The sequence below is a fragment of the Vanellus vanellus genome (genome assembly GCF_965231255.1).
Source record: "Vanellus vanellus genome assembly, chromosome: 16".
Taxonomy (NCBI): domain Eukaryota; kingdom Metazoa; phylum Chordata; class Aves; order Charadriiformes; family Charadriidae; genus Vanellus; species Vanellus vanellus.
Window position 1 is genome coordinate 16,903,818 of NC_138921.1, and position 573,841 is coordinate 17,477,658.

The 573,841-nt window shown below is 45.8% G+C and overlaps 13 protein-coding genes and 2 long non-coding RNA genes across 20 annotated transcripts; 7 read left to right on the top strand and 8 right to left on the bottom strand.

Moving 5' to 3' along the window:
- Positions 1-593: 593 nt before the first annotated feature.
- Positions 594-36,256, bottom strand: MN1 (MN1 proto-oncogene, transcriptional regulator). Its single transcript, XM_082491886.1, has 2 exons — positions 32,743-36,256; positions 594-857 (listed from the first exon to the last, which is right to left on the bottom strand). The coding sequence occupies exons 1-2, from the start codon at positions 36,182-36,184 to the stop codon at positions 673-675; spliced, it is 3,627 nt and encodes a 1,208-aa protein (XP_082348012.1). The 5' UTR covers positions 36,185-36,256; the 3' UTR covers positions 594-672.
- Positions 36,257-57,308: 21,052 nt separating this feature from the next.
- On the bottom strand, positions 57,309-89,015 carry PITPNB (phosphatidylinositol transfer protein beta). Its single transcript, XM_082491788.1, has 10 exons — positions 88,985-89,015; positions 86,064-86,094; positions 85,023-85,168; positions 82,826-82,931; positions 80,934-81,008; positions 79,682-79,765; positions 68,014-68,091; positions 65,280-65,390; positions 62,952-63,074; positions 57,309-58,407 (listed from the first exon to the last, which is right to left on the bottom strand). Exons 1-10 carry the CDS (start codon positions 89,002-89,004, stop codon positions 58,357-58,359), a joined length of 825 nt encoding a protein of 274 aa, XP_082347914.1. The 5' UTR covers positions 89,005-89,015; the 3' UTR covers positions 57,309-58,356.
- Positions 89,016-96,627: 7,612 nt separating this feature from the next.
- On the bottom strand, positions 96,628-285,457 carry TTC28 (tetratricopeptide repeat domain 28; the record flags this gene model as incomplete). Of its 2 annotated transcripts, XM_082491761.1 has the most annotated exons (23): positions 96,628-100,858; positions 101,361-101,468; positions 102,729-102,858; positions 103,688-103,711; positions 105,828-105,904; positions 106,330-106,561; positions 107,619-107,743; positions 109,435-110,155; positions 111,277-111,456; positions 116,354-116,498; positions 124,503-124,643; positions 130,739-130,904; positions 132,957-133,175; positions 133,594-133,723; positions 134,036-134,145; positions 135,776-136,299; positions 136,684-138,025; positions 145,424-145,931; positions 167,367-167,497; positions 168,526-168,798; positions 171,553-171,700; positions 274,251-274,529; positions 285,365-285,457. In XM_082491761.1, 23 exons carry the CDS (start codon positions 285,455-285,457, stop codon positions 99,234-99,236), a joined length of 7,431 nt encoding a protein of 2,476 aa, XP_082347887.1. In that variant the 3' UTR covers positions 96,628-99,233. The 2 variants fall into 2 exon arrangements, with proteins under 2 accessions (XP_082347887.1, XP_082347888.1); XM_082491762.1 differs by lacking the exon at positions 103,688-103,711.
- A 2,241-nt stretch (positions 285,458-287,698) lies between these two features.
- Positions 287,699-308,678, bottom strand: CHEK2 (checkpoint kinase 2; the record flags this gene model as incomplete). The annotated part of the gene is made up of 14 exons (XM_082491845.1): positions 287,699-287,883; positions 288,477-288,557; positions 295,743-295,828; positions 298,949-299,064; positions 299,285-299,448; positions 300,256-300,342; positions 302,015-302,114; positions 302,605-302,666; positions 303,646-303,699; positions 305,510-305,618; positions 306,603-306,693; positions 307,460-307,607; positions 307,884-308,008; positions 308,429-308,678. The coding sequence occupies 14 exons, from the start codon at positions 308,676-308,678 to the stop codon at positions 287,788-287,790; spliced, it is 1,569 nt and encodes a 522-aa protein (XP_082347971.1). The 3' UTR covers positions 287,699-287,787.
- A 1,582-nt stretch (positions 308,679-310,260) lies between these two features.
- On the top strand, positions 310,261-314,389 carry HSCB (HscB mitochondrial iron-sulfur cluster cochaperone). Its single transcript, XM_082491897.1, has 6 exons — positions 310,261-310,550; positions 310,620-310,716; positions 311,223-311,312; positions 311,865-312,009; positions 312,889-312,936; positions 314,216-314,389. Exons 1-6 carry the CDS (start codon positions 310,336-310,338, stop codon positions 314,305-314,307), a joined length of 687 nt encoding a protein of 228 aa, XP_082348023.1. The 5' UTR covers positions 310,261-310,335; the 3' UTR covers positions 314,308-314,389.
- A 1,209-nt stretch (positions 314,390-315,598) lies between these two features.
- Positions 315,599-329,318, bottom strand: LOC309678749 (solute carrier family 2, facilitated glucose transporter member 11-like). Its single transcript, XM_082491896.1, has 12 exons — positions 329,234-329,318; positions 326,769-326,867; positions 324,960-325,120; positions 324,219-324,343; positions 323,829-323,958; positions 322,454-322,602; positions 319,608-319,795; positions 319,003-319,113; positions 318,788-318,889; positions 317,171-317,246; positions 316,774-316,901; positions 315,599-315,811 (listed from the first exon to the last, which is right to left on the bottom strand). Exons 1-12 carry the CDS (start codon positions 329,276-329,278, stop codon positions 315,608-315,610), a joined length of 1,518 nt encoding a protein of 505 aa, XP_082348022.1. The 5' UTR covers positions 329,279-329,318; the 3' UTR covers positions 315,599-315,607.
- A 637-nt stretch (positions 329,319-329,955) lies between these two features.
- Positions 329,956-353,398, top strand: CCDC117 (coiled-coil domain containing 117). Of its 3 annotated transcripts, XM_082491833.1 has the most exons (7): positions 329,956-330,013; positions 330,285-330,604; positions 331,293-331,343; positions 331,715-331,948; positions 333,395-333,532; positions 334,076-334,352; positions 353,369-353,398. In XM_082491833.1, exons 2-6 carry the CDS (start codon positions 330,291-330,293, stop codon positions 334,326-334,328), a joined length of 990 nt encoding a protein of 329 aa, XP_082347959.1. In that variant the 5' UTR covers positions 329,956-330,013; positions 330,285-330,290; the 3' UTR covers positions 334,329-334,352; positions 353,369-353,398. The 3 variants fall into 3 exon arrangements, with proteins under 3 accessions (XP_082347959.1, XP_082347958.1, XP_082347960.1); XM_082491832.1 differs by lacking the exon at positions 353,369-353,398 and having other exon boundaries at positions 334,076-337,190; XM_082491834.1 differs by lacking the exons at positions 333,395-333,532; positions 353,369-353,398 and having other exon boundaries at positions 334,076-337,190.
- On the bottom strand, positions 347,835-350,407 carry XBP1 (X-box binding protein 1). Its single transcript, XM_082491789.1, has 5 exons — positions 350,141-350,407; positions 349,975-350,071; positions 349,770-349,898; positions 349,012-349,175; positions 347,835-348,159 (listed from the first exon to the last, which is right to left on the bottom strand). Exons 1-5 carry the CDS (start codon positions 350,335-350,337, stop codon positions 347,973-347,975), a joined length of 774 nt encoding a protein of 257 aa, XP_082347915.1. The 5' UTR covers positions 350,338-350,407; the 3' UTR covers positions 347,835-347,972.
- A 72,037-nt stretch (positions 353,399-425,435) lies between the features above and the next one.
- On the top strand, positions 425,436-464,405 carry ZNRF3 (zinc and ring finger 3; the record flags this gene model as incomplete). The annotated part of the gene is made up of 8 exons (XM_082491636.1): positions 425,436-425,561; positions 450,674-450,748; positions 455,173-455,304; positions 456,174-456,284; positions 457,505-457,672; positions 459,723-459,825; positions 461,200-462,945; positions 464,019-464,405. The coding sequence occupies 8 exons, from the start codon at positions 425,436-425,438 to the stop codon at positions 464,060-464,062; spliced, it is 2,505 nt and encodes an 834-aa protein (XP_082347762.1). The 3' UTR covers positions 464,063-464,405.
- Positions 464,406-475,081: 10,676 nt separating this feature from the next.
- Positions 475,082-506,232, bottom strand: KREMEN1 (kringle containing transmembrane protein 1; the record flags this gene model as incomplete). The annotated part of the gene is made up of 9 exons (XM_082491661.1): positions 475,082-475,244; positions 476,230-476,314; positions 478,008-478,166; positions 478,772-479,104; positions 482,544-482,697; positions 483,166-483,290; positions 491,167-491,258; positions 495,239-495,401; positions 506,154-506,232. The coding sequence occupies 9 exons, from the start codon at positions 506,230-506,232 to the stop codon at positions 475,082-475,084; spliced, it is 1,353 nt and encodes a 450-aa protein (XP_082347787.1).
- A 3,829-nt stretch (positions 506,233-510,061) lies between these two features.
- Positions 510,062-535,827, bottom strand: SUSD2 (sushi domain containing 2; the record flags this gene model as incomplete). The annotated part of the gene is made up of 15 exons (XM_082491660.1): positions 510,062-510,113; positions 512,674-512,764; positions 518,066-518,248; positions 518,679-518,951; positions 520,068-520,316; positions 522,426-522,581; positions 524,084-524,227; positions 526,804-527,072; positions 527,668-527,753; positions 528,852-529,053; positions 530,520-530,694; positions 530,941-531,108; positions 531,615-531,766; positions 533,161-533,365; positions 535,761-535,827. 15 exons carry the CDS (start codon positions 535,825-535,827, stop codon positions 510,062-510,064), a joined length of 2,472 nt encoding a protein of 823 aa, XP_082347786.1.
- An 8,796-nt stretch (positions 535,828-544,623) lies between these two features.
- Positions 544,624-547,466, top strand: LOC309678670. Of its 2 annotated transcripts, XR_014269771.1 has the most exons (4): positions 544,702-544,737; positions 544,855-545,073; positions 545,768-545,833; positions 547,020-547,466. It is a non-coding gene; the product is annotated as an uncharacterized lncRNA (long non-coding RNA). The 2 variants fall into 2 exon arrangements; XR_014269770.1 differs by having other exon boundaries at positions 544,624-545,073.
- Positions 547,467-549,745: 2,279 nt separating this feature from the next.
- LOC309678785 (uncharacterized protein) lies at positions 549,746-555,416 on the top strand (the record flags this gene model as incomplete). The annotated part of the gene is made up of 5 exons (XM_082491934.1): positions 549,746-549,896; positions 551,033-551,091; positions 552,853-553,066; positions 553,718-553,783; positions 554,970-555,416. The coding sequence occupies 5 exons, from the start codon at positions 549,746-549,748 to the stop codon at positions 555,002-555,004; spliced, it is 525 nt and encodes a 174-aa protein (XP_082348060.1). The 3' UTR covers positions 555,005-555,416.
- Positions 555,417-558,395: 2,979 nt separating this feature from the next.
- On the top strand, positions 558,396-564,044 carry LOC309678787 (uncharacterized protein; the record flags this gene model as incomplete). Its single annotated transcript, XM_082491939.1, has 5 exons — positions 558,396-558,546; positions 559,683-559,741; positions 561,503-561,716; positions 562,344-562,409; positions 563,598-564,044. 5 exons carry the CDS (start codon positions 558,396-558,398, stop codon positions 563,630-563,632), a joined length of 525 nt encoding a protein of 174 aa, XP_082348065.1. The 3' UTR covers positions 563,633-564,044.
- A 2,160-nt stretch (positions 564,045-566,204) lies between these two features.
- On the top strand, positions 566,205-571,902 carry LOC309678450. 2 transcript variants are annotated; one of them, XR_014269754.1, is made up of 5 exons: positions 566,205-566,296; positions 567,433-567,491; positions 569,373-569,471; positions 570,202-570,267; positions 571,456-571,902. It is a non-coding gene; the product is annotated as an uncharacterized lncRNA (long non-coding RNA). The 2 variants fall into 2 exon arrangements; XR_014269755.1 differs by lacking the exon at positions 569,373-569,471 and adding an exon at positions 569,253-569,337 and having other exon boundaries at positions 566,212-566,296.
- Positions 571,903-573,841: the final 1,939 nt, after the last annotated feature.

Below are 573,841 nucleotides of genomic sequence, written 5' to 3' on the forward strand. Positions count from 1 at the left end.
GGCTTCACCAGGGTAAATACAGGAATGAGCGTCCTCGCCTCGCAGAGGGAGGTGGAGAGCAAACGAGGCTGAACGTTATTAGTAACAGAACATCATTTTCCCAGGAAAGGGCACGCTCGTTGCCTGAATATTCAATAGAGCATTAACTGTTTGGGTTTTATGTGACTGGAAAAAGCTGGGTGTCAATATAATATATAATATAATGATGACCATTTCGCTTTAACCGGCGTTTATTCCTGAACTGCTGTTCTTCAGGATCACCATTGTAATAAGCACTGAACAAAGCAAAACAAAAACAAACAAAAAAAAAGAAAAACAAAGAAAATGAGGAAGAAGAGGAAGAGGAGGGTCTTTGTCTTATTATGACATACGTGACTTGGACATACACTGAGATGAAAAAGGAAAAGGCCTCATCTATAAATGTATGCCAAGGTTACAGAATAATGGGAAAAAGTGATCTAGCAGGAAAATCTTAAGCAAAAGTGTGCTAACTGCAGAAGGGTTAACACTGGTAACATACTGTGGCAGAAGATTAAAAAAAAGTTGAGGTTTACTTTAAATTAACCCTTTCCAGTCCATATGCCACTAAGCAGGTACCAACCTAGAAAAATAGTCCACCTAGCAGTAGCGGCCCTTTGAAATTAAAAAGAGAAAAAAAATAATTTCTTTTGTTCAAGTCAGGGCGGCCACAAAAGTCCCAAATCTGTTGGAGATGTCCGAGTGCAGGGACCTCCACGTCGGCACCGCAGTCCGGCCCTTCGCCTCGCCCACGTCGTCCGTGCAGTGGACCGAGAGGCACTGCAGGTGGCTGCCGGTCTGCGCCGTGGCCGAGGTCTTGCTCGGGGGAAGGTCGTGGGCTGGAAAGGGTTCACAGAGAGAGCGTTAGGAGAACCGTGCAATGCCACCCCATCACCTCACACAACCGGCGGCACGCGGGAGCGGGGATGGCCCTGCGTCTCCGCACCCGTCTCTGCCCCGCCAGCCCTCACCCCGCTGCTGTACCCGCAGTGTCCCCCAGCTCGGGGACGTGGCGTCACCGCCACTGGTACGGCCCCTCTTCCCACCCCGCAGAAAGCTTCTCCGGCTGATTTTTCACCATGCCAGAAAAACACCAAAAATATACTCTTACACATGCACTTGTTTTAAAGTAAACGAGCAATACATTGGAACACTGGGGACGTGTACGCGACTGGTTATGTGCCCCGGATCGCAGCACAACCGGAGTTCTCCCTCCCCGTGAGCCCTCCACTCTTTGAAATCAATACTGAAACTTTCCCAAGCAGGAAACCAGCCCCGAACCCTCCGTGTCCCCCAGGTCATCCCCGTCGTCGGTCTCTTACAGGCACAGGTCTCCCTGTTCACCTCTTCTAAGGGAGTACCATGATAACATTTTTCTTACAGTTTCTTCATTTTAGGACTTTGCATTATCTTTAGCCTCTATTAGCTTCCCTTAACGACAGAAATGAAAAGAGTTTAACTTAAACATCCTACACAATGTCCCAGGCCTTTTTCCTCTGGATTTCAGTTAACAAACATGAAGCGTAGCTAGAATGGTTCCTTCCAAAGTATACTACCATGTACTCATGACTCATTCTTGCTGTTACTCCATTAATTTTCCTTGCTCCCATTCTTAATACTTTTAAGTAATCCTTTCTGTTGCAAATAAATTTTTCTCATCTTCAAAATTTGCCTTGGCGCACGTGCCCTCTCCCTGCCCGGTGCAGCCAGGGACATCATTCTTTCATCACCTTCTTCCTCACTGACATCAATCACTGCTTTAGCTCTTCTCCACTGCTGGCAGTCAAATCACCAAGAAAAGCCCAAAGACAACACTCCCCAAACTTCACCCCTCGCCTTGTAACCGCACGTCCTCAGCAGCCCCTCCACGGGGTCCTTCTCGCAGCCCCCCTGGAGCGCAGGGCAGCGGCCGCTCTCCACCCCGGCTGGGGCCGGGCAGCCCAGCGGCCAGCGCAGGCTGGGGCTTGTTCCCTCTCCCCAGGAGGAGCCAGCTCGGCAGCCGGGGACTCAGAACCCCCCGGAGCTAACGCACCCCCAGGAACACTGCTGCTTCCGCCAGGGAGGATGCCCCAGCTGATGCCGACAGCCCCCCCGGCCCTGGAAGGAGGGCTTTTTGTGGGATAAAAATGGTGAGTGAATAGAGGAACAGTGCAAGGCAAGACAAAAAAAGCCAACAACACCTGGACCAGCAGCCTGCATTTCCTCTCGGCCACCATTTCGTTCATACTCACCCAGAGCACAAGAGGCAAGAGCAGACCCGCTGCAGCACCAGCTAATGCAGGGACCGTAATTTCTCTGAGACCCTTGAGAGTTCCCACCGCGCAGGGCTGAGGGCAACGCTGGAGCGTGCCAAACATGCCAGAAAATGGCTGTGAATGTTTAACCTCCTTAAGACCTTCCTTCACATCATCTTCCTCATGTTGCACAAAGCTGAGCAGTGCGGGTTTACCACACTTCATGGAGCAAGTTGCATTTGTTTCACTTAACCAGCCGCTACACCAGATACAAAACGGGAACTGAACAGCTTGTTATACGATCACAGTGATATTCAAAAATAATCTTAAAGTAATCTGGAAGTCCCTGATTTTAATGGGAAAATGCTTTTAGGGCTTGATTATAGGATGTCAGAGATGCTCATATCCAGAATAGTATCATAACACCATACAGAGAAACTAATTAGAACCTGGGGACACAATGCTGTAACTGATGGGAGAAGGAACGCAGCTCCCGAGCAGTACTGCTGCCTGCTCAGCCATGCGCTGCATTAGTGCAACCATGTGCAAAATCAACACAAAGCTCTGTTACACACCTCAGCCGCGCTCTGGGACTGCATTTCTGTAGGATACCCTCACCCACTGCTCGAACAAAGAATCCAACATCGGCAGGTCAGAGATGCTCACGTTCTCTAGACTCCAAAGTGGATTACAGTCCCCTGGAATCGGCACTGGTGTTTTTAGGCAGTTTTGATAAACAAGCGGTACCGAGGAGCGGAGCTGCAGCACAGTGCAGAGTTTGCTGTGTAATACCCAAATGTGGACTTTCAGCAGCATTCACCCAGCCTGCCTCCGCTCCAACGCCAGGAACTTTTACTCTTCTCCCCTGCGACCCCCCAGCCTCATCACCCCCAGACCCTCTCCCTCCCCTGCACAGTCTCCGACTGCCTCTGAAGAATAACGAGCGTTTTTAGCTTCCCAGGGGAGCGTTCCCACCTCGGCCCTCAACACGAGGGACACATCGGTGCTGCAGAGCAGCACTCCATGGGCACAGCCGCGCTGTGCAGGGCAGGGAACCGCACGGGCTGCTCCACCAGTGCACGGCCAGCAGCCACGGTGGCGCAGACCAGTGAATCCCAGCTGACATTACGGTGACGCTTCAGGAAAATCATAGGGCAAGAAAAAGGCTCCCTAAATAAACGCTATTTGATGAAGTGTTCAATTGAAACTTACTATCCTGGATGTAAATATGACTTTTAACTTACAAAATATTTAAAACTCAAATGGGATTGCAGAGAATTGAGAAAGGGAAACGTTTTTCTTATTTATATTTGTTCACATCCCTCACAATGCTCACAGTACCTAATATTTTTATTCTTAGGTCTCGCTGCCCGTACAGGACATGCTGGTCCCGGCACAGGAAAAGCCAGCGCCTCGCGATTAGTCTCTGTGCCAGCAGCTTTCTTCCTCTGCCGCAGAGAAAGAGGAAAGAGTCCCACGGCTGAACTGCTGTCACGAGGGGCCCCGCGATCTCGGTGGTGTTCCTGCAAGGAGCATGAACTGCTCCAGCAGAGCGGTCTCTCGGCTGAGGACACGGGGACAGCCGCAGCAGTGGCAGAGACGGCGCGTTCCCAGAGCAGGACCCCGCGGCCGGCTGGCATCAGAGCCGGAGCGCACTGCGCCGTGCCGGCACGGGCAGCGATGTCTGCCCCGGCACCCAGCACAGTCAGGTCCTCAGCCAACGATTCAGTGAGGAAGTTCGTAGGCCAGAAGCATCTAAAGAATAAATTAGGCTTATTTACTTGTAAATCGGTAAATTATTTCTAAAACATTTCCTGTGGATAAAGTTCATGAGCAAACTCCTGATAAAGGAATCAATGCAAAATCTATCCTGCAGTGAAGAACAGAGTTTGTGGAAAAACCAAGTGAACGAGGTGAGTAGGACCTGATCCTAAGTTTGCGAAGTTAATACTGATGGCCACCGTCCACATGCTGCCCAACTCAACACCACTGCACGGGAGGCTCAAGCTCTCTCGGTCTATTGTTAAAGAGCACAGAAAATGATGCATTCAAATCCAAAACAAAAAGAGGATGAGAGCTTGCAGTAAGGCTTGCATTGGCACAAGTGTTCTCAAAGCCAATCTGGAGGGAAATATTCAGTGAAATTTACTTTTTCCAATATTCTGTCTTGACAAAGCTATGATGCTCTCCTGAAAAAAACCTTTTGTATTAAAAAATTAAAGTTGTGCTGATTCACCTGATAAGAACTGTGTTCTTAAGCACGAGATACTGCCTGATGCTTGTCCAAAACAGTAATACTCTCCCAGCAGACCCGTTTCGCCAGCGTTCCTCGCTGCCTCTCTGCCTCCTTCGGAGCAGCAGTGCCCCAGCACCCGCCTTTTGCAGCGCACGCCGTCCTGAGGGGTATTGTTAGTAGAGACCGATGGGGCTCAGCAGGTTAAAATTAGTCAGGTAATACAAGATGGTGTCATCACGTCACTGCCTCACGGTTGCCAAGTTTCAGATAAATCACTGTCAGTCATGAAGTACACCTAATTGAAGGCAAGGAATTTTCAAACAAATTATGTTTAAATTGCACAACTGCCTTCTAGCAACTACTGCAAAAAAGAAGTTGTAAGTATTATTAATAAAAGCAATACCCTTGTAATAAAAGCCATCCCCCATACCCAGGATCTTGAGATGGTCTGGGTGGAGACTTCCTCTCCAAACCAAAGGACGTGACACAACAGAACCTGGGACAGATGCAAGTAAAACTGCCCAGTTCGGAAGATAGTGTGTGCCGCTTGAAAACGGCAAACACTGCAGTAGAGATAAGTGATAAAACTTCATATGTAAGCACACAACATGTTCACGTGGAAGGCATGAAACCCAAAGCAATGAAGTGACCAAAGACCAAAAGGAGTCTGGAAACGGCTCAACTGTGATGCTATCCCCACCCCAAAAAGCTGTGATTAGTGGCAGCCTCCACGACGCCCTTACACGGTGGTGGGTGTTAAGCCGGGGAGGACGGTCAGCAGCAGAGCAAGAGCCACCAAGCTGCCTGGGACGGCAGCGGGGTTCCTCCACACAGCACACCCGGCGTCCCCGGTGCCTGTCCCTCAGCGGCACCTTCTCACACACACCTACCAGGTGAAGTTGTGGTGGTCCCTAAAGCCAGCTACTGTACAGATCGAGCTAAAGTTTCTAGCACTGGAAATTATTTCTTCCTTTGACCTTGATTATAATGGCCCATCCGACCATCATCCTGTCCGGAGCAGCAACCCATACTCAGTATTTCAGAGGAAGACAGAGAGGAGGAAAACCCGCCCCTGTGTGTCCCAACCAACTGTGCAAAATTGCTCACAGCCCAGAAAATTCCTGCAATAATCGCTGAATGCCCTGGAAGTTAACACGAGGTTTGATTAATATTATTAGCTCAGCTTGCGCACAGGCACTTCCAAGAGCCAGCCACAACATCTGGAGGAGCTGGGTGGCTCCGGCAAAGGAATATTTGCAAACATTCATTGGAACATGAAAGTGAATTAAGCCCGGCCATTTTCACAGCTCTTACATGCTTGTGCTCAGCCAGTATTCCAGCAAGTTTGTTTACTGCAGTTTAAACTGTATGTTTTAGGTAAACATTTTGAAGTATTCCCTGAATAGTTTGGTAACATTCATCAGTTACACCACCGCACAAGAGGCAGGGTAAGGACTGTGTCAAGCAGTTGGGACAGCAACGGGGGCTGCTCTCCTTTCGAGGGAGATGCAGACTAAAAAAGCTTTTTTGTTTTTAAAATATATTAAAGTTTGCTATTAGCTAAAAGCTACACATTAAGCTTTTGAACGGGCTTTACCCACCCAAACACATTTCAATCGTTAAGTCCCAGGCAAACGAGCCAAGAGAGGGAAAGGCAGAGCCCGTGACAGCCTCACCCGGCCCCACTCCCATGCCCTGCGTCCTCTGCTCTGACCCCGCACATTTCGGAAGCCACTCTCTCGTTCTGCTCTACTTTGCGAAGGCACGCATGCCTTCGGAAAAGAAAAGGTTGCTGTTTGTCTGTTTACACAGCCCCAGTGGCAGCCGTAGCTCAGGCAGGAGCCTGCCCGCCCGTCGGTAGCACGCGGCCGGGACACCAGCCGAAAAGGAGTTCTGCTCCAACAAAATATTCAATATGCACACTACAGACTGCTTTTTCACAACAGCCCAGGAAAAACACCTTTCCCTCTAGTGGGATTAGATCCTGACACTGTCCTCGCTCCCAAAGACACCATATATACGTATTTTCATTCCCTCCAGCTTCCTTCTCGCTCCGCCTTTTTCCTTAGCCCACGTTAAGCTGCCACGTAAAGCCTCTTCCCTCATGTAGCATCTCTTTAGGCATTTTTAAAAAATAAACATGTTCTCCTAACTGTGACGACCCCACCAAGTACTATGCAAACCCGGATGTGCCCCGATTTTTAGGTAAGCTAATCCCATTAAAAGCGAGTTCACCTGCAACGCTAGCATACATTACACGCATCGTCTTGTGAGAGAGGAGATTAATTGAGGGAGGGATGGTGTGTAGTCAAGGCAACCGCGGATGCTACACAGAGGCACCGGGAGTTTATGCTGCTCTTCAGGTGCTGCTCATGCCATTCCTCTCATTTTTGCCAAAACCACCACCGACAGAAGGAACGGGAGGCAGCGACAAGCAGGAGTGTAAGTGCCGTCACAGTCTGGCAGGGGTCTGGTTGGGAATGGGTTCCACTCCACATTTCAGCGTTCCTGCGAGATTGAAGTGACAAACAGGAGGTGAAGATCCCTGGAATGGCTCCTTGCCCCAGGGCTCGTCCCTTACACTTCTTCACCGGCTCTGACAAAGCTTCAGCCGCCCGCACTGCCCAGGGTCCGGCCGCCCGGCACAGCACGGCCCCGCCGCCGCCGCCCTCGATGGCCAGCCGAGCGTGAACCCCTGGATTGCTACTGATCTTGTGAAGGCTAGATCCGAGGATTTGGCCAAAACCACTATATTCCCTGATCAGAGATCAGTTTCCCCTCTACCATCTGATAACCACTCTTAAAGGATGCGTTAATAGGCTTCTGCTCACTCTGCGCCCGTTAAGCAGAGGCCGAGCTACCGTAAGAGGGAATAGATTTGAGTAATGATCTCTTATGAGGCAGCAAACCTACATATAGTGTTTAAAATTATTCCCTTAGGACAAGATGTTTTTCACCAAATCTCCCACATGACAGTTTGACATATTGGTTCAGGCACATAGCTCTGCATTTGTACACACTACAGAATCATCTTTTTCAGTTTTCAAGAAAAATAAGGTCTGAAAACATTTCATGTTTCCCTGCACACTGGACCTAGTCTCCACAGATTAATTCACTCCTAAAATAGTATTTTTAAACACAACTAGTTCATTTGTGTTAACAAACAGATGAGCCATCTCCTCCCTCACCGAGGCACCACTGACAAAATCCTGGACAAAGGCTTTTTCCTGACCCGCAGTACAAGTAAACGAACATTTTGCAATTGTTTATAAAAACAAACAGGGCACCTGCCACCTGCTTTCTCCCTAAAACTTGCACCACTTCCAGTTTTCTTCACCTCTGGCAACCTGTACCCCGCGCCGGGCTGATCTGTCTCCTCTGCCCTGCACGCCCTGGGGCGAGGGCTGGCTCGGGCTTCGGGCGCTGCAGCACCGGGCGCTCTGCTGGTGCTCAACGAAAAGCCCATCTGCTCCATTGCTGAGACCTTCTTCTTACTCTCATTTTAATTCATTTACTTTGTGTAACTCATGCAATTTTTAAAGCCTATAAGATGTTTAAAGATGCTGTCCTCCTCAATATGAAAAAAAAAGAAAGGAAAAGTCAGAAGAGTTTGTGGTTATGAACTGCTGGCACCAAGGACTCCGAATGACGAGCACAGCCGAAACAGGGACCAGGCGATTCTCCTCTCTGCCAGCCAGGAGTGCTGTGCGGAGATACCCCAACTCCAGGGTATCGGCCACATCTCACTCATTAACATTTCAAGAAGTCATTTGGCTCGGTCAGCCCATAGGTTGATTGCCGAGACCCATCCAGCTGAGCTGCACCGTGAAAGCCTTTCTCACAAAGAAGGGAAGGCTCTGTAGTTGAAAACGTGTGCACAGCACCAAGCACTGTCCCACACCACTAATATATCCTGCAAATCAGGATTAAAGCATTTGACTTTGCTGTATACAGACAAGACACCACTCACCCCATGGCAGGGCAGGGCACGGCCGGCCCCGCTGGCACGGGCTGGGACCACAGCCCGTGTACCCTTCACGCGGAGCGCTGCCCACCCCTCCATCAGCTCATCAGGTCTGGCAACATCCTCCGATCCTCAAAGCCTCTTCCTCCACAGACAGCATGATTAATTGGAGGTGCCTGCGACTCTAAAGGGAGCATGTATCAGCCCATGCTGCAACCATGTTTATTTTGCTTTCAGTGGCCTCAGAGCAGGCACGGAGCTCCACCGGCACTCACTACTTGCACAGAATTTAGATAACAGCAGACGCAGAGTGCTTGCTGCGAATACATATTTTTCTTTTTCCTCTCTTGACCTCTTTTCATGCTCCCATTTTCACCAGAAGCAATGGAAGGATGCGTGTGCCACGACAGGGAGGCTGCCCAAACCCACGGCAGCGTTACGGGTTTGTTGTTAGGGCTGTAGGGCTACAGTCAGACTGCAGTGTCCTACCCTACAGCTCCAGCAGCAAGCGGGGGCGGATATTACTCGAGGACAAACTCAGGCTGTTAGCCACACACCAGTGTCTGGAGAAACTGGTGAAAACACCGTTAAGTAGGAAAAATGCTAACCCTATCAGTGGAAAAGGCAGCAGTCATCTTACACGTAGCATGACCTTGAAGATACAGAACGAACGATGCGTGGATGAGGAGAAAGACATTGCTATTTTAAAAACTGTGTTCCCTCCACCCTGCTGGGAGGAAACGAGAAAGGGGGAACACACAGTCCCCCACTTTGCTGCCCACTGCCCAGCAGGAGAGCAACACACGTCTGTGGTTTTACAGGAAAATGGGAAACTGCCTACACCTATTTATTTCTCTGGAAGCTACTGTTAAATAACTGTTTTCCAACTCTACAACTCTCTGAGAAGAAACACGAACCCTGTGGTGCTTCAGGGGGATGCCAGAAGCTTCATACCCTGGGACAGCACCCACTCCTGTGCCCTGCTGGCCACGGGGACAACGGACTGTTCTGAACTCACATCCTTCCTCTCTTTCGGCTACCTCCAGTTCCTCTTTTCGGTTTAACACATGAACTCTCAGGCTGGCTTTACTGCAAAATACGCAAACCGCAGAAGGGAGTTCTGCCTGCCCCCCTTGCGGAGAGGCTGATGTTGGGGTTTTGGTTCTCACATAATAAAAGACCTTTCTTGCACACCAGGTCCCATCACAAGTATAGTGCTGCAGTGCTGCTTTCTGCTAGTCTGGTCTGGTCCTGCCTTCCCCTGCGCAGAGAAATCATGGCTCGTGTGTAACGGCCACTGAAAGCTGAGCTACTGACGGCCAAACTTTCAACCATGGTCTAAGCCAACCCAACGCAGCCACACAGCTCTGAACCGCCGGTGGGGCTCCCCAGTGCCATCGCTAACACCATGCTCTCCTAAGCTCTGCACGGCATGAGAAGCTACGACCCTGCCCAAGTGAGGAAAACTGGCTTTAAAAAATCAAACCAAACCAGCTGCCACCAATGGTGAAACCATTTCTGGATGCTTCCAAGAGAAAACAAACAGGAGCCCAACAACCGCAACGCATCCCAGCACAGCCAACTGAACGCTCCCGACGTTCATACGTTGCCATCCGGGACCAGTGGATCCTCTGTGAGCTCCGAGTTATTTTTCAGGGTCTGTCCTCCCTCCGCAAAAAACTGAGCACTTCTGCTCACCTCGGAAAGGGGATGACTGCCCAAATCCTGCCCGCCAGCTCCATCAGATTTACACTGGGAGCTGGCATTGGGACAAACGGCTTCTCCCTCCAAAAACCCTCCCTCCAAAGGACTGCAGCCGTCTCAGCCGTGTCCCTACCTCTGCATCCAGCACGTAACATGAAAAGGAGAACTCTGCAGTAGGAGTGAATATTGGCTGACTGATCCCATGTTTTCTCTGCTGTTGGCGTACATCACTCACTTGCACTAACTAAATGCTTTGAGCCTATTTTCACCGATGGTAACAGCCCACACATCCGTGATGAGTAAGGAAACGCTGGGTTTTGCACCCAATACTTTCAGATTTATTTCATATGCACGCAAATTATCACATGGCAGTTTCACGCACAGCTCCAGCCCATGTGAAATCCATCTAGAATGCGTGAGCAAATAAAAGGTTTTTCATAAAATTCAAAGTGGAATTTTCTGCCTGCACAGAAGTCATACGAAATTGTTCAATCTGCCGTCATTTAACTAAAACCAGTTCCCGGACACTGTCTAGCATTATTTCAGGACAGGCCAAAATTGAAAAAAGATGCTACTTAAATGTTCTGCATTAAATTGCCACCTTGGCACTTAACAAGGAGCTGAGCCAGTGAACGCTGACTAATGCCCACCACGTTCCCGTGCGGGATCGCCTCACAAACCTGCCCTTTCCCGCGGGCATCGCACAAGTGGCCACCACTGGTCCCCACTCCCGAGAGCTCGCCGTCGGCCTCCAACAGTATCAGACCGCCTTCAGACGGTGTCCTGGGCTGCTGGGTTTATCGATTGGGACCTTTTAATGCGTGTTAAATACTGAAAAAGGGCTCGAGCTGGCCTGAGCTTCTCTCTGCCGCTGCACCATCACCATCGGCTTGACTCTTTGCCAGGGGATGGTGCACAAAAGAGCAATATTTACTTTACTCGTCAATTCACTCTAGAACCCTTTGTATCATTTTAGCAAGTTTTGCTACCGCTCATTTGAGGACACACGGGTCAAAAGCACCAGTATCACCTTCAGCCTAATGCGGGTTTCAGTGCACGGAGCAGGCCTCCGAAAATAGCATGAAAATGCCCACTCACACTGGCAAGGGAAGTGGGCGTATTAATGGAGTTTGTAAAGGCAATGAATAGATGGTGATTATGCACAGAGCGCAAGAGAGGAGGAAACATAAATTCCAGCTTTCTCTCGTCAGATTTGTGCAAGAGCTTCTACATAATTGCTGGGGAAAAAATAGAAATGACAACAATAAGTAGGATATTTAAGCCCTGCATATTATACATGGAAATCTCTATTTTCCTTAAATGAAGTGAAAACAGACTGAAAGAAGAAGATTCTCTTCAAAGAACTTTGTTTGTGGTCGCTTAGTTTCAGGATGCAAATTAAATGAGTACTTGTTAGCCAAGTGTAAAAAAGGGAATTCGTCTCTGAAATATTATCAGTCTCTTGTGAGGCGAAGGCTTGGATGCAGCTGGCCAAAGACTTTTATGTCTTTAGTTGCCTTGTTCCCAAAGAAATCAACAGGAGCCATTGTCCTCATATGCCAAGGCCAGACCTGTGTCCAGCTCGACTGCCAGAGCCGGGGATGGAGGGTCCTCTGGCCGCCCACCCCTCGGTCCCCCCCATCTCCTCCCCAGCTCTGCCTGCTGCTCCTGGAGGTGCCTCTGCCCGATCTATAACTCACAATTACGAGAGACCGTAATACAAAACTGCCACAGGCAAAGTCAATCTCTCCCAGGGGCCTCACACATCTGAGGCTCTTGCACACCAAGAAATGGTGATCATGTGCATTAATGCTCTGGGTTAAACCACACGAGTTCAAGGATATTCGTGAAAATACAACTGGAGTTCACCAAAGGCTAGCAGCCAAGATCTTTAGCTCTTTTATGCCGTTTATTTATAGAATTACCATGAAATACATCCCATTCCTCTTTAGGATACCTCCAACTGCAGTTTGGTGTCTCAGAAGTAGTGGCTTGTATGAGGGGACCTTGGGAAACAGCCTCCCTGACACCAAAAGGACCTCAGACAATTTCACCGCTCACAGAGTAAGAGAAAAGCGAGTGCAGAGACCCCAGACCAAAGCTGGGTCTCACCACGGCACCTGCAGAGACACAGACGGACACCCCTCGGCCCACTCTGTGCTGAGGAACACAGAAGGCAGAGCTGTGACACTCCAGAAACAATGCTTTTCAAATTGCGGTTTGCAAGTCCCTAGAAATTAATGGACAATCTCTAAAGAGTCTACGGGAAGTAACTTAGAAAAGCAGAATTGTCAGGAAGCCCGAGTTCGTTAAAGAAGGCTCAAAATCTCTGCTGGAAAACATTGAAGTGTTTGCAAATCAGACCGGTATCTGGTGCTATCAACCCAAAATGCACTTTCTGGGTAATCTCTTGCTAAGCCTTTTCTGCTATAGAAAAATCCCAAATTCTGGTATACCCCAAATTTTGGCTACAGAAAGAGATGGAAATGTTGTTGCCATACAGTGGATTTGGCACATTCAGAAACAGCCCATAAAGCAGCAGAAAGGTGTGGTGATTCAGCTGAGGATCATCATTCTGATGGAGGACCAGGGTTTGTTTGAACAGCATGTTTTAAAATTAAATCTATTTTATAGGAAAAGTGAAATAATAATCAGATAGAAGAAATACACAATGATGTGAAGGAGGAATGGCAGCAAGGGAAATTCACCTTAAAAGAAAGCACACAAAGAAACCCGGCTTTCTCAGGTACGTCTGTAAGTGCCACTATTAGGATAAGAAAAATATAAGCTCATCTTTTTCTTCTAGTTGTCACATCACCGTGGAGAGTCTTCACAAAATTCTTAGAATAGCAACGAATCAGGAGCAAACAGCTGTTTAAGCAAGAAAGTCACGGGGTAGACAGACTTCCACTGCTTCAACAAAAAATTAACTCTAAAGTTTCACAGGGCAGTAAATCAACGAAATAGGCCAGCACAGCACAGGACGGACAGTCTCATCTTCAAATCCAAAGCTGAAATATGGGCCCGTGTTCCCTTTCTAGCCATGTGCTCACGTGATTTACAACCCACAACAATTTCAATATCCCTGGAAATGAAAAAATGGCAGACAATTAGCTCGCCCCGCTGTGCTGCCAGTTGTGCGGGCTCTGCCCTATGGCACTGGGGAGGGGACGCCCAGAAGGGCCAGCGCTGCCTGGAAAGGGCACGGGAGCCGCAGGGAGAGGGCACGGGGCTGAGCAGCGCTGGAGCACCGACATGCCGGCACACGGGAGCACAGCGTGTCCCTGGGGACCTCACTGTGGGGCACTCTGCACCGAGCAGCCCACGAGAGACTGGAGTTCATTCCTGTCCCGTACACAACTGCAGCTATGTGTGGAACTGTTGGAGCGGGGCCAGAGGAGGCCCCGGAGATGCTGGGAGGGCTGGAGCCCCTCTGCTGGGAGGACAGGCGGGGAGAGGTGGGGGGGTCAGCCTGGAGAAGAGAAGGCTCCGGGGAGACCTCAGAGCCCCTTCCAGTGCCTAAAGGGGCTCCTGGAGAGCTGGGGAGGGACTCTTGATCAGGGAGGGGAGCAATAGGACAAGGGGTGATGGTTTTAAACTGGAAGAGAGGAGATTTAGATGAGATATCAGGAGGAAATTCTTTGCTGTGCAGGCAGTGAGCCCCTGGCGCAGGGTGCCCCGAGAAGCTGTGGCTGCCCCATCCCTGGAGGTGCTCAAGGCCGGGTTGGACGGGGCTGGGAGCAACCTGGGCTGGTGGGAGGTGTCCCTGCCCAGGGCAGGGGGTGTCACTGGATGTTCGTTAAGTTCCCTTCCAACCCAAACCATTCTATGATTCTATACAGCTGTTTGTGACAACTGCTCTTAACCTGGTTTAGATTCTGGTCAGTGGAGAAGCACAGAGCCTCCTACCAGAAGGGCAGGTCCCTTTGGTCTCCCAGCTCCGAGGAGAAAGGTCTCCAGAGACAGTGATGCTCTCTCCTGCTGCACCACTTTCCATGAGCCAAGTTAACAGGGAGTGGTGGAGGAAGGTGAGTTTAAGGCAAATACAGCATGCCCATAGCACTAGGCCATGCACAGAGAAAAGCAGGGAGCTCCTTGTCCCCCCCGAGGCACAGCACAAGGGGTGACAGGCAGCGCACTCGTCCCCCTGCCCAATGGGCTCTTGACACGGCACGGCCCATCAGAAGGGAACGCTGGTGCAAGTGGCCTCATCCTTCCAGACACAGACGGCACCATTCCTTAACTCAGGTGAGTTCTAACAGAGAAACGTGCTGTGGCACATTCATCACCCCAATACAGGGCGATTACGTAGCACAGGATAGTGTTGTGGGGTGAGCTGGTGAGGCAACAGCTGAACAACCTTCTCATGCACGTGGTCTGCAACACCTTTAACGCTTAGGGACACGTCCATAAAATCAGAAACAAAGCAGCGAGACTGAGATTCCTTTGTGCAATGACTTTGCAAACAGAGCCCTGACACTCATGGGGGCAACTGTCACCTCATGCCCATGCAGAGGCCCATTAGCTCAATGTGTCCAAGGTCCACACAAATACCTCACTACCAAAATAAAGACAAATGCGAAGAAGCCACCATGTGACAGCGTCAGGCCTGCCTTGTAATCACCGTGTGCAACTGTCCCAAGCAGGGCACCGTTGACATGTTGAGCTCTGTCAAACCAGGCAAGACGTGGCTCTTCAGCACCCGCTTCACTGCCATAACACAAATGCAAAGAAGGCACCAAACAAACAAAATCCTCCACCCCACTGCTGAGTCATACCTTTCATTCGCACAGGCGGGACGAGACGCAGGTAGCACAGCTTGAGTCATATACCCAAAACGCTCACCCAACCCCAGCCAGGGGTTGCAAACCACACGCAAACCACCGCGCTACACACACCCCAAAGCCTGCGAGACACTGAGTCAACCGGCCCAACATCAAAACCAGTTATTCTGAAGGTACGGGCACCCAGACTGGTCTTTAGGTACCTTCTGAGCGACAAACCCCAAGTCATGCCTCTGCTCCAAAACGTGTCTCCAAACAGCAGCATCGCACCCTTCATGGTGAACAGTTTGTTTACTGGAAAACGTGCTGAGAAATACAGGTATCCATAATGGCACTGCAAGAAATGATGGTATCCTCCGCCCTCAGCGGTTTGCATCCACGCAGCCTCATCCTCCAGCTGCACTGCTGCCAGGGCAGAAGAAGCATTGGGCCTGCTGGGCTTAGACAAGAGGGTGAGTGAAATGACAGCGGTAGCACCCATCACCCTCGGGACCGCAAGGACACACGCATGAACAGAGACTGAACCCAGAGCCTTAACGTACCCACCTTGCCTCCAGTCCTCCAGGTCTGCTGGAGCAGACGGCAGCTGTGCTGAAAGAGTTAATCTTGCCTGGAGCGAACGTGTCTCCGGTTTCTCAGAAAGCCAAAGGCTGCAGCAGAGCGGCTGCCCGCTCCTGCCCGCCCTGCCTGCAGCCTGACCCCTGACATTTCCACCCTGCTTCTCCCCGCATGGAGAACTTAACCGTACACAAACAAACAGGTTGGGAGGACAGATAAATAGAAGACAGAGGAGGAGAAAGGGAAGATTGCTCAGATTTCTTGTAATAGCCCTGATTAAATAATAGCAGCCACTACCAGACGTGGGTGAGGGGCTGGCGTTTATCAGTAAACCCTCAAGTCTACAGCAAGACATCTCTGTTTAATTAATCCTGAAAGGGTCCCTTCCCCCTTCTACTTCCCAGGGAGGTTTTGAGGATCCGCAAGTTTAAAGATACAGTGAGTCCTTTTCAGCTCTTTTCCTCACACAGGGGCAGAAAGTGCCTGTTTAAAACCACAGCCAGGATTTACAAACTCTACGGCAAAGACTTCCATCGGGTGCAACCACACAGGCAAACTCCACTGAGACGGTATCTTTGATTTAGTCGTGTTTAGCCCTCAGAAGCAATATGCCCATCAAATGATGCAGTTTTACAACAACCCGCTGGAAGCGTGCACACACCCAATCATGACCAGATACAAGTCTGCAGATTTCACCTGGGCTCGGGGTCTCCAGAATACCCATTTTCGAAGGGATAAAGCCTGACGCAGTTCTACTGTCCCCCATTTTCATCCAATTTTCCCATTACCCTGGTGGCATCAACACCACTCAGCGATGGAAGAGATTCACATACACATGGAGCAAGACAATTCCAAACGCTTTTGCCCCTGGGCTTTCACTTAGCTCAGGGAGGCTTGGGAGGACCTTCCAAGGCACCTTCCATTTCAGGTCCCCTGCCCTTTGATCCAAGGTGAACATCATACTAGCGCAGAGCACCGCAATTTAAGCCATCAACCATGAATAGCCGCAAAGCCGGCAGATCTCTCCACACCAATCCCATCCTCAGCAGCAGTGGGAGAGGCACTCCGCTTCCAGGGCACCTTCGTCCCACTGCCACGCTCGGGGAGCCGCAACATGCCAATGAGCACCCATCACAGCTCTTGTCCCCAGGAAGAGGGCAGACCACCAGTACACGTCATATAAACCAGAAAATGGCGTCTGATGGAAATGGCCTCGGTGAGCACTTGCCAAGGCTTTGAACCAATCCTCGAAGGAGAGCATGGCAGGGGGGCTGGCAGCAGAGCGCTCGGTCCCCACGGTCAGACAGCCACCTTGAAAACAGGCAAACCACCAAACCACCCACCCACCCACCCAACAGAGTGGCCGACCTCCGCCCCACTGGAAGGGCAGGCTGGCAGCCGTGTCCCCTCCGCTGCCACACAGCCACCTCCTCCCAGCCGGGAGCCGGGGTGCTGAGCAGCGGGATGCTGAGCAGCAGCGCCGGTCGACACAACGGCATCTCTAACACAGCACCGGCCTACTCATTTTTTCAAATGGTTTTCCATTTTCACATATATTCTTTTAAAAGTTGGCCATAAGAGTTCACCCTCTCCTCTCTGCCTCAATAACCATAAAAATGAGTGTTAATGCTTATTGGATCGCTTATCTCCCCCCATTTTCTTTTCCAATGTTTCTTTTCTAAAGCTTTCTCAGCTTCAGAGAATAGCAACACACAAAATGAAAAAATCTAGTTTTTCACATTCTTTTTTTTTGGTAAAAGAATAAGCATTATTTAATTTTCTAAACCTCCTTTTCCATTATCTTTTTTTTTTTCCCCAAAACTTGTCTCAAGCTGAATAAACCAATGGTAGAATTACAGAAATTTATTCATTTTGTATGGTGTAATTTTTAACAACAGCAAATGAAAAAGTGGAAGAAAATCTCTGAAATAATCATTTCTGGTGCAATCAAAAGCAAAAAGAAGAGTGGGGAAAGGGAAATTTTGAAAGTCTAAGTTCAAATTGTAAGAGAAAGCTATATTTGACATCAGATGTATAAAATTCCCAGGAAAATAAAAAGTCAAAACCAGTTATTTTCTTGAAGATCTATATTCTTAAATACCTGTTTTCAACCCAGTCTCTTTTTTAAAGAAGTACTGGGATGGGGGTTGAACTGCGATGAACTGAAAAATGTCTCTGTCTACGAAAAAAAAAAAATCATTATGCAATGACAAGAGACAATCCAGTATATAATCAAAGACAGAATCCTGACATGTTCAAAGAGAAAATTATTGTAACAGCAGTGACTTTGAAGATGAGAAGGTTTTTTTTTTGATGGAAACAATGGCCATCAAGATTTTTACTGTAGCAACCAATGCTTAAATGCACAACGTAGTATGCAGTGTGCCTGCCAGGTACACTTAGCACCAACAGCAAGAAAAAAATATATTAAAAAATAAAATAGTGACGCATACGAAATTTGTACCCAGAGTGGAATCCAGCAGCACTCTGTGAATGGTTAACCGCTCACACAGGGCAGCACACACTCCTGATGATGTGCACTCTTGTCCTCGACGGGCACCAAGCAGCCAACGTAGAAGCCCGAGAGCAGCCCAGTTTGGCTAGTTGTGTCGCGTTTTCCTTCTCAGACACCGAGTTTTACATTCCCTAACAATGCGGGGTCTGCACAAGACACCTGGGTGTAGTAGTGTCTTTTCACCCCAAGAGCCGGGGACAGCCAGTGCTGCCCGGCAGGTGACAACCCAGACTCCGTATCTGCCTGGGGTTCTGCCCCGCCGGCACCGCGGCGTTCACCGGGAGGGCAGAGCACTTCTGAGCACTAACGAAACGCAGCGCGCGGTGTAACGCCACACACCGCACCGCACGCCTTCAAGCACCACAGCTGAGGGAGCGGACTGAACTATTCAGAAACATTTGCCTTCCAGCGTTACTCTGAGCAATCGTTCTCATGGGCTTTCTTTTAATTTCATTTTACACAAAAACTCAAGGTCCAACATCCCATTAATACAAAACTTGCAAGTTACAAAGAACTGCACTGAAACACTTAAATTATCAACACTTGCTTCCAAGGAACCGCATATTTGGCTGTAAAAGTTGTGATGTGCAATCTTCACTGAACTACTGTGATTCACAAAAAGTGAATCACAAAAGGGAAATTTTGTGAGAGAATAAATAGCTATTATGTAACCCATCTAATGAGGAGTATAGTATTTTTCTGTTCTTTGATTGGGAGACTATCGGAAGACGACTGTAAGTAGTCAAAGCCTCACTGACTACAAATATGCCTCTCAAAACCAGCTTGGATTAAGCTCAGTGTTAGTTCGGAGTAAGACTCAGAAAGAAAACACAGGGATGCCAGGTCTCTAAAGTAAGGTATCAACCCAAAGGGAAAGTCACAAACGTGTACGGACTGATCGCTGTTGGCTGAGGGAGCCTGAGAACACATCGTGCATGATGAACGCAGAACTTTGTGATCCATTTCCCAGTAACGTGCAAATCGGTGGGAAGGGGGAATCCACTGAAGCCTTTTAGTTTGTTTGGTGGGTTCCTTGCAAAGGCTGTCCAGGACGCCGAGACCGGGCAGAGCCAGACCCAGCGCGTGCCCACCCTCCTGCAGCACCGAGCAGACGCTGTGGGCTACCTGCCGGGACTGTCCTTGCCCCGCGGCGCACACAGCCCCCACCAATCCACTCTGAAAAAGATGCATGGTTTTGAATGAGTGCAGTTGCGCAGTGCTGCAGGAGCAGACCCTTCCAACACAGGCAGGGAAGCCACGTCTGGGTAAAAAAAAAAAGCCATTAAAACCCCAGTGCAGGACAGCTGCAATGGGCCAGCTAGACTTCGGTTTCAACCGAGATATCAAAAAAATACATTTTCAGACAGTATTATGGAGACAAGCTCCAGAGTGCTTTTACAGACATCAGAACAGCTTTGACAGAGTAAGGCTTTATGTTTTTCCTGTGTCTCACGTTTTGGGGGATAACCCAAGAGCAGAAGAGCAGTTTATCACAAAAATCATGCAAAAGGCTGCTCAGTGCTGCTGCCATGGGAGATTTTTATTTTGAACATGAAAACTTTGAGTTGCATCAAGTCCTATCCCTGTCTTCATCATTACGAGTATTGCTTATATGTGGGAACCATTTTACTAATGCTATGAAAACACCAAACAATTTATTTAATAAAAGCTTTTTCCCCACTGCAACTCAGCAGTGAACAGCTGCTTAAAGCACGAGTCTTTCTAATAGCCCTATTCCTACGGTACAGTTTTGTTCTCACCTTTACATTAACACCCTTTTATTAAAAAGGATACTGTTAAAAAGCATGAATATACATTTTGGATTTCTGCTGCCAGAGACCGGCTGGTTATGACCAGGCACCCTTGCTGGAAAGGCAAGGCTGTGACATCCCCCACACGCTAGCCCGTCTCACCAACGCCCGCACCCACGGCAGGGCCAGCATTGCCGCTCACGGCTGCCGGGGCCGCTCCTGCACTGCAGGAGGCTGCCAAGAGGAAGGAAAAGCGCCGCAGCTCTCGCATGCACCGGCGACGGCCCCGCGGCCGCAGGGCGCCAGCGCCCACCGCGCAGCGGGGCTGGTTGAGAGGTCCTCGGGCACACCAGGGCTCCCAGGGGGCATCTCCACGTCGGGTCCACTACCACCACAGAGGATTCCTTCTTCTTTTTTCCATTAGGCTTTTATTTGCCTTCTAGAGAAAAGGGAGGCATTAAAAACAATGTCTGTGCGTTTTTGCGAGCGGCTGCGCAGTGCTGCCAGGTGACGCCACGCTCGGGCTCACTACCTCCGCTCCGGGTGTGCAACCACGAACCCGCCCCGGGGCCACGCAGGTAAGGCCATGACGCGCTTGGCCGCTCTCCCTTTTGGAGTATTTCTGGCAAAAAATGAGCTGGTAAGTGACATATTCGTCTCTCCGTTGCGTGGTGGCCACAGGCGGAGCAGCAGAGCCAGTAAGAGCACAGCTGGCACACACACCACATATCACCCCACCAGAAATGCAGATGTAAAGCCGCACGGATAAGACGTGTGCCCTGCGAAGGGATGGAGAGTCCAACTGTGACACTGACCCTTGAACCCAACAGCTATTTTCCGTAAAGTACCCAGACAGCCCACAGCAGTCGTTCCAGTGAGATTTAACTAAAGGGGGGGAAACACTGAGGATAAAGACAGATCAATTTTGCTCTAAAATTTTAAATGAAACACTCCTGTTTTGGAAAGAATTTCATTAAGGTGAAAATATAATAGAGAAGTACCCATTTAGGAAGAATGTGCTATTAATTCTTAGCAGTGTATGTGGAAGGGAAAATTGCATTTTTATCTAAATGGTTTTTTCTGCATAACCCATTTACAGTATTCTTTTACAGCTCAGTAATGGGAACTTTTCACATTTCTATTCGGGCCAGACCACTGTGGAAGGCAGGAGCAGCCTTCGGGAACATTTCAAATATAACCCCGTAAAACAGATTCCAAGAGAAGCTCCACAAAAAGGAGGAGAAAGGCAAGCACAGCACATCTTAAAAGACGGTAGGAAAAGGAAAGGAAAAAACTTCCATCTCAAAGATGTCAGCCAAGTTTTTGAGGGGGAGAGGAAAAGTGTTTTAGGTTTTTTTTTTCGTAAGAGACAAGAAAAGGTTTGGTCTTCCTCCTCTTCTTCCTTGTGTGAAGCAGAAACGGCTCCTCTTCAGTGTAGTACACAGTCCCAAATGCATACAAGAAGCAAAATGATGCTGTGTTACCACGTTGGAAAACTGCACAGGGATAGTCTCAGCTGTAACAGCTACTACTACATACAATGAAAAAACATGTAGGCTATGAAAAACTATTTTTATCATCGTAAACAAATGCTCATTTCTCCCTACAAATACTTTCATACTATTTGAAACTGAATATAATCTTAACAATGATTTCAAACAATTGACACTATGGTCCAAGTTTGCCTGATATATTGCCATCAGGCATCAAGAATAAAGTCACGTAAAAGCAAAAGCAGACTCGGAAAGGACTGAACCATGTCTTACCAGCTTTGCTTAATCTAGTACAAATAAGGCAAATGTAAAATTCAAAGTTTTTAGAATTCTATATTTTATCATCAAATATCTCAAACTCAAGTAAACACAAACCAAAATAGCATACTGGCCTTGTGTTTAATAAACAAATCAACTGATTCTCCAAGTAATGTAGCAGGACTCAGAAAGATGTTAAAGCTGTGTATTTTCTAAGCATTTTTCATTTGACACTCTCCACCTCTTTTTTTTTTTCCTGTGTTGGCTTTTATCAGCTTACTTCTGAAAATTAGTATAACAAAAAATGTTATCTTTCAAAACAGATGTTTAAAAGTGCAGCAGTTATGGAAATGCAATTGGACAATGAATAGTTTTTATTCCCTTTACCTAGCCATACTCCTCACTGCAAAGCAGTAATTACAGGAATCTACTTCTGTTTTAAGCTTTACAGTAAGCTCTTTCCAAATTTAAGGCCAGCAACCAACCCTTCATTATGCTTAATAGGTAGACATAAAAACGTAATTGTATCACAATCTCTCCAACTGCCTGTTTCTCCAGCTCCTGAAGCTCACACTTGTGGGATGCAAGGAAGAGATTTTTAATCTGTTCTTTTCTGTAACTGAACTATTTCAGCACCGTTGGCATAAACCACTCTAGAAAAAAACTACACAAAATGCAAGAGGATTTGGATAATTATTTGGAGTAAAGCTGCATTGCTTTGTTAAAAACCCCACCGTTCCAAAGCGGCGCGTGGCAGCCCGACTCCCACACCGCACAGCAGCCAGGCGTTCCGCGGCAGCTTCGGGAGCCCTGGCGGAGCCGGACCGTGGCATCCTCCCCGCGGAGCCCGGGGCACCCAGGAGCCCTACGGCCGCAAGCGCCAAACTCCTTTCTCCAATTCCCGTAAGCACCTCCGCTAAAGTAAGTAAAATCAGGAGGCAGTATACTGACTTGATTCACCTACAGGACAAATAACTCTATCGTGTAATACATACTGTGCCATGCACAAAGTTTAAACACTTTCAAGACACACCAAATAGCCGAGGCGACGCCCGAGGCCCCTGCAGCTCTTGCTGTGACAACTGCCCCAGTCCCCCAGCACGGTTTTGGAGCCATCTCCCTTCATACCCATTTCGCAGACAGCTACAACAAATTAACAGAGGATGGTATGAAACCTCCCATTGATGGCAAATTATAATAATTAAAAAAAAAAACAACAACCGAATGAAGAAATCTTTTGCTATTCTCTTTTTTTTGGTGATCTGCCTATTTCAAAATAGCTAGTATGAGATTTTAATTATACTTGAAAGAGTCCTATTTTTTCCTCTGCCTCTAGAACGATGGCATGGAAAAGAGAGCACAGGGAGTTGGGATGCTAGCTGTTTCTCCCAGCATAAAAAGAACAGCATGTGCCTATATTTAGAGGTAGAGAAGGGAACTACAGCATCCAGAAAAAAAAAAAAAATCATACTGATTTTATCTTCAAAAAAGCACTTGTGTTTTTGGTTTGTTTAAATCAAGAATGTGTTACAAGTGTTTGACCCTATATCCAGCAACAATAAAATCTGTTCCATCATAAAATACCAGCTGCTTTGCACTTTGAATGATAATACTATTTTTAAAGTGTTTCAGAATTATTGTCTCATAGATTGTGGTAATTTTTATTGGGATTACTGGGGAATTCCTTTTTCTTTTTAGAATACAATAGGCACATTTATTATTTTCTTACTTATAAAACTGTATTTGGGCTGAAATTTGGGCTACTTTTCAGACCGGGCAAAAAAAGCTTTTCAGCATAACATTTTGGCACAAATAAAAATTAGCAAAACAAATGAGCCAGATCAAAAGTACCTGTAACATGAGATGCAAAAAGTTATCTGCCTGCCTTACACCTCTAAGGAATACCCTGTTTGTAGCAATATCACACCAGGGGAACTCCAGGTTTAAGTCATCCAGAGTGCTGTGATGTAGGGGGATAGCTCAGACCTCGGGGTCAGGTCCTGGGGGGGGACGATGCTCCTTCCCCCCTCCCCCGGAGGAGAGGAGAAGCCCACCCACGGTGATGCTTCCATCCCCAGGCGTCTGGAGGAGGTGAAAACCCACCTCGCATCAAACTACTTCCACGTCATTTCGGTTTCTTTTCCTGTTGCTCAGGCTGAGAAATTAATTTCAAAATTCACTCACACACTGGATCAGGAGTGCCATAACTGAGTTTGGGGTTTTTTTGATGTGCCAGTAAAGGAGAAACACTGCACTGGGGAGGGCAGTATGGCTGCACCGTCCCCACCAAACGCACCGGAGGAAGAAGTAACTGACACAGAAATGAGATTAACAAGTGGGATGACACTCTCAGCCCTCCGTTCCCTCTGCCTACACGTACTTCCTAACTGCCGCAGCCAGAATCCTGCTCACACGCTCCATCCCGGCACCGTTTGGTCCCGGAGTGCCAGCCTTCGTTGCCACCCAAGTGCCCAGACTTGTCCTCAGGGTCCCTCCGGCTCTGCCAGCACTGGATCTCACCGTGCATCCCACCAGCATCCTCTGCTAAAGCCCTGGCAGCACTGTGGTGGTTCGGCCGCGCGGCTGCCGGTTTACCTCCTCCGGAGGCTCGCCAGTCCCCAGTAAACTGGCAGCCGCGTGGCCGAACGATGTCTGTTTTATCTCATTTGGACTGTAACTCTTCAGCAGTGGGAACTACTCCCAGGTTTCTAAAGCACTGTGTCAATTTATGGTGCAATAAATATGATCTTAAATAATAAAAATAATAATAGAATGGGACCTGGCTACAGACTCCACGGCGATCTAAATCAAACATAAACCCAAGTATCCATAAGTACAACGGTAATGACTTGACCAACTGTGCCATCTAGCCAGGAGACGGGAACACTCGCGCAGACGCTCCCTCTCCGCCTGTTTTCACCCGACAGACAATCGGAGCATCACCTCCAGCAGTGGATGGGAGGGAACGCTCAGTCCTGGTCCCCGGGGACCCGGCCCTGCTTGCAATGCATTCGCATCTGTGTCTCTCAGACATCCTTCATCTACTGCATCCTCTGCTGCCCGTGACTTCTCTTATCCACAACCAAAAGGCTTTAAAATGTCATTAGAGAGGAAGATTGTACCCACTCCCCCCCTCGGCCCCTGCCAAATTAGTAGATTTTTCTAGAAAAGAGATCTTAAAATTCTGACCTGATGATAACTCCCGTCCAGCCTTCATTTCCTATGTTAATAGATCAATTTACATCTTTCTAGCAAAATGGTTTCAGGCTACGTTAAAAAAAAAAAAATAAAGTCACGCCTTTCTTCTTAAACTGCATTTTGGGAGAGGATTAAGAGGAGGAAGGAAGGAAATGACTGTTTCCAGGTTTTTTAGTGTATTTGCTTCACACAGTGAATTAATATTCTCAATTTTAAATCAAGAGTATATTCTTAATTAGGGTATGAAATGTTTTAAAATTTTCTTCACTTTACAAACGGCTGCTTTTTCAATTAACTGTGCTTCCTCAGCCTCAGGATGATCTTTCTATTAGCAATACAAATGCTTTCTAATATTTTGTGAATACTAATTCACAAAATTAATTAAATGCAGACTTAACTCTGAAAACATATATTTTACCACAAAAAAACGCTGTCTCCCAACTGCTGACTGATTACAGGCTTTTCTGTGATCAAGAGTATCAAGTCCTAAAGGCCCAGCGGTCAGAACTGAAGGTAAGAAGTCAAAAGAAAAAAAGGCACCAACTCGGTTTCTTCATCTCACATTTTACATGCTCAAAACGGGGCGGGGGGAAGATAAATATCCTAAAGCTGAAGCAAACTGGCCGTGAAAGCGAGGATGCTGCACCGTCCCCAACGCAGCACTCTGCACTACAGAACTAACGTGGCTCTGTGGAGCTCACACTCATGTTGTGTTCAGACTCAAATACACTGTATTTGTTTTAATGTAAAAAATCTATCAAAGCAGCACTTAAACATAACCAGATTTCTGCTTACCAAACCAAAAAAAAAGCTTCTTTAGTCAAATCTTAAATGCTAATAAAAATTCAGATGGCGCAGTGTCATGCACTGTGTTTTTACGTTAAAATACTAAACAGACACAAATAGATTTCCTAAAATTGAAAACAAACAGACATAAATTGCACAACTAATGCCTCCCAGCAGAAGTTAAGCACGCAGATGAGAAACGGTTCATTCTCAGGAGCTTCCCAGGACCAATACAGATGTGCATCTCGGGGAGTGAAACCGTAAGAAGTGATAAAACAGTTATTGTCCAACAGGGGCAAGACAAAACTTGGAAAAACTTTGTTTAAAAATGGCCAGCGTGGATCAGACCCGGTCCTACGGGACAGGGATGCGCTCTAGGTTTGAGTCAGGTGCCTCGAAAGGGCACAAGCCCAGAACACCCGGCTCCTGAACACAAACGCTCTGACGATAACGCTTGTACTGTTACAAAAAAATAACTCAAGTACAGGGGGGAAGACTACTAGAAAAGTAGTGACCACGGTTGGGGTTTTTTTGCATCAGTACATAGGTAAAAAGTACACGCTAAGAGAGTACATATCTGGATCATCAAGTCTTACCACTCACTCCACCAACTAAGGAAAATGCATTCCCCGCATGCACGTGCTTTTGCCATTTGCCAGGGGATGAGCAGAACGTGAAGAGGTAGAAGAAAGAGCGCTTGCGGGGGAGACAAGAAGAAGGGGTGCTGAGGAGAGGAGAAGCACAGCAATATCATCTGAGATGTTCTCTTTGAAGTATTAAGAAAGTCAGCTTGTAAAAATTAATGGATTAGACTTCCAGCTGTTCAATTCTCAGCTTTAAATTTAAAAGGTATTTGACTTTGGAATATTGGCACATAATCCATAAAATATATTTAAATTTGAAAAAAAAATATTTTGCACTAAAAAAGGTCACTAATAATTTGTAATGTTTTAACTGCACCAACATAAAAGTGTTTGGCAAAGGAAAAGCAGCCAACTACAAATACCAGTATTTTTACATAAGCTAGTCACTTTATCACCGGCTGCAAACTGGGTCTATCTACAGAATAGCAAAAATTCAGATTTACGTTTTAAAAGTAGAGAAATCTAACCAAGATCAGGAAAGCCAGGGTGGACCTTGAATTTCCTGGAAGATTCCACAGCTTCACCTATTTAATTTCTGCAGGGTTCCCTGCCCTGTGTCCCTTATCCAAGAATTGGTGCTGAGGAAGTGCACGAGCAAGCCACATTCTAAATATATCTCATTAACGGAAGCTCTCTCTTTTAAAAAATGCCCCTCAAATAATTGAAACAAGAATACTTCTGCATTTGAAAAAACAGCGCATCGATCTTAAAAATGTCCTGCAAACTATAAGCTTGTATTTACAGGTGCAAAGTTTGATCTTTTCAAGGGCTTAAATTTTTCAATGGAAAAACCCAGCTGGTTCAACCGAGAGCCGGCCGCTGGCTGGAGCAGCGGCGCCATGGACAGGCGGGTATCCGGCGCCTGACGCGCGTTAGCGGTCCCTGCTGCACTCGAAGCACTCCGGCCCCAAACACGGTGAGGACGATCTATTTTATGTAGTGACAAACCAGGGAAGGATCCCACTAACCACAATGTGACTGGTCTCTTTTGATATTCTCAGTGCTCAACGTGCTCAAGGAAGTACATAATTAAACTGTTTATGATATTTCAGTAAATTCAGCACTAGAAAAGCAATGTGTTAGGCCACCTGAAGATTCATTTTAGAGCTGGCTTTACACTTTCTGTGAAAACTCTTCTCACGCTTGTATTTAATAGAAATATACAAGGAACCACAGGCTAAAAATGTGCAGTAATTTGTCTAGTACTAAAATTTTATATGGCCACATAAAGACATAAAGACATTTTGCTACACCAAAACCTCTCCCTGGTACAGAGCCCTGCAGAAGCTGGGAGCCAGCTGTTACAAATAAAAGCAGCCGATATACTTTTAGGTTGGACTTTTGTTTAATGCCTTATCCTTTGCTCTATACAAGTAACAACAAAATGTATCTGTAGGTATCACTGATTAATAACTTTTTCTTAGCAAAAATTATTTGCAGTTTTATGGCAGAGCATTCCACTAGGTCATTGGTAAAAAAAACAGGTATTGCACCTTAAAAATTTAGAGCAGACATAGTGTAATACATCACAGAACAGAATAAATCTATGCTCTCATCTAAGCTCATATATAAATATTAAGTCTAATTCATTTCCTTTTACATCATACGTAAAGATCTGAAACACATTCACACACCAATTTCAAGAAATATATCCCCCAAAGTCTGTCTCACGTACTCCCACACCAAGCAGGTACAAAACATCCCAGTTCAAACTGACCTCAGGACTAAACGTGCCGTTATAAAACAACAGACTTTGGTAAAAGAAAGCACCATGATGCAAACCAAATTTGTGATCTGCACCGATTCAAATACAGCTAGACCGTCCACTAAAATAGGCGGAACAGGTAAATCCAAAGACCAAAAATTAATAAGCAGACAGATAGGTGGATGGACGTAAAGGCAAACGGAGTGGTTATGGCAGTTACTGAAATGCCAATAAATTCACACACTTTCTGCATTAAATATCTTATTGCATTACAGCAGCAATAGCAAATAATATTGAAAACCCTGCCCCTTGCCTTCTCTAATATTTGCCATAAAGGTCTACAAACACACTACTGCAGAATGTTTATAAAACAAAGGAAAACATTTCTAAACAGGACCATTTTCTAGCAGAAAATATTAAAAATTACAGTCGGTCAAAGTACACAATGGAGTATTACTGTCATTCACATCAAGCCAAGCCAAGCACGGGCAAACTCTCTTTTTTTTTTTTTAAACAGGTCAGAAGAGTTTAAAAGATCATATTAAACCCAAACCTAATGCACACTGAACTCTCTCCTACGATATGCAACGGGTGTATTTTTTCCTCATAAATCTGCATCCTAATCCAGATCATTTATTAAAGATGTATTTCATATCTTTGGAGCACATCACGTAACTTCTTGGCAAAGGTAATAGCATATTTTTTCTGTAACTGTTAAAATTCTTTGTGTAAGTTTAAACAGCCCTTAGAAGCAAACAAAGCATCATCGGGAATCGCAGATCCATCGCTGCAAAGCGCGCTGAGCTTCATCCGTGAACTCCTTTCCAACAACCCCGGCTACAGTACGAACCCCGTCCAGATCACACACTGCTTTCAATGATATTTCAGTGCTTGAAATACCCCAAAGAGCTCCGACAAAATCACTCTCAGTGAACAAACCTAGTCCCTTGGTAAAGCCTCCGAAAGAATTTAGTGGTAGTTAAAATAAAGGCACGCAGCAGAACATACTAGGAAGAGAAAGAAAACAAAGGCTCCTAGCTGCATCTGGACCAAATTTGACCTTTGTTCATGTATTTGGTAGTAATTTACAGATGTTACATACTGCTTCGTCAAGAGTTCTGGCCTGCTGGCTCGTTCAAACGATAGGTTCGGTGTTGTGATGAAATATTAACAAAAACTCAAAGATGAAAACTAACTGTGCTGCACTGCACGTGCCCATCAGCTCGGGCAGACGAGCCCAACGCCCACCGAGCACATAAAAATATTCTCATTTTTTCCAATCAACACCTGCGTGGTCCTAGGTTACTTATTGATGTCTTCACCTGACATCTGCAGTATGGGACCTCCGAAATTTCAATTAAAAAGTAAAAACAAAAGCCCACCAGAACTTAATTACTGGGTTTCTAGAGAATACTAATCAACATTTCACTGAAGGGGAAATTGTTCTGGTTCAGTCAAACCAGGCAAAGCAAAAACCCATTAAACTGGCCCTGGGTTTTTAAGTGAATTTGATCTGGTTATTCTTTGTTAGTAGAGCTGCGGTGTTGGAAGTCAACGTGACCTCTCCAGACTCTATTATTTTATCTCGCTCCCAGCTCTAGCTGCACGGAGCTGCACAGAGGAAAACACAAAACTCTCGAAAGCATTTTGGGGGAAAAAACCAAACTATCAGCCACTTCACATAAAACATGATAGTACAAGAAACAATGTATCAGAGAAAACTCCTCACAGAAAATTGTGTTTCAGCGAAGAGCCATGTCCAGCCAGCATTAATAATGTTAAATTCAGAAACAAAACGTGAACGCATGCACAGAACTCGCCAAAGGCGATCCCTGAGCGACGGGGGTGTGTTCATGTCGCACGGGCACCGACGGCACAGGTGTCTGCAGCAACGGTACCCGCTCCCGTCTGCCTTTAGAACCCACAGCTCACACAGATTGCTGGGTGTCAGCAAATCACTTCAATGCCACCATGAGGAAAAAAGAGACGAGCTATAAGGAATCTGACCAGCCGTTAAAACAACTCAAACAAGTTGCCTCCCCCAGTAACCCGGCATTAATGGAGTATTTGACCAGCTCCCGATCCTGCTGCGTTTCGGCGAGCCCGTCCGTCCCACAGCCGCCCCTCCACCGCCAGCAGCGCAGCCGGAGCCTCCGGTCCCGGCACTCGCTCCGCGTGGCGGGAGGGGGACAGCGGGAGCCCAGCGCTCCGCCGTGGGGGAACGCACCCACCAACACCCGCCGCCCCTTCCCGGCGCCCGCTGAGCCGCCGGTGCAGACTGCGGCCGTGCCACAATAGGAATAAATCACCCAACGCCCCCCTCCCACCACGGCAGGTGTAATTAAGAAGCCCACCAACAATGCCTGTGTGTTGGTGAGGGAACTTGGGTCGAACGAGTAATCTCGCTCTCACAAATATTCCACGTTACTGCGAAATGGTGAACGCTCCCCCAGCGCCGTATTAAGCACATTTAGGAACTGCTGGAAATTTGGAGGAGTGCTGTCTGAAGCCTGCGCATTCACCCTGCGCGCGCGCACCGGGGAACTGCTGGAACAAATACCACGGATGCAAATCCCAGTCGACTGAAAAGGTTTAAAATCTCCATCACTGGATAAATAAAGCCTTTTCTTAAACACAGTTTCAAACACTGGGGGGAAGTCAATGTAAATAAAGTTGAATTATTTCCACCAACCGAGGAGAAGAGCCTGTTTTGTCTCACCTATTGTATCTTTATCACTCCCAACAACAGTTAAAGTAAATTCTCCGCTGGTCTATCTGAATTTCCTCATCCGAAGAACCAGCCCATTCAAATCCTTCAAGTGACTAAAGTGTGAAACAAAACGAGTGCCTCTATGCATTGTTGTAAAACTGGTTTGCTATTTTATGTTAAGCCGCTGAAACACTAAAACATATCCTTATATAGGAACACTGATTAAATGGTTTTCCTTCCAAGTGATGAACTGTTTTAACAGCAACATTGTGGTTATCGCAACCAGAAAGCAATTACTTATTTCACTAGATGTTACTAAGAATAGCGGTGATCAAAATGAACGTAGGAGTGCTGGTAAAGATGTTCAAGAAAGCATCGCTCCATATGACACATATATATAAAATACACATAATTTTAAGCCAAATTACAGTTTTAATAAATGTGCTGTTCAGGATTAAATCACTGCTCAGGATTTTTTTTTAATCCATGAAATTATGTTACTCTTTCAAAATCTGTTTCTAAATTCAGCACGGAGTGTAGATCCGCGCGTATCTGTATGCGCGTGTGTGTGAGAGTGCACACATAACGGGGGGTGCGTGTGTGTGTGTGTGTGTGTTGTGAGAGAACGTATATATGTGTTCGAGGCTGCCAAGGTAGAAGTGACAGGAACTGTGATTTGTGCTAACTAGCTATTGATCCAGTCAGATCTAGATGTTGTGTACAAGAAACAATAAAAGAGAAGGGGCCAGGAAGGATGCTGTGTGCAACTCCATTTAAAAATGGAAAAGAAGGGCCCCAAACAAACCAATTTATGTCCTTGCCTGGGTGAAGCATGGAGAATGCTGATGGGCTTCCTAGAGTCTGCTGTGCATGCTAAACACTCCCGCTTGAAACGAGAGTCTCCTGCGCTGGGCATTAAACATGAACAAAGAGACAAACCGTGGGGGCTAGGATTCACGCTTCAGAAAGCCAAAGCTGGAAAGCCAACCAGAACCGGGGGTAGGAAATTGCCCGGTTTTCCACCCAGCTCCCTTTTGATTTTCCCAACACCTTTCTTAGCAAAATTACTAAACGCGGAGGACTGTAAAAAGTCAGTCTGTACAACCAGATGTAATGAAAACAATTTTGAACTACACTGGTAGTGCCAAAACATCAACTTTCCTCGGCACGAATAATGAGTTTATATTGCGTAAATTATGCACGTGTACTTATAGCACATCAAAAAATTGCCTGCGTGCATTCATACAGCAGATACATGCACGTGCATCTATTGTAATATTCACACAGTCAGGCGGCTTGGAAAATACGGCTTTGAGAAGATAAAATAGAAACCAATTGAATCTATAATCATCTTTATCTTAAACAGCTTTTATAATAGAGGGCTTTCCATTAAAATATTTTTTTCCTGAGCTTGGGGAATTATGATGCCCTCTGGACACGGGGAAGGATCAAAAATGACAACTAATGTCGAAATTAAACATCTGTCAACTAAGCAAGTTTTATACCAGCAAACCCAGAGCCTTATTTTAAATTGCCTTTCTAATACAGAAAAAAAAAATAATGTTAAGAGCCTCTCAGCGCGGTATCACACTGCCAGTAGGCTCTTAACACAGGCAGGGAATTACCTGGCATCGGAGGGACAGCACCACTAACAAATCCCTGTTTTCACGGTTTAGGAAGATCTCTGCAACGGTTTGGGGGAAATGGCCAGAAGGTTAGGCCAACACGGGGCTCTGCAGGACCCACCTCCGCAGCACCCCACGCCTGCAGCCCCCCTCCGTGGCCCCCCAGTCCTGGGAGCACGGCCGGGGCTCCGCTGGGAGCCCCTCGCCCCACACCCCCGGGAGCCCCGCACCAGCCCATGCTGCCGCAGCCCTCAGCGGCTGCTCCCAGGAGGCACAATGGGGATGGGGATGGTGGCAGAGATGGCCGCGGGGCTGGCCATCACCCGGGGCCAGCCAGGCAGCAGGTGCTTCGTCCCCGCCACCCGCCACCCTGGCAGGGCCGCCTGGCATCCCGCAGCCCCAGCCCAGTGCAGGAAGGTGCCTGGCACCCACCGCGGTCCCTGCCAGGAGTGGAGCTGGTCTGGGGCCAGCGTGCGCCTGGCATCCCGGGGCCGGAGCCTCACCACCTCCCCTTCCCCTATCCCCCCGTGGGACAGCACCCGCGTGGGACAACCGATACCTTCTTTGCTGGGGTTCGTGGGTTTAGGCTTCTCCCAGGGCGCCATGGGCTTGTCCTCCTCCTGCCCCTCCATCAGGGCCTTCTCACCAGGCAGGTACCAGGTGGAGTTGTGCTCCGCCATCAGGGAGTCCAGGTCGATGGTGCTCATGGCGCCCTTGACGCCCTCCGAGCAGCAGCTGCCCAGGTCGCTGTCCCCGTTCTGCCCCGCGCACTCCCCCTTCTTGCTCTTCAGCCCCAAGGGCTGGTCTTCCGAGATGCTGAACTGCTGCCGCTGGAGCTGGATTTGCGCCTGCAGGATCTCCAGGGGGTGGATCTCGTCCTGGGCCGAGGTGCTCGTGGGGGTCCGCACCTGCTCCATGCCCGGCGTGCCGGGGTGGGCGCCCGCCGTGGTGCTGAGCCCGTAGCTGTCGGGGGTCGAGGTAGACGTACTGAGGAGGCCGAGGGCCAGGGGCTTCTGTCCATTGAGAAGTGCGTGCTCCCCACGGGGCAGCTTGGGCGAGCCGCCCAGCAGCGGGCTGCGGGTGGGCTTGGAGGCGGCGTTGTCGGAGCTGGAGGACACCTCGTCCTCGTTGCCATAGCTGGTGCTGACCTCGTCGGGAAAGTCCACGTGCGGGGAGCTGCCGTCTGACTTGGTCACGCTCTGGATGCCACTGTCCAGGGAGGACATCAGGTCAGGCTGCTCCCCCAGCAGCAGCTCGCCACCCTTGCCCCAGGAGGGCGAGGTGAGGGGCTTGTCGTGGGGCGTACCCCCGCCACGCTCCGTGCCCGCGCTCCCTGGCGGGCCCCCCGCCACCGCCGGCACCGCCGGCTGCCCTGGGCTGACACCAGCCCCACCGCCCTCCGCGGCCGAGAACTTCTCGAAGAAGGTGCCGGGGCTGACGTGCCCGCTGTCCCGTTTCCGGCGGCCCCGCCCCCGCCCGCCGCCTGCCTTCCCCTCTCCGCCGGCCGCCGGCTCCAGCGCATAGCCGGGCGAGAGGCTGCTCTCGGCGGGCAGCAGCGGGGCAGTGCCCGAGGCCTTGCCCGCGCCACCCCCGCCCGCTGGCGGTCCCGCCGGGAAGTAGTCCGGGGCGGCAGGCGGCGGCGGGTCGGGCTCGGCCTGGCTGAGCTTGCGCTTGGCCTCTGCTGGGCTCTTCTTGTTGAAGGTGACGTTGAGGTTGGGGGCGCCCAGGCTGGCGATCATGTTCTGGCAGGCAGTGGAGAGGGCGGCCAGGCAGCTCTGCCCAAAGACGTTGTCCTTGCTGGCCGGCTTGCTGAAGGAGCCCAGCGAGAGGGCGCCCAGCTTGCTGGCAGCGGGCCGTGGTGGCGGCGGCGGGGGGAACTCAGGTGGGGGCGGCGGGTAGGCGCCCGGCGAGGCGCTGAGGGCGGGCGCAGCCCCATGGGCCGCTGGCTGCCGTGCTGCTGCCGCGAAGGGGAAGCCGGGCTGGGCAGCAAAGTCGGTGGGGCCGCGGCGCTCGGCAGGGGCGCTGGGCATCGCCACGCCGCTGCCCGGTGACTGCAGCTGCGAGAGGCCACCCATGGCGGGTGCGAAGGGCGGGTGGACGCCGGGTGAGGGCAAGGCCTGCGCCGGCCCCTCGCCCGCCATCCGCAGCGGCTCCTGCAGCCCCAGCCCGCTGGCGCCCGGGCGGAAGAGCACGGCGGCACCGCCCGGCTGCAGGCCCAGCTCGTGGGGGGCCGCCTCGGCCGGCAGCCCCGGAGCTGCCATGCGCCGCGACAGCAACTCCCCGGGCGGCGGCGGCCCCGCGAACCAGGCGCTGTCGGGGGCCAGATGCGGCGCTGGCGGGTCGAAGCTGCGGCCGCCACTTCCGGCCTCCCGCTCGAAGGCGGGCGGGGGCAGGCCGCCGGGTGGGCCCACCTCGCCATGGTGCCCCAGCTGCTGCAGGCTGGGCGGCCGCAGGCGCTGCTGGCTGCGCGAGGCCATCTGCTTCATCACCAGGGCCGCGTTCTGGCGCTGGGCCAGCGCCGGGTGCTCGGGGCCGCCGTGCGGCAGTGGCCCCCCGAAGGCCTCAGGTGCCGGCGGGGTGAACTCGCCCGGCAGGCCGGGGTAGGCCGTCGGGGAGAGGTGGCTCTCCATGGCGGGGCCGTGCATGCCGCTGCCCCAGGAGGCGCAGCGCTCGACACCGGGATTGCCGGGGAAGTCGAACCGCGGCCTCTTGGCGACGCTCACGTAGGGGGCATCGAAGTGCTGCAGTCTTTGATTTGGTGGCTGTTGCGGAGGAGGGTGCTGCATATTAAACACGGGGTCGGTGTAGGGATGCATATTCCTGTTCTCCAGTCTGTGAATAGGGTATTCAAACTGTGCATGCTGGTTCTGCATTATGGGCCCATTGTCCTGCAGGTTGGGGTTGGGAGCGTTGGCTTCTGTTTGCTGTTGCCTAGGGATGGCTGGCGGGCAGGAGTTCTGTCTGGCCAGCAAGCCCGGCGGCTGCTGCGGCGGCTGCGGCGGCGGCGGCTGCTGCTGCTGCATCAGCGGGTGCCTGGCGCTGGCCCCCGGCTCCAGGCTGGTGGACATCTTCCGCGCCCCCCCGAAGCGCTCAAAGAAGACGCCGTGCTGCTGCGGCGGGTGCGCCTTGGCCACGGCCATGCCCGGCGCCCGGGGCAGGGCGGGCGCCCCCGCGAAGCTGCCGCCCGCCGGCACCTGCCGCCCGCCGCCGTAGTGCGGCAACTGCCCCTCGGGCTCCGACGGGGAGAAGACGGGCAGCTCGAAGTGGCCGGCGGGGCCGTCGCCGGGGTAATTGTATTCCAGCGAGTCCACGCCGCCCTGCGCGGGGAGCCGCCGCTGCTCCAGGCCGTGGGGCTCGGAGGAGCCGGCCGCCGGCAGCCCGTGGAAGGAGGCGGCGCGGTTGGGGGACTGGTCGAGGGGCAGGCAGGGCGCCGGCACGGCGTGGCTGGAGCCGCCGGCGCTGTGGTGCTGGAAGTCGGGCAGGTTGCCGGGGCGCTGCTGCCCGAAGCCCTCGCCGCCCTGGCTCTCGGCCATGTGCTCGTAGCCGTCGGCGAACGCCGTCTGCCCGCCCAGCGCGCCGCTGTAGCCCAGGAGCCGGCCGCCGTGCACGCAGGAGGCGCCGGGGTCGGGCCCGAAGTTGCCGCCGAAGTGCGGGGGGTGCTGGTGGGGGTGGTGGGCGCCGCCGTGGCCGCCGTGCGGCTGCTGCCCGCCGAAGAAGCCGTGCACCGGCGGCTGCATGCCGCCGCCGTGCAGCTCGGCGGGGCCGCGGCCCGGGAAGCCGTACGCGTCCCCGGGCAGGCTCATGTTCATGCCCAGGAGGGGCGGCTCGCCCAGCGCGCCCAGGGCCGGGTCCACCGCCGCCGCCGCCGCCGGGCCGCCGCCGGGGAAGGCCGGCGCCTTGAAGTGCGCGCTCATGCTCAGTCCGGGCTGGCCGAAGCCCCGCTCCGCCTGCCCGCCGCTCCGGCCGCCGCTCTGCGGCTCGAACTGCTCCAGCGCGAACATCCTGCGCGGCTCCTCAGAAGGGCATGGCCGCTCCGCTCCGCGCCGCGCCGCTCCGCCGTCCCCGCTGCCCGCCGCTCCCCGCCGGCCGCCGCTCGGCCGCCCCGCTCACATCCTGCCGCGCCGCTGCCGCCGCCCGCCCGCCCGCGCTCACCCCGGCGGCTCTCCGCCCGCTGCCGCCCGGCGCCGGCCGCGCTGCGCTGCCCGAGAGCCGACGGGGCGGCGCGCCGCCGCTCATAGGCTCCGGCCGCCGGGAGCTGCGCGCCGCATCGCCGGCCCGCCGTGCGCTGCCCGCGGTTCGCAGGGCTCCGGCGGCGGCGGCGGCGGCGGCGGTGACGGTGGCGGTGGCGGTGGCGGGGCCGGTGCGGGCGGCGGGGCCGGCGCTGCGTGCGGGCGCTGGGAGGGCTGCGCCGCGCTCCCCTGCGCGCTCCCTCGCTCTCACCCGGCGCTGGCGGAGCAGCAACAAGTTTTGCATTTCAGCGATGAATTTCAGCCATCGGGGCTGCGCCAATGAGCGCCGCGCCGCCCGGGGCGGGGCTCGCCGTTAAGGTGGCTCCGCCGCGCCGCCCGGCCCCGCGCCCCGCCCGCCCCGGCCCCGCCGCCGCCGCCGCCGCTCACGGAGCCGCGCTGAGCCGGCGGAGCTGGGGGCACCGGGGACGGAACCGACCGGCGGGGCTTGGCGCGGCCCGGCCCGCACCGCCCGCCCGGGCGAAGCCCGCCCGAGAGCGGCGGAGGGGAGGAGGAGCGGCCCGGCGGCCCCGCCGGGCCGGCGGAGCAGGCGAAGCCCTAGCCGGTCCCCGAGCGGCGCGCCCCGTCGGGGCCGGCCGGAGCCCCGCCAGCGCCCAGGCGTTACAGCGGGAGGGGGGTGCCGGAGCGCGGCCGCCCCGCGGGGACAAACAGCCGTCGGGCCCGGGGGGGTTAAGAGCAGCCGCAGGATAATGCACTTCGGGTGTCCACGGCTCGCACGCGTCGATAGCTTTAAAAAATAAAAATGAAAATTACTCCCACAAAAAAAAACACACCCACATATAAATGAGATCTATAAATAAGCGGCCGAGAAGTATTTGTATATGGCAGGAGAGTTTTAGAGGGATTTTATTCTGCAGGATCAGGATGCTGCGCTGTGATTAAATATTGATTTTGTGTAATTAGTTTTCATGTGAACTATCCTCCTTGCTGATGGCTTGGAGATTTCAGAACTAGAGAAGAAATGGAATTGGACGTGGAAATTATTACTTAGCAAAGTGACAAGGGGGGGCGCAGGGCCCGGGGTGCGGGGCTGCCACCAGGGCAGACAACGAAGTACGCGCGGCCGGAGAGCGCCACAAAGGAACACAGGGAAAAGGTTCGCTCGTTCGCTACGGGAACGGCGGCCACGGCGGGAGTGAGGGAGGGAGAGAGGGAGAAAGCCGCCGGTCCGGACCGACGGCTGCCCGCCCGCCCTCCCGTGACCAGCGGCGGCTGCGGGGCAGGGACGGTCCCGGTGCTCCCCGCCGAGGCCGCGGCGCAGGGACGGCCCCACGCTCCGCTGCCCCCCGCCGCCGCCGCAGCCCCTCTGCGCCTGCGTGCGCGCCGTCGGAGCCGGCTCTTCCGCACGGGCACAGCGCCCCCTGGCGCCCGCCCCGCCGCGCCCGCCCCCGCGCCGGGCAGACCGGCGGCCGCGCCGCCCCGACGGCGGGCACCGAGGCCCGGTGCGGCGGGCCGAGCGCCGCGCCCAGCCCCCGCCGCGGAAGGACGGCCGGGGCCCCCGGGGAGGTGCCGGGACCGGCTGCCCTGTGCCGTTCCGGGGCACCGGCGCCGCCCGCCCGGCGCCGCGGCTCCCCTCCGCGGTGACCCCCCCCGTCCCGTCCTGCCGCGTTGCGGGGGCCTCGGGCGGGCAGCCCACCGCCCCGCCGAGCCGCTCTTGGCCGGGGCCGGCTCTGGGGGGAGCCCGGGCTGCCGCGCCCCACCACCCAGCTCGTCGCCCGGCAACGGGGCGCGAAAGGCAGGAGGTCTCCGAGCCGGGCTGGGCCTGGGGACAGTCCCCGCGGGGGCCCCCCCGCTCCTTGTGCTGCCGCAGCAGACGCAGAACGGCTCCGGGCTCGGGGCCGAGCGCCCTTACCTCGGGGCTGCGTCTAGGCAGGCCGGTGATTAACGTGATTAACGCCACCCACCAGCTGGGTCCTCGAGGGGTCCCTGCTCGGGCATCGGGGCTTGGCCCCTCGCACTCCGGAGCGCTGCAGGCTCTCTGGCTCGCCTGTCCCAGCTCCCCCACAACCGCTCTTTCTACACTCAAACAAGTTCTGTTGACCCCCATAGGAGCCAGACCCTGTCCCAGCAGAGGAACCAGTTTCTGAAGCAGAGGAGACCCGTGGCTCCGGGAATCCCCGTGGTGCGTGCAGCTCCGTGGGCAGCAAGGTGTGCGGGCGCTGGACACAAAGCTCACAGTTGATATAACACCTTTTCCTGAATGCGGGAAGAGGAGGATGCTTTTGTTGAAGAGACTTGTCTATTAGTGTGGGAATGATTTCTCTGTCACATAATGGAGTTTCTTGATGTTTGTGCCTCATAGGAGTGGCATTAACATGCTTTGGCTTTTGCTCCCAAGGGGATTTTTCCAACCAGGAAGGTCTGCCCAGCACCGGGTTGTGGCTGCCCAGGGCACGCCTGCGGGATATGAAGGTATGGCACGGGGAGGTGGTACCCCGCTCGCCCTGTGCACACGGCTGGCATGCTCTCTGCTCTTCACTTGTTATTGCCTTGAAATGGCAATAATGCGTTGTGTGAAATAGCATTCACTTATTATCCAGTGTTTTTCTGGCCAAAATGGCATCCGATTTAAAAACTGGATTATTTAAAGAAAAAAGGGAAAAAGCTGGATTAGTTTTAAGAGTGCCAATCAAAACAGTAAGCGCAACAGAACAAGTAAGAGCATTGTAAACCAAAACAATATTGGCGTTTTAATGCCCATTCTGCCAGTACAGACTCACACAATAGGCCTGAGGCGCTCTGGCTGGTGAGTCTTCAACGTGGGGGAGGAACATGACCAACCTTGCTGGGACAGGACGGCAAGTGAAGCACCCACCGCGGAGAAGTAACACTGCATATATCTCAGCTAGAATCCATTCTTTGTTGCTGCGTCCACTCTAGGGTGGCCCAAAAAGATACTTTCTGTGTAGGATACCACCTGCCCGTTGGACAATAAATCTGTCAGGAGCGTTACTGGAGGTAATCACCTCCTGTTGCAGTCATGGTGGGTTTCATTTGTACTTGACCCTCTTTATCACAGCTTCATTGTCGTGTTTATATACAGGTACTTCTCTGGGGAAACCGTCTGCTCTCTCTGTACCGTGGGTACCATGGAAGGTGTATCACAAGTGATGTGGAAGAAAGTTGCTCGTGTAAGGCGGCTCAATTTCTGCTGTGAAGAATTAGTTTTGCTGATGTAAAAGCACCTCAGGCCTCTCTGAAATTGCAGCTCTTTTCTAAAGCAGGGAGTCGTGCCTTTCACAGACACCTCCTATAATGTTGGCTACCATGGAAAAGACCAAATGCTTCAGAAAAAAGAGTTTTACTGATTCAGAAGATTTACCTTGCATTTCCTGGGATATTCAGCATCAGTTTGTTCCTCAAGCAGAGCAAGTACGGTCTCTCTGGAAGAGCAGAATGCTGCTGTGAGGGAGAATACAATTAGAGGGACGGAGGGTCTGGTCCATGGGCTGACCACCTCAAATGCTTCTGGACAAGCGTTATGCCTCCCCTCTCCTCCTTTCTGGTCCGCGCCCACCAGCAGGAGCCGCAGGTGCCCCTGCCAGGGCCGGCGGCGAGGCTTGCCGCTGCATCCTGCGAGCGGTGGCCAGCTGCTCGCTCTGTCCTGGGGCGCTTCACCAGCAGGCTGCTCTGCCCCTCCGCTGCCGGCCTACGCACCGCGCTCTGCCACCGGCAGGTTTTAAGGCTGAAAGTTTCCGCACAGGGACTCGCCGGCAGCACTGGCCGGATCCCGCTGCGGCTCGGGAGTAGTATGTACCTGGCCAGTGAGAAATTTGGATATAATATCAGCCTAAATATTTTGACAGTAGAAGCAGCAAATGGTAATGGTAAGGTCCTGTACCGGCTGCAGTGTTCCACAGTCTCCTGGTGTAAACGTTCACTGGCAAACGTCGGAAGACGGCTCAACCCCGGTGTCTAACTCGGAATGTGTTCTGGGCTAAACTCGCCCCGGGGCCGCTGACCTGCCGTGCACCTCCCGGCTTCCCGGTGCTGTGCTGGGGAGCGCGAAGGTGGTCCTGGGCTGTGACCGGCACCGTCGGGAGCACTTCGGTCGCAAAGGGTCCCGGTCGCCCTGCCAAGGAGAAGGAAGCCTCTCTCAAATTGTACCGAGTAGTGAAAAGTATCTTTTACAAATCGTATTTTTACTTTCAGTCTTTGGGGTTTGGTCATCTTGGGGGAAGCAGGGAAAGGCATTATTTAAATAGTTGTAGCTGCAGGGGATTATTTTCTAAATTAACAATAGTAATTGCTCCTGCCAAATCCAAAGTTGAGGGGATTCATTTATTTCAACTCTCAAGACAATAGCACAATTTTGGGTTTCATATTGCAAGCTCTGAAAACCAAATGGTGGGGTTGATGTTTTAAAAAAAAAAATAATTCAAACAACATCAATTCATCAGACTTGAATTCAGCGCTTTCCACTGTGCCAGTTTAACTTGCACTGAGAAAAGTTGCTGCTCAGCAAAAAAAAAAAATTCCCTTTTAACAAAATGAATGCATCATACATAAAACATCACGAACCATACAATTAGTAAGCAAATGTAAGAGTTCAGCTCAGTTCATAATTATTCAGCAAACCTATTCAGAATGATTTTTTTTTTTCTCCCTGCAGCAATCAACTGTGTGGGCTCATTACCACTGAGAATCTAACGAAGAAACCACCACATAAACTGTACAAAACAAGCCCATATGCTAGAAAAACTTCAGCCCAGCTAGCCATTAGCAAGAAGCCTTTTAAACCCTTCCATCAAGCAAAACCACATTTTACTTTTCTGTGGTGTGTATACCCCCAGCTCTATAAAGATGCCATTTCATTAACACGTCAGGCTTCAGGTATATAAATTTTAGCTACGAAATAACCTCTACAGTGTTTGGTAGTGCAGCCATCTGGAACAACACAAAAAAGCATTTGGTTGCCGCTCCACATCGCGTACCAGCCGAAGTGATGAGTCCTGTCTTTAGAGCACGGGCTCCCAACAGTTGCTGTGCAAAAGAGCTGATAGGTTTTTCTTGGCAGTGATTTCGGCTCCTAGCAGGGATAGTCAACGAAAGGAATCTGAATGTTTGAAGGACAGGTCTCTGAGTCTGGTGGCTGACATTACCGGGAAGGTTTTCAACATTTCTGCCTGGAACAGTTAGAGAAACTACTGCATCTCCTCCCGCTCAGAATTATGGTGAACACGGGGACTGCACCGACTCGGAAGGCAAACGTGTAAGATCCTTAGATGAGCTTGACAGCACAGTGAATGTGGAGCAGGGTCACGGGGGACCGTACTCCTGCCGGGGGGGGATGATGTTTGTTCGTGTGCACCTGCTTATTTCCTGCGAACAGCAAGGAGTTTTGGGTACAGAAGTGCACTTTTCTGGCAAGGACGCAGCTCCCTGGGCCCCACGTGGCGCGGGCTCTGCCCATGGCGGCCGGACCGGCTGTGGGCAAAGGGCTGCGTCACCCGGGGGCCTGGGGGGTCCCAGGAGGTTTGCTCCGGGGATGATTGCATCGCTGGCACCGGGGATCGCGCTGAAAGGCGGCATGTAAAGCTCTCTCAGGATCTGACCTCCTCTGTCGCTTCTTGTCCTGCCCTACTTGAATGTCTGGAGGTGACTATTTTGTAATTGAGATTAAAGACAATTTCATCTGTAAAACCTGATTTGTGTTCAGTTTCTGAAAAGTTCACCTTACCGATGCAAATATTTTATGCTTAGTTTTGCCAACAATGTTATTTTCTGGAAAGTTTGAACCAAATTCCTTCAGACACTTGACTGCTTCCCATTTTAAAAAATGCATAACTGAATAATAAGAATTAAGGGACTAAAACTGTTCCAGTCGGTTCCAGCTGAGATCGGCAGCATTTCAGCACTCAGCCTTTCACAAGGATTTTCTTGTTTGTTTCTTCTGCACGTTTGGTTGGTTTAGTTTCTCTATATCTCCACAACCTTAAGCTGTATATTTTTCCTCTTTGGTTTTTCAGGTACCTCGGTGTCGATCATGATATCTTCACATTGGTATGTTTTTCCATGGCTGCAAAAAGCTTTTTTGCATCAATTAAGTATGTATTGGGTCCCGTCTGTGCCCGTTAGGTGAAAACCTTTATGGCATATGGGACACTTAGGTGTACGTGTTGAACACATTTAAATTTTTCTAATTTAGATCATTAAAAAACAGGCTGGTGTTAAAATAATACCACACTGAAATTGTACAGTTAGTCTTAGAAACACTAGGAAATGCTAAAGCCAATTTTCCAGTCTATGATAATTGTACTACAGTATACGGGGATGGGGGGGAGGGGGAGCATGTGCCTTTCTAATTCCCATCTCTTAAAACGTACATTGTAGGGTTACACATTTGATTGGAGAGGGGGAAAGAAAAAGAAATTAGATCATATATACAGCATAAAAGAATTAGTTTGGCTGCAGGAACTGTAAAAGTTTTATATTTCCTAAAATAACTCAGAGAAACAAATAGAAAATGGTACCTCTCTATATGGATAATCAGTGTTTAACTCTCCTCGGTATTTTATGACGGTGTTTGTATGATTGACTTTGTTCTGTAGTTTTCTTAAACTTGAACCAGGTGGGAATTTATGTAAGCTTGGTGGAGCAGGAATGATCTCTGAGCATCTGGAAAGTCTAGCTCACCAAGGGTGATGCCAGCAAACCACTAAAGTTAATTCATTTTTCATCTTCTTATAAATTGAACTATTGTGAAAGGAGAGAACCAGAGGCTATTTTGTAAAGTCCTGATGACTTAATTTTCCCTGAGCGTTACCTTCACAAGAGTGTCCACCTTAGTGCTTCCTTTTTACAGCCTGAAATCCCGTGACATTTTCTGCTCAGCATTTGCAAGCCCGTCCCTTCTGTCACTCTCCAGACAGCGTCCTGCGGCCCCGGGAGAGCGGGACTGCGCTGGGGGAGCCATGGGGGCTGTTGGATGCGGTTTGAGATGCCGCTGTTTTGCAGGAACTCCCCCAGCCTGGACCAGATTGGCCTCTCCTGGAGAACCTCCCACGGGGCCGCGCGTCTGAGCACTTTTCACTCTCCTCTTTTGCCCATGGAACACCGCCAGCGTGTTCCCACCACTGGCACCCGGTGTGGTTGGTACCGCTGTGGTTCCTGGTGCTCCCTGCGTAGGGGTCCTGACGCCGGTCTCAGCCAAAGAGCAAGCTGCAGGTCCCGTGGGCCGGAGGAACTCTTGGGAACAGGGTGCCCAGAACCCAAAGCTACTAAGCAGAGATACTCCTCTATTTATTACTTATCCTGTGACCTCACAAGCTTTTGCAGAACAACTCACATTTCTGAGCTGTTGGCGAACCTTGGCTCATAGTCCTGATTTGTCCACGTTTAAAAAAAAAAAGTGCCTCTGCCCACAGGAACTGGTGAAGAGCCATCGCAAGGACAGTGGGCGCTCAGTCGGGTGGCACAGCACGGCACGGCACAGCACAGCATGGCACAGCACGGCACGGCACAGCACGGCACGGCGGCAGCACTGACCCGCAGCAGCCCGCCCCGTCAGGCTGAGCAGGGGGATCTGGTGCTGTGGGCAGGTGCCTGTTCACCCTGGTCCAGGGAGCCCAGTCCACCTGGGTGTTCACATGGGGCTGGATTTTGTCTACTCCACACAAGGCACTATTTGCCTTTCCGCCAGGAATCGCCCTGGCGCGCTGACGGGTACCCGCAGCCGCCCTGGCTGCCCCTGCGCAGCACCGGCCGCCGTCGGCCCCGCCAACCAGCACCCCCCGGCTCCCCACTGCAGGCACAAAGGGTTAAAACATCTCCTGCCATCCATAACCGCGGCTTCTCCCAGCTCGCATGGCCCCTCGGCATCGCCTACAAAAGGCCTGATTTAATCCCGGCTGCAGACGCCTCACATTGTGCCGCAGACTTCCAGCCATGTCGGGCTATCGGGTTTCCAACTAATATCCAAGGCACAGCCCGAGCACGGAGCGGAACAAAGACTTCTTTGTTACTGGAAAAAAAAATCCCCTGAAGATATTAGCAGTGCAGTAGAGTTCAAACTGTTAAATGATTCAAATATTATTTAATGAATACATTTGAAATGAGGTCTCACAACCCAGAACGCTTTTTAGATCATCATTTACAAAGAGCCCGCCTCTTCGTTTACTTCTTTATGAAGTCGTTGCTTTCAGGTTTTAATTATAGCCTTTTTGCTTCCGGGCGTTTTCAGGGACTTCACTTGTTGGTGTCGCTCGGTTCTTTTTACAATACGGTTTAGCTGGCGACTGCTGGATCTTTCAGAAGTCCTTATAATCACCTTCCCTCAATTTACCTTGGACTGCATTTCTGTGGCCGTAAGAAACGAGGGAGACAGAGTGCCCATTGCAAAAGAAGTAACAGCATTAGGTACTGTTCTAGAAGGTGCTAAAAACAAGCTTTTAAAATTAGGAAATTTGTTAAATTAGTGTATGAAGATTTTAACTGGGATTGGAGAAGCACTGCAAAGTTCAAATTCAACAGCTACCTGGACTTTCTTGTTCAAGTCTTGGATATGCAATTCCAAACCAGAAAGCTGTATAATTTTAGAGAGAAAAATTAAAGAAACAAGGTAGATGGGGGTTCTAGAAAGAAATGTGTCTCCAACAGAAGGAAATAAAGTTTTAAAATTAAATGTGAGTTTACTGTGCTTACAGCAATGAGAAATCCACGGCTACTCTGAAGCACGGAAGGCAGATATCTGACCTAGAGGGTAACACCGGTACGCTGCAGGTGCGTGCTGAGACTTGTGTTTTGAAAAAATAGAGCATATCTAGGAAAAATGGGGGGAAAGAGTAACAAAGCAGAACAAGTGCAAAACAAGTATCAAAGCAAGTAGTAGAATAAGTACCAGAAAATAAGGCACAGGGCAACAGCAGAACTACTTCCAGATTCTGTCAGCAGAGTGCATTGCAAAGCAAAATGTAAAATACATCCCCTTACACTGGCAAATCGTTCTTGTCTCTGTTGCCGGGGTGGGGGTATGTGTGCGTGTGTGTATTAAAATACCCACTTCAGGTCCATCTCTATGGAGGAAAGAGGAGGAACATCAAAACCATAACCCACTATGCAAACAGAGGCAGCATAAGTGATGCAGGACCCTGTGTACACTTGAACTATCAGAATTTCACTCAAGTCAAATTAAGGGCCCAGCTTGTCCTCATGTGGGCAATGCCTCAGGTGGAAGTCAGTGAAAAAGCTGTGTTTGATGTACTGTTCTTTTAAATTATTGCAATTGCCAGAACCGTGTTCTTGGAATGGTTTGCACAGTGAGTCCTGCCCGCAGCAGGTACCAGAAGGAGAGGAGGCTATCGAGAGTAACGGTGGATAAAATATCCCTGGTGGCTAAATGCCCTGGTGACGGGCAGGGCAGTCATTGGCCTCTGGATAATCTCCGTTTCATTTCCCGCTCTCCTTAGAGCTCAGGGACACCCTCTTTTCCTCACGTAAAGGGACACTTTCCTTACTTCCCCAAGTTCCTTTAAAATTGTTCATTTCCAGCTCAAGCGTGAATAAGGCTGAGTCGAACCTTGCAGGGCAGTGCTATGGTCTTGCCAATTAGTTGCTCTCAATTAAAATTCATTTTCCATATAAATTCAAGCAAGTAGAAAGTCTTTCATAAAAAAGAGCTACAGAACTACAAAGAAAATATTTTTCTGATGTCTCTATTGAGACATAATTCAGTAGAGAAGACTCTATTGAATCGCATGTGCTGAATAAGAAATCATGGTTACAGCCCCAAGTTTCAGACTTTGCCATTAAACCACAGCACCATCCCAGGCACACACGTTTGTTTTGGGGTTTTTTTGCCTCTGTGGCCCATGTGAGCAACAGCATTCCCAAAAGGCAACTCATAGAAATACTAATTAATGATAGAGGCATCAATAGTGAATTTGCATGGCATCCGTGTGCGCTCAGCTCCACGGTAGCGATCCGTAAGCCTGCCTGGGGCCAGGGAGTAGAGTGGCAGGCGGCTGCCCGGGGCAGGGGGTGGAAAAGGGCAGAGGAGAAGAGAAGCATCTCTGGGAGCCTTCACTCGCCCAGCAGCACTAACCTGAGCTGTCTTTGCCATTCGTTTTCTCCGGCCACTGTGTTGGTTGGGACCAACTCCTTTGTGCAGCATCTCAGAACCCCATTTTTTGAAGAAGAAACAAAGATATGCCATAAAATCATCCATAGCCTCTCCATAGATCATTCGATCCCAACCACCAAATCCATACATTCTTCTTCCCCCCTCCGAGTCATCCATAACGAAGTGGGGCATCTTGGTAGACATCCCAGTACCTGCCAGGCGGCTGCAAAGACAGAGCCAGGCTCCTCCCAGCGGTGCCGGCGGGCACAGGCTGCAGCACGGGAGATGCCAACGGGCACAAGGGCAGAGTCCTCACCAGGAAAGCTGCCGCCGGGGTATGGTGGGACTCCCGGGCCCTGGGGAGATGTCCTCCATCCACAGTGGGACACGGTGCTGCATGACCTGATCCTGCTTCAAAACTGGTCCTGCTCCGAGCAGGACTGGACCCCTCGGCCGCCGCCTGAAGCATCCGGTGTTTCCATAAAAGCTTCGCAAGCTGACAAAATATCGGCTCCTCTTTCAACTGAGAAAACGACTCGGTTGAGACGGGGATGTTTGTCTGTGTGGCCACCGGCACTTCAAAACCATCAAAACATCCAAGTGTGCCGGATGGCTGTTTGCTAGTGCCCGGCTGCAAACGGGATGGTCCTTTACTCGCTCGACTCTCTTCAACCCAGGACGTTGGGGCCGGCGTAGGAATACTGTAAAAGGAATAGGATGGCTTGAACTTTCTCAATGCATCATCATTTGCTAAAGCTAATGTTAACTTTGGGAGACACCATTATCTACAAATTAATGGAAAATTAAAATAAATGTCTGCTTTAGCTAATTGCCCAACACAAATAGTGCATAATAGAGCAAAAGGCACTGTAGATAAGGCTTTATTTGAATTTGAAGACTGCGTAACAAACACTCAGTTATTTTTCCTCATTTAGCAAAAGCCACAGAATTACAGCCCGTATTTCATTTTGCCAGTCCTGACTATTTGGAAATGCTGGAGTCTGTCCCCATGAGATATTTGTTCCTTAAACCTACATTTGAAAGGGTCTTTAAATGTTTTCTAGCAATTAGAAATGTATTATGTGCAGTGAGCTAGTATTTCCTGGTTACAGTTTAAATGCTTGTGAGATAAGAAGACACTCTAATTGACTGAATACTATTTATATTTCCTTCTATTGTGCTAAAAGTTTATGATGCAGTCTCAAAATTGGAACAGCCTGAATTCTGCATGCTCCGACTTCTGATGCAAACACAGGCAGAGAGGGAAAGTTACAACAAAAACCTGATGTCAGCTGCTGTAGTCATAAATGTAACAGCTAAAAATACATGAAGACAAGTCAGAAAAATGGCGAGTAACTTCCCCGAGGTGTGTACATAGATACACACCCCCCTTATTTTCATAATTCTCTATCAACAAATACATTTCACCCAATTTTATCAGTTTCTTTAAAAAAAAAAAAAGCAAGTTTACTCTTTCAGAAAAGAATGTTAATGCCAATGGAAATTCAGAAAAAAAAAAAAGATAACGCTTGTTTATTTGTATGAAATATACTGAATCCTGAGACACTCAAAAGTGTCTGTCATATATGACCGTTTCAGCAGTCATATTAGGAAATGGTCTAATTTGAATCTTTAATAATGGCCTTTAAATCTTACTTCTTTCGGTTGCTGGGAACACATGGAATATATCATGTTCATTCCTACCTCAAATGGAGCAACAGAAATAATATTTTTTACATAAACAGAATAGCATAAATTGCAAAAAATATTGTAAATATTGATTCTGCTACCAAGAGCTTTAAATTAAAGACTATTTACTTGTATAAAGTTTCAGGAATCAAATTTTAAAAAAGAAAGCATGTATTGAAATGCAGTGGCGACACCAATATGTGCTTCAAAAGCTCCTGGGAGCGATCCACCGCCGCGTGCTGCTGCGCCCTGGGTGCTTCAGCTGGACTCTGGCTTTTCTTTTACTCCCTCGGGTATATTTGTATTTATTTTAAAGCACAAGCAATTAGCAGACGTTCCACCCTAATTAATGCCAGCTACAGATCCTTTTCAAGGAAGCTGGCAAATGATCAGACATTTGAGGAAGAGGTTTTGCTGATGGGTTCGTGGTGGTCAGAGACTGTCCCACTTGTCCTCTGATGGCCGATCCAGCTGTGACCCGCCAGTACTCTGCAGTGGGGGACTGGGGAGGCGCACAGTCACTGCGGGAGCCGTGGGACCGAGACTGATGTTTAAATTGTGTGTATGAGTGATGTAGTATAAAAATTCTGTTGCTCGTAACATGTTGTCCTACTAAAGCTTGACTTAGAGTATGTTGAGTGTAACGGAGTATTTTGCATTGTAGAGATTCTGCACTTGCAGGAAACATACCAAGAACAAAATTCCCCCCTCACCACTGACATCTCAGGTATTTCTCTTTCACCATGGCAAGCTGTCCCAGACAGCAAAGGAAGCGGCGAACCGGGGCGGCTCTGAGCTGCAGCCATGCCTTTGGTGCTGCAGTCACAAAACCAAGACGTGAGAGCAGCTTGGTGGTCTTCTGCTGCCTGAGGACAAGAGACGGGGAGTTGTGTCTGCAAACCAGACGACACGCTAGGGCTTTTCAAAAAGGGAATACCTTTCAAAATCTCATGAACATTGCAAACTAAGTTAATCAAACACATTACTTCGTAACCTTTTTCTGAAGGAGCTTTGCCCCAACAGAAATGCAGTGGGGCAGTGACCCCCAGCAGTGGCGAAGGACAAACTGTCCCAGGGAGCAACAGGCATCACTCGCCGATGCTGTGCCTGAACCGCAGCTGGTGGTGGTTGCAGAACTGCCACGGGATGCTTTCGGCAGCCGTTTTCTCCTCCGACTGGTGACCGTGGGAAGGCAGCACTCGCAGGTTTCCACCTACTGGCCCAACCTGCACTCGGCGCAGTCATTGATGCGCAGGGGGTCCCGGTGCCCGGCCAGCCCCCGCGTGCCTGCTTCCCACCAGGGTGGTTTGGTCACCATCCAGCATCCTGCCTTGGTCAACCCTGAGCAAAATCTGCTCCTCCTGTAATGCCGTCTCACCCCAGGAGAGCGCAGGAGCTGGGTGTCGCGGCGCAGCCGACGTCTGTGGAGCTTGGCACTGCAGCAAACAGGTTGCAAGCTTCTTACAAGTTACAAAGCTATTTTATTCTTCCTGACAAGCCTAATCACACTATTTCAATATTTAAAGTGAAGCACTTACTTATCCCAGCTCTTTGAGGAGAGGTCACGGTGTTAAAAGCTGTCTGTTGGGCGCAGTTAAACACAATGTAGGAACAAGGCCTTAAGGCAACGCTGCTCAGCAGCTCCGGGGTTCAAAGGATGCAAAGCAGATATGGAAGCTCTCATCCATCACCACCAGACCCAATGTAGGTTTATCTGCCCATTCGACACACTGTGGCCGTCCTGCAGCATGCACCAGTGCCAGTTGACCGGTGCTGCTGGTTACACGTTCAGGTGCTGCCAACATGGAGGTTTGGAGTGACAGGAGCAATATTAATCCTCTGCTTTTGCTGGTGGATGTTGGCAGATAAAAGCAGTGCACTGAGGTGTTAGAACCACAAATCCACCAACAACGGAGGAAACAGAGGCTGCACATGGCAAGATAACGCTTCAGACCGATGTTCTCCATGGCTGCAGCAGCAGCCCCGAGTTGGGAACAGGGCTGGCGGTGCGGCTGGCCGGGACTGCCACCTCCACCTGCAAACAGTCCATCACCTCCTCTGAAGATTGTCCTCGTTATTTACTGAATACAGAAGAGTTTTTAAATATCTGAGTCCCAAGCTGTTAACGGCAAGCACTGACCGCGCCGCACTGGCCGTGCCGCACCGTGCCAGGCACCCACCCGGCGGCGCTGCCGGAGCCACACAGACACCATCAAAGCCACCAGCTCGCTACTTCCCGCCAGCAACCTCATCGCTGAAACTACCAACATGGGACACAAATGGTTCAAGCACAGCTCACCAGTATTTCGGGGAACCATACAAACTCCTCTGGAGAAGCGGTTCCAGTCCCACTGGGGGACAAGGGCAGGATTTCATCTTTCTGTCTTGCAAAGCTGTTCTGGAGCAGGATTTTGCCCTGTGGAGCGGTGGTGTAAGCACAACAGGAACTGAATTCACATCAGTTTTTAGAAGTGCTACGGAAAATGCAACACAAAATCCTTCACAGCTATTTTTTCCCCTTGTATTGAGTGTTTCACATGGCCTGTGAGAATCCGGCCAGAGCAACTGCATTTCAGCAGGTTATTAAATAATCCTTGTTAAATCATTGGAGAGATTTCTGCCATGGCAGAACGTGGTAACAGCCAGACCACGTCCCTTTGCGATTCCAGCGTTCCCTGCGCTGGTGATCCCCTGCTCAGAAACCTCCTCCGTCTCCCTTGTCTATTGTGTCTCTCAGATGGGTTTATTTATATGCTTTTGCGTGGTCTGGTGTCCTAAGAGAAACAAACGTGTTGAACTGCTATAAACAGACACCTTGCTGAGTTATATTTAGTCCTTTTAGTCTGTTTCCATTTTTTCCTTGTAGCCAAAATTAACACGAAGTAAAGGGACAGTTTTGAAAATATTTATAGTTGCTCAAAGACTGTTGCTGCTTCAGGAGACGAGAGAAAGCACAGCAACACAAACAGGTGAATAGACAAAGAAACAGAAGGGGTCTAATACCTGTCCTCAGCTGCCAGGGGTTTTGCTGAATGAGAACAAAAATCAGGGGCTGCGTCTTCCAGAGGCGGGAGCCAGGACCCTAACCTCGCTCAGCCTTGCTCCTCGCGGGAGCTTCTACACAGCAGAAACCTCCTTCGCCGTGGACGAACTGTCTCCCCGTACAGCTTCAGTACCCTGACGGGGTTCAGCCACCGAGGCCGCGGGAAGGCGCCGGTGCCCGGGGCTGCGCTCACGCCGGTCCCCAGAGGCACTTTCAGAGGGGGTGAGGGGGCAGGTACCAATTTCTCCATGTAAATACACTTTCTGCATTATCCCTCCATTCCTCAGGCAGACACACCAGCTCAGCTCAAACGTCTGCGTTGCCCTGTGACTGCGGACTAACCCAGGCCGTGCAGACGGACCCCGAGAGGGAAGGGACGAGCGGGGCTGCACGGAGCGCCGACGTGCTGCGGGACTCGGGAGGCACAAGGTGGGGGATACGGGGACGGTGCAGCCGGGTCCGGCCCCGCTGGGACCCACCGGGCAGGGGCAGACAGAAGGCAGTGAGGTGTTTGGAGCTTGTTTCTCCTGCAGTTTAATTAAATAATAGGGGATGTCCTTCTTGCTCAGAGTTTGTCAGGTTGGTGTTTTGCACCTGCATCCCTGTCCCTCCCGTGCCTGTTCGTCGCGGCAGCGCCGATTCAGGGTCAGGGCCCAGAGCAGTAAGAGGTGGTGCGTGGCTGGCACGCGCGCACGGGCCCATTCAAAATAACCTCAGCCATCTCTGCCAAAGCACTTGTTTGTACTGACTGGCCTCGCTGAAGTAATGTTCAGAGGGCCTCAGTGTTCGTTTTGATTAAGAATTTGATGACAACATTAACTTAGTTCTCTTGCTTTACAGTTGCTTTAGTAGTTACTGCAGACGTGAAGCACCAGACCAAAAGCATCTGCCACCATCTGTGCGGGAGCTGGATGCCAGTGGTTCCCCCTGCGCAAACCGTGCCCGACCTCGCATCCTGCTGAACAAACGCAGTGGCCAAAGGAGGAGAGGGTGTCACACCATTTCACTGCAGGAGACACAACAGCTGCCAACATCACCTGCCTTTTTGTGCATAGGAAGCTAAAAACAGGGGGAGAAATGACACAGCTCCCAAGTAACCCGGCACTAAGTCCCACCGGTCCTCACGGAGACCAGCGCAGACTCGGTCCTGTAGGGAGATCACCTCGGTGCCCTCAGCACCTTCGTGTGAAAGAGAAGCAGGCTGCGAAGCCTGCCCCGTGTATTCGCAGAAATGGTAGAAGAGTTGTTCCACAGAGTGAAGAATGACTACACTTTACGCACCGGCGCTCTCCTCAAACAGAGGAGAAACACAGATTTGACGGTGACAGACACGGTGAAACGGGTGATGCCAGAGTCAGGACTCCCAGAACGGTGGGAATGGCTGAGGACCCGTCTGTGTTCCTCCCTGCCAGCAGCGTGCGACACAGAGGAGCAAGAGCGCTTCCAAGCACATGGTGTAGCTCCTAAATATGGCTGAATTAACTGAGTTTTGGGAAATTCATAGTAAGTTGTCTTATCAGAGACATTTTCAGGCTGCTCAGAGAGGCGTTAGGGTGGAAAAACCCAACACAGCTAAAATCCCAAAACACAAATCTCAGCAGAGTTTTTTTCTGACATTTCCCAGTCCACACATTAAGGCAAAAGACGGAAAACATTACCCTTTCTTTTCAATGATTAAAAAAAATCCTCCAGAAAAAACCCAAATTCCTTACAAGTCCCTTTTCAGCCACACTTATGTGCAGCCAAGTGATGGATTTAAAAGGTTACTGCTGGAATATGGTTCACAGCAGTCTATTGCAGTGAATAAATATCACGTTTACATATCCATTATAACAAAACTATGCTGCACTTCTATTACTTCATGTGGGTTTGCCATCTGGAAGCTAAACAAGCTGTGTAGTAAAAAAAAGAATTCAATTTTGCGTTTACCAAAAGGAGCCATACGAGTTTCAGTTTATAGCGGGGGATTGCCAACCTTCGCAGGCAGAAATCTGCCCACAGAGCGCCAGAGCCGTGCCCTGCGGGAGGGCGGCTCACACAGCGACGAGGGGCTCAGCCGCGCCGAACAGCCCTTCAGAGAACCGATGTCACACAGTAGCACCGGTCCAGAGACCAGCCTGCAACCACGCTCGCGGGAAACTCTTCCCGCCGGCCCTGAGGGCTGCCCACGGAGGCCAACACAGGTCAGGGCAGCACTGCGCAGCTTTCGTGTGTCAGCCCTTGTATTATGTGTTCAGAAACACCGCAAGGAAGTGGTGTGCCCTTGCTCTGAGACTTCCACCAAGAAAAAAACCCGTGTGAACAACACTGCCCATCACCACCCGTCTGCCCCTCCAGAAAAAGGCGCCCTGAAGGCAGCGGCCCGGGTGTCTCCAGGCCCAGAGCAGGCAGGGCCCTTCCAGCCAGGTTGGGGCTCTCTGCCCGAGCCTCCCGCCACCCTCAGTACCACTGAGACGGGCACCAACATCCCCTCTGCGAGTTCCTGCTCCCCAGATGCCGAGTAACGGCTGTGAATTGCCCGGATCAAGAGGGTCTCCATGAGCCATCTCCTGCCTTGATGCCACCCTCCATGCGCTCTGGCCAGGGCCGGATGCAGTTTCCAACGCCAGACCGGGGACGGAGGCGTGTGCATCTTCCGTCCTATTTGACACGCAGCCCTTTGACTATTGTTCAGGTACAATAAGCGTCCTTCCTGCTGACGGACCCGCTGCTGAAAACAGAACGACCACCAGGCAGCCTGAACGGTTTGCTCTTCCCGTCCGCAGCCCCCGGCCACTGCGGTGCCAACCCGCTCCCCACACCAAGCCACAGCGCGAGACCCTCTGCCCCTCACGCCCTCCGCTGCAGAGGAACTGTCTCTGTGGTACCTCTCTGGACTACAGAACCCCTGGAAATCACTTCCAGCATCCCATAACACCCATCCAGCGTATGTCCCAGTGCTCAGGGGTGACAGCAGCTCCTGCTCCAGCCGCCCCCACCGCGCTCCAAATCCCTCGGCTGTTCTCCGTCCGCGCAGCACCTCTGCGGTCGGGGGCAAACGCCGAGCGTGCCCGGTCAGCGGGGACAGGCGGTAAACCCAGCGCCAGCCACCTCGTCAGCAACAGCTCGTGTGTGACAAGTGCTGAGGGGGAAAAAAATACAGGAGTAACGCCTTGTTGCAGACAATTCCAAGCAGCAACACAGATGCCAGTTCAACTCCACCTTTCATCAGGAAACGCTGAAAACTGTGACCCGAGAGGAAAAGTTACACTATTGCTGTAAGAACTGCAAAGTACCCTGCAACGAGCAGCCATTACTCTCAAGCCTTTCTCTAATTTATCAGTTATATGACTGAATAGAATATTTTTCCTGCCACAGTTCTGATCACCTCATCCTTGCTCCAACAGTTAGGTTATTTTTAAATACTTGAAATAAGCACTAGATCGTTGCTGCGATGCTCCGTTGTCAGGAAGCTGGAGCCCGGGGTGGGGGGGAGGCCAGACCCAGCCTGCCATGGGGCACCGAGACAAGGTTTTGTCTGGTACGTACCCAGCAGAGTGTCTCCTCCTCCTGCTCTGCAGCTCTTGCAGCACTTGCTGGGGCCTGATCGGGGATCAAGAGGACCCCGCACCACCTAACAATGACTATGTATTTTTTAAAAACTACAAAAGCTTTCTGAAATCCAGCAGCTTCAGCAGATTGGCAGCTCAGGGTCCATTTCTGGAATTCTCATCCTGTGGGGCAATGGTTTTAACCAGCGTCAGCGAGCTGCTGCTCCTCATCTTGAGGCCGACCAACTTACCAGGAGATACATCTGACCAGTGACGCAGACAGGAATGGCCAACACCGCCGGGCAGAACCACCAACTCCTCCACAAGCCCCTCTCTGCTTGAGACGTGCCTCTGACGATGGCCGCCCCCACAGGGCTGGAAGTCACCACTCTGCAAAGCAAAGGCAGCTGTGGCCGTGCAGGTGAGAGCGATGAGGATGGAGATGATGGGACCAGCTGGGGAGGGAGCACCCTCATCAGGACCCCCACGCCTCCATTCCCCGATGCAGCGCTGCAGCCGCCGCCTCCTCCCGGCACCACGGCCTCTCTGCACAGGCGGGACATCCTCTCCTTGCTCAGGCGAGATGCAGGATTAGCAGCTGCCGTCAGACGGCCACAGCCCAGAGAGCCACTGTCAACCGAGAGCATCAAACGCAAGTGTCTGCAGAACTGTCAGCCGGGCGTGCTGAGGCAGGCAGTTGTAATACTCAACAAAAGCAAAAAGTCTTCTCCCTACTCAAGGTAGTGGCGAGGTTATGGCTAAGTATGCGCTGCTCAGCTTGAAATCCTAAACCAAAACAAACATCCAAACAAGCCCTTCCCTCCCCCCGGTCGCTACTGATGTTCGAACACAGGTTTGGGCTCACAACCACTGGAGCGCATCCTCAGAGGGCGCCCAACCTTCTCACACAGCTCAGTGCAACTACTCGCCAGCTCATTAGCAAACTGCAAATACTAGTACCTAAGAAAAGAGACGGAGCATTTTATGATCAAATTTATTTAATTAAATTTCATTGACTGTTGTACTGTAGGTCACACCAGAGACTGCCAAAGTAAACTAAACATTTTACATTCACTACAAGATTCTCTCAAATTTTCACAACTAGTCCAAAACCATGAAAGTTGTCGGGTCCCGTTCCCTCAGTTTGCGTTATGACTCAGGTTAATGACAGCGGGACTCGTCTCCCAGCACTGGAGCGACCCGAGCCCTTGGGTGCCCAGGCGCCTCGCAGCCCTCCTGGCTGCAAACGCTCCTAAAACCACACGCGTGTGCAGACGCGTGCGCACGTCACTCTGTGTATTTACAAAACCAACCTCCTGATGGTACAGAGGACAAATAACTGTGTAACTGCTAATCTAGAAAGGAAAACAAATTATCATTAATTTTGCAGCACAGAGGGCAGGAGGGTGCAGTTACAGCAGAGCGGGGTCCAGACGCCCACCCCCCGCAGCCCCGGCGCTGGCAGCACACAGGCGCAGCGCAGGGGCTGTCCTGTGCCAGACCCGGCCCACCCTGGGAGCCTCAAGCAACTTTTGTCACTGCCCGCAACAGCAATCAGATCACTCCTTCTGTAAGCAAGGTAGGTCCAAAACCATTCCAAAACATTTAGATGCGTGTGAGATTATGAAGATGGAAGTTAAGCAAGGCCTGCCCCACCGAGGTTTCTGGGGATAATGGCAGGAAACCGGGCAATCCCATGCACAACCCCAGGCTGGGCAGAGAATGGATGGAGAGCAGCCCTGAGAAGAAGGACCTGGGGGTGCTGATTGATGAGAAATTCATCATGAGCCGGCAATGTGCGCTGGCAGCACAGAAAGCCACCCGCATCCCGGGCTGCATCCCCCGCAGCGTGGCCAGCAGGCGAGGGGGGGGATTGTGCCCCTCTGCTGCGCTCTGCTCTGCTCTGGGGAGACCCCCCCCAGTGCTGCCTCCAGCTCGGGGGGTCCCAACAGCAGAAGGACATGGAGCTGTTGGAGCGGGGCCAGAGGAGGCCCCGGAGATGCTGGGAGGGCTGGAGCCCCTCTGCTGGGAGGACAGGCTGGGAGAGTTGGGGGGGGTCAGCCCAGAGAAGAGAAGGCTCCGGGGAGACCTCAGAGCTCCTTCCAGTGCCTAAAGGGGCTCCAGCAGAGCTCGGGAGGGACTTTTTCCAAGGGCATGGAGTGATGGGACAAGGGGGAATGACTTCAAACTGGAAGAGGGGAGATTGAGATGATATATTAGGAAGAAACGTTTCCCTGTGCGGGCGGTGAGCCCCTGGCGCAGGGTGCCCCGAGAAGCTGTGGCTGCCCCATCCCTGGAGGTGCTCAAGGCCGGGTTGGACGGGGCTGGGAGCGACCTGGGCTGGGGGGGGTGTCCCTGCCCAGGGCAGCGGGGGGACTGGATGGTCTTTAAGGTCCCTTCCAGCCTAAACCATTCTGTGATTAATAGAACTTTATCTAACTAATGCTTTTAAAATAATTTGTTTCTGCTCTAGCAAGGATTTTGATAATATATATCTTTGATATGCTCTGAATATTTCCTTAAAAAAATGCTAAAGACATTTTCTCTATTTGAGTTATCTACAGGAGGTCTTTATTATACCATCTTTTCTTTTATGTGTCTACTCCTAACAAGTATCAGAGAAATACGTCAGATGCTACAATTTAAACTTTCATCGTATCTGAAAGTATACAACTCTTTTAAAGTGTATTTTCAACATGAAAAGAGTTAAAATCACAATTATATTCCATTGCGTAATGTGTGTAAAATCAAGACCATTTGCATAGCTTCCAAAGTGAAACTCTGGAAAAAAGCAATTTCATTAACAGGACGTATTACTTCAGGGAAGGGCTATCATCCCCCTTCACTTTCACTGCACGGCCTAAGATATTCTTGAAGTATTCTACAATTATTGTCAGTATCTTTGTCTAAAAAGCCAGCTTCTGGAAAATTTCAAGTTGTAATTATTTTATAAATCACAAGCCATTTTTTCCTTAATCTTGCCAATTTTAATGAAGAAAAAACATTAGCATTTCAATGTACAAAAGTCCAATAAAACATGTTTTTTCTTTTAAATCAGTGAATGGGTAAAGTTTGGGTTAAATTTATTCAGCAGTAAAAGTCTTCCAATTTCCACTAATAGATTTTTTTTTTTTGATTTGACTATAGGATAATGACAATCCAGAAATAAATAGCTATAAATACATTCATTGTTCCTATTCCAAAAATAATCACATAGGGAAGACACAAAACCGAAATTAACTTTTTGAATCTGTTTCTTTACAATGAGATATGGGCAAGTTATAGCAGAGTGACTCAAGACAGGGAAAAAACAAATAGGGAATAAATTGGTCCAGTATTGACATTCATGAAACATATCAGTTAGGATAATTCTGCAGTTAATTCATCCTTTAAATGACACTACTCAGTTGATTTTTATTTGTTTCAGGTATACAGAATGAAAGCAGTTTCCTTTGAATCGTTGCTGAGGACAGGTATAGTACCCTGGAGACACTGTAACAACCCCCTTCAGTATGCATGTGCGTATATATAATTATATACAAATAATCATGCATCCACACACACATTTGTATATCAACACTGCATGTGACGGCTAAATCCATCATCATTCATCATTGGCAGCACTTGTTCCTCTGACTTGGCCTTGATAACGTAACTGTGGAGAAAGAAAATACACAATTATGCGTTGATAGTCTCCTGAAACAGTAAGTCCCAACTAGGCAGTTTTATTAATCTCCAGGAGAAATAGGGCAGGGGGGTCAAAACATCACCAGACCGAGCAAATCATACCAAAGCAATGCAAGACTTGGGAGGGAATCTTAATTTGGGTGCTGTCCTCGCTGGTGGACAGCAGCTCTGTCTCTGAGGAGCTTCCGGCTAATCAGCAGAGCTTTAGAGGTGCTGTGGCCGGGGATGCCACCTGAGTGTTAAACAGTCACGGCGGGAAACACCAACGTTACAGTACTGGACATAAAGACTCAAAAACCTGCAACTCTTGGACAACCTGTTTCCCGCAGTGACATTTTAAACCCAATTTAGTTTTAATAAATATCTGTGTGGACCTGGATTTCAAGAACTGAACATGCTTTGAAGATGGCAGTCCACAGTTCCCCTACATTACGTGAGCTAAGTCCACATACCAGTTTGCTACTGAGTGTGTAGCAAAATGATGCTCACTGGCTTTTCTGATTTGTGCCCAAAAGACTACTTGCAGGCTTCAGAGCTCAGTGCCAGCACTGTGATGACAACAGGACACGCACTTTGGGTTTCTGTACCAGATAAGCACAAAGAACCAGGTTACGTGGCCAATGCCTCAGGCATTCGGCGACCGGGCCGAGCATCCGCCCAGCCCATCATAGTGCCCGTCTGTGGAGAAGGTCCCTTAGGTACCCTGGACACCAAGGGTCATCTCCAACTGTTGATCACCACAAGGTTATCAAACAGGAGGGAGGTAAAGCCCAGAAGTGTTACCTGGACATATGTCTGTTCAGGCTGGGAGAGTTGGGGGTGTTCAGCCTGGAGAAGAGAAGGCTCCGGGGAGACCTTATTGTGGCCTTCCAGTACTTAAAGGGGGCTTAAAAGAAAGATGGGGACAAACTATTTAGGAGGGCTTGCTGTGATAGGACAAGGGGTAATGGTTTTAAACTAAAAAGAGGGGAGATTTACACTGGATAAAGAGAAGAAATTTTTTACAGCGAGGGTGGTGAGGCACTGGCCCAGGTTGCCCAGAGAAGCTGTGGCTGCCCCGTCCCTGGAAAGGTTCAGGGTCAAGTTGGACGGGGCTCTGAGCAACCTGGTCTAGTTGAAGACGTCCCTGCTTGTTGCAGGGGGGTGTTGGACTAGATGGCCTTTAATGGTCCCTTCCAACCCAAAGTGTTCTATGATTGTAGATGATTTCTGCCAGCAATTCCCATCCATCAGAACATCAATCCCTTTTCTCCTTTTCCATCCAGCAGTTGACTTACACAGCTTGATTTGCCTCAGAACCTACAGAGAACTCCTCTAGGCGTCAGCAGCCAAAGTGCCTCGAACGGAACCCTTCTTACGCATCTAAACGTAAAATAAAACTGTGAGCTACCACATAAAGAACCTATCGCACTGTTGGTTAGTAAGAGAGAAGTAACGATCTACACGACCAGGACTGCTTTTCCCCAGCCAGGACCAGGACCAGCCTCAGGTACAGCTGAGGGTTTTTGGAGAGGGGGTATACTGTATTTCTTTTGGTGAGGAAGCCTGGGAACTGTACAGCAGCTGTAAATGATGCTTCTTAAATTTTTAACAGCCCATGATGCTTCAGCATGGAGCCACACTGCTCAAAATACCCAATGTGGCATTTCTACCCTCACAAAGACATGAGGTAGGTCGGTCACAGTGCTTTGGCAGGGTCAGATGCTTTTCTACTGCGCACTGATTAGCTGATGTGTATGTGATGAAGCCCAGGTGCTTCTCGTCCCAGAAGTCAGATACATAAGCCACTAAGCGAAAGGTAAAGAAAAAAGTGAGAAAAGGATGGGCTGGGATAGAGAAACTCTGGAAGAACACTGATGAGGAGTCAGAGTAACAAAAAAGTAACAAAAGCAGAGATCCAAACTATAAAAATAGACTTAAGATGAAGAACAGGACCAACAAAAGAACCGAAATGTGCACAGAATCCAGGGAGAAAGATTAGTTCAGAGCAGGAGGAGGAAAGGGTGTTAATGAGAAAGGGACAGCAACAGAAAGCGGTGCGTAAGGAAGTGAACGCTGCCCCATTCTGAGGCTTTCTGCAGTGGTTTGGTTTTCAGCATCATAGAACCGCACAGTGCAACACTGTCAAAAAAAGCCGACTACTTCTCTGCAGGGGTGGAAGCATGAAGATATTCTTGTCATATTAAGCACCTTATCACTAAGCGCTCACTTCCCAGAGGTCCTGGCCATAAAACAAATGATTTGTGGTACCCTTGGGATTTAATGGAAGTTACAGTTTAGCACAATGGGTGAAGTAGTCGAATATGAAACATAAAACCAAATTATTTGGGACAAAATTAGCCTTCCTATTTTATTTGGAAGTGACATTTTTGCCTTTAGGTTATTCTGTAATAATGCACTTCACCACAAAAATCTTGAAACTGCATCATTTATAGGTGTTCATAGATACCCCTATTATAACAGTTGAGAAAAATCAAAATATTTTAACAGTAGGTCCCCACTCCTCTCACATTTCACAATACACATAGAAAAGGTGTGTTAGTGTAACTAATCAATACATTTCTCATGTGAAAAAACTGACTTTTTTCAACACGTAATACACTTAAGTTCCTGATGCTAACATCTTACACAACAAGCTATTTGAAATGAACTATTTGCATTGCTTTGCAAAACTAGAAAATAGTAAATAAATGTTTCATATTTAAGAATGAAGATAAATCTTATACCCAGAAACATGTGATACGGGTTTTGCTTAAGGTAAGAACTAAAACGCAGCAAATATTTTGCAAAAAATATTTAAAAGAAGTTACTTACCAGTGAGAAATGTGAAACAGAACTTTCTGTACAAGATGACAAACATCCATAGAGACACAAAAGGGAAATTTTCTCATGCACACAGATGCATCAAGTGCTGCTGACCCCCCCAATACACACCTTGTACACACTCCTCACACTGCCACTATCCTTTCTCAGAGAAATTGGATGAAACCCGTTTCATTCCAAAAAAAGAATTATGGGTTTGCAAAACAGAACCCCTCTGACAAAGATCAGTTATTGAGGAGAAAGTGGTTACTCTACCTCCTTCACAGACACCTAGGAACAGGTGGCTGTCGGAATAGGCTCTGGCATAAAGGAGAATTAAAGAAATCCACGTGATTTGAGAGAACACCTCCCATAATCAAAAATATCTGAATGCCAACGAGAGAGCGCACTGTTTGCAAGAGTGAGTGAACATCATTCTTTTCCAAAGCCCGTTCCAGGAACTGCCAAAGCAGACAAATCTTTCAGTTTATTTGAAAAGAAAGTTTGGGTTTACCAGCTCAGAACATCTACCTATTAACACGCAGAACAGCGAAGAAACACTTCTTCCAAATCCAAAAAAACATCTCTACACAACGCGAGATGCCTCCACACAGTTCATAAAGTCCGAACATGGAGAGTGTGACAAGTGGGGATGGAGGAGCTACAGCTAGTTTGGTACTAAAAAAAGATTTGCTAGGCACAAACCACAAAATGCACTTTAGACCTACTGTTGACAGTGGTTCTAAAGCAGCAGCCAACCTGTTTAAAGATTTCTGGCAGCTGAAATGAGTTAAACCATGCAAAAAAGCAAGTTATAGCTGAAGACACATCATGTCTTGAAAGAACCAAGACAATGGAAGGGAAGTGACAAGCCAAACGGGTTTGGGGCATAAAGCAATTGGCAAAACGGGAAGGAAATAGAACTGCAAACCCAAAGATTGCAAAGAACTTAATAAACCAGCAGGACTGCAAAAGAGAGGTTCGTGCCAAAGGTCATGCTCTGGAAAGACACTACAGAAGGCGGCTTCCTGCCCAGCCTGTGATGTTGTTCTACCTAAAAGGAAAGAGCAGAAAAAGTGCCCTACAGATGAGTTTCCTTCTAGACATCAGTCCAAAGACAGATCAGGCTATAGTATTTGCTCCTCACAGCCACCAAAGTATGAAAACCAACACTATCTGAAGCCTGTTAATTTTACTGACTTCCTTTTTGCAAGTAAATTTCTCCGTTTTGGTGTGCTAATCGGGATGAGCGGAACAGCTGTCATGTGCCAGATAGAAGCTTGCTTGAAGACATGTTGAAGAGAAAAAGTAATCAGATCTAATGATGATTAGAAACGAAACAAAGCAAGACACATGATGGAAAAGCAAGATGACAGCTCTGAATTCTAACTGACAAGTGGTAAAAAGGCACTGAATGGGACTTTGTGCAACGGGCATGATGCCATAAATAAAGAGGTGGTCAGGGCAGACATTCTGGATTTACCTTACAGCCACTTCCAGCTTGACACAACACAGTATGCAGAAGCTTGAAGTGCACAGGTCTGCACAGGGGAATCACCAAAGGGGCCGTAATGTTCATCAGCAATCACCCAAACACACACAGGGGGATGGACATGACCTAATTTGCGTCAATTCCTGAGCAGATAAATCTACAGGTGCACACAACACCGTAGCACACAAACATCAACCTTAAAAAAGCCCCATTCTTACCGCTTCCAGCTCCTTTTGGGTTTCATCCTCCATTCTCCTAATGTCTTCCATAGTCAGATCAATCCACTTGTCAATCCAACAGAACAACTGGCGATGAAAGTTGGTAAATATCCTTTTTTCTTGCTTTAAGAAGATAAACAAACATTAGATAATAGGCCTGCATTTTGCCAAAGACTGGTGAAGTCATTGCAACCGTTCGATTTGAAAAACTATAATCTTTAGGCGCATGCTGTTTCACGCTGCTACAGGTTCAGCCCTCTCACTTTCCTGGATCCAATTTAAAGTCATCTCATTTCTCACATGCTTTAACATGGGGGGAAAAAAAAAAAAAAATCACTATAAAAAAAAAATTCAAGAAAGTTCAGCAATTCACGTTACTTGAAAAGGCTGAAAAATCTTTTTAAAATCTGTTCTAGCTCCAAGATAGCACTAGACAGAATAAATGAAGCATCACAACAGCTAGAGTATTTAGCATGAACTGTATAAAAATCTACAACACAACTGTCACAGGTTCTGGGCTCACTGTTAAAAAACAAGAAGGGACAATTCCTGAAGCCAGAGTGAAGCAAAAAGGGAAGTAGTTCTGACTCCGTAAGACAGCGCACTTGCAATTTGTAGCAAATCGGCACCCCAATAATATCTGTCATGCAATTTCAAAGGTACAAAACCCTGGCGAGTATAAATATTCAAGCTAAGGATTCCACAGCCCTTCCATTAAAGTACGCATATCCGTGTTCTGAACTGCTCACAGTAACACTATTTTCACTGTACCTCTTCTGCTTAAACTGGCAGGTTTCGCATTTCAAAACGCCTGCCATCCCTAAGGCCCACTGTGTTACGCTGAAAAACTGCAAGGTGCCAGCTCAGTCCAGCCCTAGCGCCATGGAACCTCTCCTTTCATAGTGGTGACTTGGATGATGAAAGATGCGTCATATAAATACTGCTCCCAACTGCTCTGAAAAAAGTAGTGATGTATATACACAAAAATCTATTTTACTACTAAAACTTAGGCTGCTGCACGTGCTCAGTTACCCAGGTTGCCACTTTAAGTTCACATCGTGATTATCTGCTCCCAGATTTTGCATCACTCAACCTGCTGGCTGTCCTCAAACACAACGCTGATCAAATCTAACATACGGTTCTCAACAACTAGCACACAGACACAACTGCCTCTACAGAATCAGCTTCAGGTAAAGCAAGGCAAAAAAAAAAAACCAAAACACAAACCCAACCCCACCCTATCTTCAAACCTATCTTCACTCTTGGCTCTTCTGCTCAGCTGATTCCCCACCAGCGTTCAGTCTGAAATGTGTGATGGGCAACTCCTTCCCAAAGCCACCACCACACTAAAGACAGTCTCCAATGTCTCCTTACCCGTAACTTTGTACTGTGGCCATCACAAACCACCTCCTCCATCTAATTTTCAATTACTCTTGTTTGAAGCTTTTCTCTTTAGCTATCATATTTATTGACATTCATAAGCATTTAATGCAGTTAGCTGTGTGCTCTGCTCGGAGCTCGGAGCCCTGGTTACCACAATGAAAAGGGTCTGCTGTTGGTTGTCTGCGAGGAAACACCAGGCCCAATTGCTCCTGGAATATCATGTTTTGGTTAACTCACTATTACAACACATTTTCTCTGGGCTGGAGAGAACTGGCATGATGGTCTAGATTAAATACTTTGCCTAGAAATTAGTTTACATTCTAAATATTTAGTCATACATTAAAAATATTTTACAATTCATATTCTGATGATACAGTAGCAGCAAAAATAAGATGCAAACATAATTTGACAAAACACCACAACTGCCAGCGAAACCCTAGTGCACCGGATTCTACCTGCGTCATACCTGGTTTCGCAAGCATTCCGTTCCAAAAAAATCAAATACTTTAGAATTAGCAGAAACACAAGAACAGTTTCAGAGGAAATCCAGGACATAAAATACCAGAGAGACAGCAGCACATGTTTTATGCAACTTTCAACTTAGGAGAAAAAAAAAAGAAAAAGGATCAAAGAGCTCTCTTCCTGTCAAGAGTTGTTGCTCACAAAATCAAGTGTTAAAACTACACGACAGACTCTTTGCTTATACCTCTGCTTTTTAACTTAGAAAGTTATTCTGATACCACCAGTGAAACACCACTGCTAGTAGATCAAGACACAAATGGTTGTACTTGCTGAAGAAATAAACAGAAGTCTCTCGACGGCAAGCAACAGGAAACTCCATCGTCGTTTCTCCTCAAAACCCCACACGTCCCACACCACCACAGAACCCCCTGCCCGTCGCTGACTCACTCCCCAGCAACACCCCAGCAAGGAGGAAGCACTCACCTTCTGTATAAAGTTTTCGACTTTGTTCTGCAGTCCCCACCATTTAAATTTGATAGTCACCAACTTGTAAGCACACATTTTAGGACACTCTTCATCAGTTGCTATCTCTTTCTGTTTATGGATAATGGGAAGGAATTTTTAATTTTGTAAAAGTCTACTTCAGTCAAATTAATTTAATTATTAGAAAGTATAATCCAAAGTATCATATTACAATTATAATTTATATTATTAATTTATAGTAAGTTAAAACACTTTATTATAATTATAAATTAGAATTCTAAATATTACTAAGAATTATAATAATACTTAGAATTCTAAGGATTAGTAAATACTTAGCACTGTACTCAGAACATAGGGTAATAGGGATTAACAGACAATCAGATTAAATCTGTAAAACAATTCCATGCACGCTGCAAACATATACTATAAATCTCAGTCTTAACAGGGACTTCATCTTCATGATTTCCGCTGTACCGTACTTGCTGAGGCTCTGAGGGGCAGTGCCACTCGATTACAACAGCCAGCACCAAAGGATCGTTTCCTTTTGGCTCGACTGCGCAAAGGCAGTTGTAATCGCTGTACCAAGTTGCTCAGTACAGTGCTGGAACACACAGGCACTGGAAAAAGTTCAGAGAACAAGCAGCACGTAACCACCCCCAGGTTTGCTTCTCACAAAAGCACAGAACTTCAGCGTATTGCAGTTCGGCTCTGCCCACAGCCACCGGCACGCTCTCTCCTCTTCCCCTCTCCCGCGCGCCCCCCTCCTGCCCACAGTGCCAGAAGGGTACGTCTTTACCCAGGTGCAGAGGTAATTTCTCGTTGTGGGGCATAATTTACATATTCATTTTTGCATAATGAATTGCAGACCTCCTGGCCCCTACTGTGAGAATACAGGCAGAGAACTACTCCGTATTAACTGCTCTCGTTAAGACAAACGCGGCATTAAAAAAAACCACAGCATTTACTTAACCGTAATTCATCACAATACACATGAAACGTAACAAGTAAAATTACGCTACTGTCAGTGAAACAGTTCATTCACAGTAATGACAAAAGTGAAAAACTGTATTCTAAGTGGTAACTAGAGGCCTGTTCCTGACAGACTGCCTGTACGTTCACTCTAGTGCAGAGCAGTGAGCGTCTCGGTTCCTATGAGGATATCTGGGGCAGCAGACAAAGTATATTTCCTTCTGGGATGGGCATATACGCATGAATTGTGATGGCTGGCTGCGGAAGGACGTGCTTTGTGACTGGGGCAGGGACAAGGCGGCAAGTTCTGCGCTGCTGTTCGGGTGTCGTTGGGTCCCATGTGGTACATTCTGGTCCACAGGAAATTTGTTTCAGAATCTGAGTGGAGCAAGGCTCTGGAGGAGATGGAAGAGGCCCTCAGGCAACAGACTCTATGAAAAGTTATTTCGAGAAAGGACCATCTTTATGTACGCAGCACCTGTTTAGGCCAAATCGTTAAGAAAAGTATACAGGCGTTACAAAGGTATATATGGGTGACACATACGTATTCTGACACTGACATACTCTGCACCAGTACTTATGCTGCCTACTAAGGAGTCAGTTCTCAAGCACGACTTACCTGTAGCTGGATATGTAAGCACAGCAAACTCACACTGCATGTGACCAAGAGCTAAGCTTTTGCACTGCGGTCGTATCGACAGCCACGCAGGAATAACTTAATAATGTGGTCACGCAGAAAGAAAACACTAATTTTGAACAGCTTTCACAGAATGTAACATCTCACGTTGAAACAGACTTTATCCAGTAAGGACATCGCGGAAATCTAGCACACTGAATTTTGGTCAGGCTTGAGGGTGGAGGAGAGGATGACGTTACGCAAGCAGTCTGCGTGATGAACTTTGAACAAAATTTCCAGGCTACAGACTTGGGTAACTGCAGCCCCGCTAAAAGGCCAGATGGCTTCACCTTGAAATAAAGCTTTTGTCAAGGCATCTTCCCATGGCCACACGACGACTGTACTTATCAGAAAATTGGTAACTGACCAAAGAATACGGAGAATTGATTTCCCAAACCAACTAACATTACATACACCAGACTGAAAATTTCAAGAACATGGTAGATGCATCTGTGCATGCATGCGCACACACAAGCCCAAATGCAAACAGGGTGCATTATCTCACAGAGGGAAAATATTTATGATTAAATACTGGAGGTTTTAATGTGCGTTTGGCATACACTCCACACAAGTGAAAAATACCTCGATATCCAATATGGCAAGGTGAGGGCAGTCTTAGGTTTAGTTGCAACTATCTTCTGCTAGCTTTTTTTGTAATTCTAAATAAAACTTACACACGTACTATCTCTTACCCTGCTCTAAGACACATACAGCTATAACCGTTTAAATATAAGGAAGTTTCCAACTAATTTTTTTCATTTTAAGTCACCTCCAGTGGCTACCACACCAGGCTGATGACTTCCATGGAATCCATCATAGTGCATGTTCAGATGTCAATCTTGAGTAAGGATAACATTCATCCAATGTAATTTGCATAGCTTTGGATTTAGTACTGATATGAAACACGTAGCAGATGGCACCTTGCTTACTAACACATTTGGAATTTTAACTGAATACAAAAAAGACAATTAGTATCAAATTTCTGCTCTCTGTTTTAAGGTTAACATTGTTAGTGTCTAAGGAACCGTGAGCTATTTTTTTCTTCTGCTGATAAAGACTTCATAAGGTTGTAACACCAGTTCTTAGTACCTTCCAATTTGGCCCCAGAGGTCCTCTCTTCGTCTTAACCGACTGGAATAATGCAGGATCTTCATCAGCTTTGTAGTCCTATAATATAAAAAAACCCCCGAGTGTCAGAAAAATAAGCAGATTCAATATCCCACTGTATTAAGCTTCCGTTCAAGACTACCAAATTGATTCTCCTGGGTGGTCTGGAGCAGGATAGGTGGAGTTAGTCTGACTTAAGTTTGTGTTGAATACTCCGTCACACCCACTCATTCACTGCCTGTCACCAGCGGTGCTCATTATCTGCTCATACTGCGATAGCACGCCAGGGCTCCCTGCTACGTCAGACCTGTCTTGCGCTGCGCACTGTGCAACATAAGCACTATCCTACCGGTTTTGTAAACTCCTGAGGGGAAGAGAAAGCAATGATACAGAAACTAGTGTGCTAAAGTTTTCCGAACTGCAACATACGTCCACTCCTGAGAACGCAGAACAGAAAGGGAAGAAGGCGTAAGTGAGCGAACGTGCAGAATTAGAAATGGCGTAATCTCAGTCAGGGAGACATCACCAGGCTACACGCAGAGAGGGCACGAGGCAGCAGACTGAGCGGCACTGCTGTCCAACAGACAGCACTGCTTACCAAACCCTATACAGTGGGGAAAAAAGCTAACATAAATAGAGTTGAAAATGGCAAATGCTTCCAACATATGGATCTACTTAATTTTACTGATGAGGGTATGAAAATGATAATTTGATAAAGATGCTACTTTGGAGATTAGGAAAGGATTAAAAACTCTGACCTCAGTAACTGGGAACAGGTCAGGTTTACGCAATGTATGACAACCATCAACCTAAGAACATCCTTACATCCAGGCAGCGGAGGAGAACTGCAAAAGTTTAAGTTAAAGCACAACAAATGCTTGGTGGGTGCTACAGAAAGGCCTGAGGAAGTTTAGCAGAGTTTAAGGTCTCATTTTTAAAAACAAATTTCAACGAGGATAAAATTGGCAGAACACAGAGTGAAAGAAATGCCACCAGAAAAGTAGCTACTGGCATTCGCCCCCACTCCTGCACCAGAGAGCTGTCACGAGGGATCACATTTGTAAACTGCTTCTAAGATGAATTAAAACTAAACCTTCACCTTTCTAATGCATTCCCTTATATTCAAAATGAAATACTAGCAGCATCTAGATAGATGTAAATTTAAAAAAAAATGGCTCTCAATATTAAAACTGAAATATCAATGTTTTTCTGAGGCACACTGAAATCATCTAACTACATCTCTGCTGCAGAAGCAGTGTGTTTTGGGGAACTGGTTTCACTGGACAATTGAGTTACGAAGTTCTTGTAGACAAAAGCATGAACATGAGCATGTGTAAAATAAACCTGAACACTCTGACATCATTGAGCGGGAATCGTCACGCGGAGTTATACGGGAGCCCGCTCTAATCCGATAGTCTGTCCCAGTGGCCAGTAACAGATGGATGGCAGGATGCAAATAACCCAAGCCAGCGCTGCCAACCCAAGCCCTGAATAGGCTGGTCTTCCCTATTCTGTGGGGTTTTCTTCTGGAAAGGATATAAACTCTTCCATTACAGAGGATCATATAACCGGGTATTCTTCTCCACTTTTATTCTTGGCCTCAGTCGCACCCTGTGGTAATTAGTGACTAATGAATTATGAACTGTGCAAAAGTATTTCCCTCTCCCATTGTTCTGAAGGGATTTCATATTTATTCTCCATATTTATTCACCAGGAAAATCCCAAACAAACCTGGGAAAGACAATGCATACAAAAGAATTCCAATCAACTTTCCTCAACCCTCCCAAAACAGCTCCATTTCCCTATTTTTCACGTTTAACTTGAATGTAACTTGAATTCAACAGATGATACCAGTGCATACACAACCTAGGAGCAATTATTTGAATTCTTTGTTTGTGCTGTCAGAAGTATTGAACACAATGTGTAACACACCAGTTTTCAAATCTAGATTCTTCCATTAGCACAGAGGAACAAAGGCTACTTCTAGACTCATGGATCACTACAGAGCGCAACAGACCAAACCTAAAAGCAATACCAAAACGAGCCCAACATATGTAATATACTGGGATATTTATTAGGAAACCAGGAGAGAACATAACACAAAATATCTTATCACACTAAAATTCTGTAATACATCTATATTTTGAATATTACATTCATTTATTATACCCTTTTCTCTAAAATTCATTAGAAGTGAAAGAAATACAGAAGACGGCAAGAATGATTGATTATGGAACCAATTCCATTCAAATAACAAACAAAATAGACCATGAATCTCCAGCCTGGAAAAGACACGACTGAGAGGGATAAAATACAGAAATCTGTAAAACTGGAGAGGGAATATACATAGTTAGGGGCTGGAGCTGGTAGAAACTGAAAACCATAACCAGATAAAGTTGTCAGCAATCCAAAACAAAGATTTTAAACCACTTTCAACACAAATAAAGGCAGAATACTGTCAACTCCGTCAGTGGTCAATAATGATAAAGAAAGAAAGAAGGCACAGGCATCTCTTAGAAAGAGTGATTCCCTTACGACAGGCAGTGCTTGGCTGAGCCCGTGTGTTTGTGCTGCAATGGTGACATGCTTCTGGGCTGTAAAACTTTTTTTCCAAACTGTTCACTGGAAGGACAGATAGGCTGCAGTTCAACTCCTCACTAAAGCTACCGTCGTGCATCCTCATGAAGAGCAGGATGTAATTTGGACTCTGTCTTTACAACGGCACACTTAGCAGAGATTTCTCTACATAACTATCAAAGAGAAAGATTACACCAGACAGCACAGCTCAGCAGCACTGGATTTACCATGGAAAGCCCCAACATATAGAATGCAGTGAACCGCTTCATTTTAATGACAATCATCTCAAGTTAGTGCAACTGGTATCATTAAAACAAGAAAATAAACCACAATTTATTAGTCAATGCTATACTTTAGGAAAGGCAGTACAGGGAATTAGACTATTGTGAACAATTTTTTGACCCATGAAACAATCTGGGCTGCAATAACATGTGGAGGCACCGTAATGCATAAAAAAAAAGATAGAAAGCAGAACATCTCTTCCTTAATTGGAAAGATAATAATAATATAGTATTGGAAAGATAATTTAGTATTGCAGAGATGGTGAATTTGTAATATTATTTACGTTTATAGTATTTATATTTATTGTTTATATATTTATCAGTTTACATGATATTATATAAATATCTTTATTGTTTCTATATCATAATTGTTATGTTTCTATTATTCATCATGCCTTATGGTTCCAACTAGACAGCACTGAATGTAATTGCCGCCTAACCAGCCCTTCCTACAACTGTCCCGCTTGGGAAGCGGGAGGAGGAAGCAGCACAGTGGATGTTTTCACCTTTTTAACATCCACTGTTGACCACTGCCAGAAAAAGCACTGTTCTGGCCCAATCTGAAAATGTCAATGCCAGTAAGAAAAATCCACAGGAGACTGGATGAATCACTCTGCACAAGATTATAAAGTGCACGTGTTTTGACTAGGTGACATTACTTGTAGCTACGCTGTACCTTTGTACCGGCTTGTAAGACCTAGGACAAAATCAGTTTCAAAGACCAAAACCCCTTCACTCTAAACTTGTTGTTAAAGTAACCGCCATCGCTCTTTACAGTCCTGTAGTATGCAGTAACTGGGACAGACAGGAAGAATCAACATATGCCGAGAAGCTTACACGGGACCAACGCATGCCCACGGCACCAGCAAGATAGCCAGGGTCAAACACACACCAACAATGAAACGCCTCAATTCGCTACAAGTTGCCATAAGGCATTGTCAAAAATCTGCAATAAAATGGTTCCAAGCATGCTTATAAATATAGAAATTTAACTGATTTACTTTCCTTTATAAGCACTACAATGTGAAATCTACATAAAATATTAATTAAAACCACCAAGACTTAAGAAGTCAGCGTTCTTGCTTGAAGAAAGCTAAACAAACTTCAGAAAACAAGGCTTTTTCTCCACCAGAAAGACAGCTTCCTCATTCAATATGATGCAGAAATATAAATGGTCATGATTAAAGGGAACTATACTCGGCGATTTCTACATTTGCATTGCAACCTCCCTTCCTGAAAAAATAAAATAAAAAACCAAAGCAAAAACATCAACAAACATCACTATTTCCAAGCAACAGACTGTTCATCCAAAATCCTCCAGAACTTTAATATTAAAAATTGCATTCACTAACAAAACCTGTGGTATCCCGTACCGTAAGTACTTCATACCTGTACATTATGGTATACACCACACAAGCGTGTAGAAACATCCTGTAGGATACAGATTTTCAAATACACAATGATCAGAAAACTTGCTAAGGTAAGAACTTTGCTTACACATGCAATCTCTGTTTTGGCATTTTAGCATTTAAACTCACCTAGATGTGCAGCCTTGATCTGCCTGTTCTATGGTGTGGACTTATTTGACTGGATACCACAGAGACACAAGTCCGCGCGATATGATGGTACCTACCACCCTGCCTTTCACTGCACAGGGACACAGGTAAAAAGCAACTGTGCTCTTGCATTTAGGACCCACACATAAGCACAGCTGGGAACATGGGGAAAAAACATACGAGTGAAATGTAGGAGGGAAAAAAAAAATACAAAGAAAATAGATGAGTTGTGGTAAAGTTTTCTGTCCTAGAGACCACATACAGAAGCTTTGAACCAAGCCCTTCCAGGACTCAGTTAACGCAAACCCTGTTAAGGACAGAAGAAACCCCACCCTGTCTAGATTAACGTCTAGATGGACAAGAGAGCATTGCAGGAACTCTTCTCAATACACAAACCCTACCAGCACGCAAGGAAGAGGACTGGACTAGAGCCAAAGTACAAATAAACAACAGTTCTTTGCAGAGTTTAAGGAAAATATCTCTGCAGCAAGAGCTTAACTCCTGACAGCAACAAGTCCTTCTTAGGAAGAAAAACAGGCGGCTGTTGGAACAAATATTACAGCTAAAAAACCCCAAAGCCCTCTTGAAAGCTAGACGGGCAAAACATCATTATGCAGCAGCATAACAGTATAGAGGAGCTAAAAACCATTTCAAAGAAATACACAAATATCATTTCATAGTCAATTTCTGCTCAAAATCTCAATATAATATGCATGAATGCAACAAACTATTATAAAGAATTATTTAGAGAGACTGCGAACCACATACAATAAAGTAATAATCACAACAAACCCAGAATCCGGGTGCTTCTTTACAATTCTCATTCTCATTTATAAGACCTGCTAAAAGTAATAACAGCACTGCTGACAGCTCATAGTTCACTCTACCAAGCAGTATAAAACTTGAAAGTATATATACAGGACAGAATGATTTTAAGAAAATTTTCAGAACCTAATGTGAAAATGATAAGTCTGTTGTCTTATCTGCCAATTCATGAAAAAAGCTTCCTGAACAGAGTGGTACAGGACTAACGAGGCAGGTGGACACAATTTCTGGCTTTTCAACTCAATATTGCATTACTTTTTTTTAACAGGAGAACATGCATAGTATGTGTTATTTAGCAGAAAACATAAAGCTGTCCGTGGAAGGAAACACATACTAGCACTTTTCTCCAATATTGTCCCTACCTCTACGAACACTCATCCACAGCACAGTAAAAGATCGCAATTGGGTTGATCAAGTATGTCATATTCCCAACTCACTGCATGATTGACAAGTCTCATAACTGCAACAATCCCCAGCACTACTGTACGCTTAACTGATGCACAAGAAAAGCATTCACATACTCTGGGTAGGTCTAGCTAAACGGCTTTTAACAACAAGCGTCTTGCAGTCGTTCCCATCTCCTGAAGCATCCGTAGCTACAGGACAGCTACCAGGTGAACTGCTCCCTGAATTCACCTTTGAAAGAATGCCAAGGTTCAAACTTTTTGTTAAAATTAGCACAGACATACACTGCAGTGTTGTGCTATGCGCTAGAAGTTAAAGGTCTTATAAGACTGTCTGGAAGAAATGAAGATCTATAAGCCCCCAGGACAGTATGAAAGATGGCGACTCCAGCTCGTCCCTGGGCAGTCTGTCCCAGTGCTTTCGGTGAAGAAATTTTTCCTAATATCCAATCTAAACCTCCGCTGGTGTAACTTGAGGCCATTTCCTCTTGTCCTATCGCCTCTTCCTTGGGAGAAGAGATCTACCCCCACCTCTCTACATGCTTCTTCAAAAAGAAATGTTCTTCATCTTTTAACAGAAACTGAGATATATTCTGACCCTTTTGCTAATATACAGTCAACTTTATGACCTAGATAAGATGTTCCAAGACTGTTACCAATAAAACACATGATGATACTAAGCTTCTGGACTACTAATAAGAACCTTTTAGATGCCTATCACATGATAAATTAAGTCCAAAACGGGAGAGATCCACCTATCAGAAAACCAGCTCCTTTACTCAAGAATCTTTTAACACTCTTTCACAAGCTACAAAACAAGAGCATTTCCTATATTCCATTATATTTCTTCCAACTATAGAACAAGGGATTGTACTTACTGCTCAACACATCGAAATCCTGTACCTCTAGTACTTAATGCAGGCATTAATTAGACTGATCTGTATAAAACTGTATTTTTAGAGCTTTGTTTCAAGTAATATAATGAAGATTCACTACGACCTAGAAGACGACTTCTAATTTCTTCATTGTACAAAAATAGCTAGAAACCTGATTTCAATTTCTTTGTTTGCACTCCACTCTACTTTCTTACAAATTGTTTCCAAAAATGTAGGCTCTTCTGATGTTAATTGAGTGTTCACTTCTGCTTACTCTTTAAAAAGTTTTACTCTCCAGGGAAGTGATTTTATATACAAATCATATAAAGCTATATAGATTGTATGCTGGAGATGATTAAGAGAGGGCAGGGTTAAATTTATATCTAAAGAACGCCACAGATGTCAGCCAAATTATTTCTACACATACTTAAATGAGCATGAGTTAGCATATGCATGCCATTAGTATCTTAAAGAAATTTACTATTTTTATATTTATGCTGATTGCAGTTCTGAAACTAAAGTAACTGCCGCACTACAACGGATTGGACAAGTTTCATTCACTGAACACAAGGATAAATTTTGAATATATGAAAACTTTCATCAAAATTGCTGGAACTTATAAATGTAGTTCCATTCTTTCAGTCATACTTTCATGCAAGGTAGTACATTTGGGTTGTTCTTCCAGGCAAAACTATGACTGAGAAAGTAAATGTACAAATAAAACTTCCCTTTAGCAACACTGACTATTCCTTTTCCCTAAAAAATTAGCACACCAAAAAACCCACCCAGCCACTTAGAATGATAAATGCCAGAGAACAAACATTTAAAAAAAAAAAAAAGGCCATACAATGCACGTGATTCCAGAAATTACCTGACAGAGCGAGCTAGGAACTGCTCTAATATCACTGAACAAAGAGGAAAAAGCTGCAGAAAAAGAACCTCTGGACAAATAGAAGACATGGAAAACAGCTAATGCTTTCATAGGGGACATTCACAGTCCAAACCCAGCAGCTTTCTCTGAAGGCATAAAGTAATCAGGTAGATCAGGGCAATTTTGTTACTATGATGTAGCTGAACTTCCAGAAAAAAAAAAAAACAAAACAAGCCACCAAAAAAACCCCCAAACCTCCTCAAATTGCATTACCTAAACTTCACAAAGATATTAGCACAAATGGAAAATCTACTTATAAGCAGTAAAGAGAGATAACAGAGGCCAGAAACTGCAGATTTTCATAACAGGAGAGACTACAAGTATGGGTCGCAGAGAATTTCTGCTAATTAATCCGTAACTGCCTGGGAAAGGGGGCAAACAAGTGGAGCGGAAAGGGTGTCAGCTTACGGAGAGAATCCCAGAACCGTTATGGCTGGAAAAGACTTTAAAATCATCAAGTCCAACCGCTATCGAACTCTACCAGGCCCACTTCTAACCCCTGTCCCTGAGCACCACGTCCAGACGCCTTTTAAATACATCCAGGGGTGGCGATTCCACCACCTCCCGGGGCAGCCTGCTCCAGTCTTTGATAACCTTTTCAGTGTAGAAGTTTTTCCTAATGTCTCACCTAAACCTCCCCAGGCGCAACTTGAGGTCGCTTCTTCTCGTCCTATCAGCTGTAACTTGTGAGAAGAGACCGACCCCCCCTCACCACCCCCTCCTTTCAGGGAGCTGTAGAGAGCGAGAAGGTCTCCCCTCAGCCTCCTCTTCTTCAGACTAAACCACCCCAGTCCCTCAGCTGCTCCTCTCAAGACTTATTCTCAAGACCCTTCAGCAGCTTCGTTGTCCTTCTCTGGACCCTCTCCAGCACCTCAATGTCCTCCTCATACTGCGGCGCCCAAAACTGATCACAGTACTCAAGGTGCGGCCTCACCAGTGCCGAGTACAGGGGGACAATCACTTCTCTAGTCCTGCTGGGTACACCACTCCTCACGCAGGCCAGGATAACTCAGAGTTATCAAAGTTTGCATGAAAGTTTGCGTACAATGTCAGTCTGTTTATTAAAGTCAGGACTTGGCAAAACTGAATTTCTGGGAGACGAAAATTTGAATCACATGGTGACACTTAGTTCCAGGTATTCCTACATGATGATGGGCTATACTGTCAGTTTGAATTTGAAAATATTTTCTCAAAATATTTGCTAAAAAAGTAAATGGTTTAGAAGCTACTAAAAGAAGAAAGAGTATGTAAAAACATGAGAAGAGACTTAAGACTCGGGATTAAGCCACTCTGCACTTACAGTTTTGATACTCTCTAGGTCAAATACACAAAAGAAAAAAAAAAAAAAAGAAGAGGATAACATACAGTTCCAAGGATGTCCACATATGAAATGTCTTCCACATGAAGATGGACTTAAACACTCTACAGAATTCATGATGCCATAAAGGCCAAATCTATAAATGTGTTCAAAAATGGATTAGATGTGCTCATGGGCATGTAAGTGGCTAATAAACAGAGTAGGCCAGATACAACCACTGGCTCCTTTAAATACAGACTGATCTTTCAGAGATATGCATCTCCCATCTTGCAGTTTCTTAGCCTTCCACAAGTGTCTGCTACTGGCCACCAACAGGACACTGAGTTAGATGGATCTTTGCCCCGACCCAAAAACTTAACTTCTGTGAGTGTACCACCATGTGTCGGTCCGGTACAGAGGAAACGGGCGCTGCCAAAGGCCGCGTAATCTGATAGCGCAAGAGGGCACGCAGCACAGGCACTGCTCTTCACTAAGGGCACTTCAAACAGAATAAATAAGTTCAATACACAGGAATAAGCACAACCCTTTGTTTGCACGTACTGTGACCAAGCAAGCACTCTGACAGATGACAGCATTGTAGTTGTCCGCTACAATTCCAGGCGTGGAATAGGGAATGCACAACGTACATTTACCTGCCAGTTCAGCTCTAAGGTCATACGGAATGTCTGAAAGAACAAGGGGTGGCAAAACAATTCCTCGCTGCATTAAAACAGGCAAGACGCCTTTAATTTGGTTTATGTGGAGGTTCTCCACACAAAGTATTTTCACATGTGAATCCACAGGTCATCTGTTAAACATCAGTTAAGCAACAGTGCAGGTTATACACCTACGTTGGTCACGCAAATGGAAATCTGTGAAGCAGAAACCCTTCCCCTTCACACACCACAGCCTTTGCCTTCCCTCCTCTACTTTCCTGCAAAAGAGTCCTCTCCCCACAATGCAGGATAGCCAAGTACCTATTTTCAGAAAATAACAACTAAATAGTCTAAACAACATCTCCTTCTACAAAACCCAGACAATCAAATTTATTGCGTGAACACAGTGGTAAGCGTCAATATTAGTGCATGCCATCTTCCTACAATCCAAAAATAAATGATTGCACATAGAACACTCCAGCTGTTACAACTGAACAACCAGACAACCACCTCAGCAGACAAAGATGTGTAGAAAGCAACAGCAGTAATAACAAGGAAGTAAGACAGGCACATAAATAAATATGATGAAGCTGCCCTCTGAAGTTCCATAAACCAGCTTCTAAAATCAACGTATCCTACCATCTTATTCAGATCAATCACACACACTATGAAAAATTGGACGTGACCCGGCAATGTGCACTTGCAGCCCAGAAAGCCAACCACAGCCTGGGCTGCACCAAAAGCAGCGTGGCCAGCCGGGCGAGGGGCGAGACCCCACCTGGAGTACTGCCTCCAGCTCTGGGCCCCCAGCATGAGACAGACACGGACTCTTCAAGAGGGCCCAGAGAAGGGCCACGAAAATGATCTGAGGGCTGGAACACCTCCGCTGTACAGAAAGGCTGCGAGTGGTGGGGTTCAGCCTGGAAATGCCAAGGCTCTGGGGAGACCACACTGCAGCCTTTCGGTATATAAAGGGGGCTTATAAGAAAGATGGAGAAAGACTTTTTACCAAGGCCTGTAGCAACAGGACAAGAGGCAACAGTTTTAAACTGAGAGAGGGTAGATTTAGACTGGATATTAGGAAGAAATTCTTCCCTGTGCGGGCGGTGAGCCCCTGGCGCAGGGTGCCCCGAGAAGCTGTGGCTGCCCCATCCCTGGAGGTGTTCAAGGCCGGGTTGGACGGGGCTGGGAGCAACCTGGGCTGGGGGGAGGTGGCCCTGCCCAGGGCAGGGGGGGGACTAGATGGCTTTTAACAGTCCCTTCCAACCCAAACGTATGACTCCGAGCAGTTTAACAAAAAATTGACAAATAGATGGGAAAAGAACGGGAATTATTACAAATACTAAGTGTTGTCCTGTCAGCAAAACCTCAACACAGCAGATAAAGCTTAACTAGAAATCCCTTCCTGTATTTACTTCAGTAGAATTTGACAGAATTACATTAGGGTACCACTGTCTTTTCTGTGCAAAGAGTGAATAAAAAGGCAAATTGAAAGCGTGTATGCCCAGCACTAAACCAACTCACTACTTCTAGCTGCCTACTTCCATCACAAGTGTAAGCAAGCTAACACAGGCTCCGCACAATCCTGGGAAGAACACTCCTTCCAAATTTATACCTATGCTCTGCGTACAAATTCACTGAGTAACCATGCGTTCTTACTAATAAAATCTGTCCTTCTAAATTTTTGCTTCTTATAAAGATATTAAGCTTCAAGTTTTTAAAAATAAAAAACCCACCCAAGTATAGATTTCAATGGCAAAACCTGATTGATCCTCTTGAGATCACCATAACCCCAGAGTGAAGGATGTGTGGAGGAAGAGAATTTAATTTAAAGAATTTGTAACCAAGAAGTGGCATCAGAAGCACAGGAGTAGCGTGGTGGAGGCACTGTGCTGTGTCATGCAGGACAGCTGGGTCTCATGCACCAAGCCGAGCACCTAAATGCTTGCCTGACCGAATCAATTACTTTATCTACAATTAAAAGTAAAAGCTACACCTGTGCCAAAAGCCTGTTGCCCTTCATGTCTTAGTTGTGCAACTAGAAGTCATATTCTTTAGACTGATGGTGTAAATGCATTTACTAAGTGTGGAACTTTAGAATGAATGATTCTATTCGAGACAATTTTCTTTTATCTGTTGGCTAAAATCCATAGCATTTTAGTTTATTCACAATCAACACAAAGCATCGATGGAGTTAGCTGCATGCTACATGCTACATCCATAGCCCAATAGCAGAGCATTTACTTACTCCTGGTTCTACTTGACTTCTATCTGCAATGTCAATATGAACAACTTCAACACTCCTCCATGTGTTTGGATCTAAGTTGTGCACCTGCAAAAAGAGAAAAAGGAATGATTTCCATGCTGTCATCTTAACAGTGGTACACCTTATGCAGTATGTATGCGTGCTGTGGATTTTTTCTGGACTTCATAAAGACAGTGTTCTCAAAACCTATCCTTTCTTCCTCTGCCTTTCTGAAAGGGAATAATCTCCACAGTTACATTTTAATTCACTCGCTAACAAATTTTAAACCAGCACAAAGCCTTCAGTTCTTGTGCATTCAGGAAACCTGGGTTTAAGATTAAGCCGTATTCTTCTGTCACGTTTGTCAGCGCTAATGAAATCAAGCTCCAATTAGAAACATTACCCATTCAGTAATCTGCATGAGCTTTTTGATACAGAAAGAAGCCGCACAAATTCCAAAGTGCAAATAAGGCAGGTTTCGATAACTTGACTACATCTAGTATGTTCCCTAAATCATAGGGCTCCCTTTAACACGGACCAGATGAAGTGTGTGTGGTATGAAGGTACATAAAGGTCTGAAGATGTAATCTGCTTCACACCTGTAGTCTGTTAGGCATACCTAAACTTACACTTGGAGCAAGCAGAGCTGTCATAGAAATACTCTCCTCTGTAGCACATCCAGTTCTACAGGTCATGCATTGAAAACATACTGACAACTATTCCTTTGTGGATGGTTTATAAATATGTTTGTCAGTATACACAAAAAAATCTCCTGAAGAGACCCGTGAACCAAATCAACTGTCTAGGGAGGAAAACAAGAGTATCGCCACCTGGAAAACTTACAGAAGCCGCTTCAACACACAACTCTACAGAAGTGTACACAGATAAACTCCAATAGCCTTGTGACACCTGTTTTCAAACAAACTTGTCAGCCTAAGCAGCAGCAGCATGTCTCAGGTAAAAGAACAAGAAATTAAAAGAACTTACTGAAAATCTATTTAAATATTTGAGTGAGAACCAAGCGTCTGCATTGACTTCTACAAAAAATAAAAAACTTTTCTTGTTCTTGCATCTCGTCAGATTAGACAGCTTGACCACCTTAGAAGGATTTGAATAATGCTCGTTTTACATTAATCACTGGCAGGGCTTTGACTTTATGCAGCAATTATCCACCATTACCAGGTGTAGAATACTTTATCTGGATGACTATGTATTGAAAATATTACTAATGCTTGGTATCCAAATCCCAACTCACATTCTCTGATGTCCCCAAATCTGGTTTATGCCAGGTCTCAATTTTTATGAAGAAGTCATCTTTCATGTATTCATTCTGTAAGAATTATAATCAAAAAGCATGAGTTTAATTACACTTTTCTGCTTAAATTTAGATAAATGGTATTTACATGTAAGTCACTACTAAGCCTTGACTAACAATACACTCTATTTAAGTTATAAAAGAAACAGCCCCCTTAACTACACACAGAAATAGGTACAATGAAATAACTAGCATCTAAATCTTACGTATCAGCTACAGCATTAAAACCAGTCATGTTTGAGAAATCCAACTCTAACGCTGTGCATACAAATAGAAATAGTACTGTCATTGACCATCCTTCTTCCTCAACCCTGTAATTCTTTACCTCTATGTTCAAGTAATTTTCAAAGTATTAATACTGCAGTTAAGACAAAACAACTAAAACACATGTGCATGAAATTTTTAATAAATGAGACTATTCTGAGAGGCAGGGGTAATAGATAATAAACATTAGATGTTACTGTGTAGCACAATTATGACCATAAAGGTTCAGCTACCGCTAAACTGTATGTCTACAGATCAGCACAGAACGCTTCTCATTTCAGAAGTGAGAAAGCACACACCAGTGTGTACGTGTGTCACGGTGAGTCAAGCTCACAAACTCATTTGTCACTCTTTATGTTGCAACCACCTAGTGACAATCTAAATCAAGTTTGAGCGAGCAGATAAAGCAATTTAACATTAAACTTACAAGCTTCCTTAAACAGGTCACCAAAATACATACATGGGGAAATAAAGCCTTAATTAACTCTTTCCCACATGCCTTAAATAAAGAACAAAAAACTCCAACCCCCAAGCTGTGATGATCCATTTGGATTCTCAGTTAACGCATTTTAACTGAGCCAGGATTTCACTTTACAGAAATGAGATTTCAGACACTTAGGGGCTGATTTTATTTTGTTGCTCTTCCTGCATTCAAGAGTATAGAAACCTCTGATTTGGCTTTTTTTTTTTTTCGTTTTTTAGTATTATGTCTTACTAGCACAGACATTATGCATTTGTAATGGTAAGTAAAGGCATAAAAGAAGATGTAAAAAATGAAAGCATTTCTCTGATAAATTACAGTTCTTTCTAATTATAGCCAAGTCCAGACAAATAAAGTCACAAGGAGCTCTATGCCAGAAATTCTGGCAAGGCTTATATAAAAGGTTGGAGCTAGGTTGCTAGAGTCAGTCAATTGTAGCAGTAATAAAAGACAAAATATATTTCAAAAACCCAACATAGGACTGATGGTAATCCAAATACTCACTGTCACAACTGGTCATTGGAAACACACGCAATGAAAATGAAAAGGAAACAGAAAGTGTTATTAGATACAATCGTTTCTGAAGTCTCACGTATAATGATTGCTTCACAGTATAAGAAACATTCAAAAGTAGTCTAACAGCATTTGTGTGCAAGTCAGCAGAGTTCAGCAGACTTTGAATTGCTAGCCTTAACCTTAGAAGTTTGTTATAAGATACTTCAAACTATTCAACAGAAACACAAAAGAAATAGAGCCTATTCTTAGAACGCACACAATTAAAAGTATTAAAATAAAGCAGACACCTTATTCTAAGAGCCTATGAAGAATTAAATTATTTTCAAACAGGCTTTCTTCTAGATTTTGAGAGAACCGCCTGTTCAGTCTTAAACTAGGGACACTGGATAGTAAAGGTCTGTAGGAACCAGTAAACTGGTCCATTGAGGTTGCTCTTCAGAAGCTCTTCTTTTCAGGAGATCTCACAAGCATAACATTAAAATTTGAAATATATTTTCCGCTTGATGGCACCCTCTTTTTTCCTAAACCATTTAAGACCATTCCTTGACTGAACCCTGACAGTAAAACACACAACGGGAGACCTACTTGTTCTACAGTAGGGATATGCGTTCCAAGCCTTCTCGTGGAAGACCAGGGAGCCTTCTGGAGCAAACATCCGTACAAACCCAGGAACTTTACTGTGAAAAACAAACATTGACAACATTTTAAAAATTTCTGCCACCTAAAATTCCTCATTGATTTCTTCCACTTTAGTAAGAAAGGCACATTCTACCTAAGCACTTTAAAGGTTATGATGTACAAGTTATCCACAGTTAAATATGCAGGAACTCCAACAACATTACTGATCACAAAATAGTTAAGAAAAAAAAATAGGGACAGTAATAGTAAGATAATTGAAAGTGAGCTAGAAATAATTTTGGAAGCACTATGACCCTGATGAAAGCTGTGCTTCCTTTTCTCTTCAAGCACAGCAAAGACAACTGTTGAGGGAGAGCGCTGCCCAAGAGATCTCACCTCCAAACTCTAACAAAACTGCAAGTTCATCAGCGAGCAAGCCTGTAACTTGGCTGCCTGCAGCCCAGGTAGAAGGCCACGCAGCTACTGCAACCATGCCCGAAGAGGAAAACTGCAGCTCACCACAAGCAGCAGCATTACCATCACTGATAGCAACTGCCCTCTCCAGTCCAACCGAGTGCCCACGACAGCTGCCAAAAATTGGATGCTTGGGGAAAAAAGTAAAAAGATCTGGTACCAGAGAAATTTGGTATTGCCTAGGAGAACACTTGAGGCTGGTGCCCTTAAGTAGATGAGTTTAAACAAACTACATGTACGCATGTGCGTAACGGACAGACAGAGTTCAATCTATGTAAACGTTCCATCTTCAGTTTTTCTCCAAGGATGGTGAATAAGCTCCAGTCCTTTTTTCTTTTAGATTCAAGGAAAAAGCCAACTGATTATTCCTTTTACACATCGCAGGAGCCTTACATCCCACTCATCTGGGACTTCTTTTTGTCCAGAATAAGCAAACACAATTCTTTCAGCTCTTCCACGTGAGTCACACTGCACACGCTTCTTTCTGCCCTCTACTTTCTCTCCAGTTTGCACACATCTGAAAGGCCAATACCTAAAGCAAACCAAAAGGTATGACGATGCATACCTTGTGTGCAACAATCTCATATAACAAAGCCTGAAGAAAGTTTGCCTTCGTGTTTACTTTCACATAGCCAAGACACTAAACACTCAGACACTTTTGAACAGTACTGCTGTACAGCATTTATTTCCCACATCGTCTTTGTGCCCCCCCCATGGGAAGCCAACTGTAAAAGTATTCAGTTCAACTTTTTAGATCTTTTTTCTTCCAATTATAAACATTTGGAATACTAATCCTCCCAACTTAACAACATATCTGGTTGCCCCGAGAAGCTGTGGCTGCCCCATCCCTGGAGGTGCTCAAGGCCAGGTTGGACGGGGCTTGGAGCAACCTGGGCTGGGGGGAGGTGTCCCTGCCCAGGGCAGGGGGTGGAACTGGATGGTCTTCAAGGTCCCTTCCACCCCAAACCGTTCCATGATTCTATGGTTACAAATTCTAACAATACAGCTGCCTTTATGGTACTGCAGCCCTCTGGGGTAACACTGCCTGTTAATCCCTAGAGGTTCAGACCCCATCTGGGTCAGTTTTCCAAATAGCCCAGGTTTTACCCACTCTGAAATGCATTTAACTTCTGAAAATATTCTTTACCTTACTCATTCTCTCTCAGAAAAACATTACCCTACCACACCACAAGAACTGGTCTGATGCCTTATAGAGTGTTTTTAAATAGCGTTCAAGCAATAAGAGCTCTTTCTTAAATACCAGATCGTATAAAAACATTCTTCCTTTATAATGCAATAATCATTCTCCTTTTCTCTGTGCTTCTATATCAACATTCCTGTCCTTAGGGCTATGCTACAAAGCATCTGTGATACCAACCCATCATTTCGGCTATATACTAAGAATTCAAATTATTTCTACTTAAGAGATGCATTTGCCTATTCACTGATGGGACATTTTGCATGGTTCTCCATTACTCTATCCCACATATTTAAAATCCACTGTATTTCACATGTTTTTGCACTCACCAGAGCATTCATGCACAATTCAGGAAATTAAAGAGCGTCAGAAGAACACAAGTACCCCAGAATAGTAAACAATGGAAGGCTGCCCTTGCTTTTAAACATTTCTTGCTCAACACCAAGTGACCATAATATGTATCAATGTTTCTTCTCACCTCTTTAAATGATAGATTTTGTGAGTATATTGTCCCTTCTCACCATCCTTTTCATAAGGCTCATTTTTTAAGACTTGAATTCCTTCACCACCTCCTGTTTCATTTTTGCTAGCTTCTGCCACAGAATAAAGTTGCCCAACTTGATACTGAAAAGTTAAGAGAAGTAAAATTTCAATATTAGTGTTAGCCAAAACTTTTAAAGCATAAAAAATGTGGCTGTTTCCAGTGAAAAATTTGGTAGTACAAACAAAATTATCAGGAAAGTAAAATACACCATATAAAAATACTTAGTAAATATGACAACCTGCTGGCAAAATTTATCTGTAGTTCACAAACACATATATTCAGGTTGTTCCACCTTAATGCAAGACTTTCGTATAGCATACCAAACATGTTATTCTTCATTTTTCTCATCCTAAAAGCAAAGTATATATGTTGTTCTTAATTGTATAAAAGAAATATAATTTTTAGTTCACAGACTTTGAAATGATTGATTTCCAGCCCTGAGCCACCCAAATTCATACTTTTAACCAACTAGATACTGCCCTTACAGGACCCATAAAATACAAATTGTAGAGGGAACTGTAACATTTTCCCTCAGAAGTATGTTCAGACATCTTATTGTGACTTTCATTTAAATGTATCTCAGTGACATTTAAATTGCTGGCTTCAAATCTTGGACGGTGATTCCTACCTTCCCCTTTAGGAAAAGGCTTGGAGCCACTCAACGCCTTGATCAGCAAGGAAAATTCTGCTGTAGTGCAGAACTGCACAACTTTCTTTCCTTGCTTGTAAAGCTGTGGAGTGGCTCAGAAACAAGGAAAGGTTCTTCGCCAGCAGGCATATGCCTCCTTTGAAATCCACTGATCTGCAACAGGTTAACTCTGCTTAACTGGTGGCTTACACATGTGGAAACGTGTGGCGGACTGGTGGGAGCACAGCCCAGGAAACATTTGGATCCAGGCTAGCCAGGTTTAAATAAAACACTATCATCTTCCCTCCCATCACCCCAAAACAAAAGCAGGTAGGATGAGGACATACCTCTTGCACTGAGCAAGGTAAAACCACTCGGCTGAAAGAGGAAAAGAGCAAATTCAACAAAATGAATAATTAGGCTTCATCTGCAGATAACAGATACAAACTGTAGCAAAGACATTCAAGAAGGAAGTGTCAAAATTAGTTAATTCAAGTTTTCTTTTTAGAAATGCTCTGCGACAGTAAGGCTGCATGGATATAACGCAACAAACCCAAGTAAAATTCAATGACAGATATGTTACAAAAGGAAAAAAGGGAAAAAAAAAGGTGTTATGACTGTTAGAAGCTGCAGACAAGAGCCAGGAAATCTAGGATCTATTTCCAGCTCTGCCATAACTTTGTATTGCGCTGAATTTGTTTAAACTTTGAGGCATGAGCTTTTTTCATGTGTTGCACAGTACACAGTCCTGCCTGGATAATTTAAAAAGACAAATGTGCAGGCCCTCCCAGCCTAAAATTAATTTTTGCAATTACAGCAGTTATGAATCATTTAAAAAGCAACCACAGCTCATATCCCATTTAGGTGGCAGAAGCAAGTGCGCTTTAGGCAAACAGTTTTGTTCTAACACAATACACCGTACAGTAAACATCAATGACAGGGGATGCAGAAGTTGATTTTTCACAGCACAGTACACTGCACAGACAGTGTTTTTCAGTTTCACCTTCCATAATGAAACGGACAAAGACAATACAAATCTTTATTGTTGCAAAAAACCATCACAGAACAACTGCATTGTTCCTAGGGCTTTTAAGTGATGTCACCTCCTTTACTGACAATCTTATGGCTGTTAAGATTCAATGCAACACAATCATCTTGAAAGCACAAATATAAATTAAGCCTGTCCACTGTTCTAGAGACAAGGAAAGTCATAGTTTGCTGATTCAACTCTTCCTACCCCCTGCTGTGTCCGCACTTTGTGAACAGCAAGTCTCATATGCTTCTGTTTAGGTACTACTATGAAAATGACTCAAGCAGCTTGAGTGCTCTCCCCACACAGCAGAAAATGCAGCAACCTTGAGAAGACAGAAATGATCATCCCTAAGGATCAAATTCAGTCTTGCGATTTCCATGGAACTTCTTCTTTATCCCTTACTGGGTAAAGATTTTTCTATTTTAGTCTGCTGCATTTCTCACTGAAATAGTTTTATTTAAACTGTGAAACTTTCAGAGAGAAACTTACCAAAACATGATCAGCCTCAAATGTTGGCAAGTGTCAGGCTGAAAGCAGAGCTTGCATCCAAACAAAGAATGTCCAAATGGCAATCAAAACAAAATTCTCATAAGAAGTCCTATTATATCTCATTTTACTTGATAAAAAGAAGTCCTTAAAGTTGTTTTTAAAACCAGCTAGCGAGACCAATAGACAGAAGACACCTGTCTTGGCATTAGCAGATACCGACTCAATACCTAGAGAGGACACATTTGTGGCCTGCAAGGCAGTATAGGAAACTTTTGGGCAACTTCAGCTTTAGTCTTTAACAGGACAATATGTAAAATAGGAGTATAATCAGGAAAACACAGCAAATGTACAGGCACATGGAAAGGTGGGGAATTAAAAGGAAAGAAATGTAAGGAATAGGTTTTTTTGAACTTAAGGATGATGACAGACTAACAATGCAATAATTCAAGAGCTAAGTAGCAAAGAAATCTGATCAGAACTTACAAAAAACTGACACAGCCCACCATTTTCTTGTAGGAAATGCAAGAAAGACAGATAGCTTCTCCTACAAGGACTGGTGCAAGCTCTTACTAAAATGCAAGAAAAGCAGGACACATGGTTCTGCGTGCTGCGCTGTCAGATACAGCGCTGGTACCTCAGTCCTGTCCATGTGCACCTACTCTCTGAAGCTTAGGTAAATCTTTGAAGTACCCTTGGAAGCCTGTTTAGAACCTAACAAACACATTGGCTACTATCTGTTATTTTACTCATCCCCTTTACTACCACAGTAAAGACTATGTATTACCATACTTTGAAGTAATTTAAAGCCAAAGGGGTGGGAGGGAGGACCAAACCAGCTGGTGGTTTGCTGGCAGAAGACCTTAAGGGAAAGATCAATGCAAAAACATGGAGTTCCCAGCACCGCCAGAACAGATAACTACAGAGCGATGAAGGACAGTGACAGCGCTTCCGGACTGTCACCACTGCCACTCGAGTTCCCTTCTAAGCAGGACGGGGTCCTGATTCAAAAGCACCTGAGATACCGTAAATTCTGTCAGCTTTGCAGAGACACATCCACATAGCTGCCTTGGTAAAACACTAGCCCCAAGGGAATGAGTTTGAGAAACTCATTTTGCGGGGACACAACTCACTTGCTCCGGGGCAGGGATTAGCAGCCAGTATCACCTTGACTGCAAGCACACACTCAGGCGTGTGTAAGGATGATGGTACAGTCGCTTGGTGTCAAGCAGCAACTTAAGGCTGGGGCAGGGGACATGGATGTGCACCAGCGCACAGAAACGGCAGAGAAGTACAAAGCAGACCCGCGCCCCGGGCGGGCAGCGCTCCCGGACCCCGCCGACACGCTCCGTGAGTCCCGCGGCTGGGCGGCGGCGGCAGCGTCTCGGGCCGGCCCGGATGGGTGCGGCGTCCCGGGGCGCGCCCGCCGCCCCCGCTTGGCCGCCGGACACCGCGGTACCTTGAAGTCCCGCGCCGGGGCCCGCCCGCAAAGAGGGAACGGCCGAGGCGGCGCGGCCCCGCGGGTGGGCCGAGGCGGCGGGTCGGGCGCTGCCGGCGCCCCGCGCAGCGGAGCCGGGGGAGGCCCAGCGGGGAGCGGGCCAGAGCGGGCCCTGCCCCACACCGGCGGCGCCCGCGCGACTGGGCCCGGAAGGGAATGGCACACGGGAGGCGCCCGCCATGTCAGCCGGTGCCGGCGCCGGTGCCGGTGCCGGTGCCGCCCCCCGCCCGGCCGCCACCACCCCGACTCACAATTCCTTGATCAGCACCATCTTCCCCTCGCAGGCCCGCACTGCGCAGGCGCGACCGGCACCGCCTGCCCATGCTGCACTGCGCGCTTCCGGGGGAGGCCCCGCCCCCGCCGCCCGGCTCGCCCAATCCGGCCGCGCCGTGCGTCCCCGCGCCCGCTCCTGACCCGAGCGCACCCCGGCACGCTACGCCGCGCGCCTGCGTCGGCCGCCACCAATCCGAAGGCGCGCAGCTCCCGGGAGCGCCCCACCTCACCCCTCGGCAGCCAATCAGGGCGCGCCGCCAGCCGCGGCCGGGCCGGTGCGGGTGTCCCCGCGGCATAGGCCGGTGTCCGCGGGCGGCGGAGGGGCCCTCGCTCGGAGGAGCGGGACCGCGGCACACTCCGTGCGGGCTGCCGGGGAAGGCGAGGGAAGGCGAGGAGCGGGGCCGTGCCGGCTGCGCGCCGCCGGTGTCTGGGCCGGAGCGGCTCAAGGAGATGCCGCGCCCCTCGGAAGGCACTTAAACCACCCGCGGCCCCGGGAAACAATGCCGCTGGTAATTAAGATCCCGTGTTGGTCACGCTTGATGAACTTGGCATTTCACCCCAGCGAGGGCCAGCCGTTGCCCACAGCCCTGGCGAACGGTGAGAAACGGCTCACTGCGCTAAAAGATACCGGTTTTCCAAATTCCTTGCAATAAATAAAGTGTAATTGCGTCCGCCGCTTTGTCCGTGTAGACTCCATCTGCTGAAGGAAACCGCTGTTCGCGGGAAGCCGCTCCCAGCGCAGCAGCCCAGCGCAGGGGAAGGGAATCACGGGAGGAGGGCGCCCGCCGCGCCGCACTGGCTGCCGGTGCGCCTCCGGTCTGCCACCACCGCGGGCCCGGCACTGGCGTTCCTTTTTGGCACCTCCTCTGCCAGCACTGCTACCAGAGCTCCCTTTTTTGGGGGGAAAGCTGGAATTTCCTTATGCACCGTGCTTCAGGCAAAGCCGTTTTCTTGCGGATTGGTGTTACTTTACCTCTCGGCTGCCCTGTTTTGCCACAGAAATGAAAACGCAATAAATCAGTAACAGAATTGCTAGTGCCTCCACAAAGGGCAAAACACTTTCACTGCTTCATTAAAGGGTGTAAGACAAGGAGCCACGATTACTGCGTCCAATGCTGCCCTCTTGCGACAGGATTTCTTTTATCCTTTATCGCATTCACAGATAACAAGGTCACCAAAAATTAATCAAAGGACTGACATGCATACAACGAAGAACAAGACTCAGCCGTTACTGGGCTCAGACGCTCCTGCACCCTCTGGTCCCACAGACCTGCCGGTGACATTAGACCATCAGCTTGCGTTAAAAACAAAAAAAAATGAAAGAGCCCACAGGTCTTAGACCTCAAGAGGCACTGAAAGCAGACTGATATCAGCCCCCAGAGAAGAATACCCGGAGAAGCTCCTTGAGCCTGTGAAGAACACCAGTCCCCGAGGAGAGGCATTGCCTGCGTATCGCAGGGGGTGCTGGTGCCGAGTCCCTCTGCACCGGGCAGTTGGCACTGCCCAGTGTGTGGCAGGAGCCGAGTTTTACTGAGATACCTGGTTGGGGGCAGAGGGGTGGGACACACTTTCACTATTGGGCATCAAATCAAATCTCCCAGCTCCCTTTCTATCCAATACATTTCTATTATTACATAAATAAAACAGCAGAGTGGGGGCAAGAGAAAAATTGGGAGGAGGAGGTGCAAGCTAACTTAACCTTTACTCTAGGCATTTAATCCAAAAAGGGAAATGTGCAGAGCTTCCATGAGTTCCAACAGGGACTTTTCTAGTAGCAACAAATCTTTATGTAGGAGTCTCTCAGGTACTATGGAGACATGCAGGATTGAATTCCAGAGCAAACACAGGAAAATGAAGGAGACAGAGAGGACAAGACAGGAGCCAGCAAGTGATGAAGATAAACCAGCTGGAAGTTTTTAAAAATATACATGAATGGTGAAGCTTGGAGACCTGGAATGAGGAGCAAATGCTAAAAAGTGATTATAAATTGGCCATTCAGAGCCAGAGCACTGCAGAATTTAAGAGAACCCAGGAGTACGTCTTGCAGACAGACCTTATCCCTGGAACGATGACCCAGCCCTGCCTACTCTCAAAGCCACTGCTAAACCACTGGGATATACCTGGCTCTTCAACATGGGGCGTAGGAAGGATGACAGGGGTCAAGTTTCCCCAAGTCGCTTCTGTGTGTTCTATTCGGTTGATCATTATTTCCACAGTGATTTGTCCTGTGGCAAAATGATGCCCTAAGAAGAAAGCAGCTGGGTAACGATATTTCCATTTCAGGGTGCTCAAAAGTCGTAATTCAGGTAAAACTACAGGGTCTTATTAAAATAATGCATTCTCAATATATTTGTTTGCTTTCTAGTTTCTGAGCTTTCTTTTTTTTTTTTTTCCCCCAGATTGTTCTTCCTAGCTATGCAGACTAGCCACTTTTGCTTTGCTGCCATTTGAAATGCTCACACAAATATAAGACTAGGTAAACTGGAAAGAGAACCCCCCCCACATTTCAAGATGTGACAAAGGGGAGGGTGAAACTGCAGTTTGGCACTGTGGAAGGGAAATGATTCCTCCTCAAAAAAATGGGAAGGTGTCTGGCTGGGGAACAGTTCACAGCATTTGCACTTGCAGAGATTTCAATTGTGAATAACACTGCCCTATTGCTGACAAGAGAAAGGTGCCATTTTAAAGGGACTTTTGCATCAGCTCTCAACCCATAGGAAGCTTAACTGCACAATTTTAATTTATGGGCAGCTACCGCGTTTTAATTCTGTGGAGTAAATGCTGGTGTCCAAAACTGGCTAAGGCAGATTTTTGCACCTTGTTGAATTGCAGTCTCCTGTTTGAGCATCAGGCTTAGCACAACGCCTGTGTTCCCATGTTTCTGAATTGCATCCTCTTCCCCAGAAGCAACTACTGACCCTACTTCCAGGCTCACCCTTGCCTACCCCTTCCCTTAAGAAGCCATCTTCACCAAGCTCCGTTTGCCAGCAGCTAGAACTAATGATTATTTACACAGCAACTCCACTAAAGGAGAGCAGGAATTCACAGATAGGAAAATTAAATGTTGCCAAACGACCCTCCCACAGATAAATGGCTTTAATGAAAATCCTCAATAGGCTCTGCCTATGAAAACATATTTCATTCAAGGCTCTTGCAATGAGAAAGATGGATGCTATGGAAACTGCTGCTCAGACTTATGCCTCCACTGGCTTAGTCTACGAGGCAAAGAAACTACAAAGGGCTGTGCCAGGGCACAGTGGTGGGGCTTTAAGTGTCTGCTTCCCGAAGTTCTCAAGCATTCAGTATTTTCCTTTATTTGGTTTTTCAAAATGCTGGCTGAGCGCAGTCCCCTGCTGCTGCTCTTTCCCCATATGGACAACATTTGTCTTTTGTTTACTCAGCCAGCTGCAATGTGTGCTCTCCCCAAAACCCTTATTCTCTTTGTTTATATCTAGATTATACCACACACGATAGTATCATCTGAGTAGCTGCATCCTGCTGATTCCAGACTCTGTATACAGACAAACCACTTCAGACCAGCCCATACAGTTTCACCACGGTCTCTGCTCGTGGAGGGGGTGCTTCCCCTGCAAGCTGTTCTTCATGGGAGTCCTCCGGCCTCGGCTTGCCCCGAGTAACGAACAAAGGTTGTCAGTGTCATTGTGTATTAGTGGCTCCCGGCTTTTGCCAGAGGTTGAGCCTGCTGAGACACCCTGCTGCCTGCTGCCTCTGCGTGCATGTGAAGTGGGATGGTGGCATTAAAACGCAAGAGCAGTGTTTCAGGAACTCTCCAAGGGGACCTGCTGGAGGCACACCGGGCCACGGTCTGTTACATCACGAGCAGGGTCCCCGGGCAGGTCCGTGCTGTCCCTAACTTCGTGTCTGTGTAGAGTCATTAGGAGACTGCTCCAGGTCTGTGCGTGACCTTTAAGTGACCTCAGGAACATGCCCACTTCTGAGTAACTTTGACCCTCTTCTGGTCTCCAGCACTGTGCTGTAGTGCAGGCGTTGCTCTGACACCTTCCCACCCATCGCAGCAGGACAATCGGCTGCACCTGGCTGGCGAGGTGAGAAGGCAGAAGCTGCAGTGCTGTGCTGCCAATGCAGGAGACACCACTGGTTCTGCGAAATAAAACTACTCCCTTTGAGTTCCCAGGCCCCTATTCCACCTTCCGTGACTGAAGAGGGATTTGTAACCATGGCAAACATTTCCATGTAAAGAACTGAAAATGAAGACGTGTTTTTTAGTATTTAAACGCTCTCTCTTTTATGCTAAAAGATCAAAGCTGTGCACTTCAGCACACAGGTTGTATCGCCCCGTGATTCAAGAACAGCGTAGGTGAGGTCAATACACCCCAGCTCTGACATTTCCAAGCAACCGGAGTTGTCCCACCTGATCTGCCAACTCCTGTGCAGAGTGGGTGCCCACATGCCTAATCCTACAAAGTTGGCCTTTTTCCACTTGCACCTCGCTGTGTCTTTTAGGTATACCTGCATGTTCTGGCCACATGCGGGAGTGGCAATACATGTGCTCTGCCACCAGCTCTCCCTCAGCCACAAAGCACCGCAAGTCTGAGGACTATCCAAGAGAAGAAAAGATGTTTGTGATGGATACTTCTCAAAGATTGCTGCCAGCCACTGGAAAACAAATGTCCCTCTCCAAAGACTTCTCAGAGGAGGACGTGGGAGAGACTTGCTAAGGAGAATGCAATTGCAATCCCCTGTGCGCTTCTGGTTTGTACAAGTGGCAATTGCTGCCGTTCCCTGTGGAACAGCTTTCTTGGAGTCCACTGAAATACCAGCCACAGTCATTCACCAGTAAAACCACATGCAAATGATGTCATCATGTAATAGAAGGCGGCTGGTACTCTTTCTGACAGGGATAAAAAAGTAAGTTCTTCTCTTTGGAGAGAACATAAAAAAATAACGAGAAAGCAAGACCATCTGGGGAAAGTAATACGACAGAACTAGAGCTGGAGTGTTTGCAAGGAAGTCCATGACCATTCTCAGTGAGAAACAAAGGCTGCCTCCAGCTGGGAGCCGAGATCTGCAGGGCTGCAGGAAAGGGCATATGCAGGTATACGCTACTGGTGGTGTACGTCAATCCGCAGCGTGAACATGCGTATCAACACTCACAAAATGCTCTGGCCTGAACCTGATCTATATCTGCATATTAAGTATTCAACAGAAAAATGTTCAAGGTCAGGCTTTAAGACAAGTTCCCCCTTGGTTTTGCAGTGCTGAACTGACTTCTTCCCACACTTGCTGTTGTAGAAGCACATCTCTGAAAGGAACGGGATTTCCTCGCAGCCCTGCGATACAGCGGCAGTACCTCAGTGACAACGACAGAAGCTAAGGCACCCACCCCAGCTGCCTGCTGACTGACACTGATGTGTCACCAGGCTGCAGGTAATCATTAGAGCATGACTAAGCTGAGGCAGGCACCTATAAAGCCTTTGCTGGGGGGCAGCACCATCCATGCCTTCAAATACAGCGAATCAGCTGCTTTAGAAGCGTACCAGGAAAGGTCCCTCACCAAGGAGTTAAGGCCAGGAAGACTGCAGTCATTTACATGGTTCGAGATCACCTCATTCTCAGCAGATCAAAGGTTTGGAGGGTAGAGACTGCAGGCCAGTAAGAGCCTGCTGTGTCATGACCGCCAATATGGTTTGCGTGTTCTGTCAGCATGGCCAGAGGCTGCATTTACACAACCGGGAGACAGGCGTCAACGGAACCTTCTGAGACCACAAAAAAAGTCAAATTCTGTTTAGTTTCATCTGGTCACCAACACTTCCCCTCAGCACAAGGGCACCTTTCACATGGGGGCAGAGGGAAGATTTAAGTCAACAAGTTCCAACTGGCATCAGTATGGGGAAAACGTATCATACCTTTAGCACCTGGTTCTTCCATAGCAGAGGGATGGGACTGGGTGATCCTTGAAGCTCCTTCCAACCGTATGTGTCCTTCTGTCGCCAACTACAAGAGGACAGACAGCAAGCAAATATTGATGCTCCCGCCACCTGCTAGGAAAAGGAAAAGCAAGTTCCGATCATCATCTGTAACACGAAGACTACATTCTGCCACAAAAAGAGGAGGAAGTTCTCAGCAAGGCCTCATTTCCACAGGGAAGCTGAGGACAGCTGCCGTACGGTAGTGATACTTTGCCACAGAATGCAGATTTACGCATGACTTCTTTGCTTCTCGGGAGCAGGCTGGAGGAAGGGACTCGCAACCAGCTGGGTGTCAGGACAGCGCGGTGTGCTACCACATTCCTCCCCAACATCACCCTCGACCAAGAGACTGAAGTACTGAGAGAACTCATGCTTTAATAGACACTGAAATCACAAAGAAAGAAGGCCAAATGCCTTAGCAATTTCAATAAAAATATGAAAATCTTTTTACATGGTAAATTTCATAATATAAAAAGTTTAATGCTGTCTGGAAACAGAGTTTTAATTTACAAAGGAAGTCCATATAGGCCAAACATGGCTAACACTGCATACAAGGAGAGCAAGTGCTAAAGGGCTGCTGCTTGGAAGAGTCTTTGCTGACAGTCCTCTCTGAGTTACCATCTTCAACGCTCTTTTGCAGGAGTTCTGCAACCGAGGGGCCAAGTTTTCCACACACATTTGCAGCCTTTCTGGACAGCGTGGCAATGCGATGAACCCAAAACTGCTCAAACCCATAATTACCACCTAGCCTGAAACTACCAGTGTTTCTTAACAGATTCACAGATATTTCTGTGCACCTGGATCTATCCTGCAACTTGAAAGAGATGTTCACAGAACGAGTTTGACCTATTGAAAAGAAATACGGCCTACAGTGATACACGTGAGTGTAGCATCCCTTCGATGCTTTTTCCTTGTTTAAGTAAGGTACGATTAAAAAGAAGGAAAATCAGTACCAGGCCAGAGTACAGGCTAACCAACAAAATCAAATTAAACTGGATTTTGATCAGAAAGATTGTTTACTGTTCCCATTTAGTTGGAGCTAAAGACAGTCAATTAAAAAAATCTGTAATCTCACACAGTAAAACATACAGGGCAAAACCAAACTAAAATACATTCTGTGGCCTTGGGGAATGGTTGCATGTGGCAGGTTTAATGTGAAAGTGGATAATACCTAATTCTTATTGCTCACTGTATTAAGCAGTGTTGTCACTTGTACCATGCACAAATACAACGACGACAAATGCATTTAAACTCCACAGAAGGAATTCTAATATCAAACGGAGAACATGTTCTTTTCATTTCCTGAATGTCTCCACATATTGGGCAAACCTGATAAAACTTTTCTTTTCCTCACAAAGGGGTTGTTTCTCATTCAGGGGGTGGAGGAGTGAGGCACAAGGTGTGTGAAGTGTCTCCCAGCCATGAGCAAGCATGCATCTTCATGGCTCTCATTAAGCCAATGGAAGTGCCCTGTGTCAAGTCAATGGAAACACATTTCCCAAAGGACTTGTTCTAGTGACACTCACCTTCCATATTAATACAACACCGACTTCCCAAATACTGAACTTCCTCTACATCTGAACCCTTCCCTCTTTCTAATGCTCCCCCCTCCCTTAAAAATACAACTGAAGAACCACCCCCACCCCCGCCCCCCGCCCCCCCAGCCCCGATTTAGCTCTTTCTGAAAACTTTACGCCAGTACAAAACCTACTGGCAGCATGAAAATGGGTTCTACCAAAATGGCAATACATAATTTCTACAGATTAAAAAGAGCCTTTAGTTATGGAAGTAAACTACAAGTAAAGAGGCTTAGTTCTGGCATGTTATGCAGCACTACAGGGAGTATTTGCTGTTGCTATAAACAAAAAGCTGCCCACTTCCATCCTGGATGTTCCTGGGATGTCGTTTTAACAGTTATGCTGGTTAGAAACAAGAGTAGGTCACGCGAAGTCTCTCAGCAGTCTTGTGACCACAGCAAGTTGCACGATGAGCAATATCACCGTCTACATGATGGGCAGACGCTGTACTGACTCATTTTGCCCCACTATTCTAATTTTTCCTGCCAAATGACGAGAAGATGATATCTAGCACCAAACCATCACAGCAAGATGTAATGTACAGACAAGTAACTTGCATCATAGGAGTTGAATGGATTTACTCAACTGTTTTGCTACATTGCATAATATAAGTAGATGAGTAACTACTCTTTTTGTCTTTCTGCACTGAAACTTTTGTGATCACCCATCTCTTGTTAGCTGACTGTAACAACACAGCCCTCTATTCTTTGCCTTTAGTGCTTGTGTTGATTTCTTGCAATGGCAAAAAGGAAAACATTCTCCAGAAACCAGTGGATTCTAGAATATGCTCAAAGCAAGCATTTGATATATGCACCACGAGTTAGCTGAGACTAAGTTAATTTTATATTCTGGTATCAGAATTGCATCCTCTGTCCTGCTATCATGCTTTTCCTCCAAGATCCCTAAGAAAATCACAATTATCAGATCCATATTTCAAGAAGAGCATCCAGACATGATAAGTGCAACAATTATCTGCATCAGCAATGTGCCCCTAATACGTTTGCAGAGCTGACCGCACTCACCATTCCGGCAGTCAGCTGCAAGACTGGAAGTTGACTTAAGATCCAGCTAAAACTCAGGGCCTAATTAATTAAGCCTCACAACACCTCTGTGAGGTAGGTAGGTAAGTATTACTATCCCCATTTAGATAGAAAGGGAAGACGAGGCACGGAGAGGTGAAGTGATTAGCCTTCAGTCACTCAGCGAATTTGGGGAGTGCAGAATAGAACCCAAAAGCCTTGGCGATCCAGTGCTCCGACTTCATAGCACACGGCCTGTGAAACACTTCGCTTGGATCTCAGTGTGCAGTGTGGCTGAGTTAATGCTACCACATGCCCACAGTTTTCAGTGCGTGCAAATTGTCATTTTGAATCTGATTACATCACTGCATTCAATAGCCGCTTAAATATCTCCAACTTGATCCATAACACCTAAACACCATCTAGCCTAGGAAAGGTTACTTTACACATCACCCCTGGGGTTCTCTTGGTTTTCTTTTCTCCGCGGATCAGAGGGCGCACAGGTTCTGCATACAGCCGCTCTGCTTGCTGCCTCACGCACGTGCTCTGACTGCACTGACATCTGCTTAGACTGGCGTACTTGCTCCGAAAGAAGGTTGCTTCCACAGCAGGGGAAAGGTTTGCAGACCTGCCCGTCATGAGCTATGTGGAATGATTTAGCAGGATCAGTCTGGCGATTTCTAAATCTCATACACTGATGTCACATTCCTGCCTACTGTGGAACTGTAAAGTAATGTTCTGAGCTTCAGTGTGTGTAATCCTTTTTTGTGCGCGCTTAGCTGACAGAGGACATCTGTGCTGCCCAAATACTTGACAAGATGAAAATTTCACCATCATAACACTGTGTGCCAGAAAGATGAGAGCATTCAGTAAAACCAGACCTCACCTCTGACACACGCTCACTACCTCCCGCTGAGGCTCACCTTGCCTGTTACGCCCCAAACATTCTCTTTGAGCAGACCAACCAGAAAAATGTCACCTGAAAGGTATCCCTCCAGAGAAGAGTTACTGGAGATGCAGGTTTTAGGGCACCTCTATCCTCCTGTCTTTGTTTCACCAGCCTCTAAATGATGCAAGAGAACTGCCAGCATCATGCTGCTATGGAGTTTACTGACAGCAATTTCTTGTGTTTGGCTAACTTGGCAGAGATACCTAGAGGTATGTTATCTTGTCCTCTCTGTCAGCCTTTGAAAGAAATCAAATAAATGGCTTGTACTTCTCCAAGCAGAAACTTGTGCATACTTTCTTTGTGGTATACATGAAAGTTCTGCCTCCTCTCACTTCCCTCTCCAATCCCTGATATGTATAATTTCTGTATAAAAAGCCAGCTGTAAAACCTCCTGTTAGGTTAAGAAATACAAGTAGGCGGCTTAAAAGCTAGTATTTTATGAACAGACAACTAGATTCATTGGACCTGTTGCTGCAAATACTGAACACTACATAGAACCTGTTATCAAGTGAGTGTGGCCAAGGTCCTGATAAGGGAAATGAAAACCCATCTGTGTAAGGCCCGTGTTCCTACACAGTGACAGACAGGGCCGATCTGTCACGTTCCTGTGCATTGCCAACTGTGGGTATGACCACGGCTTCTTAGATAATGGTTCTGTATTGATAAAGGCAAGTGGGCAGAAGCAAATACTTTAACAAGATTGTAAGTCATCAGCTGGTACTCAAGACATTTCAACATTTGGAGGAAGGGAAAAATCTTCCCGGTGACAAAAATTTATAACCGTTCCCAGATGGCAGCCTCAAGGGACGCGCGGTTCCTGGAGTGCTAGTGGAAGGTGGAGAATGAGTTGATGTCACTGCATTTGTAGTTTCAGGGCGCCTGTGTCCATTTGGAGGGTTCTTTTGTGGAGAAGCAAGGTGTTGCTCAATAGACAGGTCCTTCAGTTCCAGCTTATCTGCACTTTCTTCTTTGCTGTGCCGTGGAGATAAATTGAGCAAGCTGAGGACATCTTTCTTAGAAGTCATTGTTCCAGGAGCTCCTCGGAGAATCTTTATGGGGCCAGTGGAGTGATGGGGAGTGCTTTGCCAGAACATCTTTAAGTTGTGAATTGCTTGCACTTTCTCATCGATGGCAGCCATTTTTAATTTGTCTATGTCTGGGGCATCAGCTGGACTTGAGCGAGCAGAACCAGCTGAGGAATAAGAAAGAGCAGGAGACGGAGTGCTGCCACCAGGAGACTGATGCCCTGAGCTTGGAGAGATATTTCTGGGTGATTTAGAAATATGAGCACTGTAGGGAGAGCTGGGGTACTTGAGTTTAAAGTGAGGCTGCTCCGTTAAGGACCCATGTGAATCACAACTTGGAGATGGCTGCCCACTGTATTGGCCTGTGCCTTCTTTGTTTGACATCTCTGATGTTGTAGGGCTATTATAGCCAGAACTCACTTTCTGAAGGGATGAACTCCTTGTTGGAGGCTTTGGTTTAATTGCAAGAGGTGAAGACTGATTCTTTTGACTAGAGCTGATTGGCCGGCTGAATGCACTGGTCTCTGAAGATCTGAATGCAGACATGCCTGCTGGGGTGGAAGCCCCATCATCTGAATTGTTGCTCTTGCTTATTTGGCTGCTGCTCCTCTGAAGACGTTCAACAGCAATGAGGTGACTCTGAGTTTCCTCCAGAATTTTTTGGGCCAACTCTTGCGGATCAAGCTTTGGATTACTGTCCTCCTGGGATTTGACAGTGCTGTCAGTCTCGGTGCTAGACTGGTCAGATTCCCCAGTATCAGAACTTGCAAGTTTCCCAACTTTTTGGAAAGGTGAATTTGGACTGGGAATAAGAGTCATTTTAACAGGAGAATTTGGGGTACTTACGCTCCCTTTGGAGTTGACAGACTCTTTAATGCCTCCAGTCTGACCAGTTTTGGACTGTTTGTGATCAGGGGAAAATCTTGGTTTTATGTTTTCTTGGTAACTGGCCAAAGGCTCGTTGCTGATTATAGAAAAACCTTCATACTCTTCCTCATCTTTGCTGGCTGCAGTGCTGGTTTGTGGTGACAACTGGCTCTGTACTGCAGACCGATGTGGATAGATGTTCTTGGGCCTCTCGTAGTCCTGGCGTCCTCTGTGTCCCACACCATCTGGCACGCTCTCTGGCTTGGAAACAAAACTCATGGAAGAAGCAATGGAGCTCAGGCTATACACAGAAATGGCATCTGATGCAATGCTGTCTGGACAAGTAGGAGAGAACGGAGGGTTTTGATACTGGGGTACAGGGTTGGAAATAGACTGAGCAGAAGCCAGTGACTCTAGTGATGAGGAACTGTCCAGGCTAAGGCGCTTAGGCAGCTCTGTAGAATCTAAAAAAGAAAAAAAATACGTAGAAACATGCCCCTAGATAGACAGTAAAATCAAACAAATCCAGACAATATTCTATCAGAATTAAGAGGAAATGCTACAAAACATGCACTCAGACGCTGTGCTACTTCAAAAAACCCAACTACTACTTAGGTGAGTAAAAAAAATGCACACAGCCCAGGAAATGCCCAGGCAGGAACCTCAGTCCAGGTATCCTAGATGAAACCTGTCAATTCATTATCATTTTATATCTCAAAACCAAGAGTGAGTTATACATCCTCCAGTTGCTGGACTCTATTCCCAGCTTTGGCCTCAGCCAAATCTTATTGTTTGTTTCCCACATAAAAATAACATTTGCTGCACCTGTTGTATGATGTATGGTCTGTATGACACATGTGTGATGAGGTGTGTATGATCGCTGCAAAAGGGAAGAGTGTGAGATTTTAATAGAAGCCATTCTGATCAAGTCATCACAGGAGCAAAAACTACTGTAAGTAGCTTTACCAAAAAGTGCCAGCAAGGATTGTAGAGCAAAGTGCATGGTCCTCCTATTAGCTTGTTTCCCAGTTTTCAGAATCACCTCCTCTTGGCCAACTTCGCAAAGGTCAAAACCTGTAGTGGAACATGGAGCAGAAAATCACACCTATGAAAGATCCAATGTCTTGAACAAGTGTGATCTCATTTATAGAGAGATTATATAAATAGAACAAAGAGAGATTAGATTCTGCAACTCCCTGGAATGATGACTCTTCACTTACAACGTACAGTTTGTTGGTTTGTTTTTATTACTATTTAGCACGGCTTCTCCAGTAGACTGGCGAGCTTTATGGTGCTGGACTGTGAGCACATACACGTAAACAAATCAGTCCTGTCCAAACCGACAGACAAAACGCACTCGTCAGTACTGTTTTAGTTGCAAATTATTTGGAATTGTGGGGGAATGATATACTAAGCACATCTCAGGGACAGCGTCCCACATGTGCCTACTATTCATCATTAATCCAAAGTCTTCTCACAGAAACGGGTCTGAAGAAGAGCACAGAACTTGGAATTTAGCAAATGAGGGGTGGGCTGCAGGAGGCATGACTGTGTGTGAGAAACGATGCCTGGCTTTTACGAGCTCCTTAAACAGTCTTCTTGGATGTTTCTTTTTGCCTCTTCCCTGCAATATCGTTTTACTAACTCTAAGCAAGGTCCACGCTGGAATAAAATCTAGTTTGATATTTAGTTCTCACCTGTCTTTTCTGCAGGATGTAGACCCTGGTACATACCAGGTAGGACATACCTGGTATGTCCTACCCTTGCCCTGTGCACAGGTTTCCCTGCCAAAGGAATGATTAGTTCCCTTCAGGTAGAATCATAGAATGGTTAGAGTTGGAAGGGACCTTAAAGATCATCTAGTTCCAACTCCCCTGCCATGGGCAGGGCCACCTCCCACTAGACCAGGTTGCTCAAAGCCCCATCCAGACTGGCCTTGAACACCTCCAGGGATGGGGCATCTAGAAGGCCAGAAGCAAACGCAAGAGGGGAACAGGGTCCTGAAATAAAAACTGGGGTTAAACCAACTTGACAGCATGAAGCTGCTGTCAACCCTGAAATCCACGTCCTGCTGACTCAGAAGATGTTTTTGTGCCTAAGAGAAAAATCCCCCTTACCACCGGCCAACTGGCGAGCAAAGAGCTCTGTGCATGTGAACTGGCAAAGACATACTGAGCAGTCAGGGACCACATCCAGAGATGCAAAGACAGACAAGCAGATCTAAAGCACCCAGACAAACAAATCTAAAGCTGTGAGTCTCATCACTACCTCAAGCCACTATATGAGACACTAACAATATTTTTAGAAAGACGACGGAAAGAAGTATTTTCCTACCTAGAGCTGCCAGAAACTCATGACAGCCAGGCAGCCTCCAGAGTTGGACACTGATAGAAACTTGGATTGGTGCAGAAGAGAAATCTTGCTCCTTCTCGCCTGCCTGAAGTTGAACCAGGACTTGATGCAGCTGAAGATAACAATACAAACATTAGCCATTCCTTACAAATCACTTCACCGCTTCCCCAACAGTCACGGCTAAGGAAATGCACTGCAAACATTCCCTTCCCTGTACACCCATATATTCAGCTGCTGCTCCTGAACAGAACAGTGAGATGAAAAGGTCTGGGCAGAGGGACAGTCCAGGGACAGCAACAATGGACAAACTTGAACAACAGCAAAGGTAGGGGCAGAATAGGGGTGTGGGTTGGGGTTTGTGGCCAGTGAAATTGAGCAAGAAGGAAGCACAGCAGGAAAATCTGTGAAGTGAAAGAAAAGGAAAGAGATGCTTTGGGGCTGCTCACAGAAATATGCTAGAGCCCATTCCATGACTGAGCCATACTCCTTATGCAAATCCCAAGAAACTAATTCTCAGCACTTAACTGGGCAGAACAAGTCATATGAAACCATGGACGACTTTCTTAATACTTCCATGGGGTCCAGGAAAGAAGTTTCTCAACTGTGCTGAAGGGACAGGAGTAGCAAAGTAGAGAAAAAAATGTGTTTATGAAAATCTGAAACAAATTAAGGTGCCAGGATCCCATGTAATTCAAAAACACAGCCAGGGCAGGAAGGATGGAAAGTCATTAACCGGGGACCAGCTAACCTCAGGACCACCCATCTCTTACAACCCACAAAAGCTTACACAGTCTTTTTTCCACAGTAGCACTACAGAGAAAATTCCAGGCCCGAAAGCGGCATAAAGACACTACTCTGCAGCGCAGGGAAATGGGTCTGCAAGTGACCAAGGCGTTTTATCCTGCACGGCAGTGTCATTCCCCAGTGCATGTAATACTCACCATTCCCACCATATTTTTAACAGCCTTCGGGCAGCAGATTACAAGAAAGGAAAAGAGAGGAGAAAAGAAAGAACACGGGTTATTCTGTGCTGCAAAATGCCTGTGATAAGGAACGCTGCAGTGACACATCCACATGCAAACCAGCATCCCGACTGCAAGATGCTCTATCCAGAGAGAGAAGGGAGCAATGGAAATGGCTTGAGCTGTGAATCAGGAGTCCAACAGCGTGGGAACAGGCAGCTGGAATCTGGGAGTGCCCAGCTCATTACAATCAACTCAGACATTTAGCAGGCAGATACTCAGGCCAACCCGCATTCTGGCAGAAGGCTGAACATAAAACAAGCCCTTCTCTTGTTTTCTCTGGGACATGTTATTGGCACTTAATGCGCTCAGCAATCCCTAACTTTTCCTTGCACATGCGGTAGCACTGAAATTCTCTCTTTTGTGGTTCCTGTCTTCTGTTTCGCACTAAAAATAAACGTTTTCTATCCAGAGCAAAAGATCAGGTTCCCTGCCTTGCTGCTTCACTAATGCCAAGAGCACGTGCTCCCTTATGACACCTATCACCCATGCGGGGAACACAGTAAGCAACACCCATTGACTGAACTGTCAGTCATTACGCTCCAGTTTTGAACAAAGTCTTCTCTCTTTTGGGACAGGCAGAGCCTTAGCTGCTTACCAGCTGAACTGCTGAGAGGAAGGAGGGCGATAAAAGCAAGTAACCGCAGAGGAAGGGGGAGCTAAATTGAAAAACCCTAACTTGTAACTGGATAGGCTCTTGTGCAAAAGGAAATTCTGCCTGGGGTTTGGGCTATAGAAGAACATTTGCAAAAACAATGCAATACCCCTGCCAATATTTATTGCATGGGGCAGCTGAGGAAATGGCGAGTGCAACTTTTGTTAGTTGTGTACAGCCATCTGAATGTTTTTCCTTGGGTAATTTAATTATCTGAGGCAAGAAGACAATCGTGAAGTAATCTCATGGATTCCAATCTATCGGAATGTTGCCTTCCACTCATCACATCCCTTCTACTCCGGGAGTCCCTCTGGTGGCAATGAGGGAAAAATAACCCTGCTATTCAACTACAGAAGTCTCAGGCACTGACAAAAGCGCCAAGGAAAGAAAGCAGACTGCCATAAAGGACAAGCCATTAGAAATACCTCATGCACTACTGTAGATCATAACAAGAAACCCTTTCTTTGAAGCAGATTCAGTCTAATGGATTGACAAAACAGACTTCTTAGCGGGTAACAGCAAAGCTGGGGCTGTTGTTATGCATTTTGTGCACGGAGACTCAACATGACAGAATGAATGGAAGCCCTCTGAAGCTGCACAGAGATAGCCCCAGCTACCCATCACAGTAGTTCCCTAGAACACTTTTGCATGGCGAAAGGGGAAAAGAAAGCGAGCTATATGCCCATTCACTATGTGCGGTGTGTTCACATACTAACGCAGGCAAATGATCAAGATAAACCTCAGAAGAGGAGCCAGCAGGGCAGTAAGAAACATGTAATGGCAAGCCAGCCAGGCTGGTGGCACAGAGACAGGTTAGGTTAGGTGAGGCATGCTAGAAAGACTGGGGAGAGGGAGGAATGTGAAGGAATTGGGGGGAACTGGGGGAGTCCCATAGCCACAGATGGCACTGCCTTTCTCTTAAAGAGCATGACTCCTTTCAGCAGAGCTATGAGCACACACACCAGAGAAGCGCAGGCTCAGTAAGTTTTCTGACAGACCTTGCATTGTCCGAAGTCAACTATACCTTGGGACTTTGGTAATTACAGTGGACAAAGACCAGCCAACATGGGCCCTAGACAGGATGGCCAAATAGCAATTAGTGGTTCTGCCACTCATTTCCTGTATTTTGCTTCTCCCTCACTGCAGTAGGTATCCATGTTTTCACTTCTGTCACTGAACGGGGAGACCCAAGGCTACGCAGACAACTAACATATCTGCATTTTTCTCTTCTGGACACAGACTTTCATTCATACAAACAGGCGAGTTTAGAATTTCAACCCTGAAGTATTCTAGCAAGCTCTGGGTTGATAAGCCAGGGTATAAACCAGTCTGTGCATTTCTGAATTTACTAGCCTGGGAAGAACCATTTGGAAACTGGTACTGGAGAAAAACCTCCCAACTCACCCTGTTGATAAGCTGCTCTCCTGTTTCTGAAGCTGTGATAAGTTTACAAAGTGCCTGAAGTGCAGGGTTAGGCAAACCTGAAAAACATGAGCAGAAACAGGATTGTTCAGTATCTGTTTCTTGACTGCTAGAAATGCAACAACATGAAAAGAACACAAACTCAGCTATTTCTTAAAACCTCTCCCCCACATCACTGAACAGTTCTGGAAGCAGCAGCAATTTCCAGGAAACAAAAGGTTTTCCCACTTTGCATCTGATTATATGTTTTCTGAATATGAGCTGGGAGAAACAAATAGTCACATCATGCTTCTCAGATCCTGGACACAGCAGTGACAAAATTTTCAATATACATTTACTTCTAGAACCTCTATCCTGTTAAATACTTTTATTTCATTGATATAAAACATCATCATTTTACGGGCTCGCATCAAAGAAAGGCAGGGAAAGGTTGATGTCTGCTTGGACGGATGAGGACCAAGCCAATAGCTGGCCTGCTTCTTACCCAGGAGGGACTGTATGGTGGTGCTGCACTGCTGTAGCCGGTCCCCAGGATCAGAGGTTGGGAAGAACACTGCTGCTGGGAGGCCACTGGCTGGAGGGTCCAACCGAAATCCTACCGCAGTGAGCAGTGCCTGCCAGCCTGGAATGCCACCAACTTTATTCTCCACGCTTTGTTGGGAGGTATACATGGAGTTGTGCTGCCCATTCTGGATTCGCTGCAATGATTTCTCCACCTTTGGGGAAAATACAACATTTGCTCATTTTATAAGAGATTTTTACCACCTGCCTCTTTTTACACAGTGAAGAGGCAGGAACAGCAGGTTGACAGACCGCAACCCCAATGTTGAACCAGGCTTGTCTTACACAGAAGGATGTTAGTGCCCTTGAAAACAGAGGCCCCAGTAACTCAGCACTCAAAGCTGTAAAATCACCGCGATGAGTGCCAATATTCTCTGGGATGCTGGGGAAAGTAATGCCACAGGAAACTAAGTACCAGTTTGACTGTGATTGTTTCCTATAAGCCTGGCAGCTACATTTCTCCCCAAAAGATGATTCACATTCAGGTTTCAGTCTCTTGCGTACACTACTTATCACCAGGCAAGAGTCTGCAGCTATATGGTAAACAGTAAAGAGAGATGTGTGTCCACAAAACCCAGCAACTGGGATGACTGGGAATATTCACAGGTTTCCATCATCCTGTGGATACTCCACATTTTTGTGGGAGCACAGAAGACACATTGGAAAGCAAAGTATTAACAGTCATGAGAGATTATTCTAGCCATCTGGCAGTTTGGCTTTGGTCCTGCTGCTCCCCACAACAGGCTACTGGCACATATGGGGACAAAAGTGCCTCATATCTTCCAAGTACACTAAGAGACAGCGGTCACTGTGTTCTCCATCTCCATGACAGCAATGTTCATAGCTATTTTCTTGTAGAAACAATTAATCCCAATGATTATCTCATTTTTAAAGCAGAGACCCAATTCAACAGCTGATGCAAACCAGATGGGTTGTCACAATACAATGTAAGACTTTGCTTACTTTGCCTCTTTTTGCTCCGGACACTTCATCAGGTGTCCCAGTCTTTTCACACTGACCCAGAGTTTTCACCTTATGGTAAGAGAGACGGGTTGAAGGTTTACGTTCAACTGTGAGTGGTTACACAGCAGGGCGTTTCTCTTCCCATTCATCATTCACAGATGCATACCCATAGGTAACATCTCACAACTACATGGTCTGCAATGTCCCTCCCTGTGCCTGCTGGGTGTGGTAGCGTCTCCTTTCTCTTACCAGATGTAGCAGGACACGCAGAGCATCTCGTGCCCTTTCAGGGTGCTGTAGAATCTCAGTCAGGGCCTGTCCTACTAGTGAAGAAGGGCTATTCAGCTTCATATCACTCCCAATAAGCATGAAACCTGCAGGATGCAGAATAAGAGATGCTCAGTCTCCTTTCATTATAGAAAATGTTCAAAACAGAAGCAGATATCCTCTGCCCTCTCAGACTAATGGAATGATGGTTTACTGTGCCCTGAAGAATGATATTTTTTCTCAGAGCAGCTACCCATTCCCTGCCCAGTCCCATAAACTGAACTTCCAGAAAGCTTCTAGATGCTTCTTTTGTCCTCTACTAAATCAATAGTGTTTTCCTGTTCAGGCAAGCGTAAAACCACTGTATTGCAGCTAAGCTTGTCCTAGCACACTCCATGTCTCCTTCACAGCAGTGGAAATCAATAGATGCTAAACAGTGCCCACAGAAACAGAACTCAGAAAACTGAGAGCTTTCCCTGTGTCCGTCAGAAACCTGTCTTGGCACCGTCTAAATGCTAGATTCTCCAAATGTCAGCACAAGGAGCTCTCCCTTCCCCTTCTCATCCACTGCAGTGAGGTATGTGGCTGTCCGTCCTGTCCTCACTCTGGTGGTCAATCCGAGACTCACCATCAAGAGTCAAAGGTGAAAGTCAGGGATTGTGTGTAATGAACTTGCTCACATACCATAGAAGGGGCAGTACTAAGACAGCCTGAGTAGCTGGAAGCCTCTACTTGGTGGTGATGCCAAGCACCCATGTCCACGCTCATTCTGTTTTGCCTAGGAAGCGCTCACTTTTTTTTTTTAATGCTCTTTTGTTTGAGAGAGAAAAATCTTCAAAAGATAAAATACAAACCGAACTGCAGACTGTAACGAAAACTCAGCTCCCATCTGGTATTGTCCTAACGCTGGACTCAAGAGGCCTGTCAGACTAACACCAAGTTCTCATTTTAACAAGCTCTAGTGAGTTTCCTGCTCCTCCAGCTACATAAGAGTTTACACCAGAGCCATATCCACACCGGCTTCCTGATCTAAAATACATGGTACTGCTGCCTGTGCAAAAAAATCCATTTGGGGAATGCATGCAACTTTCAAAAACCAGGACTTGTGCTGGGAAAAAAATGCAGGTTATTTGTACATATCCCTGTAACAACACTGCTGAACTCCAAGACTTTGTCTTTCTGAATCTCAACTCACTCATCTAATTGAGAGGGAGCAAGCACCAGCACTCCACCCCAAAGCTTACACTGCTGAGAAATTTCCAGTTGAAGCAAAGGAAACCTTTCTCCAAAAAGGACCAAAGGGGGAAGCCCTATGAGGTTTATGTCACAGAAATCATAGCTACTGGTTGCTGCTGCAACTTATAGAAGTACTACTCTTGCCTCCTTGTTAAGAGTTTCACTAAATTCTCAGTGGGAAGGTTCTGCGCATTTGCTCCAGCTAACTCCACCCCAAGTGCACAGGAAATTTGATGCTACACATTTCAAACACTGGGAATAAGTAACTGTATTGCACATTATTTCTTACTAGTCCTTAAACCATTGTGATATTACAGACTTCACCTCAGAACTGCTTTAAATAATAGCAAATTCATAACCCACTTACTGCACACAGTGAAATACTGGTGTTTTCCATGACACTGACATTCAGCCACACTCAGCTGAATCTGGGTCTGAAACACAGGGCACGTGCTACTCCCAGCTACCTGCTAGCACTGCTCCTTGCTTAATTCAAACAATCTGGCATAAGAGCACTTGCTAGAAACCCTGTCTTGTTTGTCAAAAAGTAGATTCTTCTTACCTGCCCAGTTGGACGGATGGGAGAACTGCTTGCTGCTCTGTACAGTTTTCATCGCTTCTCCAAGAGCTGCACTGGCTTTCATTCCATTTAAGAGGGAGGAATAAAAGGCATGCACAAACATTTTGGAAGCAGCCACAGGAACAGGCCAGAGTGACACCAGGACACACTGAGCCCCAGCAGCCAGGAATGCTCTTGTCAAGCCAATGACTCCATCAGCAGTGACTTTGCTGTTGGATTCTTGGTAAGAGCCAAGAACCACTAATTTGACAGGAAGCCGCAGATCCAGGACATCAGCTGCTGTAAGCAGAAACTCCTGAAGAGGAGGGCAGTCTGAGATGCTCTCCACATCACTGGCATCATCCTGCATCCGAAGGGATTCTGGGATTGTGTAGGGGTTCCCAAAAGAACTCTTGCTGCTGGCTGGATTGCTGTCAGTGTTGGGTGTCAGGACCAAAGCAGCCAGTTTCCAGGAGACATGGGTTGCAAAATGGACACATTCTGCCTGAGTGAGGGCACTCATGACCCTCTCTTTTGTTGCTGCACTGCCAACTAAGGGCTGGCAGCCAAGTAACTCAGATACCATATATGCTTCCTCTTCTGCAGAGGGCATAGGTCCCCATAGCCACCTGTCCATAACTGCTGAAGGAAGCTTGGGATTTCCAATGACGGCTGCCATTGAGGTAGAATTGGAGTAAGCAGGAGTATTCTTCCTTGCATGGGACTACAGAGAGAAAGAGAAAGAGAAAATGGTGTTCAAAGATCTGTGTGTTATGGTGCTAGTAATAAAATATCCTGTCTCTTTGGCTCTAAACAGAAGTCTGGTTGGCTTAATTACAAAAAAAACCCTTTGTGTTTGTTTAGTTTCTTCCATTTAACTATTCCAAGGAACTTCTCCACCTGAGGCCAGTCAGGACTTTTATCCCCACGTCTTGGGTGAACAACTAGGTAAGCATAGAAAGCAACAGACTTAGCCCAGGTCCCTTTGAGGGCGGTAGCAGAGCTAAAAGCACGAAGAAGATCCCAGCTTCCCGCCTTATGGGAAGACTACCTATAATCACTCACTAACTGGTTTCTCGCACCTGTATTTCAAGGATCAGTATCACCACTGCCAGCGGCATGGTGCTGTGTGCAACTGACTGCTGGGGCTTGACACTGAACAGAAATGCCTAATTCCCACATCAGTAATGCTCACCAGGTTCAGACCCTTTTGCTGTTGAAGTAACTGTGTTTAACCCAGTGCAAGCCAAGACACGCAGCAGAACAGTGCTCAGCAAAGGCAGATGTGACTTAGGGCATTCTCCCCAGAGACCTGGGCCTTAGAAACGCTGATGCCAAACATCAGCATGAAGATACTTCTGCAGGATTTGCCTCTGGTGTTCACTTTGCCTTATAGCTTCAGTGTCAGGAGACATTAGCGGCCCTCTCCACACAGAAAACTAAGACGTAGGTAAACATAGCAGGTACATGATAGGACAGTCAGCTTGCCACGGAAGCTCAGTATTGATCACGAACACCTACATTTCTGCAGTCTGCCATGTAGCTCCACACCCCAGGACAAGCTATCCTTTAGATGAAGATATTCAAATGATCCATTCCCCTTGTCCTTCCTGGCATCTCTGGGGCTGTGATTTTGTGCTGCAGGAACTACATCAGAACCTACTTCACAGCTCTGGTGCTCAATGTGCTCATAAGAACTGCGAGTGCCTTGGGAAGGCGGTACATTTGTGGTTTATTCTTGCATCTGGCATAGCAAGACAGAGCTGCTGCTACTCCAGCATGTATAAGAACCTGCACCCTGCAGGGGACGTTCTATGAGAGAGGTTTAATAAGGCAATGTCAGACCTTGGAGCTGGGATTCAGCGACTGGATGGATGGCACGGCAATGAGGCTGAAGCGCTCATAGAGGTACTCATTGGAGGAACTGCCCTTCAGGAGAGCAAAAGGAATGAGGTACAGTTCTCCCTCCAGAACTAGTATCAGCTGGCGGTGGCGGCCAACAGGCCCACTGGAATGCATCAAACCCTGAAAGAAAAAGAGAGAGAATCAGTTTGGCCCTTTCACTCAATCAGTGCCCCAGCCTGCGCTTCCCAAGCACCAGGCTCTAGTCTGACCCCACATCAGGTTTGGAATATCCACACCAGAATTACACTCCGTGTGAACACAGATGTGGTGACAGGTGAATGCACACTGACATTGAACACATCTACACAGCTGGACTGTTGCTCACCTGTGCACAAACAATCCCATAGAGATGAAGGAGCCTTGAGCACACTGCCACGCTGCACAGACCTTGGTCGTCACACCCAGCCTCTGCAAGCACACTGGGGCCCAGCCTCACCACAGCACAGCAACTCCTTCCGCTCCAGCACAAAACCTTTGTTAAACCCAACCACCTATGTCTTGTCAATATTTTTATCACCTTATCCTTTGAAACAGAATACTCTTTCTGATGTTGAATTTCAAAATAGCGATTTCCTATATAAGAGCAAACAATCATAGAATCATAGAACCGTTATGGCTGGAAAAGACTTTAAAATCATCAAGTCCAACCGCTATCGAACTCTACCAGGCCCACTTCTAACCCCTGTCCCTGAGCACCACGTCCAGACGCCTTTTAAATACATCCAGGGGTGGCGATTCCACCACCTCCCGGGGCAGCCTGCTCCAGTCTTTGATAACCTTTTCAGTGTAGAAGTTTTTCCTAATGTCTCACTTAAACCTCCCCCGGCGCAACTTGAGGTCGCTTCTTCTCGTCCTATCAGCTGTAACTTGTGAGAAGAGACCGACCCCCCCTCACCACCCCCTCCTTTCAGGGAGCTGTAGAGAGCGAGAAGGTCTCCCCTCAGCCTCCTCTTCTTCAGACTAAACCACCCCAGTCCCTCAGCTGCTCCTCACAAGACTTATTCTCAAGACCCTTCAGCAGCTTCGTTGTCCTTCTCTGGACCCTCTCCAGCACCTCAATGTCCTCCTCATACTGCGGCGCCCAAAACTGATCACAGTACTCAAGGTGCGGCCTCACCAGTGCCGAGTACAGGGGGACAATCACTTCTCTAGACAGATTGTGTCTATGACATGCACTTCAAGACACTTGACATGGTAATCAACCCAGAGTCACAAATAGGTCTAATGAGAAATTATCTTATAGATGGAGAAGTGAGGCAGAGATTAATACATAGGGAACAAGCAGCTGGGCCCAAAAAGCGGCAACTGCTCCTGGTCCCACATAACTGTGGCAATTTTATTCCTATTTACCTAGTGTATCATAAAAATAATTAGTTATCACCCCAGAAAGAGTAACTTTAAAGCACTGAAATCTGCTCCAGCTTAAACACTTGCAGCACCCAAAATAAAAAGTCTAAAGGGCTCTCTTCAAAACGGCAGTGGATTTCTAAGCAATTCTATACCTTTAAGCTCGAGTAGCAGCCATAGCTTGGCCTAGCAAATAAACCAACCAATTGAAGATGAAACTTTTAGCACAAGTTTGGATGAGACGAAGTCCTCGACATAGTTTTGGAGGTAGGTTCAACTAGCGTTGTTCTATTTCTGTCTAGACTGCTTGACGCTCCCAAAGGCAAGCTAACTTTGCAGTACTTGCTGCAGGAGGAGACAAGGATCTAGTATGCAGGACTAGATCCTTGTTTCTAGATTCTCATTTATTTTGAGAATTTTAATTTTAAGCCATTTTAATTGCCATCAGATGTAGCAAACATCTGTTTTGACAGGAGAAAAAAAGCTACCCAGGCTCCATTCCAAGTGGATTTCTGAACTGGCTTCCAACGCCTCCAAACATTACCTCTTCCTGATGCAAATTCTGGGGCTTCAACAGAACAGCAGTAAAGGAAGTATGTATTTCAAACACACAGCTTACGTTTCACAATTAATAACCCCCAAAACCTCTGACGTGCTAGCTAGATACATTCTTCTTGGAAGAAATAACACCCATATTCTACCTCTTTTCTGTTAATTATCAAACATTACTCCCTTTAACATCCCTGCTTTAGAACACACTTATTTCAGTTGAGTCCCCATTTAACAGGGGAGAGAAGAATCTTTCTTCTTTCATTGCCAGCAGTGAACTTTTACTAGGAAATGTCAAATGGAAACACAGAATTCTGAAACAAGAGGGGTGCAGAAGTAATGTCAGAAAATCCTGAAGTTGCAGAGATGTCAGCTAATCAGACAGTGCAACAGAAAAGAAAGGGATATTGTGCATTTTGGGGGTGAACATTAATACTTATGTGAAGTTTATATATAGAGCTCAGACAAATGCACCCAGGTCCTAACACAATTCTGCTCCACCTTGCTCAGGGTCTGTCTGGAGCAGACTTCCAGACTGCACTGTGATGCGCTGACAGCTGACAACCAGTTTGAGATATGCTGACCCCATCTCACTAGCAATCAAAGAGTAACAGGAATTTGCAGTCAGTCTCAAGCTTTAGTTCTCAAGGCAGCAGCAAAGATGAATGAAGATTACTAAAGCAATAGAAAAATCAGTTTGGCAGTCTCCTCCAAAGGGAGTTTGGAGTGAGTCAGAAATACCAAAAAATACGTCAGCTATGAGGGAGAATGTCAAACAGTAGCAAGTTGAAGAGAGACAGCGAGGTGCTTTTAAAGGCTTCTCGCCATTTGAAGTTGGAAGAAAACTGCTGAAGGATAAGAAAATTTTCATTTAAAAGGAGTTAAAAATAGTTGCTGACCTCTTGCTGTTTCTCCTGTGCTCCTTACAGCTCTGGAGCTCACCCTGCCCCACAGATTGCAGACGGAGATGCAGGGCAGTTGCTGACACATGGCAGCCTCAGTACCCTTCCTGTGAACCACCTCCACTCATCCTGACACGCTGTTTATGGCCCCAGCAGCCTCGAGGGAGGCCTCCCCAGCACTCGCTGCCTGGGGCGAACTAGCACACGTGCTCTGCAGCTAGATCTACCAGCCTCCACTCAGCTGTGCCTCCTTCTGCAGAGCCCGAGTTGACAAGCAGCAGCTCCCCACCAGCACAGTTGCTGCTTTCCAGAAATGTTTTTGGGTTTGACTGTTTGCTTTTTTTAATATGTATTCCATTTTACTTACTGGTCCAGGATCTCTAGCTGTCAGCAACACAATCAGAGCATCTGAGCCATAGTGACATGTGCCTAGCAGAATTTTTAATTTGTATGTACCTCCCCCCAGAGTTCAATATTATTTTCCTTCATGATGGCTGTATGTGCGTTACAGAAACAAAAATAAAACTATGAGGATCATTTGTGTTTCATATGTCTCCAAGAATTAATTTTACGGTGAGTTCTAACAAAAAAGAATTTCTTCAGTGAGAAAAAGGAGAAAAGCATGAACTGTGAAGCACAGGAAAGCATGCTCTACTTCACAGCAATGGTGCTGGCTACACTGGCGATTTGTTGTGAAGGTGGAAAAGTCTCTGGTCCGTCACTTGTGGGGAGCACGGCTGTGCAGAGTTCAGCCAACTGACAGCTGCTGGCTTGGATGGGCCCCTCACTTGCAGCTAGTGTCGCTATAATTGGAAGTTTCCATTGTAATAGGACTGCAAAACCACACACAAGATCTGAACTGCATCTTCTTAGAACGTGGACAGTAAGGACCCTGTATCTGATAATTCTGTGCTCTCTGAAAGCCCTGCTAAGACCTACAGTACCTTACTAGAGCCAACTTTGGGCCTCAGACGCTCAAATCTGCCATGCAGTGCCCAACCACAGTGTGTCCTCACTGGGAAGGAGAATCAGGCTCCTGGGGTTCCCCATGAGAATTTCCTCCTGGCTTGTCTTACCTATTTACGCTAGTTGTAGGCAGGTGTTAAACTCCCAGGTGAAGCTTTCTCAAGAACATTGCAGAAGATGACAGAGAAACCCCTCAGCAGGGCTGACCTCCTTGTCCTGCAAAGAGGACACACGTGCCGCCTCTGGAGCAGAAGGCCCCACTCTCCAGGATTCATGGCACAACTGCAGGATTGCAGGCTGACAGGGCTAACAAAGGCTCAGGACCACAAAGGTTATGCCTCTGCAATGGAGGTAGCTTCAGCAGACAAGATTAAAGTGTCCAAACAGCCTTTAAAGTAAGCGAAGGTAGAGCTGGTTTTCCCTCTCACATGACAGAATAATGACATTTCAATCTGTTCATTCAGCTGGATACAAACTGAGAAAAGACTCATTCTTGACTAATTCTTTACATCTTCTAGCTAGAGATACTGCATGACAGAGACAGGACTTTTTAATTTATCTTGCCACTGCTCCGTAAGACTGGAACCAGGGGCTGCGCTGCCGCCCCTGGTCTCCCGCAGAGGCCGGCCAGGGCTGCCACAGGACACCGCGCCAGGCAGCTTCCCTTTGCTTCTGCATTCACCCTGTGATCCACCAGCCCGGGACGATGCTGGGGTCTGCATCCTCCACCCCAGTGCTGTCAGGTGCACCCCGGTGCGGCACCCCCATGCGCAGAGCAGGGCCCTGCATGGGCCGAGCGCTGGGACACCAGCAGTGAACCAAGAGGGCTGCTGAGCGCCTGACCAGCCCCAGCAGCCGCTCCCACCTCTGCTGCTGGCACCTGCCAGGAGCAGGTCCACCTCCTTGGAAATGCACCAACCCCTGGGGTGGAGAGACAGCAAGGCCCAGCTTGTCTGGCTGCAGCTGGCTGCCAGCATGGCACTGCGTGGCAGGAGGCTGCCAAGTTTGCCAATTAGTATTAATGTAAGGATACATTTGCTGCTTAGGTTCATCAAAAGCAGCTGACTGGAAGTGGTATCAACAGCAACATCCCTTGTTTCCACCCCACAACGCACCCAGTCTCACTATCTGGGAAGACCAAGTGAAAACCACCACGCTTCAGATACAGTCCCCAAGCTGCCTATTCTTGCTTTCCCACATTGACACGGGATTTTTTAAGTGAATCTCCACATTCGTCCGCGCCAAAGGCTTACTCCTTCCATAGGTCCTATCAGTAAGTCGTAGAGTGCACGGAGTGGGGGTTTGGTGAAGGACGTCTGCCTCCTGGGAAGAGATGATGTTCCATCCTTAACAGGAGACATGGTGCTGCTGAACAGACTGGTCATGCTCTGACAGCTCCTGTGGGCAAAAGGCAAGCGAGAGGTGAGTTGCAGAGATCCGGGGTCCACTACAGGTTGCCCTGACTTCATAACACTGATGATGAGCTAGTCCCTGACCATCCAGAGGACTCTGTTCTGTAAGATGCTTCACGGCACAGCTTTATTTTCCCATTCAGCTTCACACCACAATGAACAATGACATTAACGTCAGGGTGAAACAGCTGCAGACAGCATATTACCTTGCTATGGAGTTTCTCTACAAACTCAAGTGCCTGAAGTGCTGTTCACAGTTTTTACTGCATACCTACGTATAGCGGTTGTGTGCAGGCAAACATGAGACCCAACAACAATTGACTACATTCACAGGAAGATTTGCACTTGGGGTTTGCACCAACTAATCTAGCATGGTACCAAAAGGAAATACGACAACAGGCAAACAATAAGACATGAAGATTACGCCTGCACTTGCTGCCACTCCTCTGAACAGCTCCGTAAAGTCAGATGCGAGAGCTGACCTAGAGCCCATCTCTGACACCCGCACGAGCTCTGCACGTGCTCTCCTGGCATCACCAGCCACCAAACACCGTCACTCTGAGGAGACTGAGATGGCATGGCTACAACAAGTTATTGCCCTGGTGAGGAAATAATGTTGCCCCATTCTGGTCTCACTATTCCAGCAACTGTACTCCCCAGAAAGGTTATCCTTGGCTTGGTGCCATGAGCAACCATTTTATGTGAAAAGGATAAATTTCCAGAAAGTTTTAACAGGTGGGCCTTAAAGAAAAGGCAGAGAAGGAAATAAGACATTGAACAGTAATGGTAGCGCAAGGTCTGAAGTGTAACCAGAGTCACCACTGGGGTTGTCCAGTAATGAACACAATCTCAAGCATAAAAGGCCACCCATGAGGCAACACATGCCCCATTGTCCTCAAGGTGCCAAATGCATTCAATGGAGGGTTCCGTGAAATCCCAGCCCAGATGATGCACTGATGCTGCGTGCAGAGAAAGCCTCCCTCCACTCCTGATCTCTATGAAGCACAGCGCTGTTTTGCCTCTCAGACACTTTCCAATGCTATGTGCCTTTGCCAATTTACACAACAGGAAAGCAGCTATAGTTTCCTGATTCATGACCAAACTCACATGCTTTGTCAGGACAATAGTTTGCAATGTCCTTTTTTTAAGAACATTTACTCAGAAGAAATGCCTTGTGTCTGTTCCCTATTTTTACCTCTTGCCTGGATCAATTCTTGGCTATCAACACAGAAAAGAAATAAAACCAGAAAGCATCTGCACATTCAGGAAACCAAAAGAAAACTCAGCATCCAACAGATGTTAATCAATGAGACAGATTAATTGTTGATTGCATATTTACTATAGCTATATATATTCATATGTATACATATATGCTTATAGCAAATATACACACACAAAAATATAGGCACAGTGCTCCTTCATACTACCAGATTAAGCCAACATGCAGGAGAAGACAAATGTTGCACTCGAAGCGCACTACCGCTGACAAACCACAGGCCTGAGACATACCCCTGACCTTTTCTAACACATACCAACAGACAGATTCAGAAAACTTCTTTCTCCCCTCTCTTTCTCTCCTCAGTTGCTGCCCTCAGTCTCCAGACCCAGCTCACATCACGTCTAAAACCTATTCTCTAAAGAAAAAACAAAGCTACCACCCATGCTCTCCACTAACATAGGATTTACATCTTACGGGCCAACAGGAGTAATTTAAGGACACGAAGAGAAGCCTGGTGTCCAACTGCCCACGCTTTCCGATGCAGAGATTCCGGTGAAAGTACGAGTATGCTGCTGCTACTCAGAGCTGCTGAGAACTGACTGGGTGACTCACGCAACACCATGTTCATTGCAGGATCAGCACGGACTCAGCACAGTCTGCTCCCCTCCGGAGCCCTCTGCCTAGCTTCACTGCAGCAGCTGACTGGGCCAAGCACACTTTGCAGCGCTCAGTTGTAGCACAGATCAGGAAATAAAAACTGTGCTTTCCCAATGTCATGCATTTCTAGTGCCCTGAACCCTGTGCTCAAAGCACATCCCTCTAGTATATCCTGCCTGATACACCAGTCTAGACGGGCAGGGATACCCCACTGCTCACCCAGGAGCCAGTCAGCGTGTAGGGCTTTAGTCCAAGCACAACAGCCCTGACCCTCCCAAGAAGCAGCTATTTGCCAGCAGGTGGCACTCGCCAGCCTCAGCTTCTGTATTAAGCGATTTTAACACACTAATTTATTGCAGGGAATAGGGGCTTGATTACTCTAATCAGCAGAGCCTCCTTCATCTTGGTTTCACAGCCAAGCAGCTCTAGATTTATTCCTTCACCACTCGGATTGCTTTTTATTAGAACAAAACCAAGGGAGTATCATAAATCTTTCACTTCTCTTGCCTGTGTGTTTTGTACACAAAGAGGAGTGAGAAAATCCATAGGGGGAGGATGGACAGAGATCTTTCGTAGCAGGCAGAGCAGACCTGGAGCCCTGGCCAGCCCTCTCCCTTTCTTCCCAAACCAGTGCAAACCACCAGCTCTCTAGCTGGCTTCTCAGGCATCTGAATCCAGGTGATTCCAATGTGGCAAGAGGGAGACGTTTGAATCTTTTGGCCAAATGCCCCTTCTACAGAGCGCCAGTACTGGCTTCTGGGATGCTGCACTGATATTTCTACCTTGCTCTTGCAATGTAGAGGGCTCCCCTGATTTCCAGAACAGTAAAATTTCTCATTTGGAAGTCTCTGCACAGACTCCGCAGTGCTGCTTATTTATAACCCTTTGTATAAGACAACCTGACCTGCAGCAAGCAGAGGAAACAGCACAAACTGGGACTCGGGACTGCCTGCATATATCAGCATTAACTCTGCTTCCGCCCTTTGTCTCGCAGATGCAAGAACAAAGCACGATCCCACGACAGCCTCAGAGAAAGCGGGAGAAAGCCCCTGTCATGCAAGCCTTGAGCTCAGACGGATTTGCCCCACCACCAGTCGCACAGGGCCTAGCTCTGCTCGCAGGGGATGAATGTGGCTGGGCTTGGGCAGGAAGGAGGGGTTCGTACCGCCATCAGCACAGAGCTGCTCTGGCCTTGGCAGTCGTTAGGGCTCCGGACGAGTCAAATACTACTTGTGACCAAGCACAGCCATTCTGGAGGGCTGGGAGTCGGACTTACTGCTGCAGTGGTCTGACAGCCTCAGGCCAATGGATACCTACCAGGCAAGTCATTCTGCAAGTCTTCCTCAAAAAGACCCTTGCTAGACATGCAGCCCCGAATCCACACTGAGGGCCTTGACACTCACACACCAAGCTGTGGGAAGCTCCAGAAAATATTCAGATATGAGCTCCCTGTGGATGCTTTCAAGGATCCGCAATTACCTCCAGAACGCACCAGTGGTTGCTCAAAACCCACAGACCACCCAGCACTCTCTGCTTGTGTGGTCTGTGCTTGGGCAGCTCCAGCGCTGCACCCCGTATGGTGGAGAACCAGACAGATAAGGGACTCTCCAGCCACTGCTTTGCTATCTGCCTTCCGAAGATCTCGCTTCGTCCTGGGCCAGCCAACGTCCCTGGTACACCCCTATCCCTCTGCTCCGGAGGGGGTCAGCCGCCCGGTTCTCCAGGGCAAGCTGTGAGGCCCCTGAGAGCATTAATAGGCTTTAATGACCCTGACCAGCCTGAACTGGGGCCTTCACCAACGTGTCCTGCACACGGGCCCAGGAGAGCCATTTAAATTGGGGACGGGGCTTTCGGTCTCTGCTACAGCTACAGTGGAGGTATGCTCGTCTCCAGTTCCATCACAGCTCTGCCCATGCCTGCCTGTGAACGCTGCCGATCCAGAGCCTGACTTGCTGACTAGCACCCCCTCAGGCCTGCCCCCTCCCGATGGACCTGCACAGCCATCAGTGGGCTCTGCCCGACCCGTTACCGCCACCAGACCTGATCCTGACTTGCACACCTGGCTTGACCCCAGACCTGCCTCACCACCAGGCACTTCCCTGCTTATCTGGACCTGCTGTCCACGGGTCTGCCCTGCTCACTTCACCGGGTACTGTGGGAATGCGTCTTGCTGGTGCAGCCCTTGCCCTGCAGGCTCTGCTGCTGCAGCTGGCTCCTGGCTCCCCATCCATTAGGGAGCAGCTGGTCCTCGCTGTGCGACAGCATCAGCACAGCCAACAGGGCCAAAATCAACACAAAGGCAGGATCCCACACCAAGAGTAGGGGAGATATGCTCAGACATCACGTGATGGTCACCAGGATGAAAACTCTGAGCAAAAAGAGATGAAACAGTATCTTGTCAATAGCCATGTTTTTACTACTGCTGAGGTTCCATGTGGACTGTAACCACCTCCTGCTAGATTCCTCCGGCTGGATTCATAGAAACTTTTCTCTTACTGCGGCACTGAGCTTGCTCTAGAAACCTCGAACTATGCTTGTAGGACTGGCCATGGACCCTGAGCATGCTGACTCTGCTGGAAAAAACAAGCTCTCTGCAATCCTAAGGGGAGCTAGGAGACAGCAATGGCCTTGGCAGAAGTGAATTCATATCTCAAATTATATTTATCCTTACCTCCCAATTTGCCTTTTACAAATTCTCACAATGCTGCATTGCCAAACCTGCCCTCAAGGAAGTATATTTTACCCTTTGAGCAGCATCAGGGCTGATTCTCATATTTTCCGCAGGTACATGGAAGAAGAACAAACTGTATCCCCAATGATGGTGGAGAGGCCAAAGAAAAGGTGGAGGGAGCTATACTCAGGCACAGGCAGTGATTTAGTCCCTTGCTGGAGCAGAAGACACATATCGGGGGGAAATCAGATTTTAATCTGGAAACCCAGAGCAGAGAAGACAGAAGCTGCATAAGACATGAGCAACTGGGACTATCTGGGGGCTATATCTGTGGCATCCACAGCTTAGACAGCTATTGCCCAGTATTGAGATACTGCAGCATCCCTTCAGTGTTTCTTTCCTCTCCAAAGTCCGCTTCTTCTCAGAAGTTCCTTAAGATAACTGCCAACCCCCCACATTTTTGCTTTCTAAGCAGAACTGCCAAAAAATCATACTATTCTCTCCGCTTAAAAGCCAGGTCACCTGATGACAGCAGCCAGAGGGCACCCATCCCAAACCAAGGGCTTCTTTTCAGTCACCCGCTTGTTGCCAGACATGGAGACTGGATGGCTCCAAAGAGTCCCAGCATCTTCAGGGCCTCATTTTCTAACATGGGACCTTAACAGCATGTGCGATTCCTGTGCGTGAGGGAACTTGCACTGGCCCCAAGCCACGCAAACTCCCTTGAGGATCTCCAACATTCAAGCACAAGATGTGAACATGCATTCAGGCCCCACATGAGGAATGCAGGGCCTGCCTTGGCAGTAGGGAAGACAAGCTCTTATTCTCAGCTCCACGCAGGCCCCACTCCTCTTTGTCCCCTGCAGTGGAAGCCAAAGCAAACAGACACCATACCTTCAATCACTGCTTGTGAGCCACAATTTTACCATCCTCTGAAACACTACAGCAGCAACAATCCACTCAGCATTGACCTACAGCTACATGAACTCACTCCAGTACTAGCTGGCAGAAAAGCCATTGCACACAGGAGGTGAGATGGAGTCTGGAGCTGCAAGGTCACAGCTTGTGCTCTTGCTAACCACTCAATTCTGTTGCTTAACGAAAGTCTAAGAGCTCACAGTTCCTTTTTAGAGCTCTAGGCCAGTGCACAGAAATGCTGCTTGTTCCCACTTTATTTCTTAATCTGCTCTCTTTCATGCAGATTTTCATCTGCTTCCTTTCTGAAGCTTCAGGGCTTTTGCAAGGATGTCTCCTTCTTGTCCCAAGCTCAGTGTGCTGCATGCCACGAGCCACACCACTCTCTTTACAGCTATAAAGAACCACACAGTATAGCCAGAGGCCCGCTAATGCTGTCTACAGTGCCCTTCTAGACTCTGTAGCCTCCAGTTTGGTCATCTATGGGACTGGAGCAGATGTTAAGTACAGGAGGTATTCAAAGGCTTGGGCAGGACCACAGCATCTACTCTGAATTCAGGGCTCAGCAAGCCAGATGCAAAACAGATGTGGCAGTGTTAGCTCTGCCACTAGAGCCCCCTGGTATGCCCCCATCTGCAGGCAAATGGTGGGCAGGCAGGCCATAAAGCAGTGTCTTCTCATTCTCTTCATCTCAGTGCTCACGGCGAAAACATCGAAGACATGTCTGCTTCTAGTGCTCCTCCCAATGCTCTTGTGAGGGTGCTTTTAATTAAAGTGCCCAAGCTGCCCCATCCCTGAGCTTCTCCTAAAAGCTGCAAACTAGTTACCTGACAAGACATCTGAGGTAAGCTCCTGAATGTGGCTTCACAGTAATGCCCTTGGCTTCTACGGAGCAGAAAGACATAGATACTGCATGGCTGGCCCCTGCAGCGTTCCTGAGGATTAGCATTCCCTGGAGCAGAATCTGATTGTATTTTTGCCCTGTAATCAGAGGGGCATTCTCCTGTCTTTCTCAGCCTGATGAACTAGCAAAACATCTCAGCAATCCTGGGGATCTGCCTGCTTGATCCCAAACTAGCAAGTACTCAGAGTTCATCATCAATGCAGCAGCCTGAACAGATATGCATGTAGATTCTGGAAAGAAAAACAAGCCAGTTGTTGGTGCCAACAGGCAGCTCCCCATTTCAGGGGGATGCTGTTACAGCTCACAATATCCAGTGATGGCTCACAACACCGCAGGCTGATTGCGTTTTCTTTTCCAGCTGAGAAAGGCCTGGGGTATCCTGTGCTCACAATCCATGCTGGAGCACAAATCTAGCCAGAAACCCTGGATTGCGTCATGCAGCCCCTCTCCACTGGGGGAGTGGTAACACTGGAAAAATTCTGTCTTCAATTTTCATTCCAAATGCTTGGCCTAATTAGCACAGTAATATGAAAGACTGAGACCTGATCAAGCTGTAAGAGGCAGAAAATGAGTGTGCTGCTAGCACACAGTCCTCTAACTCTGGAAACGCAGCATATTCCCGGCTAATTAGTACAACAGTTAAGATCAACAGAAACAAGTATTTCCATAATAAGCGTGTAGCAGAGAGCTCCCAGCTCCACACCTCACAGACAGCAGGGACAAAACAGAGTTCCCTTGCAATCGTTCAGATAGTCAGAAATAACGCTTGGCCAGGAGAAGAGCAAATTCGAAATGGCTGCCCCTCAGGACAGAGTTATCACTTAACAAGTGCTGACAAGTCCTTGCCAGCTATCACCTTAAGCTATCAAATTCACCTAGGAGCGCAATGAAGATGCCACCACCTACATCTGCCAAACCAAGCTACTGAGTTCTTAAGTGAAATACATAGTCCTGTCTAGGTCTCTACCTGTGCCTGGCGTCCCTCCTCCCACAATGGACACAATGACCCTTTCAGTCCTTGTCCTGCCTCCTTCCTACTGAAAATTTCTACTTCTAAAGAAGGAAGAAATAGGACCCTGTGCTGCTCTGGGACCTTCTTTGTCCCTCGCACCCAACAGTTGAATCTGTAGAACAAAACCAGTCCCCAACAGGCCACCTATCTGTGGAAGGCCACCAGGCACTCGAAGCTCCCAGGCTGGATACACATGCAACACCAGGCGGTAATGGATTCTCAATCCCATCAGGAGCAAGATGCAGAGCTCTCCTGAGCCGGGGGGAGAAATTCTCACTGCACTACGTGAACACAAAAGGAAAGGACAGAAGGGAAATGCCTACGGGCCCCTCTGCTCAGCAGGGGAGAGTGGTGCACAGTACTAACATGGACCTTATTCCTAAGAGAGATGCTTAGTGTTCCCCATGCATCCATGCTGTAAAGAATGGATGGTTACTGCAACCGTAAAGGAGGGCATCAGTTTGCTGCTCTGTGCCCCCACAACTCAGGGCAATAGGGAGATCATGAGCAATGGCATTGGCTGCACCCTAAACTTGCCATTTAGAGAGAAGCCCGTCACCAAGCTGTCTCATTTTGCTTGCTGATCCCCACAGCCCAGTGCTGTGTTCTCACCTGTTCAAGAGGTTGTTCCTGCTGACCATCCTCAGGAAGCCAGTCGGATCAGTCATAGAGTTCAGCTTGTTATTCATGTCCTCAAACTGTTGGTCCATGATATCCCCAGCTTCACTCTCAGTCTCGCTACTGGCACAGGCTCTGCAGGGGGAACAGAACAGCGAAGCAGTCATTGATGCAAGACAGAGCAACAGCTTTGTGACAAACGCTCAGCCAGTTTGAGAGAAAATGTTTTTCAGACACAAACTCTGCCAAATGCTACAGTAAAATTTTCCCTGGATTGCATCACCTTCTCCTGTTCTGCATGTAAGAGAGTAACAACCCCATCCCCTCCTTCTAGGTGTTCTTCAAGATTTAAAGAGTGGCACACGCTGATGGAAGCACAGGACCCAAATTCCCATGCACTGCAGGTAGGGACTTTTGAAGCTGTAGCACAACACAGAAAAGCTGGGTCTGCAGGAAACACCAACTCAGCCCTTGATTTGTCTACAAACATGTGTTAGTGCATCCTTTTCAGATTTCCACAGTAGTAACTCCAAGCTCTGTATGCTTCCTTCACTGGCAAAGTGCTGTGTTTCTGCTCCTGCCACAAAAACAGGGAAGGCACAGAGAAAAAAAAAATACTCTATCAATGCCACTAGGATAGCAGCAATACGGAGAGAAAGAGAGCCCAAAATTTCTAAATTTTCCATCTCCTAACATTAATATCTAAATTATCATCTCAGTGTAGATTTTCTGTCAAATTGCTGTTAGCATTTTCTCTTCTTTCTAAAAGCAGAAGGCAAACACAGCTATTGTATGTGCATTTTTAACAACCCCTCCTTTTAATCTAATAAATTATTTGCATATTATATGTCACATCCCAAGCCTTGGGATTTGTACACTTAAACTAAACCTGTTATGCTACCTGCTGAAGCTGCCTTGCATCTCATTTCTGTTTCCTTTTGGGTTCCTGGTAACTTGGAGCCTTTCTTCAAGGACACATTTTCCAATAAAAAGCACATGAATTAAATTAACGCACAACACATACTTGTGCATGTAAGTAGAGCTGTCCCTGTGTTGCTGTATGGACCACAGGATATCTTGTAAGCATACTTCCAGGTCAATACAATTTAATAACCTGAAAGAATAAGTCCCAAAAAAAGACTTCATAACTGAAATGGGGCTAGCTGATCAACAGCTGGGGGGGGGGGGGGGGGAAGGGAAAAGAAAAGGTTGTCAACAGCTGCTTCCTGCATGTTTTTCCTCCAGCTGCAGACATGCGCAGTTTTGAGTCCTGACACACTTTTGAGTAACACTCACAATGAGTATCTGGAGCTCCTTAAAGAGGCAAAAGTCTTGAGTTCATGAACCCAAAAGAGCAGGCCACAAGCTTTCCCTAAAGAGAAAAGAGTCTGTCCCAACACGAGTTCAAGCAGACTTTAAAGTCTCTCACACTTTATTACTTTGCAAGTACGAGTTATTTGTCTGCTTAATTAGACGAGCTGAAAGGAACCATTTCTAGCAGAAAGCAAAGGCTGCAGTGTGGAACCAAACACCACCACAGCAAAATCCTGGTGACACACCCATGAGAACATCCCTTCGTCTCCAGGAGCAGAAAATGGGGAGATGTGCCACTCTGGAGACACAACAGTATCGATAACCATGCTTACAGCAGTATGGAAGGCAATGGCACTTAAATTTGAACAGAAAAGCACATAACTACTGTGCACTTAAGCAAGCTATGAACTGAAAAGTCAAACAAAAGTTTTCACATGTGTGCTATACATATTGAAATCCCTCTGTTCTTTGCTGGTAAGCAGAGAACAGGTTCCAGGGACTGCAGATGACAGCTTCTCCTGGGGGTCTGGTGTACTGGAGCATGGTGGCAGTTAGCAACACTGTAAGGTCCATGCAGGGAAAGAGTTTCAAAGCAGGACATGATGTTCACCCACATGGAACAGAGAAGATTTGTTTGTTTAATTCCCTGCATATAATTTTGAACTGGGGAAAGAGCTTCTGCCTGTGATCATGCCACACCAGCCCAGTGATCTCAGACACAAGAATTAAACCCAGAATCCTTAACCAAAACCATCCACTACCATCACCATGAAGAGAGAAGGAAGCCAACATCACAGTAAATTAAAAACTCATCCCAGAACCTAAAGACTGAAGAAACTCTCTTTGCCAGGAAGAGAATCTGTGGTGACAAATGGTTAATGGAACTGAAAAAAGCATCTGCAAATCTGTTACACGAGGCCTAACTACAGATTTCGGTTGTGTATATACATATCTAGAGAGTAAGATTCAACCATCAACACGTGGAGATAGATGTAACCTTCTCAGTCATGCAAGCCTGATCCTTTAAGAGAAAGGTAGGTGGAACCAATTCAGTCTGGTTTTCCTCCCCTCTTGTCCTTCCTGTCAGTATTCACACCTTGGAGGGAGCGACTATTTCCCAGAACGGAGAGCTCATGGTCCACATGCACATACAAGACAGAACTAGATGAAGCGTCAACATCTGGAGCACATCTGCAAAACCCAGGAAACATGAAGGCTGGAGGGAGTAACTTTTGACATTTCCTTTAATGAGAATCACGCAACTCATTTTCAAGCAAGACTTGAAATGCGTAACTCGAAAGGTGTGACTGAAGCTAACAGAAGCTGAAGTCTCAGAACAAATTTTATGTAAGAACCCAAAAACCATAGACACCACCACCACCAAAGATAGGCCATGTATGAAATGTACCATTTATATGTTAGCAATAATTTCATGATTATGATCATTTGGACAGCAGTGCCTACATGCTTGTAGCTTCTCAGGGCTTCAATATGAAGGAAGCTACTCCCCTGTCTACGTCTGTTCCCTTATGTTTTGAGTAATCAAAGCTGAAAGACACTTTGCTCTTTCTCAGAGTACTTCACAAAACCCCTAGACTAACAAGCAGTTTGTTACTGGTCACAGTGAAACAAATAATCCAATCAGTTGTAAAAAATATGCTTCCCTTCAGAAAGACACCTTTACAATCATAGAAGGTTGCACGACTTTTCAAAAAGTACAAACCCAAAATGCATCCAAATGAGACACAACTGTAAATCCAGTCCTCAGAGACGTGGGGATCACTGGAGATGAATCAGCTGTCACTACTTCTGGTTTCCAACTGTCTCAACTTTATGAGTTAAGCACATACCCATCTCAGCAGCACATGTTGTTTGCAGCATTTAGCAGACGCAATCCTGCCGGTGCCCTTGAGAGACCGGTCGGTAATTTCACAAAATGGCAAGTTCAGATTGAGCTCAGGACAAAGAGTGAGTCCTAATGTAAGTCCAACCTGATTGCTGACCATAGATTCGCTGTGCCAGATCCATCATGTTGGCTACCAATACCAGCAACTCACCTATTATGCTCAAAATCTGTTACAGATATTGCCAGTGTTTCAGTAACACTTAGCACATCTGCATTAGCCTGATCGCATCCCCAAATCCCTCGTCTCACTGGATGGTCAAAGCTCACTCTCCCCCAATGGCAATACTAAATGCTCAGTGACGCTCCAAAGAACTTCCAGATTCCAATGTCGTGCTCAGATAAACAAGATCAAACACCACGTTCACCAGCAGTTTTCAGAAGAGTAGTATAGATTTTTTCAAATCGTTTTGTATCTTGTATCATCACTTACGGATAATCAGTGTTGTGGTTACAAAAGTGTTTATAGATAGCATTAGAACAAACAGAGAGAAAAAGAAAATCGTTGTGCGGCTACCTCGAGGGAACAAAAACCCTCAGGAGAGAAATTAAACATCCAATCCCACGCCTTTATCTGTTTCCTAGCCACAAAACCACATGGATCACCCCGGCATCGCTTCCCTCCTTGGAGACTAAGGCAGTGGAGCTGAGAAGTTTTCTTCTAGATACACATTGTCCATCTCAACTCAGACATCTCTTTCGCCTCTTTCTTATTAACTTTCCTCTCTTGTCTGGGAGACCAATGCATGGCTCATTTTAGGTTTTTATGGTTTGGGGAGAGGTTTACTTTTCTCCTTCTTTGCAACCTGGACAGATGAAATACAGCCACAAATCTGCTTTTATCCTGCTGCCCACACCTCTTAAGAAAATGCCATGGGTTATGGACTGTGAGGCTTTAGTGCTCTGAAGCAGTGTCTCAAAGATTTTGATCTGTCTTCAGTTTGTCACTGCATGAAGACTCTGGGACTGTACAATTTGTTTAGTTCTTACAAGATTACATTAATTTTAATGATAACATGAAACCAGGAGAATGTGTCACTACAAACACTACAAACTGAGTCCAACCTCCCTTGCAAACTTTTCAGGCACATTCAGCATCCCAGCATAGACACACACTCTTTCATTTACTTTTAACTGAGTGAAAATAACAAAAGCCAGACCTGAATCCAGAACCTCTGATGACTTCTAGCACACTTCCAGCATCCAGTGCTCCCATGAAGCAAATAGCAGAGGGACTCGCCGTCTGTGCTGAGCACATGCGTCCGCGGCCCTGTCGGAGCTTCAAACCCAGCAAGCTGACTGCAACCCATTTCATTATCAGTACTGGGGACATAACACACCAAATGTCACATTCTCCCTACCCCAAGGGGAGAATTAATTTGCCTGTGAGAGACTGGAGCAAGCCCTGGGGAAAGCAACTAGGAAATCCGGTGCCACTCTGCATAGTTGAAGCACATAATGGTAAACTTCAGGACTGGGGTTACGCTCTTATTTTGATCCAATGGGAAATTCCTGTCCTGTTTGATTAAGGTGCAAGTATCAAGAGCGGGAAGCTGAGGACGCTGCGGGTGAGCAGACTACAAAGCACGGCTTGGTTTTACTGCTGCCTCCTGTGCAACAATGCCCCAACTCACACCACTGCAGTGTCACCAGGCAGCTGCATTTGCCACCTACGCTAGCTATTACAAAAGATCAACAAGGATTAATTAGGAGCTGAACAGCTTCCCAGTTGCCCACAGAACCCTGAGCACAAATTGATTTGAGGATCAATGCCATCATTTCCTCTTTCTTGGCCAACACCATTACCTGGAACACCAGGTTCAGGTGTGCCCTGCCCTGCAGTCGGTGGGTCATGGGCAGAGAGCGATCGGCAGGGTGGTAGCCTCTAACTGCTAATGGCTTGTTGGGGCTGGGGCAGCACCGTGAGTGCTTTCGCCATCAAAGCTTGGACAGAGGACATTTGTCTGCAGCCTTGGGGACTCAAATCTTGGTGCTGCAGAAAAATGCAAAACGGTTTTAAAAAAAGACTAAAACACTGTATAACCTAGAAGAGCCAGTGTCTCCACTCACAGCAGTTTTGGGGGCTGGTTAACAAATCAGGCAACCCATACGTTTAGGTCCCCACTAGCAGTAAACTAGACCTGCAAACTGCCAGTGTGTTAGTAAAGCAATTTATGACTACCTAGCAAGCTTCACTTACAAGATCAAGCTAAACTGTTGCCACATCCTTTACCCTGTACGCTTCATTCACAAAGAACATACAAGGACAGGGACACCCCCAACTCTGTTTTTCAGACAGAAGTATTCAGAGAAAAAATACTTGTAAATATCAGCATAGAAACTAAATTTGTACTCATCCAATCAATAAATCAAACCAAATACCACGAGAGATCATGAGATTGAGTACAAATAAGCAAAAAAGCCTGACTTGTGATAAATCCATAGAATAAAAAAAATGAGGAAACACAGTTGTGGGACCAATCTGAGTAATGGACTTGAGTAAAGTTCCTCCCTCTTTGCTGAAATTCATCAGACGGATTAATTCACTGTAAATTATTTACTCAGCTATAGCCACAAGGGAACATATTTGGAGGGGGAGGTGGAATTCCTATGCTATTTGCAGTTTTCTGTAAGTAAACCTTTGAAAGGGAATTAATTACACTGGAAACTGTAAGTAGGATGAAATCTGCCTATATACAGTCAGACATGGCATCTGCCTCCTCATCCAATCTACAGATTCATTACCCAGCCTGTGGGTTCAAACCTTATTTGCATGTGCATATAGAGTTATTTGGGAAAAAAAATAGCCAAAAAATAATAAAAACAATTAAATATATAATAAAACAATTGGAAAAAATAAAGCAATTTTTTTGTTGCTGCGATGAAAATTTGCTGCTACTCTGACTCTCAGTTCTCAGCCTTCTCAGCCGATTAGCTCGCCCCAGGCTGTTAGAAATTGCTTTCAGGTGGGAGAGTGGGAACCAGGATGTTAGAGCCCCGCTCCCCATCTTACCGGGTATAGTAGGAATCCACACCCAGAGCCTCCCGCACACTTGAGATGTACTGTTCCAGCGCAGAGTTCGTTATTGTTTGCAGGGTCATACTGTTGGCTTCATGGAATTCCCCAGCATTTTCTGTCAGGCCATCACCCAGATAATACTCATGAAATTTCAGAATTCCTGCAAGGCACGAGAATCGCGAGGTTATTTCTGCGGGGCAGGAAGAGCACTGCCAGCAACTGTCTAGGAAGGTGGCGCAGCCCTTAGCATTTGGCATTTTGAGTATAACTGGGGCAAAGCATTCCATGCCGTGTCTCCACAGGGCTTTTCCAGCATTCTGTATTACAACCTTGCTTTTAAAATCTGTTTTTGTACTTTGCAGATGATGACTCAAGGGTACAAAGGCAGAGAGTGCTTTTATGAGATGCTCAGAATGCATTTGCTATTGCAGCAGTCTCATATAAATTATAAAACAGGTCTTTCATACAAGCACCTACCAGACTAATTCGCATTTCAATAGAGGCACATGAAAAATACCTACTAATAGCCTCTGATCACATAAATTGAACACACAAGGCTCAAATGCTGAACAAAAGTGTTATTACTACAGCAGAACCTCCTCACATCACACAAAGATTTTTCATTTCACTCATATGAATGAAAATACATTATATACAAAGAAAGAAAAAGATGGATTAATGCACAGTTAAATATTAAAAGATAGCATTTCACAATGGGTAAACCAGATAAAGGACACTCGCTGTTTTGTTAAGAATTCAACTATTACTGCAGATAAAACCTTCCTCCACTCAGACTGGCATTTCCTTCCTGATATAATTAATTCTACAGCCTGTGATCAACAGTAAGAGGCTGCTCTGGATGCCCTGTTTGCCTTGACAGCATAAATTATTAAACCAGTTAAGAAGGGTGGAGGAATAAAGAAGAAAGCAACTCCTTCTGCAGTAAGAGCAGCAAAGATAGAATTGGCGAAGAGGCTCTAAGGGGACCATCTCAGTGGGATAATGAGGATCCTGCGCTGCCACTGAAGCTACTCTCTCCATCAGTGCTAATGAAACAAGAAGAGGTCACCGTGGCTGCGCTGGAGTCACTACTGAAGAGCTCCCCAGCAAAGCTGCTCGAGTGGAAACCCGAACCCTTGAAGCACCACAGTCCCTCTCCTTCCCAACACCTGACAGAGCCTTCAAGTCACAAACCCATGTAGTTGAAGCGGGCAACTGCTTTTCTACAAGACTCAGTTTGGGCAAGGAGAAGACTGGTCATGAAGCCTAGTGGCAAAACCTATACTTCTGATCCATATAATTTTAGTAAATTCAGCTTGATATTAATACTATAGAATTACTGGCATTTTGTTGCACAAACTACAGGCCCGAAGAGCCAATTAAGGACTGGATGCATAGCAAGACAACACCATTTTACACTTATACATGCAACATTGCAAAATGCCCCCCAAAAGCATATCTTCCGATCACTGTCATCCCATCTGAAGTCAAGCACGTGTGAATGTTTGCTTCCCTTCCTGAAGCATTTTTGGTGCAATCTAAACAGTGCTTTTTATGTCTTCAGCTTTGCCATGGTGAAGGGCTGCAATTATTAAATTATATCCAGAAAGAACTCATGAAAATTTACAGTCATCGCTTTATTAGATAATGAACAACAGCTGTCTGCAAAAAGCAATCCTCTTCAAATTAATCCTCCTTGCTCCTCTGTGATAAGTGTTTCCACATTCATATGAGGACAATTCAGAGGATCAGGCAGTTCAATGGCATATCAGGAAGCAGGGACGCCCTTCTGTTTTATGCAATCCACTTCAGTGGATAAATGTCAAAAGCTTTTGGAAGGATAAAGCACAGAAATATAATTAAAGTAGGGATTCTTATGCATAGAAGATTCTCACAGAGCCAACATACTTGGAATCTCATTACTGCTCTACCCTGTGGGAAATATATAGAGATTAGAGGTTGAAAAATGGAAATATTAAACATGTGAAACGTTTCCTTCTCCAGGTGGACATCAAAGCCCTGAATAAGCACTTCTATGTCATTATCGCTGTGGCTATGCCATAGTTTTCAATCTATTCAGCTTTAAGGTGCTAGATGGAAAGGACTCCCTCGTACGCTCACTCTGGCCCCAGATTCACTCCTAGCCACAAACATTACAATTCTCCCTTTGTAAGGCTTTTTCACAGGCTCTCATCCCCAAAAAGCACCTCACCTGCCCCAGGAGCCAGCAGCCAGCTGTACAGATAACCTGCAGCCAGTGAGTAGTAGAGAACAAGTCCTCTCTGGCTGTTCACTGTCTCCAGGACCTGGTCAATGGTCACTGGAGAATAGGGATCAGAGTCCTGTTGCCCAGTCTGACGTTCCACAAGCAGGTCAGCAAATGCCCTCGTTCGTCCTCTCTCTGCTACTGCCAATGCTTCATCATGGTGACCTGCAAAGACAAAGCCATCTCTCAGACCCGACACCAACGTGCTCTGCGAGGCAATGTGCAGGATCAGGGACAGCTGCTACCCCAACCCAAACTAAAACCTGGGGAAGCCGGGTCACAGCACGTATTTTTTGAAAGAGTAGCTGGAATACAGTCCCACAGATCATCTTGGCTGCAGGCAATAACGTGATGTACGGGAAAACAAGCCACAGAAAGGTAAATGAACGGACAAGGCAAGAAAGAAGATCCAAATGTGCCTGACACCCAAAGCAGAAGACTTTTATTTCTGCCCTGGCAAAGAAATGCTGTGCTGTGCCGGGCAGAAGAGTGAAGGATGTATCATGAACTGCCTCCCCGCAACTTGAGTTGAACTCTTGGCATGAGCTGGGAGTTCGGCTCAGCATACGATGGCATCTCTTACCGAGACTGACAAGTACTCGCTGCAGCGCCTGATAGGAGGATGTCTGCAGGTCGAAGAGTGACAGCTTGTAATCTGTGCTCAGCTGCACCTCATGTCGGATGGTTTCAAACAGTGCCGAGGCCCGGTACAGCTGGGAGCGAAAATAGCCACAGTGACTTCCTTACAGACACAGCACAAAGCACTGGCTGGGAGAGCAGCAGGACCCAGGGCCAACACAGCCTCAGGCAGGGGAGGTCTGCCTCAGACAGCCCCTCAGGATGGGGGCATCCTGGCAGAGGGGAGGCGACTTCTGATGGAGCAGGGAGGCACATGCACCTGAGTGGGCGCAGCGCACTACACACCCTCCCCAGGATGCACCAGCCACATCCTTCCCTGAGGACAGGAATGACCCAAAGGGCTCAGAGGACACAAGCCCGCCAGCACAGGGCAGACCACGGTATACCTGGTGCTGAGACTCCTCCAGGTTCCCACTCGCCCAGAGGGAGAGGCCGAGGCCGTGGCGGATTTTGGCTTCGTCTTCTCTGCGTCCCAGCTGCTCTGCCAGCCTCAGTCCTGAAAAGGAGTCAGAGTGAGAGACGGCCGAAGGGGAGAAAGGGCTCCAGCGGCCCAGTGGAGCACTTCTGCCTCAGCAGCCTGGTGGGCTGTCAGCTCCAGCGGGCCCCCAGCCTCCTGGGCTCCTGCGGCAGGCAGAGACGGCCACAGAGCTGCCAGGCGGTGGGATGCCAAACATGGCAGCGCCAGTGCCAGGCAACTGCTGCCGAAACTCAAATTGGCACCAGTGTGCGAGGTGCCTCGGCAAAACAGACATTTCCATAGACCAAGACCTCCCCAAGTGAGGTTGAGGTGCAGTCCCCTGAGACACACCCAGTTAAGCCCCTATTATCGGGAAGTTCAACTTTTTAAACCTTAAAAGCCACACAGACGAACAAAATCACACTGAGCTGCCAAACACTGCCAGAAAAGGCACCTCTTGCCACATTACTGGCTCGTTTCCCACCAGGTCTCCCCAGCCTCCCGGCAGGCTCTGCGTGGTTTATGTCCTGAGCCAGAGCAGAGGGCAGTGTCCCAGTGTGAACGACCTGGAGCTCATTTCACTTCCAGCAGCACCTTCTGTGTCATCCCCCCCTTCCACCACTCTCCAAACCTCTCGCCTCCATGGGCCCTGCTGACAACAGCGATGCCTCCTCTAAGGCGCCTCAGGTTTTCCCCGGGCCAGGGAGCAGGGGCCCTGCCATGACCACGCAGCTCCGCAGCAGCTAGCATTTGCAGGCTTTTCAGGAATTCTGCGTCACACCAGGAGAAGGAGCTGTATTTAATTTCTCCCCTTCCAACTTAATTGAATTCCCTCAGCATACTGGAATTCTGCCAAGGTCAGTTTCAGGAAAACCAGACTAACTGATGTAATTAATCCTTCGGCTTCCAGCTTCATACACTCCAGCTATGCTGCTCATCTCCACCATCAGAGAGCCACCACCTTGAACAGATGCTTCTTGCATGCTGGAATCCCTCGCAGCAGCACAACTCACAAGCCAGCGCTGCCCCCGGCGCTCAGCAGCAGCAGATGGGTTACAGACACCGAGGGCTGACCCTCCCTCACCTCCCTGTCAAACACAACTTGCTTTCACTCACAGCTTAGAGATCACTTATCCACCTGGTTTCAGTTCCACTTGAAGGCAGAAGGAAAAGCAAGGTGGCTCTCAGCAAGGCACACATCAGTTTGAGACCTGCTCTCAGGCTCAGAGAGACCCATCACGACCTGATGTGGTCTTCCCAGAGTCAGTTCCCGGTATGCAATGCTATTTTATAGAAAAGGTTCACACCCTCTAGGCTCAGGCACAGATGAGCGTTATAAAGACACTCTGCCAGGCGCGATCTAGATTCAAACTCAGAGCTAGCTGAGATGCCCCCAGATCATGCTTTGCAATGCTTTGTCTACAGGACGCCAGGAAGGCTCCCCCTGGCATGGTGTGCTGACCATAACAGCCCGCTTGGACAGCTACTCACATGGATGGTCAACAGTAGCTATGGATGTCTGCAAGAGCTTTTGCATCAAAGGCCACTGTCAAACACATCCTCTTAGTGCCACACCCACAGTACCTCTCTTCTCTGCATGTCTTCAGGCCTCCCTCCCACCCCCCCGCACCTACCATGACATGATGTGTTGCAAAATTCAGCCTCCTACCTTCCTGCAGGTACATCACAGCCTGAGAGTAGTTCTGCAAGGCGTGATGAGTCCTCCCCAGACTGCTGTACGACACAGTTTTGGCTACAAGGTCGTTCATTTGTGCTGCAATGCTGAGGTGCTGCTCCTGATAAACTACTGCCCTCTCATAGGTGCCCAAGGACTCGTAGGTCAGGCCCAGGTTGCCGTAAGCCCGGCCTTGGCAAGTGGGGTTGTTGGTCTCCTCCGCAATCTGCAGGTCTAGCTGGTGGTACTGCAGGGCTGTGTCATACTCCCCCATCTGCTGGTAGACCCCACCAAGGCCACAGGCAGCATCGCTCTCCAGAGCTCGGTCCTTCATCTCTCGAGCAATGTTCAGCTGGCGCTCCAGGCAAGAAATGGCTTGTTCATAGTTCCCCAGCTGGCTGTGCAGGCTGCCCAGCTCCCCGTAGGCCTGGGCTTTGTTAAACGCCTCCCCCAGCTCATGTGCCACCACAAGCCTCTTCTCAAAGCACACCAGAGCCTGCTGCAAACTTCCCATAGCCCTACAAGGGAAGACAACAACAGCATTTATTTTGCCAGTATTTTCCTCAAAGAGGATGTTTTGTCATTTCCTCTAGAGGACAGCTCAAATCCTTCAGGCAGAGAAAAATGCTCCCCCCAGGAGACATCCCTCGCACCTCTGAATCAACCTCCTCCTTCTGCCCCCCTATAAACTTCCCTTCCTCTCAGGGCAGAGCAACATCAGCTTCATTATTTGAGCCAGCAGCACAGTTCTCAGCACCCAGAGGACTCTGTTACTCGCCCCTGTGCCATCCCCGCACACGCGTGCAGTGGCCACACAAACACACCCCATCAGAAACACAATGCATCCACTTCTACTGGTACTTTACCGTCTGTTATTGGAATAGATATGCAGTGCTTCTTACCTGTGTCCATTGCCCAAGCCCCGATAGGCCTTTGCCTGATCTTGCATGCGGTTCAAGCTTTGAGCCACAGACAGGTACTGTTCATAATACTTTATAGCCTCCTCAAAATCTCCCAGAGCCTCGTAGCAATCTCCCAGGTTCCCATATGCTCGGCCCCGATCTAAAACAGATTCATTTCCACTGAGCTGCTGCAGCATGGCCAGCTGCTGTTCAAAGTAGCCAATAGCTTCCTCCATGACATTCATGTTCATCTTGGTAATGCCCATGTTACCGTAGACTTGGGCTTCTATGCTGGGGTCCTTCAACTTCTGCCCGAGCTCCAGCTGTTCTTCGTAACACTTGAAGGCCATGGTGTACTTCCCAAGTGACATATACACTGCAGCAAGGTGACCATGCGCTCTGCATTCACCCGGCATATCTCCCAGCTCCTGGTACACCTCCAGCTCCTGCGTGTGGTAACCTAAAGCCTTGTCACACTTCTGTATCATTCTGTATGCAGAGCCCAAAGCTGCATAGGCGCTGGCTTCCAGTCTCCTGTCTTTAACATGATGGGCTAAGCTCAATTGCTGCTCATAAAACTTTATTGCACCATTTACGTCTTTTTTACAGACAAAAATATCCCCCAAGTTCCCCAGAGCTCGGAATTTGGCCTGGGAATTGTTCAGAGACTGAGCCAGGGACAACAGGTACTTTTGACACTCCTCTGCTTTGCTGAAGTCCATCAAGGCTTTGAAGGCCAGGCCCAGGTTGCAATAGGCTTTGGCTTGGCTCAGCTTGTCATGAAGATCCTTCGCTAAGGCCAGATCCTGCTCGTAGTACTTAACAGCTTCCTCGTAGTTCCCAAGGCAGTAATGGGCATAGCCAAGGTTATGGCAAACCTTCCCCTCCCCTTCCATGTCCTGCAGCTCTGGGGACAAGCGCAGGTACTGCTCGTAGTAAGGGGCTGCCTGCACGTACTCTCCTCGTGAGCAGTGGAAGTTGCCCAAATTGCTGAGGGCCCGTGCTTCACTCTGGATGTCTCGCAGCTCCCGGGCAATGTTGAGATGATTTTGGTAGTGCTGCAGAGCACGGTCATGGGCACCCAGCGCTTGATAGGCAACTGCTAAGTTCCCGTGTGTAGATGCCTGCGAGGCACGGTCATTTACTTCCATAGAAATCTGCAGCTCCTGCCGGTGGTACTTGACAGCCTGGTCATACATGCCGAGAGCGTTATAAGCGTTGCCCATGTTGCCATAGGCCCGGCCCTGGGCCGCGTAGTCGCTGAGCTCCTGTGCTATGGACAGATGTGTCTTATGCAGCCGCAGTGCAGTGTCATAGTCGCCTTTCATCTGGTGAATGATTCCTGAAAAATAACACAAACAGGCTCAACAAAAACATTCCTCCGCGCTAACCCTTCTGCACGACCTTGCTGTGCCAGGACTGCCCTGCAGCCCGGCCCGCAGCAGCTCATGGCTGGCCCTTCCCCAGGCTCTCTACACCAGGCGACCCCATCCCGTCCCCACAGCACCCCAAGGCGTCCCCAGCACCGCCGACGTGGCACGGTCCTTCTCAAGTGAACTGCTTCCTCACTCCTAACAGGCAAATCCCAGAGAGGGTTTTGAATTACACATGAAGCACACATTCGCCACAATTGGACAGTCTGGCCTTATAAAATGCCCATTTTCTTTTTAATTATGCTGCTTTTTTGTTTTCCCATCAGTGATACCTGGTGACTCCAGAGCTCATACTCACCACACCGAGTGAGAAAGCATTTGCATTTGCTTTTCAATTTCAGTCAAATCATCTTGTACTTGTTAGGAGACATGGGAACAGGAGCTCTGAATCTGTTAATGTTACAACTTATGCTTCAATTAAACTCTGCGCTAATAATACATGTGGCTCCTTTGCAAACACTCGTAAACAGGCCTGTAGATCAGGAGCCAGTGAAGGAGACCCTGCAAACACAGATCCTGCAGATTCGTCAGTTACTCGACACCTGAAGACAGCTTCGGGTCTTTCCCTGCCCCTAAAAGAAAACGGCTTCCAATTTCCATCTGCGTATCACAACCAATGCGTTGAGCAGGAAGAGACACGGAGGGTCAGGAGGCGGCTGGCTTCCCCGGTCACTGGCAAGCGCAGCATGCTGTGACCAGGCCCTGCACATCAGCCTCCTCTTGCCTTGCGCTTTGAAAGAGAAACTTGAAGACAGAGGCTTTCCAAGTGAGCCTGGAACATGGGGGCTGAAATTTGCTTTCCCAAAGCAATTTGGACCTCGCAGATTCATTTTTTGAACTCATGTGGGGTTCCATTACGTCAGCATGAAGCATTCTCGCTGGATTACCTGTATTTCTATCAAAGCAAGGCATTCAAAAATTCTGCTCTCTTTCCTACTAACACGAGGCTTCAGGAGAAAGCAATTTAGAAAACATGGGCAGAACAAAACAGGATCAAACCAGCAAACGCTTGGCTGCTGATCACAGTTCATTTCTCTCCCCCTGCAATGAAACAGCCATCAAAGCTAGAGCTCATGGCAGGAGGGACCGGCTCCCTGGTGTCTTAGTCCTGGCCAAATCCTTCCTCAGGTCCAACGAGCCTGTGGCTCCAATTGATCAGCGTTAGCTATTGCATCTCTAGCTGATGCAGGCTGATGTCTCCCTCCAGTATGAGAAGGGAAGGTGCTGGCAGCAAGGAAAGAACTAAGGGAAGAACTAAGCTATGTGTCCCCATGTGAGTATTTTGGCCCTCCATCTCCCATCTGGAGACACGGCCAGTGCTGGGGCTCGGTGGACAGCTGCACACAGCAGAGCAATAACAGGGAAGACCACCAATTTCTGCAGAAAAAAACCCACAAAGTAGTTACAAGGGGCGGAATTGGACTGGACACAAAGCTGAGTAACATAAACTGCAAAAACCAGTCACTACAGTCACTGTGAAAGTGTCCCATTGCTTCAGAAACTAAAAAGTTAGCTAAATCTGTCCCCTGGAAATGGCAAGAGCTGTCCAGCTGGAAGCAGGCAGAACTGGCACTGCCCCAAGGAGCTGGCACTCCCAGCCCTGTCTCCCAAACGCTATGTCCCTCCCTGCCACCACCTCGGGGTGCCCCAGCTCCAGCGCCAGCAGCCAGGCACTGCCCAGCGAGACGCAACACAGTGCACCCCACTGTGAGAGCGCTAAATACACAGCTCATTGAAAACCACCCCTGAAAACCCAGGGCTTCCAGAATAAGGGGATGAACAAGCTTTTCCGAATCTCTTACTACTAAACGGACAGACTCCTCAAGGAGACAAGATGTGCCATTGCTCTCCACGAGCACCACTCTCCATCTCCTCTGAGCAATCGGGTGGGGGAAAGCACTCAGCTTGAAGTGACAGTAAAAGGGAGAGAGAGGACAAAAAACAGGTTAAAAGCAAATTTTAGTTCAGCTGACTACCCAGATAACTTGTTCTTTAATTAAGAGTCAGAAAGGAGAGATTCCTCTTAATTAAGAGTCAGAAAGGAGAGATGACGACAAACCTTATTAAGCATGTTTAGTGGTGACTTTGGCACAAAGGAAGCGAGTGCTAGTCAAGATGTGCTGATGAAACCCAGTTAAGCAGCACTGCCAACACAGAGAATGATGGGATTATCATGGAGGAAGGACTGGACAACCTTATGCACCAGAGCAACAAGGATGGGGTGATGAAAATCAGCAGTAAACTATGCAAAGACATGCACTTCAAGACTACGAGGGCAAGGAGTCATCATCTGGAAACAAGAGGAGAAGGAGCTATCCAGCCTCGAAGATTAGGCACCCTGAAGAAACTCCACTTCACTGTGAGGAACAAGAAAAGTCAGTGCACAGTGGTCACCATTAAAATGCCATTTTAATGGCATGTCAGACACCGTGTCCACAGGAGTGGTGGATGAAAGATGATGATGATAGTGGGAAGTCCTCTGCTCACTGTAATTACCTCTCTCCCTCAACATGGAGGAACTTACAATGAAGGAAGAGTGTCGGGGATGCTGACCCAACCCAGACCCTCTCCCACTGCCACTTCATACTGTACTTAAGGACAGATAAGAAAAGGAGTATCTGGAGCTGGAGACAACAGGAATTCCTGCCCCAGGACACCAACTTCTCCTGTCCTGCATGAAGAAGGGAAGTGGGGAGGGGAAGATGGAAAGTCACGCACAGAGCATGGCTTTGAAAGGCAAAGGGCAGCCTGAGAAGTAAAATTCATACTAGAGGTTAGGGCAACAGGTTACTGAAACAGCCAGTGCTGCCACTCTCTGGAGAGGCTATGGATGGAGTTTCACCCTGGATACTATGTCCACCAAAAAACTGCTCTCTGTCACAAGCCCTGCTCAAGCAAATTCCCAGAATTTCAGCTAAAAAATTAAAGTTGCTCTTGAAAAAAGAGGAACCTGGTAAGAGACCCTACACAGCACCGCCTGGTATGTTTCCATCATTTGCCAGGGGTAATTACAAAGGATGGCCCAGGAAGGAAAGGTTCTGACTCAGACTCCAAAATCATCACCTACCAAATATATACTCTCTGTGCATTCCTCAACAGACAAAAATGAGGTTCGTAGATGGATGGGAGATGAAGCCTTCATAGTTCTAAATGTTTTAGTCAGCCTCTTTACTGCCAAGAAAGGAGAAAAACAGTGAGCAAATGTTTACCAGGAGACACCCAGGACAAAACCAAGCAGCATAACAGAGAACAAAGCTGTGCTCTTCTCACCATGGCGCCTGCTATCACATTAGTTTGCTTGAGCTGTCACCCATCTGTTGTGGCACTTACGGAAGAAGGATCCAGAAACACACTGTCACTTCGAAACATCAGCATTCTGACTCATTCTTACAGCTATCATTATTGACTTCAAAGTAAAAGATAGCCTTCTGGTCAGGCAGCCAGACTGCATTCTGGAATAGCACACGGGGGATAAGCAGAACAGACCCAAGGCAAGAACCCAGCAGACATGAAGGGAGACGGCCAGAGACAGCCTTTGCTGCCTTATATAGGGTAAAGCACTAAAAATGGCACAAATCATATTACTTCACAAGCTTTCTTTCCTTAATGGTGAATACAGTTAGAACTGGGTAGAAACCTGTATAAGACATCAGCAAAATAATCATAAAAGTTACATTCTGCCTGTGCAGATCACCGATTGTTCCAATTCAGGCACCAAGTTGGTAGTGGGGGAGAAAGTGTCAGACTAACTTTGGAACAGTTTTTGCAGCTCCTGTGCCGGAGCCCGGCAGGCGGTGACAGCAGAGGCCAAAGGCATCTCCAGCCTCCCACCAGCACCAGCCAGTGCACAACAAACCCCTGCGTCGCGAGGAGGTCACCGCTGCACCACAGCCTCCAGCTTAGACTGAGGTAGAGTCGCTCTTGACTGAACCCGCTCTTTCAGAATGAAATACAAACACACCAAAAGTTGAAACAGAGCAAAAGTGGTTCTGAAGTTCACCCATGTGATGGAAGAACCAGGTCCCAGCCCGCTCCTCGGTGCAGGGAGAGCCGAACAGCACCCACTGTCTGAGGCACGCTCTGCTGCAATGCCACTAGCGGGATGAGCGCGCCGGTGAGCGGTGGGAGAGGAGGGAAAGGGGTCTTGGGCGAGTCAGCTAGTCCTTCGGCAATCGGGGAAGAGATGGGCAAACATAACCACCATTTTTTTATGCTAATTGCAAAACTGCTTCAGAAGAAAATATCTGGCATCTTTGGACAACACGCCAAGCACATGAATATATGCACAGAAGTTCTCTCGTAACTGCAAAAAGATGCTAAGCACCAAGGGAGAGACTTTAAACTGTGTTTTATTAATAATCTGAAGTGTCCTCTCTGCATCGCAATGGGAACCCTTAAGAGCTGCAGAGGCTGAAAAGCCAGCTCTCCACATGGAGCCTTGGCATCTGGAAACACCATCTGCTTCGCAAAGGTTGACAATCTGAGATTTCTGGTTAAGCTCCACATCTCCTTGTTGTGAAGGGCTTGATAACTTGTGACTGGTCCTCAGTCCATTACCTTCTGCTTACTGCGTCACAGAGCGCATTACATCTCCCTGCAGAGCGCCACAGCAGCTGGGCTGTGTTATATTCCGTCTCCGTCTTGCTCAGCATTAGATGGTACACTTAAGAGAGCTTTCCATCTCAATCAGTGAAATGCAAACAGAAAATTTCTGTTGCTTCAGCAAAGAGGCCAACTCCAACGTTCTGGCTTGGAAACACGCATTTAGATACATTTTTTTGCCTGTCAGCACGGTTATTTTGATGAGGTTTTGTTTTGCATGTGGATTAGATGAAAGGGACAATTAAGACTCGACTTTTTAATTGGTACTAGATGCATTTTAAACAACAGTAATAGCCTTTCTCAATAAGAACTGCATGTTCTCTTTCTCTAGTATAACTTAACTCTGACAGAGAAGACATGAAAATACAGCCAAATAACGGCTGAAACGTGAGATCCTGCACTCAGAAGCTAGGAAAACTATTCTAATACAAAGCACAGAGTGGCTGAGTCAGCATACCAACTGAAAGTTATATTTCGGCTTAAAACCAAGACAAGAAAAACATTGCTGCACCAAAACTCTCTCCTTTTTCTTTTTTTTTTTAACAAAAATTTCTGGAATTACATGCTGAAAGCATAATAAGCATAATTAAATCCAAAGCTGCCGTGAGATTAATAATATTAAGATTCATTTTCTAGTCCCAACTTATCTGATTTTGAGCCAGCAAAACAGTGAGAGTTTAAACCGCACGCGGGTACCATGAAGGTTGAGGAACAGGAGCAAGTCGCTTCCTTTTGCAGCAGCGCTTGTTTCATTCTGGGATGAGGCACAGCAGCTACAGCGAGTGTCAGCACTTGCAGGGAATTGCTGAGCCCATCTCGTCTCAACATTTCTGTACCGGTTTGTTGGGGTTTTTCTAAGATGCTGAGTAGCACAGACACAGACACAGACTACACTGGACATACGGACAATCAGAAGAAATACTACAGAACTTGAATTAAGCTCTTTCTTCTAGCAAACGAGCTGTGGTCTGCCCAATGGCAGAGGGCTCACAGAAACAGGAGAAGACAGTACAGAAAACCCAAGATGGCTCATCACCACACTGTCGTAGGGAAGAAAACCAAACCCAAGTGACAGATTACATTTCCCCAGACTGCATTTCCTCTGATTTTGCTCAGAAAGGATTGGGGCAATTCTCCAGAAAGCAGCAAGTGCTTTGCAGGGTGCTGCTCATAGCATGTCCACCCCCATTTTACAGGTGCTCACGGCTGAGCACAGCCATGCCATACCCAGTAACCACACCAACAGAGCAGCCTGCGCACCCTCCAGTCAGCTTCCACTGGGAACAAAACTCATTAAGTTCACAGCAGGAGGAACTTTCCCTCAGTCCTGACCATGAGCTGGGAATCCAGTATGTTTCCCAAGCGTAGCCAAGGACATCACCTCCATCACCCCCCCCCAAAGACCCAGAGCTTACGCCTCGCCCTGCCTGGGCAACCCAAGGTCCCGTTCCTCCACCCCTGTCACAGACCGGCGGATCCCTCACGTCTCTGCATCTCCCCAAAACCAGTGCCACGCTGGCAGCAGGGGTGGGGGATGTGATCTGTGCTTTGCTGTTGGTCCCCGCAAAAGCCCTTACCAATGTCAGAGGCAGCCAGATGCCAGGCCCTCTACCCCAGCCCTTTGCCCCTTGGGTGCTCCGTCACACCAACAGAGATGTTACCAATGCTCGATGCTCTCATGCTAAGCATGCCACAAGCGCTTTTGCCTCACCCATTTGCCCTAATTTGTGTAAAGGAGGAAATTCGCTAGGACTGTTTTGTTTTCTCCAGTTCACCTTATCTTCTTCATTCAGCTCCTGAAGACTCAGCTATTAAGAGAAATTAAGTAATTCATCAAGCCCTTTTCAATTACCTGCTGTTGATAACATCAGAGTACAATTAGCATCTACAAATGAACCAACTGCCAACTGCCAAGCAGAAACAGAAGCTAATTTACAGCATGGGGCGGCCTGCAAGAGCCGAGATTCAGGGGCTGCCAGCAAACGCGTATTTTGTTATACCAGCACCAGCCCCGTTCTGCCACTCCCAGCCAGCTGAGAACACATCCTGCAGGACAGCTGGAACATCAGCAGCACAAACGCCACGTCCTACCACAGAGATGGAAATCCATCTTTGGTCACTTCCACATCTGTTGCTGTGAAGAAGCAGCAGGAACAGACTTCACTTTGGGGTAACTCAGTGCTCCCCAGCCTGCCAGCAGGACGCCGATGTCTCCCCTTGGAAGGACATGAGACTCCTACACTCTGGTATTTTAATGTGCACATTCTGAAAACAAACTTAGTTAGGATTTGACCCATGTGTCTCCCAACTTATAAGGCAGCAATATATTGACATATCCAGCTGACAAGCTCCCAAAGAAAAGGCCAGGTAATAAGCCCGGTCACTTCTTGCCTTAGTGCAAGACTTAAGTTTATTGCTCACACCTGAATAGCTCTTCAAATGCACTTTACCTTTTCACTTCCCTTCGTCCATGAGCTTGTGCTTTCTGGTGCCTTTCTGAGCAGCTCCATAATTGAACATGGGACATATGACATTACATCGGCACAAAACCCGCCAAGTGCCTGTTTAATTTATGAAGACAGTCTGGTGAAACTGGAGTAACTAAGAAGACAGCACACAGCAAACCTCCTGCATCCTGCAGCAGCTCTGATAGTCACGGCATTCCCTGACAAATTCTGCTCCATGTCAGGGCTCCATGTCCTTACCTAGATTGGAGGAGGCTCTGCCTTCAGCAGCTCGGTCCTGCAGGCTCTCAGCGATGTGCAACTGTTCTTCGTGGTACTGCTTAGCCCTTTCCAGGTCCTGCATACATCTGGCTGCATGGCCCAAGCCAGCATAAGCTCGCATCTCAATGGCCTTCTCAGCCAGCTCCTGGGCCAACTCCAACACATAGTTGTGGTAGGACATGGCTTTGTCGAAGTTTCTCCGGTAGTGGTACGCACTGCCTAGGTTGCTGTAGGCTCGAGCTTCCTCCCGCTTGTTCCCCAGCTCCTTGGCAATCTTAAGATGTTGTTCATGGCACTGCACCGCATTTTCAAAATCCCCCATTGCAATGTACACTGCTCCCATGTTGCCCAGCTCCCGTGCCTCAGAGAGCTCATCTTTGGACTGCTTTGCAAGGAGGACACACTGCTTGTGGCTAGCCAGTGCGTTTGGGTAGTCCCCAATGGCTGTGTACACGTGGCCCAGACTGCTCAGTGCTGAGGACGCTGCCTGCAGGGATAAGATAAAAAAGGTAAGTGCAAGTAAGCATTCACGGAAACAAGTCAAATGGCCCCAGTCCTAGAAATTAAAGCCACAAAAGGCCATTCTGGAGACAGAATGTGACTACCAGCTAGAAAACCTGCTCTCTGCAGTTCTTCTACACCCCTCAGAGCAGTTCAGGCGGAGGCAGCAGGGAATGGGGTTGACTTGGGAGACTCGGGCTAGGACTACCTCCTTCTCTGAAGCATACAGTGTGTGCATAGCTGGTAGAGGGGAAGGATGGCACTGCAAAGATGCAGAGACCAGTGGGGAAATAGAGAAAGTGAATGCTGCAGAAAACCCACTCCAGGACCAGCCTGAGCCGTCTCAGAGAGCAGCACTTCCCCTGTAGGCAGCCACAGCTCAGGTCACCTCTCATGACTACTTTAACACCTACACCAAGTCCTGCTTAGGCATGACGTTCACCTGCAGAGAACACTGCAAACAAACGCTTGCTCTGTTCCACCCTCCACCCACTAAGCTCATGTCAAAGCAAGAGACTCCCGAGCCCCTGCAGGCTGGTGCCAAAGCACTGGCAGAGACCAGCAGCAGAACGCAGAACTTGACATACATGCCCATGCTGCAGGCTGAGCCAGTCTCTTCTTTCCAGGCTAAACTGCTGTTGAGTACCTGCTGCTGGAAAACTTGCACACTCGCAGCCAGCACTTGGCTGGGAAAAGGGAGATGCCGCTGCTGCTTGCAGCACCAGTGGGCCAGTGTGCAGTCACCAACATCTCCATGTACATGTGCTTGGCCAATCACACTATGCTCCAAAGAGCGCCGTTCTTACTGTGCAGCATCAGGGTCCTTCTAATACAACATTGTTTGTTACTGAGCCTCAAAGAACCTTGAGACTGCAGCAAAGACAACAGTATTTCAGCAGCTGTAGCCTCTGTCCCCTGGGGACATCTTAAATAAATATAGCTGTTTGAAAACCCAAGTTCTTACCACCGAGAAACAGCTGTATTTAACAAGACAAATTATCCGAGAAGCAGATTCTTTTGCCCACTGCATCTACCAGGACGTGTGCCTCCCCTCCACCTGGCAGAGCCAGAGCATGCACAGCCGGGCGGCGGGGCACGCAGCCAGCAACAGGGATGTGTTCCTTCTGCCTCGTGCACATCTGCTGCCTCAGCACGGCTGCTCACGCCAAAGCTCTGACCCCGAGTCCTCCATGGGCCCTGCGTGTGCGTTTCCATTGATACTCAGCTGCTGCTGTGACCCAATTCCACGACAGCCATCTCTTCCAAACCCCCGGAAAGGAGCAGTCAGGGTGAGCGACTGCACAGAGATCGGCCTGTGCCCCCCCAGCACCCTGGCTCAGGAAAGATCCAGTCCACCCTTCCACCCGAGATGGTGACACAGCATCTCAGGACACTTGTCCTTGCTATTTGAAATGGCATAACTTTGTGCTACCAATGAAGTGGAAGCCTCCTCCTTTTCCTGTCCTTGGCCATGCACTCCCAGTGCAGCCTTCGGCTAGCGTTCCTGCCCACGCAGCGGATTCTGAGCTCCCCAATCCCCTGTTGAAATTTCTGTTTCCTAAGAGGCAAGACCTTTGCACCGAGTGGTGTGACGGGGCGAAGAGCAGCTTGACCACACCACCAGGCTGCAGGCAGGTGGGGCCCTTCGGCTGTTCCACTGTCAGGAAGGCAGGCACGCTCCTTCTGTTCTTGCTCTCTGGGGTCAACCCCTGGAGCCCCCCGCATGGCGTGCTTCTGTTGCATTTTGTTACTCCCCTCTTGCTATGACTTGTATGGCCTAATGCAGCTGATACTGGTGCTCTGTTTAAGGAGCAAGCGCTCGTCACTTTTCTGGGTGCAGTATCACTAGTCACACCACCAAGAGCTCTCCCGTGAAATGGGATTCCATATGGCAAGTGCAAGGCGTGCAGCTGAAAGCGCCCCGCAGGACACGCCGACCAGCTATCTCCAATTGGAACACCACGGAGCTGGAGAATGGCTTCAGTGCGATACCACTGATAAAGACACCAGACTAACCCCTGGGGAACACAAGATGAGCTGTGAAAAGTGAGCTCCTTGCTCTGTATGCATGAGACTCAGGCCACAACGTCGCAGCACGGTTCAGACAGCAAGCGGACCTCTGCGGTTAAATTCACCTAAGAATTTGCAGATTCAAGCCTGCCTCTTTTAACCATTTTAAACAGCTGCCTCCTCCACACTACAAGCACGCAGAAACGCACTCTGACAACAAGGTTGGAGGGAAAACACTTACTTAAATTAAGCAGCTGGAGTAGCTAAGGGATGGCAGTGGCTCCCCAGCAGTGCCCAGAGTGGCCATGAGGAACCTCTCCAACCCACCCAGCACCACACCAGGGAGCCCTGCCACCTTTTCGCTGCCAGGTCATACATCTGCTCCCAGGAGCTACCTGAGCTAGAGGGCCTTCCCTCACACTGGGCATTCCCTCCGGACACTCGCCTCGCCTGGATAAACTGGTATATTCCTGCTTGGCTCGCACCTGCAGAATGGCTATGCCCACAGATGCAGGATTTTAATTCCTTTCTCCGAGGCAAATGACTAACCTCTTCCTGGCCATACTGTCCGGCCATCAGATATAAAAAGAAAGCGGATCAGAAAATCTCTTCTACAGGAGTAGAGCTGGCTCAGTGCCTCTCAACTGGAACCACATTTTGCTATTGGAATTGCACCCGTGAAGAAATAAGCCTTTCATGACTTTCAAAAACAGTAGCAGGAGGAGCCTTCCCAAAGATTATTCTTACTAAAATTATATCATGATTGGAAGAGTAATGCTAAGCCAGGAAGATCTATGGGCCAGAGCAAGAGGCAGAGAGCACAGGTGATAAATTATTTTTGTGATCAGTAGCATTACAGAGTAATATTTCCACACTGATGAACTGTAAATATGCTGTGCTGATTCAAATTAATAGGGAAACCATCTTTTCTCATCCAAGAACCTGAGGTGACAGATTAGCTATTAAACACAATTTATAGGTCATAAGATAGAGAAGTTATAAGAAAGCTCTCCCGTGGCCAGCTCCGTAAATAGCCAAGCTGCATTTGTCCTCCCGGAGGCACCCTTTCAGGCAGCCTAATTATAACGGAAGAACTGCCAGAATTCAAAATGTCTTTATTTTCTTCCACTTAGTGTTGCAGATGAACTTCATTCAACGCACAGGACAATGCACGCAGAGCAGCGGCAGAGCCTCAGCCGCTGCGGGAGGCCCCGCAGCATCCCCCAAGCTGCCGTACCGCTCCGCAGGGCAGCGCGGCCGCAAAGCCCGGGGCTCAGTCCCACAGACAGTGAGAGCGGCACTGGATTTCGTGCTGCCAATATGTGCTATAATGAACTAGAAATAAGTCGCCTTTGCTGTTGTAATTACCACAGACCAGAGAGAAGAGCAGCTAGCAGCCACTTTTCAGTGACATAGTGACAGGCTGGGGACAAAGCTACTGAACATGCTGCCACAGGGTCAAATGGTTTCTTGGGCTTGGGAGGTGTTTCTCCAACAGCAAGCTCCACAGGCGGTGTGAGAACCAACTAAACCCTGCAGAAATAAATGATTTAGAGCCTCTGCAGAGGCGCAGGCACTTGGCTTACAATATCAGGGACCAAAGCCATATTCACTCCAAAAATTACCTCTGCAGGACACCCTGCAGAGCACTGCTGCCTTCACTTCACGCTACCTCCCGCAACTCCTCCTCCCGTTAGACAACTCCATGTCACCAGGTAGACCTGGCACCCAGCCGGTGACCACAAGACGGGTGCCCAACAGGACAGCGATGCCCCAGGAAGGGGCCTGGGCCCGGTCCTGCCGAGCGCGGCAGCCGGCCGAGAGGGCCACAGCTCCTCACTCCCGCAGGGCAGGCGGCCACAGAGGTCGCAGACCCTCCTTGGCGCTGCCGTGACCGGCCGGGCAGCGCAGACGGGACACCAGTGAGGGGAGGCTCTTATCTAAAAGAAGGTCTGAGAGGTTTGCAATCTCACTAGGAAAAAAAAAGGAAAAAAATACATACATGCAAGACGTCTTGCATAAGCCCAGACCAAAACACCGCGCAGGGCTCATTACAGGCTTCAAGGCACGTGGGAGCTCCCTTCCTCCTGCTGGTGAGCAGCACGCTCACCGCCGCACGGCACAAACCAGTAGGCCATTTTGGGCACACTTAAAACCTAGCACAAGTAATCAGCAGAACTGATTCAGCAGCCTCAATTAGTTCTGGAAGACAGGCCACCACCACCAGCAGCACTTCTGATATAACCGGGGAGGGAATGGAAATGTCATTCTGGAAAACAAGGAGTCAGTGAAAACTGGTGTCTCATGGGGCTGCTAAAAAAAAAGTGGACATTTATGCGTGCAGATTGCTGAATAAGACGAGCTATGGCAAAGAGCCATCTAGACAGATGACGTTAATGGGCTATGGCGAGGGAAAAGAGGCATAAACACAAAGCAGCAGAACTCAGACTTTCTGTGCAGAAGAGAAACTTGACAGATGCAGAGACTGCTCATACTGTACCTGGGAAGAAACCTTTAAGAGGTCTCCTAGACTGGGAAGCAGATCATAGGAAGTCAAGTCTGTGTGGCCGGAAATGTTTATTCTCAGGGCTCCTAATCCCTTTGCCCAACAGCATTTCCAGGCTCACGCTAAAGACCTGGAATGAACAGTACAAGCTTGGCAACCTTTCTCAGGGCACGCAAAAAGACTTGGCTCACACATCTGAGTGCCCAGGGCCAGACCATCCAAACTGGGATGTGGGAGGAGGACAAGAGAAGCAGAAAAGAAAAATAAGTAGGAGACAAAATGAGAAATGGAAAGTGAAGGGTAAAGGGCTGACAAGAAATAGTCCACGTGGATTAGAAAGATGGGGCTGTTTCCAGAGGCTCGGTTGCGGCTCCGGCAGACAGCGAGACAGAGGCAGGAAGGCCACGTCTAACCGCTGACACGGCCTTCACACCAATGCTCCCCACATGTTTTATTCTGCAGCAGCTTCCACTGTTAATTAAGCTGAGTGCTCCAAGAGAAGCACTTCTGGATCATCTTGGAGTGTGCATGAGTGGATCCTATGGCACTTCTGCCTTCCCCGGGGCTGGTTGTGTGCAGCGTCTCTTCTCCACCAAGATCACTATCAGTACTCTCTATGTGCTCGTGGGGGCAATCAGCGGAAAGACCGTGGAGCTTGACATTAAAGCAGTGTTCAGGAACAATTTGGTGATTACATCTGCTGGGGGACACCAGTGACTCGCTTCAGGGGGTTAGTAATAGGATTCCAGAAGATAAATTCATCACTGTATACTTAATAAAATCCTCCGCATAATAGGATCCACTGGGAACTCTAAGTGGCTCACACATTGGGCCAACAGGGTAGGGGTATTCCCATATGCGCTGCCAGAGAAGTCAAAATGCTGCAGTGAGAGTACAAGGTTGACACATGTGAAACAGACTCCGGCTGTGCTAGCCCGAACCTCTGCTGGTAACAAGCTGATGGGCGACTACAGCTTCATACCAGTGGGGTTTTGCATCAGCAAACAAAGAAAATCAATGCTTTATATATCTGACAAAGACAAATTTTACAGTGGGGGTTGCTTACACCTCCAAATATGCAATTTATCAATCTAATAGAAAGCAGATTCTTCTGCCACTGAGCAGGCATAGAAGGGAGTTCTGAAAAAGGCTTCTAATTGCTCTCTTTTTCTTTGGAGCAACAGCCAGCTTAGGTTTTTCAGCTGAATAAGGTAGAGTCTGATGTTAAGCAGATACGCATCACAGAATGACAACTAATAGGGACCTTATGACTTGGAGAGATGTGTTTCTTAGGTATTTCACCCTTGCCAGAGAATGGTCATTTCCCAATCATGTTACATTTCAACAATTCTTTAACTGATCGTACAGTCTCCTCAAATGAGAACACTATGGGCAAGGTGAAAATGCTCTGCCTGGTATCTCATTATAAGGTAGCCTTAATCCCCCAAACCAGACACCAATTGGGGTTGATCAGAGATGGAGCTTTTACAGCCAAGGTGGGGAAATAACTGGCATGGACTAAGCATTTGTGAAATTCAAAAGCCTCACTGCAGCATGCTCTTGCGTGCTGTTTCTCTCCACTTCCATTCTCCCTCTGGGCACGGGGTAACAGCAGGGCCTGATCCTACACGATGCAGAGGAGCTGTATCCAGAAGATCAGCCATGCATATTCATAACATCTGTACTCACGACAGTCAGCAGTACGCATTTTCGAGAGCCAGCATCCCTCCTCACGTGCACGCTCTCACTCTTGAATGCAAGCAAAGGTTTCCTGGTTCACTGAGTGTATTTTGGGGGTGGTGAGGTGAAGGCAGCTTCAAGAGATAGTTTCTGAACACACACAGAGAAATACTTTCTGTGTAGAATCATAGAATCATAGAATGGTTTGGGTTGGAAAGGACCTCGAAGGTCATCGAGTTCCAACCCCCCTGCCATAGGCAGGGACACCTCCCACCAGCCCAGGTCGCCCAAGGCCACGTCCAGCCTGGCCTTGAACACCTCCAGGGATGGGGCCTCAACAACCTCTCTGGGCAACCTGTTCCAGTGCCTCACCACTCTCACAGTGAAAAACTTGTTCCTAATGTTCAATCTGACCCTGCCCTCTTCCAGTTTAAAGCCATTCGCCCTCGCTACATGCCCGAGTAAAAAGTCCTTTCCCAGTGTAGGAAGTGCAGAAGTTAGCTTACAGTGAGGCAACACGGCGTAAGCATTTAAGCTCTTTCTGTATGTGAGTTCTGGTTTATAGGTATGGACGACGTAACTGCTGTACATGTAGGCAGGACAGTAGCATAACAGGGGATGAATACTTTCAGGACCTACCAAAATGATCCAGTGGCTGTAAATTGCACTTTATCTCCACTTGTATTAAGCCCCTTTATCATTTCCTCAGAATCCACTGGTATTCCACAACTAGCCCTGAAAATCTACTGAGTTATGCATGAACACAAGTTTCCCACCCAGATACAGCAGGTGCCCCATCAACATTCAAAGCTGCCCTTCCCTTCCCCCTCAAAGGCGAGGCTGATGTGCCAGTACCACCTCCAGCTTTTTCCTTTGTGTGGCATGCTTTTGAGAATAAGAAAGGAAGCAGCAGGAAATATTCTCCTCCTGTACATTATCTGTAGGCAGAAAGAAGGAACAGATTTGCTTTTAGGTAATTATTTCCTGGGGAAAAAAATACACTGGAATCAATACCCCTGTCAAAGCCAATTTATTTGTAGAAGGTCTCAGTCTTTTACACAGAAACTACCAAAAATCAAACCCCAAAGAAGCCAAAGCTGTGGAACAGAAGCACTGGTATCTGAGCGCCTGGAAGGAACTTTGTAACTACTACTAACTGAAAGGGAATAACCAGGAATTAATGACACAATAGAAAAACCCAAAATACACAGCAGGAACAGAGCTCCAGTGCCCTCCTGATTAATGGATTAAATCCAGAGCTCTGCAGGTCTCAAGGATTTGCTGCTCATGACAGAGGCTGCCACGGGTAGTGCTTACAATCCACTCCCAGCCCTCTCTTTCGTTCCTTGTTCAGGGAAATGACAATGTTCTCTAGGACTGATCATTCTTCCTCTTTCATGGCAAAAGAATCACGCAAATTATGTGAACCCAGGCAAACCTGAACAGCACCATGCCTCGACTGTCGGGTTATTCATAGTCAGTCATCTTCCTGAAACCAAAGGCTTCGAAGGGAACACTGACTTTCAGCTGCTCATTTAGAGATCAAAATAACATTGCTCCAGTGGGAAATCCATTTCCTCAATCTCCTCCATGATCATTTAGGAGTCAGGTGTCCAGTTCTGCCTAGAAAACTTGTAAACCCAAACTTGGGTTACCCCCCTAACAGAACTGCAAATATTTTTGACCACGTTTTGTTGGAAGGCAGAAGCAGCAACTAGTCCACCCCGATATCCATTTCTTAGGAGTAAAACTTGTCACTTGCACAGAAAAGGCTGTTCCCGTTGACGGTGCGAGCTGGCACACCACCACTCCCCGTGCGCAGGCGGACACCCGGGAGGAGCGTGCTTCTTTCCTGGGGTGGGCTCTGCAGCACTAAATTCTCATTCCACAAAGAAAAGAAAGTCACGCAAAACACACCAGCCCAGGAACACTACAAAGTAGACTTCAGCATCAAGTCTAAGCATCACCTGAGGCTCACATATCTTTATCCCAAGTAGCCAAAATTTGGTAGCTTTCTGGACATAGTCTAAAAGGCTCCTGTGTGAAATCACTTTAAGGAGGATGGCTGACTTGACATTTTTAGTGATGATGTAAGAAAAGAAGCCCTCATTTGAAACCACAAGCTCCTCTGAGATGGTGACACTGAGGAGTGACTCATACCCTGGTCAAAGTCAGTCCTGGAAGAGTGAGCCAGCACGTTACAAACTGGGACCTCACAGAACCCAGAGAAGCCCTTTATGCAGGCAGAGGAATCTGTAACTCCTACAGTGGCGTGCTGACCAGTGCCAATCCTAACACTGCTCTTGCTCATAAATCTGGATACCACTTCACTGGAAACTCAATCCAGGAAAGCCTTGGCTGAGGTGGGCCTTCTGAGAACCCAAAGAGTGCTGCTCCCTGAGCTGCGGATCTTACACAAGTTTTCTGCTTCATTTCTTTTACTGCAATCGGGCGCAGGCCTCAGCAGAGTGCTAGGTTTTGCAGATACTGTGAGAGGTAAGTAAAACCAGAAGACTGGATTTCTTTCAGCAAAAACCCGTGTGCTGTGGAGGTCAAGTGGGGACATTTAAAGGAGATCCTCAGGAAGTATTACGTTTCCCTTTTGAGTCACAAGTCCAAACAAAACAAAGCATATGGCCTTTTAGTGCATTCCCAAATTTCCTGCACTGGTCAGATTTCCCTGCGTTCTGCTTAATCCTATCACGTTTGAACCGGACGAACCTGTATGAATCCAGTCAAACTGACTTTTTCTAAAAAGAGCTGCTAAAGACACAAAGAGAAAGGCAAAGAGTTTATGCTCTCTTATACAAACCCAATGACTTCACGCTCAAGCACTACGGCTGCTCATATCACTGAACTCATCCTCTCAGCCACGCAGGTAATTCAGTCTGAGATGTAATGCAGCGCTAGTGCCCTAGAAGACCCAGAATCCTCAAATGAGCTCATACGGCAAGTGTTTTCCTAGCAGGTGGTGCTCAGCCTTCCCTTCCCCAAGAGAGCAAGCCTTCCTCCGGGGTATGAGGGAGTTCGCCCCGGATGCCTCACGAAGCAAGGCTACCGCCTGCAATGAGGCTGAAATCAATGAGGCAAAGGGTGGCACCGCACTTATTTAACGAGGGTTTCAATGTATAGCTACATCACAGGTCAGATTTTTGAGTCCCAGAGGTTAATCAGAGGCCCCTCAAAGACCAGCTGTTCGAAGATTAAGTATACAAGGGAACAATATGAACTGGAAAGTGTATGTCTGTGACTTCGTACGCCCAACAACAGCCAAACATCTGGGCCAGACAAAGACTGAACTTCAGTGAACTGAACAATGGTGCAAAAAGTGTCCAGGAAGGCATTCTGCAGACTGAGTCAAATCTCTCACAAGTTCTCATTAAGCTGAAATCACAACACCTGCAGAACCTGAGACTTCAAGGGCAGCAGGGGTAAAAATAAAGCTTCTGTCCTGTTAGGAAATCTGGAAAACCAATCTGCCCTGCTCTCACCTAACTCTGCACCGGCTGCTTCGCACCCCTCCTTCAGCAGCGCTCCGCAGAGGGATTCAGCACTCCTCTGCTACCCTGATCTGCTCAGCCAGGTCCTCCTAGCACGTGGCCCGTATTGAGGTTTCACTTCTGTAACTTACATCACCCTCGAATCTAGTACAAAACCAGCAGCGATTCCGGAAGGCGTGGACCAGGCTCTGCAAACGCCTCCTCAAAAAGCTGGGAAGGTATTAGTGCCGGTCTCCTGGTAAAGCAAGGAAACTCTCTGGTCCTGCACAGTCCTGAAGATGACAACGCTGCTTTTGGCGTAAAGGGCATATGCCTTATAAAACAAAAAACACTCAAGCCACAGCGAGTCTCAGCGTAGTGACGATGGGGCAGATGTGCTGGGGTGCCCCGTGGAGACCCCCTCCTCCTCAGCTCAGCCTCCTGGCTGATCCCTGGAAATCTTGCTGGGCCCCTCCACCACTCCAACTGCCAGTCGGGAAACTTCTGCCAGTCCCGCCAACGGTGCATCTGGAGCTGACCTGTTCCCAACAGCACAGTACTGGGAGGGAGACTGAGGGCTGAAGCTGCACACTGGGCACTGAGTGACTCTTGGCAGCTTCCCCCCCAGTAATAATGAAAACACACATTAAAACCAGCTCGAGATCAGCAAGGAGGCTCTGTGACGCTAGGCTTCATGCAAGGGCTCAGATTAGACAACAACTTTCAAAGGAAAAGGGACCCTTTCTTTCTGCAAGTATCCAGTCCATGAACTGCAAGGGTCTGATCTTTTTACCAGTTTCTGGTTTCTGTGGGTAATTTTCCACTGAGTTCCTAGGAACTGACGCTGGTCTCACCTCTTTGGAGAGCAGAGATTGGGAGCAGTCTTTTGCTTGAGCAGTTAGCAGCCTGATCAACCATTCTGTTGTTTGTAAATCCTGTGTAAAGTGTCATGGGATTTGGAAAGCTGTTTCTCACGCAGAGGCTGAATCAAAAACCAGCTTGTTTCAATTTCTTGAAAGTACATCCAGGACTCAAAAGATCCCCTAAAAGAACCCCAGAGAAAAACAGAAGGCATAATGGAGAAACAAGAGTGAAGAGGTAAACCCAGGCACTAAACACGTTTATGAATATAGATGCACCACAGTCACCCATTTATCTTCTCGCTGCTTGACCTTTCTGGTAAGGTACTGGGTTTTTTGACACAAGAATAGGAGGACACTCCTGCAAAGTTACCATCTCTGCAATACTTCTCTGCACAGTGCTTATGCAATGGGCTGTAGCCTCTTGATGATCTTCTTGTGGTACCAGTAACAGAGACACTAATTTCTTAACAAAAGCTCTCACATCATTTCCAATATCTTCTCTTGAAAAAAATCAAGAAGCGAAAGCAATTTGCTGTTTAACACAGTAGCAGTGGTCACACCCCAAACCTGTCATTCCTGCACTTTATCAGCAGCGGCTGCATTAACCACTAATCTAGATTAACAATTAGCAAAGCCCACCTCTGCCTGTTCCTTACTTCTGGGAATCCATCAGATGTGATCAAGCTATACAGAATACGGTATATTCTCCTCAGTCTTTCCTGTTCGTGTTGCTACAAGCAGCGGATAATCCACTTCTGGCAGACTACTACATAATAAATTATTTTGAAGCAGTGGCTTCACTGCAGAAGAGGGAAAGGGACAGAAAATAGAAAAGCAGAGGAACAAATACCTTCTCTGCTCGTTTTCTGCAAAGCTCTGCACTTACTGCAGCAAGCACTACTTTCGCCTCCACAGCCTGTTTCTGACATCTTAGTCAACGTTTTCATGCATGACGAATTGCTTTCGCCTGAAGACTCTTTCCAGTTCTCATTTGTGAGGTATTTATATCCTGTCCTCATTTTCCAGACTGTTTGCAAACATAACAAGATAACTGCAGTCGCAAGATTTTCAGATTTTTCCTTTCTGAAAAATCTGGCAGCCCCAGGGACAGACCACCTCTTCATCTGCCCGAGTCCCGCACAAATGCCACGGGCAGAGAAACTGCTGTGGGCTCCCTCAAGCTGCCGCTAATGAAATAATTTGATTGTGAGCATTCCATCTTGAGACTGATGATAATGAAGCACAAACGAGGAAGCAAGTGACCAGGTGATGATCACTTCAGGATTTTCAATGAGAAAGAGAAAGTCGGCCCTATGAGAAATTATATTTCAAAACACCTGAAAGCCACATGAATGCAATGGCAAAGGATCCCTGCTACGAATGATAACCCATGCCAAGCTGAATTCTGCATAGAACAGAGCAGCACCCAGCCCACTGCTGTGCGCCCAAGTAACTACCGACACGTGAACAGAAGGGTAAACAGAAGGAGTTTCTTGGCAGCAGTTAAGACGCCGCTCAGGAAGAACCGGCAGACACAGAAAGAGCCCATTTCACTATGCAGTATGGAAGGTCTGGGTGTGCTTTCTATTTTCCCAAAGATGTGCTACAGAAACCAGAACGTAATATAAATGAGATTTTGTAAGCACATGTAGCTAACCAGCAGAGTCTTTACCTCACTGCATACATTTCTCAAATTCTCTTAAAAACTATCAACAGTTGTAAGAAAAAAATCACAGAGGCACAACATTTCGTTCACATTAAGCTCAGGCTGTGACTGGGAAGTGGAACGGGGTAGGAACAAACCAGCTCATCCCACAGGACACGCGAGGGAGACGGGCTACAGGACTCTAGCTGGTCTTCAACGAGTTGGTGTCTCATGAAGCCTTCCAGGATGGCCTGAAGCACACCAGGCCAAGAGAAGGCACAGCACGGTGTGCTGCCGCGCAGCAGAAGCCTCACAGCTCCGATGGGACTGCAGGGACTAAACCAGTAACTATGAACAGCATCCCACCACCTCCTCTCCAGCTGCACAGGTAAGGCACAGGGAGGTTCACCACCCTCTCTGGAAGCAAAGGGCCAGTGTTTCTGGCTGCTTTGACGTCCCCACGGCCCCTTTTTAGTGGATTACCACAGCATCCCAGACTGGCGGGGGTTGGAAGGGCCCTCTGCTGGAGCTCCCCCAGTGCCACCCCCCGCCAGAGCAGGGGCATCTCCAGCAGTGGCACAGGACACGTCCAGGCGGGTTTGGAATGGCTCCAGAGGGGGAGACTCCCCCCTCTCTGGGCAGCTGTGCCAGTGCTCTGCCGCCCGCACAGGAGAGAAGTCCCTCCTCAGGTTGAGATGGAACTTCCTACGGTCAAGTTTGTGCCCATTACCTCGTCCTATTATTCTCTTTTCTAGTTGTTCTCCTGGCCTTCTCCACACAAATACAGGATGCAGCGTGTGTAACAACACTGTTGTCAACAGTTCACTACAACACATGGCTATAGAGCCCGAAGTGCCACGTTAACTCATTAGCAGAGTCTGAATCAGCCCCAACCCACGCTTAAATGCTGTTCATCATGTAACTGAACATCACTGCTGGTGGACTGAATTGATCACCAGCAATACGGACACTGAAGAACAAATTAATTGAGAAAGTGTTCCATACCACAGAAATATCATTCTTTGCTTCCTCAACGTACATGGCAGTACAGAGATGAGTGCACGTCTCTTTGCTATACGCCAGCTAGTCCAGGCTTTTGGTACAGACATGGAAGCTGTTGCCAGTATCAAGTCAGAAAAATACTTTCTCCAGAACCCCATCACACAGTCTGAACAGTTCCTGCTCAACACACGTACCCTTCGCAGCCACGGGTGTCTCCTGGGGCCTGGCACATACCAGCCGTGCCCGCCCTGAAGGGAAGAACAGACCCCCGCACGCTCCAAAGGCGCGATGCGCAGGCTCCTCTCCCTCAGGGGCCGAGCGGCCGCAACGGGGCTGAGGAGGCTGTTGGCAGTGGGAGAGCAACTCCCCGTGAAGAGACGTGGCTTGCTCTGGGGAGAACCGCGACGACAGAGCTGTGCCACAGCAGAGCAGCACCACTGACGTTGAAAGGACGGGGCACAGCGCAGCTGCGTGCAGCAACGTGCCGGCCAGGCCAGGCACTGGCGCGGTGGCGAGGGAAAGCTGCGTCGCTGCCGAGCCCGAGCTCTGCTCCAGCCTCGTCCCAGCGACGGGCTGCAGCAGTGCGAACCTGGGGGAAGCCTACACAGCTGCGGAAGGAGGGTGGATGCCTGACAAGGTAACCAGAAGGGGAACCTGGCCCACAGCTAATGAGCTGCACATGTTCCGATGAGCTCACTCCGCACTGACATGCCCGACGATGGCTTCTCCAGAGAGGAAGGGTTGCACAGATTCACGCTCCCAGCCAAATCCGCAGCACCACTGCAAGCACAGGGACCCTCGCAACCGAAGCGCAAACAGTTGTAATTTCAACTCTGGCGGGAGCCCTGCGGCCGTCGGCACGGTCCAAAGACAGAAATCACTCTGGGGCTCGGGGCAGGCAGCCGGGGAGGCTCTCCACGACTCGGCCAAGCTCTCCTGCCACTCATTCAGAACGCAGTACAGCTACGGGCACACACAGCCTGGCAAGTGCGAGCCACAGCTGATACCACCTGGAGCCCTTCAGCTTGCAGTGCCGAGAGTGACCGGTTCACGCCTTTGCACAACCATCCCTGCGCAGGGCAGCTCAGGGCACCACAGGCAAGGTCCCGAGCGCAGCGCAGGGCCACACGGGTTGTCTGAAGAATGAAAACAATCACTCCTGAAGGACCGTGTGCTACTTCTAACTCACGCTGTATTCCAGTCTTTTTCCTTACCTAACTCAGCAGAATAGGTATTTCTAAAATGATTGGCAAAGAACACGGAAAAAAACCCCAACATTCTTTTGCCCTGTACCATAATGCACACAAGGAGTTCAGGCAAAAGGCTAAATACTTACAGATTTGCTATTTACTGAAGATGTGGCTTGTACAGACAAAGCACAGCAGGAAGGACACCTGGAAAGCATTTCCCCTTCCCTTCAGGAAAGGGTAGAAAACCTTGGCTTTACAGAATTTACAGATTTCAGTAGAAAGGAATGATCCATCTTTCCTTCTGCATCTCCTTCTGGAAATAAGAAAGTGAAATTTGATCTTTGACTTGCACAGGCTGACAGTAAGTAGCTGTAGTTTACAAAATGTACGAGCTTCATTGCTGGCTCAGGCATGCTTTAAAGAGGACTGGGAAAAACTACTAAAATTGCAAACCTAAATAACCACCAGCGGCTGAGCTGCACACAAAGTATGTTCAGACAGTTGCAGAATCTGCAAATTCCCAACTGAATCCAGACACTGATTATGTCTGTCACAGCAATCACATTTCACTAACGCTCCTCCTCCAGAGACACACAGCAGCTGGTTATCCCCGACAACCTTCCATCGTGATGGTCCTCTGCCGCCAGCAAAGGCCTCTCGTGGCAGTCAGCTCCATGGCAATGCTCTCTGCAGTAGGAAGCGGAGCACCTAACTGTCTTCTCGGGTCTCCTGGGCTTTCAAGCCCACGGCTTCTCTTTATAATGGGAATTTCTGCATTCTGATGTTTCCCCTACCACACAAGAACTTTCATGGATATGCAAGAGCAAGGTGACAAAGAAAACCCACAAAAGCCTGCTTAAGAAGCACCTTTCTTCTATGCCACTTAACCACCCAGTTCTAATCATCATCTTCACCATCCCCTTTTCCTGCAAATAGTCAGCCTTTCTGAAAAAAATCTGCTGAAGCTGCAAACATGAACTCTGCCTTACACTCATAATCATTTTAAAACAACATCTTGAGAGGAAAATCTAGTTCATCGGTCTTGTCACTGAGCTCACTCACCTGCTGCAGACAACTCCCAGAGCCTCACACGCTTGTGGAGGTACCCAAGCACAGCAGCCAGAGAGCACTCAGTGACAAGAGGGCACTGAGCCCCAGCCAGAAGTAGCTGCTTCTGGAGGGGAGATCCCTGTGAAACCGGGCCACGGCTGATTGCTGCAAGCTGTTGGGCATCCTGAGTGAACACCGGGGCAAGCTGGCGCTGATACAGTCCGTCAGTCTGTCCTCCGCTCTCCTCCGGGCCCCGCCGCCCGTCCCGCAGTGCCGCTCCCTGAGAGAAGGGGCAGCAGCAAACAGGCTCCAGTCGTTCAGCTGCGTCTTCATCCCGGCCCCAGGCAGAGCTCGGGGCGCAAACAATCCCCTTCCCCACCCCGTGCCTCCCGTTCATCCCCACCTGGCAAAGGGCGATGCTGCATCGTTAGCGCAAGGCCCAGTCCAGCTCCAAACGGGCCGGCCAGCCAAGATGCAGGAGCTGCCAGCACCCAGTGGCTTTCTGGCAACATCATCCTTCCCAAGAGCTCAGCGCTGGCGATGCACTTTCACGCAAGCACTAATTTTATTCTGGTTAGCTTATGATTTTGCCTTACTGCCCTGCTATTTTTGAACGCGGAGCTGTAATAGAAGGCGTCTGACAGCCCAGGAGAGAGGGGAGCTATTACACTGCGGAGTCCCTGCGGCATCGGTGGCCTCTGCCAAGACAGGATTGAGGCACAGCCTGTGCGAGGGATTGGGCACCAAACTCCAGGAGGGGCTCCACAGCTTTCCTTTCCCTTTCCATTGCTGCTCGTCAGTCCTCACAGCTTCAAAACACTCCCTCAAGTAGTACTCCTCCAAATGAAATGCTTTGGAACACAGGTGCTTCCAAACGGTCATCAAACAGGGCCACTCCAACCCATCCTGAGAGATCACCCACCGTTAGCTCTCCCTTGGCACTCCAGCCTTACAGAATTCGTAATACACGACAGTTCTGCACACCTGCGGAGCACCTACAGATGAAGAGGAATAGGCACATGGGAGATCAGCGTTCCAGGCATCGAAAGCCTTCACGTTTACTTTTTGACTCCACTCTTTCCTCTGACTCTGGCACAGCTTATCAGCTGCACTACCCTCGTCTAAATCCCAGCTCGCCATGTTCCACCAACACACACCACATGGGTTACCTGGTGCCTTTCAGAAGATCCAATTACCTGGTGTTAAAAAAAGTAATTACTTCGAAAATATAGTATAGACATAACATTCTGCTTCTCCGTTATTAAAAATGGATAGATTTGTACTGCAGCATGACTAACAAGCACTATCTATCTTATAAACCCCATCTTACACCTTAATCTTATCATAAACCCCAACAGAGGTAAGACACAAACTGCTTTTGCCCTGAGGCAGTGCAGACATACCTGTATGAGCCAAAACTATACCCGTATGAGCCAAAACTCTGCCTGAGAGCCAACACTCGACTCTGTCCTCAATATCCCCTGGCCAGTTTCTGGCAGCAGAGACAGGGTCAGACTGAGCATTTAGCCATCACACCTTGAAGCCCACCATTAAGGAAGCAGGCCAACAAATTTGGAAAAGAAACTCATAACTTCTGCAATTTATGATCTGAAGGGCACGGCTTCTCTGGCATCCTTAGGTTCTTGAAAGACGAATGACCTTAAGGTACTACTGCTAAGAAGTAATAATGTCTTGCATTGATCAGGTAACAGGCAGTCCAGGAGATTAAGTTCACCACCTATTTTTGCTGGGAGGTGATCACAGGACACAGATTTTAAGTTCAATGTCAAGTTCAACTCAGTGAGTCATACTAAAGATTAACCTGATCCTTTCAGTGTAATCTTGCTTTGCAACCCTGTTCCATCCTACTCACACGTACAAAGTCTTTTACATGAACACACGGGAATTCATTAGAGTTTATCTTTTATCCAGATTTAAAATAATTACTGAATCTTATCTTCTGCCCCACCCTCTCTCTCCACAAAGCATCAGTTTGATTTATTCCCTGTTCTGAGCGGAGGTACCTTCAGTCATTAGCACTCAGCCGCAGTGTCGCGGGTGAGCCCTGTCCTGTATATTTAATCCTGAGTGGTTTTTGACTTGGCGGAGGTGACCTCCCTGTTGTAACTCTGTTGGCTGGCAGAAAAATAACTCTTCTATCAGAAATCCTGTACTAGCCCAACTGCAGGCCTCCATCCTCTCTGAGGAAAAACTCACAGGCTGCTTCTGATGCTCATCAGAGGCAGCTCCTGTGACGGGCAAACGACAATGAGCTACAATGCCCTAACCCCAGTCTTCCCTCTTAGCACAATCTGTCACTCCTCTCCTGCGCATCACGAGTGCCTCGGCTGCGGGTTGAGGGAACCTCTCTTTGTAAAACCCCCAGACCTTTCACAGGCACTATGTAAAAACTGGAAAAAAGCGCAGCAGCCCAAGCTACCCGTGCGCATTTTCCTCAGCACATTAACCAACAGACAATGTGCACTGACATTTTATTAACAGACAGTATGGAATATGTCACAAGAACGTGAGGCTACTGCCGGTGTAGGACAGGGCTGTAACACTTTATCCATGCATTGTCAAGCAGCAAAGAGACCAAGTCAACATTTCACTCCACCATAGCCACATCAGCTTAAAGAGCTGATCCTCTCGGCCCTGTTCAGAAGCTCTAACCCTGGAGCTGAAGATCACGCCATTATTTCAGGACAGGAGTGGTCAAACTCTACCGGCCTGCAGCTGGCTTGGAACAAGAAGGGAAAGACAAGCCTGTGCCTAGGGGCACCACCAGCCTAAGAGTGTTTTATGTCCAACTCTGTGCATGAATTAAGTGGGTCTTAGTCGGAGCTAGTGCTAATGGAGCTGCCCAAAGATGAGCTCCCCAACTCAGGCACACGCACAGAGCTACGGCCCCACCAGCCACCAGTCCGTGTGGTTGCTCCGTGTTCAAACGAGCTGCGCAGCGTCCCCCTCACTTCAGAAGGTACGGTCAAACTTCATGCTGTCTGCCCAGGGGCCGTAAAGTCACAGTTCAGTGACCCCCACACTGCCACCAGCGGCATGGCTGAAGCATGGATAGGTATATCCATATCAGCTTCACTTCAGCCAGTACAGGAGACATCACTGTAAGAGGAGCAGAAGCACAGACTTCATTGGGATTCTCAACTTGAGCACATTCCCAGGGTCTGCAGCAGGCCAGCGCAGCCCACGCTGAACCTGCTCTGCTTCATCCTCACAGAGAAACGACAGACTACCAAGCTGCGCTGCTGTTTCCTCTTTAACTGCATCTGAACGATCTCAGAGCTGAACTCCCACACTCCCCTCCATCAGAAGAGAGATAACTGCCCTGCTAGATGCTCCTGCCTACCCTCCCCTCTTCTACTGCACCTCCCCTCTCTCGTCATCCCTTTTAGGATGGTATGCTACTGACCACAGCGATCATCTGCAAAGCTCCACAGGAGCCCAACAATGCTCAGAAAGAAAGACCGAGTCCCTTATGATTTCTAGTTTCCTGAATCAACTGTACTTTTAAGTCTGCTAATTCTTTCAGAAACAATCTCACAGAATTAGCTCATCCAAATTTCTTGACCAGCCACCGCAGCTGGTAAAAAATCCAACCCATCACTCAACTGTGATGGAAAGCATTGAAATGACGCTGGCAATGGCTACTTCGCGGTGCCATTACGGCAGCTTGCCCAGAACCAGTCTTCTTTCTTGTCTGCATAGACCAAAACCTCATGTATGTTCAACACCCCAAGGCCTCTCTTGGAGACACCAGAGGTATGACAAATCCCACCTACTTCTGCTCCATTCCTTCTCTGGGCACAAGTACCACAGGACAGCCCGAACGTTTCCCCGCATTGTGACTGCAAAGAGCGGGCGACCCATCCGGACGTACGGACTGTGCTCGGTGTGGTACGGTGCCTGTAACAGGAGCTGCACAGACTCCCTGTGCCGGGGAGGGAAAAACGTTTGAAATCTTCAGTCTACCTGAGCAGCTTCTACGATTCCCCGCTCAGCTGACAAAGTCTCCCTTCTCCAGGCATGCACGGGGGGCAGGTCTGAGTGCTACAGCCAGACCCTCTGCGCCTCCTCCGTGGCTTTAAGGGCCACTCAGTCCAGCAGAACCTCCTGGTACCAACGTTTGCTTCAGCAGCCTCCAACCCAGCGCTCCCTCCAAGGGTAGCAGTCTCCCGTACAAAGGAGCACTTTTTACCTTCTAAGCCAATTCTCTGTGCAGTTGGTGGTAAAACAATTACCTCATTACAGTCGCACACCAAACTCCCTTCTGGTGGAATTCACATCAGCACTACTGCAACTTTATAACATTTGCATTATAAAAACGTCTGCAGAGGAGGCCAAGAAAAACAGCTTTTTGTTCAGAGGAAGCTCTGTGGTCAAGATGATGTCATCAGAAAGCGCCAAATTAATTTCCTGTGGTTACATCCTACAGGAAATCCAAGAAGCTCAGCTTTCTTGCTAAACCAAGTAGTCATTTGTTGTCAATAACTGTTAATTATGTGCCCAGATGTGTCATAAACTAAGAACTACCCCGATAAACCTCCACTCTGGATTCCTCCCAGATCGACCCTTGGGATCTGTTTAGATCAGTGGCTGAAGTCAGTGAAACGCACCAGCCCTTGTTCCCCCGGGCCAGCCCCGGGGCTCGGGGCGCCGGGGCCGCTGCGCTCGCACCGCGCGCCAGCCCAGCTGGCCTTGGGCTCTTTCCTTCAGCGCCCTCCCCGCATCGGGGGTCTGCGCCGAGAGAAACACCACGGAGGGGGAGCAGCTACCTAGACTGGACTCTTAGCAGGAACAGGGACCCCTCATCAAGAAAACAATAAAAACAACGATGAGTAACAGCTTTTCTGCTCTGCATGAACAGAAACAAGGAAATCTGGAGTGATTCGGGAGGTTTTCCAGCTGGTAAAATCATCACGAGAATGTCTAGCAGGTCCCTCCCCCAGCCACAGTCCTTCCACAACCTACTAAAAGACACACCTCTCCAAGGCTTACTTGACATTTAAATTATAAAATAACACTTCGGTAAAGTATTTAGCTAATTCAAATGGATCTTTTCAATGACTTATCAGTGGGAAACTGATCTCCCCCAGTTTTTAGATCTCCCCAAAACTACGTGCATTTAACTTGAATTCACACCTGCCCCACTGCCTTCACCCGCCACGCAACCCACAAGCCCTCCATTTTCCCATTCACAGCAGAGGGGAATCCACTGGGGCAAAATAGCTTTAGTACCTGTAACTTGTACTAAAATTACGATTCTGTCCGTACGGTGAACTTTCAGTAGAGATCTCTTGGGACAGACTCTTCAGCCCATGTAACGCTTCCCTGGCCTGGCAGGGAGCCCAGCGCAACACCTCAAGAGCGGAATGGTAAACGGTCAGGGCAGATCAGATCCAGTCCAAGCAACCCTTACACAACGATGTATTTTCAGGTTTGCATGCATTCTTTTCCTTTTCGCTGCTTTTTAAACAAAGCATATTTTATGTGAACACTCGAGACAGGGAGCAAGCTCATTACTTCTCTGGGAAAGGCAGAGCATAGGACGCAGCCTAACGGAGCTCACCTCAGTAGCACCTGTATCGCAGGGAAAACAAGAGCTGAGGACAGCCGGGGCTCAACTGCAGAGACGACGTATTGACACCTACCCAGCAGCAGCTTCAACCCTCAGAGCCCGCAGCCTACACACTGCGGGCACAGCGCACGGGAAGGGACAGCGGGGCAGAACGACCTGCCCAGAGCCACAGGGAGACCAGGGGCGGGGGGAGGCAAAAGGACAAACCACACATCCTGCCGCTCTCACTCACACACTGTATCTACTGTACAACCAATTTCCATAACAAAAGGGAAGTGAAGAGCTGGGAAGAGAAATCACGTAGCTTCCAAATTCTCAGAATAATGGGGCAGACAGAAAAGGCTTCTCGACATGTTCGTATCAGTGCTGCCTCCCAATTCGGTCTATTTAATAAACTTCCTACCTCTCTGTCCTTGAGTTTCATGGCGAGCACCAGCTGATGTCTGTGGTTAGTGAGGGCCTCCCGGTAGTTTCCTTTGGAGAAGAATGCGGAGCCCAGATTTCCATGAGCTCGGCATTCTCCCGTCTGGTCACCTGAGTCACACGCAAACAAAACAAAGGTTAGCTAATAAAGACATTGCTGGAAGTGCCGGCAGAAAGACTGGAACACACTGTACAAGTGATGCTCCAGCGTGAGAACCAGCATCACAACAAACTCATCCTTATGTTTAATACACAGCCAAAACTCCCCTCTTTGCTGCCCTTCGGAAACTTCTACAATAGCCATCGACCTTATTTTAAGAATTGTCTTAATTTCTGCTTTGGCCTAACTCTTGGCACTTTCCCATTCTTCCATGTTTATTCCTTGTTCGATATTAGCAATTTGTCTGTGAAAGCGAGTCGATGGCCCAGGCCTAAAGCAAGCAAAGAGCATGCCAGCTTTCTCCTGAAAGCACTTCCGCAGCACAGCTCAGCTCAGACACAAAACACATCCACTACTGTCTTCAAGGCAGAAGTCCCTACACTTTCAGTGAACTCTCCTAGGTGGAGCCCTCCATCGCTCCCTTCTCCACCTCTGCAAGGTGATGCCTTTCTGTCTCACATACGCTCTCCTCTCCTATGCACCCTGCAAGCTTGAAAGCTCTCAGTGTTGTGCAGGATACACCGTACCTGAGAGGGATTTTCCTGTTGGTCTATATTTATATCCATTGTCTCACTCCTGATTTCTTCCTTCCCTGGCAACCGCCTCAGAAGCTCAGACTGAGTACCTTTTTCCATTTAATTCTTGAAAAAAGAGATTGTTTCATTTAAGACTCATTTAAGGTTTCAAGCCCAAGTCTACGCAGGGGATAAGATCGGTTCCTACATACATGACACCAGAAAATTAGAGGACCGTGTAAAACATTAGGACATTCATTGATCATCTGCCCTCTCACCCACAGGTAAACGGGCTGCACAAGCCTGTCGTTTGTACATTTCAGAAATTTCAGATTTGATTTAGCAGCCTGTGAAATCCCATAGAAACCCGAGCATTACAGAGAGATGCTGACCATTAACACGGCTATTAATTTGTTCCATCTGTACCAATCCAGCACTCAGGCAAGGGACAAGAGAACTCTTACCTAAAGTCTTGGCTACGTCCAAGTCCTGCTGCATGTATCCAGTGCTTTTCTCCGTATTCCCAAGGGACCAGTACGCACTGCTCAGTGCAGAGAACACCGATCCCCGCAGCTTTAGGCTGCAAGTGCCGATCTTCAGGGCAGCCTCTAGCACCACTACAGAGGCCCCGTGGTGGCCCGCAGTCAGAAGTTCCTGGCCAATGACAGACACCACAACAAAGGGGCTCTTGTCCAGCTTCATCTTCTGCAGTTGCTGATAGGTGGGCTCCAGGGACTCTGAAACACAAAAACGAAGGCAGAGTCACTCAACAGACCAAGTTATTTGTATACAGAAATCACCTTCACAACACATCTTCATTTTTTTGGTAACCAAATGAGATGCGAGTTTAGGGCCAGACTGCCCAAATCAAACCAAGGTTTATTATGAGAACTCAGGGCTCAAATGCATCATCTAACGTTTAGGACAACACGAGAGATCCACTAGCAAGCTGATGTTTCCCTCGCAGAAAGCACTTCAGGGAGACAGCACAAGAAGCATTCAGAGCGGTCTCATACTGCGCTCTGCAGACTGGGCTGAAGGCGGAACGAATACAGAAAACACCGGTAGAGTTTTGTAGGGAACTGCAAATGGGCCACCAGCAGTGTGTAAGAGCACTACAGTTTCTGCTCCTTCAGCACAAACTTTCAGCTGAACGCCTGCAAAATCTGTGCCTGTCCAGACACGGCAGCACACAACGGGCGCCAAGAGAGGTGACAAAAACTGCAGAAAGGAGCTGCTCCTTCTTCTGCAGAAGTCACTCCTGCAGAATGACAGCACTGGACCTGCCAGACTACTTATAATTGGTCTAATTGCTTCCACCATTCAGATGACAAAACATCTTGGCTGCATGTTTCAATAAAAGCATCAACATAACAGGACTCCAGAATTTGCTGACCAAGAGGCATTTTTTGATCAGATGCTCTCACCTGAATCGACACTACCACAGCAACCTCAGAAAACCACTTGCTCCCCGTTTTCATCATTTTTGCCTCTCTACAATCACCAACTATATTAACAATGACAAAAGAGAATTTCAACACCTCCCTGAAGATGCGAAAAATGTGAACGCGATGCCAGTTGCTGACATCCAATTAGATACAGGATTAAATGCAGACGTAAGAGGACAGAAACAGCTGCTGTAACACGCCACCGCTTATCATGCTTATCACTGCAAGAGCAGGTACAAACTCAGGTCCTGTCGTAAGGAGCTTACTTACGATCCTAGCCAGGTAATCCATAATCCAGGCAAACACAGGGAGAGAGAGGGGTACAGACAAGGAGAAAGGGAGAAAAAGGAAAACACCAGGGAAGTGTTCCTGGTAGTCCTAAAGTCCAGCAGGAAAGGGAGAACCAGCGTGATAACAGAAAGGCAGACGTGGAGTTCATTACTGCTCTTGTACAACAGCAAACGGTAAGGGAAGAAACACAGCCACAACCAGGTGAGAGATGCAGCAACGGTGGTTCAGTTCTTGGGGAAGGGAGTTTCACCTCCATCTCTGCGTACTGTGGACCCGTGCCCCGAACCCCTCAGTGTCTCCATTCAACCATCTTTAGCACTGACACTTATGGCCCGTTTGCCTTTCTCTGAACGCAAGCGTCCGGGAAGCCGGCACTCACAGCAGTCTGTCCACAGCTTCAAACAATCTGCCATCCTGGCGGGGCCAAGCCACAAGGGACTGGCTTTACACCACAGACACCCGGAGAGATCTTCCATGTCCCTGCTGGACAGCAAGCTCTTGGAAAGGGGACCAGAACAACACGTAACAACTACTTAAGTGCTTGCAGAGCGCCTAGCACACTGGGACCAAGATCCAGAATATCCACTACAGTAGTACAGTAGACGCACACTCCCAAAGTAAAACTAGCGCTTTATAAGCAAGGCTTATCTGAAATCTGCCAATCCAGTCCGCAGGAGGTGAACAACTGGAAAGCCGCAACACCGCACAGCAGGGAGCAGCAGTGTAAATACACAGTGGCAGTGCAATACAACAGAGAGATCATCCAGCCAAATTTGGGGATGCCTACATATAAATACCGCATCACCTGCATTCTAAGCAGTAGCCACAGTACCTTTGGGTATCAAATTAAATTTGCTTCACAAGGTAACTGCTATATAGGACAGAAACTTCCAAATGAATTCATTTTAGAGGACGGAGAAAAACACTGTAAAAAAGGAAACACCATCAGGGATATTTTTTCATTTCAGTGCTTCTTGGCCCCTAAGCCCCGGGGCCCCCAGCAGCATCTGCCAAGGATGAGAATCGCCATACTCCCTCCCGGGAAATACCATTAGGACATTGCAACACAGCTTGCAAGAGAAACAGAGCAGAGAGGAGACCACCTCCTTCCTCCAGAGAGGAATATCCTGGAAATGGGGATATTATGAAAGAGAAGCAAAATGCTGTACAGCTAATATGGCTTCAAGGACCATGCGATTTCAACACTCTTCCTGAACACAAGTGAATTAGCAGAGCAGCCTTTTTGCCTTCTGGAACACCGTGTTTTGAGAGACATTAGTACCATGGAAAAGTTGCTGATGTGCTCTTCTGGGCCAGCACTGGCCCGGAGTATTTACGACTCCCTGTTGCCAATGGCCAAACACCAGAGCATCGCAGGAAGATGTTCCAAGTAATAACAAAGCCAGGGCCACAGCAGCGCACACCTCCCTGCACTGGGAACAGACAAAGGACAAACGAGCAAGGACTTCACTGGAGCTGCTGCACACCACCAGTGCCCCTCCAGCTGGGTACCACCATCTCGCTGTCCCACCGAATCAGAAGAATATTTTTTTGTTCCTCCTCTTACTTTGGGCTCCTTTCTCAGCACCTGCTGACTCAGCAGAGAAGTCAAATTCCAAAACCTTTCTATTCAGGCCTCCGGGTTCTCCCCCCCTCAGACACCGGCAGACTCACCACCCGTGGACTGAAACTACCACCTCCAAGTACCTCCACAGCAGATCACGATCCCTAAGAAAATCTCCCGCTGCTTACCTCGCATGGGCGATTTCATGGCGGCCTCGACCATGCCAACCAGAAGCTGAAGACTCTTGGGATCTTGAGCCAGTCCTGACGCAAACGCTGCCAGTGCATCTGCATGACGTCCAAGATACTGAAGGGCCACACCCTGTCGGAAGTATGCCTGGAAAGCCAAAGGGAAGAAAAAGAAATGCCAATTACTTAACTGGCAGAAGCCACAAATAACAAATCTGCCTGTGACCTCGGGCTGGTGGACGCTGGGCTACATAATGACTTTCTGGGTTCTTTAGTCACTCTGGCTATAACCAGAAAAATCCACCACCACAGTTTGGTTTGTGACTGCCACCCAGTCGTTTATCCCCTCGGTGCGACAACTTTCTCAACCCCTGCAAGGCCTCTGACCTGTTCTGGAGACCAGGCATGGTCATTACTATTAAGCCAAAGCTTTCCCCTTGGACTTGGGCAATTACTTACTCCTATCTACTTATAACCAAATGCTCATTTTCAAGACCTCCATCTCTGTTCTCTTGGCTCACACAGAGTACAAATAACTTGTTTCCTTTCTCATCAGTTCTTGCCAATGAGACCAATAGAAACACCAGCACTAGTAGAGACCAAAATGTACTGAAAGCTCAAGTTGCAATGAAACACGATGCAAAGATCCAGCCAGGAGCCAAATCTTCTTTCTCCACACGCATTCCCTAATGCAGACACCACCCAACATGGTCCCAATTATTGGGTGTAGTATATATACACATATATAAACTACATATATATACACGTGTCTACATATGCACTTCTTAGATTGAAGCAAGACTCCGATAATTTTGAACATGTTTACAAGAGCATTTTTCTTTGTCTCTTCCTTTCCAAGGAAACCATTCATGGGAACGTGCAATGCTTTCTAAGTAACTTCACCATGTATTTCCACTTCTACATGAGCAACAACATCAGTATGCAGCTGCAAAGCATTCCCAAACAGAGCTTCCCCACCTCCCTAAATCGGGGTACCAGCAACCTACACACAAAGCAAGAACTGCAGAAACACGTTCTGCTCATACATAAAGCAATGGCAAAGCCGCAACTCAAAGGGTATCCAGAACTTCTTCGAGAGCTACTGGGTAAGAGATCACAGAAACCACAATCCAGTATTTAGTCAAAGTGCTCAGGTATATTTGCAGCACATTCATCCAGACGCTATGGTATAAAAAGGTCTTGAATCTTTAAGCACCTTTGATGCCCATTATTCAGGTTTTATCTTCATGTCCAGCTAATACCTTTCTGATGCAAACTTTGCTGCACTTTTGGTTCATTCAAAGCTATTCCAATAGCACAAATAAAGCTGTCAGAACAGAAGATGGAACATTATTTGCATTTCTTAAAAAGTGCTTTAAGAACCTAATACTGCTCCTTGAGATTGGCTTCCAGTATTGCTTTCATGGATAAGACCTCATCACTATTTCTCTCCATCTGTAATAGAAACCTGCGCTCAAGATAGATTAAGTATATATCTGTGGAAGTCTCTTTACTTAAACAGGATAAATCTCCAATTAATATCCAAACTTGTATTTCATTAGAGCTTTCAAACACTTTTGGAATCTAATCCACGGACAGAGAGATTAAGGAAAATCAGAAATGACATGAAAAATTTATAGACATGAATATTTAATCTCTTTTCCATTAGTAAGCCTTGACTGTAGAACCACTTTTAATGAATTCGATGAAAGAAGAATTCTTTTCATTAACCTTTAGTACAAATGTGTTCTTATTGAACCAAACAAGCTACTGTACTGGAAAGCCAATTCAATGTTAATTAGATTACTAGCACGAAGCTTTAAATCAAAGAAAAAACTGAGAATTAACAACGCGCAGTGGCCATCGAGTGTGAGTCCTGCCAGCAGTGAGCGAGCTGTCACCTAAATCATGGTGTACGCTTTCAAGTCCTTTTTTCCCAGAATTATCATGTAATTACTTTCTGTACCACCTGATGACAGAGGCAGTTTGGTGCAGCGTGTCTCTGCTGGGGCCCTTCCAGCCAATGGGGCCGGTCCAGGACGCACGTGCCTGCCCGATTCCGTTACCGGGGCTGAGGGCACGAACTCGCAGCAGCCAGCCAGGGAGCTTCAGGCGTGTCGGCATCTCCAACATCTCATGCTCTACAGGAAGGCAGAAGGCTGCCACCTCCTCTCTCAGAACTACCAGGACAGGTGCACACCAGGGAAGATGCGGCTTCCTCACCACTGCGGAAAGTCCCAGAGACCCAAAATTCACTTGCATAGAGGGTTTCAAGGAAGGGGAAGGAGGGAGACGGACGCTACAGGCAATGCGGACAAGCCTCCACGGCCTACAGAGGACAGGAACACTGCGGCTTCTGTTCCCAAGGTTCAGAAGGGGCCACGCAGTGCAATCCTCACATCCCATCCCACACATACGAAGGCTGTGGGACAAGAAGTAATATACTCTTCAACTAAAGGTACGGCAACAACTAGCTTCCATGTCTCCCATGAAGGAAAATGGCCCCCAGGAGGACAACGGAGAAAAAGGAAGCTAAAGAAAACACCGGTGAAGCCTCTGCTGTACTTCCAGTTCTCATACAGAAATCCACGCAAACACCAGTTCCCAGCAGGGGAAAACACACCACAGGTGCAACACCACAGACGGGAAAAATGAAGGAAAAAAAAAAAAGGAAAAACCAAAAAAAAAAAGCCTGGCCACAAGTCTCAGAGCACTCTTTGCAGAGGAGCAACAGGTCTGTTGAACCCAAGAACTCTCCACCCCCACGCAAGAGAAGGGCCGTCCCTCTTGGGGATGCGCCAGCGGCTGCACTGGGGACACTGGTTTCCAGCTCCTTCCATCCCACCCCGTCACCTTCCTGGAGCACCGAGCATGTCTCAAACGCTGAGAAAACAGCGCCCTCATCCCCTGAGCTCTGCACACAGGGGACCCCACAAGCTCCAGGTGGCAGAGGAACAGACGACAGGGATGAGACTCACGAACAGCACACAAGTCAGTGCCGCGCACTTCCAACGTCCCTTCTGGAAAGTGCTTTTATCCCCTCCCCGCATCTATTCCTGGAAATCCCCCCTGGGAACCACTTAGTTTGAATACAAACACAGCACTCAGAGCCCAAAAGAAAAACCTATTAATCCTAACTGAAAGGAAGATTTTGGCCACTTTTTCTCCTGCAAAAACCCCTTCCTTCCTTTCTCCCCCAGTTTCCAGCATATACACAACGCTCTGCACACATTGTGTTCCCCAGAGACCTTTAACAAAATAAATAAAAAGCATTCACACCACCTATTTCCTCCCCAAGAGGCACTCACAAGTTAGTTTAGCATTGGAATGAAGACACCGTATCAAGGGAAAAAATCTGCAAAGAGGAAATGGTGAGAATGGCCCTCTGGAAGCGGAGCGGGAAGGGAAGGCAGGGAGCCAGGAGCTGCAGCTGAAGGAAGGAGACACGGAGCGGCTGGCCAGCCCCGGCACAGACAGAGCCTTCCCACGCCTCAGCGAACTTTACATTTTTAATCACACTATGTGAAGATAGAAGAGTACTCTCTCTACCGTAACAATGACATTAATTTTCCAGTAATCCCAGGTAAGAAAAAACTATTGATTCCTTTTAAGAGGATTAAAGCAACCAGAGAATGATGTTCTGCTAGAGAGAGGACAAGCGGACAGCAGGTGTTTCCTAACCTGGGGCTCTTTGCACCCTCGACGCTACACAAAGCGCTGGAACAATCTTTTTAATTTTTTCAATCGCTGCATCACCCTTTCCAGGAACAAGGCACTGTGTGGAAGGAAAGTCCCACCCTCAGCTGAAATTTGGCACTAGATGCATCTCCCTCGATGGGAAGTCTCTTCTCCTCTCCTTGCGTTGGCACGATTCAGCGCAGGCTCCGCTGTTCTCGCCTCCAGAGTCACCAGCGTGCCACGGGCTAGCAGCACCCAGCACCAGCACCGCCCCTGCTGCCGGCCCCTGGAGCGAGGGCAGGGAGAGGGGGGACACAGCACGACCAGCCGGAGCCTTTTGGGAAGGGAAGAGGACCGAAAGGTAAAAGGCAGCTTTACCAAACAGCCAATCTTACCAAGTCGCCGATACTGAATTAGAGAGGCGGTTAGCGAGTGATGCCACACACCTACGGACCTTTAGTTCTGTGGAATCAGACCGTAGTGCAGTCTCATACAGTCAGTTTTTAGTCCACTGGACAACTAGCCTCACTTCAGCCACTTCACAGACCTCATACAGCCACGTGGAGATGGCCTGGGAAGGAGGACAGGGAATAATTAGTGCTTTTTATCCATAATGCCATTGATAGCACTGTTGATATTCTGGAAGCAAAAATGAAATATTCTAATTAACTTGCAAAATATATTTGGCACTTGAGACTTCAAAGCCATGCAGAAAACCTGCCCTGTAACAGAGGCTGCTCCACAGCAAGCCCAAGGACAGAACGCCAGCGGTCCGAGCTCGCGTTGCACAGGACCCATCCAAAAGGTAACAGCTCTTCCCACCTCATTCAGATTTTGCAACCCCCCCATTTTTTCAGACTCGCTGTTTTTGCCCCATGCTTTTCAGGACATGCCATGTTTTCATGGCAAGCATATAAATTTTAGTGCTTTTCTGTACCCTCAACTTAATTTTAGAAAAATTCTATGAGCAAGAGAAGAACGCGAAAGAAGACCTTCCCAATCGGACACTCCGGTTTTACGGAGGCAGCTGACGGCCGGGCTGCCCAGAGTCTGCCCAGAGTCAACATCTGCCTAACCAGGCACAATCCCTCGCTACAATTCTAAGCACCACTGCTCCCTGCCGCGGGGTGATCCTTCCCAGAGTTTGACACGCAGCAGACAACGCGCACGGCTGACCCTCCCCGCGCGCCCCTGCAGAGACCCTGCCGGCCGCAGGCTGCCCGCGAGGAGCGCAGCGACAGAGACTCTCCCGGCTTTGGGGTCTCCGTCCAGCGGGGGTCCGGCACCCCCCGGACGCCCCGGGGCTCCTGCGCCTCCTCCCTCCTCTGCACAACCCCCTTTTCCGCAGGTGGTCCCTCTGCCATCACACTCGGCAACACCGCGACGCCCTTCTGCGCCCACGCCGCCGTGCTCGGGCTCATCCGATAATTCTGTCATCAAACCTCAGGCTCAGAGACTCATTTACGTAATGAATTGCTGGCCAATTTGTAACTGCACAATGGAGACAGAAGAACGAAACTGGAACAGCATCAGAACTTGGAGCATAAAATTACTGTCAAACAAACATGGAAAACTTGGAAAAAAAAGCCTCAGCCTCAGACAAAGACTCCCATTGTACACAGGGGAGGAAATTCAAAACACCTTTATATTGACGTCGGCTTCGGACCCTGGACAACCGGCTATCTGGCCAGGAAAGGCAAACACATAGAAAACGCTTTTTCCACAGCGCTCCCTTGGTTTGCCAGATCAGGAGATGATGCCAAAAATAGCACGAATAATCTACGAAGCATTCGATCGGCCTGTCCTGAGCCTGCAGAACGCCTCCTGGACAGACGGACGCTCTGTCCGGCGTGGGACTGCTCGGCCTCCACCAGCCCCCCCCCGCTGCCACCCCCGCGAGCCCCCGCGAGCCCGGCCAGCGGCTGACGGACACGGCACGTGTGAGGAGCGAGAGCAGGAAAATGTGGGAACAGCTGTACGGCTTCTGGGGGCCAAGCACCAGGTTGAATCTTTCCTCTCCCCTTGTAACTGCTTTACAGCCAAATTTTAGAGAAAAATACAGGACAAATCTCTGCTGTGGGGTTTCAGGAATGTGAGGAGAGGGAAGAATGCGCTTTAATTCAGAACACATGCAGCTCACGCATAAATACTGCTCACCGTCCATAGGAATTGAAGTCCTGCTTCCACAACGCTGAGGCTGCACGCGGGGTAACGATCCCCTGCGCAGCCCGTACGCTCGGCTGCCACCTGAGCCACCTCCCGGAGCCCCTCCTACAGAACCAGCAGAGATCCGACAAATTCACTGCCGGTGCAGCACAGCTGCTTCATCTTCTACCCATTTCCACAGTGCCTCTTACAGGAACGACACTACTCCGAAATGGAGATTTCCTCTAAGCCCCACTGAGCCTATACAAGATGGGGGGTGTAGGACATCGTGCCTTGTTTTATCCAAAGAGCATTTAATTGCTCTTATCAATTGTGCTTCCACCACCTCCAGTGGGAGACTGTGCACAGATCATCGCCCACCCGAATTAAGTGCAATCATCAGCAATAAAGACTCAAACCCTTGCTTAGTTGGCTGGTTAGCACCAAAGTTAACAGCCCCGCTCTTCACATCGCTGACTGCTGTTGCTCCATTCTGGCCCAGACTGGGCTCGCTCTAGAAACAGCGGCTGCAGCATCACTCACCCTTCCTAAGAGCGTGTGGCGACGGACCATCTTCCTGTCTTTATCAGCCACAACTCTTACACCTTATTTAACGGCAAGAACCGGCCGTGAGCGGAGAAAAGCGCTCTAGCCGACTAACAACCAACCTGTTGATGCCCCAACACAGCACAAACGGGAAAGCGCAAACAGCCTCTTGTGTTGAAGGCCACAGGCACAGGTGCAGGTACAGCATCTTCTAGAATTCCTCCACAAGTCAACAAGGACAAAGTTTTACCCATTTTCTGGCTAAACAACTTGTTTTAGAAATTGCAGAAGAAAGCCACCTTTCACCCTGTTCAGAAGTAACACCAATCTTGGTAAGATATTATCAGAGATTTAATAGACACAGAATTGCACAAAAAATAAATACACCTGTAGGCTGTTTCTCAGTGAAGTTTGGGGCAGTGGCAGCATTGTTTGCAACACCATATTAGCTAGTGCTTTTAGTTTCAGCACTGTACCGTGATTACTAACGTTTGATAGTTAACTGCCAGTGTACATCTGCACACGATTCTCCCAATTCTAACAACGCTGAAAGTGTTGAGAACCTTTGCAGAGCTCAAAAATATACAAACATATGCTACTATTTGTTCTTAGACACTTAAAAGCAAAATCCAACGAAAAAAGCAGTACAAAGGGGAAAGAGGGAATAATAAAAATCGTGTCCTAAACTGGAAGACATCCACCACAAGAACTCTTTTTGCTGTCCAGCTCGAGCATTCCAGCACAGAGTTTCATTGTCTCACTCCGAATTACTCATCTGCGTAGCAGCTCAAATGACCGCCCTCCCCCCCAGAAATGAGACGCTGAAGCATCTGGCCAGCCCCGAGTCATGAGGCTTGGCACTCACAACGCGCTGCGGGGGATGTTTCAGAGGTCCATGTCAGCTAACGCAGTGTTCGTGGGCTGGACAGACAGTCGGACACAGGTGATGCAGATTCACAGTTAAGAGAACGGGTCTCTTCCCAGATGTGCGACTTCTGATTAACATCGTGCAGTGATTTGTAATTGCCATCTTGCAGTGACAGCATTGAAGATGACCAAGATATTGACATCTGGACATAAGACTAAACAACACTATGGTGGTGGTTGTCAGCATTACTCTGTTCTCTCTCGGCCAGCGGTTCCAGCAGACAACACTGAGGGCACATCCGCACATCAGCCGAGCTGCAGCACGCGGTGGCCATCTGGCTCTCGGCCAGGGCAGCGGCCAGCTCGAGCAGCACATGGCCACGGGACAACACACTACAGTGGCACTCTCATGGGGCCTGTGGGAAAGACAGGGAAGGACTGTAGCCATAGGACGAGGGGTGACGGTTTTAAATGGAAAGAGGGGAGATTGAGATGAGATATGAGGAAGAAATTCTCTCCTGTGGGGGCGGTGAGCCCCTGGCGCAGGGTGCCCCGAGAAGCTGTGGCTGCCCCATCCCTGGAGGTGCTCAAGGCCGGGTTGGACAGGGCTTGGAGAAACCTGGGCTGGGGGAAGGTGTCCCTGCCCGGGGCAGGGGGGGGACTGGGTGGTCTTCAAGGCCCCTTCCAACCCAAACCATTCTATGAGCCTGTGACTCTATGAAAATACTGGCAAGCATCTGACAGCAAAGGCTCCTTTCAGCCTCACAGCATGCAGACACCACACACCCGAGGAAGTAGATTAAAAATGTCAGTAAGACACTTTGATACGCTTATACCAAAGTGTTACAGAACGGAAGACTGACTACATGGGCTGTGCAAAAGCAGCATAACGGATCTCCACAACTTTGTAGTTTCCCTTTGCCTATGGCAACAGGATAGGGCTCAAAATTAGTTCAGGATACTGAACCACCTGCACTAACTAACACAGCGGCAGATCAGCCTTCCTCCCTCCCAACTGCACGGCGGAGTCTGGCACATCACCTACCAAACCGTTATCTGTCAACCATCTTATGAACTTAACTCAGACGTGTAAGACATGATCTGTTCAAAGTTGGTTAATAAGAAAATTAAGATTACTAATTACATATGCTGCCATCAGCTTATGGTTTCAACACCACAACTTTGTGGCTTAAATGAACACTGGGAAATCAAATGTCATCTTCCTGAAGCATCCCATCTGGAATCTGAATCAGATGCGAAGGAGAGGTGACAGCTCAGCATTTCCACAAAGTACACATTCACTGACATCCCCAAAGCATCTTACGCAGACTCCTTCCGACCTTCTGCCAAGTTACAGTCTCCAAGCAATCACTGAAGGAGCACGGGGGACTTCTGGGGTCGCCCAGCAAGTTCACTCCTCATTTTCACCTGGAAGTATTTGCTTCAGGATTGTTAAGAGAGAGGTGGATGGATATTAGGTGTAGCAGTCAACAGTAAAGTGAAAAGATCCAGCAGAAATCCTCTGAGATTTCATTACAGCCGCCACAGTTCTCGGTTTGTATAAAAAGGTGGGGGAGGGGAAGGTTTAGAGAATCAGGTCTCTTACCGTATCAATGTATTTTATGCAAATGACTCGAAACCTCCGTAACTGCTAAAAGTCAGATAAACTTTGATCGGCATCAAATGTAAACAGCGATTTGAACGTCAGAAGAACTAGTGCATTACAGTATTTCAAACAGGCGTTGCAGGGTTTTAACACAGACGGTTTTCCCAACATACAAGACACATTCCCACCGAAAGAACAGCTCTGCATACAACCAAATATTTGTAGAGGTGCAAGTGTGTTGGACCACACCTTGAGAACCTCCAGAATTATGCTGGGCTTTGTGGTGAACACGCCCTGAAGCCATTTCCCTAGCATGCATCTCCACGGGTCCATTCTAAATGCTGTCCTGATCTTGAGCTACACCCCTGTCTCAGAATAGAGACAAGCGAAGAAGAAAATAAAATCAGAACAGTACGATCTGCAAGAGTTGTCAAAATTGAAGACAAAAGTAAGATAAAATCCATAGTAGTAAAGGGGCAGGATCACGCTGACTCGTAAAGTATTCACACCCAGGTGGCTGCAGTGTACCCTGCAGGATGGAGCTGGTCCATACCCCCAGAGAAGGACCTCGTGCTCAGGAGGGACCATCACAAAGCCCAGCAGACACCTACTGCAGACACGGGTCCTGCCTCTTGGCTCACAGTCCCCCATCCCGTCCCACCCCCCCGTCTGCGCTCAGTCAGCACCGCCTGCCAAGAAGGACAAAGCTGATGATGGGGGAAAGGGGAAAAATCAAATTTGCAAAAGTACTAAATATATAAATCTCTTTGGCCAAGGTGAACGTGGGAAAAATTCTTCAGGAGGGGCGTCACATTTAGCAAGTTTTGCCAGATCATTACTCTTGTAATGCAAAGGGGAGAAACAGCAACACCGTGTTTCCTTATAATGACTCGCCTCCTTTATCACAGACCTCTGAAGCACCAAGTAATTTAGTAGTTGCTATGGAAACTGCCAGTTTTATTGAACAGCCCTGAAAGGGTCAAGAGGTACCATCAAACCGGCCAATTGTAAACGATTTCCCTGCTAAACATCTGCTTCACTTCAGTTGTCCCACCACTTCTCCGTTTTGTTTTTAGAAAAGCATTTGGACTGGCTCCAGAGTAGGTGTCATTCTTCAGTGGGGTTGCAACAGGTAAGTCCAAAAATAGCAATTTTCATGCTCTAATACACTGTAAAATCCATCATAGAGAGGAGCAATACTGGGGGCAGAATGACTAAGGGACTGTGGAACATTCCTTCTCCCACACGTCAGCACTGACCTGAGACAGTGGGAACCAGCATGAAGAGTTAGTTTTCACCGTGATCCCCAGAGGTTTCACATTGCTGCTTACAACAGCCATGAAATGAATAACCTACCAGAGCGATCCGCTTGTGCCTCGGGAGAAGGGACGACATGGAGCAGTAGGAGCGCCCAGCCCAGGGCTCAGCTTCGCAACCCTGAGACGGGACCGTCTCCCTTCCAGCACGGGTCTGTGCTCTAGGACCGCACAACATCGCCTTGCCTGCACTGACTACCAGAGAACAACGGAATCTGCCCTCCTTTATTCATCACACAGAGGTTAACACCTGGAATTACAGGTGCCAGGTAGCAGCGTCTATTCCTGCAGGCACGGAGAACAGCAAGAGGACTGGCTGCATGTCCAACTTTGCTACTGAACTCACTGGATTTGTTTCAGTCCCACAAAAGTGCCTCGCTTCCCAAATTCCTTATTATCCCCATTTCTTGAATGTGTATCTACTGTAAACCCAAAAGCATCGGCAAAAAGTAACAAGAGTACAGGAGCAAGGTTTCCTCCGTGGAGGACACAAAGAGCTTTTCACAGTGCGGAGGCACTCGCTGCTGCTTTTCCATGGACAGAGAGCTGCCCCAGGCAGCACCACCTGGAAATCCTTATTCCAACATCTTGTACCTTCAAGCTACAACTGTACTTAATTCAAATAACAGGGGTGGGCAGGAGAGAACATTTTATTACAGAACATACCTGACTTTAAGAGGCTGCATGCTCTCTAATGACAACCATGCCCGAGCTCTTTGCCCAGGGAAACCCAGTAAAGGGCAGGCTCTGTTCCTTCCCCACACGTTCTCTCCATTCTTCATTTGGCTGAAATTATCCAAGTGATGATGAAGAAAGCAAAAGCTATGTCTGTGTAGACAAGTTCTGGTCGTTCTCACATATCCTGTGAACTCCATTACTTCTGTAAAGTCCTGGCTTGGAAGAAAATATTCTAAACTCTGTGGCATTTGGCACGCCTTGGTATGGAGACTCCGGCCATTATTCAGACTTTCCATCCCAAAGAACTCCAGGAGAAATGAAGACGTTTCTCTGTACGTCCACAGGAAAAATTCCCCCTTCGTCAGGTGGTGAGTTCATAATATTAATGCTGGTTCTCTTTTCTAAAATTACCCACCACACACTACAACTTCCGCACATCAGAGCACAGCACACCCCTCAGCACTGCTCTGTGGGGACACCCTCAGCGGAGGAAGAGTTGCGATGAGCCCTTTGCAACGGCCGCAGCCGCAGGCAGGGCTGGAGAGGACTCGTCCCTCGCGACACCGGGGCTTTCCGGCTGGCGGAGCGCACGTCTGGACTCCCGAGAAAATTATCAGTGGATGAGTCTGTTCAGATCAGGCCTCCATCCCTAAGTGTGCACGCTCAAATTCATGTGTTATCGTACTCTTATCGAAGACTTGCAACCACAGTCTGGAGTCTCTTCGGAAAGCAGATCCCCCAGTGACTTGTGTGGCATTCTTTAAAAAACCTCTCTCCCCAATGAAGTCCAACGATTTTAACAGGAGTCTCACAACTGCTCTGTCCCTCCCAGACAGTAATCTGCCTGCACAGCTCAAGGGCACGAGGTGCGCCTGACACACGTCTTCCCATTCTGCTACCGGCGCCGTGTATCAAACATCCTCAGCTAACCCCGAGACGCGCAGCAGCGCAGGGGACGGGCTCCAGCACAGGCGGCGTGGCTGGACGTTTCCCAGAGAGAAGGGACAAAGCGCGTGCTCGGTCCTTCTGTCAGCAAAGGGGCTCTCCCCAGAACGAGGGGCCTCGCGGCAGGCGGAGGACAGAGCAAAACTCAGGTGAAGTGGGAGTAATCCAAAAGGCGCAGAAGGTGAAGGAAGGGACCGTCTTCTCATAGTTGCTTGTAACGCTGGGACTGTACAGAAACTGCGAATCACACAAATGCAGCTACGAATGCACCAATGCCAACGAGGAACATTCATGTGCGCAGTCAGTTCCAGCTAAGAGGAATTCACCGCATCTGGACTCGGCCGCAGGCAAGTGCCCGGCGGTAGCAGAGCCTTCCCACGTACAAACACGGTGGGACGCGCCAGCGAAGGAGGCCACACACCGCCAGGGGCTCGGGAGGCTGACGGAGAAAGCCAAGCGCCGCCCGCCCCGGCCACAGCCGGCCCCGAGGACGGTACGGCCCAGTTCGGGGCAGCTGCTCAACAGCAGAGTGATCTCAAGTGTTACTTTTCTGCCGATGAACAGACACAGCAACTGCCCCTACAAAACCCACAGCGTGAGCTTTCCAGTACGGAGGAGCCCTTCGGCATTCAGCAACGAAACACCTCGCGGTAACACTGCTGCATGACCCACTCTGGCTTCAACCGGAGCCCCCCGGGACCGGCGGGAACCAAGCCGGCCCCCACGCACGGGGCACACAGCGCCCGCGGGGACCCGAGGGCAAAACCTTTCTTGACCACTTCTTGCACCTTCCTCTTCCACCGGCCCCTCTTCCGGCGTTTCCACAGGAGATTTGCTGAGAAACAGTATGTTGCTGTTTCACTGCAGCATTCCTGCAGGATAAACGCAGCCACGGTGAAAACACAAACGTATCTTCAGGGAAGAAAGTCAGTAATAAGTACAGTTTGCTGAGGAAATCTCCAGACAGTAGGGGTGGCTGTGGCCTCTTCACTTTATGTGAACTATAAAAATTTGAACAACCTTGGGCAAGAGGTTTAAGACAGTAAGCAACAGGAAAATCTCCTCCACAAGGTACCAAGAAAAAGCCACAAGAACAAAGAGGAGAAAGCGCTGCCTGCTGCTTGCCACCAGCCCGCGACTCCACGAGGGTGCCAGGAGGTGAACAAGCAGCTTAGTGAATAATTGAAGACACAATAATGAAACCGCAGAATGTCAGAGACATAATACAGTTTTGTAGGTTTCATCACGAAGCCTTTGAATTCCCAAATAAGACACACTGAATAATTTATCCCTGTGTCAATACCGGGTCAGCAGCTGTTCACTCGTCGCTAACGACAGTCCAACACGCTTCAAGACACTTGCACGGGTCTGAACAGATTAATGAGCAGTGTCCAGAGGGAAGAGGTGATGAAAACTCAACCCATTCACCCTTCCAAACGCCGGGCTCAGATAACAGCGTGTGGAGCCAGCAGTCGTGCCATGCACGTGAGGCCCCACAGGTTCTGGACCCGCTTTAGTGCCGCCCAACGCCACCCGGTCCCGGTGCAGCTCCTCGGCAGCCAGAGAGCAGAGGCCAACCGGGGCTCATCACCCCGTCACCCGGAGCCGTGCTCACCCAGTGCGAACCCGGAGGCTCACCCCCCTTTACGGCACCGCACCAGCTGCAGCAGCCACCGCACGGGGCCGACAGACCAAGCCAAGGGCCGTCCTTCTGCTCTGAAGGACTCCCCGTCACCCTCATCCCAGGAGCCTCACTTAATGGCCTTCTTAAATAGGAAGGTAAGTGTACCTAAGGAAAAAGGAACATTACTTCTGCTTTTTTTAAATCGGAATACCCCTGTGGGCTCCCGGCGTCGCAGAGCGGTGTCTGCTGTCCGCGCCCGAGCCCACCCCTCAGCCGCGCGCCGACACGAGCCGCCTCCGCAGAGCTGCTCCGTCGGGCAGCCCAACAAACCTCTCGCCGAGTGCTGCCCCACAGAAACGCTGCAAACAGTGTTGCGGTCCGACGGACAAAAAACGGGGAGAACAGTTCTCACTCGTGTGTGCGGTTTTATTAGAATTCTCTATCAGCTTCCCAGTTCTGCTGCTACTGCCCGAAGTACAGCGATTGCAGCTCTGGCAAAGGGGCCCACTTTATTTAATCACGTGCGTTCTTCCTAACATCCAAAATGAACAATGGCAGGAAAACTGCTACTGTCTGTAGTATCTGGAAGTCCCCTGTTGTCGTGGTTTGGGCTCTATGCTATTAAATACGACTCACTCAGCCGAACAGGCGGTGTCCAGCACAGCACAACTCGGTACCTAACTGTGTGTGAAAGAACAGGTGGCACACCGAGTCAAGAAGAAAGTGTGAATGAGGACAAAGACCCCACTGAAACATCAATTCTAGTAAGATGCGCACTGCACAGCCCTTGTCTAGCCATCATCTGGAACTTGCCAGGAATTTATGTGCGCTCAGTTTTTAACAGGTGATTTTATTAGTTTAGTTTTAATTTTTCCATGTTTTTAGCATTCACTGATAGGCAGACACACGTGCAGCAATCCATAGCTGCTCTGTTTAGCCCGTAACTGCATGGCAGCAGGTACATGTATTTTCTGTATTTCTGCATACATGTATTTCCCTGTATTTTCTAAGGGAAATCCCACAATTAGCACACCCAAGCACCCATGATAGGATCAAAGAGCACACCTCAATCTGTCCTGGAAATCTGCTTTCCTAGAAATCCGCTTCAGATAACATGAACACGCAGGCGCCTAACACACACAACAACGCTCGCAGGATTTAAGGCAATTCTCAACCATCGAGGATTACCCACATCTAACAGTTCTGGAGCGGCCCCCATCAATACCAACTGACCTGGTGGCACGAGTAAGCACCTCCCAGTTCATCCTTTAAATGACAGAATTCTTCTCAGCTGAGCTATTCCCCTGAGCATCTCCCTGGGAGGAAAGAGCAGCGCTGCAGAAGCAGGGCTGTGCGCCTGCAGCTCTCCCGGCGGAACAGGCAAGCGCGCGCGCTAACGAGCCCCCCTTTCCACCCAGGCTGGCATTACTTTTGTAAAGTACCAGGTTATCTGAGGGGAAAAAAAGTAATACAGCTACACCGCGCACACAGTCTTTTGGCTTTGATGACAATAAATGCTTTCTATTGTTCCTCTTAAAAATCTCTTTATCATTTAAATGAAAAAAAATCTAGAGATCTGCAGTAAACTTTGTGAGGCATTAGTTCTGCCCATCTGTCGTGGTTTGGCCTCAGCCAGCAACACAGAACCACGCGGCCGCTCGCTCGACTCCCACAGCCGGGGGAAAATCGGCAGAAAAGGGCAAAACTCGTGGGTTGAAATCTTATAATTTAACAGAACAGACAAAGGGAAGAAGAAAGAGAAACAATACCACCGATAAAGGAGTATAAGAAGGCGATTACAGCGACCGAGCCCGCCCCCGAGTGGCGACTGCCCCCCCTCCCTGGCTAGCGCCTCTTATGGCTGGGCACGTGTCACACGGGATGGAATAGCACGGGTCACACGGGATGGAATACCGGCCTCCCTGCCAGCTCCTGGGGTAAACTAACCCCATCCTTGCCGGAACCAGGACACCATTCATTTTAAGATACAACAAATTCTTCCATATGAGACCTCTTGGTCTGCTACGCCAACTGATCTCCACAGGTCCCTTCCAACCCTGACCATTCTGTGATTACGTGCCCCATCTTTGAGCAGAAGCTCTTTTTCCTTCTCAAAACTTGACGCATTCAGTATGTCTCTGCTATCTGCTGCGAAACACAAAGCAACTGAACACGGTGGCACCGCAGACCAGTGCCACCGCAGAGGATTCCGGTTCATACGTAGGACTAATTCTTGGCAGCCTTGCTGCAATCGGTGAATTACACGCCGAGTTCTGTGCTCGTCACCGCTTTAACGTCTGGCTCCCCATCACCATACGAGGTCTGTAAGCTGCGTGCAGGATCTGACCAACAACACTCAACAACTACTTTATTTAGGATCATCAAGGTAGTTACAATAACGCTGAGGAAAGCGCCAAGTGCCCAAATACCGACAGCTGGAGAGTAACCAGAATTCACTGTCTGTGAGGAGAGCCCAGACCCCGCGCTGCCCCCGGGGAACGTCCACATGCCAACACCGCACGGAGCCATGGGCAGTCCGCTCACAGGCTCATGGGTGCCACCACTGACAAACCGGGACTGTGCCCCGGTGGCCTTCAGTAACTCAATACAGAGAAAATCCAAACAATGTCTGGGGTGCTAAAAAGGGAGACGAAAGGTTTTTAAAAGAAATGTAAAGTGAGAATTAAGAGTCTGGAAAGATTTGGTATTTTAAATAATGACAAGGAATGAAGAAATCAAATTCACCTAAGTGCACGTGTGTGTGCTTATGCATATGTAACAGAAAGAGACATCCAGCTGCAGACCAATCATGCTAACATCATATTAACATCAGAAAACTCAGCTTTGCATTACACACTGGTATAGAAACGGAGGTGTAAGGAGAGGTGTAATTGCCCCAAATGCACCAGGGTCACTATGTCCCCGTACGGTCCCGCAGCAGCTTTTTCTGCAGATCAGGTAAGCAGTATTTCATTTAACTCCCTCTTAATGAAGTGAAAAACAAGAACATAATTCTTTAGGTCTTTGCTAAATACTTCTGCAAATAATTCCAAGTTTTTCACTCTATATAGCAACCTTTCAAGGCGTCTATTCTATCTCATCACTCATCTTCAAGTGCACTTGTGACCAGGGTGCCACGTGTCAGCAAGGAAATCGCTATGAAGACCACAACCGCCACGCGGGTCTGACCGCGGGTTGCTCCGGACCCGCACCTGCAGCAGCCAGTGGGGAGTCCCCGGGAGGAACAGGACAGGCGCACAGTGACTGTCCCCAGGAGCACTTCTCCACACTCCACCGCTCTGTGACTCAGTACAACCTGTAGTACAACATCCGCTGTATTATTTATTTCTTGTACTTTAAACTCTTTTTGAAGTTCTAATGCTGTATGTTCGCCCTGTGGCACAGCCGTCCACACCGGTACGCTACAGCAGCTGCTGCAGATTAAGGGCGCACCAGTGGTGCCCAGGAACCCGAGGGAGAGTGGAAGCAAGAGCTGCTCCGAGAAGAGAGCTGCTTTGGACGGAGGCATAGCAGGACCCGACCTCAGTAGCTGGAGTCCTCTCTCAGTCACATCAGGCAACAGGAATTCGCAATGGGGGACTTGGACATCCGAGCAAGTGTCAGACATGGGAACTGCCGTGGGATCTGCTTTCCAGACAGGAGTGTCGGATCTCACGGACGACTGGCTCGATGTGACCTTGGCCAAGTCGCTTCTCTCTGTACTGCAGCTGAGCAGGTCTGCAGGGATCACCTACGGTTCCTTGCAAGTAACGCAAGACCCATGCGTAAGGAAATGCTTGAAGTGCTGCTAAGCAGGAGACAGGAGTCTCGGCACGGCTCAGCACGGCAGGAGCGTTCCGCAGAGGTACATTCTTCATTTGACCGGCCAATAAATATGTGAAAGATAAAAACTCTTCTCTTAATTGAAAAATGAAACAATTAGGAACCGTCTTTTGCTGGGAACATGCTGCTTCCACTGCAGCATGACAGAGGTTATTTTGAACTTAACTTGACTGGATTCAGCTGTAAGTAATTAAACTTAGTCATAGAAGTCTGATCTATAAATGGAACCTACAAAAGCAATTACCACAGCTTCCATTAGAACAGTAAGCAATGGCCACTCCGTTTGATGTAAACAGAAGGGAACGTTATTTATACTGCAGGAGAAATCACAGTAACTCAGTCCCCTTGCAGAGATTTGCTTTGAAAATTACAGTTTTCAGTGAAGAGAGTCACAGGTTATAAATTTCAGCCACGCTCTGCTCCTTCCAGTTTAACAGCCTCATGGGCAAAAAAAGACAATCCTATCATACGATTCAAAGGGACTATTTTGGCTCCTGTTCTGTAGTCAGAAACCAAAGGGAAAGCTATATTAAACATGCAAGAAATGGGGTGACCAAGCATCAGCGGGTTTCTTTTAAATGTATTTTTATACGTGCTTTCGCTCCTGTTGGAATCTAGACTATCCACACACTGATGGACCCGGGAACCGGTTGGTATCTCTCAGCCCAGACCTGAGCACACACATTTTCCGACACTGTGGAAGTTGACCAGAAACATTAATTTTGGAATGGAAACACAACAAAACAAAAGAAAAACACCAAAGAAATCAAACTACCAGCTGGGATGCTGGGACACACAGCCTTCTGCTCCTGCCTGAGGGCACCAGGAAGAACGTGCACATTAAAATCAGTATCTGACAAAAACACCTACCCCAAACCCACCAGCAAGTTGCAAATGCAGAACTATGTGTCGTAGCCAGAGCTGACGGCATATCCCAGAGTTACGAAGACTACCTGACATTTCCATTACATAATGCCTATTTTCTTCCACTTACAAAATTTTGCCAAACTAATACAGAGGAAATATCCCATACTGGTTATCAAAATGAGACTAATTACCAAAAAAAAGACTGCTAAATAGTACAGCCACTTCTCTGAGTAGGATTGTGGGCATTGCTTTTGCTTGGAGTTCAAAAAAGAAAAAAAATTTAAAAACCAGCTATTTATTTTCCCTCTGCCTCCTGCAAAATTTGGAACCAGAATCTGAAAATAAGCAAGAATTTCAGAAATAAATTTGGCCAACCTGCAGATCTTATACTCGGGAGAGTCCTGACACAGTTCAGCAGCCACCTAACCATCCCGGCCCCTTACGGGTACTTTTTCACCTCAATGCTACAAGATGTAGGGAAGAGGAGAGGGGATGCTGTTTGGGTTTGGGTAGGTTTTGCCTTTTTTTTTTTTTTAACACATCTTTTGAGTTACACCAACCAAGTAAATTGAAACAATATTAAAATACTAATTTTTTTAAAAAAATTAAATTCAACATGTAAAAAATGGCAAAAGGAGTAGAGTCAAGCAGAATTCCGGCCTTCCCAGTGTACATTGTCTCTCTCCCTGGTAATATCAACACATCCCCTCCCCAGCCAACTGTAAAGCAAAACAACAAAACCAAAACCACCCAAAACATCTCAACAAACCACTACAAACAAACTCTGGCATTTCCTATGATGTGAGGGGCTGCTGGACCCAGCAGCCTTCCGCTTTTACACACTCCCCGGTTTGTTTTCAGTCCCCTTCTATGGACCCCACTGGTCTGTCACCCTTCAGCCAGACTCGAGGCACGCCGCGCTCATCCCGCCCAGCACCGACTATGGAATCGGAGCTGAACAAGTACCAAAACAGGAGGGACAGACAGGGCAGCGGCTGCCCGTGCTCAGGGGGGTCTCGGGACCACTCACCCACCAGCACCGCTCTCACGGGTGCGCTTACCTGCACGCTGCAGGTAGCAAGCGCTTATTCTTTCTGGTCTGTACGCTGGAAAAAACCTAAATAACCACAACTGGAGAGCACCAAGACCAAAGTAAGAGAGACCGTGTTTCGGCTCATTTCCAGCAGAGACCGCGGGCGGGACGGGGCTGTGCGCCCAGCGCACCCGTGTCACCAGAGCACAGCCAAGGGCGCTGCACACCCTGCACGCTGCGGCACCGGGAGCACGCCCGGAGGTGGCCGGCTGCACCCCACATCTCCGCCTCCTCTCCGCGCTCCATCCTGCTGCGCAGGCAGAGACACGCGTGCTGGAGGCGCAGCACTGACTCAGGCAGGAGAAACAGCTTAAACGCACTCCCTCTTGTCAAGAAGATGAAGAGCCCGTGTGCTGCTGGAAGTCAGGTCTGCCACACGCTCATCAAACGTGAATCCCCGGCGGTAACTGCAACCCAGGGACTCGGGTAGCAGAAGGTCACTGCAGCAAACTCCTCTGTGCTCAGATATGAGCATCACCATCAACGCTACAGTGCTCACCTTCATGGTACTGGCAAGAATAACAACCTACTCTTCTTTATCGCGCTTCCTTTTACTTTGCAGAAGAAAGCAGAAACAATCGTTTGTTAGCAAGTACAACACAATTAACAGAGTAATAAAGATCAGAACCACTGCACCTTGTAAAATCTTTGCTTGGTTTTAAAGCAGTTCTTTGACTGTTAATGACATTGTGCAATGAGGTCTGCAGCAGCACGGCAGCATCAGAAATGACTCACTGCCACAAGACACTTTTCAACCAATATAATCAGGAACGCACAATTTGCAACCTTTTCCTGATCAATATCTGCGCATAAAACACGGGGAAGACACAGGATCTGTGAGAAGTGAACACAGTTCCCCACAGACGGAAAGTAACAGAGAGAGTTGCTATAAATGTCTCATAGGACATTTACTATCACATACTCTGATTTTATATGTAACACAAAAAATTATAATTATCATTTGGTAAGAAACGTGCTAGAGTCATTCCTCAATGGGACTGAATACACAGACTCTGCACGTTTGTGCTACTGTGGAAAAATTACAAACACACAGCCAATCCCTGGAAAGCGGGAGCTATTTCGCACAAGAGAGTCTGCAACCAGAAAATAAGTCAAACGTACATTAGTAGATCAGGAAATCCTGTAATGATCTTTTCAGCACAACTACTTTGAACCTGGAGCCTCTTCAGCCTGACTAGGACAAAATTCTTTAGAGGACCATCCTGGTATTTGCATTCTGACCTCGTGTTAGAAGTCAGTCCACGAAAAATACAAAAACAAAACCAACAAAACCCCAAAAACTTTTAACAGAAAACCTGAAAAGTTTCCTGTCTGGAAAACCCTGCTCACCATGAGAAGACTGCCTTCTTGCCGGGCAAATAGGGACTGCTGCCCTATGTCAATATCAGCAAATACCAACGCAGTTTCTGGGCAGCTTCTCAGGCAACACATCCTCCTCTGGGGGGAAGGAAAGCTTAGAAAAGCGGCATATCAAACAATGATGTTGGCATGAAATTTTGTGACTGCACATCTCACCAACCACTGGGAGATCTGGTGTAGTAACCCAGTGGAAGAGCAGCCAACGGCCCCCACACCTGCTCTGTACCAGCGAGCACTGCCCGCTCCCAGCAGCGGGCGTTCTCATGCCGCACGCGGCGTTGTCACCCTGCAACCTCTTAGCGCTGATCTATCCCGGATGGAGATGCAGTAGTTAAATAGATTTGGGTAGCTCTAAATGTTTGCTCCTTCAGTAACACAGTCTCTTTTTAAAAAACGAAAAAGCAATTCCACAGGGTCTGAAGGTTTAAATTTTAATCATCTCCCCTCTGCCCTTTCACACGACTGTTCCCAAAGGAAATTCTGCTTCAAAGCACCACTATTTCAGGCACCTGAATCAATAAGCCTCTGCTCTGAAATACACAATAGCAAGGGAATACATAATCCCCACTGCTTTTAAATACACGTCCCTACCCTACGCATACACATCGACCCCCTCTTTTGCACACACAAGCAGTCCGTACGCAGCCTGCCACGTGCTCCCTTCACACCAGCCCCGCGCACGACTTGCCCCGTGGTTCCCGAGCTCCTCCTGGCTGGTGCCGGACCACGCAGGAGGGCGAGTGGCGGAGCAGACCCGCCACGGCTCAGCCTGCGGAGGACACGGGGTACCCGGGCAGCGCAGGTGGGGATGACCACCAGGGACATTTGTGGGGGTAGATCTCTTCTCCCAAGGAACAGGCGATAGGACAAGAGGAAACGGCCTCAAGTTACCCCAGGGGGGGTTAGCTTGGATATTAGTAAAAATTTCTTCACAGAAAGGGTTGTCAAGCACTGGGACAGGCTGCCCAGGGAAGTGGTGGAGTTACCACCCCTGGAGGTATTTAAAAGACAGGTAACCGTGGTGCTGAGGGACATGGTTTACTGGTGGTGTTGGCAGTGTTAGGTTGACGGCTGGAGTCAATGATCTTAAAGGTCCCTTCCAACCTAGAAGATCCTACGACTCTATGATTCAGGCACTGGCTGGGTGAGGAGAAGTTCGGGGGCCCAGAGGTGAAAGCGACCCGCGCAGTGCTCACTGCCCAGAAGGCAGAAGATTATACGACACAGGGACAAGGACCGGACAAGTTCACGGTGGAGCAGTACCGCAGGAATGTCAGCAACAAGCCCGGAGCCCTCTCCGCACAGACGGCAGCAGACAAACCTCAAAGCAACTCCGGGATTTCAGAACTTGAAGCAACACTGAAGTGGAGTCATTTGTAGGCGTTTTCTGGCCCTAGGTGCTATGCGCTGTCTCGCAGCGCTGGTGGGGTGGGTGTAGCCCGAGGGCTGCTCAGCCCACCCACCGCTCGCCCACCCCAACGGGGATTCACCTGCAGAGAGCATCAGTACTCGAGAAGGCACCGACGCATCGCGCTGGCCTGAACACGTGCCTACACGGGCTCACACACCTGTAACTGCACTGTTTCACCAAAATTCTCATAAATTTAATCCTGTTTTACTGGTCACATGAAACATACTTGTCCAGAGCAGTTGTAATCTCCTCAAACTGGAGATTTATTATTCCCGGCTAGACAGGAAAAATCAGAGTGCCACGACAGTTTACACCGCAAAGATATGCTAGAGCAATGTAAAAGATTTGCCTTAAATGAACAGTGGGATAGAACTGCAGAGTTAGTGACGGCACACAACCCCGCTCCCAGGCTCGGGCACCACAACCAGCTGGGAAAGAAAACTTCCAAGCCAGCCCAAAAGACCCCACACAGCCACCACTTCAAGCTAAAACCTATTTTAACTGAAGGCAAAGATTCAGCTGGAACTTAAGTGTGGAATTTCCAAAACGTGTTTTGATTTATGCAGATATTATTAACATCAGTAGAAAAGATAACCAATCAGCTCATACAGAAGCCCAGACTCATTTAAAGGTTGTTAACAAAGCGATTCAGCAGAAGAGGTATGAACGTCACTGCCGTGAGATGCAAAAGCACAGGATGTTTAGCAAAAGGCACACTTTTAAAGCAGCGTCCTGGAAACATCATCTAAATACCCCTAATTCCTGCAATTGCTAATTCCGAAAGTAAAGCCCTAGATCCCACTTTAGCATCCAGGCTGTAGTCCAAACTTCTGAATCAAAGCAACACAACTACTGACCCTGTGCAGGACTTGCCTTTCGAAATCCCAGATGACTGCAGAAGGACAAACGGTACAGACAGGTGACCTCCATCAGCCTGATTACGTTAATCCTGATGAAAAGGCCAGGAAAGGCCTCCTTCTCACAACGTCCTACCTGCTGCTGCTCTGTTCGGCAGACCCCACCTCAATCAGACGCCAGACCTTGTAGAAGCAGCCACCAAGGCCACGGGGGTGGACAATCATAGAGTCATTTCTGCACCAGTCTTGGCTTTACACTCCTATCTTTATCTGGAACATTTTATGTGTGTTTTATGTGTGTTCATCTGTAAAGTAAAAAGCAGTAGCTAAAGTAATTTGATTTATAGCAAAAGACAATTAAATACCCTAAGTCATCCTATTGTTGGGGAATTTCCCTATTCTAACAGCTGTCTCCCCCTTGCTAACGTAATCCCATTCCCCCCATCATCCCCCCCGACTAATCTCTCCCCGACCCTTCCCTGTTTATAGAGTTCAATAATCGGAGACTTGTATGTTCCCCGTTCACTGTCAGTTATCCAAATGATACAAATTTAGTGCCTTTGATCTTTCCTCATACATCAATCCCTCCAGGCCCCTAATCACTTTTCTCGCTCTTCTCTGTACTCCCTCCAGTAATGATGTGATTCTAATCCTCTGCGAGGAGAGGCTTTTGGCTTCAGTTCTTCGCGCAGATGCAAGCAAACTAATTCAGAGAGACTTCACGAGCTCCACGTGTAGCACTGTCGCCAGCCACCACGCATTAAACCGTGACACTGAAACAAAGATGGAATTGTCTCATGAACACGAGAGATGCCAGAAGCTGAAAGAAAATGAACATTAAAACGACGAACTGATCAGCACTTTATACAGCCACCAGGGCTCTGTGTGAGTAACAGCCGCGCTCGGGAGACAGGCAGAGCTGTCTGCTGGATGCTTTGAAGACGGCAGGGTGACGGCCCCCGGACCTCGCAAAACTGCAGGTCGCAAAGCAGCATCACGACAGATGCACCGGGTAAACGGTGCCCAGAGTAAGCACTGGGGTTTTGCCCACAGCACGTGAGAGCAGTTACCACGTGCCGACTTGCAACCACTTCAGCGGTGAGTGACCCGGACCCTGCTCACACCCGCTAAGTGCCCGGCAGCCCCCCAGAGGAGGGGCTATGAACACCGCCACCAAAGTCCTCAGCACCGTGACCTGTCAGTGGCATACTCCAAGTCCAGTTTTGAAGAGTTTCCAAATTTACAGATTTTTTTTTTGTTAATTGAGTTCAAGCCACACTAAAAAAGAATGCATATAGACAGATATATTTACAACAGGGTAGCTGACAAAAAACCTGAATTAGCACATACCAGCTGGCACAGCTGAGAGGGAAGGATGCTTACTGCCTCCTTTCCAAAGACACCTCTTGCATATTGGCCTAGACAGAACACAAACACAGGGCACGAGCAGCAAGTATGGCATAACCACGAAAGAAAGAAACCAGAGGGGCTATACACACAACTTAAGTAAAGTCAGGTCAATAAAATCTAAAAGACAGTTGAGTCACACACTCTAACTTCACCCGTTACAGTTTGGAAGCTGCCCTCGATTTGGAAAAAAAAAAATACAAATCTTTCCTCCAAAACACAGAAACCTAATTTTTAAAATTTATTTTCCTGATGCCTATTTCTGACTTTCGTGTTTTAAAAGCTACCTTTTTTAAAAATGTTAAATACTGTTAAAATATTGCTCTAATTAGTAGTTCACCAGCTGACTGCAGACAGTAGCACATCTTCATGTTGTAAGATCTTTAGACTTTTTGCAGTTTTCCTCCAATTATTACGAGTTTCTTCCCCTGCCACCTACGAGATAAACGGAGGGGATCTGGAGACAACTTCCTTGTACAAAGTAAGAACCAATTTGTGTTCCATATGTGACTTTCACGTACTTTCAGCCTAACCACAGTGCAGCAATGCTACAACAGCTCCGGCTCCTGCCTTTTCCCTGCGCCAGTGGCAGACAAAAGGGGGGACACGGGCTTCCCGCGCCCCAGCCCACCCTGCATCGCCACAGCCGCCCCTTGGCTTTGGCCGGCAGGCTGCGAAGGAGGTGCAGGAAGAACATCAAACACCTGCACAGCCTGATCTGGGATGTGGAGGAAATGGAAAGAAAGGCATTAAACAACATAACCAGATGAAGCCGTGGCTCCTTCTGACCCTCTTCAGCACAACGTATCTGGAGAGCAGAACAAAGCAGCAGCATACAAGCACGGGTCGTTCCCAAGACGTGGTGGTACGAGCTCCAGTACCCAAGAGACCTAAGACTACTAATCAGAAGTTAACCTTGATGCAGGGAATCTCATGGTAAGGAAAGACCTCATGCAGAAACCAGCAGGTATATTAGGGACACCGCACAGGGTAGACATTTGAGCCCACGGGCTGGGCAGAAGGCACGAAGGTGGTCTCATTGAGTGCCGGCTGCCGAGCTGGGGTTGGTACCGCAGCACAGACAGGAACCACCTCCCATAGCCACATTCCAATGTACGAATGACTAATGGATTGAGAGGCATCAGAGCATGTTTCCAGGTAACACAAGACACACTTTAATGTAACAAGTTCACAGCAAGGTAGTCCTGCTCTCCTGCCTTACGGAGAACAGACGCAGCTCACACAAACACAAATACACACGGGCACATGCACAAAATCTGTGTCTGGTTCACTGACTTCATCGACAGTACAGCTCCACAAAGATCTGTGCTGGCCCCTCTGCCACGGACACCATCCCTGAGACATGACCGCCTACCAGAGTGCTACAGCACATTCCTGCTTCTGCTGGATCTACACTCTGCGAGGAACCCAGCATTTTCAGAGCACACTTCATGGCTTTGTTTAAGCACTGACTGTGGCAGACTATCCCAAACACACTGCGCATCATGACAGGCATCTGACCACCGAACAAGTTTTCATACTGCACAAGAGCACCGAAGCCTGTTTGCTACACGCCAGTACAAAACACAAGACAACTCTAAGCCATCAAACAAAGGACTCTAACTTTGCTCAGTATTCCTGCTTTGACTTAAGGATTCTTCCAACTATTCTATATTCTCCATTAATCTCTCACTGATTAGAAACCCATCAGCACTGGTCCCATATCCACGTGACAGCAAAGTCCGAGTTCTCCCTGTTCTTATCACCACCAGATAATTCACCCTCTCAGTATATCTCACACCTACATGGAAGCGTGTTCAGTTGGTGCACAAGCATTTCAGTGTCCCCATATATCAAACTTGCAAATTAGTTCAATTGTCTCATCACAGCCACGCCAGATGCAGCTTACCTGCAGCCTTCAGAAATCCCTCAGATTGAGTGCCTGCAGAGGCAACACCGCAGACTGTGGATGGGGCACCCAAACGCATCGCAGGTAAAACAGCGTATGGCGTTGCTACCAAGATTTCAGAACTAGAGAGCACTATCTCTGAGACTCCACCTGCTCCATCAGAAAGGACATGATGAACCATCCATGCTCCGTGCAGCCCAGCCAATAACCAGCTGGTGGTTCGGTAGCCCGGGGCTGGTTAACTAACAGCCAAAGCACAGGTCCTGCACGCTCTAAGTCTGAGCAAAAGAAAGTACACTAAGTCCTGAGACTCTACGGTCACTGAAGAACAAAACAAACTTAATAAAGCTATGAGTTTCCAACAGAACAGCCTCTCTCGGTGGGAGTTTCCATGTTCACAGTTCACTATTCACGAGGCTCAGGGGATCACCATCCGCTCTGAGCTTTTACAGGAGTCCGACTGTTTACACACCCCCCTGCCGCTCCCTCTAATCCCCTGCACGCTCTTTGCCACGCAGCAGCAGCCCTCAGCATTTCAGGCAATTTCCCTTAGTGCATTTTCCACAAATAACCTGTGACAAATTGACTCTGATTCGACAACCAGTAAGTAAATACCCTTTCAATTCTTTCCACAGATGTGCTCCCTGATTAGCGTATTCTTCACTACAGTTAAGAGAATAAATTCCTGGCGAAGGAAGGTACCTTTATCAGAATCCACAGGACTCTGCTTGTCGCATAGAACCTCCTATTTTACACACAGGGATCACAGCGGTCCCTCCTCGTACTGGAATCACAGGTACTCCAGTCTGAGCGGTTGCGCTCTCATGCTGGACCCCGTGTGCTCACCACCGGGTAGGACGCACACCTCCTACCCCCTCACACACCATGGGAAAGCCAGGGGAAGCCTTATGCAAAAAACAGCTGGCAGAAACAGCTCAAAACGCCACATTTCAGTGATTAAAAGGTATCAAGAGAGAGTGAGCTTCTGTTGGGCCCCAAAGTGTTACATCCAACAGCAATATGCCTGGAAGGGCAGAAGGCACTGCACTATCAGCACAGAGGAGGTGGAATTCATCAAAGCAGGATTCAAACCAGAAAAACGCTGACGGAAGCACAAGGACAGGAACGGCGGCGGCAGGAGCCGCCATCTCAGCGCCCGCGTAATGGCCACTGGTGATGCGTCTCCATGGCAGCAGAGGCAGCAGTGAAACTGCAGCCTGGGGAAGGACGGGCCTCGTCACGGCAGGACCGGGAGACTACGCAGGGAACGCTCCAGCTGCAGCGGCCTGGTGCTCTCCCTTCTGCTTGTCTAAACGGGAGACTTGAGACAAGCAGAAATGAAAACCCTCCTTGAACTCGGTCCGTAACCAAGGCAGGTCGTGAGCCTCAGCACCTCAGACCCTTCCCTTCAGGTGGAGGCACAACAGAGCCACACTAAACGAGGTGCAGGGCTGCAGCGTAAACACCCGAGGGCAAGAACCCCCTAAAGGGGTTCGGGTGACTCGGGGACAAGCGATTTTAATGCAGCTTGAAGTGACCTTTTGCACAAGTCAAAAGCTTCAGCGCTGTCTGCGTCCAAAGTGCCGAATACGTCTGGGCTGAACACCTCAAAGGATTCAACATGTTCAACTGAGAACATTATTTTCCAGTGAAAGTAAGTTTCATGCTTAAGAAATGCTCGGGTTCCACTGGAACCTGCAGTTGTCAAATGGATTCAACTGGACACGGCGAGTCAGACAGCAGCAAATACAGAGCTGAGCGGGGACACCTCCTTGTGCACCTTCACTGACTACCAAAGCCCCAGACAGACCTGGGATACAGCTTGACATTAAGATAATTACAGTTTTAAGACTTGGTACAAATAGCACTAGACATGTTCTGGCTCCAAAGGGATGAACTAGTACATTTGTGTACACGGCACAGACAGGGGGGGGGGTGGGGGGTGGGGGGTGTCCAGGTCTTCCAGGATTTACTGCAGAAGCCCCAGATGTTGCACTGAAGTCAATAGGTCAACTGCCAGCAGGACTTTAAAGATTCTCACAATCTTGCTAATAACGTCTCTGGAGATACCTGCAAGGTCCGGGTTCACTTATGCTGCAGTGAAACACAAGTCTACAAAGAGGGTACAGGTCAACGTAGCTAACATGGACATCTATAATGGGGTGAATCCCAGTTTTAGCTGCTTATTGGAACAAAAACATTAATCAGTCAATGCTGAGATGATTAACGGGATAAGATTAAGGTTAAAACTAGAAAATCTATTAACTTATTTAAGAAATAACCGTTGTACCTGGCAGGTCATCAGTCTTTTAAGCCTCAAGGGTTTAGATGCTCTAAGCAAAGAGAATCACAGAATCACAGACTGGTCAGGGCTGGAAGGGCCCTCGGGAGCTCCCCCAGTCCCCCCCCCGCCAGAGCAGGGGCGCCTACAGCAGTGGCACAGGACACATCCAGGCAGGTTTTGAACAGGAGACTGGCTCATGCAGCCAACGGCTCTGTGCAAAGACCACCTGAACTGTAGCTGTCTTGCCACATCAGAAGCCTCATACCTGCTCCCAAAACTAAGCAGGATGTGCCACAGACCATCACTCCGGCTTCAGCTGCAACAGACAGGACGTGGGGTGGGACTCGGGAGGGAAGTCCGAGCTGGTAAGGGGTTGCTACGCACAACAGGAAGCAGGGAAAAAAAAAAAAAAGAAATCAGCATCTGGAATGGCACGTTCAACTTCATGTCTATATCATAACTACTATGAATTCAGCTCATAACAAAAGTTTTAGCCAGAAAACTAAATTCACCAGTCTGCCTGTTCTAGTCTGCATATATGCTTGTCATTCAACTGTCACACTTATCCATTCGCTGTGTGCCATGAGAATAATTGGAAAGAATTTTAATTATGCCTCAGAAGACATATCTTCTCAGGGAGACAGACACAGATCACCCACAATCTTTCAGTCTAATTTCCCTTAGGAAAATTTCCCTCTAATGCATTATTTCAAATCAGACAACCTACAACACAGAGCAATTCTCCAGACTGCACTAATCGTTAAAGTTTGGTGTTTATCACTTCCTGATTTTTAAAGCCATGTATAGAGCCAGTCAGGATTGTGAGAGCCCAAAGCCGACCTAGTCAGAGGGATGCTGAACCTCAGAAATGGGAAAGGAAATGCTGAAGATGACAGGGGTCCAGTACTTTCAAAATGCAGATTTAGGAATATCAGGAACATTGTCCCCTTGAGAAAGAACACAGCTAAACGCACAACCCATACACGAAATTCCATAACAATCCATACCCTGGCACTGATGAGAATGCTCAGTTATGGGATTATAATGTAAAAATACAGTTGGATAACTGGAACCAAATAGTAATATATTGCCTTGCACTTTTCACTAGTAACTAGAAGTTGTCACGCCTGCTGGATTTGGAGGTGTAGGGGGAAAAAAGAAGAGAAAAAGAGTCTAAAAGGCTCAGCTTTAAGTATTTACTTCGAGACTTATCACAGATGGTTTTCCTCAACAGCAGAACTAGAATATGAAGAGATACCAGGCAAGCAAGCTAGAGCTGTCAGTCCTGACCAGGCAGCCCCTGCATCCCATCCTGCACCCACTTTTCCATAGGGCCGCCAAGCACCTTATAGACAGCGCCATCCAGAAGACACAGCAGTTGCCAATGCTTTTGTGGTTAGAATCCGGAAAAATGGAGAATAAAATGGCAACGACTCAACCAATATCCAGGAGTCTCGAACTTAAGCATGACTGTAACTGGCCAGTTACAACCACAGTGGCATAAAGACCTTGTCTCAGGTGAAACTCAACATATGTATTTTTGCTGCCAAGACCCTTGTTCTTTAAGTGGGAACCAAAAGCATTCCTACTCTCTCAAGACTTCTGTGAGTTGAAGAAAACTAGGGAAAAGCTAAGGTAATTTCTGGGGAAGTTACGGAATCACGGAGTCACGGAGTTTTCAGAGTTGGAAGGGACCTCTAGAGATCATCTAGTCCAACTCCCCTGCCAAAGCAGGATTAAATTAGTAATAGAGCACTGGACAGCTCTTTAGCAGAACTGTGAAGAATTTACTCTGCCTTCCTTCGTTACTCGCGTATCACATACTAGGCTCTCTTCTTACAAAAACTGCCTGTTAGTCACCAGACTAACGAAGCACGTGGCTGTCCTCAGTAAGGTGCTGCCCCACACCAGCTGGTCCTCTACCCGCATCAGTTCGACGCAGCTGCCATCATTAACTTCCCAGGGAGAGCTCTTCCACTTTGCTGGAGACCAGATGACAGCCTGGTTCACATCCATTCCCCGGGTGCCAATCACAGTTCGTCGGCCTCTCAGACTGCCCTGAAAGGCTGACACCAAAGCTCCAGCAAATTTCACCTCTTGAGGCAGAAGGGTTGGTTATGGCATCTAGCCCGATCCCATGCACGGCAGCCCAGACCCACTTCCCAAAGCACCACTACGCTTCGCTTGGCACTCGCTCTCCTTCTGGAAACATACTCTTGATGCAAAGCCACCAAGCACAGAAGAACAGGTCACATCCCAACAGAACTTGTTCAAATACTTCTTTATGGCTACAACCGTACATTTTTCTATTTGAAATGAAACTTTCAGCCATAAGCCCTTGTTCTGCCTTATCTCAGGAAAACACTGTTAGGTGGCAAGTGACTTCACAGCACAGAGTCTTCAGCACTGGAGCGTACGGCAGGACTTTCACACCTGGAGCCTGTTTTGTGACGCACTACCCGTGTGCCCTGAGAAACCACCGACAACCCGCAGCGGGCTGACCCCAGCCAGCAGCTGAGTTCAACATGGACACTCACCCACTCGCCCCATGAGAGGGACAGGAGAGAGAAGAGCAAAGGCAGGAAGACTCATAGGTCAAGATTAAAATAATTTAATAGGCAAAGAGAAAGAAAACAAGTAGACCGATGCCCAGCGAGGCAGACAGTCAAAACACTGGTGTGCCACCAGCACTGTTCTATCACCAATCCAAAACAGCACCATCCAAGCCAACCCCATCCGAGCCAACCCCAGCGCACAGCCCTGCGCCAAACCCACACCAACCATCCTGCTCAGCACCTAGCTCGCCTACCAGCCACAGCATGAACGCTGCGCTGTTCGTGATGTACATCAAAAACCAAACAAAAACCCAGACACCCCGTTAGTTTACTTGTGCCAACCATGACAGAATCTGATATGAGAATTTCTGCAAATCACTTGAACGAATGACGTGAACGGCTTTGCCACCAGCCTTACTACTTGCTATTTGTGCACTTAAGCACGATCAAACATGGGCAATGACCTTCCATGCTACTGAACACACCAGAGCACGGAGCGTAAGCTTCAAAGGCCGCTCCTTCGGGATGAAACAAAGGTCCAGGAACAACTGTGGCTTTGGGGAACTTCACCTCTCTCTCACTGAGTGCCTGTGCAAAATATTAAGTCTTTCCCTACATTCCTTTATCCGACGAAACATAGGTCTATTCATTCTAACTCCTGAATACACCCACACTCCACAACAACACACCTCCAAACTCTGGGGAGAGAGGACTTCACAGGAAAAAGGCTGCAGAAGACAGTAACTGGGCCAACGGAGCACCTCCTCACTAATTATCCCCGAGGGCCCGTTTGCTTTGTAACCAAGGAAGAAAGCGCGTCAGACTTCAGCAAAGCTGTCTTCAGCAACTTATGGAACGCTTCTCTAGGCCATGATGCAATTAACTGCCAAGAAAGTGCTGAGGCAGGCAGAATTAGGAAGCTATAACAAATCAAGTATATAATCCTACACCATTTACATTTAAAACAGCTGAATTGCTTTTAAGTCAAACTGCTGTAGCATGTTTACAATTTTATTTCATAAGATCTAGACGTCTTATCCCCCGAGCAGGACAAACGAAACAATCCAGCTTAAGGCAAAATGGGAGAAGGCTCGAAGAAGGCAGAGCTCTCCAGCGCTCCCTGACCGAGGTGGTACCGCTGCCACCCCGCACGCCCAGCACCCCCAAAGTCACTGCTTACATTCAGAACCACTGCAGAATCCCAGTTACCCCAGTTGTTCCTGATTAGCTTGTAGGAAATTTGAGTAGAGGTACAATAGGGAGATCAGTGGGTTCAGAAAACACTTTTGCATAAAAACAAGGGCACAGGAGCTTAAGCATTCTTGACGCAATATCCAGTCAATTGGCAGAGAGAAAGCAACTGCTGCTAAATTGTTAAAAAAGACTGGAAATATTGCCTGTTTCCTCAGCATTGAAACAGATACCAAAGGGTACACAACAATCAAAACAGTAGCTATCCTTGAAATTAATTTACAGTATAAACGGTCTACCCCTTCTTGCCTTAGCTCTCTAAATTATAATTGTAATTAGTTATTGTATTATCCTGTAACAGAACATCAAGTGAGCTCTTTTGAATCACTAAACTGTACAAAATTCCCATTATCCTAAAAGTCTCACAAGACGCTAACTTGTAAAAAGCAAGGGGGGGGGGGGGGGGGAAGGAGGCTGGGGGAGGTGCCCCTGCCCAGGGCAGGGGGCTGGAACCAGATGGTCTGTAAGGTCCCGTGCAACCCAAACCCCAAACCATTCTGTGATTCCACGACTACACACAGACAGACATTTCTGTAGACTCTGTAGGCTCCTACAGGAGTCTATTAAAAACAAACAAACACACAAAACCCCACGTTCCTTTCTTAAGAGACAGTAAAGGCAAGGCATGACAAGGCCCTAAGCGTAGGCTACAGTGTCAGAAAAAGAACATATACTGTTCAACACTAACGTCTTCAGCAGTCCTGACATGGAAATGGTAGGGCAGACCCAGATCCAACAGCTATCGAAGATGACGGGAATTTCTCCACTAACTTAGATGAGTTTCAGATTGGACTGCTGGGCTGAAACTGCTGCTACTGATTGCTCAGAAAACAATGCCAGTTAGCAAGGAAAACAACTCACAGACCCCCAAAATGCTTTTAATTTCTGCCAGCTACACAAAGTAGAGAATAAATGTTGAAGAAAAACATATAAAAGTGACACCTGTACTCAAAAAAAATCATCATCATCCAACCAGCTGCACCGAGACGCGTGACACGCTGCGACCTAATGCCGGAAGATTTGGCCAATTCCAACAGCTGTCCTTACCGACCTCCACTGCCACAGACAAGCGCAGGACACGCAGGAGCGCGGGGCTCCCTCCCCACCGCGGCCGAGTGGGTCACGCTGCGTGAGCAGCGGGAATACTGCGGATTTCAAAGGATCAGGTACTCCTTCAGAGCTGACGCACAGCTGGGGCTTATGTCCATATGGCAAATTTCTTTCTTTAATGTAACTTTGATACCGAGATGTGTTAAATCTTTGATTTTATTGGCAGATGCTGACTGTATTTGCCTAACCTCTGAAGCCTGCTGACTGGCAGTGTTAATGCACTTTTTAATGGATGAAAAGGGAAATGACAGCTTTTGGCTCACTTTCAAGCACATTTCTTCACTGGAAAATACCCTATAGCTCAATCTGCTTTTCATACAACCTAAGAAATCTATTCTTTATTGTGTTGCTAATAACTGGTGGCATACTGAAGAAAACAGGAGCTGGATAGGAATACTTACTGTGGGAGCCACTTTACTGCCTGAAAGGAAGATGGTTTCTGCCTTTCTTTAATTAGAGCTGCATTGATCTGATCTCAGAAAATCCCAGACGGAAGTTAAACATCACTTCAAAACAATTTCTCAGTTCTTTCTACATCAAACACAGTTCACCCGCAGACTCTTCAAGAAGAGCAGCTACGCTAACAAGAAGGTAGTGGTCCAAGTGCCAGCGGTAATTTGCATGGACTGCTGTCCGAAATAGTACCTCCGCGGACAGGGACCAACTCCTGACACATGAAGGAAACTGTCTTTGTTTAAATGCAACAAAAGCGCGGCAGCTGCTGAGCCTCACCCTCACGACGGAGATCCAGCTGACGGGAGAATGACTGTGACGTCTCCAGCACAGCTCCTGCCGCACACCCTTCAGCCCCTTTGCGCCCCACGGGTTTGTTCACAGTGCCATACTGCGTAAGGCCCAACAAACAACGGGGCCCCGTCACTCCTGGCACTGAACGTACGCACAAAGCAGTAGGAGACATACACCACTTGTGGCTTCAGCAGAGAAAACACGCGGGACACAGGGAAGAACAGAATACAGAAGCAGAACAGTGTCATGGCCAAGAACTGCATCGCAGCAAGACTTTCTCCAGCAGCAGAAAGTGAACCGGTGTTAGATAAAAGTATATCAGTTAAAACAGATGAAAAGTGGAGAGGAAGACACTGTACCACCTCTAAGGAAAGCTCCACTTTGCTCACCCCTTTCTCAGGGGGGCTAGAGGCTGTGTGACCCCCTCTACCACGCTTCTGTGAGATTATGCTGTCAGGTAGGGTCCACAGACCAGACAAGGCCAACTGGACAAAGCTGGGCAACACGGCAAGAGACCACAGCACCGATCTGCCTAAGGCAGTCTATGGCAACCAGAGTCCACAGCAGGGACCACCGATGGTGCCCCCGGCCCAGCACAGCTTTCAGAACCAGGCCTGTACAACGCCGCTGCAGACACTGCAACCTGCCCGCAGGTCCCAGCCACGTACCTCCTCTGCAAACTTCCAAGTCACCTTCTCCCTCTGTGTGCCTCTCTACTTCATAAAGCTGTAGAAAAACTCAGGTTGGAAGAGACCTCACGAGGTCATCTAATTCACCTCCCCCTTTTCTGCTTGTTAGCCTCGAGCTACTTCTTTCTTCATGCATGTATTCAGGTCCAGGTGAGACATACCCGTGGTGCAGTGCTGAACTGGTTAGGGAAGGGCAGGAGGAAAGGCCTAAGAACAAAATCACCACTTGAAAATGCAGAGAGTTCCATAAACAACCTGGAGGCCCCCTTGAGCTGCACAAGCAGCTCCCTCTGCTACACAAAGTTTGGTTATCACATCAGCAATTACAGAAAATACCAAGGTGCAGCGTATGTCCAGATGGTTCCAACTACTCTCAACTTCCAGTGGATATAAATCTGTAAGAAAACAAAACTGTTGAAAAATCCAGCCAGATTTTTTAGTACCCAAGCAAACTGGGACAAAACAATCTTAAAAGTCTTAAAGTAAGGAATTTCTCTGACAACATGATTTGTTACGGACATCCACAGCAAACTCTGACACATCTCTTTTTGGAGACAGCAAGGAATTTCCTGTAGTACATTTAAGTGATTCTGTTGAAGAAATAGCTTAAACTTTAGCAGAATCTCACAGAATGAGAAGTCTGGTACAAAGGATTCTCCCTCCTTTTCTACTGGTTGATACATGACGCCCCGTCAGCCCCACACGAGCTGTGCCCTGGGCCGTGTTGGTAGCCTCTGCTCCGGTCACAGAGCATGCTGTCCCTATCAAGACACTCCAGGTGGGGCGGGTGGCACTGAACCTTCTTGTCAATGTGTCTGGAAGCCTACCAGTGTCCTTTACCCATCCTTAAGTCTACAAAATCCCCTGTACTCAGCACTGGTGAGGCCCCACCTCGAGTACTGTGTTCAGTTTTGGGCCCCTCACCACAAGACAGACATTGAGGAGCTGGAGCGTGTCCAGAGAAGGGCAACGGAGCTGGTGAGGAGTCTGGAGTACACGTCTGATGAGGAGCGGCTGAGGGACCTGGGGGTGTTCAGCCTGGAGAAGAGGAGGCTGAGGGGAGACCTTAACACTCTCTACAGCTCCCTGAAAGGAGGGTGTAGTGAGGTGGGGGTATACCTCTTGCTAGTAACAAGCGATAGAACGAGAGGAAACGGCCTCAAGTTACACCAGAGGAGGTTTAGATTGGATATTTAGAGTGGGAATCTTCACAAAAAGGGTTGTCAAGCATTGGAACAGGCTGCCCAGGGAAGTGGTAGAGTCACTATCCCTGGAGGTATTTAGAAGACATGTAGATGTGGTGCTGAGGGACATGGTTTAGTGGGTGTTGGCAGTGTTAGGTTGATGATTTGCCTCAATGATCTTAAAAGGTCCCTTCCAACCTAGACAATTCTACAAGTCTATGAAAAAGCTATTTGCTCTTTCGTGTCCCCAAAACGGTCCTAGGGTCTGAGCCTAATTATGAGTCTCACTTTAATCTACAAATGTCAACCACGATGGCAACTGTTGGCTACAGCATCCACTTTACGGCAAGAGCCTGACACCTTACGCAGGCCTAGAAGCCCGTGACAGGGCAGAGAGGACCATAAATCATCTGGAGTATTGTGTTCAGTCCTGGGCTCCCCAGTTCAAGAAGGACAGGGAACTGTTGGAGAGGGTCCAGCAAAGGGCTACAAAGATGATGAGGGGACTGGAGCATCTTTCCGATAAGGAAAGGCTGAGGGAGTTGGGTCTCTTTAGCCTGGAGAAGACTTGGGGGGGGGAGGGCGGATCTTATCAATGCTTATCAATACTCAAAGGGAGGGTGCCGGGGGGATGGGAACAGTCTTTTTTCAGTGGTGCCCAATGACAGGACAAGGGGGAACAGGCACAAACATGACCACAGGAAGTTCCATCTCAACCTGAGGAGGGACTTCTCTCCTGTGCGGGCGGCAGAGCACTGGCACAGCTGCCCAGAGGGGGGGGGAGTCTCCCCCTCTGGAGCCATTCCAAACCCGCCTGAACGTGTCCTGTGCCACTGCTGGAGATGCCCCTGCTCTGGCGGGGGGTGGCACTGGGGGAGCTCCAGAGGGCCCTTCCAACCCCCACCATTCTGGGATTCTGTGATAATTCAACAATATCTGGCTGTAACAGTGGCCATTTATTTTGCAAAACTTCCGATCTAGAAGGAAATAGCAAGAAGAGAGGCAGAGTTTTAAAAGAAAATGGCTTTTCTAAACACAGAACTGATTCAGTTACAAAAGGTCTGGCTGGCTGACGACAGGACTCCGACCAACCAAAGCTCACCAGCGTGATAAGATCGTAACGATGCAAGCTGTGTTCCAAAGTCCGTTGCTTTTCGAAGTCCTGTAACTCTAGTGTCTTTTATGATAACAGGGCTTGTGGCTAAGAAAGTCCCCACTATGCCAAAACTCATGGCTTTAGGACCCCTCAGTACCGCACAGGTGTAATTAGGAAACCAGAACTCCCACGGCCAGGAAGGCACCAGGGACGCGACAAGCGAGTCCAGGGAGAGAAGACACTGTGATATGCATTCCACGTCGTGGCAGAGTGGCAGTGGGGTTTCTCTGCCCAGGTATGTCAGGCACAGGTCTGCATCTGAGCAAGACCTAAGATTTGGAACCCAGAAATTCATGAAAGGGCTCTCCAACCATAACAGATTAACATTTCTATGGAAAATGGGATGGTGCCAAGTCGTAACAGTCTCTGTAAAGTCCTAATTAACATGAATAACACAGCTGGATATTTTATGTATCAGCCTTCTAAGTCCCTCCTTCCTGCCACTTAAGAGTAAAAATAGTCGAATGTTTTATGGAGGTTAATTCATGGCTGCTTAGGTGTGACTCCACTTTCGGGGAAGGCAGAATTGCCAGCCCCTTGCAGTCACACATATGGGAGGCGTGCGGACAGGCTGCCTTAGCGTGTTTGCTGAAGGAAGTTACAAAACAGCAGGTTTGTCAGGGAAACGTGGATAGTTGGCAGAATATCAGTAGAATTACTTTTCCTTCCATTCCAGACTTGGGTTTCGAGGTAGATGAGCCGGTATCATCACCTGGCAGGTTACAAGATAATCATAACAGAAAAGAAAATAATAATGACAAGGTAAAAAGAAAAACACAGAAGTTCTGAAAGAAAACCAGCATAGTCTACTACGAGATCAGACAGCCGCTTTATCACTCCAATGGCAGTTTAGTTCAGAATGTATTTTGGCATGCTTCTTGATAAACACATAGCATCTGAATTAATTCGAGGCGGTGGCAGCTCCCAGAACTGCAGGATCTTATTTGCGTTCCGTACCAGCAGAGATGGCCGAGAGAAGCACCTCAATCGACAAGCGGCTCAGTTACCCCCAGGGCTGCTCCGCCACCTTTACACCACCGACTCCAGGCTGAAGAGCCTGCCCCCTCCAAGCCAGACGTGTGCCCGGAGGTGCGGCAGATGCAGGACCCACAGCAGACTGGCATTCGGCACACCGAGCATCGGCCCTCGAGCCTCCCCTGCCGCCACGGCTCTTCCCCCACCCGCCGGGAGCCAGCCGAAGCCGCCGCTGGCTACCACTGAGCCAAACACACGCCGGTTTGTGTCTGGCTGCTGCTGCGTTCGCATCTTCGGCTCACGGGGGAGATGTAAATGGCCCATTCGGACACAACGTTGGGTGGTACTCGGCCTCCCCAGACCACAGCGGGAGACACCCACCCGGTCCTCCAGCCACCAGCTCCAGTCCAGCTTGACTCACCGGTGTGACTCCCAACCGCTCTATCGCGTCAACGGCAGGCCAAACAGCAGTTCGTGTCCAGGAAAGACTCAACCCATTTGTACACTAACTGCAAAAAATGCTTTTACAAACTATTTTCCATTAAAAGGACAGAAATTATTTGCAACTAAAGCCACAAAAATTATTCTGATTCCAGAGTTTCAGACTAGGCTATCCCATAAACATTCCCACCTCAGCTGTATAATTTTGTTCCCATGTATTGTACATCAGGCAAGAAACTAAACAAGCCCAGATCTGGGTTATTAAAATAGCTGAAGTCGCTGGATTGTTCATGCTCCCAGGAAAGGCATGTAAACATAGTTTGCAAGAAGATGTCACACTTAGCTTCATCTCACCATCCTTGTTCACTTCATCAAATGTAGCAAGCTAGTAAATAATAAAAGAAAGAATAAAAGAAACAATAAACAACTTTGATAGGAAGAGTCATGTTTCCACATAATGGAAAAAAAAAGGACTCTGAAAACATGACTTACTACTCATTGTAAAAAAAAAAAAAAAAATCACAATGGTAACACCAAGGCTTACTAATGGTTTGCCATCACTATTCTGCAGTTCTGTGAGCTAAAAGGAAGCTACAGTAATACCTCTAGGTGCACAGCAAATGAAGTCTACAAAGAGCTTAAAAATTAAACATTCTCCTGATCTAACAGGCAGTATCAATTTCATAGCTTAGAAAAAAAAGTGGCAAAATCAGTAGTTTTGAGACCTAAATGAATATCATCTACCTCCTAACCGAAAAAGATACCACACTACAGACCCTGAAGCATTCCTGTCCATTCAAACTGGGAAAGTCACCTCCGCCATGAAGGGACTCCCGAGCATCTGCCCGTTTGCCCACCAGTCCCAAAGCCCCCAGCCCTCCAACAGCTCGTTGTCTGGACACTGCAAACCTCCCCACAAACGTTCATTCAGAGCTCTGGGATGAGAGCAGCTGGGTCAGGGCAGCACCGCTCTGCTCCCCCTCGGACGCGGTGAGCTGCCGGGGGAGCTGAGCCCCCGAAACCAAACACGCTCTCCACGGGTCCGCTCCCAGTGCCAGCACTGGGGCGGGAGGTGCTGCCCAGACCAGAGGACCAGCATGACGGCGGCTGCGTCCAGGTCAGCTCAAGCCGCGCAGCCTCGTCTTTGGGGGAATGAACCTCAGCTGCACCAACGGCACAGTCCCTACAGCTTCAGTAAACGCTCCAGGACAAATGCTGCCGCCAATTTTAACTGCGGCTAACCAAAGAGTAACAGTCTTGGAGACGATTCCAATTAAACTGATGACACAGGTATTTTATTATTTATAAAGTCCTGGTCTTCCCAGCACAGGAGAAAGCAATCAGAGAACGTTTCTCTATGCATCGCTCCAAACCTTTTTAAGCCAGCATCCCCGCAAAAATCCCCACCGTCCCAGCTTCTGCCGTTATCCCGCACTGGGCATTTCTCTACCCTGGTTTTGGACCCTCTTGTTCACCTCACCAAAGGAATCCTTTCCCACTCCCCTTCCCAAACACTCTACGGCCGAGGCAGGCCAGCCAACCTCTATCAATAAACTGCACAATTCCACATTGCCTGTATTTTGTCAGATTTGTATGCTTAGCTGTTCCTGTCAAACCTATATTCCAGGTTTCCAGTTAAATATACTCAGCAATACAAGCTGCTGCTGTTCTTACAATCTGATCCAGGTATCCCTATTACAAGGGTCCATTCACCAGGGCAGGGGATAAATTTCTGCCTAAAATAGCCCAGAGAAGAATACTACAAATACGCTGAAAAGTACTAATTTCACTTGGCACCTGAGGACTCCATTTTTTCCACGTAACATCAAGAAGTGACATTCAAACTTGTCAGAAAGACTCCAAATCACAAAATTCTTTTCCAGTGTTCAATTAAAATACAGAAATCTGATAAACATATACAGATACAGCAAGACAATAAACCACACAGAGCAGTGTCTACGTTTGGCTCTCTGCAAAAGAGGACAGAGACATTGGCCTTGATGCGAATGCAAGGCCCGTAGCGCGGTGCCGAGCAAGGACACAAGCCATGCTGAGAGGCAGGTTGCCCGTATTCGAGCGTGGCACCATGCTGACCACATCTGAATGCCGACTCCTCACCCAGGCAGAGCGGGTTCACAGCCTCTCCAAGTAGGGGAGGGACATGCCGCACCGACCTAGAGAAGCCCATGTAGTCCTACGCATCTCCCTGCCCCGTTTGTTTACTTTGTTATGATCTTCCCCAGTTTGCCCTGCACTGAAAAGGCTTCTCACCCACACAGCACACAAACCACACTTGACGTTTTGCCTTGACTCGGCATCCCTGATTACCAGAACACACATGTACAACGTGCGCGTCTCCACCTTTGCTACAAGGAGTAAGTTCTTACCTTTGCTGAGTATCACATCCTCTTATTTCGCCTTCACCCACATCTCGCTTTCTTCTTGTGCTTCTGTATGCTCATTTTTAACGTCTTTTATCAGCTCTTGAAATAACAGGGCCAGTCTAAGAGAAGCTTCGTGCATGTTATTGATTTTTCTTCTAAGCCAAACTAAGTTTTAGTAGAAATTCAAATGGACGAGCAGGATTAAAAGGGTGATTTTAGATGTACCAGAAGGTTACAAAGCCCATTCAACAGTAATGAAGCATTAATCTCCTAAAAAGATTCAAATGCTGTAACTAGACCAGTTCCATTTCTTAACAGGAACAAATTAACACAGTTTCCCTTGTAGAAGTTTCCATAATTACAAGTAATTATCTTCTACTCTGAAATTCTCCGGTACAGCACTGACTGCAAAGAGTATTCCTATCAAATGCTCTATTTCGGAAATACAGGAAGAATTGTTTCTTGGTGAACTGTATGTCGCCATCACATCGATTAACCCCCAGTTCTGCTCTGCCAGAATACGCATCTACCTTTGATAATAACAACAAGAACCACCAGTCCCTATCTGATGACCCCATCATTAGGTTATTATGAAAGCCTAAAAGATACAGACTTTTACAAGTGCATGCAGAAAAGAGGAAGAATAAACCACATCCACAGATTAAGTCAAAGGAAGATCATTTATAATACTGCATTGTCCAACGAAGTTCTTTTGTGCTGAGGCTCAAAGACAGCATTATGAAGCACGTTCTTTTTGGGCAATAAAGACACATATGGCAACAGCTGCTGCAGTATTTGTAAAAACTGTATGAACTCAAACAAAATACCAGAGGTTACAAGAAACTAAGCTTTGCATTTGTTCTTCTTGTGCATAAGGAAAATATATGTTAGGAAAATGTAACATCAGTTACTCACTGTTTTTCATAAGCAAGCGCGTACACCACCACCAACCGCGGGAGCAGAGCCTGCTGGGGGGCTGCTGCCACGGCACATCTCTGTGGCCATGTAACACCCCGTTTACGCTTTGCTCCCAATCCTGTGCCGCGAGGGCACCGACCGGGGCTCCAGCAGTACAGCGACACAGAGCTCTAAGCCCTGGACAAGAGGTGGTGCAGTGTTCACTAAACTCCTGCAGTACCTGAAAAATCCGTGACGGACTGAGCTGGCCCATAGCATAGCATCCTCCAAGCATTTTAGAATGTCAGTTTTCAAACAAAGCTTATTAGAGCTCATGTTCTATCCAACAGTTAAATAGTGTTATCAAAGCACCAATCTTCACCACGTTGAAAGACCCTAAATATTCACAGGCAGGTGGAAGTCAGTAATCCATACAGCAGAAGATCCTGAAAAACAAGCACTAGAGATGACAAAAGGCAAGAGCAATCTGACAGCGAAGGACAAAACAGTAATGTTTCGGGGGCCTGTCCTCTCAAAAATGGCTGGGTCTCTACTGTGTTCACAGTACGGAAATAGTCTGCAAAACCAAGCGGGTGTCACATACCTTATTACATCTACGAGACTGAAAGTCTGTCAAGAGAAGATGTAGAAACTCTATCGTGTATAACTTAGGATAGTGCACTGTAGTTATAAATTGCACATTACATCCCATCAGAATGTGTGGGGTACAGGGCAAGGCTCATCAGGACTTCACAGGTTTTTCTACGGGGTCTGGAAACACACGGATCAGCAGCAACACCGCACTGAGCCCTTCTCCCGCCCGGCGCCTTCCCCTGGGGAAGGCACCCTCAGCCTCTCCCCTCCCACACAGAACACGGATTATTGGAGCCTTTTGTGGCCCATCCATGTACCAGACCACAAAAGAACAACACTTACGTGAATCGAGAGGTTGGGGAGAGCATCTGCCATTTGTTTCGTTGGCCAGTCTGGCCCAAACCACGACAAGAACAGAACAACAAACTCAATTGCTGAATATGAATTTTTGTTTTGAAATTCTGTGCTCTTTCAAAAGTCCCACTTACTACTGCACAAAGCACTTCACAAACAGGATACGGCCCTGGCAAGCTCTCCCCTCTCCCCCGTTCTCCGCTGCAGCACCCAGGGCCCACAGCAATTCTAATCAATCACTGCTGAGCAAAGGGCCGACTCAGGCAGCACAGGACACTGAATGCTGTAAATGAACAAAAATGGAAATGTAAACAGCCATAACTTTGCTAGTGATGTGTCCAAATTAGATGTAACCTTGTTCCAACACTTGACAACCTCCATGGTAAAACATTTTCTCCTTGTACCTCGTCAGAAATTCCTATATCAGAGCGGTGCCCATTGCCTTCCACCCACCCCGCGCACCCCCGAGGAGAGGCTCTCCACCTCCCCTGCACCTCTCCATCGCTGCCGCCTTCTCCTCATACAGCAGCAAGATCTCCACTTAGTCTCTTCTTTTCAAGGCCTTCTCCTTCAAAACTACAAACAATAGGACGAGGGGGAATGGCTTCAAACTGGAAGAGGGTAAATTTAGATTAGATACCAGGAAGAAAATTCTTCCCCGTGAGGGCAGTGAGCCCCTGGCGCAGGTTGCCCAGAGAAGCTGTGGCTGCCCCATCCCTGGAGGTGTTCAAGGCCAGGTTGGACGGGGCTTGGAGCAACCTGGGCTGGTGGCAGGTGTCCCTGCCCAGAGCAAGGGGTGGAACTCGATGATCTTCAAGGTCCCTCCCAACCTAAACCATTCTATGAGTCAGTGATTCTATGAAACAAACAAAAAAACCCCAACCAACCACCCAACCCACCAACCAACCCTGCCCACCACAAGGCCACAACCTCCAGAAATCGTCAGCAAGCAGGCCTCCCACAGCCCCAGCTCATAAAGGTCTGGAGACAACGTTTACCCTGGGAAGTCCAAGAAGCAAAGCCCTGTGGTCAGCAGCCAGTTCAGCTGCAGAGCCTCCATCTCCTTACACCTTGACGGCTTTGGAAGGAGCTTCTTGGTTCCAGGTGGCTGTTACAGGAAAGGAGGACAGGGCTCTATCGCTCTGCAGAAAGACGGATTACCAGCTCAGATTGCTATGAATTCAGGCATAACATCATTCCCCAGCCAAGTACTGTATGGCCTTAAATGGAAAAGATCTACAATATCTAACAGGTCAGGAATACTATCCATTTTTGTTTATTTAAGCATATAAGAGGGTAGATTTAGATTTTAAAAGCCTCTTAAGAAATATGACATAGAAACATTCATGGTAAGCTTTCCTAAGTTTAAGTGCTCTCTAATAACTGCCAGTTGCAAAACTGGGGGGAAGATGCCGGGGTGGGGAAGAGAAAAAATAAAGAAGGAAAAAAAAAATTTTTAAATCAATTTGTTTATTTTCACCCCGTATGAGCAGAATTCTGCAAAACACGTTTGATTTTCCAGCTTGGAAAATCGGAGCACTTGCCACATCGGTAAATCCTGATGCAGCTGATCCCACTATTGCCCCTAACCAACTAATCTGCAGCGTATGGAACCTGAGGGTGAACCAAGCTCATGCTCCTTTGCAGAAATTACCACTGTCCTGCAAGTATTTGTCAGTCTTTCCTGTTCTGTAGCACAACTCATTTCACCACGCAACACAGGGGAAAGGTGATCTCTACACAAGCAGTCCGCCCGGGAATCAGCCCGCTCGGCTCCCTGCGGAAAAGAACTCGACAACCCGTGACATTTTACAATCGATACAATACGGATTGCACTCACCGTATTTTCCCAACAGTGCGTCTGCATAATAGGCCACACAAGAACCATTACTGACAAGAATAAGGTCGCACAAAAGATATTCCGTTGTTTCTAATGAAATTAGTAGGGACTGTCTCATGAACCCAAACACTTTCTACTCAGACTCCGCTTCAGCTCTACGTTGCCCACGGAGTAAACGGTTCCTCTCCACCCACGCAGAAGTGGACCCGTATGCCCAGATGAAGGAGCAGCACAGATGGATGGAGCCATGAATTGTGGTGCACAGCTACAGGCTAAACGGAAACAAAACAAACAAAAAAACCCACAAACAAACAAAAACACACATACACACAAAAAAACCTCTGAGCTTTTGGATCCTACTTTTATGCTTGTTAAAAATGACAGTAACTGAGATTAAATGCACTGTTACAGTCTTAAGCGCATACTTAAAATCCTAACAGAGGGTTTCGACATATCATAACACTGTAGATCCAGACTTCAGAAAAACAATACAGATCTGAAAGAGAATAGGCTATGGCAGAAATATAATGAGATTTGCATGAATTTACTAAGGGCATACTTTTTTCCCCCGTACTGCAGGAAACCCGAAAAAGCTATTCGTTTATAGACAAGTTAGAACGTATGAATGAAACCTCTTGCCAAAATGCTCTTGGTAAATATACGTAACTTCTGCATGTCAGTAACAAAGGGATATTGCAGTTCATCACTGTGTTGTTATTAATGATTTATTGAGTCCTTCATGAAATCTCCACCTGACACAGTGATTTCAGGTTTTGTCCAGCATTTAGTCATCACAACCGAATAGTAAATGACTCCTATATGCAATTTTTTTTTTTTGTATCTAAACCAGTTTCTGTTATCAGGCTCCTTAAGCATGCAAGATTTACCACACCGCTCCTGCATAACCAACAAGCTACATCCAAGAAACTGGAAGCGCCACTGTTTCCAACTTGTTGGCTTTAATAATTTCTCACCTGAACTCCAGTATCCCATTATGCGATCACAAGTGTATTGGCTTTTTTATTATTATTCACCGACAAAAGTATCTGCATTAGCAAACAAGACGACCCCACCACCCAAGCCATCCCCTTCCTCCCCCCGCCGAGGCTCTGCAGCAAACCCCCACCGATGGCGGGCCGGAGCAGCCCGCGGGGAGCCCAGGGCGATGGGACCCAGCACAGAGCGCCGCGGCGCAGACCAGTGCATCGGCGCGGCAGCCGGCTGAGCTGGCACCCGAGGACAGCGCAGATGGCACGCTCGTCCTGCCAGCAAACCGCACCCCGGCGCCGGGGGAAGCTTCAAAGAGGTTGTGATAAGGGGTGGACTGCAGAGAAAGATGTAATTCCCGCAGCCTGAGCCACTCAACATATTAACATGGCTGATTTTATGCTTTTCAAAGAATGTAATCAATATAAGGCACCAGCCGTATCTGTCTCCAGGTCACGTATAATTTAATTACCGGCCTCCTGAGAGTCTGCCCGTGCAGTTGTGCTCACCCTGACGCACCGGACATCCCACGCCGGAGTTTCAGCCTGGCTTCCCAAGGACACGGGCTCACACCGCATGCTGGCCACCCGCCCGCCCCAGCGCCGGCAGCTCTTGGGCCCACTGACCGTTTGCCAGAGAAACGCACTGCGGCGGCAGTGACCACCCGGGCCACCAACGCGAACCCTGCTCTCAACCGGCCACCTGCTCGGCAGAGGTGCAGGGGAACCCGAAGGGAAATGGAGCCAGAGGCACGTCACAGAAGTCCAAAGGAAAAGAGTCTTTATTAGTTCTGGTGCTTGTGGAAAAGTTTAGTAAACAATAGTCAGTTTCTAAACTTAGAAAAATATACATGGGTTACAACAGGAAAAAAATATTTCCGTCACACGCAAACTCTTTTTTTCATTATCCGAAGGCGAGATAATGCCTTCCGCACCACGGGCCATAGCTGTATTGCAGCGTCACCAAACAAAGGAGCTTACTCCAGGTTATGCACAGGACTAATAAACTGCCCAAGATCCCATGCTGCACAGTTTAACAGTTGTAAAAGCAAAAAATACCTCAGTGAAAAAAACACCTTAAACATTCAAAAATAAAAAAAGTGGGTTAAACAAAAGAACGCAAGTACAAATCTAATAAACACAACAAGGCTCCTAATTCAGTACAGCAGCACACACGCTCAGCTCTGGTACCGACAGCTCTCGTATTTGGCTGTTTTAACAGGCAAATCACTTCTCAGGAGGCACTTTCAGAAACAACCGACAGCGATAAACGACCAAGGGCTACAGGAACGCCAGCTACTACACTGTCGTTCTTATTTCGTGTCCTATTAAGAAATGGAGCAGCAGTGCCGTCCCAAGCGGTTTGCGTGAGTCATTTTCTTGAGACTGCTCCGCAAAGCACATGACAAAGGCGCCCGTGCCCAGCCAGCGGAGATCCCGGCTGCGCTCACGTGAGCACGCTGGCAACACTGACAAAATAACCTCTGCTGAGATTTTAGTGGTACTACAGTCGAAAACAGAACCTATTCCAACATGAACATACTTTCCATCACATCATAGCCAGAGCAGGAACTGGTTTCTGCTCAGACTAGTAAAGATGCCTGACAGTTCAGATGAATTCAGCTACCTTTGGTACACTCTACGTGACCCAATTAGGTTGCCCAAATCAACTCGATTTGGACACAGACAATAACACGGAGAAAAGAAATAACCATCTGACATGGAGATTTAAGCATAAGCGGGTGAGCCAATACTGCAGAGTGAATCCTGACACTCGAAACGGAATCTTCCAGAGCCGAGGAGTCCAGCCAGCAGCCAAGAACAATATCTCAGCCGTTCAGTCGATACTGCTGTAACCATGGCCTGGAGGGGTTTCCACAGCCGTAACCACAGGAGTGACTGCACATTCAGTTGAAAATAGTAAAAACAGACATTTAAAAAATGTATAGCTTGTAGACATCTTAAAACTGGTTTGAAAAGAGGCACGTAGGGGCTTGAAAAACACAGAGGCGCTCCCATCGAGCTCGCCTGTCATCTGTTTATCCTGCTGAAGACACAATGGTTTGAAATAAGAACTCCTCTCACTAAAAGCAATCGCCTGCTTGAGAAAATTAAAGGAACAGCTTCAGAACAGCTGAAGAGAGATGAGGTCTCAGTGACACAAAGCCTGACGGATCACCCAGAGACGCAGCAGCAACACACACTCCAACCAGGACGTTCGAAGCACCGTTTATTTCAACGTCCACCACTCAAAGCAAGAGACGCTCTCATGCATTTCACATATGATTTCTATTTCTTCCCTGATGTAAAACACAGTATCACACATCATGCTACAAAGAAAGAAGGAGCCCTGCTGGTTCAAGCAGGTTTTTTCTAAAGAAAAAAAAAAAAAAAAGGAGAAAAAAGAAAAATAAAAAGTATAATAGTCCGCAGCTGCGGGGAGCGCGGGGTCACTGCCGGGGAGGGGCGGCGCGGCACACTCGCTTCGCTACATTTTCCCTCAAAAGAATGTCAATAAAAAGCGCTGCCAACCGCGCCGGGACCAGAACGTCCTGACGGGCGTCCAACCCACGGGCGACCGACCGCCCCGGGCCGCCGCGGCCACCGGCGGGGCAGCGGCCCACAAAGCGCGGCCGCCCCGCTCCGCCCCGGCGCGCCACGTCCCGCCGACACCGCGCGGACCGAGCCCCGCCGCCGCCGCCGCGGCCGAGCAGCCATATTAGGAGACGGCCCGACAGCCGCGCCGCCCGCGCCCCGCCGGGCCGAGCACAGCGCTCGGGGGCCGCACGGCCCGGCCCGGGCCCCCCCGCGGCCGCCTCCCCCCGGGCGGGGCGGGCGGCGACGGCCGCCGGGGGACAGGAAAAGTTGGCGACGCCTCCCGCCACGGCCGGGGCGGCACCCGCCGCGGGACGGACGCGGACAGGCACGGGCCGGCCCCGGGACGGGAACCGGGACCGCGGGAGCGGGCCGTGCCCCGCCGCGCCACCCACCTTCTTCCGGGGCTGCCATTTCATCATATTTGTAGAGCGGGGACGCGCAGCATCAAGGTCGCGCCGGGGAGCTGGCGGCCAGCGCGGCGCGGCGGCAGCCCGCGGTCATGCTGCCCGGCCCCGCCGCGCCCGCGGGAGAGAGCCGGAGCCGGGCCCGCACCCGCCGCGCGGCCCGCAGGAGCGGGGGCTGCCCCCGCCCGGCCCCGCCAGCACCGCTCACGCCCGCGGCCCGCGGGGAGCCGCGGCTCCCGGGCGCATGGTGCGCGGCCGACCCCGCGCCGAGTGTGGGGCGAGTCGCGGTCCCGGCGCCGGCTCCGCCGCGCACGGAGGCAGAGAGGGGCGCGGGCGCCGGCAGAGCCCCGCCGCGCCGCCCCCCCCGCGCCGCCGGGAGCCCCCGCGTCCTCCCGCCGCCCCGCCCCGCCCCGCGCCCCGCCCCGCCCCGCCCCGCCCCGCCGCCGAGAGCGCGGCGGCCTCCGGGCCAGCAGGCGGCCCCCCGCCGGCCGGGGGCACCGACGGCCGCTCCGCTCCGCACCGCCCCTCCGGCGGCGCCCCGGCGGGATGCGGGGAGCGGCGGGGCCGCAGAGGTGCAAAGGGGACGAGTTTCGGAAAAACGTGTGTGGGGAGGGGGGCGGCGGGGGCTCCCCACGCCCCCGCCCCCGGCAGGGCGGCGCGGTGGGTGCGCGGAGCCGCCGCTCCGCCCGCGGGTTCTGCCACAGACGGCGAAGGAAAACCCGCGCGAGACGCGGCTTCGCGCTCCGCAGGGCGGGGGATGCCCTCCCGCAGCGCGTAAAAGGAGCAAAATAACTCCGTTCTCCCCCGCAGGTACAGTTTCCCCCCCCAGAGTGGGATCCAGGGCGGTGGTTTAAAGCCGTCCGGGACATGGTTCGTTCCTGACGCTCCGAAATGCAAGAGCTCAGAGTTCACCAGAGCAAAGAGCGTTTGGGTTCTTGGGAATATTTTGAGGCAGTACTCCAAAGGCTGAGATCACCAACAGAAAAGCTCCAAGTCCCACCACGTATTAAAGCTGAACTGACAAAGCAGTGACAGGACCAGAGTCGCCCCATGCTGTGGTGCCTGCAACACGGTGCAAAATAGTATGTGTAGAGTGGACAGCAGAGGACATTTTGGGGAGAAGAGCCAGTTCTTCGAGCTCACATCCAGGGGAAAGGGATAAACTAGATGAAACTGCATTTTCCCATGTAATTGCCTATTGAATGCATCTGTTTCTTCTGGTCACCCTGGATGGTCTCACCTGTGTTGAGGGAAATCCCAACTTTCCCCCAGGTGGCTGCAGTTTTTGGATTGTTAACAGCAGAAGAAAACCAAAGGAGATGCCAATCCCAGCATCTGTGCAGAATCCACTGGTGACAGTGGGTCAGGCGGAAGGCGAAGCTGGGCAGCTAAAGCCTTCTGGCCGCCGCTGAGGAGCAGGTTGTGCTAGAGTTGCAAAGCTTCAGCCTGAGCTCTTGGTACTGTTCCGAGACAATTCTCTAAAAAATAAACAGTCTCAGGAGAATTAAAAATACTTCATACAGGAACACAACACCATTTAACTGGGTTTTATATTATCAAAGTGGTGCGGAGTCAGAGTTTTCACGGCTATGATGAATGACCGACAGTGCAGCATCTCGGAGGTAAATGACAAATTTAACAGGAAATGTAGTATCAAAACAGATCAACAAACATTCACTGCAGGGTCCCTCGGAAACTTAACAGTTGGTGTCTTCTCCCTGCAGTTGCTCAGTCCCGAAGGGTGGTGTGACTCGGATCACGCGGAGGTAAGAGCAGCTCCCCCATACCGGCAGTGCCAACTCGGAACCTCCATGGTGGGAGGCTGCATCCCTTCCACAGGGACGGCACGTATTCCGGGACGAAGGCAAAGCTCAGGCAACCCTTCCAGAGCACGTCAGCCTCGGTCACACAGCACCTCAGGTAGTTCCCATCCTGTCCTGTGCCCCCCTCAAACGCGTGCTCTCAGTTCTGTGCGCCTGTTCCCACACCTGCATCTGGACTGCTGACGGGGCTCGTGGCAGCAGCTGTAAACTAAATCGCCAAGAAGATGCAAGTGAAAACCAAAGCTTTGAAAAGCAGCTCGGACAGAAGAGAATAGGTGTGGCAGCGCAGAAAAGGAACACCATCTGGTTTTACTCATCAGAGCGAGCGTATTGTGGAGCTATGGCCTTCTATTATAGTAACAGTGGAGCCAGTGTGCCATGAAACTCATTGATTTCCATAAATTTAAAAACCGGCATTGACAGTTCTGAAGAGTTCTGTAAATGGCAAAGTCGGTACTCGAGTAAAGAAAATAAACGCTGAGAATCAGACAATGCCATTTACCATAACGCTGTCAGAAAGAAGCTTAATTTAATTCACGGACAGATTGCAAAATGTGTTGTTTTGACATGATCAACAAGAGTTTTTTGAAATTCTTCCTGAGTAAAGATAATTAACAGGAAGCAAAGCAGGAGCTATGCGTACACACCTGTCACAAAAGGGATTGAGCTGGTTCACTCCTAATCTTAATTCTTACTCCAGTGATTGGCATTTCTGCTATATTTAAACTTTTTTTTTTTCCTGTTGAAGACAAGAAATAACATTGGCACTGTTTTCAAAGCCACAGAAACTATCCAGAACAAAGGCAGTATAAATGCCTGGCATCTGAAGGAAATGGCAAACATTCTTTGCTCTTTCAAAGTCAGGCAGTTATCTAACTTCTTTAAGATTAAAGAAAATGCAGTACGATTTTTGAGTTTGTTTTGAAGGTCCCAGTTTTTCTTCCCAGGTTGGAAGCCACTCAGTATGTAGTGATTCAATTGCCAGAAAATGCTGAAACCACCCTCTTACACTGGCAGCTCCCACCTGCTCCATCGTGAGGATGGAATCCTCAGTCCATTTCAAAGTGAACCAATTCATTGTCTCAAGTAATCAGCAAAGCCACGAACGTTCGAGTGCTAGCGCTTTGTAAAGTTCAGTCTGAATCAGTGGACAAGTTGCCTAATAATACGAACACAAAGTAGAAGATGTTGTTGTTCCATCAACGGTAAATGGTTCATAAAAAGTAAAATGGCTGAAAAATTAACTATTTGCAGTACCATCTCCTTTCCTGCATAACCCTTCATTTTTAATAACTGTTATGTTCTAATACCTTTGTTGCACCTTGAAATTCCCTCTACTCGACCAAAGTGCATCCCCTAGAAGCAATCACGTATGCTGCAAGTAGGAAAAAGCCCTGTCGGAGATGGCTTGGGGAGCAGACTGCACATTAAGCTATGCACAGTGTATGAGAATTCAGTTTATTGTGTCATGCTACAGTTTAGCATGCTACAGTTTTGCTACTGTAAATTGGACAGTATCAGCAGGTACATAAAGATTCAGAGCAACCACTTGATCTTGTAACGTACACTTTGCTGTGAGCTCACTGCCCTGGTAGTCTGAGAGATGCCAGCTCCGTAACAGTTAACAACACACCAACACAGCGAGAGGGACATAGATCAAGGCCCTAATGGCCAAGTCCCTTGGCAAATTCATGAAGCATAATAAAATCAAATCCTCTTATTTCTGAATTTATTAAAGCAGCTTTCAATTCATTACAATGATTCTGCGTCTATCGCCTTGCCTCAAACTAGGACGCTGAACACAAACGCGGCGCCTTGCAATTGTTTAAAGATCAGATACAGCACACTTGATCTGCGCTCCTGCAGCTGCTGACCAAGCGTGAACTCAAACGGGAGGACGAATTTCAGAAAGTTCTCCTCGTCTGGGAGAAGGGAACTCCCTTGAAGTGTAGTAACCGGCGTATGGAGTTCTGAAAGAATCTCCCTTCCCTCAAAGACCAGAAATCAGCCAGTGCTAACTCATCTCTCGATGTTAATGTATGGCAAGTTCCCGTGCAATTCACAATCAAAATTTACTTCCAGCCCCACACTAAAGGTGCTTTGGGCACACAATCCACTCTTCCTTTCTCATATAGGAAGAGGGAAGTCTGAAGTTGAGCTGAAGGTGCTGTGGTCGCTCGGCAGCGTCAGCGTACACGCGCCAGAGCGCGCAGTAACGGGCAAGAACACACTGGGCTGGGAGAGCCATTCAAGGTCCCGCAAAGCTTTTGCGTACTGTGCTGCTCTTCTGGTCCAGCTCCCTTTGTTCCGGCGGCATTGTGCCACTGGACTATACATTTCGCCCTGCTCTCTTGATCACAAAGACTGATTGTTCCATACTGTACAGCAGTAGCACGGATTATTTTCATTATTAGGTTACCTGGGGTTCACATCTCAGCAGCTGACTCTCTTCAAAAGACTGAAAATCACTTCAGAAAATACTTTATTTAGTCAAGCAGAAAAAGCTCTTTTCACAGGAGTATAATCCAGGCTGAAAAACCGACGAGAGGGCTTTGAAAAATGAGGATATACTTATCTGGAAAATACCACTTCTGACAGGAGAAGCAGCTGAGAAAAACTGGTTGCTTAAGACTCTAATTAGAGAGTTGTAGCATGATTTAGTTCAAAGAGATGCAGAACTGAAGTGAAGATAAGGAAAACGCCTACAGCATTTATTACTGGCAACTGGATTCACAAAGCTGGAGGGGCAAAGGAGGGAAGCGGTCACACGGGCCGAATTATCTGAGGGCCGACGGTGCCTGTTGCTACTTACAAATTGTTCAGTGGTACCACGAAGTGATCAGATAGGTTAATACAAGATTAGGGCTAATCTTGTTGTGACAGAGAGTCCCCTCGCAAGTACTGACACCTGAGCAAGGGCCGAGGGACCGGACTCGGGCACGGCGCTGCGCCGTGCTGGTCACGGGGAGCACAGGACATGCACCGCACGCTTCGCTCCTTGTGATTCATCACCCCGGCCTCCAGGCGCTCTCTTGTAAGTATTTTCTTGAGAAAGCAAATGTGGCTTGGCGCGGTACTTGCCGAATACCAGGGGGGTAGACTAGATGACCTTCAGAGGTCCCTCCCAACCCAAACCATTCTGTGGTTCTGTAACACGGACCATTGACAGGCAGAAACGCGGGAGGGGGGAAGTGTTCCCACCGAGGATTCGCCTACAGCACAGAGATGGGTCTGCCGGGAACATGTATGGAAGATAAACCCACCAAAACCCACTCATCTTTGGAGGGCACGCACGTGCATGTCCATGCATGTCCCCGAACCTCATTTGGGGCTTTCGCTGTAAAATTGGGCAGCTCTCTTTTAATTAATGGACCAAGTCTTGTGATAAAACTCCATCTATTTCACACCTTTTTGGAAATAAATGGTGAAACACTGCATCATTCTCTACGACACCCTTTGGTATCCCAAATAAGAGCCCCACTCCACGCCGGACGCGGGGGGGGAGGAGGGGGGAAAGGAGGAAAAAAAATACTGCCCCATTTGATCACCTTTCCTTTGACAGCACAGAGAAAGAATCTCTGTTGACACCTCGATTGTGACTGAGTATTTACACATGCACATCTAAGCACTACTCCTATTCTATCTATACATATCAGGCAGAAAAGGTGCGAGGAATCGAGCGCTGTCACGGAGCGAGGAGCAGAGAAGGCCTCGACGCTGTGTAGGCACATCTCAGCAACAGCTACAACACTTGTGTGCTGTCAACGCTGTTTTGGTCACAAATCTAAAACAAAGCACCGAGCAGTCTGCTACGAAGAAAGTCAGCTCCATCGCCGCCAAACCCAGCACACTCCCTGCCCAACACTTCAACAAGCGAGATGCATGTAGAACGCACATAATTTCCAGGTTTCCACAAGCGGAACCAGAAAGAATTCTGTCCACACAAGGGCACGTCTAATTTTAACAGAAAAACCATTCAAACTCATCTGCAACAGGGACAAACAAAGACAAAACCCAGGGAAGAAGTAACTAAGCGCCACTCTTGAGTCTTCCTAACACCTAACACTATATTCTAATTTTCAGAAATCGTTTTTGGGGCCCAGATCCTTCTTTATTTGCAAGGGAAAAGCTAATTATACACAGCACCCTGCACGCCAGAGATGGAGAACTTCCAGATCAAGAAGCCTAAGGATGAAAGTTTCAGTCACAAATAGAAATTTTCTGGCTGGTGACTGTATTCATCAAGAGAAGCATTATTTAAATGTAATGTGCCTGTGAAATATTTATGATAGCCTTATGGCAAAATGTGTATTTCTGTAGTTCGTTGGATAGGAAACATATCCTAAATTTTAACTGTGTCTTACCAAGGAAGGTGTTTGCTTTTGAACTGCTGATTGCGACTCTGTTATCGGTGTAAGAAGCTTCAGCTCTTGCATTACATGATTCTGAGAAGAAAACACCGTGTTTGGGACCTGCTTCTAATTATGACTTCCTCCTCCCTTTTTCCATAGGAAGCACAATTACTGCTGCTATGGAAACGAGTGTAATTCAGTCAAGATGTGGGTCAAAGTAATACTCAGGAGGCAAAGATTTACCAAAAAGTGTCCTTTTTTTTGATTTACCAAAAAGTGTCCTTTTTTTTATCTGTCCTCTCCTGGAGAAGGGTCTTCTCCCAGTCTTCCCTTGCCGACTTCCATCACCATCTGCTGTCTCAAGTGAGAAACTCAAAGAGCCAAATAAATCGCCTGCAACTATCTAATACATCACACCAGGACAACCAGGCAACCGATGTGCCCCTCTCGCAAGGCCGGCGACAGTGGGGCACTGCGGAGCTGCCTGATGCTCACAGAGGGACTGGCAGCCCCGAAGGACCGGTTCAGTCACCCCCTCTGAAGGGTATTTCTGCAGATGCCAAAGAAACAGAGACTGAGGTTGAGGGGGCAAACCTCCTTCTAGCTCAGAGCACTGAAACTCTGCCTTGTTTTTCAGGGCATGTTATTCATTGTTTACTAGTGGCAGAACTAACTGTACAACAGGCACCTTCGAAATGCTTAAGAATAGTACTTTTCCCAAAGAATCCACAATACTACACAGAGAGCCAAGAAGAGACATTATGGGAAGGAAAGTGATATTACCTGGGAATGCTGGACATGAATTGACTGGAACTAGTACAGGATGGCCCTACCCACGCCCGTAACAGAAGTGGAGTCATTGCTGTCATTCCAGCCAAGCAGTTAATATCAAAGGAGGAAATTTCATGACTGAAGCTGTAGCATTTAGATTCTTTCTAAGCAAGGAGAAAATCCCGGCAGCCCAGACTGTATGGTCATCGCGGCAGGATCTTCTCACTCCATCTTCTTCCTCTCCCCTCTTTATCCTGATAATATAAACTGATAGAAACGTCCATCACTATTCATTGTAGTAAAACTAACTGTTTTTCCATGACTCTTTGGACTTTCTCATGTAATTATTTACTTAGGATGCTCTGAGACTCGTCATCAGTTTAGGTTCTTCTTCCCCACATTTCCCGACCGCACATTTTCTAACGCTGTGGATACATGGGTAATCTGATCAAATCGCAGGTGAAAAGTGCTACCCAGCTTTAAGAACTTTTCTCTTTCTGCCCTTAAAACTGAGATTCTCGTATACCTCTTGCTGACTTCAGTTTTCTTTTTTTCCCCTGACACCCCCAAGTTACGTAGGTCTACTTCTCGCTGGTTACGCACATGGGACCAGCAAGTGGCTTTTAGCACAGAAAAGAACAAATAATCACCTGAGAGGAGGAGACCGGTCGTAAGAACCAGCTGTCACGGAAATTAGTTGTTTCTTTAGTGACGCTGCCAATTTGATCAAAAACCTTGACAAAAACAGCTTGCCCTCGCACAGAGGTGAGGCTTCTGGGAGGGAGAGGGAAGAGGAGGAGCGCGGCCGCATGTGTGTTCGCCCGCGTGACTCTGGGCGCTCATGTGCCTGTGGGTATCTGTCCGTGCAGCCGTGCGCCGCTGCACTCCACAGCACCTCCACCGCCCAATTAAACAGCGGCGCTGACGGACTCCGCAGAACGGGCAGCACTGCTGTGGAGCCACGAACGAGGATTGGACCAGTGAATAAGCACAGAGTACTGTCAGTCGGAGGGGAACAGGACCTCATGAATGGGGAATTTAGAAATAAATATTTTTTACTGTAAGTTGCAGAATTCAAAGGCAACTACAACTTGATTCCATGTTCCAATATTCACAATATTCCCTCACGTCCCCGAGAAATGTTCCCAAGTGCTGTAGGTCTTTGAGGAAACTCTCCCATCTCCCATGCCAGTGATTTCGGAGGGGATGCTGCTGTTCACGGATTTGGACATGGCTCTTCCTTTCTCACCTCCCACTCGTTGCCAAGCGACCACAGCCATCCCACAGGACCTGCCTTTTAACCGCCAGCAGCTTAAACCATTACCGCTTACTGAGAAATACAAATTTAAGGATGAAAACAGACATGGCTAAAACAGAAAAGCATACTTTCCTGTAGCACTTGGATCATCTTGTGGGAACCTTGGAGGTGGCAGTCTGTCTGTAGGCAATAAACCACAGAATCCCAGGACGGGTGAGGTGGGAAGGGACTTCTGAGGGTCACCACGTCCAACCTCTGCTCACGCAGGGCCACCCCGAAGCCGGCTGCCGGGACAATGTCCTAGTGGCTTTTGACTGTCTCCAGGGAGGGAGATGCCACCACCTCCACGGGTGACCCGTGCCAGCGCTCGGTCACCCTCACAGTGAAAAAGGGGTTCCTGATGTTCAGAGGGACCCTCCTGTGTTTCAGTCTGTGCCCACAGCCTCTGGTCCTGTCACTGGGCACCACCGAAAAGAGCCTGGCTCCGTCCTCTCTGCACCCTCCCTTCAGGTATTTTTATATTACCAAAACCAGCAAATGTTAAGAGCGCTTCAAAAAAACTTGCAAGAAAGTTTTTCAAAGTGCTAGAAGAACTCAGTAGGTCACCACTGCTACTTCTAACCAAACATCAAGTTAACCAACAGCAGCACCCAGCAATAAAATGCACTTTGAAAATAACACTTTAGGCTCTGCTGCAGGTGGCAAAGAGCCACCCATACCCCACCAGCAGCACCAATAATGCACACAGAGAAAATCAGGTCTTCAAAAGAATGCCAGCTGATCCATTGCTTCTTGTCCAGAAAACACTGCGAATGCATTGACAGATTGGATCTGCATTCTGTTATATGGATAACCCACGTCTTCTGGATCACATTTAAGCACCGGTACTTCCAATAAACTCACAAGCAAGGTCAATAAGCTGTGCTTTGCTCTGGTGCCTTTTGTAAGATGTCAGCAAGACCACTCAAAGAACACAGCGTTTTGGGAGTCCAGTTTAGTCTGGTTTGTATTTCTCTGACACGCACCATCCAACCTTTCTTCTCTCGGAGCAAGCTTTGTAAGGTCTTCACCACACGATTGAACCAAGTAGCGAAAAGCGTGCTCTTAGCACTGAAATAATAAAATCGTGACCGGGTACCACACTGAGCACACATGACCCACAAGAAAAACAGTAATTGATAACTACATAGGTAGTATATAAATGCTACGTAATTACCTATATTTTTTTTAATACCACAAGGGAAAATCCAGAAACACTGCTTAATTTGATGACTGGCACAAAGGATTCAAAATGTTTAGCAATAGCCTGGTTATTGTTTCCACGACTGCTGCACAGCAGTGGATGGTACCCAACAGATCACTGACCATCCACAAAAGGGACATGCTCCTAACGTGTCCGAAAGAGAGAGCCATTAGGACTTTTGGGGGTTTGAGTCTTGGTCTGGGGGTTCTTGGGGGGAGGGGAGTTGTTTAACCTGTATGGTCTCCTGTCCTGCCCTGGAGGCGTCTAACCCTCACGAACAGCTTGATCAGACCCGACGCTGGGCACACACCTTCATCACTGCTCCCTACTTACTCCGGAGTACTGCAGTTACCTAATTGCTCTGAATCGACCTCTGTTCAACTCTGCAGAGGGATTCTTGTGCAATGTATAGGAATTTTACAGAACGTGGTTATCTTCTGATTACTGGAAAGCAAAATTGGGTTTATGGGTTGTTACATTTAACAGGATAGTGCCATTGCTGTAGAACAAACTCACTGCACCTGAACAAAACACGTTCAAATGGAACGTGTCCTTCCGAGCACAGGTTTATATTTGGATCACCTGAGCTGCAGTTCCATTTAAATTACAGCGCTCAAAACCGCATTCAGCCAACTGTTGGTACGAAACATTCCGGCAGCAGTTTATTACGTGCAGGCCTGCGGAGCTCCTGCGGTGGGGAACGGGGGTGCAAAAACTACAGTGGGAATCACTGCAGCACAGTGATATTTCTAGAAGTGCTCTGCATTTTTAGCAAAATACCCAGAGAATATTAAACAAACTTATTAAACTTCTAAGCCTTCTGTTCAGAGCACTGGTACATAATGGCGTGAGTTCTTTTCAAGGAATCCAGTTGCAATTTAAATTTTCTTATACGCAGACAGTAGTGAGGTTGAAAACAATCTTACTCTTCCCAGTACGATGCTGCTGGGACTAAAGGTCTGAGGCGATCGTTTGCTGGAAGAGGCAATGATTTAAAAAGAAATGTTTGCGCTGAAATGCAGAATTCTGTGTCTGAATATGAAATAACACCAAGCAGGAAAGTAGACAGCTGTGGTACCTTTAAAGGAACACCAGCACTCTGCAAACAAATCCATCAATACACTAGAAGAATCGGAACAACTTCCCAAGCCCTAGGAGCATTCTAAATGTGAAAACTTTCAGTTACGGTTCGAGATCACATTCTCCCCCAGACACTGCTCCCGAAGAGGGGCGCTCCAGACGTGCCTGAACATGACAGGAAGAAACCAGAAGATAATATAAATGAGTCAAACTGCCAGCATATAATCCCAAATATTGAATCTTGGCATGGTACAAAGCAAGACATAGGTAATTATACAAAAAGAAGCAACACTACAAAACAGAAAACTACTGTGTTCACTTACCAGTGTTTCAGAACAGAGGAATTTTTAAAAAAGTTTTATGAAGGATGAAAAGCTAGGAAGGACAGTAAAAGGATAATTTAAAGAGACTAGTCACAAAAATAGAAGTGGGGGAGAAAGACAAACTGTGTTCATTAACTTCATGTAAGAAATGCAACTAGCTGCATAGTGCGATGAATCATCTCATTTGCCAACAGCCCCAAGAAGCAACAGCCCCAAGCGGTGCTAAATGGTGGGGATTCTTCCTTAGGACAGTCTGTCTATCAGAAATCAAAAAAAAAAAAAAAACCCACACCACAAATTGCTTTAACAAATACCTTTTCACAGGTTTCTCTGGAAGAGGAAATGGGGTGAGGAAGTTACAGAGTTTCGTGGCATACTCCACATGTTAAATTCATCCCACTTTTCAGGACACAGAACATACTTTCTAAATTTAAAGAAATGCAAGGTTTAATTTAAAATTCCTTTTAAGTTTCCTCTGAAAGGGCTACACAATAAAACTATTGTATTTTAAAAGATCTGTTTTGTCTATTCAAAATTTCTCTCCTGCACGGTGGAAAATGCAGGTACGTTACACCAGCGGTGCTACTCCCGAGCCCCGAGATACACAACAAAAGATCCTGTAGCAGTCAGAAACAGCACTTGTAACTCTCTAAGGAGTCTTCTCTTACTGATTTACCATGATCGACAGTTCTACTGCTGAACCTTCTTGTAAAATGTGGAACAGGAATTTCGTTTGTGTCTGTTCACATATTCAGTTGGGACCGTATGAATAAGAGATGCGACACAATTCATCCATATGCAGGATCACCTTTTCCCCAAACCGCAGTACGCCGAAGCCATGCAGCAGCCCTTTTTGCTGCTACAGCATTATGAGAACAGAAGAAAGGAATAAACTGAACTGCTGTACAATGACAAAGTCTCTACAGATCCACAGCCAGTGAGCTCTCAAAAAAAAAAAAAAAATCAGATAAATCTTCAGAAAGTTGTTCAAAGAGCAGCTCTTTCTTTAGGCTACAGTTAACGCGAAGAATAACTTGTCATTGCCATGTTGGAGATAACCGTTTTAAAAGTGGGAAACAACCCTGAGGTGCTGTAAAACTATACAGCATCACTGAAATCCTTACAGCAGGGACAATTTGGACTCTCGGAGGAGCAACATCTAAGATCCTTCGAACAGAATAGAATAGTTCCAGTTGGAAGGGACTCACAACAATCATCTAGTCCAACTTGCTGTTGGAGAAGCATAACCAGTTGGAGGTTTAACTTCTATAGTCCTCGTTACTGACGCTACTGTCAGCCCAGACGCCGTCCCAATCTGCCCACAGCGAGCAGACATGTCTCATCCTACGGGGCGCAGCACAGCCTCGGCTCCCGTAGAGCCTGTTCTCTCAGGAAGGGGGGACCTCTATCAGACAAGCAGACGCAGATGTAGTCTAGTACACTTCATCACCGTGATGAAGAGTTTCTGATATGCTTTTATTTAGCTTCACTACTTTGGACAGTAAACTTTGGAGAGCTCATCAAAATAAGAACGGAAGAACCTGCCAGTGACCAAGGCAAGTCTCAGTCTGCTTTGTGCTACAGCGGAGAGGGCAGCACACCACCGCATCACAACACACTTACTCACAACCTGGCTCCCAATGACGTTTCTCAGCATAAGGCTGTGAGAGTATTTAAGAATAACTAGGACAGCTGTTGGCTCCAGCCTAAAAATACGGAAGAACATCACTGCTTCATTTAACTTGGTGTGTTTAAGCACCCAACACTGAAAGAACATAAGGCTTAGAGAGGTACTAAAATTTTCCTACATGGAGAAACAGAAGGAGCCAACCATACAGCAACTTCTGTCCAAGCCTGACGGGAAAGGTGAGGGTTGAGCTATTTGCAAAAAACAAAAATAAGAAAATATTCAACCTGCACCTACAGAAAATTGGTTACTGATGATAAAAGATTCATTTTAAATACTTTTTAAAGAAAAAAAATTAAACCATCCAATTCAAACATTATGTAAACAGAAGTTTACTCCATAATCTATTTTTGCAATTAGCCTCTTTTCTTACTAAAGATTTATTACAAGGGGCGATCCCACAGCAGACCCAAAAGCACAAACTCAGTCTTGAAGAGTAATCTGTACTCACTTTACCTTCTTTTTGTCTCCAGCACAGATTTTTGCCATTTTAAAAAGTGAGATTATCAGCGGATGCCCCTGAAACAGAGGCTCTTTGCACATGCACAGAGCAGACGGAAAAGAGTGAGTAATGATACCTGCTTCCCCATAACATCCCCGCTGACATGTCTAAAGTCCTCAGGACAAGGACTGCTTCGTGCGTCCACAGCACAATTCCCGGCTCAGGCTCCACAACCGCCTCATCCACCACCTCTGCTTTGACTATCGGCCGGCGGGGACTATCAGCCAGAACTGCTCAATGCCAATTAAAGATGCAGTTTCTCTCACGCAAACGCTATCTGAACAGCGCACCACTTCCATTCCACCAAGGAACCAGCAATTTTTCACAAACATACACTGTTTCAAACCAGCGACCTGTGAGTCCAAATCTATATAACACATTACCAAATCGCCTCAGACATCCAGCCAACCTGAAACTTCTTTTTTTTTAATCTTTATGTTAAAACAAATCACGCTCAGCTGGTACCGTGGTACTACACAGCACATTGTAATGCAGGTCCATAGCTGGAAGTGGTCTTTTCAAACCTTGCCATCACAAGTAAAGCTCAGTCATTAGACTTCAAAGGATCAATAATTTGTTATATTCGCTAAGTTTACAGACTGACCTTTAAAGTTGGTCTGGCCATTAAAAAAAGATCTGCTTTATGCTCCTGGACTTTATAAAGCTTTGACTAACTCAAGGCAAAGAATTTTTTTTCCTTTTGAAGACAATGTGTCAGTGGGGAAAACACGGCCATATTGCCTTTTAGCAAGCGTGTTTATGGTAAAATTCCTTATACTGTTTCCTTTCTTTAATTCACATAATCATAGAGTTAGACAGAAGTATCTGTTTTAATGACTGGCCGTTCCGGGCTCGTGTGACTTCAGCGTTGGTATGCGCAGAAACCAAGGGTTTATCCAGGTCAAACAATTGCTGAACACAAATGCAATGAAAAGCAAATGAAAAAGGAATAAAGGAATAAAAGTGGAAATAATGTAATGTCCTTCTGGGTCACTTCTGAAAAAAATTCTTTTCTGGCCACGTGTAAATCAGTTCATCAGCAGTTCAGCATCAAAAATTCTGCTAATGCAACCCAATTAAACCTTGATAGTCGGCGGCACAACCAACTGCAGAGCAACGGGGAACTGAACGAGAGGTGTGAAACATAACCAAAAGTTAACCCATCCTGTGTGCATCCATGCATGGCTACAAAACAAAACATTTTAGTCTTTTACTACATAGGTTCTATCACAGATAGGATGATCATAATAACATTTTATTCCAGTTGTAAAGGCAGCTTTGTTATTCCTCTCCTATTACACTCGTTTCCGAGCACTTCACCAGCAAGTTATTGATAATCCAGAAGCAGCACAGAAAACGCAATTAGAACTGAAAATGTAATGAAGGAATTATATATGGAAAAGAGCTTGTGGCAAGTGTCTTTAACCTGATACGCGAGAGCTCTGACAGCAGGTATTGAATGTGTGTCAGAAATATTAAAAAAGCAAGTACGTGAAGGAATTACTTGACTGGTATAAGCAAAAATAAGAAAGGGCAAGAATGAACTAAAACCTTTGCGAACTGGTAAGATCTAGGAGAGATGGAAAGGCCCCATAGATCTTGAATTTCACTGTTACATATGATGCCTTCTTCATGTGCTGCATATACAAGCGATGACAGATGAGGGAGACAAATTAGTTCGAAATATTCTCTCTGTCCGGTCACAGACTTTTACTCTGTTCTACGTGACAATGTCGCCGGCTTTCAGGAATGGAGCGACTGTCAGTTTTGCACGTCACTACCCGATCACCATTCTGAAAGTATCCTAATTTAGGTAAAGTGCTGCCAATAAGCTCATATTTACATTTAAGAGAAGCTTACCATTATCCTTCTGTTTAACAATCCCTTCTAATTAACCTGTGTAAAGGCTTAGGCCTAACAAGCATAACTTTAAAGTCCCCAAACTAATAGAGTTTTACAGTGATTTATTCCAAATAATTGCAGCCTCAATTAAAAAAAGAAAAAAGTAGTTCTTGTTGCTGGACTGAGGGGAGCCGCTGCAGCAACCGCATCCCAGATTAGACAGGTCATTCCCTAAATCTGATGGCCTGGCCTATTAAATCAGTCACTTAGTTCGCTTGGCCTTGATCCTTCTGACATAACAGCCAAAATCAGTCCGATCAGTCCAGAAACATACCTCTTGAAGGTTTTCCTTCGACAGAATGAAGAATATAGCGCATCGCGTATCTTGTATACGAGGAAGAAAACTCCTTTCTGATGCCACTTGTTAAAGGTTTATGCCTGGGAGTCAGTCTGGGAGCACTCGCCCTGTCTGCCCGAGCGCAGTGATATTTACAGGACTGTCCTTCCTTACTAAAACAGCACAGAACAGAATTTGCCTCCCTAGTTATCAAGCTCGAGAAGCACCAACGCACTCTGCTGGCACGGTCTCTGTCTGTCGCTCGTTATCGTTTGCATGGCAGAAACGTTTAGGCGTCCCAAACAGGAGGAAGCAAATCCCTTTTGTGGCGCACCGTCTCAAAACTCAGCAGAACAACGATTTCTACTCAAGGAGTAAATAGTATCAATCTCCCAGCAAGTCACAGATTTCACATTTCCTCTGAGGCAGTGATCAGAGTACACCTCAAACAGACCTTTCAAAATCGGCACAGTTCCAAAGATTCCAGAGTGGCACTTTATCTGTGTAACTGTTGTACGAGACTTGTTTGTAGTCTTGTACACAGACCAGCAATATTACAATACCATTAGTTAGCAATAATCCTTTTAGCAGGAAAAATCATCGGTAAACATAAAAAATAGCACAGATATACAAAACAGAAAAAGTGTCTCAAGCTTCAAATGCTGTCCCATTTGGATAAGGAATTCCCGACTTTCTGTAGGCGTTCTCCTCTTGCTGCCTTCCAGCAGCTCCCCTCCTCCCTTTAATCTCTCAGAGCCTGGGCAAAGGGAAGGCGAAGCAGAGATAAACTTAACTCTCTGTATACCGATGACCAGGTAACATATACTGTAAAGAATACAAATATTCTTAGTTGACCTCAAAATTTAGAACGAAATTGTATTTTCACCCATACAGAAAAGCATAAACCCACCTTTGGTTTTATTGCCTGCGAAGGTAAGGGATTCCAGTAATCCCTGGGAGCACATCGGTCTGCAGAGAGCTGTGCGTCGGCGAGAGAACAGCAGCCGGCACCAGCAGCCTCTGCTTAAGGATGGTGTCACCACTCATAACAGGGAGTAAAAGGAAAGTGGAAACCGGAGTGAATGGATTCCTTTGATTCTCATCTGCTGCAAATAACTCATACTAAGAAGCTCTAGATACATTTTCTGGATAAAATAGGAGCTTCTCAGAGCTCATGACTGAACAACAGACAAATGCTGAATGAGGCCCTCTGTACGGACTGCTCCCGAGAGCAGAAACCTGGGGTTCTGCAGTGAGAAACCCCATGGAGTGCACTTGTACGTGGCGGATGCTGTGGCTGAGACCAGGCTCGGTACAGGACACTCTTAGATCATTTCTTAGTACCTTTACAAAGATGGGGTTCCATTTCTCAAAGCGCGTTCCAGCGCACACATCTGGCAGCGCTGCAGTGTGAACAGCGTTTACTAGCTCTCCGTGCACATGTTATGCATCCAATGACATCATGCACTCCTCGGCTTGCCAAAGCTCGATCTCCACTGTACGGACCACCAAAACAGAGCCGCAGAATCCCCACGGGGAAAAGGGCTAACTTCCAACTCAAAAGGTTCTCCCCTTGCAAAACCTTATTTAATGCTTCATCTGTTGTGCTGTGTTCTCTCCTACTCGCACCCATTCTACTTCCCATCTACTTGAAAACAGTTCTCAAATCATTCCTAAATTGCTTATATTTTATCCTGCCTGTAAACATTTTCTCTCTGCACAAGGCTGTAACTTCTCTGAACAGAACATGCCTTCTTCCTTTTATTCACAGAGGGGTTTTAACTCTTTAACAACCTGAAAACCAGAAAACCTGTATTTCCCCCCAAAAAACCTGTACTTGTTTTTCTTTGCTGTGGGTAATAGTAGGCGATGCAGTACAGATCCATTGTTCTCTGGAGAGGAGATCAATGCTCATCTTATGTGACGCTCATTACTTATCGTTGTCCCCGTAGCACGGAAGCTCTCTAGTGCACTTACGAAAATGGCTTTCACCTTGTAGGGCAAATCACAAGAAAAATAATTCTATTCTGTGAAAAATGTTTGTGTTCAGTCATAGCTAAATCTTTCAAAACCTTTTAAAGAAGGGCAGACGTATGCCAAGATCAAAGGCCCGTGACTTACATACCCCCCTGTGATGTGCAGAGCCCCGAAGAACACAAGCGCTGCCGCCGGGCTGGAGCCAAGTCTCTCCAGCTCCAGTAGTGGTCACTTGAAGACAGATGCCTAGGAATCAAGGCAAGTATAAACAACCCTTTGCCACACACTCATCCAGCTCCTGGCAACCCCGTATTTTGGAGAATCCCTAAGATACATTTGGACAATTATGTACCATGCTCCTCAACAGTCTTCTCATCTATCAATTTATCTGATTAATAGTGGAACCCAAATACTCCCGCAGGCTTCTACAACATCCTCTGTTAGCAGATCCCACCATGCAATTAATTTGTGTGGAAAAACACTGTATTTTCTACACATGCAACTGGAAAGCTAATTACGGCACTGAGATGCAGCCATTACATCATTTATCATATGTGGGTAACTGAAAGGGACATTTCCTTTCATTCGATACTTGAACTATCCTGACTTTGAACCCTCACGGCTTGCTTCCTCTAACTAGCTGTCCTCCAGTCTCTGACTTCAAATAGGTTATCAGAAAAATACCTAGAATGCTATGACAGAATTAGATTTGATTTGTTTTAGCTCACTACTTAATCATTTCATTAGCTGCCCTATTCTTCTTGTATTATGGAAAACTCTGAATAATCATTTCTTATTTTCATTCTCTACACCTTAATGAGTTTATAGACCTTTTTCAGATTATCCCAGTTACCTTTTTTCTGAGCTGAACAGTCCAAGTCTACTTAGCATCTCCGTACATCAAAGCCTTTCTACACCCTTGATACACTTTCCTGTGTATTACTCCTAGCTCGAATATCTCTTTTTTGAATCAGACAGATACACCATTCAAAGCATTCAAGAAGACAGAAATACCATAGTTTTGTCCTCTCCTTTTTTCCCATCTATGCCTGAGATTCCACCTGGGGGCGGGGAGGTTAGGAGGGCAGGGAAACGGAGTAACTGCTGGCCAAGCATCAGCTGGATTTTCAGGGAACCATCCATAGGGACTTCAAGCAGATCTCCTACCAGAGAGACAGGCGGCAACAGCCAACTTAAAAGTCTGTCATAATGTTTGAATAGTCAGGGTTGAGGGTTGTTTCCCCCCCCTCCCCCGGAGCATTACTTTGCACTTCCGAGCATTCAATACCCTAAAATTTTACCACCCAGTCATTCATTAAATCGTCTGTCCACAAGCCGCCTCATCCTGATGTTGTCTTCTTCTTCTAAGTTCACCATTACAGTGATCAATTTTTGTTTATCCTAGCTACAAGGATGCTGAACCCCGTCGCTATTACAGAGTACCTTTTTAATAGTCACATCTGGAATATAGTCCTCCGCACTGTTCAAGATTTTGTTATTTTAACCCTTGAAACAGATGGATACTAGAGCCAGTCAATACCCTGGGAAGGTATTGGAGCGATTCATTCTGGATGTCATCTCCAAACACGTTGAGGAACAGGAAGTTATTGGAAGTGGTCAACATGGATTTACCAAGGGTAAATCGTGCTTGACCAATATGATAGCTTTCTATGATGTTATAACTGGTTAGCTGGATGAGGGGAGAGTTGTGGATGTCATCTACCTTGACTTTAGCAAGGCTTTTGACACTGTCTCCCATGACATCCTCATTAGGAAGCTGAGGAAGTATGGGCTAGATGAGGTGACAGTGAGGTGGCTTGAGAGTTGGCTGCGGGACAGAACTCAGAGGGTTGTGATCAGCGGCACAGAGTCTAGTTGGAGGCCTGTGACCAGTGGTGTCCCCCAGGGGTCAATACTTGGTCCAATTTTGTTCAATATATTCATTAATGACCTGGATGAGGGGACAGAGTGTATCCTCAGCAAGTTCGCTGATGATACCAAACTGGGTGGGGTGGCTGACACCCCAGAGGGCCGTGCTGCCATCCAGCGTAACCTGGACAGACTGGAGAGCTGGGCAGAGAAGAACCTAATGAGGTTCAACAAAAGCAAGTGCAAGGTCCTGCACCTGGGGAGGAAGAATGCTAGGCACCAGTACAGGTTAGGGGCGGACCTGCTGGGAAGTAGCTCGGAGGAGAAGGATCTGGGGGTTGTGGTAGACAGTAAATTATCCATGGCCCAGCAATGTGCCCTTGTCGCCAAAAAGGCCAATGGAATCCTGGGCTGCATAGGGAAGAGTGTGGCCAGGAGGTTGAGGGAGGTCATTCTCCCCCTCTACTCGGCACTGGTGAGGCCACAACTGGAATACTGTGTCCAGTTTTGGGCTCCCCAGTTCAAGAGGGACAGGGAACTGCTGGAGCGAGTCCAGCGAAGAGCAACTAAGATGATTAAGGGCTTGGAGCATCTCCCGTATGAGGAAAGGCTGAGAGAGCTGGGACTCTTTAGCCTGGAGAAGAGAAGGCTGAGGGGAGACCTTATTATGGCGTACAAGTATCTAAAGGGTGGGTTGAAGGAGGATGGAGCCAGGCTCTTTTCAATGGTTCCCAGTGACAGGACGAGGGGCAATGGGCACAAGTTAGAACACAGGAAGTTCCGTTCAAATACACGAAAACAGTTCTTTACGGTGAGGGTGACAGAGCACTGGCACAGGCTGCCCAGGGAGGTTGTGGAGTCCCCTTCCCTGGAGATTTTCCAGACCCGCCTGGATGCAGTCCTGAGCAATGTGCTCTAGGCAATTCCTGCTTTAGCAGGGGAGTTGGACTAGATGATCTCTAGAGGTCCCTTCCAACTCTGATGATTCTGTGATTCTGTGATTCTGTGAAAGGTATTTTTGTTGAAGCCATTCTACATTGAAAACACTGCCTTATGAAATTCAGTTTTTTGTGGGAATTGCTGTTTCAATGCAAAATTAATGAAGGAATTTTTTCACATCCAGGGAGACAAAAGGAGACAAAAAAGTACCAAGAGATCCGATAACCTAATGTTTAAAGAATTCACCTAGAAAACTGGGAAAAGAAGTGAGGAGAAGTAATTTGAAAAATGCATCTCTGACATCTCTGGTGAAGGGCTCTATCAGAAGGCTGTAACATTCAGTCTATCAATAAATACATATTTATAATCGGTGGTGTGTACCCTAACTGCTGGGGGGTTTCTAGAGTAAGTCTTTTTCAAGTTTTCTTCTTATCTCTTTTTTTATTTTCCCTTTTAGCAAAGTGTCAGATGGAGTCACCACTGTGCACCTGCACAAGTTCCAAGGAGGATCCAACTCAGGGTCACAGAAATCTAAGCTGGCTACCATCCACTTCTCTTCTTATCACCTGTAGCTCACAAGAATAATGGCACCAGCCAAAAGATTTGAGAAACTTGAGCAATCTTCAAATTTGCTGCTTTATCTCAAAAAGCGACAATTTCTTCTTCTTATTCCACGCTCTGCACCAAAGCCCCTGCCCCTCCAAATTCCACCCCAAGACATTGCAGACCTCTGGCTGAGCTTTTGGTTTTTTTTTTTCGTTTGGGGCAGTTGGGAAAGATGGGCAAGAGACACTCAATGCAAACAAATACTCGTTTCTGCTTTTTAATCAGTGAGTAAAGTACAGAAACTAAAGCAAACTAATTGTCATTTATTCCTTCTTTATTTTTAAGCTATAACATAATACAAGGGTTGACTGAGTTTATAGGACTCAGGACACACCGAAACACAGCTTCAAGCTCAGAAAACAGCCTACCACAGCCAAAAGCAAAGAGGCAACAAGTAATTACTTTGCTAGAAGGAGGAAGATGTAAGCAACACCTCACATTGTAAAATACCTGTTTTCCTACTTTAGCATTTCCTTTGTGTTTGAAGAGTTCCCCGAACAATAACAGATCCTAACGACCTGCAGCACAAGCTAGCGTATCACTTACTCGCTAACGTGTACGCGTTCCACTATACGTAAACTGTGTGCAACGTATTACATGGGAAGTTTGTACTTTCATCTCATTACCCATGAGATCAAGATCACCTGAAGGACTTCTAAAGGCAGTAATTCATAGCTATTTATCACTTACATTTCCTCTGTTTTATTTCATACCATTTTTGCACACACTGAGGGACAGCATATATACACATATGTATTCACACACACAGAGACACACAAACTCATGCATTTTTTTTGAAGCTTCTCCAATCTCAGTGCAAAAGAAAGAGGGAAAGCACATCTCAAAAGACAGTTTTATTCATGATGCCATTTTATAAAGCTGCCGAGTGCATACATGCGCTAGCATGTGTCAGCTGGATGCTGCCTTCTTCTCAAGGTGCTCATTTCCTACAGCAGAAACACACCACACACGAGCCTTGACCTCAGTCAAACGAGAAGGAGGATAAATCCTCTAACTAGGCCAAGGAAAGGAGGTTGGTCTTTCAGATCTGCTGGAGCTGTCAGACTGACAGAGAGGAGTCAGTAGTCATCACAGCCCGGACCGCCATGAAACGCAAACAGCAGCTCCAGGTAATTGAGGAAAGTTTGATATGAGCCAGAAACTTTTGAAAAGAGCAGTCGTTGTTCTTATCTCATCACCTGAGGAAAGCTAAGACAAGCTTGAGACCCAAGGACAAGAAGCAGCTGGAAACCACTTGCATGAACGACAAGCTCTCGAGCGCTGTAAATGCAGAACGTTGTGGAGTTTCCAATGCTCCGGCATGGGACGCCACCCTGATTTTCTTGTTTTCCTCTCAGGTAAGTGGAAGAAACTATCAAGGACTTATCACTCCCTGTGAGACAGCAACAGAGGCACTGTGGACCACCTCTTAACTGTTTTACTAGCTGTCTCTCATGTGAATGCTTTTTAGAAATTAAGAACTGATACCAGTTTCAGACCATGAATGATCTATGTTTGTCTATCTCTGTATACACATCCTATCTCCCATCACCATAGAAATTCTGGAATTTACCAAAACTGGCTCTCTGCTTTGTCTCCTTTTATCAATCCCCAAAAAGTCAGTCAGAGGGAAATACATATGCAGATGCTGCAAATGCTAACAAAATAATGACGAGAGATAAGCAAGGTTGTAAGACTTCCCTGCAATAATTTCTCTAACAGACGTGAAAAAAACAGTTTCCAGGTCTGATTCCACTCAAATAGGCTTAACTGTCAACTCTAAAGCAGTTCAAAAGGTGGAGAAACATTGCAACGGATCGAGGTTTCAAACTGAAAAATTCCATTTTCCTCTCATGCAAAATAGTTTCACGTGCAAGAGAGCCAACTCACTCATCAGTCAAGGGTCGCTCACGGGTTACCCACGGAAACATGACAAAAGCTAGAAGCTAGACCCATCACAAATTAACAAGCATGTTGGCTCGAGGCAACGGCAACCCATAAATCCATTTTTCCCAAGACACTACTTGCATTTCTAGATATAGTGATTCTGTTGAAATCTCCTTTCCTTGCCACCAAAGTGTTTCCAGATATCAGTCTAATGTTCCAGAACAGAAAAGCGAGGGCATTTACATGATTTCAAGTCACCCTGCTTCTAGATGAAAAAGCAATTTTTTCTTATTTCCTACCCTAATTAAAAGGCTTCTAAGCTTCAACGGCTTCATTTGGCAGTCGTCAATTTTACTTATTACAGTTGTAGCTACTGACAGTTGCTTCAGACTCCTCTTTAAAAGGTCAACTACAGAGACACCATTGTTAATGCCAACAACCCTGGCTAAAACAGGGAAAAAACGGTGACGTGATCGTCATCCTGGGAGCTTGATACGGTTTTGTATATATGTCATTATTTTCTTTTTATTTTATTATTAATATTTCATTCAAGTAGTTTAGTTCCTTCTAAACTCATAAGTCTCTTTTTCCCTCCTCTGCTGCTCTCTTTGAAGAGGGGTAGAGGGCAGCATCTGTCCGTCCCATCTGGGTCCCCCAAGTCCCCAGTAGCCGATTCAGCCCAAACCACGGCAGATTAATCGGTGCCCAACGTGGGGCACGAGCAGTGCTCGACCAGAGCTGTGATAGATTGCCTGAATTGTTTCAATTCCAGCTTGCTCAGGGATTAGAACAGACAGCTCACATCACGTCGTTCTTAACTGAAATGTTATATTGTGCCTGTAAAGAGCTTTGTTTGCACTTAATTGAGGCAACTCTGTTTAACCTGCCAGTTGCGCTGCACAGTTTATTTACTCTTTGTGGTTTTATGCGAAGGTTTAAATGTGCTGTTTTGGTATGTAACATGGTTAGTTGGGTAACGGCTCCACCTGCATATCTCAGGCATCGCATGATGGATTCTGTTACAAATTACACTTTAGGTTTTACCTTGGGAAAGTTTACTTTTCCCTTTTATGATTATACTAAAGTGACACCATCAGAGCTCGGGGATGGAAATTTTTCAGGCTGTGACGATAAGGATTGTTAAGATAGCGATTTTGCTGTTGGTGCTCCTGCATGTGTTTCAGGGGCGGTTTCTTATGAATCATGGGTGCAGGGGAGCCGTAGGGTACTGTGCGCTGCTGCCACTCAAACCCCAGAGCCGCTCCTCGATCTGTATCGGTGCACGTCACACCACCGCCCGTCCCGGCCGAAGCCGTGTCCCCCTGCAGCAGCACAGGCCCCTCTGCCGCCCGTCCCGGCACAAGCCCCTCCAGCCACGACAGCAAGCACCATCACTACTCCCGCTACTCCTGCAACGAGTACCGCTGCTACTCAAACTCCATCAGAACGGGTACAAGCTGCCCCAGTGACCTGGAAGCAGAAAAAGAGGTCAGCTCGTTCCCCTGTCCCTTACAACAAGGACCAGCTCAAGCCAGACAGCTTGGGAGAGAGTTCTGACGGAGACCCAGGAGAGGGTCCATCTAGAGTAGACCCAGAAGAGGGGCCTTCAAGATATGACAAAGGAAAGAGACCTTTTAAAACAGATAAAGGAGAGGCTCCTTCTCGGGCAGCATCAACACAGGAGGACTCAGATGTAGAGACAGTTGTTAAATCCTTCTTTATGAAGGATTTGCAAAATATAAGGAAGGACTTTAGTTATCATGAAGGTGAAACACTCATCTCCTGGTTGCTCCAATGCTGGGACAGTGGGGCTGATACCATAGACTTGGGACGGCAGAGAAGCCAGGCAATTGGGAAACCTGGCCAGGGGTGGAGGTATCGATAAAGGGACTGAGTTCTCCCAGTCTTTCTAGACAAGCACTCTCAGTGTCTGGAGACGACTGGTGTCAGCAGTAAGGTGCAGGTATCCCTTTAAGGATGATATGGAATGCTGTCCAAGCAAACCGACCAACATGGAAACAGGTATTAAGTACCTGAGAGAACTGGCTGTGCGAGAGGTGATTTATAGTGACGGGCAAGTGGTTGTAGATCCACTGTTCACCTCAAGAGGTGTCCAATACACCTGGAATCCACTGCCCCAGGGGTGGAAGCACAGCCCCACTGTTTGCCATGGACTGACCCAGACCACACTGGAGAAGGGTGGAGCTCCAGAACAGCGGCAATACATCGATGACATCACTGTGTGGGGTAAAACAGCAGAAGTTTTCAAGAAGGGTAAGAAAATAATCAAGACTCTTCTGAAGGCAGGTTTTGCTATAAAAAGAGGTAAGGTCAAGGGACCTGCATGAGAGATCCAGTTTTTGGGAGTTCAGTGGCAAGATGGCCGTCGGCATTGGAACTCGATGATCTTCAAGGTCCTTTCCAACCCAAACCATTCTATGATTCTGTGATTAACAAAATAACATCTATGTCCCCACCTACTAACAAAAAGGAAACAAAAGCCTTTTCAGGTGCTGTGGGTTTCTGGAGAACGCATATTCCAGGTTATAGCCAGATTGTGAAACCTCTCTATGAAGTGACTCGAAAGGAAAATGAGTTTATGTGGGGCCTTGGGCAAGGACAAGCCTTCGAGCAAATTAAACAAGAGATTGTGCATGCAGTAGCACTTGGACAGTCCAAACTGGACGGGACATTAAAAATGTGCTCTTCTCCGCAGCTGGGGACAATGGCCCTACCTGGAGCCTCTGGCAGAAAGCACCAGGGGAGACTCGAGATCGACCCCTGGGATTCTGGAGTCAAGGGTATAACTGGTCCGAGGCCAACTATACTCCAACTGGGAAAGAAATCTTGGCAGCATATGAAGGAGTTAGAGCTGATTCAGAGGTAATTGGCACAGCTCTTCCTGGCGCCCCAATTACCAGTGCTGGGCTGGATGTTCAAGGGTAAAGTTCCTCCTACTCATCATGCCACCGATGCTACCTGGAGTAAGTGGGTTTGTCTTAATCATGCAGTGAGCTCGAATAGGAAACCCGAATCATCCAGGAATCATAGAAGTGATCACAAATTGGCCTAAAGGCAAAGACTTTGGAATGCCACCAGAGGAGGTGGTGCACATGCTGAGGAAGCCCCACCATATAACAAACTCTCAGACAATGAGAAACAGTATGCTCTGTTTACTGGTGGATCTTGTAGTATTGTAGGAAAGCACCGAAGGTGGAAAGCTGCTGTGTGGAGTCCTACGCAATGAGTCGCAGAAGGTGAATGGAGTCAATTTGCAGAGGTGAAAGCCATCCAGCTGGCTTTAGATGTCGCTGAATGAGAAAAGTGGCCAATACTCTCTATACTGACTCATGGATGGTGGCAAATGCTCTGTGGGGGTGGTTACAGCAGTGGAAGCAGAGTGACTGACAGCACAGAGGTAAACCCATCTGGGCTGCTGAACTGCGGCAAGACATTACTGACCGGCTAGCGAACCTAGTCGTACAGGTACATCACGTAGATGCCCATGTACCCATGAGTCGGGCCACCGAGGAACATCAAAATAATCCGCAAGCGGATCAGGCTGTTAAAATTTTCCAGACAGACTTGGACTGGGAACATAAAGGTGAACTATTCTTAGCTCGGTGGGCCCATGACACTTCAGGTCATCAAGGAAGGGATGCAACATATAAACGAGCCTGTGACCGAGGGGTGGATTTAACCATGGACGCTATTGTGCAGGTTATCCACAAATGTGAAACATGCACCAAAATCAAGCAAGCTAAACGGTTAAAACCTTTGTGGTGTGGGGGACGATGGCTGAAATGTAAGTATGGGGAGAGACAGCAAACTGACTACATCACACTCCCTCAAACTCGCCAGGGTAAGCGCTATGTGCTTACAATGGTGGAAGGAAGCACCGGATGGTTGGAAACCTATGCCATACCCCATGCCACTGCCCGGAATACCATCCTGGGCCTTGACAAGCAAGTCTTGTGGCGACATGGCACTCCAGAAAGAATTGAGTCGGAAAACAGGACTCATTTTAAAAACAATCTTAGAGTAACTGGGCGAAAGAACATGGCATTGAGTGGAAATATCATATCCCCTATCATGCACTGGCTTCTGGGAAGATCGAGTGATACAATGGACTGTTAAAAACCACCCTAAAAGCAATAGGGGGTGGAACCTTTAAAAATTTGGACAAGCATTTAGAGCAAGCTACTTCGTTAATTAACATCAATCCATCAATCGAGCTGGTCCTGCTCAGTCAGACCTTTTACATACTGTAGAAGGGGATAAAGTCCCTGTGGTGCATGAGAGGAATATGTTAGGGAAAACTGGGTTTTTCCTGCTTCAGGGAAAAGCAAACCCATTCGTGGGACTGTTTTTGCTCAAGGACCTGGATGTACTTGGTGGGTGATGCTGAGGAATGGAGAAGTTCAATGGGTACCTCCAAGGAATTTAACCCTGGGTGAGAATACTCAATCCTGAGCTGCATGATGCTGATCACTACATAATACTAACAGTGTTCAGTAAGCGTTTTTCAGGATAAAATAGTGGTCATGAAACCTGAGCTAGCTTCATCGAGTGGTGTCCAGCAAGCTCTGAGAAGAACATGCTACCCATGGGCACAAACCACAGTGAATTTCATACCATCTTTCCTGCCCTGAGATGAGATGCCACAATCATGAACTAAATGGACTTAATGAACTTTTGTATATAAATTGTAGATGAGTGACCTACATGTATCCATATGTATATCAGTGTGCATATAGATTTGGTAGATAAAAGTAAGAGTGATCTGAGCAAATGGCACCATGCAAAGAAGCTTGGTAAACTGCAGGCAGATAGTTACTCAGAAACGGCTCACTATCAAATTGGAAACAAGCACCAGTGAGAAATGGTTTACACTTGATCAGTAATTAATCAATGCACGCTCAAATAGCTTACATGATAAAATTGAGGGTATTTTAATTAATTTGTAAATTATGACAAGCTAGGTGAAACTAAAAGCACTACCAGAGACAAGGTCAGAAGAGAGGGTATTTTTAATAAAATGATAAATAGCTTTTAAAAAAATCAACAAAATGTAATAAAAGATAAAACATCTCCATGTAGAAAAAATATGTAAATAAAAATAAAACAAACAACTCACTACACAGCAGGACTAACTGAAAATTTAAAGCAAGAAAATATAGCTTATTGGTTAACAATGTGATATCATAGCAAAAAAGGGCAAATCTCTTCCTAGGGAGCATTCATGTAAGTATAAATTCAAGGCATAGAGTAATTATTCCATTCCACCAAGCAGTGGAGAGCCTACTGGCTACAGCAGTCAATCAAGTTTTGTGCAATTAAAACAAACCTGAGAGAAGATAAAAAGTACATCATTTTAAGAAACACAACATAGAAAGATTGTCAATTAGAACACAGAACAGGTAGAAAAAAGTAAAAATAATAGAAAAATAGTTCTGAAATTGACTTCAAGAGGCCATCTATGTAATCCTGTTGTGCAAGGGTATCATCACCACAGCCTGAACTGTATTTAACAGAAGTTTGTTCAACCTCTTGAACTTGCTTGGCTGGTGTTTAGGCAATTGAAAATTGGAAGAAGCAATTACTTCTGCTTCTTCCAAAATTCCTTTTTGATTGGAAAACATACCATGCAGGAGCTCTTCTACCTTCCTCACTTGTACCAGCAATTCCAGGAAAAAAGTAATACGTGTCAGAGGAACAGAATTTGTATTCCTGAATTGCAGTTCTGTATCTGTTTTCACGGCAAGTTACTCCCGACAGAGTCATTATAGAAGGTTTAAAGAAAAGTTATCCTGTGATCTTAGAGATGGAGCACTGATGTGTTTAATTAGAATGCAATGCAGCAACCCTAGACTGAGATATTGCCCAACATGATTAATCTCCCTGTTGGAATGGCTACAGCAAAATAGAGGGGGCTAACAGGGCTGTCATTTAATGGCTGTGTCCACCCTCTTTTCTCCACATGCCTGAAGAGGTATTCTCCTTCACCATATGCTGGACTATCACTGGCAGCTGTGGACGGCGTAGGTACCAGCTCAATAGAAGACAATCTTAATTCATCATCTTCTCTATTAGCCATTACCCTTGTTCGTTTCAAAATCAAGGTCAGTTTTACTTAGCATATTTATCTTTCAGAATAGCGTCAATATTCCAAGTGCTACTGGTTATTCAGCATCAACTACTATTCAGTTACATAAAAACTAGACTCTTCACAGGATTCTTATTTCCCAGCCACGTTTATAATCATATTCAATCAAACTAATTCAAAAGTTATCTTAATCAATCCTTTGAAGTGCATCAGTCAGCTCTCCCAGTTCACGCACAGTTATAACAATAACATAAATCTAGGCTTGAAAATATATTTCCTTGATTTTTATTTTTCACAACATCTTGAAGAGATATTTGACTATAAAAGATATCCAAAGCATATCTGGAAAGCAGACTGCAGGTTAACCTACAGCTGCCTAAAGTTTATTGGCAATATCTTGAAAGCTGTCACTTTCTGTAGTTTTAAGAGACCCGTAATGAAGGTTTAGCCACAAACCATTAGGCACCAGAACGCACCGCCCATACGCTCCTCAATCATTACAGGCAGTAAATTGTGTGCTGAATGCATAGGTCCCGGCCCACTTCCCAGCCAGGCACTGAAATTAACAACTTTCAGTTACAAAATCTCCTCCCTATCTTAGGCAGACTAGCTCGTTCCAAAAATTGTACACCTCATACAGATGCAAACTATCTACATTACGCATTTGCTTTTGGTAGCATATGTTTGGACTTGACGGTCTTTAAAGGTCCTTTCCCACCCAAACCATCCTATGATTCTGTGATTCTACATCACGACAAGCGTGGAATATAGCCGCGAAGCTCGCAGAGGAGTGAGTTCTGTACTGCTGTGAGTGACAGGAATTTCATACTAGCCTTCCGCTGGTTCTCAGTATTGACCATGCCTGCAACATGTGTCAGAGGCCTCCTGGCTGGCTATTAAACGTGCTGTGCGTGCACTATAGGCATTGTTGGAATGTAAATAGTTCTCACATGGTTACGTTATTTCTGATACAGGCCTGTCTATACCACTGACTATTACTGAAAAGTACTACTAAGCCCTACTTGTGTCTCCCAGCGCCTGCCAAAAAGCTGCAAGCCACACCGGCTCCATTTCAGCCCTTCCATTTGTAACACATCTAATGAGCAGATGGTTAATTTTTGTGAGGGGGGAATAAAAAACAAGAAAACTTTTGTTGGTGCAAGTGCTTGGGAGTGCTTTAGTTTTAAAAAGCCAGTTGTTTTGGACAACTGCTTGAATTCTTGAATGCAAATTTAGCTTTCTGTACGTTACTAGAGAAAAATTCATATCCTGTATTTGTTTTCAAGTAAAATAAAAGCCTGCTAGATATTGTCAGATGTTTTTAGATATTTAGCAGTTGGGAAATATTCCAAGGGTAACAACATTTTCTTGTGCCTGCTTCCTGTGTATTACCAGCCATAAAGTCCTTGTACCTCTCGATCACAAAGGGTATGTGTTTTTCCATCTTTATTATTGCCACCTCATTAAAAGGCAGTAGATGAAGTTCCCACACAACTGCAAGTACCTCATCTTCAGAGCGAGTTTCTCAAATACAGTCTTGGACTGGACCTGAAGGCTGCACAATACGTGACGTGTGAACATTTGAACAGTGCTGCTGTTCACTTCTGTAGTTTCTTCTAAGAGAAGAAACTAGACCTATCGAGTATACTGGTTCCCAATGACAATCTTTTCTCCTTTCAGCTGGCGAGGGCAGGCTTTCATTCAGACACTGCGGGGCTGGGGTGTTCGCCAAAGGAAGGGAAGTAAGTAGGTAGCAAACTTTCTCTACGTCGCACTGTTAGGGTTTTGGGGGGTTGCAGCAATATGTAGACATTCGCAGAAGCACCTGAAGTAAAACATGAACACCACCTTATTTATCTTTACTGGGATAAAATGCAAAAAAAAAAGCTAAATGAACAAAAGCGCCCCTTGGGAAGCCTCGGCGTTCAAAAGACTAGCTAGCTCACCACACTTACCCTACTGGAAAAAACTGTCTTCATTTCTCAGATTAATAGAATGAAGGTCAAGTTGCTTCTTTCTCTTCTACAGTGTGATTTTATAAAACATGAATTCACAGAAGCTACAGTAAATTTTTAATTAGTGAAATACAGATGGTTATTTTCATACAAATTTTAAATTTCCCTATTTTATTAAGCACCAAAAGCAACACAATGCGCAACATATTTACAAATGCATAAATATATATATAGCTCCAGAAATGATTTATCACTGTACTTAACAGTACTGAGCACTCCAAATCGCCAACAATAAAAATTACTTTTCAGTGATTTTTTTGTCTAGTTTAAGCACAGTTTTGTGTGAGGAGACAGGAGGAAGAAGAAAACAAAGGATTAGCATTTAGGAAGAGAAATTGTGCAAGAGCATAAGAGACAATGGATGTTTCTGAGCCAGAACTGAGTTGCTGTTTTGGATCATTAACTAATAGCTCCAATGCTAACTACCCCTCTCTATGCGGACTTCAGAATCAGTATCGTTCTTCAACGCAGCCCAAGTGTGAGACAAAGCAGAAAAAATGTGGGAGGGCATGAAGTCATACAGGCAGCCGATTTCTTTTTTATTCTCTGGAACATGAATTTAGGCTCTTTAAAAAGCTATGTTTACTACACACACTCCTCTTATTCACATTCCTTTTCTACTGCATTCCCTATTCTGTTACAGCTTTCCAAAGCCTTAATGATTGTACGTTGCAATACCAAACATTTCCCTCTGCAGTGAAGCGCACATATTTTCTGCTTTTAAAGCTAGGAGGGTTCAGTGCTATAGTTGTCCTTTCCCAAACAGTTACAGAATCCATTATTTCTAGGCACACTTTTATAGTGCAACCAAATCCAAGCAGCTGACATTTTTTATTTAGTACCCATGGGCTATACTCATGAAAAATTTACTCCCTGAAATACAGTTGCATGCATTTCATATCCACCATACTCGTGATAAAATGTAATTTCCTTGAACACACTGGTAACAATGGTAACTCAACGAAATGTACCGACATAAAATAAACATGAGTGCGCAGCACATCTGAATTCTCCAGAGTGAGACTACTAGCCCACGTTCCTAGCAAAGATTTAAATGTAAGAGGCCCTGAAGCTTGACACACATCTCTAAAGGCATGGGAGAGGATTCAGGGAAACTGTCATTAAAATAAATTGCTATTAGTGACTACAAACCTCTGATAACACTATGGCTCACTGCAGGAGAACTATCAGAGGCAAAAACAAGATGCCCAAGCAATGAAAAACAAAAGATAATCAAGAAGCTCACATGTATTCCTGTGTGATAACTGAGGGAGGCTAAAGGTTACATTTACAATGGAATCTAATATTAGATTGTTTGTTTTCCAATTCCTATGCGTCTGATAAAAGAAAAGCAAAGGAGGACCATTATTTTTTATTTTGGACCAATGAAGACTGAATTATGATCCAAGAAACAATAACAAGAAAATAAAAGTAAGAGAATCTGTCCAGAATTCTTGTCCTGAATTGTTCCGCAAGTCCAACCGAGCGACGCCGGCAGGACCCGTCACGCGCTGCCCAACTCACGGGGGAGCTGTCCAGCAAGACACAACCTGAAAGTTACCATGATAACACTAAGAAAAACACATTTTATGAGTTTTCACACAACACTTAGAAAAATTGTGAAACTAAATTCTACTAAGTCTTATGGTTCTACAGGACAAACGGGCTCAGAAATTATCCAGTTCTTGAGGAGAAGCCCATCAATGATAAGGAAAATACAACAGGTCAGATGCAAGCCTCTAGGTCAGAGAGCCCCTGCACCACTTTGGCAGCTATCAAGTAGAAATGTTTGCTAGAAACATGTTCACCCGCACATCCCATTCCCTTAAACATCTCATACCCGTCAGTGTTTAAACTACATTATGCAGCCATTCAGTCTGATCCCACATGGCGGTTCTTATGGAAGAAGAGTTGATACTCACCATCTACTAGCTGAGGGGAACAGGGCATTCAAAGAGACAGAAGGCGGCTTTTTCCATTCTTCATTGACTACGCTATACTATACTGGAAGAGTTGTTCACGCTATTACCATTATTTATTCTTTTTTAAACAGAATAAAAATTGAAGATGACAAAATAAATCCTGTGGAGAGGAGTTCAGATTGAACTGATAACAGTATTGACAATCACGCTTCTTGTATTCTCAGCATGATTTTAAACAGACCTTTCTGCTAGCTGTGCCTAGTCTTGCTATGATCATACAAAGGCCTACTGCCTCGCAGTCAGAATAATCACGAAGGACTGCTTTTCAAACAGACACACTCTGTGTGTGCTATAAGAGCAAAATGTCTTGTTTGCCTTCTAGTTTGTTTTACAACCCTCATTTTGGGTCTGTCTCTAGCACCTGAAAGACACAGCACAACTTCAGCTATGCACCAAACAGCAGTATAAGAAAGGTCAACAAAGAAGTTAAGAATGTTCAGTAAGCTGAGATGTATTGGGCATTCCACGCTATACAAGAATTTTACATAAAGATATGGCCATAAGCACTCATTGCAGAGGTTCATAACAAAAATATTAATATTAGCAGGAATTTGATATGAATAGAAACACACACACATAAAAGCTTTGGGAGAAACAGGAGAACAAGGGGCAAAAGAATAGCACAGAGGAACAAGGAAAAACACCATTTGCTGTTACTTCTAGCAGTAATATTGAGGAATGTGTTGTATTATGTTACGACCACAAGGTCTATACTCTAACCAAACCACCGCACAGATGACTTACCAGCCCAAGACCCCATACTTTAACAACACGAGGATAACAACAAATTTGCAGCACATCACATATGCCATTCCTTCTCCTATTAGCCCCCAGGAAATCAGACATATATTTCACACAAACATGGAAACCAGACAAAGAAAGCAATTTTGCCTAAGATGTATGGAAAATGAAGCAAGTAAGAGTTTGAAGCAAAGGACTACACCATAACAACTATTGACTTCTAAAGCATATAAAGAGATCTATCCAAAGACTTGTTCATTGCTGCCAATTGAGAGGGACCCATGAGACATAGTAAGGACATAGTAAGGACTAGACAGCCAGCATCCTTGTCCTCCCTGTCGCACAAAAGTGATGCTGGACAGACTACTTGGATACGTGTGTCTTAGTGCTTGCGAGTATGCACGTTTATAAAATGATCTTGCTTAAATATTTTGTATATTAACTTACATTCCCCTTTCTGCTAGATCTTGCACCGGTTTTTGTGTTTTGTTTGTGAAGGACAAAAACCTGCAAGCAGATAGCCACAATGAGTAAAATACAGACTACATAACCCATGGCAAAAATTAAATCTCCCTTTTCACTCTGAAAAAGGATGGAAAATTATGGCCAAAGTATGTATTCAATGCAGTGTTTCAAGAAATTTCCTTTCCACTTCACATGCGAGATGAACTTCTATTAACAGAGGCTTCATCAAAGTACATTCTCTCTCTGTTAGCATGCAGAATAACTAGGGCTTGGTATACATTTTTGAAGAAGTCTATTAAAAATGCATTATAAATCCATAAATTTAACATTTGTCCAAATAAAAAATAGGTTTTCCACTAGGGGAAGCAACCAGAGGTCTGTCTTAACACATGACTGCACTGTATTAGTTCTAACACATGAAAAACTAAGGGAAAAGTTTTCAGTTACAGTCCTATCAAGCACATTGAACAGGACTCTTACCAATGCCTAATGTAAGACTAAGAAAATCCATCAGATAGACAGTTTGGTGAGAATATTCTCAAATACTGGCACGCTAACAAAAAGGATGCCTTTATTATACTTTTTTATATACATCAATATTAATATGATCTATTATTTCTATGAGCTGGCTCCTCAACAGCTTTAGAATGAAAAACGCAATACAGGAATTTTCATACCACTGCCAACTTCTGGAAAAGTCATCAGAAATTATAAAAGTAACTGCACTGAAGATCTTAAAAATCTTATATTTCATGTTTGGGATCTTATGATAGACTTCTAACATCTTCTAGAGAAATTCAGTTATTTGACTTCCAGGATGCAAACTTGACATTCCAAAATGAAGGGAAGAAGGAAAGAGTTCAAAACCAACTTAAATCCAGAAAATAAAATCAAAACTAGAGTATCTATTCACTATATGACAGAAACAACAGTATTGTTCAACTTTTTTTTTAACTTCGGAGGTAAATTCTCTATTAGCAGATAACAGCCAAACTATTAGTAATTTATTTCTGATGTTCCATATGACAGAAGGGGCTCAAAGGAGAAACCACGTACAAAGAGGCTTGTGGCGAAAGGGGTACGTCACCTGCTGTATCTAAAAGTTCAGACAGGGGGCTGCGACCTTCGCACTCCCAGAAACAAATGGAGAGCAGTGACTTTGAGAGCAATGGATTTATAGATATAATAAGAATTGCTGCAAATTTCTTCCCCCTTTTCATTAGTTTGAACTGTCATCATGCTTTTGACTCAGAAAATGCCTATGCTCGGTGCAGCAATTAGCTCAGTGCTGCATTTCGTACCTTTGCATTATGACGTACACTTCACATCCTACTTGGCTACAGGGAAGCGCGATGGTAGGAGTAACGTTACCTGGATAAACCCCTGGTGTGTGCTGAAAGGCCAGTAAGGCAAAACTGTTAAGCCAAGCACATACCTTCAGTTGTTATGTAGCTCTCAGCAAGCCCCACCGCTAATTAATCAGGTTTTCTTGATCTTGGCACAGTGCAGTATACTGTGTAAATGGTATACTTCAGTGTTTCCTACTGACTTGTTACAATGTCAAGGCAATTTTCAGCTTTCTCCATTTTTATTATTTTCTCTTGTGTACTTGTTCTCCCAAACTCTCCGTTTCATTTAATTTCTCAGAGACTGGTTGAGGCTGCAGGTCTGTGATGTCCAGACGTGCCATGATGTATCAGGCGGTATACTCAAACAAGAGATGCAGCTTTCCGAGGACATTCCTGTCTCCTACAGAAGAATCCAGGTCCAGCATCCTGGAATCCCCTCCTGTTCTTTACTGCCATACAGCCACCTATCGGTAGCTCTCAAAAAATAGGAGGTCTCACTGCAGTCCTTTTAACCCCCAATGTCTAAGACACTCTCCCTTGTGCTGCTCAAATTCCAATCCTCGGGCAGCCAGAACTACATCACAAATTCAGAGAGTCGGTATAAATGCAGGATGCTAAACACCTAACAAAAATAGGACTATTTGCTGCAGAACGAAACCAAAAATATCTGAGGAACAGTTGTTTGCAATTTTCTTAATCAAAGCAGTAAGTAACATAAATGTAGCAAAAGGAAGAATAAATGGGAACAAGGGGCTTACAGACACTATGTTAACAAAAAATAGAGCAAATAGTAAAAATGCAAATAAAAACAAATGTGTATTTAAAGCAAACCATTCTAGAAAGGACATATAAGACAGAGCTGCTCTTCTTCCATTGCTCTGCATCAGTGATACACATTACAATCTCAGGGAGACTGATTTATTGGCACTCTCATGCCAGCCATATCCAGTCTGATGTCAAAGAAAAAGAAAAGGCAGTATGGACTTTGAAAAAAAAATAATTAAATACCTCTTAGAAACAGCTAAGAAATGTGAATATCTATATAAAACTTAAATTAGATACTAGTCACTACTGTTGAAATACCCAAGCACAGAGCGCCCTCTCATGTGTGCTTTGTTCATTATAATTCTTCACAATTCCTCAACTTCAGACTGTGAGTCACCATTATGATAATATTAAGAAAGAAATTAATCTCCAAGGTGAGGAAACTCAATCCTTGTATGCTGAGGAAAAAAAAAAAAGAGGAATAAAGATCTCATTTTTAAGAATAAGCAAATTGAAAAAGAAACCACTGGTGAGCTGAAAGCTGATCGGAAAAGTCATCTGGCAACAAACTCCGCAGGGTTTGGGGAGGTGAGAAAAAGAAGCAACAACACATTCTAAGGTTTAAATCTAAAACTACTGGGTACAAAATCCAGTATTGTGTAAGTAGATACAGACAATCTACATGTCTTAAAAAGATATCCAGTGGCTATGTGCTTGACTCTCAACGAGCAGGTAACAAGACACTTTTTCTTAACTACCACCCTCACAGATCAAGCTTCATTTCTGAAATTCAGAATTATTTCTGCATTTGTGCATTGGGTAGTCAGATATGTGAGGAATAAGAAGCACACCACCATTCATACACAGTAGTATAACTAGTTCCAGCAGGAAGAAAACTGTGGAGTAAAAAACTATCACCTTCAAGAAGAGGAATTTACATTACAGCATTTAGACTAAGTAGAAGAATTGCGGTTCAGTTCCATAAAAGAAAATTTTAAGTTGTTTTCTTCCATATACAAACAGGTTCCAGAAAATGCAGAAAGGAATAATGAAACCCTACAGTAAATGCTTGGAAATTTTGTGTTGATTTGTTACATGTTAAGACTCAAGTACCTCTGTGAGGTTTTCAAATTTTAAGGCAGTAAGCAGATTTCTTAGAAAGGGGCAGTTTTTCCTGTATATTTGTCTCAGAAAGACAGAAAGACGACCACTACATGGGAAAAGATGGGCTTTTTTAGGATGACGTAACTATAGTGTCATCCATCCGTCACCCTCACCCCTGCCCTGCTCCCATGTTGTACTGCTGCTGCTCTAGGACTTTAAGGGTTTAGGCAAATTAGCACCTATACAGCTTATCCACACAACAGCTTTTCCCTAGCAACACCATAGCCATCACTTCTGGTGCAGACAACGCAATGGAATACTTCTCCAGTGAACTTAAGTGTTAGGGAAAATGTTAACTCTGTAAAGCTGTCAAAATACTACATGATGCTCATTATTTAAATACCTAATTAGAAAAACACCTGACAGAAAAGGATGATCCCATGACTAGGACCTGGGTTAAACTTAGTATTTCACAGACTCCCCCCCGGACCTTTGCAAAATTGCTTCAAGCATGTCCAGCTACCCCAGGTCCAGAACCAAGAGCAATATAGCCCCATCAATGCGACGTAACGCTCAAGGCCAGGTACACTAGCTCAGGTTCCAGCACGGCAGTCACGCAGCCGCGCCGCGTTCAGATCCACGCTAGCAAGACCACGTTACATGGACGCAACAACATGGCTCGGCACTAACACAAGTTATCACTGAACAACAGAACAATTACTCTCCCTCTCTCTATTCCCAACTGGTGAAATGAGAACAGAACTACCCCACCCACTTTACAGACAGTAAGAATGTGTTATATGAAATGCAGGGAAGAAATAATGGACGCATCCTACTCTAAAGGGTACACAAACTGGCCATTGCATTCAAGAGTATTATCGGAAAGCAGCACTACGGAAGAGGGAGGGTACAGAAAGCTGAGACAACTGCTGTCCCTTAATCACAATAAACAACATGCACTATTAATTTGGAGATCTACCTCAACATGGACCAAAAAGAAAGAAAGATAAAAAGTAAGTAAAACTGTTTTAATATAAGTAAATAGACAAAGATACAGAACATTCTTCCGACACTGGATTAGTGATGCTCACTTTGGTACACGGTCCAGCTTGACTCTACCAGAAAAAAGAAAAAAAAAATTACTTGAAGAGGAGAAAAGGGAAGGGATGAGAAGAAGGCACTGAAACAACAGCAGCAAAAAAAAAAAAAAAAAAAACTAGCAAGAAAATCTTTCTATAATAAGAATAAAAGATTAAAATGTATCTGGAGTTCTGTAACCATTTCTGGGCTCCCCGATACAAGAGAGGGATTAAGGGATCGGTCACACGAGCAGAAGTGAAGACATCTTCAGTTGTTTAACCTGGAGAAGGGAAAGTTTTGGTGGAGTGGGGTCTCACTAACGTGTACAAACGCCCAATGTGGGACAATAAAAGAACAGAACCAGGGTCTTCTCAGTGGTGTCCAGTGAGCAGACAAGAGGCAACGGGCACAAATTGCAATACAAGAAATTCCATTTAAACATAAGAAAAAACTTTGGGGTGAGGGTGGTCAAACACTGGAACAGGTTGCCCAGAGAGGTTGTGGAGTCTCCATACTTGGAGATATTCAAAACCCAACCAGACAATGTCTTGGACAACCTGCTCTAGCTGACCCTGCTTTCAGCAGCAGGGGCTGCGCTATGTGAAGTCCCATCCAACTTCAACTATGCCGTGATTCTGTGAGATGAGAAGATAGAAACAAATGCACGAATCTCAGGATAACGTAACACAGCAAGTTCTAGCAAAGCCAAAAAAATCCATTAAACAGTTTTATGCCTGAAAAACTGGAATGCATCTTTCTGCAAATTAAAGACAGATTGTAAGCCTGAGGACAGGACTGGAAAGTTCCCTGCTCATCAAATTAAAAACAAGAGGCCTATTCATGAAAAAAGTTACGTGGTCAAGTCACATTCTTTGCTCAGAAGTTTTACGTGCAACTGCGGGAGGGCACTCTGCTTGCGACTCATTGAGAAACTTCCAGGCTCTGACGGGCTGCTACAGCACACGAAGGGTCCGTTCACAAAGATACGAGGCCGTCAGGAGGAGTACAAGAGGACGAGCAAATGTCCCCTTCCCTTGTAGAGGACGGGTCACGTGACTAACAGCTGGAGTCACTTAACAAAATACCAGAGAAGCTATTTTGTTGAATTCCCCTACAGTTACATGACAACATCGAAACCCTCCCGCACTTCAATACCCGAAGGGCTCACGGCTCAGAATCCCCCCCTCCTTTCTGTTCTTTCCGATTCCTTCTCCATCTACGTATACAAAGCCTCATTTTCAAATGAAGTGGAGGACATACACAAAGATCATACGAGAAATTTGCGCCTGATGAAAAGTGGTAGCGATCCGCCCTGGTTACTTTTAGGTTACGTAGGCACAGGGCATTCCTTTTGCATCAACTAAGTTCTCTATTCACCTTTTCTCTAAAAGGTGTTGCAGCTCAAAAGCAGTTTGATATGAAAAAGCGTCCCTGATTTAAGAACTAACATTTTTACCTGCTCTGCGGCTTAAACAGTTGCACACAATCACAGACCACTGTGGCACCCCCGTCTTCAAATCTGTGAGCCACCTCGGCTCCCTCTCCATCAGTGGCCTACTGTGCCCAAACACCAGTGCCTGCGGCGTCAAGGAGCACAGCCTCACCCAGCCGTTCAGGCAGCGCCTTGCTGCTCACACAGAACAAAGAAATAAAGTAAAATCCAGGTACGTCACAGAGTGACGACAACATTCATCTGTGTGGCTCTTGCTTCCATGTTAGACCTGGGTTGCGAATGTCCTGTTAGCCAACTGCATCCAGGTCTGACAAAGTCATTTCATCTCCTGTTAACGAACAGCTTCTCTGCCAGGAGATTAAGACCATAAATTAACGCCAAAACCCAGTTAATTATTCTCACCCAAATGCTGCCTGCTCTTTCCCAAAGACCAAATATTAGATTAAAGGAGGTTACTTAGTTCTTAAACAGAATTCCACTAGGCATAGTCCACCTTTACAGTCATACTTAGGGATTAGCACTCAAAGACCAGAGGTTTTTCTCCTCACAATACCTGAGGGGGGGCTGGGAAGCATAGTCTTAGTATTTTTGAGCTCAGGTGGTACGAAACGCTTGCCAAACACCTGAAAGCAGTACAGAAGTTAACCATGGTACGTAACAAGACAAACACAGCCACTACAAGCTACACAAAGAAGCAAAACGGCACGGTTGCTTATTAGAATGAAGGAAATCCAGCACATTTCTTAATTTGGTCCAGGTTCAATTAAGTCCTGTTTTTTGCACAATGCTCAGCAAGAATTTGGGAGGGTTGTTTTGGTTTGTTTGTTTTGTACTGTTTGTTGGGTTGTTAAAGTCACCAGACCTCTTGTCACGGGCCTGGTCAAACTGTTCCTGCCCGTGAAGGAGCCTGTTTCCCCATGCAGTCAAAACTATTACCTAGATACTGCTAAGTGAGTTACCTTGCCATGGAAGTATTTCAAATTGAATGTGATAGCTTGCTCAGATCACTTTTGGCTTTCCTTTTGTATGTAAAAAGATCTTATATCCATCAGAGGAGGCTGCTCACTACCTGCCTCATTTCACTACGCAATCTCTCAGGTAAACTCAAAATAAATTAAACATCACCTGTTTAACAGAAATTTGGATTTTACAAGCTCCATAATGAGGGATTTCTAATTAACTTGTATACAGACTACACTTAAAACCCTACAAAATAAATATGTCTGTATACCATTTACAGCTGTCTGACAACCTACTTCCACTCGAGTACTAAAATACTAAAACAAACTCCAATTCAAAAAATAAAAATTAAAAATCCCACCTTGTTTTAAAATAGCGCTTGATCAATTTACGAAAGAGGCGATTTAGACTATTGTCTAAATGGGACTGGATTAAGTTATTGGATGTGCTCCTTTTCAGTCCCATCCCACCTTTGCACTCAGTATTCAGAAACCAAGCTCCAAAGCAAGTTCCTCAGCTATGACAGCTACCTCTTTGGCGTCTTCCCTTTCTTTGGGCTAAACAGAATAATACACATTTCTACAGAAAATAAAACCTGCAAACACAAAGTTAAAAGCTCGGTGCCCTTCATATGTCAAAACAGAATCATTACTGAAGATGTTCCCTCAATCTCCATTTCTGTACCAGGACCCAGTGGACCAAATCACCCCACTCATCTCTCACAGTGACTTGTTGATAATCCAGAACTAATGTGTCCTATGCACCAGTAGAGTCTTTCATCAGTTCAACTGCACAGACACATTTGAAGAGAGTTTTTAAAACTTGGCAGGATTTTATTAGCAACTAACACGAGAATGTCTCTTGACATCAAACAGCAGAAGGTGTTCTATCACTGGGATTTTCTTTCTGATTCAAGAAGAGACAGCAGGCTAAAAAGAAAACTCCAATCAAAAGAACAGTAAAAGTACAGTTTCAAAAAGGTTATCAGATATCTTTTTTAATTCTTCTGTGTAAGTTCACTAATTATTCTTGAAGAACTGTACTGATGATTCAAAACAGTAAACAATACCCATGTTCTTGCTGGATTTAGGGTATAATTCCTATCAGGTAACAGTTCTATAATCTGCCTCAATTTACTTTTTGTATCAGGTTTGGCTTTAATTCTTTGCCTCTTTATTCCTAGTTCAAAGTCCTGATTTGAAAAACTGAAATCAAAAAAGACTTCAGGGTGACATCATTGCCAAAGTTGTAATAGCATCAGCTGGAACAGGAGAAAAGTAAACGTTTGAAGACTGGATACTCAAAAACAACCAACCAACCCTAAAAACAACCCAAAAGACACATCGCAAGATGATGAGAACTACAGTGATGGACGGAAACACCTCTGACATCACATACCCAAGAACTGCCACGAAATACAAATACGAGTTTCTACATCATACACATTTCACAGCTAACCACACATGGCTGCACACAGCTTTTCGATATTTACCTATGAATCACTTTGCATAATACTACTTCTCAAAGGTTCTCATGAAGTAGCTAGCATTCCTCAAGTAAAATAAGTCTAACAATCAGATTTAGCCAGAATTATTTCTTACTAAACACATGAAGTTGCTTAAAGGCTTTGAGCTTCCCCTGTAAGCAAGGTCACAAAAGAAGCCTTCAAGCCAGCTACGCAAACAGCCCATGTTTGGTGGTAGAGCTCATGCTCTGATTTATGCTAGCAGGAAAGTGATGACAGGCAGTATAGCAACAGAAACCAAGCCTAAGACTTGGAAAAAAGCCCCAAACCAACCATGTGTCCACTGGCACTAGCAGAGATGGCTGAAGATCTAGAGCAAGAATGGGAAGAACGTGGGAAGCAGTCTATTGACTTCTGGCAAGTTGTCTGCCCAGTATTGTTACTACTAACTACTCCGCAGAAACCTGACCAGAGAGCCCATGAACAAGTCTCTAAACCTCCTGGTGAAAGCTATAAAGAAAAAAACCACATCAATAAGTCGTATCAGATATCTCTAGTCTCTCCATCCTCATGGAGAGAAGAGAGCCTGCAAAGCTGGGGCCACATCCTGATGGGCAAAGCCAAATACGCTGTGCTGGCCTGTGCGACAGGCAGCAGCAGTGATAAACCTGCAACGGCTGTTACATACAATTATAAATGGCCGCCTGTGGCATCTTGTAACCAAAACAAGGTTTACAGTTCTTTCTGTGAATTAGTCAAAATGATTTCTCCCCAGAAAGACGACAAACAAGATCTTTATTGAAATTTCAAAAATTATGCCCAAATCTTTTCAGTCAAGACAAAACACTTATTCTCCAAGAAAATAAATTATCATAGTAAGCTCAATTATTAATTATTCAAGTTTTTCAGTACTAAAAAGTTCACACATTAACACAGTAAAGAAAGATACAAGAAGTATCTTAAATTACTTTTTTCCCCTTGTGTAAAGTATTGGAAAATTAAAACTTTTCTGTGCTTCTGAAGAACTTGAAGTCACAGAGGTAAATCAACTGGTAGCAGAAGTTAGGAGCGTAATCTTTCCCCAGTATTACACGCAATGTTATCATTAAACCTCCTTCTGTTCTAGCCAATTAGGTATAAAGACACATACAAATTTATTCGTATTCTGCCACATGTTTGTAATTTTTTCCAGTAGCCTGAGAACTGGAATGATGCAAATGTTCAGACATTTATTTTAAATAAAGCCAGCTTTTTTCCTGTTAGGCATGTTGAAAACCAAAGGAAAAAATACTCTCACCACTATGTTGTATTACCTCCTGTGCTGACACCTGGAAGCAGGTTATCTCCATCAAATCCCCATGCACGCCTCCAGGGCTGCTACTTTGCTGTTATGGGAAGGTTTCTTTTCCCAGCTGGTCAAAGGCAGACAATTCCACAATACTTAGACAGTGCTACGACAGCATTTACTATTAAACTCTGTGCATGCCATAGTTTTGTTGTTGGTGATGTTTTTGTTGCAAAGTTACTTTACAGAACGAATCTTTTGGTATGAATACCTTCTAGACTGTGTACATCTGGAGGCTTGCAAAGTGCATACTAGACAGAAAAGTTCACTTGGTTTGTTTGGTAAGTCTGGCTTAGTGTTGCCAACAAAAAAAGGCAAGCAGAAAGTTAATCACAACAAATTCTAAAAACAAAACCATCCCTGACCATTTCTGTGTGACTCAGACTGTGGAAATCGAGCGCTGCCCAAGGAGAGGGTCAGGAAATCCTGTATTCACTGCTGCAGCAGCAGTCACAGTACTTAAACTCGCAGCAAATTCCTGAGCGATTATACTTAAGTATCGATCAGACGTGGTTTCAAAGCGCAGAGCCAAACCCCGTGTCGCGCAGACGGGTGCAGCACAGCCGCCCACGGCCATCGCGGCGGGGCCGGAGCGCGCCCCGGGGTGTGAGGCTGCTGTGCCCCAAACGCGCAGACCCTGCAACGGCGAGGCCAGCGCCGACCGCTCCTCGGGCTCCGCCTCTTCCAGCATGTTTGGCCGATGTAATAACAAACCATCTAGCTCTTCATCAAGACGACCACATTCAGATTTCAGTGCAAAAGAATAAAAGACAAGTTTTCAAAAAAAAAAAAAATCCATTTTTAATACGTCACCTTCCCATTTCTTCAGATAGCTCTTTATTACTGTATTATAAGGATGAGCTGTTCTGTGTAACTGAGGTATCCTGCTACGGCGTGCTGGACAACCTGCTGTTCCCGACCCTGTGCTGGGCAGGGGGAGCGGGACTGCTCCATCCCCAGAGCCCCCTCTGGACCTCAGCAGTGCTGTGACTCTGTAACACTGCAAAGCTGCTTTTCTCTAAGACACTGTCATTCCCCATCCCCCAAAGAAACTCTGAACTCAGAAAACGCTTCATAAAATCTCAGAGAATGTGAAGATTGGAACCAGCCTCCCACAGGGGTTATTAGAAACAGCAGCTAGAGAAAGGAAGATTTGGGGGGTTTTAATGAAAAATTCCTTTTTCCTTTTTTTTTTTTAAATATGAAGACATAAACATCAAAATGTTGCTCTACCAAACAAAAACGGTAGTATTTAATACATCTATTTTATATTATAAAAATTCAACTGAAAAACATCTGAGAAGTACAGCAGAACACGCTGCACAGGACTGCATCTTTCATTTAACAGACGCCACAGATATAATAAACACTATTTTATGTAGCTGGGTCTAGCAGAGCAAAAACAATGAAAACAGGACATGGGTTAAGTATGTACACTTTGAAGTACTTTGTATACTTGGACTGATGCCGTTAAGCCCAGTCAATAAAATATAACAAATATACCCAAGCAACTGTTGGATCTGAAGAATTTCTGGCAGGTGCAGACCCAGACATTTGGAGTGTAATCGAATTAAAGAAGAGGATTTCCAAAATTTTACATCCGTTTGAAGGCCAGAATACAGATCTTTGATGATAATGGGTCTTTTTACCATATAGAATATTGTCACTTTGAATATCAGAATAACATGTGTCATTCACACTTTTCTTGGAATATTTGGGGAAAAAATATTTTAAGTTACCTTCGCACGTGCCCCGTGTTTCTTCGGCATTTATAGAAGATTCAGAACAGCACTGTTCTAATCTGCCTGACGCTTTCAAGGAGGTGTGCTGGATCACTCAAGCCACGCTTCATATATTTTTCAAGGTGCATTCAGACTGCCGTGTTTCTGACAGTTTGACTGCCACAAAGGGTGACGGAAGGCCGTACTCAGCCCGGCCTCCCACCCACTTCAGCGCAGTTAGACAACAAATACAAAAACCCACTGCAGGTGGGTGTTGCTACACCGGTTGCACAAAAGCCGAACGGGAGACACCTGCAAAACATCAGGTACTTCTGTAACGATCCGTCAGCCAATAAGTGACAGAAAGGAGGCTGAGACTTTTGGGGGAAAGCAACAGAGTAAAGAGGGAAAAAGAGAGACTCAACCGGCGTATGCACACACGTGTGTGCGTCAGGCGTTTCGGGAGCACGACAGCGAGAGCAGCAGCATGACAACACGGGAAAATACTGCCCCAGAGGCTCTGGAAAACTGCCACCACAGAACGGGGCTTCCTTCTGTAAGAAAAAAAGCTGTCACCACCGGAACTAACGAGCAAAGAGAGGGTATACGAATATACTTTCAGTTATTCCTTAGGTTTTAGCTGGTCTTGCTGAGAAAGCAGAACCCAGCATACGCAGAAGAGCCACCATTGCCGACCATTTATAGTTGCGTTACACTTGCAACAATTTGGCATGTAAGTATAAACAATTTTAAATTAGTGCCTTGCAAAACCTAAATAAAATCATCCCAAAAATACAAAAATTATCATGTCGTGCTTTTCATCATGCCTGTTTGTCTGTAGCGCCCATTAGTAACAAGTAGCCAAAATCAAACAGAAGTCTGGTTAGGCACAGGGCAAACTATAAGCACGCCACAAGTTTTAAGAGACTCTCCAAATCTAACCCTACAACATGCAGTGGAATGGTTTTATTTGGGATTAGTGAAAAAACATACCTTAGGCAAGTATTTTTGTTTTCTTGCTAGCAGTGGGCTTTGTACCTGTGTGTCGGCTGTCACAGCACTGAGACCAACTCTCCAGCTGTAACGGAGGCCCAAATTAGTATACGTCTGCAACTGTTAGGGAAATCTGCATTTTAGCACAGACTTAGGCCCAAATTTAAACTATTTAAACCACAGCATATTTTTCCTGTCTCAAAATCAGCAAGAACTAAGAGGAGGCTGTTCAGGCGTCAGTCACAGAACCTACGTCCCTCCGTTCTCCTTCGCCGTGCCCAAGACACTCAGGCTGCACAGCCGTGAAGAGAAACTGAGCGAAACTGTTCTACAGCCTGATCAACACCAAACCAAAGAAAACTGTTTGCTGGGAACTCAAAGAACAAAATGAGCCTGACCTGATTTGCCTGTAGGGTACTCCCAAAATGCAGTCTAATTCCTGAAATACTCTGTTATCTTTGCATTTCTCAGTGATATGCACACAAATTTTTTTAAAATAGCAGGACTTACAAGCCAGCCCTCTCAGACAGACACTTCGAACAGTGTTATGTGCTGTTGTAGTAACGCACTACAGACACACAACACCCACAGTAAGTTATTCTGATCTGTTGCAGATCAGAACATTTCTTACTTCAATCACTTTCTCGTTCGTGTTCCGTTTCAAGTTGCAGTAGATAAGCAGACGTATTTGTATAAATATACTTGCTTATTTCTCAACATGAATTAATGCTCAGTATCTTCAGAGAACTGGGCTGGAGGGAGGAGGATGGGCGATCAGAACTTGAATTAAGACCCTAATTAGAAATATAAGCTGTATGAACATTGATATGTGATGTATGAAAATATAAGCTGTATGAAAATTCAAAGTGATAGACAATTGTGTTTGCAAGCACGAAAACAAGAGCAACCACTTTCTCACTTTCTACTCTGTCTCATTTCACAGCTTTAATTCGCCATATTTTTTGTTTTGGTTTTGTTTGCCATTCTCTGAAGAGAGGATCTGCTTAATGCATTGTCCTGGTTAGACAGTGAAAATAAATGTATTTCAAACACATGTAAGATTGTGATATTCCCCATTAGCACCGTAAATGCTAAATGATAAAAAAAAGGCAAGAATTAACAAATTGCATACCCAAGATAAAGGAGGAAAAGAAACAAAGATATTTACATTTAGTAGCTTAAGTCTCAGAAAACTTGGATTCCAATTAATTTTTCAACTTCCTAAGTAAAAGGAAAATGGGTTCTGTATTTAACACTCAGGCCTTTCAAACAAAATACCAGCTATACCTGTTAAGCTCCCTCTTCTGGCTAATTAATAAAATTGCTTAGATTTTGTATGCGTAAGTTTCAATTTTCCCAGTTATGTTCTATCAGTGAAAATCAAATAATCATTTTTAAAAAGCAGCTTTGACATTGAAATATGTGCCCTCCTATTGCCTCACACTGACGAGCCGCACACCTAACGCGCACACACACGCCCGTGCGATGCAGGGATGGCTCTGCAAACCCAGCTGGACTAACAGCCAACCAGCTACACCTGTGATAAGTTTATAAACACCACTGCATATTTTCCAACATTAGATATCCAATCCAACCTGAAATTTGTGTTCAAAACATATCAGACCCGTCAATTAGTCCCCAAAGCACACCCTTCCTTGTCCTAGCTAAAATTAGAATTAATTGTGTAATAAAAATAAAAATTTGTGTTTTACAAAACCTAGATGTTGAAAATGAGGAAAACATACCACACGAACTTAAGCTGCCTCTGCTGTAGGATGTCCCATCTCTGCCGTGATTTCCAAAGCATTTCTGGGGGATAAGCGCGGCTCCCGGTAATCGGAACCAGTTGGGAGCACGCTGCTGCTCCCTCGCACCCCCCTGCGCCCCCCGAACACAGCGCCGGCGCGGCGCGGCGGGAAACCACCCTGTTCATCTGGCAGTAACGCGGGAAGAGGGACAAAACAAACACCCGGTGCCCAGGACAGGGACTAACTGTGCCTCTGCCGCCTCTGACCGAGAGTTGTTTTCCAGTGCAGTCAGAAAACTCATTTATATTTTTGTCCTTCAACTAAATAAAAAAGGAACAAAGAGGACTCTGTGCTTTTTCCATAAAGAAGAGTAACCCAAGAGCTCCAGCGACTGCAAGCACCAAAACCCCTCTGCTGCACTGCTGGTTTCTGTCACCGTTCCACGGAAATGCCAAAAGAAATTGTAAAATACAGTTCAGTCCGGAGAGATGCAGAATTCATCATCCCCCACAAGGAGATAAATAGCCGTCACATAGCGTTAAAATAATTACAAGTAATTTCCATTTATCTCATGCACTGACTTACATGAATCACACTAGGACAGGTGCTATAGCTGGGACGTTGAAAGCAGGAAGAATTTCCCGCTGTCTCTGTTAACAGCTCCAAAAATTAGTAGAGCTGAGCTAAGATGTGTGGTGTTCGAAGTTAACAGGCTTGCACCTTTAACTGGACGTTCAAACGAACTTTCTAGATCCCGATCCCTTTCTTTGCCCTTGCTGGTATTTTATGGAGGCAGAATTAACACGAATCATTTTCAAACGGGAAAGTATCACCAACAGACTTCAGTATTTCAATTCCATTCACACTAGCTAATATTTTAATTGAAATTGTCAATTTAGTTACACTGATAAATAACTGCAAATGTGGAGATAGAATTTATTCTAGCAGTAAACTCTGTTCTGTCACTGATAGGAATTTTAAGCCTGTCCACACAGCCTTTTAACACTGAAGTGGTTCTCACTGGCACAGCTGTTCAATGATGTTGTCCTCTTACAAAACATCCTGCTGAAAAGTCTCACGGCATTTTCAGGAATAAAAGGGAAACTTTCTAATGATATTCAGGATACAAACCATACCAAAGAAATTCTAAAAAGAAGATTCAATTCCAATTCTGTCATAAGACAGATACTTTCACCAACTTCAGCTCCCAGTATGCCCTTGCTTCTGATAGATATATGAAAGAAAGAAAATATTATCTAGGTGTCCAAAAGAAAAAAGCTGATTTATTAATAAATTATTTGGAGAATCAGGGAAACTGGGAAAAAACGGACACTCACCAGGAACAGGAAAGGGCACGTGAAGAAAAATTAACAAATCCACAATGGAGAAAACGAGACGGAGAGGGATGAATTCTTGAAAATGAACATTTAACGGAGAACTCCTGGGATGAGACGTGCAGACTCAAATTCAGCAACTAGAGCAACTAGTCCTCACCAAACTAACACAAATTCAGGAGACAGAATGAAGATGTAGTGGCAGCGACTGGCCTCGATTTGTAGATACAGATGTCTTAAGCCAACAGTCACTCTCATTGTGGAGCAGCCAAATTAATGACAAACAGAGCTTGGCAAAATTTTTCATTTTCTTCTAAAACCTAAGTCATTGCAGATGATTTCTGTGGAAACAACAATTCAAAGCAAAAGGGAAGTACTGTGTAGAAGAGTGTGAAAATCACAATTCCAGATGGAATCAACACACAGAGGATAAAAAAGTAATTCGTTCAGCTGTGGTTTTTCATTATCTCAATTACTGTAGTAGCATGATGGCTCCTTTTAAAAAGCCAAGACGTACTCCCCGCCAAGCCATTTCTATGAGACTTCGATCATAACTGTGTAAATGAAGGCAGACAGTGCAGTCAAACTCTGACCTCTACAAATCTTTTCCTGTTCAACACCTTCTTGACCTTCTGTCCAGCTAACGAAAGGCCCTGGTGGGAAATTCGTTTCACGTTTACGCCATCCATTACTCTACCTTCGGCCCACGTGAAATCCAAAATCTGTTTTTACAGACAAAAGCTTAAAAGAACCATGGCAATAAAAGATCGGTCTCATTGCAGATCAGACTTGAAATACACCTGCTGTCACAGAGGACATGACCCAGACCCAGCCTCTACGGTGAAACCATGCGGGATGAGCTGATGATTCAGGTGAAACCTCATTGTTAGACTAGCTGCTCCTGTCACGTACGTGTTTATACAACCCTTGCAAAACTCATTAGCCTTAAACCCAACAGTTCTAAATACTTGTAGCCGTATGATTTATTCCCCAGGTCCGCTACGAGCTTGGCTTCAAAGCCGTGACGTGCGGGCTCTGAGATGGAAGGCAGCTCGCTGGCGCTGCAGCGTGGGAACGCTCCCGTTCCAGTGGTCAGGCGGCGAGAGGCAAATCCATCTCACAGCCCTGTCCTGAGGGATGGACCAAGCTCCAAGTTCAGCTGGTTGTGGACCTGTGGGACATATATTGGCCGATGAGCATGGAAAAGGCAAAACAGATACAATCAGCCAACTCTGGGCTGGAACAGAAGGAAGAAGTGGTGGAATCCACACAGAAGTCATCCAACAGACGGCCTCGGGACCAGTACGGATCATGAACCATGACTATACTATATCACAGCACAGGTTTATAATAACAGCAGTTATTATTATAATTTTTTTCACTTCAGGTCAAATAGATGCCAGAAAGACATACTTCAACATACATAATTTTTTAGAAAATGCCCAAAATTCATATATTTTTTTTGGTGGTGGTGGTGCAAGGGTAAGGGGAGAAGCATGTTTTTCTTGAATATCAATTGTAGACATACAGTACTTCTGCTGCAAGACAGCAGCTCTGATTCATCTACATATTCTCTTATTCGGGTGCCATTCAAGAACACAGAAATAGGAATATTCCAAAGGAGCCCAATTTTGGCTTTGTTTCTCATGTTGACTAGATTATTTTCTTTTTTTTATAAAAGCATAATTCCCACTGGTGTACCACGTATAGCTGAAGAAAAACAAACCCTCTTTTTTTTTTTGATTGGTACTGACTTATTTTAAAAAGTATGTGTTGTAGGAGCAAATCTAGAATAACAAAAACAGTCATTAAAATTAAAAACCAGAAGATAGGGCTCCAATGGGATACTGGTGGTTTGGGAGAAAAGAGGAAAGTGTGTGAAGCACTGAAAATCTGACAAACTAAAGGTACCACTGTGAAAAGATAAAAGGAAAGATACAAACAGGGACCGAGGATAAGCTTTACACAGGACAGAAAGCCTGCAAAAGCTACTTTGATGCCTCTATTTCCGATAGTAACATTCCAAGTATATAAAAATTTTGTATCATGGAGCAAGACATCCCTTACACATTGACCCAATAAAGCAAGAAGAGATGCTATGTCATCATAACAATATCATTTAGGTCTTGCACTACTTTTTCCACCAATAAGGCACAAAATGTTCTGTAAAAGTGAATCCTCACCTTTTTGTAAAAAAAACTAAACAAAGAAATAAAGTTTGCTCAAGGTCAGGTGGACATTTAACAGCAGAACTAGAACCAAACCTGAGTTATTTCATGTTTTTAACTCAATAATATAGTCTACCTAAAAAAGTCTCATTTTTTCATTATCAAAAATGGTTTTTGTTGAGTCTTTTTTTAAACTGCTCCACCTTAGTACTGCATCAATATATAGTCTATTATTTCTGTACTTAACAGACTGATGATAACAGCTTCATTTAACACAGCTAGCAAATCTTCTATTCCATCTTATTTTCTATTTTGATCCACAAATCTATTCCAATGGTTCATTTCCAAGGGCTTGTTATACTTCTATCTGTGACTGGCATTTTGAAAGTATTCTTTTATAAAGTCTTTTCATAACTTGTCATCTAAGTGAGCTGTATAGTAAATCACTACCAGACTTCTTCGAAACAGGATACAAAACCAAGCAAAAGCACCCCTGCTTTTATACTCTAATTCCCTGCATTTAGAAAACAGACCTGGAAATCTAGAGTTTAATGACAATAATGTAATTTTCTTCTTTTAAACGCAATCCTTCATAGAAATCTATGCAAATTCTTCTAAGACATTCAGTAATACAAGACAGAAGTTAATGACCAAAAAAAAAAAAAAGGAAAGCAAAAACTTACAAGCTTATAAATCATCTCCCTGCCAAAGCAGGAGTTTCTTTTTACTGCGGACTGATACAAACAGTAAATTGCAGACAGGCTTAGTAAAAATAACAGGGAGAACACATTAAAGCTCTTTAGGAAAGATTAAACAGCAGTATAAAAGTGAGAAGAAAAAGTACAAAAAAGTTAACCATGAAAATAAAATGTGAAAATAAAACACAAATTAAAGTGCTGCAATTCAAGATGGCAACTCCAAAAAATAGGATCAACAAAAGGGAAGGATCTCCCGTGGCCCATGGTCCTCCTCTTGTGATGATGAGCGCACAGAGCTTTAGAAAACACTTTCAATAACAATTTTCTAAAGCCATTCCTGGTCTCACTAAAGAGAGAAACCTAGAGCGAGAAAGTTTGTGTAAAACTGCAGCTTCTTGCCTCCAAAAATTCCAGAGTTAAGACACCAAATTTTGACTGGGGGGAGGGAGATGACAAGTCAGGCTCTTTTCCTTCAGAAAGATGCATCAAATTCAAATACCTGCAGGATGCCCTCTCTCCTGGTGAGAGAATGAGAGAATTACCAGAGGCAGACATGCCTGGCGGTCCAGCAGACAAGCTGTCACAGCTCGCACATGACTGACGGCTGAGACAAAAGCAACACTGTGCACACAGATTGTACTGATGAAAAGACACCACCAGCCTTTTGCCTTCAAACATGCTCAGGTGTTGCAATCCCTGTCATTCCTTCTGAGGTGGAATGAGCAGACACACGCCTCACTTAGCAAGATGATGTCTCAGGAGCTGCAGAAACAGCAGAAGCTTTCACAGCACTGAATCCTCAAACCATATACACATACCTAAGAAAAACATCCTGCGTTCTGAGTGGAAAGAACACTATTTTATATATATATTTTTATATAATAGCTTCCACTTTCCACATGGAAATATGCAGGCATGAAATAACAGTGCATCTACTTACTGCAGCATGGCAAATGAAATGCTGGGGAGTTTGGAAATGTAACTGCTAAGCAGTTGGCCACTAGACTAAGACTCATATTTGTAGTTAACAGACTACTAAATATCTGGACAAGATACAGGCAACAACTGATGCGAAAAGGGAGAACAGGCAACGGTGATTTAAAGGTGTACAACACAACCTCAACACATCGAGCTGATAATGAGCAGAGTTTGGATTTGTGCTTAGAGTATGGGTAGAGCAATTAACAGTCTTAAAGGAGCATATGACAAGGCTTTTCTAGAAGCTAATAAATAACTGAAAAACAGAATACAAGATTTATAGTGACCTGCTTTGAAATAAAAGGAAACTTAACTGCAATATTCTGGAGTCCAGCTGATGGAGAGCATGATGCTTGCCAGCTGACATAACTTCTGAGGAGAGGAACCTGGGTGATGAATCCACTCTGAAATTGCACCTTTAGCTAAAGTGGCTAGTAAGACCGTGTGAGGGATTGACAAGAGAAACGGATTCTGGAGCAGATGCTATTAAAATGGATTAGCAGGTAAAGGGCTGGCGCTGGGCGAGCCGAGGGCGAGTCAGTTCCTGGAGCAATCAGTTGCAGCTGGTGGGATGCAACCCCGGAAGGAACAGGCAACCAACACCATTTACTCTTTACAAAACGTTTCCCTGCACAGTCAGGATATGCTAGGATACACATTTCTTCACATGTTTATCCAAAATATACTACACGTAAACACTCTTTGAACGCTACTTTGAAAGGCTTTATTGCTCCATTGTTAACAAGAATCTCCATGCTACCTCTCCAGAAGTTTTGCAACGAAGTGTTCCTCAGTGCTACTGAAAGCTGACTACGTTTAACCTTAGAAGAGATGTCTGGTCTTCACAACCCAGAAACCACGCCGATTTCAAACAGTAAAATAGTATCATACCCCCATCAGGGAAAAGTATGTTTACACAGAAAACAGTTTAATACCCAACAGGAAATTCAAGTCAAACAGCTTTTAAACACAAAAGATATTATTATCTGGAGCTTTTAACAAAAACAGACTTTAGTACAGAAATATATGCACTTGTTTACATTAGGTGTTATGTATGTGAATAATAATCCCAATGTTACTCCTTCCCCAGAAGACAAATACACTTTCTTACCTTTGGCCATTTGGGATTTAGAAGTCGTGCTTTGATTGCATCATCCAGGGCCTTGTCATACTGTTGGATTTTCATGTAGGCTGCCGAACGATTACTGTAGAGGATGCAGTTCTGAGGGTCAACTCCCAAAGCCTCGTTGTACAACACGATTGCAGTATGAAAATCACCATCATGGCAAGCCTGGTTGCTCTGGCGAACTTTCTCAACAAATTCAGCTTTGCTCAACATGGGACTGTCAGGACTTCTTCTTCCAAAAGATTTTGATCCAAAGAAAGAAATCTGGGAGGGGAGGCAGGAGGGAGAAATTATATGTTAGTGTTAAGAAAAAAAGGGGGGGGGGGGGAAATCAAAATATTAGAAACTGTACAGCAGAAATCAAAGGCACCGGCATTACTGCAGAACAAATTATGAGCTCAGAATCAGATTCTTAAAAAAGTAAATAGTTTATCTGTTGACTGCTTTGGGGGTACAGAAGTAAGAGAAAAGAGCCTGATAAAGCATACCATTCCCTACAAAGAACGTCTTCTAGAAGACATACTGCCTTCTTCTGGCATAGGAGTAGTTGTAGTCTATTTCAGTATGCTGCATTCCACATATTCACAAGTTTTTCCTCCTTGGCCATACTATACAACACCACGCACAGTTGCCAGCTAAGGATGTTTATCTGAATAGGTGGCAGGTGTGAATGTGAAGATGATGCCGGTATATCCGAAGTTTGATATGAAGATCACAGAGAAGCACATGTGCGCACAAACAGTGGAAGAACGTATAAATCCTCTTCAAATCAAAGAACATGCACTGGTACATCTGCTCCCAAACCTCTATATCCAGCTACCTGCAAGCTGCAAATTGTTCATAACTGGGAAGGAAAGGATGAGAGCTAGGTACGCTCACTGAAATTAGTGGGGCACACAATTTATTTTAGCAACAGAACAGTCATCATTGGCAGAGCCACCTTCCCGGACTGTCAACTTCAGGCAGTATAAAATAACAAAGAAAAATAGGTTTAAGTCTTCTCATTATAAAGGCTATAATTTAAAGTGAGCTGTAAAAAGTCCTAGTTCCGTTGATGCTGGTACACCCCGTCTCCTCATTTAACTTTCTACGTTCCTTATTTTCCTCAGCCAGTCATTTGCAGTCAGTAACCGTTTTTGTCATGTATACCCTACTCTCTCCCAAGGGCCCTCAAAAACTCAGCAAGAGTATCTTTGTACAACTCTGATTACAAGACAGTTGTGAATTCTGCAGTAATCATATTTGGCAACAGGTACATATGGTAACATATAAAGTACTTGGAAATATTCGTTAAAGGTTTAGACTACTATAATTGAGATTGGTGTCATCCATTTTTAGTCCTGCAGACAGAAAAAGGTTAAGAATATCGCATATTGTTACCACAACACAACTACTGCAGGGCTTAAATACATTACCAGAGCAAGCTGAGGCATATTTTTAGGTGGAAAGGGAAGCACGCTGCAAACTGACATCCTGTCTCCAGCATCAAAACGGTCTAGACTTTTCCTCTTTTTTTTTCCTCTGAAGTCAAACAACAACAGTAGAAAACCATCAAATTAGAAACTACCGATCTCTTCTTTTCCTAATGATTATACTCATTTTTTTCTGACTGGTGTTTGTCCAAACTGTTTCTAAACGTCTCTACTGAAGGAGTCTCCACATTTTACTCAGGCAATCTCATTATGCTGCTTCCCAGTTTTCATCATCAAAATGTTTTTCCTAATATGCACCTCAAATCTCCTTTGTATCAGTAAATGTATTGGGCTTTGTCCTGCCTACAGCAGACCAAACCAAAAACTTTGTTCATTTCATCTGTGTAGTTGCCCTTTATATAGTACTCCTGCTAATATAAGCTAATAGGTAGCTTGACTTATTATTTTGAAAAGCACTATGAAAAGCAGATTTCTGCATCCTTGAAAATTCATTCCATACGCAGTACATCCTTAAATGCACTGGCATACTTCTTTGATACTTCAATCAAATTTACAAACAGCAGCTTCATATACTCTCAATTACTGGCAGGAAAATTGCTCTCCTTTGAGCAACAGCCCAAATGTTGGAGCTGAACATGTTGCTTCATGCCAAGCAGTGCGATACCGCACACATTTGTGTGTATTTGATCATAAACTGCATCATGTGGTCAGTTTTCCGTGAGCCGAGAAGTTGCAGGAACAGAAAATGAAGATTCAGCAGCTATTACATGAGTAGGTGTTCAAACACAAAGGTGAGGAAACCCTGAGAAAGCCAATTAGTCACCGGCAGGCCGCCGGAGGTACTGCAGTGCCAGGGACAGCACAGGTAACTACCCAGAGATACCACGATTCACAGGTAGAGCTGATTTGCTGTAGGAAAATAAAAAAAAGCCAAAGGAAATACCATTCTTCTCACATTTCCTTTCACCTTCACCTACTGTTTTTACTCTGTAGTTTCAGCAGCTTCTTTAATTCCAAGAACTTACATTTCTGCCTACTCCTGAAACCCACTGACATCAACAAACGCACCGCCATTGTGCGAGATTCTTCTCACTGGGCAAACCTAAAAACTAATGAGTAATTTTTCCAACCATTAAAGTCAGAGCAACGAACGAATTTTCACACTGTTCTTATTTCTACATTAGCCTTTGTTCCTGGAAATTACCAGAGGAGTGGAAAACTTGATTTTATACAACTGAAAACCAATGCTTCAGAGTCACTACAGGCAAGAAAATCCAATGCAGTCGTACAGAAATGCTCATTGTATATAAGGAGTGTGGAATATCTTAACCTGAGCAATATTCTGTTCAAAAAAATTGAATAACCTTTACCTGGGGCCTAAAAGGAGTTCAAACAAGTCAAAAATTTCAGAAAGCAGCTGAACTTTCATGCAATACTCAAGGAAATGCAGGGCTAAACCTAAAGAACTCTCATACATAAGTTTTCAGAAGTATCTGATGAAATGAACAATCATAAATTAAGAAACGCATTAGAGAGCAAACGCAGGCTGAACGTCAGAGGGTGAACAGCAGCCCCAGTGCACGGACTCCAGTGACATTCTCTTTATGATGTCAGAGATCATCCTGACCCATGATCCTTGGAAATTGTTTTAACAAACAAGCAAACAACCCCACAAGCACACACACACCTGCACACACAATTTAAAATGCCACCCCTTTCAAAGCCGTCAGCTTTAACAGCAACAGATGTTGCTTTAATCTATATACATTTACAGGAACTTTGAGGAATCACGCTGTGCTCTTAGCTTCAATAGCTTCCTGCTACAATTTGACAAAATCTGAGATTTTCATGAGCAAAATAAACTTCTACAGTGCAAATTCGACTCATTTAAGTACAGGTAGGTCAGGCGGCACAATGCAAACTTCCGGCACAGCTAATATGGATAATATTTGTACAATGCGCTTCACTGATCGCAGGGATCGAGTCAGTCTATCAGAAGGAACAGAAAAGCACACCGAGAAAAAGATACAGGGATCTTCTCTTTTGGCACCTTCCACAGTGAGAACTGAAGCAAGATGCTCTCCCTGGTTTCTAAACTATGTGGTATTTTGTTGGCACCACAATTACAGGATCAAACAAAGTATTTGCTTTGTTCTCCTGTCTGGTCATGACATCTACATCGTCACTGCGACTTTCTCGCAGCCGGCTGTACCACATGGCACTCATTTATAACTACATTGATCATGAAAAGCTGGGGGGGTTTAAGCCATCAGAGAAATTTTTATCACCTCTAAAGGTGAAGGGGCTCCACTGAGAATATGTGAAGTCCATAAGAACTGGTATTAAGACAGGTAGGTGACACTGTCTTGGCAGAGAACAACACACTTCAAATTCTTAAGAACTATAAAGCTACCTTAATTTAAATAATCAACTGCAACTATAGCTTCCCTTAACCAAACTGGCTGCATTGACCACTAAGCGACTGTATTCATTGTGATGTGTTAAATACAGCCAATTCCCATCAGCATTAAGAGCGAAAGTAGCAGGATACGGACTGGAATAAATTAATCTGATCAGTTAGTCACAAACATAACCAGATTAGAAAACATGAATCTCTCAGAAGAAAGCCTGAATATTTTCTTCGGTTTCCTCCTTTATTACAGTGTCTAGTGCAGACAGCAAAGGAAACAATTTTGGTCCCAAAACTTACTGTCTTGAACCATTGAGCTCAACCTACCAGTGACAGCACACAGACTCAGCCCAGGTGATCTCTTAGTTTAAGCTAAGAGATCTCAGTTTAAACACTCCTCACGTTGTTTGTACAACAAAACAGTTCATTTGTTAAACAATGCCAAGTTTAAGGGTACAACATATCAAATAAACTACTCCAGTTTCTCAGGTGTATTTTCAGAGGTGGCCTCTGCCTCTCCCTGATTGTGTTTCCTGGTGACCGGCTTGCATCAGGGACAATAAAATACCAAATGTCATGTAGTTTCCATTCTTTCATCATATTCGGAGCAAATGACTGCAGCTTCCAGATGCAGGAGTACCAGAAGTAGTCATGAATGTACGTTATTTAGAAGATAAATCCTTCAAGGAATAGATTCCTTGGCTGGAACTGCCTCCAGCCGGAGGCTCAGCCCGGCCGCGGAAGCACAGCCAGCGTGGCACTGCGGAGCCCACCGCGGCTCAGTGCCGCTGGCAGCGGGTGGCACCTTCCCCATCTCCTCCACCCGACCACAGGGACCGATGCTGCCACAACCGCACACAGCACTTGTCTGGAAGCGCCTTCGCAAGACCATGGAGAGTCACTGAGCATGGGGGAGAGCACCTCCACGAGGGCACCTCGTCAGGCACAACCTCAAGGAGCACTGCCGAGACTAAGGAATTCACACAAGTTGAACAATAGCTGTCTTTTCTGTCTGTTTATTATGCATGAACAAATGAAAACACAAAGCTGCTAATGATCTCCCCAGAATCATACTGTGAGTCTGTAACAACGAGGAGAATCCATCAGGAGACATCTTCTCAGTCCAAGTAAAGTGGTTTCGGCCTCTAATATCCTGTGAAGCTAAATAGTCACATGAAAAAAATAAAACTATTTTAAAGGAAACTATGATGGTAATTTCTGGAATATGTTATTATTTAATTCCTGCTATCATGAGAACTACGTAAGGCAGTAAAACATCATTAGGTAAAAGAAAGAACCACAGAGAAAAAACTGAGTCACTCTGGCACTCAAACCACAAAAAAGAAAAAAGATTACTATGATGGTACGAACACACAAAGTGCACTCATTTAAAAGCCATCCCCACTTTCCAGTCACAACTGCTCTTCTCCTACTAATATAGTGGAAGGTGACGGCAATGCACGTGTTTAGGCTGCCTAACGCTTTGTTATAAAAGGTACTCATACGTACTAAACCAACAGTAAATAAGAAGCAGAAGTTCCTTAGTGCAGTGGAACAAAAAAAGATGCTAATGAAGTGCAGAAGAGGATCTAGCAGAGACAGTTTAAGATAGGAGCTCATGTATTTCTAAAAGAAGAAGATGGCACGAGCTTCTCAGCATCACTTCTCCAGACCAGCACAGGGCACCACAAACCGGCTCCAACTGCAGAGGTCACAGAATCCCCCACAATATCTGCTTCAGATTAGACTCAGCAATTAATTCCCTTCACTGGTGAAAAAGCCTCCTCTGGTTGCAGAAGGTGCTCAAGATCCAGCATTACTGACCATTCAAGGTGAGCGTTAAAAACACACACAATTTTCTTCAGTCTTTTTCTTTTCAAGAACAAATGGACTCCCCACCCCCCAAAGCAAACAGTAAGTTCAACGCAGAGGAAAACCTACATTACAAGAATGTTTATCTTCCAAGATCAAGCCTGCTAAACTTAGTCCTCCACAGAGACAGAACATTTAGCAAATACAGTAAGTAAGCGCCCATACGCGCTGAAAGATCTGACTGTCTGAACAGCACATCGCTATCCCGAAAATGGTAGGGAGTAGATTCCAATTGAGTTCCAGTAAGATGACTGAGAAGAGAGAACGGCAAATCCAAATTCTGCTCCAAGGCAAGAGGGCAAGGGAAAACACGGAGTTACAGAACGCTTGATCAAAGAACAACGCCTCTTACACCTCAGAGCTTGTTCGTTTGTATGTAATCCATCTTATTAACACTACCCCCTACATTATAGGGGAAAAAACCCAGCAAGTTAGATTTTCACAGACTAATAGGTAAAATAGAAGTCAAACTTCTGAATTTTTAAGTAAAATTCTAGACGGGATTTTTAGATGCTCACAAAAATCTTTTTTTTATTTTGATTTTAATATCACAAAAAAGCTACAGCTTATCTAAAAGTATAAATAAGTCAGAAGGAATAAATACCTTGAACATAAAACTGTAACTTACAGCACTATTCTATAAAAAACCTCAACCACATTTTACTAAATTTCCTAATGGAATATATGTCTAGGCTTCTGCAGCATACTGTTCTGCAAATATTTCACTACTTTGTGTTTTCATTGTAGAAAAAAGGAAATTTTTGTTTGTTTGTTTGTTTTTTAACTGGAGCTTATACAAAATTTTCTAAAGAAAAAGATGTCTTTTCTAAAGAATTTTCTAAAAATGAGAAGCAACTGTGAGCTTCCAATACTGAACTTGGAGAGATCTGGAATTGTAACCTCAGTTAGATCCCCTCTAATTTGAGCTATGCTACATGTTGCTAAAAATTGTAACAACAGCTATGCAATCCAAAGCTAAATTTAAACAGTATTTTTTGGTTCATACATAATTTTAAAAACTAAAGGTTATGCAGACCAAATTATGCCCTCACACTTTTGCAAAATACTTCAGTTAAGAAACAAAATTCTATTTTCAAGTAAATACTCCAAAACCAAGTTGTACAGATACTATTTTTAAATACTATTGAGAAACTAACCTGATTTCACTGCTAACACGCTACAAAATACTATTTGGATCATGTACGTAATGAAGTCTTTTCATGTATCTGGAGCCAAATGTGATTATTTACAATAATTGAAAAGCTACGGGCAATATGCATCGAGTTATTGCAAATTCTTTACCCTCACTTTCCTCAAATTGGTGACCTCAAAGCTCTTCTCAGTCCTTCCTTAAGACACATCTCAAGTAATGATATTACACCAACGAGCAATGAGTAAGGAGACAGCCAGAAGAGATCGTTGTACTGGCAAGGGAGAAGAGGGGGGACTGCACATGTGTGGGCATCACTCAGGTGTTTCTGGGCAAATTTGCCTCATGAATTCAAGATCTCGGCAACACATTTGTCTTTCTCATTTTCTGACTGTGGCACGCACCTTTCTGGGCTTCTCGGAGATCAACCCAGAGTGCTTTGGGCAGTGCGCAGGTGAGCTACTGAAACCATACACTAACAAAGCAAAGTGACAGGCAAACCCGAAACTAACTGCCCCGAGCACAGAGGAATCCTCAGTGTGTCCTGGGAAATAAATAACAGATGACACTGTCAGTAAATGCAAAGTGACTGGGGAGAAAAAAAAAAAAAAAATCACGATAACTGGCCCCAAACATACCCCTACCACTCACAAAAGACATTTTAGAGTCCTTGGAGAAATTCTCCTGGAAACTTTGTTGCCATGTTCATGAACAGTCAGAGAGACGAGTAAAAGAATGAGAATCTTTGGGAAAGGAGAAACAGGAAACGATGCCATTCTGAAAATCTACAGTAGGAAGTGCATTTTAAATACCATGTTCGGTTTTGTTCCCCCCACCACCACACAAGCACATAAAGGCACATACGTAGAACAGGTAAGAGACGGGTAACAGATAAATAGATATGGAGCAATCTCCATATCCGAAGACAGATTGAGATGGACTATGAAAGTCAGGAAAGAATTGAAGGGAGTAAATCAAAGATCCATAAAAATCGAGAAAAGCACAGGGAAGGTAAAGGGAACAATTATTCTCTATCTCGCAGAAACGGAGAGGCATCAAACAGGCAGAATATAAAAGAAAACCAACTGAAGTAACCTTACACAGGCAGGATAGATAAAACGCAGAATTATCCTAGGTGTTACGAATGACAATAGTAGTAACGGATTCAAAAAAGTAATTAAAAACATGAAAGAAATCCACAGAAGTCTATTGAACATGAAATTGAAATTACACATACAGTTCAGTAAGTTCTAACTGAATTCTCAAGGACTGTAAAGAACATTTAAATTTTTAAAAAACTCATTCTGAAATAAAGAACAGTGCTTTCATCATAATTTGACAGCAACCGAAAGCAAACATAAAATACTCAATTCTTAAGATTTTAATTCTTAAATAAGGAGAGAGAGAAGATTCTGTCTAAAGGTTATCTTTGTACCATAGATGGCTAGATACACAGTGACGGGCGCATTACAGATGCCTAAAACAGAGCAATCCTCAGACAATGCTGACAGTCACTTGGTTGGAAGTTAGAAAAAATAAATGTAATATATATTGTATAATATATTTATATATATATTTAAAATATAAATAGATTAATTAGTTTTGTGCATTCAGAATGCTTCCACTGCAAGAGCAGGGGGAAGTCAGCATATACTTACTGAAACTTCAGCACAATGTGTCAGACACAGAGGCCACGTGTGCTTTGCACGATGCGTTTATGCAGTCTGCAAGAGAGACTCAAACTGAGCAGGGGACACTTTGCCTTTTCCTTTTCTCAGCAAAGCAAAAATCTAGCTTTACTGGTCTCAAAGATAACCTTCAAAAGTAAATTAATGAATGCCCATTCAAGTTTGTGCCTGAGCATGCTGAAAGCCTAGAACAAGCTCAGAAGTTCAAATCTTCCAGGTCCTTGGTAGCCTCCTTAGAGCATACCCCTACAGACCAGGAACAGTCCCTCAGCATCAACACGCAGTATGGTACTGTCAATTGTTTCAAAGGAAGAATATGAAAGAGTTGAAATTCTTAAAGAATGGAAGAAACAGAGTGAAAACATGGTACAGAAGAAGTGGAAAATAATGCAGAAATTGAGAAGAAGAAGAATGACAAATTAAAGCACAAAGGAGCTCATTTTCTCATTAACAGACAGTCAGTACGGCACTGAGACACAGAAGAGAAATAAAAGTTGACCTCCTAAGTCTAAAGAGTCGTTTGCTCCCACTGCCATCCAACAGGTCTATCATCAATGTAAAAGAAAGACCTAGTATAAGCTAAATAAAGGGAGCACAAAATCTTGAATTTAGTTATTGTAAATAATAATTAAATTATAAATTATCAATGAGGAATCTGACCTTTTCCTCTGAACTGTCTGTGAGCAAGAGGCAGACAAACAGACACAATAATGATGGACAGCGAATGCCAGATCTGAACAGAAAAGTCGCTTAAGGAAGACTTGTCAGGGCAGCAGGCGTACGCGCTCCCTGGATTTTGCTACCTGCAACAAACAGTTCCACTGCTGTAGTACAACTGTTGTCTGCCCTGAAGGGATGTGTGCCACCTGGGAGCACAACGGCAATAACGGCACTCACTGGCACACAGGTGGGGAAGCACTTCACCGTCGATCTCTCATTACAACATTCCCATCTCAGGTGACCTGCCCCACAGGAATGGAGGTAACTGCCATCCAGGCAAGGAGGAAAGGACACACAATGGACAAGGAATACCATTCCGTCAAGAATGGTATAATGTGATACAGTGAAGCAGACAGAAAACGAGACTTGATTAATATCCAGCAGAAGAATGTACACAGACTGATGCTGCTGCAGCAGTAGATTTCACCTCTTGAAAATTAAGATTTGGATAGTACAGAGTATCAGTAATAATAATCATTAATGATGCTATCACTAATAATAATCAGTAGTCTTACACACTAGTATGAGCTAGGACTTCAAAAAACACATGACTCTGTGTTTACATCAGACAAACCCACCCTCCCAAAAAAGGGGAGATTTCCAACCCTACTGCTGACAAAAATCCTTTGATATTCGAGGCACACCCACCCATCCATTTATCAAAAAACTCTTTTCAAAGAACCTATAAAGGGGGTTCGTTAGCACCTGAAGAGCTCTTGCTCAACACCAGAAGAAAGCACAAGAGGGATGACCTTGTCACAGATTGTGCAAACCTCCAAGAAAAATGAAACACATCCAAAAATAAGCACGAACAGCTCAAAGGAAAGAAGAGGAGGAAGGCCAGGAAGGCTTAGGCACCCTGCCATGTCAACTCTCATGTATTGGGGACCACCAGGGACATCCCTATGGCTGCGACATCAAACTACAGGAGCGCGGGCTGCCGACAGGGATAACACATGTCATCCTTAATCGCCAGTCTGTATTCCAGTGAACTAACAGAACCGCGTTAAGGAGCTCTCCTGCCATCCGGGACGCACTGACCAAATCCAGTCTCCGGACTCTGTCAGTGGCAAAGCTCTCACAGTCGAGTCCCTGACGGCTTTCCAATGGCGGGCATGCCCAGGGGGTACGGTCTGCTCGAGAACCTCTCCGTGCCGTTAGTTCCAACAGGGTAATAAACTCTGCAGTGCTACACACTACATCTGAAACATCGAAAAAGTTTCGAGGTTTTAACAAGTGTGGTTTTTGCTTATCCCGGAGTCCAGAGAGGACACGGTTTTCACGCCGACCCCCGCGCCCCCCCCCCCGCAGAGGGGTGCCCGCTCCGGCGGACTGCGGGCGACGACGCGGACATGGAAACACTCTCCCGCGGGCGGCGGCAGGTCCCGGCGGCTCCGCGCCTTCCCCGCTGCCCGCGCCGGCGCTCGCCAGGACCGGCGGCCGGCCGAGCTCCGCCGGAGGCTGCCAGGCGGGCGGCGCCGCTCTCCGCCCCTCAAGAAGCCCATGGCGACGGGGGCCGGCCGACCGCGCTGCACCCGAGGCCTGGCGGCCCCGGAGCCCCGCCGGGCACCCGCCGCCGCTTGCCCCGGCCCGCCGGGGGTCCGCCCCGCCCCTCGCTTCACCTCGCCGCCTGCGCCCCCCCCCCTCCCCCCCGCCGGCTTCCCCTCCGGCCCGGGACAGCGGCCCGCCCGCGCCCCACCACTTCCCTCCGGCGCCCACAGGCAGCGATCGCGCCCGGCCCGGCCCGGCGGCTCCTTCCCGCCTCCTCGGCCGCGGGCCGGGCCGAGGGGCCGCTCCCGCCCGTCGCCCGTCCGGCGTCAACTCACCCGGGGAGGCTCCGCGTCCCGCTCCCGCCGCCGCCGAGCCCGGCCCCCCGCTACGGCCCCCGGCGGGGCGGGCGGCGGCGCCTGTTGCTCCATGGCGCTGCGGCTCCTCCTACTGCTCCCCCTCAGGGGGCCGCCGCCGCCCCCCGCCGGGCCGATCCCGCTTGCGGCCGCCCGGCCCACGGCGCCGCGTTCCGGGCCCGGCTCTGAGGGAACCGCACTGCCCCCGGCCCCGCCCCCAGGGCCGGGCTCCGGTCGGACCCCGGACGCCCCCCGCCCCGCTCCGGACGTCCTGCGCCCGGACCCGGCCTCCCGCCGCCCGAGGCGGCCGTCCTGCCGTGCCCCGGGGGCTGAGGGCGAGCCCGGCCTCCGCACGGGCCGCGCCGAGGAGGGGCAGCAGCCGCGCCGCCTCAGCCGTCCCGCCGCGGGCGCTCCCGAGCCCCATCTTCAGGGAGCACTCGGCTCCAAAGTCGCTGTAGTGCCGTCCGGGGGAAGAGCGTCTCCCAGAGAGCGGCCGCTCGCGGGGGCGCGGGCTGCTCGCCCCGGGCACGGCCGACCCCCTCCGCCGCCCCATCGCGTCGGTGCAGACGGACCCCGCACCGAAGCCCTCCGCGCGCTGCGGCCCCACGGCTGCTCAGCAGGCGAGCCGATGGTGCTGGAGCCGCTCCTGCTGCGGGCAATAGATAATAAAGAAATAATAACTTCTTGTCTAAGTGAAAAGTGGATGCCGCTTTACCTTAGTGGAATTTAGTAACACTTCCCAGACTTACTCTTTCATGGAAAAAATTGCAAGACTCCAATGCTTCAGAAAGCTTTCTGCGATAAAATGATCACGCAGCCATCGGCCCTGAGGTTTGACTTCAAATGAGTGAGATCAAAATTAAGATTTTATTAGAAAGTGGGTCTTAGTTGAGACCCAGGGAAAGGATCCAAGCAAAGCAGTTAGATTATTTTTTTTTAACAATAGTGGGATGTAAAGAAGATGGGGAATAAATTATAGAAGTTTTCTAAACTTTTTACTAATTTTTTTTTCATCTAAAGACAAATTTTACAGTTAATTTGCAGTGTAAATAGTAACTAGTGAATTACCTTCTTATCTGTAATCATGCAGGTCTTTTTAAAATCACTGGTAACCAAATCCCAAAGGTTTGGCTTGTGCAATATCCCTTTTTACTTCAGATGAGCTACAGCAAGTACCAGAACTCTTTGAGGATGTGCCAGTCAGTCACATGCACTGGGAAGGGAAAGTCGTTAAAGGACAGACATACATTTCTTCTGGTTTATCACCCCTGTGGATCTGGAATGGATCTGAACCAGTGGCATTTTTTTTTCATCCAGATGCACAGGGATGTTCCTCCATCCAGTTCACTAAGAAAAATATCTGTGTCCAGGAACTGCCATTTTATCATTAGCAATGGTTAATATCAAATATCTCAAAACACACAATATCTCTGCAATAGGCACGTATGGGAAAACCTGAGTTGCGAATGCCTTAATTCCTACTTGACATCAGTTTATCTCATAACACGTTAGGCTCTATTCTTCCCAAATCAATTTACAGTAAGTGCCTTTAACCAGAAGATGCATGTTTCAGAACAGTTACTAAATTTCTCCCTCTTAGTCAATAATGAAATTAATATCCCTTAGTAAGAAGCACACAGTCCAAAATTTTTACTTAACAGACAAGCAAATTAAAAATTGTTTCTCTCTGTTCAATTCCTAGTTATTGTCTGGCAGGAACTTACACATCTTCCTTACAGCACTTGTTATCACGCTTCCTCTTACTCGGTCCATCCTAACGGAGGTGAACATAGTGCACACTTTACAAGAAGAGACAGGTTAGAAACTACACGCAGACGATAGGCTTCCAAAGCAAAAGCTATCAGCCACTTCACAGATCACAACACTCGAGTCTGCCAGCCCAGTATTTAGCATTTATCTCTGTCTGAAGTCCAGAGCGCCTCAAGCATGGTAGTTTTACATCAAAACTGAATATTGTAAGTGTCCTTACAAGTCTGCAGGCATATTGTGTGTCAGGTAATACTACATCTCAGGCAAAAGCTCAGCAAACTCAGTATTCCTTTTTCATCTGTGAGGACTAAGCATTATTTCCATACCTAACCTAGAAACCGGAACAGAAGAAACAAAGGATATAGGTGGTGATGAAGCCAGCCTAAAAATTTTTAGCAACTTCATTCATGAGTTTTTCTGATACTCTCCTTGAGTCAGACAGCTGGATGAAAAGGAACATGACTATTTGTGTAGATTCTCATGCACACACAGCAGTCACTTCAGTCTTACAAAGTTATTTTTATTTAATCAGTTGCATCTTCGACAGTTATTCCATTATTAAGATTTTTCTTAAATAAAAAAAAATCTGCTCTCCATAAAAAAGCTATCATTAACAAAAGTCACTTTCTGTTTTTTCACCTCATTTTCTGAAATGATGTAGAAGGAACAGCACGCTTAGAAGAGCCAGATTCCTCCTCATTTTCATGGAGACGCTTCCTTGTTGTGGTTGGCTAAAAGAAAGATACAGCAGGATGGCTACTTCAAATCAGGTAAGACAGAGCCTGTTTTGCTTGCTGCAGAATTACAGATAAAGCCTCCTTCCTGTGACCAAAGCAGCAGCATGTCTAACAAACATTTCTCTACCAAGATCTGTCTAATTATATTTGATCCTTCTCATATAAGACGCTGCCCCCAGCTTTATCTTCCACTACCATTTAAAATTCTCCTAATTAGTGTCTGGTAATGAATGTCACAATACCATTTCTAAACTTTCACTAACATGAGAATTTTTCCTTGAATACTAAATATTCGTGACTCGAATCCGTCAAAACATACATGTTCAACAAATTAATTTTAAATACACGAATAATCCTTTAAAGCCTCAGAGACTGTTTCTGCACATTTAAACAAAGTGCGTTGCCAAAGCACAGAAGTCCATTACTTCTACTCAGAGAGCAGAGAAAATTAACAGACCGCTGTGTACAGCCTAAATGCACATTTCTCCAAGTTCTCAAAATTAACTGATTATCTTATTATGGATCACTTCAAAATCTAATTTCTCTATGCATCAAGTATTAATCTTGAAATAATCTGTTACACATACCATTTTTGATGTTTGCGGTGGATTCATATTGGCACGTGTCTGAGCAAGTAGCTGTTGAAACGTACTCTTCATATCCTCATCCTGTGGAAAAAAGCAGTAACTCTAAGTAGTATATGGAATATTTAAGGGAAAAGCCTACATTTTGACTAATGAAATGGATCAGCAATTAAAGAATGAATGAATAAAGCAGAAAAGGAGGTTCCCCCACTTCCTCCCAAATAAACACCTTCCTTAATATGGCTTCACCAAGGGCAAACCCTGCCTGACCAACCTAGTAGCTTTCTATGATAGAGTGGATACATCAGTGGAGAAGGGAAGAGCTACGGATGTCATCTATCTGGACTTCTGTAAAGCCTTTGACACGGTCCCCTCCAACATCCTTCTCTCTATATTGGCGAGATATGGACTTGATGGATGGACTATTCGATGGATAAGGAATTGGCTGGATGGTCGCAACCAGAGAGTAGTGGTCAACACCTCAATGTCTGAATGGAGATCAGTGAGGAGTGGCGTCCTTCAGCGGTCTGAATTGGAACCAGTATTGTTTAATATCTTCACCCTCAGCAAGTTTGCAGACAACACCAAGCTGAGTGGTGTGGTTGACATGCCTGAGGGAAGGGATGCCATTCAGAGGGACCTGGACAGGCTTGAGAGGTAGGCCAGTGTGAACCTCATGAGGTCCTGCACCTAGGTCAAGGCAACCCCTGGTATCAGTACATGCTGGGGGATGAAGGGATTGAGAACAGCCCTGAAGAGAAGGACTTGGGGGTACTGGTGGATGAAAAGCTGGTCATGAGACAGCAGTGTGCGCTCACAGCCCAGAAAGCCAACCATATCCTGGGCTGCATCCCCAGCAGCGTGGCCGGCAGGTCAAAGGAGGTGATTTCGCCCCTCTACTCTGCTCGGGTGAGACCCCACCTGGAGTACTGCATCCAGCTCTGGGACCCCCAACATAAGAAGGACATGGACCTGTTGGAGAGGGTCCAGAGGATGATCAGAGGGATCATCAAAATGATCAGAGGGCTGGAGCACCTCTGTTGTGAGGACAGGCTGGGAGAGTTGGGGTTGTTCAGCCTAGAGAAGAGGCGGCTCCGGGGAGACCTTATTGTAGCCTTTCAGGACTTAAAGGGGGCTTAAAAGAAAGACGGGAAAAACTTTTTAATAGGGCCTTTAGCGATAGGACAAGGGGTAATGGTTTTATACTAAAAGAGGGTAGATTCAGACTAGATATAAAGACGAAATTTTTTACGATGAGGGTGGTGAAACACTGGCCCAGGTTGCCCAGAGAGGTGGTAAATGCTCCATCCCTGGATGTGTTCCAAGGCCAGGCTGGATGGGGGTCTGAGCAACCTGATTTAATGAAAGATGTCCCTGGTCACTGCAGGAGGGTTGGACTAGATGACCTTTAAAGGTCCCTTCCAACCCAAACTGTTCTATGATTCTGATATGCCGCACAGTAGAATTTTGAGCTGGTGGTTTATGTGCAGTGCTGGTAAGAAAAAGTAGTTCTATTTCATTCCACAAAGAAACAGTTTCCCCTCAGTAACTACTTAGCTAATACTGGTCAAACTAAAACTGAACTTGCAGTATCATCTGACAAAGTATAACAACATTGAAAGAACAGAACGTATAGGAGTTTGTGCAGATAATTCGTTAGTCAGACTTATCAGAAGAGACCTCATCAGGACTCGGGGCCTTCTTTCACCAAAACTGAGTTAATCGCTCTTGAAAAACAAGTATTTTCCTTATAGTCTTACATTCTGTGCTCATAACGACTTCCCTTTTTTCATTTCCACTACCTCAGCTTCACCAGCATCCCAAATTTGGGTAGTTTTCATTACCATATACCACCCCCCCAAAAGCAATCCTGTTGTACACTGTAGGTAGAGAAGAACTAGCTAAAACACCCATACCCTAAAAACAAACACACACACACATCAAACCCCCCACAAAACTTGCAAACAAAACATGATCTTAAAAAGCATTCCACAGTTATCCTTATTATCCTTAACATAAATAAGTCCATAGAACATACAAGAGGTTGTAAATGGAAACATCTGGAAAGCAAATATTCGGAATTTGGACAAGCATTTCACTGGAGTTTCCCTTTTGAAAACCCAAATGCTTATCAACAAATATTCCATTACTCATAGAGCTTTCATAACACTACAGAGGCTCACTGGGTAGCACAGTTCATTCTCTATTTACCCAAAGTGGTAAGCCCAAAGCTGCCATTAGTGGAGGGAAAGAGTCTGGGAGAGATGGACTGGGAAAGAAGTGGACTTACTAGTCCCAGCTGTGCATAAACAGGCCTGGCTGCAGAAGCACCAAGAGGAGGAAAGGACAGGACGGGGAGGGAAGGGCAGCAGAGATCCTTTGTTAAGAGAAGCTCGTTTAGCAGAGTCAGGCATGTTTCAAGAGAGAAAGCTAGCATGTAACCTCATTCTCGTTCAGCTGCCAGTCACTGGGGTGCTCTTGGTACATGCTGGCAACCTCAGGGAGCAGGAAATGTTTAGCTGGCATAGCATGCTCATGCTCCCTGTTTTAAAAAGAAAATCTCATTCTCTAGTTTCAGCAATTTCTCCTGCAGGAATTTTATTAGAACAGGTTGTTATGGATTGCCTACAAACCCTAAATCAGACTTCCAAACCTGAAATCAGGTCTTTAAACCTTTCACAGGACTAAATGAAGTGTGCTGCTCATAATGATTTAATACAGATCATTTCCTTCAGCTGAGCTTTGCACAGTGACTGTGTGTTCACCAACTGAACAACTGATCTAGAACCAAAACCAGACATTTATTTTAAACAACTTACTGAAGCTAACAGGTTGTATAATATTGTTCCATTATCACAGCAAAGACTGGGAAACTCAAAGAGAAGTGAATGGGACATTCACTGCTAGAGACAATTGGAAATAAGGATTATTGAACTCCTAAGTTTTTCAAATGTTTTAATTAGGTTTTTTGGGTGAAGGCAGGGAAGGGAGTTATTTTTTTAAGTTATGGAGTATCACAGTGTCTCCTTTTTTGGTTTAAATATGTTCTTCAGCGCTACAAGAAGGCTTTAATGTGAACACCCAGTTTATTTTGTATAGAACTGGGACTTGTCTTTCTTTTCCAGTGTCACCTATTTTGACTATGGCTACATTTGAGTTGATGGCAAGATAAGATAAAAAATTTTCCATTTATACAACAAACAGCTGACTTTCTTCAGCATGCAACCAACTACTCTTATCCCATTCAAAAGATCCCAGTGAAGTTGTCAGAGGGAGAAGCAGCAATTGTTTCCATGCCTTTGAGAAATGTTTTATTAAGTACCTAGTAAATACAGGTAAGACATCTCCACTGAGTAGTACTTAGCTTTAAGCAGCCCATTAGGTTTTAAAGTTTTAGATTTAAACAAAGAATGGAGTAAACAGCAGAGATATTTAAAACACTAATTTGAAAGCAGTACTGGTTTAGATAAAGCTGTAGAAATTAAGTTCCGTTTTGAGCACATGCTTACTTTTAATATCTGAAAAATTCCCTAGTGGACCCAGAATCATCAGAGAGAGCTAACAGGCACTAGCTGTACATGTAAAGTACGCGTCTGTTGTGTTTCTTCCATGCTAACTTTTAAAGACAATACTTACAGACAACACAAGAGGGAGTGGGGAGCCAGTAACTCCTTCTCACTACTCAGTAACAGGACTCAAGGAGCTCTTTTGGTGGTAGTATTCAACGTGTCTGATATCTAGAACTGAACATATTGGATGTTGGCCTTCCAAGCAGGCAGTGTACATCACCTATAAACAACTGACACTCTTAGTAACAGCCCATGAAGGGAAACAGTTTAAAGAATGGCATCTGAATGGTCAATGACATTTGGATTTGCAGGTATGTTTCCTGAAACTTTTTATCCTGTCTTCAAAATTAAACATAACAGCAAGAAGTGTCTCTAAAGGGAATACATAATCAAGATGCTAACAACTTGAGTTTGCATACTGAAATATCTCAAATTCTTAGTGTGTCTAAATCACTGTCATATATTTCCCATTATGCATACCAGCGATTCTTAAAATCAGTGTAGCATGGTTTATCAATAACATTTCCTGCTCAGAATTATAATCTAAATAAGAATCTACAGCCGATTAACTCACTGTAGAAGTTACACACAAAACTACAGTAGTAAAAGGCAGGAATGTCAGGAAGAATTTTCTGATGTCCAGCAGTATAATTAACACAAGTTAATGACATAAAAACTGTCATCCGAATGAATTTTCTGTCTCCAGAAGCTGCCAGCTGTTGGGCACTGAGTGATACTCCCTGTTTCTTATGCCCTTTACCTAAGCATCTGAAACCAGACACTGTTCCCATTGGGGGAATATGAATAGCATTATGCTCAGCATGAGTAAATAGAACCTGTTGTATGGCTCAGAGGTAGGCTGGGTGACTTTCTTCAGCCTCCTCAAGCAAAAATATCCAGGCAAGCTCATAGGCTCTGGTCACATCTGGCATGCCAAAATTAATAAAAGACCACCTAAAGGCTACCTCTCACAAACCTAACTAGACTGTAACAGGAGGCAGAGAAACCATCACCTCCTACTCAGAGGTTTCTCAAACCAGTGACACTTATTCATACTCATCATAGTAAGGACGTCGTAGTCCTGGACACTTGCCAGAAAAAAATCTGCAGGATTCTGCACTGCCTGCCCACACAAACAAGATGAGGAAGTGGGACTCTGTTACGGTGCTCAAAGGCAGAGGTCCATCCTATCAGAACCACAATCATCCTTCGTCTGTAAAAACCACATCTTGATTCTCAGGTGTTAAACAGTTCTAAATAGAGGTGTCTCCAAAAGGATGCAGAAGCTGCTGGTTGTATTGAAATAAGGTATTCAGCAGAATAATCCATGTCTTTTTTGCAGTCCCGTCTGCAGGGACTAAAAATTTGAAAGCACAGACTAGTTACAGATGCAGACTGGGCTTTATTTTCTGAAAAACAATTCTAGGGAACCAGGACCAGAGTATGGAGAGGAGCAGCTTAATAACAGTATCCTCCAACAAAAATTAAAGATAGAGAGGCTCATCAAACTCTGCTGCTAAACTGGCACCACAACTTCCAGCAGAAGCCAACTGGATGGTGGGAAAGAATTAGTGACAGAAAAGTTGGCATTAAATAGAGCAACAGATCTGCAACTTGCTGGATGGCATGGCACAGAAGTAGAAAGAGCTGTACCTACTGCTTGTGCTCAACCACTACTCTACAGTGTTGACCCAGGCAGGTATTTGCAAGCTGTACGTATTCCAAGTCTTCCTGAGCAGAGACCGTGAGGGCGTCATTGTTGGAATTTACCATTGAACCACTGAACTGTGATCTCTTAACATCAAAATGAGTTTCATCTTCCTCCCGCAAAGAAAACACAGCTGTTTTGATGGAAAGGCCAGAGAGTCCTGACACACTACTTAGCTAAAGATGACAGGCTGGAACAGAATCTAGTTTAGCTTGACAGAACTCTTCAGTACTCTACAATGCCTATAAAACATAATCCAGAGACAACCATCTATGAGATAACCACAAAAGAGTGAACATATAAACCGCGAAATGCCTTCTTCCAGCTGGACAGGTGGACAAATTATAGCATCTGAGTCCATCTCCCTTACCTGAATACAGGTTACTGAAGATGCATCAACCATGAGATATTGTGGATTTAGTCTGAGAGAATTACATTGCTTGGCAAGGACCAAGCTGCTTTGAGCCACATTTATTATACAACAATGTAATAAAGATCATGAGACCAAGAGAAGAAAAAGCTCCCCTATACAAGTTCTTATGGCTGTTGCCAAGGGTTCCAGCACAGTTAGCAGGAAGACACATTCCACCATGGGTCAGGCTGCATCAGGAGGTAATCAAATTGGTCAAGGCTGAGAAACGCCCTCAGCCTGAGCAGAGAGGGTACATGAAGTCTTGTGAGCTGCAGTGCTGTTAGACAGTTAAGCCACAAAGACGATGCATTATCCAGATAATAAACAGAAAAGGCAACAGACATAAAACTAAGGATAGTGTGGCCACTTTGAAGAAGAAAGGATTAAGTTACTGATTCCTTTTTCTCTCTGGCAGAAGACTGTGTGCTATGGCAAGATAAAACCTACATATGGAGACCTCATGACAAGGTGGAAGGCAAAGGAGAAGTCAATTAAAATGGAAGTCAAGCAAAGATGTGTTTAGAGTAGGAAAAGGCACTGAGCAGCATCGGGCAAGGCTACAAGACTACAAATAGCAGCAATAACAGTTGAAAATGACCACAGAAGTGAAGGACTAAGAAAGCATACCATGCTGTAAAAGCAGCAATAGAAAGGGGTAAGAGCTAATGAAGGCTTTTCCAGGGACAGGAGCCAAGAAAATAAACACATTGAAAAACAACAGGGGGTCTAGTTGCCACTGCAAGAGGAAAAGACAAGGGGAACAGGAAAAGAACAATCTGTGTGCTGCAGAGACAGCATTTGCTTGTTGGGAGAGTGAAGAAGCAACTATTTTCTGTATGCTGCAAGAAAGAAGGTTCCATCCCACAAAGGCTTTGACACACAACAAGGTGCTGCAAGATCATCTTGCTTCCAACAGAGAGACATGGAAGCAGTGTGTTCAAGATGATCACTCTGCTTGGTTTAGAGTTGTCCAACAGGAAAGTGGCAACTACAGTCCCTGGGTTAATGTCATCCTACAGGTTGGGATCTGATGGCTCCTCTTCCTACATGTCATTGACAATGCCAGTAAAGCAAACAAGTAATTCCTAAACATGGCCTTTTCTTCCTCTCCTCCCTTTCTGTAAGTAGGCTGTAGGATCCCTCCAGTCTTACAGCAGCCAGCAGAAACCATACAGCCAGCTGGCAGGCAGGCAGCAGCGCGTGCCCATGAGAAGCACCAAACGACAATTGCTCTTCTGCTGCCTACTGTCAGAGACAGCCTATGGACAGGCAGTTTTAAGCGCTAACTTAAGATAACAGTTGCTATTCCCATGAAGCTAAAGAACTGAAGCTCTCACTGCCCATCATTGTATCCCTTTTATGGTATTCTCCACAGAAGGATTAGGCACCCGTTACATCTCTGGTGACCAGAGCAGTCAGTGTTCCCCTGCTTCCTTGCTGAAACAAATTACGCTGTATCAACAAAACCGCATAAAATTCAGGCTACTGAACTGCCTTTGAATTTACATCAAGATGAATTTATATCATTATCCCCAGAACAACCCAGCTTTGCTGTACTTCAGTTAAGACTCAATGCCTACCTGAAGCCAAGGATGCTCTAAGGCTTCCTCTGTTGTAAGACGTTTGCTTGGATCCACCACTAACAGCTTCTTCACTAGATCCAGAGCTAAGATGATAAGAAAAAGAGTTGGTTGGCATATGATCAATAAATTAATTACATGGAAATAAGTTCTGCAATATGCACACACCAAAGCTACGTGCAACAACGTGACTTATAACACTTCAGGACAAGTCACAGAAATACTGGCTAGGCAGAGCACTTTTCTTTTTTCTATGCATAGGCAGGGTTGCAGACTGTAACCATTTTCCCTTCACATGCACATGATTCAACAGTTTTCAGCATACCAAAATTACCGATATACTGAGCATGTCCACAATTTATGTTCTGAGCATGCACAGGAAGTTCAGCAATTTCCTAAGAGCTTCAGTATTGCTGTTAACAAGCAAAGACAGCTAAATTTAGTTTCCTGCTTTACAGTGTCTTGGAGAGTAGATTATCTATCTGGGAAGATAGGAAAGAAGAGATATATGCTCAACATAATCATGTAAACTTTATTTTCTTAGGAAACTGCTTAATAGACACTGTGAAAAATACAGCATTTGTGTCATATTTTATGACTCCAAATCTCCCATAGAGGAATTTTGGCAAGATTTACTTTTCATTGTATCTGATTATTCTGTTATACATACTATTAAGACTATGTACAACCTTAACGAAGTTTCCATTCTTATATATGTCTGACTTATTATTGAATAAGCTTCAAATAATTCAGGAAGGAGTTATATTTGATAAGTTTACTAGAAAAAGAATGATCACATTTACTAGAAACTCCTCTGCACATACAAAGGAGTATCCAAGGCAATTAATACAATTATTTTGTGTATATAATATGTCCTGAAGAAGAAAAGCATGCAGGCAGTAACTATCATTTCAGTCTGCTATGCAAAAGCTCAATTAGTTTTGCAGGCTACTTAGCTCAGAGTGGGCCAAACTTAACAGCTGATTCCCACAAATGTGGCTGATATTTTAAGTTCAAAGACTAGCACCATGAAATTACTCTTAACATTTCTCTCTCGGAATTTTAACTCACTTCCCTTAAATTCCTGGCATTTTTGGTTCAACACTCGAAGAGTCTTTGCACAAGGCAAAGTTTGTAGACAAGCTTGATAAAGTCAGAAGAAAAAGTGAAAAGAGGAAAAATAGACTTATGTGCCTGCAAACTCTGTATTTCTGTAGTTAATAAAGCTAAATACTACTAAGAAATCTCTTCAATTAAAATGTATCTGCTTTTTCATAGAATCATAGAGTGGTTTGGGTTGGAAGGGAACTTAAAGATCATCTAGTTCCAACCCTCCTGCCCTGGGTAGGGACACCTTCCACTAAACCAGGTTGCTCCAAGACCCGTCCAACCAGGCCTTGAACACCTCCAGGGATGGAGCTTCCACAACTTCTCTGGGCAACCCCTCAGTGTATTGCCACCCTAGGAGTAAAGAATTTCTTCCTAATATCTCATCTAAATCCACCCTTTGTCAGTTTAAAACCATTACCCCTCGTCCTATCACTACAATCCCTGATAAAGAGTTTCTACCCATCTTTCCTGTAGGCCTCCTTCAGGTACTGGAAGGGGCTCTAAGGTCTCCCCAGAACCTTCTCTTCTCCAGGCTGAACCCCCCCAACTCTCTCAGCCTGTCCTCCCAGCAGAGGGGTTCCAGCCCTCGCAGCATCCCCGGGGCCTCCTCTGGCCTCTCTCGCAACAGATCCATGTACTTCTTATGTTGAGGGCTCCAGAGCTGGACGCAGTACTCCAGGTGGGGTCTCACCAGAGCAGAGTAGAGGGGCAGAATCCCCCCCTCACCCTGCTGGCCACACTTCTTTTAGCCAACCTGCATTTCTGGGCTGCGATCACACATTGCCGGCTCATGTTGAGCTTTTAATCCACCAACACCCCCAACTCCTTCTCAGGGCTGCTCGCAGTCCATTCTCTGCCCATCCTGTATTTGAGCTTGGGATTGCCCTGACACACGTGCAGGACCTTGCACTTGGCCTTGCTGAACTTCATGAGGTTTGCACGGGCCCACCTCTCCAGCCTGTCCAGGTCCCTCTGGAGGCATCCCTCCCCTCCAGCACGTTGACCGCACTACACAGCTTGGTGTTGTTGGCAAATTTGCTGAGGGTGCACACAATCCCACTGTCACTGACTACGATGTTAGACAGCACCTGTCTTGGTACCAACCCCTGAGGAACACCACTCATCACTGGTCGCCACTTGGACATTCAGCCTTTGAACACAACTCTGAGCGCAGCCATCCAGCTAATTTTTTATCCACCAAATGGTCTGTCCATCAAATCCCTGTCTCTCCAATTTTGAGACAAGGATATCATGTGGAACAGCATCAAATGCTTTGCACAAGTCCAAGTAGATGATGTCAGTTGCTCCTCCCTTAACCACCAATGCTGTAATGCCATCGTAGAAGGCCACCAAATTTGTCAGATATGATTTACCCTTGGTGAAGCCACGTCGGCTGCCACCGATCACCTCCTTATTTTCCATGTGCCGTAGCATAGTTTCCAGGAGGATCTGCTCCATGATCTTGCCAGACACAGAGGTGAGACTGACCAACCTGTAGTTTCCCAGGTCCTCTTTTTTTCCCTTTTTAAAAACGGGGGTTATATTTCCACTTTTCCAGTCAGCAGGAACTTCAACAAACGGGCACGACTTCTCAAATATGATGGATAGTGGCTTGACAACTTCATCCACCAGTTCCCTCAGGACCCATGGATGCATCTCATCAGGTCCCACGGACTTGTGCACCTTCAGGTTTCTTAGATGGTCTCGAACTTAATCTTCTCCTACAGTGGGCAGTTGTTCATTCTCCCAGTCCCTGATTTTGCCTTCTGCACCTTGGGCGGTGTGGCTAGAACACTTGCCAGTGAAAACTGAGACAAAAAAGTCATTGAGTACCTCAGCCTCATCCATATACTGGGTGACCAGGTCTCCCGTTTCCTTCCAGAGAGGGCCCACATTTTCCCTAGTCTTCCTTTTTCTAATGTCTTTCTAATGCTTCAACTTTGAACTTAAAAAAACAAAAACATTTTTAAAAGACTCCTTTAGAAACTAACCATATCAACATACAATGTGCCATACAGCGGAAAGGAAGTTAAAGGAAAACAAAAACGACAAGAAAAGAGCTATATATTCTGCTACCCATTGTAATAGAGTCATACCCATGTCTGATACATGCTTCCATTCTTTTGAAATGAATGTGTATTCTCCACGAGTGATTTGATCTTTCAGAGACAGGCGAGTATTTTGCTCATTAAATGGTGGATATCCACACAAGCTATATAAAAGAAGACAACAAGTTAAATAACACAGATTTTGTCATAGCAAATGAAACACTAAAATCACACATTTTAAAGCACTTGCTATCACAGCATCTTTTACACGTATATAGTTTTAAACACACTTTCACTTCCTAATAAAGATACTGAAGTTGCCAAGTCTCGAGCCATGTATGTCAATGACTGCCCAATGAAGGTAGCATCTACATAATATCTTACCATACAAAAAGAATAACTCCTAAACTCCAGCAGTCCACAGCTCGGCTGTATCCAGCAGTCCCAAGTGAATTTAGAACCTCAGGAGCAAGATACGTGGGAGTACCACATAATGTTTTCATTAGAGAAGTTTCTCCAAGAATCTTGGATTGTCCAAAATCTGTAATCTTGTATTTAAAAATGGTAACACCACATTACATATTAGGATTGGTTGTGCTAGAACATATCATATTGTCAACATACATCAGGAGGTAACATTAAGTTTCTTCTTTCCAAGTCAGTTCCAGTGCATGACTATGAAAAAAATTTACCCCGAACAGAGTTAAGCAGTCAGTAAACAATAACTGAGAACAGGAGAGGAAGAGCAGGGAGAAATATGACAGAGGATCACACATTACAGTAGCAAAAAGTACTCTCAGATTTGGATGTAAATGGACAACCACAGAATAAAGGAATTGTTGCTTATTAGAAGAGATTACTTGAAAAATAAGCAGTTTAGCACGCAGATTTATTCAATGCTTTATCTGGAAACAAAAAAAAAAAAACCACCCCCAAAAAACCCACCCACAATAAACCCCCAAAACCCAAATCCCCCACAAAAAAAAAACCAAACCAACAACAAAATAATCTGTCACCATACAGGCTGGATATTTGTGGAAATGCTGTCTGTAATTCAAGAATTTAGATTTCATTAAAAAAAAAAGTGTTGACATTTGGAATTGTGTACTCAATTAAGTGCAATACAAGCACGACATTTCTCAGTTGTTCTTAGATAAGTGTATGGGTTGAAATTCCCACAAAAGTAAAATTAAAATTATTAAAAAAAACCTCAATGTTTTAAGTTACTTCATAGTTTGTATGACTAATTCCATAATGGTTTGGGTTTTTCGCTGTGTTTAAATAAATATTGAGAAGAATGGGAAGGAACACTCCCAACTTTCTAAATAAACGAGAAGGAATGTAAGTTTCCTTACCTTTATAAGACATGTTTCTTCAGAAGATGAAAGTAGCACATTCTCTGGCTTTAGATCTCGGTGTATAATTCCATTGTCATGAAGATACTAGATATATATAGATGTACAATCAAAGACAACCAGACTGTTAACTTTTTTAAATGTAAGCTTTCCAAATTTTCATGTTGCAAAGGCAGGATAACTGAAATGGTGTGTAAGAGGCATATATGCATTTAAAGCTACACAGCTTATGACTTCTTAAAAACAAAGCAAAACAAAACAAAAACAAACAAACAAAACCCCTAGCCTTAGAAACCATTATGCTTCAAATGTCAAATCTCAATACAAGCACATTACGTAGACCTGGCAAGATGTTCCATTCTTCCCGTTCGCTCAAAAGCTACACTTCTTTCTTCACCTCAGTAAAAGCAACAGGACTAAGGAAGACCAAAGTTCTACGTTGCCTTTGTAGGAATTCTGGTTTTCCATCTCTCTCTCCTTTCTCTTAGTCATTATTATTGTATGATCATAACCTCTTAAATACAAGTCCGCATTTCAGTTTGCATCACCAATCCACAACAGTCCTCACACTGGTGAGTAATAGTAGACAGACTTAAAAAACATTTCAGTCGTCAAAGAGCCAGAGGCTGAAAAAGCGTTCAAAAACCTGGTGATAAAACTAGGAAAACTGAGCAAGGAGGAGATACAAGATCAACGTCAGATTAAACATACAAAGGATTTTGAAAAACATTACTTCCTTAAGGTAAGTGTAGAATTGTTCCCTTATCTGCAGTTCTGAAGTCTACGTGCAAGTCTATCCAGTTTTCTACTGACTCCAAATCTGAGAATAGACTTCTAGCTTCATCGGGAGGACATCTGACAGCAAGCAAGAATCAAAGCTCAGTCATAAACGACTGATATATTAAGATACAATGAAGTCTGTATTAAAATTAGCAACAACATTGATTCTAACTAGTAGTACAAAATCTGCACTAGAGATGTCCACATTTACACCGAAGGGAAGCTTTCCTTTATTTTACCTGAAGACGTAGTACCATCATGAAGTAGAAGGCAATGACACCATGTCTATTATATGAGCGGCTGTCCCAAAAGTGAGAATTGGGGAAAAATACAAGTTTACTCACTAATGAGGAACATAATTCTAGGTTTATTATTTATGAATTCCTACTACACAACAACTATTAAGTTTCTATTTTTGGCAGTTGCAAGATATTAAAATTAAGTCAAAAGAAAAAAGAAGGAAAGAAATTGAACTGAAAGCATATTCAGGTCCAGACAATTAAGTTTGATGTAGAAAACAATCTTGCGGAAGTTACTAATGAAATATGCTCACCATTTCATTAATTTAGAAGAAATTTATCTAAGGACTCAATATTCAGTATTTGAGATCTATTAAAATAGTCTTAAACTGTTGTCGACTTAACTGAAATGCTCATTCGGGAGTGCATAGTAAAGCATCTGATCACTAATTTTTTTGAAGGCTACTACACTGATGACTCTCTGCCCACACACTACTAAAAGTCTCACATGACAATCCTGCCATCAATGCGCACAGCTTTTATTACTTTAGTCCCTGTTTTTAATGAGTAAGAGTGTTTGAACGTTCTTTGGCTGCAGTGAGGTAAAGAATCTTGTTAAACCGACTTGTTAAGAGCGCTGATTGCTTACACAGGTTTCAGAAGCAACAAATGACAGAAAAATTCATCTGACATTCATATTCATAACCATATTTTTCTTGGTAGAATTCATGATTATCTACCTTTACAGCAAGCAGCATCTGATAAAAATACAACTTGCAGGTAGCTTCTTTCATCTTGATTGGCCTTGACACTCTGTCATACAATTCTCCTCCTTCCATCCTAAAACAAATGCAGGTAACAAGTCAATATATTACTTTCAAATATTAATCTCATTAGACAAGACTGAGACCAAAACATTTGGTTATTTTGACTACAGAGAAGGAATACATTTCTGAAAATGAGCGAGCAACGTTCTAAATACAGCACACGCACTGCTGAATGAAGCCTAATCGCCTGAGTCTTCAATGGGAGTCATTGCAAGATTTTTGATCAGCCTCCTCTTACGAGCTGAAAATCAAAAAGAGTAGCAGCAATCCACAACAGCAGCATAGTGGGCAACTATCAAGGCACTAAGTGCCTTCAAAGCATGGAAGGATTACTCTCCTGGTTTCCCTAGTTCCTAACTTTACAAAGGTTTCAGAGAACAGTGGAGGCCAGCAAAAGAAAAAACAAAACAAACAAAAACCCCCAGAGTTCAGAACTATACACATCTTCTGTGGCTATGAAAAACATTTCATTTTATGCGTTTACTTTCAAACAAGTTACTTACAGTTCCAAAACAATGTAGTAATCCTCTGCTTCAAAGAAGTTCTTGATCTTGATTAAGCACGGCTAATATTAAAAAAAAGGGAACACAAATGATCACACACAAAAAAGTACCATCATATAATGACCATCCAGTCTCACCCCCTGCCCTGGGCAGGGACACCTCCCCCCAGCCCCGTCCAACCTGGCCTTGAGCACCTCCAGGGACGGGGCAGCCACAGCTTCTTGGGGCAGGGGCCCACCGCCCGCACAATGAAAAACTGCTTCCTAATATCTATTCTAAATCTCCCCTTTTCCAATTCATTTATAAAAAAATAACTTTATCAACAGTTTATCATCCTAAAGTTCCTCTTTCAGTATGATTTCAACCATGCTTGTTAAACTAACACTTAACAAAACTGATTAGTACCCCAGGCTTTGGCAAACAACATTCAAGTCTGTTGTCTTCTCCCCCTGTACCTCCACACACAAACACATTCAACTCTTGTGGTGACTACTGTTCAACAAATATCCTTATTTTTTCCAGTTGTGAGTTACCGCACCCTCAATATTTTCTTTATATGCAATAGTACATTGGGAAGCAAGGGACAGTTCATTAAGCTATGCAGACTTTCTTCTTCACAAAAGTAAAAGAAATGCCTTTTGCATGGCAGGGAGGGGCATGCAGGGGAAAGAGAGGATACAAATTCAAAAAATTGCCAGTGGAATCTAATCTTTGTATTTGGTTATCTGGCAGTATTTACAAAAACATGCATCAAGGAAAGATTTCTGCAACAGTGGTTCAGGTTGAAACTTCTGTGAAGTTTCTTCTCAAATTTACATCTCAGTTGTTCAAAGTTTTAAAACCTCAAATCTGTAAAGACATAATATACTTAAAAGAAGAAATAAGAAGTGTTCAATAGACTTATTTACAAGAAAAATTATATGCATACTTTAGCATATTTCTAAATGGATAAAATTGATCTTTAGTTACTACGCTAAGGTCAGTGAACTACAGAAGTACAACAGGCAGCAAAAAAGAATAAAAAAGTACAATAACACTCACATGATCTATTTTCTTCAAAATTTCAATTTCTGTATTGATATTAAAAGCTGGGTTCTATTAAAAGAATCAAATATCGTATTCGGTAAGACAGTGCTGTTCCAGAATAAGACACATCAGAAATACAAGACAGTACCAGAAAAGCCATCGTTTCACGTCCCTTGCTACTTTAGGCAACCATAACATATAATCTTTTTCCGTAAACTGATCAGGTGCCTTCAGTGAATTGAATGAACAGTCTGCTCTCACTGTCTGTAGCAAGATATTGCTCAAGACGTCATTTCACTGCTGGTTAGAAATCTCTACCTAGTTTCCACACTAAAAAAAAATAATCTTGGCAAGCATATATCGGTATTGTGCTTTAAACAGCTATCCTTCCCCCAAGATGCTTCCCATATGGGCCCCACCCTAAAATTAAATACGACTCTCTCCCAGCCTCTATTTCGCAAGATAACATAAACAGATTCTTTTAATCTGTGGCTTAGGCTCAACTCATGAAATCAACTCAGCAGGTTTTTTTCTCTTCTTCCAATCCAAATCAATCATCTTTGAACACACACACATGACCAAATATGTATACAAGATTCCAGATGCAGCCCTATCTGTTTTGTACAATGGCATTTCTTAATAATTGTAATTCATAACAGCATTTCTTAATCTTTATTAGAGACGTTCCAAAATAGCATTTTGTAATTTTCAATGACATTGATGTCACATATTCATCTGCCAATAACTATATCTACCCCCTCCTCTGAACTAGGAAAAGCATAGATTATAGCAGAAATTGTTGCTGATCCTGAAGTATACAAACTTGCACTATTAAACATCTAACTTCTATTACTCCAGCATACAAAAGTTCTTGATACATGATACTGCAGTCTTCCTTTCCATCAACGGAGACTTTGGGTGAGTGCCAGAGTTGAATTAGTAGATTCCCACTTTTTGTGCCATGACCTCTAAATGTAATAGCGCAGAAGACTAACATCTAGACAAATTCTCAAAACTTCCACTAGTAACTAATTCCACTCCCACTGAAACCTCCTGGCATCCTTTCCTCAGCCAGCTACCTTTCCACCTTAGAATTTTTGTCTTTACACGAATATTTTCCAGATCAAGTTTCTTACACAGTATCCCATGAAATACTTTGTCAGTTTGAACAGATTCTGTATACGGTATCTGTGCACTTAAGTCCATTTTCTCATCAAAGAAACTAATAAAGTTAATCTAACTTGATTTATTTTTAGTAAATCCACAGCAGCACAACTTACATAACTCCTTCTTCCATGCACTTTTGCCTCTAACCGTATTTTTCTTCAAAGTTTATTCTATACCCTGATATAAAATTAAAGTTAGAGTAATAGATATGAAGTTGCTTGGATCTTTCTCATGTTGGAGCAAAGCCACTCGGCTTGTTCTTCTTTAAATTCAGGCTTCTGCTACAAGACTAGACACATGAAAAGCACTTCCCAAAGGGCTTCATACGATTTTATTAAAAAGTATTACGATGCAGAATACAATGAAATCAGCAGAGTTTGTAAATTTTTGTTCAGACTCCACTGGTTACGATGGGCCTATTTGATGCATTTTAGGAGATAAACCACACAATACTCCCCACCACCCTTTATATATACCACATTAACAAACGGTCCTAAATTATGAACACAATGAAATGTGGTCAGAGAATAAAAGCAAGCATTTTTTACAGAATTCTATAGGTAAGATCAAAAGGCATTTTGAAATTACATACAGAAGACACTAAGTGAGAAAATCCTCTTTAGGTGAAGAGAGCTGGGGAGTCAGAGTTACCAAATATTCCGGGACCACTGCAAGATGACTAAAACACAGACAAACAAACAAAAATACTTACCGCCTCTCTAATACCACTGGCCATGAACTTCCTTTTGTTGATTATCTTTACCGCAACTTTGTTACAAGTGCTCTTCTCAAATGCCAGTTTGACTTCTCCACAGGCACCACTAACATCAAAACACGGCTATGTTAATGTGTACAAATACCTTTCAAAAAATCTGCATAAGTATAGACAAATGAAATGAAAGCATTGGATTACACACAATTTGAGGCTGCTGCTTTCTGAATACAGCATGTTGTCAAAACTTTCTCAGAAAGCATTCAATGGTTAGGAAGCCTATTTAAACAGCAAGTGATGTCAAGGGCCACCCATTCAAAAATGCAGGACTAAATATGGAGAGCAACTAATCTGTTTGTACAAAGGGTACCAGTGAATATCAAGGACAAGCTCTGTCAGCACCTCCATCACACAAATGCATTTAAGAGAACTTAGTGAAGAGCTCTCTCAACACAGGATTGCACAAATCTGAAGAATAGACTTGACGATATTTTTATTTTTACTAAGTAGCAATTATATTGCAAAAAGAAATCCTTGTATTTTGCACTCAAATTTGTTTCCACTTAAGCATTCTCCTCCAAATTATTCACTGACCATCTTTTTCCAAGAGATAAAAAAAAGCCTCTGCTTAAGACAGCCTCTCTCCTTTTTCCTGAAAACAGTTCCTTCCCCTTCGTCCAAATGCCTCAACAATGATGTTGCAGAAAGCTATGTTCTGACATAAAGCTCTTCCTTCTACTTCCAATAACTGAGTAAATTAATATATAAAATTTAAGAACTTGTTAAGAATCTATAGAGTTTATTCTCTTCTAGAGAGAAAAAAAAAAGTGGGTTTCACAATTAATGGTAGGTTACAAAACCCAAGGCAACTATAGGAATAAAGCCAAAATTCCTATTTAAGCTGTTGTAAAGAACAGGTTTACTCAGGTGTTATAATTCTTTTGGGGTTTTGTGTTTGTTTTGTTGTTTGTTTTTTGTTTTTTGTTTTTTTTTTAAATCGGCAGCTCAGTTAACACTGGTAATAATTCCAGCACAAGGTACTGAAAACAGTAAAAAACTTAAAGCATAAGACTGCAGAAAGAAGGATACTTACCTTCCCAAAGTCTTTGACATTATATATTTCTCTCTGAATTCTCTAGGAAACACCAGCTGATCATCCACCATAAGATCAGAAAATACAAACACTAGGAAGATAAATGGAGATAATTTTCCTGTTAGTAACCCTACAATTTTGTTATAATGAATAGCTATGCTTCCTGAGCTTTTATAGATGACAACAACATAACTAAGAAAATGCTGCCTGCTAGAATAAAAACATAAATACATCAAAAAGTTAATTGACACTATCAGTGACATTGGCTATGGGTTAGCAAGCTGATCTTATTACTGAAAACTGACATGTTTGGTATTCACAACAGTGATCAATTAACAGTACATTTAAGGACAAAATAGGCAAGAATTTCAATGTGACAGCAGGGAACAAAGAGAAGTGACAATCAGGAAGACAGCACCTTAGTGGAAAAGCAAAGACAAAGAAACAAACCCCCAACCTTCCTAGTTTTTAAGAGCATTTTTTAATTATTATGCAGCATCTGGTAAGTACCTGGGGTTTTTTTCAACTTCCCTTGAATAGTTTCCCCTGTTCCCACCAACACATACACAGATACTGAAACAAAAAAGCATTTCAAAAATAGGAAAACAACTGTAAAGGTTTATACCCTAGTAAGGTGGTTCCTGATGCAGTTTCTTTTACATTTTCTTTTTTCATTTTTTTTCTAGGTTTGAGGTGGTACAGGTAATTTTTATGCGAGTATTAAAACACCAATTCATGACTGTATTTTAACAGCACTCATGAAGAAGCTCAGCTTGCAAGAAAGATACTCAAATCATTGCAGAAAAAAACTCTTGGTCAACACATGAAGAACCTACTTATGTTATAGTACATTTTACCCTTATTAGTCTGTATAGACAGTGCAATTTCAGAGTTGTGAGTCAGTGGAAGCCTCTTCCCTTTTCCAATAAGCTCTCTATTCACAAAAGTTCCATTTGCACTGTGGTCTTCAATGTAGGCAACATAAGAATTTTTTGGACCCATTTCCTCAAAGAGAAAAAAAAATGGTAAAGATTAGAACAGGGGGGAAAATTACTCTAAAGACCTGACAGACTACAAAAATTTACTATTGTTGGCTCAGGAAACCAGACTACTGAGGTTATTTCACAAAGTGGGTTAATGGAGTATTGCCAAGAGTCTTGTTAAAGGAGTCAACACTGAAGGTTCTTAAACTTTGATTTCTTTAGGATCCGTGCCTGCCAAACTCAATATTTTTCAATTATGCCAGACCAGAAAGAGACAGTCAACCTTTTTAGCACCTACCCTGAAAATTCGGAAATGCTTCTTGCTATAGTTTTGGTAGAAGCCAGTCTCAGACAATCCTAGCTTAGAAAAACTATAATCACAGCTTTTGTCTCTTCCAAACCAGTATTCATCATTCACGCAGTCTGTAGAGGAGGGGTAAGTAAAGCAAAGAGAGAACACAAAAGTGCAGGAAGTTATTAACTATGGCACTACAGAATGATACGTAGGGTAACAAAGACAAGATTCTTTCTATACAATCAAGTTTATTTGTCTTAATTCAGGCAAAGCACCAAGCACTATCAACACCTTGTACAGTATTTTAATAATTGTATCCTCTTTAGTAATAATAGAGTTTTCAATTCTTCTAAATCTCCTCCAAGTCTACGGAAACTGTGTACCTGGGTACTCAATATAAACAGTGGGATGTAGTATGGCATACAGTGTTATTGCAAAAGTTGCAAGCTTGTACTTAATTTGAAAAAGACACTGCTGTCTACCAAACTGCTCAAAACTTTCTCAGCTACTACAAATGAACCAAGAGGCTTATTACAGTATGCACATACCACAATTGCTGAAACCTTTTCCAAGTGCAAAGAGTCGACCCCAAGGCTGAGGAACAAGCTCTTCAGATTCCTGGTCCTCAGGGATCGATGGAAGCTCCTGAGTGGGAACAGTGTCCAAAGAACTGAGGGTCCCAGAACTTGAGGAAGACTGACTCGTACTCTGTGACCCACTGGAAGAGGAACTGGTACCAGTCTGTGACTGTTGGGCACCTTGAGATGGCTGCGCTTCACTTCCAGTCTCTCGAGACATGTTGGCTTCAAAGAGAATAGTTTAAAAAAGTTACTACAGCAAAGCAAAATTCATAAACATTCACACATCATACTATTAATATGCAAGTCTATTCTCAGTCTTCAAATAAGTAAAACTTTCAATCAAAGTGTGTATGTGTGGATTATAGGTACATCCCAAGAATTTTGCAAATCATGATGTTTTTCCTTTTAAAAAAGAATGTGCTGCTCACTCTACTGGTTCTAAAACTACAGTTAAATCTTATTCCCAGATTTTTACTTGAGTTCTTCAGGGCTCACACTTTAATTCACAAACGTGTGCAGCACTCTCTGACAAAGCATCCCCACACAAAGCAATAACCATTGCAGCTCCCCAAACACCAACGGAAAAACTGAAAAAGGAACAATAAGAACTATAAAACAAAGCACATTTTCTTGATGCTGGAAACGCCAGTCAGATTTATCACGCAGCAAGCCAATTCGGTGTTTTGGCTGAATATTCCTTTAATATAAGTTGCAACTCACAGATTTTCACATCTCTCCTCCACGCAGGTGCTATTCAGCAATTTCATTTACAAAAAAGCCACACGTATACATAGTTAACACGCAGAACTCTGCCAGGCTCGAAGATACACACCACACCCCTGGCAGTTGCTCTCAAGACAGCAGCGAGGCAGCTAAGGGCATCCACCCGCCCTGTCGGGACCGGGGAATCTACAGCAGCATCGCGCTTCCCGCCCTGCGTAAGAGGGAACAATCCACCGGCCAACTCATCTTCAGCCGGCTCCTCCAGCAGCACCCGCGCCCACCGCGCCGGGGAGCCCTAAGCCTTCCCCAGGTGGTCGCCATCCCTCGTGGCCACCGGCACCCACCTGCCCGCGGGCTGCGGGGCTCGCCGGCCTCTCCGGGGCTGCAAGCAGGTCGCCATCCAGCTCGGCCTATAACCCAGACTAGTTTAAATCTCCCCACCGCTTTGCTACAGCTCGTGATTAGCCATAAACACACAACGGCGCCCCGGGTGCCTCCCGTGCGGCTTTTCGTCCGGAGGCGTTCAGGAACGCCAGTGGCGGGAAGGCGGGGGGGAGCCGCCCCCGGGGCGCTCAGGCGGCAGGGCAGGGCCGGCCCGACGGCAGACGCCCCGCATCTGCGGGGAGCGGAGCCGAGGGCGGGCAGAACCCCGTCGCGGCGGGGAACGCCGGGCCGCGGCGCGGCCGGAGCCCCTTCTGTCAGCGCCCGCCGCGCCCGCGCCGGCACTGGGGGGGGGAGGGGAGGGGGGGAGGGCGGGAATCCCCTCAGCCCCTCTCGCCCCCGCCCTCCCGCAGCGCCCCCTGCCGACCGGCAGGGCTGACACGCCCCTCCCGCAGCGCCCCCTGCCGCCCCGCCACAGAGCTGCAGTTCCGTCCGCGGCGGCGCCGCGCGGCCGAGCGGGCTGCACCACCCTCCCCCAGGAAAAGCGGCGGAGACCGGCCCGGTGGCGGCGGGCACCGGCGGGGCGGGGCGGGGCCCAGCAGGCGGAGGAGGGGTCCGAACTCACGGGTGGTGGAGGTCGCGCTGCTCGCCGCGCCGACCCAGTGCCGCCTTCCGCAGTGCGCAGGCGCCCCGCCACTCCTCGCTACGAACTGAGCCAATCAGGACCCGGCCCTTCGCGCGGGGGCTGCCGGGAGCTGTAGTCCGGCGGGATGCAGGCGGCGCTGGTCAGGGCGCGATGGGCGCTCCGCGTCTCCGAGGCGGCCCCACGGCCGCGCCGCCTCGGCCCGGGCTCTCCTCCAGCCCCGCGGTGCTGGAGCTGCGGCAGCGCCCTCCCCGGCGCCGATGGGCTGCCTCATTTCTGCCCCGGCTGCCGGGCCCTGCAGCCGCCGGGGCCTCGGCCTGACCTCTTCCGCCTGATGGACTGGTGAGTGCCGGCGGGGCGGCGGCGGGACCGGCCGGCCGCGGGCCTCACACCGCCTTCTGTCGCCCGCAGTGACCGCTCCTTCCGCATCGACGCGCAGCAGCTGCAGCGGCGGTTCCGGAGCCTGCAGCGCGCCGTTCACCCCGATCGCTTCGGGCAGAGGCCGCTGGTGAGCGCCGGGGCGGCTTGCGCGGGTTCCCGGGCGGGGTGCAGGGCCTCGCCGCCCCCCGGTCCCGCCGAGGCCCAGCGGCGGGGCCGTCGGGGCTGCGTCCGGGGAGAAGCCGCCTTTCACCTTAGGCTGTGCCGTTCTTGGCCGGGTCAGGCGGCCCCGCGGAGCGGAGCGCCGGGTCCCTGCCGCCCTCCAGCCCTGGGATTACAGGGACTGCCCAGCTGCTGGGTCCTGGTGCTTAGGAGAGACTCCGACTTACAGATTTGCGGCAGAGGATGGCGATGAGGGGCTGCTGTGGTTCCTGAGAGGCTCGTTGTGTGAGCTGACACAGAGGACAAGTCCTGACAGCCCCTCTCCCTGTTCTTCTTATCTCTTAAAAATCAACTTCTAGTTTTACACACATGTATTGCTGTGTGTGGGACCACTATTTCTCTGCAGGTAACAAAGTGTAATGTACTTTGCCACTTGTTATTAACTTGTTACTATTATTTATCGTCCATTCGCAGAAAGAACAGTACTACTCTGAGCAACACTCTTCCTTGATTAACAAGGCCTACCAAACCCTCCTGAACCCTCTGAGCCGTGGCCTCTATCTAGTAAGGTGTCCGTTACATCTTTTATCAATACTCCTATCACTAATTGTAGGTGGCTGGGGCTGCTGGTGGTAACGTAAAGAGTCAGACCTTTGAGTACATCATTAACATACTAATTTGCGTTCCTCTGAAAAAGAGGTTTACCGGGGATTGAAGGGAGACCAAAACCAAGCTTGTCTGAAAACTAACCAGCTTTTGGACTGTTTTCTTTGACATTTCACTGATTATTACCATCTCATTTGCTGCTCATGTTACACTGATTTGTTTCCTGCATCACACGTTGTCTTTGGCCATGGCTGTTCCTTTGAGATTTCAGTCTGGCCCTTGCAGCCTTCGTTACATTTTTTGCTATGGTTAACTGCTCGTTTTTATGGTCTACCTATGGAGTCAATTTTAAGATTGGCTCTGTTTATGCACATTTCATGGAATAAAACAGAAGCTTATGAGATGAATCTGAGTGACCCCTACTGAAAAACTTAATAGTCAAGAAAATAATTCACATCATTGAAATAGATGCAAGAATGTGTATTTCCAAATTCCCATTTTCTTCACCAGCTGGAGCTGAATGGAGTAGAGCCGGCGCAGGAGACAGACTCTGATGCAGACCCAGTGTTTCTCACAGAAATCATGGAAATTAATGAGAAATTAGCAGAGCCTAAAAATGAGGATATCCTTGAAGAAATTGAAACTTTAATTAAAGGTAGGTTATGATTTGAGGGTTTTGTACAGAATTAATTTACTGTATCTTGTATAACACAAGAGTCTCTGAAGGCTTTTTCGGTGTATTTCTTTTAGTATCTCCAACTTGCATTAGTCTTTAATTGACTGACTGCAAGAGCTTCCCCTCAAAAAACAATGTTGTCTTTACCAATTTATGCCACCTAAACATCAAATCTGGTTTGAGAAAATCTGTATAACAGTACCTATTCTGATAGCAAAATCAGTATATATGTTGATTATAAAAAGGAACTTCTTATTCAACCTTTAGCAGATCAGGGCAAGTAGACTATTCTAAAAGAAAGAACCACTCAAAATGAAGTTTAATAAAATGCTTGAATGACCACATTAAATAATTTCTTAATTTACATAGACATTGTATTTCTTTCACCTTCTTTACCTTAGCAACCATTGTATTAAGTGATTATTATCCTTATACAAGCAAATTTTTTGTTTATATTGTTGGTGATACCCAGAACATTGAGTTTATTGGTATATTTAATTCTTCGCAATAACATTAGTGTGCCAAAAGCAATTAGTATAACTAGAATAAAAACTAAGTAGAAGAAAACTAACTGTAGCAGAGTTAACTGATACACCAAAAGTAAATTAGATTTGTGGGAAGTTAGTAACCATTGATTTGCTTTGGAATTGCTGCCTGTAAACCTGTTTAAACAAAGAAATATATCTGTTTGAAATTATAATATAAAAAAAAAAAGACAGTAATATTATGGAAAGCTGTCTTGGCTCCCAAAGGCTATGAGACTCCTAATTAAGTTTCCCACCACAGACAATCAGAATGCAGTGGTATTAAATACACTAAGTATGTAACAGAATGTGAATGAAATCGTTTGTTTTACAGTTAAACAAGAAGAACTGACCAAAGAGGTGACTGCAGCTTTTGAAAGAGGTAGCTATTTCTATTAAGTATTTAGCTGCCATACATACCAGTTATAAATGCTTAAAAATACCACATTCTCTTATTGGCAAATATTTCCTGAACTACAGAGCAGAAATACTGCATAAACAAGTGTTCTTTGTTTGGTATTTAGACTAAGTACTTCTAAGCCGACCTTTCTGCTGATTTAGGAAATTCAGGACCTCACATTAAACTTTAAAACAAAAACCCAGTATAAAAGTTCCAGTTAATTCAATTTGCATCAAAATGATTGCTTCAAGTGGGAATGCAGATGCTAAGAACTTGTTTATTTGTTTCCCAGAATACTGGGAAGGACAGACTCCTTTCTTAATCAAACTTACCACCTATTCTGAGGTTTCAAACTTGAATTTGGGAGATTTTGCTCTGCAGACTTGAAGCTGTGAGCAGAGTAGTGGGTGCTGTTCTTTGCAGTGAACGTCAAGACATGAACAATTTTGCCACTTACCACTGCAGCTGTGTGGCAAGAAAAGACCTGATGCCTCGTTTAGCCTCAGGTTCTAGGGACATCCTGCAGAATAATCAACATAACTTTATAGTGCAACCAGTTGATAGGCAGGAGCTTGAACCATTCCAGACTAGCTTCTTACTCTGGGAAGAAACCTTTATATTTCTCTCTGGGTCTTGGAATGCTTTTATTCTTAGGTTTATGTAGTAGTGTGTTGTAATTGTAAAACATCAAACGCAAAGTAGTGCTGGCTGGCCCTGTGCGTGGAGAATTATAACCTTATAATCTGTTGCTCATTGTACTGCGAGAGTTAAGGATTATGTGGCACCTATCCTCGTCAGTAGGTGATAAACTACCTTTCCCCTCCAGTTGTTTCAATATCAGTTTTGTACTTGACACTATCCATACCGGAGTCCTAAAAATCTTTTGCATTTTCCATTGATGGCAGTTGGTCTAATTGCATGCATTTAAAAAAAAAAAAAAAAAAAAGTCTTGTCTATATACTTAAAATACCCCAGTGGCTACATCAATACTATAGCCACTTCACAGAAGTCACTAAAGGGTATCCATGTCACATTTACTTTCTAAATTGTACATTTTTACGTTTTGTGAAACACCTCAGTCAAGGTGTTCACAAAACCAAGCTGAAAATAACAGGCAACGTGGTTTTAATAGTGTATGGGTCCTTACAAATTGCAGTTCTTAGTACTGAAACGGGTGCTGTCATTAGAATCTTGAGATTCATTTTGAAAATGAAAATTCAGCCCTCCCTCTGTAAACTAGTAATCTTTTATTTCATTTCAGATGATCTTCAAGAAGCTAAGAAGCTTCTAGCCAAAATGAAGTATTTTGCAAACTTAGAGGATAAAGTAAAGAACAAGAAGATCCCGTCCTGATACTGCCTCCTTTCCCATTAAGAGTTAACGTATTTTCAATTAAACAGCTGATTTAGTTACCAAAATCGGAAAAATGGTGTTTGCTTCCTACGTTTTCATTAAAAGCTTTAATCCTGAGAGAAGGAAGATAAACATAAATCTAGTGCTTACTGTAGCACTTACTAAATAACAGATGGAATCAGGAGATGCTTACAACCAGGAAAACGCGTAATAAGTAAGGCAGGACTACTATCCTAGCAGTTACAGGTATGGAAGGGAGTATCAGAGAGGCACATAAACACCATGTGTAATTAAGACTTCCTACTTTTCAACTACTAAAATATGAAAAAATTATTTTAAGTTGAGAAAGTCCTGGACGAAATGTTTGACACTGAGCAGAAAGCTTGATCAATGGGTCCTTCAAGTTCTCTGTAGTCTCCTTGTGTGTGTGTTCTGTCAGACCATCTTGAAAAATCTTTAAAGGTGAAATGTATTTAATTCTGTCCTCTCTGCTAACGTGGTGCTTTTTGTGACGTTCATTTCAGTCTGTTGGGAATTGGCCACGGTAACTAGAAGAGGTTCTACCCTGTTCCAGTTTAAAATGTTAAGATGCTAAGTTAAGGAAAAAAAAAAAAAAATCCAAACTCAAACCCCAGAAACTGTTTTATTAGTACCCTCTTAGAAAACAAGTCTTTCTAATAAACTTTATTACAAGTAACAGTAATTCAGATAGGTGCTGTACTGTCTTTGTACAGTTACAGTAGTAGGACTAGGTGAAGAATGTCCTTAAATCTTTCAAAGAAGTTATTTAAGTGAAAAATGGCAACTAAATACCCCAATTTTACATATAAACTAGAATATTTCAAATATTGGTTTCTCAGTAGGTCAGTTCTCGTTTGGGTTTCAACAGCTCAGAGTATTTCATTCAGTAAAGCAATAACATACGCTTTATTACCCGAATCTGAAGAAGGGACTTAGACATCAAAGAAGAGCTACTGAATTACCTGATGAAATCTGCTGGGGTGGGGGGGAAATTCATTGAACACCCTCTCTTGGCATTTCTGCGTTCCTACAACATCAAGCGGTAGCTAAACATTGAGTCTTCTATATAATATAATATAATATGTTGTTAATAGCATTTCAGCAATATATGCTTTGACAGCATTTCAGAAAGATTAACTTGCCTTTAATTAAACTTCCTCTGTATATGCAGGAGGATTTAATAAGCTACTTGTTCATGGTATCATACTGCTAATATAGAAGATGCTGTTTATAATTCTCATTAAAGTTCTGTTACAGCTGTGAAATTACACAATTTTTTTTAAAATTCATCATGGAGTTGTCGTCTTTCATAAAGCTCCGTTTCCTTTTTTTTAGTATTTCTTCCAAAATTAAGCTTGTGAAATTCCTTTTCAATTTCCAGAAAAGATTTGTTTTTTGTCTCAGGAATCACGAGGAAGATGAAAGCAGCAACTAAGGAGCACTCCAGTAAGAACACCAGAAAACAATACTGCTTCAGTCCATTCTGAAAATAAAATTTAATTGAGTGCAACATATTTCAAGTATAACAGTGGGTTTGGGAAAACAAAAAGCTTTTTGTTCCCATTCACACCCAACATTGCTGCTCAGATATTTTTAATAAAAAGAGTTTCAACCTATCCTTGCTGTACATGTAACTTTTTTAAAAACTTTTTTTTTTTAGATAAAAGACTACCAAATGTTGTGCAGTACACTTAGTAGTCTTTTATTAAAAAAAAAAAAACACCTCTTCAAACACTCACCAAACAATTCATAATGTAATGACAAGATGACAAGTCAGCATTTGGTATTTAGCTGTCTCATATTTTAAGATTATATTATTTATCTTTTTCTGAATGTTTATTAATATTTTTCAATGCTATACATTAAAAAATTCAACTATCTTGAGAAGCAGAGTTCAACCAAGAAAAAAGGACTGTCACATCAAGATACCCTGCTGTGTGCTGTTCCTGCATGTTTTGCTCTCAAGAAAAAGTGCTAAAACTGAAAATACAGAGCTAGAAATGAAAGCCTATAGTTTTTCCTTATAATCTTCCTGATCCCAGAACCCTGTCTATGTAAGTGCAGTGAGCTCTCAGAGATGTGAACCACTAGCCCCAGGTACTAGTTCTACTGTACTTTGACATAAAAGCACAAGGCACTATTGAGAAATATGTTATTTGAATCTCAATATCTGATTAAGTTTTTCTAGTTTTGATACCATCTTGATTTTTTTAATCCGAACATGAAAGTTGCCCCCATGCATTCCTTTTAACTTTCATTCATCATGTTTTATTATTTTCTGTTGATATCTAAAAAATAGTTTAAGGGGACTAACTATACTTGGTTGAGGGGTAGTGTGCATCCTATGTTTAAGGGTTACTGTATAAGAAAAAGCAATTTGCTGGAACCTGAGAGAAGGTTAAATGGGAGGTAAGGCAATTAGGAAAACGTGTTATGCATACTTACCACTATGAAGGGAAAGAGCATCCCGATTGTGAAGAAACTAATCCAACTGATAGTCCCTGCTATCATGTAAGCAGCAGGACGTGAAGACTGTATAAATAATTCAGCTGTCAGGGTATTTGTTATGCCACCTGGGGAACAAGTTTCAGAAACAGAAGGGGTTATTACGCTAAATGTCCATTTGTGGTTATTTCCAATGCCAGAAAAATTTAGTTCCTCAGTTTCAGGCTATGGGAGACTAAACTCTTCTGATGGGGCGGGCTCACTTGCGTTCCTCAGCCAGGGCATCCGCAGCCTCAGTCAGTACTTACTGCCTGGCTGGCAGAGTGGAGCTGCTGACGCTCCCCCTGGCTCCACACACACATTTCACCGCTTTAAAACATTCATCACTGTGAAATACCTGGTCCCAACCCAAAGCTCAAGATGAAGGCAAGTATAGATGTCATGCTCACATAAGGCACCCACGAGTACAGGTCCTGGAACAAGAGAATGAGAAGGTTTAGTTCAGGTTTTGATAATGCAGTTTGAAAGTTTGGCTTAACAGTTACATTTCCTTTTGCCATTTTATTGCAACTAAGACCAACAGCCATTCATGGCTGTTTACAGCCAATTTATTTAACAGTACTGCTTCAGAGAAATTAAATATTGTTCATTTAATAATTTTTACTAAATGGAGTCTAGTACTTCTGTCAAGATTTATGATTAGTCCTCCGAGGTTAAAAATTTACAGCAATATGGAACATAAGAATTATGTGTTGTTACTAATTTAGTATTTTGTCAGTGTTTATTTTGGTATTTCATGCTGATCCCATGAGTTAGCTGTCACTAAGCACTTCCATAGCACAAACAGACTTCTCATCACATTATTTCTGTATACGTAAATTTCAACAGTAAAGAAACATTAGGATTACTATATACACTTGAAACTAGCTGCATTAGAAAGACCAAACCTAAGCATGAAATCCCATTATTCAAAAGCAAACCAAGAAATGTACAAAGTTCCAATAAAATAATTAAACCTAGGCCTCTGCCTAACGGCTGGCTCATTCAGCATGTTGCCTGGCCCAGCAGCTACTCTGCTCCAGCCGCACAGAAATTGCTGTAAGCGCCTCTTCCATGGCCCACCTGCCAGGCTGCGCCGCCCCCACACCACTGTCCCTCCAAACCTCCCACCTGCAGCGTGACTGCGCGTCACCCCCCGTGTACAGCCAGCTCCAAACGCCCGCGGTGGGGACAGGAAAAGGACTGCAGCTCTGAAATCCAGCCTTGGTCAGATACGGATTTATCAGGCAAACATACGGACTAAATGGCGTTGCTCGCTGTTGGAGCTACAGCTGCATCGTCTTGCTTGGATCACCCGAAGGTAACAGTAAATGTTTAGTGTAGTACAGTCTGCAAGCGTAGAGATAGATTTCCTCTAAACGGCCATTTCAGGAGGTTTGTGGAGCTGCCTTATTTGAGCTGATACAGCATACAGAACAATTTACAACGCATCTCTTCATACTACCTCAAAAAGCGAGGCAGGATGTTGTCTTTGCATGGTACACTTAAGGCACTCTCAGTACCTCTAGTGAGCTCCCAATAGTTTTTGTGAATTTACACTTAATGGATTTAAGTGTCCTTTGAATTTCAGCATCCTTACAATATTTTTGTTTGATTGTTTGCTTTACAATTAAGTGACCAAAGTGGACCCTGATGCTTGAGATCATCACTATGCAGTATTTCATCCTAAAATTACTTTAAAAGCTAGAATAAATGCTGTTTTGTCATCACTTAGTTTTCCCAGCATTAAATGCAGCTGCAGATTTAAGATAAATACATGATCAAACCTTAGCTGACAGCATTCTCTTATTTTAGGGAAACGTGGCTGCAGAATTGATCAAATCTTTCAATTGCTGTGATTTTTTATGCTGCTGTTTAAACCTATGCAGCTCTTATCTTCCACCTTCTTCTGACTGTCACAGATTTTCACTCCCTATAAGCATATCATGTAATATAAACGAGTCCTTCTCTACACCTGGTAAGTCAGAGAGAATGTTAAAACAATGCTCCAAAGGGCCATAAAGAGATAACCCCCAATGATGAGACATCTTCTTCCCACGTAGTCTATCAGTAAACCCTGTGGACAAGACATTATTTTCTGTTACAATATTGATCTCATATTTACCAATGTTATTCTTCAAGAAGAATCATTACTCGTTATGCTAGGATGTAGAATAAGTTGTTACTTACACAGGTGAGGGCTGTGAGGCATTCACAAGCTCCAGTGCCCAGTGTCACATATGGGATTTTTTCTGCTGAGATCCCAGCTTGTTTAAAAATGTAAGTCGCGTAGAAATAAATCTACAACAGAAACAAGAAAATAATGGGGCGTTCCCAATAGTTAAACTGTCAGCTGGAAACAAAGCCAAGTCCGTACTAAACACACAGGTCAATGTGAGTTATTAATTTGATGAAAACAGCAAAAAGAATCTGTTAAATTCATGCCTAGGTAAATATATTGCTATCATAAAAGCAAATGTAATTATTCAGCTTGCTGAATATAATACTTCATATTCTTAAACCGGACACAATGGGATAAGCTGACCCACCTTTATTTACTTTTTTCAGAGGATGTAAACACAGGCATCAAGTCATTCTTTGAAGAATTTACATAGCAGAAACATGTAAATGAAAAAAAAATGGAAAAAAGAGAAACACAGAAATAATAAAAATAAATTATTTCCCACTTATCCCATTTCTCTGAGCTTCTCTACGTGGGTCCATTGTGTTAATAAAAGGTTGAAAAACAGATGAAAATTAAATAATTAAAGGTGTTTGTACATATGGAATCTTACAGCATTGATCCCACTGAGCTGCTGGCCCATAGTCATCACAATCACAGTAATGAGCTGCCACCTCACACCATGATCAGTGAATAATTGCCAGGGTTTCTTGGGTTTCTCCCCATCTAAGGCAAAACACTCCCGCTGTATGTCTTCCATCTCCCTTTGATACTCTGAAGAACCATGAAATCGCTTCAAAGCTAAAAAAGAAGAAAATAAATTCTCTTATGTTTACCTATTGACCACAACTTCTGGAAAATCATCTCTTTCCGTAACGACCTGGCTTTTGCTGGGATATGAAAACTTTCTGCTTTAGGACACTGGGAAAAAAGTCATTTGCTTTATGACTTGGGTTTTTTTGCTGTGGTGGATTTGGAGATTTCATGGCATTGTTTTGCTTTTTGTAGAGGAATATCTGACTTTGAAATGTTCATCAAGCAAAATATTTTGAAGTGTTTCATATCTGAACCACAGACCTCCAAATAGTCTTTTCATTAAAGGACATTCTAATGAGTTTGAAGTCTTTTACTCAAATGCTAGGCAGATATCAAGTCTTTTGTTTTGTCCCTGTCTTTAATCTTGCCAGTGGAATGCATTTAGCGACTGGAGTAAATATTGTAAGTAATTCTTCTAAGGCAAGTATTATCAGAAGTTATTTGGATGCAAGACTAAAATTTTTACTAATTGTCCTACAACCAAAGAGTACATAACATCAGTTCCTCTAGAATCTTTAAGATTAACTATTTCATAAGTAACAATTTGCCCACTTAGAGGCAACAGTAGAACGTTTGGTGCTGCTGGGAGCAAACTTTTCAACACTACTGTTATCACTAACAGCGTAACCAGCTTGAAGCTCTAGCCACTCTTCAGCATCAGGTCAGAAGCAGCCACAATTCTTGAAAAAAAAAAAAAAAAAATTCAATGACTATGTTATGTTATTTTAGGAAAAAAAAAAAAAAAAAGAGAAGGAAAGACCTAAACATGATCTGGAGATCGCAAGCTTCACTTACATTTAAAAAACTACATTTAATGAAGCCCAAACTAGACCATAACCCAAAAGGGATATTACTGTCATCTTGTCCACGGCTTCCAAATTAGACAGAACTCTATAGGTCATTTGTAGTTACTCTGCTTTTGCAGCTGTGATGGTCTATGAATATTTTTGGGCAAGCTAAACAGGGAGAGATAGATTTTTATTGGAACAGTTGACAAACAGGGGGGAAGGAGACAGGCCTGCAGGCACAGATGGCTTTATCTAAAAACTTAACTTTTTTGTCTTTTTTCTTTTTTAATTACCCAGTATAATACATGATTCCACCTCTTTCTGTGAACACTGCCACTTCTGTAATTCTTCATGAATTTTACCTTGGCCTAAAGGCTTCCATGAATTAAGCCTCAGTAACTTCCTTTGTTGAAGATCTTTGCACAAGATACACTGTTCTACCTCCAAATACCTTTTCTAGACAGGTAAAAATTCACATGCTCATCAAGAGCACTTCAAAAGAATTAGCAGAAGAAAACCAAAAGAAATGTTTTTTCTTTATTTATGCATACAATGAAAATTGAATTAAATACAACCCTATCGAATGCTAACAAGGTAAACTTCCTTTATTCATTTCTCTCATTTATTTAGCATTTTAAATGGAAGATCAAGGGATCACAAATGTCATTTTATGTCACTGTGAACTACATCAGAATTATCATACCAGGCAGAAGTAGAAACACTGAACACATTTCTGAAAAACATGTGATTGAGTATTTAATTGTCCAGATTTGTACACTGGGATCTCTTTTAAGTTTTTCTGTCCTTTCAATTTTATTGCTTAGTTATTATTTTAGAGGTGGTCTTTTCATATTTATTTAGCAGACCTTCAGACTGAATTACTCAGACCTGTTTACTTATAGTGGCTAATACTTTACTCTTCGGAGTATTATTCCATCAGGTCTCTCTGGGAAATAAAATACTATCTGTGGTATGCAAGGACACAAATGGCTACCTCAGTGTCTCCTTTTGGCATTCTATTGTGAAAAAAAAAAATCTTAGTTTCTTCTTGCACTATGAAGAGAACTGTATAATTTCAGGATAAAGAAAATCACAACTAATTTGAATTTTTGTCTTTCAAATTCTTCTTGTAGCGTGTGGGCTTCGCTTGCTCATCTATGCAGTACTGCACAGCTATTGCATTACAGTCACTTCTTGAGTAGGGTTTGAATAAAAGGAGAACAATCATAGATCTCTAAAATAAAATAAAGTTAAAAGTCTAAGCTGTCACAGTTCTCCCACATGATACAATGGGGGGAGGGGGGGAGGTATTTAAAAGATAACAAAATATTTAGAAAATGGAGGATAAGGAGTTTTCTGCTCAAATAGCCAATGAATCGCTTTTTTAATATCACCTATTTTTCAGTAAAAAGCTCTCTAATCTTTCGGCTACTTAGGCTGTCTCCTTTTTATCATATTACTTTTGATTATTTCTTACAGAAGTACAACAGAAAATATCTGATATAACTGATGTAATCTGTGACATGACCTGAGAAATGAACAATATAGTGAAAGGTTAAGTAGTTCAGGAATGTAACTTCACCCAAGAGAAAAATTATTAAATCTTTAAAGATTTTGTTAGAGAGTAACAAAACATGAACACATTTGAAATGAAATAACAAAGTTTTGTTCACAATCCATTATAGGCTCCCGAGTACCACAATCCCTTTTTCCATGTAAGCTCACTGGAGGAAAAACATGGACCAAAAAGCACAAGGCGATAGAACTGTGCAGTATTGATAAAGAAAAAAGAAGAATCTGGAAACCAATACACTCATCGTACTTTTCTGAAGATAAAGTTAACACTGTAAGTTACCTTTGACACAGCTCAGCTCATCACCTCTGTCTATAAGAAGATATCTGGGACTTTCAGGAAACCATGGCAGGGATAAAAGTTGGGCAAATGCTGGGAAACAGCTGCTGGAGAGCAACAGAGGCCAATACGTTTCTCCACCTAATAATTCCCTGTGAGAGGTGGGGGAAAAAAAAAACAAGTAGTTAGCTATTGGTGACTATTAAGACAACTTTTGGGAACAAGATGTTTGTCCTTTGGGAAAAGTTCCCTTGTAATTGGTTACCCACGTCTTGTGAACCTCAGCAGAGAGAGAATATTTTCCCAACCACTCTGAAATCAGGTTTCACTCAGGAAGAGGTGAGCAGCCCTGCTTTACTGCTGCTTGTTGCTGTGTTGGTCCTAAGCATTATTTTCAGGTTTGACAGAGCAGTGTTTTCTAGCAATGCCAGAAAGTAATAGCATATAGACTTCAACTTAAGGTTGGCAGCAGCATTTCCATCTGCTCTTGAGAATAATTTATGATAGAAAGGAACTCAGAAAGTCATCTGATCCTACCTCCCATTCAAAGTTGATCTAATGAGAAGGTGTATTGCATAGAAAGGAATCATTAAAATTGGTACAGTTAGAATCAGCAGGATGATGTGTTGTAGGCAACGTAAACTTGCTAAAATAGACAGTGTATTGCATTTTAAATACTGACCCTAGATTATGCATTCTGAAATTTATATTCTACTTTATTTTGTAGCTCTTCTCACCTAAAGTATCTATCAAAATCCGTTAATTCAGAAGCTAGTAATAAGGAAAAAGAAAGAGAAGTCTAAGTGCTTTTGGTAGAGGGACAGAGGAAAAACAGACAATGTGCTGTTACTCAGGGTACGGACAGTTACTCTTAGGGCAGTGGAAAGCGTCTAGCAGACTTCATGAAAGAATCTTTTCATATTGAAGTTGGGTAGTCTCTGTTCTTGGAACTTTTAAAGACCCAACTGGATAAAGTCCCTTGGAATTTCACCTGATCTCACAAGGGACAAAGCCAGCAGCAGTGCTGCAAAACAGAAATCATGAGTCCTTTGCTCTCAAGTCCTGTCTCATAAACGTCCACTGTCTCCAGCAAGAGACTGGTAGAAAATATGAACTCAGCATAAATGCACCTGCTTTACTGATGCTGTTCTGGCTGACACATCTAAACTGAGAATACTTCCCTGGGGAGATAGTACAGATGGTCTGCAGTTGTAGGAATAACATGACAAAAGCAGGGTTTGCTTCTTACAGATAATGAACTGTGTGCAGCTCATTCATGCTGCAATGGCCACAGTGAGTATTTTGTAGGGAGCTGCACGGAATTGGAATTCTTTACATGCGAGTAAGGCAAGGCAAGAAAAAAAAATGCATTTCTAACCTCAGACCAATTATTTGTCCTGTCAGAATCCCCCCAGTCAGAAAGATGGAACTGCCCATGGCCATGCCACCTCTAAGATGTTTTGGGGCAATCTCCCCGATATACAGAGGCTGCACACAGAGACCAATACCTGCAAATGAATGGAAAAAACATTTTCCTATCAATAGATTTTGCTTTGAAAAGAGTTACTGAACACATAGGAAATCGGACTTTGTTAATTTCTGTATTAATTTAGCTGCCTTCGTATTCCAAGTTAGACTACAGAACATTTTTGTCACCATATCTACAAAGTAGCATACAAACAAATATCATAATACCTAAATAATCAGCAGTAACAATCATTTATCATTCAGCATAGTTTATTGAAAGCGGGAATAGGAAATCATTCACCTGAATTTATGCCAATCAAAAACCTTCCAGCAATCAGTAATTCAAACAATCCCGTAGGAAAACTGATCCCCATTAAAATGGAGGCCAGTATTGCTATAATATTATTCATCAAAAGAGCTCCTTTCCTAAAGAGGAGAAAAAAAATCCCAAACTGTTAAGAAAATCTGCCATAACATGCTTTTTTTTTTAAAAAGGTCTTCCCTTTCTGGTAATATGGAAAAAATGGGCTTTATACTGAAGAAACATGCTATTAACTGGAAAGCCAGATATCTGATACAACTATTTACTCTGATTTTAAAACAAAGTCCAAACATAAGGATAATGCATAAATTTGACAGAAATGCCTAACAGGGTAGGCATAGAGGGTTGTTTATTTATGCTAGATCTATACAGAATGAGCATGAGATGTTACAGATGACACAGAGTGTCCTTCTGGCATGAAGGCAGTGTATGTATATGGGGGACCTGTGTCTCCCACCATGCAGTACATACTCCTACTTTGATTTCAATAAAATGCAATGGAAAGACTGGACTGGAAGGCTGTAATTCAGGGCTCATCTTTTAAAGTCACATTGGAACAAACTGTAAAACTCTACTAGAAAACTCTGCTTTGAAGTGAAAAACATTTATAGTTACCTAAGTCACATTTTCTCCTGCTCTTCTTCCATTTATTTATCTTATATTCCAGTGAGAAAGTAGGAAAGGAAAGCATGCTGCTATATGCCTGCTGCTGTGACTCACCTGCCCAGCCGAATCGCCATGCTGCCTCCAATAAGGGCTCCGCACAGGCCTCCAAGTGAAAATATAGAAGCAATGACAGACCAAAGAAAAGTCAGCAAATCTGGATTTAGTTCCTTGTGATAACGACTAGTCCAGGTTTCATTTAAGAACCTGTGTATATGCTGCAGTAGAAAAGAATGATGAATATGTGGCATTATGTGTAGCCCCACAGCGTAGCACTATACATAACCTACACCTCAATACTGTAAACCGATTCTGGGAGCTAACAAAAGCTATCATCTTAGTTGTATTACATTAAAAACACTGATGACTTGCAGAATCTTCCTTAACCACAGTACCATTTCCTACTCCCGATACATCTCAGAGACCACTCAGCAGCTTTGCCTTCACAGCATACCTCAGGAGAGACTATTCCACTTGAGGAGAAACATAACCTTTCCATACTGCTATGAAAGGGCTTTGAGGTTCTTCTGAACGAAGGAGGGACAGGTGTTCCTACAAGTTTTTAGGAACATCTCAGAGGACAGACATCTCACATAACCCAACAAATTCTACTGTCAGGAGGCTCATTCCGACACTTGGTTTAAATCTCCCTGCCTTAGTGTAATCCAACAATTCATAGTAAAATCCCTTTCTGCAACTCTAATATTCCTACGCCTTTCTTGGAGTATTCATGTGTCAGACCTTCTAAACTGTTATTCCACATGCTTGGTTTCCTAAAATTTGCCTTTAGAAACTCTTGAACTGACATACATCTGTAATCAAAGGCTCCTGTTCTTAGCCAGCAAACAAAGACTTAAAAGAAGAACAAACTTCCAGGACTCTCCCTCTGTTTCCAGCATACTACACGTTCTTTCACAAACAGCTTGTTTTAACCTTTGTAAAAAGCATACAATGTTGTAGCAAATTGAGTCTTCACAGTTACATAACAAAATAAATCAGCTGACAGCAGAAAATAATATCCGTCACTTTCACAAGACCATTTGCTCAGATCCTCTTGAGTCATCCACAAAATATGCAGAATCCTCAAGGCCATGGCAATTGATGCAAAAGTAACAAGTAGGTGAAAATACCTACGAGATACTCAGAAACTACAGATGCACCTTTTTGGCTCTCCCAGAAGAACTTTCTCAGTAAATTGCCTTGTGATGGACAACAGTAATGATCCTTTCTCCCTGCTATCCAGTGACAGGACAGATGGGAATGGTTCAAAGATGTGTCAATGGAGGTTTAAACTTGACATTAGGAGTGGTGACATTTTACAGAAAGGGTGGTCAAACACTGGAACAGGCTTCCTAAAGAGGTGGTCGATGCCCCAAGCCTGGCAGTGTTTAAGAGGCATTTGGACAATGCCCTTAATAACAGGCTTTAACTCTTGGTCAGTCCTGAAGTGGTCAAGCAGTTGGACTAGATGATCATTGTAGGTCCCTTCCACATGAAAATGTTATGTTGTATCCTATCCTACCCTATCCCATCCTACCCTTAATGTTCTGGGCTATTTTAGTCAAAAGTGTAACTGGAAGATGTTACTTATTCATTCAGCTAATCCTTCTAAAACATACTTTAACAGAGATATTTATGTGGCATATTTGGCACTTTTATCTGACACAGAATAACTCTGATGGGAGGTACTCTCAAACAAATCAACACAAAGCCATTCTGGAAATCAACAAGAATACTTCAAAGGAGAGGAAGCCTGCCTTCGTTTGTGCTGTGATTGCAGTTTGAGTGCGTTTGGCCTCTCGACCAGTTACAGAGGATACCTCCAGTACCGTAAAACAACCCTGCAAACAAGAGACGGTATTTTACCTGGGTGGGTGCATTGATAATTGAAACATTATACCCATACTGAAAGGTCCCTCCGATTCCAACAGCACAAACAGCAAGAAACAAGGTCCAGCTGGGGAACTAGAGAACAGAAGAGAATAACAGGCATGAAAAGAGATAGGGCCTTGAACCCACATGCATATAATATCTAGGAGAAAATCACAGTGAAATATATCATGTATTTAGTTTTGAACAGTGAAAGTATTTGTTTAGAAAACTACATAAACCCTCAAACACCTGCAGCAGCAGAAACATTTCATGCTAACTTTAGCCATGATCACTAACATCTTTCAGAGATGCAACAATTACAAGCATCCAGATAAAGTGTAGGCAACACAACCACAGCACTGCTGATGGGATATTTATTGAACTGTGTAAATGCTTTTTGCGTGAACCATGCTGCTCACAGTGTCTATTTTTAATGAAAGAACGTTAGGACTGTTTATGTTTGGTGTTAGAGGCACAATGACTCAGTATAAGAATTAACCAAATCACAGTTTCTATGACTCACACTTCATCTGAGATGTGAGAAATAACAGTATTTTATTTCCCTCAGCAAGTCCCCGAGTTAATTACTGGATGTCTGCAAGTTAGCAGGTGTTAAACCTTAGCATCTTAAATCGCAACATATTGTTCACTGATAATAGTATTCAATCTAACTTTTGTTAGAATGTTTCAATATTGATTACCTAGTTACATTCCTAAATCAATATTTGGGAACCAAAATTATTAGATTCACAGACGCATAGGTTTTAAGGTCAATAGAAACAACGATTATGATACATTCTAATATCAAGAGAGTCTACTTGGTCATAAAACATTATACTTTGGATGAGGCCTCTGGGGCAGAGATGATCTCTAGAGGTTTATACGGCGTTTGGCTTTCTGACACAATACTTATTGACTCTACTTTTTAGTGAATATGATAGTACTAAAAATAACATCCAGTTTAAATGTTTAACAACACGTCCGTTAAAAATTATGTCCCAATTTAATCTCATAGTATCTTTTTGTCTAACTTCAGCTGGACGCAACAATGTCTCCTATATTAAAGGCACTTCTGTATCAAATTTCCTCTTCCTTCATACATAAAGACTGTACATGGGGTTTTTTATAAGCTTGTACTCCCTGAATTTCTCAGACTAGTTCTTCATTATTCGCATTCTTGGTCCAGTTCCCAGAAATGTTGAGTTATTCCATATGCCATACTATATTCTGAAAGACCTGTGTTCATCAAAACTTTCTTCATTCAGGACTGTAATTCAGAAGAAGTTGAAACTGATCTTCTTCGAGTAAGATCCAATTAATATTTCCTTGTGGCTTCCCAAGAATAAGAAGTGTTTCTCTGAATAGCAACCAAAGCAATGAGCTAAGAGTAATAAATAAAGGCTGCAGCAAGTACAGTAGAAAAAAGTAAAACTACAGGTGGTAAATACAGGCACTGCACACTCAGACCTTTCTATTAACCAAACACTGTAAAGGTGTTTTGCATGTCTCATTGGTACAATATGGAATCTAAAAAAGACAAAAAAACACCCCAGAATCAATAACATACATCACATAACTGATGTTTTGTTATGACAGCTGTGTTCTTGCTGCCCAAATCAGTCTGCTCATTACACTAACGTGTTGTGTAACAAGCTTGGGCCCTGATTTCTCAGAGCACAGACAACAGCCTCAGCAGTTCTCTTCACTCCTGACAGTTTATAAGCATTTTTGCCTCACTTCAGAAACACGCCACAAACAAAATCCAATTTACATTCAACGTAAAACACCAGAATCAGAAAATGTGCTTTTACAGCTTCCATTTCATAACACAGCCAGGTGTCTGAGGAAAACACAAAACTTTACAAGCCTGATCACAGAATCATCAAATGGTTGGAGTTGGAAGGGACCTTAAAGATCTCCTAATTCGAATCCCCCTGCCCTGGGCAGGGACACCTCCCCCCAGCCCAGGTTGCTCCAAGCCCCGTCCAACCTGGCCTTGAGCACCTCCAGGGATGGGGCAGCCACAGCTTCTCGGGGCAACTTGCGCCAGGGGCTCACCGCCCTCACAGCAAAGAATTTCTTCCTCATATCTCATCTAAATCTCCCCTCTTCCAGTTTGAAGTCATCCCCCCTCGGTCTATCACTCCATGCCCTTGGAAAAAGTCCCTCCCCGGCTCTCCTGGAGCCCCTTCCTTTAGGCACTGGAAGGCTCCCCGGAGCCTTCTCTTCTCCAGGCTGAACACCCCCAACTCTCCCAGCCCGCCCTCCCAGCAGAGGGGCTCCAGCCCTCCCAGCACCCTTCGTGACCCTCCTCTGGCCCCACTCCAACAGCTCCGTGTCCTTCTTATGTCATCTAACGTATTCTTATTCAGAAGTAAAGATGAAATGTGTCACGTTAGTGCACCCCTGTTGAAGCCGCCCTGCGCAGGACTCGGGCCGGCGGCCGCGGCCCTTCTTACCTTGCTGCGCGCGCGGGGCCCTCTCCGCAGCGGCTGCCTCTCCATGCTTACCGCGGGATCAATTTCATATCCTTTGCAAAATTTAGTAAACTACACTACAGGAATAAAAAGTGCCACAGAAACGGAGTTATTATTGTATTAAAGCACAGGTGTCTGCCTTCCGCCTCTAGCCACTAGGGTTCTTCTCAACGCTTCACGCCTTTTTTTATGACAGAAACGTCCCATATCTATACCGCTCAGGAGCGCTTTCCCGTGTTTAATACCGCCGCACCTTCTCCGTTTCGGTCCGAGCAGAGCACCCCCCGCTGCCCGCCCGCCGCCAGACGAACCGAGAGCGGTTACCTTGCCCCGCGGTGCCATGCCTGCCGCCGCCCCGCGGACCCGGCTCCTCACCTGACGGGAATTTGGGCGCCAGGCGCTCCTGGCTGCCGTCCGCGGGGATTACGCCGGGCCCCAGACAAAAGCGGGTCTGTCTCCGCGCTCCCTTAGCAGCCGGGGTGGGCGGGAGCCTCCCGCCCCCGGCGGGGACAGCCTGGGCCGGTCCTGCCCCGCCCCGGGCCGCCGCGCTCGCCCCATGGCCGCCGCGGCACCGCCGGCGGGGACTCCGCGCGCCGCCGCCGCCCGGACTACAGCTCCCGCCGCGCCCCGCGGGCCGCCGCCCGGGACTACGACACCCATAGTGCCCGCGCCCGCCTTCTCCCAGCGCGGCGAAAGGCCTGGAAAGGACCCGGGCTCTGGCGGCGGCGTCCAGCTCCGGGCCCGGCCCGGCCCGGCCCGGCGGTGAGCGCTCGAGGGCGGGCGGCAGCTTCTCTACTGTTGGGCCGGGCTGGGCCCCGGCGGTGCCCGGGGGCGGCCGACGGTGCCGCCGGGCCGGCTCACCCGCGGCGCTCGCTAGCGCTGCCTCCGGCGGGAGCGCGGCGGGCCGGGCCGGCGGCGGGAGGGCGGCCTCGGGTCGGCGGCGGGAGAGCGGCCCCGGGCCGGCAGCCGGGGCCGGGCCTCCCCGCTCGGCGGCACGGACGGGCGGCGTTGATGTCCTCTTTCTCCCCGGCAGCAGGAAATGGCAGCGCTGGGCAGATCCTGCCAGGGGATCCCCGCGGGACCTGCCGTGGAGTTCCCTCAGGCGGCGGCCGCTGCCCCGGACCGCCACGGCCCGCAGCCCGCAGCCCTCGGCCACGATCGTCTCCAGCCCCCCGTGGTGGTCATGGCAGGCGACGGAAGCGACGACGGCGGCGGCTCCTCCGGCCCGTACCCGCAAAGCGTCTTCGACGTCGCCTCCCTGGCCGCGCTGGGGAGCTACAACGAGGGCCTGACGGTGGCCCCGGTGGGCTCCTTCACGAGCGGGGCTCGGCCGCCGCCGCGGGGCCCCTACCAGTGAGTGCGCGACCGGCGGGGGTGGGGGGGGCGCGGTACCCGTTCCGGACGGGGTGTCCGTTGTGTTCCTCCAGCGGCGTTTGGCGGTGCGGCGTTAGAAGGGCATTGCGCTCCCCTCGCGGCCTTGAAGGCTGTCGGAGGGGGTGAGGGAACCTCCTGGGAGGAAAAGCGGTTAAGTTTACCAACATCTTGACGTGCTTCTAGGCTTGTGTACCTTTTACTTTTTTTTTTTTTTTTTTTTTTAAATTTGCTTGTTCTTACACGTGGGCACAGAAGACTTGAATTATTCCCTTAAAATATTATTTGGTGATATTTAATTTGAGTATGTCACTCGGAGACAACATATTAAGACACTGATGCTGGATCACATGTTGCTTGTTTAAACATTTGAATTTAGCAAAAATTGGTCTCACCCCTCTGGGAAAAAAATAAATAACATAAAGGAGGGGAAATTAGCGTGGAATTCTGTTTGGAGAACTGACTAATTGCAGCCGCCTTTGACTTTCTTCAGAACAAAGTGGTCATTTATTGTCCAGAACTTCCCCTCCCTTCCCAGCTGGTGACATACTGTGTCTGTAGTTCTTAGCTGCAAGTGAAGCTTTAAAAGGGAGGGTAGTAATTTTGAAAATCTCAATGTCACTGGAAGATATCATTAGAAGCTAAATAACCATTTGTTTTACTTTTGCAGTGTCTCTGTGCGCTGTGGAAAGAAGCATAAGTTAGAAGAAGAGGCGGAAGGGTAAATTAAACTTGTCTTCTATAGCCTGAAAAATCTTAATTTGTTTTTTGTTTTCTGTAAAGATTTCAACACGTCTCACCTACAATGTACGCAGGAAGGGAAATTCTAACACTGTTTCCATTTGGAACTCTTCCCTGAATTGCACATACACCCAAATTCATTTCAGTTGCCTAATTACTTGTGTAGCACTGATTTTCTTGCATGGGTAGCCACATTTTAACAAGACCAATGTGGATTTTTCTTTGTGGAGGTTGCGTTTCCATAGTACGTCAAATCTGTTGAAGTGCATATGACTTTCTGTAACTTTTTGTTTTTTCCTGTAGAATGCCACATTTCTCTTTTGACAATTGTAAACTTATTTTGTTTCCTAGCTGTCCTGTGAGGAAGAAGAGACTGACAGGAGCCAAAAATTGCCCTTTGAATCCCAGCTCTGAAGAATGGATTCTCTGTGCAGGTCAGCAGGCAGCTGGGGAGGTAGCAAGTCAGTGTGGTGGCAGCGGTCCTGAAACTGCCATGTTAGAAATTCCCTGTGAAGAAATGGATCAGACAATGGGGGAACAGCAATGCGAGGTTGCTCGCAGGAAGCTTCAGGAAATTGAGGACAGGTAAATGCAGGGATTGAGTAGACTGGCTTTGCTGAGCTTTCCCTTTTTTTGGTGGGCATTAAGGGTTAAATCTAGCACTTAGCAGAGTGATAACACTACTGTGAGCCTGAGATGAACCTTCTGTTCAAGTGATTTCTTTTTAGGCTACCTATGGTCCTGTGAGTCTTGGGACTCATAATATGATCTGAAATTGAGGGTACTCAATTAGCAAGAGGTGCTGAATAAATAACCACCTCTTCGTAATCATTATGCAGCATCAGTGTATATATATATCATAATGGGGTTTTATGCTCTTTTGTGAGTATCCAGAGCTCAAATTTTAACTGATGTTATGTGGTCAGACTTGAGCTCAGCTTTTTTTTTCAACTAATTGTAGCTTGTTCTGTGATTAATACTTCTAAATGCCCAAGATAGATGTGAATTTGTCACTGTAGTGACTAGCATGAACCAGGGAGATCTCTCTGCACATATGCAATAAGACTGAGGTTCATCTTGCTGTTAAATACTGATGGCTTGGTAATGGGGTGGCTGTGGGCAGTCTATTGCAATCACTTAATAAATGTACTGTGTGTTCTTGCCTTTGAAAGATTTTTGGGAATGTCACATGTAGATATCAGTTGATTGCAGTTGAGCTGGTATTCCAAAATATCTAAAATGACCACTGCAGACGGTTGTTAGAAAAGCCAAAAGTTATATAAATTATAAAACAAGATATTTTTTTTAGATGATTACTCCATAGATGATGCGTGAAGGGAAGCAAGGTACTGTTAGATTATTTTATTTTTTCATGGGTAAATCAGAGTAGTGCTATATGTCTCTATTGTCTGGCTATATGTGCATTACAAAGTCTGCTTTGGACCTCTCAGAGGATTGTTCCCCATCCTTCCTAATTTTTCTTTAAAAGGCTTACCAAAACCAAAGGAGATACCTCCAGTTTGTTCTAAATGCTTCAACCTTTTGTGCCATTTTAATCTCCGAGAAATTGGTGCAACGTCCTCAAAGGTTAGGGACTGCATTCAGTAGCTTTTCAACAATTCTCTAAGTTAAGATACGGGGAATTGAGAAGGCGAAGCTACTGCATAACTGAGACTCGCTCTTGTAATGTGACTGAATCATACACTTTCCCTTGAAGTGAATTTATTTATTTTCTCTTAGTGTATGTCTGCATTGCGCACTGCTGGACAGTGCAGGGATAACAACGCTAGCTCAGGTACCAGAAGTGGCATAGCTGCTCACGCGGCTTCTGTGGTAATGGTCATTCTTAGGGTATGTTGGCCCGAGAAAGACTCTTGTTAACATGGCCCCGCTGCTTCTGGTACCCAGCTTAGGTCAGATGTCCGCACTCTACAATGCGGTGCACGTAGATACAACTGTAGTCTACAGTGGATGTGCCTGTTAACAGTATGCTCAATAGTGTTTATCTCCCTCTTCCCCCTCCATTCCTAGGATAATTGATGAAGATGAGGAAGTTCATGCTGATGGAAATGTTAGCAATCTGCCCACTCTTATCCTGTCAGATACCCTTAAAAAAGGGATGAAGAGGGATTTTGGTGAAGGCCTGACAAAGAAAATAATAGAATCTATGTAAGTTCTGGAGGAAATCATGGTGCTGTGCAGCTAACGTGCAAATGAAAAGAGAGACCCAGTCTTATGGTTTTGGAGGTGTCCTTAATTACTGCATGATGCAGACAATGTTGTATAACAGACCATTCATCTGGTCAAAAATAGGAAAAACTATCCTAATGTAAAAGAGAATTAAGTGTAACAATAGTGGTCATCGAGCATCTGTTTTGTACTCCTCATTTGTACAGAGTGAAATTTGTTGAATAAACCATTATATCTTGATTTCTATGTATGTGAGTTTCCAAAAGAAGAAGGTCCTGAAGTGTGACCAGCAGTGGTCATCAAGCTTGGTGTAAAAGAAAGAAAATACAAAAATACAGGGTTAGAACTAGAAGTAATGGAACTGGTTAAGGAAGAGGAAATGTAATAGGGGGGTAAAAAAAAAAAAAGTGAATTTTGGAATATAGTTTCAGGCTAACACAAATGATAATGCTACTTAACTGGGCTTCTGCATTTAATAGTGATTGGAGAGCTTAAATTTAACTGAGACTCCATCCCTTCTAGGAGCCGTCCTTCTATGGAGCTGGTGCTTTGGAAACCTCTTCCTGAATTTCTCACAGATAAACTGAAGCCTGTTTCTGTTAAGAACTTCAAGCAGCAGAGTACAGAAGGGTGTCAAGCTAAGCAGTCAACATCAAGAGCTGCTTTTGACCCACAGACTGAAACGTTTCCTGAATCACAACAGACTGCCATGTCTCCAGATCCATATGCTAGTTTGGGCATCTCTGGGTGTGCAGAAGAAGAAATGGAGTTGTAGATGCCAGATTTTAGACTGAAAGTGGTGAGCTTCTGATGGGTTTTATTGCTGGTTTTGAATCCCTCTTTCTTTCTGGTTTGATGTGTGAATCTGAAGTTTTATTTTTTGTTTTTCCTACTAACAACGTGGATTGGCCAGACACAACTTAAGGAAATTGGGAAGAAAAAAAAAAACCACCAAAACAAACAAACAAACAAAAAAAACCCACAAACAAACCCAAGATTTCTATATTCTGGTCTGTTAAATATTCTTGTTTTTACTGAGGAGGTAATCCAGAGGCCTTTGGAACAAGGAAGTAGCTTTCCATCTTGCTTAATGGTGAAATATCCTCTTCATTGTTCTTGGTAAAGTGTAAAATGCATATATTGAATGTAACTGTGGCTTAAGCCACATCTTTCACTTACTGAGCCATTAAGAGTTTGGTGCACATACTATGCTTGGTCAATTAGTTTAATTTGAATTACAAAAAAGTATGGAAAGGAAGAAATACTTTTGAGTCTAGTCACAGATAGAAAAGCAGTCCCTACGGAAGTACAGCTTTTCACGCTATTTCATCTGTGGCTGTTTTGTACTTGATGTGAACTTGGATGTAGAAATCGTACATTCTGCAGTGTGGTAGGGAAGGAACGTTATAGCTGAGCGTAACCCTCTTGCTTTGTAGAAAGTAAAACCAGCTACTAACTTGCAAGATGTCTACTAACTTTAGTCATCTTTGATTCATTGGCTCCTAAATTGTTTTTGTGGATTTTTGATGTTCCCCTCCCCAAAATGATGCAAAGTCTGGAGAAAAGTGGTTGTCGGTCAGTTGATTCACATTTTACATTGTGCTGTGATTCTTTGTATGCATCGAGTTGGAAAGTCAGTTGAAGACGGCATAACTTTTGAGTAAATAAATGGCATCCTTTAATTATGACAAACATGGTAAGTAAATCAGATAAGAGGGAGCTGATTTTTCTGGTGTAAAGAGGGTCAAATGCTGATTATCATCTGTAACCAAGTCCCAAAGTTTGAGACTGCTGGCATTGGTGGTGAAGTAAAAAAGATGCTTGTCTTCTTCCTGAGGGAATCTGGAATTAGAATTTAAGCCAGAATGTGTGCCATTAACATGACGTCACATAGTTTATACAAATGTATGCCAAAAGAGTTTTGTACCCTGCTTAGGGCATTGAGAAAGGGAAGCCTCAGTGAGTTGTTGTTTGTACCTTTCCTCAATGCACAACAGTTCCATTATGCTTAAAACCCTCAAACAAGGCAGAGAATCTTATCTTCTGTTTTTAAGTCCTTGAGCTTTCTCGGAGATAGCTGTATTGAGGCTTTTTGTAAGAAATTCCTTTCCAATTAATAGGTTCTGTTCAGAGTCGTAGCATCCCAGTCTGTTTTTGACATTTGCTAACATAAAGGAGCATGCACACAGTAATGCAGCTGTTTGCATAAGAAAATCTACTCTTCCTTTGCACAGCTAAGTGATAATCTTTGTGATGCTATTTTTTTACCATTGAATAACCCATAGTCGATAGTTTAAAATCAAGCTTTACTTTTTGCGGTCATCCATTCTTTTCTTTCGGCTGACAGCAGAAGCTTTGTTCAAAAGATGCCCCTATTTGTTAAATCCCATCTATCTTGCTGCTCTTGTCGAAGGTTGTGTGAAATTTGCTGTCTCTTGCTAAAACATTTCAGAGCTTCACTAGTAACATTCCAACATTTGAATAGGTATTTCTCTGGAAATCAGTGTATAACTTTACCATTCTGGGACTTCTGTTAAAATGGAGAACATGTGCAGCTTTATCTTGCTATGATGTCTGATTTCATTTCAGGGTCTGCTATAAATCTCTTGCATGCATGTACTGTGTAAAATTTCCCATGTATTATTAAGATGCTTGAATGTATTTAAAATCTACAGCCTTTGACATGCTACATTGCTTGAGCATAAAGTAAAGCAATGCAGTTTGGAGAAGGCTGTAGACACCGTGGGTAGAAAATGTGGTGCCTTCAAATAATTACCTGGTTTTAAGCTTGCAGGATTATAGTGAAAGTTCAAGGTTGGAACTGTGTTAGCTGATAGCTCTGAATCCTAAATAAACCGAAAAGAAAGGATAAAAAAATTTTTAAAATTGATTAAACCATCCCAGCAACACTGAAATTGGGACAGAGGATGTAGAAAACTGTGGGAGGCCCAAATATGTCAAATCTAGATGCAGGTGTTCTCCTCTTAACAATGACAAATTGCATATCAAATTTGCAGAAGAAGAAATTTTTGTAGAGGGCTTTTAAGCATACTTTTTTTTCTTGTTATGTTTGTACCAAAGGTTGACTTCCAGAGGTGTATTTCCTCTGAATTGTTTGATGCTAATACAGCATCACTGACCCCTGTTATTCCGCCATCTGAAACAAGAATACAGTGGTGGACTATTGACAAAGACCATGAGTTGAGGAAAAAACTGTCCATGAAATTTGCTTTGGTAGAAAACATCTATTTTAATTTTTTTCATAATTCATTTCTGCCCTTGCGACAGGAGAGAACAGGGTTGAATTGCTTAAATTGATGGGGAGGGGGGGGGGGAAGATTGGGGTAGAGCAGGAATCAAGTCTAGGAAGACTGAGGAAGATTCTTGCTATAGCAATCATTTGGAGAGGGTAAGACAGAACAAGCTACAGCGTGTTTTCAAACTTTTGTATTTGTAACAGTTTCATTTGTTGTTGGCCTACTTAAAAGACTTTTATTAATGCTGTTTGCAAGCGGGATGGCAAATATGATGCAGTATTAGGGAAAACTTTATTTTGAAATATCTGATTCTGGTCTGTCTTCTCTTGGGACCAAATCACCCTTTGTATGTCAGTTTTCAATAAATTTTCTAAAATATTTTTTAGATGGCTGTGTTTCATTCCTAATAAAAGTGAAAATCTTGGGAGTGTATGTCCAGTCCTTCAGCTGGAGGGTAAAACACTCTTCTGGCCTAAAAAGATTTTTAACTTAATTACATAGTCCCAAGGACATGTCACTTCTTTCCTGCACAAGTTCAACAGGACGGGGGGTGGGACACAACAGCAGGGTACAGTAAACCTGAAGCTGCCAGAAAGGAAGAGCTGCTGTAACAAAGCAAAGGGGTCCCAAAAGGTGTTGCTACAGCTTGTGTTTTCAGATCTTTCATTTTACTTCAGAGAATAAAGAATGCCTAGCTTGCATAGTTCTGTATAAAATCAAGAAATGTTTGAGGAGACTTTTAAAACAAATTTTAATAATTATTTCATTGGAATGTAATACTTGCTCTCTTATTTAACATCTTCTGTTCAAGAGATTTTTCAAACAGCTGAAGGTTAAAGATGGATGTGCTAGATCAGTATTGCCTTTGCTTTCAAAATGAGGGAAAAATCACACTTCAGATTTATATTAAAAAGTAATAAAACCCCTCAGGTTCTAGGCCGAGTCAAACACTGACTCACTTAAATGGTACTGTGGGTTTGACAAGTCTTAAATATTTCTCCAATGCGGAGCCCCAACCCATCTGGGACTGTGTACGGCTCTCTTGGCTGGTTGAGAGGTGGCAGAGGTGGGAGTGTCTGTCTCGATGACGGAGCCAACCCTGTGGAGAGGGACAGAATTTAGTTTGGTGTGGACTCGGAACTGGACTTGTAATAGTTCCAGAGCCTGTGTCTTGTGTCAGTTAGCTACAGCAGACGTGTCGCTTTCATCACAGAAGGTTTATTTAATCAAGTGCAGATGTAACATACGTGCAAACCGCTGGGTCTGGATCCAGGCTTGTTTTGGGGCAAATAAGACTGCAGACAAGAAGTTGGAGCACTCAGAAAGCAGTCATCCATGGGAAGTGTGCTGCAAAGGTGCTGTCTGCTGTACTGTGCACGTCTTGCTCTTCCCTGCCCCATCACAGCTTTGCTTGGGTTTGGTTTAACTTAGCATCTCTCATCTTGTCATGGTTTAGGTCCTCAAACCAGGATGCATCTACAGGAAGAGCTCAGATAAAAAGCCTCTGCTGACAGTTTGAATTCTCGCACTGTAATCTGTGGATGTTGATATATACACACATATATGAAAAAAAAAAAAAACAAAACCCACCTCATCCTGCCTTGGTAGCATCTAAGTCGACTTGATTCTAGTAAAAAATATTAGCGCTAATAGAAATTCTGAATGCTATTAGGCTTCCAGTTTCCCAACAAGAACGATTTGTGTGCTTTTAGTGGAAGAGAGCTCAATAAATATTAGCAGCTTGTCTTGGAACCTAATGCTGCCAGTAAGTCATCATAAAGCGTGCAAGAAAATATCTAGCTGCAAAGTTGAAAAAGGAAAACAAACCAGTGTAAGTACTGCTTCGCTGAACATTTGTCTACTGTGCTTAACAAGGTTTGGGTGTGAACCTGTTAAACAGTCCAATTCTAAATATGATGGAACTGTGACCATAACAGAATTTTCCTTGCATTTTTTAGACGTTAAAAATCTGTTGCTCATCGAGACACAAAATGTGTTCAGCTGTGAGGTGAGTTAAATGATGCACTATTGGAAGTGGGCAGTAGCTGCGTGCAGCGCGCCCCATGGGCACGGGGGGGCGGTGCTGCTGGTGCCGCCGGCAATTTAATGGGTAGATCACCACTGGGAAGTTACTCAGTAATCAATGGAAGCGATTTTTCAATAGGCAATGCTGAGGTTTATCTATTTCACTTCACTTAATCTTGCATCACCTTCACAATTCATCCGACACATATTCATAAATGGTGCCGTGGGGGCTGACCAGCACAGGTCTTCTCCTCCAGCGATGGCCGGGGCTGGCTGGTGGCCGCAGGCATGGATACGAGCTGCTAGGGTGGAAGAGCCATGTCACACAGGCAGTTTTGGAAGAAGGCAGAGGGGTCGCAAAGTGACAGGTCTTCCAGCCCTTCAGAGCAGCCTGTTGCAGGGGGACAGTGATGGTGAAGGGCTTCAGACCCCACATGGAAGTGTTTCGGGGCACAGGATACAAGACGTGCTTTCCCCACCTGCTAGGGCAGCAGCAGGATGTGCTGCAGTGGAGTTACTACTCCTCGAGCAGAAGACAGTAGCTTTCTGCTCCATACTGCTCACCCCGTTCACTCTCATGCTTCTGCTTCTGTCTATCGGTGGCAGCACACGGACAATGTGGAGGATTGCGGTGTTCTGCTCAAAGTAACATTTGGCAGCTGCTGTGATTACGGTGGAGAAAAGGGGATCTCCGCCACCCCCGCTTCCTCCCCTTGCTGCGGTACCTTCACTTCAAAGCACTTGGCTGCTCTAGGGCAGGCTCTTAAGTTGAATTCAGTTTACAGGAGACCCAAAAAGCTTAGGCGTGCAGCTATCAAACTATACTTTACTCAAGATGCTGGTTCAAACCACCACTAACTACTTTAATGAATCAAAGCAATTTAAAATCTCAAAGTTGTGAGCACTGATCTTTCTTGTACCACTGGCTCAAAATAATTACCGGAGCAGAAGCTTGCCCAGCAGCTGAGAACTGTAGTTTGGCTGGCTTAAGAACAAAGGAAAGTAATATGCAGTGGAGGTATAATTTCACAGAATCACAGAATCACAGAATTATCAGAGTTGGAAGGGACCTCAAGAGATCATCTAGTCCAACTCTCCTGCTAAATCAGGATTGCCTAGAGCACATTACTCAGGACTGCATCCAGGCGGGTCCTGAAAATCTCCAGGGAAGGGGACTCCACAACCTCCCTGGGCAGCCTGTTCCAGTGCTCTGTCACCCGAACCGTAAAGAACTGTTTCCGTGTATTTGAACGGAACTTCCTGTGTTCTAACTTGTGCCCATTGCCCCTCGTCCCGTCACTTGGAACCAATGAAAAGAGCCTGGCTCCATCCTTCTTCAACCCACCCTTTAGATACTTGTACGCCATAATAAGGTCTCCCCTCAGCCTTCTCTTCTCCAGGCTAAAGAGTCCCAGCTCTCTCAGCCTTTCCTCATAAGGCAGATGCTCCAAGCCCTTAATCATCTTAGTTGCCCTTCGCTGGACTCGCTCCAGCAGTTCCCTGTCCCTCTTGAACTGGGGAGCCCAAAACTGGACACAGTATTCCAGTTGTGGCCTCACCAGTGCCGAGTAGAGGGGGAGAATGACCTCCCTCGACCTACTGGCCACACTCTTCCCTATGCAGCCCAGGATTCCATTGGCCTTTTTGGCGACAAGGGCACATTGCTGGGCCATGGATAATTTACTGTCTACCACAACCCCCAGATCCTTCTCCTCCAAGCTATCTCCCAGCAGGTAAGCCCCTAACCTGTACTGGTGCCTAGCATTCTTCCTCCCCAGGTGCAGGACCTTGCACTTGGTTTTGTTGAACCTCATTAGGTTCTTCTCTGCCCAGCTCTCCAGCCTGTCCAGGTCACGCTGGATGGCAGCACAGCCCTCTGGGGTGTCAGCCACCCCACCCAGTTTGGTATCATCAGCAAACTTGCTGAGGATACACTCTGTCCCCTCATCCAGGTCATTAATGAATATATTAAACAAAATAGGACCGAGTATTGACCCCTGGGGGACACCACTGGTTACAGGCCTCCAACTAGACTCTGTGCCGCTGATCACAACCCTCTGAGTCCTGTCCCGCAGCCAACTCTCAATCCACCTCACTGTCACCTCATCTAGCCCATACTTCCTCAGCTTCCTAATGAGGATGTCATGGGAGACAGTGTCAAAAGCCTTGCTAAAGTCAAGGTAGATGACATCCACGACTTTCCCCTCATCCAGCCAACCAGTTATAACATCATAGAAAGCTATCAGATTGGTCAAGCACGATTTACCCTTGGTAAATCCATGTTGACCACTTCCAATAACTTCCTGTTCCTCAACGTGATTGGAGATGACATCCAGAATGAGTCGCTCCAATACCTTCCCAGGGACAGAGGTGAGACTAACCGGTCTGTAGTTCCCTGGGTCCTCCTTCTTGCCTTTTTTGAAGATTGGAGTGATGTCGGCCTTATTTCTTGTATTCCAAATGTTGTCTGCAGCAGTCCTTTACAATGTTGCATTTTCTGGTGGTTGTCTCGCTTAAGGATTAAGCATGAGCAAGGCTGACAATTGGTACAGGGTTTTGGGCTTAGAATGGCCATGTCTTGCCTGTATTCATCTTTTCCTCAGTGTACCATTCCTGCACAGCTGTTGGACTTCAATGTCTGTTAGATGTGTCAGTGGTAGCAGATCCTTCAGTTTTTCAACCAACTTTTGTCTCAAAGAAAAACACAACAGCTTAGACAGTTGCCTACAGCTGTTTCCTGCCTAGGCAGTTTTTCCAGGTGTTTGGGTTTTTTTTTAGAGGCAGCTATGTTTTTCTGTGCCCCTCTATAATTTGGTAAAACATTGCCCTACTTTGTTCTTGGTTTAAGCTGAATTACTCTTGTTGAGTCCTCGGATTTAGTTTTTATGTGTGTAGGATCATAGAATGGTTTGGGTTGGAATGGACCTTGAAGACCATCCAGTCTCACCCCCTGCCCTGGGCAGGGACACCTCCCCCAGCCCAGGTTGCTCCAAGCCCCATCCAACCTGGCCTTGAACACCTCCAGGGATGGGGCAGCAACAGCTTCTCGGGGCAACCTGCGCCAGGGGCTCACCGCCCTCACAGCAAAGAATTTCTTCCTCATATCTCATCTAAATCTCCCCTCTTCCAGTTTAAAACCATCACCCCTCCCTGATCCAGAGACCCTCCCCGCTCTCCTGGAGACCCTTAAGGCAGTGGAAGGGGCTCTAAGGTCTCCCCAGAGCCTTCTCTTCTCCAGGCTGAACCCCCCCAACTCTCCCAGCCTGTCCTCCCAGCAGAGGGGCTCCAGCCCTCCCAGCATCTCCGGGGCCTCCTCTGGCCCCGCTCCAACAGCTCCGTGTCTTTCCTATGGTGGGGTCCCCAGAGCTGGACACAGCACTCCAGGTGGAGTCTCCCCAGAGCAGAGTAGAGGGGCAGAATCCCCCCCCTCGTCCTGCTGGCCACGCTTCTGATGCAGCCCAGGATACAGTTGGCCTTCTGGGCTGCGATCGCACATTGCTGGCTCATGTTGAGCTTCCCGTCAATCAGCACCCCCAGGTCCTTCTCCTCAGGGCTGCTCTCCAGCCATTCCCCGCCCAGCCTGGAGTTGTGCTTGGGATTGCCCCGACCCAGATGTAGGACCTCACGCCTGGCCTGGTTGAACTGCATGAGGTTGGCTTGGGCCCACCTCTCCAGCCTGTCCAGGTCCCTCTGGATGGCATCCCTCCCCTCCAGCGTGTCTACCTCGCCAAACAGCTTGGTATCATTGGCAGACTTGCTGAGGGTGCACTTGACCCCACTGTCCATGTCGCCAACAAAGATATTGATGCTGGGCAGTGCCTTCATAATGGTGCATCAAAAAGCTGAATGTAAGAATTGTAAACTTTTTCCTTATTCATTGAAAACAAAGGTCACACTTTCCCCAAGAAATCTGTTGCAAGCAGTGTAAGAATTTTCTCTCTCAAGCAACTTGCCAAAAGAGCCACATATTAACTCTTCAGGTATCAGGTGTGACAATATGTGAGTTTTAAGCTGCTCTTTACTCCTTTTGATTTTGGCCTTCTTTTTCCCCTCAAATTTTTTAAGGAAATGACAGGATTTCTGCACCTTTAAACATAAAGGTTGGAGACATGTTCTTTGGTGGGGACAGCCCAAACAGAAACCAGGGAGGGAACAGGCTGTTGCCTTAAAGGGCAAAGTAATTTGGCAGGAAATAAACCCCCTTGTGCTCCAGCTTGTTCTCAGGTATCAGAGGGGCTGGGGGCAGCTGGGCTTACATTCTGAGTGATGCCTAATGCGGCGTTAGAACTCCGTTTGCAGCAATATATTGAACTATCACGATTATGGATGCACAGACAACACCATACACCTTCAGTCTAGTCACATTCTATGACTAGTCACATTCTATGAACCGGCACGGCCGCACTTGAGGAGTTTGGTCGCGTTCAGTGAGAACTCTCCCGGCTAGACTGATGAAAAGTGCAGTTTATTGAAGCAACAGATGCACAAGTTCTTTTGGAGTGCCGGTGATGAATTCACTGTCTGCAAAGCCCGTGCAAATACCAAGAATACGAGTAATACAGCCTGGCTACAAACACGTTAAGTCATAAAGCAATTCTATAGAGATTTGTAAGTTTCCCGGGGAAGCGCTCGCTATCGCCAAGTGTTTGAACCTTACCCACGGGCTATGGGGGGGAGAGAGGCTCAGCCCATCGACTGATCCCAGAAGGCAGTGTGGTCAGTGATGGTATCTGCCCTGACATCACTCCTCTCTTGAGCCATTTTTATACTATTTTTTACCTTTCAGGTGGAGCTTGAGGGACTCTAGTCATACATACTTTTGTTATGATTAGTGTAAAATTTCCTCCATTCGTTTTTAAAGGTATAGACTAAGAAAAATTCAGAGAGAAAGCTCAGTGAGGGGTGGTCACATCTTGGAGGTGGGTAGCTTTTGGGATAGAGGTGTGTTTTGGTATTATAATGAGCAAAGTTCACCCAAAGGATAGCATTTTGTCAAAAAATGACAGATCATTGGCTCAGGGTAGCAATTAGGCAGCTTATCAGTTCCATAAGACCTTCAAGTTCCCATCTTATCACAGTTTGGCCGCGGTGTCTCTACTCTACTCCACTCCACTCCACTCCATCCCCTGCGCTGTTTCTCTTTGAGTCAGCACATCGGGCTCCCCTGATGTCACCAACATCTGAGGTTACCCAGGGAACCTCTGTGGAATGTGTACCAGCTGCACTTGTCCTGAAAGTTCCTTCAATGCTGTACCTTTCCTTAAAATGTGAATATAAGTTTAATGTCTAAGTCACCTCCAGCAATTACTCCACACAGGCACGGATGGATGTTAAGGTTTTCCAGGCAGGTTCTGGAATGCTCAACGAAGCCTTTTTGCTATGCCACCATTTCTTGCTGCATTACTTAAGCTAAAACACAACTAACCCAAAACAACATGAATACTTGCCCTAACAGTATTTTTAATAGCAGAAACTGTATTTAAATCAACCCATAATATATGGCAAGCCCTCTTACCTCTGTTCACACTCTTCCCAAATCCCTTAATAAGGGAAGAAAGATCAAAGAATATGTTCAGGCAGCAAAATTATTAACTTTATATAGTTGATGTCACAGAATCACAGAATAGTCAGGGTTGGAAGGGACCTCTGGAGATCATCTAGTCCAACCCCCCTGCCAGAGCAGGCTCACCTACAACAGGTTGCACAGGACAGCGTCCAGGCGGGTTTTGAATGTCTCCAGAGTGGGAGACTCCACAACCTCTCTGGGCAGCCTGTGCTCCACTACCCTCAAAGTAAAGAAGTTCCTCCTCATGTTAAGATGGAACTTCCTATGTTCAAGCTTGTGCCCATTACCCCTCGTCCTATCAATGGGCACCACTGAAAAAAGACTCCTCCCATCCCTCTGGCACCCTCCCTTTAAGTATTTGACAGCATTAATAAGATCTCCCCTCATTCTTCTTTTCTCTAGACTAAAGAGACTCAAGTTCCTCAGCCTTTCCTCATATGAAAGATGTTCTAATCCCCTAATCATCTTCGTAGCCCTTTGCTGGACCCTCTCCAGCAGATCCCTGTCTTTCTTGAACTGGGGAGCCCAGAACTGGACGCAGTACTCCAGATGCAGCCTCACCAGGGCAGAGTAGAGGGGGAGGATGACCTCCCTCAACCTGCTGGCCACACATTAATGTCATTAATTAGTTGATTATGAGGGACTTGGGTCTTTTAGTCTGGAGAAGAGAAGACTGAGGGGGGAATCTTATCAACGCTTATCAATCCTTCAAGGGAGGGTGCCGGGGGTAGGAACAGTCTGTTTCCAGTGGTGCCCAGTGACAGGACAAGAGGGAACGGGCACAAACATGACCATAGGAAGTCCCATCTAACCCTGAGGAGGGAATTCTCTCCTGTGAGGGCGGCAGAGCGCTGGCACAGCTGTCCAGAGAGGGGGGGGAGTCTCCCACTCTGGAGCCATTCCAAACCCGCCTGGACATGTCCTGTGCCACCGCTGGAGGTGCCCCTGTTCTGGCGGGGGCTGGCACTGGGGCAGCTCCAGAGGGCCCTTCCAGCCCTGACCATCCTGTGATTCTGTGTGATTTTCATTTCTTTCACAAAGGCCTTACTTTCAGTAGCTCTTAAAATGGTTGGTTATCAGCTGTCATGCTTAAGAAGTGCTCGGTTTAGTCCCGGCAGCTTGTCCAGATGCACAGACAATGCAATTTAATGCTGAACATCACACAAGTGAAACTGGACTGAGAAACATCCTTGATAACCTGAGATATCTTAAGGGAGACAGTGTGTATCACCAAAAATTCCACTTCATGTACAATTGGGATCAGCTCCTGAAGAAGCGAAGATAAGCAAGAGCCTCATACAGGGACAGGTTGTGTCCACAGTGACTGGGTCTCCTACATCAAACTCACACCTTGCTGAGCTCTGCAGCACCAAACACAGACACAGTTCCACCAATTACTACGTTTAATCTTCCATTGCACCACCTTTGAGAGGCCATCTCTGTGAGAACAGGAAAAACAGCCACAAGAGCAGGGGGATGGGCTGCACGTCTTTGGTGCGCTGCCTCTGCCTTCCTATGGCCCGGAGTGCAGTATGTGGAACATCAGTCCTTTTGCAGGTGCTACTTTCAACTGTTACATACTTATCCCTGTAAAATGTCTTTGACTTCGAGGCTAGAAAACATAGAGCTGCGTTTTAAAGAAATGGAACTTCTTCCTGACGTTATTTCTGCTGTAGTTCAATTTTCATTTCATACAAAGTTCCAGTAATACTGACAAAAGTAACGCAAAACTGTGGATCAAATTCTCACTTGCCCATTTACTTTTTGGACTCACAACAACATATATTAGGTACTAAGGGCCCTCTTGCAGTCATCCCTATTTTCCAGCTTTAAAGTAAAACAACTTATTCTCAGACTACTTAAATTCTTTTAATCTAAGTTTCTGCTGCATTGCACAGCTGTAGCTTTTGCTGCTATCCAATATTCAGACAGAATGCTTTCTTACAAGCGAGGTTACTCTAGTTTGTAACCCAAAGCAGTCCTGTCACCGTGACTGTTGGTGACCCATACCCCCTGTTCCACCCCCTATTTCCTTCCCTCTCCTGTCTCAAGTTATTTTTGTCAAAATGTAACACGAAACATGAAAGAGCACCTAAACCAAGAACAGTTGTGCAAACACCTGGAACAGCCCTCACTTTCAGTATGAAATTTCAGTTTCTTCTCCATCACTCCAATTCAAGTGGTTTTAGACTGTGATGTTGGAACACAAGTATGAGGACAGCAGAGTCCTGCTGTGGTATTTGAAGTTAGCTCCTGCAAAGTTAATTTCTTGCTTCGGGAATTCCTGTGGTAAAACAGAATCTGCACCTTTCTCGACCTGTTTGTGTCTCACACTGCTTCATGAACACTAGACACACCACTTGCGATGCACCCACCTTCACTCAGACTGAGTTTTTTGAATGCCAACAGGAAGATACTGCGTTACTTTCATTCCAACATCAAGCCACTGCCACCTGCACCCCCTGCGGAGGCTGCAGATTTTGCCCAAGCAGCTCTGGCCATCGCAAACCCTTCTACCTTGAGAGTCTGCAACATCAAGTGCTCCCAGAAAGAAGCTGCTCAAGCATCCAGCTACACCCCACAAAAGTGCTGCTGGATTAGCGCATTAGGGTGGTATATGGATGAGACACCAAGAGACCCGATCTCTTAAAACTCCTGTAGTTTCAAATCCCTTAAGGTCCAGATACTGTCCCCTCCCCACTGAGATCCAAAGTAAAAAAGGGTCAGTGAGCTGCATTGCACTTTAATTGCACCAATACAGTTAAATATTAAATGCAGAAAGCAACTCTACATAGCAAACAGAAAACGAGCATTTACATAGCAAATCTGTAAGATGTACAGACCATTTAGTTTTAACCCAGTTGTTTATACACTAATATTCAACTGCAGTTTTTGGTGTTAAAATTATTTTAAATGGAAAACAAAATGAACATTTTCGGGTTCATGTAGAATTGGCAAGTTATTAAGAAACAAAAACTTTCCTCCCTCATATGCCAACACTGATGGGGGGGGCACAGGGAAGACTGGACAGCTTAGGCTTTTTTATACCAGGAGAAATGCATTGGCCACTGCTCCATCTACGAGCATGGGTAGAAACGAGCAACACTTTTCTGAATACACTTGACTCCCCTCCCCCCCCAAAGGGGCATATCCTGTTATCCTGCCAGGATAGCTATCCCAGGGGAGTTAACACTACCGAGTTAGACACTGATCAGCTGGGGAAAGAGTTCATTGGCAAAGCTATCCTCCCAAGCAGGGTCAGCGTCAAGTGGAGAGGACATGTCACTGAAGGGTGACAGGGATCCTTCGTATCCAGAGTCACTACAGGCATCCAACAGATAGCTTGAGGCTGCAAGGCTATGATGAGAGGAAAGCAGATGAGAGATGCCCAGTTCAGGGATGAAGCTGTCTACAGGTTCTTCTTTCACAGATACGGGGACCTCAGGGACAGCTTTGTCTTCAGATGGAGAGAGAGATACTTCCTCAATTTTCACTAGCATATTGGTTTGGTTGTCCATTTTAACAGGAAACTCCAGTATCAGGGGCTTTGTGTACACATGATCAAACCTTATCAGTTCATTAATGGCCTCCAGCTTAGCTGATGAGGACCCCAAAGCTGGAGAGGGGGAGGTTGGTATGGTATTTGTTTCTCTACAGATCTCTTCCTCCAGCTTTTCCAAGCACGTTGACTCTGAATCACCACATTTGAGAAACATCTCTGGGTCCAGACTGTCCAGAAAGCCCAACAGGAGATCAGACTGCAGAATGAAATACTGCTTTAGTAAGATGGCCTACTACCGTTACAGAAAAACATCAGTTGTGGCATCTATTAACCCTCACCCGGAAGTTAAAATACACTCATGTGATCATAGAACTAGAAGTTTTACCAAGGACACTGCTATCAGAACAGTTAAGGAACTTGCTTATCTGTCAGAAATTCTTTGCCCATTAACATTTTTGTTAGGGTACCAGCAATGCCCATTGAATTCTACACGCATTTTATGCTCACAGCCCTTATTGGGTCTAAGATCTTGGAGTTTCTATCAGGTACAAACACCACACTACCTGCTGGCTCCACAGAGCAGGTACCAGAACCTGGCTTATGCAGGCCTGCCCAACACCAAAGTTGGGGCATTTGTTTTGTTTGTTGTTTGGGTTTTGGATGTGTTTTTGTTTTTTTAAAAAAAAAAAAGGTGAAAGATGCCTATCCTCATAGCTCTGGAAGTCATTCATAAGGGACAGGCTTTACATTTGAAGATCTTTGCTAAGTGCCAGCACATCAGCCAAATGATCAAGTGTGTTTTCAACAACAGTAAAAGCACAGTGTGCTTTCAGTATTTGTACACTTTTGCTGTTAAGAGCCAAGAGACTGTTGTAGGCTATATCCTCTCAGATTTTATGGAAACTAGACTTAAGTTGCATAAACTCCTCTACTCACCAGATACAGCCCAACATAGCTGTTCTGAGCTACAGGTATGGCATTCCAAGACTTGGAAAACAAGCCAACTATGGAAAGTCATCAAGTGACTTTACATCTAGAAGTTACACTAGTCTTAAATCCACAGTGGTTCTGAATTTCATGGGCATTTTGGATAGGAGCAGATGCTCACCTCTGAGTCTGAAGAATCACTGCCATCAGAATCCACGTGGAAGTTATCAGAAATAGTGACTGCTGGGCCTGCACCTGCTGCAGAGGAACACGTAGTCTGAGTGCTGCGGACTCAGCGGACCCGGTCACCAATCTAATCTCATCCACCTGCGATTCCTTCACAACCTGTACCAAGGAAAAAAATCCAGTCAGTCACCACAAATGTGCTGGCAGACAGTATGTAATCCTGATGATCATGTTCTTCCTGCAAAGGCTTCCAACATTAGATTCTCCAGTGGCTCATGCAGTTGGAACCTGAAGGTAAGACCACTTCCAAAGTCGGCTGAAACTTCTACATATTTGCAGATTTGTTTTATTCACCACCTTTAAATGACAGCCTGGCCCCCTCCACTATACCCCCTGTTCTTCGGAGACAGGTGTACATGACTAACACGTTACCATTTCATTTCTAGAGCATAATGTAGAAGAGCAGATTAAATAATCTTAAAACAGCATGGAGCTCATCAGCTGGCTACCTCCCACCCCACCAGAGGCACCCGCTTCAGATGCGGCATCTGTGCGGTCAGCGGGAACACCTCCGTTCGCAGGACAAGCGTGTTTCTGGCCCACGAAGTGTCCCTCTCCACAGCTGGGCGGTTCCACCCCCGGCACGGTGGTCGCTCCTCCCGCCCCCCTCCCCGGCAGTAGGTGACCTTCCCCACGCAGCCCCGTTCTTGGCAGGACGGTGGAGCCCGGCCACCGGCGCGGCAGGAGGCCGACCTTGGACTCGCTCTTCTCCTCCGTCTTCAGAGCATCCAAACCCAGGCGGCTGCGAAGGTCCTGGTTCTCCAGAGCGAGGTTACACGTCCTCTCCCGGAGGAGCTGGTTCTCCAGCAGCAGCTTCTGGTTCTGCGGAGAGCCGTGAGACAGCGAGGGGAGGCGGCAGCGCCGGCCGCGGCCGTCCCCGTTCCCCCCAGCCCCTTACCTCCTCCTCCAGCTCCACCACCTGCTGCTCCAGCTCCACCATCCGCGCCTTCTTCCTGTCGCGGGCGCTCTGGGCCGCCACGCGGTTCTTCAGCTTCCTGCGGGGCAGGGCGGCCGTCAGCCTGGACGCCCCCCTCTCCTGCCCTGCCCTCCCCGCCGCCACTCACCTGCGCAGCGCCTTCTCCTCCGGGCTCAGGTGGGTGAGCCGCTGCCGCTTGCGGGCCGGCTGCGGGGCCTCCAGGCCCGGGGCCGCGGCTCCTGCCGGCAGGACAACGGAGACATGGTGGCCGCCGGCGGGGGGCTCAGCCGCTTTGCCGGGGATGAGGAGCAGCCGAGGAGCCGTGGCACCGGGCAGCGCTGCCATGGCGAGCGCGGAGCGGACGGGAGCGAGGCACTACGCGACGCCCCAACTGGCGACTGTCTGCGCTCCTTGCGGCCCCGCCCGGATTTCTACTATCGTGGCTCTTCCTCATTGGCCGGGACGGCATGACGATACCCCCAGGCTAGCCTGTGATTGGCTCTCCAGCTGGAAGCAACGGGGGAAACGAATTGCATCAGACGAGGGGCTGGGGCTGGTGAGGGGTCAGTGCAGGGCGGGGCACGCGCACCTCGGCCCGGTTCGGCCCTGGGTTGTGCTGGGGGGGGGGGGGCGCAGCTGAGGGGTGTCCGGAGGAGGGACCGGGCAGGGCCGCGGGTGGCGGTGCCGTTAATGCTGTGCCGTGGCCGCCTTCCCCGGGGCCACAGAAATGCTGGGAGGGCTGGAGCCCCTCTGCTGGGAGGACGGGCTCGGAGAGTTGGGGGGGTCAGCCTGGAGAAGAGGAGGCTCCGGGGAGACCTCAGAGCCCCTTCCAGTGCCTAAAGGGGCTCCAGGAGAGCCGGGGAGGGACTTTTTACAAGGGCATGGAGTGATGGGATGAGGGGAAATGGCTTCAAACTGGAAGAGGGGAGATTGAGATGAGATATGAGGAAGAAATTCTTTGCTGTGCGGGCGGTGAGCCCCTGGCGCAGGTTGCCCCGAGAAGCTGTGGCTGCCCCATCCCTGGAGGTGCTCAAGGCCGGGTTGGACGGGGCTGGGAGCGACCTGGGCTGGGGGGAGGTGTCCCTGCCCAGGGCAGGGGGGTGAGACTGGAAGGTTTTTAAGTTCCCTTCCAACCCAAACCATTCCATGAGTCTATGATCTGTCCCAAAGCAGTCACAAGCAGAACCCCAGGGAAAGGGTCAACTTTTGTGGGGCCACAAGGGCCAAGGATGGAGCTATAACATGCCATGAGAATGGGCAAAAATGGGCTAAAGAGAACAGAAAAGCAGGGCAGAGGTTAGTGATTGACCAGTAGAAGTTGCATGAGGCGGTGCAGAAGCACCTTGGGAGTTGTCCTTCAAATCCAGCTGCCCCGCGGCAGCACTGTGTGACCGTGGCCCGTGGTGTCTGGCGAAGGACGTGACCGCACTGTGACGGGTCCCTGTCGGAGCTGAGGTACCCCGGGCCGGGCAAGTACAGTCTCTGTGGGCAGAGCACCTGGAAGCACTACGCACAGGGGAATGCGGCTCTTGAGCAACGTGCCGGCAGCCACATGGCCACCAAGGGCACAGGGCTCATTTGGAAATGTCGACCTTAGCCCGCTGCCCAAAGCTTTCCACGCTTTGCTCAACTGGAATAGCTATGAAATGTTGAAACATTGGCTCCTTACGTTTATTTCTGAAATCCATTCGTACACTGAATTTAAATTAGTTAAGATGTTAAACAGTTAAGGAAAAACATGAGCTCTGAAAGTTCAAATGCACTGGTGTGCTGGTTTGGCATTAGTCCAGTGCTGGAGATCTGCCAGGCTTTCATGATACAAAGAACAAACTCTGCATTTGTAAGTTTGTGTTTGTTCTTTCCTTACTCACCTCAGCACGACATTTAGTTAAGGCTGAGAGTTCACCTTTCTACTTTGACACCTTTGTGAAAAATACGGCGACTTTCGATAAGCATTTTAGTCTGAGTGCAAAGAAGTTGTTTGTTCTGGTCCTGCTAAGCCCCTCAGATATCCGTCATTGAAAACTATCTGCTTCTCCTTTGTATGTCTCTTCTGGATTTGGACTCATGTTTCTTCTATAATTCTAATTCCCAATTAAAAACTTTACTGTTTTCTAACAAAATGCGGGTCCAGTATTAATATCTTTCTGATTTCAGACATTCATTTCAAGTAAGTTGTCCTTTTTTACAACAAACAAAAATGTTGCACAGGCTGCCTCTGCTTGTGCTGCTTTGTGATATTTATCACCACACTGCTGAGACTAGCCATGGTGTGATTTATCATAAAGATATCCAGATTTCTTAGCATTATGGCTGAAGAAAAATCGTAACTTTACGTCTGTATGCGATTTAATTAAAAGACTTCAAGTTTAATTCTTATTTCCACCTTTTTTTCCTTTTTTATTCCCCAAAACTCACTGTTTGCACATTCTGGGTTTTGTATTTTTCTTTTTTTCAAGATTCAAGAATATGATCCACATGACAGTGCTGTAGTTAGTCAAGAATGCTTCTCACCCTGCCTTTCAGTTCAGCGCCACCATCTATCTAAAGGATGTGCCAACAAGGATACTGTTGGCTGTCCTGCCAGAAACAACATTAGCTCCTGCTCACGTTGCTTTACGTTTGTATGTTCCAGGTGGCCAACCCACCAAAGGAAATAGTTTTGTTTAACGAAGGTGGAGAGGCTTTGCCCTTGTGTAATATCAGATACAGAGAAAGAAATATGAGTTGAATGTTATCTACGTATGAAAAAAGGGGAAATAGAGCAGGGAAAGAAAATGGAAGAAGAAGGTCTAGAGAAAGATAGTTTAACGAACGAGCATAGTCTGAGAAAGAGCTTGTTTGCCCAATGTGTGTCTGAAAACACTTGGAAAGTGGCCCAGGGCCCCAAGCTCGCGTCAACAGCTGGAGTATTCCCAGATCTCTGTCAATAGCTGATTAAATGAGGAACTGCTCTGCAGCCTAAAATGAGGTTATTCCAAACCTGTAATGTTTGTAGTGAACTTTGCATTCATATTACTTATTCTTAAATGTCATCATTACACATTGGGATTCAAGAGTGCAGCTCTCAAAATTCTAGCGCTCTCAGCCTTGAGTTGGAAGGTAACCATTCCCTTTCTGTAAGAGACCCTACTAACCTTGTTGCTGGGTTCATCACCTGTTGGAGCAGGGGAAAAGTTTCACTTCAGCCCCGTTACTCAATTGTCTGGGGTACTGGCGACACTTCCTTCCAGTCTCAACAGTTCAGGCTTTTTGGAAGCATACATGGGGTTCATGCTGCTGCTCTTGCCCTGAGTGGAAGGGTTGCCCTTAATTGTTGTAGTGGGTGGGGACAATTCACAGGCAACGTGGTAATAAAGGATGTACCACTTTTCAGCAGTCTGGCAAGCCAGGTGGGAACAGTGACATACCTCTGCTTCAGCAAAAAAGCGATACTCCTACAGGACGAGTGACTACACGGAGTCTGTATCCTTTGCCTACTGCACGGAGCTTCACACGAGAAGTCTGAGTTAACTCAGACAATGCTGGTAGTGTTTCTGGAACAAAGATATTCTGAAAGCTGGCTAGAGTTTGGGCCTTTCACAAGGCCTTTTTTCAGGAAAGAGGGTCTCCCTTCCCTGCCATTGGGGTTCCCAGCAGCCATCGTCACCGAAGCACACCTTGGAGCTCCTCTAGGCCGTTTAGTAGCATTGCCTGCATTCAAAGCAGTTGTGCCCTATTCCAGGTTTAGTGGTAGCTTAGTAACTAAATTTCGTGCAGTACCTCATAAAAAAGGCAGATGGGAAGCACACTTCCCAAAGGCCAGTTGTACATGTATGTATAGCAACTGATTCACTTAATTTTTAAAAAATATGAGCCTCCATTGTTGCCCTCTCCTGTAGTAACCTTTCTACATCACAGATTTTTTTGGCAGCAAAATCACCTCATGCTTCATGGCTTCTAACATTTTGTGTGTGTAGTTCCTTTTTTTAATGTTACAGAATACAAGGTGGCAGATTTTTCTTAACAAGGTCTAACGATATGTTGTCTCCTTTTGGAATGATAACAGTAAATTTATGATCAAGCACCCTAATTAAAGAGCTCAGAACGTTCCTCCCATCTACACAGTGTCTTCTTTCCCCTGAATTTCGCTTGTGTTGTAATTCCCATTTGCTTCGTTTTGTTAGATTCCTCTGAAACTCAGGAATTCTGGTTTTGGGAACTCTGGTCTCAGGCAAGACCAGAAATTAACCAACGTATATAATTTTGTAGCGGTTGCAATTTTTTTGCCAATTTACTACTTTTCTTTTTTTTTTTTTTTAGAAAACTGACCTGCTTATTAAACAGCAGAGGTCTCAGTATAGAGGCAGCCTGCTAATCCCCGCTCTCATCTGGAAGTTGATCTCCCGCTCCCGCGGTCACAGAACACTGGTTATAAAGGGAAAGCCTGCCTGTTTACAAGGACATTCTGGTATTTTGAGATAAAGACCTCTTGATTCAATTTGTTCTGTCAGACTGAGAACCAAATTTCTCTTGCACATTCAGAGACTGGAGCACACCACTCACGGGAATTTAAAAGAAGACAAGATATCAGTAAGGGAAAGGCAGGCTTCCCCGCAACCCTGTGCTACTAGTTCTGTGAAAATGAAGCATTACTGGAAAGCTTTGCAAACACTGGTCATATAAACAGATCTTTACACATAGTGACTGGATGCCCTTGGAAGGATTTATGTGATCTGCCCGTCCCTGAGAGACTGCACCTGGGAACCAAACGGCGTTGTATCAGCTGGCCAGCGGAGCAGGCTCAGGTCAGGGCGTCTGTTTGCGGGGTACCCCAGCCAGCCCACGTGCGAAGGAATCCCACCGGCCAAGGGCAGGCTGTGCTTGTCCAGTCTCTTACTCTGGGGCTTTGTTCTGGCTTCTGTTTCCAACCAGTTCGCCTAATGTTCAGCCCATCCTCTTCCCACACCATTCCTCTATCTTTGACTCTACTTCATTGCGGGGATTCGCTTTCCCTGTAGAAGGTGTACCTGCTGGCATCTCCGGTGCTTGGCTGTGGTTTGTCTGACTGCAATGCCTGTTTCTATGCTGTAGTCCTACTTTAGCTCTTGGGCTGTTTTCTTTCTAGCTTGTCCCCAGCAGAGCATTCCCCTGCAAAACTGCCTTCATGGTGCTGGTGGGAAAATGTAGACCAGAGAGTTGTGCAGATTATGCAGCATTTGGAGGTTCTGGAAGATGCCATGTTTTAACATAATTTCCAAATGTGATTGAGGTATTGGCTAGACTTGTGGATAGAGTTGTGCACTGTGAGTTCTGTCTTCAGGTGTGATGTTACCTGAGAGGTGTTGTGCCCACCTCTGTGCATGGATGCGTGGTGATACATGGGTGGCGGCAGTCACAGGTGAAAGAATAAAGGTACTACGCTTAGTTGGGACGATGCAGCGAGTACATCGTTGGGGTGATGCTGCAGAATGTGCTTGGACAATATGAGAGGGGCTGAGCTTGCTGTTGTGCTGTCCCACTGAACCGGCAGCCCGTGTTCTGGATTCTGTGTAAGTATTTCACATGTTGAGCAAGCTCTGTGAGGAAAGCAGCCAACTGTTGAAATCTCACATGCCTGAAAGCTCCTGTTCCAGTAAGTTTTTCTGTTTGCACATCCTGGTTCAGAACTGGAACCTCTTCCTGGAAAGTACTCTGGGAGGTCAACAACTGGGCTTCGGAAAACTCAGTGTGTCCTTCCCATTGGCAGAAGCCAGCTCCTCGCTGGAGCGGTGCCAGCTTTTGAAAGGAAATACCTTCTCTTATTTCTTAGTTGTTCCCTAGGCTTTGAAATGCCTTTAGAAGTTCAGAGCCCTCGAGAGTCCTGGCAACTTTCTTGTTTTGTAATTTTGAAATTATTTCCTTATATTCTTCCGTTTGGATGCCTTCACCCGGTCCTGCGCTTTGTACGCGGGAGCCTGCCTCCAGCTGTCCTGAGAGACCCGGTGCAAAAAGAGGCAGAGGAAAGGTGTCAGGAAACGTCAAGTTAGGAACCCGTTCTGTCTCAGAATAGCTTCAGCAGCACCCAGAATGTGAGGGGTACTGTCAAAATCGTGTGTCTCCCGCCTCGTGCATGTTTGATGTGCTGAGCGCTCCGAGGGCGCAGGGTAAGAGCTGGTGTTCACAGAAGGGCGAGTCTGTTGTGTTTCCTCTCCGGCAGCCTCATTTATTGGCTCTGCTAGCACTCGACTTCAATGATAACTCCTATGGAAACGGTCAGGGACAGCGGAAGCTCTCTATATACTAATTAAATAGATCATATGCTAGTACCTGTGTGTGGAAAATGCAGTGCTTTAAGGTGATTAATCAAAAGTGCCAGTCAGATATTGTAACTTAGGTGAGTCTTTAATGTAATAGACAACCGAAGATGAAATAGAGTGGATAGTTGCTTAACTCACCTTTGCATGAATGAATCAGTTGTTAATGTAGTAATTCCTTTGTTTCAGCCAGTCGCATTTTATGAATGGGTTTTGCTTTTGGTAGTCAGAAGTGGTGAAATCTGTTTGTTGGCTCTAACCCTGGGAGTACTTCATATTGCAGGGTTTATCCATTGCCATTAGTATTAGTAACTGATACATTACACACTTTAATCATGTGCTTCAAATTTATTTTGTGTTGTTTACATACTGTTCACTTTAAACAATGCATTGCTTGAAGTAGGGCTGCATGAACAGCAACTTGTACCGCATATTTACTCCAGAAACACTAACAATATTGAATTAAATACAGAAGTGTCAATTTTAAGATTGTATGTAAATACGATTTCCAGAAATAAGCAGGGTAGGTTATTTACATGTTATTTACATTGGATGCTTCATCAGTATTATGAGTGAAGAAACTGCTAAGTGCTGACATAATGAACACATGAAATTAACAGTAATCTAGGAATTAGTGAGGTAGTAACTGGAAGCGAGCAGAGATGATACAGTGCAATCTCGGGGGGGGCAAGAGCACAGTGGAAGACATTTGTATGGATGCATTTGAGGGTGCTTCTTGGAGAATGAGTGGATATTGTGAATCTTGGAAAATATGGCTCCAGCTTTTTTCCAAATTCATTCTGTTCCCATCTCTCCTTGCAGAAGGGATGGTCAAACAGCATATAGCAACAATTTCCTGAGGTTATTTCTTAGTATTCTTTTTTCTTTCTTTGGTAACATGATCTGCTGTGCCCGTGTGCTCGGTGAGGACCCTGAAGGAATGCATTATGTGCGTCTGTACTGCGCTGCAACTCTCATGTAAACTTGTACTGTATATTGGACAACAGTTTGCAAAAAGAAAAGGCTGCAGTTATCTAAAAAAGGGTGGTTTTAGTGCAATTTAACATATTCCAGTTTTACAGGCTTGACTCATTATTATCTTTTCCCTTCAGTAGACAATTACATGTACAGAGAGAGTGAAGGTTTCCCAAATCAGAATGTTTCCCCTTCATACAGATTTAAAAGACTACACATTGTTTAAGACATTGGAAACCTTAACTTTTCAAACATTAACAGGGAATTTTGTTGAGAAATAATTTTTATAATTAAAGTTGTCATGGCTAGTCTGTTGGTTAATTTGGATTACTTCAATGCTGGTTTACTTGGATAGGTTGTGTTTCCAAACTTTAAATCGCAAGAGGCAAAGCCACAGCTGCATGGTGCTTTTTCTTAACATAATCTCCACTGATTTTTCTTTTTTTGGTTTTTAATTGAGCTGACAAGTTACAATAGTTTCTTACTTTAATTTAGAATAACTGATGATAACAACGAACGCATGGTTTTCGTAAACAGAAAAACGCTTTGCCGACTACAGTGGCTTTCTGTTCCACATTGCAACAGTAAAGATCGACTGCATGAAAATGAAAGGCTACCCGAGGCACCTTTAATTCAAACGAATGCTTCTGGGGATACGTTGGAGCGTTTTCACACGCCTGGAGTGTCTCGCCGAAGGGCGGAGGACCGCGCCGGCTGGTTGAGGCTGGGAGGTCACCTACCGGCTGCTCTGCCCCGCTGCAGCCTCCGACGGCGCCGGCGCAGCGGACGGAGGACCCAACGCGCTGGAGAGGTGTCTCCCGATATCACAGGGTGAAACTGCTGGTGCTCTTCAGCGATGGAAGCTCCTCAAGCACTCAGATATGTTTGGGTAAAGCCTTCAGTCAGTCCGAAGCCTTTGTTTGTGCTGTGCAATCACGTCTCCAGAGGCGCAGAATGACAATTTTATATTTGGTGATGAAAAAGGGCAGGCACGTACGTGGCCTTGAATTTACTGGAAAAAGGACATCTCGTTTCTATTGCTTATGAGGGGGTGTGGCAATGCCACTTGCTTATGAAATAAGATGTTGTAGTGTTCGCCTCTGCAGAGCACGTTGCTAAACCATGTAGGGAACGTGAACAGTGGTCAGAGTTATCAGTTCGTGAAATCCTCTGGAAAGGCAGATGTGAGAGTGTGAATGAGACAAACAGCTCTCCTTATCCCTCCTATGGACACTTGGCCTGCGATGAGGACTTCTCAGATACAGTTTGCTGTGAAAAGAAGTACCTCAAATTCCATCTAAGAAATGCTTTAATGAAAACCTCTCTGTTCAAGCCCTTATTCTCACTGTGCAGAACTCTCTACTATAAGGTTGCCTTTGATACCCATTTAACACTAGGGTAGATGTCACCCCCATGCACCATGCAATGAAGGTACGTCCTGAATCCCTCTAGTCTGCGCAGGTGACCTTTGACACACTACCCGCTTCTTAAACTCAAGTGTTGTAACAGCCCAAAATTCCAAGGTAAATGCTAAATAAATATCTGTAATGTAGGAGGAAGATGTTGAGTCAAGTAGTTTACAATTATACAATGGGACACTTTTTCCTTCACTTAAGTTTAACAGTTTGATTGAAGCAAAAGACAGACACTTCTTTCTTTAGGTGGAACAGATATACGTAGAACTGTATCTCAACACAAATTGGCTTCAAAGGGAAATTGCTTATCTCAATTAAAACAAACATTTATAACACTCCTAAACCATTATAAAGAACACATAGAATACTTTGACTGCTTTTTTAAACAGGAGTTATCAGCAAATCTACTGGTACTATCTAGACTTTCTTATTTTGGTGGTGTTTAAAATGTAATGGTTTATCATAATTTTTCCATTTTAATCCAGGTGCATTGGCACGTTTCTTCTTGATTAGTCAGTGATGTTTTTCTCGGTTGCTCTCTTGTCTCATCTGGACTTTGAGTTTGAAAGGAAAGATAGTGTCATAAGCATGGGTGAACAAATTAATCACTATGATCAAGCTGGCACGTGAATTTATAAGCTAGAAGTGTTGGAGGTAACTGTGTAGATGTTTCCATCCTCTAGTTAATGTGAAGTAATCTCATGCCCACAGTTATTTCATGTTAACTTGCTCAGGTTCCCACATTCTCAATCCGTCCCCAAGTGCTTTGGAGCAGTCATTTAGGGATTAGCACACCTGTCTGCACTCATCGTCGACAGCCTGATTTTTCCAATTAAATGTGTTTCAGAATTAGTATTTGAAGTCTAACGCAGAAGTGAGATATTATTGTTCTTAACTGGGGGAGGGAGATTGATGATAATGGAACTTAGTACAAATGAATGCATTACCTGGGTTACTGATAGGTGCGAGCTGGCTCATCCATGACTGTTCCTAACTGTCAGAGCAGTAAAGTTCCTCAATAGTCACAGCAGTGAAGGCGATCCCTTTTAAGGGAGAATTTGGTCACTTTAGGAACAGGACTGAAATTCTCTGTCCGTAATAACAGAAATCTGGGTTTATTGACCCAGGTTCTTACCTGGCTTAAGCCTCCTTCTCACAGACTTTCTCCCCATGGCTCAGACGCTGCATGATAATGCAGGGAGTACGTGAACACAGCGCAGTGTACATCTATTAGAGGAAGCCCTCGAGTTCTCCGGTGAGTGTAAGGAGTGAAGGGGGGCTCTGCCGCTGGCCGTGTCAGGAGGGCCAGGGCAGGTGGCACGGCCACGAGCACCCCACACAGCCCAGACCTGCCTCGGGGGGTCACGCAATGCTGTAGACTTTCTGGCCTTCTTTTGGCCACTGGCTGTAATCTGCTCATATGTAAATAAAGTTTTTGTTTTACCTCACTACTCTGTGAGATTACAGAACTGTTTTTTGCTGCTTACTTTCATAGAATCACAGAATGGTTTGGGTTGTAAGGGAACTTAAAGACCATCCAGTGCCACCCCCTGCCCTGGGCAGGGACACCTCCCCCCAGCCCAGGTTGCTCCCAGCCCCGTCCAACCTGGCCTTGAGCACCTCCAGGGATGGGGCAGCCACAGCTTCTTGGGGCAACCTGCGCCAGGGGCTCACCGCCCGCACAGCAAAGAATTTCTTCCTCATATCTCATCTCAATCTCCCCTCTTCCAGTTTGAAGCCATTTCCCCTCATCCCATCACTCCATGCCCTTGTAAAAAGTCCCTCCCCGGCTCTCCTGGAGCCCCTTTAGGCACTGGAAGGGGCTCTGAGGTCTCCCCGGAGCCTCCTCTTCTCCAGGCTGACCCCCCCAACTCTCCGAGCCCGTCCTCCCAGCAGAGGGGCTCCAGCCCTCGCTGCATCAAATTGATGATGATCATCATCTGATCATCATGTTCTTCTGCTTCACAGGGGTATGTCAAGCACTTTTATGGAAAATACATCTTAGTCAAACAGTGCGTTTTAATGAGTCTTTTAGTTTGCTTGATTAAAAGTAACTGTATCAACATAAGGAACTAAGATTTTTATACAGTTCTTCTTTCTCTAATTCCTTGCCTAGTCTCAAATACCATAAAATGCTTCTGAGTCATGTGTCTGTTTAACAAGGAAGTGTAGTAAATAGGAGAATAGAAGGTTAATAGAAGTAATGGGATGAAATTCTGATAGTTTCAAAGTTAGTGGAGCAAGGCTTTTGCTCACAGAATGAGGCCAGAAGGAATTTCCTGTGGCTATGTAATCTGATTTTCTTATAATACAGGTACATATAGTTTCATAAAAAAGGTTCTTTTGTCAAGCCTAAATGTCATGGCTTGAACGAAAAGAAAGTATGGTCTTGGTTGTTTATTAATAATGTGATTAAAAAAATACCATAATTGCTAGCTAAGCTGCAATAACAACCTATTGCTTTGTTTAAAACAGACCCTATCAGCAGCTCGAATTTATAAAGCTTTAGTTTTTAGCCAAATTCATTTGGCTGCTTTTCCTGTATGAAATTTTCTATCTGGACAGACAATCCATGGGACCATGATCAGATTATTACCTCAGTTTGACTTGAATAAACCGAGTAGGTTGAGCTTCCTAGACTCCGCTGTTCCTCAGGCCACAGAACTAAAATGCCCCTTGGTGTTCTGTAAATGCGGCTGCTTCAGTATCCCTCGAATGGCTCAACTACATGCTCTTTCGAGGGATCTTTTCCTTACCTTGCAGTTCTGCAAAGTAAGTCTCGTTATTGTTTAAATGAATATTGTGACAAGTGTGATGATTAGATTTCATGAGATTTGCATTTCTAAACACGGTTATTTTTATGCAGTACTGAGTAGCACTATAATACCATGGATTAGATTGCTAAGTAATAAGTCAAGTTCCTGGTATGAATCAAAAGTCTGGATTTTGGTTTAGTTTTGTTGTCTTATTTATGCTGCCACTACACTGACTTCTTTCAGATTGCACCTTGTGTTCCTCGGTGTGAATGAGGGAATAATTGATCTTATTGACTCGACAGAGGATGTGGGTATGTCATAAAACGCCATCAAGAATAAATTTTCTTAAACCATGAAAGCGGTTATTTATCAAACATAATCAATTTCCATTGTTCAGAGTTGGGTCAAAATGCCACCTCCCTCCAGCCCGCTATCCTGGAGAAACTTCAAATCTTCTATTTTGGAATCACTGAATTTCCTTACACAAGTGCACCTCTCCTGTACCATCACAGCATTGCCATGGAAACTAATAATATGCCCCAGCTTTCAGGAAATGCTCTCAACACTGTAAGATTAACTATTGTTTTAACTGAGATAACTGGGCTGCCTTTGCAAGCTGTTTACTTTGTCATAGTTATAGCACTGGCCTGGAACCCTGACTATTGTCTGCCTTAACTTGAAGGTGTCTGCACTAGTATATAATCCTTTTTATGTTCGTTAGGTTGGTGCTCAGCTCTTTCAGCATCTTATTTAGTACGACTGGTAGCTCAACAGTTTAGCTGGGATTCCCTCGGTGACTGGTCACTTGGTCCTCTGTGTCGGGTGGCGGTCCTCCCAGGACATTATGCCTGTTCACCTGCCTACCATCCATACTGGGTATGACCATAACCTTTCTACCCCACATAAAAGCCCAATGATGCCTTTGTGACTGTCAAAGATGACAGGAAGATATGAGGTGCTTTGTAGTCATCACCGATTCTTTAATTGCCTTTATAGAATAAATAGCTAGGAGGATGAGAAGCAATTGCGTATGATCTGAATTAACCTGTGAAGTATTGGAGGGATAAACTGCTGTCCTTTCCATCAGCACTTCTGCAGTGGTGAGAATTGGTGGAAACCAGTTTTACCAGGAATAAAATTTCAGTTGTGATTGTCAAGAAAAGAAGGAAATGAGGACTTGTTCTACTGAAATATAATCCATTTTTTCACATAAAGCTTATTCTCTTCCACGGTTCCCATTTGCCACTGTATGTTCAGAACACCTTTATTAATTGGAGACAGCAGTGGTGGTTTGTTGGGGTTTTTTAATGTTTTTTGTTTGTTTGTTTGTTTGGTTGGTTGGTTGGTTGGGTTGGGTTGGGTTGGGTTTTTTAAGTGGCAGCTTGTGAAATTTACATTGAATACTCAGTAGTTAAAGGAAAAAACAATCTCAGTGCTCTCTAGGTGAGTACAGTATTGCCTGCGAATAGTCACAGCCTAAATATGGAAAGGACATTGCTCACCAGTGGGGGGAGCGAGTCACTGGACTCAGCAGCAACAGGTCGCCCTCACACTTGTAAATGGATTTCCCATTGAAATTTAGCCATGCTGGGTTATCTAGTGTTATCGGGTCACTTCTTATGACAAATCATAGGAGCAAGAAACACCTTTTCTTACTACTTAACATATCTGAGCAGCCCCTTTTAAACGATTTTCTTTTTTTCTCTACAAAGTGGATGAGAGATGAACTATGCTCCAGACAAGGTCTAGCTGATACTGGAGGCAATCTCAATCAAATGGAAATTCAAAATTCACAATAACTGAAATACTTTTAATCCATGCTCATTGGTTAGTTTCTTTATTTCTTTGAAAAAGGGTCATATTTCCCTTTACCAGAATCTAAGACAATATACGAGAAAAAGAAGTTTATTTAAAAATTCACATTATTACCAGCTGAAAGTTCGGTCTTTTGAGTTCTGATATTGCTGTACTTATCGCAAAGTGGATCATCAGAGACTAACAGCATTGTAGATTGTCAGCAGGCTGGGTTCTGGTAATGTGTCTTAAGAAAACACTTAATCAAAAATGTCATCTGCTCTTTGCTATGCTAATAACTGATATTAGGTTTCGGGGAGGGTCCCTCGGTACCGGAGGACAAACAAGTTAGTGCCAAAACAGCAGAGCTAAAGATGCTTTATTTCCAAGATACTTGTTCTTAATATCTCTGGGGCCTGGCCCTTGGCACCTCCCTTCAATAACCTGAGTTCCTCTTCCCTTCCTTTCACATTCCTTAAGCATCCTCATCAAGCAAAAGACAACACATGCTGTGACTAATCTGCTGCTGCACACATACGTTTTTTCTGGCTACTGCCATGCAGAATGTGTAACAGCTGAATTCCACCGACCTCTGCCCCCCGCCCACTGAGGGACACTATTCTGTACCAATATCACATGCGCTCACGTTTACTTGATGTCCTTTACTGGTGGTAACCCCTTAAAATGCAAATATAGTTACAGCAGCTTCATGTTAATTACGTGGGATACAATTAGAATGGATTCTTTTATTTAAAAAATGTAAAGTCAACAATGGGCTGTTCTTTGGACAGTAGAATTGAAAAAGCTCAGTTTCGTAGATGTTTTCCTGCTGCTCTCGCTTCCCCCTTGTCCTTTTTGGATACTGCTGCAGCTCCCAGAGTCTAGAGGCTCTGATTTTCACAAAATTTGCAAGAATGTACTATCTTTAGACCTCTGTTCTGCCTTTAAGCTTGGTTAAAATTAGCTAATAGGTTCAGAAGAGCGACAAGGCTGACAGGCAGATGGCATATGTTTGATTTCGTTATGAAATGAGGCTAAAAGAGGCTCTAGAAGGGATTCTCCAGTGTGCTGTATTTGTGGTTGACTGCACAGATGTGAAAGAAAGCAGCTTTCAGATGTCTTCAGCCAAATGTGTTTTCAATTACAGGGATGGCAGGACCCGGGAAGCTGGATTCTGCCTCATTTAATGGTGAGAATGGCTAATGGACATGTTGCGAGTGGCTGCTCAATGTTGTTTTCTTCTTGCCTGATGCAGAGCCTGATGCCTTGTGGAGCTGTGCTTCCTGCGCAATATTCCAGCTCTGCTCTCAGCACAAAATAATTAATTTTGTTTTGGGCTTTTTCTATAACATCCATCACAGTAGTATGTGGGTACTGCACTAACATTGTTTTCTCTCAAGAGCAGTGGGAGGGGAGAGAGGGTTCTATAACATCCATTTCTTTGCAAGGGAAATGAGATGTAGGGAGTTTTGTCTCAAAAGCATCCTCTCGCGTTGACTGCCCTCTTCTGAGACGCCTAGGGCATGCTTTCCCAGACCATTGGCATTATACATCACTGCGTTCACATCAAATCACAGCTCTCACTGTCCTCAGTTGCAGCTACAAAAGCTTGAGGCTTCTGCATTTCAGACCCCAGGCCTCAGTTTGTTGTGTAGGGGAAAAAAGAGAACATATCTGGAGTATTATGGCATAACTGAACTGTGAACTGTACGCTGCCTGCTGGGAAGGAAGCCGGTTAGAAATATTTGATTGCTTTAATGATAGACAGTCCATTCTCTTCCTGCAACCTCCTGCTTGGATTTCTGCCCACATAGAGGAAACTTGGTGACCTGAGACCCAGTCGCTCATGTGCCTCATGTCGCTCCTCCATGTTCAACTGAGGCTGCAAAGGCAATTCTGCTGTGTTTGTAGTCCAACGATATGGGTAGTTTAGTGGGGTGGAGCAGATCATCAGCAACTTTTATTTTAGGGGTAGGATGCTGTACACTTGTTATGTAGAGCCTTATTCCCATATTTTTCACTAGTTAGTTTCCAGATTTATTTGTCCTGCCATGTCTGCAGTCCTAACTCTCAACCTAACCCGGAGAGGCCCTACTTCTAGGCCATTTCCTAGGAAACAGCCAAAAAAGTACTGATGATTCTATTTCACTAACAACAGAGGCAGGGGTCTTATCTATAACATTTTTTCACTATATTTCATTGATTTTTGTCTACAGTGGGATTCTACTGTGAAGCAAGACCCTGTGGGAAAAATGTATCCATGTAACAGAAGAATTTCACAGTATGTATGGACAGGGGACAAGATTACTGTTGAATTGCCTAATCTGGATAATCCCCATTTTCTTGATATTTAAATTTGAAATCTAACAATATCTCAAGGTATGATGTTTATGTGATTTTTAAAGATTAAATAGAAAAAAATGAGGAAAACCTAGATATGTCGTGTTCACGGATTCCTCGTGAGGGGCATTTAAATTTGATGCAATGAATCTTATACAGTTGCCTGACATCTGAGCCCCTACACTGCTGAAGTAAATTGACATCCGCTTCGCTGACCACCAGGGAAGGACACAGCGTTCTTGACTTTTCAGTTTCACAGCTAAGAATCAGGAATCTCAGGTTCTTCCCAGTTTTTATAGGACTAAAACTGTGTTCCACACATGCTGAGCTCTCGTCGTGGTCTCTTAGAACTCCTAGATTTCTGATTCCCATCTCCTACTCTTCCCAATACTATTTTAGCTTGCTGATGCAGTTTAAAAATAACCTTCTCCACTCCATCCCTGCCCCCCCTTCCCCCCGAGTGCCTTTAACCCTGGTCTCTTCCCTGATCCAGTTTGCCACACAGCTCCACAAGTTACATTGGCTCGATTATGGAGAAATCATAGAAGTGAAACAAGTGGCAAGGGAAGAGACGTTTAAAATAAATACTTCTTCTGAAACAGGCAAATACAGCGAGTCATAGTCAGCAAAAAACTCACCAACCGGCACATCCAGTGCTATGGCCGTCCTCAGCCTCCGGCTGTGCCTGGGACAGAGGGGCACTAACACTGACACCAGGTGGTTCCTCCAGCTGCACAACGGTGTCCTACTGGAAGACATTCTGTAAGGGGCACCATTCATTCATCACCATTCGTGTGACAACCTGCTCACACCCCATTGTCCTCTGGCACCGAGATCCCAACTCTGCTCACTGCCGATAACCTGACGACATACCCACTGAGTGTAGCACAGGTGGGAGGCCTTGACCTACAACAGCATATGACAAAGGCCGTTTACCACTACGAACAGAACACTGAAAAAACTTGATTAGAGCTGCATAAGGACCTTTGCAAGAAGAAAAATACTCGGTGAAAAAAGACATCCTGAATCTGACAAGCAGGGCATAAAAACCTGCCAGTGATTAGAAATGACTCGCTGTTGCTTCTTCTGGAAAGGATGAGAAGACAGAGGGTTAAATATCTGGATATCGTTTGCCTGAGCCACTAAAGTTGGTGAAGAAAGAGCGAGAATTAGCTGAATGCCAGGAGACTTTCTCCTCATGATACATGCACAGCCCAGGGTAACAGTGACCCTCCCATCATCCTAACAGCAACCCCTGCATACATCTCTGCTTTTGCTGCGGATTGTGAAATGATTTAGCTGACTCAGCAGGGAGAAAATCTCCTGGTGTTCTCAGTGTTTAACCTGTTCCTGTGTTGATTATGATGTAGGAAACCCTGTGCTGCCTCAGCATCAGCCATTTGCCCCACAGGTGAAGGAAAATCAGGTAGAGGTAGTTTGTACTACAGGATTAAAATGCTTCTGTTGAGTACACCAAACGCTATGCATTTCTGAAATCCTACTGAAACAGAACTACTATCTAAAATTCGCACGTGTTGAGCACATTGAAGTTTGCACAGTGCATTCTCTGTTGTTACCGGGCTAGAGCTCCACTGGGATGCCCCTTCCAGCCCTCTTTCTATGCATGCTGCAGTTCCGCAGTCTTTGATCTGTTGTACTGAAGTCTTAGGTTTGTGGCGGTATTTTGTGGCTTGTGTTAGAAGCCCCCAGCGTGTTTTCCTGTGATCCCTCCTTGACCCTTCTTCACTGAAGAAATCAATGATTTGTTAAGCTCTCGTTGCTCTGTCTCACGCTAAGGATGCCACTATCCTGGGACTCAGGATAGTGGGTTAGGAACTCACCCCAGAGCTGGAGTTTGCTTCCAGACACTGCTTCATAAGCAACAAGGGGTCTCACACCAGTTTGTCTCATCCCCCTGGGAACTGGTTTACACTTTCAGGCTCTGCAACATCCCGTGTTAAGGAGTTCCACAAGTTAGTTGTACACACTTTTAAAGGAAAACTGCACCATTGGCTGCCATCCACTCCATGTAGTACGAGGCTGAAATAACGCTCATTACCCGCGCACCTCTTCCGCACCCTTCACGGAGGTTTGGCAGACGGCGTTACCGGACACGCCGTGGAGCCGCGTTACCGCACGCAGCTGCCGAGCCCGCGGCTCCGGGAGCCGATCGGCCGCTCCGGCCCCACGCACGCCCGAGAAGCCCGCCGGCTGCTGGCGGTGCGCTGGCGGGATGGCCCGGACACGCCACGGCCACCGGCGTCCCCGCAGCGACAGCCGGCGACTCGGGCGCGTTGGCCGCAGCGGCGCCGCTCCCGCCCGGGGCCGCGCACCGCCGGCGGGGCCGCAGCCGTCGCGCCCGGGGCTCCGCGCCCAACGCTCCGCGGCGCTCCCCGGCGCCGGCGAGGGGCTGCGGCCCGCCGCCCCGCCGCGAGGCGGCCCCGACCGGCCCGCTCGGGTTCCTTCGCCCGCCGGCAGGCCGCGGCGGGCCGGGCCCGACGGGCGCGCGCCACAGGCCCGTCGGCGGGGAGGCCCGGCTGCCGCAGGGCCCGGCCCCGAGCGCCGCGCCGCTGCCCCCCGCTCGCCCTCGGGGCCGGGGCCGGGGCCGGGGCCGGGGCCGGCGCTGAGCTCGGCGGGCGGCGTGTGCGCCGCGGGAGGGCGGGCGGGAGCGGGTCAGCGCGGCGCGGGGGGCGGGGATAACCCCGCGGTGGCCGTCACGTGGAGCAGATGAAAGGGAAGCGGCTTGGCAGGGCGGAGAGCAGCCGGGGCGAGGGACGGGGAGCGCGGGGCAGGCGGCGGCGAGGAGCGGCGCGGCGGCTGCCATGGGGCGCTGACCCGCCCGGGACCCCGGCCCCGGAGCTGGAGCCGCTCGGGAGCGATGCGCGGCGGCGGCGGGGCGCCGCTCCCCCCGCCCGCCCCCGCCGCGCGATGAGGGGCTGTGGGGCCGGCGCGGGGCCGGCCGTGCCGCCGCCGCTGCTGCTGGGGCTGCTGCTGGCCGCGGCGCCGGGCGCGGCGCTGGGCAAGGAGACGGCGTTTGTGGAGGTGGTGCTCTTCGAGTCCAGCCCCAGCGGCGACTACACCACCTACACCACCGGGCTGCAGGGCCGCTTCTCCCGCGCGGGGGCCACGCTGAGCGCCGAGGGCGAGATCGTGCAGGTGAGCGCCGGCCGTGGGGCGGGCGGGGGAGGGCGAGGGGGCGCCGCGCCTGCCCCAAGATGGCTCCGCCGGCCCGTCACCTGGCGGCACAAAGCCCCGCGCCGGGCCGGGCCGGGCCCCGCCGCCCCACGTGCGCCGCGCGGCCTGGGGGCGCCGCCGCCGCGGTGACAGATGCGCGCCCGCGCACAAAGGCCCCGGCGCGCCGCCGCCGAGCCCCGGGCTCACCTTGCCGGCGCGGAGCCCCGCGGCGCCGCGTTTGACAGCCGGGAGCGCGGCCGCGCAGCGCGGAGCCGAGGGCCGCCGCCTTCCGCGGGCGCGGCGGGGGGGCGGCGGGGCGGGAGCCTGCTCGGCGCGCTCCGCGGGGGCGGGGCCGCGCGGGGGCAGCGGGCGCGTCGCCCCGTGTTCGTCCCGGGCGCCCCCCGACCGCCGCCCCCGCGGGGTGGCCGCGCGTAAACGTACCGCGGGAGCGGCGGTCCCGGTCCCCGCAGCCCCTCGGACACGGGTGTCGCGGGGCCGCCGCCCTCCGCAGACCTGTGCCGCCGCCGTCGGCGTTTGCAGCTCGTTTTAAGCGATTCCTCTCACGACGCCGAATCGGTGCCGAAGCCGCTCTCGACTTTCTCGCCAGAGAAATATTTTTTTGCGTTTTTTTTGCGTTTATCTGAATGCGGCTATTCTCTGCTCTGTTTGAAACTCTTGAAGTGCTTATCTCATTCCTTTGTAGTCGCTTGTAATTGTTGACTTTATTTTTTTTTTCCCCTTTGGCTAAGTAAAGAAAAATGATTTAAATGGTGTTTTAATAAGTTTGACTGTTAAGCAATTGCCAATAGCCATCCTTATTTCTCATTAACAGCCGTGGAGTTTATTTGCTTGAGTTCTGTATATGTACACATGCAAATATATATGTATAAAATTTTAAAAAAGCTAACTGGTGGTGAGTAGGCTCTAAAAACAAATGTACAAGCAAAAATGCATTACTATCAAAATAGCCCTTTTTGTTGTTCTTCTAAAGTAAAGAATACTGCTTTTGAGTGCTCGTTATTTCAAAGGAGTTTCAGCTGGGAGCATTTCATATAAAGGTTCTCTTGCAGGCAGAAGAGTTGTGAGGACAAGCTGCTCATATAAAGGTTTTTACTTATTCTTCCAGAGAAGAGAGGGCTGTACCAATAAATTTATATTTCTGACCTTTTTAGAAAAGGTAGTGCTAGTAGGGGCTGAAACGGACATTGACGTTTTCTAACCTTCTGGTGCATTATCACGCAATATGTATAATACCTAACACTGAGTCTTTGAGGATAACAAGACACTCTAAAGTTACTTTTTGTGTCAGCTGTTAGTGTTAAGAGCAGAATAGAGGCCATTTACTGAGGTCATACTTTCCTTGGGATTGTAAATGAAAGTGGAGAAAAAACCATACTATTTTGTTAAGACTCAGATTTGCATAGCTCAAACAAATGTATTAAATGGACTTTTGTAGGCCTTATTATGTATAACATAAACTGTCTGCTTCCTCTTAATACCTGAATAGACAGGTCCCCAAAGAGGAAAGGTGGTGGTGAAAGCCAAATTATGGGGCAAATTTTTTACAGCCATTTATCACTCAAAAAGTGTTTAGCTTATTCATCTGTACATATAGTTGATAACATACATCATGAACAGCCGATCTTTTTTTTTTTTTTTCCCAAGCTACTGTGTGTGCTATTTTTTATTTTTCAGAGAAGAGAGTATGGCAGATGTTGCTCCAGAGCAGCCAGACTGAATGCTATCAGTCATGTTTTCACTGTTGAGATTTTAGATGACATATAGCATTTCTTGTCAGTGTCACGCTTCCTTCATCTTCTCCCAAAAGTGAATTTTTCGGAGCCAAAACTTGTAGTTTTTTCACAGTGTTGTCTTGCCTCCTTTTTTCAGCCAGGCTATATGTTTATGGGACTATATGGATCTGCTGTTCTGGATCGTCATTTAAAGCTTGCTGTGAGATTTAGGAAAGGACGGTGAAGCTAACGCCACTGAGAACCTGTTCAGCAGTAGCTAGTGGCGCATCAGTCAGCGAAGCAAGCTCTTCTTGGCCCCGGCCACCTTGTCAGTGCACACAGCTCTTTCAAGATTCAGACGTGTTTTTCTTTAAAGTGAAATATTAGAAATTCTTGAAAATCAGGCACACATTAAAGAATGGATCAAAGGAATTGTGGTTTTGGGACTACACAAAGACTTACTTTTGTTTATGTTAATAGCATCAATTACTCATTGGTCTTGAAAGTCTGAACAACAACAAAAAAAAAACCTTAAGAAACAATGCGCTTTCAGCTTTTGATAGGTCATACATTCACTCCTGAACTGGTTATTGGTCAGATTCCTATCCAGTAGTGGTATGCTATTATATTGTTTCTCATGTTATTGTGAACAAGTCTGTTAGGGTCAAGTGTCTACCAGAATAACTCTTCAGAGAGATGAAATGTTTGTACGTCTTCTTTCATGTGGCCACAGTTTGTATTCAGCAAACTCATCCCTAGGTTGCTGTGTCAGCTGGCCCTTAAACTGCTCGAAGGTCTAACCACCTCGGCGGTATCTGGCATACTGGAATATTTTGTGTTTCTTGGGGCAATATCCTGGCCATTAGTATGGTTGAGATTGGAAATTGAAAACGTCTGGTTAGAGAATGATTGTGAAAACAAGACTTTGTTGAAACCTCTAAAATGGTATTTTGCTTTAAAACAAATTATGACTGGTGACCTCCTTATGGTTGAAACTTCTTGTAGCATTCAGACCAAAAGCTCTGATGTAGTTCTGTGTCAAACTACGTGGCCGCAGGCTTGCACTGCTGGGACAATAAGCACCACTGGTTTGACTGGTAGTGGCTTTTTTGCTCAGAGTGGGATTACGTGTCTTAATTCTACTTGTACTTGGCAAGGTTCTGTTCCAGTTCCTTATTCCGCTTGACAGCTAAGGTGTGGAGCATCAAATGCTGTGTTTCTTAGAAAGTTGTGGTGGTGATGGCACTGCTCAGGTGAGGTGCTGGGAAAAGAGGATCAAATTTAACATTTGTTTTAGATTGCGTTAAAAACGCTGATGTGTCAGAAACTTTAAATGAAACACATTCATCATTGTTAAGTGTCTGCCTTAGTCTTTTTTTGCTACTCCTGCCTTAGATACACTGCTGAATACCAATATATACAATTTTGAAGAGAAGCAGCACGGAATATTATGCCTGTTTTTTCTTGCGCGATAAAAAGTTTTGGGTTTGCTTAGTTTGTTTCTGCTTGGAAGCCTCTGCAGGGGAATAATGAACTTTATGTAGCCATTGAGCTGGAGTGATGTGTAGATTACAGAATAATTTCCACTCGCATGTATTTTCTGTGCTCAGAAGGTAACAGCTTGGGGAGAACAAGCGTAACTCAGTGCTTTAAGCTCCAGGAAGAGAACAGAAGTGGGACGCTTCCCAGCTTTTTGCGTGGCAGTTCCCTGTAGCTTGCCCATCTTTCTCGTGCAGAAGATGGGAAGGCTTAGAACTGGAGTGCAAGACCGTGTGCCCCCCTTCTGTCTCCCTCCCACCCCTTATTTACTTGAACAGCTTTGAACTTTTGCTTTTCCCCAAATGCAAAAGTTGCTAACGACTGTAAACTTTGGTCAGGTGGGCTTCACACTCTGAAGCGCTGGCAGAGGTTTTAATGGCGTTGAAAGCACTGACTTGAAACAACTGTGCGGATGTATAGATGTCTGGCAGTGACCAGAGGAGGCTCAGTCAAGGGAACATTTGTGTCCTTTGAGAATGGAGAACAAAAATGTGTATTTTTTAGTTGTTGTTGCTTTGTGAACAGGCAGGTTGTTTCTTCTTGCTTGAGTTGAGTGCCTGAAGGCCATTCAAATTGAGGAAGTGGAATTATTTGTGGCTTTGAGTCACTGTCTCGTTGGATGTTTTCTTTGCTAGTTATCCTCTTAGAATATGAAGACACCTGTGATTGGGTTTGTGTTAGTTTCCATACCTTAACTGTAAAGCTGTGGCTTACAGTAATGATCCTGGGACATCAGGGATAACGCACTTCTCTGCTAAAACTGGGGTCCTGGTACCAGTTTTGGGGGATTCAGCTTTGCTTTGTCATCGTGTGAAGCATCTTGGAGTTGAGCTGTCATTGGAACGTGACACTTTCATTCTGACAGAAAACAAAGAGCTGACACCCTGTGGCTGCTGAGAATGGGATGAGGAGGAGGGCCGTTCAGCTTTACTGTGTTTCTCTCTTTTGGTACAAAAACGGGAGACCTGGAACGTATCTGTTCTGTTTTGTGTGAGAAGCAGGACTAGGTTATAGGTTTTGTCCTCTCTGACCTTCAGCCTTTGATGTTATGAACAGATGCTCACAATTGGCAAATGTTGCGAGGCAAGTGAGAATAGTCATCTCGGAGATGTCCATCTTCAGCTGTTGAATCAAAGCACTGTCCTGCGTGAATCTCTCATCCGAACTCGTGTCGGACAGAACCATGAGTCCCATCACGGTTCAGAAGGCCTGACAAAGGTTAAGGTGCTTGTGTTGAACGGATAAGGCTGAATCATGAATGGATGAGACTTAATTGCTGCTGTCTTTAGAATCTTGTTGTTGTTGTTTTTTTTTTTTTTTTTTTTTAAACTTTCATAGTGCTTATTTCCTGTTTAAAAACTTATTTATTTTAATAACAGCAAGACGCTGACAGCTCACTTTTGGTTATAACAGCATCAGGTGCATGTCTGTTGTTATGTAGTGAGAGCAGTGAGTAATGTCCATACTTATTGCTTTGCTGCTTTGTGGATCAGAAACCTTGTCTAATCTAAGCTTTGTTTTTTCTTTTGGTTTCTGGTTATTGTTGTATTAAGACTTGACTGTCCAGTTGGAAGGAACAAGACTCTTCTATACTACAGCCTTGGTGTATGCATGGAATAGCAAAATATTTTACGAGTTTTGGTTATGCATTTTCTGAAATTTCGGTTCTTCCAAGCATACGTGCAGGTTTTGAAACCTAGACTGGATCTTTTGGTTGGTTCCATGGGTTAGCAGGGCTTGTCAGCCCTCTCTGTTAGGGGAGAGAGTCGGTAGGTGAAAAATAGATGAAAAATGCAGGTTCAGTCCTGTGGAGAGCAGGCTCCTCTTCTGTAGTTTCTGCGGTGTGCTGTGCTGGATCCGAGCTTGATCAGTGCTTATTCTTCAGCAGTTCTGGATGGAAGAGTGGAGACTGCTCAAGCCCAGAGCCGCCCGGCTGCTTTTGGGGCCAGGGTCCCCTACTCTGTCCCTACCAGTTGAGTTTTTTGTGCTCTGAAAGGAAGGCATTTTTCATGGGAGTGCAACAGGTGACTCCGGGTCTGCGTCCTCTACAGGAGAAGGCCAAGATGATAAAGGAAGTGTAATTCACGTTTAAAATACAGGATTGTTGAGGTAAAGACTTGCATGGTTATTGTACCTGGAGAGCCTTTGTAGAGCGCGTAATGCACGAGCAGCTTGCTTGCAGCAGAGGTGTTGTCCGGGGCTCGATCTCAGGCGAGCTGTTCCCAGTTTCCATCCCTCCCTCTGTTCCACCCCTCTGAAACTGAAGTTTCAGTCGCGCTTTAGTCCCTTGTGTACTGTGGTGTGGGGCAGTACACGGGGAGAGTTGAAGACAACCCGTTGAAGGGTTTTGCATAGGTCGTTCATCCTCTTGCACTGGGCGCTGTCTTCACACCATGAGCTCCAGCCCAGCCGTGTCACCGCTGCTTTGCTTCACAAGAAGCTGCCTGTTCTCGTTGGCTTCCTAATGCAGTATTGTAAATAAGGATCCTTGTTTTTTATTAATTCTTCAATATTGCAGTATCCAAGATGTCTCTTGGAATGGTGGTGAAAGGCCTTGGTAACTCCTTCTGTGCGAGCTGCCGGCTGTTGTGACGTCTACTTGCAGCTGTAGTGCTCTGCTTTGAGAATCCGGTACTTGTGCCGTCCCGTTAAGGTGCGCTGCAACACTGTAAGGGGAATTTAAGAGTGGGGGTGGGAGGTCGTGGTGAGAAGGGGCGCTTGGCTGCTTAAACCTTCTGCGAGTACATCCTTCTCTCTCTTTCTGGTGGATGGTTTCATGTATTCTTTCATATCTTCTGGAAAAAGAAACACCTCATGAAAATAGTTAATATAAACCCAAAATAATCATGGAATTCTAAGGGCTAGTAAATCATATTTACCTAGTTAAAAACTTTGGACTTTCAAGCTTTAGACTATTACAATCCATCGTAATGTGCTAATGGACAGTTAAGGGCACCTGTGCAAACTGTTTCTAAATGAGTCTAAGGCAATAATAAATAATAAAATAGGCGTTACTACAGGGGAGAGGGCACTTCAAAAGATGATAAGGTAACAAATTCAGTGATGAGTTACTGGTTTTGGAGGAAGCTCCAATGCCGGTGGTATCTGCACAGATTTGGAGCCACCGGAACCCTTCTGCCAGAACCTCGTCAGCACGCGAGGCTGGCACGGTCCCTGGGGGAGATGGTGGGAGGCACAGTGTGAGAAAATGAGGTAAAAGATATCTGTGTATGGAGGAGAAGGTACAATGGAAAGAGCAAAAAACGCTAATGTGACCTATTTAGAGGAGTAAGAATAAAGTAGGTTAAGAAAGTAAATAGAAGCAGAAAGCTTACAGCGCTGGGTCTCATACTCAGACCAAGCTGTGCAATTGCTGCTCGCTTCCAGGTAAAGGTGGGGAATCAAGTGGGGGGAAAAAGTAGTTTGTGGGAGTTCAGGCAACTTTTCGGCATAGTCCATAAGTTCAGTTAAACCTCCACACAGTTTAAAGTCTGTCCCGTTGAAAACCTTGCCCTCGCTGGCAGGATGCTGACCGCTTCCTTTTCCATGTGCTCCTGTTGCTGTTCGGGAGGTGGGACTAGCAGAAAATCCCAGAGAGGAGTGGCACTCAAAAATTGTTAAACATGGAGCCGTTTGGAGAACTTTTTTCATTTATATGTATTTATGTTGAGAGTGGATGTATGTGACTATAATGGTTTAGATATAATTACAGCCTTCTTTGCAGCGTTACCAGCGCTTGTGGCCAGCTGTGCCCCACGGACAGAGTTGGCACTTGCTCTCCCTGAGCGCTGCACTGGTGGATGTGATTATGGGACAGGGTAACTTCGTTTTAATTGCTTTGCCTGGTGAAGGGCTTCCAAAATGACTCCAGGTGAAGCATGTGGAGGTCATGATTTGGTGTGGTATGACTTGGTGAGAAAGAAACACAGGCAGCTTTGCTGCAAGCAGATTATATAGGAAAGTCTTGAGTAGTTGTATAAAACCATTGATTAGCATACATAGTAATTTTCTTCCAGTTTATACTGTCTTGTGGTGGGGCGTGTATTTAAGAATGCTCCTTTTTTTTTTTTTTTTTATTACAGTCTTCTAGCCCTTGTTTTGGAATTTCAAAGTGAGGCCCTTCTGGACCAAAATAACTTTCATAAACATAGTTGTCCAAAGTGTGAATGCTTTCAAGAGGCCTGCATCTTACTGGTTAAGGAAAGGTAAGATCTGGAGGCAGTAATCTGCTGTACGTTCTGCCCAGTGATGTAGGTGGTACATGTATTTGCATTAAGGTGCTTCGCACGTTAAGAGTGCTCAATTTAGGAAGTGTTAAATATTAACTTGTATGTACTACCTCTTCTTTTGGGCATCTGCACTTCAGTGTTCAAATGTGGTCAGCCCAGAGCTTGTGGTGCCTACATATGAAAACAGAATGAATGCAAGCTGAATGCTTGGCCCTATTTCTCATGTTTCCTGGCTTGAAGGGAGAACCCTTCGCATTAAAGGAGATTGGCAGAGGAAAAAGAGATTGTTTTTAAACAAAGACATGTTTTGAAATTGTTACAACAGCAACAGAAGATTCATGTAAAAAAATATTTATTTTCTGCATTTTTCTTGACTACTTGACACTTGAACCAGAGGTGACCAGGGGAGCGTGATCTTGCGGATACCCAGTAGAGACTACCAAAAATTGCACTTTACTGCACTTATCCCATTGGCGGAGCTATGCTTGTGTTAGGATCGCGGAGCAGTGCTCAGGAAAATAGAGTTCTGGTGGCTTAGGGTGTCCTCTTCACAGTGACGAATTGCTTTCATTCATTTTTTTTTAATTTCCTTTTCATGCTGCTTTAAAAGACTTTTGTTGTTGCACTTGGCTTTAAGATGAAAAGCCAGTTTACAAAGGTTGATTAGGTGCCTGTTATGTTCCAGACACAAGTACACCCTTAAATATGTAGCTTAATATATGTGGGCTCTCCAGGCTTCCCAGTCTCATGTTGCTCTGTGCATTAATGTAAGGATTTTAGTCATTTTCTAAAGCGGCTGGCCAGCTTAAGCTTTCTGTTAGTTTTCTTGAGCTTAAGCTGTTTTATTATTTTGCGTCATTTTCAGTAGTAAAGCAAACTGAAGAGTTGGTGAGGAGGTGACTGGCCTGCCAAAGAACTAAGGAGCGTATTTCAGAGTCTGCAGTCATGGTTTGAGGACAACTGTTTAATTAGCTGTACAGGCATGCATGTTGCAAGTACGTGCCTCCTACTGTGAATTTATTGCATGTGCTTGGTAAGCAACTTTCAAATGCTTCTGATTGTAGTGTTTGAAAAATTGCTTTTAATTCAGGAAAGACCCTAGTTTGTGCCAAGATCTGTTTTCCTACTTTGAGGCTTTTGATACTTGCCTGCTTTAAAAAAGAATACAATAAAAAGTGTATTAAGTGTGGGTGGGAAAAATATTTCTCCTCTATTTCTCTTTTTATCTGTTCCCCCCACCCTGCAAAGTAGAAGAAACTCTAACCAAACTTTCCATTGAGTTCACCTTTGGAACTGAAAGTTTCCAGCCCTAAACAGTCCGCTCTGACAGATTAAGAAAAGTGGATTTGGAGGACTGAGTTGGGATTGTAGAAGGTATTCTGTTTGTTTTTATACACTGATGGGTCAGTCCTCAAACTCAGTAGTTCATGGTGAAGAACATCTTTTAAAGGCTGTGATTTTTTTTTTTTTTTAATTATTATTTTTTTATTTATTCCCCCCCTGCAGAGACCGCCCTTCAGGAGTTACAGGCATAACTTGTTGTTTGGGCCTGGCTAAATGGTGGCACTCGCAATTGAGCCTTGTAGGTTTTACCTTCACAGCATCAACAATAATATCCGTATCTCATAGAGAAAACATCACCATTATGTGTATGTGTCAGTTGTGCGTGCTAATGCTGTCTGTTCTTGCTGCACTGAAGTTCTACCTGTCCTTGCTGGCTTCGGCGGTAAGGATAGAGGTTGGGGTGTGCAGCGTAGCAGTTGCTGCCCTCTTCTGAGGCAGATTGGGGTTTCTCCTAAGGTGGTCTCTAAGGGGTGTGTGTGCACCATAGCAGGAAAATGTGTTGGTTCCCATCGCAGCCTTGTATCTTACAAGGGTCTGGCATGCTTTCTCATCCCTGTTTTGTATGTATTTGGAAGCCCTTTAGAGCAGATGCTGTCTCGCGTGCTGTGAGGGTAAAGGGGAGACGAACACTATGGTCTGGGTGCCAAGCTGGCAGATGTCCTGCATGATGTGTAGCAAGGCTGGGAGCGAGAAATGAACCCATGAAGCGGAGCCAGGAGGTGCTACCACGTTCAGTATTTAATAGGAGCCAAGGGCTGGAGACCTCTTTTTGCTCAGAGGCAAGGTATCCCCGATCTGCTGGCTGGCAGTGTTCTGCCTGTTTGAAAGATACTATCTTTTGCATCCCAAAACTGTGTCTGAGGAAAAGATATTGTGGAGTAGTTGATGCAAAAGAACTCCCAAGGTGCGGTCTTACTTGGGTTTTTTGCTATTTTCCTTGGGAAAGCTGCACTGCCAGAGTTCCTCCCCCTCCACTGCATTTGTGATAATCTTTGGAGGCTTTGATACAGGGAATTAACAGAGATTTTTCTGTAGTGAAATAAAAGGGTTGCTGTTGCAGATTGGGATAAATTTCTCAGCTATGCGTATTTTGTTTATATTCAGTTGCCACCGGGAGCTGAATCTTCTCCAATAACAGAAGTCAGAGTGACCTGGTCTCCTTTTGTCTACCTCTCTTGTTATCTTCAGGCGACTATGGGAAGTTGAAGAAGATCTGAAATCTCTCAGGACAGCTTAGTATTAAACATAGATCCCTGGTGTGGAATAGTCAGCCAAAATGTATGCACATGTGTGTATGTGTGATGTGTGCAGTGTGATTAGATTAAAGTTACACCAAGATGAGAACAACAAGGTCTTCTCTGTTTCTGAAGACTGCGTAAGCGTTTGTTTCGGGGGCTTGGATAGGAACGGTCCTGGAGCCAGGAGACATCCTGGCTGTGGAGGTAGTATGGGAAGGAACTGCCATCCTTGTCAGTATAAGGGCTGAAGCGTCCTGAAAGAGTTAAGCTCTAATTACCTCACTCGTAAGGTATTTAATATCCTTATTAAACTCAACTGCTGGTTCACTTTTTTTTTTCCCTTCTTATGGTGAATAAAATTTCTTGAAGAGCTGAGCCTCTGCCTCTCAGATCAGAGGCTCACATGTTGAAGCTGGCAGTGCTAGAGGCTAGTTCCTATCTGTGTGACAGCATTTTTAATTTAACAGGACCGGCTTTGATGTTCTTGAATATTTATAGGCAGCTTCAGATCACTCCAGTATGTATTCTTTTTAACTGGAGCAGAAGTTCCTCCTCACAACAAAATTTCTTTCCCTCTGTTTACTCTTGAGTCCCTTTTGGATTTGCTGTCATCAGAGTGGTTTTATGTTACAAAAATACTGCTTAAATGCTTACTTGCGGGAGAAACAACTTGATTTCCTTTCTAGTTTCTGCAGCTTGGGTGTAGTCCAGTTACTGCATCTCAGCTCCTTGTGTGAGCCTCACTGCAGACACTTGTGTTGTGGGGAGACAGATGCAGCGCTATAGAATTTGAGTAAAATGCAGTTGTGATGAAGCCTCCTCCCACTGTCTCTGGGAGCTCAGGTGTACCCGCAGGAGGGCACGGAAGTGTCTCAGACACCCTAGAGAAAGAGCGGGTTATAGTCACGGTGCGTGGCGTAAGGAGGAACGGGAGACTTGAGGTTGGGCTCTCAGTGGGAGCTGAGCAGAAATGGTGGAAAAAAGTTTTACTTGGAATTTGCCAATTTATTCAAACAAATTGTTCCCCTCAGGTGGTTTGACTTGCATGAAACTGACCCAACTCAGGCAGGCGTCCTGAAAAGGAGACCTGATGGGTCAGCTATCTGCTAAACTGTTACCCGGGTTTACACTCCCCTGCGGTCGCCGCAGTGACTGGCTCCAGTGGACCCTGCGCCCCGGCGGTGGGCTGTCCCGCAGCCGGCACTGCACGTCCTTCTCAAAACAGATGGGGTGGGGGCGTTGCCACTTTAAATTCACTAGTTTTGATGCCTTAGAAGGGCCTGGTTGTGGTTTGAATCTTTGCCGTATTGTGCCGCAGGAGGAAGTGTGTACATCGGGTGAAAGTGTTTCCGCAGACCCATGTTTGTGGGAGATGTCTCTCTTCCTCTCTCTGCCGTGTTTCCCTCCTGCTTTATCCTCTCAGCTCTCTGTCGTGGGTCTTGCGTGGACTGCCTTACTGCTGATGTTCCATCCCAGGGAAACCTTGTTACGGCCAACTGGAACAGCAGCAAAGCTATGTTTTTTTTTCTGAAAACTTTTCTGTGTGGATGCCGATAGTTCAGGCAGGTTTCTGTATCCTGCTCTGCTGTGCTTAGTTTTTGTGTGGAATTCTATAGGCTTCATGTTCCATGATGATCTCTTAACTAGAATTCTCTTCTCTTTGGCTCATTGGTAACTCTGTTATCGAAGTAGCAGATTTTTCATGTATTAATTTGAATGGTTTCACTTTGTAAAAAAATTCCGTCTTTCAGTGACGGTAATTTGTTTTAATGCAGTGGGAAAGATTTGTGAGTTTAGACATTCCTGCTGTAGATGAACTTTGTTGGTACAGCCTTTTCGAGTTCAGCAAGTGAAATCAATTATGTCACTGCCTACATAGCTAAATAGTGCAGGGAAGCAACCAGAGAAGGGAAGTGCTGGATCGCCTATTTGGTGTAAAGAGCTTGCTCAAAGAGCAAGGCTTCTCTTGCTATGGAAATTCAGCAGGGAAACACAGACCTCTAACCTTCCTAAAATATGCCCGTAAACAGAACTTTACTAACATACACAAGTAGGGAAAGGTCTTGATACTGGTTCTTCCAAAAGAAAAATCTGCCTGTGGCATCTAAACACCGCTTTTTCACAGTTAATTTTAAGGGAAGAGCTGTTTGGAAAGTGAAACAGCTGTGTGGTATCTTCAGGAATTCGGTGTTCGCGCACATATTCTGCTGATGCTGATGTGCGCTTGTCTGAGCTGTGTGGCTGCTGGAGTGCAGCTTCAGTGATCGTATCTAGGGACGGGTGGATGTAATTGTGTCTCATTTTTCTTTAGTTCCCTCCTCTAAATTGTTGTTAACAAAGGTAGTTTTCCTTCTCCCTACATACCCTGCAATATCCTTGCGAGATGGGAAAATTTATGAAGTATAGAAATGCTCAATGCTTCTGTCTCTGGGAAAGGTTTATCCAACAATCGCAGTTTAGTTTTTGTTTGGTTTTGGTAAAGCTGCAGTAGAAAGCTGGTCCTAACGATCTAAGGTCATGCATTACTGAATTTCCCTCTGTCCCGCCTCCAACATGTGGTACTATTGCTAGTCCAAAAGAGTCAAAGAAACCGAAAGAAACAACATACGATCAGTGTGTGGTATACACGTGAGATTTTTAACCAGCTCCGCAAACTTCTCCTGGGGAGGGGGGGAGTTCCTGCAAGTGTTTGGGGTTTTTTTGAGGCTTTACTGTTCATGTAGCATTCGCATCTTTTGAGTTTAGATTCGGTAACTTCTGGAAACCTTTTGTGATGTTTGCACAACCACTTGTTGAGATTGAAGAACCAGCTCTAAACTTGTCACTTAGGAGGGAACAGTAAGAGGTACCATGGTTGTGGCTCAAACAGGAACGTCATCATAATCTGAAATTTAACTTTCGAATATCTTAGTCAACAGAAAGTGTGTGGTAATTTAAAAACTGGTCTACTGCTTCAAGACTGTGAGTAGAGCTTCCTTTGAAATAAGGTCCTCGAAGTTTTGAAGTATGCCTCTTCCCATTCCGAATTACCCAGTAATGAAAGTTAGTTTCGGTTAAAAGCATAGTAGACAGAAAGGAGAGGGTCACTTTGCTCCGTATGACTGCCTAACCTTGAAGTTAATAAAAAATCAGTATCCAATACTAATATGAAACTACAAGTCAAAATTAAAAAAAAAAAACAAAACAAAACAAACAAACCCCCCAAAAAACCCCCAAAAAACCAAACCAAACAAACAAACAAACAAAACAACCCAAACCCAACCCAAAACTTACTGATTTTTTTTTTTTTGGTGTTGTAAAGCAAGGTTTTTTATTTCTATAATTGCTTTACTGTTGCTGGTTTAAGATCAGTTTTGCAGGCCTGGTGGCTGCTGTTGATGTGTCCCTGCACTTAACAGCTGCTTCTACTTTGCTGGCTTTCCTGTGGATAAACAGTTGCCCTAAACGAAATCGCGTGAGCTGCTGCGCACCACTTTGCCATCCGTGCACTGGGCGTTCAGCGTGTCACATGTTCACTCTTACCCTTCCCCAGTTGCAAAGTAAAATGTCATCTTGAAGGCACCGCGTTGCTTTTCTCCTAGGATTTACTTGGTTACTTGAACTGACGTGTCTGGCAAGGGCTTTGGGAGTGTAAAATGTGGTTCTGTGGCAGTAACTGGTTGCACCGACACCTCGTGCGCAAATGAGCGAGCCCCTTCAAATGGACGCTGCGTCCTCTGTGTGTGGTGGTGTGTCCCAGCAGCATTGTGGTCAGCGCTCTGTAGCGGAGATGGATGTCTCCTCGTCCTCGCTCAGGTGCGTGTGCTGGTCCCCCCTTGCTGCTGAGCAATCTTGCCTGAAGCTGTTGGAAGCAAAGGGAGAGCCTTGCTAAAAGGGCTGGAATGCTCTTGGAAAGCATAACGTTCACATATATAAAGGCTGTTTTTTGAGTGTTTGGGTTTTTTTTCCTGGACTTTAAACTTACTAAACTTTAAACTGTTTTAAATATGATTGTATGGGGATTTTGACTTATGTGACAGAATTGTGTGTTTTCTAACCCAATGCATTTTGTTAGCTCTGCTTAGAATATTCTCTTCGTATTTAGTATGACTTTATTTTCACATAACGTTATCTCCTTCCACCTTCTTCCCTTCTGTGTCGTTGTAATGCATAGGTCAAAAGGGTATCAAACACTTGCTGCCTTACTGTTTTCTAACTTTTCACCTTAGATGAGATATTTAAAACTCTTTTCTTTTTTAAATTTACAGATTCTGTAACTTTTTTTTTTTTCAGTGAGGGTATGGGCTCCAGTGTGTCAATCTTAAGCTTATCTACAATAGGACTCCTTTTATTAATTTTTATATATCCTTTTTAAGTAATCTGCAAGCTGCAGGTTCACACCTTCCTGTGAGGATGTTCTGTGCCACCCGTGTGAGCAGGGACAACACTGATACCTATTTGTTCTGGGTCTGGCTAGGATTTTGGAAATGCTTACTCCAGCACTGACGTGCGTAGTTGTGGCCCTGTGGGGACCCAAAACTAGAATATTTTGAGATGTTGTGGGTCAGGACTGATGGTGTAGATCCTGGTATTCTCAAACACTTTTACGTAGGCTCTGCAAACGCTATTTCCATCTCTTGTTGTGCTTTTGTGTTAGGAGGAAGTAGCAGACAGTAGCGTACATCTAATTCAGTCTTATTGCAAAGAGAATTTTTGCAAATCAAATACAAATTATTTTCAATCCTTAACTTGCAGTTGGTGTCTTGGAATTGGAATTGGTGAAGCTGGGAAAGTGTTTGCTCCCTGTGTAAGCGATACAACATGCTGTTGTTGATAAGGATTTGCTAGTGAATAACCGCCTGGAGAAGGACCTCTGTCAGATGAGGCTGTGCTGCCTGGGAAGCTGAATTATATTTTTTAGCAGTTGTACTGTCCAAGTGCTGCTGAATTTTTAAACCTTGTCTTTGTAAACACATTCCAGATACAATGGACACTGCAGTCTTCAGAACAGAATACACGAACTGATGCATCTGTTCTGAAAACTAATGCCAAACATATTCTTAAGGCGGCAGAATTCTGACCTGGGTTAGGACTAGTTCAGTTGGGAAAGGCTGAGAAAAGTAGTAGGAGTCCTGAATGTCTGTCAGGGGAAGGTTGTGGGGCAGGGAACTTCACTTCTTCACAGCGTTCTTGCCAGAAAGAAAATAATAAAAGATGCTCAGAAGAATAGAGAGAAATTGAACAAGCCTTAGAAGAGAGCGATCCTAAAGCTGTCGCTGGGCGTATAACGAACTGTAAAAACTGAACAGCTGGAGAATACCCTTGAGCACTTTTTCTGCGTTCAGAGGCATGGTAGTTATGGCTACCCCGCTTTAAGGAACGGTTCACCAACTGTATGATAGAGGAATTTAATCTTTGTATCAGTACAATAATGTGGCATTTCCATGCCCAGCCGTAGTGCTCTGTTTCTCAGCACAAAATAGCATTTCTTAGTCTGGAAGAGAATCTGCAAGTGAATTCACAGATTTTTGCTGTTCGTGTTATGTGGAATTAACACCACAAACTGTGCCTCCGGGAGGAGGAGTTGGTTTTCTTTACCTTTTTGAACTGAGACTGCTGCTGGAAGAATATAGTTTGTTTGTTTGTTTGTTTGTTTGTTTTTTAAAAAAGCTCTTTAGAAATTAAGTAACTTACATTTGCATTAAAAATAAGTTGGGTTCTTTTTTCAGAACAATTGCAGGCATTTTCACTGCTTCTCCTTCAGGTTCTTACTACTTAAGAATATAGAATACCTTTGCAAGTGTATAGTCGTTTTGAAAGCAATTAAGAATGTGCCATTTGACTGGGATTTTATGGGTACCTGTGTTTTTGGTTTTGGTTCTTTTTTTTTTTTACCGTCCATTTAGAAACCCATCAGTGAAATGTCCTTGCAGATGCTGAGGTACGACTGTTAACAGCGAATGAGGTGAATTATTGGAAGGATGAGCAAAATGGGTTAGAACAAAACATGTGCTCTGCTTTGCTACAGGTGAGCATATGCTGCCTATCTGAAGTGCTGGAAAGGACGGCTTTTCAACGATGCACGTTTTAAGAAGATACTTCTAATGTCTTCTGGTGTTGGGCTGTTGCTGTCTCATTAGCTGGTGGGGAGCTGCATCTCTGATGTTAAGACTCCAGGATCAGGTTTCTGTTAGTGAGGCAGGCAGTGGGTGAATAAACTTCATTCACGCTGTTTAAAACTTGGCGGTGAATCCTGGCACAGCGGCGGTGCTCCCCTGCTGTCCTCCAGAGGTCCAGATCGCTTTTCCAAGCCCACCGTGTTCCCGCTTTCCAGGGTTGGGGCGGCTGTGCTGCCTGGGCAGGGGGAGCAGCTCTGCACAGAGGCTCTGCTGCCATGGCAGGATGGTGCTCCCAGGGCAGGCAGCATGGTTACAGGAGCCCTGGTGGGTCAGCAGCGAAGGATGTTAAATGAGGATGGGTGAGCAAAGGATAAAAAAATCTAGGCTGGATCTCCAGTTTCTTTCCTGTTGTCTTTTTCTTGCCTTTGATTCCTCACTTTCTGATTCCTTCTCGTTCCTGGGCGAGTTCTCAGTGCATTACTGTGGACACATGCTGCTGTCTTTGAACTCCGGGGTGAAACTGATTTGCAAGGTAGAATCACGGAATCACAGAATTTTCAGAGTTGGAAGGGACCTCTAGAGATCACCTAGTCCAACTCCCCTGCCAAAGCAGGATTGCCCGGAGCACATGACTCAGGACTGCATCCAGGCGGGTCTTGAAAACCTCCAGAGAAGGGGACTCCACAACCTCCCTGGGCAGCCTGTGCCGGTGCTCTGTCACCCTCACCGTAAAGAAGTGTTTCCGTGTATTTGAACAGAACTTCCTCTGTTCTAACTTGTGCCCGTTACCCCTCGTCCTGTCCCTGGGAACCATTGAAAATAGCCTGGCTCCATCCTCCTTCAACCCACCCTTTAGATACTTGTATACCATAATAAGGTCTACCCTCAGCCTTCTCTTCTCCAGGCTAAAGAGTCCCAGCTCTCTCAGCCTTTCCTCATACAGGAGATGCTCCAAGCCCTTAATCATCCTAGTTGCCCTTCTCTGGACTCGCTCCAGCAGTTCCCTCTCCCTCTTGAACTGGGGAGCCCAAAACTGGACACAGTATTCCAGTTGTGGCCTCACCAGTGCAGACTAGAGGGGGAGAATGACCTCCCTCGACCTACTGGCCACACTCTTCCCTATGCAGCCCAGGATTCCATTGGCCTTTTTGGCAACAAGGGCACATTGCTGGGCCATGGATAATTTCCTGTCTACCACAACCCCCAGATCCTTCTCCTCCGAGCTACTTCCCAGCAGGTCCGCCCCTAACCTATACTGGTGCCTAGCATTCTTCCTCCCCAGGTGCAGGACCTTGCACTTGCTTTTGTTGAACCTCATTAGGTTCTTCTCTGCCCAGCTCTCCAGCCTGTCCAGGGCATGCTGGATGGCAGCACGGCCCTCTGGGGTGTCAGCCACCCCACCCAGTTTGGTATCATCAGCGAACTTGCTGAGGATACACTCTGTCCCCTCATCCAGGTCATTAATGAATATATTAAACAAAATTGGACCAAGTATTGATCCCTGGGGGACACGACTGGTTACAGGCCTCCAACTAGACTCTGTGCAGCTGATCACAACCCTCTGAGTTCTGTCCAACAGCCAACTCTCAGTCCACCTCACTGTCACCTCATCTAGCCCATACTTCCTCAGCTTCCTAATGAGGATGTTATGGGAGACAGTGTCAAAAGCCTTGCTAAAGTCAAGGTAGATGACATCTACGACTCTCCCCTCATCCAGCTAACCAGTTATAACATCATAGAAAGCTATCATATTGGTCAAGCACAATTTACCCTTGGTAAATCCATGTTGACCACTTCCAATAACTTCCTGTTCCTCAACGTGTTTGGAGATGACATCCAGAATGAGTCGCTCCATTACCTTCCCAGGGACAGAGGTGAGACTAACCGGTCTGTAGTTCCCTGGATCCTCCTTCTTGCCTTTTTTGAAGATCGGAGTGATGTCAGCCTTCCTCCAGTCCTCAGGCACCTCTCCTGTTCTCCATGACCGTGAAATTAATTAGAAAATTAATTAAAAGTTCATGATCCTAACACTTCAACCCGGCACTTCTGCAATACCGATTGCTGTTTTGTCTTTGCACTAATTTGTTAGTTGAATAACTATGTGAAGATTTTAAGCGCCAAGACTGCCCTTACAAGGAGTGTAGTAGAGGGGAGGAGGAGGGTAAGCAATGGTGTATAGGATGAGCTCTGCCATAGCTTGACTCTGAGAGCTTTTCATCCTGTGTCTGATTTGGACATTGCTGAAGAACAGATGGGAACAGATAACAAAGGCTCATTAGCCGTGTAAGTGAAGGAGTGGAAGTTGGCACCACTGCGGTGAAAATACGCCAAGAAATCCAGTAGCTCTTAGGCTAAATGAGGATCTCTTCTTGCTGTCCAGAAAGGCTGGTGATACTGAATGTGGAAGAATGGAGAATGGTTGAGGAACAAAGAAGGAGGTCTGAGTTTCTGTATCTGAGGTGAAAGTATTAAGACCAAAGTTTTCTCTTAGCTCACGTGTTGGAAGGGGATACAGACTGGCTCTGACATGGCAACTGCTGGATGTCAGTAGACCGTTGGGTATGAGGAAGGGTGTTACCTTAGCTGAAGGTGTGGGGTAAGTACAAGAATTGTGCCCTGAATTACCTTCTTTCAGCCACAGTTCTTGTTACGTGCGTCAGGCAGATATCCTGGCAAGGATGGACCTTCAGGTGATAATGTGACTTAATGGGTCCTTGGGCTGTGTTCTATGAATGGTACATGTGTGATCAGCAGCTTGAAGGGAACTGGGGAAAAATGTGTAATACTGGGAAACTGAAGGATAATGAAGAGCGAACAGAAGGACTGTGGGATTTGATGGCTGGGTGGCATGTGAAGAAAGGTTTGTCTAGCTTTTCAAAGCTCCTCTAGCTTTAATGTGGGGAAGTAATCTTGCATCTTGCAGACTGTACACATGCGGAGAGAGACTAGCAAGGGATTATAATGGTGACATGTTTGCTTGGAGAGGACTGGAGCATAGAGAAAAGCTAGAGAAAAGGTTGAGGCAAGCTTTGCTGGTAAGCAGTGCTTTGAAGTATTTGGCAGGGAGTGCAGTGCCAGGATTGTTGGACTGGGACAAAGGTTTTTTAAAGAGATGCTAAAGGTTGAGAAGGCAGAGATGCTCTCTCCTGTGGAGTCCTAGAGCTGTAGGTGCCATCAAGACATGATGGTAGACTTTTGGGAGAAGGGATGGGCACTGAGTGGGAAAGGTTCACAAAAGGGTTTGCCTTCTGTGCTGCTGGTAGTGCGGTGGACCTGTAGTGGAAGTTGGTAGAGTGAACTTGAAATACGTGAGATTCGAAAGGGATGTGACAGAGCATGGAACAAAGCAATGAATGGGTATGCAACACAAAGTGGACAAGAGGGGAGAGATCTTTGAAAAGAAAGGAAAGCAGATAAAACTGAAAAATGTACAGGAAAAATGCTCAGATAAGAGATGGGACTGTTGCTGCTCTTGAAAAACTGTCTCAACTTGCACGTGCTGTTTCTGAAACAGCTTCTCCACAGGCCAGCAAACGCTGTTGGTATATCCTCAAACCGATCTTAATGTTCCCCCTTTTCAAGGGGCTGTTAGAGTGTGTCTAAGTGAAAACCAGCAAACTTGGTATGACCGCAATATGCAGAACTAAATCCTGTCATATGAGTGAAGAATATGAGCAGAAGCTTTATTTAGGAAGTTATATGTATGTGGTGCGTTGTTTGTTTAGATTGTAGGAGTACTTAGGCTTCTTGTGATTGTGACATGGTGTGAAAATAAAGCTTATATTAATAAATCAGAACAAAACCCTTCCAAATGATTTGTCTTACCATCTGCACTGGTGTGGAAAGCTGGAGAGGATGAAAACTTGGAGTTTTCAAGCAATCTGCTTCTAAAAATACACTTCAAAGTGGACTATACAAAGGAGAAAGTCTATGTCGGAGGTCTTTCTTGAACAGGTCTGTGGTGGAGGTCTTTGCCCTAATTTAAAGAGGACTCTCTGGTTTCAGTATCTGTCGTGTGGTAATGAGTACAATTAGTAGGTGCTGTGGTATGCAGGGGAATGTTCTGAAGGAATGGTTCGGTGCCCAGCTTTCCAGAGGGTGAATAAGCACCAGGTGTCTGTCTTTCATCTTCCCTTGGATCTGTAGCACTGAAATAGTGCACTGAATTTTTGTAAAACATCCGAGATAAGAAGAGTTTCTCACCTGAGAGTTTTATTTGCTTTACCTGTGTGAGGCAGTAAGCAGGCAGCCTAAATGTCTTGTATCTTCAGTGTTGACGATCTTCCATATACTTGTGGATATTTTAATACAGAAAGTTCTGTTTGCTTGAAAGAGTCTAAGCTGTAAATCACTTAATTTAGATTATTGATAGAAAGATGTATTAGAGCAGGCAGTAGTTTTAGAGCAAGGAAGAGTATCAAGGAGTCAGATACCTTATACTCTTTTAAATTTGTGGTTCTGTAGAACATTATTTGCAAGTGTTTCCCTTGAACAGTGGAGCAGAGGACAGGAAAAAATGATAATAACCTCTAACTAATTCAGAGTTAATCTTTGCGTAGTTGAATTTCTCTTCCCCTTTGTTTTTTGAGGGTAGAGAAGGAAGCTTTGGTTTGTTTTGAAACGGGATGCTTTTAGTCCTATGCAGTCGGAGGTACCTGGTAAAAGCTGGCTGACTTTGTTATATCGAGGCACAGATGTGTGGTGAGAGAGAATTTCTTGTGATGCTCCTCAAGTGGCATTTTTAGTATGATGTCTTATCTCTGATTCATTGACATGGACCAGGTCTCAAAGGACATCGAAGGGAGCTGCCAAGGTGTTGCAGAATCTTGGCCTTCTCAGCGCAGCCCTGTGGGGGCTGAGTCGTGGTTATCCTTCGTGATGATTTTATAGGTGGACTTTCTGTCACATTTTTATATTTCATGGTGAAGTTCCTTCCGGATGGGTTGCAGGCAGAGGAGCTAGGGTTGGTGTTTCTCATATCAAGAGACCTTACCTTTCTTGATTAAAGCTAATTAGTAGTGCTTTGGAAATAAATTCTGTGCCCTCATAAAGTTAAAACAGAGAATTAAAGTTCAAATACAGCAGACTCAAAAGTTAGCTACTCAGGCATGCATGTCTCAAAGTTACAGCAGGATTTACTTTTTGGCTCTAGTATTGCACAACGGAGGGTCTTCATGCATAAGCAGTTGCATCGGTGTGCTGGTCTGTTAGGTTAATGCACTGCTTTTGTCGTCCATATCTGTACTGGGTTTGCGTGGCAAGGTTTTGGTAGTGGGGTAGTACAGGGGTGGGTTCTGTGAGAAGCTGCTAGGAGCTTCCCCCATGTCTGACAGAGCCAATGCCAGCCGGCTCCAAGATGGACCTGCTGCTGGCCAAGGTCAAGCCCATCAGCGACAGTGGTAGTGACATCCAAATCCTCTGTGACTTTCTTTCTCTTGTAGCTCTCAGTCCTAGCACCAGAGTTTTGCAAACAGGCACAACTGTGGTTTTATGGTACAGCTCAACTGAGTTCTCTCTGGTTTATTTGGATGGGAAACCTGCTGTAGTGATTTGCCCAAAACTGTTCAATAGTCTTTGGAAGAAAGAAGTAGAATTTTAGGGTCTCCTAACTGTTGAGTTTGTGCTGGCTCTTCAGGCCCTGCCAGTGGGTGAGTGGTGCAGCTATTGCAAATTTTGGCCAGTAGTTGTGAAGTAATCCAGCACTTGGACACTGAATATTTTGAGTTGGCATTAAAAAACCTGAATAATGTAGAACTGGCTGTTATCTCTGTATGTTTTAGTGTGAGTTGTTTACCCACCTTTTGTAGAGAAGACCGAGGAAGGCGCTATGTAGACAACCGTGTGATTCAGATACACTAGTGGTACTCTTCAGCCAATTTCAGGTTTGCATATAACTGTTTGACAAGTAACTTTCCAACTTGCAGTCAAATAAGGAGGAGTTCTTATAGGCAGAAACATCTAAATTTGTAACCCGTATTTCTTTTGTCTATCCATTTTGTGTACTGAGATAGGTCTCGTCATTAATTTCATTTTAATATTTTTTACTTTATCACATTAAATGTTCACAGAGGGTCAGAATTTTATAGGTTATCTTTAGTTCTGACTATTCTTAGCTTTGAAACCACTTTTTTTTGCTTTCAGTAAAATCCATGTTGACATGGATCTAGCAACTATCCTGTCATGAAGGCTTTTGCCTCTTAGTAGACTGTGTGCTAAGTCCATGGACAACTAGAATTAAAAAACCCAACCAAACAAACAAAAAACCCCCAAACTTTTACTACTGATCATGATTCCTGAACAAGCTTCTTGCACTGCCTAGTTCATCTGTTCAGTTGTAAATCACTGAGTTTGAGGGCTGTCTGTGCTCAGCGCTGTGCTTGGGAAGCCCGAGAGCTGGGGATGTTGCTCTGGGTTCGGTGCTCCCTGGCGGACTCTGCTGCGCGTACCTCCAGCGTGTGGGAAGGGGAGCGGTAACCCGCAGGGAGGGGAGGCTGAAGACCCTCCAAACTCCCGAGACACGAGGACCCCCACAGCGAACGGCACCAGAACATTGGTCTTCCTGCAGCCATGGCCTGAACCAGCTACTTGCGTGTTGCTGGAGACCGACTCCCTGCCCAGAGACATCGGAAGAGGCGGCTGGTGCACTGAATGTTAGAGATCTTAATAGTTTCAGGAACAGAGCTCTGGACTGTGCTTCTATTCAGCACATGCAGGTCTGGGGCAGAAGTGCTCAGCTATACTTCATTCCTTAGCACACCTAAAGTATGTGCATTTAACGTGCACACACCCTTTGGTGTTTTATTGGTCGTGTTTCCCGCAGGTGCACCCAGACACCCCTCGCGATGGCTCTGCCCTGCTCATACGGCTTTGCGGCTGTGCTGCGAGGAGGCGAGGCTGAGGAGGAGGAAAGGAGAAATTTTAATGCCACCAGACAGAAGGCAATGTGGGAAGCTAACTGGCATGCACTTATTTGCTGTGGCAAACGTTGAATCCTTATTATTAAAACTATTCATAATATGTTCTGAATAAATGGCATTCGGTCTTCAGGATGGTAGGAAATGAAGGCTGTGCTCTCGCTGCGTCTCCATCCCTTCCCTGGCGATGGTGCTGCTGTGGCCGTGCACCGCCGTGGCCATGCACCGCCAGTGCTTGTGCTGCAGCACACGGCATGATTTTATCCGTCAGAGGAAGGGACTTACCTGCTCTGTGCACCTGCAGCCTCTCCAAATGAACCCCTTGGCCGTGCGGCGGATACGGGGAACAACTGGCAAAGCAAGGAGGAGTTAAAAGTATCTGAGCTATAATTCTGTGTGTTGTTAAGAGAGATGCAGTTATTTGCATCATATATGCAGCAAGGTGTATGAGGGGGAAAAAAACTGATTTCAGAAGTACAACGTCCAAACTGAAAATGCAGAGATATCGTATGCTGTGGTGTAGTCTGGATGAAAGATTGGCAGTGTTTTGAGTACAGATGTGCTTTAGTTTGAGTGTAACATTGTACGAATACAAAAGTCAAACATGCTTCAGTACAAAAACATAAAGTGTAGGATAAAAGCATAACTGGGAAAATGGCATGGGCAGCCTCACTGTAAGCATGAGTTTTGTGTGTAAGTAATAGACAACCTGTGTTTAATAACCAAGCAAAAAGGAGCTTGGATCCAGTAAATCCTAATGGGATTTGCAGGTTCTCTAATTGAAATAACTGTATATGCTGATGTCGGGCAAAATGAAGTGGTTTGTTTGAGAGCAGGGTACCCATCACCAGTTAACATGTAGCTGAGCACCTTTCCCTGGGTCTCTGTGTGTTGGTGGGAGTTTTAAGCGTTTGTATTGAACTGGCTGTGAGCCATCTTGGCTGTAGGTGCCCCTGCTCTGGTGGGGGGGTTGGATGATCTCCAGAGGTCCCTTCCAATCCTGACCCTTCTGTGATTCTGTGGCCTGAAACAACACTGAGACCCAAGGGAATGCAAGGAGTGGTGGGTAGTGGTCTACTTGTGTGCTCCAAGCAGTAGAGAAATACCTGTGGAGCATGGGAACTCAAACTTCAGGAGGAGCCCCAGAATAAAAGATATTGTATTGATCCCATTTTCGTTGAGAAGAGCGTCATTTAGTGTCTTCCTCTACCTTTCCAGTTGTATCCTAGCATAAAGACATCCTGGCCATTTTAATATTTTCTGCAGAGTTATGTGAGGTCTCCTTTGGGAGGAAGCCCATCCTCCGGCTTGTCACTCTTGTGAGGACGAGTGGGAGGCCAAAGGGGGCAGTTAATTTACTGAAGTTAATTTGCTGAATTTGTGGAACCTTTAAGGGTCCGGTTTGAGAAGGTATTTAGATATTTTTAGCTGACTCTACATTATGGAGAGAAATGGGGTCTTTAGCCATTTAAGCAAAATTCTGATGTGTTATGGAAAGTATCTGTGTGACTCTCATAAATTTGATTTTAGAAGTTCTAACTTCTCTACCCTCTTTCTCCCCTCCAAAAAAAGAGGGAGGGGAGATGGGAAGGTAACTATTGGCATGTCAATTTTCAGTTAAGTCATTAACACAACAAACTTAATTTTCGGGCTCCTAGTGATTTTTCTTTTTTTTTTTTTTTTTTTTTTCTTTACACACACATGCCCTGCTGAGGGCACAGCATATTGGGTACTTAAGGGTTAAATCATCTAGCTTTGGAAGCAGCTGGGCAGTTTACACTCCTTGCTGGGCTGTACAAAAATACTTTTCCTTTGAAGTCCTGGGAGGAGCGGCTAAGGGTAAAACCTGGAATGGGGCTGCAGTGAACAGTCTGTAGTGGGCTGAGCTGGGAGCAGGCAGCTGCCCGCAGCGGAGGTCGGGGCTGCTTTCGCTCTCGCCTTCGCTGTCGCAGTGCGAAGGCTTTCTTTTTGAAATTCTTCAAATGCTATTTAGTCCTTGGAAAATTCTTGGATTGGGACAGGTTGCAAGAAATATAGAGTAAAAATATCCTTTGCCATAAAGGCCGGCCAAATATAGGGGTCCTGTTGGCAGTTCCTTGGCTGCTTCTGATGTGGTCGGAAAGCGATGTACACTGCTGCTGGCCGGGGCGAGAAAGATTCACCTCCACTGAGTGGTGGGAAGTAGGTCAGACTTGTCTGAACAATGCATATTCTGGAAAGAGCTTTCAGAAGTTCTTTTTTTCCAAATTTGCTAGAACCTGTGGAGTCTCAGACCTTAGTGGTGCTGAGCGCTCGGTTCGGCAGTAAAAAGGCTGACGGGGCGATGGCAGCTCTGGCACTTGTCCCGGGTGGCTGAAACCAGACTGGAAGACATTGTGTTCGTAAGAAAAACCACTGGGTTTATAGTGCTGTAGCGCAGGAAGCCTTCTCTATTGTATACAGCATGCTACCTAACTACGAGTGGCATTGCTTGATATGGCTTCTTAAATGCAGAGCTTGTCACAGGCACGGCTGACGCAGGCCGGGCCGCGGCGCTTGCGGCCTCCTGCCACCGCCAGCAGTGGGGCTGCACCCGCTGACGGTGATCTCTGGTTCTCCAGGGCGATGCTTTGCCTCTCGGTAAGATTTTCTGGACAGTACTCATGCATTTTTTGGGAAGATCTGAGTGTGAGAGATACTGTTGTTGTGAAATTTCCTTTTAGCAATTGGTGCCACTGAGGCACAATCAAAAGCAGTTTACCCCCCAGCTGCCGAGGGTTAACGTTAAAATGCCTGGCTGCATCCGCTGAGTGGATGATGGTGGTGCCGTGTGTCAGATCTCCAAATTTCAAGTTAAATTTATCTTAACTGCCCTTCATAATACTGTTCCTTCATCTTTACTCGTTTAAGGATCTGCCACTTTGATGTTGATAGGATCTCCAGGTTTATTTCCCCGCTGCTCTGCGGCCCGCTCTTTAGCTTTGTACCTCTGCCTTTGCTTCTGCACACAAAAAGTGTCAAGAAGTCAGTTGCTAAAATAAGCAGAATCTTCCTCTAGGGTTTCTGCTGCTCTGAGTTATATAGAGGGTTCTGTCCTTGAAATGCTGCTTATTAACACCCAAAGTACCTTGCTTTCCCATTTAACGGTTGGAGTGCCAGGGAAACTATAGTAGCATGGGCCTGAGAGTCTCAGAAGAGATGATCTGCTTCCATCTCGGAGCTGTCGCTGAAAACCTTCTCTTAAAACCTGCACTCAACACTTTCATTTTCTAGAAAGTGAGGGTCAGTGCCGTGGCAGGAGTGAAAGTAAAAGGCCGCAGAGCAGGACTTTGGGAATACTGTATTTTGTTTTATTTTATTTTTTCCAAGAAGCCGCTGCCTGTGTTGGATCTCTGGTTGCAGAGGGCAGTTGGTGGCCCCTCGCATGCCGGCTCTGCGGGTCTTTGCAGGGCTTCACGAGCGCTGGGGTTAACGAGCACCTCCGTCCCTTTGCCCGCTGGGTGATTCCCGCTGACTGACACGCTTCAGTTTGATGCCAAGGGAGTCTCCTGCTCCTGTGTTAGAGAGACATAGACTGATGGGCCTTCGTGTTATTATTAAATATCCTTAACAAAATGGAGTCTAGAAAAACAAGACCGCAGCACTCTGATTGCCGCAGCCGTGCAGCATACGGTGACTTTGTGCAGCTGAAAGACTCACAGTAAGTTATCACACTCAACTACTTTTTAACAGGAGGAAAACTGTAGTCTGTCTAAATGTTGTCACAGTGGTGTATGTGCAGGACTGTGTGTTTTCACGTGCCTGCCTCCCCGGGTCAGAGGGGCGCATGTCCCTGTCGCTGTGTTAACAAAGCTGCTCTTGGGCAGGAATGGGTGCCGCTGCCTTTCCCAAAACTGCAGGCAGAGCAGATATTATCAGCGCTGGCCCTGGGGCATAAAATAGAAAGATCAAAGCACATGGCAGCAGCACACAGAGTCTCTTCAAAGCCTGAGTAAGGCAGGATTGATAGAGAAAAGGAGAAGCTCTTGCTGATGTAATCACAGCCTGTGAGACAGGTTGTTTTTTTTTTTTTTTTTCTTTTCTTAATTTAAACAAAGACGGTCCTTGTTTGTTTAGAGAGGTGAAGCATGTGCCACAGAGATAGAGCAGGGATATCTGAGTATATAGAAAGTTTTCATGGGGAGCACAGAGCTGGAGCATTTTGAAGGAACTGCAGACTTGCAGTTTTCCTTATTTTACTTTGCACAACTTCCGCATGTGGTATTCTCTCACTTGTGGTGTCCATGTGGGATGAAGTAGGAAAACGGCAAAGGAAGGAATGCTTGTTTTCAGGCTGCTTTCCTTATTAAAATGGAAAATACTTAGTTCTCTCTTGAGAACTCCAATTAAAAATTTCTGGGATTTGTATGAAGAGCAGTCGAGCACAGGCGAGGTGGAGGTGGAAGGGAAGTGGTAAGCCTTAGCCATTGTCTAAAAGTGCAGGCACAGGTTTTCTCGTTCACAAACTGTGAAAGGGAGAGAAGGAGTTGCTCTCCCCCTTGGTGTATGTGGGAAGGAAGGAGAGGTGTGACTTCTGGGATGGACGGGGTCTCCAGTCTTCTGCTTTACAAACCTCACTTCTCTTTCTATGCCGCAGGTGCGGAAGTGTGTTTCTGAACCTCTGTTTTGATTGTAAAGGTGAGGGATAGAAAACAGCTTTTCAAAGGGAACCTTGTGGAACTGTGGGCTGGAGCATGGTCTGCAGCTTTCCCACGCAATGGTGTATCTGTGCAGTGTATTGCAGATGACCTGAGCTGGTATGGTCTGACAGCCAAAACCTGTGTGACCTCATGGGCACGACGCAAAGCCTGAATGAGTATTACCAGAGAGGCAACATGTATTAGTTAATGCGGTTGCATTGATTTTGTATGCGTTTGGAGCTCAGGCAGAAGAAGCTCTTCCGCTTGGATGGCAAGCAAAGTCTGCATCTGTCTGCCCCCAGCGTAGATGTAGGGTACGTCTGTGTGACAGAGGGGCTGGGGAGCACCGTCCCCGTTAGTCTCTGGGAAGTTGTTAATGTGGACACTGAAAAACAACTTCACCGTTGTGCATTGTTTCACTTGCTGATTGTTTTAGAAGAAAGATCTAATGGGATTATCTCAGTCCCAAAATGTATTCCAGGATGCCAGAAACCACAGTGCTTATTTCTGTCAGGCAAAATCTCCAGCTCTCCTTCCCCCGTAGCCATGAGACTACTTGCAGTGCAGTTCAGATCAGCGCTCAAAATTGGGTTACTCTGAAAAAAAATCTATCATGTGGGAAAGGTGCCTGCATATATTGTTGACTTTCATGCTTCATTCCAGGGTCGAACCTACATTCATAGTCTCCTAAATCAGTTTATTACCTTAATAAGAGGTCCCTGCTGAAAAAGGGGTGCATTCTTTTTATTGTGGAGTATGTGGGATGATACTGGCATTCCTGTGTTGTCTCATGTGGAAATCTCTCCACTTTGCTGGTCAGCATCAAAACTTCTTCCCTCCACCCCCTTGAATCTCTGTTCTGCCATGCTCCTTCCACAGATGTGTCTGATTTGATACTTGACACTAGTAGAAAGAGCTTCAATACACTTGAAATACTCCAATTTTGGTTTCTAGTTACCAAACCTTCAGGCACCAGGAAATTTGCACATCTTACAGAGCTCTGAGATGGGCTCTGACATGTACTTGTGTTACTGCTGCAGGCACTTTCCCCTCATGGTATGGAGAGGCTAGAGAAAAATTCTGGGGTGGGAATCCTAGCAGTTACCATGACTTTCTGGGAACTTACACATCCGCTTTAAAATATTTCCTTTTTGGGAATCCCACCCAGATATGTGGAGGACAGGCTGTTCCAGTCTGTTGTAGTAGACAGCAGTTAATAAAGCAGAGGTTTCTCTACCCACAGAAGAAGAAGAATTGGAGGGTTCTGCTATCAGTGTGGCGTTCCTGTGCTTTTGCTTCATGTGAGCAACAGAATGAAAAAAGAGGTTTTAACTGATTTCCTGTACGCTCTACTGAGTTTGTGCGGCCACTTCTGTCAGCAGTATCCATGGCCTTTTGATTCATGCAACCAAGTGAATTAACACAACTGCCGTGCCAAGTTAACCAAAAAATTCCTCTGCTTCAGTGACTCTCTCTGGCAGAAGCCCGTAGCAGATACTTGTGAAGGAATGTAAGATTAGAGCAAGCACGTGGTGAGAATTCTGCAGTACATGCTCCAAGGCTTGACCAGCATGTGGCTTAGGACGTCCTATTAGCATCAGCTAACACACGAGGGCCCTTGATGGCTGCTTCTTCCACGTTTTTTTCCAGTCCGTTACTTGGCCTGTAGCTTGCTTCTCTGAATTTGAGAGTGCACAGGGAAGATCTGTTTTGGTTTTGAGGGCCCTGTGAGGGTTGTTGCGTACTGTGACATTGCACTTATCCTTATTTTTGGATAGCAAAGGAGTCAGAGTTGGCGCGTATAGTGCAGGAGGTCCAGAACAACAGTTCCCTTGGCGCATCTGGTCGGTACCTGGTTAAAATGCTCACTAACAGGAATGGAGGGAAGACGACTAAGTCTCCAGATTTTTTTTCTCATTCTCTTGCTGTTCAGCATAAGTTCTGTAGATTTTTTTTTTTTTTTTTTTTGAGCTGCAAGGGGAAAAAACGTTGCCAGGAAGTAATTGTTCTTTCTGTCTCTTTCTAATTCTGTGCAGCAGCTGCCTGGTCTTTCGCTGCTATTAATGTTCAGAGCTCTTTGAACAAAGGAGCGTTGGGGCTGATGTAACTTCTTCCTCTGTCAGCCATTCCCTCTGAAGCCATCTTTTGTCTCGATGGCCCCATTGTAACCATTCATATACTGATGAATGAACAGGAAGCTGATGATGATACTGAGCAGATGAGGTTGATCTTCAACAGGTTTTACTCAGACTCCAGCTTGAGGGAGTTTATAGAGGAATAGAGCTGTGCTACTGTCAACTACAATGTCTGATTTAGTTATTCAAATTTTCTTTTGTTTACGGAAACTGGAAAAGCATATTAATCTAGGAGAAAATGTGCTAACTTTTTTTATTGGTCGATAATGTTGCAGATACAAATCCAGGAATTCTGTCTGTCACTGCTTCATGCAAAGAGAAGTTTACTCGGTTGGTTGTATTTTTATTTTTGGGGCCTATGAGTTCTGTCATGTTTGATTAGATGTGATGGTCTCTCATTTGTTGTCCTGTTTGTGACAAACCAGCATCAAACGCATCCTAAAGGTGCTGGGGCAGATAACTTACTGCGCCTCAGGTGACATTCATGGGTGGGGAGGAAGAGGGAGAACTTCTTCGCCCCAGCTCTTCCTCCACGCGCAATTTTTTTAAGCATACTACTTTAGGCTGGTGACAAAACACGTTCTTAAAGCCCAACATGAACAGCATTAGATGTGGTGGAGGTCTGGCCCTTTTTCTTCTGGACTGGGAGAGGATAGCAAGAGGAGCCTGTCAGCTGAAGTACCAGCAAACATGTGTGCGGCATTAATTTCCAGCATAGCAAACTGATTTATAAAGTTAGTTACTGAAAGGTGGTGTGATCTTGCACAGAAAACTTTTGTTAATCTGGGCGAATGTATTAAACAGGGAGTTGAATGCTAATACTGGGCTGACATCCCCCTCCAGGAAGAATGGTGGGGGTAAGGGACTGACTCCTTAATGTCGAGAAAACTTTACTCACTTGAGGCTCCTGGGCTTGAAATTGCCCCCTGTTCTGGCAGTAAGAGGCAGGCTTGAAGTCAGTAATATGTTTTTTGGTACTACAGTAGCTATGATGGTTTGAGGCACTCTGGAAAAAAAGGCAATGATGTCTTGTGATATTATGTACTAGAAAGGAGCCAAAATATGGTAGAGGATGTTTGAGCCAGATTGTCTGTCTGAAGACTGATGATAAATACTTTTATCTACTGTTAGCTACCCGACAGAGGCCGAACATAGTGTGGCAGTCACCAAAGCATCCTAACCACAGCTCTTCTAACACAGCTGTTTTTTCCATAAGGCCTTTGGTGCTTGCAATATACATTAGCCTTCTATAGATAGATAACTAATCTATTTTCAGAATGCCTGATGAAATGAAGGGACTCTTACCTGTATTTTTAAAAATGAGCACCAACAGTTATTTAAATATTATGGGCAAAATTAGCAGTTCGCTAGCAGAGGAGTACAGAGATAAGTTTGTGAGTGTGGTTGCTATTTTCATAGTGCCTAACCTTTTCTGTTTATTTTTGTGATCCTTTTCTGTTTATTTTTGTGATCCTTTTCTGTTTATTTTTGTGATCGTGTGCAGATTCCATTGACCTTGTTTTTATTTTTGCCTATGTCACATTTTCTGCAGACCCTGCTCTGCGTTTATCTCTGGCTGAGCGTGCCATGTAAGGACCTTGGTTAAAGGGATTCTCCCCAAGGAGTCACAGCTGTAGTACGGCTGTTATGTATCAGTGCTGACCTTGGGGAGGATCTTGGTTAATTATAATGCAAGCTGGAGGCATGCACCAGGAAGAACAAAGAAGGATCCTAAAAGGCTTCTCAAAGTTGTGGCTAAGACTTCTTTTCCTTCTTAAGAATGAGGTGTATTCTGAAAACCTTACACTGGTAGAAAGGAACACTGAAAATTCTGTGAGTGTGTTGCAATTACTAGGAAAGGACCAGAGAGCAAAGCAGGAATGCCTGGTGGGCACCACTGGGCTCCAATAGCCTGAATGTTGTGTGCAGCTCAAGTCAGCACATGATAAAACTGGAAAGGGAGACTAGAAAAAGGAACGGGTAAATCACGAGCTGTGGATCAGCCTTATCGTGTAGTGGAGTGATGCTCACTGAAAAAGACTGAATTTTATGGACTTGGAAAAGAGGCTGTTGACGAGAGACCTTAAAGTCTATTGTAGAGACAGTGACTAAGGAACAATTATTGGCTATTCCCTTGCAATACAAGGACTATCAGAGCATACTCAGTGAAATTCATATAATGTCTTTAAAGTTACCAAAAGAATGTATGTTTTTAAAACAGTAAGTTGTGTTACTTGCTGTAGGATGGTGTAAAAGCCAAAAGTACAGGTGTCACCCAAAAGGGATTAGGCAAAATCATGGAACATGGATGCATTGCTTGCATGTTCTGGGTGAAGTCTCACCTCTGGAAGTCTTTTAATCACTGATAGCCTTAATGAAGAGGCTGTATCAAAAGAACAATCATTCTGTATCTTGTTCTGCTTTTCCTATTCTCCAAACTTCTGTGGTTGGCCACCGTTGGAGATAGGATACTGTGCTGGTTGGATTTTTGGTCACACCCTGTATGGCTGTTTTTATGACTTGCCCAACGTTGCATAGGAACTCTGTGGCAGAGGAAGCAATCCCTTGGGAAGCATTCAGCTGCTTTAACCACAATACTGTTGTGTTTTCTTTTCTCATAGTACCTTACCTCATTCACTGCACTGTCCAATTTTTCTAACACGTAAGGGGAAACGTCCTACAGACAGCGCTCGTTCACCCCATACCGCTGCATTCTTGGAGTACAGTTTACACCATTAATTTCCCAATCAGTGAGGCATACCTCAGTGGTGAGGTGTGCCAACAGTAGATATGCAGTGCTAAACCCAAGCCAATAAGCTTTCCTGGACTACTTGGCATAGGCTGTATGTCAGTGCTACGGGAGGTGATTTAAAAAAAAAAAAAAAAAGGGGGAGGGGGGTGGAAGAGAAGAAGTGAAGGAGTAATCTGGAAGAGAAGAGAGATGAGGCGACAGATTAGTGGCAGTGGGAAGGAAGAATGCAGAAGAGATGGGGAAGGAAGGAGGGAGGGAAAACTGTTGTGGTATCTTGAAATACAGCACAAGTATATAAAATTAAGGCTGAATTGGGCTACCTTAAATCTCGTGCTTAAAGTATGAAACACTTGCTACTCCAGCCTTAGCATTCCTATACATTTTCGGTTAAAATGAACATGTAGAACAGCAGTGTCGGAGAAAATTATTTGGACAAAAAAGCTTAGGTAAATTTTAAATTTTAGAAACTTCTGGTACCTCCCCCCCCCCCCCCCCCATGTATAAGGTGCTGTAGTGTGATAGGCATGTACATTAATAAGGTGTCAGAGACGAAGCTGAGGAAAGCTGTTTTGTTTTACAGTTCTGAAAAACAGTTCAATTTTGCAGTTCTGTATTCAAAGTGAAGTTGAATTTTGCTCTTAGATCAGGGAATTAACCTCTTTGTAATGAAAGGGGAGTGTATCAGCTCTCCAGAATTTCAGAAATTTCAGAAACTTCCATTATTGTTAGTTTGACTTTAAATAGTAGAAAATGAATACTTCAGGCACCAACTGCTAAGTTTCTACCACTGCCTTTGACAGATGGAAAAGAATGAAGGACTGAATTTCTTGAGTGCAGAATAGCGTTCTGGTTCAAGATGTCAAAGCATAGACTGAGCAGAGAGTGAAAATGTATGTCAGCCAGCTTTGTATGCTGACAACGAGTTTCGACTAGTGCCCTGGACTGAGTTGTAAAGACTGGTTTACATCTCTTGGTTATTTGCTGAGGCTGAAAGAGGGAAGAAGAATTTCAAAGTGCGTGAAATGGGAGTATTTGCAGTGCCTATTTCAGCAATGGGCTACGTTAGAATTAAGAATAGCTTTTTATTTTGAAGTCATTCTCCCTACTACAGAACATTCTTCGGTGGTGACTCAGTGTAGAGCTAATCTCACTCAAAATGGTTGCCAGTTGCCACTTGGAACAATAGGACTGAAGCCACAGGCTGCCATCAGGTGGCTGTTTTTAAGAAGGGCATTTTTTTCCCCAGTGGATTTGAGTGTTTCTTCCCATCTGATAACATAGAAGGTCTCAGTATTCCCTGTATTCTTGTAATAGAAGACTCTGAAAACAGTGCAGTTACTCAGGGCTTTATCTGAAAGGGAGAGCCTAGCGCACTAGATATTTTTTTTTTATGGAAAAAACCCAAATATTAAACCTGAATCTGTTTTCAGGAACAACTCTTTGCACCTGACTTATATGCTGTAGTACTAGAGTACTAGCCACTGCTTTGCCTTTTTTTTTTAAGTACTCAATTCCTCTCTGGGCAGGGGCATCTTTTCCCTATATTGTGAATGAGGAAGTTAAGCAGAGGGAGACGGGAACAGTTTTCCGTGCAGCTGTGAAAGGGGGTAACTTCGCTGGAACAGAAATCCACCTCCATCCTCTGTTAGGGTCAGATCCGGCGAGCAGGCTGGTCTCTTCTCTCCGCTGTGGCATAAAGCAGCAGCGCAACACAGGTCTGCCTGTGTGCTCCTGCCATCGAGGGAGGAGGCCGGATGGAACAGAGGATGGCCAGTGTCTCCCAGAGAGCTGTGTTGCTTACACCGGGGGCTCAGAAGCAGGGTGAGTGGCCTTGAGAGAATGCTGGACCTGTGGGGCTGAGGGGATGTCAGAGGAAAGGCGGGAATGCATCCAATTCCTGCCATGAGACAAGCTGAAGTACAACGAGAAAGTCACCTCGCTGTCCAGTAAAGGAGCTGATGTTCCTTTGCGTACAGCCTATTCTACAGCCTCATCCCATGTAGTTGCAGCAGAGGCTTTGGCTTCACCTCTATTTCTATTTTAAATAGGTTGGAGAGGTTGTGGGGGTATCTGTTACAACATTGGACCAGACAAAAGTGTACATAAAACTAGATGTGATGTTTGGACTTTGCCCAGTGAATGTGAGTGCAAAGCAGGGCGGCGCATGAAGGGAGGCGGTGGATGTAATTTCTTGGGAACTTGATGTTGAACGAAGAGGAGACAGTCTAGACAAAACCTGGAGGCTGTAACTGTTTGGAGACCTGTGCTTTCAGAACCAGTTGGCTTCTTCCCCTCTAAAATTTCCCTAACACCTTTAAATGCTTTCACGTGGGCAGAAGCCATAAATTGGAAACAAATCCATTGAAGTACACTGGCTTGTCAAACTGAAAAAGAGGTCAAGTCATAGGTCTTGGAGAGGAGAGCTGAGGAAAATTTGGAGCACAAAGTGGGAAAACTGGGATATGAGAAGGCAAGCGGCAGCTGGAGTTTGAGACAGAACTTCTGTAAACTTTACCTCTTTGTGTATTGCTCCAGGAGGCTTATAAAATGTAAACACAAATCTGACCAAAAAGTAAACTCTTAAAAATGACTCTATCTTTAGACTGTAAAACTGTCACAGGTGGTTTTTTGAGCATTTTTTGGTTGCTGCAATGTAAGCTGAAGTTAAATATAGAGAGATGAGAGTGCTTTGTAACTTATGATAAAATTTGATACAAGAATATGATAGTTATCACAGGTAACTTGAGAAACTTAAAGGTTAAGCTTCAGATAAATGCATGCAAAGGTAAGAAGTAAGGGGAGGCGTCCAAAATTGTTATGCTTTAGCAGCATAACAAAGGAAAATGTAGTTAAGACCCATAATACCCATTTTAATATCTGTCTTCCTCTTATGTTGTAAGAGAGGTGCGTGAAGGGATTTGCAGTAGACTGGATCTGAACAGGGGCTAGGGAGTGATGTGTGGAAAGACTGGACAGAGTATGCAGCACAGGTAGTTTTGTATCAAGACGGGAATAAATAAGATTCCTCAGAAATAATGCAATGTGGGGGGAGCAACTGAGAAAGAATGTGGAGGAGAAGACTGGGTGCTGGAAAGTGTAGTCTGGGTGGTGAGAGAAGCAGATGCAAGAATTTGACCTCTGTTGGGTCTGTGCTTTGAGGATGTGCTACTTGCTCTGGGAACTGAGAAATCCCACCACCAAGCTGAGAGCATCTCTCCCAAGCAGAGTCTCAAAGAGATGGTGGTTTGTTTGGTTTTTTTTTCCAGAGGGTAAGCCATGCTAGGAGTGCTCACAGAAGGAAACAAAGCTGGTATACAGTGCTTCAGTTCTCAAGGAAGTTCTTCTCTGGGGTACTCGGTATGTTGAAGACATGGTGACAAATCACGGAGCTTTCAGAGTTGAAGGGACCTCTAGAGATCATCTAGTCCAACTTCCCTGCCAAAGCATGATTGCCTAGAGCACATGACTCAGGACTGTATCCAGGCGGGTCTTGAAAATCTCCAGAGAAGGGGACTCCACAACCTCCCTGGGCAGCCTGTGCCAGTGCTCTGTCACCCTCACCGTAAAGAAGTGTTTCTGTGTATTTGAACGGAACTTCCTCTGTACTAACTTGTGCCCATTACCCCTCGTCCTGTCCCTGGGAACCATTGAAAAGAGCCTGGCTCCATCCTCCTTCAACCCACCCTTTAGATACTTAAATGTCCAGGTAAGCACCACAACTCCACGTTTGGCCATCATGTTGTGTGGGATAGATGGAGATGAGTTCTGCTGTGTGTGCACACACGACTCCTTACTGTCTGCTGTGCTCTTAAAGATAGAAAACTCTGAATAAATGTCCAGTATGTAGGGTTTTCAACATGACCTTGGTTCCAGTCTCTTAAAACCATCTGGTGGTAATGCAGACACTTACATACTGAATTTAGGTCTGCCGACAACAGGCTTTCTTTTTTTAATCAACTTTAGCACATCACTTTGAAAGGCACAAAAGTGGTATTCTCTTTTAGGTTGTTTATTGTGCCTTGCCATAGTGGAGGGCATCAGTATTCTCGTCATATTCAGAAATTTTCCACAGCATCTTCTGAGGCACAGGCTGAAGGAACTTCTGTTAGCGAGAGACTGTATGGTTTATAGAATCTTGAAAGAGTCTTTATGTAAATATTCAAAGATAGTTCACATGCTGACTTAAGAAATTGGTACATCTTCAGTGTATGAACTATTGTTTCAGTCTTGAAAAACTTTTTTCATACTGACTAACAAGAATGCAGGTCTAATACCATATCACCGGTGTGTCTTTTGCTTTCTTGATGGTGTTTCCAGACTGACTTTCAGTCAAGGTGGTAATCAAGAACTTTCTAAATATTAAAACCTTCCTTGCTGTCGATCTTTGTATTGCAACCTGGGGGAATCTATTCAGACCATGTAACTCTGCCATTTGAATTTTTTCTCAAGCTGTCATTGTCTCCTGACGTCAACTGAAACTTCATCATCCAAAATGGATGCTAAAGAAGTGTGTCTCTTCATCCTTGGCAAGTGCCAGCTGCTTCCTTTCTTTGTGTGTTTTGGAGAAGGCATGAAGTGGGAGGTAAATATAATGAAATTATTTCTATCCTACCATTACCTGATAATTCAGCAACTGTATTTTGAAGTTCTGTCGGCTAATTAAGCCACTTATCAGGGATGGTTGACAATAATTTTTCTAAAACAGAGTGGTCCCTAGCTTCTGGGAACTACAAAAGTTGGAATTCTGATTTTTAATTTTTTGCTCATGATAGAGCAGTCTTGATTCCTCTTTCCTTTGTGATTTTACTTAATCTGTTAGATTTCACTGCTTGCATTTGTGGCTTCTTTTCTTGTATTTGAGGACTAGGAGTTCATTTAACACAAAGACCTAAAGTCCTGAGAACCAGAATCTGTGGTTGTCCATGTGTTGGCTTCTAATTTTTTATGCAAATGTTGCAGGTAGCAAGGAGTCTGTGTTATTATCTGTGCTTTCTCCAAGAAAAATGATACATGCTTTGTTGGGTAACATTTGCAGGCAGTTTTTATTGTGGGACAGTCTCCCAGGCTCCAACTGTGAAGATGTATTTGTATTTTCTGAGAGACGTAATGAAACTACAGCTGGCTGCGCATTATCCACCTCTGTTCCATCTCTGTTCTGCATTTAGTCACTGAGCCAAAGTTTTAATTTTGAACAGAGCAGAAAGTTGGTCCTTGGTGCTGCCTTTTGCCGGCTGCTGTGGTGATTCTACAGGATGTATCTTGGTGAGTTTAGAGTAGCTCATGTACCTGAAGTGCAAAAACAGGTGGAGAGGATTAAAATATCATAACCCTTCTCTCTTGTGCTTTCCCTGCTGCAAAGTGCAAAGCTACCTGCTTTATGTCGCTGGCTTGAGCGGCTCCAGCGCTACCCTCCATCTCTGAATTTCGCTGCAGCCCCGGGGGAAGCTGCACCTCCGTGTCTCTCTCACAGCTGCTGGACTTTGATGGGGACATGCCTGTGCTCTTTCCACTGGCCTCCCTTGGCAACCAGCCCTTTGAAGATGACCTCTTGCTGTTTGCCTGTTGTCTCTCTTGTGTTGGATTATAGATGAGAGGTTGGCATGAGGGGAGGGGGATGGGGTGGAGTGTTGTGCGTTTTAAGCCTCGTTTCTCTCTGGTGTCTCAACTTTTTTTTTTTTTTGTTTTGAGGCTTTTACCTCTCTATATGGATAAAATGTTGTCTTGCGTATGGAAAATGGTTTCTGGCAGAAATGCAGTTTCTGCTTGGCATTTGTATATAGGACAAATGAAGTTTGATTAGTTTTGCGGTGAGGACATTGCATTCTTCCTGTCACAATCTACTCACATTAGTTCCCTTCCCCCATCCCTCTTTTTAAGGGCAATATTGTTCTTAGTTATAGGGCAGCCTTTCTCTGCATGCATGTTCTCTGTTCCTCTTCCCTCCCTCTGGCCCCAGTGAACGTGCCAGGACAAAATACATCACCTTGTTAACGAAGGCTGTGGCCTGAAATGGAATGGGACGCGCGAGAGCCCTGTGCTTCGCTTGCATTTTGTGTGGACAATGACCACTTTTGGAAATCCAAACAACCAGGCTTTGCTAAATGCTGACAAAATCCTTTGTGAGATTCTTACAGTGAAACAGTAGCTGTAGGGTAAGAGGTAAGGTGTTATCAGGGATCAAACAAAGCATAGGAATAAATGTCCAATATTCACTACAGCTGTCCTGGTTTGAGGTGAACAACCTTTCACAGCGGAAGGTGAACAGGTGAGGTGTTTTAACGCAGAGCATTGTCATTAACAGTGTTTACAGACTTACGGATTTTACCGTCTCCTTTCTTACTTTTTTCCGCAGTGGTGAAATCACTTTAGTCTACCTGTGTCAGCACTCACGCTGTCTGAGGTTTCTTCGGGCTTTATTGAAGTTTGGGCATGGAGAGCAGAGCGGCAGTTGACATTGCCGTTGAATATTGATTTATAAAGTCAGGAGTTACACAAGTTGCAGCGTATCTTACAGCAAACACAGAAAATAACTTGGATGTGCCTGTGTATGCAGTTGGAGCCCCTCAGTGCAGCCTACCACCCAAAATTAGAAGAACAGGGTGTGGGGGGTATCTGTGATCTCTGCATGTATCTCGTTCATCCTTGTCTGGAATATTGCTTTTTATTTCAGTCTTCTAGTATTATCATCTATTCGGAAAACAACCAGTAAACCCAGACTCTCTCCTTTCACCCCGTCTAGAAACAGTAAACAAAGACGTAAGCTAGAAGAAGTAATAGATTATTCCCTTAGAAATAAGAGACTTCATGGGACAAGGGCAGGGATAAGTGTGTGTTTTGCTGTTGCTTCTCTAAAGGATATCCAACATCGATATGTCTTTTCAGTACCTACCTGCTTCATGTAACTTGTTTATTCTTACAAAACCTGAGCAAGAGTAGGCCATGAAGATTATAATTGTGTTGTGTATTCTAGGAGCTATTAATGTGGGAGGTATAGTCTAATCCACTCTGGCAATTGCTGTGTACATAAGTTTTACTCTGAAAAGTATGATGTTTACTGGATTTCATTTTGTAGTCTTCCTTCAGCCTGTGCAAGAACATTTCCCTCGCGCTTCCTTCATTTCCTAGTATAACTTGTCTATTTTAAGTGAGCTTATTTTTGTCTAGGCATACAATCATCGAATGGTTAGAGTTGGAAGGGGCCTTGAAGACCATCCAGTCCCCCCCTGCCCTGGGCAGGGACACCTTCCCCCAGCCCAGGTTGCTCCAAGCCCCATCCAACCTGGCCTTGAACACCTCCAGGGATGGGGCAGCCACAGCTTCTCAGGGCAACCTGCGCCAGGGGCTCGCTGCCTGCACAGTCAAGAATTTCTTCCTCATATCTCATCTTGATCTCCCCTCTTTCAGTTTAAAACTGTTCCCCCTCATCCTGCAGCTCCACTCCTTGATCAAGAGTCCCTCCCCAGCTCTCCTGGAGCCCCTTTAGGCACTGGAAGGGGCTCTAATGTCTCCCCGGAGCCTTCTCTTCTCCAGGCTGAACCCCCCCAACTCTCTCAACCTGTCCTCCCAGCAGAGGGGCTCTAGCCCTCCCAGCATCTCTGGGGCCTCCTCTGGCCCTGCTCCAACAGCTCCTTGTCCCTCTGATGTTGGGACCCCCCAAGCTGGAGGCAGCACTGCAGGGGGATCAACCCACAGCGGAGCAGAGGGGCAGAATTACCTCTGTCAACCTGCTGGCCACACTGCTGGGGATGCAGCCTGGGATATGGTTGGCCTTCTGGGCTGTGACTGCACATTGTTGGGTCATGTTGAGTTTCTCACCACCCAACACCCCCAAGTCCTCCTCAGGGCTGCTCTTAATCCATTCTCTGTGCAGCTTGGAATTTTACTTTGGACTGCCCTGGCCTGCATGCAGGACCTTGCACTTGGCCTTGTTGAACTTCATGAGGTTCGCATGGAGACCCACCTCTCCAGCCTGTCCAGGTCCCTCTGGATGGCATCCCATCCCTCTAGAGTATCAGTCACACCACTAGCTTGGTGTCACTTGGAAACTTACTGAGGATACACTCAATCCCACTGTTCATGTCCCTGACAAAGATATTAAATAATACTGGCCCCATTATAGACACCTGAGGAACATTACTCGTTGGTGGTCTCCACTCGGACATTGAGCCGTTGACCACAACTTTTTGAGTGTGACCATCCAGTCAAGGACCATCCTTATCCAGTGAGTGGCCCACCTGTCAAATCCATGTGTCTCCATTTTAGACTGGGGTGTCGTGTGGGATGGTGTCAGATGCTTTGCACAAGTCCAGGCAGATGTCATCAGCCACGTACAGTAGTTCTGAGTCCTGTGGTATGCATGTTGTTTTGATGACTGGCATCTGTTGAGGTTACTTTTTTCTTTCTTTAAAACTTAAAGGATGCCTCAGAAATAGTTTGTTATTTTTAACTCCTCTTTCTCCCTACCCTTCTCCATCCATCTAGAACAGTTCCCCACAACTCTGAATGCAAGCAAACCAGCTGTGCTTGTTAGGAGCTTACTGCAAAATACACAGAGTAATACCTTCTCTTATCAGGGGTCTAGAGGACTCTGGAGAAGCAAATCGGCTCTTAAACTCCACATAACATCAAGAACTTCTTGGAAAGCCAGGGTCTAGACCAGATTATGTGTCAGAAGAATGAACTGTACTGAGTTTGGAAATCAGTCACAAATCAGTCTACTCATATAGAGAACAGTCGCTATCAGTCTGGAGACTTACAGCGCTGAAATTTTGGGTCAGCATGAGACCTGTCAGTCTACTCGCTAAACTTTCTTGCTAAAAAACAATCTGCAAACAAGTAGCCTGGAGATTTTTCACAGAGCTGTGTGCTTTTGTAAAATAAAAATACTTTCTCTGGTGTGCCCATATGTGTGTTGTCTTTTAATTCCCTCCTAACACTCTTGTAATTTTCAATCCAGCTAAATTCATTCCTTTTCTAAGTGTGCATCGTGTGTGCTTTTGGCAAGGAAATGCAAATGGAAATTTCTTTTTGGGTTCCTTATATGAACAGTTTCAATCAACTGGGGCGTTTTTGGCTGTTGAATAGTTACTTGCATGCATTTGGGGCCCCAAACACTCCCTGGGGTTGAGCAAATAGACTCCATTATGTTGTACAATGTTTGTCCGGGTCTCTTCATACTTCCTACTCCATTTTCCGTTAGAAGACTTACTTGCAAAGTATTTGTAACTCCATATGAGGCATTTAACTTAAGACAAGGAGATTATATGGCACTGACCTGATACTTCTAGTTTTAAGTCCCCAGTTGAGTGCTATGGGACAAATGTAGTTGTTCATGGGATGTAACGTAATCCTGTTTTTTCCCAGCCAGTTATGATTACGTCTAGAGTTCTGGCCATTAGTGCATTTTTGGGGCCTGTTTTATTCTATATAGGGCCAGAATTCTTTTGTTTTACTATATAGCTACTGGCAGCCGCCTTCTGCCAGTCGTCTATGGAGGTATCATTTTACTCCTAATTTTCCCTCCAGTTTCCCTCATCCTTTAGTGGCATTGTGCTTGCATCTTTTTGCCAGCATCTTTCTACCCATTTAAAGAGGAAAAACCCACAACTATAAACATGACTTTGTTCCCCTTTGCTCTGTCAATACTGTGGTAGGAGAATTCGGTGTAATCAAAACACTTAAATTCTTGAGAGAAGAAATCTGCCCTCAAATTATCTCGGGTATGCACGTCTTTTCATGGAGTTTTGCATTTGAGACCCTTTGAAGGAAGGAGAGGCCAGCTTTCTGTTTGAATGGGCTGGGAGCTTCCCTAATAAAGTGTTTGGAATAATTAGTGTCCAGCTGCTTTGTTGCAGTAGATCGCTCAGCCGCATGGTGCAGGCAGTACACTTGATCTCTGCCTGCGCAGTAAATCTGATGCGGGTGTGCTGAATTTATGGTTTTGTGCACATCTGTTACCATGCATGTGCGGTGGGTATCTGTATCGTCTCTCTGACCCGGGGCAATCCCAGCAGGAGGCTGGCCGAGGGCACGCTGCTACTGCCAGGGATGTCCTGCGGCTGGCAGGTTCCTCCCTCTCCGGAGGGGTCTGAAGCTGGGCCGTGGCAGAGGCGAATCGCCCACGAGCCCTTCACATGCTCTGTGAGTCACAAGTGGGGTATCCTGTGCTCAAGGAGTGAGGGAATGATGCTGCTTCTTGCTTCAAGTGTGCTGATCAATTAGATCAGTGCCAAGGTCTGGTTCCCTGGTTAACAAAACCTACTCTGGCTGCTCTTCGAAGTTTACCGCTCCTTTTTGCGGAATCTGCTGGGCCGTGTGCAGTACCGGCCCGTCTCTGCTGTAGAAGTGTACTGGCCTTTTCTGCATGGGGGATACGCTCAACTGCATATCTCTGGTTTTACATTTAATTACAGCATAGACTACTGGATTTCTCATCATTCCTTTTGGCATGCGTCCTGAAGTAAAGTGGACTGAGAGGATTTCAGGAATGCGTGATGATCTTGCGATAGAGAAAGTTCGGTGTAAGCCACTTGTGGGTTCAATGCTAACTGCTGGGTCGAACCGCACAGTCACTACTGAGAGCCAAGGAAAGCGCACTGCCGAAATGCTCAGGTCCTGTAATGTTACGTTTTGTGGCGATTTGTTTTTTGCCAGGATGTTCTTCTTCAAAACAGAAAAAAAAAGTCTGAAAGTGAAAAGAAACCGAGTTTTAATGGAGTTTTGTACTTGTGCCAGAGGCCAAATGTCCCTCTCTGCACAGCAAAGCTGCATGGTCTAGAGGGGCACAGGGTGATGTGGAAATGCTGTGGCTTTCACCTTTTTTTTAAAAAGCTGCTATGTTCCAGCTGCAGCCAGCATAAAAGCCTCATATTTTATCAGGCTGCAGAGACAATAGCAACTACTAACTTTTTTTTAAAAAAACACCACCTGTTCTTTAGTTCTTGAAAAATGTTATTTTTTTCCCCATTTGTATGGTTTTGCATTGCTCATTTCTACTGGCACATTCTACTGATGCCTTGTTCAAAAAGCACAGATACAGAGAAACTACAGCCTGAGCCTTCTCTTTCTGGTGAGGTCTTAGTAACGCTGGGTTGGAATCTTGTAGTCAAGAACCTTAAATCGCTTTTTTGGCAACAGGTTGCTCTGCCGATACAGAAGAGTAAATGGAGATGGAAAAGTTAAGTTCTTCATTCCACTGTATTTGTAAGTAGAAGGAACAAATACAGTCTTGTGGTGATGCAGTAGCTGCATTATGTTGGAGATCAAAATCACAGCAGTGGCAAGAATCAATGGGAAATCTGTCAGCTGAGATGACTCAAGTCTATACTGGAGAAAGCATGCAAAGCAATTTTTGTAGTACTTGAGCAGTTTCTCTTTTAATGGGTAAGAAGGTAAAATTTCAGAGGAAATGCAGAAAATGAGCGTTACTAACACTAACTTAACTGTTTTGCAGCCTTCTGGGTCTCATATTGATTATTTTAATATATAAGCTCTACTGGAATACTTTATACAATTACTCCAGTCACTGTTCTCACTAGAGTGTGTTAGCCAGGTGTTTTACCTTTGCTCTAAAAAGGATTACTTTGTGCCCCAGTGGGAACCTCTCTAGATTACTACTCTTTTCTTCACCCACTGCCAAGCAAGGGCAGTGTGTAGCAGAGGCTCGGTTAGGATTGATCTTGTCACTCAGGTTGATTGAAGACAGAAGCAGTTCTGCTAGTGAGCTCCAGACCTTCTTCCTTTAGGTGCTCACCTTACGTGATTTGGGCTCCATTGGGTACATGCCAAATTCCTACATTGCTTCTGAGTTCTGATGCTCGTGGAAAGTAGGCTTGAGAGACAACGGACAAGTTAGGTGTTTTTCAGTGGAGTTGAGTGGGTAATTGCTCCATGTCATCGAGCTATCAAATCTGTAGTTCCTGCTGGGACAAAGCACAGACTTTGTTGCATAGGACTGGGCCAGTTTCTAGGCTGTCTTGGTGCAAAGCAGTCTATGTGATGAGCTGAGCTCTCACCATTCCTCTGACAGGAATTTTCCATGTTTCTCAGTGAATATAAGATAGTACTCTCTGTGTGGGTTTTTTTTTGGTTTGGTTTTTGGTTTTTTTTTTTTTTTTTTTTTTTTTTTTTTTTACTTTGGTTACTTGTCACTTATGAGTGGAAGAACCAATAGCATTGTTCTGACCTGTACCGCTATAGTGAAAACCCATCTCACGTAACATCCTTCACTTGTTTTCTAGTGTTTTTTGAGCGGGGAAACCGGTAACGTGGCACAAGTTCTTACTTCATTTCTTAGTTCAAGCATCACCATATGCACAGTATCCCACAGATTCCTCATCTGAGGGCACGGAAAGATTCAGACTAGAGCTGAGTACTAAACAAAAAATGTTATAAAACCCACGAATTTGGGGCAGCCCCATTCGGAAGAAAGGTCATCTCCAGGAAAGGCCTAATTCTGTAGGAATAGGAACAAGGACAAAGTGAATGCGTTGTCATAACTTTCTTTGCTCGGGCAATTGTTTTTCATACTGTTTCATAAAGTGTGCATTTCTGGCAAGACAGCATTCCAGAGTGTGTATATATTTGCCTTTACTATCGTGTCTGGTTCTGTTAGGGTTAAATCTTGCTTTTGGGCTATGAGAAACATTTTTGATGCTGATGAATAATTGCTGGCAATCTTAAACACACATCTTGTACATCCAAGACTATAGATGAGGAAAATTAGAGCAGAGATTAGCCCTTCTGTTAGATGTAGAAAGAAGCTGTCTTAGCAGTATTATACCCAATACAATAATTTGCTGTTGATGCTAAGAAAAGATGGTCACTCCACTGAAAGGTAAAATCTGGAGCAGAATCTTCCAAGGAAACTTGAGATCCATCACTTTCATTCCAGAGTTCTTGTATGCATCCTGTGGGAGAAAGCTTTGCAGATAATGTTCTAAGTCTGAGTGCGTGTTATTTCAGTTCATTGTGACAGCTGTATCAATAGGGTGAATGAACCGACCCTATTGTTTCCCCCCCACACCTGCAATACATGCCAACAGCTGTACAGCATGGGACAACTGCTTTGCAGTCCAGTCCGTGGTCTGAAATTGGCTAGCACCAGCCAGCTCGCAGGAAGGTGCAGACACCAGGTAGCGGCAATTCTGTTCGCTGAGATTTTCTTTTCCCTGCTTTTATAATTTGGTTGTTGTTGAAACTGAATGTCGTATTTAAAACTTTTTTACTCAGTCTCATTCCTGCCCCTGTCACTTTAATGATTGTTTAGTTACTCCTTCCCATTGACAGTGAATGAGGATGGGACCTCTGCAGAGAACTGGGAATTTTTACCCTACTGATTTTTCCTTCTATATGCTGTTCAGTCTGGTAGTTCAAGAAGTCCAACTTTAATAGAAATAGCATTGTATTAAATGGGATGCTTAGTCATAAACCAGTTGCGCATCTAATGGGATATGTGTGTTGAACCATTTTAGGTTCAATATCCATCCTCCTTGATTTGGAGGATGGAACTTAGAATCAAAGAACAATAGAAAAGTCTAGGCTTAAAGAGGTTTCTGGAGATCATAGAATCATAGAATAGCTTACATTGGAAAGGACCTTGAAGATCATCCAGTCCCACCCCCTGCCCTGGGCAGGGATACCTCCCACCAGCCCAGGTTGCTCCAAGCCCCGTCCAACCTGGCCTTGAACACCTCCAGGGATGGGGCAGCCACAGCTTCTCCGGGCAACCCGGGCCAGGGGCTCACCGCCCTCACAGGAGAGAATTTCTTCCTCATATCTCATCTAAATCTCCCCTCTTTTAGTTTGAAGCCGTTCCCCCTCATCCTATCATCCTATCACTACATACCCTTGTAAAGTCCCTCTCCAGCTTTCTTGTAGGTCCCCTTCAGATACTGGAAAACGAAGTTGGTGCCTTTTCTTTCAACCTTGTTGTGATTTCTGAAGTGGTGCCTCCAACACGCCTCTGCTGCAGGAGCCCGGGGAAGGTGCCATCCCCTTCCTCTGTGGCCATTTTTCCCATGATGAGGAGGAGCATGTTGCCTGTGCTGCCATGCCGTCACTGTCTGTCACACCACAGCCACCTATGAACGCTGCAGGGGAGGGGATTCTCTGACCTTGTGTATGTGAGGGGACAGGGAAGCGTTTAAACTGGAAGGGAGGGATTTGTAATAGTTTCTTACAGCAAGACTGACACTTGGAACTGGCACTAAAGTTGGCAATTGCAGAGCTCGACTTCCCCGCTGGAGCTCAGCTGTACTGCGGTGAGCTTGGCAGAGCTTCACCTCTCCAGCGAGCTCAGTGAGGCGACAGGTCATTGGCATGGCAGCAGACAGGACTCCTTAGAGCTTCCGTAAGTGTCCCGGACATGGAAAGGCCCCTGGGACACAACTCCCTTCTCTACTCAGCTCCTTCCTAATCTGCTGTTAAAGTAATGTGTTGATCTCCGTAGAATTTGGCTTTAAAACAGAGTAAGCAAACAAATGGATTGTGTGTGTAGGTTGGTAAGGATGAAAGTGAGCTTTGATAGTTGAATTATGTTGGTAGAGGAGGGGTGAGAGCTGCTGTTTCTATTTGAAAATTGTAACTTTGCAACTTTGGTACATATTTCAGAGAGTGCTTAAGTATAGCCCGTTGGAAGGGACCTCTGGATATCATCTAGTCCACCCCCCCCCCCCCCCCACCAGAGCAGGGGCACCTACAGCAGTTGCACAGGACACATCCAGGCGGGTTTGGAATGTCTCCAGAGCGGGAGACTCCCCCACCTCTCTGGGTAGCCTGTGCCAGTGTTCTGCTGCCCTCAGAGGAGAGAAGTTCCTCCTCATGTTAAGATGGAACTTGCTCTGGTCAAGTTTATGCCCATTATCTCTTGTCCAGTCACTGGGCACTACTGAAAAAAGACTATTCCCATCCCCCCGGCACCCTCCCTTTAAGGATTTATAAGCATTAATAAGATCCCTCCTCAATCTTCTCTTCTCCAGACTAAAAAGACCCAAGTCCCTCAGCCTTTCCTCATAGGAGAGATGTTCCAATCCCCTCATCATCTTTGTAGGCCTTTGTTGGACCCTCTCCAGGAGTTCCCTGTCCTTCTTGACCTGGAGAGCCCAGAACTGGTCACAATACTCCAGATGTGGTCTCACCAGGGCAGAGCAGAGGGGGAGGATGACCTCCCTCCACCTGCTGGCCACTCTTCCTGATGCACCCCAGGATGCCACTGGCCTTCCTGGCCACCAGGGCACATTGCTGGCTCATGGGCATCCTGTTGTCCACCAGGACTCCCAGGTCCCTTTCCACAGAGCACTCCAGGAGGTCAGCCCCCAACCTGTACTGATGCATGGGGTTATTCCTCCCCAGGTGCAGTACCCTACACTTGCCCTTGTTGAATTTCATAAGGTTTCTCTCTGCCCAACTCTCCAGCCTGTCCAGGTCATGCTGTATGGTGGCACAGCCTTCTGGCGTGTCAGCCACTCCTCCCAGTTTTGTGACATCAGCAAACTTGCTGATGGTACACTCTATCCCTTCATCCAGGTCATTGATGAATATATTGAACAGGACTGGACCCAAAAATTCCACACTGTTATTCCAGTTCTAGATGTTGTTTTCTGGAGATTCATGCTGGAAAAAATCCCTGCTATTTCAGCATGGGTTTTATTTTTGATTTTCTGTTCATTTCAGTGGCCCAAGTTCTCATGCCATAGTACCTTTCTGGCACTTTTCTACCTGTGCGGTGAAGTCTGGTCAGACAGCTGATCCTATTGGTGTTTGTTGTGCAAACTTCTCCCCAGGATGGAGAGTAAGAAAACCATTGCTTTGTCTGAGAATCAGGGTTAATGCACTTGTGAACCAGGGACAAGAAGGTGACAGGCACTCCCGCTGCGTGAGTCCTGCCCCAGGCACCCTCTGCCACAGCCGGTGCTGTTTTGCCCCATCTAGGCACCTGATCAGTAGAAGTAACACCAGTGTTTTAAGCTTGAATTCTTAAATTTACTAGCTTATGTTGCACTTTTAGTTGATATCCCTGTTTCAGAAAATTGCAATATATTCTGTATGCCATGATCTACTGAGATGACTACAGTGTAAGCCTGTGGAATCTGAGCAGGTTGCACTGACTACCTCTGGCTTGATGTGGTGGAGGGCTTTTGTGGACAGGAAGCTTTCTGTCCGTGCAGTCCATGTCTTACCGTCCTTGGTGTTGACTCTCTGCATTTTTCAGTATCTTAAATACACGTTTTTCAGAATTGTACTATTGGGTTCACACTTCTGATACGCACCTTAAATATAACATTGTTTTTTATTTGAGAATGCAGACAAAAACCTGCCGTGCCTGCCTTCTTACCCTCTCTTTTATGGTCTTTAGGAAAGGGGTAGGTCCCCAGAGCCCTTCTGTGTTATTTTGTCGTCATAGGTGGTCTAACATTTGTTCTAACTTTGCCACTACAAAAGTATATTTCACTCTTCTCTGCTCCCGCCATGGATCTGTGAGCCGGTTTTTAATCTGTTTTGTTACTTTGGCCCTTTCTTCCCCGGCCTGGTAAATTTTCACTTGTGTGAGTAAATGTGTTCTGTGTGCTTGGAGGGATGGTAGCTGCCCAGAGGATGGGCGGTGGGTGGGTGCTCAGGGTAACGTTGGTCCCTGCCCCTGCAGCAGTGTCGTTTCCGGTTACCGCTGTGAAACTGGGAGATTTTGTTATACCTGGGTTATCCAAATCTTCCTGTCAAATACATAGCAAAACAAAGGGGAAAACACTTCAAGTTTGGATTTCAAAATGTGCGTGTACGTCTGAGGCAGGGGAGAACCTTAAAAGAATGGAGATGCTTATCAGGGTGGGACATAACTTTAGTTTGGACAGGCAATGTCAAATCTGGTTCTGCCAGCAGGTACTTCAGAATTTTATAGCGCCTACTCCTTCATGGCCACGAGCAGGTCATACTTCAGATTTTGGAAGAGGATGCCTTGGTACTCTGGCCTTAGTTTCATGAACTGGATATTCTATGCAATGCTCTCTGCATGTTAATCCTCTGCCACACAAAGTATAAAAGCCGACATTTGGTTCCAGATCGATGCAGAGGGTTATTTAGGACCCTCTGACATATATGTAATTCTTTACCTGGCTTCACAGACATATGTTTTTTTTATTGTATGCTGAATTACCAATAAAAATGAGCCATAGATTCTAGTGGTGCCTGTTGTATGTGAGTAGATATGACTGCCTTTTGTGATAACGCTTGATGGAACAATAAGAATAAGCAAAAGGAGAATAGGACACTTACTAAATTTGAGAGATGCTTTGGTTTGTTTGGTTTTTTTTTTTTTTTAAATGATCAGGTCAACCTCAAACATGGGCTCAAACCCCAAAAATGAAGGAAAATGTCTCTTCCCTTATGACTTATCAGGTGTTAAAACATCCGATAGGGGATTCAGCACAGAGGAGGACATTGGTGTCTCTGTTGGGAGGATGGCTAAAACTGAAATAAGAAAAGAATGGGCAGAATAAATAGGTAGTTTTAATGAAAAGATTCTTGTTTAATTTGGTTGTTACTTATCTCGTTTTGCTGTGACCAGAGCACACATCTTAAACTTTGCGTGGGCCTTGCTGTGTTTCCGTACTGGGGTATCGCAGGAAGCCTGTCGAGGGGAGCAGAGGTTGTGCCACTAAGGCTACCAGCTGCTCCGCACCGACATGCGTACAACGTGGGCAGTCTTTTAGCTGCTGTTTTCCCAAAGGGTGGAGGAGAAAGAACAATGTTTTGTGGCTTGTGGGATTTAACAAATTGAATTTATAATGAAGAATTCAACAGAAGAAAGTTTGGGAAGGTAATGCTGAGTCTCAAAGGCATGTTATTGAAGTTTTCAAGACTGTTCAGGTCTCGTTATCCAGACCTGGCTTGTATTTATTAGAACGGATGTCTTGGCAGGAAAGGGGAAGAGTTGGGATCTGTTAGGGTTCTGTTGTTTTGCTTTCAGTAGAACTGAAATTAGGGAATCTGATTGCAGTGTTGACATGGTCTGTCTCCCTGCAAACTACTGGAACTATGTAAGGCACAGAAATGCCAGCCTGGTTTTATCCAAGCTAGCACAGGCCCCAGAGCAATATAATGGGATCACCCTGATGTGTGTGGACATGACTCCCCTGCTTCCACACCCAAGCCAATAAACATTTGGTGTCATGGTATACCATGTGGATTAAATGGCTTGAAGGTTGAAGCTCGCTTGTGATCCTCACATGGCGTGAATGTACCCTTTGTCTGTTTTTGTGTGTGTTTAGGCCCTTTGGGATCCTTAATTGTAGTGTGAATTGGAAAAAACCCAAGTCTATGAATGGACCACTGAAGCTGGCTTTCCTGTTAGCCACTGGAGTCTCCATATAAAGTGTGAATGAAACGCTGTTGGCTGGGATATGAAGCCAGAGAGAGATATATGCAGAGAAGAGATTCGTAGGCGGAGATTGCATGCTCAGGGAGATGCACCACAAAGATGATCCTGACAATGCTGGTCATGAGGGTTACTATAGGGCTTGGTACGTTCAGGGAGAAGAAAGTTGCAGGAGGTAAGATGGAAATTGATGAGTTGATGCATAAAGAAAAGATGGTGCATTCCCTGCGGAAACTAATACAAGAAAGGATTTTTGGAAGTGTTGTAAAAATGTTATGCAAAACCACAAATGTTTCTTTGAGGTGGGGGAATCAAATGTCTTCTCTTGGCAGGTGGGGTAGGGGACAGAGTTTTGGGGAAGGTGGTCAGGTCACCATTGGTAATTTATCCATGAGGCATGAGATCAGGACAGGGTTGATGGAGAAGCTGGCTTTAGTGGAAGTTTAAGCGATCTTCATTAAAAGCCTGAAATCTGAACATCGTGAATGGATGAGAGCACCCAGAGAGAAGATGAGTGCTGTCACAGAGATCCAGGAGGAGCCCAGAGGAAGAGATGCTGGAGGGTGGGACCGAGGTCATGCTCCCAAGTTCTGGTCACAATAAGATTAGTAAATTGGTAGATCGTACAACCTGTCATTGACTTCATAATGGCATTTTATTAAAAGAGCTGACCCTGGGTACTTGAATATGAGTTCCCTCAGTGTGTTAATGGTTGCACAGGGCTGATGACTAATGTGTCTGACTTATCCCTTAGCTGAATATTTGTTGGTCCTGTAGATCTTCAATTTTACTGGAACAAATAGTCTAGAAACAGTTTGGCTTTGCAATGCACATGTTTTTGATTGAACACTGCAATGGTTTTGTCAATTGTCCCTTCCTGAAACATACCGACTTTGAGAGAGTACTGCTGGCATAATATAATTTGTTTTGTTAATTACTTTGCTGAGATTCCAGTGTGATGCAACAAAATCCTGGGGAGTTTGTAGCCTGCAGAAGTACCTAGTAAGTTCTCTGCATTTGCCAGCACAGAGCCTGCGGCACCCTATTAGTTTTGCTTACTGCTTACACTGGGTTTTGCATTTGGGTTTGAGGTTTCTTATGTGCAAGATCATTTTGCCATTGTGTGGTGGTTTAATAAATTTCAGTCTTATCCCTGTTTCAGCCTTCTCTGCACTGGTAGGAAATGTAAGGTTGACGTTCTGTGCCTGGGTCGCTGGACTGAAGCGTGGGATCCACTTGCTGTGGTCACATTTGTCCTTGCACAGCAATGGTAGTAGCTGGCATAGCCATGTTGGGGCAGAATTCTTCTGTGACGGCTGTTTGTTTTTGTTTGCTAGCCAGAGCACAGCTTTTTTCTAGTAACTAGTTCATCGTACAGCCTCGCTATAGTTTGTGAGTAGAAGTGGGTGTTCTAAGTGGGTTCAGTTCATGGGTTTGGACAGGAATTTGAAAGTGTCTTTCTCTCAGGGTGAATATAACTGTGTGAATGGCATGAGCCCTGTACTCAGGAGTTGAATTCCTGCTTAATTTTTTTCCCCTTTATTGAGAAACTTGCCAGGAATTCCTCCTTTAGGTTCTTGCATCGGGATAGAGTTCAGAAACTTCCTAGGAAATGTAGTTCTTTGAACTAGGTTCAAGAAGCAGGGGGTGTTGGTATTTGGAAAAGGAGTTTCAGAATACCATGTAGTGGTCAGTCAATGCTGAGCAGAAGTCACCTCTTGCCAGAAAAATAATTGATATTTCTCAGATCTCAATACAGTCTTTATTCTTACCTGTCCAGCTTCATATTGCACATTCAATTTGAAGTCTTGTGCAGCTTTTCAAACAGACAGCTCATTTAGTCTACGTGTATTGCTCTTGGGTTTAGTGCGTGTTCCAAAAGTCAGTCTCTGGATTTCAAACTTAGTGCGTGGTACCTACTGCATGATACAGATGCATGATAGAAGCTAATACTGTCATGTGTATTTTGTCCAAGGCAGCTGTAAGCACCTGATGCTTTCTGAATCCTTCTTAATGCATGCAGAGTCTTATTTCTTGGCTGATCTGGTAAAGTGAGATGAGAGGGGTTTTGCCTGAGATTTTCATCTAGTCTTTGAACAACATATGCCTCTGCCAGAAGGGAGAACATACTGGATATGCTGTCTGTTCCTGCCTTCTTCTGACTGGAAGGTAGGAGCTCTGCAAAGCTACGCTACAGGACTGGCCATCTGTTATGATCTTGTCAGCTGCCTCACAATTTTTTCATGGAACAGCAGACAGAGTCCTGCAGTTCCATCATGGAGAACCATAGGGGCAATGAATGTGGTTAGCACGTTGTCAGAAAGAGATGAGTGCCTTTTCTTGCCCTTTCTGAAGCCGTGTTGGCTGTCACCAGTCACCTCTCTATTTTCCATGTGCCTTAGCATGGTTTCCAGGAGGATCTCCTCCATGATCTGGCCAGGAACAGAGGGGAGACTGACTGCCCTGTAACTCCCTGGGTCTTCCTTTTTCTCCCCTTTTTAAAAATGGGGGGAATGTTTCCCCCATATTATGTTTCCCCATCTTCCTTTCTGACTAGTTTGCATGGATTTTTGTTCTGGTTGTGCCCTTTATTACAGGAAAGAGAACTTATTCTGGGCAGTTGTACTCTTTCTGTGTGGGTCTAACCATGAAGCTCACCTGAGTCCGATAAACATTAGTTCACTCTTTTGGAGTGCTAAATCCTATGCCTTGTCCTTCCCTTCCCTTCCCTTCCCAAAATGTATCAAGTTAATATTAATATCATAGTTGAAAAGCTTCCCCCCCCCCTCCCCCCCCCCCCCCCCCATTTAATAAAGTCTAAAATTATGAGGAATTGTAGCTGTGTCACCCCAGAGGTCTAGCAAAGCTTTTTGCTTAAGTGGTCTGTTGGTTCTCGATAGAAGTATGGAGGTTATTTGAGTTTTGAGGGCTCTGCTGCTTCCAGGCCTATGATTTTTGTCTACTGACCTGTGCCTAGGTCCTTGCGCCTGACTGTTGCCAATTCCTGCCTGTCTTGAAAACCCTATTCAGGGGCCTTTACTATTCTACACTGCAAATATTTAACTGTCTTCAGAATTGTGTGTAATTTGCAGCTTTTTTGCATCTAAATAGGAAGGCTGTCTTCTCAGGTATTTGGGGCATTGTTGTTGGAGACGGGGGTGTTGGCCGGTATTGTCACTGAGAAGGGACAAAATCACCAATTTCCTTTTAAATGTAAGGAACCACAGGCTTTGTGAAAGGAGGAGAAGAGTCTCTTTCAACTTTGGGCTTGCCCTGATTTCCAGGGACATAACTCCAGAATGAGCTTGGAGGCTGATCTAAAGGGCTGTTCTCGCTTGGAAGCTGTTACGGAATAACAGTATTCTGGAGGAAAGAGGCTGCGGAAAGAATTTTCTGTTCCTCTTGGCCTTCTTCCGAGACGTTTTCTGGACTAAAGTGGGTAGAGACAGTACTTTTTGTATGGTTGGGAAAAAAAGACCAAGACTTTTCGTCTCATGACAGTGTATAGGAAGGTCCTGAGCTGTTAGTGTGGTCGTTTGTAACGCTGTAACGCTTTATCCTGGAGACAGAAGAGAAAGGACAAAAGGGTGGAAGTTTTCTTTTAATCATCAGGACTTTTTTTAGGTGATAGAGTTACAGAGTAAAATGTTCTTCCTCTGTTGTTTTGCTGTTTGTCTGCTCTGTAACACTAACCCACTTAAAATTTGTGCGGCTCTTTTTGAAGTTATTTTAAACCCTCAGCAATGTATACAGATTTTGTGACCTTGGATAAAAGCACCTGAATTGCAGTTTCAGTTTTGCCCTTTCAGGCATGTGGAAAGTGCCCCGGCACATTTCAAGGATTTTGAACTAGAAACTCTTAGATATGGGTTACGGTTTCAAAGCTCGATTGATACAGTGTATGTCAAGGGAATTACATCAAGGGAATGGTTCTCTGTTTCTTCAGATATTTAATATAGATTAAAACTTCGTGTTTACTTAAAGGATCCCATGGACTCATTTTGGGGTTAATTACGTTGGAATATACGCCCTGGCAATTTTGGAGAGAGCACTCTCTGCCCGACTGCCTTCCCTATTTTTATGTCTGTGCTGAATAGTTTATCCATCAGATGCTGAGTTTAAGAAGTGTCTCATCTTCCAGTGACAGTACCTGCCCCAAGCTTTTGAACAGAGTGTGTTGAACTGCTCATCCATGTGAGACTATAGACAGTTCAGTAGTGTGTAATAGTAATTCATAACAAAAAAAGAGGAAGGATGAATTAAGAGTTGGGCAGAGGATTCTACTCTGTCTGCCTAGTATTGCGGTGGCCTGTTTTTTTTGCTCAAAATACAGGTGGATTGGTTGATGAATCTTGAAAAATAACAAGTGGTAGGAAAACCTCTGTATTGTGTCAGATCACCGTCATATTTCCCATATTTTGCAGTAATCACTCCAGTTATTCAGAAAGTCAGGGCCCCACAAGATGATATATAAATAGCTCTCCTTGTATTGGATCCCTTGCAAAATGAAAGTCAGGGTACAAGACATGAGAGGAAAGGACACCATGACAAGCTGGTGATGCAGAAGAGATGGCAGGATAGTGAGCGAGCTATATATGTAAGTTACTGGGCAGTATAATCTTCTCCTATTATAATCAGGTACCAGAAAACAAAATTATGATAGTGTTGATACCAGTTTGTGGTTTTCTTCAGCTAGTCTGGCAAAGATTTAAGGAAAGATACAAAGCTGGATAAAGTACAGACTTCTTTTTCAAAGACCTTTTTCTGCATCTATGTTAAAACCTCGGCAACTCTTAGGGAAGGGTCTGTGAAAAATGTGAGATTTTAGTTGCGGGAAAAAGAGAATAAGGAGAAAATAGTAAATAGTGTAAGAAGTTAAATGTTTCACACCCTAGTTTACACACAAAGATATTATCCCAATGAAGGACAGCAAACTTGGAAAAGACAAAGAAAGTTAAAAAAATTGATGCATAGGAAGCTCCTTGCCATAATAACATTAGAGTAACTACATAGTGTTGGAAGGAAGAGGAAGAGATTGAATATCTGAAATTAAAACAAATATGTATTGTTGCCTTGTGTAAGAAACACAAATATCTAAAAGGAGACTGAAGTTCCCCACTTTGTGATACCTCCCTCTCATTTGGGTTCAGAAAAAACTAGAGACCGTTCCATGATAGTTAGGAAGCTTTTTGTACCTTACTTTAAGCTACATGATAGGCATGTTCCAAAGGATGTCAGACAGTTAATATTGTGCAAATATTAAAAAGAAAAAAAAAAATGATCATGCCTCTCAAACACGGGTTCTGGATCTTATGACTTATAAAGCTTTTATGAGTGACTCCTCAAAACAGCTTGTATTATTTCTGTCATTTTCAAGGACAGGTGGTTTGCAATACAAAGTGAAGCTTTGTGTTTATTATTTTATATCTGAGAAAAGGACTTGTAATCACATTTAATTGTGAGCCTTAAATGATATTTCATAAGCAAGATGACAGTGAGCTCAGAACATTCCAAGATTTTGTACTCACAGCATGCTTCAGAAGCATACTGAATTCTTCATCTATGCAGCCCTTATGTTTCAGTTTTTGTGGTGCAGCTTAATAAATAAAAGTGTATTTGTTATATACTCAGGTATTCAAAAGCAATCTGTATGTTTTTTGGATTCTACTGATAGGCTAAAGGTTTCTTTCTGATTCTATTTCAGATGCATCCGCTTGGACTGTGTAACAGCAATGATGAGGAAGACCTATATGAATATGGCTGGGTCGGAGTGGTGAAACTGGAACAGCCGGAGCTGGAGCCTAAGCCCTGTCTCACTGTCTTAGGAAAGGTACGGGGGTACTTTGGAGTAAATGCTGTATGTGACTGTTCCTTGGAAGGGTTAGTTCCTTTCTGAGAAAAATCAGCAAGAAATAAGAGAAAACTTCCTTTGCTCCACGAAATATTCCCGTTTTGCCTGTTTTCACACTGGATGCTTCAGGGAAGGATAACGTCATAACTCAGTTGATAGAGATGGTGGTGGGGGAGCTGAGTGCACACATTGCCTCTTTGAACTGTGTAGGAACCTAACAAAGTCTGCCAAAACAGCTGTTTAGCGGAAGCGGTATTGGAGTAGAAATATGGTGAACTGCAAGTGTGATGCTAACTTGATCAAAGGAAGCTTCTTATCCAAAGCAGTCAAAAGAAAAGCATTTTATTGGTTTTCCTTAGGTACAATTTTCTCAGAAGATATATTAATTTCCTTTTTGTGGGGAAGAGGAGTCTTCAACCCTCGAAGCGATTTCTTTGCTTTAATTGCAGGACAGATATGTCTAATAACAAGCGAATCCTACTGTATTGGTCAAAGAAATAAAAATTTTCATCTTGCTGGAATCTGCCTGTGGAATATGGCCTCTGGAATCTAAATTCCTTGCAAAACATTCCCCTTTTTGTTATGTGGTGAAGTCAGTAAGATATCATTACTGCTGCCAGATACATTAAAAAGCAAAGCAGCAACTGTCCTTTTCTTTTGCTCTCAGCTTAAAACTTTTGAGGATTGAGGTTATCATACGTTGACATTTGAAGTCTAGAGTAGTTGGAAGCGTGTGAAAGAGCATAGGCCGCAAGTTCTAGCAGTAACTGAGTAGTTGAAAACATGTAAAATCGCTGGGTTTCATCCTAAAATCCAGCTGGCTCAAGTTGCTGAGACTTTGGTAGGATAGTGTTGGTTATTTCAGGTGAGCAGTGAAAATGTAGTACATCGGGCAGAAAATAAAATCCTAGGTTGACGTTTTGTAGGTAAAACTTGTCTCTGTATACTTATAAACAAAACTTCCAAATCCCCTGTGTTTCAAAGGAAATGGGAAACCATCTGCTTGTCTAAAATTTGCTGCAGGTTGAGCTTGTGGTACTTAGTGAGAAACATCTTTCTAGAAGTGACTGCCCTTTCTATTCAATTTCAGCTTAGTACAACTTTGTTTTCTAACTTGGAATACTGTTTTTGTTTCACTGTAATTTCAGCTGATGCATCTTTGCTCTTAGGAGGGTAAATCTGAGGATAAGGTCTTGTGAGGATGGGAATTAGAGAAGACTGGGTACTGAAAGATGCATAGTAATCCATAAGTAAACTCCAGGAGTAGGCTGAGTCCTGGGGAAAGCTATTTAAGGAAGGAATCTGTTCAGTCCCATCTGTCAGGCTCTTGAAAAGCATGTGAGGAAGTAGGTGTGCGAAATGGATGAAGAAAGTGGAAACCAGAGATATCCTCCACAAACAGTGTTACAAATATTTTCTGACACAGTGACATCACTTGCCTGACCCACTGCTACATACCCAAATCCTGCCATGTCCTCCGTACTCTCCGTGTCCCTGAAGCCACATCAATCTCTAGAATGAGTACACCTCAGTGTCTGCTGATGCTAGCTTCCCAAAGCCTGGCCTGCTGAACAGCAGACCCCGGCTTTGCTTCAGGAGCTCTGTAGCACCTACTCTGGTGTGAAATGACGGTGATCCGACTCCTGCATCAGGCTTGTATGGAGAGTTTGGGCATGACGTTTCCTGTGTGCCAGTTTATGTGCAGTAATCTTAACAGGTGAAAAAAGACTGGCCGAGGTTCTAGGCTTCTCAGTAACTGTGATGCAGCTCCTCATTCTGTATTTTCATGTCGCCATTTATCCTTCTCTTCTTGAAACATTTGTTCCCTATTTCCTGCTTGCTGCTGTAGTTTCTCCTCTCTGTCTTTTCTCTGCAACCCTTCTGCTTAGTCCTCCCTACTCTCAAGCTATGTCCTGATTTAGAACGTCTTCTCAGAATTCTTGAAATATTGTTGAGTGCAGATAGCATCAGGAGCATCAGCCATGAGCGTCTTGCAGGTCCTGTCGATGAAGTCAGCCTGGTTATCTTACCAGTGGGAGCAAATTGTATTGCCATTCTCTGGGTCTCTGGAAAGTGAAGTTTCCGTGCAATTTGGTGCACATGGCTACATGAGTATTTGGTTTGGCCTGTAAACTGTTTTGCCTGGGTAAGTATCAAACCTGCTGCATGTGAATATGGGTCGTCATCTGGTTGTTGTTAGGATTTGGCAGCTGTTTGACTTAGAAGATGAAAGGGAGAGGGAAGGAGAAAGAGAGGGAGAGGAGGACAAGGGAGAGGAGGGAAGAGGAGAGGAGGGAGAGAAGGAGGGGAGGGGAGAGGAAAAATGGAATGAAAAGAAGAGAAGGAAAGGAAAGTAGAATGGCAAGAAAAGGAGAGGGGAAAGGAAAAGAAACAGGAAAGGAAAAGGGAAAGGAAAAGAAAATAAAGTGGGAGAGGGTGGCCTTGAACAGGGAAGGGAAATGGAACTTCTTCCATTTAGAAAAGGAGGAAGAAATCAAGGAATGCAAGCCTACTGTTTAGTTTGATTTGTCCTGTGCTATTTGATCTTCCAGACAAATACTGCGTTTGCCTTTCAGTAGAGTTGTGGTAAGCTCTTGCTTTTCCAAAACTCTATAAATTAGGCCTGCCCAACTGCAACCTCTATTGTGGAGATAATGCGGGTGTTATGAGACGCAGGGCTGATGCAGCCCTTCATCTATCCTAGAGGCCAGTATGTTTCTGAAATGTTGCATGTCAGCTTTGGTGCTGTTGCTGATATCCAGGTATTATGCAAGTGAGATAAATGGCAAAGCAACCCCTTGTTACACGCACACCTGCATGAGTGACTCGGGTGGGTAATGGACTTCACTGAACACAAATATTCTTAGCTCCTTAAAAGATGTAGTAGAGTGCATAAAATTGAGTATATAGGGCATTTGAACTTCTAGACCACAGGATTTCTGCTTTGTTTAGTGAAGTCTGACTGTGTGATCAATTGTACCTCCTGCTGGAAGCAGATATATCCCCCCTTTTCAGTTCCCATTTATTTCCTGATGCTGGAATTGCCATTGGGGTCTTCTAGTATCTATTCTTAGATCTTCATTCCATTAGAAGCCATTCTGTGAAATGAAAGCCAAATCTTGTATGTTGGGAAAGTGATGTGGTCGGATCAATTTGACCTGTTGATTTGATAGTAGGAATAAAGTTGGTGCCAGGCAGGTGAGAGCAGTTAAGGACTTGCTTTCTTTAAAAACTGTCATGGCAATAATTGAAAGTCTGCCTCAGCAATTTAGGGCAAAATGAAGAGACTCTGCCAGGGCAGTTGTGTGTGTACGTACTTTCCTTTCCAGCTTCTGGCACATGTGGGCAATGCTGTTCCATTTGGACACTTTTCACTCAGCTAGTTTGGATATCCTCATCTTTGCTATGAACTAAGAGGATACACATGGAGAGGTATCCTGGCTCAGCTGACAATTACTTTGTCCGTCTTTCTTACATACGTGAGGGAAGGATAACCTTGTCAGCTTAATTCTATCACAAATGAATGTGTTTGAAAGCTCAGGGTAACTCGAACAATAAGACAATTTGTAAGTCCTGTTTCAGTGAGCCAATTTAAACTCATTTCACTCAAACTGGTGAATATTTGTGTTAATACAGTAGTAGAAGCGAAAAGGTTGTAAGTCTGTATGGTGAAATGCATGCATGTATGAAAGAATAAATTATGAGGTTTTGTTTAGTTTAATAGTAAAGGAAAAGAAAGGAAATAGAGATGATATTGTGGAAAGTTTGGAATATTGTGAAGTAGAATCTAGAGACTACTTAAAAGTTGTTTGTAGAACTAAATTCCATGACATGCAGGTTTGGTACAAAGATGCATGGTTTTATTCTTATTGTTGTTTTTAGTTGTTGAGGTCTTTCTTGATTTGGGGTGTTTGGGTTTTTTTGTTTGTTTGTTTTGTTTTTAGTAAAACCCTGGTCTGTGTTTCCAGAAGCTGCACTCCACTTGTTTATCCATGTGCTAAATGGGATTGGTATCTGTACAGAATTTAATGTGTCTATTTCCATATAGATTTTTTAATTGCTCATCCTCCTTAGTCAGATTTATATGGTGTAATGGAAATGAAAGAGTTTAAGAAAATGTATCTCCTGTTAGAGTGCCCGTGAAAACCGGACCCTGATTGGGAAAGGGATGTGTGTGGCAGCTGTGATTTAACATTGCCTTTGATCACAGTGCAGCCCTGTTTGAGGCAATGCTGCATGCAGGCAAAGCAAAGGCCTGGGTTTTACTGATCTCATGAGCTCCTGAATAGGGCTGGAAGGGGAATGACAGAGGAAGAAGAAAGCTTTGGAAATGAAAAGGAAACCCCGTGAACCCGACCAGCATTATTGGCTGGATTTGCCTACCAGGGAGCCGCTCAGTTTCTGCCAGGCTAATTCTGCTCCAACTTCTCTCCCCCACACCCCCGACCCCACCTCCCCCCCTCTCTTCCCTTCTTTCAGACTTTTTTTGTTTCTGAAGCATGGCAGTAGTAGCTCCGTTCTCAGGCTGGGAACCCACTGAGCTGTTGCCATGGTCACTGGGAAGCTCTTCGTGCCATGTGCTTCAAAGGGAACCTTTCCCCTCCTGGAATTCCTGCCTTCTCCGCGGCCAGCACAATGAGAGGCCTTCTCCTTTGCCTGCCGGCGGTGTAACTTCGCTCCGGAGCACCGGAGAAGCAGCGTTGCCGGCAATACCTGTTGCACACCTGCATCCTCTGTATTGTGGCGGCAGTACCTGCCTGTGTCCTGCACATCCCAGTATGCAGCCCCCTGTTCTTCCCCGGCCCCAGTCTTTTTCTTGAAGCAAATTACATCTGTCAGGACAGTGAAGTACAACCCAGCAATGCCATTTTTTTTTTTTTATTTTGGTACAGTATAGATAGTGAGAAAATGCTTAAGATTTGCTTAAAAGTAGCACTTCTTCCCTTTCTGCAAGCTTGACAGTCCACAGGGAAGGGTTTTGTTCTTGTTTCTCTTGCAGGGACTGCTGAAGGGACTCTTCTTCTGTATTAATAGGATGTGTGTATTTGAGGATGTGCATCTGAGTAGAACCTAACAAAGAGAGGATATCCCTGCTACTACAGCTTCCTGTTTTCTTCAGATCAAAGGAGCCTGTAATATGAGGAAATTCCTAACAGTTCTTCCAGTATCCATTCACTTCTCTCTTTAAAGAGTTTATTTACAAAAACATTTACACAAATACTAACTAGAAGAATCTTTTCTTTTGCCATGTCATCATTATGATTATACTACTTAGGTTGGGGTCAAAATCATCATAACTTGAGTCTGCATTAAACAGTCTGTGATTCCTAACCTTCTGTCTAATGTAAAGATTCTTAGAAGGTGGTCAAATGAGAAGTCATGGGGCCACATTGGTAGTTTAGTTCCTGAATAAAGAGTGATCTGTTCTAAGACTTGAGGAACAAGAGGGCCTGTGGGGAGTCAATTTTAATCCTTTTCTTTTGGAGTTACTGAAAGTCATAAAAAAAAGAAAGGCAAATTAAACAAAATCAACTCGCACCTTTCTATTAATAGCCTAAATTAAGCATACAATCATACATACAAATTAGAATTGCAGTCACTCTATAAGGATACCTTTTGTTTCTCTATAATATTAATAGTTTTATATACAGTTTGTATAATTTCCTGTAGAAATTGATTCACATCAGTTGTAGAAAATGCCTATGGAATTCAGGCAAATGCTCCTTCATGCTAAACTTTTCAGAAATTAGGACTGAGCTATGCAGTAGATTAAGATCTAAAATTAATGAGAGACATGTCTAAAACCATTGATCAGTATTTCCAAAACTTTGCTTGTTTAGATACTTTCAACTGGTAGTGACAGCTGCAGTAACCCCACCTTATGATGGGCCCTGTGCCACATGCAGGAGAAGATACTGTCACTTTAGGAAAACTTCTCACATTCATCAAAGTAGTTGACATTCCACTTGTGGTATCTGTTCCACAGTTTGGGGACCTTTGCTGCCTTCTATTTGTCAACCCATGTTTCTTCTTTGTAAACAGCAGCTAAAAAGCATTTGGAATTCATTTTGAGGCAGTAGTCTCAAATTTACAGCAAAATTTAATTGGTCTGGCTGAAAAGTAATAGTATGGGTGACTTGTAAGCTGGTTGGTTTGTTCGTTTGTTTGTTTCACATAGCCTACATGAAGGTTTGTGTTGGCAGCGTAGCATCCAGTGGAGGTAGTAGGAGAAAGTAAGAGGAGGAGGGTAAAGGGACTGCTCTTTTTGATGGCAGTGCTGACTTAAATGCATGTCAAACTACAGATTGAGAAAAGTTGTTTAGCAGTAGAAACTTAATATTGGTTGTTTTGAGCTCTCAGACATTCTGTGTTAAGAAGGAAGTTGTTAAGGAGAAGTTTCTTGAATGAGACTAGACTCCTTTGGCTGTGGGCTAATTGATAGATCTACATTGCACATGCCAAACACACCAAAACTGTGATCAAAACACAAACTATGTTTTCATCAATCCCATTGTTTTGTCATGAAAAAAGAGCATACATTTTGAGGGGGAAAAATAGCATCCTGGCTAGTGTTAAAGACTGAGCCTTTGGAATCCATCACATTCTTTAAGAGTCTCCATTAACTTTGTGTTTAAATTTTTCATTTCCATGGCCAGCTGTCTTAGCAGTGCCTGAAATTAGAGTTAACTGTGAAAAGAAGTAGTATATGTAATTGTAATCCCTGACATGCATGTATTTTTCTTACTGTATTTGTTCTAAATAATATATTGAGAAACAGAGAGGGAATTACCATTTTCCTGAAGCACCAAAGAAGAACATAAGTTCTCTATTATTGTACTGATTGTCTTTTGTTATTCTGCACTTTGTTATAATTTATAAGGTCCAGGACACCTGAAATGTAAACATCCATTTTAAACAACCATAGAACATCTTTAAAAAATGATATTTGAAGTGATATTGATACTTGTGGAAATATTTTTGGTGTTATTTATCTTTTGACATTCTTGTTTCTTACTTTCCCAGTGCTAGCAGTGTGATCAGACCTCTACAGCATATAGACATAATGATTTTTGGACTTCTAACAAAATTGCTTAGATGAGGTCAGAAGGGGGGATAATATGTTGGGGTGGGGTGTTTTTTGGTGTTTTTTTTTTTGTTGTTGTTTTGTTTTGTTTTTTTCAGAAAAAAGCTGGATTTTCACGATGACAGACAGAAATAGTCAGTCCTCATAATCTTCCTGGTAGGGACAAGTGTGTATTTTTGAGCAAAACAAAAGAAAAAAATCACATAAAGCAAAATGGTTTTGCCAAAAGTGTCTAACAACAAGCCTATTTTAACAGATTAAAAGAAGGATTTGAATGGGAAAGAAAACGGAAGAAATGTTGTATGTGAGAGTGTTTGGCTGCAGAGAGCATGGGGCCACGTGAAGCAGCAGTCTCATCACTATAGCTGAAGTCTTGAGTTCACATGTGCCTTTCTCATGTCTTTCCTCTTTAAATCCTCTCATTCCATTACTACTTTCCACCTTAATTTCAGCAGTCCCTTTGAGGAGAGCAGGGTAAGGCTGAGCACAGGTGAGGGAACTGACAAGCCAGCCGATTACATTCTGGAGACAGAGGAAAGGTTTGTGTTGCATGCGGATCATACGGTGAATGATGTAAAAGGAAAGAGAAGAGCTGGGTAAAAGCCCAAGAGAGGAGTGCTCAAAGGAGTGGACAAACAAGGGCAGAATCAGGTTATGCAGCTCAGAAGGAGTAGATCTATCGGCTTTTAATTGATGGGTGGTGGTGGGCCCTTTCCATTGGCAACTAGTTCCAGCAATCTGTTATGGTATTATTTCACTAACTTCCTTTTTGTGTTCACTGTGCAGTTATGAAAATCAACAGCTATTCATGAAGAAAGGCCGTCTCTTATGTTTCTGCCTCTGGGCACTCCTTAGATTTGCTATTGTTGGATTGATTTCTTTAAATAAATGTCCACTTTTAGAGTTGAGTCCTTAGCAGTCCCTACCACCATCTTCACTCCTTTCCAACCAACTGTGGAACACAGCTGCTTCTCCCTTACACTAAAGAAGCAGCTGTTGTTGCACAGCACGTGTTACTGGAGTCTCTGCTCAGTCAGAACTCCTGGTGAAGTTAATGGAAGTCTGGGCTGAGTAAAGATGAAGGAACATTTTTTTAAGATATACCCCAAGTACAAATAATAATACTATATAAATGTTTTCTGTCTCAAGGTTTTGGACTCTCATGATTCTAAGTGCCTTATGAGCCTCTTTCTCAAACATTGAGAGAGATTTTTATTTTATATGCGGAATCTACCTATTTCTCTAACAGGAGAAATGCACAATGGCACATATATTGGAAGAACTGCAGAAATGGAGTTCGAAGCAGAAAAGTGAGTGGGCAAGTAAGTGCAGCTACATTGGAGTATAGAAATGAGCACAAAAGAAGGCTGGCAAGCAGAAGCAGATAAATGGATCAGAAAATGAAGAAAATAAGGTGCAGATATGGAGGCAGCGAATGGAATTATTTAGGACTTCACAGATGAGTGACACACCTAATTTTGGTGCACTAAGAGACAGAAGGCTTTGAAAGAAATTGGAGAGCTGAGGAATGTAACCAGAGCTGCATCAGAGGGACTCCAATATTCAGAGTAAAAGATGGGCAGATACAATCAGCAGTGGTAGAAAATAGTGGATCATAAGTAATTGCAGACATAAAGTGGGAATTTTTTGCAATGATTTTTACGGGGTTGAAAGGGAGAAAATATAACACAAATTGTGCTTCATATCCTGCTCCTTTGAGATAATTTGCCAGAAGCTGTTTTTCTGCTCTAAACATTTTGTCTTCATGATGGCCAGGTGGGTATTACTTAGAGGTGCCTGTTCAGATGACATGATGATTTAATGTTTGTTTCAAGTTCAAGGAATCAACTCCAAATGAGTCAAGTGATCATACTGTGAACTCAAAGTGAGCATGAAGTGGGCTGTTTGGTCAATGTAGGGAGCACTGGTGAAGCCATTTGCAATTCTGGCAGGTTGCTTCTTGAAGATTAGAGCTGGACATACTTGTGGTATGAATTCTCTAGACAGATTGCAAATATATTGTCAACATTTGCATAGCTGTTGCCTCAGAATCGCTCAATGTGGATGTCAAACTCTCACCAAAACTATTAAAAATATCAAAAGCATGTATGTATTCTAGTGCATTAACGTCTCAGTTGTTGGCCCATAGGTGCTTTGTTCAGTTGGTAAGCCAAGAGAATACATCACAGGCATTTAATTTTTCAAAATGCTGAAAGGACTTGGTCAGCTTTGGGTAGGAAAAAAAAGACTGACTTTAGCCCCGAGGATCCAGATAGTGAGCTTTTAAGAGGCAAGTAGGGGAAGGCATTTGCGAAGAGCACAGAATGCATAGACTCTTGAGTCCATGAACAGTGTTGAAACTCCCAGAGGGTCCCTTCAGCAACTGTAAGGGACTAATGAGCCAGCCTGGCTGTTTATGGGCTGTGGTTAACCTCTTGCAAGTTAGGATTTCCTGTCGCCAGCAATGAGCTGTGACCGCCAGCACCACAGTGTTAATGATGAGGTAGGGGCTGATGAATGGCTGGACTCCAGACAGCAGCCTTCACTGGCAAAGAATCAAGTGGCTAGAGGGGGAAAAACATTGATGTCTACAAGAGAAATAATGCAAACTCCAGAACCTATAATTCCCATGTTTAAAAAAAGAAAGGGAGAAAGAAACTGGGGACAAATTCAAACCAAGTGAAGCTTTTATCTCTGCATTCTGAATAGAAGATTGTTCTTCAGCAAAACTGGCTGCAAAAGCCAGGCCAGTTAAAACAATATGCAGGCTGCTTGCCTCCAAGTAACCAGAAATTGTTGGCTCAGAGTAGCCTGCTCTGAGGAGCCAACCTGCTGGGAGACGTTATCCAAGCAACGGCCTGAATGTAATTCCTCCCGCTGTGGAATGGCTCTTTGGCAAATGAAGACCCTAATTAGAGATGGACGGGTTTCTATTTTGTTTTTCTTTAATCCTTACCCTGAGGCCTCTGCAATACAGCCATGTCTCTGCTTGTGTGCAGAGAAGTTTCCAGTTTCCCTTTGTAACAAAAATCCTCCACCTTTTTTATTCTTTTCTCCCCCTTCTTTTTATTTCTTTTTTTTTTTTTTTTTTTAAATCAACAAACTAACAACAAGGGCCCACCACAGTTTGGGACCTTGAAACTAATCTAATCCAAAACTAAGGATCACTGTTTGAAAAAAAGTCCATGTCATCTTATATTAGCCAGCCCATGGAAAGTTGCTAGATAAACCAGAATACTGGCCCACAATGTGTCTTTTTCCTACTGAACTTACTACCCAAGCTGATTCTTCTAGTAGAGAGGGAGAGGGAAAGACAGAGGGAGAACCTCACTGAAACAGTAGTATTCTACTGGACACCAAGGGAATTTTACACGCCTTTGTTCATTCAGAAAGATTGAAGTCCCTGGCTGGGGGTTACATGCATCTTCTGTAGTCTTGGATGCAGATGCTTATCCCCAACAGAGAAGACAGAACCTCCAGGGGAGTGTGCTACAGCATTTTAACTCTAATATGTGTAGAAGTGAAAATACATTTGCTGCTTGACAACTCACCTTGGTATATATGATGTCTGTCTGAACATACCCTCACAGACTGCATGCAGGCACTTAATAAACCTGCAAAGAGCACATGCATTTTCTGTCACTATTGAGACTTGAGTCTATGGTTTCATCACCTCAGATGATGATTGTTATCTCTAAAGTGGCCTTGTTTACAGTAGATATCAACCTATGGATGAAGGACAGCTACTTGAGGATGAGGCTACCCAAGACAGATGATACTAAGGAGAAGACTCTGAATCTTCCTTCCTTCCTTTGAAAATAGGTTTATACCCAAAATTGGCCTGAATCATTCCTAATTTTTCATTCTTAGTTATGCTTGCTTTCATTTCTTCTTAGCACTTTTGGTGGGCTGTGATCATATTCATACTTGTAATCATAGAATCATAGAATGGTTTGGGTTGGAAGGTACCTTGAAGATGATCTAGTTCTGTCCCCCCTGCCCTGGGCAGGGACAACTCCCCCCAGCCCAGGTTGCTCCAAGCCCCGTCCAACCTGGCCTTGAACACCTCCAGGGATGGGGCAGCCACAGCTTCTCGGGGCAACCTGCGCCAGGGGCTCACCACCCGCACAGTCAAGAATTTCTTCCTCATATCTCATCTTGATCTCCCCTCTTTCAGTTTAAAACTGTTCCCCCTCATCCTATTGCTCCCCTCCCTGATCAAGGGTCTCTCCCCAGCTCTCCTGGAGCCCCTTTAGGCACTGGAAGGGGCTCTAATGTCTCCTCGGAGCCTTCTCTTCTCCAGGCTGAACAACCCCAACTCTCTCAGCCCGTTCCCACAGCAGAGGGGCTCCAGCCCTCACAGCATCTCGGTGGCCTCCTCTGGCCCCGCTCCAACAGGTCCGTGTCCTTCTTATGTTGGGGGCTCAGAGCTGGAGGCAGCACTGCAGGGGGATCTCCCCACAGCAGAGCAGAGGGGCAGAATTACCTCTGTCAACCTGCTGGCCACACTGCTGGGGATGCAGCCCGGGATATGCTTTCTGGGCTGTGAGCGCACGTTGTTGGGTTATGTTGAGCTTGTCATACCTTCAGGTAGAGGACAGCAGTATGAGATGAATAAGCACAAAGCTTTTCAGCCTTTTTAATAATTTTTGGTTAATTTAGATGTGTCAGTATATCTTGGATAGACTACTATAAATGCCTCAGACCTGTTCTATACATAATTTCACACAGGCTGAATCTGTTTGAAATTTCTGCTCCTTCCTAAAATATTTAAATATTTACCTAAAGCTGTGGGTTGGGAACCATGGCTCAGAACTGTTGCTCTGTTGAACTTTCTGCAATAAGGTGAAGCTTGTTTCTCAGGAGGATTGCGCTTCCCCATTGAATTGACTGAGATTGGATGGAATTCCTGCAGGACTTAGGATTTTTGAAAGTTTTGTCATCTCCCATTCTAAATGCAAGACATAATTCTTCTAATTCTTTGTTTTCCCTCTTGATGTATATACATACCAATTTATAATTTTATGGTAGTTTTCTATTAGACCACATGCCTTCTGCATCTGAGAGAGGAGGAACTTTGGTACTAACTATTTACACATCTTGGGTATTATAGGGATGGCTTCTTACAGTGGTCTAGGTTAATAGTTTCTTTAATTTACAACTCCTCCAACACTTTCCCGTATCTCAGTTTTTTAATGACTTCTCTCAGTGCCACAGCATGCTTGTACGTATGTTTACGTAATTTTCTTAGGTCTAGGTTGCTGTTTCTAGTTCATCTACTTTCAGCACACCTTCAATGCAAAGATAAAGTTAAGAATTATCTGGGTTGGCTGTGGTGGTATTTCATAGTGTATGATTCTGTAGTACATAATTTCCAAAATATACTCATCTTGTGGAGGTAACTGTATATAGGAATTCTGTTGCTCTGAAAGAGCTTGAAAGGTTATAAAATATAGCAGCATTTCTGTGTAACACCATCAATTGTCATGAATACATCCACTTGCTTCTTGCCGAGTGTGCAATATTCATATAATGCAGTTATCTATAGGGCACATGTATAAAACATCCCAAAGTGCTAGAGGAGTTGAGTGTTCCAGTCAGGAAGGGATTTTATGCTGGTGTGATACTCAAGGATTTGTCTTGTTGTGATATTCTGCCTTTCAGACAGAAATCTCAAAGTTCTTTTTTCGTTATCTCAGAAAAGTTTTGAAATGGCATTCTGCTTATGCTTGGCTTAACTTGGTTTCTGGAATTACTGGGGAATTGTAGGTTAACAGGGCTGAGGCATCCGTTGGTTAATTTGTAACTTCTGCTGTTTGCAAAGTGGATGATGTCCTTTTCTCCTTCCTCCTCTCCCCTGCAGAACTGCCCATGGCCTGGCTTTGAGCTCCAGCAGTGGTGAAGTGGGCAAGGTATTTTGGAGATCGGCTGAACCTGATAGCGGTGCAGGAGAGAGATAGGGGATGTCTGTATTGTTCAGATGTTGTCTGTATGCTCTGTAGTTCTGAGAGAAAAAGAGGTTTTGCTGTTTGACAATCGTAATGAAAAGGTGTATTTGACATAATGCTGTGTGAGGTTCGTGTAAGATTCCCAATGGTAAGCACAGTGCAGCAGACTGTTTCGCTGGGGTGTCTTTGCCTGTGGCTGACGTTCCATGCTTTTGCAAGCACAATTGTGCTACAAATGGGGCTTATTCTGCTAACGAGATAACATTATATTTTCTCTTCCCCAACAGTAGCTGCTGCTAACTGAATATATTACAAATAGTCAAATGTCAATAGGAAACACATATCCTTGCTTACTTTAGCAGATAGTGTTCCAGATGTATTTTCAAAATCATCTGAATAGTAATAACCACTGTAGTTGACATTTTAGCAGCCAATATAGTGGTGTTCTTAAACATACTGACAGATTTTGCTGAGCTGTTATTTGTTTTGTTTTTTCCTCCTCCTTAATGGGATGTCTCTTTTGTGCCCAGTTATGGGGAGCAGCATCTAAAGTACTCCAGTGAAGAGTACTTTCCTCTTTGCAGCAGTAAGTATAGTGCTGTAAAGCCTTCTGTGCTGTGATATGGAGTCAAGGTGGAAAGAGCTTTCTGAAATCCGTGTGTCTTAGTCCTGAAGAGAAGAGAACCTTTATGCCAAGCAGAAGTCACAATTATATATAAAAAAAAAAAGGTTTGGATTTTATTGCCAAGCTTCATGTGATGCCATTGCTGTCATATTGAAAATCTAATGCTGCCATCCATAGAATGGGGGTGCAGTTCATACCCACTGCTCGGTTTGATAGGGTTCTTTAAGGTATACCTCTCTTCTTCAGAAGTTAAGGAGTTTGAGAACATCAGGGTCAGAAAGCTATTCAGCTGACTGAAATGACAAACTGGCGGTAGCAACATCCGCTTGTCTAGACCTGCAGATTCATCATGCATTTTATGTAAGAACTAGTGGTCTCTTTCTCATCTACAGAATTTCCTGGCTTTGTCCATACTTAACTGAACACTCCTTAAAACTCAAGAGTCTCTGCAGGAGTTAAATCCTGATAATGTAGGTGCCTGATGCTTATTTCAGCACCAAAGTTGTACTCTGCTAATAGAACAAAGTCAAATGAGGACAAGTCTGCAGAAGGCAACTAGAAAAGCCGATATTCTAGAACCTGGTACTGCATTTTCTGTATCTTAGCTCTGGTAATACTGTCTACATCTTTGTGGTTTCACTTGATCTTGATCTGGAGAAAACAGGTGCAAATCAGTTGGTCTGTGAGCGCTAAAAATTATTGGAACAAATTTTGCTACTTTGAGTCTGCTCAAGAGAAGACCATGACCACTGAATTGCTACATTCATCATTTATTTTGGTGAAATATTGCAGATGGAAACCTCATGCCTTCAGCTGTATTCCCTAGATTGTTGAAATCCTTGACCTGCCTTTCTAGAGCAGGAAGGCAAGACACTGGACCTTTTCATTGAAAATCATGTTCCTTGGAGTCACAGAGTATGCAAGTTGCTTACTACTGAGCGTTGCTTACGTGTTACCAATACACTATGTGTGAGAGGCTGACCATGAATTTGAGAGGACCGAAGATATCTGATGAAAGAATTAGCTACAAAAAAAGATTCCACGTCATGCTGCTTGCATAATCCCACTCTTCTGGCAGATTAATGACCACTAACTCCACAATGTGGAGACTTCTGACATGGATTATTTGATCCGATGGGCTGGGTTAAACAGGAAATATACCTCAAGTTCAATGATTCTTAGTTCACAGAGAAACTGAGGGGGAAAAAATCTCACAAACTGGCAGAGGGAACACATGTTTGGTCAGGCTGGCTCAGTTCTCAGCTAAATAAGGACGTATAAACCAATTTTCTTGACTGCTCTGTTTAGCAATCTCTGCACAGAGTTAGAGCAACCCAATTACCACATTTTCTGCCCCCAAAAGCATGAGATGTATTGAAAATAGGAAAGGGAAGAGGAAAAAAACACCATTATACCTGTTGGAGCTGTTCTGTTTCCCTCAGTTCTGACTGAAAGCAATGTTTTGCTCTTGGAATCCATAGGACTGGCTTTTGCATACTGTATCCTTACTCTTCTGCTTCTTGTCTTGTTCATTTTGGAGGACCAGCTAATAGTACATGCTGGCACCTGATGGAATAGAGTTGGGACAGTTTGCTAAAAGCAGTTTACGGGCATCTGTACTGGTTACCACCGAAAGCATTGCTCAGTCTCCCCCTCCCCATCTTTATAATTTTCTTAGCTCAGAGAATAGATCAACTCCCTCAAGTTCCAAGAAGAGAATTCCTAGAGTTGGATGAAAGATCCAACTAATCTAGGAGGCTAATCCAGGAAGACAGATACGTAGCTCTTAATGTAAGAGCATTTGTGAGAACATAGTGTTAGAACAGCAGGATATATCTGTGGGTTTACACGGGCGGCCGATACATTTAAAGCATCTTTTTCTCCCTTTAGTCCGTCAGTTTTATCTAGGGTGTTAACTTAAAAAAAAAGTGTATCTATAGATAGTAATCTGGCTCTACCAATAGCCATTTTCAACAGAAGGTATTGAGTTACTACCTTAATAAATGTGTAATGCATTACTATATTGATGTAAGTGGCAGAGCTGAAAGTGATTAATGAACTTTGATTTCCCCACCTGTGGTTCCAAGCCTCAGTCCTTCTCTCATCTGTGATTTATTCACTCTCTGCAACCCATTAGATGAGTGTCATGTCCTCGTACGTTAATACAGCTGTATATTGTGAGACGATTCTAACTCTAGCAAAGAAGTAAATGTAATGAATAAAGGCTAATGTTGGTATGATTTTTCTCTTGAACAGGGCCTTGTTAATCAGCTTTTCTTCTTGTTTTGGTTTCTCTACTGTTGCATAATAACGGACATTTTAATTTGAATGAGACGGTGCTAGAAAGCAGAGGAGGAGATGCTTGCAATGTGTGTATCTGAAAGAATGTGAGGTCCTTCTAGGTGTCAGCAATTGCCTGACCTTCGTACTGTTTTGATTGTTGCTGTCCTACCTGATTTGAATGAATGAGAGGAAGCAGTGCACCTGTTTAATAATCATCTGGTCCCTCAGGTTGAAAGTTTGTCTCATCAAGGAAGTTGTTGCTTCCTTACTGTATTAGTCTGGCCCACAGGAAGAGAGTGCAGAGCTCTTCAAATCTTTCTGGTGTTCTTTGAGGTAATAACTAAAATTTACTCAGGCCTGGAGATGTGAAGAGATACTTTCCTCACACTTCTGTCACATGCGTTTGTTTCCTCTCATCCTCTCTAGATTACAGGGTCTAGTAAATTCTTCTACATTTTAATCTGAGACAGTATTTAACATGCATCTTGGTAGTGGTTATCAACAGTGAGTTCATGAAAAGTAGGTGTCTAAAGTAACTTTTCATCAGCATTCTCCATGAGCTGTGACAATCTCTGTGCAAATTAAAACACTACAGAAACATAGATGAAGCCAATATTATGTATTTGCAATAAAAATCCTTTTTAAGTGTGTAATAAACACACGGAATCACGGAGTTTTCAGAGTTGGAAGGGACCTCTAGAGATCATCTAGTCCAACTTCCCTGCTAAAGCAGGATTACCTAGAGCACATGACTCAGGACTGCATCCAGGCGGGTCTGGAAAATCTCCAGAGAAGGAAACTCCACAACCTCCCTGGGCAGCCTGTGCCGGTGCTCTGTCACCCTCACCGTAAAGAAGTGTTTCTATGTATTTGAACGGAACTTCCTGTGTTCTAACTTGTGCCCATTACCCCTCGTCCTGTCCCTGGAAACCATTGAAAAGAGCCTGGCTCCATCCTCCTTCAACCCACCCTTTAGATACTTGTACGCCATAATAAGGTCTCCCCTCAGCCTTCTCTTCTCCAGGCTAAAGAGTCCCAGCTCTCTCAGCCTTTCCTCATACGGGAGATGCTCCAATCCCTTAATCATCACACCATATCCTTCTGTTTACATTTTTCTTTGATTATAAAGTAGCCACATGTATTCTTCAGCAGAGGGCTTCTGATAAAGTTCTAGGCTGGTGATGTTAAAAAGATTGAGGAAGGGAAAATTCAAAGGTAGGTTTTGTATCCCTTGTCATTTTAGTTACTTTAGAGGCGCCTGCATCAAACTTGCAACTATAGAAAAGAGTCAAATGTCTACCAGGTGTTTGAATGAAGTCTAGCAAATGGCGGATCTCTTTTTAATGCTCATTTACAAAGAAAAAATTAAGGTGACATTTGAAAAATTCCTAAAGTGGTCGAAATGCTTAACAATAGTTACAGTCAAGGTGCGTATTCTCTATATTTTATGATATAGACAAGTACAAATGTTTGCTGGTTATTTTAACAGCATTCTTCATGAGCTTAATTGCCTTCATCTGCTGTTGTCATCTTCTCCCCTACTGAACAGATGATCCAAGTGATAATCTTAGTTTACTGTGAAGGGTTAGCAAAATAAACAATCAAAAGAAGCAGACCTTTTTGCATTTTCTTTGCAGTCCTTTAGTCGTGACTGCTGTCAGTAAGCACAACTAGACTCCCCCCAAGCCCAACTTGCACGTACCTAGGAAGTTGGGGGTATGTTTCAGGGTACGTATTCCATTCTCTCTGCACCAGGGATACCTGTTGCCCATCCTTTCATGGTACTGTTTCTTCCTAAGAGATCCAGTTCCATTACACAGCCTCGGACTTGGTGCATTTGGGGCAGACTCATTCATTGCTTTCTTCCATTTTATTTTGGTCTACTTGTTTTGATCAAATTTGTAGACTGAATAAGGACTATGAGATTGACAAGGCAATGATTTTTCTTCTTCTGGACATGCTGCAATATGAGGTCTAATAGGTTTAAGTAGAACCCCTTGACCTGTCCTTTTATGTCCTTTTTATTTTCAGCCTATTGGCACTAGCTATTACGTTTAGTTTTGTAGTATAATAGAATCATAGAATGGTTTAGGTTGGAAGGGACCTTAAAGATCATAAAGTTCCAACCCCCCTGCCATAGACCAGGTCGCCCAAGGCCACCTCCAGCCTGGCCTTGAACACCTACAGGGATGGGGCCTCAACAGCCTCTCTGGGCAACCTGTTCCAGTGCCTTACCACCCTCAAAGTGAAAAATTTCTTTCTAATGTTCAGTCTGAACCTGCCCTCTTCCAGTTTGAAGCCATTCCCCCTCATCCTGTCGCTACATGCCCTAGTAAAAAGTCCTTCCCCAGTGCTCCTCTAGGCCCCCTTTAGGGACTGGGAGGCCGCAATAAGATCTCCCCGGAGCCTTCTCTTCTCCAGGCTGAACAGCTCCAACTCTTTCAGCCTCTCCTCATAGGAGAGGTGCTCCAGCCCTCGGATCATCCTCGTGGCTGTCCTCTGTACATGCTCCAGCAGGTCCATGTCCTTCTTCTTTTGGGGACTCCAGAGCTGGATGCAGTACTCCAGGCGGGGTCTCATGAGAGTGGAGTAGAGGGGCAGAATCACCTCCTTTGACCTGCTGGCCACACTTCTGATGCAGCCCAGGATACGGTTGGCCTTCTGGGCTGCGATCGCACATTGCTGGCTCATGTTGAGCTTCCTGTCAATCAGCACCCCCAGGTCCTTCTCCTCAGGGCTGCTCTCCAGCCATTCCCCGCCCAGCCTGGAGTTGTGCTTGGGATTGCCCCGACCCAGATGTAGGACCTTGCACTTGGCCTTGTTGAACTGCATGAGGTTGGCTTGGGCCCACCTCTCCAGCCTGTCCAGGTCCCTCTGGATGGCATCCCTCCCCTCCAGCTTGTCTACCTCACCAAAGAGCTTGATATCATCGGCAGACTTGCTGAGGGTGCACTCAACCCCACTGTCCATGTCGCCGACAAAGATGTTGAACAGTCCAGGCCTCAGTACCGACCCCTGAGGAACGCCACTCGTCACTGCTCTCCACTTGGACATCGAGCCGTTGACCACAACTCTTTGAGTGTGACTGTCCAGCCAGTTCTCTATCCACCGAGCGGTCCATTTGTCGAATCCCTTTCTCTTCAATTTAGAGACCAGGATATCATGTGGGACAGAGTCAAACACTTTGCACAGGTCCAAGTAGATGACATCAGTTGGTCTTCCCTTGTCCACTGCCACTGTAACCCCTTCATAGAAGGCCACCAAATTTGTCAGGCATGACTTGCCCTTGGTGAAGCCATGCTGGCTGTCACCAATCACCTCCTTGTTTTCTACGTGCCTTAGCAGAGTTTCCAGGAGGATCTGCTCCATGATCTTGCCAGGCACAGAGGTGAAACTGACTGGCCTGTAGTTCCCTGGGTCTTCCTTGTTACCCTTTTTGAAAATAGGGGTTATGTTTCCCCTTTTCCAGTCAGTAGGAACCTTGCCAGACCGCCATGACTTCTCAAATGATGGCTAGTAGCTTAGCGACCTCATATGCTAGCTCCCTCAGGACCCGCGGATGTATCTCATCAGGTCCCATGGACTTGTGTACCTTCAGATTCCTCAGGTGGTCTCGCACTTGATTTTCACCTACAGTGGGCGGTTCTCCATTTTCCCAATCCTCATCTTTGCATTCTGCGTCAAGGGTAGTGTGGCTGCAGTCTTTACCAGTGAAGACTGAGGCAAAAAAGTCATTGAGTACCTCAGCTCTGTCACTGTCCCAGGTAACTGGTTCTTGCGTATCCTTCCGGAGAGGGCCCAGAGTTTCCCTAGTCTTTCTTTTCTCGCTGACATACTTAAAGATCATTAATTAAGTATCATTAATGCACAAGACAGTAGATTTTTGAAGCCTGGGTTTTTTGGCATTCTAAGGGGAAACAGGACTAGCTTGCTTGATTGTTCCATGCCTGGCTTATCATAACAGAAATGTTTTTGAAACACTTTTAAGCTGTTGTATACTGTATCATAGACAAAGAAGAAAAAAATCCAATAGAAACTGATGTTAAGACTTGAAAATACTAATTTTTAAATGCCACTAATATTTAAAAAAAAAATCTGATAGTTACTCTTAATTCTGTTATCAACAGGAATAGGGCTTTACATGCAGTTTTGAGCTAAACTGATTTTGCATGTACTTTCAGGGGGTAAAAAATCACAGAACAAATACACAAAAACATTAGTTCAAATGGAGTCTGGATCTGGATACAAATAAAATCAGCACACAAGAAGAGATTAGAATGAATATTGGATACAGTCTCTAGCATTTACTGCTGTGATAGTTGCAATACATTGCTGCAAAATGGTCAGTGCAGCTACGGATTGAAATTCTCTGCACTTCATTTACTGCTTTTGTTACTCCAGATTGCTAGGATACATTTAAATAAAAATATTATTCCTCATCAGGCGGTTTGCATTGCCTGTATCACCATTCCATGATGCTATCATGCCGTAAACAGACCTCTTCCTGTTTCTTTGCTCTTTCAGCAATTCTAAAGATTTATTTTTTCCCCTCTAATTGTGCAGTATAGGCTACTTCTGCATGGCCAGTCAGTTACTGACGTCCACTGAAAATGCCTGTTGTTGCTCTGTCTTCTCTGTGGCCCCTGTGCTTCTGGCAGTATTGTAGCTGCATTTATTGGGGCACTCTGAAACCTGTCTGTGAAAGGAGTTTGCAGAAGTTACCACTGCTCAGAAGATCTGAAAAACAGAACTGGAGATTTTTTTTTTTACCTTCTTCTGTAAGTGTCCAGACCTGTGAGGGCCTTCCTGCTGCATTGTAACCGGTATTGGTGGTGCCTAAGGACAGGGCTAATACATGGAAAAGGAAACTTAAACAGAGCTGTGTCTGAGTTCATACGATGAGCAATATGAAATGCAGGCTGTGATTGTCTTACACAGTTTTCTCATCTAGGGGGCACACCAGTCAGGGAGCTGGTTAGAGCTCATATAGGAAAAGAGGGCTGCCTCGTGAACAGCGTGAACCTTCTTTATATTGCAGGGATTACCATGTATGACCATGACAAGAGATGTATACAGGAGGACTCCTTGGTTCTGTAACAAATTTCCATATTTGAAAAAAGAAACTGAGGAGATGTCCCTTTTTCAGCTGTATACTCCCAGATTTTTGTAGGTCTCCCTTGCTGACCAGCTGCGTTCCACCAGAAATAGTTTGAGAAGTTGGGTTTTTTTTTTGTTGTTTTTTGTTTTTTTTGTTTTTTTTTTAAGTAAGGCAGTTCCCAACCACAGCACTTAGACATAGTAGCATAGGTGGCAAGTGCAAACCATAGTTATTTTTACACCATCATTACATGTAACACAAGGGGGAAATGCCAATAAGAGCCAGTTGCCCCCTGTAAAAAAAACATATCTTCCTTCCACAAAAACTACATTACTTTGACAGTGAGTTAAGGTTGTGCTTGTCAAATAAGATGCCAAGTGACTTGTCTATCCTATAAAGACCTACTTATATCTAACCTATATTTTGTGTTTTATTATATTTGTACTTTTTGTTATAAACTTTGGTTTTATTATATTTGTATATTTGGACAAAAGAATTTTTGAATTGCCAATACAGGGTATTGTCATTTCCAGTCCTGCTTCTAGAACAAAAGCATGCTTAGTATTCTCTTGACATCAGTGTTTTTGCACAACTGAGCCCTATGTTTCTGCACGCCAGGCATTTAGTTAGCTGCTGATCTACACAGAACATGTGTAACTTCCCTGGAGCTCCAGCTGGGATGTGGGAGCACTCTACAGAAAAAGTAACAGTTGTAATGGTGGTGCTCGCATATAGTGGCCATGTAGAGTCAACAGGTCAGAGTCCATTGCTCTGTAGTAGCGTAGGCTTTCAGACTCTGAATGCGAAGACTGGGAGGTGGTTGTCGCTATGATCAAAGAGTGATCATTTGATAGCGATATGATCATATGATGATAGTGATAGGACGAGGGGTAACGGTTTAAACTGAAAGAGGGTAGATTTAGATATGAGGAAGAAATTCTTTGCTGTGAGGGCGATGAGTCCTGGCCCAGGTTGCCCAGAGAAGCTGTGGCTGCCCCATCCCTGGAGGTGCTCAAGGCCAGGTTGGACGGGGCTTGGAGCAACCTGGGCTGGGGGGAGGTGTCCCGGCCCAGGGCAGGGGGTGAGACTGGATGGTCTTCAAGGTCTCTTCTGACCTAAACAATTCTATGAGTCTGTGATGTAAATTACTACAAGTGCGGTTACAAATTTTGTTTTCTTTTCTTTTTTATTACTCTTTACAAAACAGGAAGAATACTGCTATGTAGTGATAGTCATTTGTTTTAAACCACAGAAGACAAATAATCTCAGAAAGGGATATGCCTGGCACCTTTACTGCTTTCTGTCAAGCACAGGGGACTGAATTGAGGAAATGCCCGTTTGTTTGCCCTGGGTGTTGTGAAGGTAAAGCCTGTACCTGTATACGTTTTTTTTTTTTCTCCCCCCTCATCCAACGTGTGTCTTTACTGTTGATCTAGGTTTTGGGCACTTTGCTTAGTAAAATGATTTAGGGGCATTATTTAAATGCTGAATAGTCCAAATGAACAAGTCATATCCCTATTATAGACTGGCATTATTTTAAGTGACTTACGTGGCTGTGTTATTTTGAGCTGTCCCGATTACCGAGTAGTCGGCAGGATATTTTCAAAGACGTTTTAGCTTTAATTACCCTACAGGGTTTTTTGGGGGCGTGAGGAAGGAGAGGCTTTCCGCACTGCCTCCGAGAGGCGACCGTCCTTCCCAGGGGGGCCGCCAGGCCCAGGTGCGCCCCGCGCCCCCGGCCGCCATCTTGAGCTGCGGGGAAGGAGGTGAATACCAGAGGCAAAGAGAAGCGTCTGCGCACAGGCCCCGGCCTGCTCGCAGTCGTTTGCTCCTCTACAAAGTGCAGCGGTTTTAAAAGAGAGCTGGGGGGCGGGGAGCGGCAGGCTGTGATGTGTTGGCGGCTGCTCTCTGATCTTCTGCCAGTCAAACCTGGAAGGTCAGGCGGGGCTGCCGCCAAGCCGCGGAGCCGGAGCCCCGGCAGCGCTGGAGCGGCTCCGCCCAGAGCGCCGCCGCGGCACCCACCTTCCACGCCGTCCGCCGCTCCCGTGCCGCCGAGGGCTGTCCGCCGGTTCCCGCGTAGGGCGCTCGGGAGCCGCGGGGGGACCGCCTCGGAAACGGTCTCCGCTGCCGAGGTCCCGCTGTGCCCCTTCAGGGCACGCGGCCGGTGAGAGGTCGGGGTGCGCTTCCCAGAGGCGCCTCACTTCGTGCTTTGGGATCAGGATTCAAATCGTCACAGGGGGAAAGAAAAAAAAAAAATATCCGTCTTTCCCCGTTCTCCGAAAGGCCGCTGCGCACCCCTTGCTTGCCAGGCCGGGCTGGGCCGAGCTGAGGTGGCCCTGTGAGCCTTGTGCCGGGGTGGGAGGGGAATGGCGAGGGTGCAGAACGGCCACGGGTTACGGGAAGTGCTGGTGAAGGAGGGCTGGAGCCTTCCCGTGGCCGGGACCTGGCACAGGGCGCTGGGGGCAGCTGGCCGCAGTCCAGCCGGCTCAGCGGGTGTGCGGAGGGACTGGGGGGGTTCGCCCCACTGGCTATTATTTTCTCCAGGATGGTTTTTGAACTCGGTACTTTTCATCTCTTCACATCTGATTTTGCAACACAAAGTAAGGAATACAGATTACATCTCAGTGGTGGAAACCTAATGAATTACTGCACTGTATACTGTTCACTCAGTGTGTTCACAAAATTAAGGTGGTTTTTCTGAACCAACCTGCAAAATCTCTTTAAAAATCTCTTCAGAGATCAAAGTGCCTTGCTTGTTGACTGACCATCCTGAAAGAACAATTGGAGTGGGCTGAGCAGTTTACAAGCACTTGGTGTCTGTAAGAGGTGCCTTCTAGGGAAACCTGGATGAGCATTCACCTCAAGGGCCACTGCAATGGAGAGCGCATAGTAGATTCCTTTCAACTTTTCCTCCCCAACGGCTATTAGTGATTAGCCAGGTGTGCTGACTTCAAAAGGGACAAATACCTGCTGGGCTAAGAAAGAGACCCCATTTGGGAGTTGGTTTCCCTCATGCACTGTCTGATGGGCTTGGTTGATTTAGAATGAAAACAAAATGTAAGAACAGAGCAAAGGAAGTGACCTGTAGGTATTCAAGCTAACATCTTTGTATTGGTCGAGGTTCTTCTTGGAAAACACTGAGTGCTATTTGATAATTTATCACTTTCATATGTTTGTTTTGTATCTCAATTGAAGTTCATATTCTTTAGTCTCTATGGTGAGCCAGTGTGTTCTTGTTTGGTACTGTGATGGTGATAGCTCTCATTGCTTGGAGAAACAGTTACTTGCATTCTGCATCCAACAAAGGCGGTAACAGCTTTCAAAAGTTACTGGGAATGTTTGCTCTGTGGAGCCATTGAGCAACATTAAAATACTGTTAAAATACTGTTTTCTCTATCCCAGAGGGTTTTAATATGTTCGAATATCTCCTCTGTGCTGTTGGTAACTCCAGGTTTGGACTGTATATTTGATGAAAAGCTGTGTGCTTAAATAGGTCTGATCTTATCTGCATAACAAGTGTTGTATGCAACAGTTCTGACCTCTAATGGTCAGAAAGAGCAGTATTCTCTGAGGCGCTTTGCAAGGATTGTGAGATGCTAGGTTGTCATGATTGTGAGAATGACACTGAAAATCAGGTGTAAAGAACCTGGTCCACCTTTATTTTCTGCACTAGTGAGCTTATCTCTCCAAATCACAGCGAAGATTGTCTTTAATGGTGCTTCCAAGTAACATGGAGAAAAAAGTATAATTAAAAAAATTACTTATTAGAAGTCTTTAGAGGATCTAAAGCACATTTGAATTCGTTTAAAAGCTTCTTGAAGAAGGAGTTTGAGAAAGAAGGAGCAGAGAGATTGTAGAAGCTATAGTGAAGTTTAACTACATTCTATGGTGGTTCAGGAACTCCTGTGTTTGCAATTACTCTGTCATTTGTTTTAACTACACAGAAACATAAAATGTTAAGTTTGCTATCTGGAGATGAGGAGAGGGAGTAATTTTTGAGGTAAGAAGTCGTCTTTTGGGGTGGGACTGAGGATGCTGTCTTTCTTATTGCAGGCAAAACGAGCAGTACAGCGAGGAGCCACAGCGGTCATCTTTGATGTTTCTGAAAACCCAGATGCCATTGATCAGGTATGAAGAAGGGACCCTAGTTTTATTACAGCCTCTCTTGGGTTCTTTTAGGGTTGCTGAGGCAAGTCTTGAGAGCATACAGGTCTCGGAGCACACCTACCTTAAGACGTCCAGCTACGGACCGTGCGTAACATGGTACTGTGGTTTTCCTGCTCATCTTCTGGCAGGCAAGAAGGAATGGAGGTGTTGAGAATGCAGTAGAAAAAAATTGCCAGAGTTATCTTTTTCTTCTAGCCTTTGCTAGAATCCAGAATCTAGGTCTGGGATTGAGGTTTTGAGAAAGGATAGAAGCAAATTTTTTTGTGGCCCATTATCTAGTCAAGGAGGTTTTCTTTGCCCAGCTCTGTGTACAAAACACGGGGTGTTTGGCCCTACCCAGCTTATGATCAATAGTATTGTTGAGCAGCTGCTATTTTTGCGTTTGCAAAATGGCTTTCAAACCCAATTCTAAATAAGATTCTTCCAAAACTGTCCTGGTTCTGACAGGGATAGAGTTAATTTTCTTCCTAATAGCTGGTGTAGTGCTGTGTTTTGGATTTAGGATGAGAATAATGTTGATAACACACTGATGGTTTAGTTGTTGCTGAGCAGTGCTTACACTAAGTCAGGGACTTCTCAGCTTCTCATACTGCCCTGCCAGCGAGGAGGCTGGGGGTGCACGGGGAGCTGGGAAGGGACACAGCCAGGACAGCTGACCCGAACTGTCCAGAGGGATATTCCATACCATATGACGTCATGCTCAGCATATAAACCAGGGGGAAAAGCTGGCCAGGGGCCATTGCTCAGGAACAGCCTGGGAATTGGTCGGTCGGTTGTGAGCAATTGGTTTTCATTTGCATCACTTATTTTTTCTTGGGTTTTATTCCTCTCTTTTTGTTATTTTCCTTTTCATTGCAATTTGTTCTTGGGGTTTTTGTTTGTTTGTTGGTTTTTTTCCCCAGTTACTAAACTGTTCTAATCTCAACCCGTAAGTTTTTTCACTTTTACTCTTCCGATGCTCTCCCCCATCCCACTGTAGGGGAGAGAGTGAGTGGCTGTGTGGTGCTCAGTTACCGGCTGGGGTTAAACCACGACAAAAACTTACAAACATTTATTTCTTGTTCACAGCTGCTGATTTCTGGCCTGCCTATTTCGTGGGCAAGCAGGGTTTTTCTTTTTTTGTGGGTCTCGGTTCAACTTCCATCTTTTCATTTGAAGTGGGTGAGATAGTAGCTCTGTGAAATGCTTCAACAAGATCCTTCCACCCAATTCTGAGTTATTTGAGTAGAGAGAAGAATCGTAACAAGCCCCAAAATAGTCTGTATTTCGTTTAGTTTTGTTTTGTGTTGAAACAAAACTGCTGTTTCTGCTACAGCAGAAACAAGCAAAGCTGAGTGTTTTAAGTGCAGCCTGAATTTCTTGGGGAAAAGAGAGACCGTCAATGTTTATGTTAAGAAAGCTGGCTTTAATTCTGATATGAGCATCTGTTGGACAAAGGAATGCAGACCCTGTGCAATTGATGCTTTGAGAACGGTGCTCTGCATGTGCATCAAGGCTACAGCCTTGATCTTGCAAACGTTCTCAGGGATATTTTTTCCCCTTTGATACACAGAAAAATTATCTGCAGAAAGACGTGATCTGTCTTTTTCCATTTTTTTTTCTCTGTGTTACAGCTTCCAGTTACTTTCAGCCACCCTGCTCTGAACTTGCAAAGCTGAGTTACTGCCTCTTGCTGTTTTCCCTCTACCAGCAACAGCTGTCCTTCCTTGATTCTTGATAATAAACTGGGTGCAACTGTCCCCAAAACCTGGGAAACTAGTCTAGTGGATGATTGAGTATTTTGGGTGTACCAATAAAATTATAGGAGGTTAGTGGTATAGTGCAGTAGCTGACAAAGTAGGTTCTGTTAGAGGACAGAGCAGCAACCTATGCAAACACTCATAAACAGGAGAGGAATGACTAGACTAACTTTCATACTCTAAGTGTAAGAGTTACTTGATTGGGTCCCTTCCCATGCTGCTCTGGACACTTGTGTTTCATGCATTTTGATTCCCAGCCAAAGTCTTCAGAACACTTGACATCAGGGGATACTAATTAATTTGTCTTTAAAATAAGTACCATTTTGGCTCTCAGAATAGAATTGTGAAAAACAATGACAGCTGGATAATAATGGAGGAAAAACTGATATGAGTTACTCTGGAGTGTCTTTGATTCAAATGGAAGAAGTATCCTGAGACACTGAGGGGAGCTGTTTAGGAAGCTTTCCCAGGTATGCTTGTTACCAAGCAATAGTACAACTAGGGGGAGTGCTTTGAAAGGGAGGAGTGGAGTATTATGAAAGGCCATCCTTCCTGACAGCCAATGAAGAGAAATAGGCAGCAGCCCTGACCATAAGAGTTGTCCTTCGACAGTTGGATAGCAGAATTGCTACCAAGTGGAAGGGCTTTAAATACAGATTTTGTGGGTTTTATTCCCATTGATCTGAGTGTCTTTTGCTGTAGACTAAGAAAGAAACTTAGATTTTTAGAAATGCATTGTGAAGTCTGATTTGTTTCTTAGTTTTACTTTTGCATAGTTTGAAGAGGAGTAGCAGCACCCAGAGCATCACGTTTAGCAAAAGTCGGGCAGTGTGCAAAAGCTACTGAGGAATCAGGTGAATTCTTTCTTAGACAAGAAAGCTTGAGAGAGAATATGTGTCTGGGAGCATAGGGACAGTGATTGGATATGGTGCTAGGCCAGCAAGCCTTGTAGACACATAGGATCCCTGGCTTGGAGTCAAGTACTTCGGCTAGTTTTTAGCTCTTCAAAAGACGCCTGTCTTAAAAATAGCTTGATTGGTGTTCTCAGAAGCCCGGTCAAATCCTAGGAATAATCTGTTTTAAAGTCTTGATGAAATCTGTCACCATCTGGACAGATTGAGTACTTTGTAAGCAGGATGATAAACCAGTCAGTAATTTCTACATGTTTTAGCCAGAAACAACAGGTAGATATCAACAATGTAGATATGGTATCTCTGTGTCCTGGTTTCAGCTGGGATAGAGTTAATTTTCACAAGAAGCTGGGAGGGGGCACAGCCAGGACAGCTGACCCACACTAACCAAAGGGATATTCGATACCATATGACGTCATACTCAATATATAACTGGGGGAGTTGGAGGGAGTGGTGGGGCTAGGCATCAGGTTCCAGGTGGTGAGGCACTCCAATGTGTGTCATTTGCTTTGTGTATTCTTTTATCAGTGTTACTGTTATTTTTCTCTTCCTTTGCTGTTCTATTAAACTGCCTTTATCCCAACCCATGAGTTTTACCTTTTTCTCCTGATTCTCCTCCCCATCCCATGGGGGAGGTGGAAGAGTGAGCGAGCAGCCGCGTGGTTCTTAGTTGCTGGCTGTGCTTAGTTGCTGCTTAGTTCAGCTTGCTCATGCTCCTGTCATCTCATTCCTTTCCCCTGGACCATTTCCATCTGCTCATCAGTGCCAGCCTCTATACTGGGATTTTTCTTGTGGGTCAGGATAAGCTATACGAATTGATCATGTTGATGCCATTTGTAACAGAACAATTATTTTTGTCTCATTCTCCTCTCTGGTATATAGTTTAGCAGATTGTTTTTCTGTATTTGTTGGCCAAAGAAATTATGCAGTCTCCACACTTGAAGGTTTTCAACATCTGACTGGATAAAGCCTGGAGCAGACTTGTCTGATGTCATACTTGACCCTGCCTTGACCAGGAGGTTGGACTCATAGGGCGCCTTCCCACCCACATTATTTTCTGATTCTATGATTTGGCCTTTCAGAAAAACTTCACTGGACCTGGAAGGAAGGTTCAGAGTGAATTAAGCTACTCATATGCTTTAGTCTTTGAGGCCCTCATTCTGCAATCACTGGCTCTAGTGGTTGCTAGAGCCCAGATAATCATCTGAATGAGTTTGTTGAGTTAAACAGCAGAAAATACAGACTTTAATAAATTGGCTAGGTGCAAAAAGCCTGAAAGACAGGGCTCTGATGTGAGATTGTTCAGAAAGCCAAAGAAATTTGTATGTGAATAATATAGCTATAAAATTGAAATAACGAAAGGTTCAGAAAATGTATCAAGGCCAATTTTTATGGAATGTGCAGATTTCTATTCTTCATTATGAGGTTTAAGTTACTACAGTATTAGTATATGCACCGGCACATAACGGGGTTAAGTTAAAGCTGCTCTTCAGAAATAACATTTGCTTATCCTTAATCTTAGTTTTGGTCAGTAAAAAAAAAAAAAAAGAGCAGCTTAAGTCAAAAGCTTAATTCAGGTTTAACTCTGTGGAATACTTTAGTGAAAATCTAGGCTAGAAGAGAACAATTGGTGCTTGAATCAATTCCATGTTTGTATTCCTTTACTCTTCATTGTCCAAAAGAGAGGTAGTTTTCCTGAAACGTGCCTTTTGAGTAGATTATTTTTTTGTTCTAGCTGAACCAGGGCTCAGAGGACCCTCTGAAGAGACCAGTGGTATATGTGAAGGGTGCTGATGCTGTCAAGCTAATGAACATAGTTAACAAGCAGAAAGTGGCACGAGCAAGGATTCAGCATCGCCCCCCACGGGTGAGACTTTAAGAAACTTTATCTAGGTATTACACTGCTGTTACTTCATGCAGTGCTTGCTAACTGCACTGAGTGTGAAGATGTTTTGGTCCTCCCCATGAGCATTAATACATGTGAAATTCTCTTGACCTAAATAAATTGAGCAACTGCACTGTGGACAAGCAGCTACGCTTGATGTAAGTATAGAATCCACAATGTGGCACCTGCTGTCTTTCATAAGGATTCTTTTGAATATATGAATGCCTAAAATTTTTATGTAATAAAAGTTTCCCTTTTTCTTGATTTAATAACTTAATTATTGCACGCTCCTGGTAGTTCAGATTTGTGAGGTAGTCTGCCCTATGTTAACTAATAATTCTGTGTGGTATTTTAAACATGCGTTAACTATTTGACACCTGATATTTGTAATTGTAATATAAAACAGTTTTTCTAGAGTTTTTTTGGAACACTCTACGTGTAGTTTACAAAAGAAACACAAAGTTAGAGGTCATCCATGTCCCAGTTACCACTTTGGTTTTGTTGTATTTTTCGCTGAAAATCGAATGTTGATTTTCACTCACATAAGTATGCAAGCAAACCAAGTAAAGCATGAAAATTTGTGTTAGTGTTATTCACTCAGTTCAGAGACACTAAATCTGACTCTCATGACTCATGTTCTGTGTATTTCATTCACTTGCAGTGACATACGAAACCCAGATTTTGTCTCATAGAATCCTAGTTAATGAACAGAACAGTGTGTATTTTGACTTTTGCCGTTGTGACTGTGTACATTTGACAATGACCGCTGAAAAAGTAGAGAAGAGAAATGAGCCATAGATTTGAGTATGATCTAAAGACAGGAAAAATAATATTTTGTTTTAATTTTTAAGCAACCCACCGAGTACTTTGATATGGGAATTTTCCTGGCCTTCTTTGTGGTTGTGTCTCTTGTTTGCCTCATTCTTCTTGTCAAGATCAAACTGAAACAGCGACGTAGTCAGGTAAGAGCAGTAATGGAATATTCACTAAATGCTGAAAGTCAGCTTCTTTTACTTTGTCCTAGAACTTGCCCGCTGCTTTTGGAAATGCTGGACACTGACTTAGAATAGCCATCTTTCCGGAAAGGGTATTATCCATGGTTATAGGCCATTGGGAAGATTTGGAAATGTCTTTAAAGGACAACTACATTAACCTGTGGTGTTCGTTCAGTTAAATCCTGAAACAAAAAGACTATGGAAGCAGACCATTTAGCTGTTGGGAAGGAGGAACGTTTCTGGTTGTTCAGAGGTTGATTATCAGTAGCACTGGTGGACTTGTAAAGAACTTCAAGCTCTTGTTGCTGTATTGTGGAGGGAATATCAGGATTGAAAACAAATTGCAACTCTTTTCAATAGAATAACATCTATTAATTCTTAACAGGAGAGGTTTGCCAGGTAAAAAGTTTGGTTAGGAGAAATTCTGGATGAGGTGCTTTGAGTTTGTCCTAGTAAACATGAAAGGGAAAGCAAATGAAAGCTAACAGACTCTGAATTTTGTAGTTGTAAACTGTCCGCTATATACATGTAAAAGGAATGCAAAGCACTATAGATGCTTAGGACTCTTGCTTTGGACATATTGAGTAGAAATCCAAAGATGTTATGGGCCAACAGCAGTGTTAAAAAACTGTTAAAAAGGAGGAGAATAAATTCTACAGTACAATGAAAACAATCCACTGCCTTCCTCAACTTTTACTATTGATTAAAGTTGGGGGGAGGGGGAAATGATACAGTTAATTTAGTAACATTTCATTTTAATCCCTCTCTCAAGTATTGCTTCTGGTAATATCATGGTTACAGCATAATGGGGCATTACAGTCAATATTGACAGTTCAAAAAAAGTTCCTGAACAATTCTTATATGTTGCCTTGAATAGTTGCTGCCTATTAGTTGAACAGTTGCCGCGTATCCCAGTTGTCAGCACTTTCACCCTGTTTCAATTCAGAGTAGTTTATCATTCTCACTACTGCATGTGGCATACATTCTTTTCGTGAGGCTTCTGATCTAAATTTTAATTGGCCTTCTCTCTGCTTAATTTATGAAATTGCACATTAGTCCGGGTCTGATGTGATTTGGTAAGATACGTTAATTTGATATCATGGTGTTTCTGTGCTACTACACTATAGTCCCTTATGCAGCAGTGTTGCCTTTTTTCTTTTTTTTTACCTTTCTTTCTTCTGTTGTAGAATTCCATGAACAGGCTTGCTGTGCAAGCACTGGAAAAAATGGAGACCAGGAAATTTAAGTCCAAAAGTAAGGGACACCGGGAAGGTAGCTGTGGAGCACTGGACACGCTCAGTAGCAGCTCCACCTCTGACTGTGCCATCTGCTTGGAGAAGTACATTGACGGGGAGGTAAAGCATAAATGTGTTTTTCAGCATGGGCTGAGAATGTAGCTGGTTTATTTTAGCACTGTGGTACGTGGCTGGCTGTTGGGTACCTTGTGTACTGAGGTTGTGCTGCTTACCAGACTGATTGCATTGAGTACCCAACTTAACTGCATTCTGTGTCTCCCAAAGAAATCACAAGGGCTTTTCCCCATACTACAAAGTGAGAGGTGAGGGATCTCATTCTGCAAGTTGCTACCTCCATCAAGTTGCTTTTCTGATGCAGAAGTCGTAAAGACATCAGGGTTACCTCAGCGTTTAGTTCCCTGGGTGTTTTTAACAAATTGTGTGCTGAGGTGAGTGATGCACCATAAGTGCTCTGTTGCACATAAGGGATACATTTCATGTTTTGATTCTCAAGCTTTGATAGCACCTTGTCTTTAAAATGTCAGGTACACGGCATTGCTGGGAAACCAGAGGAGGAGGTGCCAAAAGGTTCAGGAGCCATTTTTTGACTCCTCAGTTACCATCGCTGCATTGATGTCAGTGCTTGCATTCTGTGACACAGTTCTGCCCAGAGGAAGCAATGAAAGGATAAAATAGAAAATAGACTCCTTAGAGTAGAGGCAGTCAATAATCACAGTTTTAAACTTCCATTAAAAAGATGATTTGAGGACACTTTATTTTGAAATTATTCATAAGAGTCATTTTTCAGGCAATAGAAAATACCAGCTTCAGTATATAGCAGTGCTACAAACTACAGACAGGAAGTTAATGAAGTTAGCTTATGGGAAATTATTCAGAGTAGCAAGGATGAAGGCAGACAAAACTTCAGACGGGCTGTACAAAACTAACTGGACAGGAAATTCGTGCATGAACTTCAGCATGAGGTAATATACATAGAGAAGAGCTTCGCATGTATTAGTGATGGGTTGTGAAGTGAGCATTACTGTTCAGGAGCAAGATCTTGAAGCTGTTTTAGATAGCTTTGTAAAAGCATATTGGTTCTTTGTGGCAGTCAAAAAAGCAAATCAGATATTAGAAATGAGAAAGGGAAATCTAGACAACTGAACAGAAAACATAATTACACCACTGTGTAAGTTCAGTCATGCCGTCACATTGAGTACTGTGTGCACTTCTGACCTCTTTTCACAAAAGACGTGTTGGAGATGAAGGTGCTTCAGAAAAGGGGAGTCACAAAGTGATCAAGGATTTGGAATGGTTTCTGTAAAAAAAAAAAAAAAAAAAAAAAAAAAAAAAAAGACTCAGTAGGCTAGGACTGTTTAGTTCTAGATTACGTGGGGCAGAGGGACTACAAAATCATGAATGGAGAGCATGAACAGGAATCGGTCTTTTTTTTTTTTTTTTTTCAATACACAATTGGGTGCAATTAAATGAAACTGCTAGGACCTAATCTGAATCAAAATGTGGTGTTTCTCCACCAACAGGTACCAGTGGAAAATTTCCACACATTGTGGAACTTCTTGCCAAAGCATGTTACAAATTCAAAACCTGAGCTTATGGGGAGACTTGAGCAGTACTTGGAAGAAAGACCTGTTGCCAGTTTCTGAACTGGTAGATATCCAGCAGGCTTAGGAAATCCTGTAAACAGATAATAGCTGAAGGATGAGAATGCTGGTCAAGAGAAAAAATATTATATACGCTGTGTTATTTTTGCTTTTCCCTGAGTGTTTTCCATTGCTAGTAGTTGTAGGCAAGATGACTCTATTGATATATTTTTTTTAAAGTTTATTTAAGAAAGATTAAGGAAAACTTTAATGGTGCGCTCCTTCAAGGTGTTAGATCATAGGGACACAGCAAAAAGTGTCCTAAAGAAATGTAGCATATCTGCATGGAGTTCTAACATGCCTGCAGACTATTCTTTTAGTGACAGCTGATCACTAGCTGTTTTGCTTTTGGCTGTGTTGGAACAGATGGCGCTTTTTTTCCTTCTTATCACTTCGAGACTTGGAATTGATCCGCTTAGTAGCTAGGTTGAAAAAACTACGAATAAGTTGTGAAAAATTCACTCATTAGGAAGGAGTGCTTTTTCATGTTCCTTCATCTGCTCCTGTAGGAACTGCGTGTCATTCCCTGCACTCACCGATTTCACAAGAAATGTGTGGATCCTTGGCTACTGCAGCATCATACCTGCCCTCACTGCCGCCATAACATCATAGGTAAGCGCTGCAGTACAGATGCCCTGTTGTGTCATCCATTTTGGATTTAACAGCTCACAAGATAAAACAGAAATTGTGCCTGTTTGTTAATCTCCATAGAGCCCATAGTCTTTATTCTAACGCAACCCTAGAAATGCAGTTAGGACTAAGTTCTTGGAAAATGACTGAGTGCCCTGGAATAGGAGGTCACATTTCTGGTTTTCCCGCGTTCTGGGCGCAGTGCCCAGCAGAGGGCAGCGTTGGTCAGCTTCTGTATGCCAGGGGTACAAATAGCTGCAATAGATGGGTATGTTATCTCTTGGTGATTATAAAGAAAAGACAAGTATTGGTTTTTATTTTTCTGTGGTCTTGTAACTTGAAATGTGGCTTCCCTTACTTGCTCTCTCCCCCTTCCATTTCCTCTGTCTTGAAAAAGTTTTTTATTAAGACATATTTGTGTAAAATAATGTGCAAAGTGAAAACTCGAGCAATGATTGCCAACCTTGCTCTTAACCTGCAAGACCAGGAATGCTGAGTAAGCAGAAGGTTTTGCATGTATGAGAACAGTATCTGAAATCACTTCACTTCTTGTCCTTTTTAAGGCAATACAATTGAGTGTTTCAAAGGCTTCCAGGCAAATGCTCTTGGCTGATTTTGTTTTGTTATTTTTCCTTCTGTGTAAAAAGTTAGTGCTTTTTTTTTTTTTAAAAAAAAAACCCTCTATTGAGTGCTGTCCTGGTTTCAACAGGGATAGAGTTAATTTTCTTCCTAGTAGCTGGTATAGTGCTGTGTTTTGGATTTAGGATGAGAATAATGTTGATAACACACTGATGGTTTAGTTGTTGCTAAGCAGTGCTTACACTAAGTCAGGGACTTCTCAGCTTCTCATACTGCCCTGCCAGCGAGGAGGCTGGGGGTGCACAGGGAGCTGGGAGGGGACACAGCCAGGACAGCTGACCCGAACTGTCCAGAGGGATATTCCATACCATATGACGTCATGCTGAACAAACCCTGGGGCGATTTGGCCGGGGGGGTGGCAGCCATGGCTCAGGGACTGACTGGGCATTGGTCAGCGGGTGGTAAGAAATTGCATTGTGCATCACTTGTTTTATATATTCTGTTATCATTATTATTATTATTTTCCCTTCCCTTTCTGTCCTATTAAACTGTCTTCATCTCAACCCACAAGTTTTACCTTTTTCTTCCAATTCTCTCCACCATTCCACTGGGGGTTAGTGAGCGAACAGTTGTGTGGTATTTAGCTGCCTGCTGGGTTAAACCACATGTGTGTAATGTAACTAAATTGAGAACAAAATATCCTTCTTTCTTGCATAAAGTATATTCCTTTTTATTCCTTCCTACTTCTACTTCTCCGCTCTTATTTCTCTTATTCAGAACAGAAGAAGGGAAATGCAGGTCCAGTCTGCCTGGAATCCATCAACCCAGCACGCAACCGGCAGCAGAGGGTGATTCTGCCTGTCCATTACCCAGGCCGAGTGCACAGAGCAAACCAGATAACAGCATATCCCACTCGGACAAGCATGGACCCTCACGGAAACCCTATCACAGTACTTACAGTTGAGCGACACAGTGAACAGAGCCTCTACCAAGCCCAATCTCCAGCCTATATCCGAAGTTATCAGCCTATTCGCTTAGACCATGCTTTAAACACGCATCACTGTAGCCTGGAACATAGGGCTTACTCTCCAGCTCACAACTTCCGAAGACCCAAGTTTGGCGGACGCAACTTTTCGAAACCAGCGTGCTTTTCCCAATATGAGACCATGTATCAGCACTACTACTTCCAAGGCCTTAGTTACCCTGAGCAAGATGGACAGCCTCCAGCTGGCATTTCCGCAAAGGGTCCTTCCCGTGCCTTTCAGCCTGGTAGCAGCATGCTTTTCCCTCCTGTGGTACATGTAGTGCCCTCATCCCGCTTGGAGAGTGGCAGTACCTCCAGCTTTAGCTGCTATCATGGTCATCGTTCAGTGTGCAGTGGATATTTGGCTGACTGCCCTGGGAGTGACAGCAGCAGCAGCAGTTCTGGTCAGTGCCACTGCTCCTCTAGCGATTCCATGGTTGACTGCACTGAGGTCAGCAACCAAGGGGTTTACGGGAGCTGCTCCACCTTTCGCAGCTCTTTGAGCAGTGACTATGACCCATATGTTTACCGCAGTAAGAGCCCTTGCCGAGTGGGTGAGGTTGGTGGTGCAAACAGGAGTGCAATTGTTCTCTTGGAGGGCCCCCACCAGGACGAGCTTGCAGCTCATGGTCACAGTCTGGTGGGTGCTGACTGCCGGCCTGTGCCAGCTTCTTCCTCAGGGGACCAACTGTCTAATTGCAGCATGGATATGAACTATAGCAGTAATTCCTCACTAGAGCACAGGGATCCAAATGGCACTACCTCAGAGGGAGGACATGAGGCCACTCCTGGTGCTGCCTTGGATGTTAAAAGGAACTGGAAGAATCCAGAGATAGCAGGGCCACTTATGGAGCAAGCATGCGCATGCTGCTTTGAACTCCAGCACTCTGCCCTGGAGCCTAGCAATGGGACAGCTGACTGTAGTGCACTCTTCCTTAGCTCTCCGCTGTGGGGGACATGTGGCCCAGGAATAGAACCACAGTCAGGGAACACCCCGGGCTTGTACAGTATTAACTCAGACCACTTGCATAGGACAGATGGGGTAAAATATGAGGGGTTGCCCTGCTGCTTCTATGAAGAGAAGCAGGTAGCCTGTAGTAGTAACAGTGGCAGTGGAGGTGGTGGCTGCTATACAGAAGACTATGCAGTGAATGTGCAGTACACGCTTCCTGATGACACCTTGCCAAGCTGCTGTAAGGGTGTATGTGATCTGGGTCAACGCATTCCCATAATTCCTGAAGACAGAGACTGTGAGCTGATCCTACCTACAGAGTGCCAAGGGACCCACACAGGAGGCTGTAGTTCCTGGGATGGAACACCTGAGCTAGATACGTATCTGCACTGCCAAGGTATAGGAGAGGTACAGGACGAGAGGGAGGTGTGCTACGAGGCAACATCATTCCTGCGGCAGAACTACTCTCAGGAGGAGGAAGCCAGAATGCTCTTTCCCAGTCCCACTCTGAACTCCCAGAAGCTGATGACGACCACAAAGGCCACAGGTAATGTGTGTGCTTTTTTTGATTACTCACTACCTTTCTGTCCTAGTGTATGAAATGCTGCCAGCTTCCTAGGTACTTGCAGCCATAAAGGTTACTGCCATCCTTTGCATAAGAGCAGGCTTTTGACTAATCCTTCACCCCAAAGTGTTATTCTCTTGTTACGTGTGCTCATTTGGTCATAGAGGAATAGAAGATGATAGTTTACTATCTAACCATGTAAGAGCTTTCATACTCATCCTTTGTAGGGAAAGGAAAAAGTGACTGCTAGTACCAGGCGCCCGTTAGAGCTCCCACAGCCAGGGACTGCTGTGGCGAGCTGCCTAAGCAGACAAGGCTAGAGAGCTGGAAGGAGACAGACAAGCTGAAGGATTAAAAAAATGAGTGAAAAACTTGGAATTGCTGTAGAAGAATATGTGGGAAAGTCTCTCCTGTGGACGTACACAAGGGGAAAAAAGAACAACTCACAGAATGAAGGGGCTGTACCTTACCTGCCTTACCCAGGCTGTTTTTAAGGGTGTTCGTAGAATCGTAGGGTACCCTAGGTTGGAAGGGACCTCAGGCCATCACCCAGTTCAGCCTCCTGCTCAAAGCAGGGCTAGCTCCGAGATCAGACCAAGCTATTCAGTTTGTCAGCTTAGACCAAGTTTTCTCCAGTCAGGCCATGACAACCTCTGGGGACGCAGAGCGCACTCCCTCTCTGGGCCCTTGTTCCCGTGCTTGGCTGCCAGCATGGGAAAAAGATTTCCCTTGTATCCAGTCTGAACGTCTCATGTTTCAACGTAAGCTCCTTACCTCTTGTCCACAGTGCATCACTGTGAAGACCCTGGCTCCATCGTTGTGACAACCTCCATGTAGGTACTGCAAAGCTGCCAGGGGGAACCCCGAAGCCGTCTCGTCTGCAGGCTGAACAAGCCCCAGTCCCTCAGCCTCTTCTCTTAGGGCAAGTGCTCCGGCCCTCTGAGCATCTTGGCTCACCGCTAAACTCACTCCAGTCAGTCAATGTCTTGTTCTTGTCCTCAAAACTGAATGCAATATTCTAGATGCAATGTTCCTTAGTTTTCTTTATCCTTCAGGTGCTGGATCTCATCCCTTGGAGAGAAGCCAAATTGGTGACTAGACCTGTCCAGATGATCCCAGATGGAGAAGCGCTTGTCAGAGACTCCAAATTCTCGTGGACTTAATTTTTTTTAAGCTTTGACAAACACACAAAAGTGGTAATGCGGAGAAGTCCCTCCCCCACTTCCTCTTCCTCTGTGTCCACATCAGCTTGATTCTCTCCTTTCTCCCTCTTGCCTGAAGCCTTCAGGCCTCTATTTGTGTGCAAAGCCCATGTGGGACACGGTGTGGAGCATTTCTGAGCTCTAGTGCCATTTCTATATTAATGACAAAGTGTTATTTATATTTTCTTTTTAGAAGTGACTGTGTCAGCTCTCACTGAGAGGTAACACGGTGTGTTAAATAAGCCAGGCTATGTGTAGATGTTGTTATCTCCTACTTAAAGGAGTCCAGCCTTCAATAAGCTCAGGGCTACACCTGCCTTAGAAACCAGATAGCACCTTGAAATATAGTAGTCCAGAGGGATACAGCTGCTGAATGGATGCTCAGATACCGACAAATCCTGGTAGCAAATCCTAGTAGCCAGCAAGTTATATGAGTGATTTTGAGGGAGGTGAAGCATTGGACGGTCTCCTTTCTCCTCTCCTCTCCTCCCCCTTTCATGCTGCTCTGATGATTTGGCTAGGAAGGGTCTCCTGCTGTTATGATTAGTTTTAACAGAGTGGGGGTAGGAAAACTAGTAGCTCAGAACGTTCTCATCCTCACTTCCTGCTAAACCATGGACCTCATTTTGTCTTCTGACTGGTGAAGAATGCTGGGGACCCCTCCCTCAAAGAGATGCTAGAAGAAAGTGCTTCGAAAGGGTAATACCTTTGTAGGTAATGAACCTTGCCTTCCATAGGAAGTTTTTCAGGCACCTGTAGCTCCTGTTACAGCTGTGAGGAACGCTGGCATACGCAGGAAAACAGAGCTTGCAGGGTGCTTGCAGCTTGGCTGGCTCATTTTGGGAATAGGTCAGAAGGTGTCTTGTTTCCTTGTAGACTGCAAGCATGCCTAAGGGAAGCAGTGCTTGTCACCTTTTGTGCATGTGGGAAAGAGAGGGACTTGGTTTAATCCTTGTTTTCTTCTTTGCCGTGGTTGATGTAGCTTCCTTAGATTGATCTGTTTTAAAGGTTTCTTGGGCCCAGCAAGTTGTGCTTTGTTTTTGTCTTGTGTACAGAGTGCTTTCTGTACCCCGTTAGCCTGGGCACATACTTTTGTTCTTGTTCTTGTATTAGTGGGGGTGTTTGTTATCGTGAGATAACATATGCCCTCACTTCTGATAGTAATTGTTTCCTGTGGAAACAGCAGCTTCTGAGTAAGAAGCTACCATAGCATGGTTTAAATTGCCTGTCATGCTGCATGTGCCTGAGGACACAGTGTCATCCTGTCTGGTGTATTCACAGCAGGAATTCTCCTAAAGGGAAACTAATTATTTAATGCCCACAATGCCAGTCTTCTGAAAAGATTTGTCCGAAGTTTAGTACACTTTGGAGATACTTAAAAGACATGAGAATGAGATTTACACTTCATGTTACATGTTCTGCCAAAGTAATGTCCTTGACAGCACTGGGCTCCTTGTGTGAACCAGCAAAGTTAACTTGTTTGCTTTATAGTCCCAAATGAAATATTTTAAAAGAAGCAAACACCTAAGAAATAACAAATACATTCATCTGTTTACTTTTACTTTCTGTGCTCAATAAGTTAGGGGGAAAAAAAAAAATCTATTTAAAGGAATTCACATTAAATCTTTTTAAATGAACAAACACCAAAATCCAGCTGTTCAGAGAATTAATACAAGGCAATATCTGGGTATAAAAGTAAAAGAAAAATTCCAGTAAACACATTTTCTGTGTATAAAACTTATCATTCTCTGAATAACTGAAGTGGTATGTGTTGGGAGAATAAACTCTACAGGTTTGGGGGTTTTGTTTGTTCGGTTTTTTAAGTCTCACTTTTCTCCTTCCTCCACTTAAAAGAAATGCGTTGTAGAAGCTGTGGTATACTACCTTGGTTATTCTGCTTGGTGTTTTGTGAGGCACTGTCTAAGGCCACCAAAGATGCATTGTACTCTATAGCTACACAGCATGTTGTGGTAAAATGTGGTTATAAAAAAGAAATCTGAATATTCTGGCTTATGGTGTTCCTGGACGTAGTGGTCTCATTCACTTGTGGAAATCTCTGCCAGTATAACAGTCTCTGCAGGCCTTACCACAGAGGCAGCCTACGCTTGGTTTCTGTGTTTGGTTTTATACTCAACGTTTAGTTAATTCCCTGCTACCCGTATGTCTATACAGACTTACAGGCTAGCTGGCCGTGATAGATGGGTTTTATAACAAAATGCCTTTCTACTACTTACATGAACAGTTGTCATTGTGTTTGGCTCATGAGGCACTATTTAAAATGTTTTTAATTAAAATTATCTTATAGCACTTAAAATTGTTTTGTATAAAATTTGCTGTAAAGATTTGTAATATGGTCAAAGGGCTCTTTCTCCTTCATTACCATTTTTTTAAATGTTTTAAAAGCTAGTACACATCTTGTATATATTCTGTATATGTATAGCAGCACATTTCATTTATGGAAATATGTTCTCAGAATATTTATTTACTAATATATTTATCTTAAGCCATGTCTTATGTTGAGAGTGTGTGACATTATTGTAATAATCATTGAAAATCACTAACATGAGGCCCTGTAAATACATGATAATTGCACACAAAGATTTTACAGTACTTGCCGACCAAAAATGATTTAAGAAAAGTTGTAGTCACCTGCAGTTTTGTAAGAAAGTGTACAAATTTCTGTATTAAAAAAAAAAAAAGGCAAAACCCACACAAAAATACAGTTTTATTGCATATACATGTGGAAGTTGTCCTTCTTGTTTTGGGGGAAAGGACATGGATAGCTGTGCTCCTCAAAGTATAGTCCTAGATATACTGAGATGAACTGTAATGAACAACAATATTTTTTCTTTTTTAAAATGATAGGTGGATATTATATATACACACACACACGTACAGATCCTAACAAAAATGATCACAATAAAAAGTTCAGAAGTGTTTTTTTTCTGGAAGCAACCCATAATGTTCTATCTTCGGAACATTCAACTTTCAACAAGTGCCACAGTTGAATATCCACCAGAAAATAGCTTTCCTTACCTGGTGTTGTGCGCAGTGTAAGACCAGTACTTGACGGTTTTGGCTGCCTTCCTAATACTGTCCCCAGGTAGTCTACCCGGTGTCTGCGTTACGCAGGGGCTGCCTGGTGCTTCAGCATCCCTGGTCACGCCTGGCTGATGTTGCTGTTTTGGCGGGGGGAGCTAGATATATTCATTGCAGGAAAACAAAGATTACATCGGAAGGAAGGTGAAGAAAATGTTGGGCACAGAAGGAAAAATGAAGGATTAGAAAAGCAGTGCACCAGAGCATGCTGTGGAAGAGACGGGGTGAAGAGCTCTGCCTGGGGAAAGAGCTCCACAGTGAAGCGGAGTCTGCGGCACGGCAGTCTGTAAAAGCACAGGACAGCACTCGGGCCTTTGTGCAGGTTACTTGAGGGAGGGTGGGATCTTACAAGACCCTGAAGCTCCCAGGCACATGAGGAGTGACACATCTGCTGGAAGGCATCCTCATTTACATTTGGAACCTGCCTGCTGGGGAACTTAATTCTGGTTTAATTTCAGGTAAAAATAATAGATTGTCCTGAAATAAAACTGTTTCGAGACCTGAGCCAGCATGATGCAGGCAGACGCAACTGGATAAATCAGAGCCTGAATAGTCAAGCTAGGTCCAAGTCCTTACCCTGGATCATGAAGTCCCTGGTCGTCCCGCTGAAATGAAAATCAATGATGAGCCACTCTTATTTTGTCGGCAGAGGGCAGGAACTGACCAACGATGTTTATGCAGGCAGCAAAAGAAGGACTTGGGGGGGGGGGGGGGGGTAGGTATGTAGGTATGTATTTATGTAATACATGTTTATATGCTGTTGTGTAAACAGTTTGCCTCCATGCATTATTTATTTCCCATCCATTGATGCGCGCGCGCGCACACACACACACACAAATCCTTTGCAGTCTCCTCCTCTAGTTTCTTCCTTCTCCCAGAGATTTTTACCTGGTAATCCCCTGGACTTTTCCCCCCTCTCATACATGTTCAAGCGCACTGCAATTTGGTCACCTCAGAATTCAGCCAAGAAACGAGCCATGCTTCTCTCCAACCCCGTTTCGCATGTGAAAACTCTATGTTTGGGACAACAGACTGCTGAACTGAGCAGTAGCATTTTGCATGGGATTCTTTTTAGCAGGAGGCTCTGTTCTTGTCTCCTCCGGGATGGTGGGAAAGGCCGCGCTGTGTGAGCAGACACCCCAGTGGCAGAGCAACGGGCAGGAGGGAGTTGAGCAGCACCAGCAAGTGCTTCCCAATCAAAGTACGTGCCCTTTTTTTGCTTGGTGAACAGAATCTTAACAATTGCCAACGACTGTAGATATGCATTTTACTTGCAAATTAGTTCATTAAACAATTGTTCTTAAAAATGGCATAAAACTTGCCATCTGTGTTTGGCTGATATGCCTGCGTTGATGAGTCACATCTGAGTCTCCTTCCTCTTCCCTCCCTCCACCTCCGCAGGTTGCTATTGCCCACTGGTGTTCTGTTTTCTCCTTGTTCTGAAGGAAATGGTGAGGTGATTGTGCTTTTAAGAACAGGACATACCTTTGCTCTTGGTGCCCACAAAATAATCCGTGAGCCCATAACGCTGTCTCCTTGCAAAGTTGTGGGCTGTTGACTGAACTTGAACGTGGTGCTTGGGAGTGGTGGTGATGGGGTGGTATTCTGTCTCTTCTTTGTTGTGGCTTTTTTTAAATGGCTAAATGTAAGCATTTTCTATCAAAAATGAGTATTTTGATATTTGGCAGAGGGAGGTTCTTTTCACTGTCGAGGTTCAATATTTACAGAGCAGATTTGTGGCAAAACGAGAGTCCTGCGGGCACTGTAAACCTGCCTGGAGTCTCCATGTGGTGAAACAAGAAAAGCAGGAGCAGACTGTTCTTAATGAGGTTGTACATTACGGTAACACTTGGTGTTTCTGTAACACTATCTCATTTTTTCTACAGCAATATTGGGTGCATCTGTCAAGTCCTACCACAGCTGTTGGGCAACACTGGTTGTTGCTTGTGTAGGGTGAAGAGAAAAGTGTCCTTAAAAGGACGGCCGTGTTCGCACCGTGTGGAGCCAGCCAGTCCCGACTGCAGCCGGGGAGAAAACGGCATACCTGAAACCAGATATTTTATCTTGCAGTGGAAGCTCCGTGCTCCTGTGACTTAAACGCTTCATAGAAGAGTGTCTCATTCAGAATAAAAGAATGCATTTCCCTTACAGGGAATGAAACTGTTGCTTAGGAAACAAACAAAAAAAAAAAAGGGCAAGAGTTCCCAGAACAAACAGAAGTGTAAGAGAAGCCTCCGAACCTGAATGGCAAGAAAGGAGAGTGGAGTTACCTCCCTGTGTGAGGGGAGCCCAATCCCCTGTGACAGTAGTGTTTCTAAAAGAAAATGAGAGTTTGAGTCCTGACACGAAAGGCTGGAGACAGCTTCAGTATCAGACACTGGTATTAAGACATTTACATAAAAGTACCCAAAGATTTCTTTGAGAGAGTGTAGCATTATTTTGCTCAGAGGAGGAATTCATGAAAGAAAAGATTAATCAAGAAAGTGGAAACAGCATTATGTGTTGCTGCAATTTGTAGAGAAAACACTGAAATAATTGTTGTAGTTACTTCTAAGTTTGAAAACACGTAAACTGAAAACTTCAATTTGCCAATGCCTCAGAAATTGGTTCTTGGAGGGATAGCGTGTTGTCCGTATGTGATCATTCTCAGCATTTTCAACTCAAATATTCTCTTCTGACCTCCACAGTGGACAATTCTGCTGTGATCTGCTGCTTAACTGCAGCAGTTTCTACCTCCTTTATTCAAGGCTTGTCTACACTTCAGCAATACTAACTGAACTCCTCCTGCAGAAATTCACTGTATTTATTTTTTTATAATTGTTACTTGCAGCCCTTTGCTGAATGTAGGATGACCACGTATAGACACAGCACATATTTCAGTGGTGAGTCATGTCAAGTTTGATTTATTCTGTTTTCTTGTCAGTCTTATTTAGTTCATGTGATAGCCTTTGGATTTACAGTAAGTTGTCTTGAGACTGAAATTCAGAATGCCAAATTTCATCCCAAAGCACAAGTGCTCAGTAAAGCTGAGAAAGTGTAAGTGGCATGAAATGTGTGTTGGGGGGTGTGTTGTTACAGAAAAAATGGTACGGTCTGAAGGCAATTATATTTTTCACTTTCCAGATCTCAGGGTAGCAGAATGATAAGGTTGTTCATAAATGTCTAGAACAATATTCAGGTGAAACTATCACTGGACTATATTTCATTGGAAGGTTGTGAAATACCATTGCTGTAAGGTATTAAGAACTAGTCGGACAAGTATTTGTCAGGAGTTGTTTTTGTAGTTCACCCTCCCTTTAGGCAAAGTGGTGCGCTAGAAAAATCTGTGGGCAGTCCTTCCCACTGCTGGAGAAGGCTTATTAAGCAGAAGATGAAACTGGAATAGCTCGTCATGCTCATTCAGTGGCAGCCAAGTATCTGGTGATGTGTTTGGCCTGTAGTCATACAGGCTGCGGATTCAGTACAGTTTCCAGGGCTATCGGTAAAAATCTCCCTTTATACTGTTCCCAGGGGAGCCTGGAATAGAGTGTAATGCTGCAATACCTCTGGTGTGCCTGCGTGAGCAATGGGATAAACCTCCTCCCATGGTAGAAAATCTGGCAGAAACAGGGCCTAAAAAAGACGACGTTAATGCTTGATTGAAAAAGCAGATGACATGTTTGATGTTAAAATGTTCCTGAGAGTACAGGCACATGAATTTGCAGAATTTGATGAACAGCCTAATGCAATTACAAGCTAGAAATGAGATCCAAAGGAGAAAAGCGCGTCTTAAAGCAATTGTTTCATCAGCATCTATTCTGCCACAAAACGGAGTCTGAGTTGCCCTCTTCTCAGTGTTCTTCTATTATATAGACAGATTAATTATCTTTGATTTTTTTCCTATGGTTACAGTGTATAGAAAATTTATTTTTCCCAGAGTGTAAGCTAACATCTTTTTTTCCTATAAAATGTTAGCAAGATACAAGCATAACATGCTGTATTAAATAATGCATTTCCTATACATATATAAATATATATATTACTATAATAACATATCACGCATATTTTTAAATAACACAGTCGCTATTTCCCCCCAACATAAAAATATTAAGACAAAAGTACATAGAAAATCATTTAGTCAATAAACTAAACTAGTTTTAAAGGCAGATTTTGAATGAGGGAGGCCACCTGTCCAGCTGGGCCCCATCCACCTGAGGTCCACGTGCACTGTAGGCTACTGGAAGTGCCGGGCTGCGGGGACTGAGGCAGTGGTCACACGGATGGCTGCGGAGGCAGTGCCAGTGTAAGGACTCGCCGCCCCCACTGCTGGGGCAGACAACTGTCTTATCTGCTTGGCTGTTAGCTCACCTCTCTGCGCAACCACCCCGTAAACAAGAGCAGAGACCTGGTAAAAGTAACTCAGGGAAGAAAAAGCAATGGTAATTTTTAACCTGGTGAGTTTATTGCACCACCACACAGCCGGTCATACCAACAGAACAGAGCGAGGAGGGGGCCAGAGCAGGGGCTGGAATGCCTGTAGAGTGTACACGAGGCGGCAGCTCCTCACCACGGCTTTGTTGTCAAAACAGTTGCTTTTTGAATTATGGCCAATGTCGCACTTGCAGCCTGTCCAGCCTGTTGAGGGAATCGCTAGGTTGGAGGTCGGAAGGCCACTGAGTTACAATTCCAAACAAATTCTTCTTTTGCAGTTATTTTCAATTTGTTGAAGAAAATGCTGTAAACGCCACCATCCTGAGGGGTCCGTGCCCTCCAGCTGTCAGCACTCAGCTGCCAGTGTCGCAGGGGCCTTTCTGTATGCCGAATCATGTGCGATTACAGCAGTTGTGCATGTCACTTTTCTCCTTTCTCTCCCCAAACCATTATGGTAAAGATCATAAAGTGCTACATTAACAAATACCATATACGTTGGCTGTAGACCACCATGCCACTGAAGTGCTCGTACTAGGAGTGCAAGTGACCATACACATTTTGAAAAAATCCACCGCAGAGAGCTGCCACTCTTTATGATCTTAGGCCAGTATAGCCTCAGAAGTGCTATTTAAGGGACCCTGTCCATGCATGTCTATTACTTTGTTTCCTAGGTACCTAGAATCAGACAATCTGAAAGAGTTGGCAGGGAACATAGCAATTTCATCTACACTTTTATCAGTGTGTTTACCTGTTCACTGTTCAATACCTTATGCTTAGTCATTTTCATTGTTGCCATGGCCAGTTAATATGCTATAACTGCTGGGTTTATGGCTCTTTCGTACATAAATTTGATTAGCATTCCCTAAGAAAGGGCCATGAAATACAATTTTATTATTTAAATAAAGCTGAGGGACTGATGCAAAAATCTTGGTTTCTAAATTCTCTAGATTTTGCATCAGTCTTTTTTGTTGTTGTTTATAATGAGCTTTCTCTAATTTTGTAGTGAAATTAAATTTTTTACTGAAGAAGAGAAGCTTAACAGTTCTGTACTTTTTCCTTCTGCAGTAGGCAGAAATCAGTCACGGGCTGTTCCTGATGTTTTTTCTGTTTAGCAGCATTAGCTAACTGCTTTATGAACATATGTTCATGCATATGTTTAACTACTCAAGATCATTTGATAAGACAAGCAAACAAAGCTTCATAACAACATCCTCATAACTTAAATCTTAAGGATCTAGCTTTACACTCTGACTCCCGGGTTTCCATTACTGAACCATATTAAGCATGCTTAGGAAGCAAACTAATTTGTTTTGCTACAAATCTGTGAGGTAGACTCTTTTCCTACACAGCATGGTGCAAACCCTGTCTATTAAAAAGGCAATTCAAAATTTTTTGTTGGGTCTGGAACAGATAATGTTTTTTGGTCCAACGTGATGAAACGTAAGGGATAACCAGCGTATTTTACAACTCGTCCTGTCTTGATTTTAGGCAATACTGTAATTATCTTTTCCTGTATTCTTTCCAGCATCTCATGCGAGAAAGTACTAGATGTTCCCATGATATTCCATTTTTGATATAAACAGTTCCATAATTGTTGGCTTAGTAAAGTATTGTTTCCATTAAGCATTTATGTGGAATTGTTCAGCTGTCTCTGGCACTCATCTGTGTTACATAAATGGAGCTGGAATGACTTCAATTCAGGTAAAAGACTAGTTCTACAATGGCAAGTAAGGCACAGTATTTCATTGCTTAATTTTTAGATGCCCTATTTTTTCAAGGTAATCTATAGACTTCATGAAGGGGAAGGAGTTACATGTTAAAAACAGAAGGGCAGATACTATAATGAATTTAAACTCAGCAACAATTTTCTTACTTTTCCTAGTTATCTTTTGCAGATACAGTCAATAGTTGCTCTCTGACTGCAGGTCTGGTATACACAGACCATTGGTATATGGTTACGCTGGTATGTATTCCTTTTGTCTTAACCTGAATTACTGTATTTTAATGGCTCTCACTGAATTTCCTCTAACTTAGTTTGAGGAGCTGCTCACTCAGTAAACTTTTCCAGTCAATTTATCTGACTTCTGTATTGTCAGCTTTTCCCAAATATCTTGCTGGTCTGGACTTGCTGAGGCTGAAAGACTCACTGTTGATCCCCGGTGGTGGGATGAGAAGTCTGAGCATTGTGGGTGGACAGATATTCTACCAAAGAGAAAAAAATAGTTAATGCTCTTTGTTGCAATCAAAGAGAAATTATGTCACAGATCAGATCCCCACTGATGTTTTAGTTCTTTGATAATTGAGGGCATTAATCTTAAAAATGCAATTCAGTTTTAATTTTGCAGGCAAGGAGACGCCACTTCTTCTCCCAGGTGAGTATCAAGGCAACTGTTCCATATGTGTTCAGATGCACAGCCTGGCATGGTTGAGTTGTTGATAGCAGGCTGCAACTTTGTCAATAGTTTAGGCTGCAGAGATCAATGTCTTTAACTTCAGAGTAAGAATTTGTGTTAGTCAGCCTCACTGTTTAGAAATCCAGTGGATTTACAATTTCTTTGGACAGTTCTTTAAGAAGCCCTAAGCTCACATCCAGAATGAATGCAGGATTTGGATCAGAATACAGTAGTTTTTTAAGGGATCACTGTGAATATGAACAAAATCATCAAAATCGGTGAATGACGGGTCAGACACAGTCGTTTAACGGTCTTCATTGCTTGTGCAGACCTTGACCTAGTAAGCATTACTCCATTGAAACTCACATTCGCAGCTGAAACTCCATAGAGCGTTTGCCTCCTGAATTTGATTTGGTTTTTGTTTGTACATCTCTGCTTGTAGAAACAGAAAACGTAGAAACAGCAGAGCATGGGGCAACCAGGCTGATAGTTTCTCAAGTCTTTGGCTCCTGTTTTACTTTATAGTACCATTTAGACATGTTTACATTAAGGCCATTAAGCTCAGGTTGCTGTGGCAGCTGAACAGGTTATCAGTGTTCACCTCTGACTTCAGCCTTGAGAATAAAAGGACTAAAGTAGCCTGATAAAATACAGCTGTACAGGAAAGTAGGACAAGAAGTCCTCAACCTGCAGCTACTCATTCAATTACTCTTGGCGGGGGTACAGGACATTTTGAATTTTACAGGTTTTTACATGTATTGTAAGTGCTTTCGTTTAAAGGCAGTAATTAACAACACTACAGATTTGATGAGCACCAGATATTTCAAAACTATTGCTGCAATTGAATCTGTTGTCATTAGTATACCCAAGAGAACAGCAGATAAGCAAAGTTACTCAAAGGCCTTTGGAAATGGACTTTTTGGAAAACAAGTATGAGATTGGGAGCTAAAAAAAGGATTATTCCAAAGTCACCTGCAGTTTAAGAAGATTCATTCTTGTAAAATAAAAGACACTTCAGTTTCCCACTAGTGGGTTGCAATCATCTTGTTGACTTCGAAGCTTTTTCTTGAAGATGGATATCGATGTGGATGGCTGGTAAAATATACTCCATATCTCACCAGCAGTAGTAACCTCACTGGAATCTTCTGTTTCAGCTGCAGGTGGTATCGGATGGGATCTAGGAAACAAGAGTCAATTCACTGCTGAGGTGCTTGGGAAGCTGATATTATTAGTATGTCTGCATTACTGCTACACTGGTAATGCCAGCAGCTTCCGCTACATCTGTGATGCCTTTTTTTTCTACCTGCTGCACAGTTATGTAGGTTTTTGGAGCGTTTCTTGGTTGTTTCTTGACCAAATGAGAAGTTAGGCATTCTGTTGCTAGAGTAGTTGCTACCCTAATGAAAGCAGTGACATTAAGCTAAGAATTCTGTACATATTCTTTTACTAATCACTATTAATATACATTAATTTCCTTGTATATTTAAGCCTGTTTGTGGCATGCAAATACAATATTCAACATTTATGATTTGCTGATAATTCACCATCATTTCGTTCAAAGACTGTCCATCTAGAGGACAGAAAAATTACTTGGTATAAGTGTAGAGAAATATAGTAATAAAATTATGTTGTTTTTAATAGGGAAAAAAATATACTGGTTAAGTGTCACACCATAATACAGATTTTCATTTTTGTGATTCTTTTTTGAACCATTTTCAATATTTCAGTAAAAGAAAGTATTAACTAGCCCACATTGAACTTTTTTCCCCAGTTCCCCAATTTGGGATGAGGTTTTTAATTTTTTTCAGGCAAAGTATTATCATAATTTGACCTCTTCCCACCAGTGCTAGATGTCTGATTACACTTTCCTCTTTGCTATATAACATCACTCAGTTCGAGAAACCTTTTTACTCCTTAAAATACAAATCTTGTCAAAACAGGACCAGAAGAGATATTCTAGCAGCAAATGCTATCCTAACAGACTGGAAAAATAAAAAATGTGATTATTTAGTATCTTTTATGAGGATACAAATACGTAATATATAGCTTGATTTTGAATGTGACCAATCTGACAGTATCAGAAGGCACAGAAATGAAGTGTACCAGGTTTGGTACAGAGCCGAGATGTCAGTTCTCCGGGGACAGTTTTGCTCCATACTCACCTCATGGTTATATGGAGAAATATCTTTGCTATTATGGCTGTAACACCTAAGATGAGCAGTGCTGTGAGACTATATATTGTCCATTCTGTAAAAGAGAAGAGCAGAGGGAGAGGAGAGGAAACTGTAACACTCGGTCAGAACTATTTTTTTCCCATGCAGGACTGCTCCCTATAAAATTGAAAGTTGGGAAAATTCAAAGCATATACCAGTAAAATTATCTAATTAATCTAGGAAAGGAATCAAAACTCACTCAGAGGAAAATTTAAAAGCAAACTAAACAACATACTAGAATATATCCTACCAGTAGTAACTATATTTGCAAGGAGATGGCCTAGTTTTATATCAGCAATTATGTAAGTAATCACGAAGTATGGTGGTTTTTTTTTTCCTTTCTAGAGTCTACTGAGACAGCTGATCAGTACTTTTGGTCTGCTATTTTATTACCTTGCACGGAAGGCTCTTGGTCATTGTATTTTATGTTTCAATTTAGTTCTGTTGTAGAAGCAAGTCAAGCAGGACTTGTAGAGCAGCTTGACACATGGTTGCGTTGGAACTATTTAAGAGATTGGGGCTCGAGGGGAGCTGAGTTCTAAATTATTAGACCACCTTTTCATTTGGATTTCCATAATCTTGCAGCGGGAGGCTACAGCATGTCACGATGGGAAAAGGGATGGCACTAGAATGTAACTCTGACATACTTAGCACACCAAACAGCCTTGCAAGGACCTTGAATTGTTAGAACAACTGAACAAAGGCTGTCACCTTCAGAAATCCTGAAGTTCAACAGAGCAAAAAAAGGAAACAGGCTCCCTCCCACCCCGTGCCCCTTCCTCAAAGCATTGACTGTTCATGATGATTTTAACGTTTTTTTCATAACTGCATAAAATCCAAGGGTGCAGTTTCATCTTAGGTTGGTATGCCTAAGCTACTTTAACACTAGGCAGTTTAAATGTAGCTGTGGAAACTCAGGCACTATTCTGGGCCTCCTGCCAGAGTATCTGCCCAGAATCCCAGGCATGTTCTGCAGCTTGGCTAGTTCGGGTATATGCAGCTCATGTGCAGGCACGTTCTTATGCTTCAGGTTTGGAATGCAGACAGCTTCAGGACTACCGAACTATTAGAGTGTCCACACTGTGATCGAGGCCCAGCTTCAGCTTCAACAATATGTAAAAGCAGATGCCCTGGGTAGTTTTCAGATAGGAGAGAGCAATAGTGATATTCACCAAGAGTGCATTTCCGGTCTTCAATTATTTACAACTCAACAATTTCCTGAATGAAGTGATGTCTTGAATGTGAGTTCTAGACACATGACAGTTCTCAGTGGCATCTCCCCTGCACCCACTAACTTGCTTCATCCTTGTCTAGCCCTCTTTGTATTATTGCTGGAGCTTTCCTGAATTGGGATAACTGGGATGCATTCAGCACTTGGGCTCTTCCAGACTCTACAAAAGCTTGCTCTTTTTTCAGTACCTTTTGCCCCCTCTACGGAATTCCCTGGACACTGAAGCTGATGCTAGTAAGGAGGCTGCTCTGACTCTCATCTTATTCTGCTGTGCTTTCATTCTCAAGGACTCACCATCTTCATGCTATTTCCAACTGAGTTATGCTGAGAAGTGAGTTTTGAACAGTAAAGAGAGCAGCACAGTTAGTGGTAATTAGACTAAATGAAAATTCACAGTGGATCAGATAATGTGGAGGAGGAGGCAAAGGAAATAATGACTCTAGATTGTGCCTTGTCAAAATGTTTTTCCTCTTTCCACATTTTCTTGTAATATTACCAGGCATGGAGCTACTAGGATGACTTGGGCTGGTTGTGATGACATAAAGTATCTTTGATGACCGGGCTGCATTGATGCTGAGATTTGCTTGTTCGTTTATCTTCTCTGAAAGGGTCTGATTCACTGGAATGCTGTTTTGATGCACATTGTCCTTCACAGCTGAAAACACAAGAGTATAATTACAATAACAATTTCTTAACAGGTGTAATTGGACTTTATTTTGTGCTTGTTAAACAGACGTGTGCTGGTCCCTGGTTTACTTTAGAGAACTCCAATAATCAAATTATGTTTGATGCCAGAAAAAGCCTGTACTTCACCAAGTTGGGGTTCTCAGAATTTTTCTTGAAGCTAATTGTTCATTGTAACAGTAGGTGCAACTGAATCTTTTCTCCTGATGACTTTCGATTGAGTGGAATACACTGTTGGAAAGAACCAAGATGGACCAAGATGCAGATCGACTAATGTTTTTTTGTTTTGTTTCAGCTTTGTCATTTTTCAATCTGTTTTGAAAGGCAGGTATGTATAGGGTTGAATTTTTTAAAATATAAATTTTGCTATTTATGACATAGCTGACTGGAGTGTTCCAAATTGAGAGAAATTTTAGCAAAGCTTTTACCCACTGAGCAGTGACAAGATAGATGAAAAACCTGTAGACATGGGAGTTAAAATATGTGCTCTTTTTTTGCCACTTCAGAAATCTCCTGTGTGAATTAAATGCTTTAACAGCTCATTGAAAGGTAGAAACAGCAAAGTTAGCCTCTTACCTCTATATCTGATAGCAAATCCCTGGGCTTGATTTATTTCATCTGAGAAAAAGTACAAAATGACAAAATCCAAAGAGATGTTAAAGGTGTGGGGAGGTCGGTTCTTGCCATTAAAACGAGCTAGAACATGATAGGTATAACCATCCAGCAATTCCACCATATCTGTAGCATCTTTGATTTCAAAAAGGGCAAAGCTGAAGTGGATTTGAGACGCTCCTGGAACTTGTATGGTCCAGTAACAGACTTTGCCTGTGCCATACGTGTCGGGAAAATCTGGGGAATAGATCACAGCTGTAGCAGCAGTGTAATTCCCTCCACAGGCACCAATAAGGGCTGTGAAAAGAAGAGGAGAGGGAGAAAAATGTAAGAAAAAGGTTATACATTCATTATGCACAGCTTTAGCACTCTGTAGATTCTAATACTCAAATGTGACTTGCAGGTGCAGACTTGCTACCCCGGTAGAATGCACTGTCTCTTGGATCGGTGTTCTTCACCATCCACAGCACCGGGAGCACTGCTATGATGTGTTTGCTTGGGTTACGCTCATTCTGTCTACTCAGAGACCTATGTATCAGTCTTGAATACTGCAACTGTTCTTTGTCCTTATATGTAACCATGTTCCCTTTCTGCATCCCTGCAGGAACAGGATGAACACTAAATCACTGATCCAGAGACTTCTACTCCATCCCCATCAGGCAGGCAGGCAAGTGGATTTGTGAACTGCTGAATTATTGACATTCCTTTACAGCCATATCAAATTGAAAAAACAAATCTTCACAGAACAGCTGAGGTTGGAAGGGACCCCTGGAGATTGTCTAGTCCAATCTCCCGCTCAAAGTAGGAGACATTGTCTATTTTGAGTCTCCAAGGTTGGAGACTCCACAACCTCCCCATAAAATAAGTTTTTCCTTATGTTTAAATGGATTTTCCTGTATTTTGGTTTGTGCCTGTTGCCTCTTGTCTATTCACTGGGTAACACTGAGGAGAATCTGACTTCATCTTTATACCCTCCCATCAGTTATTTATACAAATTGAAAAGATCCCCCCGAGCCTTCTTTTCTCAAGGCTAAACAAGCCAAGATCTCCCAGCCTCTCCTTGTATGAACAATGCTGTAATCCCTTAATCGCCTCTGTGGCCATCTATTTGTGCTTTTTAAGCATCCTGTCTTTTGATCTTGTCCAACTAATGTTTGACCTTACCTTCACTAAGTAATTTGGAAAAGATCCTGTTATGAAGTCTAAAGATAATCTTTTTGATTTGTTGCTACCTTTAATATTCAAAACAAGTACATGCCCAGTAAATCTTTATATCCCTTGACAACTATCCAGATTCCCAGTGCAAACTAATTTACCAGTGAATCCAGAGGGATACTCAAATGCCAGCCAACTGAATTGATGCATATCTATATATACACATATATATTTTAAAAACATATTGTATATAGGTGTATATGCATATATACGTATTTATGTATATCCCCTAAATACACAATATTACATACCTATTATATAATAATATGTTTCATGAGAAAACAGAGTTATCGCTCCCCCATATCATAGGCTGAAGGGCTGAAGAATTAAAGTAGAATTATTTTCTCTGAAAGCTTAATTAAAGCCCTGTAATAGAGGCCTGTGACTATGGAAATAAAGAAGGGAAGTGTTTTGAAGTGTCTCAGTTTTCACGGGCATCTGAGAAAGAGCTTTAATAAATACAAATTAAAAGGGAGCTTGGAGAACAAGAACAAGAAGTAGCATGTCTGCCAGAAAAATCATGTGAAAACATTTCTCTCTTTTTCTGGAGAAAGGCCTGATCGTAGCCTGAGCAAACCTCATGCTTTAGTGCCACCCTATGAAAGACCTTATAGAGGAACTGAAAGAATATGAAAGTCGAAGAATAAAAAGACTGTGAAAGGCCCCACAGAGGTACTAAGCCACATAGAGGAATTTGTGTTTAGCACCTACTCCATGTTAACAGAGCTGCTGATTTAATCAAATAGATAGAATTGTTGGAATAGATAGAATAGATTGAATTGATAGAATTGAAATTTGTCAGTGAGATATTAAATTTCCTTTTTGCCAATGGCTTATAGGTATTGTTATATTTGGCTGCACTGTTTGTAATTACGGAATCACAAGATGTTCTTCAAACCAGCAATATTAACTAAGAATGCCAGTGACTAGTGCTTCACAGATGCCTGACAAAGTACAGCATTGCCCCATATAGAATGGAAACACTTTCCCTCTCTCATTTCTTTCATTGGTAGAGTTCTGTGTTGTGGGTATGAATGCTACAGCTGTAGGCTATAACAGTAGGACATAAACACATAAGGTTAGTGGGGGAGGAGCGTGGGGGGGTGTACAGAGATCAGGGGTGAAGGTTCTGGGGATATGACATAATCTGGAAAAGAGGAATGAGGTGAGCAGGTGTTGCTCATCAGCAAAAGAAAAATAGGTGGCAGTTACTAGGATGACCTCTCTTACCTGGCCATAGCTCTCTCCCTTGCTGTTTACCTGAAAAGACAATGCAGGTCCTCAACATAACATCTTGCCGAGCCCTTGGTCATTCAAGAATCATAGAATCATAGAATGGTTTAGGTTGTAAAGGACCTTGAAGATCATCGAGTTCCAACCCCCCTGCCATAGGCAGGGACACCTCTCACTAGACCAGGTTGCCCAAGGCCACGTCCAGCCTGGCCTTGAACACCTCCAGGGATGGGGCCTCAACAACCAAAGGAAGGCTTTACCCATGAAGGAGTTGGGAGGCCAAGAGCAGAAGGTAACAGAGGGTGCTGCAGTGTAAAGCTACATGCTATCTCAACATTGAAAGCAACATGCAACTCCAATGCTTCTTTTCATATCTTGTGGAGAATTTGGAATCGAGCAAAGTGACTAATTCCTGTCTCAACTGAAATGTCTTTCTGTCTCGCTAGCTGGGAACCAGAGTTTTAGAGTAAGGAGATGGGAAGTTTGGTTGTGCGTTCAGAAGGTGGAAAATGATGCCAGTTTTAGTTCCAGAAGGTTTGTAACTCGACTTAAAAGGTTGCCTCTCCATCAGAGGCAGTTGAGATCTGAGAAGCAACAATATATATTGGTGCATGCTGTGAACTTTTCCAGTACTCCCAGCTATACTGGGAGCCTGTACTGCAGCCAGACAACTGGGTACTCATACCATCAACGTGGGAAGTTACACAGCTGGCACCGGTACGTATACTGAAAAGAAGAGTAGAAAGGAGTATTTCTACGTATAAGAAATTATGAAATCAACAATGGTCACAATAGCCACCAAACTTGTTTGTATTTTGGGGGTACACTCCTTCCCTGTTGCAATTCTACTATGCTGCTTTGTGTTGTGTTAACTGGGTTGCAGCAAGTCACATCTGGTTTGATAAAAAAAACCAAGTGTATTGAAATTTTATTTGAGATGCCTCACTTAATCATATATCTACTCTCTGGTACAATCAGTTCTGAAGGAGTCTTTCCATGACACGCTGTTTGCAATAGCTGAGTTGGTACCATTTGTGAGGAAGTAAGAGACAATCTCTGGAGCATCAGCCAGTTGCCTGAGCAGGCGTCATTTCTTGGAAGAGCTATTTCACATTATTAATGGATGTGAATTTTATGCAGAAATAGAAAGCAGCTTGTTTTATATTGAATTTAGGTATTTTGCTGTTTTGTGTGCAACAGTTCTCATTGCATTTAAACCCTTTTCCCTAATTTGCTAAACATTTGAGGCCTTTCCTTTGGGAAAAAATGAGCCTGTTTCAATACTTACTGTCAAAAAGAATGACTCTGCCATCCCCACCACAAGGCTGAGTATGGTCTCCAAAGCAAACACTGTTGCATTCCGTACTGGCTGCCTCCCCGTATCTCCAGTAGTCAGGATTATTTCCACAGAAACAAGCATAACCTGATTCCATGCCTGCAAACTTTGACAACAAAGATGCATAAAGAAGGGAGAGATAATATTTAAAGGAGTGACAGCAGGAAGTTGTATGAGCAAGAAAGCTGGCAGCAGAATATGTGTGTTTTGGAGACGTAGAATTAGTCAGAGTTCCGAGGTCTCACCACAAACTGTTTTTGTTTGAGCTGACAGGATGCTACTTAGACTAGCGAGCAAGATGGACTGGAGGGCAATTAGGGTGCCCTATCTATCACTCATAACTGCACTGTGCAAGCATACTTTCTCCTGGCATGCTGGAATTATTAATTGGTTGTTTGCCCAGTTTGCTCTGGAGGGCTAGGTCCCCTGGAGCAGGAGTGAGACCTTAGACCTCCTAAAGGTGAAAAAAAAAAAAGGGGGGGGGGGGGAGGGCAGAAAGATGATAGAGAGCTCTAGGAATATTGTCATCTTTTGTCTTTGAAAACACTTTGTAAATGTACATCAAAGAAATCACCTTAAATTGTTGACTTCGGCAGGAACTGATGCAAGTTTGGATAGTAAGTTTATTGGAGGTCTCGCTGGTGCCAGTCAAAGGTGGTGGCTCTCCATGGTCCTTGTAACACCCTAGATTCCCCGGCACTGGCAAGAATAACAGATAACAGTCATTCTAAAGGTGTGCTTGGGAACACCCAAGACACAGACCACTTTATGCACTAGCTGGTTTCTAAGCAGTTGCCTATATGTTCTGGTCTTGATCTCACAGTATGGGAAATGTTACTCTATGTGAGATCCTTGTCATGTTTTCCAGATGTGCCCAGGGATAAATGACAGGTGGTAAAATAGCATCATATCTTCTTAGCAATATACCTGCAATACTCTGTAGTTGATTTCTGTAAGCTGCAGTAATATAGACAAGATAAACACCTGGTTTATTTCTCCTGATAAAGACAATTAAAAAAAAAAAAAGGCACTAAGTGGGTTTGGAGGTTTTGTGGGGTTTTTTGACTGATCATGCATATTCTAGCAATGGAAATCAAACAATGTTATTTCCGTCTGATCTTCAAAACAATGAAGTTCTGGAAGTTTTCTAAATAGGATATTTGAGGAAGGGAACCTAAATTGTTCTAGGGAGGAATCTGCCAGGTTTTGTGGGAGGGACTACATACCTATACAGGGGAATTTCCTAATATTTAAAACTCAAATCTGACATGAATTCAAAGTATCATATTTTATGGTATGTACAAGGAGATTCAAAGAAAGTAATATTACTTTTTTAAAGAAACATCTATTTATACTGTATTAATACAACATTTCAAGGCTCCTTGGTCACTATGGGAGGTCAGAAAGAGTTTTCCCCCTTCAGTGCATAATTTGTCTTCTGTTTTTGTTTTGTTTTGCTTTGCTTTTGCACTTTGCATCAAAGCACTGGAATTTACCCATGACTACTAGAGAAAGGATGTGGGGTACAATATAGTGCTGTGCTAATGGCATCAAATTATCCCTTGCCTACTTGTCGTATCTGCCCACATACTTGGAATTAAGTCTGTTACCATCTCTATGGTCAGATAATTTTTATCCCTGTGCCAGACTGACAAGGATTATTTTTTGTCCACCTAACCCCCACAGCTCTGTGTAACGTGATGCAGTCACAGATCTGTATGACAGTTTTACTTATTCAGTCATTTGTCAAGGTCCATGTCCTTCTTCTGTTGAGGACTCCAGAGCTGGATGCAGTACTCCAGGTGGGGTCTCATGAGAGTGGAGTAGAGGGGCAGAATCACCTCCTTTGACCTGCTGGCCACACTTCTGATGCAGCCCAGGATACGGTTGGCCTTCTGGGCTGCGATCGCACATTGCTGGCTCATGTTGAGCTTCCTGTCAATCAGCACCCCCAGGTCCTTCTCCTCAGGGCTGCTCTCCAGCCACTCCCCGCCCAGCCTGGAGTTGTGCTTGGGATTGCCCCGACCCAGATGTAGGACCTTGCACTTGGCCTTGTTGAACTGCATGAGGTTGGCTTGGGCCCACCTCTCCAGCCTGTCCAGGTCCCTCTGGATGGCATCCCTCCCCTCCAGCGTGTCTACCTCACCAAACAGCTTGGTATCATGTGGATTAGCTGTTTTGGGGCTCCTTTTGAACTAGCTATCTCTTGCACAGGTGGCCCTTTTCTCTATCAGATAACCTGTGTGTTAGTAACCTGCTTCTATATTATTGTACTTTCACATAAATACAATAAGAATGCTAATAAGATGCTTTTTATACTGAGCAGCCTTGTGCAGTAGTCCTGAAAGTATCTCTTCATTATATTTTGGAAGGCACATTTCTGGGATTTCTTATACATGTCCATGAGCAGCAGCCATTGAAATAATGCCTTGAATTCAGAACTTCTATTTGTCTAATTCTAACAAAGATGATCTCGTCCCTATTCTTCTGGAATATTATATACTGAGCTTGTAAACTGATGTCAGCTAACCATTAAAATCTGAATCCTCCTGATACCTGAAACAGTTAACAGGTCTGTCAGAGAACTTGCTCCCAGACTTAGGCTATGTTGCCTACGGCAGCTTCCTTATTTTAAGCAAGAGGGTTAGCATATGTATTAGTGACCAGCAAAGATATTAGCATGTGTATAATTATACTCTTAAGGAGGATGATTATAGTATTATAAGAAATAACTAATGAAGTTGGGAAGAAAATTCAAGTATGTATATTTTTTGAATAATTAGCTAATGTTGCTTCAAATATTGTTCATAAAATAATTTTGTTTTCTAAGAATGATACCATTTCAATTATAAATGCTTTCATGGATTCACAGCTTTGATATTACCCGCACCAACATGCATATAAGTACTGAGACTTCAAGTTACAGCCTGATCTAACATACCTTTGGAAATCCCCATGTGCAGCCCCACCCCAGCTGAGTACAGCTGGGCAGATAATTCTCAGAGATCTCCGTGTTTTTGCACAGCGCATGATTTCACTGCCCCGAAAAAGCTTCCTAGTTTAACCAACCTAGGAGACCTGGGATAATTTTCCTAGGAGATCTGGGATTTCCTAAAAACACGTATTATAGATATATATATTTTTGTTTGTTTGTTTTAAAGTAGCTTTATTGGTGAGACCCTTCCACCTTGTGTCCAGAGGATTAGTACTTCATTATGTTCCAGGCTAAGAAACCAGACTGAGTAATTTTTACTGTAGACAGTAAATTATCCATGGCCCAGCAATGTGCCCTTGTTGCCAAAAAGGCCAATGGAATCCTGGGCTGCATAGGGAAGAGTGCGGCCAGTAGATCGAGGGAGGTCATTCTCCCCCTCTACTCTGCACTGGTGAGGCCACAACTGGAATACTGTGTCCAGTTTTGGGCTCCCCAGTTCAAGAGGGAGAGGGAACTGCTGGAGCGAGTCCAGAGAAGGGCAACTAGGATGATTAAGGGCTTGGAGCACCTCCCGTATGAGGAAAGGCTGAGAGAGCTGGGACTCTTTAGCCTGGAGAAGAGAAGGCTGAGGGGAGACCTTATTATGGCATACAAGTATCTAAAGGGTGGGTTGAAGGAGGATGGAGCCAGCCTCTTTTCAATGGTTCCCAGGGACAGGACGAGGGGTAACGGGCACAAGTTAGAACACAGGAAGTTCCGTTCAAATACACGGAAACACTTCTTTACGGTGAGGGTGACAGAGCACTGGCACAGGCTGCCCAGGGAGGTTGTGGAGTCCCCTTCCCTGGAGATTTTCAAGACCTGCCTGGATGCAGTCCTCAGTAATGTGCTCTGGGCAATCCTGCTTTGGCAGGGGAGTTGGACTAGGTGATCTCTAGAGGTCCCTTCCAACTCTGAAAAGTCTGTGATTCTGTGACAACTTCTTACATTTTGTAACTAAATCAAGTGTACCACTTGGGTATATCCAAAAGCTAATTAGCCTATTTGGTGTCCCAGCCGTATTTTAACTTTCTGGTATCTAGCAAACGAAATTAGTGTCATGTGATTGGAAATAAACAGGAGAAGCATCAGTCTAGCCCAACAGTGAACAGTAATTTCCATGCCAGTGCCCAGCTCTTCAAATTACTCTGATACCAAATCAACAAACTACATGAGCCCAAGGATCGATGCTTAGCTAAAAGCACTTTTGTAGTCCCACATCAAATACATGATGAAACACTCTTCTGAACTGGGACAACACACACACACAAAATGACTTCTGTACATGCATATATGATTTTCGATATGCCAGTTCTTCCTATGGCTACTGATGGGCTGGTCCTAAACCTGAGACACCCCTGAGTTGCTGCTGAAGGGTAATCAAAGTACCTAGTATACGCATAATAGTAGAGGGGAGATCATCTGTAATCTGATTGGAGAAGATCCAGTTGGCAAACACTGCTTTTAGATCAGATCCACAGTGATCAGAAATTACTGCTTTTTCAACAGTAATTTTAGTATATTAGAATAATATGTTCCTCATTCATACTACATTAAACTGAATCAGGATGTACGCATAGGGAGCCAGTCAACATAAATCTAAAGCAAGACAGTGTACATTTATGCACGTGGAGCAGCTCTGCAGAAAAGGATGTGGAGGTCCTGATAGACAGGGAGCTGAACGTCAGCCAGAGTGTGCCGGGCAGCAAAAGTGGCCAACAGGCCTGAAATAAGATGAGCACAGCCAGAGATCAAGGGAAGTGATTGTTCCTCCACTCAGCACTTGTTAGGACCACATTGAGACTACTATGTCCGTTTATGGGCCCACCAGCGCAAGAAAGACATTAACTGTCTGAAGCAAGTTCAGTGGCGAGCCAAGATGCTCAGAGGGCCGGAGCACTTGCCCTAAGAGAAGAGGCTGAGGGACTGGGGCTTGTTCAGCCTGCAGACGAGACGGCTTCGGGGTTCCCCCTGGCAGCTTTGCAGTACCTACATGGAGGTTGTCACAACGATGGAGCCAGGGTCTTCACAGTGATGCACTGTGGACAAGAGGTAAGGAGCTTACGTTGAAACATGAGACGTTCAGACTGGATACAAGGGAAATCTTTTCCCCATGCTGGCAGCCAAGCACGGGAACAAGGGCCCAGAGAGGGAGTGCGCTCTGCGTCCCCAGAGGTTGTCATGGCCTGACTGGAGAAAACTTGGTCTAAGCTGACAAACTGAATAGCTTGGTCTGATCTCGGAGCTAGCCCTGCTTTGAGCAGGAGGCTGAACTGGGTGATGGCCTGAGGTCCCTTCCAACCTAGGGTACCCTACAATGCTATGTGTATGTATAAAACTATATATGTGTGTGTGTGAGCATATATAAAGCAATGAAGAATCAAAAGTATTGCTAGATAGGCAGTGACTGTTTAGTTACCCTGAGCTTTAAAAATTTCCAACATAATCTGCTGCCTTAATTTGCTTTTAATGTTTAGCCTACTAAAGATGCTTGGCAAAAATGAGGTAGTCAATGCTCTGCAAGTACGGTTCATGCTGATCAGTGATGCCCTACTGTTACATTATCTTCACCAGTTTGTACCTATTTGTTCTCTTGTGCCTAAAAGGTCACCTTTTTTGTGCAGCCATGCTATTTTTCTTTGAAGCAGCATCTGACATAATGAGATCCTGGCAAACACCAGAGCTTCTGCATGCTACATGTTAAGGCACATGTATTAAAACATGGAATTCATCCTTTTGAGCTCAAACCCATGTTCTAGCTATGTTCATCTGGCTGTCTTTCAAGAGCCTCCTAGCTTTTTGCGATGGTAGTACGCACCAGTATACTGTCTCAAATTGTGCGAGCTCCTCTGTTCTTCTGTTAAAAGGTATACAGGTCAATCTTACGGAGTGATCAATGAAGCTCTGTATAACTTACCTGGCTCTGCCATTTAACACTTCATCAATATTTCAGTAATAAATAAACACACATGCACCCACGAGTTATGATACCAGTGATGGTATCTGTTTACGGGAAGAGACTTGTGCAGGCCATGAACATGGAGATGCAATGAACTGGGACAGCAAGCCTGCCTTTCTTTTACCTTTTGGGAGCATAAGTTGTTATTTCCTTTGAATTTCAACCTAACCTCATTAACAAAGAGACCAAAAAAGTCGGGAGTAGCTGCAACATTGCAAACAAACCATCTAAAGCATTCAGTTCTGAATACTCCATGTGAGATGCACATGTTCTCTCAGGACTCGGTGCTGCCTTCTTGCCTTTTATGTTGTTTATGTCCATTCAAGTCTGCTTAGCAGACAAGCCATTAAGAAGAAAAGAGGAAGAAAAGGAAAGACTAAGCTCCTACTGGGGTGACTACCACTGCCTTCTGTGATTATGCCCATCCATCCTCATCTAACATTGCTAAACTCTGTATAGCGTGTTTAAACATGCAGAATGCCAGAACGTGTTTCTGAATGAAACGCTTTGTGTTACGTATAAATATTAGTGAACAAGACACATGATATAATCATGTGAAATCATCATCGTAATGAAAAATTCTTAACTGTAGTTTCTTAATTATTGTTACAGTGAATCATTGCATGCAGATCTCTCTAGGCAATCAAGACGCTTCGTTGTTGGCATTGTACTAGTATTATGCGGGTGTAGTTTATAGGTAAATTATGCTCCAGGTACTTGTCTTTTCTAGCAGTAAATATAATTATGGAAAAGAAGCTTATATAAGACAATTTTTTTACTTCTTTAAAAACTTCAAATAGGATTTCTTTACGGAATTGCTTTCTTGCTCTATCACAAAACTCACTTTTGTATTATGCACTTCACAAGTTGTTTTCGATGGTCCTATGATTTACCATAATGCTTACTGAAAACAGAAAATCTGGTAAAGAATAAAAAAAAAAAATATTTTTTTTCCTTACACAGCTTCACAAACCATGAGGTTTGTATTAAGACTTGGATGGGCTTGCAATGTACAGTTTGTTCTAAATTGTTGCCATTTCTTTTTCTAGTATCCAGTTTCAGTGCAATGCTTGAAGCAGCTGCTACTGGTCAAAAGGACATTTTGTAAATGTAAGTCTGGATTATCTGTGCAAGTGAGGGTCCAAGTTTAAATCCTCTGCTCCCCACCACAGAGAAAATGAGTGGGGCTGGTTTTAAAAGGATCCTTTGTGTAGAACAAATGGAGTGGAGAGAATTTGCCTTTCAGCTTTTATACTGGTGGCATATCCAGAGAATTTGTTAACATCTGTGGTCTTTAAAGAAAATGCAAATTCTTTCATTTTAGACCAAGATAAATTTCTTAATTAGGAGGGTCATGTTTCCTAAAAGGACCTGGTATATCAGAAAAACAAGAGTAAAAATGTCCTCTGAACAATGAGTATCAGTGTTGAATTATTTTGTGCTATTTAAATAAGATTTCTTAATCTATATTTAAGTCTAGGTAAAAGTCAACTGACTTAAGGTCACAGTTTGCCTAGCTTGAAGATGTGAATCACTCACTCACATTCATAAGAAAAAGAAAACCAAAGTAAAGTGGACAAAGTAAAAAATCACTTGATATCTATTTTTTTTTTTGTTTGGGTTTTTCTTCTTAATTTCAAGTAAGAAATGTACCTCTTCCAATCAAAAGTATGCCTACATAAGGACAACTGCTCTGAGGCTTAATGGTATACACATAGGTTATCCCTTAGAAATAGCAAGTACTTGCACAGAAGTTAGGAAAGCCAGTAAAGGCATTAATGATTAGACTTAATATAAGGTGTAGTTAGGTAGCTTGTTAACATGCAAAACTGGAATCTCTTTTTAATATTTAGGCATATTTTAAAGAATGTGATTCCCAGTTTATCCTGGAGAATTCAGGAATGAAAATTTTGGACCATATTGACAAGAATCATGACAAAAACTCCACATTTTGGACAAGGTAAATAATATAATACATTCAAAATATTAAATACTGGAAGAAAGCTTCAAGTGAATAACTTGTGTATTATCTGTTAAAAAAAAAAAATGAACAAAGTCCAGTTTGTGGTTTCATAGCAATCCCAAGTATATACACCTGCAAAGAACAGAATTCTAGCCCAGAGCTCCCATACACCTAACAAATAGCCACCTTTTCCCTATGTCCTCTCATACTGTCTATTTCTTCCAAGAAATTCTGCGTATGATGTGTTATACACATTAAACAAATGCCATCCATTTTACAAGCTAATTGCAAATGATGGACACATAAGCACCTTGTAAAAAAATTAATAATTCTCTATTCGTTTTTGTCCTCTGGATTTTAATAAATGAATGAAATATTTCTATGGATTCAAAAAACTAGCAGTACTTCATAAGTTTTGAGTGATTCTCTATCTGGTATTATTTGTAAATAATATAATTCACTAATTCTGAGATGAGATGAAAAGGATAGCAATGGAGGAACAATTCAGTAAGCTTGTCATTAACTCTAGAGACCTGTTTAAAGTATTGTTGAGTCTACAAATGAAAATAAGCTGATTGGCCTTATCCTAGTTTCCGTTTGAAAATCACTACCCACTGTTGTATAACTGCCAGTCTCTGTTCAACAGAGATGCATGCCTAAAAAAATTGCATCCTCTTACTTCGGCAGGATGGAATCTCACAGTATTTCCAATATATTCCATCCTCGTGCTCTGCAATGTAGCACCATGGGCTGACATCTCCATCAGGGTTCCTGAAAGAGAAAAATAGAGTGAAAAGTCATCAAATACTTTCAAAAACCACATAAAAATAAATCTTATTAAGCTTCAGTGTCATCATTATTTTTGCTCTAATACCTATTGAATATTTAACCTGTTGGACTTGTATACCAAAAAAAATACAAAATTGGTCAGGAATTTCAGATAATTTTGGTTATTACTGTACATAGCAAGCATAAAATGCTAGTAATGTCTAAAAAATAACTTTTTTCTTTCAGTCTAAAAGGTGCAGAGCTATTTCTGAACAGTATTGAGAGAGAGAGGGAGATTTTCAGCCCCACATCCTGTGTACAAGTTCATTAGACTCCTAAACTTGATTTTTGCCTTGATACAAAATAGTCCAGACTCCAACCTTCTGCATGTATGATGACAAAACCATTTATCCCATAAAGTTTTCTGGGAAAGACTGAGGTCTTTTCTTCCCCTTCAGTAAACCTGAACAAATCTTTTCCAGTGATCTGATATATTGATGGATGAGATAATTCCTTATGTGTCCACAATTATTCTTTGCTGTTGTGTAGCATCATTTGCAAATGCATACCTAAGTAGTTATTAGGTTATTTAAAGTTTTTTCTGTGTAAACTTTGTAAAACTATTTACATTAAAAAGATCAATTTAAGAGAATAAAATGTTATTTTGGACAGTCAGATTGAAATATGACCTTTTCTTGTAACCAAGGCCAACTGCAATCTTTTATCATGTACTTTGGCATGAATTCTATTAATGAGACCCCCGTACACTTAAGTGTCAGTTCAGCTGCACGTTGACATTTGGGCATAGTAACAACTCCTTGTGGGAGATCCAATTTTAGAACTACTGGGGATTATTTTTGGTCAGATAACAGAATGCTGAAGACAATTGGTGAGTCGAGTTCAATTTAGCTGACCAAATGCTTCTAGTTAGACTTTCAAACAGACTAGGAAAAGTAGTGGACAAGGAAAGCCTATGACTAGCGTGCTAGGAATTTAGATGTAATGGCAGAGCTTCCAGTGGCTAAAGAGACAACTAAAATCAAGGAAAGCTTGTACTCAAAATAACACAATTTTCCTTGTTTTCACAGCTACAGGATATTTTGGGTTTACACCTGCATGACAGAAATCAGATGGCTGCAACTGAATCATGCTAATGGCACTCCACGTATAAATGCCTTAACATGCAAGGAAATTGGAGAGAAATGTGATGAATGCCTTTAGAAATCTTTGCCTTGAACCTCTAAAGTGCGTACAGTTAGAAAACAACTGAATGTCCTTCAAAATCTACAAAATCATCAGCCTGCATAATTTTGTTATGGCTGAAATGAGGTTAAGTGAAACATTATGAGGCATTTCCATCTTAACAGGGTGTCTTCCCGTAAACAAAGTATTCCAAGTAAGGACCACCCATGGAGAGATAACATGCTTCTCATTAACGCTTTAAGTGTAAAATTAGATTACTCAAATGTTGTCCATAAAATTGAGCCTCAAAACCATGTATTATGCCTTAAAAAAGCCTTATGAGATATATGTTGCCTCAGAGAAGGGAAGATCAAAACTTGTCCATTGTCACCAAGCAAATGAATGGCAGAGGAAGAGCTAAAACAGCAGTTATCTTCACTTACAAGGCCTCAACAAGATTTGCGTGCTAAATGTATCCTCTGACACTTGTAAAACAGTGACTTTCCAAGCATTTTTTTAACAGAACGTGAAGTTAAAAAGCATCCATTAGTTAGGATCATCATTCCATACACCTGTGGGAACATTCCTAGGCCAAGCAATATAGCGTAAGGAAGGAAATAGCTAACCTTCCAGTCAAACTCTGTCTCAAAGACGATAACCTCAAACTGTTAGGTGTTATATTAAAAAGCTGTATTTGGTAATCAAGTCATTTCTCAGGATTACGTACCAGATGATAGGCTTCTTGCTCCATGTAACACCAAATCCTCATTTGCTAAGTAAAGTGAGACTCCAGCAAGGATTACCTGGATACCTGGATAACATTCAGTTTGTTGTGCAGATTTTTGCATAGCTTGTACATGTTTTGCTTTGTACTAACCTAAGCATTAGCCAGAGATGACTGCCAAAAGTAAGACCCTGCAGATACAGCCTATGTAGGATACTACCATACAGCAACAATCAAAATTATATTATTTGTATCAGAGATAATTCAGTGGCTAATAGCTTTTTTATAGCTCCGTATTAGCATGCATACTTAGAGACACAGCTCTCTATATGTCATGAGAATTGTTATGCATTTGGTGGTGTTGGGTTGAGGGAGGCTGTGAAGTTGGTGTGAAATGTTTTTGGTGGGAAGAGTGTCTTTCCAGTGCTCACATGCTGATCTGATACTAGACAGCCTGATAGGTTTATTTGGTTTCCAGGCCATTTTCTAAAGAGAATGTCCAACTTATATGGAGTTTCTATTGCAGGAGGTGTATTTTTCTTTGCTCCTGTAACATGCTGAACTGATTCAAAAGAGAGACAATTCAGAACTTGGCAATAATGCTTTCTCCTTCTATGGCTGAAAACAGAGTCCACTGGTGCAACACATTGAACACTTATTTTGAAGCACTGCTGCAGCCACTGGAAAAGATCCCCAGTAAGTGTCCTTCACCAATGTTTTTCAAATAGAAATATCCTCCTGAGTCATCAAATACTCTGGAAATGCCACTGACTCCTTTCATCAATGTGCCATCTGTCTGCTGCATGTCACAAGACCTCTTTTCTGTGCTTTCTGTGCTTTCGTCCTTACTCTCCATTAACTGGCTCTCTGTCATATTTTCTTGAGTCAATGTCTGATTAAATATGGAAAATTTCTTGGATCAAGAACCAGGACCCTGTGTTTGTGACATAGCAATTGTGCTGAACTCCTGCATATTAATTTTGCCTCATTTATCCTGATTTATATTGCTTACAGTAAAATGATTTTGAGATGAAAGTGGCAAGTGTATAGCTCTACCCTAGAAAGCCTTACCTGCTAAGTAAAGGCTTCTTCCAGGAGAATTGAGGTCTGGCTTGAACCTTCTCACAAAAGACATTAGAACATTTCTTGCTATGCCCCAGATAACTCAATTCTTAATCTCTTGGTTTAAACACCTCTGTCCCTGTTACCCAGTGAGTAAGAGACACCACTCAACTTCATATGCATCCTAGATGAGCTGATGACTATCACTGTTTAAGGAATATATCTATCAGGTTATTCCCCACCTATTTCCATAGCAAATATAGATGGGCATAAAAACCTAGCTAGTCAGTCCTGCAAAGGAAGAAATGCACAACATCAGAAAGTTATATATTGCAGGCTGAAAAGAGCCTGCAGGGCCTTAACATCTCTGAACACAGGTTCTTATTTGGCTCCTAAATTTTGCAGTTCTTATTAAAGTTTTGACCTGAGTTCTATCCATAGTTATGGAGGACTTCTCCAGAAGGCAAGGAAATGAAAGTGGATCTGCCATGGTTTGAGCTGGTATTGCAGCCACTGACAGTTGAGCTTCTGAATTCAAGTAACAACTTTAAGTCACTGAACAGCTAATACTGAGAATTTTAGTGACTACATAACTTTCACTAGCACAAAACTCAGAAACATAGTGTATAACAGAAGCAGGCCTGTGGGTGAGGATAAAAACCATAATGTTCCAGAGACTCCTACAGACATTCACTACTGCTTCTGAACTTCTGAGTTGGATAACTTTTTTTATCTCCACCTTTTCATTTAAGTAATCTCTAGTCTTTCTCCATCATGCCAAATTATAGACTGGATATATGATACAGACTTTGGGTGAGAGCTGGGTTGAAAAAGTTATTCTACTAATGGTGCTTATAGATCCAGGGTACTGATTACAGGATAAACCAAAACCTGTTAGACATCCACGGTTCTGACATTCTTCACTGTATGACAAGAAGTTTCCTAATTTTGAGTCAACTGTGTAAAGTAACACTGGGTATATAGGCAATGTTAGTAGCAATGAGATGTTTCTTACCTGCAGTAGTTATGCTCTCCAATCCCTCCCTCCCCATTGGGATATTTCAAAGTATTATAAGGATGCTCAAAGGTCTCATTCCAAAAAAGACAAGGTTTCCCTGCATATTGGGAGGTCTGGTTCTGAGTGCCACGATAGTCAGCCCCATTTGCTGTATAACATTCTGGGAAGAAATGAAAACGGAAAAAGAAAGAATGTATGTAGGTTTAGTGTTTGGTTGTTCTTCCCTCACTCTCCACCCCATGCCCAAGAGACCATGTTTCCTTTCACTAACATGTTTCGTGCATTGTTTAGGCAACTAAAGATGCTGTCTAGGATTTAAGTTTTCTCTCAGAGTAAAATCTCCATTTGAAGAGATTATGATTTCATTACTTTACTAAACAATGTTAGGTCTGAAGAGTGATTAATACAATGAACACGCATTTTCTGAATAAGCATACTACATTTTTAAAGCATACTACATTTTTTACTCTTTTCCCCTTGTTTTACTCATTAGGGTGAATCTGTAACTTGATAATTTTCCAAAAATGAATGAAATTAGATTATATCAGTCTGCCACTTATCAGCATACTACCCAAAATCTCATGCAGTTTAACTAAAGTTGTGAATATCTGTACTTTACAAAGTGAAAGATTTTGTAGGCAAGGATCTTGCAAGCATTTACGTCCTGATTTAGAAAAATTCTTAGGCGTTTTTTTCTCTAGCCTGAATTGCCTTAGAAAGGGACCTCCTTCAGTAGAGTATAATCATGATACTGATTTGCCTACTAAAGCATTTATGCTTTCAGATTAAAACTTACAGGCCAGTATTTTTCTGCCTTGCTCATATTTTCTCCCATTTATGTTTGTTTTCCTAGCTTCCTATACTCAGCAAGTTAGAAATCAAAGCAGAGAACGACTTCTGTAGTCATTAAATGCTCTATCCCCTTCTCAGCTGAACTTCAAATCTCACGCTGCCTGGCTTTGCTGTGTCTTATTAATGATATCTTCTGATCAAGTAAGTACTCATATTTACAATTTTACCTTTACTAAAATGCAAAACATTTCTTATTAAATTATGCACTGTGAGGGTGACAAAGCACAGGAACAGTTTGTCTGGAGAGGCTGTGGAATCTCCATCCTTAGAGACATTCAAAAGCCATCTGGACACAGTCCTGGGCAACCTGTTATAGGTGAGCGTGATTGAGCAGGGGGGTTGAACAAGGTGACCTCCTGAGGTCACTTCCAACCTCAACCATTCTGTGATCATCTTCCAGAAATAGCCTTTATAATTAGTGTACCCAAAATGAGTCCATCCACTTTATAATTAATACATGCTAACATTTATCACCCATGCATTTATTTAGAAAGAGCACTGAGATACAACAGTCCATGACAGAATTAAAACTGCTGTGTTACACTGCTGTAAACATTTCTTTGTACTGAGTAGCATTACTGGGGAAAGTCACAAATTATTCCTACTAACTGCAGGCTGCGCAGCCCTCTGTTTTATCTGATAGCATTCTCCGCAAAAACCATGTAACAGCTGCAGAGACTTCTACTGCCCTGAGGGAAAGGCAGAGTGCTCTGAAGTGGAGTGTGCTGATCCCAGGTGTCCCTCATGAGATGTACTTCACAAAACAAAGCTAGAAAGACCTGTGTGGCTGCAGTTGGAAGAGGGAAAAAAACACCCACAGCTCAATCCTGATATTAACTGTACACCTTTTTTGTATTTAGAAATACTGTGGGAGAAGGGAAAATGTGTTATTAAAACATGCCTTTGAAATGAGTTTAGTCTGGGCCCACAAATATCAGAATGGTCCAATTACAATGATTGTTTCACAGTTTTGTTACACTGCAGATGAAAGCTGATGGTTTTGTGCCTTCACTCTGCATTTTCATGCTGAGGCAAGCTAGGATTTCTATTAAATGGAATTTTGTTGCTGAAGGCACACAGAAGAGGTGTCTGCACAGCCGTTAATGTATACTGCTATCATCCTTGGACAGAAAGCTATCTAATTTAATAAAAACAAGCTCAATACTCCTCCTTACTGTAATTTACCTGACTGCCTTAGCCTTGCAGGTGAGCTACATACATTTACTTGAAAATGCAAATCTGAGTTTCCAGTATTTAGGCCACCACAGGTATTTACATAAACATATGAGAAAAAACTCCACCACTTTAAAGTCACCAGTGTTGCAACTTTCTTCAGTACCTCTCTTGCTTTGCAGTTAATGTGAAAGTTTTTCTATGCCATAGGTGAAAAATATAAGTTGATGAATTTGGCAGAAAAGAGCGGAAAACATAATCAAACTGGATAAACAAAATAACGTAGAGTATAAAGAAGCAGTTGTGACAAGTGATAAACACATCCAGAAAAGATGGCTACTGCAGCTTAGTGCTATTACTTATTTTGCTTCTCACTTCTAAATGAGAAGCAATATGTACGAACATCTACTCAGAAATGCAAGGAATGCTACAATACCTGAATGTAATCTGGCACACAGGCTAAACTGAAGTTAACATCAGCCCATTTTAGGATCTGCTGAGACTGGCCCATGCTTTAACTTGTAGTAGCAACTGCCCTTCATTTTCATGTCAGGTTTTTTTTTAATAGATTTTCTTCAAACTTCATTACACTAGTACTTTAAGGACATTGCACAAAAGGAAGAGTGAGAGCTCTCTTTGTTCCTCTTAGCTGTAGTTTTTTGTTCCCAAGACAATAAGTAGCTGTAACAGTGCCTCCTATGTTCTTTTACACTACCAAGAGATTTGGAAAAAATGTGCCAGCTGAGTTGTAGTGAAGCTCCCTTGGCTTTGTTAGCATCTAGATGTGGAAGAGGGAGGCAGTGAGATATATTGATTATCCCAGAAAAACTGAAATGAAAACTTTACTTAAAGTTAGGGAATTTAGCAGCTGTTATCAAATGAAATACGTAACCTTTTTGTGTTACAGGGAATTTGCTACAGAATTTTCATTTTGTTAATGATTAATAATAATTTTGCCATAGCATTGCTATTCCTGCACTTGGGGAGGAAGAATGCTAGGCACCAGTACAGGTTAGGGGTGGACCTGCTGGGAAGTAGCTCGGAGGAGAAGGATCTGGGGGTTGTGGTAGACAGGAAATTATCCATGGCCCAGCAATGTGCCCTTGTTGCCAAAAAGGCCGATGGAATCCTGGGCTGCATAGGAAAGAGTGTGGCCAGTAGGTTGAGGGAGGTCATTCTCCCCCTCTACTCTGCACTGGTGAGGCCACAACTGGAATACTGTGTCCAGTTTTGGGCTCCTCAGTTCAAGAGGGACAGGGAACTGCTGGAGCGAGTCCAGTGAAGGGCAACTAAGATGATTAAGGGCTTGGAGCATCTCCCGTATGAGGAAAGGCTGAGAGAGCTGGGACTCTTTAGCCTGGAGAAGAGAAGGCTGAGGGGAGACCTTATTATGGCATACAAGTATCTAAAGGGTGGGTTGAAGGAGGATGGAGCCAGCCTCTTTTCAATGGTTCCCAGGGACAGGACGAGGGGTAACGGGCACAAGTTAGAACACAGGAAGTTCCATTCAAATCCACGGAAAAACTTCTTTATGGTGAGGGTGACAGAGCACTGGAACAGGCTGCCCAGGGAGGTTGTGGAGTCCCCTTCCCTGGAGATTTTCAAGACCCGCCTGGATGCAGTCCTGAGTAATGGGCTCTGGGCAATCCTGCTTTGGCAGGGGAGTTGGACTAGATGATCTCTAGAGGTCCCTTCCAACTCTGAAAATTCTGTGATTCTGTGATTGCAGTGCAGTCTTTTCAAGTAAATATTAGCATTTAAAAATCAGGTCTTCAATCCTACATTCTTTTGCCTTGAACAATCAGCTTTGAGATCTGCTGAGATATATTTTGTACAGTTTTCTATAAAATTCCTAGTAACATGGATACAGATCTCTCAGCATATTCAATATCTTGGCAGTAAAGAGCTGAATTCTTCCATTTATCACATGTAGTGACTTCACCATATTTTGCTGCACAACAGCCAAGACACTCCCTTAGCAATCTCACTGTGAAATTAATATTCCCAACGTGTTGAAGGTGCAAAGTGAACGTTTCATCTGCAGACAGACCACTGCCCTCTCCATTTCAAATCCATAGGCTGCACTTTAAAGACAAATGTCCTAAGAGATTCTGGAGAAGAGGACGTTTGAACCCCCATCCTTCTTTTCGTCTTACACCACTGGTACAATAATTCTGTGAAAAGATGAGCTTAAAAAAGGTCAGCCAAATTTGTCTGCACAAAAATAATTCAGAAGAGGTCATCTAAATAAAACAGTTGGAAAAGAGCAGACTGAACGCCATTGGTAAAACTCTTGGGCTTACTCAAATTACCTGATTTCTCTCTGGTATATTATGATCATGTAGAAGGGAGAGGAAAACAAACAAACAAACAAACAAACCAACAACAAACACCTCTCCTTTTACTGTTCTGGCACCCACTGGATCCAGCTGCCTTATGTTGGTTGATACTTCCATGTTACTTTGGGCTATGAAGGCCTTCACTTGGAATCTAACATCAGAACAGTGACTCCAGGAAATAATACCAGTTCTATGAATTTCAGCAAGCCTTATTCCTTAAAGTTTTGTAAAACTATGGTATACTGCGACAGAACTTGCACTGTATCCAAGTCCTCTCCAGGTGGCAAAGACAGCAAGGGAAGAACAGGCACTTTGTGGAGGCTGAAGCCGACAGCATCCTAGAAGGCATCAGAGTGCCACTGGGCTTGACAGATTTGTCGCATCGTTTCTGTTTGTGCACCCAAGGCTCAGTTTAAACTATCCTGTCAACCATAAACCTATATTAAATCACTAGGGTTTTAGACAGTGCACAGAGAAAGCTGTGACCATTCAAATCTTGAAGTCTCTGACCTCTGATTTCTAAGATCTCAGTCAGCTGCGTTTCAGTCATAGTCTGAAGTAGAGGTTTGTGTCAAATCCATGATTAAAATCAATGTCTTGTGATGACTTCACTCTAACTCCCTAACAACCCTGCTGCTTCTACTGTTTCGTGGGGATGTCTGCAAACAGAATTAATCGAGAAACAGAACCATTGCAGTTGTCCTAGTCCTGAAAAGCTGGAAGGTTCCAACAGGTCCTGTTCAGGATAATGCTTACAAGCCCCAGGGAGAAAACATGGACAGCACTGTGCTGTCAGGGCTGGTTTGTTTTCAACACATCAGGTACCATGGTTGACAGAAAATAGCTCTTTTTTTTTTTTTTTTTTTTTTAATGAATACCAAAACTAGGTAAGTACGTATTGAGTGGCAACTGCTGGAAAGAAAAAGCAGAAAATAAGCCTGGGGATGGTTGTCCACTATGAGTGAATGCTCAGTGTGTGATACAGGTTCACAATTAATTTTATTAGAGCCAGATCAACATTTGGAAGATCAAACAGCAGCTGTAGTAGAAATTTTTTCCATCTGTCCTGGTTTCTTCTTCGATGTAGGGACCTTACAATGATCATTTATGCCTTTGTTACTTTGGGACTGTATGGCTGCCTGTGCTCCACATGGGCGCCACTTTAGGATCATTTGAAAAATTAAGGTAGTGCAGAATATAACAGGCTGACTTTTTTACTAAGTGAAGAACTGATGATAAAACACTGAGATTTCAGAGTCTGCATTGGCTTCCAATGATTTTCTAAGATGGGCTTCCAAATATTGGCTTTAATCTCTGAAGTCCCTAATGACAAGAGGCCCAGTTACCTGAAAATCTCTCATTTCATGCCACATGACCACAGACAGAAATAATACAAACACTGGAATTTCATCTGCAGTCTTTTCTGTACAAATGAGATGAAAAGCAAAGAAAGCAGCTATCTACTTCTCAAACACCCTTCCTTTTCTGGCTGACAAGTTGGAAATCTTATAAATCTTCTAAGCATTCTTCAAAGTCCGTATTTTCTCAAAGACATATATTTAGTGACATTACTAATTGCAGACTGAAGAGATGGAGGTTTCAGGATGGTTTAAATGACTTCTTAGAGTACTCTTCTGAGTTTGGGGCATGTATGTAGCTTTTGAGATTAAAAATTCAGAATGACAAACTTGTTACTATTTCACTGAAAAAAAAAAAGTTACTTGCTTTACTTGTTTGCTTTAAGTTATGGAAGCTACTCAGAGTGCTGACTAGTGGCTGCAGAGATTAAAGGTTGACAACAATTATCAACCAGAAACTAGCCTGCCCAGGTCAGAAATTATCCTACCAGCTATGGTCAAACAAGAAGTAAGGTTTTCTTTTAAAAATCTGCAGATTAATGAAAGGTAAATGAAAGTGACTGCTTTTTAAACCTTGGGTTTCATTACAGTGGTGTGATAGCCAGAACATTAAATGTTCTGCAAGGCTGGAGCAAGAAATAAAGGTTCCTTGAATTTACATGCTGTAACTGCCTGCTCGGTTCTTTCAGCCTTTCAGAAGAGTCAGAAAAATGCTGAAGCAGAATATAAGGATATGGAACCAAAGGTGCCAGGTCCAATAATGAGTAGGTGTCAGGTGCTTGATGTATGTGCTTGCAAAGTGTTCTAGGAGTTTTAAGTCATTTCCATTCTACCTAAACTGTTCTCCTAGTTCTTGCTAGAGATTGCAATTTAAGCACTCCTCCTTAAATGAAAGCACTGTATCTAGGTGCAGATGGCAACAGTTACAGGCACTAACCAGATGCTGCAGTCTCTAATTTGATTGAAAGGGTATAATTAGGCAGCAGAAACACTTCAATGAGAGAGTAATGCACAGAGGAAAGGGCAGAAACCACTTAACTGATGCCAAGATACCCCAGCAGTAAGGGAGGCAGGGGCCCACGGGTGGAAGGGGCAGAACACCAAATTACCTTCTTCAGATGAGAACATTTTTTGTTTCCCTGTGGATGCGAATAGGGATTCTATTATCATAGGTTGCCACAGTTCTTCATGTGGGAACACTGATTAAAAACAGAAGAAGCTTCAGGAGATCAAAGAGATAAATATGGCTTCTGTGGTCATTATTAAAAATATTTTTAGCAGTGCAATGGTTTTCTTTGAAGATGGAGTTTTATCGATTGAACCAAAAGCTGATTTGCATACCAGCACATGATTGGTCAGGAAAAAAATAATTTCATTCCATAGGATGTTATGATGCAAAATAAATGCTTTGGGGGAGGATAAGGCTGGTTTAGACCTACCCAAGCGAGGAATCAGTGTAGTATTTTTACAATTCAATACTTTGCTATTCCACTTAATACTAATGTAACAAAAGGCCTTACACCAAACCTATCAGGCTTGGGTGCCTATACTGTAACAGTAAAAAACACCACAACACAACAGCTGATACAAACTAAAGAAAAAAAAACACCTCAGGAAAGAATGATCTTTGTTTAAAATGGCAATTTTCAGAATTGCTAGAAAATAACTCCCTGTTTGGTAAATCAGCGAGTTTAATTCTGATGTGATGGTATGAGGGAGAAAGCTGGTCGTTTCTCCTTTGCTGTGTAGAGGCACTCTGCATGTAGTTTAAAAATCATCTCTCTCCTTCTACATATTCATACACAAACACACGCACACAGTTTTCCTAAGCCCTCAAATGCAATGATTTTTTTGGTCAGAACTGCAGTCTTATTTAGCATTGGTCCAAACCAGAGAGTAGTCACAGTGAATACTCACCTGACATTTGATCTAACCTTGACTTAAGCATCCATCTGCCCTGTAAGAATGTAAATTCCTGAGAATGTACAGACATGTGGAGTACCATACTTGTGCTCCCTGGCAGTGTGGGAGTTGTTATATATGTGAACTTGCTATTCTTGTGAAACTTTGATTACTAACCTTCAAGCTAGTAACTTTTTCATCGCTCTTCCTTTTCTGTTTTTTAATAATAATAATAATAATGTAAATGCTATCTGGCTGGCCAGACCCATTCTGGAATATGTTGGAAGCAGGCAAATTAGGCTATGAGCACGAGAGACAGTTACCATTATTTCTAATGCTTACAAGTATGTATTCTGTACCTTTTTTCTTTTTATTCATACAATACAAACATGCCATATTAGCTCCAGCTTTGCAGCTGCTGGCCGGTCCTCAGCCTCAAGATGGAAACACGCTTGTCCTTGTGGTTCTTTATCACTGCAAGTAAGAATGCATGATGTGGCTCCATAAGAATTTCTGTTCCTTAATACACCCATTTGTTTTCTTTCTTTCTGAAGTTTTAAAACTGTTGTTCCATTGTCAAGCGTGGCAGACTGAATCCCTTTGGAAATTTTATCAGGATGGGCCATAGCCACTGTGTGGATGGAGGGAGTGGTCAATAGCACAGCCATTATGGTGTGATATGACAAAGAACACGAATTTTACAGCTGGCAGCATGTAATCCTGCCTCCCTCCCACTTATTTGGCTCCATCCTGCCTAAATCCATTCACATAACTCTGGAGTTCGAGTTACGCTCTATGCATGTACAAGCATGACATGCTGAAGTGTCTGACTAACTATCTCGTCTGGTTAGAAATGCTTTTTTGAGTATTTCCATGAAGATTGCTTAAGGCATATCAAGTAGAACTGCTTCTCTGAATCAGCAAGACATAGGCAGAAAAAGATGACAAGAGATACAAAGTGTGTAAGAGAAGGCTGAAATAGCAGCTCAAAGGAAAGACTCAGCTGGGAAGAAAACCCAGGACTTGGTGACCCAGTGTTGCTAAATAGAAAGTAAAACAGAGAAAGGAAAGAGAGACTGGTAATCGTATGTATTTCTCATGGGGAAATTAAATGAACACTATAAATACCGAAACTAGAAGTGAGAACTTACAGCACTGAGTATGTAAAATGACATTTGTTCACTGAAACTAACATTTGCCGAAGGTATTTCCATCTCTTCAGCCTTGTAATACAAAACTCACCAAATTTAGACAGTCCTTTAATGTTAGGCAATCTGTTCTCCCATCTCTTATTTCTGGTTCACTTGAGAAATGTGGTATGACTGAAGTTTAAATGCTGCAAATGTCAGTGTTTGGATTAATAGAAATTGGTAGACATCACACAGCAAAGCAGAAACATTCTGTGAGAAGTAGCACAGTACTATGTGCAAAAACAATTGTTAACTCTAACTTCTGACAATTCAAGTCATTTTTCATAAGGCAATTCCAGAAGTTAAAGTTCCTCTCCTGTCTTAGTAAATGATGGTGTAATGCAGTCTGTATTTTGGCTGCCTTTTACAATAAACTTATTAAGACATGCATTTGATAAAAAAAGGCATAGGCATTAAAAACATACCATATGACAAACTGCCTTAAAAAAGAAATATTGAAGTTTGTCATTTCAGAATTCTGCTATCTTCATGTGCAACCTGACCCAGTTGATCCCATTTCAGTCCCATGGGATTAAAGGTGAAGAAGAAGGTCCTGACGTATAGTTTGTGCAGATTAGCAGCTCTACAGATTTTGCACATGCCATAGAAATTACAGGACCTTGTTGAAGTGCAGACTTGCACTGTTTCTAGGCTCTTTAGCAGAAGACACACAGGTAGCGGTGCTTCCCAGATCCATTCTCCTTTGCTACCCCTGCATTTAGAGGCTTTATATATTATTCCCCCTCCCACTGCCCCAGCTGCTTGTGCCAAGGCTTCTCCGTCCCCTTTAGTGGCGGCCAGTGCATGCCATTAGAAGTGGGCTAGAGGATGGAAGTGCAGGTGCATAAACAGATAGAATCCTCTCAGCAGCCTATGAACCAAACATTCGCACTGGGATATATCCTTCACGCGCTGTCATGCAGCCTGCTGCAAGGGACATGGTCACATACGGAGTGTTCTGTCTGCAGTTCTGCTCAGAAATCTTACATGAAGACATTCTTCAACTTAAGCAAAGGAAGGAGTACCTGCTGTGTGCACCAAACATGTCCTAATGGTACTGGGAACACTCTTAGACATAGTCTAGACATGTCCCTGTCTAGGCAGCTTTCTACATGCTGATCTGAAAATTCATGTTTTACTCACTTCAGGTAACTTCTGAGAAGTTGTAAAGTTTATCTTCTGAGTTTTCTTTCTGGTAAAAGGTTTTTTTTTCCCTGAGAAAGTTTATGTATTTTCCACATCTAATTAAGTGCATCTACAAAAACTTGATATGCAAATATCTGTTCATGGCAAAAAGAAGTAGAGCAAATTCTATGTTATAAAGAGTGACAGTGATTACAATACACAAAATGTATCGGGGAGGACCTTTCATCTGCTGGCTGTGACACTGTGATCATCTGGAACAGCCACTTCAGATCTTGCAAAGCTGGGCCAGCCTTTAGCAGAGGAGACCACGCTACTTGAAATCATCAGTAACAACTGAGACGAGGACAAAAGGGTGCAGAGAAGCTTTTTAAGTGAAAAAAACACACTAACAGGCAGCGAAGCTTCGGGCTTCCCAGACTCCATGGCGGGACGAGAACCTGAAGGGTCAGCGGAGCCCGCGCTTGACGGGGCGCTGGGCCGGCGCGCTGCCGCCGGGCGAGGTGGCCACCCCCGGGCTGCGGCCCCGCAGCCACGGCTCTGCCCTGCCGCCGCCGGTGACTTCGTTTCCCCGTGAGCGTCCCCCCGCCCCGCACTCCCCTCGCCCTGCGGATCGGCCACCAAACTGCTTCGACAGAGAAACGCGCTGCTCTTCTCCCTCTTACCTCACGCCTTCACACAGGGTTCCGCGCTCCGGGAGACCCTCCCGCTGCAAAACGCCTACGAAAATCCCCCCTCCGCGCCCTGCACCGACCTGGCGAGCAGGAAGGGACGCGGTGGCGACCTCCAAGAGGTGCCGCCGGCCGGCGGGAGCCCTTCGGCGGGGGGGAGGGGGCCGCGCGGCCGCCTGCGCGCCTGCGGAGTTGGGGGAGTAGACTGCCCGGCTCCCTCAGCCCTGTGAGGAGAGCGGGGAGCGGCCCCAAACCACCCCCAGCCCCCGCGACGCCTCACTCACCGGAGAGAAGGGGGTCCCGGCAGCAGCTCAGCGCCAGCCCGGAGAGGGCCAGGGCGGCGGCGAGGGCGGGGGGCTCCATGGGCAGCGGCCGCCCCGGCGCTGAGGGGGCTGAGGGGATCGGGGCGGGCCGGGCAGAGCGCGAAGCGCGGGGAGCTGAGGCCCTACAGCATGTGTGTCCCGTAACTGCGCCCCGGCGAGGTGCCGAGTGGCAGATGAGGGATCCTATTACCAGCCATGTGACAGGAAAGGATAGAGACCCACATCCCAACCTGCCGCCGCGCCGGGCGGCCACGCCGCCGCCCTCACCTTCGGCACCGGCGGGTTTGGGCGGCCGGTGCTGGCCGCGGGGCCGGCCCGGGGGCTCCGCCGAGCCCCTCAGCGAGACAGCGGCTCGGCGACACCCCCCTACACGGCCCTGCCCCCGGCTCCGCAGCGCCCCGCGGCGGGCGCTCGGCGCTCCCCTCTCCCGCCCGGGCCCCGCCACCGGGCCGGGATCCCTCGGGGGTTCTGCCGGCAGGCGGGGGGCGACCAGGCCCTCCTTGGCCCTGGGACGGGGGGGGGCGGAGGAGGGGGGACGGAGGGCGGGAAGAGAACGGCACAACCTTCCCGGACATCCAGGCACTTGTCCGCAGGAGATGCGCGTCCTGCAGGGGCACCAATGGACAGAAACACACAGCAACATAACAGACCGCGGCGCCCGAGGGAAGAGAGCGGTGTTGCTGCTGAGAACGGGGAATGCGCATGCAGAAAGATAGATTATTTTTTTTTCCATCTTCATGCAGACAGCAAAGGAAAAAAAAAAAGTCAAGGTGGTAAAGTCTAAACTTCTACAAACGCTTATTAGCTGATCTGTCAGACGTTTGAGCAATGGCAGTACTTCTTTGCTAAAAAACAACCAACAGGGGAAAAAAACCCAACAAACAACCATCAGCAGCAAAAAACCCGTACGCAAGTGACACTTGCTTTGTCAGGAGCAGGAGGAGTGCAAATGTTCTTGTCCTTGTAGCATCCTTACACCATTGCTGTGTGATGGGGTGGCGCCTTCTAACATGTAAAAGGGAGAGTGCAATATGGTTTGTGGGCTTCAACTATTGTTTCACTACACACTGTGGTACATCTCAGCATGCAGAAACCTCCCATCATATAAAGCTGTAAGGTTGATTTTGAGGTGAAAACGTGCTTACATCTCTGTTGGCTTTTGCAAAATATATAAAAAAAAAAAAAAAAAAAAAAAAAAAAAAAAAAAAAAACAGAAAAATGGTTACATACTAGCATGGCTTTACATGTATATTTTAATAACACAGCATAATAATGTGCCACATTCTTAATTCTTTGAGCTGAATTCCTACTGAATGTAGACATTTTAAGCTGATGAAATATTGAAAATCAGTATCAGTGTCCTGTTAGCTTGGTGTTATGTTTCAGGGTTTTTTAAATGGTAAATGTGTAAATATTTAGTTCCTCTTAACACATATCATAGAATCACGGACTCATAGAATGGTTTGTGTTGGAAGGGACCTTAAAGCTCATCTATTTCCAAACTCCCTGCCATGGGGCCACTAGACCAGGTTGCTCAAAGCCTCAGCCAACCCGGCCTTGCACAGATCCAGGGATGGGTCATATATAAGTACGTTCAGTTATTTGACTCACAAATTCTGCTGAATGTCACTATACTGAACATTGATTGCATAAGAGCACTGTGAGCAGACATGATTTTGTTGCCACAGAAGATATGCGTGTGTGTGTGTGTATGTATGCGTGTGTGTATAAACTAGAGATTGCTGTGATGGGAGGGTTACCAAGAACAACCAGAAGGAACAGCTTGTGGTGGGTGTTTGTTTTTACCACTACTTTGTTTATGATGGGCTAAGCTGAATAATTCTGATTCTTAGAAATTGACTGTGTTCTCAGATTAACGTACAAATTTTTCAGGAGGACTGGAGTTCTAATTCATTTCATATATTCCCTTCCCAGTCTGAGCTACTGACATCAAGTGCTGCTAGCATTCTTTTACAAGTCATTGTGTGTGCACGCAGCACTTCCTTGTGGTACAGCATATGAGACTAGTACTTTGTGATTTAATGACCCACACAATTCTCCTCTCCAAGGACTTGGACCCGACTGTGTTACTCGTTCACTCAATTTTTATTCCATTTTATCCGGCATTCTGTTCCTTAAGGACACTGGAAGAGAGAAGGCTTACAAACTTTTAACACTGTATTGATAACAAAGTTCACAAAGTCAACCTTATATATCTCCAAAAGGCCAATTCAGTCTTCCAGCACTCCTAAGCAAAAATCACCTTCATTCATCCTGCTGCCCACTTTCTCCACTAATCAGTTGCACACACAGTTGATGTGTGTGTGTATACATCGGTTGCACTTTTTTTATTCTTTTTTAAACTGTAGCACACTGGCAATGGACAGCCAGTTGTTGCCAGTGATCATTCCCCCATCTTCTTTCAAAGTTCTTTTTTTTTTTACAATATTTTTTCTTTCTTTTCTGTTGTACAGAATTGTTTGTGTTTCAACTTACTGTATTCAAGATCACTTGTTCTCATTTTCTAATTTTATGCGTGTGGTTTGTGGTCTCTTTTTACAAACAACAACAACGGCAACAGCAATGGCAGCTAATAAGTAATGAATAATTTTGTACTTCATAATATATTGACTGAGGCATTTATTTCAATTTGTCTTGTTCCCATTATAATGTAAAATCCGTACTGTTTCACTCATCTAGTTTTCCTGTACATTTGGTACGTAGTTTGTCCTTGCTCTTTGAAACCACCATGATTTTCCAGTAGTTTATGAGTTAAAGACCTTAGAAAACCAGACCAAACGACCTGCAAAACTCAGTAATTCTTTCACAGTCGAAAGAGTTGCACAATACAGAACCAACTTCACAAACCCTGTGGGATGTAGGCAAAAGCAAATGGTGGTTTTGTTTTGTTTTTTTTTTTTTGTAAAAGGATTTTATACAAGGTAGTAGTTCAGAAATCACTTTTTAATGAAGATAATGAAATACACTGTAGTACAGCTAGATATTAAAAAAGAAACAGTATGCATGTTGCAGTTATTCAAGGAAAACACGGCAAGTTTTGCAAAACATTTCCAGTGCAGCTAACAGATTTTTTTTGTTTTGAAGATGGACTCTAATTGGACAGTTGAATAAAGATGGATTTTTTAAAAATCATTATAAGCAAACCTGGAAGGAAAGTTTTCATTTTCTGAGTATTTCTCCCTCCTTCCCTACTGTATCCTTTAAAATTAGGTAAGAACTGAAATAAAAATGCCACTTTGAGTCTGTATTCACAGACCTGTCAAAATGTAAGAATACAATGTTTAAATCTCTCCCTCCCTACTACCCCCCCGCAACAATCTGCAAATCCAACCCCATTTGCCAGTAGTCCATCTGACTGCATCCACTGTGCATCTATCTAAATCAGCCTTACATGGCCCCAGAGAAGGCAAATGTTTCTCTGATAATGGCTAGCATAGTAGGGTAGGATTCTTTTCATCTTACCAACTTTCAAATACAAGAAGAAAAGTGCAGAGAAATCATGAACTCTTGATTTTGTCAAACTCTGGTTCTGCTGGCAGAGATGTGACTGTTAGGAGAAACTAATGCCTGTAACTTTGAGACTGATGCTTTCAGAAGTATTATCCTTTGCTCGTGATGATAGACAGTGAGCTGAGCTGAGCCTGCCTTGATGTAATCCCAGGAAGTTGGTTAGCATTTCCCATACAATTCAACACTCATTATATTGAAAGCAGAAATCAAATGATAGCATACTATATAAAACCATTGTTTGTGTTTGGAAAGTCTATCTTTGTTGCTGTGGACAATTTAATCCTCTGCTATGCTTTTTCTGTATTCCATTAAAAACTCCTCTGGAATTTCATTGTTTCTTATTCAGATCCAACTCGAACCTCTGAAAGAAGTTTCTGGTTGCCTTTGTGTCTTTGGAAGAAAAGACAAAGAAAGAATTTAAAATCAAAAAAGGCTATAGATTACTGTTAAAGTAGTTACCATAATGTCATTGCTTAGATCAAGCTGAGAAGAATATTGGGTTAGGTGGAATATTAATGTTGCACCAATTTTTAAAGTACCAGTTCTGTGTAATTCCAGTGCATACCTCCCCCAAGGAGCAATATCCCTCCCTGTCATACACTACTGAAGATCCAAAATATTTAAATTACCGAAAATAGTGACTGCAGGATATGTAGCACTCTTTCTATTTGAGCACCGTTTGATTAAATTAGCGAATACTGACGGTTTGCTGTTATCCCTGTGCAACAATCAATTTCTGTTTTCTGGCACGATGGTCTAAATTATAGGAGCAAAAGGAGAAACTGGGCAAATGTCACTGGTTTGAAAACACTGATAATGAAGGGTCTGGAAAGAAATTTGGGTTTTGAGTACAAAAAAGAGGAAAAAAGTCTGAGTGAGCAGGAAACTTGGGATTCAGTGATAAATTATGGACCTTACATTGGGTTTTTTGGTTTTTTGTTTTTTTTTTTGCTAAGAGAAACATATCACCAAAATATTAATAGATACATTTGCAACTGCTAGCAACCCTCATAACTAACTGAGAAAAGCATAAACCAACTGACTGACCACCTTGGTATTTTGAGTTCCTGCAATTTTTATTCTAAATATTGTGATTTTGCTCCTCCCACCCCCGCAATCTCTGCTCATAGAATCATGTGATTTTCTGAGAAACTTATCTTTCACATTTTAGGACAGAAAGGTGGCTGGGGAAAGCTTGAAAATATAGCCCCTAATTGTTTTTCTGTTTGCTTGTTAGAGAAAGAAATCTAAAAGTACATAGCATTCAATTATTAGGATTTTTGTATATTTATATTGCCTTGCTGCTTTTTAAGATACTTCAGTCTCTCTTACTATGTAAGTCTGATCCTCTCAGACTCCTTTTCGGGGTGATAGTCAGAGTTGGGTGCAGAGGCAGAAGTTTTCAGACCTGCATGTAGGATTACTTCTTTCCCTTCTTATATATACCATATGACTTGTCATAGAATTATATTTACCATGAGATCCAGAAGAGTGTACAGTAGATGACAGATTTTCGTGATTCAATAATTGTCTAATAAGCCTTCCCTAGTTACAATTCAGCTGTTCAAAAATTATTACTGCTATACAAAAGATTTTATCCTCTATTGCTATCCAAATATACAGCCCTGCTGAGTGCTATGGACTTTGTGAAACTCAAAATTTTTTCATAAATGATAAGCTTTTGGTAGCATATGAAAATTACCTACAGATTTGCAAAATATACAAGAATTTAGAAGAGTTGATGGCTTCATTCTATTTCTTTAAAATAGTTTTTGATGTGCAATGATGAGTTTACAGTAGCAGTTCTGTAAGCTGCTCCAAAATGTGAGAATTCTGTGCACCTGTAATAGTAGTGTTTAAACTAGTTGGTTTTATATGTGGGAATCTGGTGTGTGTAAAATTTGGCAAGTAGAGGAGGTGTCCTTCGTCTATGCATTTTTATGTGTGCAAAAAACATTAATTGCTGCAGTCATCTACCCTGTGTTGAGTGTCCTTTTTTTCTTCTTGTGTACAAGGGAGGAATAAAAAGTGGTTTGGGTATGAGTATTCTCTGTGAAGTGTAGAAAACAATGCTTCTGCGAATATAAAGGGAAAGGGTAAAATTTAGTAGTGTCTCTGGCCCTCTGATAGACACAGTTAATGGATGACTGAGCTCAGAATCAATGGGCTGTATTTTCCACAATGGACATGGCTATCATACTGGCTTCTGTTTCAAGTCTCTGCAACGATGAACCTGTTAGAAAGGCATGGAGCCAAAAATATTAAATGTCTTGTTCGCAGTGGCTAACAGAATGAATTATATATAGAATATATGAAATCATCACAACCTTTTAAAACAAAGGACCAAATCCTCAAAGAAGTAATTTACTAGCTGGATAACATTTTGTAGAGATTACTTTTCAAAATATAATAGTTTTTATAGCGAGTGTATTTCCATGTGGTAGAAAGGTTTTAAAAATGGGTAGCAAACTGAAAAGTCTATTCACCTCTTTTTTCACAAGAAACATATCAGCATTCTCTAGGTGAATTCAAGCATGCCTAAAAGTGGGAATATGTTCAAAGATATGTTGAAAGTTACAGTATCATGCAATGCATTTGATGATACATCAAATTTACTTATTGATATCATGAGCACACCTATTCTGAAACAGAACACTTTTAATCAAGTAGACTTATCACTTAACAAATAAATCATTTTGACAAAAAAAGTACTGTTCCTTCTCAATCAATGAATGAATCAATCACATGTTTGTGTGTCCTGGAAATACAATTCCAACTTTGCTTCATAGCCTTCCAGCAGGACAGAAGGACTATTCAGACTTGATTTCTTTTCATAAAAGATCATAGCATGTTTTATTTCTTTGTCATTGAGAAAAATTATTATAAAGGTCATAACCCTTGCTATTTCTTTAGAATATTCATTTGTGTTTTCAGTTGAGTTGAGTCTTACCTCTCCTTTCTACATAAGAAAGTCAGACGTGCCAGGACTGCAAGACCAACTATTCCAAATACACAGCCAAGAAGAATTACTTGCTTGATATCTGAAAACCAGAGACCAACCACAACAAAACAGGAAGACATTGAAACATTTCTTCATATCTGTTTGAATGTAGTCACATGTGACAATTTTTTAAATTGTACATATAGTGTTAATTTTACTGTTCTTTGTATGAGGAACAAACTGGTAAAGAGTAGGAACTCACATAATTCCTACACTTGACAGTTACTGCAGGTGGCTGCAAAAGCTGTTTTAACACAAAGAAAGGATGGCTAGTGGCTAATATGTAGTCAGCATCATGAATGTACAACATGTATGTAGCACTGTCAATCCCAACAACTGGCAATTTTTCAGTCCTTTATCCATACAGTTTGATTGCTTTAAAAATTGCCCCTATTTTGGCATTAAAATTTTGAAACTGCCTCTGCTGCTTAACGGTTTATGAAAAGAGAGCAAAAGTGACTATTCTGATGTGGGTACAATGAACTGCATCAGACTATGAACATGCTGAAAGTGTCAATTTAATTCTGCAATTGCATAATAAGGACACATGAAAGATAGAAAGAAACCAGATATGAAACAAATTTTGAATCGCCAATCTCCTTTTGTTTTCTTTTTCTACTAAAGAGTTGCAGGTTACCAGTCCTGTCACTTTCCTACTGATGTAGGACAGTGCCAGCAGGATGCTGTGTGGCTGTGGTGAGCAATGGAAGCTAAAGATATCATGCAGGTACATTTTTTGTGACACATAAGAGGACTGATAAAAGTTTAGGAGGTGCAGTATCTGGAGTATCAGTCTGGGAGAAAAAATGATTCCTGAATTTTGTATCCTTTAAGGAAGATATCTGCTGGAGTACCACTGCTGAAAAACTGCAAGTCCTGCTGTGAGCAACCTTTGTCCAAAGTTTGGTGTCAGAGTCAAACAGGTGTTCAGTTCCTTGGCTCTGAGACACTCTGCTGTCCTAAGGTCAAAGTAGATTCAATGCTCTGCCCTTTTTCTGCACCTAGTGATAGCACTATATGCATGTATGAGGGAGCACATAGCCTATTTAGAGTTAGATGAGCAGTGGTGCACCTGAGCTTTAATGCATCCGGGCTGCATTTTTTGCCAGGCCTTCCTTCCATCACTTTGTCATGCCTGCAGGAAGAACTGCGCAAACTGCAGCCTGGCACACGGTGATGGAAGAGTGATGTAACAGACAGTTCTGGGAGCTTAGAATAGATAATTTGGTTCTAATTTGTTTAAGTAAAGAAGTGGGTACATAAACTGTTTCACAGGCATTGGTCCTTCATCCAGTAACTTCTGTACATGGCTCAAAAATGTACACCTTACAGGCAGGTGCCCTGTCTCTGCCAAGTGATGAGAACCCACCATTGGCCTCGGTAGTTTGGTCCAGTGGTGACTTGCCTTTATTGTGAAATCTTTGTATTTAATTTACAATCTCAGGTTATATTACTTGATTGTAATATGTTTTGCAGCCAGTCTCCTGGAAACGGTAGACAGACAACAATTCCATAATAAGACGACCTAATGTTTTTTTGGCATCCTCATCTGAAGAAAAAAGTGCAGAAGGCTAATGAGATTTCTGACAACTTTCCAAAAAGAACTGTATTTACACAGAGCCTGAGCTTGGAAAAAGAAGCCTAAAAGTGAGGAAAAAAAAAACAACACCAAAAAAAACCCCGAAAGACAGACAAAACCAGATGACACAACACCACCAAGTTATTGTCTATCACAAACAGACTATATGTGTATATATTGCTAAGGTTTTATAATTTTTAGCTGTGTTTTACTCCTGTTTTTACTAGAGTCGCCTTTTTGCTTTTGCTGAATAGTTTCTTTTTCTTTCTGTGTGATATTCTGTGAAGGGAGGTTGGTGTGGTACTGGCAAGACTTGCAGTGGGATTGTAATTAGAAGCATAGTAAAATAATTATTAGCAGAGGATTTCCATGGAAACTTTAATTCAAGAAAGCAAAACTCAAAAGCAACAATATGCAGGCCCAACAGCATAATTTGTATTTGGAATTTCAAATACAGAAACGGATTTTGCAAAATAACTCGTGTTCAATTTTCTTGTTTCCGTCTCTCTTCCTATCCACTTTTCACAGTCCTCATGCCTTTATTTTAACTGCTTTAGCTTTTGAAAAACAGAAGCATATAGCAACCAAAAAACCTTGGTGATTTGCAATGCAAAGCTTGAATCTGATGTGCAACAAAACTGCAGCAAGTGTAACAGGCACAGCACTGTAAAGAAGTACCTCTAGAAGCTGAGAATAATAGAGGGCTGGTCCCTGCATTCATGACCAGCATGAAAGAAACAATTTGAAAAAGTGTGTCTTAATCATTCATGCTGGAAGTAAAAATGTGACCACTAATCATAGTGGCTAGGTCAGTGGTCACCCATTCAGGCACCCAGAAATTTGGAAGTGGCCTCCATTAATTTTGTCAGCATTTTCCTGGTATCAAGAAGGCCCTCCGTCACAGGACTTGATAAAATGGATTTTGGCAAAACAGCAGCATGCTGCTGTGTAAAGAGGAAAACAGTGAAGAAAACTGATCTCGGTAACAACCAATTTTGACGACATGAAGACCTTTTATGTACTTATGCTGAATTCAGAATCAACGCAAGGAGAAGTGGCACTGGGTTTCAACTGTGTCTTAGACCGGAGGCGGAAATGTATTTAGCGGAAAGCAAGTACTAGCTGTCCATGCTATAAAAATGCTAGAAGTTTAGACATAAGTGAGAGGAACTTTGGACTGTTTTACCTATCTTCTCTGGAGACACTTGGACCTATCAATAAAATAACCTTCTCAGACACAGATATCCAGCAGCACATCTTATGATGCAAAAGGAGGAACAAGGCTAGATATGAATAGCATTATTAGGGCACTGCAGTAAAAAAAAAAAAAAAAAAAGAATTAAGAACTGTGTATGCAATTTGTATTTTATATTTTCTCGATCAGTTGTCAGTATTGTCAGTACCCTGCTGCTGTGGGCAGCATTGCCATACTCCAGCTTCGTGAGGCTGATAAGAATCATCATTTTTGGCTCACATTATAAATGAACTACAACACTAAATATCAAATAACAAGGAAGGTCTTTGTTACAATCTGATCAATAAAATTCTTTCACATCTTGTTGTTCATTGTCATCTTTCAGGAAACCATGTGCTGGAAAACATTGTGGGGTTTTGTTTACTTATCCATAAAGCTGCAGCACGTCTCCATCATTCTGAATGCAGTTAATCTCTGTGTATCTTCCAACTCTTTCCATCCGATCTCTCAGGACTGGCTTTTTGCCCTCCTTTCTCTAGTGTAAATGTCAGCATCCAGTTTGCTTATTGAGACTGACTGGCTCCTATCCAGTATGTATGCGGTTGATGGCAGCAATGGAAAAATGTTCTTAGCTTTCAGCTTGGCAAAATGTTTTGCCACTGACTTTTTAAGATCTGGCCTTACTTTGTAAAGATGCCATTCTTCTCAGACTTTTGGCAGACGATCTATTATTACTGAGAACTAGGAAGCATGCTAAATTATCTGCTAAACTTCTGAATCTGTTGTATTTTCAACCATTAACTAATGTACTCTGTATGCTCTGGCCTATCATATTAAACAGAAATGTTTTGAAATACCTCTAGTTTCACACTTTCCAAAATAGCATCACTACTGCGATTGGCCCCTGGGCATAGAACCAGTTGCATATTGATTACTAACAATGGCTGGTCCAAGGAAACATTCCATAAATGTTCACTCATCTATTTAAAATTAAGCAACATTCCCTCTATTGTATATGCAAGTGTTCAATAATTATTTTTTATGCTGAAGTCCACAATCTGCTGCCCAAAACTCACTGTGTTTCATCTCACAATTATCACTAAACACGCAGAACTGTGTTGGAAATGAATGAGTAATTGGTGCAGGCTTGCAGAGGCTGATGAAATGTGTCAGCTGGCCAAGAATTCATTGCTGGTGCGTTGTGGGCTTTCCACATTTCTTTGGAAGGTGCTCAGAATGGAGAATCTGTTGATATGAATTATTTGATGAGTACTTTCGGGAACAATTAATTCAGCGTTACAAGTGCTTCAACATGCCATGTGGCCTTGCAGCACCCTGGTGCTTTGAAACATTGCCATCTTGAGGACATTTGGAGTGTACATGGCGCATGCATAAAACAAAGTTGAAACTGTCAGAAAATATTCAGTGGGCACCACCAAAAAGAGCCTGGCTCTGTCCTCTTTGTACCCTCCCTTCAGGTATTTGTACACATTGATAAGATTCCCCTCCGAGCCTGATCTTCTCCAGGCTGAACAGCTCCCAGCTCTCTCAGCTTTTCCCCACAGGAGAGATGCACCAGCCCCCTAATCATCTTTGTGTGCCTTTGTTGGACTCTCTCCAGGATGTCCACATCTCTCTTGTGCTGAGGAATGCAGCAGTGGACACAGTCCTGCAGGTCTGCCCTCACCAGTGCTCAGCAGAGGGGAAGGATCACCTTCCCCAACCTGCTGGCAATACTTTTCCTAATACAGCCTGGGACACCATGTACCTTCTTTGCTGCAAGGGCATGCTGCTGGCTTGTGTTCAACTAGGTGTCCACAAGGCCTCCAGGTCCTTTTCTGCAAAGTTTCCCTTCAGGCAGTCATTTTACGTGTGACTTCATAACTCACCCCCTCAGATGGCTCAGACTGGATATATTATTGCCCCAGATATATTGCCCCAGTTAGTTGCAAAGAAAGTTAAAATTGTATTAAGGATGACAGAACAAATGATGACAATAAATGGTTGGGGATTGTGCCATTGTTTATCCTTGAAAAATGGTTCAAATTATGTGGACACTAAAGGATTTCAATAGTCTCTTGTTCTCTATGTGTATGCATGTATGCATAGATTATATATTTATAAAGCTGCTAAAAGACCATTACATTTATATAAGAAAATTACAACAAAAATAATGCTGTAAATAAGGATTCATTTTGTAGTCTCTGTATTTTTGTGTTATGGAATCCTTTTTAGCTAAGTATTATGCTTTCCTGCTTTTTGAATACTGAGTTTGAAATTTATTTTAGGTCATCCACTCAAGAACCATGGCTACCAATTCATTTCAGCCAAACCTAGAGAAAGAGAAGCACGTAGAAAAAAAAAAAAAACAACCACAAAACCACTATGAACCACCTGTTATTTAGATTTGAATATTAGTCTTTCTAGAAACCCAGGGATCACATGTCCAATGTCTTCCCAAGTAAGAGCAGTTGCTTTTGTCAAGGGCCATCATCCCATACCGAGATTGCCTTGTTTGTGATAATGATTTTTTAATGTCAACTTGTAACATTTAAAAGGAAACAGACCTGCTCTTGCGAAGCAACTGGGTGTGTCTCCAGACCAGGTCCCCGTCACTTGGCAAATTCTTTCCTTTGCCCCAGTGAGTTCATATCCCTGATTGCAGATGAAACTGATGGTTGACCCCAGCAGGTAGTTAGTTCCATTCTTTCTTCCATTGGTTGGATGATCCAGCCAGCCACAAGAGATCACTAGTAAAAGAGATATAGCTGATTAAAGTATTTTGGATTTGGACTAGCAAATCTCCATCACAATGATTCAAAATGGCATTTTAGTGGCAACTCATGGATAACCAAAGATTTTTAGGCTAACAGAAAGACAATAATTTCTGATTTTTTTTATTTTTATTTTTTATTTTTAGGTCTGAGGAAGACAGGTAAAGGCACAGAAAATGCAGATAAGGGTGTAGTAGTGGAAAAAATTGAAAGAAATTTATGTTGTGTTTGTCTAACTATCCTACCAGTGCAGAGTTTTCCTGGTACAAGGACAATTCCTCCCAATAAGACTGTTTACAGGTGTATGAACCTACAGCTGACCAAAGCCTCCTCGAACAGTGTTAACTATTTAGATGCCCTGCAGAAAGAACTGCAGTGATGGATGCTTTTTGGAATGTTGTATCACCTGGCTTTAGATTTTCTACCCGGAGCTTGTGATTCTGATGAGATAGTCTTGTGGAACGTCCCACTGCAAGGCTTCTTGTTGTCAGGACATCAAATCTGCAGAACGGGTCAGAGCCACAGAGCAAGACCATGTCTTTCACCAGGGGATCAGCAGGGTCTTCATAAGGAATGAACACGGGCAGAAAGGAAGCATTGTGCTTTTCCCCATAAAAGAAATTGTTCAGTAACAACTCTGTGTCATAAGTAAAGAGAGAAGTTCCATTTTCAACAGCCCCTTGGGAGACGGAGAAAGAGAGAGATTCATATGTAACATTGCCTGCAGACCTATACCACCTTCTGCTACTAATCCAACTGCTTATTTACATAAACGTAACTAGACCTGGAAGAGATCTACAAAGCCCTATAGCTTCCTTCCGCTGAAGATTATTTTTACTTTCAAATGCAGCATCTTAACTTAGCCCTAAGGTTAGTGTTTGGTTAACCTGGTGTTCGATCGATTACTTAAAATTAGATCCAAATAATTGTGTAGCTATGATTTTACACAAAGATGGTTTTAGATGCCTGCTGGCAAAATGGTGACAAAGAAGTACCTCAGACAGAGCTAGCTAAACTAAACATTATAAGCAACACAAATCCTGATCCTGCGTGTCCCTAAATTTATCATGTCTGCCATGGCCCTACATTGTTTTCACTTTGCTAAATCAGAAACTTCCTGAAGTAGGAGCGGTGCGACTTTTCAGTATGATCTGAATCCTGGAGTACAGCTACACTGTGCTTGATACGGCGATCAACTGGTAGCCAGAGGGTATTTTGCATCATGTTTCTGGCCCATCTTCTAACCTGATGTCAGGAGGAATGCTGACCAGTCTAATGATTCAGTCTAGATATAGCAGCCTAATCGCTTTCATTAAATGAAAGCATCCATTCTTTTACACACACACACCCCTCACCCTCTTTTTTAAAGGGACAATTATAAAATTGTGATTTAATAAATGATTTTTTTAAATTGTCAGCATGATACTTGATGGAAACATTGCCAATATTCTGGAAAAAGGTAGCTGACCCTGGCTATTGCTATACTTCTGTACCACTTTACTCTGGTGATGCTGTGTTCAGCTGACCATGGTAGGTGGAATTCTGAAAGTGTAAGCTGTGAAATATGCACTCTGACTCTTGATGGAACAAAGTGCAGGACGGTCCATCGTGGTTCTGTCTTCAATCATTCGGCTAGGTACATTACCCACTTGGGTAAGGGAGGGGATACTTCTCTTACTTCCTTCTCTTCCCCTGGTACAGGGTGCTTAGCGCAGACTTCATTTGCTAGTCTGTAAATCAAAGTTGTTTTGAATTTGTAAAGGCAAGGTAATAATAGACCAGAAAAATGACTTACAGTGAGCTCCAAACTCAAACAACTGCTGGGGACTTGCATGAACTGACATGGTGGTCTTATTCTTGAAGGTATACTCATCCTCTGTATTGCCATTCATTACCCCAAAGAGACCCTGTGTGTGATTCATAAACTTCTCTGGGAGCAGCACTGTCAGGGTCAGAAACCCTCCACTTCCCCTTATTTCCACTCCAGACCCAGAAGAGAACATCACTGTGATGTTCTGATCAGCCGTAGAATGGAGAAAGAGACCTATAACAATGAGAGGAAGAGGACAAAATAGGTAGTCATCCATAGTGAACAGATTGTTGTGTCATCAGTTTTAACCATTTTTCATAAAGCTTTTCCTCCCTTCCACTCTGGGCTACATTCTGAGAAGCATTTAAAGGGAGGCCACATCTTCATACTTACAACTGCGGTAAGATGGCTACCGCAGAGTAGTAGCAGAAAAAGGCCCACAGTTGATATGATCTGCACTGCCTTCTGCCAGTGTCCCAGAGCAGAAGCTTTAAGATGTGAGATGATTACATCAGAGAGTGGCTGTGAGCAGGAAGCACTGCTCTCAGTGGTCACAGGTTTCCTCTGCTTCTTGATTGTCTTGTCAAGACTTGGGTCTTTTTAGTCTAGAGAAAAGAAGACTGAGGGGGGATCTTATCAATGCTTATAAATCCTTCAAGGGAGGGTGCCAGGGGGATGGTAACAGTCTTTTTTCAGGGTGCCCAGTGACAGGACAAGAGGGAACAGGCACAAACTTGAATATAGGAAGTTCCATCTTAACATGAGGAGCAACTTCTTTACTTTGAGGGTGGCAGAGCACTGGCGCAGGCTGCCCAGAGGGGGGGGGGAGTCTCCCACTCTGGAGCCATTCCAAACCCACCTGGACACCATCCTGTGCAACTGCTGTAGGTGCCCCTGCTCTGGCAGGGGGTGGGACTGGGCGAGCTCCAGAGGGCCCTTCCAACCCTGACTAGTCTGTGATTCTGTGATTCTATGACCTCCTTAATATGGCTTCTTCTCCAAGCCTCATCACTCTCCCATTCTTTTCTCCTTCCTGCATCTCTCTGCTTCTGCAGCTCCTTGTCACTGTAGCCTTCTCTCTGCTCTTCATTATATTTTCTAGCCATTGGAGGAATACTAATTGCTAGCCACAGAAAACTTCCTCTGCTGAACAGGAGGCTTACTGTTAAAATTCTAGTAATGTTTAGAGTATTTGTCAAGTTATTATAAAGATTAATCGAATGATCACATCCCTGGAGAAAAAAAGTCAACTTTTCATAGCCTTTTCGGCTAGAAAATAGAGGAATAACAACTAACCGATGAAGAGAGCTCCTGATAGGTGAATGTGAAATGCAATTATATTTTAGTATATATTTTGGTTATATTTTACTATATTTCATTTTGCTTGGTAGGTTTCATTGCATTAGATGCAGTGAGCTCAAAGCAGAATGTGGAGTAAGAAGTTTTTAATTCCATTCACCCTCCACGGGATGAGAAGGAAAACCATTGTTCTACAAGCCACTGAAAGCCCATAGAAGATGTGGGTATTGAAGCCGTCTGTTAAAACACTTCACTGTCATTGCCAGGATTGCATGCCATCCCTTCACACTCCTCTCACATCCCAGAAAGTTCAGGCAAACACCAGGTGTTGGTAAAGGTTGCCATTTATGTTATTTGGGCATTTTTGGAGAGGAGAACGTGCCACAGTCCAGCCCACTGGCAAATTAGATGACTGTACCTCTCCCTGGACCCAGCATAGGTGCTTCCAGGTACAACTAGGCTAACCACCAGTAATGCTGATGAGAAGCAGGAAGGTTGCAGGTTCTGATGTGCTCACCTGAACCATGACTCCCTGGGAACACAGATAGCCACCGTGTACTCCTCTGTAGCATGCTTGATCCGTGGCTATTTGGAAGGAGATGTGTAGCCCATAGTTCTGGTGGCTATATTCCTGCCCATATTGTAGCTGTCATCAGTCTCAAAGGCCAGAGGAATTCGTGTGCTGGGCTAGTATAAAGACAGGCCCGGGTAGGCAGATTGGATGGAAAGGGCATTCTCCACCATGCTCTCAATTTTATTTCTTTCACCAAGGCCCATGCCAACTGTGCACTATCACTGATTCTGCCTCAGTCTGGCAGCAACTGAACTGAAGGAAGTCATGTAACAATAAAATAAATTCTAATGAGCTGGGACATTGCCTGTCCTTTTTTTCATTCCTCGCATAATTTTTTGGAGTGACCTGCAGCCTGTTTCGGAAAAGGACACTGAAAAGAGTGTCAAAATGCATGCATGTAGAGATATTTTTAACTATACATGGGCTCCATTGGAATACAATAGCTTACAACGCTGACATTTGTAACTGACCTTTCAGGTCCATCCAGCTTTGCTCAGAGAAGTTGATGACCTTCTGGTTCAACAAGACCTCCAGATTCAAATCCTCCGAGTAGCGTACTTCAATCACATCAGATTTGTTCTCCTGCATGGCCACTGCAGACAAACCTGTCACCTGAGCCCCAGTTCCTTCCAAATAAAAAAACAACCACTCAAAATACCCAACATGATATAAAGTAAATATGGAAGGTTATAATGATTCTGGCAAAAAAATTCCCCAGATATTTCCTAAAAATAATTAAATACAACTATTTATATTTGAGGGAATTGCTAAGCATATAAGTTACATAAAAACGCATGGTATAAGTCTCCTACCAGTATGGTATATTGAAAACAGAATGTTTAATGCTAAAAAAGTCTGGAAATTCTAAATTCTTCATCCCAATAGCAGTGGCTGAACTATGTAAGAAGACCAGTTGATCTCCTTCTTGCACATTCAATACTGTGAATAAGGCCTGGGAAAATTGAAGATAATTTCAGGGAGGGCATGACAGAAAAAGGAAACAGAGTGAACAAAAATTTAAGAAATGGTCTTCAGCATAAACTGCTCAGTGATTCATGCCACTTTTACCACAAACACAGTAAAATCTATCATCAAGGGCAAAATATTTTCTTGATAATCTCCATCCTATCCAGTGTGATATTCAGTATAAGCATTCATGTCTGCATGGGTAGTGAAATGCACAGACAATTTTCAGTCCATCCTTATAATTCTACCAGAAGTACCAAATCCTTGAAGTGCATCCCTGAGGTAAACTGGAATATTCTTTCCTGAGGCAAGGTACGTAAAATAGCACTAGATACAGGAAAAGCATAAACAAACATATCTGACATAAGTCTTCTTAGGTTGTCCTAAGAAGCACGATCCCATTCTGCTGTTTCATACTCTGTTTTTTCTTAATTTTAAAATGCAGGTATATGACAATCTCCTTCTCACAGGCTGGTTTGCCATCTGCCCATTCAAATGATGAAGGACGCAGATACCTCCAGAAAGCTTCTTCTGCCCTAGGTTTTGTTTTACAAACAAGTCAAAAGACCAGAACAATCAGACCCTTTGAATTAAAAAAAAAATCACCCCCTTAACCAACTTCTCACGAGACATTTCTGCTAGCTTGAGGTGCTCCGAAAGTTTTTCCCCATCCAAAGTATGTTTTCTCAGCTCCTTCTGGGACATTTGTGCTCTGTCAACATATGCATTCATATACAGCTAACACAGAAACAAAATAAAGTGGGCATACACTTACCTGCCTTCTGTTAATTATCAGCTACGGTAGTATCAAAATGCATCAGCTGGGAGCTACAGCTGTTGACTGATACCTAGAACTGACCTTTTGTTTCCTTATAGATGGGAATGGGCATGGAGAGCAATGAGAATAGTTTCCTTGAGCTCTTAACAGAAAACCTTACACTTCCATTACTCAAACACAATAAAACTAGCAAATAATCTTGGATTCGGAAGTTGTTTTTTTCCTGAACATTCTGTCTGCCTTCTGATTAGCTTCAAAACGTTGACCTCTGACCAATGGCCAAAAAAGAAGACTAGAGAAGATAGGAGGAATGCTGTGAAGTGCAAACCAAGCCACTTCAGAAGCTATTATTTGTCATTGCTGCTTCCTCTCTTACCAACTTACCATTGGGAAAGTGTACCTGCTGTGTCCTTCCTTGCACTCTTAGGGATGTGAGATCAGACTCTACCAATGTGTATTCTCCTTGGCCTTTGAAGGTGAAGTTCAGACCATCAAATGTGAGGAAGTGAGGATCCCCAAAAGCAGATGCTGGTTTTAAAAGCAAAAAAAGAAATAGGATAAACAAAAACAACAACCCATTGCTCCTCTTCTTAGGTTCATGAGAAAAGAAAATATCATTGTGGTGATCCAAAGAATGGCATTTAAATAAAGGAAAAAATGCAAGGCTGATAGATGGTAAATGTGACATGAGGAACAGCCATGGCAACCTTGAACAGCACGATGGGAAGAGTGAGAAACATCATTCCAGTTACTCTTATCTTCATCAGCCAACATTTGGGGCTGCACTTTAAAAGGCTGTTATGGGCAGCAATGCTTAATTGGTAGATCCCCTACCAGAATCCTTGCTGTCAGTCTAGAAGCCTGATTTGCATACAGTGTATGGGGAGATATGGACACAAACACAGAGCTATTGCAGAAGCAGATCACCAGGGAGCTTCCAAATGTAACTGGAAGTGACAGTCACAGAAATGGGATGGAACTTTGAAGTCTCCTCTGCCCTGAACAGAGAGACATGGCAGTGACCCTTAGCCACAAAGCCACTTTGGAGTTCAGCAGATATCCGTGGTTTTACCTTTTAGATGAGTAAGAGTTCAGAAGGCCCCTCTCCCCTGCAGCAAAAAAAGCTGAAGTTCTGTCATCTTATATGAGGTATGACTCTAAACGACTAAGGACATCCATGTGACAGGTAGGTCCCTAACTGCTTGATTGTTAAGTACTTTGGGATCATTGTCTCTCTCAATCTTTCCCTAGAGAAAGAATCCCCTCCATAAATCAGGTTCATTAGACCAAGGGAAAGAAGGCCGTTTTTTTTTCTCCTCAGCAGTTAGTGCACTCACTTGGGATTTTCAGACCAAAATGCACATAGCAAATGAACACAACAGAAAATCACAGTAAAGAAGGCCTTCCCCTGAGTGATAGGTTCAAGTAACTTCTCCGCATCAGGCAGAAGAGGTGTTTAAGCCCAGCATCTCATGTTCCAGGAGAGTTCTGTAAGTACCAAGGTAGGTGACTTTTTTTGTTTGAGCTGATTTTGCACTGCATCTGTATTTGGCATGATCTGAGAAGCTTGTGGCATTAAGATCTCTGCAGAGGGTTCTGCAGCATTTGAGGGTTAGTTTCTCAGATGCTTAGGCTTGCACAAGGTTAATGAACACACTCCTGACTGTGTGGTAGCACAGGCAGTTTGGCATGTACTTTCTAGGAGAAAGACAAGCATCTGCAGTGCTTAGTGAGAGCTGCATGATGGATTTTTATCATGTTTGAGAGATGGATGTAATGGCATAAGTACATTTGGGAATCTTTTTGCAAGACCGTGTGCTTCACATCCCTCATCGAGATGTCCTTGCTTAAGAGAGGCATGTTGTAGCCTGCCTTTGCCGTAGTGGAACTGTCAGGGCCCTGAGCCCACTCATAGGCCTTAATTGCACTGACCAGTCTCACTGGGACCTCTATCTATACGTTCTGTCCATGGGCTCTATCTAAACTCAGGCCAGGCCTTCAGTCCCTGCCTGAGCTATGTCATAGGTGTACCTGCCTCCATCTCCAATACAGCCATACCTGCACCTGTCCACAAACTCTGCTGATCAGCACACATATCTGCGACTGACTTTCTGGCTTGTCCTTGAACATGCCTTGTTGCTATGGACTTGCCTGACTGTGTCTCACTCTGGTTACCATCGCTGGACCTGGTCTTTGACCCTGTCTGGCAGACTGATTTCTCAGCTTTCCTTCAGACCTGCCTCGGCCACCACCAACTCATCTGGAGGTCTGGACTCTCAGCTGACTGTTGCTGCCATCACTATACCTGCCCTGCTCACCTCGCTTGGGACTGGGCCATGGGCTGGCAAGGACCTTGCCCTTCCAACCTTTTTATAACACTTGGCTCCCAGCTCCCTATTCCTTTGTTGCTTCCAGACAGGAAAATTTGATGGGTGAAATCAGGAAAGACTTTCACTCTCCGTTACTGCTAGTCCTGGGAGTCTCCCATGTCACATCCCAGCTACCTCCTTCAGGGCCTTCTGCAGTTTTCTCCTTGTAGCCTAAAGCAAACTGCTGCCTCTTTGCACTTTCCTTCTTTATGGGAGGCCACAGTCCGGCTGGACACCTCAGCACCCCAGCAGCATAGAAGGTGGCAAGACATGTGGCAGCAATAGAGGTATGGCAAAACTTGAGGACTACTTAAAAGCAACGGGTAGGAACAATTGACACACTTGTACATGGTAAAACTTCCATATTTGATATGAGTAGCATTGTTCAGAATGAAACCTTTTCTAGATACTGACAAGCTGTCATTAACCATCCCTAACCATCTTCTTTCTGAGAAAGTGCCCACTGATGATGATAGGAAGTCGTGGATATTGACTACTGAACTTCAGCTATTTGGGTTCCAGGGGTTAATGAGATACTCAACAGCAGAAAATCTTGCAGGGCAATTACAAACCACATACAGATTTTGCCACTGACAGATCAATAGAAACCTTCCATGGAAATTTTTCACAGGACATTGTACCCTCACCATTGTCAACTGATACATACACAAATATTCTAAAAGCCAATGCTGTATCAAAAAGCTACACTCCATAATGGAATTCTGAAGCTTTTACCAGCTCGAGGTGGGCGATACGTCCTGCAGTCTCTGGAGGGCCGCTTTTTCATATAGACGTGACAATTATCAGACCACAGGCAGCAGTAATAGAAGCTGATGACATCATAAAGCCAATGGGAAAAGCCAGGTATCCGGGGAGGCTTCATGAAAGGTGGTGAACCCCAGTCATGGCCTCGATCAGGTGTGCTGCCTCCTGTGGAGTCACGCGTGAGGATTTGGGTCCCCGTGGAGTCATAGCAACACTGCTGTCCTGCCGCGTACTGTGGACTGGTTGAGAAGAAAGTCATCATTCCGCTCTGTGAAGTCCATTCCTATCTAGAGGCTACCTTTTGCCTTTTTAAGGATATAGCTAAATATTTTGGTTGCCAAGCTTTATATGATGTCCAGAGATCTGACACCTTAGACTTCCCCCCTCCCGCCCCTGCTCTGTTCTTATAAATTATACCAGATTAGGGATAGGGAGGAGTTTTTAACCAAGGCAGGAAGGAAGTTCTGTAGGCCTTACAGCTACAATGAACATAGCACTCTTCAGAATTGTTTAGATGGAAGAGTGCAAAGAATAACCTGTTGAACTTAAGTTGACCAATACAGAAAAGGTTTAATTAGGCTTAATGAAATCTCTTTTAGACATTAACACTTGTTTTGGTATCCTAAGGTTTAGCACAGTGCAATCAATTGTTTATTAAATCTAGGCTCTTAACTTCATCTCAGCAATAAAGGCAAATACCAGAATAAGAGGGAAACAATGGTTGCTATGAGCCTGAGAGTTGAGAGTCCAGAGATTTTTGTGACTTCTGTCACGCTGCTATCTCTGAGGTGGAACAAGTCATAAAAAAATGCAGTTTTAAAAAATTTTCTTTACCTGGCTTGAATGGCTCTTACACAATGCACAGCACCAGGGTGATAAGTACACACACTCCCCTTTTCAATGTCACAGCCATAATCTGTCTGAAAAAGAGCAATGCTCACACTTAATGGGATTCTTCCCCCATTGTCGTTTCTATTTTCATGTCCTCTACCCACCCTTTGTCTCTGACATATGTGTGAAGTCTAAATGAACTGGTTGTGGCTGTGTGTTGAGTAGCATGGAATGATAGGAAAAAAACAGTGAATTTAATACCAACATGATTGGAGCGACCTGTTAGTCTAACCTGAGCATTTTACAGTCTATTACAACAGACCTTGAAGAACAGATGCAGCTAGATGGGGAATTCAACTATAAGTGCAAAACAAACACAGATCACACCAGACTAAATGTAACTTTTGTCCTATGTTCTTAGACAGAGCAGTAGACCTAATTTTTTTTCTTCACATGCTTTTAACTGTATCATTTGAAATACATATCACGTTTCATAACCAGGAAGGAGTAGTAACAAAATGACCTATGTTTTTTTAAAATATGCATAAACACACTGCCACCACTTGGTATCATAAATAGGAGAGGAATTTACCCTATCTGTTCCTCAGATTAGTGCTGTAAGTGAAAGCATAGACTAAATGACAATTGATTTCTTAGCTTTTGTCAGTTCCTTGTTAACAGCAAAGCTGAGAAGGAAGAAGGAGGAAGGAAGCAGGAGACAGGAAATAATGTGTTACTGCTGTGGACTTGAGCTCTGAAACACAAGGCCGATAGGTCTGCAGCAAATTATGATAACACTAGGCAGAAATGTGGCCTGCTTCTTCCGGCATGGGATATTGCCTACAAAGACAGACTGCCATCTTGTAGGATCTCGAAGAAGTCATCCCTGCTTCCAGCTCCACAGAGCTCACCGCCCTCCCTCCCAGTCTACCACTGGAACTACTGTCTTAATCACCTATTTGAAGGTGATTTCCATCTGCTGTCCTACAGGCAGTTTTTTTATTCATACTACCTGGATAAGCTGTATCTGCCTCTGCCGTTCGACATGCTACTTGTGCAAATTTAAATATAGTTTCATTTTCTTGTAATGACTTTTAGAGAGGAAACAGGTGTGTGTGAGGAGCATGGCATTCCCTAAGCTTCTACATGGAACTGTAATAAGCCAGAGGGATCGATTAATAACTCACATGGAACCTGCCAGTGTCAGCTCTTGCCTGTGCCAAGGTGCAAGGGCAATCTATAATTTCTTCCATGAAGTCTGGAAGCTTCTCCTCCTTTCTCTGCCATTCTATACATTTTGCAGTTGCCCATGCATTTGGGTCATTTCTGAAGTCTTTCCCAAGGTGCCAAGCCAGTGCATGCTCTGAGCTCCAGACTGATGGAATGTTGCTGGAAAAAAGAAAAAGCCAGAAAATAGATCTGACAGCTGAACAAGCACTGTTTTAACAGTAACACTGTGTCTTAATCACTAACTATAATTACAAAGAATCTTTCAACTTGCGAGTTGTTATTTTCTTACAGAGGCCACTGCTTTCTTTTGCCTGCAAAAAGTTACAGCAAATCAAAATTTTCCTGATTTAGAAGGTGACGTGACAGCATGCAGCAAGTATGCAATAATCAGAATACATTTTAGCATTTGTGATTCTGGCTTACATGGATCTTTTTAGAGACAGGTTTTCTATTCATGCCTTTTCACATCATAGTTCCATTTAGGCCAGAATGAAGAACATCTGGATTTTCTAACAAAACCTAACCCTGTGCCCCAGTAGTTTCAGGCTTGATGGCGACAGATGGGGAGAAACAATTCAGAATCCTTGAAGTCTTCCAAGGCTACTCTGCTCTCCACCCACAGAAAAATATCATACACGAACTGTAATAAAAAAAACTCTAGAAAGAGAAAATGTTACCCTTCTGTGGGTAGCGACTCATAAATGCTAAAAAAGGTTACGCTGTATTAGTAATATGTTCTAGAACAGAAGAGGTGGCATTTATATATTCACAGGGGCCACACCATCTACATCAAAAACTGCAGACGTGGAAGAAGTATGAAGGAATATCTATGTAAGCTCAGAGTATGTATGGAGCACTTACAGAGGTAAATCACAAAATATCATGGGGAAATATAGGAAGTGGGCATAAAATTTGTAGGAATGCAAAGGCCTGCATGCAAAATAGAAAAAAATTAAATGCAGAAGAAGGCACATGGCTGCAGTGACAAAAGCTCCACAGTTAGGGCCTCCTCCACAGTTGTGACAAAAGAAATCAGCAGGTCCTAGTTTGGCAAGGGTACTGGGTTTGGCTGGGGTAGAGCAATTTCCTTCACAGTAGCCCACACAGTGCTGTGTTTTAGATTTGTGACCAAAACAGTGCTGATAACACACCAACGGTTTAGCTATTGCCAAACAGTGCTTGCACAGTGTCAAGACTTCCTCTGTTTTTCACGCTGGCCCCCAGGGAGTAGGAAGGAGCACAGGCTAGAAGGGAACACAGCCATGACAGCAGACCCAAAGAGGCCAAAGGTGTATTCCATGCCATAGACCATCACGCTCAGGAGTGAGGGAGTTTTTTCCAGAGCAGCCCTTACGTGGTGACTGCCTGGGCATCGGTCTGCTTGTGGGAGGTCGTGAACGGTTGCCCTTGTGTTACTTCCTCACGCCCTCACCCCTCTCTTTACTTAATAAACTGTCTTTATTTTGACTCGTGTTTTTCTCACTTTTGCCCTTCCAATTCTTCCTCCATTTCTTCATGTGAAATGGAGCCTGAGTCCCCATTCTAAACATCAAAGGAGACAGCAGCTTTAATGCAGGAAGCAATAATAAGGTACCTATGATAAATGAATGTTGTGATGTACTTGCCTCTGCCCGTCAGAATAGCTGCTGGGTGTAATTCTCAAAATTCCAAAGTCCCACGTACTGTAATTTCCTTTAGCAGGTACAGGAATGAAAGAAAATTTACCAATATTGGGAATTTCTCTTGCCAAAGTATACAGATATTTCCATTCAGCCAACCAGTTTTCCGAGTAACTGTCACCTGTCACATAAAGGAAGAAAATTATTTGGGATGCTGGAAAAGAACAGTTACCACAAAATTGAAATTAGATGTCTTCACTCATATGTAAATGAAGAAGAAAAGCTGCCATTATTGTCATGAGTTATTTATACATGCAGATCTCTTCTTGAGGTCTCAGTAAAAGCGATCACGTGCCATGCAGAGCTCTGCACATAAGTTACACGTGCGATGACTGCTTATGCACAGGTAGGAAAAGTGTCATTTTACCTGTTTCCTGGTATCCCCAGACTTCTATGTTGATGTGTGTTGCTGCAAGTGCCTGTTGTGTCCAGGTGAGAGTTAAGTTTCCATCAGTGTTCGGGGTGCCATAGTATTGCCATTTTGTCTCATTTACCAATGTGCATTTTTCTCCATCCGAAACTTTGCTGTGATGTACTACGTTACAGAACAGAAAAAAAAAGGATTAATAACATTTCTGCTTTGCACAGCTCTGAAAAGGTACCGCTACATTATTTAAGATTTAGCAGTTATTTCCCCTGTGCTTTCCTATGCTTTCTAACAGGATGCATGATACAAAAAGAATAAGCTGAAGCTGAGAGAACACAACCCTTACTAATGTCTGCAGTCCTTAGATTACAACACCATGATGCAGTTATTTTCCTACAGAAGTAGCTACACAAAGGGAACTGTTTTGGCCAACCTCATTTTTAAGCAGGACTTTTTATGTGTTAATGCTGCTGCTGTATAGCAGCAGAACTCAACTGCTGTGAAAGTTCATCTCTCAAAATATGAATTAACATGAGGGCAGCAAGAATCACTTTTCTGAGGTCAAACAGCCTGTTAAGGAAGAAGAAAAGCGCTCAGAAGGGAAAGGCTTATATAATCTTGTATCCATAGAGCACGAACACAGAAAGAGGAGGGATACTGTAGATTTAGGTAACCTGATAACCAAGTTCCAGAGTATGGAAATGTCAGACCGTCATCTGTAGAAACCTCAAAAGGGATGAAACCAGTCTCATACAGCAACGGGGAGATGCAGTGGGCATTTCCATCCTTAGCAACATAGCCACTGGTTTCGATATTCTGCTTGAACCTGTTGATGTTAAAAACACTTTTCAGCGGCACCACTGAGAGAAGGAAAATTCTGAACATCTCAGTTGTGTTTCATTAGGCAACTTTATGTCATGTGTAGATCGTTGCAAGTCCCATGGCTGTTTTGCTTGTAGCAGTGAATATAAACTGGAAAAATTTGTGTGTACTTTGTGCTTATTACACCAGTGTGGATTCTGCTGTGCGCTGCACAAATACACAGCAATCTGCAAGCCTTAGATTTACTGTTTAATTACTGGGGGAGGAGGGCACGATAAATTAGCAACAAATAACAAAGGGACAGCAGGAAGAAAAAAGGTGATGTTATAGGATTAATAGGATTACAGGGTGGCTAACATGGACCATGATATGTAGGCATTGCAAATGTCTGGTTTTGTGGGGGTTTTTTGTGTTTTTTTTTTTTTTTCTGGTAAGTCCTGTGAACACAACAAAAGTAATTTCATGCTGTTCTAGAATTTCTGTTGCAAAGATTAACTCAGAACTCATTGCTTGATATTTAACCATCTGCTTTCAGCTGGGGCTCTTGCCCAGTGCACTAAAGTATAATTCCACCAGTGACTCCTCAGGATTGATGTATGGTGACTGCGTAGCTACTCCAAGTACCGTACGGAGTTGGAGCCTGCCAGGCTTTTGCTTGTCTGGACTGAAGTTCATATTGGCTATGATAATGCAACTTTGCAGGTAATTCAAAGTACACAGTCATGTTCTATAGAATGAATGCCTGGGTCAAAGGTTTTCCCGATGAAGAACTAAAAACCTTTTCAGGTGCTGCTATCCAGATGGAAAGAACTCCAAAATCTCACCCAGAACCCTCTGTTGAAAGAATGTCAGGACACTCAGGACACTCACGTTAGTAAAATTCAGTGTACCATATGTATTGCATGTGTGACACATGTACTTAAGTGCGATACAGGCTGACATGCTTAGGATCCACAGCTTTGTCTTACAGGAAAAAGATAAGATGTCCTACCTACATTTCTTTCCTGTTGCTTTCTCATTCAGATTAAGAAATTAATACTTCCTTTTCACTAAATGGAAATGCTAAAAAAGTATTGACAACAAACAGCCCCAAAAGTAAGCTCTTTTAGAAAAGTCACTGTTTTGATATGTTAAGGGAAGAACTAGCAGAGTAATGATTGTATCGCACAATAACTCCACCTAAGTGAAATGATCCTGTGTAGGAATACAGACAGCACATATCCTTGAGGGTGAGGGTTAGCAGAATGTTTGCATGTTTCAAGATTCTGACAACTTTACAAAGTTAAGTTTTCAATCCTGTATAGACAAGTCTTGTTTTGTGGTAATTACCTATTGTTGAAAAGTGAGATTAAAAAGGTTCACCTCCCTTTGGCAGAGGAATATAAAATCATGGCCCACCTGCATGTTACCACAGAAGAGGCGTTAAAAGCTGTATTTTCAATCAAAAAGTCCTTGCCTCCCATCAGAGATCCTGAGTATGGAGAAATCTGAAGACAAAATTCTTTATAATCAGGACAGCAAAACCCCAAGGACTGGCACGTCACCTGGCAAGAACAGGTACCAAGCAGCTCCCCACATCGGTATGCGCAGGAGTCTTGAGCTCCTTGTTCAAGGAAGAAAAAACGTAGTCAGAAATGTTATTGAATTCTTCTAGATATTCTCTGAAACAAAAGTACATCATCTAAAGGACTACTGTAAATAAATAAAGTAGGCTGCTTATGTTAGTTTAGGAATGTATTTAGGTGAAGGCTGTCATCACCTGCATACTAAGGTTGCTCCATTTTGAATATTTACCCCCCAGGCAGTACATAATTTCACCATCCCCATGGGTATTTTTACATCTAATAGAAAGATAAATCTCCAGAGCAGCTCCTTGGTGAGTGTTACTAGTTGTATTTATTTCTGAGATTAGGTCTTAAGCAAACCAGAATGGGTTCTCATCACTGTCAAGCCTACATGGGAATCAATGAGAATGGAAGGCTAGCGCTCTTGGATGAATGGAAAGCTAACATTAGTGGCAAAGTGTGCTCCAATATAAGATTATTAAAAGCTACTGAAATTTCTTTCTTTTGTGCATTTTATTCAAGTCTACCTTAACAAGGTAGCTGTTAAGAGGACACAGACAGCTGACTAGGCTCTTGGCTTAGGTCTGGCTGAGGTCTAGCTGAACAGACCATGAGTAATTACTGACATGACATGAAAAATTGCTCCACACAGATGAAAAAGTGAGAATTTGACAGACGTTACAGTAACACCGAGGAACAACTGGATTTCACAAACAGTTAAGGGCGAGTTAAGTAAGATGGACAAACTGCACAGACAACTGGGAGCACTGAGGACCTTTTCGGGAGTGGAATCTTGCAAGGGCAACACTGCTTGGGTAACTTAATGAATAATACCATGCAGTGCTGAGATGACCTAGGTAAGTGTCAGAAATTCTAAATTTGGACATGGATGCAGCAAAATTGGGACTGATGATGGAAAAGTAATTAGGGGAGGGTTGCTCATTTGGGAGGACACAAACAAAAAGAAAGGGAGGGGTCAAAGTGCATGGTGAAGAACAAGCATGGGAAAATGGAGACAAGGGAAAATAAAGGGAGACAGTCACACATAAACAAACTGCTGGTCAGTATGTTTCTCTGACTGAGCCCTGCACCTGATCACCATAGCCATTTTAGTAAAACCTGACACTATTTTCTTTATTGCCTCACTGTGTGTGTGTGTGTGTGTGAGCACACATGTTGTAGTCATAAGTGAACTTCAGGATGAATTGGTCAGTCATCGGAAGGAGACACGCACTTGGAAAGACCCAACTTCTGAGCTGTTGACCATGTAAGGGATTTGAGATCCAGGCTTAGCTAATAGGCAAATTTAAAGCCTACGTTAGCATGCAATGTGTCTGTGAATGTGGTGGGTCTGAATATGGAGAGAAAGGGTGTGTTTGTGGTTTTGCTAGTAACATTCCATTGTGATCAGCTGAAGAGGAGGAACAGAACTGGGTGATGTGCAGGTATATGGGAGTGCTGTCTGTGTTTATTTGGATGCTGGTAAAAGCACTGCTCTGTACTACCCTGTGCGGCTGGCTGTGTTAATGGGGTGGGTGTAGTAAGTATGGGTATCCATTGCTTTGCAATAGAGCCTCAGTCTCCATACTGGCTGGACCTACAGATGGGAGCAGCAGTATCCACATCTGTGGGACTGAGACAGGATGAATTTCCTGAATCTGAAAGTATAGCAGATCTGACTCTAGTGGATTGGGAAGGAGAAATCTACTGTGTCCCAAAAGCTGCTGGATTCACCTGTTCCTCAAAGGTTGTTAACAATGTATGAACAAGGCTAGGAGAGGAAAAAAGAATTTATGGTCACCCCTCATGGGGCTGAAGAGCAATTGCTTGCAGTTCCAAGTATGTCAGCTTCTGTTGAAATGAGGAGAAATTGTCACTGAGTGTTATTTTGTGTATGGGGTGGAGGTACAGGGAGGACTGTTTGGGTTTTTTTTTTGGTAGGATGGAGAGATCAAGAAAAGGGAAAGGTAGTAAAATATCTCTGAAAAGGTAGTAAAATATCCTGGTGTTTTTCTCTCTCTGCTAGCCTTTCTCCTTTATCCTGGTATAAAATGTGGGGGTGTGCCAGGAAAGAACAGGAACAGTAGCGAGTCAGCAATAAAAGTCAGCCTTCATTCTGTACCAGAAAACCTGCCTGTGATGGAGGTAGAAATGCTTGTTCAATATAGGGAGCTAGAAAGTTGTTCTGTGCCTTTAGAAATATTTACTGCATTCTCCAGATTGTCTGTTTACCTATAGAAAAGATCCACTGTCCTACTGGAAATTACAGAGGAAGGGGTTGAAAATGACACTGCCGGTAAAAGCCAGCTTGCATGCCTTTGCTTTAGCATATACAAATGGCATCAGTAATTTCTTACCAAGGTGTGTATTCTGAAGTTCAGAGGTCAAAAAAGTTTGTAGTTAAAAGCAGCAAATTTTTTGAAAGTCACTCACCTGCATTCCAAAGAGCAGTGAGGGTGAAGAGAATGAGGAAAGAAACATCTATGCCAATGAATTTCATATTTTTTCCAGACGGTTCAGGATGGCTGATTGTGATAGCCTTTGTGCCTGTTTGGGGAGAGCCTTTTATAGAAACACGTGTCCAGAAATCAACAAGATTCTCACTGTTCAAAGGTTTGTTGTAAATTACTGGAGCAAAACAAATAGAAACAAATGCTATTTTTCAGAGGTCATCTCCAATTCAGGAAAAGACCGAGGGAGTGGGGGAAGTAGTCAGTAGAACTCCTACGCGTTATTTTAATAGTTACTTTTTTCTGAAAAGGAAGATGTGTGTTGTTTTTACAAGCATTTCTGCTCCAAAGTTCAAGATCACAGGGTCATTGGCACAAGGTGTATGTTTTAATTTTATTGGAGGAACTAAACCCAGTTATCAGTAAGAAAAACGATAAAGAATAGATGCTGACAGTACAGTTTTGTTCAGGAGATAAGGAGACACTGAGAAAGCATCCTTACTGCACAGTGTGTTCCAGCATGAGGGTTTTAAATGAGAGAGGTAAAAAGAGATTCTGAGGAAGGTATAATTGAAAATTGTGGTATGATGTTAGAACAATGAAATGGACTGCAGAAGCCTTCTGACGGAGGTACAAGGATATTCTGGCACGGAATTAGGGCAGAGCTGATGCGGTGACAGCTACAGCGTAACTATCTGTTCTAATAGCAGAATAGGAACTTTATGATGGAGGGTTTTTAGGGGATACTGAAAGAATGCAAGGCATACTCCACTGATCTGGTATGTAAAATATCAGATAGTGCATAAGATAAGAACCTCCTTGCACTTGATTATAGCTGGGTAGAAGAATCAAGGACAGAGTAGAGTCCGTAACACTGACAGGGGAGTTTTGGGAAGCAAGGCTATTAAGGCCTAGATAACCCTATCAGTAGTATTATCTAAGGCTGCAGCTGTGGGTGATGCAGCTGATGCAGGGGCGGGGGGGTAGCCAACAAGCACAGGTGCTTAGTACTAACGGCCCCCTTCTCTAAGGGGCTGCAGCTATAGGGCATTACTCCACTTCAGTGTTGGGTAAAAGGCATGGGCAGGAGAGACAACGGAGCTTCTGCCAAGTTCTACCTATTGGGACTGTGGGGTTGCATGGAAGAGGTGAGCTGGAAGTAAGGGGAAGGGGGTAGAGGAGTTTGTGGGGAGTGTGAAAGAGGCGGGTCTGTGCTTGGAGCTGTGTGTCCTGCGTAAGACAAGGGTCTGTGTGCCTGGGATTGTCCTGGGCAACCTGAGAGAGACAGTGGGGGTGCACTGGGCAGCCCATGAGAAACAGAGCCAAAGGGGCAGCTGAGGTGGCTGTGGGAGCAGCTGCATCGGGATCAGATGAGGGCTGTACTGGGAAGCCCTGGAAATGTTAAGGAACTGGCAGCTCAGCTCTGTGGTGGCACAAGGGGGAACAAAATGCATTGGCATGCAACAACGATAGGTGTCAATGCCTCCCTGTCCTGTGGCATGCCCACATGTGGCTGTAGGCTCCTGGCTCCTGGCACCAGGCTGCTGGTTGGCCAGATCGGCACAGCATGCAGGCAGCAGCAGTCTTCTGGCACTGGGCCTCCAGTGCTTTCTGCCAGAGGCTCCAGGTAGGGTCATTCTCCTCGGCTGTGCCATACAGCATGTTTTGAACATCTTGTCCTGCCCAGACCAGCCCCAGGGCTATCTCTTGTTTAATTTGTTCAAAAGCTTGTTGTTGCTCAGGACCTCATTTGAAATCATTCTTCTTCCGGGTCACTTGGTAGAGAGGGCTTACAACCAGACTGTAAATTGGAATAAGCATTCTCCAAAAACCCACAATGCCCAAGAAAGCTTGTGCTTCCTTTTTGCTAGTCGGTGGAGACATAACCTGCTATTTTGTTGATCACATCCATTGGAATCTGATGATGTCCGTCTTGCCATTTTATTCCTAAAAACTGGATCTCCCAAGCAGATCCCTTGACCTTACTTCAGTTTATGGCAAAACTGACTCTCAGAAGAATTTGGACTATTTTCTTCCCTTTCTCAAAAACTTCTTCTGCTGTGTAGCCTCATATGATGATGGTGTCAATGTACTGCAGGTGTTCCAGAGCTTCACCCTGTTCCAGTGCAGTCTGGATCAGTCTGTGGTAAATCATAGGGCTGTGTTTCCACCCCTGGGGCAGTCGATTCCAGGTGTACTAGACACCCCTCCAAGTGAAAGCAAACTCTGGTCTGCACTCTGCTGCCAAAGGGATTGAGGAGAAACACATCAGCGATATCAATTGTGGCATACCACTTGGCTGCCTTGGACTCCAATTCATATTGAAGTTCTAGCATGTCTGTCACAGCAGCATTCAGCAGTGGCATAACGTCATTCAGGCCACAATAGTGTACTGTTAGCCTCCACTATCCATTGGGCTTTTGCACTGGCCGTATGGGACAGTTAAAGGGTGAGTGAGTCTCGCTGATCACTCCTTGGCTCTCCAGTTGACGAATCAGCTTATGGATGGGAATCAGAAAGTCTTGATTGGTGAAATATTGCCACCAATGCACTGTTATGGTAGCAATTGGCACCTGTTGTTCTTCGACCCTCAGCAGTCCGACAATAGAAGGGTCCTCCAAGAGACCAGGCAAGGTAGACAGATGTTTCTTTTCCTCCATCTCCAAGGCAGCTATACCAAAGGCTCACTGGTACCCTTTTTGGGTCCTTGAAGTACCATCTCCTGAGGTAGTCTATGCCAAGGATGATTGGAGCCTCTGGGCCAGCCACAGTGAAATGCTTTTGCCACTTGTTCCCAGTTAGGCTCACTTCAGCTTCCAGTAGTTAGCCATTGGGATCCCCCTGTCCCTCCATAAATACAGATGGGTTCTGCCTCTCTGCAGCTTGATGGCATTAGGGTACACTCTGCACTGGTGTCTACCAGAGCCTTATGCTCTTGTGGATCTGATGTGCCAGGCCATCGAATTCATGCAGTCTAGTAAACCCAGTTGTTCCTCTCCTCCACCTGCATGGAGGCAGGGCCCCTCTAGTTCTGATTGTAGTATCTGCTATCAATGAATAGGTTTGTGTGGCACACATGGGTTTGAATCCCATCCTTGTTATTCACTGCTTGTAAATACCAATTGGAAGTTCCTTCCAGAGGATCACAAACCCTTCTGCTTTGTCACTGGAAAACAGAGCAGCAATTTTCCAGGAAGAGCCCCCATTTGTGATTGTTTTCCCTTGCAACTCACGTACTGATGCCTCTAGGGTCAAGGTAGGTTTTCCAGCCCACTTCCTCGTGTCCTCTCTGTGGTCAAGCAGGTGAACCACAGGGTGTCTCGTGGTGTATACCCTCTATATACTGTCTTGAGCAGAAAAACACTTACTCCTAATAGCTGAGATACTGGTCGATACAGGTGGGGAGTAGGACATATCCTCTTCAAGTTGCTAAAACTCCAACAGCTTTGACAATGTTTTGAACAGGTTTTTGGATTTCTTGGACAGTCTTTCCACAACCAAGATGCAGACCCGTAGGGAAATAAAAAGACTTCCTTCATGTTGCTGGAGTTAGCCAGCCACTACATCCACCTTTGGTGCCTCTTCATCTTTCCAGCCCATTACTGCCAATGAGCTGGCATACGATGATGGTGTGCGCTGTAGAGACTTCCACCATATGGGTCAGGTACATTGGACTGCATCTGGATCTGTGGTCAACTCCGGGTTGTCCAGGTCATAATAAATCAGCTCCTGCAAAGCTAATTCCCTCAGGTACTGGCTACCTCTCTCCATGACGGCCCACTTGCATAGGTGACATATATTATATCTTCCTTGAAAGGATACCTTTCCTTCATGGCTAACAGAAGTCACCTCCAGAGGCTGAGGGTTTGTGTCCTTTTTCCAATTACCTTGTTAATACCCCCTTCCCTAGACAGGGATCCCATCTGCTTGGCTTCACTACCCTCTAATTCCAAGCTGCTGGCCCCATTACCCCAGCATCAGAGTAGCCAGGTAACAATGTGCTCGCCTGGATGACGGGTGAAATCTTTTTGTATATCTTGCAGCTCACCTAGGGATAAGGATTGGGTGATTACTTCTGGTTCTTCCTCTGTTCCCGTGATGATCCTGGTTCTTCTTTACCCTTGTGATCTATTTTCTTTGTGTATTTCTTCTTCTGTGTCAGGGTGACTGATACCAGCATGGGTTGGTTCTCTGGTTCATTAATCATGGTGCTCATCCCTGGGGTTGGAGTAGCCGTGGTGCTCATTGTGGGGACTGGAATTGTATGCCAATGTACAGACCGATGTTTAACCCTAAGCAAGACTTCAAACATATTCATATTCGATTCCCTCGAATCCTCCTGCATCTGACCTACTGTCCTATGCCTTAGTCTGATAGAACACCTCTACTTTCTTCTGTGCTACTCTGTAATATGCTGAAGTATAATTGGGGATTTTTGTTTTTCAGGTGTCTCGTACACGCCTTGCAATGCTCGATAGATCCCCCGCCCAGGTTTGCCTGCCGGCGGTTGAGTGCCCTAAGGGGAAGGGGCCAGCCTTGGGCCTGGTCATTTTGTGGCTTTTGGGGCGGTGAATAAAAAGTGGGAGAGGGATGTCTGTGGTGGTGGTGGTGGTGGTGTCATTTGGGGCAGCCCAAGGTCAGTGGGGGGCGCAATGATGCAGTGGAGGAGCAGGTGAGTGGGGGATGGGGGGATCGCATGGGAGTTGCCCCAAAAGAGGTGGGTCACAGCCCAAAAATGGCTGAAAATTTGTGGGGGGATTAAAAAACATTAAAACCTGTAAATATGGGTGTGAGGCATTGGAATAGAGAAAAATCTCTCATTTGAATATATGTTGATAAAGGACTATTCATTTATGTATATAGAAGGAGTTCAAAATAAAAAACTACTCTAAAAAAATCTGCTCTATTATATAAAGGATTTTAGAATATAAAAAGATCTTTCCAATAGCCCATTTTTGCCTTTATCGTTCTCTGTGTGACTCCCCATCCCTATTCTTTAATTGCTCTGTCTCTCCCCTTCAGCTCATCAAGGTTTTCTGGTATTTCTGAGTTTTGTATTTACCCTAAATATATACATCATTGTGTAAATAGACACGTAAGTATCTATTATCTATGCTCTATAAGGTTTTTGAACTGCAAAGCAAGCCTATATAGAGAAAGCATTTAAAAACTTGACACCCCACCCAATATCTATAGACGTAAAAACGCTTTCAAAAGCGGCCCGTCTCGGCCCCGCCTCTTGCCCTTTTGGGCCCCGCCTCCCCGTCCCGCCTCGTTCTGGCTGCTGCTGCCCCCACGTGGCCAATGCGCGGTACTGCAGCGCCGGCCCTGCACGGGCCGTTACCCGGCGCCATCCCCGGCGGCGGGTGAGGGCCAGCACCAATGGGGAGCCGAGCGAGCCCCTTTGGCGGGTGTGGGGGTGTCTCCTTCCCGCTGGCCGCCCAGTAGTGGCGGGACGGTAAGCTTCAAACCGCACGCTGCGGCAAGCTGCCGAGCCTCCTCCCCGAGGAGTTGGCCGAGAGCTGACGGAAGGGAAGAGGGGAAGAAGGCGGACACCCCGCTCAAGCGCATACGCCGCACACCTCCCCAACTCGCCAGAGCTGCCCCGGAGTCTCCCCCGTCACACCTACGGCCGTGTCGTCGTCGTCCCCCGCCCCCGCCGTTCCCGCCCCCCACAGTTGCCCACGAGCCGGCGCAGCGGCCAGTGTCTCCCGAGCTGCGGGCGCCCCGTCCCCGCTCGAAGTGCCTGAACTCAGGGAGCGCTGAGGGGGCGGGGGGGGGGGCGGGCTGTGTAACCGGTTTATTTTGTGCTGTCGCACACGAATCTCTGAAGCTTTTAGGAAGCATAAGCCGGGTTTTGGTGAATTACCTCCCCGTCACCCCAGCAACGGCCCCGCGCCGCCCCCGCTGCCTCTTCACCATGGCAACCGCTCCCGGCGGATGGGCGGGACGGCGGGCCAATCACAGCGCGGGAGCCGTGCTTCGATTGGTCGGGTTGCCTCGTCGGGGTGGGGCGCGGCGGGGATTGACGGCAGCGCCGAGCAAATGGAGCGGGCCCTCCCAAGGAGGGGCGCGGGCGGCGACCAATGGGCGTGCGCCGTCGGCGGGCCGGGACGCTCCGGAAGCCGAGGGGGCGGGGGAAAATGGCGCCCAGTTCGAAATCGGAGTGGGGGGGCCCGGGGGAAAAGTGCAGCCCGGCGGGCGGGTTCTGTACCGGCCGGCCGGCGGGCTCGCCGCGAGGCAGCTGGAGCGCGGCAAGGTGAGCGGGGGGCGGTGGGCAAAGATGCTGGAGAGCCTGAGGGGGCCCCGAAGGAACATAGAGGGGGGACTGCAGAGGGCCCTGAGGGGTGATGGGAGGGCCGCTGAGCGGGGCCTCGAGGGGGTCTGGGGCAACGGGAGGCCTGAGGGGGGACACTGTAGGCTCGGAGCGGGGGTGGCTGGGCCCGGCTTCCCGCGGGGTCCCTTCGGCCTGGGCGGTTTGGGGTGCGGGGCTGGTGGTGCCGGAGAAATAAAGGCCGAAAGGGCGATAGTGAAGCGGCGCCCGGGCCGTGCTGGCGCTGCCCTGCAGCGCGGTGGGGTCGGGCCCTCCCCGAAAGTGTCTGTGAGCCCTGGGGGTGGCGGGCTGTAGGGTGGCTGCGCTCGGCCCGGCCCTCAGCGTGGCCCGCGGGGGCTGCCTAGGGGGTGAGGAAGCAGAGGGGGTGAGCCGGTTCGGGGCCCGAGACAGAGAGCAGGTCTTCTGCCCCTGGAGCTGGGAAGCGGGCTCCCGGGGCTGGTTTGGGGGTTCAGAAACAGGCGGAGTTGTGTGGTTTTGGGCAGAGGAGCAGGGGTGCAGTCCTGTGTTTTTGGGGCTTGAGAACAGGCCCGGCAGCTAGGGTTTGGGGCTCATAAACAGGCACTAAATGATTGGCTTTAGGGGTTAAGAGCAGACTCCAGTTTGGCTGGTTTTGCAGGGGCCGGGGGAGGAGGCAGAGAGGGGCGGGAAGGCGTTGGGGGCTGCGGGGAAAAGCAGGGGGTGGGCAAGTGACCCCCGAGTTCAGGAGGCTGGCGTGCGGCAGGCTGAACTCAGTGTCTGCAGGGGTCTCTAAGGGGGAAAGGCGCTTTTCAGACCTGGCACGCCTCTCCTCTTTGATTCCAGCTCTTCTTTGGACATTGCTTAGTATACTTACTAAGTAATTAGTCATAGAAACTTATTGATATTTATACTGTGTGAAGCTGTGGTGTTTAACCCTAGCACTCAAGTCAGGGTGGTGATTGGTTGACGACCTGGTCAAAAGCCCAGACTGTTGTAAATAAGTGGCGCTCGTAAGAAGGAGTTGAAATCAGCTGGAGCTTCAGTGCAGAGCCGGGGCTTCAGTTAGCCAGAGCTTGGCAAGCAGGAGCTGGAGGGAGATGGAGTGTCCTCTGTCCGGAGCATGCATTAGCCAGAGGCAAGACTCCCGGCAGCAGTAATGAGCAGGAGCTGCAATTAGCCGAAGCGTGTGTTGGCTGGAGCACCCACCGGCCGGACTGCGCTCCCCACAGGGCTGAAGAGCGTCTGGGCGCAGGCCGGGCTTTCATGAGCGAGGACCTCTGAGCAGCAGGGAGGTGAGTGGTGCTTCTGCTGGCAGGGAGCCCAGCCTCTTGCCGGGGGGTTAAATCCACACAAGGCCCCTGTCTGGGCCCAGCTCCCGAGGGCAGAGGTGGGTTGGGAGTCCCACAGCTTGTGCCCATTGTCTGGCTTGCGACAAAGAGGGTCATTTCTTGCCTCCTCTTTTTCCAGTGTCCCCTTGTGCGTCCCGGGAAGAAAATCCTGCGGGGTTGATTCCGCCAGCTGCTCAGGTAATGGCAGGCGTGGGGCTGGGGGAACGGGGAGAAACGTTTGTGAGTTCAGGGGCGCTACAGGTACTCCACGTCAAACGGGCAGAAAAGGCAAACTTGCTGCCAGCGCAGACAAGCTCATGCAGGATTGCAGTGAACAGAGCATGCCTCCTTCCCGAATTGGTGCCTGGGTAGTTAGGAATGTCTTCCTCTGGGGTGAAAGAGCCAACTTTCCTCTCGGATAAATTAAGAGCTGCCCGATACCTTCTTTAGGGTCTGGTGTTTCTCGTCTGTTTGTTCGTGCTAATTTTATGGGCAAGTTGGAAACAGCCTTTTCTCTTTCCCTGTGTAACTGAATTGTTAGGAGTCTGTGGTGTGAGCATGGTTAATTTTGGAGCACCTAGGTGCCAGTGGAAATGTAATGAATGAAACGTGGTGGAAACTGATGTTTTGCTTGATTTTTACTTAACTTTTTTTTCTTTTTTTTCTTCGAGCGTTGATGGTATGTTGTCCTGTGGCTCAACCCACCTTCTGCTCCATGGAGCCTTCAATCTAGGGGTTCTTCTGCTGTGGCTGAGTGTCAGGAGGTGGTTTTCGGTTTAAAGCTTCAGAAATGGCATCCCTTGAAACCAGCGTCGGTGAAGCTGATCCTGCGCATGCGGCTGCGCTCGCAGGGATGCTCGGGGGCTCCTCATGCAAAGAGCGAGGTGCGCGTGGGCACCGGCAGGGTCACGCTGGGGTCTGGGCGCGTGCCGTACTCCTGCATTTGGGAGACGGCAGAGAGCGTGTGCTCGGTAAGGCGGAGGGCAGTCGAAAGCTGGCAGGGACCCTGAGCAGGTTTGGTGGCGCAACGTCAGTTTTAAAAGCTCTTGACCGTCTGGAGAAGGGGCCTGGAAGAAATCATTGCTTTTTTGGAAGGAGGCGGTTCAGCGGGATGGTGGGTTGCTGTACCCTGTAACAAAAATGTTCACCTTGGGCCGTCTAGGGTGAGGAAACCTTGGCTGTACGTAGGCTTGAGAAAACGCACCTGTCCGTGTCTGTCACCTGCGTGCAGCCGGGAAGGTGGCTCTAGTGCAACTGAAGCTGCCGGTGAGTCAACGAAAGGCAGGGTTGTCTGAAAAATGCAAGAGTTCTTGTGGCCTGCCCCAAGAAGCCTCCCAAAGGTGACGCCAAGTACTTTTTCCTCCGCTCAGCTGTCGTCTTGGCAAACCTTCAGGGAAGAAGGCAGCTTGAGATTCCTCCCCAGCTTTACGCTAAAGGTTTTTTTCCTCTCTCGGCAGATCGCCTTTCTCTGCGGGCGCCCTTTCTTCTGCCGTGACGGTACGGGACAGAGGGAAAGGATCCAGAGTGGTCTGCCAGGACGAGGTACGTCTCCCATGTGCGTCTGCCTTTTTCCTAAGGTCCTTGCCGTGTGGGCTTTGAAGCTAACGTCATGGATGTGCCGACACTCCTCCTGTAGTTTTTCGACGAAGTATTTGAACGCGAATACTAAAAGTAAGGTGTGTTCCGGAGCACGTTGCGCCCATGCAAAGCTTGCTTCCCTCCGCTTATTTTCTCCTCCCGCAAGCCTGATCTTTTTCTGTGTGCTTACCGTTAACTGGCACTGTGCAAATAATGTTGTACTAAAAGAGGGAAGAAAGCGTTCGTAAGGGTTCAGGTGTTCTGAAGAAAGAGATTTTGTTTTCGTGGTAAAAGCCTTATGCTTTTTCAGTCCACAAGTTTTTAAAAGATCTTCCAGTAGCTCTGGAAAACCTTACTGAGATACTAGCCTCTGTACGAAAAGCCGTTGAGGTCAGAGAAGAGAGAGGGGCAGAGCGGGGTGGCTTCTGCGTGTTTTCCAGGCTTTGCCAAGAAGCATTACAGCCTTGTAACTGGTGACAACGAGTCCCGATGTGGTTTTGGTGAAAAGAAGGCTTCCAAGGTTTTTGGCAACAAGACTCTTTTTTGGCAACGAGACTTTGCATGCTCTTCCTGTTTGCTTTCCTGTTTGCTTTCCTGTTTGCTTTCCTGTTTGCTTTCCTGTTTGCTTTCCTGTTTGCTTTCCTGTTTGCTTTCCTGTTTGCTTTCCTGTTTGCTTTCCTGTTTGCTTTCCTGTTTGCTTTCCTGTTTGCTTTCCTGTTTGCTTTCCTGTTTGCTTTCCTGTTTGCTTTCCTGTTTGCTTTCCTTTAAAACAAAGTCCACTTCCTTCCCAAGGCCCAAGCACAGCCCATCTTCCGAATTTGGTGTCATCGCCGGTCTTTGGGTTCTCTGTTGTAACAGGTGAGACATCATAAAACCACGTTCCTCTGCGCGTTCAGCACAGCCGAAAGTGTCAGCCCATCTGCTGGTCCTTTTTGGTAGCCTTATGGATTGTGGGAGCGGGGATTTGATCCCCCCACCCCCCCAGTAAACCCGTATGGGGTATTTTTTATCTTGCTGATTTTTCTATCCCAAATTAAACTTTAAAAAAGGTTACGATCGTAGAATTTACAACCGGACTTGTGTTGTTTAAACTGCAACTGCCAAATGGCTGTAGCATACAATCTGTTAGGTGTGCTTTGGCAATTAGGTATTTGTTCTGAAGCTTTAAAAACAGGGCCGTCTTTTAAATTACATTTAAACGTTTACCAAAGGAAATGTTTAAAACCAAATGCGTAAACAAAGGAAACGTTTAAAAAGTGGCAACTGAATGTCAGCAGGGTTTTATTGGCAATCTTGAGACGGAGTGCTCTGAAGTTCTTGAATGCTGTCTGGCTGTCAGCGGCGCCTTTCCCCGGCGGTTCAGCAGCATCTCTCCTGGGCAGGGCAGCCAGCCAGACGTCCCTGCTAATCGTGCAGCACCCAACCCCCCCCCCCCCTCCCGAGTCAAATTATAGCTGTGTATTTTGGAGACAGATGGTTTAATGGTATGGATTGACAGCTGGGCAAGTTCATTTAGTGCCAAAGGAAAGTCAAATACTTTTATAGTACAAGTATTTTTATTGGAGAGAGAGAGAGATCTCTCTAAGCATACGTGCTCCTCTTCAGAGTTTTACCGTTCCCTTTTGGCTGTACTGACCCAGCAAGGTGTGCAGCAGCAGTGGCGGCGGCGGTGGCACGAGGGCTGTAGCTGTTTGAGGGGGTGCGTCGCGTCGATTGTGGTCACGGCCCAGCCCTGTGCGGCAGCCTGGCAGGGGGATGTCCCCGTGGCAGCGGCAGCGCCGTGAGGAAGGGAGGAGGTGTTTGCCAGGGCCAGCCCGAGGGTTTACTGTTGTGCTCCGAATGGCACTAATTAGTCTTAATACTGACTAGAAGAGTTGCAGTCGCTCTGGCTTTGAAAGGCCGCGCTGTATTTCACGCTGAGCTGTTTCCCTGGAGTTCTGTAGCTCAGCTGCTGTCCCGTCCCTCGGTGTGAGGGAATTCCTCTGCTTTCTTCTGTGCTCTTTGTTAATCTGCTGAAATATAATTGGGGCTTTTTGTGTTTCAGGTGTCTCGCCGTACGGGTCTGGCGACGCTCAGTAGACCCCCCTGCCCAGGTTTGCCTGCCGGAGGTTGAGCTCCCCGAGGGGACGGGACCAGCCCTAGGTGCGGTGGCTTTGTGCCTTTTTATGTGGTGGGGGTGGTGGGAATAAAAAGGGGTGTGCATGTGTGTGTGTGTGTGATGATGTCATTTGGGGCAGCCCAAGGTCCCCGGGGATGAGGACGACGTGGCGGAGGAGCAGGTGAGTGGGGGCTGGGGAGGGGGTCACGCAGGGGTCGCCCCACAAGAGGCCGGTCACAGCCCCAAACTGTCTGCAAATTCGTGGGGGAGATTAAAAAACCTTGAAAGCTGTAAATATGGGCGTGAGGCATTGAAATAGGGCAAACCCTGTCCTTTTACTGTCTATTGATAAATGCCTCTTCGTTTATGTATCGCAAAGGAGTTCAAAATAAAAGCCTAGTTTAAAAAAAAATCTGCTCTATTACATCAAGGATTTCAGACTCTCAAAAGACGCGTCCCACAGCCCATTTCTGCCTTTATCGTTCTCTCTCTGCCTGACTCTCCCCATCCCTCCTCTTTCTTTGCTGTGTCTGTCCCCTTCAGCTCCTGGAGGTTTTGTGGTGTTTCCCAGGTTTGTCTTTACCCCGGGTGTATCTCTGTCTGTGTCTGTGTAAAGAGATACCAAGTGAAATGTCTATGCTGCGTAAGGTTTTTGAAAGGCTTTCTTTGCGTTTTTGTAGAAAGCGTTTAAAAACTCTCCCCTCCCTTGTAATCTCCCTGGAAGACGTAAAAGCAGTTTGAAAAGCTGCGGCCCGGAGCTGGACATTGCTTGGTGTGAGTGCCAAATAGCCCAGAGCAATGTTGCTCTTTTGACAAAGAAATGGTTTCCATGGAAACTTTTAAATACACCCAAGATGATGTATAAGTTTCTATCCAATCTACCTCTGGAACATTTGTATTGATAGGTTGCAGAAACACATTTTTAAAAAGAATTTACTTAAATGTCTTTGGCAATTGTTCTTTTTGAGAAAACCAAACAGTTCTGCATAGTGCTTTGCAGTATTTAGTTAATAAGATTCTTGAGCTAAGGGAGGGCAAAGGGGTATGCGATAAACCCGGGTTTGGCGGGGCGGGGGAGGTCAGGAGAAGCGAAAACCACAAACCACACCTCCTCTGAATCACCCCAAAGTCGGCCCCGCCTCACGCCTCGTTTCGGCCCCGCCTTCTGCCCGCCTCGGCACGCCTCACGCCTCATTTTGGCCCCGCCTCCCGGCCCGCCTCACGCCTCGTTCAGGCCCCGCCTCCCGGCGCTCTTGGGCCCCGCCTTCTGCCCGCCTCGGCACGCCTCACGCCTCGTTTCGGGCACGCCTCGTTTCGGGCCCGCCTCGGCCCCGCCTTCTGCCGACCTCGCACGCCTCACGCCTCGTTTCGGCCCCGCCTTCTGCCCGCCTCGGCACGCCTCACGCCTCGTTTCGGCCCCGCCTCCCGGCCCGCCTCACGCCTCGTTTAGGCCCCGCCTCCCGGCGCTCTTGGGCCCCGCCTTCTGCCCGCCTCGGCACGCCTCACGCCTCGTTTCGGGCCCGCCTCGGCCCCGCCTTCTGCCGACCTCGCATGCCTCACGCCTCGTTTGAGCCCCGCCTCCCGGCCCGCCTCGGCCCCGCCTTCTGCCCGCCTCAAGCCTCGTTTGGGCCCCGCCTCCCGGCCCGCCTCGGCCCCGCCTCCCGGCCCGCCTCGGCCCCGCCTCCTGGCCCGCCACGACCCCGCCTCACGCCTCTTTCGGCCCCGCCTCCCGGCCCGCCTCGGCCCCGCCTCACGCCTCGCTTCGGCCCCGCCTCCCGGCCCGCCTCGGCCCCGCCTTCTGCCCGCCTCGGCCCCGCCTCCCGGCCCTCCTCGGCCCCGCCTTCTGCCCACCTCGGCCCCGCCTCGGCCGGGCCCGCCGCGTTCTCGCTCGTGCCGCCCCCTCGTGGCCGATGCGCGGTATCGCAGCGCCGGCCGCGCACGGGCGGCCGCGGGGCGCCATCCCTGGCGGCGGGTCTTGGCCAGGAGCACCGCAGTAGGCGAGCGAGCCCTTCGCGGGTGCGGGGGTGTCTCCTGCCCGCTGGCCGCCCGGGGGAGGCGGGCCAGGAAGCCTCAAACTGCCCGCTGCGGCAGGCTGCCGATCCGCTGGAGGCGAGCCGGCTCCGGGCAGCCCCCGGCAGTTACCCGAGAGCTGACGGAACGCAAGAGGGGAAGAAGGCGGGCACCCCCGTCAGGGGCAGACGCCGGGCGCCTCCGCAGCTCGTCAGAGCTCCCCCGGAGTCTCCCCCGTCACCCCCACCGCCCTGTCCCCCCCCCGCAGAGGCGGGCCCTCGCGCCGGCGCAGCGGCCGCTGCCCCCGGAGCTGGGGAGCGCCGTCCCCCCTCGAAGTGCCTGACCCCGGGGAGCGCTGCGGGGACCGGGCTGCGCAACCGGTGTATTTTGTGCTGTGCCACACAAATCTCTACAGCTTTTAAGAAGCCAAAGCCGTGTTTTGGGGGATTACGGCCCCGACAGGCCCGGCAACGGCCCCGCGCCGCCGCGGGCGCCTCCTCACCATGGCAACGGCTCCCGGGCGGATGGGCGGTCCAATCACGGCGCGGGTCCCGCGCTCCGATTGGTCGGATCTCCTCGTCGGCGTGGGGCGCGGCGGCGATTTCCGGCGAGGCCGGGCCAATGGAGCGGGGCCTCTCTGGGAGGAGTGCGGACGGCGACCAATGGGCGCGCGGCATGGGCGGGCCGTGGTGGGCGCTCCGGCAGCGGAAGGGGCCGGGGAAAAATGGCGCCCAGTTCGAAGACGGAGCGGAGCGTCCCTGAGAGAAGCGGGGCTGGGCCGGGCCCGTGCTGAGGCAGCTGGAGCGCGCCGAGGTGAGCGGGAGGCCCGAGGACGCCTCGAGGAGGGCCGCTGAGGGAGGCTGGGGGAACGGGGGGCCTGAGCGGGGGGCACTGTAGGCTCGGAGCGGGGGTGGCTGGGCCCGGCTCCCCGTGGGGTGCCTTCGGCGTGTGGGGCTTGGGGTGCGGGGCTGGTGGTGCCGGAGAAATAAAGGCCGAAAGGGCGATAGTGAAGCGGCGCCCGGGCCGTGCTGGCGCTGCCCTGCAGCGCGGTGGGGTCGGGCCCTCCCCGAAAGTGTCTGTGGGCCCTGGGGGTGGCGGGCTGTAGGGTGGCTGCGCTCGGCCCGGCCCTCAGCGTGGCCCGCGGGGGCTGCCGAGGGGGTGAGGAAGCAGAGAGGGTGAGCCGGTTCGGGGCCCGAGACGGAGAGCAGGTCTTCTGCCCCTGGAGCTGGAAAGCGGGCTCCCGGGGCTGGTTTGGGGGTTCATAAACAGGCGGAGTTGTGTGGCTTTGGGCTGAGGAGCAGGGGTGCAGTCCTGCGTTTTGGGGGCTTGAGAACGGGCCCAGCAGGTGAGGCTTGGGGCTCAGAAGCAGGCACTAAATGAGCTGGTTTGGGGGTTGAGAGCAGAGTCCAGTCTGGCTGGTTTTGCAGGGGCCGGGGGAGGAGGCAGAGAGGGGCGGGAAGGCGTTGGGGGCTGCGGGGAAAAGCAGGGGGTGGGCAAGGTGCGTGGACCCTCCCCGCAGGTGGGGGTCTGGGGCTTCAAGTAGCCAGAGCTTGGCAAGCAGGAGCTGGAGGGAGATGGGGCGTCCTCTGTCCGGAGCGTGCATTAGCCAGAGGCAAGGCTCCCGGCGGCAGCAGTAATGAGCAGGAGCTGCAATTAGCCGGAGCGTGTGTTAGCTGGAGCACCCGCCGGCCAAACTGCGCTCCCCCGCAGGGCTGAAGAGCGGCCGGGCGCAGGCCGGGCTGTCCCGAGCGAGGAGCTGCGAGCAGAGGGGAGGCGAGCGGTCCTTCTGCCGGCGGGGAGCCCGGCCTCTTGCCGGGGGGGCTAAAACCCCGCCAGGCACCTGTCTGGGCCCCGCTCCCGAGGGCAGAGGTGGGGTGGGGGTCCCCCGGCTTGTGCCCGTTGTCTGGCTTGCGACAAAGAGGGTCATTTCTTGCCTCCTCTTTTTCCAGTGTCCCCTTGTGCGTCCCGGGAAGAAAATCCTGCGGGGTTGATTCCGCCAGCTGCTCAGGTAATGGCAGGCGTGGGGCTGGGGGAACAGGGAGAAACGTTTGTGAGTTCAGGGGCGCTACAGGTACTCCGCGTCAAACGGGCAGAAAAGGCAAACTTGCTGCCAGCGCAGACAAGCTCATGCAGGATTGCAGTGAACAGAGCATGCCTCCTTCCCGAATTGGTGCCTGGGTAGTTAGGAATGTCTTCCTCTGGGGTGAAAGAGCCAACTTTCCTCTCGGATAAATTAAGAGCTGCCCGATACCTTCTTTAGGGTCTGGTGTTTCTCGTCTGTTTGTTCGTGCTAATTTTATGGGCAAGTTGGAAACAGCCTTTTCTCTTTCCCTGTGTAACTGAATTGTTAGGAGTCTGTGGTGTGAGCATGGTTAATTTTGGAGCACCTAGGTGCCAGTGGAAATGTAATGAATGAAACGTGGTGGAAACTGATGTTTTGCTTGATTTTTACTTAACTTTTTTTTCTTTTTTTTCTTCGAGCGTTGATGGTATGTTGTCCTGTGGCTCAACCCACCTTCTGCTCCATGGAGCCTTCAATCTAGGGGTTTTAAGTCATAAAAACTTGTCCTTCCAGAAAAGGACTAGTCATTTGGCGGATTGAGGGGACGGCTCGGAGAGTTGCTGAAGTACACGGTCAGCGTTACAGCCAAATTTCACTTAATGTTGCTGCTGCTGGTCTTCCCAGGAGATTCAGGGTTGTGTGTGGCAAAACGCATCCCTCTGCGTGCCCTGCTCCACAAACGTCCGGCAGCAGGGCGGTTGGTCCCCGCCCTGGGTATTGGCATGGTGGTACTGCGATATTGTCCTGGTTTGAGCGACACAGGACTAATTTCTCTTCTAATACTTGGGAAGACCGCACTTTTGAGACGACTCTAGCGTCTGTGTTTGTGAAAATATTGACTTTCTTGCCAGCTATGGTGTGTGGGTCTCAAGGTCTCAGTGTTTTCGAGCTCCCTTGTTCCTGCTCTAAATGTCTCTGAAGCTGCTGCTGCAGCTGCGGGTTTGCAATTTGCGTTGCTGCGTGTTTGTGGAGTTCTCATTATGGATGACTTCTGCTGTGGCTGAGTGTCAGGAGGTGGTTTTCGGTTTAAAGCTTCAGAAATGGCATCCCTTGAAACCAGCGTCGGTGAAGCTGATCCTGCGCATGCGGCTGCGCTCGCAGGGATGCTCGGGGGCTCCTCATGCAAAGAGCGAGGTGCGCGTGGGCACCGGCAGGGTCACGCTGGGGTCTGGGCGCGTGCCGTACTCCTGCATTTGGGAGACGGCAGAGAGCGTGTGCTCGGTAAGGCGGAGGGCAGTCGAAAGCTGGCAGGGACCCTGAGCAGGTTTGGTGGCGCAACGTCAGTTTTAAAAGCTCTTGACCGTCTGGAGAAGGGGCCTGGAAGAAATCATTGCTTTTTTGGAAGGAGGCGGTTCAGCGGGATGGTGGGTTGCTGTACCCTGTAACAAAAATGTTCACCTTGGGCCGTCTAGGGTGAGGAAACCTTGGCTGTACGTAGGCTTGAGAAAACGCACCTGTCCGTGTCTGTCACCTGCGTGCAGCCGGGAAGGTGGCTCTAGTGCAACTGAAGCTGCCGGTGAGTCAACGAAAGGCAGGGTTGTCTGAAAAATGCAAGAGTTCTTGTGGCCTGCCCCAAGAAGCCTCCCAAAGGTGACGCCAAGTACTTTTTCCTCCGCTCAGCTGTCGTCTTGGCAAACCTTCAGGGAAGAAGGCAGCTTGAGATTCCTCCCCAGCTTTACGCTAAAGGTTTTTTTCCTCTCTCGGCAGATCGCCTTTCTCTGCGGGCGCCCTTTCTTCTGCCGTGACGGTACGGGACAGAGGGAAAGGATCCAGAGTGGTCTGCCAGGACGAGGTACGTCTCCCATGTGCGTCTGCCTTTTTCCTAAGGTCCTTGCCGTGTGGGCTTTGAAGCTAACGTCATGGATGTGCCGACACTCCTCCTGTAGTTTTTCGACGAAGTATTTGAACGCGAATACTAAAAGTAAGGTGTGTTCCGGAGCACGTTGCGCCCATGCAAAGCTTGCTTCCCTCCGCTTATTTTCTCCTCCCGCAAGCCTGATCTTTTTCTGTGTGCTTACCGTTAACTGGCACTGTGCAAATAATGTTGTACTAAAAGAGGGAAGAAAGCGTTCGTAAGGGTTCAGGTGTTCTGAAGAAAGAGATTTTGTTTTCGTGGTAAAAGCCTTATGCTTTTTCAGTCCACAAGTTTTTAAAAGATCTTCCAGTAGCTCTGGAAAACCTTACTGAGATACTAGCCTCTGTACGAAAAGCCGTTGAGGTCAGAGAAGAGAGAGGGGCAGAGCGGGGTGGCTTCTGCGTGTTTTCCAGGCTTTGCCAAGAAGCATTACAGCCTTGTAACTGGTGACAACGAGTCCCGATGTGGTTTTGGTGAAAAGAAGGCTTCCAAGGTTTTTGGCAACAAGACTCTTTTTTGGCAACGAGACTTTGCATGCTCTTCCTGTTTGCTTTCCTGTTTGCTTTCCTGTTTGCTTTCCTGTTTGCTTTCCTGTTTGCTTTCCTGTTTGCTTTCCTGTTTGCTTTCCTGTTTGCTTTCCTGTTTGCTTTCCTGTTTGCTTTCCTGTTTGCTTTCCTGTTTGCTTTCCTTTAAAACAAAGTCCACTTCCTTCCCAAGGCCCAAGCACAGCCCATCTTCCGAATTTGGTGTCATCGCCGGTCTTTGGGTTCTCTGTTGTAACAGGTGAGACATCATAAAACCACGTTCCTCTGCGCGTTCAGCACAGCCGAAAGTGTCAGCCCATCTGCTGGTCCTTTTTGGTAGCCTTATGGATTGTGGGAGCGGGGATTTGATCCCCCCACCCCCCCAGTAAACCCGTATGGGGTATTTTTTATCTTGCTGATTTTTCTATCCCAAATTAAACTTTAAAAAAGGTTACGATCGTAGAATTTACAACCGGACTTGTGTTGTTTAAACTGCAACTGCCAAATGGCTGTAGCATACAATCTGTTAGGTGTGCTTTGGCAATTAGGTATTTGTTCTGAAGCTTTAAAAACAGGGCCGTCTTTTAAATTACATTTAAACGTTTACCAAAGGAAATGTTTAAAACCAAATGCGTAAACAAAGGAAACGTTTAAAAAGTGGCAACTGAATGTCAGCAGGGTTTTATTGGCAATCTTGAGACGGAGTGCTCTGAAGTTCTTGAATGCTGTCTGGCTGTCAGCGGCGCCTTTCCCCGGCGGTTCAGCAGCATCTCTCCTGGGCAGGGCAGCCAGCCAGACGTCCCTGCTAATCGTGCAGCACCCAACCCCCCCCCCCCCTCCCGAGTCAAATTATAGCTGTGTATTTTGGAGACAGATGGTTTAATGGTATGGATTGACAGCTGGGCAAGTTCATTTAGTGCCAAAGGAAAGTCAAATACTTTTATAGTACAAGTATTTTTATTGGAGAGAGAGAGAGATCTCTCTAAGCATACGTGCTCCTCTTCAGAGTTTTACCGTTCCCTTTTGGCTGTACTGACCCAGCAAGGTGTGCAGCAGCAGTGGCGGCGGCGGTGGCACGAGGGCTGTAGCTGTTTGAGGGGGTGCGTCGCGTCGATTGTGGTCACGGCCCAGCCCTGTGCGGCAGCCTGGCAGGGGGATGTCCCCGTGGCAGCGGCAGCGCCGTGAGGAAGGGAGGAGGTGTTTGCCAGGGCCAGCCCGAGGGTTTACTGTTGTGCTCCGAATGGCACTAATTAGTCTTAATACTGACTAGAAGAGTTGCAGTCGCTCTGGCTTTGAAAGGCCGCGCTGTATTTCACGCTGAGCTGTTTCCCTGGAGTTCTGTAGCTCAGCTGCTGTCCCGTCCCTCGGTGTGAGGGAATTCCTCTGCTTTCTTCTGTGCTCTTTGTTAATCTGCTGAAATATAATTGGGGCTTTTTGTGTTTCAGGTGTCTCGCCGTACGGGTCTGGCGACGCTCAGTAGACCCCCCTGCCCAGGTTTGCCTGCCGGAGGTTGAGCTCCCCGAGGGGACGGGACCAGCCCTAGGTGCGGTGGCTTTGTGCCTTTTTATGTGGTGGGGGTGGTGGGAATAAAAAGGGGTGTGCATGTGTGTGTGTGTGTGATGATGTCATTTGGGGCAGCCCAAGGTCCCCGGGGATGAGGACGACGTGGCGGAGGAGCAGGTGAGTGGGGGCTGGGGAGGGGGTCACGCAGGGGTCGCCCCACAAGAGGCCGGTCACAGCCCCAAACTGTCTGCAAATTCGTGGGGGAGATTAAAAAACCTTGAAAGCTGTAAATATGGGCGTGAGGCATTGAAATAGGGCAAACCCTGTCCTTTTACTGTCTATTGATAAATGCCTCTTCGTTTATGTATCGCAAAGGAGTTCAAAATAAAAGCCTAGTTTAAAAAAAAATCTGCTCTATTACATCAAGGATTTCAGACTCTCAAAAGACGCGTCCCACAGCCCATTTCTGCCTTTATCGTTCTCTCTCTGCCTGACTCTCCCCATCCCTCCTCTTTCTTTGCTGTGTCTGTCCCCTTCAGCTCCTGGAGGTTTTGTGGTGTTTCCCAGGTTTGTCTTTACCCCGGGTGTATCTCTGTCTGTGTCTGTGTAAAGAGATACCAAGTGAAATGTCTATGCTGCGTAAGGTTTTTGAAAGGCTTTCTTTGCGTTTTTGTAGAAAGCGTTTAAAAACTCTCCCCTCCCTTGTAATCTCCCTGGAAGACGTAAAAGCAGTTTGAAAAGCTGCGGCCCGGAGCTGGACATTGCTTGGTGTGAGTGCCAAATAGCCCAGAGCAATGTTGCTCTTTTGACAAAGAAATGGTTTCCATGGAAACTTTTAAATACACCCAAGATGATGTATAAGTTTCTATCCAATCTACCTCTGGAACATTTGTATTGATAGGTTGCAGAAACACATTTTTAAAAAGAATTTACTTAAATGTCTTTGGCAATTGTTCTTTTTGAGAAAACCAAACAGTTCTGCATAGTGCTTTGCTGTATTTAGTTAATAAGATTCTTGAGCTAAGGGAGGGCAAAGGGGTATGCGATAAACCCGGGTTTGGCGGGGCGGGGGAGGTCAGGAGAAGCGAAAACCACAAACCACACCTCCTCTGAATCACCCCAAAGTCGGCCCCGCCTCACGCCTCGTTTCGGCCCCGCCTTCTGCCCGCCTCGGCACGCCTCACGCCTCATTTTGGCCCCGCCTCCCGGCCCGCCTCACGCCTCGTTCAGGCCCCGCCTCCCGGCGCTCTTGGGCCCCGCCTTCTGCCCGCCTCGGCACGCCTCACGCCTCGTTTCGGGCACGCCTCGTTTCGGGCCCGCCTCGGCCCCGCCTTCTGCCGACCTCGCACGCCTCACGCCTCGTTTCGGCCCCGCCTTCTGCCCGCCTCGGCACGCCTCACGCCTCGTTTCGGCCCCGCCTTCTGCCCGCCTCGGCACGCCTCACGCCTCGTTTCGGCTCTGCCTCACGCCTCATTTTGGCCCCGCCTCCCGGCCCGCCTCACGCCTCGTTTAGGCCCCGCCTCCCGGCGCTCTTGGGCCCCGCCTTCTGCCCGCCTCGGCACGCCTCACGCCTCGTTTCGGGCCCGCCTCGGCCCCGCCTTCTGCCGACCTCGCATGCCTCACGCCTCGTTTGAGCCCCGCCTCCCGGCCCGCCTCGGCCCCGCCTTCTGCCCGCCTCAAGCCTCGTTTGGGCCCCGCCTCCCGGCCCGCCTCGGCCCCGCCTCCCGGCCCGCCTCGGCCCCGCCTCCTGGCCCGCCACGACCCCGCCTCACGCCTCTTTCGGCCCCGCCTCCCGGCCCGCCTCGGCCCCGCCTCACGCCTCGTTTCGGCCCCGCCTTCTGCCCGCCTCGGCACGCCTCACGCCTCATTTTGGCCCCGCCTCCCGGCCCGCCTCACGCCTCGTTCAGGCCCCGCCTCCCGGCGCTCTTGGGCCCCGCCTTCTGCCCGCCTCGGCACGCCTCACGCCTCGTTTCGGGCACGCCTCGTTTCGGGCCCGCCTCGGCCCCGCCTTCTGCCGACCTCGCACGCCTCACGCCTCGTTTCGGCCCCGCCTTCTGCCCGCCTCGGCACGCCTCACGCCTCGTTTCGGCTCTGCCTCACGCCTCATTTTGGCCCCGCCTCCCGGCCCGCCTCACGCCTCGTTTAGGCCCCGCCTCCCGGCGCTCTTGGGCCCCGCCTTCTGCCCGCCTCGGCACGCCTCACGCCTCGTTTCGGGCCCGCCTCGGCCCCGCCTTCTGCCGACCTCGCATGCCTCACGCCTCGTTTGAGCCCCGCCTCCCGGCCCGCCTCGGCCCCGCCTTCTGCCCGCCTCAAGCCTCGTTTGGGCCCCGCCTCCCGGCCCGCCTCGGCCCCGCCTCCCGGCCCGCCTCGGCCCCGCCTCCTGGCCCGCCACGACCCCGCCTCACGCCTCTTTCGGCCCCGCCTCCCGGCCCGCCTCGGCCCCGCCTCACGCCTCGCTTCGGCCCCGCCTCCCGGCCCGCCTCGGCCCCGCCTTCTGCCCGCCTCGGCCCCGCCTCCCGGCCCTCCTCGGCCCCGCCTTCTGCCCACCTCGGCCCCGCCTCGGCCGGGCCCGCCGCGTTCTCGCTCGTGCCGCCCCCTCGTGGCCGATGCGCGGTATCGCAGCGCCGGCCGCGCACGGGCGGCCGCGGGGCGCCATCCCTGGCGGCGGGTCTTGGCCAGGAGCACCGCAGTAGGCGAGCGAGCCCTTTGCGGGTGCGGGGGTGTCTCCTGCCCGCTGGCCGCCCGGGGGAGGCGGGCCAGGAAGCCTCAAACTGCCCGCTGCGGCAGGCTGCCGATCCGCTGGAGGCGAGCCGGCTCCGGGCAGCCCCCGGCAGTTACCCGAGAGCTGACGGAACGCAAGAGGGGAAGAAGGCGGGCACCCCCGTCAGGGGCAGACGCCGGGCGCCTCCGCAGCTCGTCAGAGCTCCCCCGGAGTCTCCCCCGTCACCCCCACCGCCCTGTCCCCCCCCCGCAGAGGCGGGCCCTCGCGCCGGCGCAGCGGCCGCTGCCCCCGGAGCTGGGGAGCGCCGTCCCCCCTCGAAGTGCCTGACCCCGGGGAGCGCTGCGGGGACCGGGCTGCGCAACCGGTGTATTTTGTGCTGTGCCACACAAATCTCTACAGCTTTTAAGAAGCCAAAGCCGTGTTTTGGGGGATTACGGCCCCGACAGGCCCGGCAACGGCCCCGCGCCGCCGCGGGCGCCTCCTCACCATGGCAACGGCTCCCGGGCGGATGGGCGGGCCAATCACGGCGCGGGTCCCGCGCTCCGATTGGTCGGATCTCCTCGTCGGCGTGGGGCGCGGCGGCGATTTCCGGCGAGGCCGAGCCAATGGAGCGGGGCCTCTCTGGGAGGAGTGCGGACGGCGACCAATGGGCGCGCGGCATGGGCGGGCCGTGGTGGGCGCTCCGGCAGCGGAAGGGGCCGGGGAAAAATGGCGCCCAGTTCGAAGACGGAGCGGAGCGTCCCTGAGAGAAGCGGGGCTGGGCCGGGCCCGTGCTGAGGCAGCTGGAGCGCGCCGAGGTGAGCGGGAGGCCCGAGGACGCCTCGAGGAGGGCCGCTGAGGGAGGCTGGGGGAACGGGGGGCCTGAGCGGGGGGCACTGTAGGCTCGGAGCGGGGGTGGCTGGGCCCGGCTCCCCGTGGGGTGCCTTCGGCGTGTGGGGCTTGGGGTGCGGGGCTGGTGGTGCCGGAGAAATAAAGGCCGAAAGGGCGATAGTGAAGCGGCGCCCGGGCCGTGCTGGCGCTGCCCTGCAGCGCGGTGGGGTCGGGCCCTCCCCGAAAGTGTCTGTGGGCCCTGGGGGTGGCGGGCTGTAGGGTGGCTGCGCTCGGCCCGGCCCTCAGCGTGGCCCGCGGGGGCTGCCGAGGGGGTGAGGAAGCAGAGAGGGTGAGCCGGTTCGGGGCCCGAGACGGAGAGCAGGTCTTCTGCCCCTGGAGCTGGAAAGCGGGCTCCCAGGGCTGGTTTGGGGGTTCATAAACAGGCGGAGTTGTGTGGCTTTGGGCTGAGGAGCAGGGGTGCAGTCCTGCGTTTTGGGGGCTTGAGAACGGGCCCAGCAGGTGAGGCTTGGGGCTCAGAAGCAGGCACTAAATGAGCTGGTTTGGGGGTTGAGAGCAGAGTCCAGTCTGGCTGGTTTTGCAGGGGCCGGGGGAGGAGGCAGAGAGGGGCGGGAAGGCGTTGGGGGCTGCGGGGAAAAGCAGGGGGTGGGCAAGGTGCGTGGACCCTCCCCGCAGGTGGGGGTCTGGGGCTTCAAGTAGCCAGAGCTTGGCAAGCAGGAGCTGGAGGGAGATGGGGCGTCCTCTGTCCGGAGCGTGCATTAGCCAGAGGCAAGGCTCCCGGCGGCAGCAGTAATGAGCAGGAGCTGCAATTAGCCGGAGCGTGTGTTAGCTGGAGCACCCGCCGGCCAAACTGCGCTCCCCCGCAGGGCTGAAGAGCGGCCGGGCGCAGGCCGGGCTGTCCCGAGCGAGGAGCTGCGAGCAGAGGGGAGGCGAGCGGTCCTTCTGCCGGCGGGGAGCCCGGCCTCTTGCCGGGGGGGCTAAAACCCCGCCAGGCACCTGTCTGGGCCCCGCTCCCGAGGGCAGAGGTGGGGTGGGGGTCCCCCGGCTTGTGCCCGTTGTCTGGCTTGCGACAAAGAGGGTCATTTCTTGCCTCCTCTTTTTCCAGTGTCCCCTTGTGCGTCCCGGGAAGAAAATCCTGCGGGGTTGATTCCGCCAGCTGCTCAGGTAATGGCAGGCGTGGGGCTGGGGGAACGGGGAGAAACGTTTGTGAGTTCAGGGGCGCTACAGGTACTCCGCGTCAAACGGGCAGAAAAGGCAAACTTGCTGCCAGCGCAGACAAGCTCATGCAGGATTGCAGTGAACAGAGCATGCCTCCTTCCCGAATTGGTGCCTGGGTAGTTAGGAATGTCTTCCTCTGGGGTGAAAGAGCCAACTTTCCTCTCGGATAAATTAAGAGCTGCCCGATACCTTCTTTAGGGTCTGGTGTTTCTCGTCTGTTTGTTCGTGCTAATTTTATGGGCAAGTTGGAAACAGCCTTTTCTCTTTCCCTGTGTAACTGAATTGTTAGGAGTCTGTGGTGTGAGCATGGTTAATTTTGGAGCACCTAGGTGCCAGTGGAAATGTAATGAATGAAACGTGGTGGAAACTGATGTTTTGCTTGATTTTTACTTAACTTTTTTTTCTTTTTTTTCTTCGAGCGTTGATGGTATGTTGTCCTGTGGCTCAACCCACCTTCTGCTCCATGGAGCCTTCAATCTAGGGGTTTTAAGTCATAAAAACTTGTCCTTCCAGAAAAGGACTAGTCATTTGGCGGATTGAGGGGACGGCTCGGAGAGTTGCTGAAGTACACGGTCAGCGTTACAGCCAAATTTCACTTAATGTTGCTGCTGCTGGTCTTCCCAGGAGATTCAGGGTTGTGTGTGGCAAAACGCATCCCTCTGCGTGCCCTGCTCCACAAACGTCCGGCAGCAGGGCGGTTGGTCCCCGCCCTGGGTATTGGCATGGTGGTACTGCGATATTGTCCTGGTTTGAGCGACACAGGACTAATTTCTCTTCTAATACTTGGGAAGACCGCACTTTTGAGACGACTCTAGCGTCTGTGTTTGTGAAAATATTGACTTTCTTGCCAGCTATGGTGTGTGGGTCTCAAGGTCTCAGTGTTTTCGAGCTCCCTTGTTCCTGCTCTAAATGTCTCTGAAGCTGCTGCTGCAGCTGCGGGTTTGCAATTTGCGTTGCTGCGTGTTTGTGGAGTTCTCATTATGGATGACTTCTGCTGTGGCTGAGTGTCAGGAGGTGGTTTTCGGTTTAAAGCTTCAGAAATGGCATCCCTTGAAACCAGCGTCGGTGAAGCTGATCCTGCGCATGCGGCTGCGCTCGCAGGGATGCTCGGGGGCTCCTCATGCAAAGAGCGAGGTGCGCGTGGGCACCGGCAGGGTCACGCTGGGGTCTGGGCGCGTGCCGTACTCCTGCATTTGGGAGACGGCAGAGAGCGTGTGCTCGGTAAGGCGGAGGGCAGTCGAAAGCTGGCAGGGACCCTGAGCAGGTTTGGTGGCGCAACGTCAGTTTTAAAAGCTCTTGACCGTCTGGAGAAGGGGCCTGGAAGAAATCATTGCTTTTTTGGAAGGAGGCGGTTCAGCGGGATGGTGGGTTGCTGTACCCTGTAACAAAAATGTTCACCTTGGGCCGTCTAGGGTGAGGAAACCTTGGCTGTACGTAGGCTTGAGAAAACGCACCTGTCCGTGTCTGTCACCTGCGTGCAGCCGGGAAGGTGGCTCTAGTGCAACTGAAGCTGCCGGTGAGTCAACGAAAGGCAGGGTTGTCTGAAAAATGCAAGAGTTCTTGTGGCCTGCCCCAAGAAGCCTCCCAAAGGTGACGCCAAGTACTTTTTCCTCCGCTCAGCTGTCGTCTTGGCAAACCTTCAGGGAAGAAGGCAGCTTGAGATTCCTCCCCAGCTTTACGCTAAAGGTTTTTTTCCTCTCTCGGCAGATCGCCTTTCTCTGCGGGCGCCCTTTCTTCTGCCGTGACGGTACGGGACAGAGGGAAAGGATCCAGAGTGGTCTGCCAGGACGAGGTACGTCTCCCATGTGCGTCTGCCTTTTTCCTAAGGTCCTTGCCGTGTGGGCTTTGAAGCTAACGTCATGGATGTGCCGACACTCCTCCTGTAGTTTTTCGACGAAGTATTTGAACGCGAATACTAAAAGTAAGGTGTGTTCCGGAGCACGTTGCGCCCATGCAAAGCTTGCTTCCCTCCGCTTATTTTCTCCTCCCGCAAGCCTGATCTTTTTCTGTGTGCTTACCGTTAACTGGCACTGTGCAAATAATGTTGTACTAAAAGAGGGAAGAAAGCGTTCGTAAGGGTTCAGGTGTTCTGAAGAAAGAGATTTTGTTTTCGTGGTAAAAGCCTTATGCTTTTTCAGTCCACAAGTTTTTAAAAGATCTTCCAGTAGCTCTGGAAAACCTTACTGAGATACTAGCCTCTGTACGAAAAGCCGTTGAGGTCAGAGAAGAGAGAGGGGCAGAGCGGGGTGGCTTCTGCGTGTTTTCCAGGCTTTGCCAAGAAGCATTACAGCCTTGTAACTGGTGACAACGAGTCCCGATGTGGTTTTGGTGAAAAGAAGGCTTCCAAGGTTTTTGGCAACAAGACTCTTTTTTGGCAACGAGACTTTGCATGCTCTTCCTGTTTGCTTTCCTGTTTGCTTTCCTGTTTGCTTTCCTGTTTGCTTTCCTGTTTGCTTTCCTGTTTGCTTTCCTGTTTGCTTTCCTGTTTGCTTTCCTGTTTGCTTTCCTGTTTGCTTTCCTTTAAAACAAAGTCCACTTCCTTCCCAAGGCCCAAGCACAGCCCATCTTCCGAATTTGGTGTCATCGCCGGTCTTTGGGTTCTCTGTTGTAACAGGTGAGACATCATAAAACCACGTTCCTCTGCGCGTTCAGCACAGCCGAAAGTGTCAGCCCATCTGCTGGTCCTTTTTGGTAGCCTTATGGATTGTGGGAGCGGGGATTTGATCCCCCCACCCCCCCAGTAAACCCGTATGGGGTATTTTTTATCTTGCTGATTTTTCTATCCCAAATTAAACTTTAAAAAAGGTTACGATCGTAGAATTTACAACCGGACTTGTGTTGTTTAAACTGCAACTGCCAAATGGCTGTAGCATACAATCTGTTAGGTGTGCTTTGGCAATTAGGTATTTGTTCTGAAGCTTTAAAAACAGGGCCGTCTTTTAAATTACATTTAAACGTTTACCAAAGGAAATGTTTAAAACCAAATGCGTAAACAAAGGAAACGTTTAAAAAGTGGCAACTGAATGTCAGCAGGGTTTTATTGGCAATCTTGAGACGGAGTGCTCTGAAGTTCTTGAATGCTGTCTGGCTGTCAGCGGCGCCTTTCCCCGGCGGTTCAGCAGCATCTCTCCTGGGCAGGGCAGCCAGCCAGACGTCCCTGCTAATCGTGCAGCACCCAACCCCCCCCTCCCCCCTCCCGAGTCAAATTATAGCTGTGTATTTTGGAGACAGATGGTTTAATGGTATGGATTGACAGCTGGGCAAGTTCATTTAGTGCCAAAGGAAAGTCAAATACTTTTATAGTACAAGTATTTTTATTGGAGAGAGAGAGAGATCTCTCTAAGCATACGTGCTCCTCTTCAGAGTTTTACCGTTCCCTTTTGGCTGTACTGACCCAGCAAGGTGTGCAGCAGCAGTGGCGGCGGCGGTGGCACGAGGGCTGTAGCTGTTTGAGGGGGTGCGTCGCGTCGATTGTGGTCACGGCCCAGCCCTGTGCGGCAGCCTGGCAGGGGGATGTCCCCGTGGCAGCGGCAGCGCCGTGAGGAAGGGAGGAGGTGTTTGCCAGGGCCAGCCCGAGGGTTTACTGTTGTGCTCCGAATGGCACTAATTAGTCTTAATACTGACTAGAAGAGTTGCAGTCGCTCTGGCTTTGAAAGGCCGCGCTGTATTTCACGCTGAGCTGTTTCCCTGGAGTTCTGTAGCTCAGCTGCTGTCCCGTCCCTCGGTGTGAGGGAATTCCTCTGCTTTCTTCTGTGCTCTTTGTTAATCTGCTGAAATATAATTGGGGCTTTTTGTGTTTCAGGTGTCTCGCCGTACGGGTCTGGCGACGCTCAGTAGACCCCCCTGCCCAGGTTTGCCTGCCGGAGGTTGAGCTCCCCGAGGGGACGGGACCAGCCCTAGGTGCGGTGGCTTTGTGCCTTTTTATGTGGTGGGGGTGGTGGGAATAAAAAGGGGTGTGCATGTGTGTGTGTGTGTGATGATGTCATTTGGGGCAGCCCAAGGTCCCCGGGGATGAGGACGACGTGGCGGAGGAGCAGGTGAGTGGGGGCTGGGGAGGGGGTCACGCAGGGGTCGCCCCACAAGAGGCCGGTCACAGCCCCAAACTGTCTGCAAATTCGTGGGGGAGATTAAAAAACCTTGAAAGCTGTAAATATGGGCGTGAGGCATTGAAATAGGGCAAACCCTGTCCTTTTACTGTCTATTGATAAATGCCTCTTCGTTTATGTATCGCAAAGGAGTTCAAAATAAAAGCCTAGTTTAAAAAAAAATCTGCTCTATTACATCAAGGATTTCAGACTCTCAAAAGACGCGTCCCACAGCCCATTTCTGCCTTTATCGTTCTCTCTCTGCCTGACTCTCCCCATCCCTCCTCTTTCTTTGCTGTGTCTGTCCCCTTCAGCTCCTGGAGGTTTTGTGGTGTTTCCCAGGTTTGTCTTTACCCCGGGTGTATCTCTGTCTGTGTCTGTGTAAAGAGATACCAAGTGAAATGTCTATGCTGCGTAAGGTTTTTGAAAGGCTTTCTTTGCGTTTTTGTAGAAAGCGTTTAAAAACTCTCCCCTCCCTTGTAATCTCCCTGGAAGACGTAAAAGCAGTTTGAAAAGCTGCGGCCCGGAGCTGGACATTGCTTGGTGTGAGTGCCAAATAGCCCAGAGCAATGTTGCTCTTTTGACAAAGAAATGGTTTCCATGGAAACTTTTAAATACACCCAAGATGATGTATAAGTTTCTATCCAATCTACCTCTGGAACGTTTGTATTGATAGGTTGCAGAAACACATTTTTAAAAAGAATTTACTTAAATGTCTTTGGCAATTGTTCTTTTTGAGAAAACCAAACAGTTCTGCATAGTGCTTTGCAGTATTTAGTTAATAAGATTCTTGAGCTAAGGGAGGGCAAAGGGGTATGCGATAAACCCAGGTTTGACTGGTAAGGGTTTGGCGGGGCGGGGGAGGTCAGGAGAAGCGAAAACCACAAACCACACCTCCTCTGAATCACCCCAAAGTCGGCCCCGCCTCACGCCTCGTTTCGGCCCCGCCTTCTGCCCGCCTCGGCACGCCTCACGCCTCGTTTCGGCTCTGCCTCACGCCTCATTTTGGCCCCGCCTCCCGGCCCGCCTCACGCCTCGTTTAGGCCCCGCCTCCCGGCGCTCTTGGGCCCCGCCTTCTGCCCGCCTCGGCACGCCTCACGCCTCGTTTCGGGCCCGCCTCGGCCCCGCCTTCTGCCGACCTCGCATGCCTCACGCCTCGTTTGAGCCCCGCCTCCCGGCCCGCCTCGGCCCCGCCTTCTGCCCGCCTCAAGCCTCGTTTGGGCCCCGCCTCCCGGCCCGCCTCGGCCCCGCCTCCCGGCCCGCCTCGGCCCCGCCTCCTGGCCCGCCACGACCCCGCCTCACGCCTCTTTCGGCCCCGCCTCCCGGCCCGCCTCGGCCCCGCCTCACGCCTCGCTTCGGCCCCGCCTCCCGGCCCGCCTCGGCCCCGCCTTCTGCCCGCCTCGGCCCCGCCTCCCGGCCCTCCTCGGCCCCGCCTTCTGCCCACCTCGGCCCCGCCTCGGCCGGGCCCGCCGCGTTCTCGCTCGTGCCGCCCCCTCGTGGCCGATGCGCGGTATCGCAGCGCCGGCCGCGCACGGGCGGCCGCGGGGCGCCATCCCTGGCGGCGGGTCTTGGCCAGGAGCACCGCAGTAGGCGAGCGAGCCCTTCGCGGGTGCGGGGGTGTCTCCTGCCCGCTGGCCGCCCGGGGGAGGCGGGCCAGGAAGCCTCAAACTGCCCGCTGCGGCAGGCTGCCGATCCGCTGGAGGCGAGCCGGCTCCGGGCAGCCCCCGGCAGTTACCCGAGAGCTGACGGAACGCAAGAGGGGAAGAAGGCGGGCACCCCCGTCAGGGGCAGACGCCGGGCGCCTCCGCAGCTCGTCAGAGCTCCCCCGGAGTCTCCCCCGTCACCCCCACCGCCCTGTCCCCCCCCCGCAGAGGCGGGCCCTCGCGCCGGCGCAGCGGCCGCTGCCCCCGGAGCTGGGGAGCGCCGTCCCCCCTCGAAGTGCCTGACCCCGGGGAGCGCTGCGGGGACCGGGCTGCGCAACCGGTGTATTTTGTGCTGTGCCACACAAATCTCTACAGCTTTTAAGAAGCCAAAGCCGTGTTTTGGGGGATTACGGCCCCGACAGGCCCGGCAACGGCCCCGCGCCGCCGCGGGCGCCTCCTCACCATGGCAACGGCTCCCGGGCGGATGGGCGGGCCAATCACGGCGCGGGTCCCGCGCTCCGATTGGTCGGATCTCCTCGTCGGCGTGGGGCGCGGCGGCGATTTCCGGCGAGGCCGAGCCAATGGAGCGGGGCCTCTCTGGGAGGAGTGCGGACGGCGACCAATGGGCGCGCGGCATGGGCGGGCCGTGGTGGGCGCTCCGGCAGCGGAAGGGGCCGGGGAAAAATGGCGCCCAGTTCGAAGACGGAGCGGAGCGTCCCTGAGAGAAGCGGGGCTGGGCCGGGCCCGTGCTGAGGCAGCTGGAGCGCGCCGAGGTGAGCGGGAGGCCCGAGGACGCCTCGAGGAGGGCCGCTGAGGGAGGCTGGGGGAACGGGGGGCCTGAGCGGGGGGCACTGTAGGCTCGGAGCGGGGGTGGCTGGGCCCGGCTCCCCGTGGGGTGCCTTCGGCGTGTGGGGCTTGGGGTGCGGGGCTGGTGGTGCCGGAGAAATAAAGGCCGAAAGGGCGATAGTGAAGCGGCGCCCGGGCCGTGCTGGCGCTGCCCTGCAGCGCGGTGGGGTCGGGCCCTCCCCGAAAGTGTCTGTGGGCCCTGGGGGTGGCGGGCTGTAGGGTGGCTGCGCTCGGCCCGGCCCTCAGCGTGGCCCGCGGGGGCTGCCGAGGGGGTGAGGAAGCAGAGAGGGTGAGCCGGTTCGGGGCCCGAGACGGAGAGCAGGTCTTCTGCCCCTGGAGCTGGAAAGCGGGCTCCCAGGGCTGGTTTGGGGGTTCATAAACAGGCGGAGTTGTGTGGCTTTGGGCTGAGGAGCAGGGGTGCAGTCCTGCGTTTTGGGGGCTTGAGAACGGGCCCAGCAGGTGAGGCTTGGGGCTCAGAAGCAGGCACTAAATGAGCTGGTTTGGGGGTTGAGAGCAGAGTCCAGTCTGGCTGGTTTTGCAGGGGCCGGGGGAGGAGGCAGAGAGGGGCGGGAAGGCGTTGGGGGCTGCGGGGAAAAGCAGGGGGTGGGCAAGGTGCGTGGACCCTCCCCGCAGGTGGGGGTCTGGGGCTTCAAGTAGCCAGAGCTTGGCAAGCAGGAGCTGGAGGGAGATGGGGCGTCCTCTGTCCGGAGCGTGCATTAGCCAGAGGCAAGGCTCCCGGCGGCAGCAGTAATGAGCAGGAGCTGCAATTAGCCGGAGCGTGTGTTAGCTGGAGCACCCGCCGGCCAAACTGCGCTCCCCCGCAGGGCTGAAGAGCGGCCGGGCGCAGGCCGGGCTGTCCCGAGCGAGGAGCTGCGAGCAGAGGGGAGGCGAGCGGTCCTTCTGCCGGCGGGGAGCCCGGCCTCTTGCCGGGGGGGCTAAAACCCCGCCAGGCACCTGTCTGGGCCCCGCTCCCGAGGGCAGAGGTGGGGTGGGGGTCCCCCGGCTTGTGCCCGTTGTCTGGCTTGCGACAAAGAGGGTCATTTCTTGCCTCCTCTTTTTCCAGTGTCCCCTTGTGCGTCCCGGGAAGAAAATCCTGCGGGGTTGATTCCGCCAGCTGCTCAGGTAATGGCAGGCGTGGGGCTGGGGGAACGGGGAGAAACGTTTGTGAGTTCAGGGGCGCTACAGGTACTCCGCGTCAAACGGGCAGAAAAGGCAAACTTGCTGCCAGCGCAGACAAGCTCATGCAGGATTGCAGTGAACAGAGCATGCCTCCTTCCCGAATTGGTGCCTGGGTAGTTAGGAATGTCTTCCTCTGGGGTGAAAGAGCCAACTTTCCTCTCGGATAAATTAAGAGCTGCCCGATACCTTCTTTAGGGTCTGGTGTTTCTCGTCTGTTTGTTCGTGCTAATTTTATGGGCAAGTTGGAAACAGCCTTTTCTCTTTCCCTGTGTAACTGAATTGTTAGGAGTCTGTGGTGTGAGCATGGTTAATTTTGGAGCACCTAGGTGCCAGTGGAAATGTAATGAATGAAACGTGGTGGAAACTGATGTTTTGCTTGATTTTTACTTAACTTTTTTTTCTTTTTTTTCTTCGAGCGTTGATGGTATGTTGTCCTGTGGCTCAACCCACCTTCTGCTCCATGGAGCCTTCAATCTAGGGGTTTTAAGTCATAAAAACTTGTCCTTCCAGAAAAGGACTAGTCATTTGGCGGATTGAGGGGACGGCTCGGAGAGTTGCTGAAGTACACGGTCAGCGTTACAGCCAAATTTCACTTAATGTTGCTGCTGCTGGTCTTCCCAGGAGATTCAGGGTTGTGTGTGGCAAAACGCATCCCTCTGCATGCCCTGCTCCACAAACGTCCGGCAGCAGGGCGGTTGGTCCCCGCCCTGGGTATTGGCATGGTGGTACTGCGATATTGTCCTGGTTTGAGCGACACAGGACTAATTTCTCTTCTAATACTTGGGAAGACCGCACTTTTGAGACGACTCTAGCGTCTGTGTTTGTGAAAATATTGACTTTCTTGCCAGCTATGGTGTGTGGGTCTCAAGGTCTCAGTGTTTTCGAGCTCCCTTGTTCCTGCTCTAAATGTCTCTGAAGCTGCTGCTGCAGCTGCGGGTTTGCAATTTGCGTTGCTGCGTGTTTGTGGAGTTCTCATTATGGATGACTTCTGCTGTGGCTGAGTGTCAGGAGGTGGTTTTCGGTTTAAAGCTTCAGAAATGGCATCCCTTGAAACCAGCGTCGGTGAAGCTGATCCTGCGCATGCGGCTGCGCTCGCAGGGATGCTCGGGGGCTCCTCATGCAAAGAGCGAGGTGCGCGTGGGCACCGGCAGGGTCACGCTGGGGTCTGGGCGCGTGCCGTACTCCTGCATTTGGGAGACGGCAGAGAGCGTGTGCTCGGTAAGGCGGAGGGCAGTCGAAAGCTGGCAGGGACCCTGAGCAGGTTTGGTGGCGCAACGTCAGTTTTAAAAGCTCTTGACCGTCTGGAGAAGGGGCCTGGAAGAAATCATTGCTTTTTTGGAAGGAGGCGGTTCAGCGGGATGGTGGGTTGCTGTACCCTGTAACAAAAATGTTCACCTTGGGCCGTCTAGGGTGAGGAAACCTTGGCTGTACGTAGGCTTGAGAAAACGCACCTGTCCGTGTCTGTCACCTGCGTGCAGCCGGGAAGGTGGCTCTAGTGCAACTGAAGCTGCCGGTGAGTCAACGAAAGGCAGGGTTGTCTGAAAAATGCAAGAGTTCTTGTGGCCTGCCCCAAGAAGCCTCCCAAAGGTGACGCCAAGTACTTTTTCCTCCGCTCAGCTGTCGTCTTGGCAAACCTTCAGGGAAGAAGGCAGCTTGAGATTCCTCCCCAGCTTTACGCTAAAGGTTTTTTTCCTCTCTCGGCAGATCGCCTTTCTCTGCGGGCGCCCTTTCTTCTGCCGTGACGGTACGGGACAGAGGGAAAGGATCCAGAGTGGTCTGCCAGGACGAGGTACATCTCCCATGTGCGTCTGCCTTTTTCCTAAGGTCCTTGCCGTGTGGGCTTTGAAGCTAACGTCATGGATGTGCCGACACTCCTCCTGTAGTTTTTCGACGAAGTATTTGAACGCGAATACTAAAAGTAAGGTGTGTTCCGGAGCACGTTGCGCCCATGCAAAGCTTGCTTCCCTCCGCTTATTTTCTCCTCCCGCAAGCCTGATCTTTTTCTGTGTGCTTACCGTTAACTGGCACTGTGCAAATAATGTTGTACTAAAAGAGGGAAGAAAGCGTTCGTAAGGGTTCAGGTGTTCTGAAGAAAGAGATTTTGTTTTCGTGGTAAAAGCCTTATGCTTTTTCAGTCCACAAGTTTTTAAAAGATCTTCCAGTAGCTCTGGAAAACCTTACTGAGATACTAGCCTCTGTACGAAAAGCCGTTGAGGTCAGAGAAGAGAGAGGGGCAGAGCGGGGTGGCTTCTGCGTGTTTTCCAGGCTTTGCCAAGAAGCATTACAGCCTTGTAACTGGTGACAACGAGTCCCGATGTGGTTTTGGTGAAAAGAAGGCTTCCAAGGTTTTTGGCAACAAGACTCTTTTTTGGCAACGAGACTTTGCATGCTCTTCCTGTTTGCTTTCCTGTTTGCTTTCCTGTTTGCTTTCCTGTTTGCTTTCCTGTTTGCTTTCCTGTTTGCTTTCCTGTTTGCTTTCCTGTTTGCTTTCCTGTTTGCTTTCCTGTTTGCTTTCCTGTTTGCTTTCCTGTTTGCTTTCCTGTTTGCTTTCCTGTTTGCTTTCCTGTTTGCTTTCCTGTTTGCTTTCCTGTTTGCTTTCCTGTTTGCTTTCCTGTTTGCTTTCCTTTAAAACAAAGTCCACTTCCTTCCCAAGGCCCAAGCACAGCCCATCTTCCGAATTTGGTGTCATCGCCGGTCTTTGGGTTCTCTGTTGTAACAGGTGAGACATCATAAAACCACGTTCCTCTGCGCGTTCAGCACAGCCGAAAGTGTCAGCCCATCTGCTGGTCCTTTTTGGTAGCCTTATGGATTGTGGGAGCGGGGATTTGATCCCCCCACCCCCCCAGTAAACCCGTATGGGGTATTTTTTATCTTGCTGATTTTTCTATCCCAAATTAAACTTTAAAAAAGGTTACGATCGTAGAATTTACAACCGGACTTGTGTTGTTTAAACTGCAACTGCCAAATGGCTGTAGCATACAATCTGTTAGGTGTGCTTTGGCAATTAGGTATTTGTTCTGAAGCTTTAAAAACAGGGCCGTCTTTTAAATTACATTTAAACGTTTACCAAAGGAAATGTTTAAAACCAAATGCGTAAACAAAGGAAACGTTTAAAAAGTGGCAACTGAATGTCAGCAGGGTTTTATTGGCAATCTTGAGACGGAGTGCTCTGAAGTTCTTGAATGCTGTCTGGCTGTCAGCGGCGCCTTTCCCCGGCGGTTCAGCAGCATCTCTCCTGGGCAGGGCAGCCAGCCAGACGTCCCTGCTAATCGTGCAGCACCCAACCCCCCCCTCCCCCCTCCCGAGTCAAATTATAGCTGTGTATTTTGGAGACAGATGGTTTAATGGTATGGATTGACAGCTGGGCAAGTTCATTTAGTGCCAAAGGAAAGTCAAATACTTTTATAGTACAAGTATTTTTATTGGAGAGAGAGAGAGATCTCTCTAAGCATACGTGCTCCTCTTCAGAGTTTTACCGTTCCCTTTTGGCTGTACTGACCCAGCAAGGTGTGCAGCAGCAGTGGCGGCGGCGGTGGCACGAGGGCTGTAGCTGTTTGAGGGGGTGCGTCGCGTCGATTGTGGTCACGGCCCAGCCCTGTGCGGCAGCCTGGCAGGGGGATGTCCCCGTGGCAGCGGCAGCGCCGTGAGGAAGGGAGGAGGTGTTTGCCAGGGCCAGCCCGAGGGTTTACTGTTGTGCTCCGAATGGCACTAATTAGTCTTAATACTGACTAGAAGAGTTGCAGTCGCTCTGGCTTTGAAAGGCCGCGCTGTATTTCACGCTGAGCTGTTTCCCTGGAGTTCTGTAGCTCAGCTGCTGTCCCGTCCCTCGGTGTGAGGGAATTCCTCTGCTTTCTTCTGTGCTCTTTGTTAATCTGCTGAAATATAATTGGGGCTTTTTGTGTTTCAGGTGTCTCGCCGTACGGGTCTGGCGACGCTCAGTAGACCCCCCTGCCCAGGTTTGCCTGCCGGAGGTTGAGCTCCCCGAGGGGACGGGACCAGCCCTAGGTGCGGTGGCTTTGTGCCTTTTTATGTGGTGGGGGTGGTGGGAATAAAAAGGGGTGTGCATGTGTGTGTGTGTGTGATGATGTCATTTGGGGCAGCCCAAGGTCCCCGGGGATGAGGACGACGTGGCGGAGGAGCAGGTGAGTGGGGGCTGGGGAGGGGGTCACGCAGGGGTCGCCCCACAAGAGGCCGGTCACAGCCCCAAACTGTCTGCAAATTCGTGGGGGAGATTAAAAAACCTTGAAAGCTGTAAATATGGGCGTGAGGCATTGAAATAGGGCAAACCCTGTCCTTTTACTGTCTATTGATAAATGCCTCTTCGTTTATGTATCGCAAAGGAGTTCAAAATAAAAGCCTAGTTTAAAAAAAAATCTGCTCTATTACATCAAGGATTTCAGACTCTCAAAAGACGCGTCCCACAGCCCATTTCTGCCTTTATCGTTCTCTCTCTGCCTGACTCTCCCCATCCCTCCTCTTTCTTTGCTGTGTCTGTCCCCTTCAGCTCCTGGAGGTTTTGTGGTGTTTCCCAGGTTTGTCTTTACCCCGGGTGTATCTCTGTCTGTGTCTGTGTAAAGAGATACCAAGTGAAATGTCTATGCTGCGTAAGGTTTTTGAAAGGCTTTCTTTGCGTTTTTGTAGAAAGCGTTTAAAAACTCTCCCCTCCCTTGTAATCTCCCTGGAAGACGTAAAAGCAGTTTGAAAAGCTGCGGCCCGGAGCTGGACATTGCTTGGTGTGAGTGCCAAATAGCCCAGAGCAATGTTGCTCTTTTGACAAAGAAATGGTTTCCATGGAAACTTTTAAATACACCCAAGATGATGTATAAGTTTCTATCCAATCTACCTCTGGAACATTTGTATTGATAGGTTGCAGAAACACATTTTTAAAAAGAATTTACTTAAATGTCTTTGGCAATTGTTCTTTTTGAGAAAACCAAACAGTTCTGCATAGTGCTTTGCAGTATTTAGTTAATAAGATTCTTGAGCTAAGGGAGGGCAAAGGGGTATGCGATAAACCCGGGTTTGGCGGGGCGGGGGAGGTCAGGAGAAGCGAAAACCACAAACCACACCTCCTCTGAATCACCCCAAAGTCGGCCCCGCCTCACGCCTCGTTTCGGCCCCGCCTTCTGCCCGCCTCGGCACGCCTCACGCCTCATTTTGGCCCCGCCTCCCGGCCCGCCTCACGCCTCGTTCAGGCCCCGCCTCCCGGCGCTCTTGGGCCCCGCCTTCTGCCCGCCTCGGCACGCCTCACGCCTCGTTTCGGGCACGCCTCGTTTCGGGCCCGCCTCGGCCCCGCCTTCTGCCGACCTCGCACGCCTCACGCCTCGTTTCGGCCCCGCCTTCTGCCCGCCTCGGCACGCCTCACGCCTCGTTTCGGCCCCGCCTCCCGGCCCGCCTCACGCCTCGTTTAGGCCCCGCCTCCCGGCGCTCTTGGGCCCCGCCTTCTGCCCGCCTCGGCACGCCTCACGCCTCGTTTCGGGCCCGCCTCGGCCCCGCCTTCTGCCGACCTCGCATGCCTCACGCCTCGTTTGAGCCCCGCCTCCCGGCCCGCCTCGGCCCCGCCTTCTGCCCGCCTCAAGCCTCGTTTGGGCCCCGCCTCCCGGCCCGCCTCGGCCCCGCCTCCCGGCCCGCCTCGGCCCCGCCTCCTGGCCCGCCACGACCCCGCCTCACGCCTCTTTCGGCCCCGCCTCCCGGCCCGCCTCGGCCCCGCCTCACGCCTCGCTTCGGCCCCGCCTCCCGGCCCGCCTCGGCCCCGCCTTCTGCCCGCCTCGGCCCCGCCTCCCGGCCCTCCTCGGCCCCGCCTTCTGCCCACCTCGGCCCCGCCTCGGCCGGGCCCGCCGCGTTCTCGCTCGTGCCGCCCCCTCGTGGCCGATGCGCGGTATCGCAGCGCCGGCCGCGCACGGGCGGCCGCGGGGCGCCATCCCTGGCGGCGGGTCTTGGCCAGGAGCACCGCAGTAGGCGAGCGAGCCCTTTGCGGGTGCGGGGGTGTCTCCTGCCCGCTGGCCGCCCGGGGGAGGCGGGCCAGGAAGCCTCAAACTGCCCGCTGCGGCAGGCTGCCGATCCGCTGGAGGCGAGCCGGCTCCGGGCAGCCCCCGGCAGTTACCCGAGAGCTGACGGAACGCAAGAGGAGAAGAAGGCGGGCACCCCCGTCAGGGGCAGACGCCGGGCGCCTCCGCAGCTCGTCAGAGCTCCCCCGGAGTCTCCCCCGTCACCCCCACCGCCCTGTCCCCCCCCCGCAGAGGCGGGCCCTCGCGCCGGCGCAGCGGCCGCTGCCCCCGGAGCTGGGGAGCGCC

Excerpts from the sequence above, each read along its gene's own strand:
- XBP1 (XM_082491789.1), bottom strand. The coding sequence starts at position 350,337 with ATGGCAGCGCTGCCCGGTGCCACGGCTCCTCGGCTGCTCCTCATCCCC. Across the intron at positions 350,072-350,140 it reads GAGGAGAAGGCGCTGCGCAG|GAAGCTGAAGAACCGCGTGG; the intron begins GTGAGTGGCGGC and ends CCTGCCCCGCAG. Across the intron at positions 348,160-349,011 it reads GTGATTCTTCAGACTCAGAG|TCTGATCTCCTGTTGGGCTT; the intron begins GTGAGCATCTGC and ends TTCATTCTGCAG.
- HSCB (XM_082491897.1), top strand. The coding sequence starts at position 310,336 with ATGCAGGCGGCGCTGGTCAGGGCGCGATGGGCGCTCCGCGTCTCCGAG. Across the intron at positions 310,717-311,222 it reads GCTTCGGGCAGAGGCCGCTG|AAAGAACAGTACTACTCTGA; the intron begins GTGAGCGCCGGG and ends GTCCATTCGCAG. Across the intron at positions 312,010-312,888 it reads AATTGAAACTTTAATTAAAG|TTAAACAAGAAGAACTGACC; the intron begins GTAGGTTATGAT and ends TTTGTTTTACAG.
- PITPNB (XM_082491788.1), bottom strand. The coding sequence starts at position 89,004 with ATGGTGCTGATCAAGGAATT. Across the intron at positions 86,095-88,984 it reads ATGGTGCTGATCAAGGAATT|CCGAGTGGTTTTACCTTGCT; the intron begins GTGAGTCGGGGT and ends TTCCTCTTTCAG. Across the intron at positions 85,169-86,063 it reads TACCTTGCTCAGTGCAAGAG|TATCAAGTTGGGCAACTTTA; the intron begins GTATGTCCTCAT and ends TTAACTTTTCAG.
- MN1 (XM_082491886.1), bottom strand. The coding sequence starts at position 36,184 with ATGTTCGCGCTGGAGCAGTTCGAGCCGCAGAGCGGCGGCCGGAGCGGC. Across the intron at positions 858-32,742 it reads CACGAACCCCAGCAAAGAAG|CCCACGACCTTCCCCCGAGC; the intron begins GTATCGGTTGTC and ends AACCCTTTCCAG.
- CCDC117 (XM_082491833.1), top strand. The coding sequence starts at position 330,291 with ATGGCAGCGCTGGGCAGATCCTGCCAGGGGATCCCCGCGGGACCTGCC. Across the intron at positions 331,949-333,394 it reads CTTCAGGAAATTGAGGACAG|GATAATTGATGAAGATGAGG; the intron begins GTAAATGCAGGG and ends CTCCATTCCTAG. Across the intron at positions 333,533-334,075 it reads AAGAAAATAATAGAATCTAT|GAGCCGTCCTTCTATGGAGC; the intron begins GTAAGTTCTGGA and ends CATCCCTTCTAG.
- LOC309678749 (XM_082491896.1), bottom strand. The coding sequence starts at position 329,278 with ATGGAGAGGCAGCCGCTGCGGAGAGGGCCCCGCGCGCGCAGCAAG. Across the intron at positions 326,868-329,233 it reads GGCCCCGCGCGCGCAGCAAG|TTCCCCAGCTGGACCTTGTT; the intron begins GTAAGAAGGGCC and ends TCTGTTCTCTAG. Across the intron at positions 324,344-324,959 it reads ATGGCGATTCGGCTGGGCAG|GAAAGGAGCTCTTTTGATGA; the intron begins GTGAGTCACAGC and ends TCTCCTCTTTAG.